This window comes from Myotis nattereri, assembly GCF_964212035.1.
Source record: "Myotis nattereri genome assembly, chromosome: 4".
Classification (NCBI taxonomy): Eukaryota; Metazoa; Chordata; class Mammalia; order Chiroptera; family Vespertilionidae; genus Myotis; species Myotis nattereri.
In genome coordinates, this window is record NC_138079.1 from 66,354,835 (window position 1) to 66,931,550 (window position 576,716).

Consider the following 576,716-nt stretch of genomic DNA (forward strand, 5'->3'; position numbering starts at 1 on the left):
TACTAGAGGCCCGGTGCACTGATTCATGCACTGGTGGGTCCCCCGGCCTGACCTGCGCACTCTTGCAATCCAGGACCCCTCGGGGGATGTTGGACTGCTGGTTTCGGCCCAATCTCTACAGGCCAGGCCAAGGGACCCCACCAATGCATAAATTTGTGCACCGAGCCTCTAGTATGCATATAAGATCTTTGGTTAATTTCTTCCTGCCCTCCCCCCTCCTCCCTTTCCTCTGAGATTCATCAGTCTGTTCCATGTTTCCATGCCTGTGAGTTGAGTGTCTGCCCCCTGGTGGTCAGTGTGCATCGTAGCTACCAGTCAAATGGTTGAACGGTTGAATGGTCACTTAGGCTTTTATATATATAGACTAGAGGCCCGGTGCACAACATTCATGCACTGGGGGATGTGGGAGTCCCTCAGCCTGACCATCACCCTCTCCAATCCGGGAGCCCTCAGGGGAGCCCTCTCCAATCTGGGAGTTTCTATCTGTCTTTGCAATCATATGAGCGAATTGTCTGAGACCCCAACCCAGTTTGGTTTGTTGCTCACAGAATAATAGAGGCTTTTTTTTTCTTTGCTTCATTGGTGGAGATTTCCTAGAAGTTTTAGGATATCTTCCCTTTAATTTTTCCTAGACACTCTGATTTTACTTATGTCTCTCACCTTTGCTTTCCCTCCATCCCCCATGGCAACAGTAACTTGCTCCAGGCTCACTTTGCTCTAGCTCAGCCGTGGGCAAACTATGGCCCGCAGGCCTGGTCCTGCCTGTTCGGCTGTTCTATCTGGCCCACGGAGCCGAAAGAGCGGAGGGTTCTCTTGCTCTCCCCTCCGCTCCTTCACCTGCAGCAGTGTTAACATGGCAACGTCGGGAAACAAGGCCGCAGCTCCTTCTTCTGAGTCCAGTTTAAGAACCCATTGTGGCCCTCGAGTCAAAAAGTTTGCCCACCCCTGCTCTAGTGTCTAGGACAGCCGTGGGCAAACTACGGCCCGCGGGCCAGATCCGGCCTGTTTGAAATGAATAAAACTAAAAAAAAAAAAAGACCGTACCCTTTTATGTAATGATGTTTACTTTGAATTTATATTAGTTCACACAAACACTCCATCCATGCTTTTGTTCCGGCCCTCCGGTCCAGTTTAAGAACCCATTGTGGCCCTCGAGTCAAAAAGTTTGCCCACCCCTGGCCTAGGATATCCATCTGCCACTAGAACTACGATTCCCAGCATTCCTGGTGCTCCCCGTGCTCTGGGCTTCTGCTTCCGGTCCTGGGGCTGCCACCTGAACTATTATTCCCAGAATTTCTGGTGCTCCCATGCTCTTGGTTTTCCCTTCCTGCTCTGTCTCCTGCCCATGGCCTCCCACTCTGCCAAGTCCTCCAAGCTGCCAGCTCTCCCTCTCTGCTCTCTGTCTGGCAGCTTGGGGAGCCAAGTTCCCCAAGCTGCTCCACTCTCCACTGGCTCTCCCACTCTGCTCTCCACCTGGCGCCTGTGTATGCAAATTAACCTGCCATCTTTGTCGGGTTAATTTGCATAGCATTCCTGATTGGCTGGTGGGCGTAGCGGAGGGATGGTCAGTTTACACATTTCTCTTTTATTAGTGTAGATGATCAAAAAGCCTATTGAAACTATTTCTTCCAAATCCAAAGAGCAGCCACAAGCCTCAAATCAGAACTGCCTTTGCCTGTGTGAGTTTGGACTGCTGTCTACATATGACAGAGAAAACCTAATATCATAGCTCAAACAAGCTAGAAGTTTCTCTCTCTCTCTCTCTCTCTCTCTCTCTCTCTCTCTCTCTCTCTCTCTCTGAAGGAGTAAGAAAAGCCTGCCACTTTCTTAGAGACTTTCCAGAGGTCCTAGGCTAGGAAACCCTCTGTGTCCATACTTGCTACATCAAATATACTGTGAGAAGGGCCAGGACATGTAGGCTTTTACATGAGCCATTTAACTCAGAGGAAGAAGGAGAACAGGTGTTGGAGGAGGCAGCTGGTGGCAGTGATGGTATCTGTCACATGGAAGGTGACTTCCGGCCCTCAAGGTGGCTAACACTGACTGCCCTGCCTGCCCACCGGGTGCTTTGGCCCTGGAGTTATGGGATGCCTCTGCTATCCAGGCCACTTCTCTAAATCCCTATTTGAGCTTATGTTCTGCTACTCTATCTAGGGTTCCTAAAATGTAGTCAGTATAATTTTAGGAATATATGAGACAGTATGTTTGACAGCTCTGAAAAATAGGTTTTGGTAACTTTAAGCATCCATCCTATATAATAAAATGGTAATATGCAAATTGACCCTAACAGCAAAACAACTGGGAATGACTGGTCACTATGACACACACTGACCACCAGGGGGCAGACGCTCAATGCAGGAGCTGCCCCCTGGTGGTCAGTGCACTCCCACAGGGGGAGCTCTGCTCAGCCACAAGCCAGGCTGATGGCTGCCAGCATAGCGGTGGTAGCAGGAGCCCCTCCCGCCTCCTCAGCAGTGCTAAGGATGTCTGACGGCAGCTTAGGCCTGCTCCCTGCTGGCAAGTGGACATCCCCCAAAGGCTCCCAGGCTGCCGGAGGGATGTCTGACTGCCAGCTTAGGCCCAATCCCCCTGGGGAGCAGGCCTAAGCAAGCAGGTGGACATCCCTTGTGGGGTCCCAGACTGCGAGAGGGCACAGGCCGGGCTGAGGGATCCCCCCACTGAGTGCACAAATTTTTGTGCACTGGGCCTCTAGTATATTATAAAAGGCTAATATGCTAAGGGTCCAACCATCCAACCGGTCACTATGATGCGCACTTACCACCAGGGGGCAGACGCATAACACAGGAGCTGCAGAGCTGCAGTGACTTGGCAGCAGTGATTCTCTGGTGACGCACCCTGAAACCAGAGAGGATGGAGCCCAGTTCCTTGCGGGCCACACGATTCCACCTTCAGCCGTGGGTGGTGGTTGTTGCTGGGGCACTGTTGGCCCTGAATCTGGTTTACTGCACACTTGCATTTGTGTTCCACATCTTGTACAATAGCAACTTTGCAGAGTGCCCTCTCACACTCTGGGACCCCTTGGGGGATGTTGGAGAGCCAGGCCAGGCTGAGGGACCCCACCTGCTGGAGGGTCCGCACTCACTCTGCAGATGCCCTTCGAGCCACGGCGCCACCCCCAGTGCTGCTGGCCTGGGAGGGACCCTGGGCGGTTGGCTCCAGGGCATGTCCGGCCTGTCTTACCGAGTTCCACCCTGCCGGCCACCCTCTAACTAATTTCCTTTCAATGTGCACGAATCCGTGCACTGGGTCACTAGTTTGTTAATAAGCTCCTAAGCAAAACTGAGGGGAAGGCATGTAAAAATCATGGAAAGCTCTTCATTTGGAATATGTGATAAATATTCCATATTCTATACACCAAGAAAGAAAATACTGGCTATGAAGGCAACATGAAGGATCCTTACGGTGATGAAAAGATTGCTTGTGTCTTGACTGTGTTGATGTCAATATCCTGGTTGGGATATCCTGCTATAGTTTTGGGAAATGGTTACATCAATCAGATCTTTCTTCTTTTTTTTTTTTTTTTAAATATATTTTATTGATTTTTTACAGAGAGGAAGGGAGAGAGACAGAGAGCCAAAAACATCGATGAGAGAGAAACATCGATCAGCTGCCTCCTGCACACTCCCCACTGGGGACGCGCGCGCAACCCAGGCACATGCCCTTGACCGGAATCGAACCTGGGACCCTTCAGTCCGCAGGCCGACACTCCATCCACTGAGCCAAACCGGTCTCGGCCAGATCTTTCTTCTTATAACTGGATATGAATCTACAATTTTATCAAAGTAAAAAGTTAATTTTATAAATAGCTAAAAGCATATCATTGTAAATTCAATCTCAGTAGACGGAGGGAAAGGCTGCAGAGCAAGATTGCAGAGTGAATATTGGTTGGCAATACTGCAGTGACCACAGAAGAGAGGAGAGAAGGCCAGCTTTAAAGGGGAAGTTTTCATTATGTGGGAAAGGGCTCTTTTAGAGATCTGTCTTTTAACCAGAAGATAACGTAATTACCTGAGCTCCTTAGAAATGGACTCCTGCCCATGGCAAAAGCTTTAGTTTTCAAGACATGGTCAGCAATATGATATAAAATTTTTAAATGGAAAAAAGGAGTGGGCACCTCCTACTAGCAGCTGCAATGCCTAATTTCGGAGTTTTGATTTTTGGTTTCATTGTATATCTTGGAACAGTTAGGGCTGCCCAGGCCTATCACAGGTGGGGCCTCTGCCTGGAGGGTGTCGAAAACCCTATGGACTGTAATCCCCTATAAGCCCCCCATGTGGACTCTGGATTGGAGTTACAGGTCTAAACTGACCGTCTGATTTTAATAAGGAGTGATTGGAGAAGTACTGTGGATTTGCTTATTGTTTTTCAACAGAACCTCTTCTGTTAAAGAATTCAGTATGAGAGATGCCATGAGACAAACAACTTTCCCGATTAAAAGTTTACAAGGTCAGTTAAAGAAAGAAAAACAAACCAGCGTCCAGCATGCTTACTCAACAAAATGTATTCAAAGATTCAACATAGTAATTAGTATTTGTTAGTAATTTAGTTTCTAAATTGTAGTCCAAAAAATATCCGTTCATCCATGGACAGGGAATTAATAAGAGTTTTCTTAAGAGCTGTTATACAGATTATATTTCTGATTTTAAAAAATTAAGAAGTTCTTTTCAAAAACAAAAAATCCTGAAACAAGTTTCATTTTCCTGATTTGCCCCTCATAGAAACAAAGGTTGTTTACAATTAGATTAGAGCTTTTTTATTTGGGTCTGAGAGCTTCATTTGCTCCCTTTCAATTGCCTCCTCCCATTCTGGGCAAAACCCATCAGAGCATGGGAATTAGACAAGACAGAAGAGCAGAAAGGGGAGGGCAAAAGCCCTAGCTTGTTTGGCTCAGTGGATAGAATATTGGCCTACAGACCAAAGGGTCCTGGGTTCGATTCCAGTCAAGGGCACATACCTCCATTGCCTTGTTGGGCTCCTGCAGGAGGCAACCAATCGATGTGTTTCCCTCACATCAGCATTTCTCTCTGTCTTTCCCTCTCTCTTCCACACTCTCTAAAAATCAATGGGGGAAAAAAGAAACGGACAATATTCTAGAGTTCCATCATTTTTATATATGCAATATATTTATATATAATACTAGAGGCCCAGTACACAAATTTGTGCACCAGTGGGGTCCCTCGGCCTGGCCTGTGGGATCAGATCAAAACCGGCTCTCTGACATCCCCTGAAGGTTCCCAGATTGCAAAAAGGGTGCAGGCCAGGCCGAGGGACCCACCAGTGCACGATCAGGGCCGGGGAGGGACCTTGGGAGGGCTTCAGGGCATGTCCGGCTCATCTCACTCAGTCCCGATTGGCCAGACCCCAGCAGCAAGCTAACCTACCAGTTGGAGCATCTGCCCTCTGGTAGTCAGTGCATGTCATAGCGACTGGTCGACTGTCTGCCCCCAGGTGGTCAGTGCATGTCATAGCGAGCAGTTGAGTGGCCTTAGCATATCATTAACATATTATGCTTTGATTGGTTGAATGGCCGACTGGATGACTGGACACTTAGCATATTAGGCTTTTATTATATAGGATGTTTATATTTAACATACATAGTTATATATTGTGTATATTTATAGTATTTAATAGAGGCCCAGTGCAAAGATTTGTACACATTGAAAGGAAATTAATTAGAAGGTGGCCGGCGGGGCGGGACTGGGTGAGACGGGCTGGACACACCCTGGAGGCCCCTGGCAGGTGGGGTCCTTCAGCCTGGCCTGCAGGGATCGGGCCAAAACCGGCTCTTCAATATCCCCCAAGGGGTCCCAGATTGTGAGAGAGCGATCTCAGGTGACGTACCCCAGAATCGAGCTCCCTCGCCTCTGGTTCCGGGTGCGTCACCTGAGAACTGCAGCTCCAAGCCATCACAGCTTGGCAGCTCCTGTGTTGAGCGTCTGCCCCCTGGTGGTCATTGCACATCATAGCTACCAGTCAGACGGTCGAACAGTCGGACGGTTGCTTAGGCTTTTATATATAGATATTTATTATATTACATAATATATTGCATATATTTAGAAAATATATTACACACATTTGTATAACATCTAATACACACACAGAGCAAGTGAGCTCTGGATTGATTAGGATTCTTTGGTGAAAGTAACAAAAACTCATCTGAGCTAGAAGGAGTTAACCTTTTTTAAGCAGAGATTCACTCTTTAAAAGAGATTCACGCTTACTCATATTAAGACTTTGCATCTTATCACCTCCTCTTCAGTAACCTCAGCACATATTTGATGATAACTTACTCATTTGCCTATTTTTTAGTCAGCAAATGTTTATAGAGTGCCTACCATATGTCAAAGACACTTTAATCACTGGGGATTCAATGAATAATATAGAAAAGATTCCTGCTTTGGGGGAAAAAATGATAGAAAAAATTTCAAATTGAGGAAGCATAGTATGAAGGAAACAAAGGAATTGATAGCTAGTAACAGTAGAGACTCTTTAGATAGAATGGTCAGGGGAGAATTTCTGATGAGGTGATGTTTAAGCTGCACACAAAGGATAAAAAGGAGGGAATTATGGGAGTGGTGGGCAGTATTTCAGGATGAGGGAATGGTATGCAGAAAGGGCTTGGAGTATTTGATGAATTGGAGGAAGACTAGTGTGGCTAGAGGAAGAGATGAAGATGGGACACAGAATGAAGCTAGAGAGATAGGCAGGTGCCCCATCATATAAAGTCTTAGGCCATGGCAGGCAAGTTGGATGTTACTCTAAGGGTCATGAAGATTTTCAAGCAGGAGAGTATTGTGATCAAATATATGTTTTAAGACAATCACTTTTAATGCTATGTGGAGGATGGATTAAAATTTGGGTAAGAGTGAAAGCAGGAAACCAGTTAGTAGCTTATTGAATAGTCCAAGGGAAAGATGAGGTAGCTTGGACTAAGGTGGCTTGAGGCAAATTGAAGTAAAGAAAAGATATGTTTTAGATCAAGCATGTCAAACTCAAAGGCTAACAAGTGCCAAAGAAACAAGGTTTAAGTTTATGTGGGCCACAAAAAACAAAAGCTTCAATTTTCATAGAAATGTAGGTTTATTTCAATAGAGACATGCTGAATACAAAGGGCTGAAATAAATGCGTAATCGCTAAGATAAAATAATAGCACATTTTAATAAAAATTAATATTTTTTCTTGAACATTAACTTACCAGACACTGAATAACTGCACAAATTAATAAGCGTAACGCAAATAAACCTATTTTTCTTGTTCTCAGAAAGCGAAATATTTCCTGTTGCGCACACCAGACAAGTCAGTCCAAGACTAATGACGTGGCAGTCGGCTGCTAAAATATTCGATGCTAGTAACAGTGGGGAGAAATGGTGCCCCTGCACTTATAGCATGTAAAGGAAATGAATGCCACACGATTATAATAATCAGTCATTAGCGAACGTTGTAGTTCGTTATTAATAATTTTGTATAGCAGGATATTGTAAAAATTAAGTTACAAAGTTTTTATGAAAACGTTTCTTACATACTGTTACATTGGCTCGGCCGCAAAAATATTCGTTGTGGGCCACATGCGGCCCGCAGGTCTCGAGTTTGACATGCTTGTTTTAGATCTTACATATGTTTTAGAAGTAGACTGGACAAGACTCACTGATGGATTGGACATGGTAATGTGTGAGAAAGACAGGAATCTTAGGTTTACTTAAGGTTCACTGGGTGGCTAGTGGACATATCAGTTGGAATGATTTGGGCCCGAGTAACAGAAATCTTTGGTTGAAACACAAAGAAATGAATGGGTTTCTGTAAGTTCAGAGGTAAGACAGGCTCCAGGGTTCACTTAACAGCAGTAGTTCTGGAGAAGTCTGGCTCATGGCTAAACACCTGTGTGTGACGGTGCGGGCCTAACTGTAGGCAATTACAAACCGTGTTACCTGGCATGCCTCCTGGGGATTAACTGCTTTTCCTTAGCAGACTTGGTGCACAGCCAGTGCATTGCATTCTCTGAAGGGCTTTGCAGTCAAGGACTTGGGCCTCTCTGACTCATATGCTTCATATATTTGCATTCCTAGCTCCAGGGCCTTTAATCCTAGGCCTCTTTATCAGAGGCCTTTGGCTGAGGTCTTCTTTAGGCTCCTCTGCTGAGCCCATATTACAGGGGGAGTAGTACTTTTCTACTCCTGGCCTTTCGTCCATGGGCTCTCCCTCCCCGGATCCATAAAAATGCTGGAGCCTTTTGTTCCATGAGATGACCTCCAGTTGCAGGTATATCTGTGTTCATTCAAATGAAACCTTGACTGGTGACCTGTTCCACAGGGGAAATGGAGGGAGTTTGCCTTGTCTGGTTTTAACCTCTTGTTCATACCACCTTAGTGATTAAACGCTTAAGACTTTCTCATGTTTGGCTTGCCGGTTTAATCAGCTACTCTGACACCTGACAGCTCTTTCTCTCTTTTTATTGAATGTCACTGGGTCAGTTTTAGGGGCAGAAATAGAATATTGGAGACTGGCTATTAGTTGTAAGAAATATTAATCATGTTCTGTTAACCACGATTGCTTTGTTCTTATTAAAGAAAGCACATTCTAACCTGGCTGGGAGTTGCATGTGGGACCTGGAGGCTCACCTGGAAATTCAGCCCATCCACCCCATCCGGGAGCTGGCTATTATTATGGCTGCCTGTTAACAACCTTATTGCAGAAAATAGAGGTGCCAGCCCTTTGCAAAACCCAGCTTTTTGCACCACTGCGGCCCCCCTGCCCCAGCCCTTTGCAAACCCTCAGCCCATGTTGCCTGTAAACTGTAACCATTATACCCATTTTGCATATCCATTCTTTTGCCGATTTCCCCATGTAATATTGGTCCTTCTACCCAATATAAGCAACTGGCTTATGGGGAGGAGGGTGGTGTGTAGAGCAGATTTTTGTGGATGACCTGCTGCTCTCCCATACTGCTGGCATTATTGGAATAAATGCTCATATATGATTCAACCGTGTCTCTGCTGAATTGGCTGGAGTAGTGACAGGCAGCCCGTCACATTGGTTGTATAAGTGATTAAAGGCTTAAGGCTTTCTCATCTTTGGCTTGCCGGTTTAATCAGCTACACTGACACCTGACAACTCTCTCTCTCTCTGTTTATTGAATGTCATCGGGTCAGGATATGGTGTCTGAACTACTGGGGACAACTCCCCATCATCCTGGGGATAAAGGTAATAGGTGGATTAGGGCAAAGAAGAAAGACCTGCAGAGAAATAGAGCCAGAGCTGTCAGGAGTTCAGCTGGGCTGAGAGAGGCCATTTAGCATGTTAAAAAATTTTTAGAATTCCATGACAACTTGGTTTGTTGTGCTAGAAAAAACAAAATTCAACTGAGGAAATGTGATAATCTAATTAGCTTTATTAAGTGATTGATAAATTGAAGAGCATGCCAACTAGCAACTACGATGGTGTTCTGAGGGGTTGTACAAAATGGAAGGATTTTATAGGAAGAAGGGTGGGGCAAGGGAGCTATTAACAACAGGAAGGATTATTCTCAGGGCCTGACATCTTTTCTTTGGGGGAAGAAAATGAAAGGGTTTTAATCACACAGATTGCCTCTTCTTTCTATAGTGGTTGGAGAGGGCCCATGTGACAGATTTCCTTACCAATGCTTGACCAGAAAATTCCATTGATTAAAATTACATTTCTGGGAAAAGTTGAAGCTGAAATTAGATCCACTATTAAATCTAGATTTGGTATCATGGGCTTTAGTGCCAGTGATGCTATTTTAGGCCTATGTTTTCTTCCTTTAACAATTGTGAGAATTTTGATATTTGAAAAGAATCCTATATAATAATAGACAGACATGGTAATTGACCGTACCTTTGCTATGCCTCCCATTGGCTAATCAGCACGATATGCAAATTAACCACCAACAAAGATGGCGGTTAATTTGCATACATAGGCTCCAAGTGGCGGAGGGAAGACTGAAGGCGAGCCAGAGCAGGGAAGACGGAAGACTGAAGGCGGCTCCGGCCGGAGCGAAGGCCTGGGCCCCGGGTGCCCGAGGAAAACCTGTGCCAGCAGCCAGGAGAAGGGAAGGCCTATTGCACGAATCACTTTGTGCAACGGGCCTCTAGTTTTATACTATAATATGCTGTGTAGATATTAATAATTATTATTGTGTCATTATCCCTAAAGCAGAATATCTGCTGTGAGTTTAGAATAACTGAATTCTAGTCCTGGCTCCATTACACACAGTGATTTAATCATTTAATCTTTATAAGCTACTTAATCTTTATAAGCCTCATTAATTGATCTGCCTATCCCATATAGTTATAGAAGACTAACCATATGAAATAGCATATTTTAGAATTCTAAAGGTGTTAAACAAAATAGTTTTAACTTCCATGGCTGAAAGTCTTTTTTAAAAGGAAGGATTTACTCTGGATGGGTGACTCAGTTGGTTGAGCGTCATCCAGGAACCAAAGGTTTGCAGGATTGATTCTGGTCAGGGCACTTGCCTGGGTTGCAGGCTCGATCCCCAGTAGAGGGTGTATAGGAGGCAGCTGATCCATCTCTCTCTCTCTCTCTCTCTTTCTCTCTCTCCCTCCCTTCCTCCCTCCCTCCCTTCCTCCCTCCCTCCCTTTTTCCCTCTCCCACTCCTCCTCCCTTACCCTCCCCCTCTCCCTTTCCCTCTCTCTAAAAACAATAAATAAGCATATTTTTATTTTTTAAAAAGGAAGGATGTATTAGGTCATTGTGAGCAAAAAAAGACCAGTCTTGGGCCATGGTGTCTAAACCACCAGCAGCATGGTTAGATAGGAAAGACAACATGTCCGTTGTCCCAGAGTTTGCAAGTGTTTTCAGACATCAGATAAGGGTGAGAAAGATGTAAGCCATTCTGAAAAGATTTCCATTAGCTATAAAAAAAGAGGATGGGAGAAGGTGAATGGGGCTAGTTCTGGGGTAGATGCAGAGTCCACAAGGAAGAAGTGTCCACTCCTCTGGATTGGCTATGGACAGTGGATAGGAAAGTTTTTTTTATATTTTATTGATTTTTTTACAGAGAGGAAGGGAGAGGGATAGAGCGCTAGAAACATCGATGAGAGAGAAACATCAATCAGCTGCCTCCTGCACACCCCCTAATGGGGGTCTGCCCGCAACCAAGGTACATGCCCTTGACTGGAATCAAACCTGGGACCCTTCAGTCCGCAGGCCGATGCTCTATCCACTGAGCCAAACTGGTTAGGGCTGGATAGGAAAGTTTATGTGTAAATGAGAAGCAGAGGTTCCTGGAGTTCTGTGGTGCCTGGCTGTTCTCTCTTTTGGATAATCGGGGAAATAGCCACCTGGAAAAGAATCCAAAATCCCAGCAGATATACAGGAATGTGAGCAGTTTTTGGTCAGAGCTGGTCCACAGCCAACAACAGGTTACCTGTTCTGTTTTTTCCTCACTCTCTGGCTGCTGTCATTTTAATTTAGAACATCTCTAATTTTTTTTTTTCTTGTCAAAGGTTTTGATCAACCCAACTATTTAAAACTCGTGTCAGTATTATAATTTAAGAAGCCTCGCATCTCCTTTTCCCTCAACTCCAAACTCCAGTTTCTCTGCCTTTCTCTTCTGGGGCCTATGGACAGTTGGGTTTGAGTGAGGCCTGGGTTCTATGGAATACTTTCTCAGAGGACTGCTATAAGGGCTGCTCTATGTGCACTGGCCCAGCTCCTAGAAATGTGTGTGTGAGGAAGCAGGGTTGGGGTGGGGAAGAGCCAGAAAAGTAGACGATGCTTGCCCCTAGACATCTCTGGGACTCTTCGTTGGGGAGATTGGTTTAGCAATATGTGATAGTTTGAGGACTTCGTGGCCCCTAAGAGCTCAAAAAGGAGTTGTATAGCTGTCCCTGAGCTGGGAGACTACAAAGAGATAGGAAGCAGGAAGACTCCCTCCAGGGCCTTCAGCAGGGAGCCTGGTAATCTGCTTGTTTGTTTACCATTAGCCCCTTGGAGGTAAACACCTCTTTGCTTTACACTGTTGTTTCACTGCCATCATTTAGAGAACTAAAAACCAGACTCAGAGCTCAAAGTGGACAACTAAGAAAACCTCTAAGGTGCCTCCCAGACAGAGGGAAGAACTTCAGTTAGGACAGATAGAATGTGCACCCAGCAAACTAGAACTACGGAAGAGGCTCACCTTCACCTCACCAATGCATTACACCATGCTGTCTGAACGTCCAACTGCCAGTATCTGCATTTCTTTTCCTGAGGGCTTTTTCTGGACCAGGAGCCTGCCTTGCTGCACATCTGGTAGGCTGGGGTGCAGGCCCCAGGGGCAACCCTCCATCAGTAGCAGATGGAAGTTAGTATATAAAACTCCATCGTCCTCACTCCTTGAGTGGGAAAACTCTCAGGTGTGTTTTATACTGTCCTCCAAAGTTCTCCAGCAGGATGAGCTCTCGTTACAGTGCTAACTTCCCTAATAATAATCTTTTTATTGGCTTTCTCCCCTTCCTTGACTCACTTCCCTGTCTGCTACCATCCTTTCCCAGGATCACTTCTCACATAAACTACTTGTATTCAGATTCTTGTCTCAGGGCCTACTTCTTAGGCCCAAATAAACTTGTACTGTGCCAAGAAGGATTGAATAAAGCAAAGGGATATTCCAGCCCGTGCTCCCCGACTTGACTCCCAAAATACTTCAAGGTTGGCCTGTGTGAACAAAAAAGGGGTATGTAATAAGCCTGACAAGCTCAGGGGGCCTCCTGGCGGGCCTGACATGCTCAGTAACCACAAGTAACCACGCAGGATGGTCTGATCACACATTCCTAACTAGATAGATTATAGCAGGTAAGCACTTCCCAGGTCTATACCTTCCTTAGCAGAAGTCAATCTTTACCTTAAGCAAGCTTTGCCCATTGTTCTTATGCATCTAGGATAACATTCCTTTAAAATGTCAGAGTAATTTTCTTTTCCTACCCCTCGAAGACACAACCAAGGGCACTAAAGCACAAAACCCACAGAATCCCTCATTGTTATCTTGCTCCCCAAATACCATCTCTGTGCTGTAAATGTTAATCACTAACTATCCTGTACCCATCAATGTAAAAGGAGTATGTGTTTCTCTATTTTGCCTTTCATCCAGTCCTAGGGATTTCCCTGCTATACATCTACTGTTACAGAATTCACCAGGCGACCGAAAAATACACAGGAGTACTCAGAAGTCCAGGATAAACCCATTTATTTTCAGATGTTTCACATGTACTAGTACAGTGACTTAGGGGGTTAGTTTTCCAAATCCCGAGTAAGCCAATATGGAGAAGCTTTCTCTTTATGCCCTTTGGTTTCTTTGTTTCCTATCTGTTTCCTAACTACCAGGCTTTTGTGGTGGGCTTCCACAGCCCCTCCTGCGTCAGTTAGAAAGGGGAAGTTAGATTGTATCCAAATGCCTGCTCTGGGTGGTGTCAGTGACCTCCCCAGCAGCTAAGCTGTTACATTCTTTGCTTATGGCCCCCTTGCAAATCCCGAGCAATCAGGAAAACAGGTCCCGCCAGACCAGATTGTGGAGAAAGGGGCAGTGACTTAGTTATAGGCTATCAAGAACGTACATTAAGTTACTGGCGCAGATTCAGATTGCTAGCCCCCCCAAAAAGTCTTATTTTCCCCGTCACTGCCACCAGTGGATTTTATGCACCTTCTTTACGTATTCTCCTTTGATTCTAATGTATACTGGTAAAATAAGCTGCAAAACTGCCTTTCTCAGGAACATTTAAGATCTTCCTCCCAGCTATGTTCCCAGTTTGGCTCAAATAAAGTCATAGAAATTATCTACAGACTAGAGGCCCGGGGCATGAAATTTGTGCGGGGTGGGGGTGGGGGGGTGCGGGTGGGTGGGGATAGGTCCCTTCAGCCCAGCCTGCATCCTCTCCAATCTGGGACCCCTCGGGGGATGTCTGACTGCTTGTTTAGGCCCGATCCTGGGGCCCGATTGTTTAGGCCCGATTGTTAGGCCCTCCTGCCAGCCTGGTCGCCCCCAACCACCCCCCTTTGCCAGCCTGGTTGCCCCTAACTGCTCCCCCCGCCAGCCTGGTTGCCCCTTACTGCCCCCCTGCCAGCCTGGTCACCCCCAATTGCCCCCCTGCCACCTGGTCACCCCCAACTGCCCCCCCTGCCGGCCTGGCTGCCCCACGCAGCCTGCTGTTCGGTCGTTTGGTCCCCCTTCCGTGCACCCCCCCACCCCCCTTCCCCGCCGACCTGGTAGCCCCACACAGCCTGCTGTTCAGTAGTTTGGTTGTCCCTCACTAACCCCCCTGCCGGCCTGGTCACCGCAATCAGCCTGTTTGGTTGTCTGTTCGGTTGTTTCGGATGTGATAGCTCCTGGCTCTTTATATATACTGAGTGTCCAGATTATTATGACCACCTGCTATTTGTAGGCAAATTAGCTATAATTTCACGCTGAAGTTGCTAGAGGGCCAGACCATTATAAATAGGGAAGCAGGTTGTTTACCACAACAGTAGAAGAGATTTTTTTCTGAAGATATGGGTAAACTGCGATTGAACAGCCTTTGAACGTGGGGTATATTTGAATGTGAGTGCCCAGTTATTATGACCACCTGACGTGGTCATAATAATCTGGCCACTCAGTGTATATAGACTTGGACATTTCTTACGCTGACACCTGAAAGGACTTTCTGTTTAGGACATTTGACCAGCTGGAAATAATGACCTGCAGGTACTGATGCCATGTGTTCCCAGCCAACAGCCTAGCCAGGTCATCCTCTAGTGAAGCTCTCAGGAAGCTAGTTCTACCTACATGCTGGGAGCTTCCGATCACCCTTTATAGTCCGTACCTCCAGTTTTTAGTTCCCTACTTTTAAGTATGAATGAATACAAGAATACTTCACAGTTATTGTGGGCTCGGTTCCAGACCACTGCAATAAAGTGAATGTTGTAATAAAGTGAGGCATAATCTCTTTGCTGGTGGGGATAGTCTTGTCTTCAATTTGTAAAAAAAAAAAAAAAAAAAGCAACACCTGTGAAGCACAATAAAGCAAAGTGCAATAAAAGAAAATAAAGTATACCTTATTTTATAGTTGAGTACCACCAGAAAGTTTCTAATATGATAGGTGGAGATCAAATTATTAGCAAAATTCCAGCTGAGAGGAATATGAGACTATTCAGGAAGAAGAAAACTTTTAAAATATTAATATCTTCATAGGGATAAGAAATCAATGAAGCAAGGCTATGATGCTACAACAGGGATCTAAAAGATAAAAGAGAACTCTAGAAAAGTAAAAACACTATAGGAGGGTAGGAGATAAATTTAAGAAATTCTCCAATAATTAGGAGAAATTGGAAATTTATGGAAAACAGGTGAGTAAAATAAATGGCCATGGGACTCTAGAATAGATGTTAACAGTTTGGGCTTGATCATAGATGGTAACAAATATGGAAAACAGGTGAGTAAAATAAATGGCAATGAGACTCTAGAATAGATGTTAACAGTTTGGGCTTGATCATAGATGGTAACCTTTTTATATTTGAACAAAGAAAAAACACAAAACTTGGGCAGTTGTACAGGCCAAGAATGGAGGCGGAGGTGCTTGGCTAGGCAGCTCTTGCACTCGTGAGGAGAAATGCGAATCTGATGTACATGTAGGCATTTGGACAGAAATGAACAGAAAGGATGGGAGAGTAAATGGTGGAACTGACTCAACTAGTGACCTAGCAGGTGTATGTGGGCCTGTGGGTCTGATGTAAAAAGAGGGCGTGGGATCTCAAATGAATTTGAGTCAATTAAGCAAGATGACGAATGAATAATTAAGCAAGATGAAGAATGAGTGAGGAGACTAGCAGATTGGAGTGCTGTGTATAGATGTAGAATGCAGATTCCTGGGCTCAGGTTCACTATGTGTCGGATACCGGGATAAAGCCCTTGTCTTCACCTTCGGAGCTTGGTGTCCGAAGAGGGACGGAGGTGAACCACCACAAAGCTGGTGGGGGCAGCGGTGAGTGTGTATGCAGGATATCTGATAGGAGGGATCGGGAATGCACACTCGCGCAGAGCTGAACGCGCCTGCGGGGCCCGCCCTGCCCAGGTAGGACAGCCTGCGCAATGCAGAAGGCGTGCACACCACGCCCAAGTCCCGCAGGTAGTCTCTGGCCCCCGGGGAAGCCCTGAGCTCTCCACTTCCTGGTAGTGCGAAAGCTGCTTGGCGCGCATGCGCGTATCCACCCCGGGCTCTGTCCCAGGCGGCGGGAAGTAGGTTTTCTGAGTAGCAATTGAGCAGCTTGAAGACCACTGGAGACGACGGACCAATAAGCAAATGTCTCATTGGCTTACGCGCTCAGGCTCCCGAATCCCCAGCTTCCCATTGGGCCGTTCAAGTAGGACCGGGGCGTGGCTCCAGGGGCTCCGCCCCCGCCTCGGCCCAGCCTCAGGGGTCCTGGGCTAAAGGCACCGGACGGAAGTGAGCGGGTCTCGCCCCTTCCCCCCTCTCGTCCCTCTGAGCGCCGCCGCGCTGCCCGCTCCCCGGCGAGCCGGAGTCTCCGAGCCGTCCCCTCGTCCCCGGCCGCGCGGAGCCGGGATGCACTGCTCCTGCGGTGGGTCCTCATCATGGAGACGAAACGGGTGGAGATTCCCGGCAGCGTCCTGGACGATCTCTGCAGGTACCGCGGCGCCCGCGCCGTCCCGGCCCGTTTCGTCCTCTCACTGGTTTTCTCGGATTCGAGGCCCGCAGAGGCCTCCGCCCTCCCGCCCGCCGCCGTGCCCCCGCTTTCCGGCCCCAGCGTCGAGCCCTTTCCCTGGGGACCCCCCTCTCGGACGACACCACCCCTCTCTTTCCGCCACAGCCCCAGCCTCCCTAGTTCTCACCCCTCTTGGCGGAGCCCCGGAAGGTCCTCATTTTCTTAGTTCCCCAGGGACTGTGCTTGCCCTCGAGCGAAGGCGCCCCTCAGAAGCTTGGGTCGTTAGCGGTTTTGGGGTGCCCCCCCCGTGGCTTTTCGGGCTCTGACTCTTGCTGCCTGTCCCCCTCCTCCCTCCGCCTCACCCCCCAGTGCTGTTGAAAGGCCCTGAGGTTTTGAACCTTGGAATCCCGGCCCGGACGTCCGCAGGGAGCAGTTTTCAGACTTCCCCTGCCCTGTAACGTCGTTCTGCAAATTGTGTGCGGAATTACTCCTGTTCACCCCAAAACTTACAGTGGGGAGGGGAAAACAACGCCTACAGTTGGTTTCCTTTTCATCCCTTGATTATCCTTAAAGGAAGTTCTCAACTTCAGGGTTTTAACTCCCGGCCTACTTTTACAAGAGAAATTTCTTGCATTCTTCCCTTTTGTCAGCTACGATTTCAGAGAGCCAAACGTGTAACGTAAACTTAAAGAAATATACATTTCCCCCCGAAGTGAAATTTTTGGTGCAGTACTACCCGAAGTTGTCGCCAGGTGTAAGGGGGCTGTGAAATATTTTAAATTACGAGTTAAAGCTCTGATACAATACCTTTTCAGTGACAGTTATTTATGTCTACAAGTCTGACTTTTAGTAGTTGTCTTGCATTCACGCTTTTTTTTTTAAAGTAGGAAACAACTAATATTTACGAGGTTACTAGGCACCAGGTACTGAGTCCTCCCTTTAACATTTTATTTATTCCCCCAAACAACCCTATTTGGTAGATGCAGTAATTTCCATTTTCACCTGACAGACTCAGAGAGGCGGTCATTTACCCAAGCTCACATTCATCCTATTTCAGAAAATCAAGGTTTGAAATAGGCCCTTTTCTTTACAGATCTTGTGCTGTTTCTTCTACGCCAGGTGGATGTAATAGGAAATCAAATACGTTTTAAGCCTCACAAAAGAAAGGCACATGTAAATAAGTAAATAGGATAATTTTGCAACTGATAAGAAATGTCACTGTATTTCTTTGGGGATGGTATGATTATAGTAGATTTGGATGAACCACTTAAAAGGCACTTATATTCTGTAATCCCAGATTTTGTAAAAAAGAAAGATTTGGTGTCTGTCTGTCTGGATAAGTGACTAGAAGAACATGTTCCATTTTTCTTACCTATTCCTTCAGCTTCTATCTGGATGAACCGAAAATAAAAATTGAAAAATGGTAATATTTACATTTCATTTTGTAACCTTAGATGTCTGTTATACTTTTTACGATTGGTTGATTGCAAAAGCTGAACAATAATAAATAGCGTTTGTTATACAGTGTAACTATGTGCATGTTTTTCACAGTAAAGGCAAGTCTACAGTGGCTAGGGTTTTGTTTCTTTTCTGTCTGGAAACCTTGTTTTGTTTCTTTTCCATCAGTCATGTGACCTTCATAAAAGGCTCTTAAAAGCATTTTCCTTTCTTATATTTTACAGATTGATCAAAATGATGCTGCCTTTTAGTTTTTTTCTTTTTTTTCCCCCTTTAGTTTTTTTCCTTAATTCCTTCTGGCTATTCTTGAAATCCATTTTTTTTTTGCATTGACTATTTTTTGGTGTTTTGCTTCATAGTTGGACTACGACTCTTTTGTATATATTTACCCCTCTCACCCAGTACATCCAAGTTTTTATTTTATTTTTCAGTTACAGTTTTATATTCAGTATTATTCTGTATTAGTTTCAAATGTACAGCATAATGGTTAGACAGTTATGTACATATCCAAAGTTTTTTGCTGTCTTTCCACCTTCCCCCATCTGCTCCTTTATTATATTCTCAATCATGCAGAAGTTCTTTTTTCCTCCAGAGTTGACCTCTTAGAGACCTCCACTGTCCTAGTCCGATCTGGACGGGTTCACTTGCCCAACAGCTAGTGTCCTAGAATTCCCTTTCACCGCGCTCCCTGGTTGTCCCTATTCTCTCAGGAACCTCATGTTTTATGTTTTCTTGGTTTTCATTCTTGTTTTGCTGGTGCACATTGTAATTTCCTTTGAGGGAGGTTATAATGACCTGTGACTAAAATGTGTTTCCCCTCTCACACTTCATGCCCCCACCTGATCCAGGGCCCACACTTTGAGTAACAAGGTTCTAGGAAACCAGTTTTTAAATTTATTTAATTTTTTCTTTGGCACGGTCCAGGTTTTCCTTAGATGTTGAGTGATTCTTGGTTGCCTTTTTATATTTACGGTAAGATGAAATAGTAGAGGGGCTTGTGGGTAGGCTTCTCCTGTTACGTGAGTAGATAGAAAGGTGGCTCCTATCCTGGAGGGCTCTTGAGAACCAGGGTGTGTGAGTTTTGCTTTGGGGTGCCAGTTCCCAAACCTATCTGCTAAAGTTAGAAAACAGCCTCTGGTGTTGTTCCCTCTTTCCCAGATCGTTTGCAGGAGAAACTTATGACAAAGGAGTAAAAGTGATGTAGATACTACATAAATAGACCTTGCTGTGGGAATTTCTAGTTAAAGATGGTAGACTGAACACAACATCTCACTAAAACAGTAAAGTTTTTTAAAAAGTGTATTTTTGATTTCAGAGAGGAAGGGAGAGAGTGAGATAGAAACATCAATGATGAGAGAGAATGATTGATTGGCTGCCTCCTGCACATTCCCTACTAGGGATTGAGCCCACAATCTGGTCATGTGCCCTCATCAAGAATTGAGCCATGACCCCCTGGTTCATAGGTCAACGCTCAACTTCTGAGCCACACAGGCTGGGCTGTTTTGTTTTTGAAATGTGTAAATCCACAAGGAAAGGAAGAATGGATGAAGAGGTGAGCAACAACATTTGGAAACTATAAAGCAAAAAGGGAAAGTGGTATATGACTTCGTAGACATGAAGGACCAGAATGCGAGACTACTGTAGTAGTGCCAGTCTACTCCAGAATCAGAGAATACTGAGAAATGGTAGAAGTGAATTTATATATCTTATATACAACCCTCTGCCCCTTCCCCCAGCTCAGCTCCCAGAATACGACAGCTTGGCCTTTACCTTCTAGGTAGGAGATTGGAAGGTTCTTCTCCAGGCATCTGACTAGCCCCATAAGGAAAGACTTAAAGATATTGACTGACGTTGGAGGTTCCTCAAAGACAGTTTGAACTAGGTTCTGCAGATGAGGCTCTTTGGGATGTTTGTAGACTATTAAAGAACAACAGAGTATTGATTTCTGTAAATTTTTTTGTAATACTTTAAATGTGAAGATTAAGCAGCTATCATTTTTTTCTGTTTGTATGAATGCATTTGCATATATTCTTTTTTTTAAAATATATTTTATTGATTTTTCACAGAGAGGAAGGGAGAGAGATAGTCAGAAACATCGATGAGAGAGAAACATCGATCAGCCGCCTCCTGCACATCTCCCAGTGGGGATGTGCCCGCAACCCAGGTACATGCCCTTGACCGGAATCGAACCTGGGACCTTTCAGTCCGCAGGCCGACGCTCTATCCACTGAGCCAAACTGGTCTTGGCAATATATTCTTAGAATCTGTTACCAGACATGGGAGAAAATCCTAGTGAAGGTTTTCTTGTTCACCTTTAATTCATTGTTACTGAGCTCTTTAGTTTATTCCTGTATTTGTGAATAGAAGGTAAATGGCCTCTTAAAAAAAAAAAAATCAGGTGTTGTTTTTTCTAGACTCATCTTCTCTATAGTAATTTCCCCAAATTTTGCTTTCTTGATCAGCACTGCACTCTTGGTCCTTTTCTCTGGTGATGGGTCAGGGATGAAGTAGTTAAATATGTTAAAATATATCGTTATGGTTTGTAAATAATTTGAATATGTTTTGTTTTTGACAGCCGATTTATTTTGCATATTCCCAGCGAGGAAAGAGACAATGCCATCCGAGTATGTTTTCAGATTGAACTTGCCCATTGGTTTTACTTGGATTTCTACATGCAGAACACACCAGGATTACCTCAGTGTGGGATAAGAGACTTTGCTAAAGCTGATATCCTTTTTATTACTATAATGATTGTCTTTCTTTTTAGTAAAATATTTAGCACAAATTTTATTTTGCTTGTCCTTCAGAATTATCTATTTGATAAAACATACTTGGTTTCTAAAAATTGTCAAATGTAAATAGTAGACACATTCAGTCATGTTCTTATTTTTATGTAGAGGACCCCTTGAAATGCACACTGATGATTACAATTAAATTTTATTAATTTTTTTTCTAAAATAGTTATCCTAGTTCTAGAAATCTGTGTTAGTTTCTTCTTCTTTTTTTTTGTGTGTGTGTTATTTTCTTCTTGCTGTTCAATTTAACCAGATGATCTTTAATCAGATTACTACCTGTATGGGATAGAAATTCTTAAATAATTATTAAATACTATGTTCAAAGCAATGTTTTTGGTTCTGTGGCAACTAACAAAGAAGTCCTTGCCTTTGAAGAAGCATTTTTTTTTCCAGATAAGGTAGAAGCTTATCATAATTATAAGAATTACATAACTAAGATTACAAAAGAAGCTGTGTCACAAGGCAAAAAATTAGTGATTGCTAATGACCCTGATATTAAATGTTTTTAGAATTTTGAAAAAGGGTTAGAAAGATTTTAGACAAATTTATGTTTTTAAGGGAGTTTAGGATTTTTAAAATAGCTAGGAATGGTATGTCCCAGGTAAAGAAAATGGATTGAGCAAAATTGGAGAGTCGGAACATAATGAGGTATATCTTGTAAGTAAATTAATTTTTATTGAGCAGAGGGTTCTTATAGGGATACTAGTGGCCCAGTGCACAGATTCATGCACATTGAAAGGAAATTCATTAGAACAGAGATCTCCAACCTTTTGGACCTCATGGACCAGCAGTGGTCCGCAGGCCACTTGGTTGGCTATTGTTGCTCCAAAGGTTTCCTTAAACCAGTTGTCAACCTTTCGGACCTCACGGACCACCAGTGGACCACTGGTTGGCGACTGCTGAATTAGAAGGTGGCTTGTGGGGGGACTGGGTGAGAGGGGCCCTTCATGCCCTGGAGTCAACCTCCTGCGGTCCCTCCCCAGGCACGATGGCTCGAAGGGCGTCTGTGGAGTGAGCAGGGGTCCCTCCAGCAGGTGGGGTCCCTCGGCCTGGACTGTGGGGATCAGGCCAAAACCAGCCCTCTGACATCCCCCAAGGGGTCCCGGAGTGCGAGAGGGCACTCTGCAAAGTTGCTGTTGTACAGGGTGTGGGACGCAAACGCAGTGTGCAATAAACCAACAACATAATCCATGGCTGAAGGTGGAATCACGTGGCCCCGTGAGTAATTGGGCTCCCTCCTCTCTGGTTTCGGCAAACCCGAAAATCGCTGCTGCCAAGTTACTGCAGCTCGGCAGCTCCTGCATTGAGAGTCTGCCCCCTGGTGGTTAGTGCGTGTCATACCTATCAGACAATTGGATGGTCGCTTAGTCTTTTGTATATATAGATTTGCTATACAAACAGTCCTCGGGTTACTCGGACTTGACTTACGTTGTTTCGTCTTGTACGTCATTTCATTTTGTACTTCGTTTCGTTTTGTACGTGGTTTTATTTTGAATGTCATTTCGTTTTGTACATTCTTTGGTGGTTAAATAGCCATCTCCCATTTATAAAAAAAAAAGTTGCGTCATTTTGACATGTACATATGTGCTTTATGTTTTTTATTATTTATTTACCACAAGTAAAGGTCAGGAATTGTTATCTTTTAAATATTTTTTACTGTTTCACTTTATTACTGCTGTGTATGCGCTCCATGTGAGTGAGGTAGGTGCTTATGTAGGTGGGTTCTGACTTGCGGCGAAAATTGCGTTACGTCGTGCCGTAGGAACGGATCTCTGATGTAACCTGAGAACCTACTGTATGTAGATAATAGAAGATATGAATGGACAGTATATTGGGGGGGGGGGGGTTATGCGTTCTTAAATCTTGAGGCAAAGTAGTTTGCATTTTATTGTGTAGGTCATTGTTTTTAACCATAAGTCATGTGGTCAAGTGGAATTGTACTCAACAAGTTCACTGTACCACATTAGAGTTGAAATAGGGATAGGTGACCTAAAATAACCCTCATACTCATCTCCCTATAATTTTTCTTGAGCCCCATGAAATAAGGAACCCCAAAGGGCTCTGCAGAAAATGGATGAATACTGTTTGTTTTAGATAACTGTTGAGGAAGTTATTGCAGGGCTAAAGATTATTACTCAGATCATTTGAAAATGACAATCAAGAAGACTTATTTGACAGGATAGATTGAACCGTAGAGTGGACTGTTCACATTACTTGAGCTATGGATTAATAAGGTCCTGAAGCATAGCAGAGAGACTACAAAGGAAAGGCTACAGAGACATTTCAGTGGGAGAAATGATTAAGCTATTTTACTGATTAAATATGGGGAAGTAAATGAGGAATCAAATAGAAATACTATAGAGCGAAATAGAAATACTATTGAGCGCTGTTTTAGTTAAAGGTGTGGTGATAGGTTTTCTGGAGAAATTACAGAAAACTTTGCTTTTAAGAAACTATAATCGCCGTAACCGGTTTGGCTCAGTGGATAGAGCGTCGGCCTGTGGACTGAAAGGTCCCAGGTTTGATTCTAGTCAAGGGCATGTACCTTGGTTGTGGGCACATCCCCAGTGGGGAGTGTGCAGGAGGCAGCTAATCGATGCTTCTCTCTCATCGATGTTTCTAACTCTCTATCCCTCTCCCTTCCTCTCTGTAAAAAAAATCAATAAAATATATTTTTTAAAAAAAAAGTTACGGTAAAGATCTTTTATTTTAATCAAACTGCCAGAATAGTTCTAGTGATGGCAAGGTCCAGATGTTGCTGTGGGAATTGGGCCTGGAAATGGAATGGATCTGAAGGACAAGGAATATAAGAAACTGAGGCTAGACTTTGAGACAAGTTGTACATCAGGAAATGGATAGCATCTAAGATAATGGTAAGGTATTATTTATACCTAAAGCAGATTTTTCATGTTTTTGCAAAAAAAAAAAAAAAAAGTTAAGAGTAGAAAAAGAATGTAAAAAAAAAAATCACTGAATTGTTAAAAAAGAGAAATGTATGTAGTAAAAGTGGACTTGCTTAAAATTCTTACATTCTTTATCTAATCCATGTAACCTTTTTTCCTCTTAGAATTACTGTGTAAGGCCCGTTACTCCAGATTTAAGACCCAAAATAATTTGGTTTGGGAGTTACGAAAATCAGACTGTAGTCAAGTAAGAATTTTATTTTATTTATTTATTTATTTTTTAATATATTTTATTGATTTTTTACAGAGAAGAAGGGAGAGAGATAGAGAGTTAGAAACATCGATGAGAGAGAAACATCGATCAGCTGCCTCCTGCACATCTCCTACTGGGGATATGCCCGCAACCCAGGTACATGCCCTTGACCGGAATCGAACCTGGGACCTTTCAGTCTGCAGGCCGACGCTCTATCCACTGAGCCAAACCGGTTTCGGCTCAAGTAAGAATTTTAGTAAAAATTAGAAATGATAATTAACAGTTATTCACTGTATGTTATGGGGTTTTCAAATTAAATATCCCATTAAATAGCACTTAAAAATTTTTTTCACTCCATTGTATAAATTGAATTGCTTTTATTACTATTAAGTATGACGGAGGATTGAAGATTTGTGAGTGGGAAAATGGTTGTTATTTTGGATTGGGTTCTGTTACTTGCTAATTGTATGGACTTGAGGCAAGTACTTAACGGGTTCTTTTCAGTGTTAATTTCAAGCATCTATCTTGAACTTGGTCATTTCACTTATTTTGTGTGGTTCTGGAGTAGGAAAAAATGGATAAATGAAGAGTGTAAATAGTTTACAAAATTAAGTCAGTTGATGTACTTTTTCTTGCTAACCCTTTCTTTTTTGTTATTTATTTTTCAAATACATTTTATTGATTTTTTAAAAAATATATTTTTATTGATTTTAAAGAGGAAGGAAGAGGGAAAGAGAGATAGAAACATCAATGATGAGAGAGAATCATTGATTGGCTGCCTCCTGCATGCCCCACACTGGGGATCAAGCCCGCAACCCAGGCATGTGCCCTTGACTGGGAATCGAACCTGGGACCTTTCAGTCCGCAGACCGATGATGCTCTATCCACTGAGCCAGGCCAGCTAGGGCCATTTTATTGATTTTTTACAGAGAGGAAGGGAGAGGGACAGAGAGTCAGAAACATCGATGAGAGAGAAACATCTATCAGCCACTTCCTGCACACCTCCTACTGGGGATGTGCCCTCAACCAAGGTACATGCCCTTGACTAGAATCGAACCTGGGACCTTTCAGTCCGCAGGCCGACTCTCTGAGCCAAACCAGTTAGGGCTCTTTTTCTTATTTTTAAAGAAGTTGTTTAATACATAGAAAAATTTGATAATACTGCTTTGTGGAGGCACTGATGCACCTTGAAATGATTAGGAATGTTGTAGGGAGAAGGAAGAAAAAGAAAAACTGTACAAGTACCTGGTCTCTGAACTATTGGACATTATCTCTATTCCTGGGGTATTTCTCTATTTTTCAAAAACATTTTTATTGATTTCAGAGAGGAAGGGAGAGGGAGAGAGAGATAGAAAAATAATGAGAATTGGTTGCCTCCAGCACTCTCTCTTCTCCTCCCTCCCCTCCCCCCCCCAGCCCGCCCCACTGGGGATCAAGCCCACAACTCAGGCATGTGTCCTGACCAGGAATTTAACTGTGACCTCCTGGTTCATAGGTCGACGTTCAGCCACTGAGCCATGCTGGTCGGGCTATGTTTTTCTCAATGGTTACTTTTTTTTTTTTTTTTTTTTAACTATTTAAGTTCGTTATTGTTTAAAGTATTACATATGTCTCCTTTTCCTCTCATTGACCTCTTCCCAGCCACTTCCACCCCCCCCCCAACACATGCCCTCACCCCCCTACTATCTGTGTCCATTGGTTGTGCTGATATGCATGCGTACAAGTCCTTTGGTTGATCTCTTAACCCACCCCTGTACCCACCGTCTCCTGTCTTCCCGCTGAGGTTTGGTGGTCTGTCCATGCTTCTATGTCTTTTCTATTTTTTATTTTGTCTTTTCTATTTTTGTTCATCAGTTTATATTGTTCATTATATTCCACAAATGAGTGAGATCATGTGATATTTGTCTTTCTGCGACTGACTGGTTACATTTTTAATGAAAAAAATCAATTTATTTAAAATTTGTGGTCACTTTAAAACATAAAGGATTTTACTAAACATAGAAAGCCAGACTTTTATTGGAATATATCTTTCAGAACCTGTGCAGAAGCATAGGTCTTCATGAAATAGTTGATGTTGTGTCTAAACTTTATCCTTTTTTCCCCCCTCTGCAAATGAAGATCTGGGATAATTATATTGAGATTAACCTACTGCCTGTCTTAATTACAAAGTTATCAGATATGGTTGATTTCTTTGGGCTTTTTGAAGGCCTCTTTAGTTGTTATTACAAGTGTAAAACCAAGATGAAATTTAAAATATAAAATTGTGGAACTCAAAAAATTTATTTTCATAAAATGAATTTATTGGTATGTTTTTCTTTAAACCAAACAACCAATCACAATATGAATATAATGCTGGCTCCTTTGAGGGTGTTTTGACATGCCTGTAACTACCAGTGTTTCTATCACTTCGTTTGTTATGAAACCTTTCTACATTATGTTGGGACATCACTTGATCCTTATGCATCATTTGCATATTAGATTTCTTCTGTTTTTAGTTCCCAGAGCAGTTAAAGTGTTATTAGTATCCATATGATCTCTGAGATCAAGTGATTGTACTTGATATGTTATTATCCAAAATGATGGCAAATATGCTAATGTTGCATGTTTCTAGATTAACATCAAGATGAAAACTGAAACCTGCCTTAGCTGGTTTGGTTCAGTGGATAGAGCATCGGCCTGTGGACTAAAGGGTCCCAGGTTCGATTCTTGTCAAGGACACATGCCTGGGTTGTGGGCTTGATCCCCAGAAGGGGGCTTGCAGGTGCAGCCAGTCAATGATTCTCTCTCATCATTGATGTTTCTTATCTCTCTCTCTCCCTCTCCCTTTCTGAAATCAATGAAAATATATTTTAAAAAAAAGAAAACAGAAGCCTGGCTGGTATGGCTCAGTGGTTGAGCGCTGATTCATTTCACCAAGAGGTCACTGGTTCGATTCCCAGCCAGTGCACATGCCTGGTGGGGGGACATGCAGGAGGCAGTTGATTGATGTTTTCTCATTGATGTTTCTCTCCCTCTTCCTCTCTGTAAAAATTAATAAAAAACCTTAAACAGATGCAAACAGATTCTGGAGGTTTTCATAGAGGACTTGAGGACTCTTAAGAATATGTCTTTGGTTTGAAAAATAGTATCATAAGTTATGATTTCCCCAATAACACTTTTCACAATAACAGTGTTACAATGATGAGGCATTTGACAGCTTGGAGTAATGAAAGTCTGTGTATGTACAGGATGGGGCAAAAGTAGGTTTACAGTTGTTCGTATGGAAAATCTATATATAAAAGCCTAAGTGTCCGTTCTACTGTTGACCGGTAGTTATGACGCGCACTGACCACCAGGGGGCAGATGCTCAATGCAGGAGCTGCCATGATGCACACTGGCCATTTAAAAAGAAATGGTACTGTGGACCTGGTGCGACAAATGAACACTCAGCTTCCCCCAAGTAGGACTTAAGTCCCGCATCCACCCCGGAGTGACAGCCCACCAAATCGCAGGCAACGCTGCCAAGACCCCCATTGCTCAAAATGCTACCCACAGTCCAGCCCAGCCTGGAAATGGTCGCTGTGGGCACCGGGTAATGACTTCACGTAGCAATGTCCGGCTTCCTCCTCTTAGTGACTAGCCTCTTTGGAGTTTCTTCAGCCCAGGAACACAACTTGCTTTATAGCCAGGTGCAAACATTTTATACTTTAACTAAATGTCTGTGAAGTGTTTTCACGTGCCTCATCTCATTTGATCCTCATCTAAGTCCTGGAGTAGGTAGATGGGAGACTCACTAGAATCCTATTTTCATTAGCTGGAAAACAGAGATTTAGAAAGTTTAGAAACTTAACCCGACCGAAAAGAAGTAAGAACTGGTGGAATTTAAAAATGACTTCAGGTTTTCTCACTGCACAGAATATAGTCAGACACTGCTACAGTTAAATATTTTACTCTTTGTTCTCCCTGGGTGTTCTACAATAATCTGCTTTGTGTTGATATTTACTGCTGTGTTGCTGACAATTATTTGAAAGAGAAATTGGGGTGCTTCACTGGGCTGGAAAAAGTTTAGCTAAATCAGAAAGCAGTTCTAATTAAGCAAGTTTATTCTATATCTATAAAAGGCTAAGTTGACTCGTGCATGCGAGATACATATAAAGCTCTTGCTGGTACCAATTGCATGCATGTGTTACTATCTATCATTGTTGATTGTGAATTTGGTTGACACTTCTATTATAGAGAAAGGGCAAATAGTGTTATTAAAATATTCTAATTAATTTCCTTTTATTTATTTATTTATTTTTTTAAATGTATTGATTTTTTACAGAGAGGAAGCATCAATGAGAGAGAAACATCGATCAGCCGCCTCCTGAACACCCCCTACTAGGGATGTGCACGCAACCAAGGTACATGCCCTTGACGAGAATCGAACCCGGGACCCTTGAGTCTGCAGGCCGACGCTCTATCCACTGAGTCAAACCGGTCAGGGCTAATTAATTTCCTTTTAATGTGCACGAATCCGTGCACGGGGACCCTAGTAATACAATAATTAATAACTCAAAAATAAACTATGTGTTTTGTGTACTCACAACTGTAAATCTACTCTTGTTCCATCCTGTACTGTGCAGGTTTACGTTTTATTTACTTTTTTTAAAAAATTATTTTACTCTGCCCTGTTTTTGGGAGGGAGCATGCCCGATTTCTTTTGAAACAGGCTATATTTTATTTAATACCCAGATTTGCCTTTCTTTATAATCCTTAGTAAATCTTTGTCTTAAAAATGTTTTTAATTGTAAAAGCAGTACATGCACATGGTAAAGAAACACAGTATGTAGAGTAGTATACTTCATCCCTAATTCTACTTCCACAGTTAACCACTTTAACTTGTTCTGACAGTTTCTACCTCTTACCTCCCAGGAGCCGGTCCATCTTGCTGTTTGACACAGTCGCTGCAGGAAAGAAACATCTGCACAGCATATGTTTCAAGGGACCTGGCGTATATAGCATACTGTTCTTAATATGTTTGCTCCCCTAGCGCTATGTGTTTTAACCAAGGTCACCTCTCCGAGAAAGGTTGTTTCCCCAGGTAGGGATTTTTCCCTGAATTTAGGGAGGGAATAAAACCCCTTAACTAAGTGCCAGGCGGGTAGTTAATCACTTTAACTACGAACAATCACGATTAAATCTTTACTCCCTGGAATGGAGATAAGAAACGCCCTAACCTTTGGAATAGAGATTGATAGGATTGGAATCAACTGTTATAAATACAGATGTAACAAGATAGCAGGACACAGAACCTAGAGACAGAACCTAGCCATAGAACATGGCAAAAGATCCTGGACAGAAACTGGCCACAGAACCTAGAGACAGAACCTAGCGAGAGAACCTGGCTGAAGAACCTAGAGACAGAACCTGGCTACAGAACCTGGATAGAACATGGCAAGAGAACCTGACTAGAACCTGGTGACTGAACCTGGCTGGAGAACCTACTGAGGGAACATGGCTACAGAACCTGGCTGGAGAACCTAGCAAGAGAACATGGACACAGAACTTGGCTGGAGATCTTGACCAGAACTTGGCTAGAGATCCTGGCTAGGCTGCTGATCAACTGAACGCTGTTTCTGTGTCATTCCTTCTTCGCCGACTCCGTCCACACCTTTGGGGACCCCTGGACCTGCTTGGGTTGGACGCCCAGCATTTACCAGTATGTGTACTGTATTTGTTTCTTGCTATTCACTTCAGTGTCTGTTGACTTCTGATCTGATGAATTTGACTCACTTAATGAGAAGTATTTGAGGTGTTCATATGGTCCTGAATTTATTTATGTTAACTTAGGGATCCAGGACTGGGTATCCAAAGCTTACTTAATTAGTGTCTCGGCTAAATGCACACGTTAACAATGACGTGTTCAAGAGAAAACAAATGTAAAATAAAAGCAAGAGGTTGTTAAGTGAGGTGAAAATTTGAGTAATTTCATAGAAAATACACAGATGATTTAAGTAGGTCTCTTTCTGTATAAATGTGCTCAGGCTGTATTAGGGAAGAAAGTAACTTCCTTAACACTATGTATACTCTTCAGTCATTGTCCGTTTTTGCTGCCTCAAGGCGAAGACGTGGAAAAAGTTTTGGATGAATGGAAGGAGTATAAAATGGGAGTACCAACATATGGTGCAATTATTCTTGATGAGACACTTGAAAATGTGAGTGTAATAAAATGAAAGATTTCTAGTGAAAAAAATATAATTTTTATAAATGTTTGAAATTGGTTTTTTAAAAAATATATTAGATTTTTAGTGCTAAAAGGTCAGATTTTGCAAATTTTGTCTGCATTCTGTCTTAATATTTTGTACTTGTTACAGTATGGCTTATTGCAAAGAAGTGCCCTTTCATTGTTGAAATACTTTAAAATGGGCAGAATGCCTTTCTTCACGCTAGTAGTATATCCAGAATCATGGGAGATAATTAAAAGCAAGTACTGTATCAAATTACTGGTGATAACAGTTACCTGAAGGAAGGAGAAAAACACCTTTGCTTTTAGAAAGGAGCGTGGGAAAGCAAGACAAGTTTTATTTCTATCTCTGCTTGTTTTGTAGGTACTACTGGTTCAGGGATACCTAGCAAAATCGGGCTGGGGATTTCCAAAAGGAAAAGTAAATAAAGAAGAAGCTCCTCATGATTGTGCTGCTAGAGAGGTGAGTTACAACTGTTGCTTCTTTTGTTCACATCTCTCGGTCATTTACTCTTATTTGTTTCTATTTTCTTTCATTGTCTGTTATCTCTGTAACTCTTGTGAGGAGGGATATGATTTCTTCTTTCCTTTTAGAATTGGATTTGCAATTAGTAAAATGTTTTGGTTCAATTTGTCTTTTTTTTTCCATCTTGGCTTTCAGACATGGCACAATTTGAGTTTTTCTAAGAAATTGACATTTGTTGTTCAAAATCCTCTCTAGCTTCCCACTACCTATAGGATAAAGTTTAATTCTTTAAGTATTGCCACTCCCTCCCTTACTCCAACACAAAACTTAGCCTTCCTAAATTTGTTTTTATTACAGTCAAAAGGATTTATTGTTTGTCCCTTGAATTTGACTGGTTTGTCTCAGCCTTGAACTTTTGCTTATATTTTTTTCCTACCTCTCTTCTTCCCGACTTTTCAAATCCTATCTGGGTACCTTTCTAGACCCAGCTCAATTTATCCTTTTTTTTTTTTTTTTTTTCTGAAGTACTGTCACCAACTAGTTCTATACCCAGGAACTGACCTTTTTTTTTTTTTTTTTTTTAATATATTTTATTGATTTTTTACAGAGAGGAGGGAGAGGGATAGAGAGTTAGATACATCGATCAGCCGCCTCCTGCACACCTCCTACTGGGGATGTGCCTGCAACCAAGGTACATGCCCTTGACCAGAATCGAACCTGGGACCTTTCAGTCCACAGGCCAACGCTCTATCCACTGAGCCAAACCGGTTAGGGCAAGGAACTGACCTTTTTATTTGTAAGATGAGGTTTAGCATGGATAGTTTCTAAAGTTTATTCTTACTTAAAATTCTATTTTTAAATCTAACGAGTCAGCTCTATCTCACAGTAGTCTCTGAACTATAATAGCACTTGTCTTTATCTTTTGCTTGGCATTAGTTATGTAGTGCCTTGTGATAGATTGTGTACTGTGTTCTTATTTATCAATTCCTTATCATTTATCATCATTATTATTTTTGATTCAGTATTTTCCTGCATCACTGTTCATGTCCTGGTTTAAGTTTGGGTATAATTATTTGTGAGGGATACTAGTTAACATTTTTATAAACCCCCAGTAATTATTTATCATACTAAAATCATTAGTGGTTATTTACTTTGGAGTAGGATTTGACAATTAAAAATGCTACATTTTAAATTCATCATAAAATAGCTTATTTAAGCAAGTATTTGCAACAGCTTATAGACAAAGCCGTTACATACAAGTAAGTGAAGGATTATGCACACCCCTTAAAAAATTGAAAGCTGTTTAGAAAGCAGGTGAGGAATTGCCACATTCCTTCTTGTTTCTGTGTGTGTGTGTGTGTTATGTGCTATTGAGTTGGCTCTAGCTCTTGACGACTCAGAATGATCGATATCTGCAATGTTCTGTCCTCAACAGCCTTGCTCAGCTCCGGAAGACTTATTCTGATGGCTTCTTTTATGGAGTCAGTCCATCTCATATTTGGTCTTCCTGTTTTCCTGCTGCCTTCTATTCCCAGCATTATTGGGCTTTTCCAAAGAACCCTGCCTTCTCATGATGGCAGGAGATGCATTGGAGCACTTGTAAAAGTCTTCCCTATTAGTCTTCCAACTCTGTAGTTCTCTTCTGAAGAAGGACAAAATAGGAACCATAGCATCTTACTTAGAGGAATTGATCTGTAGCCGTGTTCATGGAGTTAGACTTATGGCAGAGACAGTTGTCATGAGGTTCTGAAAAGATACTACATTAACTGGAATAACAAATTTAGGCCAAATGGAGTGAGCTCAGCTCAGCTGTCTCTGTAATTGAGTCTTGGGAGAAATTGGAGGAAATCAGATACCAACACTTGTAAAACTGAAGTACCTGGACCCAAGAGGTCTTTCTGCATCTACCACTAGAACCCTCTCTGTGAGGAGTGTTATGCACTACTAGAGGCTCAGTACACAAAATTCGTGCACTTGGGGGGTGGGGCTCCCCTCAGCTCAGCCTGCTCCCTCTCACAGTCCAGGAGCCCTTGGGGGACATCCTTAGTGCTGCAGCAGAGGCAAAAGAGGTTCCCGCCACCACCGCTGTGCTTGCCAGCCTTCTGGCTGAGTGGCGCTCCCCCTGTGGGAGCTCACTGACCACCAGGGGGCAGCTCCTGCATTGAGCGTCTGCCCCCTGGTGGTCAGTGAGTGTTATAGCGACCTGTTCCGCCGTTTGGTCAACTTGCATATTAGCCTCTTATTATATAGGATATTGGAAAGAATCAGGATGATGCAGAAATAGGATATTTGGGGTAAGAGAGAGGCAGTTAACCTGTGAACTGAGGCACCCAGTTTTCACTTTGCTTTATCTTGTTCTCTGCTCTGGGATACTAACATAAAAGGTGGTCCTGTTGATGTGGTACTAATTTCAGTAATGATTATAGATTACCATAATTTGTAAGACAGTAAATAAAATTTATTCTTAGGGCATGGGGAATGGGAGAATGGAGTGTGGATGATAAGATCTAAGAGAGTCTTGTGGGGAGGGATACAACCATTATGGGAGGTTATTTCCATTTTACAGGTAAAGAACTGAAACTGAGCAGTTTATTAATGTGCCTAAGGTCACACAGTTAGTAAGCAGAAGAACGGGCATGTAAAACCCTGGTAATTGGGTTCTGGAGTCAATGTTCATGACTACTACAATTTAGGTAGTCAAGGAATATTTGCAAATGGGTGAGTATTTCTAAACACAAACAGATGAAAACAGAAATAATTTATGACTTTTAAGTATCTATTTTCTAATAAAATTTACTTTTCTTTTTTTAATATATTTTATTGATTTTTTACAGAGAGGAAAGGAGAGAGATAGAGTTAGAAACATCGATGAGAGAGAAACATCGATTAGCTGCCTCCTACACATCTCCCACTAGGAATGTGCCCGCAACCAAGGTACATGCCCTTGACCGGCATCGGACCCAGGACCCTTCAGTCCGCGGGCCGACGCTCTATCCACTGAGCCAAACCGGTTTCGGCAAATTTACTTTTCTGATTTGGATCAATATGAAATTTTTGTTTTAGAGTTTTTGTTTGGCTCTGAGGAACCATAGTTCTTAAATTCAGGGAAAAATTATTTCACTTTGATAATAAGAATTGATCTTAACTTCTATCCCTTCTGATCTACGTAACAAACATCCTGATAAAGGACCTTGTCAGAAAAGGCTTGAGTTTAATTTATATAAAATTGTGGATTAGAATTAAAAAATTTTTTTTTATGAGTTTCTTTGAGCCCAAACTGATGACAGTTGCTGGGAAGCAAGATCTCAAATGCTCCCTGGCTTAGAATTTTTAAAGGCAAGTCTTTTGACTTGTATTCCTGATTTTTAAATGACCACCTTTGTCATAAAGAAAGAAAGGTCTTGCTATTAAGGTATTGCTTTATTAGTCTACATAGGCTGCCACAACAAAATACCACAGACTGGGTGACTTAACAGAAATTTTTGTTCTGAGTTTGGGAAGTCCAAGATCAAGGTACCTGCTGATTGGATTCCTGGTGAGAACTCTCATCCTGGCTTTCAGATGGCAACCTTCTCACTGTATGTTCATGAGACCTTTCCTGGATGCCTGTGTGAGTGCAGAGAGAGAGGAACTAGTGTCTCTTCCTTTTCTTATAAGAGCATTCGCTTTATTAATCCCACCCATATGACTTCTTTTAACCTTTATCACCTCACAGGCCCTATCTCCAAATATAGTCACGTTGGGGGCTTGGACTTCAACACAAGAATTTTGAAGGAACACAGTTCAGTCCATAGCAGTTGCCATTTTTGAGTGATGAAAGTATTCATTTAGTTCTAGAGTTGCAGTTTGTCATTCTGCTACTGGGTGGTGCTGCAGTATAAGATAAACAGCACTGTTTGAGAGGAGGAACCACCTGTGTTCAGTCTCAGTTGAAAATTAGATTGCTATTTCATTCTTAATAGTAGTTTATATTAATATCACATTGTTCCTTTCATTTTCACCTCATTAACATATAAGGAGAGGTTTTGTCCTAATTTTCAGCTGCCATTCATTAGACTTAGGTTGATGTCTTAAGCACCTTTTCTCTTGGTTTTAAGTTATGCTGTTCTACCATGGATGATTACCCTTATATTAAGTTGCTGATATTTTAATTTGATTATGATAGCATTTTATTTTGGTCTATTATAATTATATTAATATTATTATTTCACTATATATTGCCATCCAGAGGTATTTTGTTAGGCTATTGCAGAATTTGACACATCCCATAAGGGCTGTGTATATGGTCTGAGCTTAAAGAAGCAGGGGCAAGCAGGCTTCTCAGGGAGGTTTTTTGTTTGTTTTTTAAATTGATTTGAGAGAAAGAAACCAATTTTGTTGTTCCACTTACGCATTCATTGATTGATTGTTGAATCTGCCCTGACCAGGAATCAAACTTACAACCATGTCATATGGGGATGATTCTCTACCTAATCAACTGAGCTTACCCGACCAGGGTCAGGGAGAAGGTTTGAATGATTGTTGATAGAAAGCTAAGGTTTGTCTTACTTAGTAATTTCCAGTTTTCTCTTTGACTTTTTGGTTCACCTTTGTTAATTGTTTTTTTTTCTGATCACTTTTATTCAGTGAAGTAGATTTAGGACAGAAATGAAAAATGTTTTCTAGATATTGTTGAAAGTATATATTAGGATAACCTCACTATTTTTGTTGTGGTGAAACATCATCTGATCTTGAGAATAGGCAAGTGATACTTGGCGGTTCACTTGTAGTTTTAAGATTTTATATTGTTGCTTATATTTGGCAGAACAGTATGTTTTATTGTAATTAATCTGACTCTGCGATTGTATGATTTTTATCTTTGTAGAATTTATACAGAGGAACTACTGGTTGGCTTATTTTACCTCTTCCTACACTTTTAAAGGACATAGGTAGAGGATTTCATCATTTGTCTATGCTGGTGCTCTTTGGGTACCATGTTTTTAAATCTTAGTTAGGGATTTTTATCTGATATTATTTGAGAAGTTAATGCATTCTATGTGCCAGGAAAATTATGCATTACAGATATAGGAATGGATTTGATTCACAGAAGGTGTGATACTAAATTTTTTTGTTGTGCCCTGGCCAGTGTAGCTCAGTTGGTTGGAGTGTTGTCCCCTGCTTAAAAGGTGGTAGGTTCGATTCCTGGTCAGGGCATATACCCATGTTGTGGGTTCGATCCCCAGTCAGGGAATGTGATGGAGGCAACCAATAAATCAATCTCTCTCTCTCTCTCTCTCTCTCTCTCTCTCTCCCTCTCTCTCCCTCCCTCCCTCCCTCCCTCCCTCCCTCCCTCCCTCTCTCCCTCTCTCCCTCTCTCCCTCTCTCCCTCTCTCCCTCTCCCTTCCTCTCTTTCCCCTCTCCCTTTCTCTTCTGGGGGCATGTCTGTTTGTCTCCTCTCTTTTTCCCCCTTTCCTTCTCTCCCTTCCTCTCTCTCCCTCTCCTTCTTCCCCTCTTTTTTTCTTCCCTCTCTCTCTCAAATCAATATAATTTTTTTTTTTCCATTTGTATCTGTACATGTGTGTTATTCAAAAATTTTCCTGGTAAATACTGCCCTGACCAGAAATTGAACCTGCAACCTTTTGGTATACGGGAGGATGCTCCAACCAGCTGAGCCACCCAGCCAGGATAATCAATATGTATTTTTCCCCACAGTTTAGCATATTTAGGAGTGTATAGAAATTGTGATAGAAATGAATTAGGTATCCTGGAGGAACTTAAATTGGCAGTCACAGACTGCACATGCCTGAGAGAAGTATAGATAGTCCCTATTGAGGAAGATAGGAAGATGTACATGAACTGATAAGGAGGGAAGAGACAAAAAGAATGGGTAGAAAGTTCCTCCATACTCTTACCTTGTAAGAGATTCAGGACTGTGCACATGTTTTAATGTCTCTGTCTCACTGGTTGATGAGGAGATGCTAACTCCAGCATAAAAGATCCACAGTAATTTTTAACCACTGAGAGTCCAGAGTTCTTTTGATTTTGAGGGTGAAGTGGGTAAGAACATTGTCATAGTAATATAATTGTTACTTGAAGGAGAACTTTAAGGCTAAAAGAGACTAATGGTTTTTTATTTTAAACAGAAGCCCAGTATTTAATCAGATTAAGCATGGCTTCTTTGGTTGATGAAAAGGTGAGGGTTAGATGTAACATTAATTCCTGAGATTTATGTTCTTCCAGTTCATCCTTCCCTCGCTTTTGAGGCCTTGCTGAGGAAAGGAAGTCTTGGAACCATTAACCTAGCTCCCTAGTTTTCAGTTCTTTTGCATTTATATCCCCACCCCCATCCAATTGGTTGTAGCTGTACTTTTGAAATCTGTCCACTTAAATGTTAGCATTCACAATTCAGTTTTCATGTTTGAAAAAAGTTTTATTTATATAAGACATTTTTAAATCTGTAGTTTGGTATACATATCTCTTCATGGATCCTGTGAATAAAATCCATATGTGACCCCCAGTGATGTACTTGTCACAGATTAGGAACCACTGATACATTCTAACATTTTAAGGTTTCTGGACCCAGTTACAATGTGTATGTGGCAGTGTCTTCACTCCAGCAAGCAGTTTTTGGATACCAGCTGGGCGTCCTATAATTCAACTGAATTCTAACATGGTGTACTCAGAGGTAGTAGCATCATATTCCACAGGTTAAGGGCTCAATCCCACAAGACTGCCCTCTACTTCAGATGGCAGTCACAAGTCCAGGTTGTCACTTGTGATTCTGACCGACTGGCTATAGATTGAAGGTTCCAACAATCCCTTTCTTGGGCTTGATTAATTTGCTAGAGTATCTCACAGAACTCAGAAAAACATTTTACTTACAAAGCATCAATTAATTAGAAAAGAATATAACTCAGGAATAGCGAGATGGACTAGATGCATCGGGCAAGGGATGGGGAAAGTATGAGGAGCTTCCATGCCTTCTCCTAGAGCAGCACTCTCCAAATCTCGTGATCAACAACCTTGAAGCTCTTGAACTCTGTTCTCGGGTGTTTGTGGAGGCGCTCTGACTCTGGTATAGTCTATTAAGTTATTGGCCATAGCTAATGAGCCCAGTCTCAGCCTCTCTTCCCTTCCAGGAGGGTTCCAACCCTCTACTCACTTGGTTGGTTCTCCTGGCAACCAGCCTCCATCCTCCCCAATGGTTTAAAAATCACTTCATTAACATAACAGAAGATACCTTTGATGCTCTTATCACTTAGGAAATTCCAAGAGTTTTAGGAACTGCACCAGAAAGAAGACCAAGTAAAAATATATTTATTATTGTAAATCACAATATCACACATCTCCCTTCATTGAATAGCTGAAGAAACTTAGACTCAGCTATTAAAGAGGTTTTACCATAGTGGAACAATTCAGTAGAGGCAGAGCTAGAACTAGACCCTGGAATATTCTGACTTCTTGCCTAGTGCTTTCATGCCTTTAATTGCCTGGATATATCTGAATTTTCACCTTTGAAATAAGCAAATTTTAATAAATTGGAGGTCTGACAGCAAAAATTGAAAATCATCCAAATTTTTTATTTCCAGGTCTTTGAAGAAACTGGTTTTGATATCAAAGATTATATTTGTAAGGATGATTACATTGAACTTCGAATAAATGACCAGCTTGCTCGTTTGTACATCATTCCAGGAATTCCAAAAGACACAAAATTTAACCCGAAAACCAGAAGAGAAATTCGGGTATGGAATTGAAAGTACTTTCAGGTTGCTGAATGAAGTAGGCAATTGCTTTCAGAAACTCTGATAATCATTAACTATGTGTTTCTTGTGTTTCAGAACATTGAATGGTTCTCCATAGAAAAATTGCCCTGTCATAGAAATGATATGACCCCAAAATCCAAACTTGGTTTGGCTCCTAACAAATTTTTTATGGCTATTCCCTTTATCAGGTATGTTCATATTTCTTAAAATAAACTAACCATCATAATTCTGATACTCAGTTTCTTCATACAGCCAAGTTTTAAAAGTGAATTCTTATTCTTTCCATAGACCATTAAGGGACTGGCTTTCTCGAAGATTTGGAGATTCCTCAGACAGTGACAATGGATTTTCCTCAACTAGTAGCACCCCAGCTAAACCTACTGTGGAAAAATTGAGGTAAAGAAATGTATTCATAGGATTCTGACTTTCTGATAGTTTTTAATACAGTAGCATTTTGCTTCTAAAGTTTGCAGAGGTGTTGGATTCCTTGATAGGAACTATTTTGTTCCTGTGTTCTTGAAACTTTTTTTATGAGATGAAAGGGAAGGAGCTTCTGGCACATTTTAAAAAGTATACAAAGAGAGTACCAACTCTTGAGATAGATCGAAGAGGAGGAAAAGAAAAATCATCTCTGTGTGTGTTTTTATACTGTTACTTCTCTGTTCTCATATTCTACCTTAGAGATACTTGAGTTTCTGAAGACAGTTAGATGGAGGATATGTTGAGGTCTGTTTTTTTGTGTAGAGGAGGTGAAGGATGCTGATGTATTACTTTTTCAGAAAGAACTGTGAAGACTTGGGTGGGCTTCTTTTCTTTCCCTCGTAATATAAAGAGTGACTATTAAATGGTCATAAACCACAAGAACATTTTCTAGGTTGGAACTTAATATATAAATCATAATTACAGAGTAGGCTGAGTAATTTTGTTCAATAAGCAGAAATATTTGTAGTCAATTTGTTAGAACTTTGCCTTATGTTAAGAGAGTTGCTTTTTATATTTTCTTTAATTTAGATGTTCTGTTTTTAATCCCAGAGCTTCAAAAATTAAACAATAGAAGGAAACCACATTTACAGTGAATATTTTTTAAATACATAGAGAATATTCCATTTTAGTTGGATTTTATGAGGACAGGAGCTCGGACTAAATGTAAATGTCATTTTTGCTTATCAGAAACTGTGATTATTATAACCAAATTATATACCACTAGATATAAGTGAAATAGTTCAAAAATGTAAAGTAGACAAGAATGCAGCCAGTTTTGAAAAGATACAAGATGCTGTTTTAAAAAGTTATAAAATAGTGAGTGGAAAAAAATATTGACTATTCATGTTTGGAAAATCTGTGTGAAATGACAACCATACTTTTTAGTCTTAGGATTTATGGTGCTGGAGAGTAGAATAAGGAGATAATAAACCAACTACTTTAACCACATTTCAGGTTTCTTAGGAAGGGAAGTATGTGTTTTTTAGTGTATAATCTAATGTCTGTGATAATGTATTGAAGTATCTGAATTTTGTCTAAAGAAAGAGTTGAGAGTCTAAAATTTAATTTAATTTAATTTTTAAAGATCATGGTTTATTTTATTTTTAAAATATATTTTTATTGATTTTTCAGAGAGGAAGGGAGAGAGATAGATAGAAACATCAATGATGAGAATCATTAATCAGCTGCCTCTTGCACGCCCCCTGCTGGGGATTGAGCCCACAACCCGGGCATGTGCCCTTGACTGGAATTGAATCCAGGACCCTTCAGTCCGCAGGTCGACGCTCTGTCCACTGTGCCAAACCGGCTAGGGGAATATTGTAATTTTTAAGTGAGAAAGAGGAAGAATTCCAAAATATTCAGAAACAATCTTATTGTATAATATGGTATTTTGGATTAGTGACTGTATTGTATTATACATGGGAGTGTACTATAGAATGGGATTTCTTTATTACAAACTATTGCATGAGTGCAATCTTTTATAATATAATTCTTTTGCATAAAAATTTATGACTGGATCTTTATTGAATTTGCTCAGACTTTGTCTTGGGCCTCTTTCTATTTTGCTTTAGAGTATAGCTTAATTTTTCATATCCTCTTCCAACATGGATGTGGTCCATAATTGACCTTTGTAGAATCAAACTGTATACTTAAACACGCCAATAAGAATATGAGTAGTCTGTCCTATTAAGAAGGAAAGTCCACTTATATTTGTTTCAATTAAATTTAGGCAGAATTGTTTTCACATTTTTAAATATATAACCACTCATAGGGAGGAGATGGTGTGGATAGTTCAGAAAAGTTTTGGATTAAAAATAACAGATTATTTATTCAAATACTCTTCTGCATGCTGGTGATAATAGACACAAAGCAGACTTACATTCCAATAGTGGGAGATAGACAATAAATAAGAAAGTAAAATTTGTAGTCTATAAGATACACTATCAAGGTGGTAGAAGAGCTATAAGATAAAATTTTCTGATGTGATTTTTATTTTTTTAAATCTTGGTATAGTCGAACCAAATTCCGCCACAGTCAGCAGTTATTTCCTGAAGGTTCCCCAGGTGACCAATGGGTAAAGCACAGGCAGCCACTGCAGCAAAAGCCATATAATAATCATTCTGAAATGTCTGACCTTCTAAAAGCTAAGGTGAGTGATATACATTTAAAGATTTTCTTAACTTTAGGTCATTTGACTTTGAAACGTATCTGAATTGAGGAATTGCTAATTAATAGTTATAGAGCTCTGAATTGTTGATGAAAGAATCCTGTGTTCCTGACTTGTGATTTGAAGCTGGCTTGAGACTCCTTAACTTTTATAGCATGGCTATAAATTCAGTAAGTGAGAGGGATTAACATCTGACTTTGGTATATATGCTACCAGTGAAAGGTTCATTACTGTGTTGTATTCTAGTCTATGATTATACGACAGTTTATTTATTCTGCTCTTTAAAATTTTTTATTTTTTAATTGCAGTCGACATACAATATATTAGTTTCAGGTATACACAGTGATTATAAATTTATATAACTTACAAAGTGATCACCCTAAGTCTAGTACCTATATGACACCATATATGGTTATTATAATACTAGAGGCCTGGTGCACAAAAATTTGTGCACTTCGGGGGAAGGGGAGGTTCCTCAGCCCGGCCTGTGCCCTCTCGCAGTCTGGGACCCCTCGGGAGATAACGACCTGCTGGCTTAGGTCTGCTCCCAGGTGGCAGAAGGCAGGCCCAATCCCTAGATGCAGCCCCTGGTTGGGCTCAGAGCAGGGCCGATTGGGGAGTTGGGGCACCGCCCCCTGTCATGCACAGAGCAGGGTGGATCAGGGGGTTGGGGAGCTCCCCCCGTCACTCACAGAGTAGGGCCGATAGGGGAGTTGGGGCACCGCCCCCTGTCACACACAGAGCAGGGTGGATCAGGGGGTTGGGGTGCCGCACCCTGTCACACTCAGGGCAAGGCCGATGGGGAGGTTATGGCTCTACCCTGTCACACACAGAGCAGGGCCTGTGGCGGGGGGGGTGGGGACGGGGTTGGGGCGCCGCACCCTGTCACACACAGAGCAGGGCCGATCAGGGGGTTGGGGCACCGCAGCCTGTCACAGAGCCGCAGGGCGATCAGGGGGTTGGGGAGCTCCCCCCTATCAGGCACAAAGCAGGGCTGATCAGGGGGTTGGAGCGTCTTCCCCTGTCACGAACAGAGCAGGGCAGATAGGGGGGTTGTGGCCCCGCCCCCTGTTACACACAGAGCCGCAGGGCGATCGGGGTTTGGGCGCTGCCCTCTGTCACACTGATCCCGGTGCTGGGAGGCATATTACCCTTTTACTATATAGGATAGAGGCCTGGTGCACGGGTCGGGGCCGGCTGGTTTGCCCTGAAGCGTGTCCTGGATCAGGGTGGGGGTCCCCACTGGGGTGCCTGGCCAGTCTGGGTGAGGGGCTGAGGGCTGTTTTCAGGCTGGCGGGTGACTGAAGCTCCCAACCACTCCTTTTTTTCTTTCTTTTTTATTCTGGGCCAGCTTTAGCTCTGAGGCTCCAGCTCTTAGGCCTCTGCTGCTGAAAGCAGGTTTCTGGCCTTTGTTTACCTTCTGTATTTGAAACAGTGTTGCGATTCTGCTGGCTGAAGCCCGGCGACTAAAGCAGGTTTCTGGGGTTTTGTTTAGCTTCTATATTTGTAACATAGTTGCTTAGAGTTGCAGCTCAGAGGCCGGCAGCGGCAAGCGGGGAACGTTGTAGTCCTCTGTCACTGAAGCAAGCAAGCCTCATGTTCGCTTCCAGCTGCCTGGCTGCGGGCTGCTATCTTGGCTGGCAGTTAATTTGCATATCGCCCTGATTAGCCAATGGGAAGGGTAGCAGTCGTACGCTAATTACCATGTTTCTCTTTTATTAGATAGGATTACTAGAGGCCCAATGCACGAAATTTGTGCAAGAGAAGCCTTCCTTCCCCTGGCTGCCAGCACCAGCTTCCCTCTGGCACCTGGGACCCGGGCTTCCCTCGCAGCCCCGGCTTCATGCAGAAGGACGTCCAGTCTAATTAGCATATTATGCTTTTTTAATTATAGATTGATTGTATTCCCTATGCTGTACTTTATATCTCTGTGACTGTTTTGTTACTGCCAATTTGTACTTCTTAACCCCTTTACCTTTTTCCAACAACCCCTCCTCCCCCTGCTCATTTGGCAACCATCAGTTCTCTGTATTTGTGAATTTGTTTCTATTTAATTGATGAGAGAGAATCATTGATTGACTGCCTCCTGCATGCCTCACACTGGGAATCAAGTCTGCAGCTTGGGTATATGCCCTGATTGGGAATCAAACTGTGACTTCCTGATTCATAGGTCAACACTCAATCACAGAGCCATGCAGGCCGGGCTATTTTGAATTTTTTTTAGGAGCCTCTCTACTGTTTTTTTACAGTGGCTGCACCAATTTGTAATCTCACCAACAGTGTTCAAGGGCTCCCTTTTCTCCACATCTTACCCAACACTTGTTTCTTAATTTATTTTTTTTTAATATATTTTTTATTGATTAAGGTATTACATATGTGTCCTTGTCCCCACGTTACCCTCTACCCCCCCCCCACCACCACCACCACCGCTCATGCCCTCACCCCCCCCGTTGTCCGTGTCCATTGGTTAGGCCTATATGCTTGCATATAAGTCCTTTGGTTGATCTTTCCCCCTTACCCCTACCCTCCCCTACCTTCCCTCCAAGGCCCGACAGTCCAATCAATGCCTCTCCGTCTCTGGATCAGTCCTTGTTCATCAGTTTATGTTGTTCATTATATTCCACAAATGAGTGAGATCCTGTGGTATTTATCCGCTCTCCAGTTCCATCCATGCTGTGGCAAATGGTAAGAGTTCCTTTTTCTTCTTCCTCTTCTTAAAGAATACCTTTCAGCATTTCATATAATGCTGGTTTGGTGGTGATGAACTCCTTTAGCTTTTTCTTATCCGTGAAGCTCTTTATCTGACCTTCTATTCTGAATGATAGCTTTGCTGGATAAAGTAATCTTGGTTGCAGGTTCTTCGCATTCATCACTTTGAATATTTCTTGCCACTCTCTTCTGGCCTGCATGGTTTCTGTTGAGAAATCAGCTGACAGTCGTATGGGTACTCCCTTGTAGGTAACTGACTGTCTTTCTCTTGCTGCTTTTAAGATTCTCTCTTTAGCTTTTGCTCTTGGCATTTTAATGATGATGTGTCTTGGTGTGGTCCTCTTTGGATTCCTTTTGTTTGGGGTTCTCTGCGCTTCCTGGACTTGTAAGTCCATTTCTTTCACCAGGTAGGGGAAGTTTTCTGTCATTATTTCTTCAAAAAGGTTTTCAATATCTTGCCCTCTCTCTCCTTCTGGTACCCCTATAATTCTGATGTTGGTACGCTTGAAGTTGTCCCAGAGGTTCCTTACACTATCTTCATATTTTTTGAATCTCTTTTCTTTTTTCTTTTTCGTTTGGGTATTTTTTGTTTCTTTGTATTTCAAATCTTTGACTTGATTCTTGGGATCCTCTTGTCTGCTGTTGGATCTCTGTAAATTATTCTTTATTTCAGTCAGTGTATGCTTAATTTCTAGTTGGTCCTTTTTCATGTCCTCCATGGTCTCACTATACTTATTGAGGGATTCATTAAATTTATCGGCGGTTTCCATAAAATTCTTGAAAAACCTTATAAACGTGGCCTTGAATTCTATATCCAGTCGTTTGCTTTCCTCCATTTCTGCCATTTGTGACCTGTTTCTTTGTCTCCGCATTTTGGCTGCTTCCCTGTGTTGATAGAGTGGCTTTGTGTGCTAGGTGTCCTGTAGGGCCCAGTGGCTCAGCCTCCCCAGTTACCTGAGGTGGACACTCTTGGTGCACTCTTGGTGCCTTGGTTGTTGTAGGATCACTGGGAGGAATTGACCTCCAGGCCAATTGGCTGTGAGAATCAGCTGTGTCTGAAGTGGGAGAACTTCTGTGCTGAAGACACCCTTCTGGGGCAAGACTTGCTTCAGTGGGGCTTTGGTGCTCACTGAGTCTGCTCCCTGAGTGTGTCCCTTATGGATCTGAGGAGTTGCAATCTGGATGGTCCCCCTCTGACCACTGGGTACAGTGGCTCCTGGATCTAAGGAGGTGCTAATTCAGCCTCTGCCTGAGGCCACACAGCAGGAGCCTCGAAGAGGCTCAGCTGTGAAGCAATGCAAGCCGCTGCGGGGCCTTGGGCCTTCTCTTGGAAGTTCCGGGTCTGCCTGGCTCAGCTGCAGTTAGGTACATTCACATGCAAAAGCCTCTGCCGCAGCCTGGGTGTGGCGGGGTCTCAGGGAGTCAAAGGGCAGAGAAAGCAGCTATGGCTGATTCTCCTAATGAGTCGTGCATCTCAGTGACCCGGTAATTGCTGTAAGCACCTCTGAGGGAAAGCCGCACTCAAGTTCTCCCGCTGCCCGACAGTCCAGCTTCTCCCCGTGTGAGTCCTGGGTCCCCAGAGACTTGCCGGAACCGGAGTTCAGAGCAGTCGGGAGCTTGTGATTCAAAAAAACAGCCGCGTCCTCAGGTGTCACCGCCTTTGCGCGCGAGCGCGAGCCGCCTTACCTCTGCACTTCACCTCCGCAGCTCCTCTGGCTCTCAGTGTGCTTTTCTTTCCTTCTAGTTGTTGAATTTACACTCAGCCAGCTTTCCTGTTGTTCTGGGTGATGTCCGCTCTGTCCTTTGCCGTATTTTTCAATTGTTGTGGGAGGCGGCAATTTCCCGGTGTTTATCTATGCCGCCATCTTAGTTTCTCCCTTAATTTATTGATAGTAGCCATTCTGACAGGTGTGAGGTGATATCTCATTGTGGTTTTAATTTGCATTTCCCTGATAATTACTGATGTTGAGCATCTTCTCATGTCTGTTGGCCATCTGTATGTTCTCTTTGGAGAAATGTCTATTCTGGTCCTCTGCCCACTTAAAAAATTTTTTTATTTATTGATTTGAGAGAGAGAGAGAGAGAGGGGAAGAGAGAAAGAGAAAAAGAAATATCTCTTTGTTATCCTACTTACTTAGGCATTCATTGGTTGATTCTTGTATGTGCCCTGACCAGGGGTTGAACCTGCAACCTTGTTGTATCAAGAGGACACTTGAACCAACTGAGTTACCCAGCCGGGGCCTTTTCTCATTTTTTAAATCGAATTGTTTATTTTTGTGTGTGTGTGTTAACTTATATGAGTTCCTTATATATTTTGGATATGAACTGGTTATCAGATTTATCATTGGCAAACATCCTCCCATTCAGTAGGTTACCTTTTTGTTTTGTTGATGGTTTCCTTAGCTGTGCAAAAACCTCTTTAGTTTGATGTAGTCCCTACCATTTGTTTACCTTTTCTGTTGTTTTCCTTCCCTGAGGAGACATATTTAAAAAAATATTAGCAAAAGTGATATGAAAGAGTTTACTGCCTACTTATTTTTCTAGAAGTTTTATGGTTTGGGGGGGTCTTATATTGAAATCTTTAATCCATTTTGAGTTTATTCTTATATATGGTGTAAGAGAGTTATCCAGTTTCTGTGACATGAGTCTGTTTAGTTTTCACAGCACTATTTATTGAAGAGAACTGTCTTTGCACCATTGTATATTTTTATCTTCTTTGTCATAGGTTAATTGATATAGGTGTGGGTTTATTTCATTGATCTATGTGTCAGTTTTTATGCCAGTATAATGCTGTTTTCATTACTACAGCCTTATAGTATAGTTTGATACTAGGTCGCATGATATCTCCAACTTTGTTCTTATCAAGATTGCTTTGGCTATTCAGGGTTTTTTGTGGTTCGATATAAATTTTTGGATTATTCTAGTTCTGTGAAAAATGCCATTGGTATTTTGATATGGATTGCTTTGAATCAGTAGATTGTTATGGGTAGTAGGACATTTTAATGATGTTAATTCTTCTTGTTCATGAGCACTGTATATGCCTCCATTTATTTCTGTCTTCAATTTCTTCTATGACTATTTTCTGGGCACAGGTGTTTTTACATCTTGTTTAAATTTATTTCTGGGTACTTTTTTTTATGACTTGGGATTTTTAAAAAAATTTTTTTTCCTGATAGTTTGTTATTGTTGCATAAAACTGCAACTGATTTTTTTTTATTTTTGATATTAATTTTGTATTCTGCTATTTTATTGAATTAATTTATCAGTTCTAAAAGCATTTTAGTGGACTTTTTAGAGTCCTTTATATCATGTCATATGCAAATAATGACAATTTTACTTCTTTTCAATTTGGATGTCTTTTATTATTTTTTCTTGTCATTGCTGTGGCTAGGAGTTTCAATATTGTATTGAGTAGAAGTGTGCTGAAAGGAGACATCCCTGTCTTGTTCCTGATCTTAAGAGAAATGCTTTTAGCTTCACCATTGAATATGATGTGAACTGTATGTTATAGATGGTCTTTACTATGTTGAGATGTATTTCCTCTATTCACATTTTGCCTAGAGTTTTTATAATAAAAGGATGGTGAATTTTGTGAAATGCTTTTTCTGCATCTCTTGATAAATGATTTTTATCCTTTTGTTTATGTGGTGTACCATGTTAGTTGATTTGCAGATATTGAACCAACCCTGTATCCCAGAAATAAATTCCACTTGATCATGTTGTATGATCTTTTTAATTTATTTTTGGATTTGGCTTGCTAATATTGTGTTGAGGATTTTAGTATCTATGTTTATCAGGAAGATTGGCTTATCATTTTTTGGGTAATGTCTTTGGTTTGGAATCTGGGTAATGCGGCCTCATCAATTTTTTGGACTAGTTTGTAAAGGATTGGTGTTAAATCTTTGAATGTATGGTAAAATTCACCTGTGAAACTATCTGATCCAGGACTTTTGTTTCTTGGGAGTTTTTTAAATTACTGATTTAATTTCATTAGTAGTTATTGGTCTGTTCAGATTTTCTCTTTCTTTTTGGTTCAGTCTTGGAAGATTGTGTCTTTTAGGAATTTATTCTTTTCTTCAAGGATGTCCAGTTTGTTGTCATATAGTTGTTTGTAGTGTGTTCTTATAATAGTTTGTATTTCAGTGGTCACATTGTCACTTCTCTTTTATTTCTGAATAGAGGCCCAGTGCATGAATTCGTGCACCGATGGGGTCCCTCAGCCTGGCCTGTGGGATTGGGCTGAAACTGACTCTTCGACATCCCCTGAGGGGTCCTAGTTTGTGAGAGGGCTCAGGCCAGGACGAGAGACCCCACTGGTGCATGATCAGGGCCAGGGAGGGACATGGGAGGTTGGCCAGCCGCGGAGGGACTGCGGGAGGGCTCCAGGGCATGTCTGGCCCGTCTCGCTCAGTCCTGATTGGCCGGACCCCAGCAGCTATTATTCGTAATAGCTAAAAGGCGGATAATAAAAACAGTTCTGGAGGTGGATACTGGTGGTGGTTGCACAACATGGTAACTATATTTACTGCCACTGAATTGTACACTCAAAAATGGTTAAAGTAAATTTTATGTGTGTTGTACCACTTATAATAAAAAATAAATACCAGCAAGAGCAGAATGAAATTGAATTAAAATTGTGTGGTAAAACCCATATTTCCCTACCATTCTTTAATTAAGTTAGCTTATTGTTTTCAAGCTATTTTAGGAATTATTTAATTTTTCCTGTAGATAGATGAAATGTAAATACATAAATAGATGTACTAGGGGCCTGGTGCACGAAATTCGTGCACTGGGTGTGTGTGTGTGTGGGGGGGGGAGTGTCCCTCAGCCCAGCCTGCCCCCTCTCACATACTGGGAACCCTCAGGCGTTGACTACCATCACCCTCCAATCGCAGGATCGGCCCCTTGCCCAGGCCTCATTTCCCCCCATCACTGGTTCTGCCCCCAGCCCAGGCCTGATGCCTCTGGCCCAGGCGTCAGGCCTGGGCAGGGGACCCCCAGACCCCTCCGATTGCTGGCTCTGCCCCTTGCCCAGGCCTGATGCCTCGGCCAGAGGCGTAGACCCCCATCACCCTCCGATCGCCTGATCGGCCCCTTGCCCAGGCCTGACGCCTCCGCCAGAGGTGTTAGGCTTGGACAGGGGACCCCCATCTCCCCCTGATCACTGGCTCTGGCCCCCGCCCAGGCCTGAGGCCTCTGGCCCAGGAATCATGCCTGGGCAGGGGACCCCCATCTCCCTCGGATCGCTTGCTCCACCCCCCGCCCAAGCTTGACGCCTCTGAACCAGGCTTCAGGATTGGGCAAGGGGACCATCATATCCCCCCAATCCCCGGCTCTGCCCCCCACCCAGGCCTGATGCCTCTGGCCCAGGCATCAGGCCTGGGCAGGGGACCCCCAGCCCCCCGCCCAGGCCTGATGCCTCGGCCAGAGGAGTTGACCCTCATCACCTCCGATCACCAATCACCGGATCGGCCCCTTGACCAGGCCTGAGGCCTCGGGCAGAGGTGTCAGTCCTGGGCAGGGGACCCCCAGCTCCCCGCGGTTGCAGGCTCCGCCCCTGCCCAGGCCTAACGCCTCTGGCCTAGGCATCTGGCCCCGGCAGCGGTGACCTGCAGTGGCAGCGGGGGGCGCCGTGATCGTGCGGGCTCCGCCCCTGCCCCTGCAGGACGCCTCTGGCTGAGGTGTCCGGCCCGGGCAGCGGGGACCCGCAGCTGCAGCGGCCCCGCGATCGTGGGCTCCGCTTTAGGCCCAGGCAAGGGACCCCTAGCTCCTGGGACTGCCAGCTTCGACCTTGCCCAGCTCCCATTGCTGGCTCCACCCCTACTTCCTGCTATCACTGGCCAGGGCGGAAAAGGCACCTGATTCTCTGATCATGGCTCCCCCCCAGCTCTTAGCTCCCCCCTGGGTTTCCGATCACTGTCAGTGGCAGGGGGCTTCTTCCTGCTTTCCCTTTCGCCTCCCTGCATTGTGCCTACATATGTAAATTAACCGCCATCTTGTTGGCAGTTAACTGCCAATCTTAGTTGGCAGTTAATTTGCATATAGCCCTGATTAGCCAATGAAAAGGGTGGCGTCGTATGCCAATTACCATTTTTCTCTTTTATTAGTGTAGATTTTAAATAATAATAAAGTTATTTTGTTCACACTGTTTTAGTTAAACCTCTTAAAGAGCTGTTCTTTCAACACCTCTAAGGGCAAATTAATGTTTAAAAAGTGTTTTAAGGCCCTAGACGATTTGGCTCAGTGGATAGAGCATTGGCTTGCGTACTGAAGGGTCTTGAGTTTGATTCTGGTCAAGGGCACATGCATGGGTTGTAGGCTTGATCCCCAGTAGGGGGCATGCAGGAGGCAGCCAAGCAGTGGTTCTCTCTCATCACTGATGGTTCCATCTCTCTTGCTCCCTCACCCATCCTCTCTAAAATATATTTAGAAAAAACTGTTTTGAGTTAAACTTAGAATTTTTTAAAGCAGTATGATAGGAATTGGAAGCTGTCAGCTATTGTGTGTTTTGGTTTAAACCTAGAGATAATGGCCCAAATTTTTAAAACTCTAGTCTTTATTTTATGAAATGAGAATACTAATTTTAAAGTGCTTATTTATTAATTTAAAGCGGTTTATAGGGTAACAGTTGATTACCTCTGCTGCATATTTCCTACTCGAGTACTGTGGTCAGTGTTCCTCAGCATTCATTCCCAGAGAACTTTTTTTTTTGATAGTCACACAAACTTGTCCCTCTCCCCCCCATTATTTGTTGTTGTTTTTTTTTTTAATAGTTTTTATTTATTGATTTGAGAGAGAGGGAGAAATTATCTGTTGCTCCACCAACTTAATGCATTCATTGGTTTATTCTTGCATGCACTCTAATTGGGATCGAACCTGCAAACTTGGTGCATTGGGACAATGCTCCAACCAACTGAATTTGATAAGCTGGTTGAATCAGAGTTTAGCAAAGCAACCCCCCTCCAGAAAAATCTTCCTAAAACATTGGGGAAACTGTACCATATCAGTATTTTCCCCAATGTTTTAGGAAGATTTTTTTGGAGGGGGGGTTGTTTTGCTAAACTCTGATTCAACCAGCTTAATCAAATTCATATGGTATAATATTTGTCCTATTACATAATACTATAGGTTTACATTTTCTTTCTTTCTTATTGCAAAAACAGAATCAAAGTATGAGGGGAAATGGCAGAAAACAGTATCAAGATTCACCTAATCAAAAGAAAAGAACAAATGGGGTCCACAGCCAGCCAGCTAAGCAGCAGAATTCCTTGATGGTAAGAGTTTCAGTTATCTCATACTAATAAGGGAGTTCAGTCTTTTAAAGAGTGGGGCAAGGGCATTGTCAAGGCACATTGAATTGATAGAACACTTCATTTTTATGGAGTGAAATTATGTAGTTTGCCCACAAAAAGTGTTTTGGCTGCTTTCATTTATGGGATTGTAACATTGATTCAATTGCACATCTAATGCCTGATAATTGTTATTAAATTAATTTTAATAACTGTGAAAAAATGTAGTCAACCCTGCTTTTGAGAGTAAGTCCTTGCCTATTCTGTCTGTATTTTTCTAAGTAGAATCTATATTATTTTAATGAAGTTAAAAGTTTGAAAGAACATTACACTGATTTTAAAAGTAGGTATCATTTATAATAAGTGAAATAACTAGAAATGGTATATTTTGTATGTTTATGTTTTTTTTAATAGAAATTTGAGAAAAGACTTCATCCACGAAAACTTCAGGATAATTTTGAAACAGGCAAGTTACTTTCTTTTTAAAGCTTTTGCCTCATGGGATTTGGTTTTGGCCTAACCTTGATTTTACTGGAGTGTGTGATAAACCATAATGGATAAACAGAGAGAGTTGCACATGTCTGTAGAGAGAGTTCATATATGTGGTCAAGTACTCTGTATATGAAACTGACGAAAGTGAATTTATTTAAATGATTAACATGAAATTATTTGCCCTTTCAGTGTGCTATATATTTTGTGAATGACAAACCTGTGTGCTGTGCATTGATATTATAGATAAATAAATAATAGCTTAAGGTTTAGAGAGGGAGTAGAATCAAGTATGGTTAAGATGAGGAGACCTCATTCTATGTGGTATAGAATGTATGAAAGGGGTGCACAGACTTTAGAGGGGGGACATTTTCCCACTTTTGGAGGTAGAGATCAACTTTTTAAGCTGGTACTAAGGATAACTTATTAAAATGACATTTAGAACTTCTCTATCCTCAGTTATGATGAAGAATAGGTGTGCGATTTGATTTGGAAAGTAATGCTGATGAATGTAGAAAGCTCTTTGGTAATACTGATGTAGTTGGGATGTACAGCAGACTGTTTTCTTAGGTGCTGTTTTGAATTGAATGAAATTCCCTATGTAGTAGATAGGCATTTATTCATCTCCAATTAAAGCCTTCATATTAAAAGATCTTAAGAAATGAAAAACATTATAATCATATTTTTTGGAGTACTGTCTATGATTTAAGCAAGATAAAAGCTATTTTTAAAGAGATGCTTTAACCCTATTTTGGAAAATTAAGCTTTACTATGAAGAAGCAGAAACTATCATTAGTTTTGTATAGATGAGCGATGGGGTAGGAATCCTCTTCATAGGATTTTTCTAGCCATCTTGGCTGGTAGGGGCATGATAGGTTGTGGTTTAATTAACAAGAGTTCAGAAGTAAATTATTTCACAAAAATTTTAAAAAGTCTATGTTCAGGAATATTAAAGAAGGAGCACTATAACTTTGTAGCTCCAGCTTAGTTGGGCATCGTGTGGATGTATAAAATTTTGAGTCGTCTTGAGAAAGAAATATAAAAGAAATCTTGTCCTGGGAAACCTCATTTCAGACTTTTCATCTCAGCTTCTTGCTGTCTGTTCCAAACATACTTTCCTAGTCGGCTCCTGCTCTACTTTAGAAAACTCCCCCAAATCCTGTTAAGTCAGTGCTTTGTTGTACTATGGTTTTGAAAAGTTGGATTTTTCTTTAGGTTGTATATTCCCTGAAGATTGGTAAGCTCCAAATAAGGCTTTAGCTTGATTTTTCTATAATTGGAATCTTTACAAACTGTACATTGTAATTTTAATCTTACAGTGCTTAAATTTTTATTTCTGTCAAGAAGCTCCCACTGTTTTGGCACAGAATATGAATATTGGAGGTTAAAAACAGGCATGCCCATTTTTGAAAATAAGGACAGATTAAGATTGTGAATGTTTGTGTGGAAATAAGCAATAACTGGTAATATTCAGAGTGTCTGAGATATAAAGGAATTCATCATGTACAGTATATTTTTAACAAAAGGTGAAGGGCAGTATTTTATTTTTATTCATTACTGAGCTTATTTCTTTTGTATTTTAACACAGATGCTGCATATGACTTACCTTGCTCTGGTGAAGACCAGTTGTTAGAACATGCTGAGGGACAGACTGTGGCATGTAATGGACATTGCAAGTTTCCCTTTTCATCCAGAGCCTTTTTGAGTTTCAAGTTTGACCATAATGCTATAATGAAAATCTTGGACCTTTGATAGCAGCAGATGTGCTGTGGAAGTTCCAAGAGCCAGAGACCTGTTGCATTTGAGTGGGTGTCTCTCTGAGCCTTACCTTTCTCAGGTGTTTTAAAGAAATGCAGGAAGGCAATGATGATTCTGAGGAGATGGTTCTCCGTGCAAGAGAGAGAAAAGAAAGAAGCATGAATTTGGACTGTAAATGGCAGTTTTATAAACTTTTATACAGGTGTACCTTTTCAGTGTTTGGCTAATGAATTTAAGTTACTTTTTATGAGGGCATTTTTTCCTGTGATTGAGGGTTTTTTCATATTTTGATCAAGAAAATAGTGTTTGAGTTATCATTAAGTTAATGGAAATACTCTTATCTACTCACTTTAGTTTCTTTATATTGAAATTTTAAAAGAAACAAGGTACATAATTTGTTAAACACCAGAGCTGAAATATGGAAGTCAAGGTTGCAGTTCATCTTTGGATTCATTTTGTGAATTTCTTTACTTCTAACCACTTAGGTTCTTTAATCCTCTGCTTGAAGTTTAGTTGAAAGATTTTATTTAGAGCCAGCATCTCCTATAGAATATTCATGTTCAAAATGAACTCTCTTAGTTCTTCATTTAAGGACCCAGTTCTCAGCCTGGAGAGGGACTGGGTTGTTGGATGGGGAGTTGCTGCTTTAATTTTGCATTGTGCTGCATACAGTCAGTAAACTTGTGAGGCTGCTGGAGAGAGGGTAGCAGAGAGCATGGAGGCTGGGACACAGCAGCTGCCTTGGTTATGTCTTCATCCTGCCGCCAACTCTTTAGTGTTGTACAGTTATTTTGTTCTTGTGAAGATATATTTTATATAACGGTTGTGTAAATAAGTATGGAATACTGACATTATTAGGTTTTACATTGCATCTCAGTGTTGATCTCTGGAAACAGATGTTATATTTGGTTCCAATTTGCAGTAGTAAGAGACTGACCTGTTTTTATTAGCATGCTGAAGCCCCTGGGTGATGGAGTGAGAATGGAAGGGGTGTGCAGTGTACCCAAGTACAGATAAAGCCTCTCTCTGGGGGAAGATCAGAACATGAAATTAACATACATAACTCACTCCTAGGAATGTATTTTGTTTCTTCAGGATTCTTACATCCAAATAAGGATGGCAGTGCCCATTTTAAGAATTTCAGCTATAATTAAGGACAATCACCAGGGCTTTAAGGGGGCTTTAGTGTTTGGGCTATTTCTGACCTCAATGAAGGTAATTCTTTGTGGGGGTGGAGGGGTGGGAGCATATGCGTGCATGTGCATCTGTCATGTGGGTTTTAAAAATCGATTTTACATGTGGTATCCACAAAATATATCTCTGCTTGTAAATTTTATTGTAGAAATCTTTATTCTGTATAGGTAGCCTATTTAATAGGGGTTCATGTAACCAATGGGACTTTCAAAAGAAATGCTATTGTAAGGCATTTACTTGGCATTACTTTGCTTTAGCTGTTAAATGACTTGATTTTAAAGGAGACGTTATATTTATTAATGAAAGTCACCCCTTTGGTGCTAAGCAGGAGAATTCACAATTGCAGCATTGTGTTTAACATAAGGTTATTTACAATCCTGTGTCTTTTAATGTGACAAATTTATGAATCCTTCTGTGACTTTTTAAAAAATGTTTTATGATTGTGTTTGGAAGTTCTTACTCTTCTTTCCAGAAATACAACTGCTTTGCTTGGGTCTCCTTGAGCCATATTTATAGTTGGTCCCAGCATTCCAGATTTCTGTTCAGTTGTTAATGGAGTGAAACTTCGTTTACCTGATAGTTAAATCATTTTCACTCATTTACTGTCATCTGGAAACCATTTAAATTTTAGTGTTTTTTATGTTTTTTTCTTTTTGAGCACTATACCATGGTCAGTCTGGTGCCTAGATTTGGATTTTTCAGCTCTCAATATTAAAGCAAAAGAGATTAGGTATAGTTATCAGAAGTGTGTCTGATAGTGTTGAGCCTTTCAAGAACCAACAAATTATCTCTTTTCAAGTGATGATGGTTTAACCATAGCTCAATGTTACTGCTGTTGTGCTGCTTCACTCATGCACTGTGGAACAAAATAGGTAGTGTGGGGATGGTGTTTTGATAATTTGAGGCTTTTAGCTATCTTGAGTTTGAGATAAAAAATGTTAAAAGATGTGAGTAAAATTTGTTTGTGATGTGACTAAACTATGCAGAAAACATGTAAGTTGGATGTATCTGCTTCATGTACATCTGCTATACTTATTCTCTTGAACCTGTGTATTCGTTTCTCAGTGTTCAGGTTTCCTTGAGAAAGGCCATGGTTAGCACAGAACTGGGTTTCTCCTTTGAGAAATGTTAGCATGGTCTAAACAAGTCAAGTTATAAAGAAGTGTGCTGAATATGCAATAACTTCACTTCTGTGTGCTGCATTTTTAGATAAGAGTGGTTTTCTTGGCTTCATATTATGTTTATGTCTTTGAATCCACTTTTTAAATGTTCTTATGTTCCAACCTTATATGTTCCAAGATTCAGTGCACTGTGAATCTTTTATTTTTAAAATTTTGTAGGTGCTTTTATACATAACGATAATGATTTGTAAGATGTTAAATGAATTGTTTTGTACTTAACCATTGTAATCCAAAAGATAGGGGTATGGTTTACACGTTTTTATTAAGAAATAGCAAGTTAATGGTTTTATGATTTCAGATAGTGATGCTCTTCTGAGACATGAACATTTAAAGATGTCTGAGAACCTAATAGAATTCTTTTATGAGTATGAGTGAAATTTGATTGAAGATGTTTGAGAATTAAGTTGGATTTTCATGCTAATATAGAAGGCAAGTCTTTGATGTCAAAGGAACTGTGTTCCCTGCTTGCTGCTTTGAGCTTTGGAGATCCTTATTTTTCTATTAAATGCCAGTTAGTACAGATAATGAAGATATGTAGCAAAATTGGTTTTATGCTATGCTATAAGATTAGGTTGGTAGTTCTAGTAATTTGTTTAGTAGTCCTCATTTATCTGCGGCTTTGCTTTCTGTGGTTTTAGTTACCTACAAGCAACTGCGGTCTGAAAATTATAAGTGGAAAATTCCAGAAATAAACAATTCATAAGTTTTAAATTGTGTGTTGTTCTAGTTGTGTGATGAAATCTCATGCTGTCCTGCTCCCTCCAGCCAAGGACTTGCATCATCCCTTCGTTCAGGATCCACTGTATATGTTCCTGCTGTCCATTAGTCACTTAGTAGCCACCACAGTCTTCAGGTTGACTATCATGGTATCGCAGTGCTTGTGTTCAAGTGACCCTTATCCTATATAATAAAAGCCTAATATGCTAAGTGTCCTGTCATCTGGTTGGCCATTCAACTGATCAAAGCGTAATATGCTAATGATATGTTAAGATCTCTCAACCGCTTGCTATGATGTGCATTGACCACTAGGGGGCAGACAGTTAACTGGTCGACCAGTTGCTATGACATGCACTGACCACCAGGGGCAGACACTCTGACCAGTAGGTTAGCTTGCTGCTGGGGTCCGGCTGATCGGGACTGAGATGGGTTGGACATGCCCTGGAGCCCTCCCGCGGTCCCTCCCCGGCCCCTTTCATGCACCGGTGGGGTCCCTCTGCCTGTCCTGCGCCTTCTCGCTATCCAGGACCCCTTGGGGGATGTCGGAGAGATGGTTCCGGCCCAATTCTGCAGGCCAGGCCGAGGGACCCCACTGGTGCACGAGTTTGTGCACCGGGCCTCTAGTTTTACTTGATAATGGCCCAAAGCACAGGAGTAGTGATGCTGGCAACTTGGATATACCAAAGAGAAGTTGTAAAGTGCTTCCTTTAAGTGAAAAGATATGTATGTATAGGAAACCACATAGTGTATTTAGGGTTTTGTACTATCCGTGGTTTCAGGCATCCTCGGGGGGTTTTGGAATGCATCTCTGTGGGTAAGTGGGGACTACTGTAATATCACCTAAAAAGAACTCTAAGTGAATAGCATCCTTCCAAAGGGATTAAAATCGTCTATAAAACTTAACATATTGTGGTGGTCTTTAGAAATATTCAGGTCTGAGTGCATGTGTGCATTAAAAACATTTCATTACCTATTCTCTCTCTCTCTTTTTTTTTTTTTGTCTCTAGTAGGTAGTTAACTTGAACAGTAAGGAACAAAGTTATACAAGTTAGCGAAGTAATTTTTTCTTACTACTGATAACATCTCTTGCCTGTTTATATTATACAGTTGGACTTTCCTCTGCCTGCTCAGAGATTTTGTTTTGATTGACATCTGTGTGTCTCAATTACTCTTTGAGGCAGTATTTCCTTTTTAATCACTAGAGTCCCAGCACGTGAAATCACACGGCCCCGCCCACTGCCCTGCCTTGACACCCTAACCTCTACACCTAGAGCTCGAGTGCGCCTGGCCCTGGCCCTGCCCCTGACCCCTCTAGCCTTCTCTGGCCGCTTCAAGCCCTGCCCTCAGTCCTGTGAGTCACCTTGGGCTGGTCCTGCCTTCTCCTGGCGCCTCGCTGCTTCCGCCCCATCTCTGGAGCAATGCAACAGTTCTGCCCCATCATGGTGCTGGAGGAGAGCATGGAAGCCTCATGTCTGCTGCAGAGTTTTGAGCACTGCTTCCTGGCGGCACGTGCACTGCGCTCCCTCCCCTGGCAGGTGGGTGGCGGGGCGCTCTGAGTGCGAGCGGTGGGTGGCGAAGGACTGGTGAGGGGGGCGCTATGGGCTCTCACCCCCACCCTCCCCGCCACGGGATGGTCCTGCTTCCTCCAGGCGCCTCCCCACTTCCGCCCTGTCTCTGGAGCAATGCGGCGGCTCCTCCCCACCTCGCACGCAGCCTCCTGCTGAATGTTCGTTACAGTGTGAGGGTGTCATGACCATTAGCATATTAGCTCTTTATTATATAGGATAGTTATAAGGTCAGATTCATTAACATTTTTCTGGTTGGAGAAAAATAAATGTTTCCTAGTAATTTTGAGTTGGATTATCTTCTAGCCTAGAGAAAGGGGCTCATGCATTGCTGAAACTTTAATGATAAATAAGACAAACTCTTATTTTATCTGATGGTATCAGTATCCTTTACCTTTAAGTACTACCTGTCTCTAGGTAAACAGGTGTTAGTAGAACAAGTTTTGTTAAACTTTATTCCTGATAGCTTAGTAAAGCCTAGCTGGAGCTCCTCATTTTGTATTCTGTCCTAAGACTTTAAAGTGCATTTGTATAGTTGCCAAACATTCTAAAAGTGAGATTATGATGGGCTTTCTCAGTCCTTTTTTTCCTGGAATTGAGTTACTCTTAAAGTCTGTACTCCTCTGCCATAAAGATGGCAGATTGCCAGTGGCCAGGAAAGGGTCTGTTCATGCTTTCAAAGTAGAGTTCTGGATTGAAGTTTCAAAAAATATGACAGGTTATTATTTTAGAATCAAAGTCCCCTAAAGGAATAAGTTTAGTTGCTGGGCAGAGAGAAGTGTAAGGAAAAAATTAGAGGAGATCAGTTCTTGAGTGCTTTATGATGTACTATGCTAGAACTGTGAGTGCTGCTTACCCCAAGCAGAGTCTTAATATTACGTGGCAATTACCAGGTGTTTTCTAGCTCTGGAGAGTTAATTTTTCTTATGTATAGTTGCCAAGCAATCCAGGAAATCTAAAGTAAATTTTCTTTCTTTAAAGATCAGTGTTGGGGAGTCTGGTCCTTCCAGTGCTGACACTTTGCAATTCCAGCCATACTGAAGTGCCCTGCTTTCTCACAGTGGTGTAACCCAGAGCACACACAGCCGTAGTCAGCCGTGTCATAGTCTCTTCGTGCGGAAGGTATACATTTGTCCTGTATGGTGATCCATTCCTTTCCATCTAGTTGCCTTGTGACTAACAGCATTTGCCATTGAAATAGTCTGTATATAGTTAGGGAAAACAGTAAAGCTACCTCTCGCACATGGGAGTAGACTTGAAGGGCTGGCTTCCATGAGCTTAGTGGCTCAGAGTTTAACATAAAGTACAAAGAAGTATGAATAAAAAAACTATAATAAAGAGTGGAAGTCTTATATCTTGAGAAGTGTTCATAATCAAATCTTTGATCTGGATCCCCAGATTAATGAAATTGCCAGTTAAAAGAGATTCCATTTGTCTTTGGTCTTCTGTGGTTAGCAGAGAAGTTGGTCTCGCTGTGGTAGCAGCTTGAAAGAAAAATCTAAAGGGCACTAACCTTGACAAGGTGCTTGTATTGACTGTGTAGTGCTGGTCAGGGGTGCTCTGGGGAAAGGGATTCAGTAGAGAAACCAATTGCCCTTGCTTATAGTTTTGTTCCACATGGACCCTCCTCTTAGGAGACTAGTCTTTCAGTCCAGTGGGGGAAGAATAAGGCCCTGAGCTTACATTTGCTGCTTTTTTGGTGGGAGAATTCTTGCAGGTGTTTGGGTGTTTTAGTTACTGGCTTCTATCTGTTGTACCACTTTAAGACCCGTTTTTTAATCCTTTTTCTTGGTGTGACTAGCCAGGAATAGGCAATTGAATCCCTCTCCCTACTCCCCCCACTCTGCTTCTATTGTAGAAGTTTTTTCTTTTTATTTGTGCTGCATACCTATGGTGAATCTGCACTGTGGGCATTTGTAAAGCAGCGATAGTGTCTTGCTTTTGAGAGTTGATCTCACTATGCCCTTGGGCAGTAGGCACATTGGAGGGCTGTAGACACCAGTGCTGTTTTAAGTCTCCATGTATGTGGCTGTCAAGTTGGGTTGGGAATAAAGAAAACATCTCTGCATTTCTAGGGTGAAATGAGCTGTTTTCTGCTGGTCCTCAGTCTTTGAGAGGTCTTAGTTAATATTCCTAGGGTGTGGACTTTTTAAGGTAGAATTTAACAATTTGATCTGTTTTTAATTAATTGAACCCGAGGTCCTAAAGCAGTCTTATAGCTACAAAGCATGGAGTGAAACATTGGCCACACAAATCTGCATTTAGTCATTTCTCAAGCTTTAAGTAGTTAGCTAGTTCTTTGTAAAATGATATCTTTGCTTATGCTTTTGTGATATTTAGGAATAGACTATGGATGGCAGCAAATGAAAGCAAAGGTTTGCAGTGGTGAATGAGATTGAGAGAGGCAGTAACTCTTCCTCAGCAGTTTGGTTGGCTAGATGTGCTGATATAGTGAGTAGCTGTGGGTACTCTTTGTGTACTTTTCCTAGGATACGTACGGATGGAAAAGCACAGAGCACTCTCCCCACTGTCCGAGGGCACCATGATCTTTATGTTCATTTTGGATTTGTGTTTGCATCTTGCACAAGTATCTTTTAGTTTCAAATGCAAGTGTCCAAAGAACTGTGTCTTTAATGTTACTTTTTGCGTATATTTCTCTTCAGAGTTAGGACAGGAGGCAGCTAACCTGACTTCTATTTAATAAATATTACAAACTCTTTCTTCAGTAACAGGGAAGGAAAATAAAATCATGAACTATTTTACATACATATATTTGTGTATATACACATACATATATATTTCCTTATAATTGTTTTTGAAGTTTGCTTATTGGCTTAATACCTTATAAAATTGTCTTTGGTAGGTACTGACTCATACAATTCAGGTTGTTGATTTTACTTGTTGGCTTTAAAATTTCAAACAATCTTATTTCAGAATAAAATGATTAATCAAATGGAATTGTAATTCATGTATTAGCTAATGTAAGTGAAATCTATCTTTCATCTAAGCAAAATAAGGGCATATGCTTTAGTTTGGATGGGAAAGGGAGTTAAGAATTCACTTCTTTTTGTACCCTGCCTATTTCCAAAACAAGATATGAACAAGTGTTTTTTATGCTATGAGGACTAGGTAATGTTCATGGAAATATGTAGTCCTAAAATAATTTTCTTGGGAATAGTTTTAGTCTGAAAAAGGTGAAAACATTTATGTTGAGCCATGTTAAACAAATTATTTTATTTGGAACTTAAAAAGCTGGCAAAAAAATTGATGAAATGGTCTCACTAAGTATATGATATTCAGTTGAGAAAACTGTACTTTAGAATAAATGTGATAACTAAATAGATTTGTAAACTTTATTCAATAATCATTTTTGTTTTAAGTGAAATTTAACATTTAATTTTTGCCTTAATAGCATTTCATTACTTTACCTTAGGGCATTTTAATGTTTGCAGAAAGACTATGTAAGTAAACTTTACATTAGAGTGATTCTGTCTATGGAACATTCAGGGAGAGCAGAAAAGAAACCCCCAAATACCTATTTGGGTTCACCATGTAGTTATATCAGTTGATACCTTAGAATGGATTTATTATTACATCCTGGTTGAACAATAGCTTTGTCTTTTTCCTTTGGTGTTAATGACTGATTTTCATTTATATTGGGTGTAACTATCATAAATAAAGGAAGACTCAAGTTTATGAATTGGGAGTTTAAATGTTTGCAGGATTACTGCACTTCCAGAGTTGACTAAAAATGCCAGCTGTCCTCTCCACTGAGAGAATGAACAAATTCCTATGTGTTAACAGTTATGATGTTCTTTTTGAAAGCGTTTTGATGTAACACCAATTTAGAAATTACAAAATACAATTTGAATAATGGAAGGTTTTCTTTGTATTTTAAAACTTTTTTTTTTTCCAGTTGATTGTTCAAATACTGGCTTTCTGTAAAAACATCGTGTTAAATTTTGACTAGTGTAATACTAATAAATTTGCTGCTTGGGCAGTTTTACTTACTACCTTTTAATTTGTTTTCTGATATTACTTGTTATAGGTTCCATGTTGCTCATATTATGGTTGCATCTCTTTGGACCAATAAAAATGATAAATATAAAGGTATGTTTATATGATAGGAAGAAATATTAAACTGTAGAGTGTCTCTGCAATGAAAATAACTGGTAAGTATTTTGTATCTCAAAACAATTACAGTTTGGTTGAGAATGAGTTAAGATACATAAATCTAGCAATTCTTGAATTGTTCTAGAATCAAGTTTTTAATACTTAGTCCTTGGATCTCAGGGTAGAAAGAAATATATTCTTCTCTTCTAGAGATCTCAATAATATTTTTATTTAAAATATTGAGAGTGACCAAGGTATTACACTCTTGTCGAGGTACTTTGCGATAGTGAGAACTGACATATTGCAAAGCTGGTTGCCATCCTTTCTTGTAGTTATGTATGACTTACTTGTATTTCCAATTCTTGATTATATTCCCCGTTTCTGTGATGTTTTAAAAGGAAAAGAAAATCCGTTAATAACTTCCCATTCATATTAAACTTGAAAAGGCTGCCAAATAGAAATTTGGTGATAAATGAGATTTCTTTGGCTGTTTTAACCTAACTATAGTATGTCTTTTAGACCCGCTTTGACTAGGGCTGTGATTTAGTGTGAACCCCCACAGATCTGATATTTACATGTTAGACAAATAGTATTATGGAAGAACAGCCTTTCCCTTTAACGAACACAGTTCCAGTACATCATGGAATTAGAAATATTTATTCAGAATATAAGAATGTTTGTAAAATATTATAAATGTCTCTGTATAAATAAATGGAGATTTTAAAAAACAATTATATATCAAAGAACACAAAGTAGCTATTTTACAGCCGCTAATACAATGAAAGGCATCTAGAAACATTTAAAGCATACAAATGAATAAATCTAAAAAATTACAAGGTATAGTACAGGGCTAAGTAGCAACTGTCAAATGAGACTTTTAGTACAAACAGTAGAACAATACTGACAAACTTAGTCACATGTGCTTTAATAACTGATAGTACATTCAAGCAGGTTTTTCTAATAGTTCAAGTGGTTTAAAAGTAGCACATTTTCAAATAGGAAACAAATCTCATGCAAAGTAAGTCTTGACAATGTCTAAGAACTTATCAGAAGTAGTAAAGAAAGGAACATGTTTCATTATCAAAGCAGATTATTAGGGTCCCTTTTTTAACTGGGCAGTCCTAACATGAACACTATAAGTGAGTACCAGGAGTTCTACAAACAGAACATTTTCCACATGGATTTAATTTGCAGAAAGTGCAAAAGTGAATGTAGACCAGGAACAACTAAGCTTGTCATCAGTATGAATATGGGGGGATTTTGTATATAGCTTGTTCTATTCTGCTGAGCTGATATTTCAGATGATTAGTCGATCAGTGATTTTGTATCTACCTTGACTATGGAAAAATCAAGTTGGTCAAGGATAGGGTTATCCAATAGTGTTTGTTGTTACTGGAACAGAATGATTTCTTGTCAAGGTCACATGCAAAATCTTAACTAAAAATGTAATTGTGTATATGTGAAACTAGCTTCCTTTACACAGAATTTAGTAAAACAGCTGCTATTCAAACTTGTACCCTTTTCCACTTGTTTATATTTTAACAGCCACTTAGTGATAATTCTAATTCCAGTTATATGCTTTAGGCTAACTTTTTGTATCTGTTAGTAACTACAAATGTAGTCAGGCAGAAAGTAACTTTAAGTGTGTGAAGGAGGAACTGCAGAAGGTCGCAGGTTCAGGGCTAACTTCAACCTGGCCTGTAGACACACGAAGTTTCAATGATCTAGAATGGGATTTGGATAAACTTTAGTGAGAACTGGGAGTGCAGCAAAGTCATAATTTTTGTTTTGTAGCAAGTTTTGTCTCTTGCAAAATATTGCCCAGCTTTTGAGCACTAGTAAGTTTGGAAGCCTCAGTGAAAGGTGGTGATTGTATTATTTCTTGACAAATAAGAAATAAGACATTCTGTGGATAAGTAGAAAAATAATTACATGATTTTTTAGTGTCACCTACTATAGAAAAAACAAAAATGTTATGTCCGCACCACCCCAAATAAAAACTTGCCAACAAATGATTATCCCTTAATTAAATTCAATGCAAAACTTAATCATCAGAGGCCTTGCTCCCCTTTTGGCCTCTAGAAACTAACTATAGCTCTGTTTGCTGCATCGAGAAATAGATGCAGCTATAAAGTTAGTGAACATGATGAAATTTTCACTTTAAATAGTTTCATGGATGAGCCATACTCCTAGTTATGCATTTTGCATGTGACTCTGAGGCTCCCGCAAAGTACTGCTCAGAGGAAAACTCAGAAGGGTATGCACCTCAAAGGAGAATTAAGCAATTATGTTTAACTGGTACTTAATTTTTTATTGACATAATATTTCCAGTTTCAAGCACTGGATATTAACTTCAGAATCCTGACATGCCAGCAGATGAGAGTGAGTATGAAACAGTTAATTACCTGCATTGGCAGTGCTGAGACACCTCATAATACCTCTGGGGCTCTAGGGCATGATGAGTGCCAGCTGTCTGATGACATAGATATTTAATCATGAATAATTTTTGGTGAAAGTCTCAAAGAGGAATCTTACCACTTACAGGTGTGTGGCATGGCAGTTTTGGTAGCTGGAGCACTTCGGGCTTGGCAGACATCAGATATAGTTGGTAGGCCCACATAAACGTTGATGGGTACTACAGATGGAATTCTCTTATCTGAGTTTTGCTTCCATTCAGCAGTGGGTAGGAACTACACTCCAAGAAAACTATGAAATGGGTCTTTTCCCACACCCATTGCGCTAAGGGACAAAGACTGAACTCTGAACAGAGAAGGTAACTGCCTAAAAGGGTAAGAAACCACTGAGAGAAAACAGTTTAGATCAAAATGAAGATCTAAAGTTTTTTTTAAAAAGCTCATACAAGTTAGAATTAAGAACATTGTTTTACCCCTGATGGAGATGTTAATATAAACCAGCTTCTATTTAGGAAGAATAATTCAGGTTATAAAAAAGGAAAATTACCCAGGCACCTGCAATCATTTAATGATCAATTCAGTTTTAGTAGGCCCCACAGTTAGCATAACCAAGTGCCTGTTGGTTCACCTTCAAAAAGGAGTATTTGAAAAAATACAAGGGAAAGGAAATCAACTATTTAATGATAGCTTTTTTATTCTATACATTTATAAAAGTAAGTTTTACTGGGGAATAGTTTCACCTACTCAGCACATATTTTAAAAGTATTGAAGTATAAACTCAGAATGAGGCCAGGTAGTTTCAGTAATACAGGGGCTCTTAATGGAAGAGCTGAGACCTGGTCTGGAGGGGTTACATGACCTAACACTAAAGGGGTGGGTTCTCTGGTAGATGGGCCAGCAGACAGGACTTCATTCCTGTGTTAGAAAGCCATGAGTGCATGCCCAGTTTGCTTCCCCTAGGCAAGCTGGAAAGATGGAGAAAACTGATTTTTGGACATACTTTTCAGCCAAAACATTTTCCTTGTGACAACATGAAATTTTACCCAGAGTAAAAATTGATTTTTAAAAATCAGAGGAACCAGCAGGCACTTTCTTAGTGACCTAAGTACCCACAAGCAGGTTTGGGCAGTCTCACTGCTTACCTGAGAAAGTTGGTTGCTTTTGGGATAAAACTCTGCCCTTCAAGATTGTGGCTAGAGTGTCCTTGTCCATTGTGCAGAAGGCTGAGGACCTTGAGTCATGCTCTCTGAAAACAGACATTGAGCTTGGGGATGCAAAGCAAAACTGTGGCATTGGGATGGGCCTTAGGTACTACAGAAAGAAAGTGAAGGTTACAGTAGGAAAGGAATGATGAATTTAAGATGGAAGCCCTGCCTGAAAGAATTCAGGTACTTTGGTCCTGCCCTGTCACCATTTTGCTTGAGATTTAACTTGTTGAAGAACCATATGCTAATTATCACCAAGTCTTGGGGGAAGTAAAGGAGGCCTCAAGGACCATTTCCTCACCCCTGCCCTTCATAGCCATGGGAGCAGAGTTGAACTGGCAGGTCAGTAGCAATCTCTAAAATGGGTGGGATCAGCCTGCGAAACTTACCTGCTCAGGATCCTGGCTCTTTCCTTTACAGCAGCAGTTCTCAACCTGTGGGTCGTGACCCCTTTGGGGGTCGAACGACCCTTTCACAGGGGTCGCCTAAGACCATCAGAAAACATATAATTACATATTGTTCTTGTGATTAATCACTATGCTTTAATTATGTTCAATTTGTAACAATGAAATTGGGGGTCACCACAACATGAGGAACTGTATTAAAGGGTTGCGGCATTAGGAAGGTTGAGAACCACTGCTTTACAGAAATTAGAGGCAGGTCCAGAGCTACATATAATTTGTGGATGAGCTTTGATTCATGCAAATAGCAATTATGTAGTGCCCTGGGGTGGGTGGAAAGTACTAAAAATGCTCCTCTGCTGTGAAAAAAGGTAAAATTTTAGTTCTAATACACGTATCAACAGGATTCTGCACTAAGCCTCGGCTCTTAATAAGGCTTCACTTGGTAGGGGCAATACCAAAGTCAGAAGAGAGCTCCCTACCTCCACGATGAGAGCTGAAGGCAATTTCAATCTTCCGTACAGAATTGTTCAGGCACAGGCCTGCGCCTGCTCTACCTATAACTTCTTATCTGGGACTGGAACACCTATCTGCCATTTTCCTGTAATCTGCCTCCCAGAGCATCTCTGAGTGATAGCCTATATCTTAGAGTTGACACATGGGACTTGAAAATCAAAGCCTTCTTATAGTAAGCAAATCTTCTAGATATGTAGGCCCCTCCCACTCCCCTGTGTGTGTCAGTTTTTCCCTGGAGAATGAAAGAGGAGAAATTGGGGGATGCCAGAGGTAGGGTTACTGTCTGCCAAACAGAAGGAAAGAGTGGAAAATCCAATAAGTCAAATACCTGGGACACCACTGACACAGGAAAGGTGGGAGCATGACAAAGCCAGTGCTGGAGGCAGCAGCAAGGCCTGCTGAGCATGGCACACAGAGTAGGTATTTACATGCGGTCCATGGGCCGGTAGTGGAGGAGTAGGATCCTCGGGATGCTGTCTGTACAGTGTCATGAGGGATGCTCACCTCCAGGGCTGAGTTCACGGCACTCCATTGTCCAAGTGCTGACCTACCTGCCAACTGTCCTTAATTATCCCAACAGGTACTCTGTCACCTGGAGCCCTTCTCTCTCCGGTGACCTGCTATAGTTTAGCTTCCACCGGTAGGACTTTGGTGCCCGAGTGCCAATTAAAGTGAAGTTTCATTGGTGTGTGGCCTGGAGTTTTCCTCTTCCAGCAGAGCTATTCTTTGCTTGAGCATCCTTACTTGGGTCTCATGTCTCTCCACCATGGCCATCATCTGAGACTCCAGCTTCTTGAGTTTGTTTTGATGCTTCTTCTTTGCTTTCTCATAGGCAGCCACCAGGTTGCTATGTGGGGACAGAAGGGAATGAGATTGAAGACTCACCTGAGATAGCAGTGAGACACACACACACACTCCTGTCCCCTGGGCAGCCAGGTCCAGTCAGCACTGCTCCGAAGAAAAGGTCACTCAGCCTCTCAGTAAGAATCTGAAGTCAAGTGGTTAGTATTTCAACGCTCATGGCCATCATCTCTTGGCTTAGTCATGACTCATTCAGCTCAACTGCTAGAGGCTTGTCAGTAACAAATTAGCAGAGATTTAAACCAACAATCCAAACTAGCCACATCCAAAGTTAGAGAGGGAGCTTGAAGTCCAGAAGTCTGTCATTTAAATACTGTGTCTGTTTGTTGTTCATGGCTGCCTGCAACAGATGGTCACGTGTACGCTACAGGAAAGAAAGGGGGCCTCACGCACTGTAGACCAAGAACCTCACCTGGGATGAGGGCAGAGTGGCTAGACAACTTCCTGTTATTCTGTGGACTGGTGGGATTCAGAGCACTCAGGCCAGAAGCTAATGACAGCCAGGCAGAGTAATACAGGCCTCTGGTCCTCCCTGGGAGCCCATGAAGAGAGGGCAGGTTGAGCCCAGGGCTAGGTAAGTCCTGGTGCCCTCTGTGCCCAAAGCAGCACCCCATGTACATTCAGATTCTTTATGTGTGGCCTGAAGACTGATCCCAAAATTTCCTGAGAGCCCTTTTTTTTGGGGGGGGGGGGGCAGATTTGTGAGGTCCTATAATTTCTACCTACATTCTGTGAAGCTGATTTTCTTGATCTATTTCAAAACAATATGTTGCCAAGAGAAGCAGTTGTGAGGTTCTAGCTGTCTTCTATTAAACCAGATAGTACCACTCTATTTTTTGTAAAATAACTTATTTTTTAAATAAAGGCCATGTGTGTTACAGGTAAATAATGTATTTTTTTAAGTAAATGAATTAATAAAAACTTAAAAAATTTTGTGTTTTAGTTTCTAAAATGAGAAATGTCATTAGATAAATAATTATAAGGACAAAGCTCTTTGAAGTCCTCAGTTTTTTATGAGTATAAAGGGGTCCTGAGCCCAAAAAGTTCTAGACTACTGTCTCAGAGCAACACTTCCTGAAGTGTTCCCACTGGGTAGTAAATAAAAGGTCTGGCGCCAATTTTGTTTGGAAAACATTGGCATAAACACAAATAGGTTTTTAAAAAATTGCATGCCTTCTTAGAACTTTCCTGTCTGTAGTAAGAGGGGACAGACCACACACTTTCTGTGCTGCATTTCCCAAACACTCTTTTCTCAGGTTTCTGTGGGCAGTGGTACACTGTGCCGTAGGGAAGACCAGGCTCTAAGAAGGGCAGGCAAGGACTTGCCATTCTCAAGTGTGGCTCCCAGTAATTACAGAAACATCCTCCCTGGTGTGAGTTCACAAGCAAGGGGGTTTACCTGTTGGCTCTCTTCAGGTCATTCACGAACTCCGCTGATTGCTGGTGGCGGATTTCACTGCTCTTGGTGAGTCTTTCCAAGGCACTCACCAACTCTTGAACTCTGGACTTTAATTTCTTTTCTCTGTCAAGGAGAGAGCATGCCAAGAGTAACTTGAGATGATGATGGAGGTAGCTACTACCCTGGAAGTGTTTAGGCTGCCACGTCAAGAGGTGGTACAAAAAGGAAGATAGTACTAGAGGGTGGAAGAGTTCCCTTTCCCCTCAGTGCAGCCAGAACGCCTCACTGTACTCCTGAAGGCGGGTTTGAGCCTGCTTCCTTTAACGGTAAGGCCCTTCCAGGTGGAGAAACTGAGCTAATCTAGAAGTTCCCTGTCTCAGTCTCCACACCCTTCTTTTCCAAGTGTCCTAAGCATATCCTGAACCTTTCAGATTCAAGAACAGAAACCTCTGCTCTGGGCAGCCTGCCATGGACAAATCCCGACTCACTGAAATCAACATGATCCTACCTTGCAAAACAAAAAGGTGGAGAATTAATATTACTCTCATTTCAAGGGTCCTTGTTTCCCTTGAAAGTATTTAGATTTGACTCCCCCGTCTCCTAAGTTAACTGCCTCTATCACTCAGGGTCATTGCATGGTGTCACGCGTCACACCATACCATGACTTGGTTTATGTATTTGAGCTCTGCAGGCTCCCCACTGGCATGCAGGCTCTGGGGTTGCAAGGATCTTACTTGTTTTGGTTCCCCATGTGTCCCCAGTGGTGAGTACCATGGGGGGGTGGGGGGTGGGAAGGTAGGGGGAGATGGGCAGCTTCTCAGTGACAATGGTTAAAACCCCTTCAGAACAACTCACTGAAGGTATTGGTTCCCTGGAGCAAACTAAGAAACCAGAATTTATGGAAGAAAGTCCTAGAAAGATCACTGTGAGTGTGAGGAACGTGAATTAGCATGATCATTTTGGAAGGCAACTTGGCAGTATCTAACAGAATGAAAAATGAACACATCCCTTGGCTAAGCAACTTGATTTCTAGGAATTTTTCTTAACAGAGGTAGTATAGGTGCTGAAAGACACGAGATCATAGTTGCATTCACTTAAGCATCCTATATGATAAAAGCCTAATATGCTAAGTGTCCGGTCAGCCATTCAACCAATCAAAGCATGATATGCTAAGGCTGTCCAGCCGCTCACTATGACGTGCACTGACCAGGGGGCAGATGCTCCGACTGGTAGGTGAGCTTGCTACTGGGGTCCTGCTGATTGGGACTGAGCCCTCCCACGGTCCCTCCCTGGCTGGCCAACCTCCCCTGTCTCTCCCTGGCCCTGATCGTGCACCGGTGGGGTTCCTTGGCCTGGCCTGTGCCCTCTCGCAATCTGGGACCCCTCAAGGGATGTTGGTGAGCCGATTTTGGCCCCATCCCACAGGCCAGGCCAAGGGACCCCCCACTGGTGCACGAATTCATGCACCGGGCCTCTAGTTGGCTATAATAGCTTTTGGGGGGAGGGGGGACCCGCAGCCAGGTTAGGGTATGTCTGTACCACTCTGCAACCTAAAAAAGTGCAGATCGAAACGCATTAGCATGGTGTCTGATAAATTGTCAAGTAAAAAGGAAGAGTTCTATTGGATGCCATTTTGCAAAAACACTAAAAATCTGATGTACTAATAATAGATCAGAAGGCTAAACAACACTCAGCAAAGGTTAATGCACAGAAGAGGGATGACAGAAGGCTTTCATTGTCCACTCACTTTTGCATTGCTTGAAATTTTTATAAGTCAGGCTTTTGTCAAGTATGTGAGCTCTATGCTTCCTGTAGGAGGGGCAGGGAGGTGACCTGGGGGGGAGGACCCAGGAGATGGTTCAGTGGTGCTCTAATCTTATGTTTCTGCCTCCAGCTACTATCAGTGCCAGTCAAGCTTCCCAAACAGTTAATAGAGGAATTGCTACACAAAACCCCTGGCCTGCTTTGTGAGTGAGGTTGAAGGGGAAAGATCTTTCAAAGTGAAGCCAGGCCACCGGCCCCTCATCATTCTCCAGGGAGGCCTCCCTCCCACCAAGGACCCCCACAGAGCCTTGCAGCAAAGTGGGTCCCACCTGCTGGGGAAGGCGGGTTTCTCTGGGGCCCTGGCAGCTACCAGGAAATTGGGTTGCAATTCCTACAGGAATCTGAGAGTGGCACTGTTTCCTACCAGAAGGGTGACCGGTGTCTAGGGAGGATATCTCCCTCCCTCCTTCCTTCCCTAACCATTCTCCTTAGCCTTCCTGCAGGGCTGAGGAAGGTTAGAAGAACATGAAAGATTTCCCCCCTTCCCTCTGGCTAAAGTAATTAAAATAATTTTAAAAAACAGGGAAGGGTTATTTCTCCTGCATTTTGTTACTGTTTTGATACCTTTTCATTCTAAAGTTGATTAATAGTGCAGATGGAACAAAATTATGACAAGAATTAAAAATGTCCCCACGAACTCAATAAATTCACAAGAAAATCTGCTCAGAGCAATACCATTATTCTCTACCCCTCCTCCTTCATCTTCATCCCTCCCCTCCCCCCTTGGTGACATCCATATCCCTGCCCTACCCTGCATACTGGGAGAATATGGGACCCCCAGCTCCCCAACAAAACAAAGGGCTTCCTTCCCTAGTACCCAGGCCGCTGAGACACCAGAACCCAGGGAGGCCCAAGAGGCCCTCACAGACGCTGCCCAACCCCAGGTAGGGTGGCGGAGGGGAGCCACTGCCGGAAGCTGAGAACTGCCTCTATAAGAACTCCTAGGCCTCAGGGATGGGAGGGAACTGCTATGAACTATGGGACAGAATTAGGATGCCAGTTAGCTATAATAAAGCATAATATGCAAATTACCGAACGACCGAACAGCAGAAGGATGGTCTGGACAACCTTCCAGACAACCACGCTATGACACGCACTGGCGTCAGGCCAGCCAAGGCGGGTGTGATGCGATTGGTCGGGGGCCCTGCCATCGCCCCATGATTGCCCAGCAGAGGGAGGCCCATGCCTGTTGGGAGGCGACTGGGGAGGTGGGGGGGGAACACCGCACAGATGGCAAGCAGTCGGGGCGGGGCCAGCTGCGGGGGGGGGGGGGGTGCTGCTGAAGGAAAGCCCCAGTAGGCCCTGATCACCAGCCAGGCCTAGAGACCCTATCAGAGAGGTCCCAGATGGCTCGAGGGCACAGGCCAGGCTGAGGCCTACCCCCCACCCCACCATGCATGAATTTTGTGCAGGGGGCCTCTAAAGATTAATAAAGGCAGGTTGACCCTCACGTTGAAACCTCAAATGCGGGCTACTTTATCTGTTTTCCTTTGAGTGAGGCAGGAGCCTGCAGTCAAAGTCCTGTCCCCATTGTTGCTCATTTGGACTGAAACAAACACTAAAATACTGAGATGGAACAGCTCTAGACCCACAGTACGGGTGGGCATTTGAGCACTAGAAATGTGGTGAGTCCAAAATGGATGTGCTGAAAGTACAAAATCCACACCAGGATTTGAAGATTTAAACGGGGGGTGGGGGGGGGGTGGTGCTAAAATATTGCAATAATTTAAAAAATACTGATTATATGTTGAAATGGTGATATTTTGGATATATTGGGCTGTTATTGAAGTTAACGTCACCATTTTCTTGCAGTTCTAAGTGTGGCCACTGGAAAACTTACAATGACACACGTGGCTTGGAGTGATTTACTAGCTCCAGAGCACTGTTTACAGTCACAGTACTGGGCGCGTCCCTGGATTCTGATGCAGTAGGTTTGGGCTGAGGTTTAGGAATTGCAGTTTAAGAAGTGCCCTTGATGATTCTTATTATCAGGCAAGTTTGGGAAACTGCATGGGTCTGTGGATGAGCTGCATGTGGTCTTGGAACTCCGTCTATAGGCATGATTACGCGCACAGGCACACCTTCTACAGTATGAAGTACAGCCTTCCTCGGATTCTCAAAGGACAACCCGGGTAGGAGCCAGAAGCCTGCTAGTCCTACGTCGCTTTGGAACCTCAACCATTCATGTCCAGTTCTGTCCGGTTTCTAGTTCAAATCTGCTTGGCCTTCAGCTAAGGAAGAATCTGTTAAGTTTGTCCAGATAAGGTACTTCCACAGGCCCCACAAAGATGAGAAAGTAAAAATTAAACACATGCTCCGTCTGCTCCCTCGATAGTAACACATTCATAAACGGTTTTCTCGAATGCCCAGAACTGTGTGATCCCATCCTCACCTCCCTGCTTCTTTACTCCCAGTAGTGCAAGCATGCAAGATACACGCCTGTATCACCAAGTACAAAGACAGTCCTGGACCACACTGACCAGGCACACCCACGTCACCAGCACGCACATGGATTTCAGGTACAGGTGATCCCGCTCCACCAAAAATGAAGGTTATTTCTGGTCACAAAAGGTCCTATGAATCTTACTCTAACCACACAGACAGGGAGGTGCTCTTCTTTTTAAGTGAAACACGATTTTAGGCAGGGGATGTGAGGCAGACTCCTGGTGGGCGTCTGCACGTGATGAGAAAAACCAGGTGACTCGCCAGTAAAGTGAGCTGGGCAGGACACCGGGCCACACAGACCTCTGCGGCCGGCCATGCTGGTCACTGTGCCTGGGGAGCCTGGGGCAGAGCTCTCCGAGCAATCAGGGAGGAGGTGGCACTCTCCCTGAAATAAAAGGCCAGCTGCACTCCTTTAATCACAAAGTCCCAATGAGCAGCTGGGGGAGTCACCCGGGCCAGAGCTCGGGCTTGATGAGGTAGTGAGTGGCTCTGCAGCCACCAGGAACCTCTCAGAGTTGCTGTAATCAGACCAGACCGCAGGGAGTCACAGCCATGCAGCCACAAGGCCTGGAATTTCTTAGCAATTGCTCATTACACGGAATTAGTCACTGAGAGGATTGTCTGCATGTGCAGTTCCTCTTCCCCACCTTCCTTGTACCTGTTAACCCTGCCTGGCTCTGTCTCCACTGAAACTGCTCATGAGGTGACCAACGATCTCGGCGCTGCCACATCCAAAGTTTCCACTGTCCTGAACTCCCCGTCGGGCCGTCTCCTCTCCCCGAGCATCGTTTTCCTCTGGAGTGCCTGGGTTTCCTGGCTCACTGCTGTTCCCCAGGCTCCTGCACTGACTCCTCGCTCTCTGCTCCGACCCTAAATACTCAGCGTATGGAAGACCTGGGCTTGGACCATATTTTGTAGCTTACTGTTTCTTCTCCCCATTCCCATTTATTTTTCTAAAAACTCTTAAATCTTTATCTCTGGCCTCTCCTTGGGCCTCTGGACTTGTCTATTTGACATCTCTGCTTCACAGGCATCTTCAATTTAACACGTCTAAGGTGGGATTCTGAGATGCTCTCCCAAATCACTCTTCGTCCCTTGTTAGCAAATGGCAACACCATTCGCCCACTTGCTACACTGGTGGAGTCAGCCGTTGCTCCTCCCTTGCCCTGGATCTCCTCATCCCTTCAATAGCAAACCCCACTTAACAAAACTCCACTTACCACACCCACCCAGGGGCCATCATTTCTCCCCTGAGTGACCACAGAGCCTCCTAATAGTTTCTCGCTGCCCCTTTGCACACTAGTCTGGTTTTCACTGAGCACCCAGAAGAACTTTTTAATATGACGACTGCCCGTCAGTGCCTTCTGCCTGCAGCTGGAATGAAGTCTGTGGTCTTACTTTGACCTATAAGGCCCTACATGACCTGCCTCCTGCCTACCCAGGTTTTGGCACCCTCTCCCTCTTGCAGGCAGGAATGCCATCAATTCTTAACACAGTGAGCTCTTTCCCTCCGTGTGGAATGTATTTCCTCCATTCAGCTACTTTTCTTCCTCATCTCAGCTTAAAGGTCATCTCCTCTGAGAGGCCCACCCACCTAAGCAAATGTCTCAGAGTTGTAACATCATAGCACCTTGTCATTTCCTCCAAATTATTCATTGTAATCTATTATTTAATATTTTGGAAAAAGATACAAATAAATAGAATCATATAACATGCTCAAACACGGCATGATACATCTTGAATCTGGATGCCCGGGCCCACAGATTCCTTTTTTAAGGGAGAAATGTTTCTGAAAATGCTGGGAAGTTTCCCTCAACTGACTTCAACCACTAGCTCAGTGGTTTAATTCCTTCAAAGAAGGTGTTAGTTTCCACTTGATTTTTAACAATAAAAACATCCCCAAGCCTTAGCCCTCAGGTGTCTGCATTATATAAACTCATGAAATGATTATTCCCATTTTTGAGCTCTATTTACCATACAATCACGTGACTGCTCTTTTTCCTGTGGCCCTGTGGGTTCTGTCCTGGCTCCATCTACTTGGGTCCTGATAAGAAGTCCATGCTAACCAACGTAAGGCTGCTTATTGGAAACCCACTGTGCCGACCGAGTACATGGGATCTCTGCATGGAGTCAGCAGAACCTGCATCCTCCTGTGCCCGCAAACGCCTCTGAGGTTTGGAAAATTTAAGAAATGAAGGGGCTTAGCGGACGGACACCATATGCACAGGCCCCCAGTGGGAAGAGGCAGTGGGTCTGCCCCCATGCTGCTGGCACAGGAAGCTGTCGAATCGCTGAGAGTTCTCCCGGGATGCTTCTCTCCCCACCTCAACCCAAGCAGTTACAATCGAACCACATGGCCAGAGGCACTGGCAGCGTAAAACCAGGGCGAGTGTAAGTTGGAAGGAAAGACGAAAGGCACAGTGAGTCGGGGGTAATGAAGTTCCCATGAGGCAGCCTTCCTGCCGTCCACTGTTGGCCTGGAGGCCACGCAGTAAACTAAACTGCCCAGCTGGGTCAGGGCCGCAGGCTGTGCCCTTAGCCTGCCTTCCCTCTCATCCCAAACCCCAGAAAGGATGGGAAATGTGTTTTTAAAAAATCCCTGAACATGTTAGAAAGGAGTGTTCTTTCTATACCAGAGATGACGAGCAATCATAGAAAAGGCAAGGAAGACGTTCATTCTTCTCGAAAAAGGAAACCACAGCACAGACTGCAAGGGAAGGCGGGGCCCCGCGGGCTCTAGCCTCAGGTGCTGGCAGCGGACGGGAGGGGCCAGGGTCAGAGATGCCGCCTAAGGAGCTGCTAGGGGCCCCGAGAACGTGAGCTTGTGAACCAACCCCAAGAGAGTCACCAAACTCAACTCTAAGGAGAATGTGATGTGAGGAAACTGTCAATACAGCAGGCAAAGTAGCCTTATAGAATCCGCATAATAACTCTCCTGAGGAGGACAGCACAGCACTAGAGAGATGACAGAGATCGTCACCAAAATGCCCAGAGCTGAACTAACGGGGCCGCTGGCGGGAAGGAGCGGCTCTGCGGAGGCAGCATTCCCACTGAAGCTGCAAACAGGGCCAAGATGCCCGTTTCCATCGTCGCCGCTGAACACCATCCCGACGGTTCCAGCCAAGGCAACAACACAACAAAGAAGCAGTGAAAGGGACATTCTCCATTTGCAGGTGACACCTACACCCTCGCCCGTCACTCCCCCTCTGGAAGGTCTGGTGCCCACATGGGCTCTCCACGTCTCACCTGCAAGGACCGGACAGAGGGAGGACCCATCACTAAAGAGAAGACAGGTTTCATTACTGAAAGGAAACTCAACTTGCGAGCCAAACCCCATGGTGACATAGCTGAAGCTCTGCCTTCCTGATCCCGGATGCTGGCCTGAGCAGCAAGAGAAGGAGTAAAGCGTCGCTCCCAGAATCAGTGGTTGTTGGGGTCCGGGGAAGGGTGCTTACCGACGGATGGCACTGGTGAACTCTGCAGCCAGCTCACTGTCGCTGTACGTGGTCCTGAGTTCGGCCAGTGAGAGAGCTGGGGAGGCAGCGTCAGCACACTCCTGAGAACAGCAAGCACATGCCTGTTAGACCTGGAGCCAATGGGAAGTGACAATTCTGCCCTAGGTGGCCATGACCTCCGACCTCCGCAGGCTGGCCGTGGGTGCCGACCACTCCCTGTGGGCTCGGAGCGCTCCCTGGGAGCCAGGCACTGGTCTAAGTGGCCACACACATATCCTCTCACTTAGTCATCATGGTGATACTCTGAGGTAGGTGCTCTCATGATCCCCATGCTACCCAGGAGGAAACGAAGGCCGAGGTCACACTGCCCCAAGTCTCCAGCCAAGACAGGGAGAAATGAGGATCCCAACCCAGGTCGGGGGCTGCCAATCAGGGCTCTTCACCACTGAGCCAGCCTCTCGTACTCATGGAGACAAGTGGGAACAGCAGGTGAGAATCCTCCCCCAGCCCCACTTCTCCTGGGAGAGCACCAGTCTTCTCCACCGTTAGGAGCCTTAGCGAGGTCAGTGTAATCCCTAGGCAACCCAGAGAGGAGGAGGAAAGCAGGAGTGCACCCTCCCATGTGATAGATCTGACCGGGACCCTGGCATCTCCAAACCAAATGAACTCCCACATCCTACAGTCACACTATTCCTCCAACAGCATCACACCCGTCCGCGGGCTCTAACAGAGCCGCAGCCACGCTGCACAGGACAGTGGCCTGGGGAGGGTGCTCATCTGATGGTTTGCTCAACAGACCTTTACTGAGCACCTACAGCACCCCAGGCTGGCGAAGAAAACACCTGTGATCGCTGTAGGTGTTCGTTTACCTGATGTGAACAGAGTTGCATGGTGCTGGGATGAGAGCTGCACAGAAGTGCGAATTTGGTGCTGGAAATCCAGACGACGGGAGGGCTCTGTGTTTCCCTCAGCCCTCAGATATAGAAACGCCACCACACCCAGGGGGTCCCCTCCCTCTACCTGGCCCTCCACCTGCACGGCTCTCCCTCCCTCTCGCAGTCCTGCAGACCCAGTCCCCCCCCCCCCCTCCACCCCAGGCCATGGGCGCTGGGAGATTGCAGCAGCCTCCCTTTTTGTATGTCAGCTCCCGTTGATGTGAACATTTCCTAAGACTCCTAAAGACAGGGACAGCTTTGTCTCGCCCCGTGCCTCTCCCGGAACACGCGCGGTAGTATCTGTTGCAGAGAGACAAGAAGTGCAAAGACCTAACGCCCTAACTTGGGTGAGACTTGTTCCAGCTTGTTGTCTGGGGGAAGTCTTTCAACAGGGACCCTATCTACAGAGCAAGAGTGATGTCCTGGACCCAAATCTGTCTTGCCACCTGTTTTTATAAGGCCCACAGCTTTAGAATTGTTTTAAAATCACGTCAAAAGATTGAGAAAATATTTTGTGATGTGTAGAATTCGTATGAAATTCACATTTCAGAGTCCGTAAATGAAGTGTTAACAGGACCCCGCCACACCGTTTGCTGCCCTTAGTCTCTGCCTTCGCACTGCAATTCTTCAGTGGCCACGATAAGGAGGTGCAGCTGAGTCTGTGGGGCTCGAACACGCTGAAGGATTGACTGACTCCTTACAGTTCTCCAACCCTGGCTCTGGACAGTCTGCTTCATCTACCAACAAATAAGGAAATGAATAGCCCAGAAGGGAGATTCTATTGAAACTGTAAATGGTTCCAATATTTGAAGGACAAGAGAATCAGCTTACTCTAGCTTCATTACCTGAACAACATACTTTTATATGCTCCTTAATGTTAAAAAAAAAATCATCTGGCCTTTTCCACCAAAGAGACGTCTGTACTTTGAAGCCATTCCACAAAACAGTGCTTCCCTCAGTCAAAATAAATACCAGGAAGGAGGGGAAAAGGCTCTGTGGGCTTCTGGCAGGACCCCGAGAGCCGTTCCCACCACACCCTGAGAGCTCACACACTGGGGCTCTGTCTCTCGGGCTCTGTCCCCAGGTGACTGCTAACAAACAGGGTTGCACAGAGAGTTTCACGTCGTAGGCATGGAACAGGAAACCAGCTCCCCGAGCCGGGCCTACTCTAATAACAGCACTGCCAGGCCCTGCCCAGAGGGGCAGAAGCTGCATGGTGCACTGGCAAGCCAGGTGACCTTCCCAAAGCCCACGCTGTGCCACCCCCGGGGCAAACCCTCCAGCGATTCCTCACTGTCCTGGGAGAGCACAGCGGCTGGGTCTGCAGCCAACGTGTCCATCCCTCTCCCCTCCAGGCACTCCATCACCTGGAGTGGACTTGCTTCCCCCCCCCAACCCTCTTCATCCCACTCTCCACAGGGTCTCAGCTCAGGAAACTGGTCCCGAACCCCCAAACCCGATTCCGCATCTAGGCTGCGGCCTCCCAGCACACGTGGGAGCGACCCCCCCCACTGGGACATTTTGTCACTGTGCTAGGATCCTCTATTTGCTCCACAGTGTCCCCCACTGGAGTATAAACCCGGAATTGCCCCCAGCGCCTGGCCAGGACCAAGTCACAATTCCGCTGGAGCCACGTTACGGACTCCCCGGCTCCTGAGGAGGGAGAGGAGAGCAGGGTGCAGCTGTGGCACGTTGGGCAGCAGGCTCCAAAGTCTTAGCTGTTTAGGGGGTGACAGTTCATGGCCACATGGCATCAGCAAGTGGCTTCTGTCCCAGGGGCACGACCGTTCCCCCCGCAACATGCGGGCTGTGAGAAGCCGCCGCTCCTTAGACCAGCAGTCCCATATGCCCTGAAACAAGCCGAGGGCAGGAGGAGCCAGCATTTGCTAGGTAACTAGAAGGGCCTGCAGGTCCTACGCCAGTAAGGAAAGCGAGGCCCAGGGCCCTGCCCACATGGCAGGGAGTGGTGGGAAGGGGGCAGGAAGTGAGGCCCGAGCCCTGGGGGTCCCGAGCCCTCTGGCCCTACCTTGCCAGGCTTGTCTTTGCCGCCGCTGCTGGTGGAGCTGAGGGACCGCATGCGCTGCTCCTTGTGCTCCTCCACCTCGGACTTCAGGTGCTCGATGTGCACCAGGTAGGCCTGCTCCTGGGCCTCCCGCGTGCTCAGCTTCAGCTCCAGGGCCTTCTTCTCCTTCTCCAGCAGGTAGAGCTGGGCCTTCAGCTCAGCCATCTCCTCCTACAGATGGACACAGAGCGGGGGAAGGCAGGCAAGTGAGAGGGTCTGCGGCTATAAGCATGGACCCGCGGTAGCTATTCCCTTGCACTGGGGACAAGGGCGGGGAGGAGAATGACAGCTGTCCCAGGGCATGTGAAGGACTGCCCTGTAGACAAGCCCCGCGCTGCCCCCTATGGACCAGAATTGAGATGACTGAACAGAAGATCCAGGCAAGCAGATTCTGGTCACCACGAGGAGAAACTTTCTAACAGATGCCGTCCCTGCCCCCTGCAAAGGGCTCTGCTGCCTGGGTGGGGCCCAATCTTCCAGTGTGCAGAGACTAAGCGGTCAGAGAGGTTAGACAGGAGGGTCGCCCATAAAACATAGGATCTGCTTTGCCATTTTCCAAGGCACCAACCCACATATTTGTTCACCCCTGATGGCAACCTTGGTGCCCTGTACCTGAGTCAGACAGGAAGGGAGCGCCCCTGGCAATGATATCGCCCCCAAATGAAAGCAACAGAAACAGAGTCCTTCATCGGTGACTTACTGATGAGTAACGTCTCAAAGTATCTTAGAGAACCCAGAGTAGAGTTTTTTGTGGAGATTAAGTGTGACTCCAAAATGGGACAGTGCCCTGCTGGGACCAAGAGCCTGACAACAATGATAAGCACCCGTATTTGGTGAGCACGAAACACCGTATAGATCAGCGGTTCTCAATCTGTGGGTCACGACCCCTTTGGGGGTTGAATGACCCTTTCACAGGGGTCTCCTAAGACCATCAGAAAACACATAAATAATTATTTACTGTTTTTGTGATTAATCACTATGCTTTAATTATGTTCAATTTGTAACAATGAAAATACATCCTGCCTATCAGATATTTACATTACGATTCATAACAAGTAGCAAAATTACAGTTATGAAGTAGCAACGAAAATAATTTTATGTTTGGGGGTCACCACCACATGAGGAACTGTATTAAAGGGTCGCGGCATTAGGAAGGTTGAGAACCACTGCTTTAGATGTTCATACAAAGTAAGTCATTTAATCCTTCCAACCTCCGGTAGGTATTATGAGTCTCTCCATTTATGGATGGAACAATGAGGCACACAGAGGGAATGCACCCACTGGGTGAACTGTGGGCCAGCGTGTGAAGCCAGGCCATCTGCTCAGAACCCAGGCTCCTAGCCACCAAGCTCTAGCCCGTGCCCACCATCACATGACCACCAGGCTCCCCAGCTGCCTCCATGACCTTACTTAAAGGGAGTCTTCCCAATGCTGAGTCACTGCCTTGACAGGGATTCGCCACGGTCACTGACTCAAGTCACCCCGGAGTCACCCTCACCTGAGATGATAAGCCTCACGCCTGGTGCGCTGCTCTGGATACACCAGCCCCGGGGGGGAACCTAGCGGGCACCCATCACAGCTTATAATACTCAGGACTGGGGGCCATTAGACACGGAGAAGGCAATGTGCTCAGCGACTACCCAAGAGGAGATGCCAAACCTTTCCTGAAGATGAGACATAACACCAGAATGAAGGGTTTTCATACACTGAGCCCTTCTAATCTTTTGCCAAAAGCACAGGATTCTGAAGGTCCTGGGAACTCTGCACACTGAGCTAACGTGGACAGTCAGATCCAGCACAAATGTGAAGGCAAGCCTGGAAGAAGGAAAGGTGGGTGCCGGCGATGGGAGAGGAAACGCCTGCGGGGAAAGGTAAGGCGGCCACTGTGCTGGCAACGGAGCTCAGCCCAGATGGAGGCCCGGGACCTGGGCTTGTAGCACCCACTCAAGGGCAGGGCAGAGCCAGGACTGAGACCCGACACGCCAGGACTCAGAGGGCGGCCTAGAATCAGAGACGAGGAAGTTTCCTTTCCAGAGGTGCGGCAGGAGACCTGGCCGCTGCCCTGGCTCTGGGTGGGAGAGAAAGAGAAGCCTCGGAGGAATCAGAACCGCCACTGGGCCACGCGTGGACGCGGAACAGGAATCCTAAGCCAAACATGTAACAAAAGGAACCTAACCTCTCGTGCTCTCAGGTCCCAACACATCTAAGCGCAGAACCACCAGCCAGGACACTTACCCCCGGGGCCCGAGGACCCACGGCAGACACAGCGTCACCAAAGATGAGCTGGTGCAAACGTTCTCCCCCAAACACAGAAAGTGGAAGTGAGTCGGGTTAAAGCAGAAGCAGCATTTGTAAGAACCAGAACTAACAAGTGAAAAACTAGAAAATAAATATTTAAAACAAAGGGATAAAGGAAGAGGAATTGTAATGAGGACAGGATATTTAAAGAAAGAGGAGTGGGTCTGAAAAGGAGCCGAGTGAATCACTGGAAATGAAAAGGTGTTCATGAAAGATCATACACAAGAAGTAAAACCCCCAGGAAACTCGAGTTTCTCAGCAGCGAGTCTGGAATGAAATGGGGAAATGCAACCTTATCTTCTGCCAGAGCTGGGATGGTGAGCGAGTCCTCGCACACACCCTGGGACACGCGGGGAGGGGCGCCGACTTGATGCTGGGGGCTGGGCCAGACGCTGGCAACAACTGCCCCCATCAGGGTCTGATGGGGCGCTTCTCTCCAAGCTTTCTATAATTTCTGCTCTTCTAGAAAATTTCCATGATGTGTCCACATTTTATTTTTCAAGTAGCAGTGTTCTCATCGGGGTGTCATGATCTGGTTGACTAAACCATTGGCCACACAATGGCATACAATCTCCAGCTCTCCTCCCCTCCCTGGAGGTCAAGAGGCTGAAAGTGTCAACCCGCTCATCACGTGCGTGGTCCGTATGGCGACCACCTCCGTCCTGAAGCTATCGGGGGGCCTTCCACGTCGCCTCATGACTTAACCAAGACCCTCCTGTCCCTCAGGAAATTCCAAGCTCCGTGCCAAGAACTGGGAAGACATCCCAGATTGAATCTTTATCGTACCAGAGCTGCCTCCTGAGAGCACGTTGTGGGTGAAGGCTGTGCCTGGCACCCCTGGCTGGAAATGAGCAATGTGCACTGCTGAAGGGCGGCCGCTTAACCAACACTTCCTGGAGAGGGGCACCCGCTGTCCCAGAAAGCACCCCCTGCCCCAGAGACGCCGCCTCAGCCAGGATGCACTGCCGGAGATCCACCAGGAAACACTAACTGGGCAGCCCCAGCAAACCGCGCCGGCGGGTGTTGTGATCCGAGCAGGGTCCACGCAGCACCCAAAGGACAAGGGTGTCAGGAAACTGCTCTCATCCAAGTTCTGCCCTCCGCCTTGCCCTGCTCGCTGGCCTCAGAGGCTGCTCCAGCTGCAGAGGTCTGAGGTGGCTTCTCCTGGGGAACGAGGCGGCCAGCTCACCCCTCCAGGAGCACCCCCGGCCAAGGGAGCCCCTGACTGGAACTGTCCGTATCTACAAGGCGCTGGGGTTCCCCTGGGGAGAGGCTTCTGAGCAGGAAAGGGCTGACTTCTCATCATCAGCTGACCTGTCTCAGGGGCCTTTCTCTCCTGCTCCCGATGACAGTGGAGTAAACGGGAACAGAGTTCTCGAACCCTCCCCCCACCCCATACCTTCATGGCCATCAGCTCCTGCATCAGCACCGCATTCTCGAGGTCCAGCCGCTGGCTGTCTCCCCGGGGCTTGACATCGTAGCTGAGAGGGTCGATGTGGATGCTCTCCAGCTCCAGCATGGTCAGCTTGACCGCCGCCCTGTCGTTCTTGAGCTGCTGGATGTAGTCCTTCAGCCTCTGCTCGTCCTCCTTCGTGAACTCCGTGTCGCAGCTGCTGGCCGTGGAGCTGGTCGTGCTGAGAAGACAGACAGGGAGAAGCCATCACATTTTCAAGTCACCACTACCAGGCCCTTTCTCCTCGCTCTTCTCCACACCCCGTCTCTCCAACAATATTTAGGTGGCAGTCCAGGGGGGAAAAGGCATTCTTCATGGCATAGTAAATTGATAACACCTTTTAGGAAATGAATGTGAAAAATAACAGATTTATACCCTTTAGCACAACAGTGCGGGCCCTAGGAGTGAATCCTAAGGAAGTAATTCCACAAAAGCAATGAGATACACACAAAGGTGTTTCATGGAATAGAGGATTTAGTGAGTCAGTACACAGCAAAAAAAGGGGAAATTATGTAGACATTAGAGTAGTAATTACGACAATGGTGGAGATGTTTTAAGTGAGGAAATAGGGTAAAAATCACACGTGAGTCATAAATATAGGTGAATATGTAGACAGGACTTAAAAAAGGGATATGTTAAGGCCGCAGTCGGCAAACTGCGGCTCGCGAGCCACATGCGGCTCTTTGGCCCCTTGAGTGTGGCTCTTCCTAAGCCTTAGGAGTACCCTAATTAAGTTAATAACAATGTACCTACCTATATAGTTTAAGTTTAAAAAATTTGGCTCTCAAAAGAAATTTCAATCGTACTGTTGATATTTGGCTCTGTTGACTAATGAGTTTGCCGACCATTGTGTTAAGGGAACAAAGCAAGTTGAAAAACAGAATACCTATGGCATGATTCATAGATTGTGTGTGTATGCATACATACATGTATGTGCACACGTGTCCCTGACTGCTGACAGCAGTCCCCTCGGGGTGAGATGTAGGAGGAACAACAGTGAAGAGCGAAGGTTTGTACCATGGAAACCATAGTGAGTGTAATACAGGAGGGTCTGGCCTTTGCCAGCAGCGGGCAGGCATCTCCAATGGCTCAGAATGAGGCCCTCTCCACCCAGCCAGGCCTTGGGCATCTGAGCCAGTGTGGACCTACCGCCCTTTCCCGGGACCTGCACTGGACCTGCCCATGCTTGCCGTGGCCCTCATGGAACCGACTTTGGAAAGATGTCAGGAGAGCAAAGAGGCACCCCGAGCTCCCATCAAAACAGGCCAGGTAGGCATTGTCATCTCTGTCATTACAGATTTGGAAATAGGCTCAGAGTCATTAAATGGCTTGTCTGGTCAAAAGGCTAGAAACTGGTGGGACTGCACTCCGGCCACAGCCTTCTCATTCCACACCCGTCCTCCCAAGAATCCTGTTGCAAGAAGCTATGTCCAGAGCAAGGAGTGACATCCACAGGCTGTTGGCTGCCCTGAGCTCAGGCCCATCCTCCTCAACTTACACTAGAACAGGTGTGATGAGGCCCCTAACTCAGCAGATGTAACGTTCCCATAACCTAGGTTGACCCAGGGCTGGTCCACTCTCACCTGAGACACGTTATCAAGCTGGTTGTGCACTAGAGGAAGAGAACATTTTAGGGCTTGGGGTTGTTTACAAGTCAGAGAACTCTTTCCTCCTCAGGCAGGGAGCTCATGAACACCACAAACAACTGGTCTACCCCGAAGGTAAGGGCATCGGCACTAGCCTGTGAGGTAATGGGACCCTCTCCAATTCTCCTGGGAGAGGCCACTGCACTCTTGGGCTGCTGTGGTGGGTGCCCGTGATCCCAAGCAGGTCTCGGACACCAGACAGACCTGAGTAAATGCACTTCCTCCGCCACTCCCCAGCTTCACGGCCCAGAGTAAATCACACGCTCTCTGGGCTGCGGTGAAGTGGGACCCTCACGATCCCCGTCGCCTGCCTGTGGAAAGGGACATGGGCCCTGAAGCAGGCAGAGCCAGCGAGTGCTGCCCCAGAGCACTTGTTCTGGGGGGGGGGGGACAGCCACCCTCCCCCGCCCCCCAACCCCGCGCCAACACTAGACCCAGGAACTCCCACGAGGGATGTCAGACACCTGCCAGGTTACCCAGAAAACCCGTCTGAGGGAGAGCAAGGTGGCAAGTGCTTGACCTGATTTGAGAAACCACCAAGACCCACCTGGGGACAGGAGCGAGGGTGGACAAGGAGTGAGGGTGGCCAGAGGCTGGCAGGCTTTGGGGTGGCCTGGAACCCTCTGGGTCCTGGGGCTTGATCCCCAGCCGGGGGCGGGGGCGGGGGGTTGAGGGGGGAGAGAGTAGGGCTTTTGTTTTACCATCTCTGCTAAGGGTTTAGAGTTCAGAGAGGAAGGAAAGCAGAAAAAAACAGAAGAGCTCTGGCACAGATCCTACCCCCGTCAGAAGCTCAGAGCTTTACAATGCTTTTACCAGGGGAAAGTTGAATTTCAAGATAAGTGCCCGGGCCCGCACCCCTCCAGCTCCCCTCTCTCCCTTCCATGACACCAGCGGGGAGCAGACCAGGCGAGGTTAATTACAATCCTGCTTTGTGCCCTTAATGTTCCACTGCGGAATATGATCGTGACGATGGTGGGAGGGAAGCCACTGGCCTTTTCTCTGGCCTCCTGCAGACAAAGGCGCTGCGGTCTCCCGAGGGCTCGTGCCCGCGCTGGGCAAGGGTTAAGTCATCCATTAACTCTCCGCCCGGAACGCTGGGTGAGCTCAGTAGTCAAGAGTGAATAAATCACTTTGCAGGGTGGGAGGCGGTGCGTGATCTCCGAGAGGGACTGTGGAAAGGCTGCAGACGAAGACCCAGCCCACTGCAGGATGGGGAGCTGCACGGTGCTGTGTTTTGCTCTGGTTTTGCGAGGAGCTGGGCCAGATCACGTGGGGTGTCCTTTCCGTGACGCTCTGCTTGAGCCCTCTCACGCTGGCTTTGCTCTGTGTCGGGCACTGCACCCAGGTGCCTGCAGCCGGGGAAGCCGCACTGCCCAGGCCCGGGACGCCCGCCCGCTGCCTGCCTGGCCAAAGCAGGACGTGGGTGCAGGTGGACTCGAGCCCGTTGATGTCAATGATCCTCTCTGCCCTTCTCCACCATGTCTCATCCTTGTGCTCAAGACAACTCCCTTGCCTGCTTTTAAGAAGAAAAATCATTTTTTTGGAGCTTCCTCAGCTTGTCTTGGGAAAAAGTTAGAAGGGTGTTTCCTTTGCCTTGAAAACCAGGGATGTAATTTTCCTGAAGTTTTGTCGTTTTACTGGCCCCCAGTGAGGAGCAGCTTGTTTTCAGAAGGAAAGTGCCATGAGACTGGCCTTCTGTTTTGCTAAACACTTAGACCAGTGGTTCTCAACCTGTGGGTCGCAACCCCTTTGGGGGGTCAAACGACCCTTTCACAGGGGTTGCCTAAGACCATCGGAAAACACATATGTAATTACATACTGTTTTTGTGATTAATCACTATGCTTTAATTATGTTCAATTTGTAACAATGAAAATACATCCTGCATATCAGATATTTATATTACGATTCATAACAGTAGCAAAATTACAGTTATATGAGGTAGCAACGAAAATAATTTTATGGTTGGGGGTCACCACAACAGGAGGAACTGTACTAAAGGGTCGCGGCATTAGGAAGGTTGAGAACCACTGACTTAGACGGTATTAGGAGGGAGGGGTTGGCCCACGTGACGCTTGGCCACGTCAGCCACTCCTAAGTGGCTCTGGTCCTCCGAGAAGAAGGTTGCCTCTCTGTCTCTCTATTCCTCTCTCGTGACAATTCTTGGTCACGAAGGACTCAAAGCACTAAACACCATCCACACTTCTGAGGTCTCTAATGCCCAGAACTCTCTCGGAAGAGAAGTGGAGGTTAAATGAGGGAAAATCATAGAACAAAATGCAGGCGTGGGAAACTCTGCTGCCAGATAACCGAAGTCCTCAGAAACCGCCGGGTGCCAGAAAGGAGACACGGCGGGAGAAACCGAGACACTGAGGAGACAGAGGCTGTATTTCTGCAGCCGTTTTTGAAGATGCCACTATAATGGTGCTGGAAGCCAGGCATCTGTAAAACAGAAACCCTATTCCCGATTCGGTCCCTGGGAACACACCGGGATAGACACCGTGTGTCCTGACAGCTGTACTGTTGCTAACAATGTCCCTGGCATTAGGGAAATGAAACATTATAAACGATTTTCAAATCACTAATAATTGATAAAAATTAAAATATCACGGGTACTGTTTTGCCTACAGAGTAGCCCAATTGAAAAAAAATGGATGGGCCCCAGTTTTAGGCAGGGTGTGGGGGACAGGCCCTCTCAGGCCCTGGCTGCAGAGTAACTGACCCCGCGCAGAGGGCTAGTGGCCATCTGCAACGTCAGTCACTTTTGAGCCAGCACATCCTGCTTCTTAGACCTGGTCCCACAGCAACGGCACTAGAGGGGCGGGCCCGAGGACAAGGGTGGTGGCGGCAGCAGCGTCCCATCAGTGAAAAACCGGGTACGGCTGTGCACCAGGCGGAGGCTGTTTAAATACACGGTGACTGCCACCCAAAGGAAAACTGCAGCGGCTGACAACGGGTTCGTGGAAAGATGTGTAAAAACGTAAGTGAAGGGGAAAAAGCAAGTTTCAAGGGAGTCCACGTGACAGGACCCTCATCAGGCTGAAAATGAGGTGATGCCACGTTCTGGTCTGCTGAGTGCATACCTTCTCTCTTCTTTTTGGACCTACCCCTTCTCTTCTCCACCCACGTGGCTCCTGTGGGAACAACCGTGGCCACAGGTGACCGGGGGAGGCCCTTAAGCCCAGCTGGGTAAGATGTCCCTCCCCAGGATTTTCTTACTTTCACACCAGTGAAACCAGTCAGCCTCGTGCACAAAGGCAGGCGGTGTGCTGGTTTCCTGCCCTTTGGGGAGCCCGCGAAGGGGGCCGGGCAGGCTGGGTGTGGGCTGGCCTGGCTGTGCCCAGGGCCTCTCTGCCTTCACCCCGGGATGCGGCTCCTGTGTGGAGATCCGTTATCCTTCCAGCAAGATCCCCTTTTGTTCAAGCTATTTCAGTCCTTTCTGTCACCAGCAACTAAGGGTCTTAACTAAAAAAAAAAATGGACCATCTGTGGGCATATACCCCAAACTGTCTGCAGTATCCTTTCCAGTGAGGGTCCTTGCATGGAGAATTTTATGTAATGCCTGGTTTTATTTTTTACAATGAGCATTTAATTCTTTTGAAATCAGGAAGTCAGGTCTTTAAAAAAAAAAGCACATTTCAGGTCTCTGCCTAGTTTTCATAGGACCTAACAGATAAGTGACTGAGCAGGTGTCTGAGCCGGACGTGGTGGGGAATGGGTCTGAGCGGGACTTTAGGATTTCCAAACACCTGCAAGCGTGAACTCCACAGCTTCCAATGAACTCTTCTGAGACTTAGATGTTTTTCAGAGACACGGAAAGGTGATGGTTACAGCAGCCGGGTCTGGTCTGACTCTTACTCCCTGCAGCTTGCTACTGATGGTGGCACGGGCCTGTCCTAACTGGGTGGCTGTTTCAGTCCTTTCATCCTTTCAGTGGCCATGATTCCCGTCCCCAAGGAGCCTTTATCTTAATCAAGACGAGCTTAGAGGGCGAGGGCTGGGCATCCTGAGCTCCACTGGCCTCCATTCCAGTTTCGGGATTTGCCCAGGGTGGTCAGCCAGGCGGCATCCTGGCTCCTTGGCAGTGCCCAGGGCTCACCACAAGGCTGCAATCCCCATTCTCACACCATGGTCCCCACCTGATAGGGGACAAAAGGGACTCAATTCTAGTCTCGGCAAGAGACTTGCTGGGCTTATTCTGTCTTAGGCACATGTCCTTTTGTAGATTGAGATAGATGACTGTGCTTCTACCAAATGAACTGAAATTGTGACGCTTGACAGAAAGGGAGAGTTTAAGAATTCCCATTTCCAACAGCTTAGTCCATTTGCCTCTCTGCTGTGATAATGTTGACAAAGTGCTCCAGGCAACCAACATTACCTAGTTACTGTCCATTAAGATGATTACACCTTCGGATGAGGCCAGGGCTCTTTTCAAGAGTAAAACAGCAGTGTCCCTGGGTTCCTGCCAACAGTCAACTGATGGGCTAGCTGCCACTTTAAAATATATATATATATATATATATATATATATATATATATATATATTTCAGGAAGGGAGAGGGAGAGAGAGAGAAGCATCAATGATGAGAATCATTGATCAGTTGCCTCCTGCTCACCCCCTACTGGGGATTGAGCCCGCAAACCTGGGCATATGCCCCAACTGGGAATCAAACCATGACCTCCTGGTTTGTATGTCAACGCTCAACCACTGAGCCATGCTGGCCGGGAGTTACCACGTTTTATTCTCCTTGCTGGTCGCTACTCTTCTGTTCCTTTCCAAAACCATGACCCTCTTGCCATCAGGAGCTGTCCGTGTGCTGCCAGGCAAGGCACCGGGGCCTGGCACTCAGCATTTCTTTCCTGAGACCCTGAGGAGCAGCTGATGGATACTCTGATTGGAATTCTCTACGCCAGTGGTTACGGTGGGGGAATGGGGATGAACGAAGCCACATAAAGCCCCAACCCAGAGAGCCCATTTTCTTTCTTTCTTCCATAAACTGGACATGGGAGGATGTCTGAACTAGAATGGCAAGATTTACAAACAAAATGAATTATTAGATGGAAGGGCTTGGTGGCTTGAGCCCATGTTCAGCATAAAGTAGTCTAGTTGTGCCATGACCTGAGAATGTGGGTGCACATGACAGCCCTGTGTGTGGTTCTTCTGTATCCACTCTGAGCTGCTCTGATTTGAGTGGGTGTGGGAAAGTGAACTTTTAGGAAGAACGGAGTGAAATCTGAGCTGAAGTCCTCTGTCCTTTGATGGGAAGACCCACTGGTGACTGAAACTAGTGTGAGGGCCTTTCTTCAGTGAGCTCACCCTTGGAAAGGGGCTGTGTGCTGAATGGGGCTTGACCTGCTGAGATGTGTGATCTAAAAGTAAGTGTCTTTATGAAAATTGCCTCAAAATCAAGGCTCATCTATGTCCCAGTATTTCTAACAAATTTTCAAAACCAGGATTACCACTAAATGAATGGTGAGACTTCCCATTCCTGACTCCAAATTTGTCTCTGATTTGGATTAAAACAACGAAATTATTTTTGGGTTTGGGAGGTGTGAGCAAAAATCTGTAGCACTCGCTTTATAAGCTCCTGGAATAGCACACATTTCCTGTCAACCCAATTCTTATGCTCACTAATTCAACAGCAAGATCACTGACAAGATGAGAACGACATTCTATTCTAAATGAACACGGAAATTATGGATTGCACACATCTGGAAAAGCCATTAAGAAGATCATCTGCTTTCCGAGTTCAGACAGAAGAATCTGGTTTTTAGAAAAAAATAAATTATAATCTGTGCTTCACTGAATAAGACAATTGTTGGTGGAGTTGAGAGAAAATGAGTCTCTTGTGTCTGTGGGCACCTGGCCAAGTGCCTCGTCGGGGATGTCCCCTTTCCTGAGGCACTGGGGCCAGGACAGGTAAATGGATGCACCTGGGCAGATGACTGTGTCCTGCCGTGGGAAAGAGACGGACACAATGAATTGCTCTCAGGCACCAAGGAGACATCAGTATTTCTCCTTCGGCTCTTGAGAGTCAACCTATCCTTATGTGGTTCTAGTCACTTAATCTGCAAGTACACACTGGGTTTTTTTTGTTTGTTTGTTTGTTTTTTTTGTGTGTGTGTGTGATTATATATATATATCTGATTTTTTACAGAGAGGAAGGGAGAGCGATAGAGAGTTAGAAACATCAATGAGAGAGAAACATTTATCAGCTGCCTCTGGCACACCTCCTACTGGGGATGTGCCTGCAACCAAGGTACATGCCCTTGATTGGAATCGAACCTGGGACCTTTTAGTCCACAGGCCAATGCTCTATCCACTGAGCCAAATCGGTTAGGGCTGTGTGTGTGTCTTTAAAGATATATTTTTATTGATTTCAGAGAGGAAGGGAAAGGGAGAGAGTCAGAAACACCAATGATGAGGGAGAATCATTGATTTGCTGCCTCCTGCACCCCCACCCAATCCCCCAGACCAGGGATTGAGCCCACAACCCAGGCACGTGTCCTGATCAGGAATCGAACTGTGACCTCCTGGTTCATAGGTCGATGCTCAATCACTGAGCCTCGCCGGCAGGACAACACTGTGTTTTACCGTCACGAGGTCCAACCTGGTAGAGTGGGAACAATGATGCGCTTGGTGCTGAAGTCCTGGTTTGAGCCCCGGTTTCCCTCTGGTCTACCAGCCCTGTGACCTTATATGGGCAAGTCACATGTCTCTAAGCCCAGGTTTTTTCACCTGTGAAATTGGGGGTACGTTACCCCTCTTGTCTTTTAAGATTTAGTTATCATGTAAGAATTCCTAACAAAGTACTTCCTAGACCGAGAGCTGGTATGGAAAGGGAAGGCATTCATGTTTTTAGGGCTTCGGTGGCAAGCAAAGAGCAGATCACTAGAAAAGGTTTCATTCGGAAGTTTCATGGACGCCCCCACCCCTCATCCAGAAGAATCCGAAAGGTGTAGCAGATTGTGCATGGCAGGTCCTCACTGCTGCCCTCCTCCTCATCTGTTTCAAGTACTCACTTCAGTTTTCTAGATGCACAGACCTGAACTCAGGCTCATGATCGAGCATCTGTTAAGCACGTGCTACGAAGATGGCGTCACCCCTGAGACAAGAGATGAGGCCAGGAGGCTGCTATTTCCCGGGAGGAGCTCACGGAGGACAGAGACTCAGGAGGAAGGGAGAGGACAGGGCCTAGAAACGGTGCAGGGGTCTGGGCCTCAGGTGATGAGGGTTTATTTGCAACAAATAGCTGTCCCAAATGCTCCTGGGAAATCAATCACTATAAAGAAACGGAAAACAGAAAAACAAAACAAAACAAGAGAAAGAGCCCTGCAGGAAGGCCGGTGCGGGTGCCATCCCACCACTTTTTGAACAAATCACCTTCTCTCTGGGCTGCAGTTCCCACAAATGAGAAGGCCCTTTCTAACCCTCCCACTCTGACTCCCCCTTGGAGGGAGCAGGCTGCAGGCCAGGAGAGAATCTGCCCTCACCCACGCCTCTCCACCCACCCCCCCCTCCCGCCACGAGCCTGGACACTGTGTGCCACGCCCAGTGAGCAGATGACACGTGGACACACGTCCACCTCACAGAAGCCCAGTTACCTGGTGTGGCTGTTGGAGGACAGGCTCTCCCAGGGCTGCACGCTGCAGCCGGCCACGGCGAAGGCACCCCCGCAGCTGCCGTCCAGCTTCATGAGCAGGGCCTTGGCTGCGTTCTCCGCCGTCTTCCTGCAGTCGTGGGCTCGCTTCAGCATCTGAGTGATGTTCTCATCCCCCGACTGGTCTCCTGAGAGAAGCCAATGGAGTAGTCAGCACAGGCCTAGGCACGACAAGCCTGGGAACAAGGCTGGGGGATCAGCCCTCTTTACTCAGGGCCGAGACGGCAGGGTGGGGAGGAACCAGCAGGGCGGCCCTGCCGGACCTGGCTCTGCCACTCAGGAGCTGGGCTTAGGAAGGCTTCCCTCTGCTCTGGGCTCCGCTGTCCTCATCAACAAATGAAGGGCTGGCCACTCTGAGGTCTGCTTCCAGCCCTGACAGCTATGATTTTCTAATTACCCAGGCTCCTGGCTTCTCCTCCCACCCAGCCACAAGTCCGCTGCTGGGCCATTTCCTCTGTGTTGGCACTTCCCTGTGAACGAGGGCAGGGAGAACCAGAGGAAAAACTCTGTCATATCTCCGGAGCATACAGTTCTGGTTAGAGCTTCGAGTACGCCACGGTGACAAACCTAATGGTCAAAGTGAGGACTTGAGATCAGCAATTTCTGCACCGGTGCTACCCCGACCTCCCCCTCAGCTTTGTCACGGTCAGTGGCAGCTCAAATGCCTTCAGGAGCCAGGCAACTGGCTGCAGCAAGAGGTCAGGAGTGGAGGCCACCAGCAAGGAGCCAGTGAATTCCCTGCCCAGGAAAAAACTGTACTGTTGCCCTAGCCGGTTTGGCTCAGGGATAGAGCGTCAGCTCACAGACACAAGGTCCTGGGTTCAATTCCAGTCAAGGGCACGTACCTTGGTTGCATGCTCAATTCAACCCCCTGCCCTGGTCAGGGCGTGTGTGGGAGGTAACCAATCGATGTGTCTTTCTCACATTGATGTTTCCCTATCTGTCTCTCCTCCTCCTTTCCACTCTTTCTAAAAATCAATGGAAAAACATGGCTGGTATGGCTTACGTTGAGCACTGACCCATGAACCACGAAGTTACAGTTCAATTCCTGGTCAGGACACATGCCTGGGTTTCGGGCTCAGTCCCCAATAGGGGCGTGTAGGAAGCAGCTGATCAATGATTCTCTCATCACTGATGTTTCTGCCCCTCTTTTCTTCTCCCTTCCTCTCTCTGAAATCAATAAAAACATTTAAAAACAACAACCACAAAACCTGCCCTGCCCTGGCCGGTATGGGTCAGTGGTTAGAGCATCGGCCAACTCACTGAAGGATCTTGGGTTTGATTCCCAGACAAGGGCACATACCTTGATTGCAGGTTCGATCCCCAGCCCTGGTTGGGGCATATGCGGGAGGCAATCAATAGATGTGTCTCTGTCATATCGATGTTTCTCTCTCTCTCTCTCTCTCTCTCTCTCTCTCTCTCTCTCTCTCCACCCTCCTGCCTTCCACTCTCTAAAAATCAATGGGAAAATATCCTTGGGTGAGGATTAACAACAACAAAAACAAACAAACAAATTAGCAAATGTACTGGTCAAACAAGTTACCAGTTGGCTATCTCTACAGCCTAGATCCATGGTCTTCCCAATATTTTCAATCAAAATCTTACGCCAAAGCTCAAGATACAAAAATAGTAAATGTGGATCTGGCTGAAGTGGGCAGGGGTGGGGTCATGCATTCAGCTGCCCCACCCTCTCAGCCCACTGCCGAGGCCCAAGGAAACTCCTCCACCCTTAGACAGTTTGAAACCCACTCGTCTAAATCCTGTAGAATGAACGTACTGAGTGCCCGCGCCATCAACAAGAAACAAAGAAAGCCCCACAGTTATGGACACTTTGGGGAAAGGTCGCTCACTAGTCCTCTTTGCTGAGCAGCTGCGTGGCTCGTTAGGGCAGGATGACAGGCCCACTGCCACTGCCGGCAGGATGGACAGAGACGGAAGGGGGACCGCTAGAAAGGAGCGGACTCAGCCTCATGGAGAGTGGGGAGCAAACGTGGGCACGCGTGTCCGCAGGGTACGGTGCCCAGGCCTCCCTCGGGCCATTTCCGACCACCTTTGTGCCTTTTTTCTTCCCACAAATAACATGTTTCCAGCCCCTACCAAGTAACTGTGGAGAGTTGATGCAAGCCTAATAACAGGTACCGTTCAAGGACAAAACGGTTTAAAACATTCCTCCGACACAAACTGGAAATAAGATGATTGATTTTTCCCCTTTACTAGTAATTGATCGGTTTTCTTAATACATATATTAAAAAAAAAAAACTTGACAGCAGGCCAAGATCATTTTAGGATCTGTTTAATATGAGGAATAAAGTTTTATGGCTCAGTTAAAAGACCCTGAAAAATGAGGTTTCTAATGGAAATGCTGGCAGAGTTTCTACTTCTGGGCTGAGATGGTAATACTATTAAAAAAAAAACAACACCAGAGAGAGGAGTGGAGGATGGTCGCCCGTGCAGACAGAGGCCTGCCACCGTGCTGGGTAACGTGAAGCAGGAAATTCATACCCAGGAAACTTCCTTTCCTTCAGACGGTTTCAGGTTCCTGCCCATGTCAAAACGGAAGGAGGAGAACGATGTGGGTGTTCCGTGCAAAAGCTACACCCCAGCCACCGGGGACCTGGCAGGACGGGGACACTCATTCCAGAGGTGCCCCGAGGGTGACCTTTGCAAGGCGTGTCCTGGAAGGACAAGCCCCGATGGGCTCACAGCTCCTGGCCCCCCGTCTGGGGACTCTGGGTCTGCCCACACCGCCCATCGCTGGTGACCCGGTCACTTCAGCTTTCTGTTTACTTGCTGTTACTTCTCTGACGCTGCTGCCGCTATGAAGTGTGGGCCCCAGCCTCGGTGCTGCAGAGGGAACCCCTTTCCCGATCTCTCCTGCTTCCCACGCACCAGTTCTACTGCCGACGCCTCACCTGATTACAAGGACGAGGCTGCGGTCAGGTGAGGCTTCAGCCGATGCTGCTAATTAGGATGCCACGCTTGTCTTTTCCAATTAATGCTCCTTCGAGGGCAGGGGTCCTCAACCTGGGCTGCACATTAGAATCACCTGGGCCTCGTCCTCCGGAAATTCTGTTTCTTTGTTACTAATGCTGTGGCCCCGCCCCATAACAAAGAAACAGCATTTCCGGAGGGTGAGGCCCAGAAATCAGGATTTTAAAAAGATTCCCAGGTGGTTCTAATGTGCAGCCAAGGTTGAGAATCACTGGTCTAGTGACTCAAAATGGGGACAGAAGTGGGCGCAGTGCAGGCCTGGAGCGGCCGATCAGGCCGACAGGACCCAGGCCCCTGGGGCAGGAGGGGAGGTGGGCATCCACCTGTGCTCCACCTGGGGCAGGGCCGGGGTCAGCGTTCTGTGCGTGGCGCGAGCAGGGTGGGGAACCGCATCCGCTGTGCTCACAGGCACTTGGAGGCAGGTGGAGGGAACGCGAGCCTCAGCCTCCCCGGGGGGACAAACCGGAGAAAGAGCACAGCCAACACAGCCGCGAGACGGGCAAAGGCGGCGCAGGCAGCGACGGGCCCTCAGCGCCCAGCACCACAGAGAAGCTGTGGAGAAGCCGGGCCCTTTCATCGCGAACCTGGGCCTCCCGCTCCATCTGGTCCTACTGTCAGCCGGGAGAATGTGTTTCCTAAGAGGGCTTGTTTGTTTTAACTTGTCTGTAATTCTGTTTCCACTCCAGTTCTTGCTGCATTCAACATAAACAACCGACTCACTCAGTCATGAGGAAAAAAACCGAAAAACACACTTGACAAGCGAATTTCACGTTTTGTGTGCGTGTGTGTGTGTGTGTGGGGGGGGGGGGCGGGGGGGGGAGTTGTTCCACTGCCAGCAGCCGAGACAGGGGCAGTGGGGCAGAAGAGGCGGGGGGGGGGGGGTGGTGATGAGGGAGAGGGACAGGGGTCGGGCCACACTCACCAGGGGAGGACCCCACGCCTGCCGCCCGGAACTGCCCCAGGATGAGGCTCTGCTCGCTCTCGGCCAGCGCCAGGAGGAGTTCGTAGGCTTCTATGCACTGCTCGCTGAAACAGAGCACAGGCATCTCAGCTCGGGCTGGGCGTGGTCGCAGCCCCTTCGCCGCAGCGCTGTTCCTGCCGGCTCCAGCCCCACGTCCTGTCAGCGAGGAAACACCCTGGACAGAGCCCCGGCGTGCCCTGCTATGCTGTGCCTCTGCCTTCTAACTTTAAACCAGGATCCAGAAAAACAGAAGAAACAATCCATGTGGGAGAGGCAAGGTGGCTGCCCTTCGGGTGATCCACCAAAAGGGAAAGGTAATCCAACCCTACGCGGGTGTCCACACCCGTTTAGTCCAGTTCCACACTGTACCAGGTGGACGGCTCCCAGGACCTCTTAAAAGACCCTGAATCAGAACCACCCAGCTAAATCACTCCCAGATTCTTGACCCTAAAAACTGTGACATAATAATCTCTCTATATAAAAGCCAAGTTCAAAAAGTGACCCCTTCTCATTGCTGCTGGTGACCCCGGGTGACCCACACGGAGCCACAGGGAGCCATATCCACGTGCATAGTGCCGAGTGGTCTGGGACAAGATGCCCGTGAAAACCCACCCCTAAGCAAATAACTGACCAGCGTCTTCCCACTGAGTAGGGGAAATATTGCTTAACTCAACAGACCATCTGTTTTTTGATTGCCTTTCCTTTCATCTTCCTTCACTGAGATTAGGAAAAGGGCCCCCATCAGGAGCCCTGGGTGCTGGCAGCGCCCCCTCCCAGGGTAGAGACGCGGGGATGGAAGGCAGCCTGGGGTGCGGAGCAGCCTGGTTCGGCGTTAGCCACACTGGGCTACCTGTTTGCTCTGGTGTGCCTGTGAGCAAGCGCGCCTGCTCTCTTGTATATTTTGGTTTGATTTTGTTTCCTGAAGAAACAGTTTCTTAAAACAATATTGTGCTTTTTAAAGGATGCCAAGAGGAAGATACAATCACTACGCTGGGAACCTGGCAAGCATGCGTAGGTGGTGACACTAATAACATAAACCTATGAAGACAGTCATAGGCATACCTTGGTAGCTACTAAAAAGCAGTCATTTCAAAGTAGATAAATTCCAAAGATGATGAGGCTTAAAAGAGGTGGTACATTCATACGCTACTTGTTCATCAGCGAATGCATCATAGTTACTCAGACTGGCTTGTTTTTATGGGAAAAACGGGCGGCTCGCCTGAGGAGCCATGAAAATATTCTTATCCTTTGACCTACAATTCCTGCTTCAGGTATTTTATCCCCAGGAAAATGTTAAATAGAATGACGATATTATCTGCTTTAAATTGTTCACCATAGAATTATTTTCAATGTCAAAGCCTGCACAAGTCTTTCAGAAAAGTGGGTAAATAAAAAAACAATCTATAAACCTGATGCAGGGGATCCAGCCAAAGTGCATGGAGACTCCTAAGCAACATTACGCAACTGTAACACGCTGAAAAAATGGAATGCACTAGATTTACAACAACGTAAAATATGTATGACTATGAATATATACTGAAAAGAACAAATGAATATGTAATGCAAAGATTGATATTTTGATTGACGTTACTTGAGTGAAATAACACTTTAGTTGAATGTGCTGGCAGACGCATACTTCTTTACTAACACCATACCCATTACTCTTGTTTCCTTAATGGCGACAGGGTGCTCATTGATTTTCAATATGTATCACACGAGTGTTTGCTGGTCCAGCCCCCCAGGATGTCCTCTAAAAGCCTGCCTTCCACTGTCTGCAGAAGGTCACTGCGATGCCTTTCTGGTGACAGCGGCCCGCCCCTCGCGTCCCACCTGTACTGCAGGGCCAGCCGCAGAGCTGTGGCGTTGGACTCGTATTTGCCCACCAGCATGCTCATCCTCTCCGCGTTGCTTTTGCATTCTTCCAGGGTCATGGTCAGGAGGTCATTTTGGGATTTGAGGTGTTCAATGCGGCTACAAAGGAAGAAAAACCTCTTTCACAATCTCACACGAGGATCACAATTCATTTGCCAAGATTTCAGTCGTCTAATCTGGCCTCAGGCTGGAAATGCAGGTTAGGGTGTGAGTCCGTCAGGAGTGTTAGCAAATGTAACTGGCATGGAACAAATAAAGGAAGTGACTGTAGGTAAAAGGGTCACTGTGCGAATTAGAAATAAGAAGAAGCGCCCAGTTACTGCCCACCCAGCCTTCGACCATGTGCCAGGGAAAGGAGCTGGCTGCGTGGCCTCACTTCACTTATCTACTTCAATAAACCACTTTCCGCGAGGACAGACGGCCAACAGCATCCTAGTGATAGCGACCACGCGCTCAGTAACCCTCTCCGTCGCCCTTTGAATTAAGTATTGTTATCTCCATTTCTCAGAGGAGGACGTGGAGGCACAGAAAAGTCAAGCACCTTGTCCTGGCGTCTGAACCAGGCAGTTTGACCCCAGAGCCTGTGCTCTGAACTGCTAGCTACAGAGCAGAAGCAAAGGTGAGTTAGCGAGAGAGAGAAACCGCCCTGCAGGCCTCAACGGGAAGAGGACCAGGAACTGCGGGGTGTGTCCACCGCTCCTTCCAGGTCGACAACCTGCAGCTGCTAACTCCCAGCAGGACAAGCAGTGGGGACACTGGGCTCTACAGGAATCGGAACTACACATTCGGAGCAGATGAGCTTATGGCAAAATCAGAAAAGCACCAGCCTTCAGCTCCTCCGTTTTCTGTCCCAGGACACCCACCCTCTAGGTACAAGGATTCTTTTCCCCGGGACACACCTTTTGTAGTGCTCTGACCACCAAGTCTTACAGAGACACTCAAAATGCAAGTGACTCTTGCCATGTTAAAAGGCTTGAGAATCAGTCTTACAACCACATATCTGAGCACAGAACACAGACTCACCCACATGGGAGATGCCTAGGGAACGCTAAGACAACCTGAGGCGTAGGCAGCTCCAAGGTCAGTTTGATGTAAGGTGTTACAACATACTTTTCTATCCTTGTCCACAGTCCCTGACACAGTCCCTACTTTCTCATTACCTTCCAGCTTGCTTCTGCATACATTTGGTCCCCACGAATCAGAGGAAACTGTTTTCCAGCTCCCAGACCTCTGTGTGGCCAAAGCCGTCTTAGAGGCCTTCTCAGGGAACACCCCGTGAATGGGCCACTCCTTCCTCTTAAAATGTTCTCCTTCGCTTGGGCCATGACAGATCTCTGCGGGTTTTCCTCCTGCCTTAAAGGCTATTTCTTCTGTCTCCTTTGCTGGCTCCTGTTGTCTATAAAAGCCGTGAGTGTTGGCATTTCCTCAGGACTCAGTCCCTGACCCCCTCCTCTGTCAACACTGTCCCCCTGGGGGTGCTGTTACCCAGTCCGATGGCTTTAACAGGCATTTATATTCCCATGGCTCCCACATTTCCCCAGCCCAGACCTCTCTTCCGTTTACTGATTTTTCCATTTGGTTGTCACAGGGACACCTCAGATTTAACACTCCCAAGTAGGACTCTTGATTTTCCCCAAACCTTGTCTTCCCTCAACTCAGTCAATGCCTCCATCATCTACCCAACCACACAGGTGAGCTACCTGAGGATCTTTGAGATCATTCCTTTCTCTCAGATCCAGATCTAAACCAGATACAGTTTCCCTTGATTTTACCAGTAAACATATCCTGCCCCTGCCCCTTCACATCCTCTCCGTTTTGGCCATGCGGGCCCACTGTAGACTCTCTCTGCTTCTGCTCTGGCCCCACCCTTTCCATTCCTTACACCCGAGTGATCCTTCAAAATTTAGATCAGATCTGTTCCCCCCTCCCTACTTAACACCCTCAAACGGTGTTCACTGACACTTAGAATAAAGAGTATACTTTGTCCTTGGCCTCAAAATCCATATCCCACCCAGCCCTGCCTATTCTGCCCCCTTCTCTCACGTAACTCCTCCTCTCACTTACTCTATTTTAGTTCCATTGGCCTCTGGACATTTCCTACTTCATGCCAACCTCGAGTGAGCATGATTAAGTTGGCGCATAAGACACTTCTTACTTTGCTACATGGGTGCTCCTTTTTCCTCTTAAAATCTCAACTTAAACATTTCCTCTTCCGAGATGCCTTCCCTGGCCACTTCTCAAAAATCAATTCTCCCTGTCATTCTACCACAGGGTCCTGGTGACTCGGAGCTTCTTATGATCCTATTCCTTTGCGTTTTGTCTAGCTCCCTAACAGAATATAAGCTCCGTCACCGCAGGGACCGTGTCTGTTTTACTTCCTTTTGCCTGCCATGTAGCTTAGCACATAGTAGGTTAAATGAGGAAGCACTTTTGAGGAGCATGACTCCCCCCCCATCCCCTCCCAACACACACAAAGTTAAAGGCTGTCATTGTTTGGAGCGTAAGGGGCCTCCAACGTTGCCATACGTAGCTAAATAACAGGCGTGAGGGCCTACTGTTAGATTATTTTTTAAGAACTCCCATGTTATAGCTGCAGCTATGACTGAGAGAGGGCCATGGAGGTAAGGTCAAAGGGCAGGGCTTGGGTTTCTGACGAGGCTAATTCGTAGCTCTGGACTGGGGCGGGTCACTCATCCTGGAAGCCTGTGTTTTCTCATTTGCAAAATGGGACTCTTGCGCCTCCCACGGTGATGGTTTAAGTGGTTGTCTGTGAGAGCCCCTTGTAAACTGTTACCACCACGACAATGTGAGCTACAGCACCAAATATTCCCTCCTTCTGTGGTGTCTTCTAGGTGCACATCATTGAAGAGAAAGGAGCCTCCTTCAAGTTCAACTACAAAGCAGGCTTGTTAAATCCCAGACTCTGAGGAGAGGAGATCCTCACTAAAAACAGGGCCCCTGAGGCAGCTGACTTCATTAAATTGCAAAGGGCACATCTGCTTCCATTTTTAAGCGCCCCCGGGCCTGGGGTACGAAGAGGGCTGCTTCTTTCCTGCTACAAGGTAATCGCCAGGACTGCCACTCTTAGTATTTTGGATTTAATACGGAAACCATTTAATTTCAAGATTTAAAATGACCTAGATTTGCCACATCTCCTTCGTTCCCAAGCACTATATTAAACAGCTTCAAGTCAGGGAGGACTAACACAGTAATTCAATTTATTCAGGTTTGCCACGCGCAAGGGGAATGGTATTAAACAACGGTGGATGGGAAGGGCCTGCGCATTTCTTCCTGGTTAGCTCATAAGCCTTTCCAGTTCTTACTGTGCCCTCCCACTGAAGATTGGGGGGGTCGAGGCAGCCTTATCACACTCGGGTGAGACTCAACAGACCATTCTGCCACCCGGGACCGACTCTGAGTCAGTGTGGTTACCATGGTCTGGCTCTGGTCCTTTGCTTTTTTTTTTTTAGCAGCTCTGTCTCTTTGCTGAAAGGACACATGAGCCAGTCTTTGCCCAGAGGCAGGAGAGCAAACTCAAACTACCTCTGTCGTGAGACTTGGGAGGAATCCATAAAATTAGGAACATGGTAAACTGTTCTAAGTAAGATAGAATATACGTACTGAGGGTTGTGCACATTTGCAAAAACCATAAGTAAAATTAGGCAACCCTCAGTTAGAGCAGGGAGGTTAGGCCAGCACACCCTGCTAACCGCAGGAGTGCCTCTATCAGATTGCCATGGCTGGCTCCTGGTGCCTCTGGGATGCTGACTCAACATTCCAGAACTTTCTCTGTGGTTCTCGGCAGCACAGGCCTGCATGCTTGGTAGCCATGTTGTCATTCTGACCTACTTGTCATCCTGAATGAAATGCTCCGGGAATTACAACATAATTTCCAATGGACAGTGCCAAATGAAAAGGCTGGCCCCTCGTTCATAAATTAAAAATTTAAAACAGCCCAGGAGGCATGGCTCAGTGATTAAGCATCAACCTATGACCCAGGAGGTCATGATTTTATTCCTGGTCAAGGCACATGCCCAGGTTGTGAGCTTGATCCCCACTGTGGGGAGTGCAGGGACAGCCAATCAATGATTCTCTCTCATCATTGATGTTTCTCTCTCTCTCTCTCTCCCTTCCTCTCTGAAATCAATAAAAAAATCTATATATATAAAAAGCCAGTGATCAGAACGCCGTAATGACCAGAACGACCGGTCACTATGATGTCCACTGCGGCCAGTGAACCAGACGATTCGGGGGTGGGACGGGCCGGCCAACCTCCCACAGCGCCTCCCCCAGCTGCTGACACCCAATCAGCCCCCCATTTGGGGGTGGGGCCAGCTGGCTCACCACCCACAGTCCCTCCCCACGGCTGGCTCTGCCCCCAATCAACCCCCCCAATCCCAATCAGGGGTGGGGCCTGCCAGCCAATCGCCTGCAGCCCCTCCCCACAGCTGGCCCGGCCCTAATTGGGGCGGGCCGGCCAGCCAACCTCATGCCATCTTTGCCCAACAGGCCTGGCCCTGATCCGCCAATTGGGGCCAGGCTAGTTGGCCCACACCCGTGCATGAATTTGTGCACTGAGCCTCTAGTCCAGTGGTTCTCAACCTCTGGCCCTTTAAATACAGTTCCTCATGTTGTGACCCAAACATAAAATTATTTTCGTTGCTACTTCACAACTGTAATGTTGCTACTGTTATGAATCGTCATGTAAATATCTGATATGCAGGATGGTCTTAGGTGACCCCTGTGAAAGGGTCATTTGACTGCCAAAGGGGTCGTGACCCACAGGTTGAGAACCACTGCTCTAGTCCTATATAATAAAGAGGTAATATGCAAATTGACTGTCACACCCTCGCACAAGATGGCTGCCCCCATGTCATCACAAGATGGCTGCCATAAGATGGCCAGCAGGGGAGAGCAGTTGGAAGTGACCAGGCCTGCAGGGGAGGGAGGGCAGTTGAGGGCGATCGGGCCGGCAGGGGAGGGCAGTTAGGGGTAATCAGGCTGGCAGGGAGCAGTTAGGCATTGATCAGGCCAGCAGGGGAGTGGTTAGGGGGAGATCAGGCTGGCAGGCAAAAGTGGTTAGGGACAATCAGGCAGGCAGCAGGTGAGCAGTTGGGAGCCAGGAGCCCCGAATTGTGAGAGGGATGTCTGACTGCCAGTTTAGGCCTGATTGGGCCTTAACTGGCAGTCAGACATCACCCGAGGGGTCCTAGATTGGAGAGGGTGCAGGCTGGGCTGAGGGACACCCTCCCGCCCCCCCCCCCCCCCGCCAGTGCACAAATTTCACGCACTGGGCCTCTAGTATGTATGTGTGTGTGTGTGTGTGTGTGTGTGTGTGTGTGTGTATATATATATATATATATAATTTAAAACAGTGAGAGCAGAGCAGTAAAGCAAGTGTGGGGTCCTTCTGAGTACGAGGCCCCACACATTTGAGTCTCAGGTCTCCCACCTGTAAAGTCAGCCCTGTCTGCTCTCTGTAAGCGCTCCTTTGAGGAGCAAGGTGGTAGAACTCCCACCCACCAGCCTGACAGCATCACAGCACCACAATACACAAGGCCACTTCAATCGATCTTTGCAAAGGGGCAGCTCCCACCACCACGCAAGTATACAGGTTGCCCTTTACCTGTTCAACCGTTCCGTTTCCACCTCAAACTCTCTAATTTTGCTTTCGGAGATGGCAGATCCATGTGAGTAGAGAGTTTGGAAGATCTCCTGGATGTTGGAGCAGTCCTGAAGAGAGTGGGCCAGGTGTTCCGCCACGCTGCTGGATACCTGTACAGGTGAGCATGAATCCCCGTTGGTACAGTGTCGCTTCAGGAACCCTGATCCCCAGGCCTGCTTTGCATGCAAAACTATTTAAAGCTTTTATTCCTGAGGATCAGGCCCCAGGAGATGGCTACCCTGATCTTTCTCAGTTAGTATATGATTCTAGTGCAGAAAGCTAACTACGTGCAGTGAAAGCAATACAGATACAGGACCAAAACACAGCTGCATCCTTCACATGCTTGCTGCGGGGATAATGCCCCCTGAGAGTCCTTCACGTTTTGGATACTAAGCAGAGTGTGGAGTCCCTTCCCCCTTCCTTAACCCCTGCCACTCCAGGCCCTTGTCCCTGGCTGCTATAGCCACGGAGAGTGGCCGACTCCTTTAATTTCACAATTTAAATTTGGCATGGAATCTGGATGCATGCAAATTTTGCTCAGCGTAGAATTCTAAATTAGGGCCTTAAAAGTGCTATTCAGACTCTCTCCACCCCTGAGGATCTAACAGCTGGCTCTCCTAACTTTATCCCCAATCCTAAAAGGTATTCCTCAGGGAACCTGAACCCCTGCCTTTCCACCATCCATCAGCCTAGCCCTGGGGGCTGGCAGGTTCTACAAATGAGCACTCTGGGGCTGGGCTAGAGGGTCCTGGTCTGTCAGAGCACTGGGCTTCACTTCAAAGGCAGCGTTTGTCCCCACTGGAGAGGGCACTGCCTTTCAAGGGGATGTGCAAAAGGTGAAGTTCTTTTAGGGCTTCCTGGCTCAGTGTCTGGGGAGCAGGCTGATAGAAAGCGAACAGTTCCAGACTTTCACATACATCACCAGCAACTAGACTTAAATCATTTCTTTCTGAACAGTTTCAAGTTGAGAAAAAAAGTCTCCCTTAAAGCTGAAGAAGTAATTCACCATGTGGAAACCACTGTGTATTTTAATCCTACTCTGGGAGGAAATCGTAATTTATTATTATAATTAACTGGTTCACTGGAAATGAACTTTGGAAGTTCCTCCATGATCTCTAAACCATTGTCTGTGTAGCTCTATTGGGAATGTTCTGGCCTTGCTTCTCATGGACACTCACCCCGATGCTGCTGATTTCTGAGCCCAGGACGGGCCGATCAGACGATGAAGATTCAGACCTGGTCTTGGATAGCTTCACCCTCTCGGCAATCTTAAAAAGCAAAAGAACAAACTATCAAAAAAAGGACAAGTCATTCCCTGGATAAACTGTTCACACAGTTTATATCGGCATACTGGTTAACCATGGTAACTAAACTGATTAATATCTTAAAAACTGTAGGGAGTGGCTATAGGGTCAAGCCTCAGACTGACCTGTGGCAGAGCCACATACAAGTCCCAGCTTGGAGGACAGAGCCCTCCTAGCACAATTAAGCTTGACCTTATAGTCCCCCCTTATTCCTAGGTAGCTAATTGGCTGTAGGAGGTGCAGCAAGTGCTGCCAAAACAAGGCTTGAGTAACGAAATAGATTTGAAACTCGCAAGAACATTGTAAACATGTTGACCATTCCCCTTGTTTTGCTTTGTGTGATCTGACTATAAAATAAAGCTTGGGCTTACAGGCTGGGTCACTGTTTCCTCATCCAGGCACAGCGATCCTACATGGCGCCAACTGCATTCTCTTGTCTGTCTTCTTTAATCCTTCACCACCCCTCCTCAGGTTCACCCCTGGCTGTGGTTCAAAAAACAACTCACTTGTCCAATGTTTCTACCATCCATTTAACCCAGGGTTTTTCAACCCTAGCACCGCTGACATTTTGGGCGGGTGCTCTTTGTGGTGGGGGCTGTTCTGTGCATTGTAGGATGTTTAGCAGCAGCCCTGGCTTCTAGTCACAAGATACCAGCAGCACTCCGTTGTGACCATCAAATCTGTCTCCAGATACTGCCAACTATCCCTTGGGGGACAAAATCACTTCTGGTTGAGAAACACTGTTTTGACCTAAAGTACACAACTTGATGGTTGAGACTGATCTTCTTGTGGAGACTGGCTGGCGACGGGGGAAGAGGAAGGGTACAGTTTGAACGGTCTCTCTAGGATGGACTCAACACATGAGCCTAGAGCTGTGGCAGAGAGTGGGAGGGACTACTTCCCACAGCGACCGCGGCCACCCATCCTAAGCTTTTTCCTGCTGGCAGCGCCAGCAGTCCTATGAGTGGGGAGACCGTGGTTCATCACGTAGGGTCCCCTCCTGGGCTGAACTTTAGTCCTCGTGAGCAGCTCTGCACCCACTCTTTAGTGCTGTAGAACCTGACAAACATCTCCCTCTCCACAGTGAACTGTCAGTGGAGACATGCTCCAGCCGGCTGATTAATGGGAGCTGGAGTCCAGGCTGCAGGTCAGAGAGACTTAAAACTACTAGTGGGTCATCTCTCCCCGCAGCTCCAGCGTGGGAGGCCTGTGTGGGGCCCTGGGGAAGCCCCTGGGGCATCTGAGCTCTTCACAGACCTGCACAGTGGCCACCTCGGTACAGGCTGGTGCCTCCAGATAACAGGAGGTGCGCTGCCCCCAGAAGCTCACCTTGGCGATGGGGATGTCATTGCTGCTGCTGCTCGTGCTCAGCTCCCCGGTGCTGGGGTTAACGGGGCGGTTGGTGGAAGTGAGGCGGCCGGGGCTGGAGGGCCCTGTCGCCTGCACGCTCTGCAGTCGGGTCTGAAGCTCTCGCACCTGAAATAATAATAATAATAATAATAATAATAATAATAATCTACACTAATAAAAGAGAAAAATGGTAATTGGCGTACGATGATACCCTTTTCATTGGCTAATCACGGCTATATGCAAATTAACTGCCAACTATGATTGGCAGTTAACTGCCAACAAGATGGCGGTTAATTTGCATATGTAGGCACAATGCAGGGAGGCGAAAGGGAAAGCAGGAAGAAGCCCCCTGCCACTGACAGTGATCTGAAACCCAGGGGGGAGCTAAGAGCTGGGGGGCAGGGCAAAGGCGGCCCTGGGGCCGCCTTTGCCCTGCCCCCCAGCCACAATCGGAGAATCAGGCACCTTTGCTGCTCTGGCCAGTGATAGCAGGAAGTAGGGGTGGAGCCAGCGATGGGAGCTGGGCACGGTCGAAGCTGGCAGTCCCAGGAGCTAGGGGTCCCTTGCCTGGGCCTAAAGTGGAGCCCACGATCGCGGGGCCGCTGCAGCTGCGGGTCCCCGCTGCCTGAGCCGGACGCCTCAGCCAGAGGCGTTAGGCCTGGGCAGGGGTGGAGCCTGCAACCGCGGGGAGCTGGGGGTCCCCTGCCCAGGCCTGACACCTCTGCCGGAGGCCTCAGGCCTGGTCAAGGGGCCGATCCGGTGATTGGTGATCGGAGGGTGATGAGGGTCAACTCCTCTAGCCGAGGCATCAGGCCTGGGTGGGGGGCGGAGCCGGGGATTGGGGGGATATGATGGTCCCCTTGCCCAGGCCTGAAGCCTGGGTCAGAGGCGTCAGGCTTGGGCGGGGGGTGGAGCAAGCGATCAGAGGGAGATAGGGGTCCCCTGCCCAGGCATGATTCCTGGGCCAGAGGCCTCAGGCCTGGGCGGGGGCCAGAGCCAGTGATCGGGGGGACATGGGGGTCCCCTGTCCAAGCCTGACACCTCTGACGGAGGCGTCAGGCCTGGGCAAGGGGCCGATCAGGTGATCGGAGGGTGATGGGGGTCTACGCCTCTGGCCGAGGCATCAGGCCTGGGCAAGGGGCAGAGCCAGCAATCGGGGCGGTCTGGGGTCCCCTGCCCAGGCCTGATGCCTGGGCCAGAGGCATCAGGCCTGGGCTGGGGGCAGAACCAGTGATGGGGGGAAATGAGGGTCCCCTGCCCAGGCCTGACGCTTCTGTCAGAGGCATCAGGCCTGGGCAAGGGGCTGATCCTGCGATTGGAGGGTGATGGGGGTCAACGCCTGAGGGCTCCCAGTATGTGAGAGGGGGCAGGCTGGGCTGAGGGACACTCACCCCCCCCACCACCACACCCAGTGCACAAATTTCGTGCACCGGGCCCCTAGTAATAATAATAAAAATTAATAATGCCTTTAGACTCAGCGGGTGGATTCCCTGGCCATATAGTGCATGTAGGACACTGATCTAAATTATAGAATCAGCTTCACTGACAAGCTAAGTTGGTTGAGTCCATATTCGTGTCACTGTGTTCTTTTTTTAAAAAATATAATTGGCTCTTGTAATGTTATCTCTCTTTTTTAAGGTATCACTGTATTCTTCATTAGACCTGCCATGGCCATCATCTGTGTTCCACAAATACAAGAGGGGCATGTTGTCTTAGGCACTGGAAGCTGCCAGCAGAGGTAGAGCAATCCTCTCTAAGGAAGTCTATTCCTCATGTGCCTGACGCTGTGCCGAGCACTGCAGACGAGGAGCCAGGATGGAATCTCCACTCTCATGGAGCTCCGAGCTCCGAGGAGGGAGACTAATCAATTCCACACAGTGCACACTGCGGGCTATAACGTCCATGTCAAGTGGTGTAGGAAGCAGAGAGGGGGAAGGGTATGCCTCCATCTGAGATGACCAGGGATGGGTTCAGGAGGGAGTGGTGCTCAGCAGTCTGACAGGTGGACAGGCTGGCCTTGGGGGTGGCGTGGGTGAGTGGAGCAGGGGAACAGCCTACACATGGGCACAGGCATTATGCTGACGCGCTGTGTTTGAAGAACTGCAGGTAGAAGAGAGATGCGAACTGGCAAGGAGGCAAGGCTAAGGTGGAGACAGAGATGGCACCTGCAAGATGGGCTTATCCCTGAGGCAGTGGGAAGGAATAGCTAAATAGTGCTTTTGTATAAAAATGAACAACAGGGCCCTCTGAAGGATACTTAGAACACACATTTACCTGCACAGAATTTAAATGTTCAAATCCTGCTTCTCTATGCTGATGGTTCAGTGATGAGTAAGTGAAGACTGTAGAAATTGGTCTTTCAGATGACCTGGATCACAGCTTTGTCACTGTGTACAGTGTCTATCTTAAAGGGCAAACTGACTGCAACACCCATAGGCCCTTGCAAAAGGGTGACGGGCTCTAGCAAATGGCCACAGGCCCTGCTGGGGAGAATTAGCACCAGGATATCGAAGGCAGGGCTTCCCAAACTTGTAGGTGCGCCAGATGTCCAGGGCTGGTGAATACACAGCATCCCCCTGGGGGTTCTGACTGAGCAGATGCGGAGAAAGCCCAGGAGCCCGCACACCCAACAAGCTCCCAGGAGGTCAGACGCTCCCGGGAAGGGGCCCACGTCCTTGGCAGCACTGGCCCGAGGCACTTCCAGGGCCACGCGCCCTTTAGTCCCAGAGGCAGGAGGAGCGGAACTGATCCTGGGGCCCTGGCGCCAAACCCCGAGAGGCAAACCCTTCTCAAAAAGCGGCTGAAAAGCTTTCATATTAAGTACTTTGGATGTCTCCATCCAGCTAAATTGGGAACCAAAAGTAATTGAAATTTCAATAATTTATTAACATGTTAGAAGCCAAAGAGGAAAATTCCCTGGGAGCAAAGTGCATTCGATAGTAACACGCCAGACACAGGGCTGACCTCAAAAGAGTTAAAGACCAGAGAACACACGTCTGTCAAAGCTGAATGGTGTTGCTGGTGAGAGATACAGGGCCCATTATGAAATGTGCCCTACAGACCAAGAATGGGGGTAGCGTGGATGCCTCACTGCACGCTATGGTGAAGGGAGGGGGCCCGTTCCCCGCTCAGGCCTGCTACCCGGCACTAGGGAAACCTCCCTAATGAAGACCGTGGATTTCAATTTCTATTGCTGTGGAAGTCTAGGAGGCCCTGAATAACAACAATGTTAACACCACTCCACAAGCTAAAGAGTGTCTGAGTCACTCGCAACACAATCAGTGATCTGTGCCAAGAACCCCAATTGGCCCACTCATCTTGCTTTTTAAAAAATACAAACTGTCCTGGACAATTTATACAAACTTCATTAAAGCTTCCCATGTTTTAAAAAATGTTTCTCCTTCTTATCACTAAAGCAAAACGTGTTCACTATGGAGACTTTAGATGACACTGAGAAAATGAGAACAGAGAAAGCACATGTTCTTTCTTACTCTACAGAGACATTTACTCTGAGTCGTTTTCCACGGCGTACTAGTGCACAGGCATGCATGCTTAAAGTAGTCCCTACATCTAAATACCCATTTTCATTGAAAAGCTCTGGACCCGAAGAATGTCTTTGAGGACTAGAGGATTATAAACATGTTTATTTTGGTCTATGCTTTATTATGTAATGATCATTGTTAGGCAGTGAAAAAAATCCGGCCGAGGTGAGTGGGATGAGTCCGTCATGAAAAGAGAGAGAGCTGGCTGAGTTAAACAGCCTTTTCTCCCTTCTTGATTTGGGCTCTGGAGGGGTGTGTGTGTGTGTGTGTGTGTGTGTGTCTTAATTTCAATGCACAGAAATGAAGGCTAGAGTTGGCTGGGTCGGCCTAGGTAAGGCTCAGGAAGGGAGTAAACATAGCTGTTAGACCCTCACTTTTATACTCACATATCACAGGTTGGAGTGTGTTCCCCTAAAATATATGTCCGGGTTCTAACCCCAGGTACCTGTGAATATGACCTAATTTTGAAATACGGTCCTTGTAGATGTCATTAAGTTAAGAACTCAAGATGAGCTCATTTTGAATATGGCGCAGGCCCTAAATCTAATGACTGGGGTCCTCACACGGAAAAGGAGGGGGAGATTTGAAACAGACCCGGGGAAGAAGGTCTGGTGAAGATGAAGGTCATGTGAAGGTCAAGGTCATGTGAAGGTGAAGGTAAGAACACCAGGAGTGGCCAGAGGCTGGAGGAGGCAGGAAGGAATCTCTCTTAGAGCCTCTGGGAGGACAGCCCTGCCAACAACCTGATTTTGTGGATTCTGAGATGTGAGAGAATGTGCATCTGTTGTTTTATGTTTGAATTAATGAACTAATATATCCACCTTATATTGAAGGTATTTTATTAGAGAAAATAGGGTGGAGTAAAAGTAGGTTTACAGTTGTAAGCAAAACACAGAGTTTATTCCTGTATTATTATGTATTAATTATTGTATTATTTTCCATACGAACAGCTGTAAACCTACGTTTGCCCCATGTGGTATTTTCCTCTCTATAACATATGTGGCTTGGAGTCAGGGGGTAGGGAGGAATCACAGCTACCCCAGAGCTAGGATTCTATATTTTTGGAAAAGTCCCCCATCACCCTTTACAACCTTGGAGATCTTCAACAACAGAACACAGAGTGCGATTTGAAAGGCCACTTGTTTATTCCTCCTAAAGTTAGCACATAGCCAGTATCTAGCCAGATGCCAGAAGAGAAGTTAATCTGTTACATACGTTGGAAACCTGGTAGAGTATGAAGGTAAGTTTCTTATATTTCAGGGGCTCACAGTCCAGCCAAACATTATGACATGAACCATGCTCTGACACGGGGAGCCTACAGGGATATCACAGTATAGAAGGCACATCGCCTCTGCGTCCCCACAGCAGCAAACACTAGGATTCCATCTTGAAGGTTGAGCAGTTGTTCAATAAGCAAATAAAAAGGAAAGGGTAACAAGGGAGGCTCTGAAGAGTTCATGTAAGAAAACGACATTAAAATGCTGGAACTCTGCTCCTCCCATTTATACCTTAACTAGAGGCCCAGTGCACGAAATCAGTGCATGGAGGGGGTGGTTTCCCTCAGTCTGGCCTGCACCCTCTCGCCTTCTGGGACAGCTGGCTCCTAACTGCTCGCCTGCCTGCCTGCCTGCTTGCCCCTAACCACTCTGCCTGCCTGCCTCATCACCCCTAAGGCCTGCCTGCCTGATCGCCCCTAATCACTTTGCCTGCCTGCCTGATCGCCCCTAATCACTTTGCCTGCCTGCCTGATTGCCCCTAACTGCTCGCCTGCCTGCCTGATTGCCCCTAACCACTCTGCCTGCCTGCCTGATCGCCCCTAACTACCTCTGCCTAGGCCCCCGCCACTACGGCTTCGTCTGGAAGGTCGTTCAGCTGTTTGGTCTAATTAGCATAGTATGCTTTTATTATTATAGATGACTCCCAAAGGGAGAACAGGGTTTTATAAACATCATTTGACCAGAGAGGGCTAGAGTGAGAAGATAAAGGAGGTGAGTCAAGGGCGGTATGGACAGTTCAGGTGAGAAATGATAACTCAAACAGTGACGTGGAAGTGACAATGGCAAGTCCACCTTACGTCAGCACTGCCCACCAGAAGTTCCAAAAGCGATGGCGGTGTTCCGACCGCACTGTCCACTGTGGTCACATGTGGCTAGTGAGCACCGGCAATGTGCCCCTGTACCTCTGGGAGGAAGTGCAGGAACCTCCCTGGCTACTGTTCCACTTAAACTTCAAGGGAGGGATACCTGCTCTCCCACCTCCACCTTGGCACCAGGGTTCTGGCTTCAGCATTGAGCAGGTATGCACTAGTACTAGAGAATCCACCAACATGCTGCCATGGACAGATGTAGATTAAGAGATCAGCAACTGGGTCACCTCTGTGCACTAGATGGATAGCTCAACCTGGGGCATTTAGAGGAACTGGAGCTGGAAGCTGGTGGCTGGAATGATTAAAAACTTATTTGTATGGGGGGAAAAATAAAACAAAACTGAGTTTGCAATTGTATTCTATTTTTATCAATTTAAATTCAAATTGCAGCCAGTAGCTACTCTATTAGCCACTGCACTTCTAGAACTATTCAAGGAAGTAAAAACAAACAAACACACCCACATTTGTGGTGGGTTGACTCAGTGGACATGGTACTACTCGGTGAAATGTGGACAACATGAGGAGGAGTTAATTTTTCAGAGAGAAGATGCCAGCTTTGGACATGCTGAATTTAAAGAAGCACTGGGTATCCAGTCAACAATTAGAAATGTAATCTGAAGAAAGGAGGTCAGAACTGGATGCAGAGCTTAGGAATCTTGTGTGTGGGGAGGCTGCCCAGGGAAGAGGTTCGGCAGTGGGGGTGGGAGGAGAGAGCCTATGCAGCTAGTTGGATGGAAGGCTCAGTGGAGGACAGTAAGAGGGGGGCACGCTTGCTCCGGGAGAGAAAGCAAAGAGGTAGGACGGGCAAGAAGGAAGGTGAGTTTACAGACTGGAGAATGAGGACAGGAGACAGAAGGTTTCTGTTTTTCTGAGAGAAAAGATTAAGGCCCCTCTGATAGGAGTGGGGGAGGGAACAGCAGATGTCAGAAATGAAGAAGAAAGCTGACCTAGGTCCAAAAACGAAGGGGGGAAAAAAAAAGCTTAGACAGCACCGAGAACTCAGCTGAGCTCTTCCATTCAGGAGAGTAGACTGAGTAAATGCATTGTTTTCTTCAAACTCTGGAGGCCTCAGGACAATAATAGTAAGGAGTAGAAAAAGATTAAACCGTAACAGTGAAAAGAATATGCTGGAGCATTAGCAGGAAGGAGATTTGAGCACATTCCTTAAAGCTACACTGGAAGGAAGAGTCTGATGAAAGAAACAGAGTGGAAAAAGCCAGGTTCTGTAAGATATACAAGGGGAGGGGGCCAGTCCACAGGAGAAGGCTCGCAGGGTCCGACTCTCCCTTTGGCAGGTACCACAGGGGACGAGGATGAGAAGTGGTGAAAACAGGGGGAGTAACTCTATGTGCAGAACAAATGAAAATGTCCAGCATATGACAGCCCAGCTAAAATAAACAGGCACTCCTCCTATTAAAATTGCATGGAAATGCTGCCATAAAAAGGAACAATAAGAAAGAAATCCACTGCCAAGTTTAAAGAAAGGCAATAAAATCTCCAGATGCCAGAAGTGAAGTGAAAAATAAAGCTAAAGAGGTTCGGGGGGAGGCGGTGCCGGGGGAACTGAGAGCAGGGCGTGGACTGCTCATGTCAGGAGGGGCGGGACACCAAGAGTTGGCTCCATCAGGCTGTTTGAGCTGATCCTCCACATAAAGCCTGGAGCCTTCCTGCCCCACCACCTGTGAACAGTGGATTAAGTGCTGCCCTTGAAGCCAGAGAGAAAGCCTAGAACTGTGCAGAGGGCCAACCATATAGATTAAAATCCCAGACCCATGACACACTTGGATGTGAAGTCGAAATGTGTGTTATCTGCATATTGCTGGGCCCCAATCTTACAAGGTCTGGATTTTGCCAGGTCACGCACTGCCTTGAGACCTAAATTGTAAATCATCCAATAGCATTAGGGAACAGGAGACATAAGCCTCCCATGACTGGGAGCTCAAGACCAGGAAGTTGCTAGACATGGAAGTGTGGTTGCAGAGGAAGGAGGATGAAACAAGAGCCAGCAATCTAACACAGGAGATGAACTCAGCTCAGAAGAAATGAAAATAATGGAGACAGTGAGCTATATCACAATAAACACAATTACGATCTTTAATAAGATGAAAGGTATTTCCATAAAGAATAAGAAATTATGACATAAAAACAGGCGGATATCAAACAAGAATAGGTAGATGAGAAAAAAGCCAGCAGAAGATGTAACCAATGCAATGAAATCACTGGTTAAACTCTAGACTGGATAAAATTGAAGAGAGAATTAGTGAACTGAAACATAGTGCAGAGATTAATTCAGAACACAACATGGGGAGCTAAAAAGATACAAAATATGCAAGCATTGATGAGAGACATAAATGACTGCTGAGGTTCTGAAGTACTTTTATTTTTTTAAATATTTTTATTGATTTCAGAGATGAAGGGAGAGGGAGAGAAAGATAGAAACATCAATGATGAGAGAGACTCATTGATTGGTTGCCTCCTGCACGCCCCTGCTGGGGATCAGGCCTGCAACCCAGGCATGTGCCCTGACTGGGAATCGAACCGAGGACCTTTTGGTCCATGGGGCGACGCTCAACCCACTGAGCCACCACAGCCAGGCTCCGAAGTACTTTTAAAGGAGTTCCAGACGACGAGAACATGGGAGATGACAGAGAAACAGTATCTGAAAAGAAAGTAGGTGAGTTTTCTAGATGTGGAGTCAGGTCTTGAGACTTAACATCAGTGCTAAGTAGGGGAGGCGGTTTTTAGATTCGCCCGGCAGGAGTCAGGACAGCCCAGCCACCATCTGACTGCAGCCACAGCTGAGCCCAAGTGAGAGCTGCCCATTGGAGCCAGTTGCCCTCTGAACCATGAGGATAACAATACATATTTGCTGTTTTAGATCTCTAAAATGGGGTAGTTTGTTATACTGCCCAAACTAACTGAAAAAAATAATTCCATATCTAGAAATACTGTAGTGCAAATGTAGGCAGCAAAAATGACAGAGATCAGCTTAAAAGCTGTCTAGTGGGAGAGATAGACATCTTAGGCTCCGAGGGCAGCATGTTGGTTTGTTTCATTTACTACTGTATTGCTAACACCTTAATGGTGTCTGACAGTGTCAGTCTCAATATAATCTGTTGACTATACTTTTAAAAATAATCTGTCAACCTAAAATCCGATACTCAGGTAGACTATTGTGGAGGCCCTTAATGATGTCCATGTCCTAATCCTGAAAACCTATGATTAAGTTACCTAAATGGCAAAAGGATATTTGTAGGACTGGTTAAGAACTATGAGATGGGAAGACTGTCCTGCATGACCTTACAGGGGCCTTTGCAGTCACAAGCATCCTGTGAGAGAGAAGCAGGAGGGTCAGAGTTGGAGAGGCTTGGAGATACTATGCTGCTGATGATGGAGGGAAGGGCATGAGTCAAGGAATGTGGCCGTCTCTGGAGCTGGACAAGGCCAGGAAGAGGAACTCCAAAAGATCTCCCAGGAGGAATGCAGTCCTGATCACACTTTGATGCATTTTGGACTTCTGACCTCCAGAATTATAAGATGATAAGTTTGTGTTTTCTTAAGCCACTAAATTTATGGCAATTTGCTATTTACATGTATCAACAAGAGTGTTGTAAAAAAAAAAAAAAAAAGACATTGTCAGAAAAAGATTAAGAATTTATTACCCAAGGGAGGGGCAGGGAAGGGAAGAGATTAACCAAAGAACTTATATGCTTACTAGTGGCCCGGTGCATGAATTTTTGCACACTGTGAAATTAATTAGAAGAAATTTTTTAATAACACTATGCGCCTTTTATAATAGAAGTGCTAACCAAATTCAAGATTGACAATGACAGATTGAAACACATGTGTGCGATTGGTGCCAATGAGAGCTTTATATATATTGTGCAGGTGCGAATCAACTTAACCTTGTCTTTCAGATGCAGGGTTCATCACTGCTACACTTTGGGCCCCAGGAGGAACAGGCCAGGTGTGAGTAGGAGGATACAGAAGAGCTGTGGATCTGTCTCCCTCTATCTGCATGGAGAGAGGGAAAGATTCCTGGCGAGGCCCTTGGCCCACATCCAGTGGGTGACTGAAGGGCACTCCTTCTTTTTCCTGTTCTGAGCACTTGCTGGGATCGCGATGGGAGGTGTGCTGGGTCCCCAACTCCACTCAGTGATTCAGCGGCTCATGAAGGGCCTGGGCATATGTCCTTTGAAAGAGCTTCCCAGTGATTCTGACACACATGTTGAGAACCACGCCAAGACAGGCAAGTGAAGTCGCCTGCTCCCTGGCACTCTCACTCATGTCCAGGTCTCTCTGGTGTCACACTCAAACAAATAAAACAAGTCAGCTGTGTTAGGAACATCTATTGCTCAACAAATATCTACCTGCCCCCCACCCCATTTCTCAGTCCCTCTATGGCTAAAGTGGAGCACCTGCCTAATTCTGGCCAACAGGCCATGGGAGGGAGAATTTAGTGCAGGATGAGTCCATTTAAGTAATGTTTTAGGTGATGGGTTGCCATCAGCCTATGATCCTGAGTGAATATATGGGGCAGAGCAGTGCCCTCATCCCCAAACCTGCACTGGATATGTAATGCGAGTAAGAAACAAGCTCTTCTGGTATGCTATTCCACTGAAATTTGGGGGTTCATTTGTTACTGCTGTATAACCTATTCTTATCACCACTAATAAACCAGCCATACAAAGGAAGAGCCACCTGACACCCCACATTCAGTTGGAAGAAGAGCACTGGAGCCAGACCCCCTCCTCGAAGCCCCTCCTACAGGGCCTGATCAGGTCCGGAAGTGTTGAAACAGGGTTTATTTTTTACAAAACTTTTTATAAATTTAAACTTAGCTAATATTAGTATCCTCTCCCTTGTCATATAAAGAAACTCCTAAGAAGAGACAAATAAAATATGACAAAGTTCCATCCAGGACAAAAGAGAAGAGTGTGTTTACATATAAACATAAAGTTGTTAAAGCCGGGAGATAGAGACTATCTCTACTTTATTTTTTGTTTCTTTAATTTGAAAATTAAAAAAGAAAGCTATGCCAGCCAGTATTTTCACTGCCTAGATGTAGTTTCTCTTAGTATTTTGGCATTTTAGCGTCCCTTCTATTTCTATGTTTAAACTTCTGTATAATAAAAATTATACAACTAAAAGAATAAATTCATTTAAAAAAGAAACTAGTACACTAGAAAAGTTCAAGTAACATTTGACTTATATCCTTAACTCCTTACGGCTATTATGAGACCTGGTGTACACTGCTCTGGTCTATTTAAAATATTTTTTCATATACACATATATAGTTGATAAATTTACACAAGTTCATAGTAATATAAAGTATAGTTTCAAAGTCCTGCTTTTTTCGTATGCAGACACTGTGGTCATGAAAAGTGTCATGGAAGGGAAGGCAGAGTTGGAAGAGTTCAGATGGGACCTAAGACCAAATAAGGTAAAACAAAGATGAATCTTTATCTGACCTACATGAGGCCACACAATTTCACTTCCAGACATCTTTCCACTGTCACTGATTTTCAGTAAAAAATATCAAAGAGTACTGACTTAGCCTATAACTAAATCTATAACTAAAGGAGACAATTCAAAGTGAAAGGCTGCTTCAGAGACAGACCATGCTCTGGACACCTCTGTATGTTACCCTAAATCTTATTTCCCAGTAGGGATGGGCAGCCTAATACTAAGTATGTTATGAATGAACTAATTAGTAGAAAGAAGTACATAATAAAATACACGATCAACCATTAAGGTAATTACTCTTTCTAAGCAGGCCCATTTGGTTTAATTTGGAGTCCTCTTTTCAACTCCTTCAAGCGTGACCATTGATCGACAAGTGCCCTTGGAGATAACGTGGGTAAATACGAAGGCGGATTTGATTTAGTGTTTAGAACCAGTTCAGTATCTGGAAACTGGTACCAATGGATTCATAACTGATGGCTCTGGGGGAGGACCTTGGGGACATGGAAGAGGATGCTCTGTAAATTCCCATGGTCAGCGAGTTCATGGGGCAAGTGCTAGACCAACACCCCACCCCAACAAATCTCTGTGATATCTCCTGTGTGAAATGACTACGGGCAGACACGGTGGAGCTCTCATAATCACACACTTAAAGGTGGCCCAAAGGATAGAGGCCTGATCTCCCTAAAAGAGAAGGAGCTGCATGTTGAGTTCCCTCACATGGCCACTGGTTCAATCAGTCACACCTACAGAATGAAACGCCAATAAAAATGTTAAATACTGAAGCTTGGATGAACCTCCCTGGTTGGCGATGCTCTGAGTGTTGTCAGACCTCCCAGCCAGCAGGAGGAAAGGCCCTCCTGGACTCCGCAGGGAGAGGACAACCGGAGCTCTGCGCTTACCCCTTTCACACTTCACGGAAGCATCTTTCTTTGCTGGTTCTGATTTGTATCTTTTTGCTGTCATAAAACGATAATCATAATTTTTAAAAAATGGCCGAAAGAAATATATGAGAGGATTGTTACTTTGCAAAGCGTAAGGGGGAAATGGGCCCTGAGGGTGACAATGCCTGCAGGAAATTTCTCTCTCCTGCCCCACGTCCTTCCTTCCATGCTTCTGCTCCCCGCCCCCCCACCCCCCACATGAGGCTACAGTACCAGAAATTTGGGGCCACTTTCTGTGAAGGAGGCCAGATGAGAAGGAAGGAAATGGTACTGCGGCATTCTGAAAGATCACTTGTCCTTTTTCCGACCAAGGTGCCAAATGGCAGCCATTTAAAAACCTGGCTTTTCAATTATACAACTGATTGAATGCTGAATCCTTAAGAAGTGAATTTTCTTTACTTTTTAAAATACCTTTCTATTAATTCTAAGCAAAATAAAAGTTTGCTTGAAGGTTTCCCAATTGACAAAAGTCACATAATTTAATGTAAAATATAAAACCCAATGTGTCTATCGTTAATAAATTCCATGTTTCTATGCCACCCCCCCCCGCCCCCCCGCCCCAAAAAAACCCACCTGGATTTGGGAGTCCTCATTTATATTTTACAAGACTTTAGCTGAACAGGGTGATCATTTTATTACATGGGTCCTATGAACACAGAACAATGAAATCCCTTCATAAATGTAACACTGCCTTTAGGGACCAAGAGTGACTGGATTGGAAAAGGGACACTTGTTACCTTCTTAACATTGATGGAAATACTGCCCTACCTCCTCCCGAGGCGAGTTAATTAACACTAAGGGCTTTAAGGACATTTTGAGGGAGAGTGCACAACATTGAAAGAGGGAAACTTCAGATTAGGGCGACTTCTATTGGATTCAAAACCGTGTGTCTTCTAGTCTCCTGAGTTTACTGTGGTGATGACCAGAGAGGCCAAACAGAAGCCAGACCCCAAGGGTGAAGGCAGCCCAGGAGAGGTGATGGAATTCCTTCCCAGACATATTGAAAATACCCAGGAAGGGCGCAGGATGCAAGGAATAAACTCTGCTCCCACCACCTTACGCCACGAACTTGCAGAACTTTATGAAGAATTTGTATAAAATCTCAGAAAGAACTTGTACGGCCCACTTTGGATTCAAGTCTATCATTCAATGGTCACATAAGCCTGTGGTCACATCCAGTTTGCTTTACCAAACTCTCTGGGGAAAGCACTGATCATCTGGGACATGGCAGGTGACCTAAACGATCAGGCAAGAAATGCAAATAGTGTGGGGAAGCTGGCCCTGCCACCACAGGTCCTTCCAACAAGCTCCAGGGCACCCTCTGTGTTCACTGTCCCGGCCACGGGACACACACCATCGTAATGAGCTGTTTACTTGCCTGTCTCCCCAAAACCCTTCAAGCCGGGGACTCTGTCCTATTCGCCCCTGTAACCCCTCTGCTGGCACAGAGGAGACGACCAATCACATTTATGAAATGAATAAACAAAGGCAGCAAAGTGCTTCCTTTCTAGAGTAATTAATTCCACCTCACCTAAATTAAGTCTGTTTCTTTAAGTGTGAGGAAATGAATGGGTATAGTACAGAGCATGCAGATATAAATGATTATCTCATTTAATAATGAGCTGGGACCAATAATAATAATTGCCTGCTGTCTGCTCTGCCAAGTAGCCCTATCTGTTAACTAACATTAAAGATCTAATTTAATTAAATCTTGAACAAGCTCAGAAAATCTACTGAGAGCACTTTGTTTAATTACAGTCAGGGGGCAAGCACCAATCCTATTGATCTGGTCAGTTCAAATTCTATACAATCAATGTGGGTAGTGAAAAAAAAAAGTGACCCCAACTGCTTTTCAGGCAGCTTTGATGAACTGTGCATTGGGAGGTGCCATAAAGGCAGCAAAGGCAAGCCAGCCACGTACCATGTGGTATCGCAAGGAGGGCAATGAAAGCATACCTCAGACGCTCCACAGAGCTGCACATGATGAAGAACAGAAGACAACCCACCACAAGAAACAGATTCCTCCTCGGGGAAATGAAACATAATGAGTGGTGGTGAGTGGAAGTCGTCCAGCATTGAAGGCTAGTAAACTGGCATTCAAAGGCATCTAAGCAAATTCTATGAGGCCCACAACTGTCTTGAAATAAAAGGAAATAGATCCAATCCATGGGTATGTATACAAATTCCTGAGGGCATTCCCAGTGGAGGAAAAGGTACAAGTTCCTCAACACATTTTTATTTGGAGGCAACTGAAATATAAATTATATACATTTAATATAAAACCATATTAAAAGACAGAAAAATACGAAAAACACCACACAGTCACTGCAAAACTTAAATGACCGTTTAAGTATGATCGGAAGCGAGGTTAAGCGCATTATGAGTATTGACTAATTTCCCTGCGTTGGGTATTAGCATTATCCCCACGGCCCAGAGAAGTTAGGTAACGCGTCACAGACTCATGGTGACGTGGTAGGTCAGGCTGTGACCTGAGGTGGTCAGGCTCCAGGCCTGGCACAGAGCATCCAAACGATGCAGTTCTGAGGACTAACCTCCAGAGTTGGAGAAAATACTTGAAGAAGGGGACTGGCTTTTTATCTTTTGCTGGTCACAATCCAGGGCTCTCTTGTGCTTCAGTAACTCAAGTTAGAGGAGGGAATTTATTCTAAACCACAATATGTAATTACACCCAGGACCAACATTTCCTTCACAAAACATGCACCATCAGAATGCACATGCTAAGAGCAAGCACACCTAATTAGGGCATTAGTCATGATCATCAGGGAGCTCAGCCCAGGAAATTACAGGTGGTGGGGGCCTTCGCACGGAGGAAATGTCATCAGCTGGCCCAGATAAAGTCTTTGCTGACGGGGGTGATTTACACCTGCTGATGCAAGGATGAAGAACGGCATCTGATACAGCTGGGTACTGGAAACAAGCTTATTATGCACATGAGTTCAGACAAAATGATGTTCAGATCTGAGCGGCAGGGATGCTGGCCTTTTAATTATAACATTAGCCACAAGTGAGGAAAAGAGCTGATAACATTCACAAATAGTAATTTCTTCCACACTCAAACGTACACGTGGATTAAAAACAGAATGAGTTATACATGCTGACCTTTTGGAAGAACAAGGTATTTCCAAGATGTTCTTTAGAAGTCAGGGGGAGAGAGAGAACAATTACTAGATGTCTTTTCCCCCCTCTCTAATTCAACTTAATCTGTGTGCAAAATTTCCAGTTAGAGCAAAACTAGAAAGCAAACTTCTACTATCGCCAAGATTGAGAGAGAAAGGGGTCTCGTAATTCAAAGTGGAGTTCAGAGGGAATTGCTTCTGATTGAAGAATTCCTTGCTTCACTGCCAGTCGATTCACAGATCAAATTCACAGCCACACAAAGAAGTATTTGTGGGTTCCTGAGGAAAAAAACCCCTCCATCTTCGGAAAACTGAGTGCTTTTTACAATTCTGCCAAACATTTCTATCCTAAAACATCAGCGTCTTTAGTAATGGATATATTTCCTACACTGAGTGACTTGCAAACTGCTTCAGGCCATAGAGCCACGGGTTCATGGGGGTGAACACCAGGAATTACACACACATACTTAACATATATACACATACACAAAACACACATATAGACACAGCTACACATACATATGATTATTTTAACCTTAATAAGTCTGCACTAAAAGAGTTGACATTTGTCATTAGATTCACTGATAAGTGAGAGCACCTGCTATAAATTTAAAGCATGTTAGAAAAGACTGCAAAGGGGAAAAGTCTGTATCAGTGGTTCTCAACCTTGGCTGCACATTAGGATCACCTGGGACTCTGTAAAATCCTGATTTCTGGGCCTCATCCTCTGGAAATTCTGTTTCTTTGTTATGGGGTGGGGCCACAACATTAGCAACAAAGAAACAGAATTTCTGGAGGATGAGGCCCAGAAATCAGGATTTTAAAAAGATTCCCAGGTGATTCTAATGTGCAGCTAAGGTTGAGAACCACTGGTCTATATATTTTTGCAAATTATAAAATAGTATTAGTTAACTTAAAAGAAGAACATTTTAATGTAGCTGGGAGCAGACGTGCACACCCGGGAGAATGGGTTGAGAATCACTGATATAAGTTTACCATCCACTTAGATTTGCAATTCTGGAGAATAGTGGTTTTTTTTGTTTAAATCTGTTCGCCACACCTCAGCACTTTTAAATGATTTTCCTTTCAAGAATCTCTTAAAAAAAGAAAAACTGACTTCATAACCAGAAAGGGACGGCGATTCCAAAGGCTATAAACGCCCCAGAATTCCCGGGGCTGCCCTGGGCTCCGCACGCTGGCTTCTCTGGCCCACACCCTCGGGAAGAGGCCGGGCCCGTGGACTCGGCATGCTCACCCTCCTCCGGAGCCGGTCCCGCTCCTCCCGGATGGCGTTCATGGTGGCCTTGGTCCTGTTCAGCTCCTCCTCTTTGCTGCACAGCATGGCGGTCAGGCTCTCATTCTCTTCCCTCAGCCCAGCCAGCTCCTTCTCCCAGCGAGACCGCTCCTCAGCCAGGTTGGGATACAGATCCCGGCCGAGTACCCCCTCGATCTCCTCGACTGTCTAGAAAATACAGCCACAAAAACAAGCCAGGTGAGTGGCTGGGAGAAAGCGGAGGGGAAGAAAACATGCTGGACGGAGCGAGTGTCCCGGAGGAGCGGGTTCTACAGCCTCCTCACTGTCAAGGGTCATCATGATCAGTGACACCCCCAAATCATCCTCTCCCTATTCTCAAACCAGATTCTGTTGCTTGCTTGGGTCCTAGTCTGTGCTACCCAGCTGTCCCCGGAGTAAGAAGAACACAGTCCCTCCCTGGCACTAACTGTCCACAATGTTTATCTCCTTCGTCCACGTTCCAGAGCTGGTGACTACGCACCAGCAGACAGCAAGCCAGTTAGTGATCCCGACAATGCAAATGTGAAGTTGCCAACTGCACACAAAATCTAACTTGCGGTTTCCTGAATTACAGGCCTCCCCTGTTCCAACCTGGCAACGAGAGGCCACATTGCCGTCCCCAGCTCTAGTGTCACAGCAGAACTGAGAGGGTGTGAGTGAGGCTCAGTCTCAAGATGCCCAGGCCGAAAATAAACCTGTGACACGGAAGCGAGGAAGCTCATTGTGGAGGTTTCTAAGGCAGCAGGGATTTAATTAACGAATAAGACAGCTGTGAACTAAGAAGAGCAGAATCTTAATAGCACTTGGAGAGTTTTTAAATAATCCATTTAAAACACAGTATTAATGGAGAAAGAACGTGCAGAAAACTGGAAAAAAAAGGAAGAGCTCATTCTGGTGGCTTTCAGAAACCATTCATTCACATTTCTTGTCGTTTGGAAAAGGAAGCAGCAGCCAAATGACATGAGAGAGGAGGGAGGATTCCTAGGTCGGAGTAGAAGGCGGTGAAGAGAGGTGATGAGGAACGGGTCTCGAAAACAAAACAAAACAACAACAACGAAAGGGGAGGTCACTCGTGGCTGCTCACACTGGTTTCCCCATCGCACTGCCACTTCCCCTGTGTCGTGCATCGTCCTTCCTCTCAAATCTGAGGCCTGCTCTGTCCCTTGCTGGCTGGCAGAAGTCCTTGTCTTCTCCTTCCCTCTCAAAGCTGAGGCTGGGGCTAGGACCCAAGTTGACATTAAAATTAAATATAGGGCCTGGGAGACTCCAGACAAAGAAACAACAGTGGTTGCTTCTCCAAACCACATCACTGATATATTAATAATTGAGATGAATAAAGATGGAAAACCAGCTGTGTTATAAATATGAATCACGGTTCACCTTGAGATACCACAGCTCTTTTGTAACATCCAGGGTTTCTGTTGATAGCGCTTGGGCCTAGAGTGCTAAGACATTTTTTCCCCCCAAGTAACACATCACATTTTCCCTTTCCATTGGCCCCTCTCTGACTTTTCAGAATCAATCACTATGCCTAGGGCACTAAGCTAGGGTGAAGTAATATAAAGACCCCAGAGGCCCAGTATCAACAAGACTTGACGTTCCCATTGTTCATGATGAGTCTGTGCAGATGGAGCAAATTCCTCTCTTTTCATTCTCCTTTGGAGGTAAGATGAATGGATGTGGAAGGCGTGGCTGAGACCCAGTGCTCAGGATCCAGGACTCACTGAGGCCTGGAACTTCCCTCTTATTAGCACCGTGAATTGATTAACTCCTGAAATAATATTCTAGAGGCCATAAAGCGTTAATAAAACTTCCAAGTTAATCTTTGGGCTACATGATGAACCATACTAAAATGAGGTGGTTCAATACTAGCAGTCTAAGAGTTTCCAAGCAAATTGTCATTTTTGCTGCGAAGTCAGTGATCCTGACTGCTGACATAATGACTTTTTCTAGTGCAATTCAGCCCAACAAAAATGTATAGGGCTCCGGCTTCTATCTGGGGGCCCAATCTATGAGTATGGCTTTCTCAGAAACACTCATTCCTCACAGGTATTTGAGAAAACCACACTTCAAAAGAGAGGGATCTGATCATTTCCCCCCTATGATCCGCCAAGAGCCACACAGAGGGTGGGGAGGGTTTACCTTAATAGCCAAGTCGCAGTGCTCGCTGGCCGTGGTGAGCTGCTCGATGTGCCTGTCCACCTCGGCCACGGACAGGCTGCAGCTGCTCTTCTTCCTGCAGCAGACGACGTTCTCCAGCCCCGTCAGCACCCGCTGCAGCTCCGAGTTCAGGTCACTGCAGTTATCTGAGAGTGAACGTGGGCAGAATGAGTGAAGCAGGCAGGTGGGCAGCGAATGCTCTTCATTTCGTTCACCATGAAAAACCCATCCTAGTAAAATGAAATGGCAATAGAGCTTGAAATTTCAAAGTTTAACTCTGGGCAGCCGAATCCCAGCCTGCGGGCATCCTGAGACTTGGAGGCAATGTAAAACCTTTACTAAGGGGTTGCAGACTTCAGTCCTTTTCTACTTAGCCACGCCAAGCTGATCCTCTCGCCTTTCACCTGAGGGCAGCCCAACTTGAGGTTCTTTAATAAGAACAAAGAAGTGTCAGAGGGGCTGGTGGGGCCTCATAAGCCGTCTGGCCTACCTTCCTGCTCAGCCATTCAGACAAACACTGGCTCCAGAAAGAGTGTCCGCAAAAAAAGATATCATACTATTACTGAAGAAACAAGACAAAACCCCCCAGAGTTAGCAGAGACACTAGGCATTTTAAAACATGGAAACTGTGTAAGACCCAGCCCTTGCCCTCGATGAGCTTATAATTAGGACACGTGGCTGCCCTGGTCACTGTTCCCTGTCTGGGCCCTCACAGGAGGACAAAGTGGATAAGCTGCAGGAGCGAGTTTTCTGGGTCCCCTGACTGTGGTCACACAGCCCCAATCACTCACCACGTCACCCCAGCACCAGCGCTGCTCAACACGAGGTCGGATGCTCTTTCAGAGTCTGTGGCGTATTCTTCTAAACACAGACTTAGAACAAACGCTCAGTTCCTTCCCGTGGCCTACAGCCCCCGGAACACTCTGGCCCCTGCCAACACTAAAGGCTGAGGCAGTTGGGGACTGTACAAAAGGTCAGAGGTGTATGTTACGGAATCAGAAGAGCAATAGAGGCTGAGACAAGGGACTAAGTGGGTTCTAGGATGAACAAAAGGTGTCTCATGTATAAATCAAAATCGTAATGAGTTATCACCCCACTCCTCAGGATGGACACTATATACGAACAACAACAGAAAACAACAAGTGTTGGCAGGGCTGTGGAGAAGTTAGAACCCTGTGCCCTGCTGGTGGGAATATAAAATGGTGCAACCGCTGTGAAAAACAGTATGGCAGTTACTCAGAAATTAAAAATAGAACTCCCATATTATGTAGCAATCCCATTTCTGAGTATATACCCAAAAGAATGGAAAGTAGAAGTGAAAAAGATATGTGTACACCCTTGTTTATAGCAGCAGTATTTACAATAGCCAAAAAGGTGGAAAGAACTCAAATGCTCATCGACGGATGGACAAACAGAATGTGGCATATGCACGCCATGGGACATTACTCAGCCTTCCCAAGGAAGGCAATTCAGACAGCCTGCAACATGGATGGACCTTAAACACACTGGCCTAAGTGAAACAAGCCCGTCACAAAAGGACACACACTGTGTGATCCCACTTACACGAGGTTCTTGGGGTAGGCAGATTCAGAGGCAGAAAGTAGAATAGAGGTCCCAGGGGCTGGGGGAGTGGGGCAATGTGGCTTAATGGACACAGAGTTTGTTTGGGAGGATGAGACAGTTCTAGAAACGGATAATAGGGATGGGTGCACAATTCTGTGAACGCACGTATCGCCACTGAACTGCACACCTGCCCTGGAACGCTGAGCAGACCCCTGGCTGTGCTGTGCTTTAGGCAAGAAAGGTAACGAACGGCTCGGCTCCCTGTCCAGGAGACAAAGGGGAGGCCATCTGTATCGAATACACATTCTCCCAACGGAGGTTCCTCCTATCTCCCCACAGAAGAATGTGAGGGTGCGTAGAGCAAACAAAAGGGGAAACACAGTGATTAGGGCCAGGGAGAGGCTGAGGAAGCCAATAAAAGTGAACAGCTGTTGGGCTGACTACTCTGCTTAACCATCACACAAGCGTCCTGGCAGCCAGAGCAACAATGAATGATCTCCTGTCAGGGAGGAGGAAGCGTTCCAGCTTCACAAGGGAGACTATGTGTTCTCAGCAATAGCTGCTGCAAGAATTCGGGTACGTGGACTTCATGTGTGGCATGAAGCGATGCGATGGCCAGTCTCCTCAGCCAGTTTCACACATATGCAGATTTCAAAGGCTTTCTTCTTATACACGCCTTCAATTAAAATTAAGCTGTCGACCATTGAAGTACAATGCAAAGGGAGTCCTGGGAAGGACTAAGCTGACAGTCTTGGCATTCTGCCTCCCAATTGTCTAATTGGCTGCAAAGATGAAAGAGAGCGCACAGAAGAATAAATGGAATGGACATCTCCCTTTGACCAAAGGATGCAAATGAGCCACCTGCAGCAAAGATGTTTCGTGTGGAGGGCAGGGTTTGATGGCTGGCACAGCCTTTTTTGTTTTTTAAACAATTTTTAAATTAATTGCCAGCATTTAAAAACCATTAGAAGTTATGACTATTCTTGTAAAATTAGAAGGTCTGGCCACATTGGGCCCCACTCGGCACACAACAATCTGCAGCATGGCCACAGCGCCCATGGCCCACTGCCCACCTCCCAGGCCTGCCCCTGCTGTCCTTCCTAAAGGTAACTTTTCCCAGCTAGACTTCTGCAGCAGCTGCAGAAAAGACAGCTCAGGTTACATTCGTCTGGAGAACCCAGAGCCTTGGGCATTCCTGTTGCCGTTTGAGGGGAGACCCAGGTCACTTCGGAAATGCACGTGGCTATGAAAGCTAAGCCTCGCCAGCTCTCTCGCTCACTGACGCACACACCGGCGGGCCGGTCTCCTTCTTTCCCCTGACCAAGTGCCATGGAATCTAAAACATACCATGGGGCATACCACACCCTGCTAAAAAGCTTTCAATGAAGGTGGATCCTCAAGGCGGAGGCCCTTCCCCTGAAGTTAGAGGTACTAGGCACAGGGCACTCAGCCGGTCTGAGAAAGGGAAGTGGCTGGGGGCCTGCTGTGAATGGTCCTCACGCCTGACCTCTGTGGGGAGCAGCAGATCAAGCCGTAACCGTGACCCCCACTGCCTTCTGAGGACCAACACGCGCCCCCACCTCTGTTCTGCCTGGGCACACGTCATGCCTTACAGAGCATGGCAAGTGGGGGAGAGAGCTGCAGACGCTTTCAGCTTCAACACCGACGTTCTGCTAGGAAGCAGGTCTGATGTCCTAGGGATGGAACAGCTCCGAGCCCGTTGTGGCTCTAAGGCTTAACCAGGAAGACTGGTGCTTTCCTTTCAGCAGTCCTCTCTCCTCTGCGTGCAGCCAGGCCCTCCCTCACTCCAGCGAGAAAAAAGCAAAACAACACAGAAAATGATAGAATAGTTGACTTCCAGGTCTGAACACAAGACGACGAGAAGGTCTACGAGGAAAGGAGGGAGTATCCACTGAGGTTACCCTGCGTGATGTACAAGCGTCTGTGTCTACCGAAGACAAGAGAGTAAGAACGATGTCGGCATAGTTTAAAAACACCTCAACATCACCAACAGTGAACAAACTGACACATGACCCTCCTGCACCTTACTGTGTGTTGTGTCTTTTTTTTTAGGTGATGGATGTTAACTAAATTCATTGTGGTAACCATTTTATAATTATGCTGTACACCTTAAACTTCAGTGTTGTATGTCAATTATATCGCAATAAAACTGGAAGAAAAAAGAGAGGAAGGCATAAGTGGGTAGGGATTCTAAAGAGGAATGGGACAGGGGGCGGGGAAGGAGGGTGGTACTGAGGAAGAGTAGAGTCAGGCCCTCAGCTCTAGGAGAGGTGAGGATGGAGCGGAATACGGGGAGAGAGAGATAAAGGGGAAAGAAACTTTTCTAAGAACTTTATTAAAGGGCTTTTACTTATTATAGAAAATGAATGTTCATTCTAAATAAAATTCTAAGCAGAAAAGTTCAAAGAAGCAACTAAAAATGATCCATAATCCTTCAACCTCATTTTAAGCTCTTAGAATTTTATTTTCTACATCCTTTTCCATAAATACATAGATCATGCTCTACATAATATGTTTGGGTTTTTTTTTCACAAATATTTCTTAAATTATTAATTTTATGACTACTAAAATTTCATTCTTTGGAAATATCATCATTTTTTTGGCATATCACAGACATATTTCCCTTAAATTCCTAGACATGAAATAAATGGGTCAAAAGATTATGAATATTGGCACATATTATCCTGTTGCTGGGAAAATATTATACATTTCCATTTGTGAATTGTGCAACTTACTTTCAAATGGTTTTGAAAAAGAATTTCTGAGTGTTGTGCACAATCATATGTGGTAAAATGTTAACAACTGGTGAATCTAGGCAAAGGATTTGGGGGGTTCGTTTGATCTTTTATGTAAGCTTGAAGTTTTTAAAAAATAAAAAGTTGAGGAGAAAACAAATACCTCAACATTCAAGGCAAGAATATGCTCAAGTCTAGTTTAACTCAGGGACCACTATGACGATCAACTCCTCAGTGCAGTTATGAGAACAGGAATGTCTCCTGAAAGCGCCAGGCCACACCCAAACATTCCCGAGCACACAGGCTGGGGACAGGGTGATGGTGCCAAAAAGAGTGAGCTGCCACCGCGCCAGGCCCCCACCAGGCTCCAACCTCACCGGGAAGAAGAACCTATTCTGTTTCTTTCCCAAAGAAAACGAGGTTGCATTTTCAAGACTTCTATTTCAGCCAGATCGTATGGGTCTGAGATTTGTTTTCATTTTTGCTGCTGTCACTGTGCAGTTTTGACTGTTTATCTCTCTACGACACTAAACTTGGTCTTAAGTATAGTGAAGGCGTAAGAAAGATAAGCTAGCATCAACTGCCGGAAAACTGTCCTTCAGCCACGAGAACCCCCGCTGCTGGCTATGTCTTCAGAACTCCAGGCTCTAAGCTGCCCCAGCGCCCCACAGAACTCCCAGCCCCACCCGCCCACCCCGGCCTTTGCCGTGTAGAAGTCCTGGCAGTGGCTTCCACAGAGCAAGGCTCCAACGACACATATGTAGAAAAGTTCAAGTTCACACATAATCATTTTAGTTATTTGCCTCCTAATCACCCGAACTGGCACAGCTGTAAGGATATGAGGAAACCTTTGTAGGCACGGAAGGGTGCAATTTGGCAAGCTCTGGAGAGCCTTAAAGATCATTCCGTACCTGTGCCTCTGAGAAGTTATCCTGAGGAAACAGAGGCACATTTAGAGGGGAACCGCAGCCCCCTCACTGCGCCTCCTGACGTCGCCCCTTCCGGGTCTCGGCCTCACCGCTGACCGTTCTCCCGAAGCTCTCTAACCTCTGGGCCGAATGCGCCTCTCAGGGTCTGCATCTCCCATCTCAACTCCCAGCCCCTTTCCAGGCAGCCTCCCTCCCGCCCCCGAGAGCACACACCATGGAGCACAGGAGGAGGAGGTGTGCTTCTGGCACCAAATGCGCCTGTAACATCTTCCTCACTGACACCACGCTCCCCTCGGTGGCTGGGATGTCAGTGACATGAGTGAGGCCCCAGGCTAACCTGGCTTTCAGAGGCTCGTCTCAGAAGCCAACACCCCTTTTTAGGAAACTTACGTGGAGTTTCAAACAACCAGAAAGTAATCCAACCTGAGAGGACAGTCTGTTTGGAAAATAAAGACTGCTTGTCGTATCTTAGAAAAGGAGGTCATGAGTGCCAATTATGGGAGCCCATCTTGAACAAACGCCTTTCCATTTCTCTTACACCCCAGGTCTCTTTTGGGGACTGAAAATTATTAAACAGTCGAATTCGAGGGAGATATTCCGCAGAAACACAAGGTGAAGGGGAACAATGACCTTTCCCGCTCTCGAGTTTGGTTACGTTCCACGGGAAGCTCTGGAATGATCTTAGGCGGGCTCCTCAGTCGCTCGGCCCCGTGACCACGTGCAGGCAGCCTTACTGGATCCGGCTCAGAGCCCTGGGAGGAAGCACGCAGAGAGCCTCCCATGAGCCGGTGTCCGAAATTGCTAGGACTCCCCTGGGTTTGGTCTCAAGGGAACCAGCCCTGCCGAGCCCCTGGGAGAAAGTAAGCTGCCTCGTCAAAGTAAGGAGAAAACAGGCCACAGAGGGCCTGGCCCGTTACATCAATGAGCCGGGGTGTGATTTTCAGTCCCGTATCACCTTTGCAACCTGTGTGCTGGTTCCTCAAAGTTCCAGAATCAGATTACAAACCATCTGATTCTCATTTAAAAATTCGTTGCTGGGCGCCCTAACCGGTTTGGCTCAGTGGATAGAGTGTCGGCCTGCAGACTGAAGGGTCCCAGGTTTGATTCCGGTCAAGGGCATGTGCCTTGGTTGTGGGCACATCCCCAGTGGGGGTTGTGCAGGAGGCGACTGATCGATGTTTCTCTCTCATCGATGTTTCTAGCTATCCCTCCCTTCCTCTCCGGAAAAAATCAATAAAATATATTTTTTTAAAAATTTGTTGCTGGGGGATGACTGACCACCTTGCCACCTCATTGTAAGGAAGATGGAGTTTTCTCCAGACAGGCGGCCTTGCCTTTGTAAACGCTCTCTCCACGTCTGCAGAAAGCGTGTGTTGGAGGAGGCAAGGCTGTCTTTCCCTTCTCCCCACTGGGAGTGGCTGCTTGACACTTTGGAACATTTTTTCCTGAAGCCATTAAGCCTCATCGCCATTAAAGCCAGGAAAAATCTGGCTTTAACGTTAAACATATTTCATAGTCAGAGCCGTGCCAAAGAACCAGGTTTCATGTGTAAATTCTTCCTTGGTTGTCCTCCAAAAACTACTCATAAGGAGGAAATCTCTATCTGAATGATCACACCAGCAAGCAAGCTTCCTTTCATCCCTACGGGTATAAAGAGTTCAGCATTGCTAGATTCCAGAAAAGTCATTTCTCACCTAAACCCAGCAGAGATCTCAAAATATTGGAGCAGAACCCACCACCGGCTGTGCGCAAAGACCCCCGGATCAGGGATTTTGTTAGTTTCACAAACAACTGCTCCTGACAAGCTCTGCTGTCCCATTGACGAAGTTGGGAAAACAGCCTGCTAGCGAGGACACCGCACACGTGCTAACACCCATGATGCAATGCGCCATATGCCCACATCTGTGCCCTGCTCTATTGCGACACCCAGAATCATCTGGTGTAAAAGTGTTGTTTCTAGGATGGAGATCCGCAAAACCTCGATTAACAACAAACAGCCTGCTATTAGCCAGGTGCTGTGATCACACAGCTGCTCCCTAAATTCCCCCTCAGCGCTAGACCTCAAAGGGCTGCAGCCAGCGCAGCACACCAGCCATGGGCACGGCTCGCTGTTTAAGGAGAGGCGTGTCAAAGCAAAGCCATCTGCAAAAACACAGCAGAAACAACTGCTTAGCTGTACGGCCTTGGGTAAGTGGCTTACCCCTCTGCACTCTGTTATCCCGACTTTATAAATCAGGAGTGTTACAAGGCCTCCCATCCTCCAACTTTGAGGATGCATGTAAATGCTTGGCACAACGCGAGTGAGCAAAGCATGCTAGCTGTTATAGCCAACTTCTCTTTTAATGAGAACTCCTGGTCAAATTAAGAAAATAAAAATCCCCCAGCAATTCCTACCGCTGTTTTTGTGCATTTAATTACCTTTATTTTCCAAATAATTGTGCCACCAGGTTTGAATAGAGGTAATGCAATGTATTCTACGATGCACTGTGGCCTTACTGGGACCTTTGTCCTTTACATGATTGCTCAGGGAAGTCAAAACACTTTCTAAATTGCTGGCTTACCACCCCCTACCCCACCCCCTGCTCTGCCCCCAGGCCCTGGGGGCAGTGCCTAGGAGCCAGTTTACTGAAGGGGCGGCCTTAGCTCCGATGGGTGTGGTTTGAAAACAAAAGAAAAGTGCTTTTTCAGTGAAGGGAATAGGTTTGACTTAGTCTTCAGTGGAGATGAGCACAGATACCAAAGCAAACTGCACATAAAATCCAGCTCAAGGAAACCTCCGGGCTGCTAACGCATGTTTGCAGATACAGCAACCATAATGAAATGGCTGCTTTTTAATGATTTCCTATAATGGTGTTTATATATGGAAGCTTTTTTCCCGATTGAAGCAATTTAAGTGGAAAATGGCAGAGGAGTAAGAGGAGGCAAACGTCCAGCCCCGATGAACACGCAGGCATTGCGCTCTGCTGCAGCCTTAATGGGCCTCCTTGCTGTCCCCGGGGCCTTCCCTCCTTGGGGACCTGGCAGGGGTGGGCCCTGTGCCCACAGCCCTCTCCTCTGCCTCCTGCTCTTTGCTTGCATTGCCCCCACTTCACCCTCAGTTTGAATGTCCATTAAGTGCTACTCGTCCTCCAGTGCTCCCATCCCAGGGAGTCACTAGGGGCCCTGTTCACCTTCTGTTGTGGTTCTTACCGCACTGCTGTTCATTCTCTGCTTCCCTGTCTACATCCCCCAAAGAATCATGAGCTCCAAGATGGCATTCACTGTTACTCAAATCTGTGGCTGCCTACTATGTGCCGGCACTGTTTCATTGGTCAACAGGACAGCTGCCCACAGGGAGCCTGCAGTCTAGCAGGAGAGGCTGAGAAAGGCCGGTGATACGGAATGAAGTCAATGCAGACACGTGACATCAGGCAGCACCAAGTGAGGGAGGCTGGTCAGGTTTGAGGGTCAGTGAGGTCAGAGGCTAAAAGAAAAACAGGGATACTAGGGAGAATGAGGTTTGAAACTGAATAAATGACCCATTCCAACAAAGTTTCTTAATCAAATAAGGTTGGGAAATGGAGAATAAACCCATTTACATGGGCTGGGCATCATTACGATGGGACTTCTCAGAGTCCTGACATGAGAGAGCATCTGTCTCTCCTTCCCCTCATTAAAGAACCTGGGGATACCCAGGTTCTGGGGGCCCTGTAGGTCATGGTAAGAAGTCGGGATGTCACTCTGGGTGTGAGGAATTGGAGCATGGGAGTACAGCCACCTGATGGCAGAGTCTGTCTTATATCCCCAGCCCCTAGCACAGTTCCCCATGATTTCCTGAATGAATAAATGCCCCCTGTTGTGGACAGAGAACATATACAGGCACTGGGCAGACAGGGTTCCTTCTCCCAGGAAGGAACCAGCCGTAATGAACATATATTTTTTTAATGAGGGGAAGGAGGGACAGATGCTCTCTCATGTCAGGACCTCGAGAAGTCCCATCGTACAGATGCCCAGCCCATGTAAGTGGCTTCATTCTTCCATTTCCCAACCTTATTTGATTAAGAAACTTTGTTGGAATGGGCCATTTAATTTCATAGAATAACATTATGGAATGTAGGAACTTCCCTAGTAATTGGGAACTTTTTGGCTGCTTGCACTTGTCTGTCTGCCTAAGGCTGGAAGACAGAGTCCAGAGTGGGGGGGCCACTAGGGTTAGAGATTATGAGCTGGTATAACTTAGCATGGAGGACTTGGGCCCATGGGTGGGGCCAGGGTCTGGGTTTAGGTTTGAGGGAGACAGTTTAAGCCTGAAGCCAAGACCTCAGGTCTGGAGAGGTATCCCCGCTCCTCAACCCATTTCTGTCTGGCTCAATTGGTATCAGCTCTCAATGGCTCTGATGTAGCTCAATCGGTCTCATTTGGCTTTAGCAGCAACCCAGCCTGCTAACCCCTTCTTCCTTATTGGAGCCTTCTCTGTCCCACCGGCTTCCGGACACCACTCTCCTCATTTCCTCCGTATAGCTTTGCCTGACTGACAGCTTGATACTTGGTTGACTGCTTCAGTTGTTCACTTAAAGAAGTATCTCTACATATACCAAGTGCCAGGCCCTGTGGTGGGGCTCTGGAGATACACTAGTAGATAAAACAAACGCGCTTTTGCCCAGGGGAGGTTAGTGGGAGAGTCAGTCAAGCAAAGAAATACAAATACATTATTTAACATGGCAATGTGATACAGGAATCAGATGGGGCAGCGACAGTCAGCACAGGGACTTGCTCATGAGATGCTTTTGAAGGAGGTGCAGTTAAACCCAGACCGAAACGAGGAGAGCCCATCCCTGCCAATGAGCTCCCGCTGAGCCTCCTCGTCAGCCGGTGCCCCAAGGCTTAGTTGCGGGCGCTCTGCACTCCTCCATCAGCACTTTTCACTCCTCACATAGATTCTCGTCGCCTCAGTAACTGTCTGTAAATAGCCTGATGTCTCCTAGCTGCTTCCCTTCAGCCCACACCTCTCCTCCTGGCTTCTTAAGTATATCTAACTGCCACCTGCCTTCCCAAACATCTCCACCTAGGTTATCTCCAGGCGCCTTCAATTTATGCCCTAACAAAACACATGATCTCTACCCACCCTACCCTGCCCCCAAACAAAACAAAACAAAACAAAATTGAAAGCAAAACCACCCAGTCTTTTCTTCTATGCTCCCTTATTGGTGTCTGGCCCCACCGTTCACCCACTGTATAATCCAGACATGTATGCATGGGGCACTGCCACATACATACCTCCTTTACCCTCTGTTCCCAATCCTTTGGCCAGATCGTGCCATTTTATACCTTTTCTATACCCATTTGCATTTCTACATCTCACATGCCATCACCCTAATTCTGAGCAACAATTCTGCCCACTTAACACTTTCTCAATAGCTTCCTAGTTGGCCTCCCCCATTCACTCTTGATCCACTGATTCTTTCTCCTCAGTTCAGAGTGACACATTCAAAATGCAAATCTGATCTTCTTTTTCCCTCCCCCCCTCCCATGATTAAAATCTTTCCATTGGTTTTTGTGGATCTTTGAATAAGGATCAAACTCTAACACAGTCTACAAGATCTCGCTGGTCTGGCTCCTGCCAGCCTCTCCAGCCTCCGTCTCACACCCCTGTGCCCTTCAAACATGAACATCCTTTTTTCACCTCCTGGAATGCATCTGTCCCCGCCCCCTGAATGCCATCTTCTCTTTCATCTGCTTAATTCCTACTTATCTTCCAGATCTCATTCAAATGTCACTTCCCGGAGGAAGGTATCCTGAAAATCCTAAACTTAATCAAATACCTTTGATACATTCTCATGGTACCATGTTCTTTAATGTTGTAGTACTTTTATATGCTTGCAATTAAACACGTGTGTAATATTAGATTCAAGTCTCTCTCTTCAATGAAATTTTAAGTTCTGTGAACACTGCACTACACTTACTCCTCTTTTTCTTGGTTCTTCTCCCACCTCTCCCCTACATGTGAACATTTCCTAAGATATGGGTCTCCTCCCTCTTTTGACTCTCCACCCTTTTGACCAAAGGGATCTGTTTACTTCATAGCTTCAAAGCCTTTATCCTCAACCTCAATCTCTCCAAAGAGCCAGTTAGGCATCTCCAAATAGTCCAGTGGTTTTGCAACATTTTGACTGCAACCAACACTTGGAACATTTCATATGGCAACTTACTACATAAACACAGGTAACAAATAATTTTCATGAAACAATACTGTCATTCTATCCCCCCCCCCATTTTATTTCATTTAAAAATAATTTATTTTTCATATAATTCCAAGACCCACTAATGGGTCATGACCTGCAGTTTAAAAACACACCATACAATCACATAGTACCAGATATTTCCATATGAACATTTCTCTACAACCTCAAACATAATATATCGATTTCCCAACTCATTTCTCAATCAAACTTCTGAGGAATCTGATCATTCTCTGAGTCACTCAGGATCAACATGTTAGAGTCATTTTGGATCCTCCCTACCCAACAGTTGCTTTTGGCTCTTCCACTGCAATGTGTCACCACCCATTCTTGCCTTTCTATTCCTTCCATCCTAATTGTTATTGCAACTTGGAGAACTCTGGTTTTCTCCTGCCAGAATTTTCAAATAGAGGTGACGTATGTTTGAATCACAAACATCAGGACAGAAAGTGATTCAACTCTTCAGTTCCATTTTGACCAACAAAGTAGTATGTAAGGGACTGAAATGGATATGCCTTTATCTACTCACCAAACTCCTTAATTAACTTAATTAAATTTTAAGCCAGGCTGCCTCACGTTTCTATAAATCCCTATTACAGAAACCAGGCTCTGGCTTTGTAGCAGGCAGACTCACCCATGTCGGCAGTGACCATGGTGGACTGGTTTTCGGGGATGGAGACAGAGGTCTGGTCTTGGTCCATGCTTCGAGAGTCCTCGTTGACCTCTTGTTGACTCTGGCTGAGTTCTGATCGAAGTTCTGAGTACTCATCTTCCTCCCTGAGAAAAAAAGGAGAGTTGGCCACCACTTACAGAGATATGAGACAAATCCCTAGAGAATATGCCATTTAAGGACAAGAAAAAAGACATTCAGAGAGAAGAGAGATAGATAACCTCCCCCATAACCCCCTCACCCCCCGGGCCACTTGGAACACGGTTTCTTCAGGCCAAATAGGTGGTCCCATCTGTGGTCAGTATATGAAACCGAAAGGTTGCTGTGTCCACATACACACCCATGTAGCTAGGAGATTAATCTATCAGCCTACTAGAAACTTTTCCCCTTCAAAGATTTCCTGAAGAAATTAGATTTCTTCATCCCCTCAAATTCCAAGGTGAAAAAGGACTGGCGCTGATGCCACAGTGAACAAAACAATGAAGACTCTGGTGGACAGAAGCAGTGTTCCGTTGCCTGGAGGGTCCCAATGGCACGCCTCCCTCTTGGAAGAGGACATGAGGAGGTACTGGGGCCAGAGCTACCGGAAAGCCAGCACCTCATCCATGCAGAACAAAATGAATGCTTTGAGAGGCATACGGATCAGCATGTCTAAAAAATACCACACTTAATTTCCCCAAAGAAAGTAGGTAGAGTTAGAGCATTGGAAAAGAGGATGGACTGGGGAGAACAGTGGAAACAATGAGTGAGAGAATTCCAGTCAATGGTCTATTTCCTTCCATTTGCTAACAGGAAGACAATATTTAAATGCAGCTATGTTTCATTAGCACAAGAACATCCACCCCTTCTCAGCCCTTCATGGATCCCTCAAACTTTGGTTTCTGAATTAATTATGAGCAAGCTAAGAAAACTCAAAATTGTAGTATGTATTTCAAGGCACACCCATATTTCCTCTCCACACCACCCTCATCACTGTATACACACTGGACACAGACATGGAGAGAGCAAAGTTAACCCTCTTTGAAGCATTTATTTTGCAAGTGAGCTAGAAGAGAAAATTGTCAGTGGATTTAATTATGAGGTTGGAAAGCCCATGGGTGTCTCAGGCTGACATTCATTTTAAGTTTGTGATGTGTGTGATGTGTGTGATGTGTGTGATGTGTGTGTGTGTGTGTGTGGGGGGGGGGGGGGTGTATGTGCACATGCAGAAAGTCTACAGTCTTGAGTTTGGGGCAGATCCAGATGGTCAGTGGTAATCATTTCTGGAACTTGGAGAAGAGGCAACTGCCATTTTAAGCTGGGAGACAAATCTATAAATTAGAGAAATGTGAAGATCTCTTCAGACTTCTTGGTTCTTTCAACAAATCACATCCTCCCAGGGAAGAGATTCAGCTGAGCCCCTACTTTATAAGGTATTCTTAATAAAAGTCACCCAAATCTAGATTAATGTTAAACAGATGTAAGCCTCCCAAATGTGCAAAATATGAAATAGAATGGGAGTGGTGAAGGCAAAAAGAAATAGGTTAATATTCTATGACTAAGTTAATTATTAGACACCTGCAAAACTAACAATAATTAGGAAATACAACATTAAAAAGTACTCTTAAGTTTGGTGTGGTTGATAATTGTGTCCTGATATATCAACTTTCTTTTCTTTTTTTATTTTATTTGATTTATTTTTTATTGCTTAAAGTATTACAAAGGGTATTACATATGTCTCCTCTTTTCCCCCGCCCTTGACAATCCCCTGGCCTCCCCTACCCCCCAGTGTTTTGTGTCCATTGGCTATGCTTATATGCATGCATATAAGTCCTTTGGTTGATCTCTTACCCCCCCCCCCCTATTTTGGCCCCCCTCCCCTCCCCGGACTTCCCGCTGCAGTTTGACAGTCTGAGGCAGCTCTGCCTCTGTATCTATTTTTGTTCATAACTTTATAATAGTCTTTATTATCCATGAATGAGTGAGATCATGTGGTATTTTTCCTTCATTGACTGGCTTATTTCACTTAACATAATGCTCTCCAGTTCCATCCATGCTGTTGCAAATGGTAAGAGTTCCTTCTTTTTTACAGCAGCATAGTATTCCATCGTGTAGATGTACCACAGTTTTCTAATCCATTCATCTGCTGATGGGCACTTAGGCTGTTTCCAGATCTTAGCTATGGTGAATTGTGCTGCTATGAACATATGGGTGCATATATCCTTTCTGATTGGTGTTTCTGGTTTCTTGGGATATATTCCTAGAAGTGGGATCACAGGGTCAAATGGGAGTTCCATTTTTAGTTTTTTGAGGAAATTCCATACTGTCTTCCATAGTGGCTGCACCAGTCTGCATTTCCACCAGCAGTGCACGAGTTTCTTTTTTTAAACTGTTTTTGTTTGTTTTGTTTTAGAGAGATAGAAAGAGGAAGAGAGAGGGAGGTGGAGGGAGGTGGGGGGGGAGGGAGGGAGGGAGGGAGAGAGAGAGAGAGAGAGAGAGAGAGAGAGAGGGAAAGAGAGAGAGAGAGAGAAACCTCAATGTGAGAATGGAACATTTATCAGCTGCCTCCTGTATATCCCCGCCCTCCTTGCCCCCACCCCCCAACCTGGGCATGTGCCCTGACTGGGAATCAAACCAGTCCTTTGGTGCATAGGACGACGTCCACCCAATTGTACCACACTGGCCAGGGCTTAGCTCTCCTTTCAATCAGCACTTAAAATTCTGATTTCCATTAACAGGAAATTTTGTGTATGATGAATAAATTACCTTTGTTGCATGTCCAATGTAATCAGCATGGCTGAGATTGTTTTACAGCTAAGAGAGCCAGGTAAATGCTACTGCTGTATCTGTGGTATAAATGGCATATGTAAAGTCTTTAAAAGCCACCTTAAACCATCCTGGCTTGGCAGGTTCCAAAACATGTAGTGCCTGCCAAATCTCCTTTGTAAGGAATTACTTCTAGAGATTATTAGGATGAACTTTATAAAGGAGTGCACAGGGCAGGGGTGTGAAGGTGAATATGTGGAGGCTTGGAGAAGAATAAGTGGTTTGGTGTAGCTGAAACCGAAATGGGGTGCAGGATGGAAACATGAGGCTGGGGAGGGGGGTTCACTCAGGCCACTTGTTGATCAAAAAAAGAATTATTGTAGTGAAGATGTCAAATAATCAGGGCTAGATGGTAGAGATAAAGATAAAATGTGCGAGGCCTAGGGATTCAGGTTCCCAGTAAACATTGCCGAGATCTTGCGTGGAAACATAAAATAAACAGCAGGGAAGCACCGAACGTCTGTATTCTTGACCACACAGGGAGGGGCTGAGCACGTAAGGTTCTTCCTTATCCTATCTAATAAAAGAGAAACATGGTAATTGGCGTACGACCGCTACCCTTCCCACTGGCTAATCAGCAAGATATGCAAATTAACTGCCAGCCAAGATGGCGGCCGGCAGCCAGGCAGCTTGAAACTAACATGAGGCTTGCTTGCTTCAGTGACGGAGGAAACCAACGTTCCCCGCCTGCCACTGCAGGCCTCTGAGCCTGCAGTTTAAGAAACATTGTAACAGCCGAAACCGGTTTGGCTCAGTGGATAGAGCGTCAGCCTGCGGACTGAAGGGTCCCGGGTTCGATTCCAGTCAGGGGCATGTGCCTGGGTTGCGGGCACATCCCCAGTGGGGGATGTGCAGGAGGCAGCTGATCGATGTTTCTCTCTCATCGATGTTTCTAACTTTCTATCTCTCTCCCTTCCTCTCTGTGAAAAATCAATAAAAAATATATTAAAAAAAAGAAAGAAAGAAACATTGTAACAAATATAGAAGCTAAACAAAACCCCAGAAGCCTGCTTTCAGCGAGGCCAGGATTTCAGAGCTGGAGTTATACAGGGTTTCAATTATAGAACCGAAACAAACCAGATACCTTCTTGCAGCAGCACAAGCCTCAGAGCTGGAGCCAGAGCTAAAGCTGGCCCAGAATAAAAAAAAAAAAGAAAAAAAGGAGCAGTTGGGAGCTTCAGTCCCAGCCTGCAAACAGCCCTCAGCCCCTTACCCAGACTGGCCAGGCACCCCAGTGGGGACCCCCACCCTGAAGGGTGTGTGACCAGGTGCAAACAGCCATCATTCCCTAATCCAGGCTGGCCAGGCACCCCAGTGGGGACCCCCACCTTGATCCAGGACACCCTTCAGGGCAAACCAGCCAGCCCCACCCATGCACCAGGCCTCTATCCTATATAGTAAAAGGGTAATATGCCTCCCAGCACAGGGATCAGCGGAGCTGAGAGGCCTCCCAGCACCGGGATCAGCGTGAAAAGGGGCAGCGCCCAAACCCCCTGATCGCCCTGTGGCTCTGTGTGTGACAGGGGGTGGGGCCACAACCTCCCTATCTGCCCTGCTCTGTTCGTGACAGGGGAAGGTGCCCCAACCCCCTGATCAGCCCTGATCTGTGCCTGATAGTGGGGAGCTCCCCAACCCCCTGATCGCCCTGCGGCTCTGTGTATGACAGGGTGCGGCACCTCAAACCCCTGATCAGCCCTGCTCTGTGACAGGGTGCGGCACCCCAACCGCCCCCCCCCGCCCCCCCATGGACCCTGCTCTGTGTGTGATGGGGTAGAGCCATAACCTCCCCATTGGCCCTGCCCTGAGTGTGAGAGTGGCGGTGCCCCAACCACCTGATCGGCCCTGCTCTGTGTGTGACAGGGGGTGGTGCCGCAACCTCCCCATCGACCCTGCCTTCAGTGTGACAGGGGGCGGTGCCCCAACCCCCCAATCGGCCCTACCCTGAGCGTGACTGAGGGTGGCATCGCAACCTCCCAATCTGCCCTGCTCTGTGCATGACAGGGGAAGGCGCCCCAACTCCCCAGTCGGCCCTGCTCTGAGCCCGACCATGGGCTGCACCTAGGGATTGGGCCTGCCCTCTGCCACCCGGGAGCAGGCCTAAGCCAGCAGGTCGTTATCTCCCGAGGGGTCCCAGACTGCGAGAGGGCACAGGCCGGGCTGAGGGCTGCCCCCGAGTGCACAAATTTTTGTGCACCAGGCCTCTAGTCTATATATATAAAAGGCTAATATGCAAAGTATCTCCTAGGGAGTTTGACTGGGAGTTCAATCGCTTGCTATGATGTGCGCTGACCACCAGGGGGCGGCGCGGAATGAAAGAAGGCCCCAGCCAGCATCCAGAAGGCCCTGATCAGCCTTGATCGCTGGCCAGGCCTAGGGACCCTGCCTGTGCATGAATTTTGTGCACTGGGCCTCTAGTAGTAATTATAATGTATCTCACAGTACAAAAAAGGTAGCCCTGTGAGAAGAGAAGGCAGTGTTCTGTGTCACAGAAAATGAGGTATAGGAAGGTTAAACCGAGCCTAAATATCAAATAATGTGCAACGCTGTTGTTTCTCCCACTGACTTTGGTAGAAGAAATCATGAGTTGCATATCCTGATCTAAACATCATCATGGGCATTGTTCCTGAAAGGAGGCTGGAATGTGGGACAGGGAAATGACAGTCAATTTGGGATTGCAGCATATGTAGGAGGCTGAGGCTAGGGGTTTTCTCTTCACTGTGTTATTGAGGAGAGTTCGTCTATCAAGAGCAAAGGAACAGGAAGTCAAATACACTCCAGCAGCCCATGGCAGTTTTACAAAGGCAACAATACGAGGTGTGTTTTCAGGGCTGTTTTGTGCAGCACTGAGTCACCAAGTTGGTAAAGACGTTTAGCTATTGACACAGCATCAGCATCTCAAAGTGACTTTATTGTTTGCTTACTTCTATTGTGGATATAGTAACTCTTGGTGAGTGATAACTTACTTCTTTGGGGGGAAAATGCCTCCCCAAAGAACACCAACTGTTAGCATGGTGATGAAAAGGAAGAAAACATGAAAAGGTCCAAGAAGTAATCATATTAACCTCAAAAGTCAGAAGCTTGATGAACGGATACATGTTGATAATTATACACTATTGTGGTAGTTTCATAATTATGGAATTGCAAGGTTCTCAGGAACATAAAGGATCATCTCACAGGATTCTAAACGTACATTATTTCGTTCACTGTTTACAAGCATATGTGAAGTGCTTCCCAGCTTTTCTATTTAGAGTCGCCATAATTAGTGCTTGCTGCTGGCTTAAACAACGAAAGAAAAAACGCTTCTAAGGAGGCAGGCATTAGATTGTACACACACCTGGGTAGCTTGCCGTGGCAGAAATGTCACAGGCTGGCCAACTGGAAGGGATCTTACAGACCATCTAAGCCAGGACCAACACCTTTGTTTAACAAGACAACCGAGGCTTCAAAAGGCTAAGCAACGTACCCAAGATGATGCAACTAGTTAGTACCACAGCCCAACTCCTAAATTTAGTGCCAACAAAACACAACTCGAATATAGGAGCCTAAGGAAAACATTTTTTGTTGCAATTATTTAAAAAAATAATTTAAAAAATTGGAGAGAAAGAGAAGAGAGAGAGACAGAGAAACACTGACTTGTTGCTCCACTCACCCTACACTCATTAGAAGACTCCTGTATATGCTCTGACCGGGATCGCCCCTGCAACCTTGACATAAGAGGACAATGCTCTAACCAACTAAGCTATTTGGCCAAAGCTTGTTGCAGTTATTTTTAAAGATTCCTTCTCTTTAATGGCCAGGGGTAAGATGATCTAATCAGAAAAGGGAAAAAAAGTCAATGAAAGTATAATTCTTATCATGGTTTCCAGACCTCAAGCTGAAGTACTGTGGACTCAGCAGCATTTGATAAAAATATTACTTCATTAGCAAAGTCCATATCTATTTAATGTGGGGGTGTGCATTCATGCCTTGTTGCTTGATTGGAGTGATTTGTGAACAAGACTCAGATGGACATCTGCCTATCTTGGCAACTGTCAGTCACCTATGTCCTTCTGAACCACATTCTGTTTTTTGTGTTTATTTTTGTTGTTGTTTTTTTACAATTAAAAGTGTACTGCCCTGAAGTGACCATCATTCTTTTAAAGAGCAAAGATTTTTAAATATAAGGAGGAAATGTAATCCTTTCTGTTCTCTTACAGGATCTATAGCAGGAAATAAGTGAAGTCCTGATTCTTTCTACCTCTTCTAATTATTTAATACAGCACAGAGAAGGCTCAGACCCATCTTTGGATCCTTTGGTGAATAACTGAACAAATGAGATTTTGAAAGGCTAGCCATCAACAAATACCAGCTTTAACAAGATGTGATATAGGATCGATATTCAAGAACTTCTTTTTTTTTTCATTTTTTAAAATATATTTCATTGATTTTTTACAGAGAGGAAGGGAGAGAGATAGAGAGTTAGAAACATCGATGAGAGAGAAACATCGATCAGCTGCCTCCTGCACATCCCCCACTGGGGAAGTGCCCGCAACCCAGGTACATGCCCTTGACCGGAATCGAACCTGGGACCTTTCAGTCCGCAGGCCGACGCTCTATCCACTGAGCCAAACCGGTTTCGGCAGGAACTTCTAAATATGGACGTCAAACACACAGGAAGACAGGGAGAGAGAAATCTATCTTATTTTTCTGGATTTTTATTTCACTATATTTTACTTGTTAGGCCAGAAATTAATCAAAACAATATGTTTTGCTGGGAGATAAAGAGGCTTTGTTTGCACTGTTGGAGACGCAGCAATGTGAAGCTAGACATATAGACACAGTGCACAGGTCAGTGTGTGGGTTGAAAGATCAGAAGGAAGGCCAGGTTCATGGTACGGGCCTGAGATCTCAGAGATCGAATTATGTTAGAGATGGAGACTTTGGATAGTATCTCATTCCCCAAATGAGGAAAATTTTGCAGATGAGGAAGTGGAATGGTTAAGTGCCAATGCGAGGTGATACAGATAGGATGGGTCAATGCTCTCTGGCCTGCGGTCATTCAGGGTGAAAGGTGTGAGGGACAGAGCCCAGGGTAAGAGCCAAGGTTGAGGATGGATCTCAGGGACAGAAGAGAAGATCTAGGACCTACAGGGTGCTAGAGCTTCCAGAAAGAACACACCAGAAGGAAGAAGGATTTAAGGTCAAATGCTGCAGAAAAGGACCAGTAACAAGCAAAAGCCATGGGATTTTTCAGTTAAGGAATCACTGGTGATTTTTTTTTTTAAAAGTGTCTTAGCTCAGATTACTGTAACAAAATACCATAGCTGGCTAGCTTAAACAACAGGAATTTATTTTCTTAGATTTCTAGAGATTAGAAGTCCAAGTCAAAGTGCTAGCATGGACAGTTTCTGGTCAGGGCTCTCTTCCTGGCTTGCAGATGGCTGTCTTCTTATTGTATCCACACACTGGCAGGGAGGGGTGGGGTTGAGGACAGGGAGGGACGAAGTGAGGGTGAGATTGTGTTCTCTAGTGTGTCTTCTTCTTATAAAGTTGCTCAATCTTATAAAGTTCCCATCAAATAGGCCCCATCCTCATGACCTCATCTAAACTGAATTATATCCCGAAGGTCCCATCTCTAAATACCACCACATGAAGGGTTAGGACTGTAATATATGAATTTTGGCGGGAACACAATTCAGTCCATAGCTAAAGGAGTTTTGGCAAACCATTTGGATCAGAAGCCAGACAGCAAAGGGCTGGTGAGCATTTGGGAAATGCAGCAGAAACATGGCTGCTCATGAGAGTTGGTAGTGAAAGGTTGATGTTTTATGAGAGTAGCTTTTGGAAAAAGAAAATAATCTTGGGAAACAAAATATCTCATGTTTAATTTGCTAAGACACCCCCTTCCCCAGATCCAAAGTGAGCTACTGATGTATTTGTCCATTTCCCTCATCTCATTATATAATCTCCCCAAGTCAGATGAGCATTTATAAAAGCTACTCATGAGATACAGTTAAGTGAAACAGCACATATTATAAAACAGTGTGTGCTACACGACCCAATTTGTTTAAAACATTCACAAATAAAAAATTTTTAGAAGGCCATATATACAAAATGTCATTGTTTATTCCTGGAGATGGGATGTAAGAAGCATTAGGCAAGGTTCAGCTAGGAACACAAACAACATTGGATGTTTCAAGTAGAAAGGATTTAATTTAGGCAGCTTTGTGCTAGCAAAACCATTGGAAGGGTTGGGGAAAAGAAGGATGGATGGAGGCCACCAGGAGTTGTCAGGTTTGCCATCATAGCTGTGGTCCTCTCCAGGGTCAGGAAACTGCTGCTGCCTTCATACCTGCCCAGAGCTCCAGGGACTGACCAGTCAATGCAGGACCTCATGTCACCAAAGCCTGTATATCAGCTGCTACCATCATGGCCTGAGGGATAATGGCTTCCACCTCCCTTTTTGTCTTCCAAACCCATGCAAGTGCACCTCTGTTGGCAGAGCTGAAACTGTATTCAGAACCCAGTAGTCTGGGAAGTAGTCCCCAAGGTCCAATCTCTTTGATTCTAGGGAGTGTAGAGAAAGGAGGTGGGAATTGTACCAGGTGCCAGACAATATTCATGATAGTCAACTTTCTTTGGTTACAAGACAACCATACACATTTCCTTACACTTAAATTTTCAAATTGCAATATCAATGGACACCAGCTTCTGTAACCATCCCTCATTCAAAATGGGAGACCCCAAGTCCCATCAGGTATTGCATCTGTTGTTAAGTGATCACTCCTCTTCCAGTTCAATGTCAAATCCACCTAGATATCATGTAACCTAACTATTAAACTGTAAGTTTCACCAACTTATTTGTAACTGGTCATGAGGCTAAGTTGGTGTTTATAACTTCCTTCTTCCAGGCTGTTCTACTATATATACTAGCTTTTACCGCTGGGCAATTTCTAGGAGGTAACCTAGAGAATCCCTTGGGTTCCAAACATAGGCCTCCCTGCCCCGTGATACAGCAACAATCCAATTTCCTTTTGATAGTTAGGATCAATCACCCCATCCAGTACAGTAATTCTCTTCATTGCCAAGGGCCTGGTGGCAGTCAATGGAATCATTGTGATAGTCTTTGATGGAGGCATAGTTTCCCTGGGAACTAAGACTTCTAAACTAGCCAAGCTCTAAGTTGCAAAGATGAGAAGTAACATCTTTTAAAAGTGGGTTTCTGAGTATATAAATGAGAGTAGCCATTCCATCTTTTGCAGTCCATGCCCCCTTCACCCCCATCTTCACCAAAAAAAAAAAAAGGCAGCACCATATACTGTTGCTCACTGGGAACATTTACTATATCTCTAGGACATTGAAAAATGTTTAACTCCCAAATGGTGCAGTATGGTAGACTAGGTCTATTATGGTAGGAATTCAGGTCATAATGTACTCATCACCTGACTTTCTGCTATGGACTGAACTGTGCCCTCCCCCACCCCTTGCCATTCATATGTTGCAGCCTAACCTTCAATGTACTGGTATTTGGAGATGGGATTTTTGGAATATAATTCGGTTTGATGAGGTCCTGAGGGTGGAGGCCTCAGAATGGGGTTAGTGACCTTATAGAAGAGACACCAGAGAGCTTGCTTCAGCTCTCTCCCTGCCAGGTGAGGACAGTGAGAAGGCCACCTTTCCCAAATGAGGAAGAGAGCCCTCACTGGGAACTGAACTGGCTGGCGCCTTAATCTTGTCCTTCCCAAGCTCCAGAACTGTGAGAAATAAATTCCACAGTTGGTTAGGCCATCAAATCTGTGGTATTTTGTTACAGTAGCCTGAGCTGACTAATAATATACCTTTGTAAATCCCCACTCTGACTGCTTTAGTGTGGATATATCATATTTTACATAAACTATTCCCCTATTAATAATTTTCAGCTTTTCCAATAAATCCTAAGTCAGACCCAGATTGAAGTGAAGGCAAGTCTGTAAGGTACCAGCATTGTACGTGACTATAATGATAATCAAATCTCTAGACCCTGGATATGCTAGGGAACTCAGAGTTTGTCCAAGTGTCTGTCTGCTACTGTACTGAACCTATCATAGAATCTCAGGACCTGAGGGCAAATGAATTTCCTGGTGTGCTGGGGGCTGGGGCGATGCCTTAGCCACTGGAGTTCAGAGGACAAGAAGAGCCTTGTCTTACTGGCCCACATGTCCGAATGTCTTCCAGCCCTTCAGGGAGGCCCCGCAAGGAGGGGTCAGCTCATTTACATAATGAAAACTGGCAGAATTTAATGCGACATCTGCACAGATGCAATTTCCCTTTAAATAAGAGGCACTAATAAATGTTTATGGTCTAGAAGCTCACTGCATTTTTACATGGAACACTTTGGCCACTATGTTCAATTTAAACGTCTGAAATTGCGTTTTCCAGGTGATGTGTGATGCATTTTTTTCACAACTCACTGAGCCCATTTGCCTTCATCTTCAAGTGTTGAAAGTGCAACATGTTTTAATGAGAATTACACATCTGCCAATTTACTCTGTCAGCCTCCTTTAAATCTGCTATAATCGTTTCTCTGGGCTGAAAATTCCTCTCTGCTCAGGCATTGCTAACCTGCAATCACTCCGAAGGCCAGGATTCAATTTAAAAGTCTGGAGTTCTAAATTAGAATATGAAATTTATTATGTGGCTCCAGTTCAGTGTCAAGTTTTCCACGATTTTGCCCAGGAAACACAGGCCCATCAGTGCCCTCATCAAGTAGCCCTGTCATTACTCCGACTCCCAGAGTTGGAACAAAATGCATCCCAAGTTTCTTCTAACGCAGGACTTTGAGAGGGAGAGTTTAAAGTAGCTGCCTCTAAAACTCTTATAAATGTGGCTTGTGCAAACATTCAGCAAACAAAGCTCTCTTTCTGCATAAAGACACGGGCCAACCATTTGCTTTCTTCAGGGCTGTTTCCTGCGCACAGGCAGGAAGATAACAGTTCTCATCCTTGGCTCAGTACATCACCTAAAGCGAACCTCTCCCCTTGAACAGCAGGGCAGACACCATGGGCTGTGTGTAGGAGACTCGGGGGCCAACTGATTGCCAAGCAAGGAAGACACAGTCCCTTCATATTAAGCCCTCACTTTTTCACTAGTAAAGGATCAAATCTTGTCCCCACCTTAGGAGTCTCTAAGAGGCTAAGCCAATGTTGGTAAATCAACTGGAGGTAAGCTCAAAATATTAGGTTATCTAGACGCCTATGTTGTAAGCCTCACTCTGAAATCTCTCAAAATCCCCATGGAAGTCCACAGTTTACAGATGGGGAGCAGACTTGGTGTGCTAGGGATACTGGTCTCTCAGGAAGAGGGGCTCCATTTAGAACTTGTTATAAGCATCTCATTCAACTTTTGATTCCACACCCTTATCAAGAAACGGAGGATTCCAACTGCCACCCTTAAGCAGAACAGAATAATAAGGGGGAAGTGCGTGGCTAACAAAGCAAAGAGAAACTACTTTATCAACTGTCTGTAAAAGTCTTAATTACAAATAAGACATCGTTGTAATTCACAGGGATGACTTCAACTCCAAGGCCCAGGCTACAGCCCAGAGGGGCAGAGAGAAATCATGACCAGAGGCTGCTACCTGATGGTGGTGCCCTGCAAACGGTCTATCTTCTTGTTGAGCTCCGCAATGATGCTGTGGAGCTCCGTGATGCGCTCCTCGTATCGAAGCGTCGTCCGCTCCTGGACATCCTCATGCTCTCTCATGAGGTGGGACTGCTCACACTGGAATCAAGAGAACAAGAAAGAAATGGCAATGAATTGACATATCTATAGGCTAGTGATTCGAAGTTTTAGTCTCAATTCATCACAACTTCAACAAAGAGCATGCCCAAGATAAAACATATGACTGCTCACTGACCAGCAATCCCGAGAGACACATCAAAGTGCAATTTTACAACCAAAGAATCCTGCGTGGTATGACACCATTTCTTATTTGGCTGGTTCTCTGCAGGCCAGACTGGAAACTCCTGGAAGGCAGGGACTAGATGTTTCTGTGAAACAGCCGTGGCACCTGGCATAGGGCCTGGGTCACCGTGGAGATCAGGAAGTGTCATGGAATGAATAAACCACCATGTGTCACACTATCATGAAGGATGCTTTGCAGAAACAATGACAAAAGAGGCTGAGGAGCTTCCCTTGCTCACCATTTTTGGACTAAGAGGCAGCAGATGCTATAAAAAACATTTTTGTTGCCAGAGTTTAAATCCTAAGGAATCTATTCACCTCTTTCATTTCTCTCCCCATTCAGAACCCCCCACCAGTCACTGTGCATTTAATCTCATTTACATAATAATAAAACACTCATCAGTGATGGAACAAGGAGTCTAGCTTATGTTCCTATCTACTATGTTCAGCCCTGATTAATTTCCTGTCCAGTAGAGGAATTTTTATTTCATTTTCAGCAAGGTTTTCCTAAAGCCAAGAGCCATGTGTACTTGTCCACTTTGCACTTGCGGGGCTGGTGCAGGCAGGCAAGGGCAAGACTTCTCATCCACTACCTCCAATGTCCTCTCTCTTCCCTAAATCTGCTGAGCTCCCCATGGTGTGACGCAGAAGCTACTGGGCAGGGGTAAAAAGCTTTCAAAGACAAGTAGGACACTGCACTAAGTCCATCCCAATACTGAAACACAAGTGCTCAGCACAGGAGTCCGAGGTATACATTGGTATAAATTGTGGCAAGGACCACACTTCTGAAGAGGACCCTGAACAATGTCTTGGTCAGTACTAATGTGGAAACATCATGAGGGCTGCTCAGAGCTCCAGAAACAAGATCAGATGCAACAAGGTTGATGAACGCTCTATCACAGGTTTTTGTGAGAGTTACTCTCCGAGAAATTGTGATATGACTTTTGTTCTTAGAGACAACCTGAAACATCCAGTACTCTCCACTCAAAGTCAAACACACGGGAACTATGTGGAAGCACCGAGTGAAGCCATATCAACCTGGAAGCTTTCCTAAGCAAGATGAATCTGCACCGGCCACACATACTCTTTCTACAAAGTTATGCCTTTTTCATCCACGACCCACCACACTTTAAAAGAAACAAGAAAAGTGCACAAAATGACATGTGTCAAAGACAGTATCTGTCAATACCTGAAAGAGCATATTTCTCTGGAATATACAAACAGCAGAATACTGTTCCTCTCCATCCAAGCAGAATATCTATGGGCTTTTGCTATTGGTCTTCACTCCTATCTTTAAAGTGTGTGTGTGTGTGTGTGTGTGTGTGTGTGTGTGTATCCATGTGTGTATAGTATGTACATGTGCATATGCAGCTCACCCTTATATGAAGGTCACTGCTTCTAGATCCTAAAATAATTACAGGATAAGCCTAGTCTAGCCTGAATCTTGTCTATACCATGGCTGCCCCCCCGCGCCCCCCCGCCAGTGCCACCTCACTGGTTCTTCCTCTTTGGTTTCTATATTCATTTCTCAAGGGCTACAAACTACTGTGATCTGCTTCCTCTTACAAACTCAGCGAGCTCCCACTCCCCCTTACTCTTCCTTCTTTACAGTCTTTATAGGGCAACAGGCCATTAAGGCAGACAAAAAACTACAAAACCCACTTAAAAATGAAGAGGTGTAAGTGTTTATATAAGAAAAGAGCATATGACCAATTGGTAACCACCAAGACAACTCTGAGCATCCCTGTTGACTGTTAGGGTCTACCCAAAAGGTAAGATCCCATGGGGCTGCCCAGGTTGCAGAGAGATCAGATGGGTGATGACCAGGCAACAAGAGCATATAGCTGGTATTGTGCCATCATCACCCCTGGCTCTAACTGCGAAGACGGCCAGGAGGGTGCGATTATGAACAAGAGACAACAGGAAGCCTGATGATTCAGTCAGATGGAGAAGTGCCCATAGCTAAAAGGATAAAAAAGACAATGTATATTTGGAACTAAGGGGTTCATTTGGGAGTAACAACAAGACTATATTGGGGGAAATTTCTTAGATGATGGCAAATATATCTCCTTTACATTTCTATATTTTACCAAAATTATGCGTGTAAAGTGGTAGAAAGCCTCTGTAATTTTATGCTTCCTCTAAAACTAATAGGTATGTTTTGATTTCCCATGATATCTAAGATACTGTGCTAGGTGCCCTGGTTGCAGGGGTGGATGTGGAGGGGGGAGGGAGTCACTATGATACCTACTTTGAAGGGAACTGTGGTCACAGCTTTCAGGTGGTCACACCTTCTCTACTGGACAATAAAACTATGGACAGAGTGAGGGTGGGAGTAGAAGAGATGGTGGAATGGTACCTGAGGATTCCTTTCCCCAGAAAAGAGAATACTGGGAAATCATCAAAACTCCTAGCCTCTATGTAGATGAATGATTGAGAAGACTTTATTTAAGGTCTCACCTGTATAAATCAATATCCCCGAGAGGTACCCCATTAAAAACCTCCCCATTCTGTGCACACTCACTGTACGCAGCCAAAGGTACTTGAAATGCTGATCTCAACTTTAGTGAGAATCCCCTGGGCTTTCCAAGCCGGGGAGCGGGGGAAGTAGAGCCCCTCCCACAGAGCAGCAGTGCAGGAAGAAACAAGTCATCACCCGCAGGAGCCAAAGGAACCCAACAAAACACCCTTGTCAGGCCTCCCCTTAAACTGCACAAGAGCCAACCCCAGGAATGTGGCACTTCAGTGCAGGAGAAGAAGATGAGTGGGCGGTACCTGGGACAGACAAAGCCGCTCTGTGCACGCTGGGTGCCTTCCTGCCCTGGCGACCTCCCACACGGGCAGGATGGGCCTAGTAAAGTGAGACCTGATTCTGTCATCACACTCTAGTCCTGTTACTAATCAGAGCCTCTCACCACCCTGAGTTTCCAAGACCTGTGAGAGCATTTTAACCTAGGGTTGCGGGTATTTGGTTGGACAAGGACAGAGGCTAGGTTCAAGCTTGATCCCACACCTCCACATAAGGTCACCTATGGCAGGTAACCCAGTAAAGCCTCATTCAAGAAGATAATATAATGATGACAACTATAGAGGAAAAAGGGGCATTACTTCTATGATTACCACTTAACATTTGCATGTTTTTTAAGTTGAAATTTAAGTATGTTATAGACATTTAAAAAAAATGATAAAAAGACATCCATTCCTTGCATGGAACAGAATAACAGATCTCAGTGGGGGGTGGAGGGACAGGGGGAGATTAACCAAAGAACATGTATGCATAATGCATGGACACAGACAACAGCATGGGGAAGGCCTGGGGTTGGGCGGGGCTGGGTAGAGGGGGGCAAAAAGGGAGAAAATGAGAGACATCTGTAATATTGTCAACAATAAATAAAATAAAAATTATCCACCTACACTAATAAAAGACAAAGGTGCTAACTGACTGTACCTTTGCTACACCCACCAGCCAATCAGAAGAGTATGCAAATTAACCCAACAAAGATGGCCGTTAAATTTGCATACTGCAGGCAGGGTGGGGCAGCGCCATCCACCGCCCGCCCCAACCCCGGGATTGGGCCTGCCATTTGTGCGACCCGGGGCGGCGGGGCAGGCACCGCGGGATTGGGCCTGCCATCTGCCACCCGGGGAGCGGGCTTAAGCCAGGAGGTGGTTATCTCCCGTGGGGTCCCAGACTGTGAGAGGGCACAGGTCAGGCTGAGGGACACTCCCCCACCCCCCGCACCAGTGCACAAATTCTTGTGCACCAGGCCTCTAGTTCTTTCATAATCTATTAATACAATCCTTTTTCACATGGTGTTCATTTCTATCCAGTATTTTCTTATGTGGGGTGTGGGGTGCACATTGTGTAAGTATCAGCACCCCTGTAGTAGCCAGCAGGGCCTTCACCAAGACTGGTTCACCTCCACCCATGCACATAGTCAGGTTATACTTCCCTCAAAGCTTGATATGGCCATGTGACTTGTTTTAACCAATGAGGTGTTAGTGAATATACATCATTTTTTATTCGAAGCCTTTAAGAATTAGTGTGGGATTTGCCCCATTCCCTTCCCCAGGCCATGGCTGCCTGGCAACGTTCCAGATGGTAGAGGCCCATCACCTTGGGAGGCTGGGCCAGGGCAATACAGCACAGTCTCCCTCCAGACCCAATAAGCTCCCAGCAAGAAGAAACACACCTTTAGTATTTTAAGCCACTAAAAATTTTGGGTTGTTTGTTGGTACTGCATATTCTGTAGATGCAACCAGTTTATAGATGAAAACAGACTGTCAAGTGGCCAATTTATTTATCACTAGTGGCCCAGTGCATGAATTCGTGCACACTGAAAGGAAATTAACTAGGAGAAATATTTTAATACCACTATTCACCCTTTCTCTATAATAGAAGTGTGAACCAAATTCATGTTTGACAATGACAGATGGAAACATATGTGTGTGATTGGCGCCAGCGAGAGCTTTGTATGTATTGCCCATGCACGAGTCAACTTAGCCTTTTATAGATATAGAACAAACTTGCTTAATTAGAACTGCTTTCTGATTTAGCTAAACTTTTTCCCGCCCAGTGAAGCACCCCAACTTCTCTTTCAGGTAATTGTCAGCAACACAGCAGTAAATAGCAACACGAAGCAGATTATTATTGTAGATCACGCAGGGAGAACAAAGAGTAAAATATTTAACTGCAGCAGTGTTTGACTATATTCTGTGCAGTGAGAGAACCTGAAGTTATTTTCAAGATCCACCACTTCTTACTTCTTTTCAGTTGGGTCAAGTTTCTAAACTTTCTAAACCTCCGTTTTCTGGCTAATGAAAAGAAAATAGGATTCCACGAGTCTCCTATCTACCTACTCCAGGACTGTGAGGATTAAATGAGGTGAGGCATGGGAAAACACTTTACAGACATTTGGTTACAGTGTAAAGTGTTTCCACCTGGCTAAAGTGTTCCTGGGCTGAAGAAACTGTAAGGATGCTAGTGGTCGCTAGGGAGAGGAAGCCAGTTATTGCTACATGACGTCATTACCCAGATGGAGGGAAGGACACTCAGCATATTAGTCTTTTATATATATAGACTAGAGGCCCGGTGCACAAAATTCATGCATGGGGGTGTGTCCCTCAGCCCGGCCTACCTCCTCTTCAATCTGGGACCCCTTGGGGGATGTCCAACTACCAGGATTGGGCCTAAACCAGCAGTTAGACATCCTTTTCACAATCCGGGACTGCTGGCTCCTAACCACTCACCTGCCTGCCTGATTGCCCCTAACCACCTCTGCCTGCCATCCTGATCGCCCTTTAACCACTCCCCTGCCGGCCTGATTGACGCCTAACTGCTTCCCTGATCGCTCCCAACGCCCTCCCCTGTCAGCCTGATCACCCCCAACTGCCCTCCCATGCCAGCCAGATTGCCCTCCAACTGCCCTCCCCTGCCAGCCTGATTGCCCACAACTGCTTTTCCTCTGGCAGCCTGATTGCCCACAACTGCCCTCCCCTGCTGCAACCCACCTTCTCCGCTAGGACCCGCCTCCTCCACTGGGACCCGCCTCCTCCATGCAAGGCGGTGGAGACACCAGGACCAGCCTCCTTTGCGCTGCGCAGAGCCGCAGGGCCCCTAGGCCTCACCGGGCCCTGCCTCCGCTATGCTCTTAGCTATCTTGTGGCGGCCATCTTGTGACGACATCTTGTGAGGGCATGACGCCACCTAGGCTTTTATTATATAGGATAATCCAGGTAACAAGCAGAAACCCTGTGAAAACCCCCTCTCCTTTCTGTTTATGGCATCAAGCAGTTGCAGCTTCAAGCTTTATGTAGCCACAATCTTTTCCTCCCTACTCCCTCCCAGCTCCCTAACCTGCCTCCTCTTTACAATCTGCCTGAAGATCTCAAGTGACAGCAGGGTGATCCCACCTTGTTTCCTGCTCTGAGTCACTGCAGGTGAACCTCGGGAAATAGTGGATATTATACTTACAATACTAAATGAGAGCTAGGCAACCAGCAGCTCTCTCCTCAACTCCTTGGGAGCACCCAAACAGCAAAGCAGACAGGGAGGAGGTAATAAAAACGGGAACTCCAAGTCCCTCCTGTTCCCACCAAGCCAGCTTCAGCCTCCCACCTGAGTCAATTATTCAGTGACAACTTTCCTGACAAGGAGTAATGGCGGCTTCTAGCAAATCTCACAAGGGAGGGATTATTTTCTTCTAACCATACGGAAATATCCCACACAATTTCAGCTGAACAAAGTTAAGAAATGATGTCAAATGACACACTACTGCTTTTTTTTTGTTTATTATTGGTAATGGACCCAGGGTTCTCCCTCCTCCCAGCCCATATTTCACTGTTGACTGATCCTATAGCACAGCAAAGCCAGAGAGCCCATGGCTGCCAGCGTCTTGCCTGCCACGAGTTTCTAGAGGTCAGTATCATCAGGAGTGTGGATTTCTCCTGCAACTACAGACTTTCAATTTGAAAGGCAAAGAACAAAAAGACTGAGATTGCATATGATGAAATTTTGTTTTTCCTGAATGTCACTGGGAGTCAATACATATGCCCTAAACCCTTTCTCGAGGTTTCAGCTCTCCCATCATGATGATGAAGCACATAAAAATCTATAAAAATACTGTGTTTAGCCACACAAATTGATAAAATTGCCTAAATGCAAAATGTTTCATAAAACCAAGCAACAAACAAGCAATTATACAACCACCAAGAATAAAACCCTTTAGGCTCATCACTTCTCTGGGTGCAACCAGGGAGACAGCTGTGAGTCAGCCTTAGACGGGCTGGCCTGAGAGCTGAGCCCTCCTTGGAAAAACCCTGTGCATTGTGGTGATGCCAAGGAGCTTTATGGTTTTGTTTATGTTCTTCACTGGGTTTTATCTTATTCCACAGAGGCCACAAATCTTTAATCATCACATTAGTCTCAGCTGTCAAACCTGAGAGCATTACGAGCTCGGTTCTTGAAAAATGCAATGCCATCATTACTTTGTTAGCTCCCTCCACCATGCTGTGGAGGGGTCAGTACCAGTTCCTTTTAAAATGTGCTAAGAAGGGATGCTACTTTCTCAGGGTCACATTGGATTGATCACAACGAACAGCTCACCCCCATTTTTAGTCCTTGCCCAGGTTCTCCTGAGGGAAGGTGGGAGGAACCAAGCCAACGAAACAAAGAGGCTCAGCTAAAACGCCATCAATGAGCAAAACAGCTGGAGCAGTTAACCAAGGAAGAGCATAAACAAAGAGGAGTGGAGTGGGGGGTGGGATCCTGACAAAGAGAATGCATGTAAATGTCTCATACAAAAGAAAGAAAACACTCTCTCCATTACATTTAATAGAAACAGTTTATATATTTTTCCTAACGGAATAGAAAACTCAGAAGAATTGCTTTCCAAAGACAGAGAGCTTAGAGAAAGTGTTCCTTATTACTGCTGACTAAATTCAAAGGAGCTTGTTTGAAATATCTCCTCTGCAGTAGGTAAAAAATGCAATAAGTTAAAGGAATGGTCAGTACTAAATAAATATCAAATATGCTGAAAGCACCATTGAATCAGTGCTATATACAGAATGATCTTTGCCAGTTTCCCATGAGGCTGCTCCCCATGAGACTGTTGTATGTTGGCCAAAATGCATGCACATGTCTGTGTACCTGTCTTATTTGGAAGGGTAAGGATGTTTAAACCAAATTACCCCGTGCCCCATCCCCACTCCCCTCCAGATCCCCTCTAGATGCTAAGGGTAACCTGGGCAGCTTAAGAGACAATACAGGATTAATGCAGCTATGCGTTCCCATGAAACCCAGATTCAAGTCCTGACTCCTGGTACTTTCTGGATACATAATCTTGGGCAAGATATTAAAATTCCCTAAACCTCAATTTCCTCATTTGCAAAATGGGAATGTTTAATAGTATCCATGCCAGAGGTCATTATGAGATCTCAGATAAGACATGTGGAATGTCTGGCATAAATAGAGATAACGAAATGTTATAATTGTCACTATTGATACAAGCTAATATGATGTGATGAATCAAATCCCCCAGAAAGCTGTGATGAATAGACTCTAAGATGCTCCTATGAGTCTGTGTCTCCTTGTATTCAACCTTTGGGTGATACCCTCTCATTGAATCTGGGCAGGACCTGTGACTTGCTAACTAATAAAATGTTCAAAGGTGATGGGATGTCACTTCAATAATTACAATACATTATATAAGACTCTGTCTTGTGAGCAGACTTATTCTAGAATATTTCTCTGCATTGCTGCCTTTGAGGAAGCAAGCAACCACAAATCACACAATCACAAAGAAACAAATTCTGCCAATGAAATGAATGAGCTTAGAGGCAGATTCCTCCCCAGTCGACCCTCCAGATGAGCATTCAGCTCTGCCCAACACCTTGAGTGAAACTTGCAGAGGACCCAGCAAAGCCATGCCTGGGCTCCCAAAGCATAGAAACTGTGAGATAATGAATGTGTGTTGTTTTAGATCAGTAAGTGACAATTTATTACACAGCAGTGGAAAACTGATACAGAAGTGTTTTGTCTTCCTCATCATACTGGTTCTGGGCTCCTTTCCTCAGCTCTCTTCCTGCTTCATCACTACTCTCAAAACGCTACAGACTGCTTGATCCCATGACCATGGATAATAAACTTCTCTCCTTCAGCCAGTTCCAGTGTCACCATTAATAATTACTCAACAGATGCTGAAGCTCGTTTTGATTATTTCAAAAGAACACACCCAAGATTTAAATTTAACATTTTCGGTTTAATCGTAGCTCTGTAATATTTAGAGAGCTGGTAAAACTTACTAAAGCCTCAGAGCATAAATTCACATATGAACCTGTACTTCCAAAATCTGGTAAAGCCTCATTCTAACATAAATCACTTAGCAAGGCACATAGCACAGAAAGCATGGCACAGTCATTTCGTTGTTCTTATTTTTTCTTGCACAAATCTCACCTTTATAAAAGGTATGAGACTGGCAAGTTTGGCATTTTTTTTTTTTTTTTGCATGCTCTCTTTCCTGGGCCCTAGTATCTGAACTGGGAACACATCTCCAAGTGAAAGGAACAGACAGTAATTTTTAAGTATATTTAGGGTAAGAATGCAAACGAGCGAAAGTTAATGGTGGCACTATGATGTGACTATTGCCATTAGGAGTAAAACCAACCATTAAAAACTATTCCATGAGAACGTCTTGATCATAGGTGAGTGAGAAGGGAGATGAATCAGTCCTTGACACAGCCCAGGAAAAGCTGTCCATGGCCTTTTTACCATCCTCTACACAGCTGCCCTGTCTTTTTAGGCTTCTAGTTTCAGAAATACCTTCCTGGTCACCTTTTAAAATCCAAGATGGTGGTACATGACAGTTTCCAATTAAAAGCATTCATAATTTATTTTCCTTTTAAAAAATAAATCTCATTGGTAAGAACTAGTAACAACAGCTGACTTTGCAGGGTTGTAAAGTAGAAAACACAGTCACTTAACTCCATTGTATATTTTCTTTAATTAAAAAATAACCCCTTTCTCAAAAAAAACCCTTATGAAATAAAAGTATTAAAGAAGTTTTAACTCACCAGAGCCCACCACTGGAGAGCTATCTCTCCAGTTGATTTTCTACCACATTTTTATTACTTTTATAATCAAAAGGAAAATATTTGACGTAAAGTTTCTATCTAAGTGAAAACCGCAAAGGACACGGTGGCCCTGCCTGGCTCTGGTCTAGGCTAGTCATTGACCTTGGGTAAGCAAGTTAATTCTCTGAGTAGCCTGTCAAATGTGAACATAGATGATCTTAAGTACAAAGGGTCTTTCCTCCTGGCTCGAACAGTCTATGAATATGAGACACGAGGTTTCAAAACTTCCCACAGGTCATTCTAGAGACTGATGACTGCGGCAGCCTGGTTTTTCAGTCTCTCCAAATTCCCACATCCAAACTGACAGAGCACCTACACAGCACAATCAACCACTTAGAAACAAGGTACCCCCTTGAGCAACAGAACACAAGCAGGTAGAGACAAACCTCCGCCCTCCACAAGACCTGAGTGGTGTCTGTGTGGGCAGAAGCACAGGGAAGGACTAGGATGGCAGGTCTGAGAACTGGAAAAGCCCCAAATAACCAAATCAGCGTACACAGGAAACTGAGCGGGCCCATTGGCGAACAGCGGCCAAACCCAGGAGGGGCTTTTGTCTGAGCCTAGAGTGAGTGAGCAAGGGACCCCCAGTCAGATCTGCAGGGACTAAAGCAGCCGATCGGAAAGGGCTAAAGCAGCTGATCTCTGCGAACTGTCAAGACTGATCCCAGGCTTCCTCTCCAGGAGGAAAAACTGCAGGGAGTGGGTCAAAATGGAACAGAGTGGGGGGTAACAGAGACAAAGGAAAGAACAGACCCAGGTAGAAGTAGGTGAGGGGAACAGAGCCAGGAAGAAGTATCAGAAAGCAAGCTGCCACACTGTGGACTACATGACAACCGAAGACCTAGCTCTATGAACTTAAAAAAAAAAAGCCATCATAAATCCTACCTTCTGAAAGTTCAAGGAAGCTATTTTTTCACATAAAAATGAAACACAAAAGTACTGAGGTCAAATTCCATACAAAGGTTATAAAGAAGGGGAATAAAAGAGCAGAATAACGTCCCTATAAACCATGAAAGCATGCCACAAAATAGATGAGAGGGAGAAAAAGCCCAATATAATAGCTTACTATTTCAAAATAAGTTAAAAGACTTACAGGAAATAAAATGACATAAGACACGAAAGAACGTAATTCAAAATCAGAAAAACTCAGAAGGTATTAGAACACAGAAAAAACAGAAATAAGAAAAAATGCATTTCAGAAATAAAGACTAAACTAGGAGGCACACAAGCGGGAATAAACAACATATAATACCCCAAGAGAAACAGAAGGTGGAGAATAGAAAGAACAAACTAAAAAGAGAGAGATATAAGTCATTTGAAATAGTGACAGATACTGAAGACAGGCAAAGAAAACCTCACACACAAATAATAAGCATCCTTGAAGAATAAAAAATAAAAGGGAACTAAACTAATATTAAACATTAAAATTTTTTAAACAAACCTTACCAGATATTAAAAACATTTATTTTAAAATATAATCAACATAATACACAGCAAACCTGAGAATATCTAACCAGAATGATTAAGATTAAGAACTGCTCTAGTAAAATGACTGGACTTAAATAAAAAGAAATAAAATGCTATGGACATCTAGAATAAGTAAGTGAGGGAAAAGAAAGTTGTATTATTATTAGACTTTGAGAGCAACACTGTCTGCCAAAAGAGAATTAAAAAAACATATTCAAGTAAAGAAAAGATGAGCCAAGGGCTTTCTATTCAGCAAAAATGCCTTTCAAGTATGAAGGGCACCAACACACTATTATTAACAAGCAAGGACTTGGAGAAGATTATTTTAATGAATCCTCTCTGAGGAATCGAAAAGCAGAGGAGTGACATCGACATAAGGACCCTGGTCAACATTAAACATATTGTTGAGGACTGAAAGGGAGGCAGGACAGGCTGTAATGGCCATAGTCAGGAGTGTGGATGTAGTACAATGGCAAAAAATTGGGGATATGTGGAGAGCATAATGACAAAATTTTTTAAAATTCTCTTCAGTAATTATATTTTTATGGGAGTGCTAATATTATCCTGAGCCTGTTTGTATATAATATGGAATAAAACAAATAAGTAATTATGAAATATTCTAATTCAGTCATCCTCTGTAACTTTAAGAATCAGGATTCTCAGTATGAAAAGAAAAAAATAAAGATAAAATACAGAAGAAGCTAAATAAAAGTACTCTGTAGTCTTCTCTGAGTAACTCAGCAAGGTCAATGATTGAGGGCTGGTGTGGGGCCCCCTGATTCTCAATGTAAGAAGTAAGGGTAAAGCAGAACCAAATTAACTTTTACCTTTGGAAAATATGGAAGTTGAATAGGGCAATTCAATTTTTCCCAATTTGAATAGGAGCAATTAGCATAACTCCTATGGTATTTTATCTTAAAATTTATACATACATATACAGATAGATAATTAAATAAATGATTTCCTGTCTGTAAAAGTAATGACCAACCTAGAAGCAATAAGCCCCCTTAGCACTGAGATTGTGGTCTTGAAATACCATTTTTCTTGTGGAAATGAGGGCTACTTGGAGAATGATTTATTCCAAGTTTGGGGCAAAAATGTACTAGGTGAACCTGGAATAACTATTAGGCTCATGTCAAAAAACTCTGAAACCAACTTAAAGAGGTTCTTACTATAATTTGAGTTTCTGCAAGGAAAATAATTATAATGAATTGAAACCCAAATATGTTTAAATCCATAAATTCATAACAATATTTGAAAAAAATAATTAGGCACTTTCAGAAAATCATAGGTAATCAATTCATTATTTTGAAAAATGTTAAATAAATTAAAAGAATGAAGCATTAATTCTGCTCTTTCTCTGTGAACTATATCATTGTTTCAATAAATCATACATGATGGACACTGTCTCTTGAAAGCAGTTAATAACTAAGAAAGAATTAATAACTAAAAAAGAAATGGTCAGAACTAAAATACCATGATTTATAAGTCCTTATGAATCAATGAACTTAGGCATTGAGTGTCAATAGCTGCTAACATTACTGAAAGCAAGACAACCGTTATATGCTGCCCATCTGACTGAGCCTCTGCATCCAACTGCTAATGCAGGAAATACAGGGACAGAGGCACATGTGGACCTGCACTATGAGTGTGCAATCATCAGCATCCAGACTGTGGGGAACTATAGGTCAAGTGGCCAGGCTTTAACAGATTAATTATAAGGCAAACAAAGAATAGAGGAAAAACCTGTAGATGAAGAGATTCAATGAAAACAGTTTTTAAACGGATAAGACTAAACTCTACTATCTATAGACTTTAGTGGAAACTATAAAGAAGCAGAAAATCCTATCTAATAAAAGAGAAACATGGTAATTGGCGTACGACCGCTACCCTTCCCATTGGCTAATCAGGGTGATATGCAAATTAACTGCCAGCCAAGATAGTGGCTGGCAGCCAGGCAGCTTAAACTGAACATGAGGCTTGCTTGCTTCAGTGACAGAGGACTGCAACGTTCCCCGCCTGCCTTGCCGGCCTCTGAGCTTGCAGTTTAAGAAACATTGTAACAAATATAGAAGCTAAACAAAACCCCAGAAACCAGCTTTCAGCCGGCTGGGATCTCAGAGCTGGAGTTGATACAGAGTTTCGATTATAGAACCTAAACAAACCAGATACCTGCTTTCAGCAGCTGAGGCCTCAAGCTGGAGCCAAGCCTCAGAGCTAAAGCTGGCCCAGAATAAAAAAAAAAAAAAAGGAGCAGTTGGGAGCTTCAGTCCCAGCCTAAAAACAGCCCTCAGCCCCTCACCCAGACTGGCCAGGCACCTCAGTGGGGACCTCCACCCTGAAGGGTGTGTGACCAGCTGCAAACAGCCATCATCCCCTCATCCAGGCTGGCCAGGCACCCCAGTGGGGACCCCCACCCTGATCCAGGACACCCTTCAGGGAAAACCAGCCAGCCCCCACCCATGCACCAGGCCTCTATTCTATATAGTAAAATGGTAATATGCCTCCCAGCACCGGGATCAGCAGAGCCGCGAGGGCTCCCGGCACTGGGATCAGTGTGACAGGGGGCAGCGCCCAAACCCCCTGATCACCCTGCGTCTCTGTGTGTGACAGGGGGCGGGGCCACAACCTCCCTATCCGCCCTGCTCTGTTCGTGACAGGGGAAGGTGCCCCAATGCCCTGATCGGCTCTACTCTGTGCCTGATAGGGGGGAGCTCCCCAACCCCCTGATCGGCCCTGCTCTGTGTGTGATGGGGTAGAGCCATAACCTCCCCATCGGCCCTGCCCTGAGTGTGACAGTGGCGGCGCTCCAACCCCCTGATCGGCCCTGCTCTGTGGGTGATAGAGGGCGGTGCCCCAACCCCCTGATCTGCCCTGGTCTGTGTGTGACAGGGGGCGGTGCGCCAACTCCCCTATTGGCCCTACTCTGTGCGTGACAGGGGGGAGCTCCCCAACCCCCTAGTCGGCCCTGCTCTGTGCGTGACAGGGGGTTGCGCCACAACCTCCCCATCAACCCTGCCTTGAGTGTGACAGGGGGCGGTGCCCCAACCCCCCAATTGGCCCTGCTCTGAGCCCGACCAGGGGCTGCACCTAGGGATTGGGCCTGCCCTCTGCTACCCAGGAGCAGGCCTAAGCCAGCAGGTCGTTATCTCCCGAGGGGTCCCAGACTGCGAGAGGGCACAGGCCAGGCTGAGGGACCCTCCCCTCCCCCCCCGAGCGCACAAATTTTTGTGCACTGGGCCTCTAGTCTATAATAATAAAAGGGTAATATGCTAATTAGACTGGACGTCTTCTGGACACATTCTGGATGTCCTTCCTGATAAAGCTGGGGCCCGAGGGAAGCCAGCCCAGGTCCCAGGTGCCTGCTGGCAGCCAGAGGGTGGAAGCCCGAGTCCTGGGTGCGGGGTGGGGGAAAGCTGGTGCTGGCAGCTGGGGGAAGAAAGGCCTACTCTTGCATGAATTTTTGTGCATCAGGCCTCTAATACAATTATAAAAGGTCATGGTAGGAGTCACCTTGGTGGGAGGGAAAGTGGGATTGGATGACTGGCAAGTACTATTTCTTGGCCTGGACAGTGGTCATGAGGATGTTTGCTCATCCTGTATTATAAAAGGCTAATATGCAAATTGAGCAAATAGCGGAACAACCGGTTGCTATGACGTACACTGACCACCAGGGGGCAAACGCTCAATGCAGGAGCTGTCCCCTGGTGGTCAGTGCGCTCCCACAGGGGTAATGCCGCTCAGCTAGAAGCTGGGCTCATGGCTGGCGAGCGCAGCGGAGGTGGTGGAAGCCTCTCTTGCCTCCACGGCAGCGCTAAGCCGGCAGTCAGACATCCCCTGAGTGCTCCCAGACTACGAGAGGGTACAGGTCAGGCTGAGGGACACCCCCCATGTTCACAAATTATATGCACCAGGCCTCTAGTTAAGTTATAATTTGTTTTGTGGGAATGTCTATATCTACATTTTATCTCACAATAAAGAAAGTTGAAAGTCTTTCCAGTCCATTACCTGTGCCTTGGCCAATTTCTTTTCCAGAAGATCCCGTTCCCGCTCTGTTTGCTGCAGACGTTTATTAAGCTCCACTATGTCTCCCTTGAGTGATGCCAGGGCTGCCAAGTGGAGCTGCGGCGACAGAAAGAAAGGAGCACAAGGTTAGAACCTTCAGCAGAAACTCATTTCCTTCCTTTCATTCCCTGTAATTAGTGTGATCATATAAAAATGTTTCACCTCAAACAGGATGCTTTGGGTGCTATTAATCTCAGAGGACAACAGACATAAATCAGATGTCTTATAGGAAGCTGGGTTGTATGATCACCCTAAATGTAACAGGAGAAAACTATTGTATGTAGGCAGTGAGACCTAATTTTGAAAGGCCAAATCAGGATGGAGAGCAAAGCTTCTCATTCTAGGGGCTTTCCCTGAGTTCCTCAGCAAGGATGATATTAAGAGCTGGTGTGGGGCTGCCTGAATTTCAACATGAGAAGGATAAGGCAGAACAGAATTAGCTTCTACCTTCGGAAAAAAATATGAATGTTGAATAGGGCAATTCAAATGTTTGTTGCAATTCAATCACCCACATTGCTGTGTGAACAACAGACAGACCAAAGGGCTGAGTTTTTAAATTTTTTAATTAATTTAATTTTTTCCATCACCATTTATCCCCTCTATGCCCTCTTCTACCTCCACCCGCCCCTTTCTCCCCTGGGGCTGAGTTTTAAGAAAAGAAATGGGAGAGCTCATTTCTTCATATGGTCTCCTCCTACAGTTGCCTGTTAGTTTTTTAGTGGCTCATTCTTCCTCACTGTCCCCCAGCTGGACTAGACTGACCAGGTGCTTTTGCACCAGCAGGTCCTCTCAGAGGAGCAGCAGCCAGACTCTGATAAATTATGCTGTGAACAGACCAACCAAGAATCCATCCAGGCATCTTTCCCTGGCCAATTCTCTCAGGGTGACCGGAGCCGGGGAGAACGCTCTTCACCAGAGGAACAAGTGGCACCACGCACTGACAGGATCTCAAGAGCTCAACTTCCAGGTTCTGCACAGCAAGCTCCAGCTGCACACGCACCTGCCGCACACCTGCCTGCTGGGGCCTCCGGGGCCAGTGGACGGGACTAGCCCTAAGATCCATCCAAAACACGAATCCCGGGGCAATGCCGCCTTTCAACCTTTGCCCTCTGAGTTACCGCTTCTCATCTGTCTTCATCATCCGTTCCAGGTGGAGCTCAGCACATTCCCTAGCTGAGTTCCACATTACATTTGGGTGACTGACTAGAATTAACAAACCCTCCTCTTTAGAATTTTTTTTTTTTTTGTAGCTTCTGCCAAGAGGGACTCAAAGTAAGGAATGAACAAATAAATGTGATCTTTAAAAAATGGACGCAGTACAACAGTACATAGTTCAACTCTGAAGATTTGAATTTCAGGTTTAGAAAAATGCCCTTTTCTGCAACCGGCACCATCTACACTGCATGTTGTTGGCTGGCGGGCTTTGGGGAGGGGGTGGTGGTACGAGGCAGGGAGAAGGAGATACAGGGAGGACACTGGGATTTCAAAACAGTAGTTTATATTAGTCTCTAACAGCAATGAAAGTGACTTCACTTAATTGCATCGGGGCTGCAAACCAACAGATCAATAGCCGACCTGAAATCAGGAATGCTTGAAATTAAAAAAGGAAATGTCAGGCAATCTGGTGGTATTTGCCTTCCTATGGAGGGCTAGGGCCCTCCGAAAAGGTCACTTTGGGTTTCACATACAAGGTTCTGTCTGATGAATTCTCAGCACAAACACCACAGTGTTTCCATTGTACAATCTTTTTGAGGCTGTTTTGCTTCCCATTTGGTAGAGTGGGACACAATCCACTCCCTTAGCAACTGGGGTGACCCTCCTCCTATGAGCTGTCAATCTGAGGATTTTCCTTCAGCGTCAGACACTGTGCCCTTTGCACTATTATGTCAGGTCTTGGGAGAAGGTTCTCCATGTCACGTCTGGCGAGAAGGATAAGCTACACGGAGAGCTGAGATGTTCTTTCAGAAATAAAGGAGTGGGAACGAGGACCTTGACTGTGTCAGCCTGTTTCCTCCCTGACAACATCTCCCCTCCGACTTCTGGGGGACAGGGTTGCCTGAAGGGGCGGGGGGAGAATTAGGGGGAAAAGATGCCAGAGGAGGCTGGGCCAGATGGGGAGACCTAGAGGAGTTATTTCCATCGTAGTGCAGAGCAGAGGGCACCCAGGATGGGTCACTTCCATGGAGGAGAGAGAGCGCTGCTCTCCAGATTGGCAGGAAGATCCACAGGATGAGCATTCGGAGCAAGTCCCTTCACTTCCCTGACGGAAGGGGCCTGTCCGTAAAGTGAGAGTAGGAGAGTCGACCAGTGGTTCTTAACCTTCCTCAGGTCACAGATTCCTTAAGACTCTCATAAATGTGACTGGCCTTTCTCTTACAAAAGAGTATAAATTGGGGGTTCATGCATGTGTCCCACCTAATCATGGCGATAACACACTCTGGAAATATTCATGGATCCCAAATTAAGAAACATCTGGATTTGATGCCAGCTCCATGATCCCGCATTAAGTTTTGCAGACTGTCTCATATGCCCTAACACAGATGTCTGGTGAGGAAAAGGCCCTAGTACTGTACTTGGCATCTCCCACTTCCAACCTGCAGGTGAGTATCTGAAACCCAGGATAACTAGCTTACTCAAGGTCCCAGGGATAGCTTAACATTAGAACCAAGGCCACCAGTGCCCTTTCCTCACTATATGATGTTGTGACAGTAATTTTCAGGGTTTTTCTATGAGAATACAATTTTTACTTTAAATATTTCCCTCTAATTATTAAAAAAAAAGAAAATGTAATAAAAAAATAAACCAGAAAGAAAACATTCTAAAAAGTTTAGTGGTGGCCTCTGGGTAGTTTCAAACTATTTTTGGATACTTAATTCTTTTTAAAAGAGAAAGAGGCTTTTGTATTAAACAAAAGGATTGTGATTGTGTTTTCTGCACATACCAGCTGTATCGGAAAAATTGAAAAGGGTTATTTTCCTTCCTTGCTGCATCTTCCTTCCCACCCACCAGCTTTTCTGATAGAAGGTAAAACTTTAAAAATGAGGTAGAATACACACATGTCCCTAATGTTACTGACAATTACTCAGCAGAAGCCATAACTACAGAGGATGGGAGAGGGGGAAAAGTTTGCTCACAAGTCACAAGACCTGTTGCTTGGAATCGAGCTGACAGGCCCCTCCTTTACCACCTGGTGACTGGACACAGATAAGTAAGTTCCCACCCCAAGGTGTGCTCCCCACTCCCTGTGAATCTCAGTTCAGCAGCTCTCCTGGTCCCACCTTATCAATAACTCGGTAATCAAAAGCTGATTAGCCCTCCCTCCTTTCTGCATCTCATCCGCTCATCCGGCCAGAGCTGGTGGTATCTCTGCAAATTCATAAGCTGGAGAGTGTGGGCGGTGCTACAGGTAGTGTGATGGAACCTGCATAGTGTCAAGATAGGCATTGGAAATGAGTATAAAGTTCTTTCTGGGTAATTTTTAAAAGGAGTGACAGTGGGTTTAAATCTCAGGAAAGATAAATTTACCAAAACTGACAAGATCTATAGTAGGAAAATTACATATATATCATTTGGGGGGTCTTGTTACTTATATTCTGGTTTCTGAAACGGCCTCTAACGAGTTAGAGCTTCAGACATATGAACTATGAAGTACCATTACTTGAAGCTGTTTCACTCACCAAAGAGGAAGAAAATATATTTGGAGTCAGTGCTAGTCTCTCCCAACACATTTCTCTCTTCATGCTCAGGAAGAAGACCTTGATTTTTAGCTGGTTATACTGCAGTTCAGCTACCGTGTCCCAGTTTTCAGCCTCCCTTGCAGTTGGAGCTAGATGTAGACATGTGACAATGCTCTGGCCAATAAGATGTAAGCGGAACATTATGTGGGAGTTCTGGGAAAATATTTTTGAAAGAGGGCCTGCCCCTTTCCTCTTCCTTGCTTGGTATATGCATGTGATGGATGGAGCAGCCATCTTGCTTCATAAAGATGAGGTCACCTTCCAGGGAGCTGAAAGGTGCCCGATTCCCTAACAGTTCTGTAGCGCCACCCTATCCTTTGGAATGTCCAGACGTCTGTAACAGGACATGAGAAACCGACCTCGGTTGTATAGACCAACATTATGTTGAGGTACTCTGGCAAATGAAGTTGACTTAATCCTCATTTATAAAGAATCAGATAAGCCTGGGTTCAAGTCTCATTTATGCCACTTACTGGTGGGTTGTCTTTGGACAGTTTATTTAAGTGCTTTGGTAGAGGGCTGCCATAAAGTCAGATGAGACAGCATCCACAGAGTGAGCAGCGTGGCGACTGGAACCAGGTGAGTGTTCCTCTTTTCCAGCCATGTTTCAAGTCAACAGCCTTCTCAGACTAAGTCCCACCCAAGGAACATTTAGATCATCCTCGGAGGATTCCCACAAAATACCGACTTCTGCGCATGGGCCACGAAGTTTCAATCGCACTGTACGTGCGCACCCGCACGTGGTATTTTGTGGAAGAGCCACACTCAAGGGGCCAAAGAGCCGCATGTGGCTCACGAGCTGCAGTTTGGCGACCACTGCCCTAGGCTGTTTTCAACCCTGCTTCACATTTCCAGGCTCCAAACAACCTGGAAATTGGGCTGCAACCTAACTGTCAAAATGGTCGTTATTTTTGGATGAAACATTACTTGTCTAATATTTCATTGTCCAACTGGCTATTAGGATGAGCTCATTTAGCCTCTGACGGATAGTGTCCAGCTGCCTGGGCCCAGGTGAGAAGCTAGCAGTGCCTTTTTGATGGCCTCTCCCGTCGGCTCCTTTTGGGCCAAGAGCACAGGTGTCTTTCCTGTTACACATTAGCCATGAGACAAATGGCGTCACACTTCTTAAGCTGCCCTTTTAAGCCAGCAGCTCAAGGACTCTGGTGAGCCCCCAAGAGCACCACTGTGTAGTGTCGGTGATAATGTGCTCCTCCATCTTACTCCACTAGCAATAAAAACAGCAAACACGTGCTGGCACCGTCCTGTTTACCTGGTACTCTCCCGTGCATCACCCCATTGGACCTTCACCTTTAACCCACAGCTCTGTGACCTGCAGGGAAGCTATGAATCCCAGTTCGCTGAGGCACAAGTCCTTTCCCCCAGGATCACCACTGATGAACAGGACCCAGGACCGGAATCTAGGCTGTCAAACTCCAAGTCCACTAGTTTGCTCATCTTTCTGAGGCTTTGATCCGCTCTTTAACAGCACCGCCTTCAGTGGGACCCATGGCTTCCACAGCCACACCTGAGACAGAGGAGTGAGTTCATCCCCAGAGTCTCCACAGGCACCAGGTGTGATGGCTGAGCCAGCCTCCCCGCTTTGTTGGCAGGCAAGCTCACCCAGGGCAAGGGGTGCTTGCTCTCTTTCTTTCTCCTTTACCTGACCTGGCTCCTTGAATGGCACTCCTGTAAGTCATGCCATTCTCTGTCAGGGAGCCTCTGTTTCCTCCCCACCAAGCCATTACCACCCTGTCCTGAATGAGCCACCTGCCCTCCAGGCACAAGGGATGCACAATTTTGCTTATGCTTGAGTGGTGACAACGGGCAGTGCCAACTTCTTTCACCACATGAACTGTCCTCTTTGTTAAAGGGGAAGAAACAAATGCAACTAAACTTTACCAAACACATGCTCTCGGCAGGTTCTCCACTAGGTGCTTCCTACTCTTTACCGAATTCGATCAGCTGAAGAGCCCTGCAGAAGACAGGCAGTGTCAAAACCCGATGCCAGCCTCTCGGAATATTTTGAGAATTCTAGTCAACTCCATAGTAATAATAAGAATCATAACATTAATAGTGACCACTGGCTTAATGTTTAATGGGTACCAGGCGCTTGGGCTCAGCACATTTCATGCAGTGTCTCATTTAATCCTCACCACAATGCTGTGAGATAGGTATTATTCCCCCTGACAAATGAGGAAACCAAGGCCCAGAGGACGGACAGAAAATCAGCCCAAGGGCAGGAAACTAATAAACAGTAGAATAAATATTAATACACCCATACTCCGTGCTCTAATCTCTGCTGTGTGCTCACGAACACTTCCAACTCAACATGCCACAGCTCTCCCTTGCTTGTGGGATGTGTGTGAGGGCATGTACATGGGAGGGATGGAGGATGTGGGGTGGGAGGTCAGCTGTGGGCACTGGCAGGGGTGGGGAAAAGCAGGGCACAGCGGGAGGGAGCAGGGAGAGCCTCTCGGAGCAGTGATGACGCTGGGGGTTGGCGGTCAGCTCAGCTCAGTGTGTACTTGGGAAGTTCTCTTTCACTTCCTGTGCTTTTTCATCCTTTTGAGAAGGGTTCCTACCCAATGGCCCCACCCTGAGATCTGTGCTTGGGGCTTTGCATACTTTCTTTGCCCACAGGCCCCAGAAAGGATCTGTGGAAGCTCACCACACGAGGAAGCTTCGCTGTGTGGAACTGATCGAAGTTCTTTCCCTTGGAACTGAAAGCACACGACAATCTTACACAATGTTATCAGCGCAGAAGAAATCTGATAATGTCTAGTCCACTTCCCTCGCTATAAAGACATGAAACAGACACAGAGAAACAAAGCCTATCAAATTCCGATTTCCTCCTGCCCTGTCCAGAGGCTTCCACTCTCCCATATGGCACCCGGGAGCTCCCGGGGAGTGAAAAACTGTATACATCCAGCCCTGTCCTTGGAAATAGCAACAGACATCTGCACACGAGAAAACAGCCTCATTCAGCTTCCTCTCCGAGACTCCCTCCAGCCCAGCGCTCTCATTCAGACACATAAGAACAAAATCCCTGGCAAAAGGGGAGCGGTCCCTGCCAGATGGACACAACCAGGCCTGTCCAGCGGCTTCCAGGACTGGACATTCCTATTTGCTGCCAGAAGTCCTGCTGGGGCACCTGCTGGGTAGTATTTCAAGAAAGGCTGCTCATAACCTTGAAACCTGAAACTCATTAAATATCATCTACAAGATTGTTCACTGCACGCAAATCACTTTTTGCAGCTCTAGACCAACTCAGAAAACAGCAGCTTTTGTCTTTTCCTTTGCCAGTAATTTCAGTGAGAGATCAGTTCTCTGATTTACTTTGTAAACCTCCATAAGTTCAGTTGTTGAAAACAGCATTCTAGGGTTCCTTCAATATGGATGGGGTCCATTAGAGAAAAATGGGTATCTGCAAGGGGGCTGATATGGGTGATGGTGCCAACTCACAAAGCAGCCACACCACCAGCCCTAGGACTTGCCTGAAGCAACTCTTTGTCTCAAATAAATGGCTGTGAGATGACTCCCACGGAGGGAGGTGACTCTCAAGGATGGGAGGTCACCAAGGCTGGCCGTTGTGGGATTTGCAGATAACCCTGAATCCCACCCCATCGGCAAACATATGCTCCTCGAAAAATAAGTCTGGCTCAATGGTTGAGAGTCGACCTATGAACTAGGAGGCCATGGTTCAATTCCCAGTCAGGGCACAATCCTGGGTTGCGGGCTCAATCCCCAGTAGGGGGTATGCGGGAGGCAGCTGATCAGTGATTCTCTCTCATCACTGATGTTTCTTTCTCTCTCTCTCTCTCTCTCTCTCTCTCTCTCTCTCTCTCTCTCTCTCTCTCTGTCTCTCTCTCTCTCTCCCCCCCCCCTTCCTGTCTGAAATCAATTTAAAAAAATGTATATATTAAAAAATAAAATAAATCACATAATTTTCCTGGAAATAATAATAGCTAGCATGTGAGTGTTTACTATGTGCTAGCTGCTATACGAAGCATGTAACACTCTCTCAATTATTATTCACATTGCCTTATGAACTGGTTACTATTCAACCCCAATTTAAAGAGGTAGGAATTGAGGCTTAGAAGTTCAGTAAACTGTCCAACTAGTAAGTGGCAGAGCTAGAACGAAAGCCCGGGTATGTCTAACCCCTGAGCCGGTTCATTCACTATGCCTCATGCTTTGCAACAGAATATCATAGCACTTCCCAGATCCTTGCAGATACCTGTGAAACCGTTGAGAAGATTAGGTCTCAGAGGTTCCTTTTATAAGAGGGAAAAGCAGAAATGCAAAATTAGCATGGGGGAAAATGGTATTATTTAAAACTTCCAATATTTTGAGAAATAAAAGACCATTCAGCTGCTCTCAGATCCAGGAAGGAATCAAAGAAAAACTAATCTCCAGCTATTTACATAACCTATGAGTGAAAGTTAAAGAGGAAAATATTGCAGTGGAGGTGAAAAAGCCCTTAAATTTTGCTAATTAAACTACCTGGGAGGAAAGCTCACTTTAGTTAATAGATCTTAAAAAAATAAAAAAATAAAAAAATCCAAACAGTAGCATATTATATATATTTTAAATGTTACTATACAAATATTATAATACAAGAGTTGCTAGTAGGAATAAATAACTTGGTATTTTCCACTAACAAATAACTTCATACTTCTGATGGTGTTATTTCCAAAGGAAACCAGAATTACAGGTGTATACAAGGTTATTTGTAAAGGAACCCAGGCAAAATAAAGACACTGCAATAAGCCAGCAGCCTCCACTGACATTTCAAGGTGGGCTGCATCCTAATGACACATCATGAAGGAGATGAAGATGTAACAATTAAATCCGGCTAATCAGAGGACATGAATATTTCAGCGTGCTCTAACTACTGATGTGATCCCTGAGGCAGAAACTCCCACAGAGAATTATATGAACAGGAGTAAAGAGTTCCTGACAAGGCCTGCATTGTTCATAAATTTTTATATTGATCCAATTCAGCACGTATTGAATTCCTCATTCCAGAGAAACAAAGTACCTTTAATGGTGAAATAGTCAATAAACTCCACAGATTAGGAAAGGCCTAGTATTTTACAGCAACAGTTTTGAAAAGACTCCTCCTGCTGCCCTTTTTTTTTTTTTTTTTTTTTACTGAATTGAGGACAGTGTTTTTTCTTTGGGAAAATGACTGAAGATTTAGATTTGAGTATGTGTGTATACATGTATATACAGATACATACATATATAAATTTACATGTATTAATATATACATATAAACTTTATATAAAAACTCAAGGCACACACGTTCAGACTTTTCGTGAGAGCACAGGATACAGCCAAGTTGTTGCTGATTTGAGACACTCAGTACGGTCGTTAAATGCACTGTCAACTTTTAAAAGATACTTTAACACGCACTATTTCATTTAAAGAAAGCCACTTTAAGTGCTTGATGCCATAAACAAGCTCCCATTTCAGTGAGGGCACAGGCAGGCTGGGCTTCTCCGTCCTCCACCAGGGCTGTGACGGATGGGCCACTTGCTGGTGCATGGCGTCCGAAGCACCCGGAAAGGGCGGGGGGGACACATTTCAAGTCTGCTCAGCGTTCTCTCCCATCAGAGCCCTGCTGGCTGCTTCAGAGGACAGTGTGTTTAAATAGAGTGAACGATCTGATCCTTCTCTCCTTTCCAAACCACCTGAACCAGCCACTACTGATCCAAGCAGGACCATCTTCCCAGAAAAGGGAGAGACGGGGAGAGGGGCTGCAGGGAGAGGAACACTGGGGGGATTCCTTAGGTAAGGACATAGGTGTTATCACTATCACAAAAACAGAAACACAAGCCCCAGTCCCGAGGATCGGTTTAGCCTCAGTGATGCTGTTAAAAACGTTCCCAGCCTCAGCCGACTTCCCTTGTGGTACGGGAACAATAACCGTACAGAGAGGTGAAGATTAAATGAACACACGGCAGGTAAGTCACTTCACCACCAGGCTGCCTGGCAGAACGTCGGCCACCAGGCCACTACCATCCTCATTATGATGAGCACCAAGCCGTGCTTTGTGCTTGATAAAAAGTGTCAAGGTAAATACACTGGGCCTTGAAGGAGTGATGGGTTACTATGCTCTCTCCTTGTTTACAGAAACCTTGATTAAGCAATCAGGCTGACTCATCACACGGAGGGCGGATCACACTCATCACAGTAATCTACTCTTTGCCTTTCAACATGTGCAGTTGAGTCAGCTGCTCCCTGCCTGCACCCTGGCCGGGCCTGCAGGTAAGCAGGCAAACGCATTCATCCTAAACGGCCTAGAAACTGCAGATGCCTCAGACCCGGTCTGTAACCCCATCCCCAGCTCACATATCGTGAGGTAAGAGAGGATCAAGAACCAAGTGGGACATGGTCAGTGATCCCAAAATCAGTTATCATAAGAATGTATCTAAATGGTAAAGCTTACTATAAGCAAGGATCTGCACAAAGATTTGTTCATAATAAAAAAATGATTAGTCGGGCAAATTGCACGATATGCATAATACACCATGTTGTCAACAAAAGAGAGAACTATATATAACAGCTTAACATAGGAATCATAATTTCCCATATGAATACTCACTCCTCCCTCAATTCATTCAGGTTGCCTTCCCGTCATCTCCACCAACCACCTGGAACAAGTTTTCCTTACCTGCAACCCCCCTTCTCTACCCTTTTACTCTTTATTTTTTATAACACTTATTACTACTTGACAATATATTATACAGGTTTCTGGTTGATTCATTCCCCCATGAGACTCCGAGTTCCAAGAAGGCAGGCATGTCAAGAAACTGGGAAAATAGCCAACGAACAAGATGAACTGTGCCTGGCACATGGTCGAACTTCAGACACTATTTGTGGAATGGATAAATTTAGAAAATTAGAAAATTCAGATAAAAGAACTTACATTATCCTTACCCCACCATCTAGAGATCCCATCACTAGCAAATATGTCAGACATTTTTCTAATGTAAATATACTTAACATAGCATATGTGAAACAATATGTTTAATATAGTACTCTCTTCTATACTGCAAACTCACCAAATAGTTCACTGTATCATTAGCATCCCCTCTAAGTTGTCAAATCTTGACAATGGTCCGGCAAGGAAGCCAATGTCCCTTTTGATGAGAGCTACCTAGAGCCAGGCACGACCTGCCGTGAATGCTGGCAGCACACTTCCTGTGTGACAGGGGCCACGCAATCGCCTCCCATGGGTTTTCACTGGATTCTCACAAATCGAGATAGGCACTATTATTACCTCATTTCGCAGATAAAGAAACTGAGGCAGAGTAAGTTTTTCTAGGATCTGAAACCCCAAACTCGCAATCTGACCCATCCCATTCGCCGTCTCCGCATCTCCTTTACTGTGGGTATCCGGGGTCACGCATTTGCAGATCACAGAGCTGGTGTGGGCCAAGGGAGGGAATCGGAGAAGCTAAGATTGCAGATTTGGATGCCGCCCAGCACCAGATGGTTTATAGCACACAGCTCACATGGGAGAAGCCACCGGTATCCGAAGGGAGTTTCAGCGAGACCCCCTGTGCGCTGGAGGGCAGAAGCTTCGGCAGGTGAAGGGCAAGAGGAGCTCTGTGGCCAAACAGACCCACAGAGACCCCGGTCCTGCAAGCGAGCCATCCGCTCCCCAAAGCGGGTGTGCCCTGTCCCCCCCGGCCAGCACCAGCCTGGCCAGGGCCGGGTGAGACTTCACAGTCCCCTGCCAAATCACAAACAAGTCAGAACAGCGATGAAAGCTGTAACACAAGCCGGTGGCCACAGACTAGAACGAAACACTGCCGCTGAGGCCAGCCTGACAGCATTCCGGCTCTTTCCTGCGAGGAGCCGCGTCTCCCTCCGGGCTTCCTGCCACTTTGCCTCTAGAAACCACAACACAGTGTAACTCAGGTGCCTAACAACTCAGCATTATTTCAACGAACAGAGCCCCCTTCCCCCTTTCCCTCTAAGGAACACTTTTTATCACAGATGCCTTGACAATTTTCTCCCGTATAAGGTGATTTATTCCCTTTTCCTGCCCCCTCCATCTCACAGGCTAATTCTGAAATTAATTCTGAAATTAATGAAGTATGGTGTGTGTGTGTGTGTGTGTGTGTGTGTGTGTGTGTGATGGCAGAACTAACTAACCCTAAAAGGGGAGCTGCAGACAACACGAGGTCTCCACCTGCGGCTGCCGTGGACTCTTCTCTAACACCCGCCTCCCTTGGTGGGAAGCCGCAGGAGGGGTAAAGAGGAGGCCGCACCGGTGGGCTGAGGCGAGAAATGTTCCCTGGGTGCATGTTTGATCATCTTCCAGCCCATACGTGTGGCTCCCAACAAACACACGCGTGGTCCCAGACAGGGCTCAGTGCTGCGTGTTGCTCGGGCAGGTGGGGAGCTTTGGGGCAATCACCAACGGCAGTGGATATGGCACTGCTCCCTTCCCACGATACGGGAAGGTTCATGTGCAAATTAAATTGCTCCTGGGCTTATAAGGGCGGGCAGAGCTGCACATCTTCCCAAGCCCACAAAGCCAGGCCTCATCCTTAGTTCAAACATAACACAGCAAGAGAGGTGACATCTAATCCTCGAGTCCCTTGCAATGCCCACCTCCGCCCCAACACCCCTTTTCTCTACCTCCTTGCAGACACACCACTGGAATGCAAACAGAAAAATTCCCTAAAGCCGCCTTATTTTGTTTCCTGAAAGCAGAAAGGCAGGGAGCAGAAAATGTCTTAAAGATTTCTGTCAAAGAATAAACCATTTCCGACATAAAGATGTCAAAGGAAAGCCTAAATCCAGCAGCAACTAGAAATACTGCAGTTTCAACAATACAAAAACCCAAATTCCCCCAAACTATTAAAGCTAAGCTTCACTGCTAAAGAAGTGCTCCTGTCAATCACTAGGCATAGAAGCAAATACAGAGGCAGAAAACAGCGGCATTCAGATGGTTTCCGTAGAGGCCGAGCGAGTTGCCCTGTGAGGTCAAAACCCTGAAATGCTAATGATGAAACAGTGCTGGTGATATTATAGTTCAAATGCAAGTGCCATTCTGAGATGGATTAGCAGGATTATGAGATCCAAAGACTCTGTGAGATAGTCTTCCCATCCATTTCAATCCAGAGCATCGTTTATCAAAAAGATTGAGCTTCTTTCTGGGCTCCCAGAAAAATATCACAGAAGTGGAATGGGATCACCTCGCTCTGAGGTGGGAAGTGAATTAGCGGCAGCTGACAGGCACATGATGTGCTCTCACACGGAGGGCAGTGTGCACAGCCCCGGTCCACGGGCTGGCGCTGCAGGAGGGGGATTCAGGTTTGCTGTACCCGTCACCCCTGACAGTGATGCTTGTTAGGTCTTAGAAGGTGCAGCGCAGGCTGTGGGATTCCCCTCTGGAAGGCCTTTCATGACAGGGACGAGTCTCCTCTCTCTGGGATAATGTGGGTGCAGCCCTGCCTGAGTATTTAGCCTATGGCCTCTCAGAATCATTCCAGCCTGATGATTCTCTCATTTTACACCAACAGATGCACTGGAGCAGAAAAGGTGAGTCAACCCCCAGAGTGGTTATGGGGCGAAGAAAAGCAGAGGTTATGTCAAGGGAAGCACGGGCACCTCAAAGTAAACTTTTGCTTATTTGTTTTCTGTTTTGTTCTTAAACCCTGGCAATAGCGGTTCCTATAACAGAGTAACACTGACAGGAGTGCAGGATTTGCGCACTTCATTCCCTGCCGCCCTATGTATGGCCTGAGCCATGGCATTCACACGCCCGCTGGGCGAGAGCCACTCAGAAAATGATTGTAACAGAACTGGACACTTACTTAAAGTGACTGCAACATAAAGGAGTGGTTCCTCTCCCAAATAATAGGCTAGAGCAGTGATTTCCAACCTTTTTCAATTCATAGCACACAAAAGACTAATTACTAAAATTCTGACAAAAAAAAAGGGAGGCATACTTTTGATTTATTCACACTGGACGGCTATTGTGTTGTCTGTTGTCATTTTTAAATTTTTATTTGACAACCTAAGGGAAAAGAGGCCAGTGCCCGTGAGTAGATATTTTGTCAGGTATTGCATGTTTTAAACATTCGTGAGGCACAGCAGTTGAAAATCGCTGGGCCGGACTGCGAAAGGTAAAGATCTGTTCCATTGGCAGTAGAACAGATCTAAACTCTCTTTGAAATAGTCTTTCCAGGGGCTGAGAAATCTGATCTACAACTATCAACTTGCTCTTTCAATTGCCATCTTAAAAGAAATCAAAATTATTCAAAATTTGCCAACTGTCTCAAAATTTTAAAAATTAAAAATGTATCCTACCTCATTCCAGATACTATATTCTGTTGGGCAATGGATTTATGTTCACGAAGAAAAAGTGGAAACATATTGTATAATTTCCTGGGGAAAACACAGAGCCTGAGAGTATCCTTGTAGGTAAAGCCACAAGGTTATGCTGAACTTTTTTTAGTCATTTCACATAACTAACGCAATATTAACCACGGCATGTCACAGCAAGACTAGTGGAGCTTATACACTATTCATCTTGCATCAATATGGCAACCAGAGAGCCGTAAGGAATTGATAACTGAAATGTGGAGTGTTAAAATTTTGCTGAAAATGTGTTTTTTCCTAATAAGCTCCAGATGTTAAGAGTACCTTCATATCCATTTAGCCCAGTGCTTACATGATCTGTTCTTTGAAACCTGAAAAAATATACTTGCATTTCTTTCTCCCACTGCATTTTATGGACGAAAGTACAGTTATTGACATTCTTTTTACAAACTTTAAAAAAAGATTAGCTCTGCCCCATAAGTCAAATGATTTCCATAGAGGTAGGTTAATAGAGTATACAGAATGATAAATTTATGCTATGAAAGATGATAATATGAAGCAGAACTCCCCTATGGTGAGTTCAAATTCCAGAATATGCCATATGCACAAAACTTGCAGTTTATGGAATCCTGAATCTCCAAATTTGAATAGCAGGTGCAGGCCAGGCAACCCATGCTTTTGTGCTGTCTTTATGCTTTTATTAAGCCCACCTGGTGGGTGGCGGTGGCAGAAAAGAGGGCAAATAGATTGGTGGGTGAGTGGAGTTGGGGAAGCAGGCAGGGCAAAAGACTCGTAGCAAGGTTAATTCCATGGACTGCATTTTGCCCCTTACAGTCTGTAGTGCAAAGAGCCCCTGGATTCGGGCTAGATCAGCAGCAACATCTTAGGCAGGCTTCAGCCCATTATATCCACGACTGCTCCTGTAGGCATTCAGTAGAAGCAACCAATTGGTGTAAAGACTGTTGGCTAAGCAGGCAGAGCTTTAAGACAAGCCCCTCCTGCCTCCTCCTTCCCAGAGCATCTGCCTGCATAGAAATATTGGAAGCGCCACTGTCCCAGATGCCTGCCCTTTGACCTGGGGAGAGGGGAAGAGGAGACAATGACCTGCATCACTCTTACTGTGTTGTGGCTAAGAAGGGAAGAGGAAAAAAATCAAAGGTAGGAGGAAAGGGGAAATAGAATGGGTAGGCCGTATGCATGGAGGCAGCCATTAATTCTGAAGGAAGCCAAGAAACCCAGAAGGAAAATAAAGAGAAGATAATTAAATTAGCATTATAGGTCATTTCTGTACCTAAATGTGTCAAAGCCTCCACCTTGCATCCTCTCCTGTAATGATATCCCCACTCCCTCCCAACCCAGCACTGTCAGGAGCACTCAAGCTGAGATAATTGGGCGGAGCTGAGCTGTGGCATGAGAAATAGCTGGAGGCTGTTCTGGCAAAAGAATGCCCTTTTCAGACTCAGTCAAACTGCTCAGGTACAGAGCAAAGGGGGTAATGTTCAAGTTCAGAAACTCATTGCTGGTCACCTTCTGGCCACGGGGAGACACAAGGGTGGTTTCTTAAAATGCATCGACTTGCCCTCTTCCCCGTGACAGGTCACCTTTTGAACTGGGGTGGGATGACCTGGAAAGAAAATAGAAAGCTCTGCCGCCAGGCGCTGCTGTGAGAGTGGGGAACAATCAGAGGACTGTCTTGAAAACAAAATGCCTCGTAATAGTAGCTATTCAAGCAGCAAGAGGCAATTCAGAAAAGGGCACTGCTTGGAAGATCAGCATAAATGATATGTTTTTATTCCGCTCCAGCATTTATGCATTGCCCAACTTCACTTCGGTTAAGTAAAGTACCTTCTTCTGGGCACGGTGAGTACATGATACCTCAGCCATAACTACTATGTAGAATTAGATGGATCCCCCACGTTTCAACTCCAATGTAAAATTCTTAGGATTTTTAATAAGGTGCACAAGTGGCTTTATTATTATTTTTTAAAGGACAAGATCATCAGTAGGTCCGGTGTTCATGGAGAGAAAGTAACGAATGTGTCTATATTAAAGTTTTTTCTTTCTTCCCAGCAATTACTTCTTTCAAACAAGGGCAAGTAGAGCCGTAGGATGTATCTAGTTCCATTATTTCTTTTATCCTTTTCTTCAATGGACTTCATTTCTACTTTGTGGCAGAAACAAACATCCTTTTCTTGTAGAACTGGGCAATACCCCCTTTCCCATCTCCCGGGCAAGAAGCCACATTTCTGAAAATTTCTGACAAACCACCACCACAGGAATGATGGGAAGCTCGGCTGCTTGTGTGTGTGTGCCTGTAATGAAAGTACCTCAGGGCCCAATCTCTGCATGCCCCCACCCACTCCTGCTGCTTTATCTGTTCTGTGGAAGTTAATATCTACCCTATTCACTTTCCAGGGATACTGGGGAGATGGGGAAATGTTTATGTAAGTGCCGCATGTTACAAGCACTATAAACATGCTATTTTCAATACATGATAACAGTTCAAGGTGGTACTTAATGACTTTTACAGCTCCCCTTACTTGAGTCCTTAAAATTGTGTGTTAATCTCTAACACACTTTATAAAGTTTGACAAAAAGTCACATTGCGTTCTCTTTGCTAATGGGGCCAACAATGCAGGATGAGCAAGTACCTCTGAGTGTTGTGCTCCCACACAGAAGCCCTGAGGAGCTGATCTTTAAGGACAAGACTTGAAATTGGGGGGTTAGGACCCACATATTGCCAGGTCACTCTCAATATCTTTATACTAGTGAGAGTCTCAGAAAGTAAAGAGTGAATGTTTGGCTCCCAGTATCAGGATTTCTGCAACCTGAACGCATCCTGAACTGAGACTCCTCCCAAGTGCTGGGGATGAGTGTCTCAAGCTTTGGTTTCAAACATGCTGGATGCTCTTGTGAACCGTTTCTGTTTTCCAGGGGTGTTTGACCATGACCTCATCAAATCACAGAACAGGAACTCCTGGAAGCTCACTCAGATGGTCTTCAACACAAAACCTCTAACTCACAACTGCGCATGTCAACAAGGAAGTTCCTGAGACAGGTTCTTCAGAGCATAACTGCAGCAGGGCACAAGATAACTTCCCATCACACAGGGGACCGTTTTCATGACTCTAAGGACTAAAGAAGAAGCACAGAATACAGAGCTGTCCCGTCACTCTGGAACCCATTAGCCCACATTTCTGCCCCCAGTATACTAAGCTTCATTCTGGCAATCAGCTGACAAGGGCAAAAATGCACAGAGAAGCAACAGGTGCAAACCCAATTAACCCAGAAAACATAGTTGGTGGCTCTGTGTTCCATATCATTTCACAGTGATTACTGGGCAACCTCCATGGAAAAAAGCAGCTACGGCGAAGGAATTCTCCAGAAAGTGTGGGGATTCGAGGCACAGAGAGCTTCAGAGATGTCTGCTTGTCACACCAGGAAGCCCAGACACTGTTCTAAGAAGCCTCACCGAACAAAGGCTCTCTCCCTTCCCTGCCCCTATGACCCGCCTCCCATCAGCTGAACTTCTTAATCTAGAAAAAGTAAAATGGAAAGCCATCCAAATGCTGGTTGACCACCTTCAGGCACTGTGGGAGCCTTGGGAAAGAAAAGAATAATTGCTTAGGAAAGGGATTCTGTATGAGGACACATAGGACACTTCTCTCCACAAAAGGAGTGGAAGACAACAGAGACACATACACGTGGACAGTCCATACCACATGAACATACTTCAACTCAAAAAATCCAGGTACCTGGCTTAATACTGATGACCAAGTGCCACTTAAAAATGAGACAGAATTCAGAGCTGGCTGGCCCAGCTTCTGTCCAGGTGACCACAAAACCGCCAGAGTCAACATCTCAGGAGTCAAAAATTGCCTCTTTAAAGTTATTTCACAGTCTGGGTAAGGTTTTGGAGGTTATTGCACTACTTAGCTTCTTCGGCAATTCATCTAGATATGGAATATGCTTCATTTTCTCTCACACAGTATGTGGTCAGCTACTTCCTACAGCTTTATCACAGAAATATTTACTTCCCATGTACATCTCTTCCCCTTCTAAGTAACCTTATTTGAATAAAAAGGGGAAGGGGTGTCCTGGTCAATGTGGCTCAGTGGTAGAGTGTCAGCCGGGGCACAGAAAGGTTGCAGGTTCGATTACTGGTCAAGGGCACATACCTGGGTTGCAGGTTTGTCCTGAGTTCAGGAGGCAACCAACTGATGTGTCTCTCTCACACTGATGTTCTTCTCTTTCCCCCTCCCACTCTCTAAAAAAAGGGGGGGGGGCAAATATAAGATTTTGCTCTTTCCCCACACCTTTTAAATATTGACAAAACCAGGCTACAAGACAGGCCATCTGTCCATCTTAATATAATTACCTATATACTGGATGTACCATAATTTAACCAACAACTAATTACTGGATATGTTACCAGTTTTCTTTGTTGTATGATGCTGCAATGAAGAACAATAGGAAAAATTCCTGAAAATGGAATTATTTGACTAAAGCTTCTGAGAGATTGCCTCCCCACCCCCATAAACTATTGTAGCATATACTTCTGCCAGCCATATCTGTTTTGCTTTATGCTCAACAACTATAGATATATCATTTAAATATTTTTTGCCCATATGGTTCCAAGATGACTTTTAGTTTTCATTTCCTTGATTATTTAAGGTTAATTTTTTTTCATAAATCTATTGGACATGTGACTTTATTTTTAAATCGTCTGTTCATGTTCTTTGCCCATTTTGACAGGATGCTGACTTCTTAGTGTTTGATGTGTATTACAGATATTAACCTTTCCCCATATGTACTGCAAATATTCTTTCCCAGTTGGCTGTTCACTTTTTAATTTATATAGTGTTTCCTGACATCAATGCTTTATATTCTCATGTTGTCTCAATAAATATTTTCCTTTATAGATCTTTCCCTCTGGCTTCTTGTTTAAAAAGTCCTTCTCCACTCAGATCAGATAGTTACCTACATTTCCTTCATTGTGATTTTAAAGAATGTAGTCATCTTAATCTTTACTTATCTGGAATTTCATTGCATAGGTAAATTACAAATCTAAGTTTGTTGTTTTTATTTAGTATTATCCTATTACTACTGAATAATTAAACCCTTTCTACTGTTCTTATATGTAGCCATTACCATGTTGCTAAATCCTTTTTTTATTATTATTAATTATAGAATTAGAATGTTTAATGTTGCATTAGTATAAAATCTCCCCTTTGCTTTTTCAAAAATATTTAATCTATTTGTTCATTGATAAACATAGAATTATGAAGATTAAAAAAAAATCTCATAGGGTTTTGGGTAGAACAATATATATTTTTTCTTTTTTTTCCCAGGAATGTTATGCTACAAACCATTCTTAGTGCCTACTGTTCTGAGCACTGAGTGCAGAAATAGCCACTTCCTCTGTGCCCTGACGTCACAGGTGAAGCATGGCAGCTGTGTCTGTGGTGCTAGTAGGTCCAGCACCTGCAGGGCAGCGGTTAGAACAATATTAAACTTCCACTCTCCCTCATGTGTAAGACTGGATCCCATAAAATAACATGGACATTCCATGTAATCAATTGTAATGTTCTTGGTAGATCTCCTTAACCTAGACTCAATTCCTTAAGGACAAACACCATGTCTATTTGGCTCCTCCATCTATTAGATTCCTAACAGCCAGCATAGTGGAAGAACATGTATAATTACCGAATGAATTAAATCCAAGTGACCCTAAATATCTAACTCAGTGTCTGTAACTCAAAATAGCTAACATAGCATTGTAACTCTGCCCTTGGTGTGTATAAACTGAGCAAAGGTATACAGTGGATTTACAGGCTATCGCACCCAACTATGACCAATGGCATAACCAACTTCAAAGATGGAGACCTTCCTTACTGCAATACCAAAACAAAGGGCAAGAGGAAGTGGAAAATCACACTGGGGTAGATTAATATGAACTAAAATGATCAGATTAGGAATTCATGCTTGAGAACTACAGAAACTTACTAGATTGAGGTCCTTTTACATCATTGCCATGGAGGAGTACAGAGGTCAGCAAACTACTTTCAAAAATCCCCAGACCCACCCGGCCAGGTGGCTCAGTTGGTTGAGTGTTGCCCCATACACCAAAAAAGTTGTGGGTTCAATTCCAAGTCTGGGCACATACTTAGGTTGCAAGTTCAATTCCTGGTCCAGGAGGGAAAAGATCAACGTTTCTCTCTCACATCAATGTTTCTCTCTTTTTATCTCCTTTCCTCTCTCTCCAAAATCAATAAAAGAAATATCCTTGGGTGAGGATTAAAAAAAAAAAATCCTAGATCCAGTCAGTACTCAGAGAGATTTAGGTTAAAGAGCAATGGCCCAGGACAGGGCTGGGTAGCGAGAGAGCATCGTGAGTCAAAATTATGGCCTGAATCAGTGTTCCTGACTAGTCTTCTTTCCAACACCTTGCTAAAGGGACTCAGTTAGTAAAAATCAATCTGCTGGTGGAACCTGGAAGCGAAGAGGTGAAGCATGTCCCGACTTCTGGTAAGGACCACCTCCTTTATTTATGACACCTAGGGAGCACCTCTTTTGATCTAACAATTTACAAGTTTTAAGATATATTTACAAAGATATTTGTTGTAGCATTATAATCATGACAAAAAGTGAACAAAACAATTGAAACACCTATCTACAGGGGGAGGAAATGGATAAACTGTGGCATATCCACATTTTGCAGCTGTGAAAAAGAATAACACCTGTTGGACATATTAGCAAGAAAACCATATTATATTAAGTTTAAAAACGAGTTAATATTAGGATGTAGGTAGTCTGAATTATTTTTATAAAAATATTTACCCCATATCTGAATATTTGTGTACTGTACATAAGCATTGATGGATATTAAAGAATAAACACCAATTTTCGACATAGGTTAAGTAGGGAGACCTGACTTGGCTTTTCCAGGGTACACTTCCATGTCAGCTTGTGACAATGGGCATGCACAGTTTCTGTTCTTGAAAGGAGAGGCTAACAACTTCTTGAAAATAAACAGATGTGTCAACAAATTTTGGGGGGGAAAAGGGATATTAACAATGCAAATGTAAAATTATCTCAGAATGATCAGAAGTAGAACAAACAAAATAATGAGCCTCATTAGAACATACTTGAGACAGTCAAACTTTGATGACTCAAAGCTGGAAAGAGGTACTACAATTAGTTTTCCTTTGATTTCAGGGACTTATTTATTCTGCTTATCTCAACACAGAGCTAACAGACCAAATGGTTTTGAAAGGTCCTAAACAGTTCTCAACATTTGGGCATATTCCAGGAAAACTAAGTTAATTCAGCTATTCACAGAGTGGCACATTTGACAGGAAAAATGCAAATCAGATTACTGTAGTTAGTGTTCGATTAGCCACTCAAACTGGAGGGGGAGCAGTGGCAGATAAGTAGAGATGATGCTGCAGCTGCTGGCATTTATTTGGCTTTTGAAAGCTTTGTTCGACTTGCTCAGGAAAATATTTAGGAGGTTGTATGGGGTTTGTATGAGATTTTCGGTGGAGTACACCCGGGGCTAAATTAAAGACCAACCAATGATATTTCTTATAATAGACTCTGAAATACAGTCAACTCTAAGGAAGAAATAAAATCATTCCCAGTCAGCTATCCCTAGAGTATTTTTCATAAGTATTTTCAACCTCTAGGTCATAACCTATAAATGAATCTAGAAATACATTTAGTGTGTTGTGATCACCATGGATATAGATTTTCAAAATGTCTGAACACCACTGCGTTACATACTCCCATGTCTCCTGCCCCTATTCCTCCACCTCCTACTCCCAACCAGCAGGAGCAGATCACTTCCTCTCAAGCCTGCACAGCCACATCCTGTGCTGATTTGGAAGAAGCAGACTTTGCCATTAAAAAAAGTCAAGTTCAAGTAGCCATTCCACAATTTAAGTGACAATTATTTTCTCCAGCTCTCAACGAAGTGTTTGTCATAATGGGTACGTTGGTTGTAATGGGCTCTGCCTTCGGATTTCTCCCTGAGGCACAGTTTCTAAAGTCCCTTTTCTTGTACATTAAGACCCCAGGTAGGAAGGAGCGGGATTACTACAGGAAAGCTGCACCGCTGGATGGGGTCAGGCTGGGTTCCCCAGGATTTCATGGACAGCCCAGCACCAGCAGCTAGAGAACAAAGACGACACGCACCCTGAATGCAACCGCGAGGAAACCCTTCAATCGGAAGAGTGACGTTTAGCAGCTGTGCTGCTGGCACTTGGAATTCCAAAGACGACTGCTGCCGGCAGAATCCTCAGGGTAAACACATTCACTCCGGAAGCTCTCGCATGTGTCTCCCACACAGAACTATGGCACTGATCTCAAATCCAACAGACGTGGGTGACAGCTCCCTTGTGCTCAAAACATGTTCCGCTGCCCACCACACCTCTGTACCCAAAGGGGCACACTCGCCGCACTCCAAACGCAACTGCCTTCTTCCCTTGCCAGCCAACACCCCCTCCCCAACACACACACATCCACCATGCTGCTCTACTGTCTCCTTCAACCAAAGGAACAGAGAAGTGCCAAGAGCCAGGTTCCACATGCCTACTTGCTTAAGCCTGAGACTCGGGCATCCTTTTCGAATTTTTCCTCCCTAACCCTCATTCTTACTGTTAATTTCTGTTGATCTTACCTCATCCATTTCTCTGGAAACTGTCCACTCTTCCCCCGGCCTGCCATATACTCTAGCTCGGGATACCACTGCTCACCTGGATTGCAACAACAGTGTTTTAACTGGTTTTCCTCCTCTAGCCTTCTCTCCACACTGTTCTCTAAAGCCAGGCCAACACTCTAAAATGCAATGCTGAGTATATCACTTTTCTTGCTAAAAGATAACTAAAAACAAACAGCAACCCTTCAATAGCCATTGAATAGACTCCACCCTCAGGTAGAGTCCAAATTTCTTAATGTGGCCTAAGGGCTGTTCCCCTACTCAAAGCTTTCATCTCTGGCCATACTGAACCAATTGCAGTTCTCCAGATAAATCATGACCCCCCCACTCCCCACCCCCAATGCCACTGAACTCCACGTCTCACTCAGGTGACCTCTAGAAAGACATCTTGGGCCCTGGTGGGCACCACTCCCATGTACCCTCTCTCAATCCTATCACAGCATCTGCCAAAGTACTCATGGCTTCATTTCTTGGGCCTCCACCCCTGGGTCTGTAAATGCCTTGAGGAGCGGGATTAAGCCTCACTGGTTTATAACACCCAGCAATGCGCCTGCCACAATATAAGTATTGAATACGTGTATGTTAAAGATTAACATGAATCAATTCTTCTGTTTGGGGCAATGGGAACTATGGAAAAGTGAAGCCAGAAACTGAAGGTCATTGTGTGATTTGCACAATTATGCAATGTGGACACTCAGCCGTGGTTAGGAAACCATAAAACCTGGAGGTATGCAAGGATGGAAAACCTGGAGCTAGAGGGTCATGCAAGGACTCTCAGCCGCACAACAGAAAAACAAAACGAAGCATTCAAATCAATTATAAAAGTCTGCTGATGATGCTAAACAATGTCAACATTAAGTATATTTTGCCTTAAAACCACTTTATATGAAGAAATTAGACAAAAAAAAAAAATCACAATTGTAAAAGCTATTACATTTCTCCATGGTCCCTTCCAATTTTTATCTGTTTATCTATCTATATATTTTTAAACTAGCTATAATAAGAACATACATATGAATGTCAAGGGGGGGGGGAAGGAGACATATGTAATACTCTTTAAGCAATAAAACAAAATTTTAAAAAAATGAACATACATATATTGCCAAATCAGTGTTATTCGGTGTAGTTTTCCCAAGTGGCTACACAGTCTTCATACACATAATTTTAATGACTGAGTAAATGCCATGAAGCAAATACATTATAATTTTCTTAATCATATTTAGGTAGTTTCTAAGTTGTATTAATTTAAATAATGTTTGTAACAGACACATAAAACAAATAGACGAGATATCGCCTTTTAAGAAAATTAGAACAGAATTAATTTTTTTCCTTCATTTTAGAGGATTATTTCTGTACCCGAAAGAACCTGGAAAGAATGCATGGCTGGGACACTGTCCACATGAGCGATATTTAAAACCATGGCTAGTGTCGTTGCGAGAAAAAGGGCGTACAAATCAAAGCACACGCCTGGTATACTAAGAGGAATGAGCATGTGGTGATAGAGAAGAACCGAGAAAGGAAGAGATGCTGCTGAAATAAAGATAAACAGTAATCTACACAGGCCAGGTACAAACGCAAGACAGACATGAGAAAAGCAATTGCAGAGTACTCTTGGTTCTCAGACGGTTAGCTAAGACTCTATACCCGTCAGCTGTCCCTGTTCGGAAACGGGGTATCACAGTGGTGAGTGGACCATCTCGGTATCTGAGGGCACAGCCGCTTTTCCAGGAAGGTGGCTAGGTGCCAGATTTTAACCTGAAAGCCATGACTGCCCGCAGAGGATTTTCACCTTCCCCAATAGCTGGGGGACTAGAAGGAAGAGGAGGAGAAACAAACAAGGGGAGAAGTGGCTAACAGGGCAGAACGTCTATGAGGGACATTTGGGGAGCATATCTGAAGGAATAGTAGAATCTATGTCCATGACGAGCGGTCACTCAATAATACTCCTTCCTCACCCCCAGCTCTGGCCTTGCAGTGACAGCTGACTTCAGCCAACAGCCTGACTCCTTCTTCGGTAAGTTTCTTATAATTAAAATTTGATTCAGCACTCATGTAAATATTATTTCTTACACAACTGTCATCTTCTATCATTCTTCTGCTAACCTCAACAATTTTCCCATTCCACTGCCACTGTCAAAGGGTAATAAAATCCTCCTAGACATCCTAATTAATATGCTGTTTTCTTTCTCTCCTGCCCTAGTAGCATGGACCCTGTGCCAGTGGAGGGCAATGGGATCTGGTCTCCCTGCAAACACACAGATGGGTCTCAAGTCAGTGCAGCCCTATTTCTGTTGGTCATTTGTTTTACCAAAACAATTTACAACAATATTTATATATCCTCTAAGAAGCCAGATTACTGTTAAGCCTTGAATTCGGCAGAGCTTAAAAATAAGGAGAAGGAAAAAATGGTCAAGAAGTCATGTGCCCCCCCACGCCTCTTCCATGCCTCATTCAATACCCTACAGAGACCCTTTAAGAACACAGTCTGTGCTTTCAGCAATAACTGACATCCCTGTAAATCTATGTCATGTTCAAAAAGTAAATCCAGTGCTTTCTGCTGCCCACATAGCAACATTAATCTTATGAGCAGTGCTACAGAGCACCTTCCTCCCCCCTGCTCCCCTCCCTCCATCTGCTTTAAGTAGGGCAAGCATTTTACTCATGTTAATTGTTCTGACAGATGAGGATCAACACTGCTTTAATCCATTTGCAGCCTAGCACTGGGAACATTTGTCTTCTCAAATGCTGGTAGAGGCAAGTACACTGGCTGCTGGTAACACGAGAGCTACTTCAGGCAAGGCTGGGTGCTCCTACGTGACTGGCTTTACCTTCCTTGTAGGGAAAATCCAAGGGAAATTCTTCCCCAAGCTAGTTCAAGGTTGTTTGGCTCCCATTGTGGTTGAGTTTTGATCCTTTTAAAACAGTAGGTAGCAGGATTTCATTAAATTGAGACAAACTGAATTGATGTCTATTGATTTCTTCTAAAATGTTAGTATCTTCCCCTTTACCAATTTATCATACACAAGTATCTACAAGACAAAAGGGTACAAGTGAATTCAGTAGACTTTGCTATAAAATTCAACAACCCAATTAGCAACCGTGTGCATGTTGCAAGGATATGCCACCTCTTTATGACTCACACTGGAGAGCCGGGCCTGCCAGTGTTGACAAGAGCTTAGGCACACCTGGGTTCAGATCCCAGCTCCACCAGTGAACGCCATGCCCAGCTACCATAGGTGCTGCGAGGACCAAATGATTTAGCACATTTCACGCCCAGCCCAATGCTGTCCCTGGCCAAGGGCTTTTGGTGTAGTTCACTTAAGCTATGCTTAAGCATACATAAATCTTGGCTCTGAATTATTACCTGAAAAAGTAGCTTCATATGATGTGTGAAACATTCCCTAGCTATTTCTACGCACACCCAAGAAGTGTAGTCAAAGGCGACTTTTACAGAGAATGGAGACAGTGGCCTGACACCCCTTCCCTGTGTTCGGAGAGGTGCGGCTCGTCACACTGTCCTCCCGGCACCATTTCTTCACAAGCTTCTGCTCATCCCCGACCCGTTTTTGAATTTGCCAATTCCTCTTTCCTAATGCCTCTGTCTCTGGTCTTCTTTCTATTTCCTCTAGAATTCCATCCTGTCTCCCATGCTTTCAATTTAATAACCTTATACATTTTAAGTGTTCAGTGCAGGGCTGCTAGCTCAGATATTTAATGAAGACAAATAAATATGGTTTGATTCAGATTCATGGAATATGTTGCATAGAGAACCTACTTGCAGAGCACACTCGTTGCCCCCTCCCAGGCAGGAGTAGCGATTTCCTCCTCCTCACCCTTTTGCTTTCAACCCTGTTCAGGCTACATGGGGGAGATGAGAGTAAATAGACAAGAGAATATTCTCGTTTGCGGCTCTGTCTTCTTCAACTTTCAGGTAAGGGTGTGGCCCACAATCAGCTGCTTAACAAAAATTACTATACCGGACATGAGAAATGCTTATTCTGCCGGTCCTTCTTGCCCCAGATGAATACACATTCTCACATATGTTAGGATTTCAACAGTGTAACAAAGATCATTCTTTTATCTACACAAGAGAAAATAGTAAATCATTAATGGTCAAACATATCTGGATGTGAGAGTTTAGGTAATTTGGGGTTTTAGTATTTTTCTGACTTTCTATATTTTACACGGTGGGTACAAGTTACTTTTCTAATCAGGAAAAAGTGTAATTATGTTAAGTCATTTATGTTCTGTCTATCCCGCATTCAGCAGCCTACTTTGCAAGCCATCATTACCCCTGTTTACAATTTGATCTGAAGTGATCCTGAGTAGCCACCTCTAATTTTGAAGAGCCAAGCGTCCACTTGCCAAATTGATTACATTCGTGTAGCAGTGCCCTGAAAACCGGCATGCATTCTTCTAAGCTCCAAGTTTTACACTGAGACCAATGAATATCTCTATGAACCGATGACACCATTAACGACAACCTAGTTTAAACCATCCAAAACAGACGATCTAGACCAGCAGTCACCACCTTTCGGACCTCATGGACCACCAGTGGTCCGCGGACCACCAGTTGGCAACTGCTGCTCCAAAAGTTTCCTTAAACCAGTGGTGGCCAACCTTTCGGACCTCACGGACCATCGATTGGGGACCACTGATCTAGACCGTGGCCGGATTTAGAGAATTCCTGATGATAGATTTTGATGGGAAACTTTGATTTCCAAGAAGCAGTTTTCCTGAGCTGCTGCTAACGGAATATGCTGGATGCACACAGGCCTCTTTAGGACCATGCTAGGCACATTTCTGACCAGCCCTATTTGTTGGCATACCAAGACCAGCCCTGAAACATCAGCATAAGAATTTACAAATGGATTCTGATAAGTTATACTTTTATTTGGACTAGAAAGAAATTTAGCTTGGCTGTTCTCCTGTTTTTAATTGTTGAAGTCAATATTTAAGAAAATAAAAGACAACACACATGAACTCCAAAGACAAAACTGGTAACATTCAATGATGAAAGTACCTTGCGTCTGTAACTATGACAGGGAATGTGAATGAGAGAAAACGCGCAGTGGCCTTCGCCATATCCTGACTGTGCACTGTCATAGGAAGAGTGGGTCAAATCTGACTTTGTTCTCTGGGCCTCAGATACAGAATGGGAATAACACCCTCCTCATTCCCCAAGGATTCAAAGAATGTAAGTGTATGAATGAATGGAAATAGTGACAAAGTTGACAAAAATGTGAGGTGTTAGGGTTACAGTATTAACCTCAAAAGGCAAACCTCAAACCAAAATGAGTATCATCCACCCGGAGAGTTCCCTTCTTCACATGTAAAAGCCACAGCTGCAAAGCCAAAATCACATTAAAAAAAAAAAAAAGACAATGAAACGAGCTCCTGGTCACTGTGCTGAGACTGGTTATGTGACTGCAGTCCCACCACAGACTCCGAGCTCCGCCAGGTCCTGGTGCTTACGCCAGTCACCAGGCAGGGAGGGTGTGTTCCCTGTCAGCTGTGGCTCATCTGTTCTTTCCTAACCACTGGCCAGAGGCCCTGCTGCGGGTACAAGGCAGGGACACACTGTATCCCAGGCCAGCTCACTGGATCCTGCTGGACGTGCCCTTGTGTGTTTACAAGATAACAGCCTCTTTTGCTCTGGGCTTACTCCTTACCTGTCAATTTAGTTTCTATACTGGGGGAGATCCCCTCAGCTGAAATGCTTTTAAGGAGGTTTTTATAGGAGAGAAGGGAATACGCTGCTTGCCCACATTATGCAGTCTCTTCATTCCGTTAGCATTTACTGGAAGGCTTATGTGACAGGTGCTCTCTCCTGCCTTCCATCGCTTCAAAACGTGCTTCCATTAGAGCATTCCAGCCAGACCAGGGATAGAGTGCAGTTAATTGGGCCCACATCATTTCTGCTAACTAGATGGGGAGTGATTCATTCAAGACACACATACTGGGGAACCTGCCGGGTGTCAGGCATTCTGTTAGGCGTGGAAGTAAAAGACTGATAAGACAACCTCCAGCTTCAAAAGGTAAGCGCTCAAAAAGCTATGTGGAGACACATGAAAATTTAAAGCACTGGATACCTCCTTTCACCGTCTAACACAGATCAGAGTGAGTTTTCTATGCACATGCCAGTCTCCATAGTGATGGTGAGCACCTCGATTGACCTATTTCCAGTTCCTCGGACCATGCCTGGCACACAGTTGGCACCCCTGGTGTGTTTATACAATGAGGAGTTGACAAGGTAGATAACAGAAAGGTGTTCGCCCAGTAACCGTGCTGTTACGGGAAGCTTGAGAAGGCCCACAGTGCCAGCCCCAATCATGTGGCCTGAGAGCACAGGAGAGCTCCAGGCAGCTCCCACCTTCCTGAGTGACTTAGGAAGATTTTATTGGAGAGGGGGCATTTGGGCTAAGCCTAGAGGTAGAATTTCAACAGGCAGAGAGGCTAAGAGATGAGGGGAAGGGGTCCAGGTGGACAGAACAGGTTATGTAACAGCATGATGTGGCGTACACTAGGTGCACCGCTGCCAGAAGACAGCCCCGACGCTGGGCTCTGATGGCTCACCACCCCTCTGCTCCTACTGTCACTGGCTTAAAAGGCTAGTGGCTGCTCTAGTAGCCAAAGCAGGTCCCCTGCAGGTCCCTTACACTCCCGAGAGAAAGGCTGTGTTCAATTGAAGAGAGGTGTGAAAAGTTTAAGTAGTGTGTGTTGGGGGGAGGGGCTAGACAGAAAAATGGATTTTTCTTTTATAGTGTTTCTCTAAATTTCACTGTTTCTAATATATGGCTCTTTTCAAATCTATCTTTTCTTTTAGGTAACAGGTTAGAGAAAACCTGTAAAGTCACTCTTTAAAATATTCTTTCCTTTCTCCTTAAAAAAGAAGAGTGTAGAGTTATGACCCTTGATTGAAACATTATGATCACAGAGCAACCTCTCCATCCTCAGGTGGGAACTGTCTTCACCCAAGGGTCTCAGCGCCAAATAGGCCTGGCGGGGGCACTGCATTAGCTTCCCCCAGCGACACTCCAGCCTCAGCTGCATTCATAGGGTCACTGCTCCCAGCACTGAGAAGGGCTGGAGCCAGAGCTGGCCTGGCACCCGGAGAAGTGTGCGGATGGAAAGACCACAGCCCCAGCGCACCACGGGGAAGCTGGGCCGTCCAGAGGGTGTGAGCTATCTGGAAACTGGTGAGGAATGATTTCAGAATTCTCTTATGTTCTGTCTGGAAAAAGACTCCGGGAGACGGGAGGGAGAGGGTAAAGAATTAGCTTCCACTGAGCTCCTTCTGCTCCCCTGCCGCTCTGCTCCTCCTCTGTCACTCTTCTCTCCCTCCCTCAGACCTTCCGAATTCCCAATTGGGTTTTTCAGCTGTGCAAACTGAAGCCCACAGAGGTTAGAGTAAGTCTCCAGTCACAAAGCTGGTGAGTAGGATGAATGCAGATGCTAAAACGCATCTTTACCGCCTCCAAAGCTCATCAGAGGAGGCGGTAGCATTTAATTTTTAGTGATCTTCAAAAAACCTGTCATTTCTCTAGGTCAGAGTTTGCTCTTTCAAGATTTCTTTCCCATGTATTTGTTGAGATGAATTTGGGTAATATTATGCTTTGGCAGGATATGATGGCATAGTTCAGGTCCTTATTCCAAAGCTCTGTTTCTAGTTAAGATAGTCTAAAAGAGCCGCACCCTCAGCCTCTGATCTCTGCCACCCACCCTCCCACCAACTTAACTCATTTTCCTTAATTACCAGGCATAGCTGAAGTTTTTTGTTTGGGCTGGTTAGAAAGATGTTGGAAGAAAAATTAAACTGACTTGTAAAGTCTTATTTTGCTAATTTGTGGAACAGCACGTGGCTTTCCTGGAACTATGGCAGTTCAGTTTCTATAATCTTATGGGAACAAAGGTCAACCAAGCTTACTTTTATTAAAAATATATAAAAAGAAATGGACATAAGTCAGATGAATAAGTCCACAACTGCAGAACACACGATTTCAGTGTAAAACCTTTAGATTTCACTGACAGATCAGGCATACTAGACAGCTGACAGCTTCAACTGCACATTATACTCTGAAACAGACAGGCAGACAACCTTTACATAAAGGACTCACTGACATGCATGGTAGTGAGAGAAAAAAAGAAAAAAGTCACTCTGAGAATCTCTACCCATCCTCAAATCCAAATCTCATTTCCTCAATTTTTTCACTGAAAGGCCAAGAGAGAAGAGCTGCAAAAGCACCCCTGGGAGAAATATGATTATGACGTACAAACTATTATGCTAACACTGGTCTAAATCGTGGAATAAATGTTAGACCACAGAAGGCTGTTAACCATTCCATGTGTAAACAGCCTTCCTACAATGATTGAAACTTCACCTTTAAGAGGAGAGAGTGGGTAAAAGGGATTGAGTTCCTCCAAGTTTGGATTCTGATTGTCTAAGGTGTCTCCAAGATGAGGCTCCAACTCTCTGGGCAATCAGGGGACAGAGAGGGTGAGGGGCTGGGGGTGGCTGTATGAATGGCAACAGAGCCACTCCGTGCAGTCAAATCTTACAAGTCCTAGAAGGAGACATTCCTCTACAGACCTGAAAACTGTGAGGAAATAAATAAATGGCTCTGACCAGCGAAGGAGACACCAACGCCCAACCTGTGCTCACACACCTGACCCACAAGAAGGGTCTACCTGCAGAGACTGTCTCTCTTGTTTGAAATTCTAAAGATCCTGGTTACATGATTCTAAAAGTCCCGGACACACAATTTCCCAACTCTCGAAAGATTAGAAGCAGCAAATTAAAAGGCTAGAGACAGCTCCACAGAGAGCAGCAAGAACTGACAGCTGACAGAGAGGTAAGAAAGACAGTAATTATTTTTTTAAACAAACATATTTCAAAACTCAGCAGCAGTCTAGGACCACTGAGAGGGACAGACAAGCTCCGGTTACTCTTGAGTCATTACCACTCGCAAGCACGCTACAATAATTTATTACACGTGCAGGGGAGAAATACGACTTGGTAGCAGGCTGTGTGAAAGAGATTTAGGGATTCTAGTTCGAGCTGAGTTCATGGTGCACTAAGCAGGCCTGTGGCTGCTCCAGGGCTCCGCAGTCTTGGAGCACAGCAACCGAGGCTGTGTGGGGAAGGAAGGAGCGGCCATTCCTCCCCACCCCGCCCCGGTCAGACTGGTTCATTTCCTGACTCCTTGTTTTGAGAAGGAAGAGCAAGTAAGTGTGCACCCAGGTGAGAGGCACCAGGGCCCTGAGATTTGAAAACAGGAACTATGAGAAAGAGGTCTTTTATTTTTTTTTAAATTGGAGGGTATATGTGAGGAATGCATAAATGCAATAAATAGGATTGAATGAAGCAGCTGCTCCTAAAGCAGGGAAGGGGTCCTGGGGATTCCCGGGGGAGCACCCACACTTGCACTGCAATTGATTGGCTCAAGCTTACCAGGGATATGGCCACATCTGCATGGGATCCCCGACTTGGAGGCCCCACTTCTCAAACGAGGGGAACCCAGAGTGTAGGTGACAGATTGCGTGCCAGGAGGCACATAAAGCCACAATGTGTGTGACTGGGGGTAGGCGGAATCATACAGATGCATCGTGTTTGGTTTGTACTACATCCTTCATTGGAGCTGTTTTAAATAGGAATGGATTTAACATTGAAAATGTTTTCAGATTTCTCTAAACAACCCAAACCCTGACAGCCTGGGCCGGCAACAGGCACGAGGACAAGGAACTAGAAGTGAGGGCAGCTTTCCCGCCTTTGCCATCACCTTCTATGTTAACATCACGACAAAAACAGAACCAGATCAACCTCCTAGCCTGCTGCACTGTTCTGCAGTTTCTCATCTTGCCCTACTTTAGGGCAGTGGTTCTCAACCCGGAGCAACTCTGTTCCCAGGGGAACATTTGGCTGTCTGGAGAGGCTCCTGGTTTTCGAAATGGGAGGAGCGGGGAGTGGGTAGAGGCTAGAGATGCTGCTAAACACTTACAATACACAGGACAAAGAACTACCTGTCCAAAAGAGCAGATGCTGAGAATCCCTGCGTTAAGGGAGAGTTTGAAAGTGCCTATGGGATGTAGGCTACTTTGAGGCTCCTCAACATCTGGCCCCAACCAACCATTTCAAGGGCATCGAAACTTGTTCACCTCGTGTCGTTTCCCCTCCACTCCTCACCTGTTCCCTCACTACCAGTCTTGCTTCTACTCTCCACACAGTCCATTTGGCCACACCATCCCTGAATGTTTTAACGCCACACCCTTCTGTCCCTGCTTTCAAGGTCTCTCTCAATATTACCTCCTCCTAAGAGCTGACCCCAGGCTCTCCTTGCCAAAATTAGATTGCTTCCTTCTGTGTTCTCATATTTTAAAAAACAAAGAGCAAAACAAAAACTGAAACAAAAACCCCACCTTGGTAATACCTTGAATATGAAAAGCTTCGGTGTGTGTTGTTCAGTCTGCCTGTACTTACAACACTGCATTTAAGTCTCACAACAATGCTATTCACAAGACAACAGGGCACGCATTAATGAGGTGGTTAAAAGCATGGGCTCTGGACCCAGGCGCACTGGGGCATGCACTGTCCCTCATTGGCTCTGTGGTCACGAGCAAGTTTACTCACTTTCTTTTTATGACACTGGGTGAGAGTACCCTCGATGGACTGGGTTGTTGTGAGGATCAGAAGACCCCAAGGTACTTAGGGGCTTAGACAAGGGAGCCTTTGAAATGATGGGGTCATCCTCAGGGCAGGTCCACTTCTAATACTGCAGCTAGACTGCTGTCTATTAGCATAGATGTCCCATTCGCTCAGGGAGGGAGACGGGACTGGCTTGAGAAGCTCCCTGCTTTCCCCGGAAACAGTGCCACCTGACCCCAGAGGAAGGATCTCTGAGGACCCAACAAGACACTGAGAGAATGCCTATTGCTAAACATAGATTAAGTAAATACCCACCCACCCAGGCCCATAGCCAAGAGCCTAGTCCCACTTGTCTTCTGTACTCATTTTCCTGTACCATTTCAGTGTTAGCACCATTTAGAGTCAGGCCTCACCTCTCGTATGGTAATATACACTTGGCAACTCCCAGCAACCCATAAGTGCCATTTGGTCTAGTAGAGAATGTTGTCATTAAACACACCGACAAAAGCAAACATGCGCAGCCATGACCCAAACAGAAAAGCCAAACGGACTCTTTCCCAACGAGGTTATCACAGATGTGCGCTGCATCACAAGCCAGGCTCCTGCTGTTCCAGGGCACACTCGGAGCACACCGAGCGGGGGACAAAGACTAACCTAATGTGGCGTGTGGCCTGCTGGAGTGTGATTCCATTATCATTCCAGGGATGGGAAAGCAGGAGCTGGTAAAGCAAACCATAAACGAGCTGCTCTTACTCCTGGGGTGTTGAAAAGGGGATGTAAAGGGGCCATGCAACATTTAGAGTGAAGGAGGTGGGGGGACCTCAGATGGGACTTGAAATGACAGGTGTAGCTTCTATCAGAGCCGGCTTGTCCACATTACATGTAAGACTGTGGTCGTTTCTGGGTGTCCTGCTTTCCATGATAAATTCATCATAGTCCCCTCTTACCAGCGTTGTATCAGAGTGGCTATTGCTTCTCATCCTCAAACAAACTGTGCAGTTAAATTTAATTTTTAAGAAATATATTTTATTGATTTTTTACAGAGAGGAAGGAAGAGGGATAGAGAGTTAGAAGCATCGATGAGAGAGAAACATCGATCAGCTGCCTTCTGCACACTCCCTACTGGGGATGTGCCTGCAACCAAGGTACATGCCCTTGACAGGAATCGAACCTGGGACCCCCGAGTCCGCAGGCTGACGTTCTATCCACTGAGCCAAACCTGTTAGGGCTAAAATTTAATTTTTGATAAATGGGTAGGTGTGAAAATCTTCCTTTAACATTTATTTTCACTAATATTTCAGTGTGATGAGGAATGTGAACTTTTGAGTCAGAATCCTGGCTCTGAACCCTGCACCTGCCATCTGCTGTTCATGTAACACTGGTAAAGACCCCTGGCTCCACTAAACTTAGGTTCTCTTGTATATAAAATAGTGGAGATAAAAATAGCATCTTCTTCAGAGGCGTTATGATGATTAAATAAAATAGTGTACTTAAAGCACCTAATAAAATATGCCTGGCACTTAGCAAGTGCTCAGTAATGTTGGTTGTTATCATCGCTGTCATCATCGTCATCATCATCATTATCATTATCATACAAGTGGCAAACCTGAGTTGTTGACTGGATGGATCACTCAGACTTGCTAAAGCAGAGCCAGGCCTCAAATGCCTCCAAGCCCCACAGTCTATCCATCACTATGCTGGACTGCCTTACATATTCCTTTATAGTCATGTTGCACAACAGACAGGATAAATCAATGAACGCAAATCAACTGAGCAAACAGGAGGCTCCATTGCTGGGGGTGTGATCAGGGTCTGATGGAATCATGGTTTAAGCTTTGAAAAGAGAAGTACTTTGTGATCAAGGACACAAATGAGTACTATCAAATTTAACTAGTAAACACTAGCCACTTACTTTTTATTAGCCACAATCTTAATTAAACAGTCACCCATAAAGAGGCAGCCCTATAACCACCACCACCACCAGCCAAGTTCCCCTCTTTGTTGCGGGTTAGCTTACCAAGATCCTGGTCTAAGGACAGCCTGTCTGCCCAGCCTAACCTCCTGCAGCCCACCACACCTCCTCCCAGATCTCTGTTAGCATCATTCAGGTGTTAAAGTGCCTACGAGGTCTCCATATTTCCTGCCTAGACAGCTGCTGTAACAATCTTAGCCAAACTATTGTTGTAAAGTGATCTAACCCAACCATTTACGAGTCAGCTGACAAGACTCTAGAGAAGCAGTCACCTTCCACTCGCATTCGCTAGGCTGTCTAATCGTGAAGCAGACGAGAAGCCACCTGGTCCATTTCCGAATGGAGCTATGAGGCTACCAGAAAGGATGATGAAAACACAAGGGTGACAGGTGTTCCATTCCCAAATCCAGGCGCTCTGACCAACCTGGCAAGGGCAAAGTCGGGGAAAAAGGAAGACTATAAAGATTCTCCAAAATTCTCGAAAACTTTAAGTATATACTCTACGAGGACAGGAGGAGCTTGGAACACAGAAAAGAAGTGGCTCTGGATCAAAATAAAGAAAAGTCCCCAATCCAGGCAGGAAATCTGTTCATGAATCACAGCAAAACTGTGTCAAGCTTGTCAGTGTTAGCTCTCCCTTCAGGTGATAAAACTAAACAAACAGATAAAACCGCAAAACTTAGGGTGGGGTGGGGCGGAAGGCAGAAGCTGGGACAGTAATACAGCTAGATCCCAATGGTTCGAGAACTAAGCATCTAGAGATGCAAAAAGGCTGTTCCGAGGAACCCTGGGCGGGGGCAAGAGTGAAAACACCGGTTCCTTTCTCTGGGGCCTACCTCATTCTGAGAGGCAAAGAAAACAGTAAATTGTCCCTCAAGTTCCAGCATGAAAACACTCTAGAAAACAAGCCCCATCGCATACAGACATCCTTAGGGCCAAACGAAAGTCCCCAACATGGGAGGGGGAGACGGAGCGGAGGCCAGTGCTCCACGCCTGCACACAGCAGGTGCGATCCGGACAGCCGGGTCTCTCCGGATTATATTGACAGAGTTTTAAAAGAGCAGAAATCCTCAAATGCCAAAATTGCAATCACCTTCTTTTGGCATTACCCATCACACTGCACTGAAGCTCCCAAATGTCACGGAGCAGAAGGTGGAGGCTGTCTCCCTGCCCATGCTCCTGGTGTCCCCCTTCCCGTCATGACAAGCATCAGAGTTGGGAAGGGTGGCAGCCCCTATCAGCCTCCACAGCCACTTTCCACACATTCTTCTGACTCGTTCTTCAGGCATCTCGGGTTTCGAGAATTCTTTGCAAGTGTTTGCCCCATTCTCAATCCACTCATCTCCCCAGTCAGCTCTCTAAACCTCTCATTTCAAGTCCCAGGCTTTTGCTTCTGCCCCTCTCCTCTCCTCCATCTCTGCAGAGGAACAGGGAATCCCCTCTCTTTTCTTAGCATCTCTCTTTCTGGCCCTGGCCCATGTGGGAGCATTGGTGGTCCTGGTCAAGTTTTCCAGACCACACTGTGGGGTACTGAAATCCGCCCAGAGTATGAAGTCCTGGAATCCAGAGAGCACCCACGGCCAGGTTGCCGCCCTCCTGGAGCCAAGGAAGAGCGGGCAGATGGGAGAAAAAGGGTGCTGAGGGAAGTGAGGATGACAACCAGGGGCTCCCTGATCGCACAGAGAGGCAGGCAGAGGTTTCCTCCTTAACGCTGGCAGCACTTCTTGAGCCACACCTCTTGTGCACATGAAGGTGAATGGAAAGTGAGCAAGGTCATGGGGCTGAGGAGGGGGCCACTTTTTTGATTCTTTTTCATGTGACAGTTCAAGTGACACAGCTGAATACAGAACAGCAACTAAAAAGAGCAGCCTGCTGGTGGGTCATGAGTCCCCAGCAGTGCATTTCCACATTATGTTGGGCCCCCTGCCATCTCTGCCCCACCTTCACCTCGGCATCCTCCCACCCAGTCCTGAACATGTGCCCTCACCTGAGAGTAACCAAAGGAGATGTTCTCATAAGGCCAAACATTAGATCAAGCTGCCCTGTGGAAACCACCTCTGGGAAGAGGGCTTCTGATTTGGAAAGAACATTCACTCCCTGGGAGACTTTGTTGTCAATGACAATAGACCATGAGAGGCAAGTTCCTAGTCTTTCCCCAAGAATGTTCTCTTCTTCTCCTGAATATAAGATTATATTTTCTCTTCAGAACATTTGTATGTTATGAAAAAAGGCAGAAGATGTCACTTATAACCCAAAAACTATCTACAATTTAGCATGTATCCTTTGCATGGACTCACAAGTTCAAGACACACGGGCAGGGGTTTTGGGGCCAGATGAAATCCTAGCTCTGAGACTAATGCTGTGATGTACAATTCAACAAGTTAAGCTTATACTTTGCTGATTGCGAAACTGAGAATCGCACCACCTTCCACACAGGTTTGTGAGGAAGAAGAGAGACAATACAGCAAAGAGCCCACCTGGTCTGAACATGGACGCCTGTGCTGAGGCAGAGCAGACAGCCACTAGCAATGTGTCTCATTCACTTAGGCTCTGTGTTGGTTTCCTACGGCTGCTGGGATAAATTACCATACACTTCCTGGGTTAAAACAACTCTCACTTATCATGTTACTTTTCTGGAGGTCAGAATCTGAAATGGTTTCACTGGGCTAAAATCCAGGTGTCGGCAGGGCCCGGCTCCCTCCAAGGCTCTGGGGGAGAATCCATTTCCTTGCCTTTTCCAGCTCCGGGTGGCTGCCAGCATTCCTTGGCTCGAGGCCCCTTCTTCCATCTTCAGGGCCAGCAAGCGTGCTCTTCAAAGCTGCTCTGAAGACTCTGACCCTCTGCTTCCATTATGACATCTTTCTTCTGACTTTCATCTTCCTGTTTCCCTCCTATAAAGAACCTTCTGATAATGATGGGGCCACCTGGTAATCCAGGGTAACATTTCCATCTCCAGGTGCTTAACTGAATGACATATGCAAAGGTAACATATTCACAAAGTCCAGGGATTAGGACCTGGCTATGTTTGGGGGCAGACATTATTCAGCTTACCAGATGCTCTTACTAAACTATTTGAGGGTGGCAACATGAATTTGTTGGAAATATTTTCTCCAAGTTGTCTAAATTCTTTCCAATAAAAGTAACATATTTGCTGTCAAATCCTATCGCTCAATTCTTTTGTCATTTCTCTCACTAATTTTAAGCCTAGGAATTCTTTCCATATCCAATCAGGTTAGTATTTGTGTACATGTGCATGTATCTGTGTGTATTTTACTCATTGATACAAATTCGAACAACACAGAAATATATAAAGGAAGAGTAAATTCTACTTTCCATAGGGAACCACCTATTGCTTGTTTGGGATTCACTCTCTCTCTCTCTCTCTCTCACACTCACACACACACACACACACACACACACACACACACACGTGTACATGTCCATCTGTGTATGGGGTCAATTTGTACACCTAGGTTTCTAGTCCAACTGGGATTTACTTTAGTGAATGCTATACACCTGGGAATTCCTCCTTTGTTTCTTTTCTAAAAATAATCAACCAAAGCACTCCTCAGGTTGTATTTGTTATTCTTCTATGAAAGCATGTTTTGTGGGCTATTCCTGTTAGTTTCAGTTACCCACACCCTGAGGATCATCTATCTACCTGCGGATTCTACCTCATGCTTGCAGGCACCACAGACTGCCCACTTGGTGCAAGTTGCAGAAAATAGCACTTTGGTAAAATTAACCAGTGTTCAGAGGACTCGTTTTGTAAACTCAAGGCCATTAAGTGACATAAATGTCCCATTTCTGGCATTATGGTTGGGGAAAAAGAAAAATGGTTATATTTGACAAGTGAATAAATCTGTCTTGAATTTGTCATAAAGAAAATCCAGAAATCCAGCAGGAGTGCATGATGTTAACTTATCTGTCACTCACTCTGGCGTCTCCAGAGCCTTGCAGGATTCTTAGTGCACACAAAACACACTTGAGGAGCTTCTGCTGAATGAATGGGGAAAAGAAGTCCAGCGCTAACCCATGGAAGAGAAGACAACTCTGAAAGGCCTCCTGATGCCACTCTCCTCACTAGGAAGACTTCTGCAATCTTGACTCCCTCATCTCCTGTCATTTCTGGAGGATTCGTTGTGAACCTGAATATAGCTGCAGTGCAAAAAGCAAACAAAATAAACCATCTCTAGAACAGCCATAGACCGACAAAGGAATGAGTGTCCATGTGGCTCCAGGGGCAGGCCTCTCTTCTCTGTTTTCTGCGGCAACATCAAGGCCAGGCCAGCGGTTCCATCCCTGGGAGCAGTGATGTTCACCTCTGAGTGAAACCAGGTCATCCCAGCTAAGAAGCACCTATTTCTGACGGTGATTGTGTCACAGACTTTCCAAGAGCCTAGTGTGAATCAGACTGTCAAAGTGCTCACTGAAGGGAACAGCAAAGGAAGCCACGTCCAAGATCAAGTGTAGATCACAGTCGCATGTGAGGACAGTGGCATCAATTATTACCCAGCAGCAGCACTCTCAGCAGAATGTGCCCAAAGTCAGGGTTGGCATTCCTCTCACCATCACCCACCCAGAACCAAACACCAGGAAGGCAGAGCATCGCTGCCAGTGCTCACAGGTGGGCAGCAAGCATAACAATGAGGATCCAGCAGGTCTCACTTAGAGAATTAGACTTGCAATCTTGGTTGGAGCCAGCACAAGCAACCGTCCAAATCAGTCTGACAATTTAGAGCTGCCGCCAACAGGTTTTCCATCTCTTTGTACGACAGGCAGGTTAAGCTTTCTAAGTGTTACCACACCCCCTCTAATGCACTTCCAATTGCAAGTGAAATTTATCACCCGTCTATGGGCTCTGGGCCTGAGGTCATGGTCCGAGAAGGAAAAGGCACTTTTCTGACATCATCGGAGCATGCATAGCAGAAATGGGCTGCAAGAAAAAGCAGGGTGCAGGGTGCATCTAGAACAGTGATGGTGAACCTACGACACGCGAACTCATTTTTTTGGTTGATTTTTCTTTGTTAAATAGCATTTAAATATATAAAATAAATATCAAAAATATAAGTCTCTGTTTTACTATGGTTGCAAAGATCAAAAAATTTCTATATGTGACATGGCACCAGAGTTAAGTTAGGGTTTTTCAAAATGCTGACAGGCCGAGCTCAAAGGTTCGCCATCACTGATCTAGACAAACAGGTCAAGAGTCATTTCTGCCTTTGGGATGTTTGCTGACACAGTTGAAAAATATTTTATTTCCAAAATCTCTTTTGATCACAATATTCTCCTCAAAAATCTTTGCCAGAGCCCTACTGCCTATGGCCCAAATGCCACTGTGTGGCCTTAAAGGCCCCTTGCCCGGCTCCTCCTCTCTTTTCAGCTCCCTTTGCTCGTCCACGTGTGGGTCAAACTGGTCAAGTCACAGTGCTTTTTGCTGTATATGTCACTCCCTCTGGGGGGAAGGCCACTTTCTCCTCCGGATACTGAAATCCTGTCACCCTTACAGAGCTGGGTCTCCTTCATGAGACTCCCTGCAAGCAGCTCAGGCAGAAGCTGATGCCACTCCTTTCAATTCTTGCACCATTAGCCTGGCACATGTCCTCTTTCACCGCAGTCATCCCCACACACGAACCTGCTCTCCTCCTGGTGCGATACCCACTGGTGATACACGTGAACCAGTCCTGTTCTTCATCTCCCGTGCCCGCCCCCAGCACCTAGCGCCAGGTCTTAGCAGCAGCACTAATTGGATGAGTAACCCTCCTTCTTGACAAATCAGGCTCTAATACAGCCCTGGGCAAACTACGGCCCACGGGCCAGATCCGGCCCGTTTGAAATGAATAAAACTAAAAAACAAAAGACCGTACCCTTTTATGTAATGATGTTTACTTTGAATTGATATTAGTTCACACAAACACTCCATCCATGCTTTTGTTCCGGCCCTCCGGTCCAGTTTAAGAACCCATTGTGGCCCTCGAGTCAAAGTTTGCTCACCCCTGCTCTAATACCACAGGGGATGCAGTCACAAACTCCAGGGTCCAGGAGGCCAGGCAGGTGAGATATGAGGGAAGTGGTCTAGGCCAGTGGTTGGCAAACCGCGGCTCGCGAGCCACATGCGGCTCCTTGGCCCCTTGAGTGTGGCTCTTCCACAAAATACCACGTGTGGGCGTGCACGTACAGTGCAATTGAAACTTTGTGGCCCATGTGCAGAAGTCGGTTTTCAGAAAGGAGACAGACGAAACAAGCATACAAGAGGAGTGTGGATGGGAGAGTTGGAAGGGGTCGACCTCAGCGAATGTACCTCAATCAGATTGAGGATGTTTTTAGCAAAGGCCAGCTTAGGAGTACCCTAATTAAGTTAATTACAATGTACCTATCTATATAGTTTAAGTTTAAAAAGTTTGGCTCTCAAAAGAAATTTCCATCGTTGTACTGTTGATATTTGGCTCTGTTGACTAATGAGTTTGCCGACCACTGGTCTAGGAGAGCATTAGGGAGCAGTGGGGTCTATGTTAAACTGGAGAGTTTACCACTGGGCATCTGCTTCTCCACTCCAGCATTCACTGCCAGGTGGTGGGAAATGTGGGCCCCATGTTGCTAAATAATCTTGTGAAAAAAAAAAAAAAGTTTAAGTGAAATATTTTGATGTGTAAGACCTACCTACTAATGTTAATTTTTTAAAAATGCATGGGCAAAAAGAAGCATGTCTATGGGTTCCAGTTATGAGTTTCGGGCCTGGGATCTAAAATGTCCTTTATATATATATATATATATATATATATATATATATATATATTTTTTTTTTTTTTTTTTTCTTACCACTATTCATTAAGGGTGCCGTGCTGCGTGTAACATTGAAAATAAAAGACAGCTCTGTTCTCAGGGAACCTGAACCTTAGTTATGGACACATCTCATGGCCAGGGGTCATTGTCAGGAGCTTCTTTCTTATTAAAAGAGGTTCTCATTACACCTCTTCCAGCACCAGAGGTCTGACGCCTGAGACGGCACGGGACAGAGCCTGTCTCCTTTATTTTCACCTCTTACTATTTCCTGGGCCATGCAGGCCAAAACCATTAGCGATGGCCTCGGATAGTGAGAACGCACGATGTAATATGCACTACAGTACTTTATTTCTTTAGGAGCTAAATGAAATAAAGCACATTTATTTCATTCCAGGTCATTGTCCATGCTCATAACAACCTTATGCGGGAGCACTGCTAGCATCACTTTACAAATGAGGAAGAGGAAGAAGGGCGCTGAGTAATCTGCTCAAAGTCACAGAGCAACTATGAAGCCAGAACTTGAACCCCAGGCCACAGACATCAAGACCTGGGCTCCTCGCAGTGTGCTGTGCTGCCTTCTCTGAGCCTAGGCGGAGGGAGAGTGAAGGCAAGTTACCCGAGGAGAAAAGTAAAGCTGTGCCACCGCGTTCTGAGTGTCTCCGCAGGGCTGAGTGGGAGCTAGCAGAAATGTGCCCATGTGAAAGGGCGGAAGGACCGGCAGCGAGCCAGCACTAATTCAGATGAAAGGAAAGTGCATGCACTCATAAGTCCCGCACGAAACAGGTCGCTACCGTGTATGGAAATCACATCACCCCTATAACGTGGTTCGACTTTCAGTATTCACGGCTTTGCTGGTGTAATTACTCCAGGTTGAAAGGTTTTAGCATCTTCCCCACCAGCTTCGTGACAGCAGGGGCTGTCGTTTTATCTGTCACCCGAGCACCTAGTGCCCAAGAAGGGCTCAGGTATTTTAACACAAATGAACCATGGAGAGCTTACGTATGTCTAGAGAGGACTTAGGAACTCCACCATATCCTGGCTAGCCTTTTAGAAATGTATAGACAAGACAAAACTATTTCTTAAATAAGCAAGAAAACAATTTACACAAGATTCAGAAAGTGATTACACTGGGTCGGGTAATTAGGACCACACAGGCTAGATAAATGCTGTCACTTTCTAGTTTTTGTGTTGGGGGTGGGCTCGCAGGTGTTGTTTTGCAGAGATAAGATGGATGGGAGAGGGCCCTGCGTGGACTGGCCATGAGTGTGATAGAAACCAAGGACCAGTTAACCCAATGCTATGCACCGGTGGTCCAAAAGTAAATAATGAATGGAACCACAAGACCTACAGAACAGGAGTAAAGCCCTCCTCATGCAATCCATGATACAGGCTATAAACATAAATCGCCAAGTTTCAAAGCAAGGTGGCTATGGTGAATGCGAGGGGTACTTAACCTGGGCTTCGTGCACCTTGATTAGGACATGCTCAACCCCCTGCAACTGGACACAGAAGTGAGCAGGTGTGTGTTTTCCCTGGGAGGAAGGTTTGCAGCTTTCAGATTGTTGAGAGAATGCACGATCTACAAGGAGTAAACTTGTGTTAGAGGGGGGAGTGCAGCGGCACCAGCAGGCATTGCATGTCACCAGCCACGGAACGAAGTCTCAGCCGGCTCCAGGGGAATGGTGAGTGGCGGGAACCTGCTGGGCCCCAAATGGCTGAGATAATTACTCCCCCATGTTTGGGGACTTCCTGAAGAAAATGACAAATAGAATAGAATCTGGCAGCTCTACAGCTTGCCAAGGCTGACCTTCCCCTCCCCCTCCCCATCTGCTAATTTACACAGGAACAACTCACACCAGGAAAACATCCTAAACTTTCTGAGGACAGTCCTGAGACCCAATGGAGGTATTTTCCTCACTTCCTCTAGGTAAAGGTCATTGAGTTTTAAAGATAATATGGACATGGATTATAACAACATCCATGATGATGCAAAACAGGATTCTTATTTTTTTAGGTACAATGTATATAAGGCACTAGAATGATGACTCCTAATGGGGAGAAAGGACACTTCCAGAGCATGACGGAAAAGCAGTTTTGGAATGGACCGTGGTGAACAAGTTTTAGCATGAAATTTGGGAAGTAGAGAAAGATACTTAGATAAAACAAAGCCTATAGTGAAAGTCAATACATATGACAGGTTCGCACAGAGGGGTTTCAAACCCAACAGGAAAAAATAAAAGGGAACTGGGCTATCATCATAAATGCATAGACTATGGATAGTAAACATCATGAACCTGAACTTATGATGGAAAGATGATCTTGATGGAGAAGTGATATGCAAGAGGAAGGTGTCCAATGAAAGCCAGCCAACAGCTAGGTGTCAAGATGATGACTTTACAGTGGAACCAGGTGTGGTGCTGTAAGACCACCTCTCTGCTTGCTGCCACAGATCACCACCCCGATGCTGGCAGAATGCAAAGGCTACACAGAGGAGGGTAGCGGCATGTTCCTTCGAACACCAGGACTTAGTGGTTCAACATAAAGAAATGTTCTCGCATATCTAACTTCCCAGTTGCATTTAGTCAGGAGAGAGTCTGGGTCTATATAGCGGATTGAACAGGACAGGAAGCCCCTTACTCATTTCAAATTTATAGAAATTTTGGATAAAACTTAACTAAAAAAAACACACACCAACAAGCCAACCTCATACACAAAAGGGTCAACTGAGAGAAGCAGAGGAATTTCAAAGATAGAGCAATGAGGGGACTTAAAGCTAGACAGCACCCCCAGAGCTTTCTGGGTGACACCAGGAGTGAGGCCTTAAGACCCCTCAGCTGGTGGGGAACTGGTGCTACGCTCCACAAAACCAGGAGAAGGGACTTTTGTCAAGCTAAATCTTTAAATATATTTGCTTTTCCCGAACACTAACCAGACCGTGCAGTAGACAAAGGGCTAACATTCTGCACTGGGTAACCTGCAGGTCATTTAGAGTATGGCAGCTTGAGAGCAAACATTCAAATTCTTAAGTTGAGTCATTACACACGGGGCAAGGGGGGGGGGGGGCGGCGGAGCTTCTAACCTAGCCTTCTAAAATTAACTTGCCATCATCTATACCTGCATCTGGAATTAGAAATGACCAGCCCAGCCCGGACCAGCATGGCTCAGTGGTTGAGCGTTGACTCATGAACCAGGAGGTCACAGTTTGATTGATTCCCCATCAGGGCACATGCCCAGGTTTTGGGCTCTATCCCCAGTAGGAGGCAACCGATCAATGATTCTCTCTCATCATGGATGCTTCTATCTCTCCCTCTCCCTTCTGCTCTACAATCAATCAATATATATATTTAAAAAAAGAAATGACAGGCCCACTGGGATCTAGCATCCCACCTGTCCGTAACCTAGGGCCCCAAGTTAGATGAAGCCCTACCATGGCTCCTTGGTGGTGACATAAAATCCAAGGACCAACTCGCTTTGTTTTTCCTCCCAATAATGAGTATTGCTAAACAAACTTCCTGCATTTCAGAGCTGATGCGATGACATATTCATCTTCTCTCTCTCTCTCTCTCTTTCTCTCAACATTTATTAAAACCTGAAAGAAATTTAAACCATGTTCTGGAATCAGATTTCAACCTTTAATTTTTAGGTGCTCCTTTACTTCAAAGCAAGTAATTTAATTATGCAGGAAGGTTAGTTTAGTAAAGGTTTATTAATGCCCAAGACACACATTCCTTTCTCTTTAAAAGGGGAAAGTCTTATTCTGCTAGCTAGAGGGACTGATTAAACCCAGCAAGTTTTTACACTCAAGCTAATTGAGACCAGGGAGCCAGGAATAAAATGATTTCCTGACGGGCCATCCAAGCAACAGGCCATCAGACCGGCACAGTCCCTCCAGCCAGGAAGGAGGAGGTGGCAGCAACTAGGGACCCCCCAACCCTGCTCTCTTCATCTTCCTTCTCTTTCCTCCCAGTCCTTACTGGCTGCCAACACAACCAATTAAACAGCAAAGTTCTCTTACACCAAAAACAGGCTTTCCTTCTTCCCTGACCCTGCACAGCCTCTATCCTCCGTTACTCATTTCCCCTTTCACTGAAGCCACCAAGCATCTGCTGCCTGCCTTCCTTGCCGCAGACCTCGCTGAATAAATTGGGATGAACAGAATTCTGTGTTCAGTTTTGCAAAAGAACAATAAAGGAGAGATGGGGAAGAAACTCAAAACAAAGCAACCCCCGTGTTCTGCGTGAATGCACATGTAGCTTCGAGAGGAAATGACTTTTTACTAGTTTCCTAAAAAACAAATACAAACAAGAGAACTCGCCTAGTCCAAGCAGTCACTTTTTATTCTAGATTTGGCAAAATCAATTCTTCAGGATAGATAACCTGGACTGGGGTAGTACAAGCACTCAGAGTTCACTTTGAAAGGTTTTTTCCCAGCCGCCACCAATTTTTGATGCTTTTTTTGGACAACACATATTGGTCTATAGACTCATCTCTTTAGGTCCTTTTTCAGACATTTATTTAACAGTTTATTTATTAACAGTCATTCAGATAGGTCCTCAGTGCATGAGGTGGGATCACACACACACACACACACACACACACACACACACACACACACAGAAACATCAGTCCTCTAAGGCTGGGAACAAAACTTATGGCAAAGACCATGTGCTCCCTTTTCTTAGAGAAGTGACACAGTTTAGTAGACTATGACTTCTGCCCCAACTCCCCGCCCACCTCAAGTACCTCCTACTTTCCCTCCAGCCCCAATGCAGACAAAAGTTTGCCGTTTTTGTACTTTTTTCTAGTGGTAGAGAAGCTTCAGACTAACTCTGAGGCACCTACGAAAAAACAGTGACTTGAACATATTTTTTTCTCACATTAACAATGCCTGCTCACTGACAAGTTTAAATGTGACTTTAAATTATGCCCAGTCTAGAGAAATAGTATTTGGCTGCTAGATTAAGTAAGCATACACAATTTCCTCTTTTCCCTTCCAGAGCTTTGAGGCATCAAGTCAAGAAACCTTGGAGTAAGCACCCCCCTTCCCAGCTTCCCACCCTGGATACAGAAGCCAACAGTTAGGACCAGAGGCCAAGTTCCCTTATGTCAGCAGGAGGCCTCCCTCTTTCATGCCCCCGGAACCGGCCCAGGGTTCTCAACTGCTTAGGAGGTGTCTGACTGTGAGACCAGCTTTTCAGGTTCCTACCTCTTTAAGTGCCGCTGTTCTCCGTGCCCAACATGGAATGGAGTCAGCTAACCCGGAGGTGTGGGTGTGGTGGTGGCAGAGTCCAGGGGTGGGTCTTGCTGGCCACCCACCCCAGCAGCAGCCTTTAATGAACTCAGTCACTCAGCGGCTCTCCCCTCCCCCACTGGCCTCCCACCTCACTCCTCTCAATTGCACTGATGGCCATGTGACAGCATGTTGTCTCCACTGAGACTAATCCTCTGTCAATAAGAGCTTTCAGCACCACCCAGTCCAGATTACTCTGTCTCACAACCACTCTGCTGACCTCCCCCGGGGCCAGGGAATACTCCCCCAGCGCACGTACTATTTACAGAAGAGTCCACATAAGCCAATCGCTTGGTGTGACTATTTCACTTCTAAAGATTGTGGCTTTAACAAAGCAACTTGGCGACCAACATTCAACCACTCAATCAGGCGCCGTGCAAGCCACTGGGAGGAGAAAACTGCACTGGATTTGACACAGATGCAGGGATAAAAGCCATTCGTGGGTTCTGTAAAACACAACCACCACAGTGGAGTATTGTTATTGTGGGCACCACCACCACCAAATGAAAAGATGACAAATAAATGCCACATGTTAAATAACAGGTTAAGAGGAACTCGAAAATACCAGATGTGTGAGTTTTGCTACGAGATTCCTTTGCATAGAGGCAAGGCAAGGCACCATGGTGTTTTATTCTCAGATTTATTCAGACTAAGTATGATACATTTTCTAAGAATGTGAAGACAATAACTAAAATGGCTTCTTAACCAACCCAGTCTAAACTAATTCTTAACTGAGGTAAAGTAACTAAACTTGATTGAAAGTGCCAGGAAACCAAACAGCACACAAACCAATCTCCTCCACTTTCCCATCTTTCCCAGCAACTTCTATCCCATCCCTAAAGGGCCACCGCTGGTGCAAGCGAACACCGGCCTCTATCCACTGAACAGACAACTGCAATAAGAGGAATGAGCACAGAGCCTACAAACTGTCAAGGAGGTAACTGGGTGTTCCCAGAGAACATATGTGCCTGGTGAGAAGGTCTTGAAAGAACCTCGAGGTCTTGAAAGAACAGTTTCATTAGCATTACTCATAAGAACAAGAATGCTAGGCCTTATAAAAAGTCGTCACAAAGGATTTTTCCAGCACTGGCTGTTAAGTGGTAAGCCACCTCTGCACACAGCTCTCATCCCCAGGAAAGCTCTACTTTCTGATCTTGAAAATTAAGGTTTTCAATTCTAAAACTGTGACGGTAGCTATTCAAAAATTCAACCTCTTTTCCTTAGAAATGCATTAAAATGAGAAAATATGTACCAAATAAAAACTAATTTTAGTATTAAAATACTTGAAGCTTATTCAAGTGTCAGTTCAAAGCAGGTGGGCAGATCTGAAGGTGCTTCAGAGAACATCAGAGAGAAGTGGGAGGGGGGTTGATGGGACTGGAGGGTAGGCTGGGTGCTGCAGAGACAGCGCTATAGACAGAAAAACGGAGGGGAAAACATGGATGTCAAGAACCCATAAGAAATTAAGTAAGAAGATTCATTGCAAAGTTGTTTGATCTCTGCCCCACAATTCTAATTATTACCAGAGGGGAGGATAATTTCAACTATATACCTTTTGCAGTCTGTCAGATATTAGACCTTAGAGCCAAGGTGGATTCATGTTGGAGTCTTAATTTTACACGCAACAATTAGTAAATGCAAATATATAAATACCTATAATGAAAAGTGGAACTGTCCATAACTTTCCCCTAAACATGTGACAGGGCTGGAGCAGGCAGTCTGGGGCAGGCTTATGGTCTTACAGACAGAGTAGCAGAGATTCCATCATGGGGGCTGCTTCCCACTTGTGGTTAAGGAAGCAGGCAATCCAAATGCTGGCCTGTCTTTTCCATCTCTTGACGATTCTCCTTTCTTCTGACCTTGCCTTTCTAGCATTTTCCTCAGTGAGTTCCTAAACTCTGCGGTGTTTTATGCTGGCGAGATGAAGGCGCTGCCTGAAGATTTTCTAGGAAGTGCTGAAACAAAAGTCAGCAGCTATAATGAAAAAAGCAGGCCCTCCGAGTCAGGAGAGGGGGCGGTCTGAGACAGAATACTCAACAGCCAGAGGTGCGTGGCAAGGAGGTTAATGTCGGAGGCTCCATCTCCTCAGCTGAAACGACAGCACTAACTTGCCCTGCTTGCTTAAATAGGACTGACCTGGTGCCTGTACTGTCAGGTAGGTGAACGTGGCTTGGTATCGCCCAGAAGGTGGACTGAACAGGACAGAAAAAGTTTGAGCCTCAGCTTGGCCTTGTTCCTTGTGCGCTTTCCTTCCCCTTCCAGGCTCATTTGTAAAACATGGATAGTCTGTCTCGCTCTGTGTATCTGCCAGTGTCAGCATGAAGCTTAAACAATGCACCTGAAAATAAGTATTACAAAACCTAAGATGCCATTAGAGAGCTCACTCTTATCAGTCTCAAAGGGCTTTCTATTCACAGACTGTAAGTTTTGAAAGTATATATAGTTCTAAGGTAGAAAGAAGTCTCAAGAAGCATGTTTACATTGCACTATTGGAAAATCTTAATGTTTTAAAAAATAACAGAAATCTAACAGTTTCAAATCCATGGAGTAGGGGTGTGATTGTAGAGAAACAATGGGGTTACCAAAGAGGGGTAACAGAACATTCTTCCAAACAAGGCTCTTGAAGCCAGCACTAGAGGTGTCAATGAGGAACCAAGCTGAACAGCGCACAGACCAGCTTTGGGATCCAGCACATTTCTCTAAGACACCTGAAAACACACCGGCGGGGAGGAGGAAGGTGAAGGGGGTCCTCTCTGTTGCTTCAGCCTATGAGGGTCGGCCAGCCCCTTTGCCAGCAAGTAAAAGATGGAACGCTGGCAGCAAACACTGTGTGGCCAGTGAAAGCTACACCACTGGATGACTCAATCCTACAGGACTGCCCCACACACCTGGTTAGAATGACTTGTCACTGGAGCTTAGAGTCACCCAATCCAAATACCTTGTTTCACAGACAGAGAAACTGAGGCCTGGCAGCAAGATGAAGCAATTCCCCAAGAAAGGCAGTGCCACGCTCTGCTGAGCACCCTGATCCCGAGACTCTGTGTCCAGTGTACACTCCACCAGCCTGGACTGCTTTCCCCATCTAACTGGAATTCCTACGGTTTGCTCATTTGCCATATGATACCCACACCGTAAGACTTGTTCCCTATCCTTTCCTTAGGCCAAGTATTTTCCAAATATTTAAATATTTCAGGTACTTGGAGGAAACCGAGCCTTGAACCATTCTGAACTTACAAAACAGTTAAGTTGGTCATTAACTTATGACTCCTTCTTAACATTTATGTAGTTCCTTATGGTCTCCATAAGCTCTTTCTCCTTTGGTCCTCACAAGAGCTGTGTGAAACAGGCAGGGCAGGAATTACTTTCCCAATTTATGTGGTGCTCTAGAGAGGCTGAATGACTTATTTGGTACCAGAACTAGAGCTGAAACAGGTCTTCCAATCACAATCTTGGTCCTTCCTTTTCCATTCATTCACAACAAGAGTCTATTGTACACCAGGCCTGGTGGTTGAAGCTGAGGGGACAACGATGTATAAAACAGAGTTCAGGTTTTCAGGAAGCTGGCATGTAGTGGACACACACAGAGCAGCGGTTCTCAACCTGTGGGTCGCAACCCCTTTAGGGGTCGAACGACCCTTTCACAGGGGTCGCCTAAGACCATCGGAAAACACATATATAATTACATATTGTTTTTGTGATTAATCACTATGCTTTAATTATGTTCAATTTGTAACAATGAAATCGGGGGTCACCACAACATGAGGAACTGTATTAAAGGGTCGCGGCATTAGGAAGGTTGAGAACCACTGGGTTAGAGCGTTGGAATCAGATAGACTCACATTTGAGACCAGATTCCACTATTTGCCAGTTATACAAGCTTGGCAAGCTGTGGGCAAGCCTCTGTGAAGTGCAGTTTCTGCATCTCATTGAATTGCCTGGAGGATTAAATGAGATAACAGATGAAAGATGTTTAGTAAAGTCCTGGTTTATGGTAAGCGTCCAATAAGTAGTACGTGTTTTTATTAACACTGACACAGGGTACCAGACAGAGACATATGAGGGCCATACTGGAGCAGGGTCTGGCAACATCCACCCTCAGTTTGGGGTACAGAGTTTCCTAGAGAATGGCTCTAATGAAAGGGTTTTTCATACAAAAAGATCCTTCTTGTCATCTGTCCGTCCATGTAGTTACCCAGTGCCTACTGTGAGCACAGCACTTTACAAAACGGTTCTCAGCAGGGATCCCTTGAATAAAGGCTTTTCCTGAAATACTTAGACTGTGAGCTCATTTATAAAAGTTACGCTCACAGGCTTTTCAGTTATACGTCCTGGGTGAAATGAGGCATCTCTGTGGTCCATTCTGGTCCTAGCCAGTGGTAACAGCTGAAGAGACATACACCTATAAAAAGAACCTCGCCTCAACAAAATGACTTTTTGTTAACAATGAAAACACACACACACCCTCCCCAAAGGCCACATTAGAGAGGCGGCTGAATGAGGACCCTACTCTCAGTAGCAGAGCCTGGACAGACGAGATTTCAACCATGCTGGACTTCACCTTTCATTTGAAGGAAAGAATGTACCTGGACAAGTGTGTGCTCACAGGCAATATCTGCTTACCAAAGGTAACATAGATAATAATCCCACATGTTCCACTTCATACTATGATTCCAACTTCCTCTCCATGCACACCTTTCAACTCACATGCTCCTGTGAGCCCAAGGAGCTAATGTGGATGAAGCAGAGATGTGGCCTAAATGGGCTAGCCTAGGCACTTTCTCCTAAAAAAGTAACAAGTTCTCCTACTAAATATAAAAGGAAAAAAACAAAACAAAACACTAATATACAGGGTGTGGCAAGAATAGGTTTACAGTTGTGAGTATGGGAAACGTAGACTTTATTCTTGGATTATTATTTAATTATTGTATTATTTTTCCATATGGACAACTGTAAACCAACTTTTGCCCACACTGTATAATAATTCATTAGCTGGATAGTTTGTTCAGATCAGTCCTTTGTTGGTCAGCTCTTTATGAGAAGGAAGTTGGCATCTACCTGGCCTTTACCTGGATGGACAAGACTAACTCCTTTGTTCAGAGTTTCCTTAATCTAATGCTGAAGGAAACTACCATCCTTCAAGAACACCCAGAGCCATTTATAGCTGGCTTTTTGAATGGTTCTTCTCTTGTCTTAGGCTGCAACCCTGTATTTAAAAAAAAAAAAGGAAGAAAGAAGGACTGAGTCCTCTACACAATGATCTTTGCAAGTTTCTTCAACTAGAGTCTTTGGAAAACTGGAAAAAAGCACATTTTTCAACCATAGGAAACAAATCCAATTGCTACCATATGATGTAACACTACCCTTTCAAATATCCTAGTTCACCTGAAGAAATATAGAGGTTCCCTACTACTTTACTCAAAGGTAAGGTCACCAAAAACCATGGCCACAAAAATGCAGACCTGGATTTCTTAATGCTCTTGTATATTACAACTCACTCTGAAATTCAGAGGCCTAGCACTGAAGTCAGATTCTGAAGACACTCTGTGAGGGGTTAAGAGATGTGGAATTTTTATTTCCTATAGCTGTTAATCTCATCCAAAGACAGATCCTAAAAATATTTCAAGAAGTGGATTGATACAGACTGCTTCCTAAATTACCTTCCCTAAATATCGGCTCTTCCAACCAGGGTTTTTATAGAAGCTGCATATCCGATGGAGCAAGATTATATTCTGTGCCAAGGGTCTGGGTTTTCCTGACAGGCTCGTATATTTCAAGATTGACGTTCTAAGTAATTCATTAATTCAAACTCATTCTGATCTTAGGGAACACTAGACATGTTTACCTAAAGTTGTAAAGAACAGACTTATTAAAATGCTTTAGAAGTAGTGGAAGTAAGGTTTCCACAATTATTTTCATTCCCCACATGTTATAGCTCCCAAATGTCATATATCAATGGCTCCCCAATCTGTCGCGCTCTGCCTACGCAATGCAGCAAAACATGAGACTGTGGTGACGGCAATTCCACTGGGTTCCTCCAACCAGAGCCCATAAAGATTTCCAAGGAAATAGAGAGATGACAGAATGTGTACACTTTGTTGGAGACCTAGCCTGATTTCCTTTAGGCTTTGGGTACATGACTACTGTTATAGCTGTAATAATTTTACTATAAAGACCCAGTACAGAAATTTCTTCTGGGAAGAGTTTTATATTAAATTGTCAAGCATAAAATAAGGCAGGTATGTTTTCTTCTCATTCAAGGGCACCAGTGCACTCAGAACAGGAAAGGAGCTGCTTTCCAACATTAGACGGCAGCTCCTGGTATCCACGGACCCTTTGACACCCTCTTCCATTCTGTTCCTGTAGGGAATCAGCTACTTCCCAGGGTATCATATTTTGGTCAGGTTCCACATGTGTCTTACCTACTCTTTGGAAAAAAACAACAAAAACAAAAACAAAGAAAATAAATACTAAGTTTGGCAAAAGAAAAAAAAAGGCGGGGAGATAGGGTGAGGATTAGATGAGATTTATAAATGGATATATAGAGGATCAGTTTGCTTATAAAATGGTGTCCATGCTTCTGTATCGTGGCTATTGGAAATAATGCTGCAATGAACATAGGGTGCATATGTCTTTTTTAATTAGTGTTTGGAGTTTCTTTGGATAAATACCCAGAAGGGGAGTTGCTGGGTCATATGGTAGTTCTATTTTTAATTTTTTCAGGAACCTCCATACTGTGTTTCCACAGTGGCTGCACCTTCCAGGCATCTCTGTCAGCAAGGATAAGATTTGTAAGGCACAGTCTCCACCTGACTTACAGGACATATGGTTGCATGCTGTTGTTTTCTTTTCTTTTTTAAATTATATTGTTATTGATTTCAGAGAGGAAGGGAGAAGGAGAGAGAGAGATAGAAACATCAATGATGAGAGACTATCATTGATCGGCTGCCTCCTGCACACCCCCTACTGGGGATCGAGCCTGCAACCAGGACATGTGCCCTTGACCAGAATCGAACCAGGGACCCTTCAGTCCACAGGCCGACATTCTATCCACTGAGCCAAACCAGCTAGGGCTAAGATGTGTTAGTTTTAATCTGGTCTCCAGGGAACGTGACCTGCCGTAACCAGGCACCCATACTCCAGCACTCCGGAAATGTTTAGCTAGCATTTGAAAGATGCTCATCAAAAGGCCTCAATCTAGAAGCAGAAACTTCAAGCTCTTCACCTCTCTCTCAACACTAAAGGCCTCATAAATTAGCTTAACGGAGGTTAGAAAAGATTTTTCACTGGTGAAATGAGTGGTGTTTAAGATAGGTGAATTGACTAGAAATATGGTATAGACACCCCACCTGAGGATGAATGAGACATGAGAATCTGAAGAGCCCAACTTTTCACTTGACCTTTACAGCTCAATTGTGGAACAATCCTGCATGCAGCCACTGGTTTAGAGGCACCCTGTCACCTATCACAGCAAGGTGAGTGGATCTTGCCCCCAGAAATGTCATTATTTGCTTCAGGGTAACTTTTCATGAGCACCTTCATGAGGTACTATCAGAGCACCTACACCAGAGAACACACTCAATGACTCTTTTCTGTCTACTTATGCAATTAAGTGTTTGTGCATATAGCAGGGTTTGTAGGAGACTGCTCTTATATGTGGAAATATAATTGAGGGACAGACTTACATCCCTCGTCTACCTCAGTTGTTGGAGGTTACCGATATCTACCCTAACCCCACTTCAGCAAGATCAGCCAAAACGGCTTAGAGGCCAGCATATGGCATACCTGGAGACATTTACTTGAATCTAACATTTTTAGAAGCATGGAAAATGGGTGAGCCCTAGCCAGTTTGGCTCACTGGATAGAGCGTCAGCCTGGGGACTGAAGAGTCCTGGGTTCGATTCCGGTCAAGGGCATGTACCTTGGTTGCAGGCACATCCCCAGTAGGGGGTGTGCAGGAGGCAGCTGATCGATGCTTCTCTCTCATCGATGTTTCTAACTCTCTATCCCTCTCCCTTCCTCTCTGTAAAAAAATCAATAAAAAAATATTTTAAAAAAAAGAAAAGAAAATGGGTGACACATGCCTGAAAAATAAAAACCACAAACTACAATAGATTTTCATTAAAATCAGAACCTAAACATGAAAAAAAAAGTCAAGTATCTATAATTGGTAAAATCATACGATACATGGTTTTTCTAAAAGAATGTCCCTAAGATATTATAAGATTCCAAATGATTATAAAAGAGTATATATTTGCAGCTTAGTAAGTGCATTTTACTAAGCTGTAGAAATGAAACACTGATGAGTATTTGATAATGAAACCCCATCAGATTTTTTCAATAAGAACACATCTGTGCATAAAATTAAGCTGGTATATAAATTACACATGTAACCAATCTTTATCAGTTCTTACACAGACAACACATACTATCCAATGCTCAAAGACAAGAGGCTGCCAATCCCTTCTCTGCCAAGCAGCACTTCCTTCTTGCTAATCTTAACTCCCGACATGTTTTGAACATGGACATCAGTTGCTGACAGCGACCATGAGACAGAGCTCTCGTACCTGACTCCACTCCAGGGAAGGCCACAGAGGAGGCGCCATACCATTCTTGGAAAGTATTCAACAGCCACATGTAGCCTGATCTAAATTTTAAAAAATCCCGCATTGCAGACAGCTTCGCTATAACGTTAGCATCCTTAGTTGGCCATACACACACCACTCCAAAAAAATGTGAGCCGCTAAATATAGCCCCCTTTATTTTACCATGCCAATATTCAAACAACATTGATCACTTCCTGCAGTGTCATTCTCTCAACTTCCAGCCCCTTCCGCCTGCCAAAGAGCTGAGAAACCGCTCCTCCTACTATTCACACTCCCTGGGTGCGCCAGGACAGTGTGCCAGGCACAGAACACAGACCTGGACAAACCTACGTCCTGCCTGCCAGGAGCACAGAGGGACACATTTTTGTACTTTGCACAATTTCTCAGGTGGCAGTCCCCGTCTTACCATTGCTTGGGGAGGTGGTGTGGGGGGAGACAAAACCCAATCCACCTGCTCCAATGCTCTCATCGACACTCCTTCCGACGGGTGCTTCCCCCTCCCACCGAACTCTGATTTTTTTCTTTACTCTTGATTTACTTTAATCGTTTTCATCTTTAATTACTCCAAACACGTCTTCTTTGTTTGTAGTGTTTCTTCTTCCTTCTGAAGCAAACTTGCTTTTCTTATGTTTTAAAATTCTACCGTGCAAGGCTTGCTTTTAGTGAAAATGTTCCTTGACCTGTATTTTAGAATAACCTAGCCAGGCCCATTTTCACAAGCTTATGATAACTGAAATTGCTGCTGTCGTGTGCTATGTCACTGCTGTTCCAATTTGCCACTTTTCCCTAGGGTCTCTGTGCCTTCCTGACAACCCCACACCCCGCTATCCCTCCGCTGAAGCAGACTCACGGGCTGGGAACAAACACGAGAAGAATCAGGAGCTAAGTTCAGCAGGCTAATAAGCTATACCACAGGGTATTACACAGCACGCGAACGCTGCTCTGAGAGTTACACAGTGCCACGGAGGCTTGGGAGGGAGAGATAACAAAATCTGATTTATAGAAGCCATGTGCAATGTAAAGCGTGTGGCCTCACAATCGTCATGGCTTTCAGAAAATGTGTATAATGACCATGGCCCCCAGGCAGTTCATAGCAGTGTCCTAATAAATAAATAAAATTAGCCATAAAAGGGGAACAAAAACATAACCTGAAGAATGTGAGGGCCCTTAAGAACGGACAGGCTAGCTACACTAACAAGCCACCCAGGGTCCTGAGGGCCTTCTGTCAAAGCACATCCCATAGGGAAGAGGGGAGCCGAAGGGCCTTTCAATACACAGGGCGGGGGGGAGGGGGGGTGCGGGGGTAGCAATAACCATGCCCACACGTTCTGAGCTGCCAGACTAAAAAGTAAGGCCAATTTCTCATTCCTGACACGCGCCCTCTTTCATACACCCTCACTGTGGACCGGCAACTTCCCTTTGTTACCCCATCACTCACAACACTCACAATTCTGTAACTCACTCATCAAAAGCTACTCTGTCAGGAAGAGGACACACCAGCTAATCCATAAGTCTTTTCAGTGCTAAAGCATTTCCCAACAGGGTGCATCGTCCCTGCCCCCTCTCCCCCGCCCACCGCCCCCACCACCCCCTCTTCCTAAATCCTCCTCATTCCCAGGCACACAAGGGACCCAGGCAGCCAAGTCAGAACTGGCCAGACTGGCATTTTTGCAGTGGTATTGTTTCTGGTGTGTCCGTCCATTCTCCCTGTTCCCCTCCGCCCCCACCTCCTGTCTTCAATACAAGGCTACTCCATGGTAGGAATGCACAAAAGCCCAAAGCCACACACCAAGCAGCTCCTACTCCAGCCCTGAAAAGGGCCCGGAGTTGCAGCCAAGGCCCGACATGCTCCCTTGCTCATTCCCTTGGGCCTGCTTCACAAACCCACAAAAGGGCAACAGAGCTGAGGACAGGAGACACCACCACACCCACAGTCCTTTCTGCTCAGAGGCCCCTTCTTATTGCCACATACACAGAACCCTTGGCCGTGCCTGTCCATGTTGCCCCCCTACACTGGGTGCTGTGGATACAACAGCAAATCCTTCAGCAGCTTACAGTCAGACTTGAGAACCTAAGAAGGAAACACCTGAAATACAATAGGACATGTGCTGGAACAAAGATGGGCATGGGATTCCACAGCACGCCGGATTTGCTCCTTGATTCCTCCAGCTTCTTTGTCCCTCCAACCACCAGTGTTATCAATTCCAGCACCTAAACTCTGCTGACTCACTCTTCGGCTGTTGCTCACTCATTTCAAGTAATCAGCATCCCCCCCCGCCCCCCCCACCCCCGCCCCCCGCACCTCTCCCAGATCACTTCAGTTGGCTGACTGTTCTCATTGCTTCCAATCTCATCTCCCTCCAAGCCATGGTCCCACACGCAGTCGGGAACATCTTTCAAAGTTCTAATCCTGTGCAATACCAGGACCCTCTTAAAAATATCACCAGCCAGTGCTTCCTCATTACCATCAGGACAAAGTTGATGTTATAATGCCATTTGTAATCCCTCTGTCTCCCCATGTCCCACCGGCACCTGGCTCAGCCACACTGAAAACCTGGTAGTCCCCCAAATCACCATGCCCAACCCTGCCCCAGGGACTGCACACAAACCATGTCCCCCGCTGTCTCCCCACCCCTTCCTTGACTAACTGCTCCCAGTCCTTTATGTTTGGGTTTAGCTATTTCCTCTGGAGGTCTTTGCTTACCATCCTAGATAGGATTAGATGCCTCTCTTTAAGTTCCTGCTATAGAACTTACTATCCTCTATTATAATTGCTTGGTAGCATACCTCTTTCCTCTACTAGATGTCAGACAACTTCGGGGACTAGAATGGAACCTTCCTTCGCGTAGTAAGGTTGAAATCTATTGCAAATAAGGAATCACAGGACAGACACTCTGATTTGATTACCTTTACATCCCTGTCCTTTGCATAATGCCTGACAGAAGTGATTATTATTTTTAATCCTCACCAGAGGATATGTTTTTATTGATTTTAGAGAGAAAGGAAGGGAGAAGGAAAGAGAGATAGAAACATCAACGAGAGAGAAACACCAATCGGTTGCCACCCGTATACACCCTGGCCAGGGATCAAACCTGCAGCCTGGGTATGTGCCCTGACTGGGAATTGAACCTGTAACTTTTCAGTGTAGAGGATGATGCTCCAACCAACTGAATCACCCTGCCAGGGCCAGAAGCTAGTAATTATTAAATGGCAGGTATCACTCTTTTTGGAGGCTTCAATGGAAAACTCCATACAGGAAGGGATCATCTGAATTTTTGTTTCAATATTCTAACAAATAGATTTTATTTCACACCAAAAGTCTACATATCTTCAGTTAAGGTTATATTAAAAGTGAATTTACAAAAAGACACAAGGTTAAAAAGTCATGATGAAAGTTAGCCGGGTTTTCTTGAGAAATGAAAGACAGACTTTCTAACAAATTCTGCTTCGCTAGGTTTCAAAAAGAAAAAGCTGAACGTAGTTTCCAGTGCCACCTCCTTGCCCGGGAGAGTCTGGAGCACTTGCTCCTTTCTGACAATCTGTGCTGTCACCCCTGCTCCCTCCCTGTTCCCCGCCCAACCCCCTCACCCCCTCTCCATCACAACTGAATTCACCCCGCACAGCTGCACACACAGGTTGGAGGAGATAACCCCCTGCCTCTTCAACCAACCGAGCTGTGGGTTTCAGAGGCTGTGGGTTTCAGGGGTCGCTCTACGTGCTCCCGTCCATTTGCCTGGAGCGAGTACAAAAAAGGAACCGCATTCCTGACTGCAGGTTTGTCAACTTTCTGGAACAAAAATCTGGCACATCAGTGGGTTCCTTTACAACTTGAGTAGGTGCCCAGTAGCAATTTTTCTCTCAGAGCTCTTTGTCTGTGGCCAAATGCATGAGGGATCGCCTGAGTTTTGAAGGAAAGAAAATGGTCCATCTTAAGTTTGGGAAGGTCCTGTTGTGACTATGGCAATGGTTGTCTCTCTGGAGGAATACTCAAAGGAAAACAAATGCAAAGCCCACCACATCTATCATTGCTGCCAGAGACAGCTCCTGTCTCCCACAATATGGGCAAAGTACTTCCTTCTGGTACCACAGACATGCCACTGAGCTGAATTATGAGGACTAATTTTTATTTGTATAACTGAGCTGTGGACAACTGCTGTCACTGTAACTCAAACAACAATAGACCTAGTTTGTTATCCTGTCTCAGACACTTAGAAGTAAGAACAGTATGAAATGAATGTTACTAAGTGGGATGTTATTAAAATCATCTCATAGCAACCTTGACATTTAAGCCTTACCAAAACTATTGATATTCAAGCATTCTGTCTATGCCCTGTGGGTGATACATATCCTCAGACTTTTAATGAGAGATAACACTTTTCTTCAATATCAACAACTTGAATATCTTTGGACTAAGTACAAACACCTCCCCTTCCCCACAAAACAAAACAAACAAAAACCAATAATATGCTGGCTGAGCCCCAAAGAAGTGGCCTGCATTCTGACTCCATTTAAAAGTGAAAATAAGCTTTCAAACATGATGTTTTTGTTTTTCTTTAGAATAAAACATCAAGTAATTTATACATAATCCATTTAAAATTTAAATAAAACCCCTACCACGTGTGCCTCTCACTTCTGAGGCTGCCTCAGTTACTATTGCCAGGTCACAAAGAAGCCATCATTTAGTCATTTGACAAATACTAAATGCCTAAAATATGCTAGGGAGGGGCTGGAGTGACTACACTAATCTCTCAAGTAGCAACTAACTGCTTTGTTGTTTAGTCAAAACTGTACTTTCCAGTCAACTCTTTGGTCATATCTTGTTTGATGACAAACTCCTTTCCTTCCCCTATTCCAAGGGTCAGGACACAGGCCCAGAGCCCAATCTGGCATGCTGCCTGTTTTTGTAAATAAACTTTTATTGGAACCAGCCATGCCCGTTCATTTACATGGTGACTGCGGTTGCTTTTATTGCTATAATGGCAGAGTTAAATACTTATGACAGAGCCCATATGGCTTGCAACATGTATAACATTTTCTATCTGACCCTTTATAGAAAAAATTTGCTAAGATACTTTTCTCTAAGTTAATGAAAGCATGTGAAACTTTAATCTTTCTTTAAAAGTAAAGGTAGTAGATGGGGACTGGAACAGAGGTACCGAAGTTTTGCACATGTCAAAACATACAGGGTAATATCAATAAATTTACCAAAAAAGGAAACACAGAGATGCCCTAGCAGTGTATTAAAACATTCGGAGGGACTGGGAATTAAGGGCGGAAAGTGGAGTTTAAAACTAATTAGGGAGAAAGCTCTGCCTTCCACCCATATCCCTAAATGAATACTCCCATTGCATCATGGGACTATGATGGATGGCCAGACCACTGTCATTTATCTTTTGGAGTGAAACCAGAGAATTCAGGCAGAGCCCACTGAGCACTGCCCATGGAAGAGCTATCCTATCTACTCCCGGGAGAGAAGAGAAATATCGGGAGGTCAGAAAGGACACTGCGTGTGTGCCCATCACACCAGAATACTCTCCTCTTCCTACTCAACACATTTTTAGGGGCTGGGAAGTAAGGAGTAGATATGAAAAACAGAAATCCCTCAGTATTTCCTGCAGCTTGATCTGCCCCACATTGACCAGACTGTACAAATAATTTTGCTTAGACAGGAGCCACAACTCCTGACTGAGCACCTGGTTCCTAAGAAGCAGCCAGGAGGGCAGCAAGGAGGTGGGGGAGTCCTCTCCCCGGCGTCTTGAGATCACCAACCTGACACTGGCTTGTAAATGCCTCAGCTACAATAAGTAATTTCTAAATTGCATGCTAGGAAGCTGGATCTATACTCTGGCTTTTATTAATTTTATTCTCTTGCATCTCTAACATTTGAATCTTTTCAGGATTTGCTGGTACTTCTGTCACTGAACTGAAAGGTTGGGGGATGGGCGGGACAGTGTTCAGGCACAGAGTGAAGGTCAGGCAAGGGCGAAGGGTGCCCTGGGATCTGCTGAGTGCCTCTGCTTTCTCCTCCTTACTACATGCAGTACCATCCACTCGACCAGGAGGGTAGATGGTAGGTCAGAATAATCAGTTAAGAACATTAGGGCTTTCCCCCCTTCTTTCCTATAAGTCCCACATGAACAACTAATGAGAACATGCCTAGAGGTAGAAATGAACTTCATAACACCAAAGTGTGGGTACATTTCAATCTACACAAGTCAGAAAGTTAAAAAAATTACCCTCAAATAGTTAGGAAGCTATATTTGCACATCATAAGTGGAATTCTTTTACAATATAAATGTCTGCTCAGGCATTTTAAATAACTAAACCTGTGATTTACATATGTGTTTGACTGTATCTTGTGCAAGTCAAGATATACTCGGGCCCAAAGAAACCTCAGTTTTAGATTTTTAGCTACTTTAAAAAAATTGAAATTAATAACCAGCCTTTGAAATAGGAGGGGGAACACTGTAAGAGTGGCTTTGGAAATTAATCTAGAACTAAGATTATCCACAGAAATTCTCCACATCATAGATAACACGGAATTCCTGTGTTGTGTTGTTTGTGGTAAGAAAAAAATCCCTGTATCAGACAGAAATGTAGTCAGACAGCACTTTTTAATTGTCCTCGGCCTCCTGAGAGTGTTTCCCGGTTTCCCCAAACAATAAGATGTTTGCTGTCAAACCCAGAACAAACTGCCGCAGGACATGATCTGGCCATTGCTTTTACCTTTGTGGTTGTTTTCACTGTTGGGGGCTGAAGATTTCATGTGAGTCCTGTTGCTAAGTACGTTAGGAACTATCTGTGCACAGGAGGGCTTCAGAAATGGCCCTTGGCAACGCACTCACTCCCAGTCTTTCCTTGGGCCCTCGACTCCCGCCAAGACTTCCAATGGTCAGTCACTAGCATTAAGAATCAGCAATTAAAAAACAACCCAATGATCAGTGGTTACATTTACTCACAAATAGTTTTTAATATGATGTTTGCATTTTCAAAAGAGTTTATTTGAAGAAATGTGAGATTAAAACATTCATATCCCACAGAATAGATCATTTCTCACTGTATTAGTCATAGCATATATTGATAATCATTAAAAATTATTATTAAAAAGTTCTGGCTAGGGAACAGTATAATGAATCACCTTATAACTATTTTCTCAACTTTTGTACATGGCTGAAATTGTCCATAACAAAGACTTATTTTAAGTCCCAGCAGGCCAGATAGATACTATGTTAAAGGCTAAACTTCATGTCCCTCAACCGCAGTCTAGACTCTAGAAGGTTTCTATTTGCTTTGATGGTGGTATTGCTCCCTCTTCACGCAGTCCAAACTGGCCTTAGGCATAGTTCCCACTGTTTTTGTTTTACACCCTTTTCTGCTCTATACCGAGATGTGCTGGAGCACCTGCCTTTCCAGGTACAAATAACTGTGGTTCATCACATCTTCCTGATCAATGATTGTAATAAAGCCTACCACCTAATCAAAAATCCTTCTGCCCATTCCAGTTCACTCCGAAAATAGCAATACAGGATCCAAAGACAAAGTGACTAATGTCTTTTCCAGCAGAGAAATGCAGAGGTATGTTATAAAGCCGACTCAGACTCAGAATAAAGAATCTGTGCTCAGTGTTTAGTCAGGTTTCCTTAGAATAAGAGTGATTCTCCTCCTTCTCCTGTATTAGGCAGGAAAACAAACTGGAGTGGCAACGTGACTTGGAGAAAGCATCTGCACACAGAATTAATTAATCAACAGGAAAGCGGAAAAAAAGTGATACCATTTTTATGTAAAGGTCAACACTGGGACCAGTCTGGATTCTAGAATTCTTCAGGTCCAGCCTCCTCACCTATAAAAAGCAAACTTTGCTTTCATATTATTTAAGGCCCCTCTGGGCATAAAGGCTATATCAGAGCGAACACCAGCTCTATTTTAGTCTTTTAGTCCAGAAACAAATCTATTAATGACAAGAAAATAAATAGTGGAGTAGCTTAAAAGGAAAGATGGTCCCTGCCAGCATTCACTTGAATAAATGAAGCTGAGACTGTAGAATCTCCAGTGGTTCCTCACATACCTTCCCCAGACCACTCACCCCCAACTCTAACTTTATTTGAAAAAGAAATTCACTTCAGGAAATAATTAAGCACCTATTATAAGCCACGATGTATTCTGGACAATAAACAAGATCAAACAAATATATATAGGTCCTGTCTTTTTCTTTTTGGGATTTCAGGTATAACAGTCATATAATTGCACATATTTACAGTGTATAATTAGAAAAGTTTTGACATATATATACTGTAAAATTATGACCATAATCAAGAGAGTGAACATATCCATGACCCTCAAAAAGTTCCCCACCTGTTCCTACGGCCCGGACCCCAGGCAATCACTGATCTGCTTCCCTTCACTATAGATCAGCTTGTATTCCTATAGTTTTCTATTAATAAAATCATACGCTCTGTCATTTTTGTCCAGCTTGCTTTACTCAGCGTTGAGAAGCGTCTGTCCCTCGTGGAATGCCCCTAGTTCATTAAGCGCCCCCTACCCAGTCTGCGTCCTTGGGAGGCATTTGAGTTTGTGGAACTAGGTGTTAGATAAAATCACTCTGGTGGCACTGCCAACCCTATAACATGAAGACAGGTTGCGGAAACAAATTAGAAGATGCAGCAAGCCTTTACTAGGGCAGTAGACACAGGAATTAAAAAAGGAGGGTTATTTATTTATTTTTTTAAGTAAGAATTGGATGGTGTTCAACAGAGGGAGGAGTCAAGGTTCCTAGCCTAGATAACAGAATGGCGAAGTCACCAAAAAGGTTAGACTTGTTTCTATTACCTGGCTATAGATTTGATATTTCTCCAAGTATTTCATTTCCAGTAAATCCAGATTGGAAACTGGCACTCCTTCTGAGCCCTCACTTACTGGCATTCCTCCGAGGTCTCTGGGCCAAGGACTCCTGAGGCCTTCTCCACACGCTCCTTGTAGGGCTGTTATACCAGCCATACTTCCCGAGAGCTTACTATATGCCAGACACTGTTTTAAGTCTTGTACAAACAATAACTCAAGTAATACTCATAGCAATTTTTAGAGTCAGTATTGTTAAAATCTCTCACTTATAGATAAGGAAATGGAGAGGTTAAGCAATTGACCCAAACTCACACAGCTAATACGTGATGGAGATGGACTTTGAACCTAGGGATTGTGACTCTACATAGAGCACATGTTCTTACACACTTTCGAATGATTTATAATGGACAGACTAAAACAACTCAGAGAGTAAGGCAACTTTAGGATAATCTGCTAATTATCTCTACATTTACTACCATTCCTTCTTTGATACTGTCTAGCCTGGTGGCTTCCAAAGCTGGCTCATCACTTTCTCCTGGAGAACTGTTTACAAGTACAGACCTCAAGTTCCCTCCCTAAAGACTAAGTCTGAAAACCTGGGAATCCTTACTTTGTACTACATCACCAGCTGTGCCTCAATACTCAGACTGGGAACACTGGATCTTCCATGGGCCCCCCTCTCTCTGCCAGCATATTGAATGGCTACAGCGTCTGAGTAACAATATCACAGTTTCTACCTGTACGTCCTGCAAGTTGGATCAAGTGTCCCATGAATCCCAAAAGACGTATCTAATGTTCTTCTCAGGGGAACATCCTTTAGAAACCTTGTCATCCATCACTTCCCTCTTCAGGCTTCTCTTCTCCTTTTGCTTTATGAATAGGGTCCTAAACCATTACATGCAAAGCCAATTTTATTTTCTCCAACCATTTTTAAGTTATCATACATGTTTACTCTCTACTTTTGACTGATTGTCAATTAATTTTCACTTCCAACATTTAGGCTTTAAACTTCACTGCCATCAGCCTAATATTTAAAAAAAACTTAATGATCTAAAAAAGACTTGGAAATATTTATAGCAAATCCTTTTATAGATAAATCAGCTCCCTTCTACCTCCATTACCTTTTCAAATTCAAAAACTTTTTTTAATGGGATATTGTTTAAGTTGGGCTCACCAATACAATATTTCCTCTTTGACTCTTAATTTCTTCCTTTCCTCTCCACCCTCTTTGTAAAACTCTCCTTTTATATACTGAATGCACGCAAACTACTTTTCCTTATGTCAGAATTGGAGAAGCCCCAAACTGAAAATGCCTGTTTTCCTTGGAGGAAATAGTCTTATCTGTGAAAATTTTCTAATGGTGGCATAACATTACATTTTTTTAACATCACTGTGGGAAGAACAGAAGCCTTTTAAGGCTCCCAGACTCAGTAAACAGTATGTTTTCTTCTGTGTAAATTCCAAAGTATCACCACTAATCCAAACAGCAGCTCGTCAAATAGGAGTAAATAGAGGAAAAATCTCAGCTGAGATCTGAAAGGTCATCGAAAGGACCTTCCTGAAGTACAAACAATGGGCATGGTTGCTACTACCTTTAAATCGCTTACAGATGCGATGCAGTAAGTCTGAGTTCACACTCCCTCTCACAGAAACAAATTCAACCAGGGAATATCAAGTGGCTCCTTAGGAAAAATTTTGTCAGAGATCAATGACATAGGATGCACAGGCTACAGACTGAACAAAAGTTAGCAGAATGCAAGAGATGCAGACGTGGTGGCCCTGCTCCAAGTCTGTAGAAAATAAAAAGAGGCTGAAAATGAGGCCTCATTCACAGCACCAAACAACAACTGATCTATCTGCATAGCGCTTTACTGATTCACTAAGTAAAGCCTTTCTCTGCATTGCCTGATTTGGGGATAACTTCTGGGATAGATATGCCAGACTGGCGCACAGAGTCAAAGATGCCAATATCACAAAGCTGGTTATTATCCGAGTTTTGGCCTGAACCCAAGTACAACACTAAACCTTATGTTTTTTTCCCTGTACTCCACTAACTAGTGTTATCAATGCATTTCCTTCTAAAACCCTTGCCATGGAGGTATTCTGACTACCACCAGTCTAAAGTTCTCAGTTCCAACCCACCCTCGGTGTCACCATTTAGATTTGCTCTACGAGCTCAACACCAGGCTCTCCTTCTTCAACCAAACTTCCTGACCACTGAGCCACTTGTCCCACCTTACTGCTATTGAACTTCTAGGGCTACAAGTTACCTCCAGGCAGTCACTGAACATTGGGTAAATTCTTCCAGTCCCTTCCTCTGAATACTCACCGTTATCCACCCTCAATTCTGATGAGCACTTCATAACTACAAGCCCCGCTGAGTCCTTCATCTCCTTGATCTTCAAATATAATTACAACAGGAAGGTGGGAAATCACAACACAGGGAAGCTATACCAGAAACCTCCTCTGTTCCTGGTTTGCTGATGTGTGCAGGACAGTCACAGACACATGCTCATTGATTGAGTGCCAGCAAGGGAGAATCACAGAATGTCAGAGCTAGGAAGGATATTAAATGACCACATCTAATGCCTTAATGTTGGAGATGAAGGAACTAAGGTTAAAGTGAGAGTGCTAGCAAGCAGCAGAATCTGTGCTAACACAAAGAACCTTCCAAAGAAAACAAGAAAAGTTTTATTGCAATACCTACGAGGGGGCAGGAGAGGATCAAAAGTAATGACTATGAGTCTCTCCCTCATAAGGGACTAATGTGACTGGAAAGGCAAGAGCCATGATGGATAAAAGTGAGATATGCTTAAATCTTAGTTTGCAGGCAACAGGAATCCATGAACATTTCTCCACAGGGACACAGCATGATGAAAAGTTTTGGAGAAGGCTGTTCTGGCACCCATGCATAGAAGAAAATCAGGCTTTCAAATAATAGCTTTCATTTTCAAATGAAGTTACATGTGTCTAAATGCTACAACATTTGCAAGTAACTAATGATTTAATGTGAGGGTCTAGAGCAGTGGTTCTCAACCTTCTGGCCCTTTAAATACAGTTTCTCGTGTTGTGACCCAACCATAAAATTATTTTCGTTGCTACTTCACAACTGTAATGTTGCTACTGTTATGAATCATAATGTAAATATCTGATATGCAGGATGGTCTTAGGCGACCCTTGTGAAAGGGTCGTTTGACCGCCAAAGGGGTCGTGACCCACAGGTTGAGAACCGCTGGTCTAGAGTTCTTCAACTACATTTTAGAAGAAAATAGGCTACAACTTACTTTCCACATGCTTTTTACAAGCTTTAAATTAAGCTAATTGAACACTTTCTCAAACCAATAATGAACAATATTCCCTAAAATGTTAAAAGTGTTTATCCCTAGGATGCGAAATTACGAGAATTTAAAATATTAAAATTACCAACTGTATAATGTTTTTCTTTGCTGTAAATACTACTTATCATCAGGGGAAACTTTAGGAAATAGACTTGGCCTCATACAGGCCTACGTTTAGAGTCTGTCTCTGCTGTTATCCAGCTGAGTGACTTCAAATGGTTACTTTATCTTAATAATGGTTTTTGCATTTAAAATGGGGATAACTGTACTTGTTTTATGTATTGTTATGAAAAGTAAGAACGTATATTGTTTTTGTTAGGGATAAAGCAATGTAGTTATGTCAGAGATATTTAACAATAGCAGCAAATACAGAGTCTCTTTTCATTTTACTTTTCAACCCGAAGTAATAAGACAACCTATTTCTAAAGGGGGCTAATTAATTTCTTTAGCATTAGGGCATTATAAAACTTTGAATGATTAACAACATTACCCATAATGCTCTAATGCACATTTTAATCTCTAACAATTGTCTATTATCTTACCTCTAGGGTAACCACTATCTACAGTGTTTGAATATCCCAATACCATCATAAAAGAATAAATTTAACCCTATCTCCAATGCTTTAGAAAAATTAAGCATGCTGAACCTTTAGCAAACAATCTGGTGTTAGGTACTATAAAAGATACCAAAACATTAGAAAAAAAGAGAACATGAAACCTCACCAAAAGGAACTATACATATAATGTGTAGACTATAACCATAGTTTAGAAAGCTGACATCCATTTTCCAAATATTTCACTCCTGAACTGAATCATAGTTTATAGCAACTCAAGTTATCTGTATGGTGCCTGCCAGCTAGGGAACGTGGGCCCTAAATGTGACTTCAGCTCTTATTCTATAGCGATGGAGGTTATGTGGTTCACTCATGTAACTAACCTTTGAGCTTTAAGTAAATACAGTTTATAGTCTAACTCCTCCCCGCCCCTTTAAAAAAAATCTTTAAACAAAGGTCAAATTCTACTGTTTTAGTACACAGTAGAACTTAAGGCAAGTCTAGAGGAGACAATACTGGGATAGCTCATAAAGTTTTCATGGGCATATACTACTACTTCTATACAACGACAATGGCTATAAAGTAGGAACTAGATATTTAACACATTCTGTTCCTATCATAAAAGTCAAGTAAAGGGCAGTCTTTTTGCCTCTTCAAGATTGATTACTTTCCATTACTCCCCACTTCTTAGCACCTGTTATGAAAGTTCTTTAGTAAGAGAATCTGTAAGGAAGGCTTCTCATCAGCTAAATACTTGATCCTTCGCTCCTGGGTCAACACATCCTTCTGTTCAAAGGCTGGTCTAGTCTAACCAAGCTCATGTAGAGGTATTAAGTATAATAGAGCTGATGTCAGGCCACTTGCAATTAACCCACCGGCTATATCATTTAGCCCAGCGAGCCTGGGTTCAATTAAACCCAACAGATTAGAGCAGCAATTTTCAACCTTTTTCATGTAATGGCACATATAAACTAATTACTAAAATTCTGCCCCACAGCAAATAATATATTTTTTGCCAATCTGAAAAACAGGTATAATTTTGATTCAGTCACACTGGATGGCTAATTTTGTGCTGGCTGTTGTTATTTTTAAAAATCTGACAGCCTAAGGCAGTGGTCGGCAAACTGCGGCTCTCGAGCCACATGCGGCTCTTTGGCCCCTTGAGTGTGGCTCTTCCACAAAATATCACATGCGGGCACGCATGTACAGTGCGATTGAAACTTCGTGGCCCATGCGCAGAAGTCGGTATTTTGTGGAAGAGCCACACTCAAGGGGCCAAAGAGCCGCATGTGGCTCGAGAGCCGCAGTTTGCTGACCACTGGCCTAAGGGAAAAGAGGTCAGTGACCCTGACTAAATAGTCAGGTATTGCATGTTTTAAAAATTCTTGCGGCACATACACCGCTTGATAATCACTGGACTAGAGTACCTGACCACTCAAGTCCTTGTTAAACAAACAAACAAATGAAAAACTCATTTTCAACCTAAGATAGCAAGATTACCTGGGGAAAGCTTTAAACATTCAGAATAGGTATGGAGTCCAATTCAAGGAGTCAGATTCTATACGTCTGGAAGTTGTACTAAACAACAAGACAAAAAACAAAGTAAAAGTAAGCCAAAATCTCTCTTCCAGGGATCAGCTACATTTGGGGACCACAGCTGAAGTGACAGGTCCAAATCTTCCAGGTCTCTGCCAAAATGCCCTACTCAAGGCAGGAATGATTCCAGGACAAAAAGAACCCAGTTCCAGACCTGCCTCGGCCAGGATGGTATTTATCGAGTGGTTGGCAGGGCCAGTTGAACAATGGAGTTCTCCTGGACGCTCAGGGCATCTTCATTTCCGCCCTGAAGAGCCTATTATACTATCCATTCACTTCAATGTTTTACAGTAACTGGGAGACTTCTTTATCTCTTCTCATGACTGACTCCACTGAAGAAAAGGTGCCTCAATTATTTCCCCCATCAAAACAGGTACAGAACTCCCTATTGCCAAATTTGGAACAATTGAGTATCAACATGAATGCCAATAATGAATTTTAACACACCTAATATAAAAGAATTCATGAATTTATACTTAAAAAGATTTTAAAACAAGACAGAAGGGAATGCTTTTTACAGAAGAAATTCAACTGATTAGTTTGGAGGAATGATAGGAAAAAGCAAATGGCCATATGTACAACCACAATAGTAATTGCTTCAGGAAAGAATCATTGATAGATACCGACACCATTGGGTGAAAGGCTGTTAGAGAACAGGATGGCCACATGGTCTCAGAGCAGCACTTCAGAGACCATGCGCTACAGAAGGCAGGCAGACATCTTCAGATCAGGGAGGTTTGGTGGATGCCATCCTCACTTAATGATCCAAACTAGCATCACCAACAATGAAAGAAGATGACACCATGTGCCTACGTCACCTGTGTAATACTCCTGCCAAAAATATTTTCTCATGATTAGACTTGGGTTACACAATCAGACAAATCCAAATTGAAGGACATCCTGCCAAACATCTGGTCTGGATTCTTAAAAAATGTGAAGTCATGACAGACCATAAAATCTAGGAAACTATGTTTTAGATTAAAGGGACATGGCCCAAAAATGCAGCTAATGAAACTTGATTAGATTCTAGATTTTAAAAAACAGTCATTGTGGACATTGTGGAGACAATTGGGGAAATCTGAATTATTGACTACATTAGTCAGTAGTACTCTACCAGTATTAAATTTTTTGAAAATGATACTTGTACCACAGATACATAGGAAAATGCCCTTGTTTGTAGAAGATATACTTTAAAATTAATTCAAATGGTTTAGAAAAAAATCATATAATTCCAGGCATAACAATTAAACAAAAGTGGCAGAATGTTTGAACCACTATCAGGTATACAGGCACTCATTATACAATGCCTGCAACTTTTCTGAAGGTTTGTAATTTTTTAAAAAACTATTAATATGTACACTTAATACTTTTTAATGGAGAGAAAATTAAAATGAAATTATCCAGGAGGATAAAGAAAATCACTGAAGACCAACAAAAGTATCAAGAGCAGTATAAAATAATGTATTCTTGCAACTCTTGCAGGGTGCAAAGTCCATCCATTCCGTTAAATATCTATTGAGAACCTACCACATACCCAGCACGGTACTTATTGCCAGGAATACAACAGTATGCAAAATAAGTTACATAGGGTGTCCCAAAAATGTATGCATACTTTGAATAAATACATTTCATTTTCAAAATGTAATAGAAATCAGATGTTAAAGTATGTATACATTTTGGGGGACAATATATATGAAAATTCAGACGGTGTTGGGAATGCAGTGTTGGGGGGAGGGGGGTAAGGGAGAATGTTGCCATATTTATAGGATGGTCCAAAAGGCCTCCTTGATAAGGTGACATTTGTACAAGGACCTGAAAAAAAGTGAGGGAGCAAATCATGTGGCTATTTAGGGAAAGTGTGGCCCTGAGAGAGAAGTTGTTGGCATGCTAGAGGAACAGCAAGGCAACCAGGGTTCCCAGGGCTGGGTAACTGTAGGTGGTGATGATGGTAGATGATCATACAGAGCCTTCTGGCTCACTTTTAGGACCTTGCAGCTTTTATACTGACTGAGATGGAAAGGGGTTTTAAGCACAGGAACTAATTCACATTTTTAAAGGATCACTCAACTGCTGTGATGGAAACAGACTGTGGAGAGGCAAGGGTGGATACAGAGAGAGAAGTTACAAAAGCCTGTACCAAAACAAAACAAAACAAAACATGACACAGGTGGATGGTGACTAGCGATCAGATTCTAGTTAGCTTTTGTAGGTAGAGACCATGTAACTTGATGACATATTGAGGGTGGGATCTGAGAAAGAAGATTCAAAGAAAACTCCAATGTTTTTGGCCTGAGCAAATGGAAGGATAGAGTTGACATTTATACCCATGGGAAGACTGAGAAGTTCACAGAGGTTAGCTTTAGCATGTTTAGATTGGGATATCTATTGAAGTAAGGATGACAAAGAAGCAGTTGAGTATGAACCTGGAATTAGAAGAGAGGTTTGGCTGATGAGATGGACTTAGCAGTCAGTGCTCAGATGTTTTTTTTAGCCATGGAAACTGGATAAGACACCCTCACATGAAGAGCCAGGGAAGGATGGAAGAACCAGCACAGGAGACCAAAAGGAGTATCCAGTGAGGTGGGAGAAGAGCCAAAGTCAGCAGCATACTGGCCACACTGTGACAACTGAAGCGAGTGCCTATTTAAAATTTCAGAAACCAGAAAAGATACTGCTTCTTCCTTTAAGGAATGTATAGTTAAATATCTTGTAAGGATAGATTTAATGTGACTCACAGCAACCAGCAATTATATATATTAATATATTTCTCCAAGCACCTAATGTTATACAATACTAGGGGCCCGGTGCACGAAATTCGTGCACTGGGGGGGGGGGGGAGGAGTGTCCCTCAGCCCAGCCTGCCCCCTCTCACATACTGGGAGCCCTCAGGTGTTGACCCCCATCTCCCTCCGATCGCCTGATCGGCCCCTTGCCCAGGCCTGATGCCTCCACCAGAGGTGTCAGGCTTGGACAGGGGACCCCCATCTCCCCCCGATCACTGGCTCTGGCCCCCGCCCAGGCCTGAGGCCCCTGGCCCAGGAATCATGCCTGGGCAGGGGACTCCCATCTCCCTCTGATCGCTTGCTCCACCCCCCGCCCAAGCCTGATGCCTCTGACCCAGGCTTCAGGCCTGGGCAAGGGGACCATCATATCCCCCCAATCCCCAGCTCAGCCCCCCGCCCAGGCCTGATGCCTTGGCCAGAGGAGTTGACCCTCATCACCCTCCGATCACCAATCACCGGATCGGCCCCTTGACCAGGCCTGAGGCCTCCGGCAGAGGTGTCAGGCCTGGGCAGGGGACCCCCAGCTCCCCGCGGTTGCAGGCTCCGCCCCTGCCCAGGCCTAACGCCTCTGGCCTAGGCGTCCGGCCCAGGCAGCGGGGACCTGCAGTGGCAGCGGGGGGCGCTGCGATCGTGGGCTTCGCTTTAGGCCCAGGCAAGGGACCCCTAGCTCCCGGGACTGCCAGCTTCGACTGTGCCCAGCTCCCATCGCTGGCTCCACCCCTACTTCCTGCTATCACTGGCCAGAGCGGCAAAGGCGCCTGATTCTCCGATCATGGCTGGGGGGCAGGGCAAAGGCGGCCTCAGGGCCGCCTTTGCCCTGCCCCCCAGCTCTTAGCTCCCCCCTGGGTTTCAGATCACTGTCAGTGGCAGGGGGCTTCTTCCTGCTTTCCCTTTCGCTTCCCTGCATTGTGCCTACATATGCAAATTAGCCGCCATCTTGTTGGCAGTTAACTGCCAATCTTAGTTGGCAGTTAATTTGCATATAGCCCTGATTAGCCAATGAAAAAGGTATCGCCGTACGCCAATTACCATTTTTCTCTTTTATTAGTGTAGATTAGTGATTTCAACTAACACACAAAGGAATTGGCTGAAAAACAAAACAAAACAAGATGAAAAGTTTTCAGGTCAAGAAAACTGATCGTTTAGAGCAGGGATGGAGAAGGTCAGGCCCATGGGCCGTATAAGGCCCATGAAATGATTTGGTCTGGCCCTGCGAAGACAACCGTAGGTGGGACTCAAAATTCAATACAGCTAGGAGCTTTTTTCATAGCAACATAAATTTATATTAAGTGAATAATATTAAGAGAACGATATTATAAATATCCAAATGGCCCTTGGCAGAAAAAAAGTTCCCCGCCCCTGCTTTAGAGGATTACATGACCAACTTAACCTTTTCTACACCCTCTTATGAAGGTTTGGACACTACCTCAGGCAGGTCTAGGTAGTAAACTACAGAAGAGCTACTTGGCAATTACTATTTATGCTCTATTTTACTCCACTGAAATTTTCTCTCCAGCTAATGTGTAGTCAAAGGAGAAAGCAAATTGAAGTCTTCACACCACCTCAATAATTCTCAGTCCCCAATCGAGATGTTAAATAGTGGATTCTAAAAATGGCAATAGCATCGTTCAACTACCTAATCATTTTCCCTACTAAATTAGGGCAGTGATTGGATTTTTAAAGAACTAGGATTTTAAAACTTGCTTTCATCGTTTAAAAATATCTTCATTAAAAATTCAATTTGAAGACTCTCTTAAGAGAACTAACACATCAATGTCCTTGAAATAGGACTCTCAGGTAGTGCAATTTTAGGCAACACAGTGGGAGAGCTCACATCTCATACATAAACAACACAGAACACCACTGTATTTTCTGAAACTAATCAATCTGATATCACAAATGTTAATAAGAGAGCCCCAATCAAATTCTCAATGTGACGACAAGTTAATAAAAAATTCTCAATGTGACATTGCCCATCTTATTATTCCCTCTAGCACAGTGAACTGAAAGCTACAGGAACCTGACCTTTCTTCCTTTAAGAGAAACAATAATTCACATTGATTTTTCAATTTAGCAAAGTTATGCCTCTCATCTAACAAGATCTAATCCATCCAAACCAGAAAAAAGCATGTGAATGCAGCCTAAATTGGAAAAGGGTTACTTTACTCTCTCTTCTTTGGAAGCTACAAATTAGTGTACTAATCTGCAGATACAAATACAAATGCTTGGTGCAACTAGGAGAGAACCCTCCTGTCTGTTCCCACCTCAGGTATATAAACCTGGCCATGTGACTGCATTGTGACCACGCCACACTGTGATTTTCTAAAACAAAATTACAGTTGCGTTGACTTCCTTTTCCCGCAGTTCTGCCATATTACTACCGAGGACTGCAGATGGGCCATTACCTCTCACTTCTTATTCACATACTCCTATGTACTCCCTACACTTTACAAGGAGTTTTCTAATTGTGAAGAGCTAAGCCTAACAAACATATTTCCCTAGTTTCAGAAATTCCTGGGATTGCAGAATTTACATATTGCAGTCAGAATTTTAAAAGTCCTCATTCAAAAAAAACAAGTCCTTTCCTTCAAAACTCTTACCTAATTCCAGAAATGTTTCCTTAGGGTGAAAAAAAAAATTTGGTGACAGATTAAATCTTTTTTTAAAAATTGGAGTATTAAGGTACCATGACACTTCCCTATTTCAATGTTTCTCCCTGAGAGTCTCTCCCCCTCCTCCTAAGAAAATATTTTCTCAGCTTTAGAAATTCCCTAATGTCACACTTCCAACTCTAACTTAATTTAGGAGCTCAGTTTGTATTGCATTCTCACCCATCACCAGTAAATATGCCCCCACATAAAAACTATTTAGGATGCAAATCCTTAAAAAAGAAGAATCACAATTTTTTTTGTTTTACAAATTAGATATTCTTAACATCTTTATTTACTTAAAATGAAGAGGACCTGTTAGTTAACCAGATCACAACTCAAAGTATTCACATATTCACCACCATGGGACATGAGTGATGTTTTGCCCGTTAGTCATGGCTGTCTCCCAGGTTTGCTTTGTTCCTACAGCCAAAAATGCTAATGAGCTTTTTCTCATTAATCCCTTTCCTTCCCTATATCATCTCTGAACTGGAATTTTCTCCTAGAAAGGGGATGTTCACACAAATTTTCTTGACAGCCATGAAAGTTACCAGTAATGTCTTTAAGGTAATCACGATTACCAATATGTGTGAGAAAAAAATGGAAAATATGTATTGAACTTGGAAACAATAAAGAATGTCTTGGGTTTGTAGATGCTCGGTGAGTTTTGGGGGCTGTCACATTTACTTCAAGGCCATGCCACTCCGTCAATGTTCCTTTTAAACATCTAAGTCATAGTCTGTTTTAGTACATTTCAACTCTATTTAGCTACATGAGTCACAGATTTTCATTATATCCAACTACTTATTAACTGACACTAAGTTAAATTCTAAGAACCCATGTAACTTCGAACTTAACCCTCTAGTATTCACCGTATAGTGGATTAACAAACTATGGAATACAATCACCTCGATAACTTTATCAGCACTTTAAGCACAAAGACTGCACATTATTAACTAGCTTCCACTTCAAAGGAAACTAACACACAAGCAAAAATAAAGTCTATCAGTTCAAACATTGGATTTTCTAAACTCCAGGGGAAAAAGACCCGAAAAGCATGACAGCCTGGGCATACTGACAACATACTCAGAAACTGTTTCTGATTTGGATTAATAATTCCTGCTTAGTCCATGTAATATGACTGCATTCCATCTCACAAAGCTGAAATGCTGGGCCTCACTGGGCGAGTAAGGGGCCCAATTAGCTGACTTTTGGAGTCAATCTCCTAGAATAGAGGCCGAGTCGCTAGCACACAATAGCAACAGGCTGTGCAAGTCAACATGTCCATACCTTATCCCAAACGCCCCCTTTGCCTCCCTGTTCTGGATTTTCATGCCTGAAAAGCTCTAAACAGTTGGGACTGGAGAATTTGTTGGTTTATTTGATAGGTTTCTCGCATTCACCTTCAAATTCAGATTAATGCATAATTATATACACATATATTCAATGTGTCAACACTTCAAAAAACCTCTAACTCTTATGAAAGGTACTTTGGAAATTGAGTAAAGCAAGAAAGAACCTACTTGAACATTAGGAAGAATACAGAATTGCAAATAAGTATAATTCATTTAACATTTATATGAGGCAGGACTTTTATACAGATTATCAGGAAAACCCAGCTGCTGAAGGGCTTGGAGCCAGACAGCTTGGGCTTCAAGCTGGGCTCACCATGTGACTTGGGGCAGGTTTCTTAACTTATTATCTACCTAGGAACAGAATAAGTTTTGAGGAGCTACAGCTTAGAGTGAGTAGTCATTCTCAAAGACATATGATTGTATGAACCTACACAGGCAGGCCCTTCCAGAACTCTGAAGTGGCCATGCAAATGAATAGCTACACTGGACCCTGGCTGGGTAGCTCAGTTGATTAGAGTGTTGTCCTGATATGCCAAGGTTTCAAGTTCGATCCCCAGCTAGGGCATATGCAAGCAGCAACCAATGAATGCATGAAAAAGTAAAACAACAAAATCAATGTTTTTCTCTCAAATCAATAAATTAAAAAAAAAGAGTAGCTACATGGTAAACCCATCTCTACACAGCCATCCCTCGGTAGCCCTGAGGATTGGTTCCAGACCCCATCCCCCAGAGAATACCAAAATTTGTACATGCTCAAGTCCCTTCCTTGGCCCTCTGTATCTGCATCTAACATGCATTTAGCATCCTATGAACTTGACTATCACTAATATTAGTGAAATGAAGTGTAATTATACAAAAGAGCAAATGGTATAAGCCCATTCACTTTATCTATTAGAGCAAAGGAAACAGGCTCCTTTGAAACAAATTGTTTTAGGTCCAGATGGAATATTTATTTACAGAGCAAGTTGCCATGAATTGTAAAGGCTGAAAATACCCATATTCAGGGAAGAAAATGTTACCAAAAGGGTTTTGATGTTTTTCTGTAAATATCTTAGATAACTACACTTAGACCCAAATGCCTCTTAATGGTTCAGACTAGAAGTCCCTCAGATTCTCTGAAACCCCAGGTGTTACAAGTCCTGTATTATTGAGAGACAATCTAGTCTCTCATAAATGGGAACAAAACTGCCATTTCTTTGTGATGTATAGTTCTGAGGTGATGTGAACTTGCTTATGTATACATTCTCTCTCCTCTCTCCCTCCCATGAGTCTCCCCCTAACCCCCACTCCAGCCAGATGTTAACAGCATGTCCGTCACTTTGGAGAGAAAGGCTGAAACATTTACCATTCAATCAAGATTTCTTTGAGAATTAGATCCAAATCCATCCCAAGTCTCCTAAGATATATTTGGCTGCCCCAAATCCCTAGATTACAAGTAATATTCAATCCTAACTACTATGAAATTTGTCAAACTGGCAGATGGGCCTAGGAGGATACTGATTGTCAGAACCAATTCTGCTCATCTGATCATCCCCCACTCCCAAGGAGAAAAGGATTCCCAGGGTGGGGAGACCCCACAAGGAGGGATAGAGAGACAAAGAGTATATGTTAGAGAAAAAGGTCCTCCACGCTCTACCTCTAAGGATGAGTCACTCGTCCCTAAAATAGAGTTTAAACAGAAAGATCCATTCTGACTACCTAAAGAATAACAGGCACTCAATATTTGTTGACTAACTAAATTCAGTAGTGCTGACTTACTTTCAGGAACATTGCGATGAAAATGAAATGGCCTAATCATTACTTTGATGATGATAGACATTTAAACACATAAAGAAATCTACTATACAAATACTGCCATAATATTGAAAATTACTTTTAAATAGAGCTGCCTACTTTGATCCATGGTCACTTTCAACTTTTAGCATGCATAAGATGAATTCTTGACATTGACTTGAGTTACCAGAAGTCTGAAATCTCATATAAAAAAACAACACATATATTTGAATAAAATCAAGTGTTATAATCCTGCCAATAAGAGGAGGCCTCTGAGAGCAACACTTCAATTACAAAATGCAGTTAAGCTTACCAATTTCTCCCCTTGTGGAATATGACTGGGAGCAGTGATGGACATCAGGCCAGGGTAGAGGGACACATGGTAGGACCATGTCATGCTTTAGGGTGCCAGGGCAGGTTCTCCTAGATGGGCTTTCTACAAACCCAAAATCCCAGAACCAAAGGTCTCTATCTCTACCCATAGTTTTCAATTTCCCTTCAAAAAGACAGAAAAAGAGAAAGCTACACTGAGTACAAATATTATATATAGAAAACAACGACACTTAAAATAGGACTCGCTTTCCTGCCCATTTCCTTAAGGAAACTCACAGCTCCACCCAGCCTTGTACATAACACTCTACTTCTCATGGGTCCCGGATACGCAGGCTGCAAACAAAGCATACAGTACAGGTTCCTTGCAGAATGATGAACTCTGGAGTTCTAGCACTTCAGCCCAAAGATACATGATAGAGACATAAATGCCTTATAAAAGGGGCTAAAACAAGAGCCTGATTCAGAGAATTCTTGAGCCTCTGCCACAGATTAAGGTGGTAACTTCAGTCTTCTAGCTAATTTCCAACCATACTCCTGAAAATGCTCCCTTTAAGTTCTGCTTCTCCTAGGCTGGGCCCAACAGATTTTCAGTAACTTTTCAAGGGTGAGATGACTGTTCTTGGAGCTGCCCAAGATGAAAGGTGCCATATGAACTTTAAATTGTTCCATAATAAAAATGAGTGAGCTTTATTTAAAAAGCAACAATTCAGGAACAACAGAAAATTCTTCTCATTCTTCTTTTCACTTCACATTTTGGGGTCTTCAAAAGTATGATTTCGGCACACATGAGAAATGACTCAATGAAAGATTTTCCTCTTAACAGAAACACCAGCTTCCTATTAACTTAGATTCCAATAACCAAACACATGCATATCCCATGCTCCTTCCCAAAGGGAACTCCAAAGAAATCTAAATCTCATTCAGCTCTGCAAGGGCATTTTCTTCTTCAACCCACTTAATACGTGAAAAGTAAATGATCCTCAGAGAAAAAGCATACTTAAACGGAATTGAGCACTTGAGAATTAAAAAGATTCAATTGTACCGAAGAGGAGCTAGCTGGGGAGAGCACAATGAAACAGGGAACATGGATTTTACCGTCTTGCCACTTGAGGGCAGAGAGCCTGGGAGACTCTCCTGGATCCCCTCTTTTCCCTGACAGAACAGACAGGAGGAGATTTAGAGCTTGGAGAAGCACATCTTCACTTCAGGTATAAGGAAATTTCTTTGTCAGGACATGGTTTCTTCTGCAGAAAAACTATTTTGGTACAGAAACAAAACAAAACAAAACAAAACAAAAAAACAGAACTTGGAGAAAACCAAGCCATTTTGAGGGGCCATCAGTTTACTTCAACATCATATCCAGTCTATAGTGAGAAAGGGTATAGAAAGAGTAGCAGCTTGAATCTGTTAATCAGTACATTCTTGGTAGCATTTGATTAAGTCACTGCCCTTTCTTAACAATCAGATCTTGTAAGACCTATTTTCCTAATTACTCCTAATTTACAATGGGCCATAAACAAAAGAATGTAACAGCTTAGCTAGAGGCACTACCCAGAACAGGCATTTAGATACAATCTAACTTCCCCATTCTAACTGACTCAGGAGGGGCTGTGAAGCCCACCACAAAAGCCTGGTAGTTAGGAAACAGATAGAAAACAAAGAAACCTAGGAATATGAATAAATATATATATATATATATATATATATATATATATATATATACATACACACACACACATACATACATATATATGGCAATCTCATTGTATCACTTGTTCAGGCTTTGGATCTTTGTATCCCTTGAGCCAACAGTGCTGCTTGAATAAATGTCTCTCCTGAAACCTCCGAGTGCTTGACTGTTGCCTTTTTGCGCCAATTCCATAACAATAGCTCCCATTTGCAGAAGCAGAAAGAAGTAGAATCTGAACATTCTGCCGACTTGACCTAACTGTGATAACCACAAGACAGCCTCAGGGTCCGCTGGGCCATATGGGAGTCCAGGAGAAGGCGATGTTAGTGATGCACCTACTCCCATGCCCTTGGTTTCCTAACGTAAGTGGGCTGATTTCTCCATGTTCATATCAGACTCTTGAGTGCCTCAAAGCAGGAAATCGTATGATAGGGCTTCTCAGGCTTCTCTGATCTATACAGCTAAGCCATGCACCCAAGAGGGCATGAGATGGCAGCTCGTAGGTGTGGTACACTTGATTCTGGGTTGGAAATGCACTGCTGCGTTTACGGCATTGACCAAGAAGGACACCAATAATCTGGAATGCAAATTGCAACAAATCCTAGAGATTCAGGTGGTAGATGGGCTTGCAGACTCACAGGGAGGCTTCAGTCTCCGCTGTGTCACTAACCAGCTGTGTGACTTTGGGCATGTTACTTAATTGTTCTGTGTCTCTCTTCCTCATCTGAAAAATAGGGATAACCATGTCTAAGGTTGTTGAGTATTACAAAGTGCTTAGGATAACACCAGCACCAGGTGAGTGCGATATGGTGTTTGTCTTCATTGTTAGTGTCACCAACTGTAACACGATAATTTCCAAGTGAGGCGCTCTGAGGACCAGCAATAGAACATTAAGCCAAACGCCAAGCTTAAGGCAGAGAGACGAGGAGCTAGATGAACACTCAGGAGAGAACCAAGGTCCTTCCATGAGCTGATCAGGGTTATGTTCAGGGGGACAGTGTGGGTGCTGGACTGGGAGGCTGGGCTAGAATGTGTTCCTGAAGGGCCAATGCCCAAAAGACTTTTTCTCAACTGAATTTATAATGAAGTTGAGCAGTGTGAATGTGTATGTGAAATTATACCATGAAATTAAGTTGTATTCACTCTGACAATTTTTTTTTAATTGGGAAGGAAAGTGGTAAAGGGGGTTCCTAATGCACTGAACGCCCTCGGGGTATTCATTAAATGCCTGCTAACTGACTGAACTTCCCTGTTCAAAGAAAACTTGGAAACGTATGAGCCTTCAGGGAGTAATTCTTAGAGTGTACAATTCACTAAATATCTTTCTTCTTACAAGTACCCATGCAACACAGTTTATATCTAAGTTAAATAACTATTATAAACATAGTACTGAGCTCACTGAGGCAGAAATGTGAACATTTTATTTCTACTTTTTAATGGGTATAAGTTTGACCATTATGTTTAAAGTTAACACCACAAACTTTTGAGTTTCACAGTTCAATGATATTTTAATATGGCTTGGGTATTTTCACTGACATTATGGGCCACATGGCAGGGAGGTCAGCAGTGTTCCATGAAACCAACTATAAACTACTTCTACTGTTCATCTATCTTAATGTTCTTTAAATATTTTTTATGTAGAAACCTGATAATAAAATGACAAACTAGGAAAACCAGTGCCTCTAGGATTAGGAACGGTATAAAATTACTTAATCTTATTTCTCCTCCCCCACCCCCACCCCCCAAAAATCCAAGTTGACATCTACTGAAATCATTTACATGAAAATAGTCGCTGTCCACTGAGGAGCCAGGGAGGAAAACACAGAGGTTTCAGGTCTAAACTGAGTAAGAAAATAAAAAACATATTGTATGTTAGAGAATGCAAAGCCAACACATGGGCTATAAGAGAATGCTTGAAAAATAAAACTGGGCTTCCTCATTGATCAGTCTCAGTGCTACTATAATTTCTGACTGGTTCAGAAACTTCCAAGGCTCTCAAAGCTAGACAGATAGGAGTTTTGATGTGTGTTGGCTAGATGCAAGATATTGCTGGTGATTTAATTTCTTCTAAGGCAAGAGCAGTGAAAAACAGTCAGTGTGTCTCATGCTTGAAGCCCAAGAATTGAATTCTTTTTCAGCAACAGCAGAAGAATAATTTCCATGAATTGTGTATGATGGGAGGTGTTGATGGTGGTGGTGGTGGTGGTGGTGGTGGTGTGTGGGGGGGGGGGGAGGGGTGGGGGGTGTTAAGGTAAAAACTGAAAAGGAAGAATGTGTGCTTTGTGGTATTTCCTTCCTTCAACAATAGAGAGTTCAAATATTTCTGGCTGTTAGACTTATATCAGGAAGATGTCAAGAACGCAGCTATATTTAGCTTCTCACGTGGCTTAAGCAGCAGTCAAAGCAATACACACTCAGTCTCAGAGTTAAATTCAGAAAGTAGGAGATGCAAGGATTACAAAGCTTTGGGGGTGGAGGCACCTGGGTAGTTTAGAATACAATGTAGTAAAATATCAGCTTGTTTTAATGCCTATCACCGCCTATCGACGTAGATATTCTTAAATAAGGTTGATGCATTGTTGGCGTCTTTAGAAATGATAGGGACTTGGGGGATTATTCAGAGTTGAGCCTCCCACACCCCCCAGTGTCTGCACCAAGACAGCCCAGCCTCACCAAGGTTCGCCTCAATCTCAGGCGATGCAGTCTGACAACAGGAAAAGACGCTGGGGTCTCAAATTTATAACAAAAATGTAATTCTAATTTTTGTAAAATGGTTGTTTAGATCTTAAAACACATCTTCCAAGGAAATAGTACAAGAAAAAGGGTTGGGGCATATTTCTAGTCTACTCTGAAAAAATCTATTTAAAACCATGTAGTTTAAGCCAAAGGTCTCAAAAAAAAGGTAATTGTGACAATTCACTGGAGTGTGGGAAGAATATTCGTCTATCTGTTTATTTCTCACTTACCCTTTAGTATATAGTTTATATTTTATAGAATACATAACATTAATACAGTAGAAAAATATTTAATTTCTAAATATATAGAAATCAGAATATAAGCTATAAAAGCTCAAACTTATTTTTTTTTAAACAGAGAAGATTGGAGACTATTAAACAATAATAACCCACCATTACTCTTGCTTGCTACCCTACCAGTATTAATAAGATCTCTTTATAAAAACATGTTCCATGGTTCAACAGGGATAACTCTGTCACTGGAACATTCCATTACACGGCAGGTCTCTTTCAGAAACACATGAGATAATGGGAGTGTGGATCTCAGAATTGGAGCCGAGAGGAAGCAGGGCTTCTGCATCTCTCCAGGGCTCTCATGAAGCAGCATTTCTTAATCTCATTCAGTTTAGCTCCCTCTTAATCTGATCGGTGACCTTCCAATCAAGTATTTCCAGGTTTGATTGATGTATCTGCTAAAGCCCATTCTTGGCTTCCTGGGACTATGATCCTAGGAAGCAGAATGAAGGCTCAGCCACAGCTAGAAAGGACCTCAGTTGTGAAGTCCAGATGGGGACTTAAGGTCCCATACATCAAAGTGCGGTGCATTTGTGGGAAATTCTCCAGTGGGAGATGGCTTGTGTGGATGCTTATCTTAGTCAACCATGGTGTACACACTCATTTGTCATACACACATTTCTCATTTGTCAGATTTCCCACAATGAGCTGCCAATTCCTCTCTGGGTGAAACCCAAATATCACAGAAGACAGGTTTCTGGTTCTGTGCCAGGTCCTACCAGTTTCTAATCATTACCTGGTCTCCTATTTCAATTCAGTTTATAAGTGATTGATTTTCCACATAGAGCCCAGGTCAAGCTTTAAGACACAAATTCTGATTATATCACGTGTGTCCTCCAATGGTTTCATCCTGCCTCCTTTTAAAAGTCCAAATTTGGCTCCTTTCTAGTTTCTTGTTCTGCAAATTAAATCTTCACAAGGGACCGTACTTTCTGTGCACGAAGCAGCGAGTGATGGGGAGTTGTTGTTACTGCCCGCCCTGTTCCCTCCAGGAGAAGCTCCTCTCCTTTCTGTGTGGTTGTTGGAGAGCCATCATACCGTCTCCCCGGCAGAGCCACTGATCTGGAGTTGGAACTGGACTCAATTCAGGCTTCTCCGAGGTCAATATGCACAGGCACAATGAACAGATGGGGAGAGAGGAGAGCTGAGCACAACGCCTGGGCCTCAGCATCCAGCCACAGTTAAAGTCATTCACTGACTTACAGTTAGATAAGCTAACCTGAAAGAGGTTTTTAAACTCTCCCCTGAAATAAACCTAGAATGCAGACTACAGTGCACTGCCCCACTTATTTATAAGGCTCCAGGAGTACATACTTTCAGCTCAGCGGGATATAAGGGTATCGCATGATCCATGATTTTTCATTCTCTCGTTTGTGCAGCGTTACTACACCGAGCCCTCCGCTCCCTCCTCTGCTGGGGCTTGTTTAATAGATCATTGGGACTATTTACAGTGAGGACAGTTCCAGAGGAGTTTGCTCGGATATCACATTTCCCATTTCCCTTCCTCAGAAAGTCTAATGCTAACTGTAACAGTTTCCAGCCCTGCAGCCTACACTCAGCAGAGAGCAAACTGGGCTGTTTCATTCACACAGTTCACACACCAGCTGCTGTGGGAGAGCAGATGGGAGTCAGCGTTGCAGCCAACGGGAATCTGTGCTCCGGGAACCACAGCCTCAGGACCGAAAGAGCTGAGAACCGGAGCAGGCACCGTGCTCCACTCTGCCAATAAGGCAATGACATCCCACAGGGATTTCAGTTCCTATGAGCTTGCGAGTCCCTAGGTCCAGATAAAGACTCGGGAGTGATTAATGTATCTGCTAAAGCTGTTCCCCCCTTCGGCCACATGAAGAGAATCCCAGAATGTTTACCCTGAAAGGAGACCAAACCCTTGTTCACCAAATAAGGAACTGGGTCCTGCAGGGGGATTAATTAGACTCACAGCACCATGGGAGGACGCCGTGTCCCCGTCTCATGGCACTGCTCGTCCAGAACACCGCGCAGCCTCCGGAGCACGAGGGCCAATGTCCTTTGGTTGCTCCATTAAGTTGGTTGAATCAGACACTGAATAACTTCAGTAGGTCATTCAGAAGTCATTTAGAATTATCTTTAATTTCATAGAAATAATGGTGTCTGAGTTATATCATACATTGTTAACTATATATATACAGTGGGGCCTTGACTTACGAGTTTAATTCGTTCTGTGACGGAGCTCGTAACTCAAATTACTCGTATGTCAAATCAAGAAGTGAACGAGTGAGACACGTGATGCTGGGCTGATGTTGTGGTGTTCACTGTGACGTTTGCTGCGCCAGCTAGCGGTGGGGTATCTGAAGCTGGGTCGTAACCAGAATTTTAGCTCGCAACTAAAGCAAAAAATCAGCCGAGAGACGGCTCGTATCTCGAAAAACTCGTTAGTCGGGACACTCCTAAGTCAAGGCCCCACTGTATTATATTATATTATATAGAAACTCAGGTAACTCTAACTTGCAGTCTTTTTTCTTCTGAGTGATTTTATAGGCCCATGGTTAAATGGAGTGGAATGATTATTCACCTCTCCTTTACCAAAGCCACCAAAATAATGGCAAAGCAATGTATAAATTAAAGAAAGAGACGAGGGCAGGATGGGGACTCGTGTACTGCTCACTTTGGGTGCTTCAGAACATCATTCTCTCCAATCTCATGAAAAGGAAGAGGAAACTGTGGAAAATTGAGAAAGCAAAGCTGTGACTTTGTGAAACAGTAACAAGTGTCAGGCAAGATCAAGACAACTGAGTGAGCACCGGGTTACAGGAGTAGGTGGTAGTGAGAGTTCCCACTCCCCATTCAGACGAGGATCATCAAAGAAATCCAGTTCACAGTGAGATGCCGTGTAGGGAAACTCTTCTGTTTCTGTTCAATTACTTACTTTAAAAATTTAAGCCAGAACAGCCAGTCAAGTGGTCTACTGAATTCTGAAGCTAACAACCATGCCTTCTGCATCCTGTATCTTAGAATCAATATATTCTAGAAGCCCAGGACTGGAGTCATCAGCACATATAAATGGAAGGTAAAGAAAAGACTGTTTTATTAGAAGAAACAATTATTAACTCACATGGCAACAAAGCTTAGGCAGATGCAGAACACTCATGAGAGCCAAAAGTTGGTTTCTGAGAAATAATAACTCACTAGGTGTTGTTAACACCTACTGTTTATTCCTTTAATCTTATTTAAAAACTAGTATTGTGCCCCTTTGACTCCTGAACTAAGTTACCAACTCCCAGCCTGGCAATCAAGACCTTACCAATGGGCTCGGGGCCCCCAGCCTGGCCCTCCATCCGCCCATGTTGCAGCTAAGTGACACCACCGTATTTCACAACACACGCAGCATTTCCAGATCTCCTCTCCTTGCTTCAGGCTCTACTACCATCTTTCTCTGCTTCTCCCACCCATCCAACACCCAACTTGACCCAGATCTGAATTCTGACAGATCTGGCTGATCTAGTTAACAATTTTCTAAATGGCAACACACTTCTATCACCCCAAATTGTGTATGTAATATGAATATAATTGTTGGCCTCAGTTATTGATGTACTTTTAATAATACATGGAACCATCTATAGATGAGAAATAGATATATAAAATAAATATCCACTGTTAAGAAAACTACAAGTAGACTTAACTATTAAAGCCTATGGGGACAACCACAATGTCTTTTGTTCTTTCAATCATCCTATTTTGAGTAAACAGAGGAAATACTCCAATTTACATAATTCTTGATATAATCTCTGGAATTGGAGGGAGAATGTGTTTAACATCTGCTCTGAAGTGTAACCTATACATTATGAAACGATAGACGACTCAACTTAAAAAAAGAGAAAAGCCTTAAGTAACATTTCTAAATACATTTGGCTACTAAGAATATCTCTTGTGGCTGAGAATTTACTTAGTCTGAAAGATGAAATGTCAGACTCTAAAAGGAAGGAAACAAAATTAGTGTAAATCCATACCCACTCTCTCACTGGAGAAATGATTTCACTAAGTGAGTTTGCTGAGTTCTGCTCTTGGAGGCTGGTAGTAAAGATAGCTACAGAAGAGGAAGAGATGCCTCCCTAAAGTGATTAGGAAAACAATATTTCACTTTACTACTATCCCCCAAACACTGCATGTATGTATTGTTATAACACGCCTCAAATAATATGAAATCAGTCCACCGTGACAACAAATTTGTCAGATAAGATCTGAGTTTCTCCACTCGTTCTACCAGCAATGCTGCCTACAATATGCAAAAACTAGTATTGATTAGTCAATGTGGGTTAGAAAAATCCACACGAACCTATTAGATTACATCATGCGGGTAGCTCTTGCTTCTGGAAAGCACATAAAAATACTGTTTTCCCATGGAGGTTCCACCCAAAGTCTCTTGAAGAGCAACCCAAAGAAAGCCCTGATGTGCTCTCTTTATGTTCTTGAAGTCACCTGATTTTTTTCGCCCAACTGAACATTTTCTATTGATCAACTTAAATGTGCTGGAGCCATCCGCACTCCAGCGGGTCAGAGTGAAGGGTTAGAGTAAAATTCAGGAACAACCAAGGACAGAAGGCCAACAAGAATCGTGCCACCCATCGCTGGTTTGGAGGCCATGTAAGAAACGAAACTCCTAGTGATTACTGCTGGGCTGTGCCAGTGCCCTGCAACCTTCCTAGGGGATACCGGTACAGCATCTCAGTGTCAGTGCCACATGTCTGACAAAGCCTCATACTTTAATTTTCATCCCCTCCCCCTAAATGATGGAAAATCCAAGCCACAAAGAACTCCTACTGAGACAATTTAAAACCTATTCAATCACAGCAACTGCCACTTTGAAAGGAAGAAAGTCGCCAGGAGTAAGGGCCAACAATGTAATCAGCATCTAATGGGATCAGAAAGTGTCTGGAAATCGGGGCTTCACCATGACCCCGAGTCCAAGGAGGACAGTGCTACTTAGAGGTTCTGAAAAAAAACCCCAACACAAGTTATAAAGGCTTTGAGATAAGCTCCTAACCAAAAATATATCCCAAAGGATATAAAAATGGCTTATAAAGATGGCTCACTAGAAGAGAATTTGATAAACAGTGGCAGGGCAAGAGCACTCAGACAGGATTTCAAGACTCTCTGTAACTCTGTAACTAAGACTCTAGAGGTTTTAGGGTTCCAGAGACAGTTAAAATATGATTCCACTTGCTGGCTCCTAATCAGAGATTTAATACTAATAGGGGTTCAGAACAGGCTCCCCAAAATGGGCCACTTTGACACATGAATTACTTTGAGCCAAAGGCAATCAAGACCCTGCGCAGGCTCATGAGAAACATTTAATTCCCATTAAATAATTTAAATTAGGGGCCTACCCCATAATAGGAGTTATCACCAGAAAAAAACTGATAATGAGCTTTGTATAAGGCTGGGCAAACTTCTAATTAATAAACATCTGCTCTTCTTAACGTCTTGCAATGATCTCCCTCCCCTCGGAAGCCACAAGACTGGCCTCACCTCATCCCGCTCAGAATGTCATATGTACCTCATTTTCCCTTTCTGTCTCTGAGCCTGTCAGACAGACATGAGCGGAGCAAAGATGATGGGCCAGGCACAGAAACTTACCAGGGCAGAAAGCCCCGGATGCCTAGCAAGGGGGCAAAACTTGGAAAGCAAGTACCTTGCCCCCAGGGTAACCTATCCTCCTGTAGCATATCACTAGTCAGGTGGTTTAGGCCCCGGACCTTCTCCTCCCTAAAGATAACATCTAGTCCTTAGTTGTATTTCAGCTCCAGGCCCAGAAAAGCAGCAAAACCAAGCAAGTGACCCATGGCTGCCTCAGGATCAGCTACGCTGACTAATGTCCCCGGGCCCTGGCACTGACCAACCAGAGGAGACCTGGACCCTGAAAGGGCACACCTGGAGAGCTGATGAATATTCTATTGAGATATCCCCGAGACCCCCTTAAGATTTCCACTAGAGAGAGAGAAATAACGCAGGACAAAGGACACAGTGCGCACTCTCCCTCCAAGGAGCAGGCCTATGCCATTCCCTTCCTGCTCTCCTTCCCCTCACTGGCACATATCCCCCAACCTCTGAGGGACCCCATGAGACTTGCAACCAGGGGAGCAATGGGCAGTGGCAGCTAACTCCCTGAACCTGTCTCCAAGGCCTCCCTTTTCCTGACTTCCCAGTGAGCCAGAGCAGCCTAGACTTTCCTGTTGCTTCTTCTATGTCCTTCCTTGTTTCACTGTCCTAAGTATTTTAGCTGCCATCATGGACCCAATACCCTTTGGCTCAGTGCTGTGTAGCCCTTCCCTTTGGATATCCCCATCCCCAACTCCTTTTCCTTAAATAAATTCAAATTTTCTTTAATCACTGTCTGAGATGGCTATGTAGTCTGCCCTCGCACCATGGACTTTAACCTTTCAGAATCTCTCAAGTGTATGGTGTCTCTGACTGGCTCATGTATGTGGGGTTCCCATATGTCTGTATGTATTAAACTTGGTTATTTTCTCTTGTTAATCTGTCTTGTGTTGATTTTATTGGACCAGCTGAAAGAAACTCGAGGGTAGAAGAAAGTTTCTTTCTCCCCTACAGTACAATGAAATTCCTCCTTACCCACTGAAATACTTTTTAAAATTCATAAATGAGAAGCCAATTCATTCTTCCAAAAGCAGTATTTCTTGTGAAAAGTAGTCTCATCTTGACTTAGAGGAAGAGGATAAAGTAGAGCAGTGATAGGCTGTGGAACTGAAAGGTCTTCCAGATTGAGTGGTGGGTGGGGGAGAAGGGATGGATTTCCTTTTTAGAAGAACAGGAAGGCCAGTGACTGCTCTGCTAAGTGCCTGCTATTTGCCAATTCAACTAGGAATTTGGAGAAATGGAAAGAAGAGGCAGCTAATCCTATTCAGGACCCAGAGGCTGAGAGCCAAGTAAATGAATACGAAGAGGAGATACCGACTTCTGTCTCTAGTTGTAAGCTTTTCATTATTATTATTTTTATTTATTTATTTTTTGGAAAGTTGTCTCCTCACTTTCTGTGATTGTGTTTAAGGAAAAACCCTTCCACGTTATTTTGTGAACTCTCTATACTGTCTGTATTAAGTTACATATTACTTCTGTAAAGCATTTTGCTCTCCTGATTAATCATAGCAAGGGTGGGGAGGCTGTCATGCCGATATTGTTTCCAAATCCAATCACTGGAATCATTCAAATAATATTAGGTTTAGGACCCGAAAAATGGTGGCAGCTCCATTGGTATCAGCTCAAATGCTGTCCTACTTAAGTTTGCAAAAAACTGATGACAGTCCTAACCAGTGTGGATCAGTTGGTTGAGAGTCATCCCATGCACCAAAAGGTTGCTGGTTTGATTCTCAGTCAGGGCACATGCTCAGTTGTGGGTTTGGTCCCAGGTTGGGGTATGTGTGAGAGGCCATCGATCTATGATCAATGTTTCTCTTTCTCTACCTCTCCTTTCCTCTCTCTCTAAAACAATACAAACATATTTTTAAAATACGGAGGAAAAGAGATCAGGAGATGTGGTAAGGTTTCCTGTGACTTAAGAGGTAGAAGTGAGATTTAAACCTAGTTTTCCTCACTTGGTTCACTGTGCACTCCATCATGGAGTCCTTCTTTCTACCTTTGTCCTCAAATGGTTTGGGGTAAAAAGGAAGGTGTTGGTCATTGGAGATGTAGTCTTAAGACATGATCCCTACCCTGGAACAGGGCACCACTACTGAGGAAGTCACGAAAACACATATGATATAATACGGTTAGCAAGAGGAATGCAGGAGAGGGGGCCTTTGCCTTGGGAAAGGGCGAGAGAGGAAGGGCTTGTGAAGGTGGTAGCATTTGGTGGAGAAAGAGTAAATCACAGGCAAGGGCCAGAAGAAACCACTTTAAACGGGAAAGGGAGGTGGAGGTACAGTCCCATCCCCAGCACACAAAGAAAGATGTGGAAATGGCTCATGAGATATTAAAGAAGACAGAGCACAATGATGAGAAGAAGTAGACAAACTATAGAAAGGCTTCAATGCCAAGCTAAGGAAGTTGGGCTTTATTTACCAGTAAAGATTTCAGTTGGTACAAATAGATAGAAGTTTTAGTAGAAATAAAAGTAATGTAGACAAGGCAGCGTTTTAAGGAGAATAGTTCTGGAAATGCAGTGCAAGGTGGACTAAAGAAAGACCAGAGAGTTGGAGGAACCTGAGGAGACCAGTAGTTCAGGTATGAGATAGTGGGGACAGGTGAACAGAGAAAGGAGGACAGATGTAAGAAAGAACTTTCTGCCCTGGCCGGCTTGGCTTAGTGGATAGAGCGTCGGCCTGCGGACTGAGGGGTCCCAGGTTCAATTCCGGCCGGGGGCACATGTCTGGGTTGCGGGCTTGTTCCTCAGTGGGGGGGTGTGCAGGAGGCAGCTGATCAATGATTCTCTCTTATCATTGATGTTTCTGTCCCTCTCTCCTTCTCCCTTCCTCTCTGAAATTAATAAAGAAATATATTTAAAAAGAAAGAAAGAAAGAAAGAAAGAAAGAAAGAAAGAAAGAAAGAAAGAAAGAAACTTTCTGAAAGAAAGGCCAATGGGATTTGGCCATCAACTGGATGTGAGGCAGGAAAGAGAGATGGAGGAATCAAAGAAGGCTCCTAATCTTCAGGTACAAATACAGGAGGATGAAGTCTCCGTGACCAGAGAGGGGGATGACAGAAACACCCTAACAGGATTGGCAGATGAGGGTGTGGTCACTTGTAAAGACAGGTCAAACACTGGAGAATGTGAACCAGAATAAGCACAATACTCAGTGTTACTGTTGTTTTACTGCCAGGCTGTATATAAAATAAATTTATATCTCAGTGAAATACATACATGAAGACTGTGTAAGAAATGATCTTGCTGCTTCCTGAATTGCCTTAGTGTTGAAAGCTCAGTGATCTTCTAAATCAGTGGTTCTCAACCTGTGGGTCAAGACCCCTTTGGCGGTCAAACGACCCTTTCACAGGAGTCGCCTAAGACCATCCTGCATATCAGATATTTACATTACGATTCATAACAGTAGCAACATTACAGTTATGAAGTAGCAACGAAAATAATTTTATGGTTGGGTCACAACATGAGGAACTGTATTTAAAGGGCCAGAAGGTTGAGAACCACTGTTCTAAATGCTAAAAGAGACACGGGTCAAGTTTTCTTGGTCCAATACCTCTACCAAGAAGGGTTCTGAATAGTAAAGCTATTGCCACAGTCCTATGCCATGGTAATAGTGGGGTTCTGATATAAAAAGAGATCTCTGCACATTAAACTCTTGTTTAAATGCCTTGTTGAACACCACACTACACAAGAAAGGAAACGGTGAGCTGATGCAGAGTGGAGCCAAGTCCTTGTTGTTAACAATAATTATTCTTGTTTATATGACAATCTCAACAACGAAGATCCACGTAGAACCAAATAAAACACAGGAAGACCAGGAGGTCTGCAGAGAGATGAGAACACTAAGACTTTCCTACTTTACTGAGGACAAGTCAGAAGAAAAGCAATTTCTCAAAGCCCGATCCCCAGTGTCTAGGCTGTGCACTCACTCATTCTTTTCCTTCATAGCTTTCTATGATGACAAAATTTCCTTTCCCATCTCACAAACCCTCACCCTTTACCTACACTCAATCCCATTCTTTCCAGCCTCTTGCTAGCTGCTGTTCCATTAGTTCTTTCCTCTCTTTTGTATCTTCTCCCCCTTCCTCCTGGCTCAGCCCACAGATGTGCTCTAGTAGACCTGGCTGTATTTCTGTGTGTCTGAGGCACATACAACACACCTGTTACTGCTGGGTTGCAGGGGCAGAAAGCAGAGCTATGCAGAGCAGCATGCTTCATCTCACTTTCTGACCTGCTCGAGGACCAAGGTATGACACGTTTATGACAAGGATGAAGATGGCGTTCAGGATCTTACCAAAGTTCCTTACTCAGGTGTCACCATCTTCCCCCAATCCTTTGCTGTTGCTATCTGCTAAACTAGTCCTCCGTGATTCTAAGACTTGCCATTTACTAGCTCTTCAACATCCAGTCTTCAAGAAGGAAAAATAAAAAAGGTTAAAGAAAAAAAAATACTGCAGAATTTCAGTATGTTTCAATAGAGGAACATCTGAAAGGAGCAGAACTTCCCTGACATTCTGAAACCCAGACAGAAAAGACTATCTCCCCATAAAACCCAGTCTTGCTCTCATGGTAGCTCCAGATAACAATGCATCCAGCAAGAGTTGAGGCTGGGCAGTAATGGCCCACCAGGGATACAAGTTACACTAGGTATTCTGTCATTACCTCAGGGACGCAGTAGCTAAGCAAGATCACGGGTGAGATAGTCACGGAGGAGCGTCTCCCGGGGACAAGCATAAAGAACTGCTCCAATGTCAGAGATGGGAACACTGCCTGGAAGATCAGCAGTTCAACCGCCTTCCTTTACACAAAAGGAAAAGGAGACGCAGAGAAAATCTGCTCAAAGCTCACACAGCAAGACAGAGACAGAGCTAGGATTAGAGCCGGTGCTTCCTGAGTCATCACCCCGAGTCATTCTGCTACCACAGCACACGGCCTTCCTACATCTGTTTTTACACACTAGGACGTGCACCTTTATAAACGTTACTTAGGTTACCAGGCTTTTTCTGTGATCGTGTGTTCTTGCTATTGGAATCTTAACATCAATCACAACATTATGTCGCACACTTCCTGAGAAGTGTATGGAACTGTTTATGTAAGCAGTGTGGGGAATTCAGATCAAATATTCAGCGAGGGACTCAAAATTGAAGACAAAGACAGCCAACACTGGAAATGTGGCTTTTTCTTACAGGCTGGGTTCCAAGCATGTGTAATACCACTCCCTCCACTTCCTATGTTCTGATGACTGGAAACCTTGGGGTTAGTCCAAGGTTGACCTACACACACAAAGGGAACTCCCGAGGATGGTCTTTCAAAACCACAGCCCCCAAAACAGGTAAACTTAGGGCACCTCATTCCAATAAAGTATTTCAACTGACACACTATATTTCCAACTTTTTTTGTTGTACATAGGATTTATACTTCTTCCTTAATGATTTAAGAGACACAGATTTTATCCAAGATTTCTTAGGGTACTCCTTCAATAGTATAATCAAAACTTTTATTCAGCTCCACTTTCCCCCATGTTAACACAGCACTATTTCCAGATGAAAATAAAGTTATCTGATCTCTTAGCTTATGAACCTCAGAAAAAGAATTCCAGTCGTCATCTCACTGCCTTTGTGAACGGTGGAGGGGCTAACCACATCATCAGGAATATTTACATCAGTCTGGCCAAACCGAAAGGATTCTCTTTCATAACTTTTGATCAGTGCTGCCTGCCTTTCTTTTTAAACAAGAAAGTTGTCTAGGTTAGATTTCAACTTTTAGAATTAACATTTCCATATTATCCCATTTGTCTGTGCTTAGAAGAAAAGTATCACAATGAAGCGTGCTAAGAGAATCCTCAAGATGGAGACAGCTTCTCGGAGGGTTTGAAATCCTTTACAGTGGGATCTCCATAGCCAGGATAACTAATGTAGGACTGCACGGGACTGGAAGGTGACTACGTGAATCCAGAGCCAGGGGTGACTTCACATGCAGACAGGAACTGAGTGTGGGGGCTGTGGCCAAGTGGAGAAGGTATGACCTGTCCCCAAAGGTGGCAACTATTCAGGCTTAGATCATTACTAAGTGAGAAAGGCCATCTCAGTGTAGCAAGAACTTCCTCAAAAAAAGCCATAAATCCAGGTTTGGGGGGAAGTCTCAATTTTTTAAAATGTTAACTCAAGCTGAAAATAAAACACTACTTTTGCCCAACCAAATATGCCCATGGGCTAGACTTGGTTGCTGAGTTTCCCGTTCGCTACCTCTCTCCTCTACAGGAAGAAGGAATAATGCATATTCAATAACTATAGTTAAAATTACTTTAGAATGTCAGTCTCGGAAACCCTCCGGTGTCCTGAGGGAATGTACAAAAGGCAGAGGAACATAGCAGAAACAGAAAACTATTAATGTTTCATGGACTCAGGGGGAAAATCAAAGCATTCAGATTCTCTGTAAAGTCACTGGATTAATGCAAATAAAACCCCACCTTTGTCCACCACAAAATCAACTAGAAGGACTGCTCTCTCTTCACAGCATTCACTCCAGCCACCCTGACATCCTGCCAGCACCTACCCAGTGCCCAGATCCTGTTTATTTCCTTCAGGGATTCTCTCAAACAAGCACCACACCCCTCATTCCCATCCAGTTACCTTACGCACACCCATTGCCTACCCGTGGTCAGCAAACTGCAGCTCATGAGCCACATGCGGCTTTTTGGCCCCTTGAGTGTGGCTCTTCCACAAAAATACCACGTACGGGCGCACATACAGTGCGATTGAAACTTCATGGCCCATGCGCAGAAGTCGGTTTTCAGCCTGGGCGAATCTATTTTGAAGAAGTACTGTTGATATTTGGCTCTGTTGACTAGGAGTTTGCCGACCACCGGCCTAGACCACTGCAGTCACTATGGCACCTCAGACTCCAGTTTCTCTCTCTTCCTTCCTCACTCCAATCTTGGTTCTACACACAACTACCAAAGTGATTTCTCTTCAACGTGCACATCATAAATTCTACGGAAGTATGTAGGAAACTGCTAACAGTGGTTGTCTCTATGAGGGGGAGCTAGAGAACTGGGAGCCTGGGTATAAGGAAGCTTATTTTCCCCTGCATCTCTTTTATTACCGTTGGAATTTCTTTTACCTTATGTGTATTACTTTCTGAAAAATATAATACTTTAAAAAAATGTAATATCCCAGGGCTCCTAGACATCTACTCATCCCAACCCACTGAGGCACATCAGTGGACTAAAGATTTTTGTGTGACATGACAGTATATTGAGAAATAAATACACAGAGCTTGGGACACATACAGGGAAGGCAAGAGCGGAGGTGAAAGTTGGCAGGCACTGAAGAAACTGAAAGGAGTGTCTGTCTGAAGAACTGCCTACAGACGGTGGCATTGCTTGATCTCCCCTGCCCTAGCCTAGGAGGACAGCGGCAGATTTGTCCCCTGGTCTGAAGTCAGACATCTACCCTCCAAAGGGAGCAAGCGATTTGTCCGGGGAGATTGGTACTCTTCAGTGAGGACTTCTTCTCAGACACTGAGGGAACCTCACGTTGTACTGTTTGCTTCACCTTGACACACCCTAAAGTGAAACCTGGTCTTTGACAAACTACACCCTTGGTTTCAAAACAAACAGCCAGCCTGCCCAACAAAGGAAAAATTCCACAGGGGCAGTAGATGTTCCTAAGATGAGGGGAATTAAGTCAGCTACTTATAACAGTGAACCTAGTCTTTCATTTGTGATGATGGATAGGTAACCAAGAATCACCAGATCTGAGGATAGCCAAAGGAACAAGAGAAAGATAAGTATGATACAAACAGAACCAATCCCAGAGAAAACAGATAGCAATTCATGAAGCAGAGGAGAATTGAAGGGGAAATGGGAGAATCTGAGTGTAGTCAAAGACATTAGAAAACACATAATACATATATGAAAACAAAACCTGATTATGGAAAGGTAAAGGGCATATTAAAACTAAAATTGGATATTGAAGTTAAAAATTCAATTGAAGGGCTGAAATAAAAGGGTGATGAAATTTCAACAAAAGGGGTGAAGGGGAAGAGAAGAGAAGAAAGAGAATTTAAAAAGATAATCTAAAAAGTAATCCAGGAGTTCTACAATTGATCTATTGAATTAAAAAAAAGGGGGGAGGGGGGGACAAGAGAAAGTAGTTGGAAGAGGTGATGAAAGAAATAAAAGATTTCTAAGAGCTGAAGAACACATGTTTTCAGACTGGAAGTTCCACGGGTGCTGAGAAGAATAAATGAAAAAAAGATGAACTCTCATGAAAAGTCACAATATCAAGTAGAAAGAAAACATTTTAATCTTTCAAAGAAAGGGCTATAGGAAGGCACAAGACTCAGTAATATTGACTGCTAGAAAGAAATTCCTTTCAAATGCTGAGGGAAAATTATTTTGAACTTAGATTTTCATACCCAGCCAAATTACCAACTAAGTATGAGGGTAGATAAGCATAGATTTAAAGTATGCTTGCCATGCACTCTTTCTGAAAATGTTATTTCAAAATATACTCTAGCAAAATTAAAGATATATCTAAGAAAGAGGAATCCAAGAAAAATGAAATTAATCCAAGAATAAAAGAAAAAGAAATTTTAGGCTGATAGCTATGTAAGCAGGTCCAGAAAGCAGTTAGTTGATAAGGCATTCAGAAAAGTTGTATAATTAAGAGAGTAAATTATAGTGCTGAGAGAAAGAGAACACCTGCTACTTTTGCTAATGAGAAAATAGGCAATAAGGAAGCCCAGCCAGTGTAGTTGAGTGGCTGAGTGTCGACCTATGAACAGGTAGTTCATGGTTCAATTCCTGGTCAGGGCACATGCCTGGGTAGTGGGTTCAATCCCCAGTGTGGTATACAGGAGGCGGCTGATTAATAATTCTCTCTCTTCATTGATGTTTGTGTCCCTCTCTTCCTCTCCTTTCCTCTCTGAAATCAATAAAAATATATTAAAAAGAAAGAAAGAATTACAGGAAGAACAAAGCTGTCATGGTCTACCTGTGAAGCAAACGCCTATGCATAAAGAGGAAATCGGACTTAGATGCTCAGAACATCTCCCTTCAACGAGCCTATGCTTAGTGGGTAATATCAGATTCCATCTTTATGATCTATTCATATTTTTGGACACTACTTTAAGAGAGCTATCTGAGCCTCTGGATCCAATCAAGAAAAAAAGCAAACCACCTCCTTGGATTTTCCCAACCTTGATTTCCTTTGCAACCTGATCACAGCTAGAGCCATGGGCATATGAGCCACCAGAGTCCTTGTGGAGGTTTTCTTTAAGATACAAAGCCCAAGACCTACTAACGAGAAAGCCTTGCCCCTCTCCCTTCCCTATTTTCCCTGCCATTTTGTGACTGACAATGAGAATGCCGCGTGTTAAGCATGGTGAGGCAGGAGGGTAGGGGGTCCCAAATGACTTCCCTAAGTGCCTCTACCAGCCTTGGATGGACGTCCTCTGGCTTCTTGTTACAAGAGAAAACTAACCTGTTTATTTACAACGTTAGCTGCATTATTTGCTGTTGGGGAACACATTCCTAACTGAAACAGGGAACCAATTTCCCGCTTTGAATGAAATCCAGTTTGAGTTGGGTTTCTGTCGTCTGCAAGCAATAAAGAGCTGATACATATCCACTTTCTTTACACTTTGCTCCAGAGGAAAAAAGTCACAGTCAAAGGCCATATCTTTTTACCTTCTTCCTTAGAAGCATCACAATGTTGGGTAGGGTTCTGCAGAGCTTTCATTCTAACACTTGGCCTCCACCACAGGCTAATTCCTGTGCTGCATATGAGACACCAGCCTCACGAGACACCACACTGCCCTAGTGGGCCCCAATACAATGGAGCAGAGAGTTTACAACCACATAAAACACTGTCAGAGTATGGGATGGTGCTATGTAAGCATAGTGAACGACATCATTTAGATCAATCTGGTAATATTTCAAAACATAGCAAATTCTAAAACTCAAGAGAGCTGGTTTGGTTTGAATCAGTCACAACAACATTTTATTCACTAGCAAACTCTTAATTATTTACTGAACAATGGCACAGATAAGCCAAAATATTTGTCTTGAGTAAATTTGTATTACAAACTGGGTGTGTCTGTTGTTCTGGGAATTCACCACACCCCAGATAAATTGAATCCAAATGGAAGGTTCTCATTTAAAAGAAATCAGCATATTGTTTAGCTATGCTGACCCTATTCTCTTTAGCAGAATTATTCCTGGTTCTCCCCAGTTTCCATGCAAGAGGCAGCTAAGTGCCACTACTCTAACTGAATCAAATCCTATCCTCATCCTAGCACTGCTTATTTCATTCATTTAACAATATTAAGTGAGCACCTGAAATAATGTCAGATGATGTGCCAAGTGTGGTGGATATTCTAGAAAAGAAGAGAATACCTGCCCTTAAAGGGCTTATGAGGCTAGGGGTAAAGTAAGGGTTCTGACAGGGAACAGTCACTAAGTTATTACAACACCTTATACTGAGTCCTAAGGAGAAATTAGAACTGTGGCAATTACAGAGCAGGGACTTAAAGGGTAGTCAGGAAAGGAGTACTAGAAAAACTAAGGTATAGTTGGGATGGCTTCTCCAGACAGAGGAAACATCATATGCAAAGGCCTAGAGGCAAGACACAACATGATATAGTCAAGGAACTTGAGTTCAAGTTCAAGGAAGTTGTCTACCTGCACATTTAGACAGTTGTATCATTATTGAAATTAAGAACTTAGAACACAGATTTAATTTAAGGTATTCAAACAGGATTCTGGCAGGCAGTTACATAGGTTAAGAGCTGTATGATTACTGCAGACACTGCCACTCACTCTTTCAACCTGACAGACACCTAGTGCAGCCGCAGTTCTGAGAAAAGAGTCCCTGGTTTTCAAATCTGGGTTAATGCCAGATTTTGCTTCATTTCTATACCATACCAGATTTTTTTTTTTTTTTTTTTTTGCCTATGTTGCAGAAAATGCTAGTAAAGCAAAACTCAAGTCATCCAAAGTGCAACCTTCCTTGATTTCTCCAGGTGATTAATTTTCAGGAAGTGAGATGTAGCTGGAGGTTATCAGACTTTCCTATCTTGTGGCACCAAGCAGTTGTGACCATTGACCTCTTTTTGCCCTATCCCTTCTATCTTGTTGGTGGCAATTACCAGAAGTTTGTGGTGTCAAGACACATAGGTGGCTGGGGATTTGTAGGGCTGAGTATATTCAATTTTAAGGTTCATGGGCTTTTGGCATATACTCCAGGCACCACTTCTAGTCATCCTGGCCCAGCCTGGTGTGTGGGACCAGAGTTCACAGAGCGGTATCTAGAGCTTGTGGAGAAGGGAACGCTCTCCCATTTGGGGAGGGAAAGAGGGCGGGTGAATGAATGGTACCAGCGCAGACACTTGCATGATGGCAATAAGCTGAGAACTTACAACTCAGGGGCTCCCTCTGTAAAGCACGGGGCCAGGGCGTCTGCAGAAACTGAGAGAAGTGATCAGATATGAGAGCAGAAAAGACAAGGGAATAACCACTGTGGTGAAGGGCAGAGAGAGTTGTCCAAGGCAGTGTTTTTCAACAAGCCGGTCGCAAGGGGTCCTGAAATCAATACTTTTAAAAAAAAAAGTAATAAAAGATCAGAGCACACGGCATAGAGCAAAGGCAATCACTGTTCATAATCAAATGAATATATCATGTTTATGTGTACAGTGAATCATGATGTAAAATGTTCTTTCTGTCGGTGACGGTCAAAATGTCTGGAGGCCAACAGACCAGGACAAACAGAAGGAATCGCTTCGAAGTCCAGGGACTCAGGTGAGCTTGGAAACAATCTAATTGTGGCGGCACTAATCTACATTATGATTTGTGCCTCACAGCTGGCCTAAGTTACAGAAGGTAATTAAATTGAAAGTCTCCTGTTAAATGCAGTGACTCAGGAAGAGACTGGATATAAAAAGACATAAAGGAATATATCTTATCACTTATCCTACTTAATTATGCTAATTAAAACTTTTAAAGTAATTTGACAGTAAATTAAGAAACTGTGCTACTCTGCTTGACCACATAATTATGCTTTTTGCTATCCATTAAAATTCTTAAACCAAAAAATCTTTAAATGATCTATTTAACTTGCAGGATATATTATGTGCTCAGAGTAAAAAGGTGAAAGAGGAGTTTTATTTTAAAGCCACCACAGCTTTACAATTTACAATAGCAAAAAGCAAGACAAAACCCCCCCATAAAACCTCATTCTTGTTAAATACTTTCTAATAATTGAAGCCAAATAAATTAGCTTAGAAAGCTACTGCGTCACCCCCAGAGGAACTATAAAAGTGACTTCCATTATGGAGAAATGCATTTCTTTTCCTTTCTCAGTCATTTGTGAGATGCCCCATTCTTACAAATGAATCCTAACTGAAACAGCCAAGAAATAAGCATTGCCCTCTTTCTCATTTAGCCAAATACCAAATACTATTCAGAGATCAAAATATCCTTCAAAATCATTCAGTCCTGACTTCTAGTTCCGTAAGTCCACTCATGGTTAGAAGACAGCCTTTGAAAATACAAACAGTTGTCAAATCACGGACTCCACCCCAACCCCGAAGTCATTTAACAGACTCATTATCATTTACTAAAGGAAAACAAAATTAATTGGAAAGCATGTTGCTCTTAATATGCTTCAAAAGTCATTTGCAAAGATAGCTGTGAAGCACTTATTTCTCTGTCTCCAGGAATCAGCTAAACTTGGGGGAAAGGATTAAGTACATGGCTATTATTTTTCCTTCCAGGATGATTCCAACTCCTACGACACATTCATCACCACATTAAAATGGAAGCTATCTATCTATATAAAAGCCTAAGTAACCGTCTGACCGTCCGACCATCCAGTAGCTATGATGCACAATGACCACCAGAGGGCAGATGCTCAATGCACAGGCATGGAAACATGGAACAGACTGATGAATCTCAGAGGGAAAGGGGTAGGGGGGAAGGCGGGAAGAGATTAACCAAAGATCTTATATGCATACTAGAGGCCCGATGCACAGATTCGTGCACCGGTGGGGTCCCTTGGCCTGGCCTGCAGGGATCGCGCCGAAATGGGCTCTCTGACATCCCCCAAGGGGTCCCGGATTGTGAGAGGGTGCAGGCCAGGCTGAGGGACCCCACTGGTGCATGAATCCATGCACCAGGCCTTTAGTGTTATATGTCAGATAACGTTCTAGGTACCACCAAATGTAACATTTCACTCGGGTAAATACTTATTTCTAGGAAAAGTCAAACTAATTACAAAATGACTAGAAAAGACAGAAAAATATGAATAATTTAGTTGATTAGTGAACATAATCTTCCAAGGTGGTTTGAATTCATTACAAAATCAAGGATAGAAACAGGAATCAATAATATTCAACTTTGGAAAAAACCATTTAGATACAGAAATTCATCTAACACAATGGTTTTCCATTTTTTGATCTCAGGCAACTTTTACACTCAAATTATTGAGGACCTAAAGAGCTTTGTTATGTGGTTACATCTACTACTATTCAGTATATTCAAAATTGAGAAATTTTAAAAATATTTTAAAAGCCGAAACCGGTTTGGCTCAGTGGATAGAGCGTCGGCCTGCGGACTGAGGGGTCCCAGGTTCGATTCCGGTCAAGGGCATGTACCTGGGCTGCAGGCACATCCCCAGTGGGAGATGTGCAGGAGGTGGCTGGTCGATGTTTCTCTCCCATCGATGTTTCTAACTCTCTATCTCTCTCCCTTCCTCTCTGTAAAAAATCAATAAAATATATTAAAAAATATATATTTTAAAATATTTTTTTAAATTACATATTAACTTAAAACCTTTTATGAGAAGCATATTTTCGAAAAGAAAATATGAAGTGAGAAGAATGGCATTGTTTTGCATTTGCAAATCTCTTAAATGTCTGGCTTAATGGAAAACAGCAGAGTCTCATGCCTGCTTCTGTATGCAATCTGTTGTGAAATGTTGTTCAGGTTGAAGTATATGAAGAAAATCTGGCCTCATACAGCTATATAGTTGGAAAATGAAGAAATATTTTAATAGCCTATACAGAGATAATTGTGAATATTCTTTTTTGGTACTTCCTGAAAATTCAATAAGTGGTAGATTCTTTTTTATCTAACCACTTGATTACGATACAACTGACATACAAAAAGCTGGACATATTTAATGTATACAACTTGGTGAATGTAAACAATTTGATGAAGGTATTTTCTTAAAAGTTCATTACGATGTGGAATCTGAAACAAACTCTCTGTATTCTGTTACCTTAAAATCCAATAGTCCATTTTGCACTTTGAAAGGATCTTTTTATCCATGCATGATTTTAAAAAATCCTGGTTCACTGTGTTATGCAGATATTCCAAATGCCGACACATTTCATTAGAAAATATGAAGAAATCACATTACCATTGGTTTTAGCAAAAACATCTTTAAGTATTGGAAAACTGTCAACACGGGGCTGTAAATACAAATTTTCCAAAATTCCAATTTCAACTTTTCACCTGACAACTCAAATTGTATTATTGGCAACATATACTGTCAGGTGTTTTTCTTGAAGTGATAGGCTCCTCATTTATTTTGGAGTATATATCAAAGGGTTTAAGCACTCAAAAAGAGATGTTAGGATACATCCTTATGAAGAATTATATGGCTATTATTACAAATAATTTAATGGTATGGGGGAAAACTCATGATAAATTTTAAATGGAGTATAAGTGGAAAAAAGGAACAAAAATTGCATATATGTTATGTTATCAGCTATACTTTAGAAGTTGGCATATCTCTTCCTGAGGTTTTTCTGTATTAGATAAAGCCACAAAACCAAAACTAAACTTTTTCTTAAGCAGAACACATATCTATTCCTTTAGGAAACTTACAAATAGAGGCTCATCTTTATCAAATATTAATAGTCATGGGAAAGCCTGACAAATATTATTATCTACCTTTAAGTTAGATTAAAAAAAAAAGAGTCCAACATCACTGAAACAAAAATGAATGAAATACAAATCCTATTCTATTCGACTCAAAGGGGAAGCAACAAGCCTTGTCTTTTGGCACAAGAGGCAAAAAAGAAGTATGTATTTTTACACATTCTTTCCCAAAGACTGTGGGGTGTGTTTTTTGGAGACTTTGCAGAACAAATGGGTTTTGTCCAAAATTCAACACATTATTCTAACACTTTTTTTTATTACAGAATCCATGCAATGCTGTAAAAATCCCAAAAGCTATTTTCAAAGTATGATGTTTGACAACAACATCTAATGTCACTGAAGTATACGCAAACCTTCCTGGTTATTAAAATAAAAGTCGAGGGCCCATGCATCCATCTACTCATTTGCTAATAAAGGACAGGAAAAGGGAATCAGAAAAACTGATTATCCTATCCCTTACCAATTCAAAAGCATTAACTTTTGAGTATGACACAATAGCTTTTTAAAGTGCAAGGTCCATGCAAAACTAAAGGCATGTTTGGGTAATGTTCCCTGAAACCAAGGCCCCTCTAGGATGCCCTGTCCTTTCATTCTCCTGACTATGAAGACAAACTCAACAGATTTCCAGCAAAAGTAATGTCAATTCCATGACTCTAGACACACTACTACTTGTACTTTCTCCAACTATCAGGTTTGCTATCAGGTAGAGGCTCAAATCAAGGAAAATGCCCGAGGCTTGGGTTTCATGAGAAAGGCTACTAGTTTTTGGTCAGATAATCATTTGTATGTAAGTCATCTCTTCTCACTGCAAATTCTTCAGGGATGTGACCATCTTTTATGCCTTTATTTTCTCATTGTCTATCACCATGTGGCCTTTTAAAAGATGGTGCCACATACCAGCAGTTATCGTTTACTGAGTACTTATGTGCAAATACTTATACACATCATTATAATCCCTACAATGACCCTGAAAGATACAGATGGTTAGCATCTTTTTATAGAAATAAAGAAATTGAAGGATGCCCTAACCAGTGGTCGGCAAACTGTGGCTCACGAGCCACATGCGGCTCTTTGGCCCCTTGAGTGTGGCTCTTCCACAAAATACTGACTTTTGTGCATGGGCCACGAAGTTTTAATTGCACTGTACGTGTGCACCCGCACGTGGTATTTTGTGGAAGAGCCACACTCAAGGGGCCAAAGAGTTGCATGTGGCTTGTGAGCCGCAGTTTGCCAACCACTGCCCTAACCGGTTTGGCTCAGTGGATAGAGCGTCAGCCTGCAGATTGATGGATCCCAGGATCGGTTCGGGAAAAGGGCATGTGCCTTGGTTGAGGGCACATCCCCAGTGGGGGGTGTGCAGGAGGCGGCTGATCGATGTTTCTCTCTCATCGATGTTTCTAGCTCTCTATTCCTCTCCCTTCCTCTCTGTAAAAAATCAATTAAATATATTAAAAAAAAAACTGAAGGAAAAGTGATTGTCCCCACTTAGTTTTTTAAGAAACACAACGAGGATCCAAACACAGGTTTGGCACTAAACAAGTGATTCTCATCAGAATCCCCTGGAGGCCTGTTAAAAAAATTTCTGGGCCCACCCCATGATTTTCTGATTCAGTAGTTCTGGAGTAGGGCCAGACAATTTGCATTTCTATCAGGTTCCTCCATGATGCTAATACTGCAAGCCAGGGACCACACTTTGAGACTATTCCTCTAAATTACCATAGCCAACATGACCTTGAAGAAGATTCAATGTGCATGCAGAAAGACAGCGAAGGTTAACATAGCCGCCGAGTTCATATGGAGCAAAAAGTTTAGAATTCTGACACATTTTTTGAAATTCAAGTTGAGAAATCCTCTTTCCTACTTGTGCATTTTTCTACTCTCCATGCCTTCCAAGAACACCTTCAGGCTTTGCTTTGCCTCCGGGCACGATCAGGGAGTCTGCAGAGCAACAGGCACTCTCCCCATCGCCCTGGCAGAGAAGAGCCCACAAAGAGACCCTAAGTTCACTTCCTCACCTGGGAGAGGGGGAGTGTTCTCCAATTAGGAAAGAATAAACGAGACTGTTTCAAACAACTGAAGTGTCCATGTCTCTTCTAAGCCAATCGATAGCATAACAGCATCTGAGGGAGTTAGACAGGCAGACAGCTCTCCAACTGACTAGTCGGGGAGACTGCAGCTAAATCTAGGTGACTGTGATGGAGAGGACCTTGGAAGGGAATGGAAGCTGCAGTCAAATGACAAGGAAACAGAATGTACGAGAGGAGACATGCTCTTAGTACATTAAGTCTGGATCAGATTTTGGCTACCATACCAAAGCATCATAGCTGGGTTACTATTGATTAATCAATAGTGGCCCTGAATCACTTGCACAGCTGAACGGCTATGGGTTCAGTGTAAACCTCTGCCTAGGAGGCTGCAAAATCGGCACTGTTAAAACGTGGCTCTTCCAAGTTGTTTAACACGCTCCCAGTGAGAGGCACACATTTTCAGCAACATTTCATTTCTTGGAGTAACATAACTCAAGGACAGGGCAAAAAGACTGCAATAATTTTACTCCAGGGAAGACACTCTGAAAAGTAAATGCTGTAATACAGCTATTACCTAAGGGGTTATCTCCAGGAGCATCTTAATTTTCCCGAGACATTCATGGGTGGCAGAAAGCAGCTTGACCCTCACATACCACTTCCACACACAACACATCTCAACATGGCAAAAGCAATATAACATAAGGAAGTGAAAAAGGAAAGGAAGAAAGAAAATCAGTGGGCTTATATTTAAAGGGAAAGAGAAACAAAAGAAAAAGACAACCCTATTAGCCTGGGAGCCAAACTTTGCCTCTAAGTCATACATTTTGTTTGGTCCTTTAATTCCTCATTTTACAAGATGTTCTGGGAATAAAAAGAGGTGCCGGGTATTAATGCTCTTGGGAAACAAAAAGGAAGTAATCCTCAGGATGTGATTTTCCATATTTAAGAGAGTTTTTATAAGATAAATGAGCATCAAACGGCTTCCTCCAACCAGCACACTTAATTGACTAAGATGTGGAGGCACTAGAACCCTCCCACTGCTGGTGGGGATATGAAACGGGACAACCTCTTTGGAAAACAGTTTGGGTGTTTCTCAAAAAGTTAAAGAGATGCTTTCCATGGGACCAACTATTCCGTTCCTAGGTATTTACCCAAGAGAAATGACACATAAAAAGACCACATCCATAAAAAGACTACACACAAATGTTAACAGCGAACTTGTTTGTCATGTCCAAGAAATGGAAACAATTCAAATGTCCATCAACAGGTGAACAGATAAATTGTGGTGCATTTCTATAATGGAATACTACACAGCCACCAGAAGGAACAAATTATTGATCCATGCAACAGAGATGAATCTTAAAATCGGCTGAGTGGAAGAAGCCAGGCCAAAAGTAGTATAAGACTCTGTTTACATAAAATTCAACAAAATACAAATTAATCTATGGTGACAGAAAGCAGGTCAGTGATTGTCTAGCGAAGCGGAGAACAGGGAGAAGGGAGAGGCGAGAAAAACCTTCCGAGGCAATGGATATGTTCAGTATTATCTTGAGTGTGGTAATGGTTTCCGGGGACATATATCAAAACTTCTCAATTTCTACACTTTAACTATACTATGTAGTTCAATGTTAATTATACCTCAATAAAACAGCATAATCAGCTATTAAACACAGGAAGGTGTGGATTTCAGTGGCTGAACTACAGATAAGAAAATTAATCTCTGTTATTCTAATCTGGGCTTCACATAAAGTATTATACAATATTCCAGGAGCTTTAATTTCTCTATTTACACATGGAAACTGCATCTGCTCCTTCTTGGAGTGATACGGGGAGGGCCTCAGTCATGGGTCAAACACCTAAAAAGACTGTTTTGGTAATTATTAGCCCCCAGTTCTAAAACTAGCTCCCTCATCTTAAAACCGATCCTCCATCTCAAGGGTTAGTTACAATACCAGCCAGCTATCCTGCAGGGGTCTGGTGGGGTTAGTGAAAATGCTCCCTGAAAGCTGTCTCACCCCCCTCAGCTACTGTGAAAGCACAGGTCCTCTCCTCCATGGCACACTCCAGGGCAGTAGTTCTCAACCTTCCTAATGCTGAGACCCTTTAATACAGTTCCTCATGTTGTGGTGACCCCCAATTTCATTGTTACAAATTGAACATAATTAAAGCATAGTGATTAATCACAAAAACAATATGTAATTATATATGTGTTTTCCGATGGTCTTAGGCGACCCCTGTGAAAGGGTCGTTCGACCCCCAAAGGGGTCGTGACCCACAGGTTGAGAACCGCTGCTCTAGGGGGTCTGCACACTACCCCCGCGGCCAAAACCCACCTCACTATGCGATTGTGGATGGCCTATAAGCTAAGAACTTTCACACTTTTAAAGGTTGAAAAAAATCAAGAGAAGATTATCTTATGATATGCAAAAATTAGTTTCTGACACTGAAATTTAAAATTCATATAAAGTTGTACTGGGATATAACAATGCCCATTTGTTTCCATGGTGTCTATGACTGTGTTTAACCTCTGAGGACAGAGTAGTTGCAACAGAGACCATATGATCCACAAAGTTAGCATGTTTACTATCTGGCCCTCACAGAAAATGTGTGCCTACCCCTGCTCTGGGCCCCAATACTACACGCATGCCTCTAGCATTCTGAGACCTTTAGAAAGTTAATCCTGGAGATAGACAGTTCATTGAAAAGCAGCATAGAGGTTGTTTTATCCCAACCTGGTTCCTTTAGCAAATGCTTCTCCTAGTACAGAGCAAGGCTATGATGTCACAGGAAGTGCCCCCCTTCAGTGCCTGCAGTCTAGGAAGGACAAGCTCTCTCTATGGGGCCATGTTTTTAGTAACTCAGCCCACTGCTTACATCCCCTACTTTCCCTCATCATAGGTCCTCAGAGCAGCTGTAAAAGTCCCAGGCTGCTTTTAACCACTATATTACTTAGGTCTCCTTTAGTTACAAGTTCCCTAAACCACTTGGGGTAGTTTATGCAAAAAAGTGAACCAACTCCCTTTTCATCTGTTGTTAAGTACACAGGGGTCTCCAGGAGCTTGTGGACGCCATCCAGAACGAACATGGGCAGACCTCCTGATTTTGCCCTTCTTTAAAGACCAACCCCCTTTCCAGTTCATAGAGGGCCAGAGTTTACATCTCCCGTTTCAGAAATACTTGGGCTAGGAGTGGGAAATACTCCATTTCCAAATGCCCAGCAGATGGGCCAAGTGTACAGGCCCAATGTAGCAGCATAAGGGAGGACAGGGTGGGGAGATCAAGCCATATATATTTAGGAAAAGATTCAGTAAGTCTCCTTCCAAAGACAAGTCTAATAAGACTCTCACAGTATGGGATGGTCAGGCATTTGATTTTAACTTTTATTAAGACCTAGGTCCCATGGAAACTCCAGAAAATTTTGTGGGTTTTTGTTTTTTTGTTTTTTAAATTTTTTAAATATTTTCCCTTTATTTCACTTCTCCTGGAAACCTAAAATTACCTATACTTTTGGGTGCCAGCTCAGATGACTACCACCGTCACCTTCCATCTACCTTTCTTTTCTCTTGGTTCCCCTTTCCACTCCCCCTTCTAGACACAGACACACACACACACACACACACACACACACACGACACCTACCTACCTACCTACCACCTCAAAAAGAATCATGACCTCCCCCGCCCCCCCCCCCAAAAAAAAAAAAAAAAACAACAACCAAAAAAAACTATACAGGAAAAAAATTCAGGCCAAAATGTTCACTCTTCTAAAGTAGGGCTTGAGTACTCAGCAACAAGTAATGAGACCATTTGCAAATCTGTTACACAACATAGGAGGGCTTCTTATAAATGCAGCAACATCAGTCCCTGAGAAATTCCCGCTATCTTACATCTGGCTTTATTTTTATTTATTAGGGAGAGGGATGGGCAGCAGAAGGGACAGTACCACTTCCATAAAGGAGCTTTAACTCTGACAGAGTCTTTCTGTACACCTTGCTGCATTGGAGGTGGCCTTCAACATCTCAGCAAGGGTGTTAACTATCATGTACAGACAAGGAAAACCCAAGCCTCAATGTGATCAGGTATCAAGCTCAAGCCAGGACATCAGGTAGTGGAATCTTGGCCCAGGATCCCGGTCACAGTGCAAGCTCAGGGCACTTTATTGTTTTGTTCCACTTTGTTTTTTAAACAAGGGCCCAAGGTACTGACCAGTTAGCAAGTGGGCTGGGGCCAATAATAAACTGGGTCAGGGAAGCCTGCACAGACATGACTTTTCCAACAGCTAGCTAATTAAGAGAACTTAGCAATGATTGCATTATTAGACCATTTCAGCAGAACAGGTTCAGTGCTCCCATGTATCCCTAGGCGTGCCTCAATCTCTCTCTCTCTTTCTCTCTCTCTCTCTCTCTCTCTCTCTCTCTCTCTCTCTCTCTCACACACACACACACACACACACACACACACACACACACCATCACTAGAAATTCCTTCATCCTTCAAGATGGACCACCTTCATCAGCTTCCCTCGACCATCGCGCACCATAATGTTGTTTTTCTAAACATCAGGCATCAAGTGTCTGTATGACTCACTTGATACTTCAATATTGAGAGAAGGCAATTTTGCATCTGTCTCCCACTGAGGGTCAAAGGCAGCTCAGGAAGGTGGAGGGCATTAAATCTCCCAAGTCCTCCTCTCCCTGCACCAGGCCCAGAATACTGCTATCATGCAAAGTGTCCCTAAATTTATTGACTATTATAGAACCATGAGCTCCTAGAAATAACAGTTCACCCATTTACCATCTAATATAACACTCCAGAAGCTGTTGGCAAAAGAAAAACATTTTAGTTTGGGAAATTGATTTTTTTGAAAAATCATCCATTAATCTTTGGTTATCAGAACTAGTCTTCACTGGTTTCTAGAATGGTTCCAAATACTGGGTTTCAGGGGAGAAAAACAGCTGAGACAGACCACCTTGGAGAAGCCGATTATACTCAATGGTATTCTGATTGGTTAGTAGAGACCACAAGTACAGGAAAATGAACATTGACTGTTCTTTTCTGTAATGGTCAGACTTTTTTCCCCAAAGCTGAGAAGGCAGGGAAGGAGCAAAAGGATACTGAAAGGACATAAGGAGGACTGCAGCAAAAATGAGAAACTGTGAGGGGAGCCGGAAACAGCAGGACAAGAGGGTGGGTGAGCACTTGACAGAGAAGACAAGGATGCAGAAACAAAAGTGAGACCAGCTCTGCAGGCTGGAGGGAGACAAAGCACATCACTCTCTGCTTACAAAACCCGGGGAACCCCAGCAGGCTAGTTCCTTTCCTGGAGTCAGGGCTCTCTAGGTGGGGACCCAACCCTTTGACTCCACGAAACTCTGCTTCGAGGAACCAGAAGCCAAAAGAACTCTTTGCTATTAGCTTTTTCAAAGAAAACCTGAAGCTTCAAGAATGTCTATGTGGTGAGACTCCAATGCCTTGCGTGTAACTACTGCAGTGATAACACATCAAAAAAGCACTTCTTCGTATCTTTGGAACAATGTGTGCCTTTTTCACATCGACATTGAAACTAATTATTAAATTGTGGTAGCTTTCTAAATCTGATTAATGTTATTCAGGGACTCCCACAAACTGTTTGCCATTTATTACACTTGCTAATTAGGAGCTGTAAGGTCTTTATCTTCCTCAACCTACAGTCACATGCCCAGGATGGAGCTTTGTTAAAAGCAGGACTCCTGGCTAATACTGCTAATGAGTTTAGCACTGCCAAAATGTCAATGGTTTTTCATTTGGTCAGCAAGGGCCTAATTTATCTAGTTTGCTGCCCTTGGTAATTTTCATGGAAATGTCAGAGCAGCAATCAGCAGAAGTGAATGGCAATAAAGATGATTACTAGAATGGTAGCAAGAACACCCCACTGATAAGACTGCTTTTATTTTTCTTTCCCGGCTGAAAGATTTAATTCAGGGATAAGGCAATGGACTACACAGAGCTCAATCCAGCATACCCACCTATTTTGCCTGAAGTACAATTTCACTTTTGAAATTGTGAGACATGAGAAGCTTCACTGTAGAAGGAAGAGAGCATAAGAACACACTTCAGGGAAGAAATAGGAAGATCAGGCCTGTTTAAACAAAACTTGCTTTCATTCATAACCTATTTCAGGAAAGGGTACCTGAAGGAGCCAGATCCAGATTGCTTTCATCACTTTTGCACTAGAAAACTATGCTTACGACTTAGTCAACATAAAATAAAAATGGATTCCTTCTTTAGCAATTTCAATTTATCCTTCCTTAAATAAATGTAAGTAGTAACAAACGCAATCATTCTAAGAGTCAGTAATAGATAACAGGCTGTTTACCTTTAGGTCATGGGTGTCCAGATGTCTGAACATGGAAGGCATTCACTTAAGCTAATTGCAATGAACAGGGGGAGAAAGCTTATGCATGTGTGATTTGAGGACTTGGCCTTTCACTGATAACATTTCCCATTTTACCATGGGAAACATCACATTCATTCAGATTATTATGAAAAAGAATGATATAAAAGGAAGTAAGAGAAAATAAAGTCCTCAGTCTAGTCCCCAATGGGTGACCTCATGAGGAATAAAAATTCCAGGCTCCCAAGACATCATCCTGTCCAATTCTTTGCACTTTCCCCTCTCTCTCTGACTACTTGTATCCACATAATGGGATATGATAGCCATGCTTCATGTTTTCTAATGCAAGGCCCATTGTAACTTTTCAGCTTGAAGGATGAAGCAGAGAATATAGTAACAAAGCCCCTGCTCAGAAAGTGGAGAAAGGGAAATCCCCAAACCAAATCCCATGTGACTTAAGCTACCTCCCTCAGTTTCATGCATGTTATCTTCCCAGCAGCCCAATCTGTCTTTGCTCTTTAAATTAAGGAGGCTTGGTTGAGTGTTGTGGTCCCATGCACGGAAAGGCTGTCAGTTCAATTCCTAGTCAAGGCACATACCTGGATTGTGGGTTTAAGCCCTAGTCAGGGAGACAGCTGATCTCTCTCTCTCTCCCTTCTTCTAAGCATGTCCTCAGGTAAGAATTAAAAAAAATAAATTAAGGGGCCTAAATTCTATCAATATAAATGTTAAGTAAAACCTTTGACATAACGATAACTATTTCACTGTACTTCATAAATTTCCCTGCAAAAATATACAACGTTGGCATATATGAGTTTAATTTAATCTCTCCTTGAGGAAAATGAACAGTTTAAACAAGGATAAAAATAACTGCTTCACTAAATTTTTTATCAGTTAGTCTAGCTTCACTAAGCAATTTGATCAAGTCATTGAGTGTAGCAGTACTACTTAAAATTAGACCCTTACATGGTTAAGTATATTTAAGATAACGGAAGGAAATATTTTTATCTAAGAGGCCTTTGTTTATGTTTCCAAGCACAGACTCACAAGGTTGTAATGCTATTGACTGGGCTACTGTGGATTCCTACGGCTGTAAGAAATGCTTTGCTTTTCCTTGACTCAGTTTCCCCATCACTAAAAATGTCACAGTTATTATCTTTTCTACTAGCTACCCAGAACATCAGATGCACAAATTATTAGTAAATGCTAATAAACACTGTGTACACAGCAATGGTCTCCAGGCTCAAATCTTAAGTCAGACAAAACCCACAGAAAGGAGACTGAACTGATAAAGAAAGAAAAATGTTTCTCATGATCAGTCAGCCTTGCTTTAATTCCTACTGTGAAATTAGAAACAGAACTTGCTATCTACACAGAGATAAAGGGGACCAACCACCCCAGTTTGCTTAGGACTATCAGAATTTTTACACTGAAATTTCTGGGTAAACCAAGACAGTTGGTTACCTTAACAGAAATTCAAATGGGTAGACTATCTGCATAATCAAAAATGACTGATCAACTTAACAAATATAGTTACTTTAAACTCAATGCTCTGCATTAAAAAACTGGAGCTTGACTAGCTTTAGTTTGGTTCTATTTTATCTTTTTCTTGAGTTTTTTTCCAGTTTCACCAAGGGAAACTGCCACTTATTCTGTGACCTTGGGCACATCATGCCAGGCACAACGGTGAGCACTCAAATTGGAGCCAGCACTATCATCTCTTTAAGACTAGTGCTATAACTCTATTTGTTCTGCTAGTGATTTTTAAATATCAGCCATCATCTCTATAAATACCATGGATTTCCTTTCTTTTTAACCTCAGAAGAGCCTACAAGTATAATCAGGTTGATTGGTGCTCCCTTAATTCTTACTTTTCCCTGACAGACCTACATAGAAAATAGAGAAGCAATTTAATTTCTTTCTTCAATTTAAAATCAAGCTCTACCATACTCATTTTAGCATAACCAAGTGTTAGAAAACTCTTTTAATGATAAAATATCATTATGTCTTTCTCAGTAATTTCTAATTACCAGGATATACTTGTCCACATTAGATTATGTTCCCCTTTCCAACAGCTAACCCAGAAATAGGAATAAGCTTATTAGAATTCTAGCAACACCAGTAACAAAATATAATTAGCTTCTTGGAATTTGTGAGCCTACTCTTTCATCAAAATACAGTAATTATTCTTTAAAAATGAATACGGTAATGCATGGATTGCAGAGAACACTTCAGTGAATGGATTAAGGGACATTACTCTCCTATCATATCTGAGTAGGCTCCTTTTACTTTGTTGTCCTGTATTCATTTGAATTTTCAATCTCCAGCTAATAAAACCACTGACTATCAAGTGTGTAGGCAGGCCAGAATCAGAAAAATGTAATAATGCTGATAAGGTGGCTGCTGATTCTTGGGGCTGCCAGCAACAGGGACTGTAGAATGAGGCAAGGAATAGTTTAGAGAAGTTACTATAACTATTTCACCAATGTGAAAACATTAGTGAAGTAAGAGAGAGGACTATTAGTCCCATGACAATAGAAAGGAAAAGCACCTCTTTCTCTTAACCAACACGTTTATGGGGACAGTACCTGAGGGGCTGAGAGTGACACTGAACAAATCTTTGGAGTGGAAAAAGAAAAGAAGCATTTCCTCCAAAGCAAGAAACTGACTCATTGCCAGTTACTGAATCAAGGCATAGCTCCCAGCGAACAGCAGTAACGCCATGGATGTGTGTCCTCTCCCCTTCTGGCAAAGGCCCATTGTCAGCTTCAGCAGTTAAATGAGGGGATCAGAGGTTTCTGACTTGCTCAGGGTTTTCTAAAAGCCGCCTGCAGGGAAAGCCCTGTAGATAGCAGTGAGATCTTGGATGTTTATATAAAGCTGAGAGTCAGGGATTCTGTGCTCTATTCTGAGTCATGCCTTCAATACGCATAGTCTTTCTCAAATGGATCTCCTTTGATTTTCCCATGCTTGTAGTAAGTATTACTGAGGAGTACATGAGGTACTGGACACTCTTACAAACTTGTAGGGAAGGAAAAACTTAAGCATGAGAAACAGGAGGAGGCCACGTTTTAAAGCATTTAACATGTGCATGCAGAGACAAAATGCAAGAGGATTTTAGAAAAGAGGGGTGAGGGTAGGCATATGGAGGAGCCAAGCAGAGTCAGCAGGCCCAAGTAAGGGCATTTTCATGACTAAATTGGCTTAAGAAAAGAAATGCAAATAATACTATGCAAATGTCCATGGTAATAAAGATCATCCATAATAATAGACTGGATGATGAAAGAAACAATGAGTAATATCAAGGGTGCATAAGTTAATAAGCCCGTCCTCCAGGAAATATGCTCTGTTCCCTGTTTCCTTCCCAGTTCTGCCGATCATGTTATGGCAAACTCCACTCCTAACTATGGGCTGTCCTCTGTCACTGTGCCATGCAGAGGACGAGAGGGCTTCACCTCTGCACAGCGAAATACCAGGTTCTCCAGCACATTACAAATTGCTGAACATTGTACACCCACCAGCGATTTGAAGCAGGGTAAGAGACTTCCAGAAGGTCACTGAAGGCCACAGGGACTTACTTCAGTCATGCTATCAAACAACGTACTTCCTATGATAGTCTCGATGCTTGTCACAGTGTGTAGTCGTAATTAGAGCAGAGCATAAATCAGATTCCGGGCATTGCAAACGGGTCAATTCCTTCTACTTTGCTAAGAATGATGTAATTCTTAGCAGACCAACCTCCTCCTGGGAAAGGGGCAAACCAGTAGAGAAGCATCTTACGAAGCTGGGATCATGTAATTTCAATGAAAGATATTTTGAAAACTGATGACACCGAGGCCAGGTTAGCACACTGAAAGCTGTTTGTAATCATTCAATCGGTCAAATTTCTACTACAGTCCTTTGATGGGCCTAATACTGGGCTATTGGAATCTCCAAGTATAAAGGCTTTCATCAACCAAGTTCCCCAAATCAACATTTTCTGTTTTCATAAATACTCATTTCTGAATGAATGTTACACCTTATGCTTGAGAAAATATATTTGCATTCAACGGCATTTCTGGGTAGGAAACCAGACTCTGACACCTCCTCCTCAACCGGCCTATCTTCCCAGCTTGACTGTCAGTGTGCCAGAGAATGAGGGGAGGGGATGCAGAAGAAAGGCCAGCTTGCAGATGGCTTCACTCACATGGCCTGCAGCCTTCCCTTCACTTCCTAAAAGCAGCAAAGACCTAAGACCATCCTAGCAACCAAAGCCTTCAGCTGGTAGGTCATCCTTGATTAATGAGCTCCTTCAAAGAAACAAAACAAAAAAATCCAAATACCCTGAAGCTACCAGTGGCCCTCCTCCATTCTGCTAAAATAGTTACTCTGGTTCCAGGAGCTAAATTGATTACACAGAATAGTATGCCAAGCCAGTAGGTTAAATGCTGCTCTAGAATAGCATTTTGGTCTTATCCACTTTAAATAAAAACTTTAAATAGGGCCTTTAACTGTAGACTTAGCAACATAGTTCAATTTAGGGATTTCCAAATAATAATTTTGTTGTTACTTATAGGAAGTCACCATTAAAGCAGATATACCAGCAATTCATAATGGTGATACTCTTTAGCCAGAAAATAAAATTCAGCAGCCCCTATTATTAAAAAGGACTCACTGGGCCAAAGTTTTAAGCCTCCCACAATTAGATTTGTTCACAGAAGACTGTGTGACAACAGACAAACATTAAGTCATGCAGAGACAGGTAAGTATCGATGAATATGTAACGAAGGAGTAATACATTACTAGATGTTCAAGTGAAATATCCTTCATAAAACATCATTTAACATTGGTTTCATTTAGTGGTTTACAGAAAAAAGGGCAGCTAACTCACCTTCCCCCGCCCATACCCCTATGGACCAGTGGCCACAGTTATGTTGGCCCCAAAATGTAACCTGTATAAAATCGTGCAGCAGTCCAATTGGTTGTAGAAACTAATGCCCCGCCTTCCTGGTCTCCCTGCCTCCTTCCCTGGTACCGTCTGACACCTAGGCATCATGCCTTCCCCATTTTAAAGGCATTCTGAAATAAGCCAAGGGCCGAAGACTAAGTGAGCAGGCCGAGATGGAACAACAGATGGTCCCTGTTCATTACAGTCTGTGCATTTGGCTTTTTAAACTGACCTTTTGAGTCTGTGGGTTATTTTACAAAGACCACCCCAGGGCCTCCAGGTACCTTGTTTTTTCTTAACATCAGACACCAACTCTGCACAATATACTGCTTAGTTTCTGTATTTACACACATTCTCTTTCCCTCCCCTCATCTGCCAAGACATAGGATAACACAAGTTATACAGGTGCATTACTTTTATGAACAAAGATTGGAAACCTAAATATTTACCCAATAGTTAATTATATTTTATGGTATATAATATGAACTACCAGAGTTATTAAAATTTAAGTTTTTAAAAATAAAATATATCAAGGAAAACTTGAGGAAAAGTAAGCTATAATACTATGAAACCCAAGTATAAAATCTTTAAAGAAATACTAAAAACTAAAAGAACATATTGAAATATTAGCTGACAGTAGAAGTTGCAAGATTTTTGGAGGTTTACTCATTTATTTTCCAAATTCTGTATGTACGTGCATTACTTTTATGATTACACCCATACGCCTTACTCCTTTCCCTGTCATTTCTTTAAGGAGGAATCAAAGGTAGAAATGGTTGTGTGATAAGATAAATGAGTCAGATTTTTCTTTAAAAATTACAGAACCATGACTTAAAAAGCACAACCTGTGTCAGTTAAATGGCAGACTCTGAGCCATAAACTTTATGTATATAATATACACATAAAATGCTGAGGGCGGAGACTAGGACCTGCACTTGAGTACACAGTGCTGTTTGGTTGCTTCACTCTGCTCTTTATTTATGTGGCACATGAGGTAGAGGCATCTACTGGGGAGAGGCTGGAAGAGAACATGATATCAGCCATCAACTAATCTGCACTGTGAGTGAACAGGCGTGAAGACCAGGCATTTCCAAATCCCGACCTTTTTCTGTGCCTCATTATTCCATTACCAACCACACATTTCCACTGAGTTGACTGACAGGCATCTCTAAGTCAGCATGCCCAAATCCAGACTTATCATTCCCCCCAAACTGGATTTTACATGAAACCTAATCTTGTCTTACTAGCACAATCCTCTCAGAAACCTGGACATTAACCTTCATGCCTCTTCTTCCCTACAACCTACCAGTTCACCCACCAACCCCAGTTCCTAACACGCCAGTACTAGACACCATGACTAGATGATCCCACAAGGCTGTGGGTATCATGCAAATAGTAGGGACTTCTGGATTCAGACCGCAGTTTAGATGTGGTCCTGTCAACTACTAAATGTGTGACCTTGGGCAGAACCCTTAACGTGCCTGAGCTTCCTTTCCCTCACTACCCAATGCCTCTAACGATAGGACTAGCTTGTCCCGCGGAACTACTGCAAGATTTAAATGAAGGTCACTCACCCACCAGGGGATGCTGAGTGGTCAGTGGGGACTAGCAGCCACTCTGGGGGAACATACCAAGTCCGCAGGCCTGTACGGTGCACTAAGTGCTATAATGCAGCAATGACTGCCATTGGAGCACAGGGGAAAGGATGGCATCCAGACCAGAGTGATGTCAGGAAACGTTTTCAGGGGGAACTGGCACTTCAACTAAGTCCTATGAGATGCGCAGGAGTAGAATAACAACAGTTAATGATGTGGATAATGTACCAGCAGAGGAACAGCACGTGTGAAGTTCTGAGGTCAAGAGGCAAAGAGGCATCTTGAAGTAGTGGAGCCGGCTGGAGACCGGAATGTGGGGTGAGAAGTGCGCAGAGGGGTAGCTGGTGAGGCCAACGGGGACGAAGGGTGTGGGCGCCCCGGCATGCAGGGCGTTAAGCAGGGAAATGGCATAAAAAATGCATGCAAAGCGCTTACACTGTTGCTGCTTATTCCCTAGTACTGTTAACGGCTTCCGTTGTTACCACCCTATAGTCTGGCTTACGCGGCCCAGAAATTTACAGTCCAATGTCTTTTCTCTTAAGCTGTCCTCTTCTTGCTCATTATTAATATGTTAGGGTATTAATATGTTAGAGAAAAAATTTAAATTTTTCTTCAATTTACTTGGTGAATTCAAGGCAAGAATGTAAAGGACAAAGCCCATCAGCCTTCACCTGGGCTCCTGGGTCGTCAGAAGAGCAATGAAAAGGTTAATTTCTTACCTAAGTCATAAACCTCAGAACTCTGCACACAACTCATCACACTGACTTCTCAACACCAACTGCTGTGCTCAGTAGTATTTATAGGACAGCGCACATCAGCCTCATCATTTCATGGCATAACGTGTGCCAATCTTCCCATCCTGCCCAGGTAAGCGCCACTTGTTCAGGGCACTTCGCGACACACGAAGCACCACTGCTTTGTGGAAAATTAAATTCTACCACTGAGGAATACTGCAGTCATATTTTGCAGGAAATCCACCCAGTAACCTCAGGCCTTATTGGAACCCCTTATTAGCTCCATACAGTAACCTACGAACACTGATATTTGTAAAAACCTAAATTAGAGAAATGAATTACAATCTTTATCATTCCCAGCAAATTAAGAATCATTCACTGAGAAAAGCTATTAGCATATTTCTGTCCCTTACAAATAATTATTAACGCTGCACTGCAGGGACTTCCCTACCTTTGTGAGAAAGGCTGTCTTTTCACATGTAGGGCACATTATATATAAAATTATTCTCCACACCCTTATCCTTAACTCCACATAGTCATTAGTTCTAACTTGGAAAGCACCCTTGATAAGGCAAGAGGCATTATCACAAGTTCTAACAATTTTACTGTAGATTAATCAGTGTCAATGGACAACAGTAATTTCTAAAAGGATGCTTTTGAATATTAGAACTATTATTGGGCATCATTAAACAACCAGTTTTGTTGTACTGAAGGCAACCTGTTTTAAAAAGTATATACTTAGCCTTTGATATGCATAAAGGGAAGGGATACTTACAAGACAAAACAGAAGTGATTTTGTATCAGATTGCTTCCCTTGAAATATTTCAACAGAACATTAGCATTTCCATCCTTTACATTGATCATTTCTAATACAATAACACACTCTAACTCTAGTTCCTGGAGCTACTCCCACCATTCCCAGAGGGGAGCCTGCTTCCATACAGACTCCACTCGGATCGCTTCTCTTCCCAAGAGAGAATACCCAGAGCCAGGCTTGGCGGCCGCCAGGAGATCTGCCTGGAAGTAAAGCTCTCCAACCCCTGGGGCCCTGTTTGCCTTCAGAAGGAGATGGATGGTGGGGAGGTGGAGCCAGGATCCAACTTCAGGGCGAGGGAATCTGGGATTTGCCCACTAGTTGGTACAAAAGCTGTTGTCCTTTGCTTCCCGCCTCCCCCTTGGTCTTATTTTCTTTTCATCATTCTTAACTGACAAGTCTTCTGTCAACCACATTTCAAGAATGTGCTCTGAGAGAAAGCATTTTCCTGGCCACTGACCACCCCCACCAGCTAAGCTTCCAGACAGAGAAATACATAAACCGATCACATTATAGAATGCTGAGGGTTAGTCAGAGGAATGAGTAGTGTCGCCAGACCACGTGGGTATGTGGCACTCACTAAAGGGAGGTGAGAAAGGCCTTCTGGAGAAGGTGACATGTTGTGGGACCCACGGTGAGCTGGTGTCACTGTACAAAGGAACACCAGTGCAGGAAGAAGGACTGCAATGAAGAGTGTTTTGGTTTTTTTTCCAAGAGGGCAGGAGAGAGAAGGAGGAGGAATACTAACTACAAGAAAATTTTACACAAGACCTGTGCTTCTCCTTTTACCTGTTGAATATTCAAATTGGTCTGAGTTGGAGATAGAGGTCTGTGAGGCAACATCGTAGGGATGGTGGTTTAAGCCACAAAGATGAGCTGGAGCTTGAAGTTCAGAGGGTCCCATACTTCACAACCAAAAAGTGAGATGTTATAGCCTCCGGTCTATGACTCCTGTTTCCTTCCGGTTGGGTTGCCCTCGGGTATACACTCCTCAGCAAAAGATCAAACTAAGAACTTGAAAACACGAGAGGAAATATTCCTCCACTTCCTCCTTCCTACCATTAGAGGAGGGGTAGGGAACCTTTTTGCTGCCAAGGACCATTTGGATATTTATAACATCATTTGCAATAAGTTGATACGAAATTATCAACTTAAAATTTAGCCTGCTATACCTGGTCAGACATTTAATTAACTCACCCTAAAACCTTGGCAGGGCCAGACCAAATGATTTCGTGGGCCCTTTACTGCCTGAGGGCTGGACGTTACCCACCCCTATATGAGACAAAGCCTTAATAAAATACCAGAGGCTTTTCACTTTTTTAAAAAATCAACTCAGCCTGGCCTGCATGGCTCAGTAATTGAGCGTCAACCTATGAACCAGGAGGTCATGGTTAAATTCCCGGTCAGGGCACATGCCCAGGTTGCAGGCTCGATTCTCAGTGTGGGGCATGCAGGAGGGAGTCAATCAATGATTCTCTCTCATCATTGATGTTTCTATCTCTCCCTCTCCCTTCCTCTCTGAATAAAAATATATTTTAGAAAAACCCACAAACTCACGCCCTAGCTGGTTTGCTCAGAGGTTAGAGCATCGGCCCACACACTGAAGGATTTTGGGTTTGATTCCAGTCAAGGACGCATTCCTTGGTTGCAGGCTCGATCTCTGGCCCCAGTTGTGGCAGGTGCAGGAGGCAAACAATCGATGTGTCTCTCTCACATCGATGCTTCCCTCTCTCTCTGTCTCTCCCCCTCCCTTCCACTCTAAGAATCAATGGGAAAATGGCCTCGGTGGTGAGGATGAACAAAAAACAACCACCACTCAAATACAAAGTTAGCAGTAAACAGAAACAAGATGGCCTTCACTGCTGTGGGGCACTTCCCAAGTCCTCTGGAACCCATTTACCCAGGTTCCGCTCTGGCCTCCAGCCGGCGTAGCTCCATCCATCATTGCTACTCCCAAGCAAAGCTCCCAACGGCATTACTGCAGCCTTCTTCCAGTTAACAGACCACAGCTGGTAAGGGAATTCACAAAGTGGTGCATCACTGATAAAATCTTATCTCTGTGAAAGCAGCAGTTACTCAACGGGAGCATGGTCTTTCCTCTGCAATGCACCCCTATTCTGGGCATGGGCCAGGAGGCGCGTGCTGTGCCTCCCCTCTCTCACATTATGGATCAACCAGAATGGTCATCCTAAGGTCAGTTTCTGGGCACAAGAAGACCTGAAGATACCACAGCCAGGACAAAATTAGAACAAAATTAACAAAAATAATAAACAAAACTAATAAAAACTTAAAAGCAAATTAGAATTGCCAATTGTTAGCTCATTAACGTTCTGGCTCTGCAAATCCAAAAAAAAAAAAAAAAAAGGAACTACCCACCGTTCTCTTTGAAGACTTATCAATATTTGGAAGACTTTTTCCCCAGGGAATGAGCTTTTGGCATTCAGGTCCAGAGAGAAAAACACCGGCAGACAGTGAGTCTCCCAGGATTCCTGATACTGTCTCCATGACATATTTGTCTCCACTTAAGAACTTCCTTTCAATTATTTCAGTGCTCACAAGGACAGCTACTAATGTTCAGTTTATGAAGTGCTTCTTTTCTATTTAGCACATTCACTGTACAGGTAAGCACTGTAGCAGCAAAATAGCAACTATTATTATTAGTATTATTGTTATTGTTGTTAACATAGCAGCAAGAGCTAACCCCTGGTATTCACCAGGCACTTTGTAAGCGTGACGTAGGTATGTCACTGGTCTTTGCCACGTTCGCCTAGGGTGGCTATTCTTCTTCTCACCATTTTCTAACAGGGAATGTGCAGCCCAGAAAAGCAACTTTCCGCAAACCATCGAGCTAGGATAGCGAAGCCCACAACTCGACCACACATAGTTTTATAGACAGAATCTGAGGAGATGAATCAAGTGACCTGACCCTGTGGTGAAGTTAGTAAAGAAGGTGGCGAAAAAAGCCGAGACCTTTCCTAGTCATTTAACATGTTATCCTGACCCCAGTGTGTCATCATTTCTAGTTGGGGACAGTTTAATGCCAAATAAGAAAGATGCCCCATCTTTCACATGTGGCGAAGGAAAGGGTTTGAAGGCAGCTTTATCAGCATCAGACACTTGCTTTGGCAGCAATTACATGTGTGTCCATACAGCATTTTCATAAGCAGCTCAGAAGCCCAAATTGAGACAGTCTTGGAAGTCACTCCGTCAATCATACCATAGGCACTTCACACATATCAGGGCATCGTGAAAAAGGGGGATCCCAAATTTGAGTTTAAATCTACTATTTTAAGTTGGAAATAAAAACTCCTTCTGTCCTGGGGTCCAACTCAACTAGTCCCTCACCCCCCATCCCCCTACTAACTATCGCTGCCCTATTAACAATCAGCCCAGGCACAGAAGCCCCTGGACTATCTCATTCCCACAGTAGTCTTATATGGTGCTTACTCTCATCCCAACACTTAATCAGAAGTGCTCCCAATCAAGCATGAAAATAAATTAGATTTTGGTTTAACTGGGATTAGATTCACAGCACCAAGAAATAAAGTAACAGTTATCTAATCTAACAGGCCAGCCTCAGACTTCCTGGCTCCTCTCCACAGGCTCCTCTTGCTAAAGCACTCTCCTAAAATTCCTCTTTACACACTGTGAAATCACAGCATGTCGGTAAAGAAATGTAACTCTTCAAATGCCATGAATGTAACTCTTAACAGTGGTGCCTGCCTAACATGGCTAGAGATTGGCTGGCCTGTGGGTAAGGAGAGCTGCTGGGTGTCAGCCTGTGAAACGCGCACCGGGCCCACGATGCATCGGGAAGTGATTTAAGGAGCCTCCTGGGCTTGAGCAGAGCCCATCTGTTTTCCGTGGAGAAGCAGTTTACTTTCATGCCTCAGTTTACACTCACTGTCACTCCATCTGGAAATAGCAAGGAGTAAGTGCCGTGCAAAGCCCCAACCATGGAGAAAATCAGACTTAAAGGCAAAGAGGGGTAGGGAACTGATGATATGTAGAAAGTATGAAGGCAGTACTACACTGCAACAGCAAAACAATCCCAAGCAACCCAATTAAGAGATGGGCTAAGGATTTGAATGGACATTTCTCCACAGAACATGTGGCCTACAAACACATAAAAAGATGCTCAACATCAGTAACCACTAGGGAAATGCAAAAAAGAAACCTCACACCTGTTTAGATGATTATTTTAAAAAACAAAACAAACAAAAACAAATATTGGCAAGGATGAGGAGAAACTGGAACCTTTGTGAATTGCTGGTGAGAATGACGTAAAATGGTGCAGTTGCTATAGAAAACTGTAGATTGTTATAGAGAAGTAAATCCCCCCAAAAAAACTAAACAGAATGATCATATGCTCTAGCAATTCCACTTCTGAGTATAGACCCAAAAGAAGTGAAAGCAGGGACTCAAACAGATATTTGTAAACCCAAGTTCGTAGCAGCATTATTCACAATATACAAAGGTGAAAGCAACCCAAGTGGCTATCAGCGGATGCCTTAAAAAGGCATTCTGACATATCTACATCGAAGAACCCTAAAGACATTACACTAGGGGAAATAAACAGTAATAAATGGACAAATATTGTAGGATTCTACTTATATGAGGTACCAAGATTAGTCAAAATCCTAGAGACAGAAAGCAGAGATGATGGTGGCCGGGGTCAGGGGAGGGGGAAGGGGAATGGAAAGTTCATGTTTAATGGGTACAGAGTTTCAGTGAGAACGGAGTTTCAATGGGAAGATGAAAAAGGGCTGTAGATGGTGGTAATAAAGGTTGCACCACAATGTGAATGTATTTAATACCACAGACCTGTACACTTAAAAATGGTGCCATGGTGCATTTTATAGTATTTTAGCATAGATTTTTTAATTAAAAAAAAAAAGGATGAGAGGGTTGACCTAGTCATGCACCATCAACACAGAGCAGCTGGCAAACCCACCGAACAGTAAGCCCATCTCACTTACCCCCAAAAAGAAGGCAACTGCCCTTTTGGACTTTAATACCTGAGAGGCCCATAAAAACCCACTGAGAGCAACTACAATACACCCAAAATCACTGACCTAAAGCAAATTAGCCTAATTGTTTTAATAGTGGGATTGGTGGTAGTGCCATATGTAGACAAGATTTCCCGAAGAATTAGACTCCCTCCTTTTAAAATAAAAACAGAACATTAGATAACACATATTTTAAAGCAAGTCCTGTGACATAGAAACAGGAAGGTGAGGAAGAAAAGAAAAACATATTCCTGGGAGATAAAAAGAATATGAGTTCTACATTTCCCACTCTGCCACTAGCCAGCCTTATTCAGGCCTCAGTTTCCTCATCAGTCATGCAAATCAAAGATTAACTTCATGGCACCCCAACAGAAGTGTCCCCTTTGTGCAGTCTCATGCTGCCCATGCAACTTTCTGGCCATAATCTAACTCTCAAGCAGCTTTTCGACAGGAAAAAGGAAGTGTCAGCATTTCAGGATCCTTGAAACGGTATTTGTTATAAATCAATCAACTGAATAAAGTTAATTAAAAAAAAAAACAAAGCCAGTGATTTAAATAATTGAAGGCAACTGGTCCAAGTGACAGTGGAAAGTAAAACCCATTTTCCTAATTCAGACCCACTTATCGTCTCCATCATCAGCATCCATCCACCCTGAACCGTCCATCAAGGAAAGGCAGTTTTCAAATCATTCCTGGCTGATGTCCCTGCCACTCAGTTCTTTAAGCCATTCCCTTTAAGGGGGAAATAAACTCCAAATATGCTGAGTATGTCAAAAAAATAATAATAGTTTATTTTTATGGAATATAACAATTATTTCTGATAGGAGAAATGACACAATTTGAAAGTTTGGGAATATGCATAGACTTTAAGGGAGTGGAGCAAAAGGGGAAGCATTTTATGAATGATCACGCTAGCTTCTTCTGAAAATACTTTCTTTAATAGGCTTTCGGGACAAAGCCTTCCAGGACTTTTTTTTTTTTTTTTTGCTAATTCCTCCTTTTCTTGTCATCTTTCCTACACTGCCCCACAATAAAAAAAAAAAAAAAAAAAGTATACAGATTTAAAAAATTCAGGTTACGTTCAAAACACTCCGGATAAATCCTGATTCTTTCCCATAGCTAATGAGGCTGTAGGTGATGGAGGCAGATCTGTGTTCTCAGACCATCTCTTTTTGTTTCCCTTGTTCGCTATACTCCCAGCCACACCACCTTCGCACCTTGGCTGTTCTTCCCTCCGCCTGAAATGACCACCCCCTGTCTTTGTGTGGCTCTATCCCTCATTTCATTCAGATCTAAAATCACAGATTCCTGCACACAGGTCTTCCCTGACCACTGTAATAGCATCCCTCTCTCCTTCCGTCCCTGTGGGATTTTCTCTCTCAAGCATATATCACCACTGGACTCACATCTCATCGGTCTCCTCCTAGAATGTAAGATCCATTAGAACAGGGACTACATCAGTTTTGCTTGTGTCTGTATCCTCAGACCTAGGAACAGCACCTGGCATATAGAAGGCACACAGTATCTGTTGAGTAAACAAATTGGCAACAGAGCGTAAGTTACAGTAATAATGACCAAACTAAATTCCCTCAATGCGCACTTTAACAAAAATGTCGAGTGGTCAATCATCAGTCAGTTTGTGACAGGGAAACTGGGTTTTGGTCCACACAAGTAACTCTGAAGTTTGTTAATGCCCTACTATGCACACATTGACAAGGTGCTGGCAATAACAGTGACGGGCTTTGTTCTGTCACTGCCTTCAAAGACCTCATGGTCTCCCGGGAAGGCTGGCCATCATTACAGTCAGGACTGAACACGGATATAAGAAAGAACAAATAACTTGGGAGGAGAAGGGACCCAGCAGGAACAAGAAGTCATACATGTGCCACACATTCTATGGACAAGTCCATACAACCCATAGGAAACAGGGGCAAGCAATTACTCCCACTCTTACCATGAAGCCAACCAGAGGACTCCACTGCTTTCCTAATTGCCAGGCAATCTTCCTCCATGTTGGCATTCTTCCGTTGATAACCGCTTCATTATTTCTCAAAATCCAGCCGGAGCCCTTAACTGGCATGCATGCACACACACAGGCTTCGGGAGACTTTCTGCTCTCAGGTTACCAAACACTAAAGCTTAGGCTTAAGATGCATTTCCACCTCTGGCACCATATGCTCCATCATATATTCCAAGCACTGATCAAACCTCCGGACTCAACTCATCTGCTTCAAAACATCCTACCAATCAAAGCATCAAGTAGCTTTGGCCACACACTTTTCCCAGTCCAACAGGCTTTGGTTGCTCAGTTACAAAGTTAACAAACCTAAACCTATAGTGTTTTGTGTGTTTTTTTTGGTATGGCAGTAGCAGCAACAGCTGCTAATTCTGGATTTCCCCTCTTCCCCCAAATTTCAAGGTTTAATCTCTTTGCTTCCCCTAGCCCCCACAAAGTTTCTCAAGGTTTAATCTTTTTGCTGAGTACAGTGGGGCCTTGTCTTAGGAGTGTCCCGACTAACGAGTTTTTCGAGATATGAGCTGTCTCTTGGCCGATTTTTTTGCTTTGAGTTGCGAGCTAAAATTCGGGCTATGAGCCAGCTTCAGATACCCCACAGCTAGTTGGCGCAGCGAACGTCACAGTGAACGCCACAACATCAGCCCAGCATCACGTGTCTCACTCGTTCACTTTTTGATTTGACATACGAGTAATTTGAGTTATGAGCTCCATCACGGAACGAATTAAACTCGTAAGCCAAGGACCCACTGTATAAGAAATATCTTGAAAAATTTTACGTAAATTGCTTTACAAACCTCAGTCACTCCTTACGATAATGCAAACCTCCCCAAAGATGTCCTCTTTCGCCTATGTATGTACTAATTTTGGCTATTTTGGTTCAGCAAGAAAAAAAGAACATTTGCTAGAAAAAGAGGATAGCTCTGTGCTCCCAGTAAATATTTACTCTATAAGTTGAACTCTTTATCTGAATCCATGTTACCACTGCTAGGAATCTGGGTGTGTGTGGTTAGGGGGAGGGAGAGTTCAAGAAAATAATTGCATATAATTTATCTTTGCCATGACATCCCCTTGCTGATATTAAAAAAAAAAAATCCATGTTATAACTATTATCTATCAATCTTCTGAGTCTTTTTTGGCTTGTCTGATTCTATAATCTCACAAACACAAACCTCTTTTCCTGAATCTAGAGATTACTTAAAATGTAATCTTGGTTTTCTGAAATTTGATTCTAGTGATCAAACACTAAACTTGCAATCCTTGCTCATCAACAACTTCTTAATTGTGCCCTAAGTGCAGGTTTCACCTTCCAGTTGCAGTCTGACTTCGGAAGAAGCCATCCACGTGACTTGCATTCAATAAATCAGCTTCAGGCAGCTATTAAACAGCACCCCTGAGCTTACCATCCCATACCCTGCTCTAGACAGGTGCCCCCACTTAAAGTTCTGGCACCTCAAATCTGCTAGCCACAGTCCTACCTGCTCTTAATATGAAAGTCTTGGAATTAATTTTAAAAGTTCCTGATTGGACAAAGCACTTCCTCAGAATCAAGGTGTTCTCTTTGCTTTGGGGTCTGCGGCCATTTCAGTTCCGAATCAGCTGCTGGTCTCTGCCTAACCTCTTCTCACACCACATTTCTCCTTTCTCTTGTCCCTTTGACCACCTGGTTCCAGACACTCGATCTACTTCCCTCGCAGCCGGGTTTGACGCGGGGTCTCACTGTCATGTTCTCCGTGCTTCCTCAGGACCTGGCTTCCAGCTGCTGCCTTGCCTTTGACCCCAGCTGGCTGCAATTTCACTGGGTTCCCTGGCTTTCTTCACCAACCCCAGCACTCTACAACCCAGAGTGACTGAGCCAACTGCAGTAGCAGCCTAGAGCCCTACTGCAGGGGTGGGAGAACCCTAATTCTTGTGACAAAGGAAACCTTCTCCTTCTGCACCTTAAATATCGTAGCATTAATCCCTCAGACGCCCTGGAAGCACACACTGTGGGACAGAGGTCTCGGTGCCCCTATCTCCCTTGCAAATCTGCTTTTAAGGCTCTGCAATGGTTAGAGCAGTGGTTCTCAACCTTGGCTGCACATTAGAATCACCTGGAAATCTTTTTGAAATCCTGATTTCTGGGTCTCATTCTCATTCCGGAGATGGGAATGAGGCCCAGAAATCAGGATTCTAAAAAGATTCCCAGGTGATTCTAATGTGCAGCCAAGGTTGAGAACCACTGGCCTAGAATTTCTCAGCCACTTGAAAGTGACCATATCGTTTTAATCATATCCATTTCATTGTCATCAAAAACATTTCTCTGGGTATTCAATAGAGATTACAATACAAGTCAAGTCAAACAGGCTTATTAAATAGAATACTCTCTCCTAGGAACATGTGATCAAAAGCTCAGAGCAGAAACGAATGAAAGGAAACTCTGTACATACAAATGGCTGACCTGGGCTCAACTCCCAACTCCGCCATTTATAGTCTGTATAATCTTGGTAAGTTTTTCACCTCTTTATGCCTCAACTTCTGTACCTGTAACATGGGCATAACAGAATGTGCCTCATAAGGTTTTTTGACAATGAAGCATGTCAATGCCTGGAACATGCTCAGAAAGTGTTAGCTATTACAGACCACTGAATTAATAGCTAAAAGATAAAGCAACAAAGGCTACTGCCAAACATCGGGACTTAAGAGACCAGTGTTTTAGACACGATTCTGTCAGTTTGTGGCCTCTGGAGTGGATTAAAAATGGTTGCAAAGTCTTTGTCACCTCCCCCTTGGACTGGTGAGATATATTTGTTCACCCTTTGCCTCTGGGCTAAGCACACAGCTGTTCTGACCAGCAGAACACATAGAAGTGACCTGGTGCCCGTTTCAGTCCTACATTTTAAAAGAACCTTCAGCTTCCACCTCCTGCTTCTTGGAACCCAGCCGCCACAGGGAGAAGAAATCCAAGCAGCCACACGGACAGGCCCACTTCCAAGAGAACTGAGGTGATCTCCAGTCTACAGCCAGCACTGATTTGCCAGCCCTGTGATTAAGCCCGTTTGGAAGTGGATCTTCCAGTTGCAGTCACAGGTCTTTCCCCTTGAACTCTGCCCAAATTGCAAAATCAGGAGCAAATAAGATTGTCATTTGAAGTCTCTAAATTTGAGAGCAGTTTGTTACACAGCCAAAGAGCCTCTTAAATCAATTTTTCAAATTCTACATTTATAAAAAAGGGAAAGAGAGAGAAGAGGCAAGGTGTTCATTCATCAAACATTCCTAGAACACCTACTATGTGCCAGACTCTGACAGGTCTTAACACTGCCCTTCTGGTGCTTATCATCTGTGGCTAAGACAGACATTACACACCGCACTACAATGAAGTGGGATTCTATAGAAACAGAGGAGGTGAAGAGGTATAACGGGGAGTGGGCATACTAGGTGATCTCATAGGCCCTTCGGATTCTGATACCGTGTAACTTGACTAAAAAGAGTAAGTACATCTGTGAGATGGACACTTAGAGATATATATACAAGATAATCTATCTAGAGAGCAATTTTCTCCCATATAATCTACTTCTTAATTGGCGTATCAGTGAAGATGTGGGGTTTCAGTAGCTACCCAACAAGTAAATGGTGAAAGCAGGGAGTTGCCTCTATAACCTATATTCAGGAGTGGAATAATCTTATGAAAGAGGCTTTGAATAATGTGATGAGGAGAGAGTTAGGGAAATACAATTTCCAGGGCAACTAAGGTTTCAAAATAAATCGTGATGGGAGAATTTTACCTGTTCATTGTTTAATATTTAAAAGACAAAATATAGGTTAATTGCTTCGAACAAAGTATTCTTTGCGTTAGGAAATAATTTTTTTTCATTCCCAGTGGTTTTCATGATTGCCAGGAAAGAACAAACTCTTTTCCCCCCCCCTCAGGAATTTAAAGAATGTTTTGCTCATTGTGATTTTCAAGATAACTAAGAACAATATAAGAACGCTTACAAAATAAATCCAAAATATCAGAACAATAACAATGATTTGCATTTCAACATTAAATTCATATTTCATGCAGCAATATCCTAGGAGCTTTTCTGTTGAGATCTTGCCTTTCAGCCAAATCTGTGAAAACCTTGAAAATCTTTCTTGACTTAGAAGAACAAACTCTTAAAGATAACTCTTGATTTTGCTACATAAATAGATAGCTGCCTATTAGACAAGCAGACTGAGTGGACAGGTATTCTGTAAAGATGAGTAAATTCAAGTCGTACTCTGATAATGCTGCACAAGACTTCTTCCCAAAGTCTGAATTACTCTAAGGACCAAGAGATGTGATTGTGAAACTGGTCCCACAGGTTTTACCAAGTTAAACAGAATTAACTGCCAACTGAAAACCCACGGGGTTGAGGAAGAAGATTGAAGAGCCTTCCTTGACAAGGTTTGGGAGAATTTAATCTAATGCTGCTGGCAGTGTGTCCAGTCAGCTTCTTGATCTTGGAGGAAGACTGAAAGCCAACCACTTAATTTTCTAAGTGCGTTCGATTTGGCTGATATTAAAGTCCTTCCTTAACCTCCTATTAGAAAAAGAAAAACATCCTTTGAGTCTTTGATAGGGACAGCTAATAGCTAAGGAAAAAAAAAAAAAGAATCGCTAACTCATGTTTCTCAAATTTTCCTTTGAATTACCTTTGTTAATGCTAATGACTAGTTTGTTTTGGTTCAAGTGTTCAGAATTGACATAAGCCATTTGTGGTCATGGATAAATAAAAATGCTTTGAATTGACCATAGGTAGAGGGCATTTTACTCTCTCCTATAATCACCTCATAGGATCTTAAACAGCTATTGTTCAAACTAAAGACACAACAGGAACACATTCATGAATTTCCTGTTTTCCAGCATCTTAAAGTTCTCACACTTGCAAAACACCTCAGGCCCAACTCCCAGCCCTCAGTCTCCTCCAGTCTCCCTCACACCCAGTCTCTCCTGCCTCCTGGTAAGGAAGCTTTCCTGGAGCAGGGCAGGCAGAGGTCAACGCCTGAATTGTTGACCAAAGCTTGCTGCTCTCGTGAAGGTCCAGCAGATTACAACTAGAAACGGATTCAAGTCACTTCCCTTGTTCAGGACGTTATGAAGTCAGTGACTCGTATGGCTAGAGGACCCTTGCAGAAGGGATAAACTCACAAGTCAACGCCAATGAGAGAGGCCTCTGTTTCTAATACCCAGAATAATGTTGAGCCCTTTGAGTTTTTCCTGCCCCTGAAATGCCTGGTGAACATCAGGCTGAATCTGACCCCATGGTGACCTCCAGGCAGTGTTGAGACTCCTGGGCAATAAGAGATATGGCATTAAAGGGGCCCCTCAGGGATTTTATTAGCTCTGCTTCCAGATGAGGAGGAACCAACCATCAAAAAAGGATGGGGACTTTGCCCCCCCCCCCCAAGATGTTAAAGCAAAACCAGTGTTTAAAAGAAAAATTACGGTGAAAAGAAGAAACTCTCCTTTACACCAAAGAGAAGTGATTGTGAAACAAGGGTAAAGGGAGAAATACAAATGAATTGTATTAGAATCTTCCTGGGTCCATATCCTTACTGATCTATAGATATTACAGAACATGGGACTATTGCCCATGTGATTTAGGGTCCATAAGGTATGAACCTCACACCCTTACCTCTCAAACTCTCTTTGCACATACCATAATTTAAAATATGTACAAAAGCTAAAAAAAAAACAAAAAAACAAAAACCCACAAAACTATCTTCACAATTTGTTGCAACTACTTAATCTGCAGGGAAACTAGGATTGGGGGATGGAGGAGCACTAAGTCATTGAGCCTAAAAAGAAGGCTCTAAAGAAGGCAAGCAATGAATGAGCAGACACTGAGAAAAAGGAAAGAAAATTTGGTAAAGGATATGGTTGGGACAGAAACTTGTTTATTGCCCGAGGGACAAAACTATGTCTTGTAATGCTGAGATATCGCTCCAACTAATGCAGAAGTCACAGAGCGCCCTCGCAGCTTGCATTTGGCCACAGGTTTTCTAAGGAGTGGAAAAATGAGGCGTACGAGACACAGGATGGAGAGTGTTACCTCCCACCTGGGTTTTACATCGAATGTCCTCCCTGACCCTGCCAATACTATTCAAGTCAACCCAGGCCTCCTCTCTCTCCACAATTCATCTTGAAACAGAGGTAATTGAACAGCACCTTTCAGGTGAAAGTGTGAAAGCTGCCAGGTAGAAATAAACAATGTGAAAGGCCTAGCCAAGACTCTCTTCAAGCCTTCGGTTTTTTAGTTTTTAAATGACCTTAGTAGATAAGACAAAGGCTTCTCCTCAAATAGTGTCAGTAATGGAGCAGGACCTGGGCTCTTCTTAGATCTGAAACCTCCCCCTGCATTTAAAATTGGCAAAAGTCACTTAGGTCTTCAGGCTTTCCCTCTGCCTCCCAGTTTTAAATTAAGCCCTACCCTTTGCATCTCCTGTCTTCTTCATCACAAGGGAAAGCACAGCGGTTAGGCAATGCCTCTACTCATTGGACCAACACCTCAAAATGCTATTCCAAACCCCAGCAGGCACAGCATAGCAGCAAGACACTTAGAGCACCAGGCTGGAGTGCTGGATACCAGCCCCAGACCTAATGGAGTTTCCCCTGTACACCCCCTTCCTTCCCCATCACCAGCCCTCTCCCCAAGCGAGGGCTTGAGCCTTTCATTTTCCCTTCACGGTAAGTAATCTGACATCACTTCTATCTGCCTTCCGGCTGTTTTTACACCGGCCTTCACCCTGCCTCGCCCCCCTCCCCCCTTCCTTTCTTCAGCCATACTGAAGAAGCACAGACTATTTATTCTACTTTTGCTCCCAGAAATGGCTCAGGGATGGTGCTAGGAGGAAATCCTACAGCCATCCAGCCTCCTGCTTGTAGACACCGTCTCAGACTTTCTTCTGAGCTCCCAGTTCTGTAGGTTTCCCGTCCTACTTTTCAGGTATTCAAAGCCGTGGGGGGCGGGGTGGGGGAGGAGGGATGTGCCCCAGGCATCCCTAAAGTCATCAAAAAGGTGGCTTTGGGCATCCTTACCGTTCACATATTTGCATGCCGTTTGATGTAGCCTTTAATTTCAAAGCAAGGTCCCAAACACTCAAGTGGCTATGTTACTGTAAGAGCCAGGAATTGCAAATGCTCTTGCCTCAAAGACTCAGAAGTCCAGTCCCGGGCAGGAAATAAAGTTCTAAGCGGCTTTGATGTGCTTCCTCCCCACGCAACTCCCCAGCGCGGTCATTCGTCTCCGCCGCGGAGAGACCACCTTGCCCGAATTTATCCAAACGCATCACACGTGGGAGCCAAGTGGCAGATTTAATAATCCAATGAGTTCCCGGGCCCCCCCCCCCCCCCCCAATTAGTTACCGCTGGCTTAAGCTCAGCTGGGATCCCCGGGTATTTTGTGCGTACGAAAAGCAGAGTTGTACATAAACGGGGGGGAAACGGGTGGGAAGGGACAGGGGACCCAGACCGCGGAGAGTAAAAACGCCTTGGCGGGTGGTGAGAGCTTGTTTCTTTTTTAAGCCACTCGTTTCAGACTGAAACATCAAGCCAGTTCAGGTCATTTCCTGAGTAACACTACAAGTTAAAACAAGATCCAGAAAATCTATTAATCTTTAATTGCGCTGCCTCCAGACAGGGAGTGCGAGGCGGGTGCGGTACTGGGCTGGGGGGGGGGGGGATTAGGAAAGGGGGGAGGGGGGTCAAAAAGCCACTCTGCCTAGGAAACCAGAGCTCTCGACCCCAGCGGTTTCTTACCTCGCTCAGCTCGGCCGAGGAGTCGTTTCCGTATTTCAAGGCAACTCCAGAATTCATGTCTGCACTTTTCAGAGCCGAGCTCCTCCTCCAGGTCTCGCGGCTGTGAGTTCGGCTTCACAGGCTCGCTATCCACTGCTTGGTCCCTTCTGGCAGATTCTAGTCTAGACAGCCATTTTCGCCCAGGACAGCGGTGCAGTCCTAACGAAGGATGCCAACACTCCGAAGAGGAGCAGAGCCGGCTCGCGACTCACGGGCGAGGCATTGCTGCGGGAGGCTGGGTGGCGCGGCGCGCTCGCAGCTGCTGCAGCGGCCGAGCCGGCGCGGGGACCCGCCCGCGCGCGCCCACCGCCGGGTCCCGGGGCAGTGCCACCCTCGGCGCCGCTCACCACTCCTGCGGCGTCTCGCCGACCCCCATGACCAGGCTGGAGGCACCTCCCCGCAAGATCCTGCACCCTAGAGGGCTTCGTCGAGCTCCAGAACACACCCGGGCGGCGGGGCGAGGAAGATCCGCTCCCCGGGCTCCTGGGAAGGAAAGAAAGCTAAAGAGAGCCCGAGCGGAGCTGCGCTTCACGCCGAAGTTTCCCGTTTGAATCGGCTGGAGTTGTAAGTGGTTTCTGATTGAACACAGCTGTCTAGCTGCTGGCTACGGGGCGCGCGGAGGAGGCGGGGCCAGAAAGAGAGAAGCGGGGGCGCGGGGGGCGGGGGGAGCCCGCAGGAGGCAGAGCTGAGACGTGCAGGGAAGAGCTCTCTAGGACCCAAGTGATTCCAGGACCCAAGTCCAGGAGGGAGAAGAGAAACAGGAAAAGACACCTGAGTAATTGTGCAGAAAAAAATAAAAACAAACACCAACACCTTCCCTCCTGGAAGCCACTTGCCACGATTCAATAACGTCAGGACAAATCTGAACACTGTACATCAGGCCACGCTGTGCGCTTCTCACGGTACATTAAGATTTTACAAGAGTGTAGGGCGGGTATTTGCCCTGATCAGTCTAAAGGCAACACCCAGGGTGTAAATTCACTGTCAAACTCCCTCTGTCGCTGCGGGCAGATTACACTTTCTGCATGCCCATAATAAAGATCAAGATGCCCCATCCCTTGAAAGATGTAAGACAGGCTCAAATAACCTTTCGTCCCCAACGCCCAGACCTTCCTTAAATATATTACATTCCCATCCTCTTCAACCCCCAGACCTTCCTTTAAAATCTTACTGCGCATCTGAGCAGAGCTAGGTTTGTATTTCTGGGGCTTGGAGTATGAATCAGGAAAGATTTAAGGGCTGTTATATCCAGTGAACTCCTGGAGTCAGAGCTTCCCTTCAGCCTGGAGTTAAAAACAAGGCGGGGAGGGGATTTTCTCTCCATAAAGGTTAAAGTCCCACTGAACTTGAGATGCACTGGAACGTGTCTGATCCTTTAAAACAGCAGGTCTTCGGTTAACCGTCTCTTTCTACACAATGGGAACAAACTGTCTCCAACCCCAATGACAGACCTTGGCATTTCCTGAAGCCTTCTATGAAAAAGCCATTGTATTGTACATTTGCAAGGTCTTTTTTTTCTTTCTTTCCCTAAATAGAATGTTTACTTTGCTTTGTAAGAAAGAGCAAAGAGTTTTGTATTTGCATATATCTGCTTGCCCATCTGCCTTCCTGTTGAGTTCATTCATTGCCTGACTTCAGACACTACTGGGATGAAGAAGAGTTTGCTGCTTCTTTGGAGCCCTGAATCCTACCTTCTGGGGCACTGCCAGACTATAGCACATTGGGAGAAATTCTTTTGCATGGGGGGGTGGGGAGGGGGGTGGTGGTGTTGGGAAGCCGCATTATTTTACTTATTTATTCATTCAAACTTGTTGAGAACTGATTGTGTGCTTGAAGGTGGAGATGGTGAAAGAGTATCTATATATGTAAAAGGCTAATAGGCAAAGTGTCCCTATGGGAGTTTGACCGGGAGTTCTATCACTCTCATGATGTGCACTGACCAACAGGGGGCGGTGTGGAATGAAGGCCCTGGCCAGCAGCTGGAAGGCCCCGATTGGCCCTGATCGCTGGCCAGGACTAGGGACCCTACCCGTGCACGAATTTTGTGCACCAGGCCTCTAGTAAAACTATAAATAAGATCCAAGCACTAACCTTGTCCATAGTGCTTATAGTCTCATAAAACTTACTGTATTTTTCCATTTATAAGACACCCCCATGTATAAGATGCCCCCCACTTTTCCAACCCCAAATTAAGAAATCAATATTTTAAACATTTTGCTGGTTTTCCTCTTAAGTTCTTCTTTTTTGGCATCTTAAGGAGTTGTTCTTCCTGTTTTCTCCACTGTCTGATTATACACTCTGTGGGAGGAGGTCCAAATTGTCTCTCTGCAGCTCTATTTCCATGCTCGTTTGCATAGCTGATTACATTCAATTTGAATTTTGCAGAGTAAGACAATTCCTTACCGGTATTTATCTTTTTATTTTTTGACATCTTTATGGGCTCAGAATGCTCTCGTCCCTGTTGCATCTGCACAGTCTCCACCTCCACCTCCAATTACGGCATCAGCTCACATCAGTAATAGTAAGGCTCATGATTGGAGGAAGCCTGTTTGACAAGGTATGGGCAGCTATGTACCCGTGCGGCTCCCTCCTTAGCTGACTTCCGTGTATAAGACGACCCTCAATTTTCAGTCTGATGATTTTAGAAAAAAATAGCATCTTATACACCAAAAAATATGGTAAATAAAGGCCTGTCTGTTGTGGTAAATGGTTAGAGTGTCAGCCCTTGTGCTGAAGGGTTGCAGGTTCAATTCTGGCCCCAGTTGGGTGAGTGTTGGAAGCAACTAATCAATGTATCTCTGTTTCTCTCTCTCTCTCGCTCTCTCTCTCTCTCTCTCTCTCACCCTTCTTCCCTCTTCCCTCCCTCCCTTCCATTCTCTTAAAAAAAAATCAATGGAAAAAATATCCTCCAGTTGAGGATTAACACATATACACACACAAAAAGTAAATAAAAATGAAAATTCTAGACAGAAAATGAAACTTGCTATAAATGCAGTACAAATGAAGACCTACTGCAGTTCAGAAAAGGAAGTAGGATTTTTGGCTGAGCTGGGCTAGAGAAGAGTCTGTAAAGGAATCTTAGGAGAGGCAGCATGTGAGATGATCTTTGAAGAATGGCTCAACCCAGCAGAAATGGGGAGGAAGAACAAGGTATATCCGCCAGTGGGACCCCTGTGAGGGAAAGTGTGGATGGAGACTGGAATGTGCAAAGCATGTGTGGAGACATTCCTTTCTGGGATGAAACCTGGATGAGATGAGTGAGTTGAAGCCAGATCACGCACAGTTTTGAGTGTGAGGCTGAAGAAATGGAACATCTGATAAGCAATGGAGAACCACTAAATATTTTTGAGCACAGAAATAACAGGATCAGAACTGTGCTTTTATACATTCCAGAGAATCTGTATCACACTCATGAGTAACTAACATGAATTCAAATAGACTAGTGCTGAGTGTTTAAAAAAAACATTTTAAAAGAAAGTAGTTAAGGTGTATAAAGAAACATTTTCATTCTAGATGGCCACTAAAACCAAGCAGATGACTTAATCTGATAGTCAACAAAAAGAAAAGTGATCTCTTCCAAAAGTGGAGGAAAAACTGGCAATGTTAAATTATTAAAAAGCAATATGTCTGTAGATTTTGCTTTATGGGCAATATAAGGCATTTTAAAGAGTAATGTTAACAATAAGAAATTTTCTTCTTAAACAATAACTTTAATACTCAACCACCACAAAAGATGCAATTCCACTACCATCTGGCAGCAGTAAATATGGTAAATTGAAAGTGGGAAATGGACATGCCAAGTGGACTATACACCAACATACTAGCAAGAGGCTACAAGGGCCTGATTTAAGTTGGGGCAATGGGAATGGACAGGAGGGAGCAGAAGCTATACAAAGAGAGTAGACAGAAATTGTGTGGAAAAAGAACTTTAAAATGACTTGTAGATCTAGAACTTGTTTGAACAGGATTTTGGGCAATGTCCTAAAAAAGCAGGGGGTGGGGGTGAGGGGAGGAAAGGGGAGAATAGCAGGGAGGAAATGGGTATTCCAGAGAATAACTAGGTTAAGAAGGAAACTATGTTTGGGATATCATAAGTTGAAGGTGGCATCTAGATATTGGGCCAGGTCAGAAACTCACCAGCAAGGGAAAACAAGAACCTCACCCTCAGGGCAACCTACTCTTCCCTAGCATAGTGCTGGTCATTCGGTTTGGACGCCTGATCTTTCATGTTGTTTAGGCCGTTTAGACCCCCTGAAATTCCTCTCTAACGATAACATCTACGCCTCCGTTATATTTCAGCTCCAAGCCCAGAAAAGCAGCAAAACCAGACATGGCTGCCTCAGAACCAGCTACATTGACTACTGACTCCCTGCCCTGGCACTGAGCAATCAGTGGAGACCACAACCTTGAAAAAGCACACCTGGAGAGCTTATGGATATTCCATTAGGGACCTCCCCTGAAAACTCCCCTAAGATTTCCACCTGAGAGAGATACATCACTCAGGACAAAGGACACAGTGCGCACTCTCCCTCCAAGGAGCATGCCTTTGCCATTCCCTTCCTCTCCTTCTCCCACAGGCACATATCCCCAACCTCTAAGGGACCCCATGAGATTTGCAATCAGGGGAGCAATGGGCAGTGGCAGCTCCTCCAGGCTAACCCCCTGAACCTGTCTCCAAGGCCCTGACTTCTCAGCGAGGCAGAGCAGCCCAGCCTAGACTTTTCTGTTGCTTCTTCTATGCCCTTCCTTGTTTCACTGTTCTAAGTACATTTTCCTGCCATCATGGGCCCAATACCCTTTGGCTCAGTGCTGTATATATAGCTCTTTCCTTTGGATATTTCCACCCCCTAACCCTTTTTCCTTAAATAAATTCAAATTTTCTTTAATCACCATCTGAGATGGCTATTTAGCCTGCTTGCCACCACTAATTTTAACCTTTCCGAGATGTTCAGCAGAAAGGTTAAAATGGAGCTATAGAGATAAGTCAGGGTTGAGATAGAGATGGAGTGGAGGCTTGAGGTTACCCCTATTCGAATAGTAAATGAGCCCAGCTGGTGTGGCTTAGCAGTTGAGCGTAGACCCAAGAACTAAGAGGTCAACCATTGGATTCACAGTGGGGGATGTGCAGGAGGCAGCTGATTGATGATGTTCTTCTCTCACTGGTGTTTCCATTTCTCTGTCCCTCTCCCTTCCTCTCTCTCTCTTAAAAAAATCAATAAAAACATATTTTAAACAAAGAATAAATGAAACGGAAATGAGGTAAAGATTACCAAGGAGGACAGGATAAAGGAAAGAGAAGTGGTCTGAAGACATTACCTTAAGGAAAGTCTTTTCCATGGAGGCAAAAAAATAAAAGAGGAAATGGTGGGGAAGGCCACTTGCAGAAATGGGAAGATAACCAGGAGAACTCTGAGTCTGGGAGTCTAAAGGAGATGTTGTCAAGACAGAAGGGGCTATACGCTATATATGCTATAGGGTGGGCTTGGCAAGGAGAAGAAGCCTGAAGACTGATAAAAGTCCGTTTCAAAGACATTACTGTCCTTCAAAGGTACATTTCTACAAAGCTGAGGAGACAGAACCCAGATTGCTACAAGGAATAATGAAGAACTGGGGGGATAACTGTGCACTACATTTTTTTTTAATATATTTTATTGATTTTTTACAGAGAGGAAGGGAGAGAGACAGAGAGTTAGAAACATCGATGAGAGAGAAACATCGATCAGCCGCCTCCTGCACACCCCCTACTGGGGATGTGCCCGCAACCCAGGTACATGCCCTTGACCGGAATCGAACCTGGGACCTTTCAGTCCGCAGGCCGACGCTCTATCCACTGAGCCAAACCGGCTTCGGCTGCACTACATTTTAAAAAAAATAAATAAATATTTTATTGATTTTTTTTACAGAGAGGAAGGGAGAGGGATAGAGAGTTAGAAACATCGATGAGAGAGAAGCATCGATCAGCTGCCTCCTGCACACCCCCTACTGGGAATGTGCCTGCAACCAAGGTACATGCCCTTGACTGGAATCGAACCTGGGACTCTTCAGTCCCCAGGCTGATGCTCTATCCAATGAGCCAAACTGGCTAGGGCTGCACTACACTTTTCATAAATTTGATGGTGACAGGAAATCAGGAGACGGGATAGTTTCTTAGAGTAGGTAAGCAATGTTGAGTAGAGAGTAGAATAGGCATATTTGTAGTCTGTGGCTAAGGGAAACCCTGGAGACCCAGAGAGAGAAGGAAGATGGAACAAAGTTCCTGAAAAGGGAAGGAAGGAAAGGACCAAGGACAAAACCCATGAGATTAGGTTTGCCATGGGCTTGGAGAAGAGGAGGATTCCAATGCACCTTCTAGGAGACCAGCAACAGTTGGGACAGCTGGATAACTTATAGAGTAGTCAAAAGAAGGCCTCATACACAATAACTAATAGCACTTATTTGGAAAGTTATCATATGTCCTCTGTGTGATTGGGGGGTGGGGGGGAGGAATAAAGCCTGATGATAATTTATAATCAAATGTCAACTTAAGGCAAGGAAGACCATAAATTGTCTGTCACTGCAGGAGAATAGAATACTGGCAATCCCCACCCCCGACACTATTCAAGCATAGGTTAAAGGCTGGTAGGACACACCGAAAACCAGTGGCATGTAGAATTTCATGCAACAAGGGGGAGTCCAAATCAGTTGTCTTCTAACCTAAGATGCCATGAAATTAAGAGTTGTTTATGTTTTGTTTTGTTTTTGCTATAACTTAAATATCTTGTGATTTTTTTTAACCTCTTAGTCTGGGAATCTCTACTATCAAGAAATCTAAGATATTACTATAGACAAGAATGCAATGGAGTCAATATCCTACGGAGTTCCTCAGCATGCCATCTGAGCACACTAAAGGGGAATGAAGACCCAAGTGCAATTCCAGTATAATAAGAAAAAGGTCTCAAAATTAGCACTCACCATAGTTTACCAAGTATGTATGCCTCAAATCCCTTCACAGTGTGGCTGCCTCAGCACGATCCCTTCAGAAGAGCTTCTCCAAGTTCTCCTTCTGCAAAGTGTAAGCTCCTATTCAGAAGTATGGGCAGGAAGTGGCAGGGGAATTTATCCAGATCAGGGTGCAGGTCTGGGAGAAGGAGGAAAACCTCTTTTCACCTGCAATATCCTGAGGCCTGGGTCCCCCTCCTTCCTGGGCCTTATTTTTTCTACAAGCTAATCTCTTCTTTACTCTGGTCTCTGGGAGAAGAGGAAGCAGTGAGCAGTAGTCCTGGGAAAGCAGTTGCTGTTTGGATGAGTGGATGGGTCTGTGTACCAATCGCATGCTGTAGGTGCCCTGGCATTGCCTTTCTGCTACCAGTGCCAGTCTGGTCCTCTACGTGTACCTGCTGACCTCTGTGATATCTATATAGCATGGATTCTATACTGGGTTTCTCTGTATCCTCTACTGGCAATAAACATCTTGGGCAAAGATCCTGACCTCCAGAATTAAGGAAATTGACTGAATCTTTGGGACTGGCTGACCTAAGCCCTCTGTCTTTACTCCTAGGGTATCCAAACCACCCTGGTCTGCCACAGGAGTCCACTGTGCTGATTCAGGCTTGTCCTCCTGCAGCTCACACAAGGACCCAAGCTCCAAAGTTGCCCCCTTCCACCTTGACTCTCTTAAACTGAACAAAACATTGAGACTCTAGGAAGAGAACAGTCTACTTAAGCTAATTCACACAAAGGTGAAAAATACCCATAACCTTCTCAACGGAGCCCAAAGTATTTGCATTGTAAAAAAGAGAGTGCTTTGAAATAATGTTAAGTTGGTGGGATTTCCTGAAGAAGAAAATGACTTTTCAGAGGAAAGGAGGATTTCAAAATGCAGAGACAGCAGGAAGTCCTAGGCCTCTAAGTCTCTGAGGGCCATAAAAGTCAGGGAGCTCTCAAAGTCTATACTCAGAAGAATTTCCTGCCCTAAATCTCCAAGCCCACCCTCTTGAGTCTAGAAATGTTTTCCCTATGCCAACTCCTGTGGCCCTCTGTTCAACCACCAAACCAGCTCTTCTCTCAATGGCCTGCCCATCACAAATACCATTTGCTGCAGGTACCACAACATAAAGAATTCGGGCAGCATTGCACTACATGATCTTTGTCTTGGTCTCTAATGTTCTCGGAGAACAACATTAAAAACTGGAAGAAATCCTGCAATCACCTCGCTAATCCCTGCATCCCATTTATATAGGTGACGATATGTAGGGTCAGCAAGTTTATGGCATTCATTCAAAAAAAGAAAAGCGCTCAGTGTGCAGTTGTTGTGTTGTACCGCAGGATTCAGTGGTGTGTGGGCAGAAATCCTTGCTTTCCAGAGCCAGCATGCTTGGTGGGAAATGATCAATAACCAAACAAGGAAGATAGTTACAGCTTGTGATGGTGCTATGGAAGGATTAATGGGAGCTGTGAGGAGGGAGAGCAGGCTCCTTAAGTGAAGCTGTCAGAGAAGGCCTTGAGAAGATAACATTGCAGCTTGAAGGTCAAGAAGAAGCCTACTAGGCACTTCTCTGAGCAAGGACAAAATCTTGGGGCAGAAAAGGGCTTTACTTTTCCAATAAATTTCAATAAACTTCAAGTTTTATATTTAGTTTAAATTTTAATTAATAGGTAGAGAATGTAATGGAGCATGGTGAAAAAGATGATGGAGGAGCCAGACTATACGGTGGGTGTGTAGGTCATAGATTTTATTCTTTGTGCATGGAGGTGCCACAAGCAAGAGAGAGACACAATCCAGTTTATGTTTTTAAAAGGCAAATCTATTCCTATACAAACTTTACCACTAGGAAATGTAAAAAGGAGACAAAAGGAAGTCCCTTCTTTATAGAAGTATTCTTGTGAATAAATGAAGATGGATAGAAGAGCCCTATTATGCAACTGCTAATGAATTAATGGATTTAGATATAAAGCACAATGGATACTAATATTATTAAAAAAGACATACAACCAAGCATATGACTTCTGGTAGAAGAATACAATACCACCTATGAAGCCATCCTAGCAGTTGTTAACATGAAAGAACACATAACATTACAGCGATGCAATCAGCAAAACCCAGACTATAACTTTACAGGACAAGCAGTCTGGTTTCTTCAACAAATCAATTGCAAGGAGGGGGAAAAGCAAGTGAACAATGAGATATTAATGGACGAGGAGTCCTACAGACATATCAATCAATATGTGGTCCTTATTAGGACCTTGATTCAAACAACGTGACTATAAAAAAATCATGATATTTAAGAGATATTCAGAAATATACGTTTTTGGATGTCTGATGATATTGAAACTTACTAATTTTTAAGATGTGTTAATGGCCTTGTAGTTATACTTTAAAAGAGTCTTTACCTTTTATAGATCATATGTTGAAATATTTAGGACTAAAATGATATAATATATGGAACTTGTGTCAAAATACTAGAGGAGGCAAGAAAATAGATGTGGTTCTCAATGAATTGATAACTATTAAAGTTGGGTGACATGTATATAGGAATTCATGCTACTCTGTCCATTTGTATATATTTGAAGATCTTCATAATAAGATATAACAAAATAGAATAATTTTGCTTTTATGTAAAGAGTGGGTGGTAGTGCCATACCAGTAAAGCAGGGAATCCTGTTAATGGTTATAGCAGTTATCTGGTAAGAGAATGCCTATGGCTTGAAACTCAGTGAAATAAATTAATGATGAGAAATGGATGAACTTGAAACATATTTAGATAAAAGTGACCAGGACTTGGTGAATGATTGGATGCAGGTAATAAGACTAAGAGAGGAATCAGAATGACTACCAGTTTGGGGGTTGAACAACTGGCTGTGGGGAAGGACTGGGTTTGGGAGAATCAAGAGTTCCATTTTAGACACATTAAATTGGAGGTTCCTATTTGATATCTAAGGGGATGTCAATAGCAGCTGGATAAATGAGTTCTGGATTCAGGGGAGAGTCAGGCTAGACATATAGATTTGGAAGTCCTCAGCATACAGGTTATAGTTGATGTTGAAAGCCACAAGCACACATGAGGCCATCTAGGGAGAGAGTGAGTTCAAAAAAAGAAGCAGTACCAAGACTTACCACTGAGAGGCTCAGATATTTCCAGGTTGGGGAGAGGAAAAGAATCAGCAAGGGAGGTCAAGGAAAAGCATTCACTGTCCTGTGGTTAGAGTGTTGGCCTGCACACAGAACAGTCCTGGGTTCAATTCACCATCAGGGGCACAATACATGGGTTGCGGGTTTTCTTTCCACCCCCGGTTGGGGTTCATGTGGGAAGCAACCAGTCCATCTGTCTCTCTCACATTGATGTTTCTCTATCACTCTCCCCTCCTCCCCTCTCTTCAAAGCAAAGGGAAAAACATCCTCATGTGAGGATTAACAAAGAAGGAAGAGGAGGAAGAGGAGGAGGAGAAGGAGGAAGAGGAGAAGGACGAGCAGCAGTAGCAGCAGTATTCACTGAGGAAGAGAAAAAATGAAGCTATGACATCACAGATGCCAAGAGGTGAGTATTTCAAGGACACTGGCCATCTATGTGGAATGCTGCTGAGAGTTTGAAAAGTTGGCAACAAAGTAATGTCCTTTAGTTATGGAGATGACCTTGAGAGGAACAAGTTCATTAAATGATGGTGATGGATAGGTTAGTGTAGATTAAATACTAGCTCGAGAGTGAAAAAACTGAGAGAGAACATGGAGATTACTTTAGAGAAGCATGTTGCCCCGAACCTCACTACTGCTGAACTATCCGATGAGATCTTAAACCAAAGTCCAATGTCTATTTCTGAGCTTTTCTCGTTTCTGAGCCCTTTCAGTCAAGTTATCTTGGAGTCCCTTAGCTGGGACTAGAGACTCTAGTTGTTAGCATAGTGGATCCCCCCTAAACTGATAACTGAAGTCCGTTCCATTATTCTGGGACTTTACCTTATTGTTTATGAAACTGGATACATTGCTTTTAGATCCAATGACTTAGTGCTGTAAAATAGATGGAATACAGAAGATAATTTGGTTAGTCTGTGTTTAAAATTTGCTAAGAAAGAAAATGTTTGAAAACTATTTCCAGATTAAATCTCACACATAGAACAAACAAAAATCTAGCCTTCTCCAACTGCAAATATGACTCAAGCATTAAGAAAGCACCCCTGTGGTGTTTGTCTCATTAATCACATTCATGAACTGCCTCACACACAGCCTAGTCATTCTAATAACATAAAATCATTTGGCGTCAATGCCCCTGACATTATCAGTGGGGAATTCCTAGTTGAGATTCACTAACTTATGCAAGCATCACATGATGCTTCAAAAACCTCCTGGTGGTCTGATAAGATATTTTGGAGCCTGAAACTTAGTATCTGTGTCATCTTGTCTTAAATATTCAGAGTCTCTTTGAAAAATCTTTACTCATTTGTTCTCCAAATTTCTTTAAACTATATCAAATTATCTTTGGAAATGAAAAGTAATCAGTGGAGATTAAGGATTTGGAAATCTGAGGGAGTTTTAAAAAATAAGTATTAGATCCTCCCAGGAGTACTTGTGTATAGTCAATCTCCTAGAAAGGAAAAAGAAAAATATACATTAAATAGATGCATGAAAATAGATATAGTAAAATTTGAAAAACATGTTTCAATTAAATGAATTCCAAATGCCTGCCACTGCTATTTCTGGAGCTCCTTGGGGGGCTAAAACAGCACCATTCCACTGCTGTCTTTAGCTAGAAAATGTTGCAATAGCTGACCAAAAGGAGCAGAGAAATAATTAATATACTATAATGCCTCATAAACCCAATGACAAAGGGGGCAGTTCACCTGACATTGTACCAAGCTGACAGGAGAAGACAGAAGGTCTGAGGCACAGGCTGGGGAAAGCCATCAACCTAGGCTTTGAGTCCACCAAGTACCAGTGTACAATTCAGTTTTTAGTACCTTCACAGACTTATGCAATCATCAAGGAAGAAGTAAATCTATCTCTATTTGTAGATGATATCACCCCTGGAGAAAAGAGGTCTTATTTCTCCTTCTTCTCCTTTTTTAAAAAATTTGATTTTAGAGAAAGAGGGAGAGGGAGAGGGAGAGGGAGAGGAAGAGGGAGAGGGAGAGATATATATATATTTGTTATTCTACTTATTTATGCATTCATTGGTTAATTCTTGTATGTTGCCCTGATCGGGGATTGAATTCGCAACCTTGGCCATTGGGACAATGCGCTAACCAACTGAGCTACCAGGCTAGGGCAAAGTCTTATTTCTTAAGTGAAGACAGAATCAAGGAATGAATTTCTTTATTAAAGATACCCAATTACATGGTTCAATTAAGCTATCATCATACTCTTATAGAATTTCTTACAGCTTTTGAAATAGCACCCCTCAACTCCATTACCACTCTCTAAATATGAAGCCCACTAACGTTCCACATTCTCAACAATGCCAATCCCTCTTCCCTCCCCTCCCCTCCCCTCCCCTCCCCTCCCCTCCCCTTCTCTCCCCTCCCCTCCCCTTCCCTTCCCTTCCCTTAATTGTATTTCACACTCATTGATTGTTTTAGAATTTCATGTTCTAGAACCAATCAGGCTCCAAATTTTGGCTTATTTTCTCAGTTATGAGGAACATGGCTATTTAAAAGCACTATCAGCCTCTTGTTGGTCCTTCAGAGCCTGTTATCTGCAAGTTATCACACATGCAAAAGCTTGCACAGACTGTTGTCCAAACTAATAAAAACTACCCTTATTTTTCTCTCATATCCAAAATATTAAGGTCTTGCCCCCTTTGTTCACATTGATCATGTTGATTCCTTTTCATTTGAAATTATTTTTCAAACACCTTCCATTACTGGCACCACTGACACAGAGGGAAATGTATCACATGGGAAATAAAAGCAAACCTTAAGCTGTACAGAGTGTATTAAGAGATGCTTAGGAGTATTAAGCATATTCTTCGTATGCTGAATTCAGTTATTTATCTGGTGGGTGCTTGACAACTTATAGGTATTAGGATAAGCCTTATGAAGTTGACATTTCATGGAACATAAATAGTAAATAGCATTAATGTTAACTAGTTCAACTTAATACTAAGTTCTGTGTCACAAAGCTGGTTTAGAAAAGTCAAGGTTGAATTGTTATGTAAATAATCTTAATAGCATTCAGAGAGGTCAAATGTTCTTTATATGACCTTTAAAAAAAAAAACGACAGCAGATTGGGGTGATTAAATTATTTCTCATTGTACAGAGCCCAGGCAGTACTGGACACAAAGTAGACTCTCAAGAGATGCTTCTTCTAATAAGTAGGAGAACCCACTTATATTAGTCATATTCACAACTGACAGACTATAAAGATAACTTGAGAATATTACTTAAAATCCTTTACAGTGTTGCTAACTGAATTAATAATAACAAATAACAAGAACAAAGGGAAAAATAGATTTATAGGCTTCATTGCTAGCAAAGGCAACTACCTATTCTTGTTGTAAATGAACTCTCCTAAGAGTTGAATATTCTCCTAGAGCTCACTTATATTTGTGTCATGATCCAATAAGTTCCAAGAATGAGAGAAACTATATTTCACATAGCCTACATGAGCCCTGGCACATCTAATCTGCAATCGCCACTTTTAATTTACATCTGAAAAATGAATGAATGAGCAACTACAGGGATATAAAAGGCAGGGTCACATAAACACAGTGCATAATTCTATTGCACCTGATGCTCAACTCTGAACAAATACACTCATTATTTGTGCTGGCTTTGTATCAAAAGGGGTAAAATGAGTTGCTCTTCTACCTCATGGTAGACAAGTAGAATCTGTCAAATAACATAGCATTCAGCCCAACCTACTTACTTGATCATATATATGTAACCAAGTTTTCACTTTAATGGCATTCCTTTTTAATTTAAGCAAAGCAAAATGGAAATAACACTGCTTTAGATGCAAAAGTATGGTGAAAATGTCTTTTCTGATAAAGCTATTTTAATGAAAGAAACTCTGTGAGGTTTCCTGATTCCTGCTCAGTATTTAACCACCCAAATTAGATTCACTTCACTGGCTGTCTTCATCAGATTTTACAAAACTGGGGACTATACAAAGAAATAAAAAGTGAGGGTTTTCCTTAAAGTAGAATGCTGAGTTTTGAACACATTCAGATTAAGTGAAGAAACTTGATTAAACCAACAATTCACGATAATGATGAAATGAATGCTGGAACTCAGCTGCCTGGCACGATTTATCATATGAATTAAATTTTCTGTTAGCTAACCCACTTAAAAAAAACTGTATTCAAACATCTCCCTTCAGGGAATTGGCCATATGTGGAATTAACAGACTCTTGGGTCCACAGGAGGCTTGCCTTGCAATTTCTGGGTTTGTTGGAAAAGTGAGTTTATTGCATTTTATTAAAATGGACACTGGGAGATTTATTGGAACATCTGACATTCTAATGGGCATGTCTATTTAATCAAACGTGCCACCATACGAATATATACAGGTGCAGCAGCAGTTGTCTTCGTGAGTGATAATAGCAAACAGGGATGTGTATGGCCAGATGCTAAAGAAGGTGCTTCAAATAAGGAGGCGAGTGCATGTGGCGATGATAGGGAAAGAGCTGTCATGATGTGCGACGTGGATCTTTCTAAGTGCGTTCACAACCCTGTAGCAAAATGTTTTCCATAAAACTTTCATTCCACAAATAGAATTAAAAAATGGGGTGGTAGCATATGGCCATGTAAATTGTAAATGCAATCCACATGTCCTCAACAATGCCAGTGTGGATGGGCTGATGAAGATGCAAATGGGGAAAGGTATAGGAGTAAGTTGGCTACCTCACAACACCCAGATGGCCCAGAAGTTCTGGATCAATTTTGTGAATATCAAAAGGAAAAATATGATCAGAATATAATTTCAGCTCTCATATTCACAGTATTACAGACTTAAGATTTTATCTAGCTTAGATATCACAAGATGCATCGGGAGATTTCAGTGCTTTATACATCATATACGAAGGACAAACGGGAGGCAAACCAATTATAAAGAGGTGGAGGCCAGATAATTTCCAATTATTGATACCACACTGTAGGGAGATGGCTCAAGATGGATTTGCTAAGGAAATTATGTGATGAAGTCTTAAAGAGTTTAGTTAGCTGGAAAGGAGTTTCATTTTGAGCATGGTTACCCCTCAGTAACTGAGTGGGATTGGTTCCAAGATCCTATGGATACCAAAATCGAAGGATGCTCAAGTCCCTTATATAAAGTGGTGCGGTATTTGCATACAACCTATGCAATCCTCCCTTATACTTTAAGTCATCTCTAGATTACCTGGAACACCTAATACAATGTAAATGCTATGCAAATAGTTGTTATACTATATTGTTTAGGGAATAATGACAAGAAAAATATTCTGTACATGTTCAGTTCAGACACAACCATGGTAGGCCTAACTACACAGTGCACGTCAGCAACAGTGTAATATTTCCCGCCGGAATATTTTCCACCTGTGGTTGATTGAATCTGTGAATGTGAAGGGCTGACTTTACATTTATTGTCTAAAGCACTGTACTACATACTTTACATATATGGTATTGCTGTTACTGCCATTTTTGAGATGAAGAAAGCTCAGAGATGAAATAATTTCCCCAAAGTCACAAAGTCAGTACATGCCCAAACAGGTATGTGAGTTTGAGTCTAACCCTTCTGATTCCAAAGGCTGCTCTTTTTCTACACTCAGTAACCGCCAAGCTGTCTTTCATGTATCACCTTCCTAACTTTTGCTAGACCTTGTACCACCTGTATTATATTCCACTTAATATTTTCTCTAATTAGTAGATTTATACTTTAAAATATTTATTTTAAATGAACAATTTACAATACTATTATTAATGGAAAATAATTTAATATTAGTAGAAGGCAACTGTAAAAATAAATTCTAGCTAAAGCTTACCCAGAGCTTTGAACCTGGGGACTGCCTTTTCCTTATACGAAAGGCTTGAGAAGATTAAGGAGGTATTCAAGACCTCAATGCACCAACATGAGGCTCTTTTCTTGATATAAGCAGAAGAACTGAAAGAGAACTGAAACGGGAATTCTACTCTTGCCCTGTGACACAGACTTATTTGATGACTGCACGTGGTACAGGTGGGTGTACCACCTGGAATCGCCGTGCCGGCCACCTGGAGCGTGCTGGCCAGGCTTTGGGAAAGTATATGCCACGGGTTGAGCATTTTTCTGTGAACTGGAGGAAGGGAAGAGGAAAGAAAATTGATTAGATTTGACCTTTTCTTCAAATAAAAATTCAACTTGAAAGAAGTTAGGTCTCTCTTTCCATCCATGATTCAATTACATGTATATGTAACAAATCTGGAACCGAACTGAAATTGAACAGAGGGCTAACTTCTTTAAAAATCCTGATGTTGAGCAGCTTTCAAGGATGCTGGCTCTAGGAACTAGTGCTGAGTAGTTGCCATGCTTCCTGATGAACCACTGCAGGAGGTCGCAATGCAAGCATCGCCAGGCTCCTCCCTCTTACAAACCTTCTTGGAGGAGACAGGCTAGAAGTTCCTAATGCCTCGCCCACTTCTGTGTAAACCTAACACAAAGTGGTCATGTCTCATCATCATTTTGTCCTGAAAGTATCCTTATTTCTCTAAAAAGTACAGGATGACAGCATGGCCATTAGAGTACCAAGATCATTACCATAAAATACTAAAAAAACAACCCACCAACTCCATGTGTCAAGCATAATAGCCGAAAGATATTTGTGCATCTTTATTTCAAAAGTATTTTGTTTCCTAATCTTCAATAACTTGACTTACTAGCATATTTAATAATGTATATAAACTTCTGCAAAAATACAAATAACATTTTGACTTTTGGCATTTTTATATGCATGAAGTATGTCTTCCCAGAAAAACCCACATTTATATGTGTACATTCAAATCTACTATGTAGTAACACACACACACACACACACACAAGCTGTTTGTCTCAAAAAAACAACCAAAAAACACCCCACCAAATTTAGTAGCAGAAATGGCAACAGATCCTAAGTGAGGACTATACTGAAAAAGAAACACAAATTCAGAATCATGTCAGGAAATAGATTTTCCAATGGTGATAAAATTGTACATGACACAAGACTAAGGAAATTTTCTAGAGTCATTGCAAAAAATAAAAATACAACAACAAGTTAAATGTCACCTTGGGAGGAACAGAGTATTAACTAGTAAAGAAGACTGATAACCTACAAGCCCTCTACTTGTTCCAAATATATTTCTGGACAAATGCATGTTTATTTTAGAATTAGGAAAGCATACTGCTTACATCTTAAAAATGTCAGGAGCCAGCAACTAGTTGAATAATTAACAGGGTTTTCTGACTAAACTATTACTTCATAAAAGGTGATTCCCTCCCATGTTACCCCTTCCTCTTTTCAATCAAAGGCAGGGCCCAGTGACTGGCACATGGATACTGCTGAATGAAAACCATAGTCAGTAAATTAGTGCATAGGTGAAATTTTGCTCTTAAATATAATAAAATTGGACCAGATTTTAGAAATGTGAAAAGAGACGTGACTTACATGTCAATCACTTCACTTCTCTCTAAGGGGTGTCAACTTAGCACTACTGATACTGTCTCAAATATTTAAATATAATATCTTACCCTGCCCTAGTTGGCACAATGATCTAAATGGCTTTAGGAAATTCAACTGCTCTAATTTTCTAAAGCTAAATTTTTGTTAAAAAGAAAAAACACAGGTGTGAAATGATATTCCATCACACCCTCATGTTTTAGTAGTTATTTTGCTCTGTTTTTGTGAAATATCCTCAGAACAACTGAAACTGCTAAATATAAAGAAAAGAAAACAGTAACAAGAGTGATAAGCAATTCTACCCTGACCAGGTATCTCAGTTGGATAGAGCATCATCCCCTGGTCAGGGCATATACAGGACCCAACCAATGAATGCAGAAATAAGTGGAACAACAAATCCATGTCTCTGTCTATCTCCCCTCCTTCCCTCTCTCTCTCAAATCAATAAAAAAGAATGATAAGAAATTCCCATTTCTATTGAAATATGAAAGTATAGAATTTCTATTTTTTAAAAATATGTTTCCATTGACTTCAGAAAGAGAGGAAGGGAGAGGGAGAGAGAGAGAGAGAGAAACATCAATATGAAGGACAACCTTTAACCAACTGAACCACACAGGCCAGCGCTAGAATTTCTCTTTTTAATCTGAAGTCTAGAAACAAGACTAAAATAACCTTCCCATAGCTGAGTTTTTAAAAAAACCGAAGTTTCTTTGTAAAATAAAACACATACTAAAATGTTTTGTTTTTTTTTAAATAGGGGAAAGTATTATCCTCAGGGACACATAATTTTAATAATCTCAATTTTCAAAACTTGGTTTTTGGAACTAGAAGCAACCAGTTCTTCAAACTGTTTACTAATTTGAGATAAAACCTAAATCAGAGCTCGGCCTCCTGGCTGTGAGAGGAGCTACACCAGGCAGGGCAGAGGCCACATTAGGGAACTCATGTGGTGCCGCATAAAAATGATGGGGAACTAGAGAAGTTAAAATTTTAGCTTTGGTTGTATCATTAATAGGCTTGGTAATTAATGCATGTAGAAAGCTATTGTTCCAGGGACTGGAGTATATAACTGGACATGCTCTGACTTCAGGAGCCCCGAAAGCAATTCCATATTTCTGTCCCAGGATGACTGCAAGGGACCAAGATGGTATCTGAGCCATTGTCCTGCAGGGAGAGAATGTCTGCTGCCCAGGATGCAGATAAAGCATCACCGGTCAGCTGACAAAAGGATGCTTGAAAAATCACCGGACTGCAGCTTTTATATGATTAACCTTTTCCCCTGAATTCCAAACCCTTTACCTACACTTTTCTTCTCCTTACAAAAAGGGTTGGCTTGAGCCCTAGCTGGTTTGGCTGTGGGCTGAAGAGTCCTGGGTTCGATTCTGGTCAAGGGCACATGCCCAGGTTGCGGGCTCGATCCCAAGTAGGGGCGTGCAGGGGGCAGCTGATCAATGATTCTCTCTCATCATTGATGTTTCTATCTCTCTCTCCCTACCTCTCTGAAATCAATAAAAATATATTTTTAAAAGGGTTGGCTTGAAATGAGATGTAAGACAGTATTTTTAGGGTACATAACCTGCCCATCTTCTCAGATCGCTGGCCATCTGAATAAAGTGCTCATAAAGATTCAATCCTTGCCTTTACTTACAGGTTCTGATAGTGACAGGTAGCACGAACGCCAACTTTTCCGGTTTCAAAAGTATCTCCTCAATTAGAAGCACCTCAGTTATAAGATGGGCCCTTTTATTCCTGAACTTGACTCCAGAAGAGCAAATGTTCCAGTTTTCTGAAGTACAAAAGACTTCTTTAAATGCAAAGCCCAGGTTCTGTACTAAAGAGCAGTGTTTCTCAAACATTAATGTGCAACTGAATCAAGGACTTGTTAAAATGCAGATTTTGATTCACTAGGTTTGGGGTGATGTCCAGGATTTGCATTTCTAATAAAATCCCAGATAAAGTGGATGCTACTGATTCATGGACCAACTTGAGTGCAAGGATATATAGGGCATACATTTGTAGCTTCCCAGACTTTACCATCTAGTGGGGGAAAACTTGTAAGTAAACATGTAACCATAGTAGTTTTCTTTGTCATTCCTACCTACTGATTATCTAATATGGCGGTAGTAAGTATTTATTTTTACTATTTCTTAATTATAACTTCTTTTCATGAATATGTTGACATAAAATGATCCCATAGAAAAATATACACAAGATAAATATTATGAACAGTTTCACTTAAAAAAGAAAATCAATTATGAAAAAATTAAATTGTACATTACAAGCTTCCCAACTGAAATAATTAAAAGTGTTTCAGTAACCAAAGAAGAAATAAACTCCTCCAACACCCAACCAATTATTCCATTGCAGTTTTTTGGACGAAGTCAACATTAACCAACAGTGTTCATTTTATCTCTATTTATATCTCCTGTTTTAAACAACCAGCTGAGTTAAAATATAGGGATTTCCTAGTCATTCAATAAATATTTATTGAGTATCAACAATGTGTTAGGCACTGGGCTGGGTGCAGAGGACAGAGAATGAATGGGGAGAGTCAAGTAATAAACAAGTAAATAATTCATTGGAAATAGAAACATCCAGCACTACTTTGCCAGGTGTGTGAGTGAGCCCCTCTGGAAACAGATTCTCCAACCCCAAGCCTTCAGGTGACTGCAGCCCTGGCTGAGGCCTTGACGGTCATCTAATGATAGACATGAGCCAGACCACCCAGCCTGGCCATTCTTGGGTTATTGATCCACAGGCACTGTGCGAATCAATAAATGTTGGTTGTTTTAAGCCACAAAGGTTTGGGGTGACTTGTTACGCAACCATGAACAACTACTACAGAAAGAAGTGGGTGAGAGGTAAGAACACACCTATTTAACAAGGGTGGCCAGAAAAGCCTTCTTTAAGAAGACATTTGCCCAGCCGGTGTGGCTCAGTGGTTTAGCAGCATCGACCCATGAACCAAGAGGTCTCTGGTTCCATTCCTGGTCTGGGCACATGCCTGGGTTGTGGGTTTGATCGCCAGCAGGGGGCATGCAGGAGACATCTGATTGATGTTTCTTTCTCAGTGATGTTTCTATCTCTCCCTCCTCCTTCCCCTCTTTTCTAAAAAATCAATAAAAACATATTCAAAAGAGAAAAGAAGACATTTAAGTTGAGACAGATAAAATGGAGTCGGCCCTGAGCAGAAGGTGGTTCTTTGGTGGCAAGATGAAGAGCACTCCAGAACAAGGGCACCAAGTGAAGGTCCTGAACAGTAGATGGGGCAGTGTTGCCAGAGCTTTCCGACAGGAAAGGGGGAAAGATGCGGTCACAGAGGTGGTCTTAGCCATACCAGGCAGGGCCTCTTGTAGAGAGTTTAAATTATTCTCAACACACTGGGAATCCTTTCATGAGTCTTTAGCAGAAGACTAATGTGATGCCCTCTGTTTTAAAAACCTCCGTGGGGCTGCCGTATGGGAAAGGAATACTTATGCCAGGCTTGCTATCTACTCTTCAGTCCTTCAGAGGCTCAGATAAGCATGATCAGGAAAGGCTTAAAAGTATGAGGAATGGCATGAGTGTGTCATTACTATTACTACTACTGTTGCTGTTATTCCAGACGCAGGCCTGGCGTGGCCTCGGGAGTGCTGCAGGGGAAGAAACAAGCCGAGGGGAGAGCAGCAGGCTCTCTGGTTTCACAGGACCTCATAGCCTTTCCTGAGGCAGCCTCCGAACCTCACTGCACCCAGCCCCAAGCATAGACGGGGCGTATACTTGCTAACCCTGCAATGTTAATGGGGAACAAGAACGAATTTGCAGTACAAATATTTACTTTTGGCTATAGGTATGACTTTTAAAAATATATAAACTTAATTTTCATTATGTAAGTAATGCTCATTGTAGAAAAATTCTCACTTATTTTGTGGGTAATGTGTATTGCAGAAATTTTCAAGAACAAATATGTAAAAGAAACTAAAATTACCAGTTACCCCAGTTACTCCAAGGTAAGTACTGCTTTCAACTTCCTTTTGGTAAGTATCGTTCTAGTATCCCTACGCCTATATAGGGAATATATACTATATACTGGTTACAACTAAGATTTTTTAAAACTTTTTTTCTCCTCCATTATAAAAACAATACATGCTTATTTTAGGCTGTTTGAAAAATACAGAAGGAATAAAAACACTAGCACCAATAATATGACCTCTATCTATTTCTTTTTTTTAAAAAAAAAGTATTTCTTTATTGATTTCAGAGAGGAAGGGAGAAGGAGAGAGAGAGATAGAAACATCAATGATAAGAGAGAATCATTGATCGGCTGCCTCCTGCACACCCCGTATCGAGCCCGTAACCCAGGCATGTGCCCTTGGCCAGAATCGAACCTGGGACCCTTCAGTCCGCAGGCTGACGCTCCATCCACTGAGCCAAGCCGGCTAAGGGTCCCTATCTATTTCTTTCTGAGAATCTAAAGGTAGCTGAAACTCACTCGAGTCTGCAGCTGTTGCTCTGAGCTGCCATTTTACAAATATTCACTTCCTTAATTTCAGCATACCTCCTTACCTCATTAAGAAAGGAAAACAGAAGTTGAGGACTGTTCACTGCATAGAGGATTTCGCATATCTGTATACCTCACTTTGAGATAAATAAGTTTGGGGGGGGGGTGTGGAATAAGAGACTCAAATTCTGCTAACAACAGCTCTCTGTAATATATTATAGGGGCAATGCTTGAAGAAATGGATAAATTTTGAGTAATTCTCACAATAAGAATGCGCAAACTGAATTTTCAACCTCAAAACAAAACCTGTCCGGTGAAGTATATTAAATTCTGGTTATCTGGTTGCCTACACTTCTCCCAATGTATTTTCAATGACCTAAATCCAAGTTTTAAGTAAAAGTTCATCCCTTCCTGGACATCAGCCATTCTTATTTTAATATGCTTCCCTGGACTTGCCTGCAAAGTCTGTTGTTGCTATCCCAGGCATCACCCAGAACCACAAGTGCTGTGAGCCAGAGAAATGCAAATCTCAGTGATAATCTTGAATATTTTATCCAACAACTAGAAGCCATTTACTTAATGGAAAGTATTACAATGCATGATGCCATTCCAATCAAGGCTTAATTCATTTGCAGGCAGACTTTCAAGAGCTTGAACCTGCATTTTGCTTATAAAAGGAGCCACTCCACAGTTAAATTTCACAGGAATTTAAACCATCCATCCACTGCCAACCTGATCTAGTTTTACCCTTCTGGTGCTACAATTACCTTTTCGGATTCATTGGAAACATTTTTAGCCAATAGGTCCAACAGAGATTGATCTGGATGTACCTGGACTCTGAAAAGCCACTGTGGAGGCTGGGCCTGGATTGTATTATAGTATGGCAACCCGAGATGACTCTGGGGTATGGGGAATTAGGGGGAAGCAATGATCAAATAGGGTTTCATTTACACCTTTGCTTGTAATTTAGATGTCTTGTCTAGATTAAAGCCATTAGCGGGCACAAATGGAGAAACTGTGTTTGAGTGTGATATGGTTTGAATTTCTACTATCTAACTATGAATCAAAACAAGGAACAAGAGTAATATGGGCATACAGAAGCAGCCAGAGAGAACCAAGGCTGTTTGGTTAAAGGTTATATCTGGTTTCATAATAAAGGGGAAGCTAGGACACATAATAGGAATCACTATATATTATTTATGTATAGTTAGGGTGCTATATTAAATTTACAATGAATTTTCTATGGTTCTTGCCATAGAGTATGGATTCAGTCATTTTCAAGACTCACTTAGTAATTTTTATAAATTCCCATGGTAGTGAACCCCTTCAAGTAGTGTTAAATATAAGCTGTCTGAACTGGGGTGGATTACATCAGACTAGAGTCAATAGTCTATAAATGGTCCTTCTTTTCAGAATTCTGTCTCAATGAGGTCTGTTTCTATAATGAAATGGAAATCTTATTCCCCCAGAATTTCCTGTAAGAAGAATTTCTTTGTTATTGAATTTATTGGGGTGACATTGGTTAATAAAATTATATAGGTTTCAGGTGTACAATTCTATCATATGTCATTGGTATATTGTATTGTGTGTATACACCCCAAATAAAGTCTCTTTACATCACTACTTATTCCCCTGTACCCTTTTCTACTCCCCCCCGCCTTTCCCTCTGGTAACCACCATACTGTTGTCTGTGTCTATGAGTTTGTTTTTTGCTTAATCCCTTCGCTTTTTTCACCCAGCGCTGAAACCCCCCTCCCCTCTGACAGCTGTCCGTCTGTTACTCTACCTATGAGTCTGTCTTTATTTTGTTTGTTAGTTTATTTTGTTCATTAGATTGCACATATGAGTGAAATCACATGGTAGTTGTCTTTCTCTGACTGTCTTATTTCACTTAGCATAATGCTCTTCAGGTCCACCCATGCTATTGCAAAAGGTACGAGTTCCTTTTTTATGGCCAAGTAGTATTCTATTGTGTAAACGTACCACAGCTTTTTGATCCACTTACCCACTGATGGACACTTGGGCAGCTTCCAAATCTTGGCTATTGTACATGATGCTGCAGTGAACATAGGGGTATACATATTTGAAAGGAATACTTTGATAAACCACTTAATGTGGAAGTGTGAGATGCTAAGGACATGTCTAGTAATAAAAGATGGTTTCTACACTACAACATACAATATTAGGAAAGGAATCTGCATCCCTCCTAAGAAGCAGAAGGAACTAGAGAAGAGTGAGCACTGCTGGGAGAAGGGTGTGGACCACAGAGAGAAAAGCCTCAGTTCTGGGCCAGGGGAGGGTCTTGAGAGGGTGGAAGTGTCTAATATGGACTGATGCTCCTCCTTGCTTAAAAAGAGGTGAATGAGAGCGTGTGAGTGTGCACGTGTGTGTGCACATGTGTGTGTGTGTGTGTGTGTGTAGGGGGTGATTTACATCTGATAAAAATCTCCTCTGTCCTGATCTTTCACTAAAATCCGCATTGCTCACTAGCTTATTTGTGAACATAGATTCTTCTGAGTTCCATGTCTGGGTAACAGTGGGGGGCACAGAGATGGCACAAACAAACACTGATACTCAAGGGAAAGAGGCATTGACATTTGGGTTATTATAGCACTACTACTACTACTTACTATATCTACACTAATAAAAGAGAAAAATGGTAATTGGCGTACGGCGATACCTTTTTCATTGGCTAATCAGGGCTATATGCAAATTAACTGCCAACTAAGATTGGCAGTTAACTGCCAACAAGATGGCGGCTAATTTGCATATGTAGGCACAATGCAGGGAGGCGAAAGGGAAAGTAGGAAGAAGCCCCCTGCCACTGACAGTGATCGGAAACCCAGGGGGGAGCTAAGAGCTGGGGGGCAGGGCAAAGGCGGCCCTGGAGCCGCCTTTGCCCTGCCCCCCAGCCATGATTGGAGAATCAGGCGCCTTTGCCGCCCTGGCCAGTGATAGCAGGAAGTAGGGGTGGAGCCAGCGATGGGAGCTGGGCACGGTCGAAGCTGGCAGTCCCAGGAGCTAGGGGTCCCTTGCCTGTGCCCAAAGCGAAGCCCATGATCGCAGTGCCCCCCGCTGCCACTGCAGGTCCCCGCTGCCTGGGCCGGACACCTAGGCCAGAGGCGTTAGGCCTGGGCAGGGGTGGAGCCTGCAACCGCGGGGAGCTGGGGGTCCCCTGCCCAGGCCTGACACCTCTGCCGGAGGCCTCAGTCCTGGTCAAGGGGCCGATCCAGTGATTGGTGATTGGAGGGTGATGAGGGTCAACTCCTCTGGCCGAGGCATCAGGCCTGGGTGGGGGGCAGAGCCGGGGATTGGGGGGATATGATGGTCCCCTTGCCCAGGCCTGAAGCCTGGGTCAGAGGCGTCAGGCTTGGGCGGGGGGTGGAGCAAGCGATCAGAGGGAGATGGGAGTCCCCTGCCCAGGCATGATTCCTGGGCCAGAGGCCTCAGGCCTGGGTGGGGGCCAGAGCCAGTGATCGGGGGGAGATGGGGGTCCCCTGTCCAAGCCTGACACCTCTGGCGGAGGCATCAGGCCTGGGCAAGGGGCCGATCAGGCGATCGGCGGGTGATGGGGGTCAACGCCTGAGGGCTCCCAGTATGTGAGAGGGGGCAGGCTGGGCTGAGGGACACTCTCCCCCACCGCCACCCCCACACCCAGTGCACGAATTTTGTGCACCGGGCCCCTAGTTTTAGTATGAAAGAGTATATGTCTGTAAACAAGAAATACAATCTAGCAACTAACAAATGATTCTTTTCCCCAATCCTATATAATAAAAGGCTAATATGAAAATAGACTGAACAGCAGAACAACTGAACAACTGGTCACTATGATGTGCGCTGACCATCAGAGGGTGAGAGGGGAACAGTGGGCGTCGGCCACAGAGGGACGGTGGAGGAGAGCAGGGGCGCTGGACCAAGGCAGGGCACTGGTTAATGTCATCGGTTTGAGCATCTGCTGATTACTGAAAATTCTTTGCTCCCGTGTGCCATGGTCCCACCCGGCGCTCACACCCGCTGCCGGCACTCGGTGCTGGCCCTGAGTGTCGAGCAATCAGGCCCCTATCGCCACTCCCCCTACTCCTGAGGGGACAATTGGGGCAGCACGGGAGCGGGGCTGCCAGGAGACAGGAGACCGGGGGCCACAGCGGGAGGGGCAGGAGGGGGCGGTGCAGAGGATGGGCCGAGACCTGCCCCTGTGCCCACCGCAGCTTCGCGGCCCACAATTCCTTTCAAGGTTCATGAATTTGTGCACTGGGCCCCTAGTAGAAGTATAATTGACACCATAATTCATAGATCTAATAATCCTTTTCTGCCTTAGTCACTGGCAAGTTTACTTCTTCTGGTGTTTCTGTGAATGCTATTCTTACCAATAAGCAGTGCCTGCCTGCTCCCCTACCCCCCGACACACACACACACACACACACACACACACAAACACACACACTCACAGAGAAACAACTGGCACAAGTGATAGTTGGGGGAGGGGTGGAGAGGGCCAGGCTTGAAAGAGGGGCTGGCCATCTAAGGATTAGTTGAGATGATACAGATAAGGCCCTTCCATCGCATCCCAACATACAGTAAACACTTAACAAATGTGACCGATATTATTAATAGTAATAGGAACACATTAGTCCTTCTGCCTGCTTCTGTCTCTAGGGAAGGTGTTGCCATGGCACAAGGACAATTACCTCAAAGACCCGAGAGAGACAGGAATAGGGTAGAGATTACTCCTCTGCGTCCGAAGAGTCAACAGAAAAGTTAAGGTGGGGTCCGCCTCTCTCACTACTAACTCTTTTTCCCCTCCCTTTAAGTCTGACTGAAGAAAGCCTGCAGCACTCCTGGCAATTAGATTGAGGACTCTCAGTTCCAAATGCATTTTTGATAGATGCCTCTAACTGCATCTAAGTGGTAGGAGCATTTCTCTCAGCATTTAATGCTAATCGTCTCTGTCATCTAGGCATAAATAACTACACAATCATGTCAGGAGGCCCAACATAAATCCACCAGGGGTTTTAATCACTCTCCAGTGAGTGTGTCTTATACAAAATCAGAGACATGAAAACCCAACCAGTGAGTGTGTGTGTGTGTGTGTGTGTGTGTGTGTGTGTGTGATAGCCTCAGCCCAGCCAGGGCATCCTTTCTGTTCTATGGAGGAATAAGATCAGAATCCACACCCAGTTCAGGGTGTGACAGCACTGCACCATGTAGGCATGGTCAGGAGAGGGATGATCTTATGTTGGCATTGCTTGCATCACTGTTTCTTCCTCGGAGGGCACATAAGTGATGGTTACAAGCTTAAGCTGCAGAGTCCAATAAAGCTGGGTTCAAATCACAGCCTGCTGTATCCTCACTGTTTGATCCCAGGCAATCTCCCTGATCGTCAAGCTCCTAATCTGTAGGGGATCATAAGCGTACATATGGCATAGGTTGTTGTAAGGATTAAGCAAGATCATCTATGCAAAGCACATTATGTAGTATACAGTAGGTGCTCAATAAATATTAGCAACACCAAGAGAAATGCGGAGGGCATCCCCATCTCTGCTGCAAGGCACAGGCTGTTTGGAGGGTCCAAGTGTCCTTTCCCCATCCAGGACTTTTATCTCCCATCTGTGCCAAAGAGTGAGCATAATGAACAAACTGCTATAGATCTCACAAATTCAAAACCAAACCCCTACAAGTTCATTTTATGTATAACTTTTATAAATTGAGGCTCAGAAAATCCAGGCTCAGAGGGCTATCCATTTCAAAGAAACAGCCCAGCAACCAAAGTAAATCAAATCCCTTATTTAGGTTCCTCAGATTCTATCAAAGGCTGACTCAAATGAAACACTGACATACTTCTTAATGCAGCATTGCTTTCCTCTTAAACTCTATTACACTATTTAGCAGCACTGGAACTTCTCTCTTCAAGGCCCCAGAACTCTGCAAACACAGCCTAGCAGTGATGGCGAACCTTTTGAGCTCGGCGTGTCAGCATTTTGAAAAACCCTAACTTAACTCAGGTGCCGTGTCACATATAGAAATTTTTTGATATTTGCAACCATAGTAAAACAAAGACTTACATTTTTGATATTTATTTTATATATTTAAATGCCATTTACAACGAAAAGTCAACCAAAAAAATGAGTTCGCGTGTCACCTCTGACACGCGTGTCATAGGTTCGCCATCACTGGCCTAGTGCAATGGTTCTCAATCTTGGCTGCACATTAGAATCACCTGGGAATCTTGTTAAAATCCTGATTTCTGGGCCTCAGACTCCGGAAATTCTGTTTCTTTGTTATGGGGTGGGGCCACAACATTAGTAACAAAGAAACAGAATTTCCGGAGTCTGAGGCCCAGAAATCAGGATTTTAACAAGATTCCCAGGTGATTCTAATGTGCAGCCAAGGCTGAGAACCACTGGCCTAGTGGCTTCACTGTTTCTCAATCCATTCGCCCGCCCCTCTTCCCCAACTAACTTTTTATTATACAAATCAGCCCTGCCTCTCTCCTGGCCAGCAGGACGGCCTCCTACTTAGAAGTGGGCAGCAGAGGTAAAATGAGTGAGCTGATCTTTAGCGATCATGGGGAAGGGACAGCACTACAGACTCATACAAATGGTTTTTGCCTCTGAACATGCAAAATACAAGAACACTTCACTGAACCTTTCTCCTTCGTCATTCTTAACTCATTACTTTACTTGCAAACACAAAAATGCAAAGATAAAAAGCCTTACCAAATTAGAAATGTATGCCTCCCCTCTCTCCTTTGCCTTGTCTTAAAAAGAGGAAAAGGCCATTAAGTTGTTGATAATAGCGAACTCTACCCTTAAAGCTGCGCTGAGACAAGTCATTGGAAGGATGGAAAAGAAACGACAAGGAGCGATTAGGTGCTGCCAAGCAGCTGATCTGTTTTCATAAAACACTTCAGACATAAATGGCATTTGTGTGATGTGGAGGAGGCTCTGCCCCTCCCCCCTCCCTCCCCACACACAAAGCTGGCAGAGACAGGCAAAGTGGTAACTGGCAGGTACCTAGATATGGGGCCACTGCCCTCTAGTGTGTACTCTAAAACTTGCAAAACCCCTTTAACCGGGTTAATCAGAGATCCCAAAGACAGTAGAAAGCAGAATAAAAGATGAACCCCCGTGGAACTACCCAACAGAATCATTTTAAAAATAATTTAAATCATTAAGAGAGTGCGATCTAATGGCTTCGCACACCTCACTATCTGTTGGGGCCCACACTCCCATCAGGCCATAAAGAGTGATTTGTTGTTTCAGTTGCACAGATTGCCAAAGGACAGGAGAGATATTAAACATATTTAACAACTTGGTGTGGCACAGCCACTGGCGTTCAGAACAGATGCCCGCACGCTGCCAGCTGGCAGCAGTTCTGGGGGCACCTCCAGGGCCCGCATTCACCCCTTAAAGGCGGATTCCATCGGAGGCTGGGGGTTCCTGGGAGGTAGGGTTAGGTACCCAGGAGAAGAGGGGGCCTGGTACAGAAGAACATCAATATTGTAACAAACAGTCATCTGTACTGCGGTGCTGTGGCTGAGCATTAGCTCCTCAGAGGGAATCAGAGACCAGCAACCCAGCACCACGGGGAACCGTGGCAGAGTGACTCAGAGTCGAACAGCAGAGCTCCTAGGAGAGGGTGCGGGCCCTCATTCCCCACCAGCAGCGCTTCCTTCTCTTGCCAACAAGGAGGGACATGCCCCTAGTCCAGGGCAAGGTTATGGTGGGGTGTCAGGAAACCCACCTGTTAGTCTCAGTTTTCCTGCTTCTCCCTCTGTGACATTAGGCAGACATTTTATGATCTGGGCTTCCACGTCCCCATATTTTTTTTTAAAAAATAGCAAGGTTAGACAAAGGTTTTTTTAAGGACCCTTTCATCTTTAGGTAGGAATTGCTATCCTTTTTCATGATCTGGTATTTCCAAATGAATTCTACCTACAAGATTATTCAGCATAATATTTAATGACAACATCTTAGAGACAGCTGCTAGCTCATAAAAAGGTGCTCAGTAATTGTCTTGAAGTGTGCTTGAGCAATCTTCAGAATTTTTAAAGTTTGTATTTCCAAATTCTCCCCCAAACGTATGCACTTGTAAGGAACTCTCAAGATCTGTTTCTGATAATTAGATGAGGAAAATAGCACTGGCAACCACTACTGTTTATTGAGCGTCCAACTGCACCAGGCATTGGATTAAGCACTTTCTATGCATTATCTTGTTTAAGTCCCATGACAACCATATGAGGGATGCATTATTCTCCCAATTTTATGAGAAGAGGCTGAAAAAGTTTACAGGACTTGTCCAAAGTCAGACAAAAGAACATAAAATAGGGTATGTTTCTCAAATCCACAACCTTAGTTACTCTGCTAGAGGGCTTCACACACACCAAGGTTCCCACTAGTTAATGGAGAAATGTGAAAGGCAAAAAATAAATGTGAATTCTTTCATGAAGTTATTTTATTCTCATTTATTTACCTACTGAGAGATACCTACCTACCTTTAGTGCCGTCATTTCATGAAATGATGGGGATATTAGATAATAGGTAGATTGGCTTTTGATTTTTGTCAACATAAAGACCCGGCAAGTTTCAATCTTTTGAAACGTTACCAGTCCATGAAATTGCAATATCTGGGAGCCATTGTTCTCTTGTTGTACAAACATCTGTTGTACAGGTATTACATTCATTGCCAAGATTAAAAGCTTCTGAAGAATGACATGTCTGCCTTTTGTATGTCTGATTGATGATACTTTTATCTCTTCACAATCTGATTAGATTATAGGGGAGAAGGAAGAGGATTCCTCTGACCATCATATAAATTATCCGGTCCTTCCATTTGTGACAGACATGGAGGAAGCAGAAGCTTCACAGGGGAAAAAGCAAGAGTAAGCTCGGATTCTGCTAAACAAGAACAGAGAAACTATCCAGAAAACAAACAAATAGAAAAAACTCAATCCTTTAACTAAAGAGCCTGTAGTTTCAGATTTTACACTAATAATAGCAATAATAGTATCAGCAACAATCAATCCCTTTTCTTCATTTTTACAAATAAAGAAACACTACAGTCAAATTTAAAGTTCTTCCCCAAAAGAGAACTGTGATTTCAGAAGGATGTTAGAACTTAATCTCAAATTTATGACTGAAGAGTATTTTGGAGATTAAAAACTACTTGTGAAGACTTTGAAATAACTCAGTCTTTCTGAAGTTGGGCAAGTGGTTTTTTAAACCCAAAAGAAAGTGCTTATCTATCTTACCACTATCACACACATTTCCTTATTTATTTGCCAACATTTTGGAGATTTTTCTGTATTGGCTGAAATGTGTAGATTTGAATTGTTCCCTGAAGTAATATAACTATGGACTCTGTATGAAATAAAGTTCAATGAATAATGAATTATGTGAATAATTATGATCATATAGATTTGCATGACAATAGATACTATTTTAATTCAAATTCCAACACCCAGATGTTATAGCCTAGAGGAAAAAAAAAAAAGCTGCTTGGGCTATTGGGTAAACAGAGTTGCAAAACTTGCTATATCTGTTTTTTAAAATTCACTTACTTTTATTTCCATAACTCCTAATTATCTTTGCTTTCCTTCTTTAAAAATTTAAATCACTTTTTCAAAAATAACAACACTGTAAATGCAAAATTAAATCAGAAAATGGCCACGTTGAAGCCAGATTGTCCAAAGGATTCTAGAGGAAGCTGGCCTTGAGCAGCAGGTTGCAGAAGGCAGACACTGCGACCTTCACCTGCAGGTGCCAGCTTCTCCTGCAGGTCACCCACAGCAGCGAGGGAGGAATGAGGCAAGGCCATCATTTGAAATGTTCGAAAAAAATTCATGGAACAGTGCACTTCCCCAGAGATAGCTGGCATTTAAGGTGACTAACAACACAAAGCCAAATGCATGTCTCTCTCTAGCTAACCAAATTTGTTTATTTATTGAAATTCAGCTTTAATCACTTGGGAGTGGCAATTTGGAATACTGAAACTTTTTTATCAACACCATATTCTAGAGCCCTCTGTAGCCACTCTGAAAAATGCAATATTTTGTTTGTACTGTCCCATCTCTATGAAAATCTAAAGGCTGATAAGCATGCCGTATGCTTAATAGTTTCTTGTTCTCAATGCTGAACAGTGCCCAGAAGAGAATGCTCCCAGAACGATCAGCCTTGCTCTGGTCTTAAAGTCAGGACACCTCCTCCCGACCAAAGGTTACAATACTATAATCCCAAGATTGGCAAGTACTAGCAGTGTAATGATGACAACATCTTACATTTGCAAAAGGAGAAATGGAAAGTTCCCTATATTAAAGCAATTCAGGGATAGATAAAAAAAATTGTTGAAGACCCTTTAAACGAGGAAAGATGGGGAGCTAAATGATGACTAACTTTGCATCAACTTTCTGAACTGGTTCAAATATTTTATATCCTGTGCATGACTTCTTTTATGGTATAATTGATTTCATTAATGTCAATTAGTTAATACTTTTATTAATAAAATTTTTTAAAGTTGAGAATGAATATACTTTAAAAAAGACAAGTAGCATGGCTGAAAGGTTCTATCAAGAAACTGATATTTAGAGCCCTGGCCAGGTATCTCAGTCGGTTAAAGCATCCTGATACAATGAGGTTGTGGGTTTGATTCCTAGTCAGGGCACATACAGGAATCAACCAATGAGTGCACAAATAAGTGGAACAACAAATCTCTCTCTCCTTCAAATCAATAAATAAAAATTAAAAAAGGAAACGGATATTTTGTTCAGAAATTACTGTTGTAACTATGTTTTATATTTTATAATATTTAAATATGTCACTACTCAGGTTCCATAATGTTATAGTTTATACCAGCACCTTCCCTGAAATACAAATGTTGGGAGAGAAAATTATCAGAGAACAGGGTATATCTTTCCCATTGCATCTCTTCTTCACTAACCTAGTGTCTCACATTGCTTTGCTGATAGCTTTCTGAATAAGGCACAGTTTGTACCGGCAATTTTGTTGCTGCTCTGGGGCGGCCTGGTGCTCGCTCAACTTAGCCAAGCTGGAACTATGTTTCCCAGAGTTCTCTTTCCTGTGTGGTTCTGTATGCCCATGCGAGACCATATGTGAAATTCAAACGGCAGAGGAGAAGTTATATTTTTTATGATCTGAAAGTTGTTGCTTCTCTGTCACTTACCTATGTGGTGAACCAGGCTTGCGCCAACTCTCACCTGGTCTCCTCCTTCAGCTGCTCTTTCCACGTTCAACTCCTGTAATCATTAGTGTTTTCTTTACTTCTCAGTAGGTGACCCCCTGCTACCAGTTAATGAAATTTTGTTACACTTTCCCAGTGTGAATTACTATGTGCTCTCTGTCTCTGAACTAGGCACTGATAAAATGCCTTTTGCTGTTAAAAAAAGAACAGAACTTAATTTTATTAGCTTAGCATTTGCTTTGGAAGGAACATAAATTATTTTTAATGTGAGTATATAAGTGAAGGCATTGCCCCAGTGTGCAGTTTAGAGAAGTTATTTGCTTTCTTTGGCCACCTATACAGGGCATTTCTCAAGCTGGGCTCCATGGACCTCTGTGAGCAGACCCTGCATCAGCTCTTGCTATGAAACCAACCACCCTAAGCACAATGGATGAAACAACGACCATTTTCTATTTCTCACATTTGACAGGAGGACTCCAACATCACACGACAAACGATAAAAAACATAGGAAGGGTGAGGAAGTGGGGCTCAAAATGCACTCTTCCACAAGGTCCAAAGACGTTATCAAGGATCTGAGAATTTAAACAGAATTTGAGATTTTTAAAAATTTTCAATTCAGTGAGGAAATTAATAATGTAATCACCATCACAGTATTTCAGTGCCTGTATTTGCATTTATGGGCTTGTTCTCACCAAGGGGTCATCTTAAGTGAGTGTGTACAGCATTGTTTGTGGAATTGCAGCTTTAGAAAAACTTACTCAATGTATTCTAATAAACAGTCACCCTCATAGGCCATGTGTTTGTCTTAAGCTTTTCTAGATGCATATACAGAAAAGTGTGCAAATTGTAAGGGTGCAGTTCATGAATTCCAGTAAGCTGAACACTCCTGCCTGAGCTGTGTGCTCAACATTTAAGGGAGTGTTTCTTGCACTGGCATCTGCTGAGGCCATCTTGGGCAGCTACATCAGTTCCAACGCTTCACCCACAATACACAGAGAACCTGGGGGTGGAAAGCTCCGGGGATGAGCTGGCCTCTGACCAGGAGAGATGGGAGAACAAAATGAAATCCAAGAGGTTCCTGAAGAGACCAAGCAGCCACACACAGGTAGGAAACAGCCAACTCCTGCCGTTTTCAACAGCAGGTTTGCTGCAGAAAACTGGTGGGCCATGAAACCTGAATCTGTCACGGCAGGTGCCACTACATTTTGATCAATGTGTTTTGACCAATGCCAACTTTGATAAAAATAAATCTGATGAATTGATTCTTGCTATAGAACCCATATTGCTCTGGCGTGTTTGTTTTGACAAAGGCTGAGCTGATATAGTATAAAGTCCAACTCGCTGCAAATTATGTGTAACAGTACAGCCTAAGTCCAAGCCCATGCCCGAGAAAGATGACATATTTACTGATGCTTGCCTAGTCTCCCGAGCAAGCAGGAAGGCAAGATTAGGATAGTTAATGGTTCTCCTTAAACTGAACAAGAAGGTCCTTGAAGGGTGACCAAGTGACAAATAGTGCAATAACTACAGAGGCTTTCACAGATCGTATGAGACATAGTCATACCCTAGCAGTGAGTGTGTGTGTGTGCGTGTTTTAAATACATTTTAAATTTTCTCATAGTGTTAGATTTACAGAAAAGTTGCAAAAATAGGACAGAAAATTTTCATATACCTCACATCCAGTTTCCCCTACTAACATCTTACATTATTATTATTATTGTTAATCCTCATCGAGGATATTTTTTCCATTGATTTTTAGAGAGAGTAGAAGGGAGGGGTAGAAAAAAAGACAGAGAAACATCAATGTAAGAGAAACACACCAACTGGTTGCCTCCTGCACGTGCTCATGACCCTTTAGCCCAAGGGCTGACACTCTAACCACTGAGAAAACCTGCTAGGGAAGCATCTTACATTATTATGGTACTAGTGGCCCAGTGCATGAAATTCATGCACTCGGGGGTGGGGGACCCCCCCTAGCCTGTGCTCTGTCACAGTGCGGGAGACCCGAGATCCACCGCCCCAAAGAGTTAGGCCTCCGCAAGCCTCACGTCCCTGGGCCCGGTGCCGGGGGTGGGGACACGAGTTTCACGTCCCCAGGGCTGGCGCTGGGGGCAGGGACGTGAGCCTCACACAAGTCCCTGACGCTGCAAACCCCCAAACCCCCGCCCACCCGCGCCTGCTGCACACGCAGCCTCCTGCTGATCAGTCGTTATGTGTGAGGGTGTCACAACCATTTGTACATTAGCTCTTTATTATATAGATAATTGTCACAATTAATGAACCAATAGAGAGACGTTATTAACTAAAGTCCACAATTTAGTCAGCTTTCCTTAGTTTGTACCTAATGTCCCCTTCCTAGGCTCCTCTTAGCTGTGACAGTTCCTCTTTCTCAGACTTTTCTGGCTTTGGGTGTCCTTGACAGTTTCAAGGAATACTGGTCAGGTATTTTATAGAATGTTCTTTAATTGGGATTTGTCTAATGATTGTACTTTAATTATTGCTGGAATATGTAAAATTGCTAGTTCCTTCAGACATGTCACCAAAAATGTCTGAATTAGAAAATGCTTCTCAAACACAAAACATCTGAAAACCACTGTTTACGTCAAAACAGACTGTACGTATACACAAGATAAGAGAAGTTGTCAAGGTCTCCCACCATTCAAACTTCAGTGTCAAGAAGCAAGGTAGGTTGGATAGCAATCTCAATTTGTGAACTGTCCACATGTCTCCCCAAATAGTCCAGGCCATCAGCCACCCACCCTCATTCCTCAGAACTAACTGCAAAGGAAGACAATAGCTTTTCACCCAGAGGTCATCATGATAATGATTCACCCTAAGATAAAAAGGAAGGTTAAACCAATTAAATTCTAAGTTGTATCATAGTTTTTTTTACAGACAATATTTTAAAAGTACAAGCAGAAACAATAATCAAACTTACTGTCCTCCTTGTTTTTCAAATGAGTGAATACCAAGTTAGGGAACAGAAAGGATTATATACTATTAATGTGTAATTTCTGGTAACACAGACATATTCTAGTTGTAGAAAAGCTGTTACTGATATTCTAGTAATTAAATCTGTACAAGTTACCAACCAAAAACACGTTAGAAGTCCATTCTGCTCTTAGTAATGAGTAAAGTCACTGAAGTAAGTGTTTGGAGCACTTAACATTATAGGCAAGGCTGGAGCCTAAACAATGCTCATTAGGTAAATAAGAGAGACAATACCCAATATGTCCCCCGGAGTTCAACATTAAAATATTTGCACTGGAACACACACAGGCCTAAAGGTGTGTCTGTAAACTAGAAAGCACTCACTGTGTTGGCCAGTTCTAGGTAGCTTCCTCCCACAGAGTCGCTGACATGTGGGGCCTGTGCGAGCAGTCTGTGCAGAGCGGCGGCCTGCTGGTGCACAGAGCTGCCGCCGCACTCGAGAAGCTTCTGCAGGGCCGGCTGACTCTGCAGGTCCGGGCTCTGGAGGTCCCTGGCACCCGAGTCGTATTCCCAGCTCTCCCTGGCCGCTGACAAGGCACCTAGGAGAGGCAGGGAAAATAAAAAAAATGCTGCCTTCATTAGCCTGTGGGTGGCCAGCAGGCAACGACTTGGAACCTCCTAACACTTCCATGTGCCAGCAAGTCAGAACACATGTGGCGCCCAGCCTACATGCTAAGCACTTTCCCTTTCAAAGGAACACATGGGGAGCCCGGAGACAAAAGCGGTTGTAGGCAAAGCATTCAGAAATAGCTACCCAATGATAATGTGCCACCACAAACAGAAATGCTTAGCAAAAAGCACCAGAGGCCAAGAAAAGGGAATCCGGGTCCGAGTCACATCTGTCTGTGATGGACACAGGGTTACTGTATGAGGAGGCTTCTGACCGTGATTCTCTTTTCTAGCTGAGAAAGAAAGAAGCAAGTGAAAAGATAGAGAGTTAAGATATGGCACCTTATCATACTTTTCTGGTGTCTATGTCCTCTGACCTGGAAGAAGCTACAGCGAGCTAGATTGTATCTGCCCGTTAGGGGTAGCCATGCAGCTGAGCTCTGAGCGATAGGATGTGAATAGAGGTGGTAAGCATCAGTTCAGGGCTGTTACACCCCCTCGTGTGTGGTCCTCCATGCCCTTGCCTTCAGGCCTTGTTCAGATGGGCCTGGCACCCTGGGACACCATGTACTACAGATGGGGAAGCCACAGGATGGAAGATGTCAGGGCCCCTGAATTATCTGCTTCATTAGCCTGTGCATGGCCAGTAGGCAACCCACAGACACCCTCTTTTGACTTTACATGATTAGGAAAGGGAGGCTTCTTTTGTATTTGGTTCACCATGTATTTTTGGTTTGTTTGTGAGAGCAGCGAGTATTACCTTAAATATTACATCGATTGCAAACTAATAAAATATGCTCTTAATTATAATACAATGGGAAAGTACAATACAAAAGTCAACCCACTTATATACATATATGCATAACCCATGGACACAGACAATAATGCAGTGAAGGTCTGGGGAGGGCCAGGAGTGGGATGGAGGGAGGTTAATGGAGGAAAAAAGGGGACATCTGTAATACTTTCAACAATAAAGATAACTTTTTTTAAAAAGTAGACCTAGAGGAGAGGCATCTAACCCAGCCCCCTGGATAGGGGTGGGGAATGTTCAGGAAAGCTTACTGAAGAAGAAAGCCTGATGCTTCAGTCCTCACTTCTGCAAAAAAAAAAGAAGGAAAAAAAAATTAGGTTTTGGGTAAGGCCTGCTTCCCTGTGATGCTCACTAGTGAATAGCAGTTTCTGTGGGCACAGCCAGACAGTGGAGCTTGGAGCACTTGCCCCTCAGCCACAAGAGAGGCTGGGAAATTTGTTTTCTGGCTCCTGCTTTACGGAGCAGGATTTGTAAGAAGACCTTTCCTGAACACAGGCTCTAAAGGCCTGAGCAGCCGGAAGACATGACAAAGGTGTACACACAATCACCGTGCTCAGTACTGGGGGTGTAGTAGTGAGTACTGGGGGTGTACTGTAGTCCCAGCCTGTGGCATTTTCATTTTGGAGGGTTTTTAAAACATGCCATTTAAAATATATATTTTTATTTTTTATTAGAGGACCAGTGCACAAAATTCATGCATGAGGGAGGGGGGGATCTCTCAGCCCACCCTGCATCTTCTCGCAATCCGGGAAGCCTCAGGGGATGTCCAAAAGCCAGTGTAGGCCCAATCCCTGCAGATTGGGCCTAAACTGGCAGTCGGACATCCCTCTCGCAATCCGGGACCCCTGGCTCCTAACAGCTCACCTGCCTGCCTGCTTGATCGCCCCTAACCAGTCTGCCTGCCTGCCTGATGGCCCCTAACCCCTCTGCCTACCTGCCTGATTGCCCCTAACCACTCATCTGCCTGCCTGATCACCCCTAACTGCCTCTGCCTCGGCCCCCGCCGCCATGGCTTCATCCGGGAGGTCGTCTGGAAGGACATCCAGAGTGATATCCGGAAGGTCATTTGGCTGTCCAGTCTAATAAGCATGTTACGCTTTTACTGGTATTATTATAGATTATTTTATTTTACTTTTATAATCTTTATTGTTGAAAGTATTATATATGTACCCCTTTTCCTCCCATTAACACATTCTAGTCAAGCCCCCTGCCCCAGGCCTTCACCACACTATGGTCTGTGTCCATGGATTATGCTGGAAAAGATCTTTAAACTTTATTTTTCAATTACAGTTTACATTCAATAATGTTTTGTAATAGTTTCAGGTGTATAACATAGTGGTTAAACAATCATATACTTTACAAAGTGTCCCTAATAAATGACTTTCAATGACAAAAGAAAGTGACTCATTGAAAGGCTTCAATTTGGATTATGGAAAATGAGAACATATACAGATTACCCTACCATTTACCTGAGTACAATTCCATAGAGCAAACGGCAAATTATGTACAGTAGGTTCTGATGTGAATTTCCTCCCCCTCCACCCCTTGTTGGGCATTGATGAAGTGAATCAATTTGCTTTGGAAAAGGGTCTTTGTCTGGGACCACTTCCAGTGGTTTCCCTATACCGTCCATGTTTGGCTGATCTTCATCAGTCTGACCCAACCGGCTTCCTGTACAGCGCTGTATAGAGGGGTGACATGTTTTCATATCAAAGTGGACAGTTTGTCACTCTGTGTGCAAATGCTCAGAGTTTATTTTAATAGTAAAGTCTGCCAACTGTCTAGCAAGGGCAGGCTGGCGTCCCTTCTGCAAAATGCCAGCCCTTGCTCCCCAGATCTTTTGAGTGATCTCTGCCATCTGCCTAGCAGCCCGATGCTGCCTGTCCTGGTCCCCACAACATGCGGCAAGAAGACCGATTGAGGTCAGAGTTGGAAAATGGGTTGAATCACAGATGGCTTTATATCTCACATGTAAGACAAATAAGCACAGGGTTGGGGCCTTGCCTATTATGTTTCACCACAGTATCCTCAGTACCTTGCACATGGCCTGTGACATATCAGGCATTTAATATACATTAACTGAATGGATTTCTGAATTACCCATGGTTGCACTGTAGGGTTTCACTTCTTAACTGGGAAAAAGCAACAGAGATTAATTTTTAAAATCAAAATAAATTGTATACCTGAACTTTTTCCTTATGCAAACAGGGAGCCTCATTTTCAAATAATAAAATGCCACAGTTCTGGAATAGACGAGCCAAGGAGCTTCATTTGAATTTAATACACTGTAGTAACAGACCTAAACACAGTTTCTGGCAGAATCATGTAATCAGGTTAGCCAAGTTCCATGTTAATCAGCAAGATCAAAAGGCCCTCACACTATTACCCTCACAATTTTGGCTGAAATGATGCTGAGGAACTCAGATCTTCTACTTTGGAGCCAAGTCAACCCTATTAGCATTCATATAAAGCGACCCCAAAGAGGGAAGTCGCATTTTTAAAAATACAGTAGACTATTCCCATTATTCTCTTTTAATCTTTCTTCATATCAAAATTTTCTGAATAAAAACCAACATTCCTGAGGCAAAAATTTGTCATTTAATTGGGATGATCTCACTGAAAAACAAAAAAATGTAGGTCTGGTAATCATCTTCCTTTGCTTTTTGAAGCATGATGGGACCTGATATTTCTAGGCTCGTGTTCAACCTCTTATCAATCTCTCTTCGCTCCCTTGCTAACCTCAAAAAAGGAAAAAAGCCCACTGACTCTAGGGAAATGGCTGTGCTTTCTTTTCCACAAAATGGACAGCGTTACAGTTCTATTGTCCCCATGCTCACTAGGCTCTTTGGTGTCTCTTTGAATAAAGACACGAATCCCATCGTGAGGACCCCATCATCGTGACCTCATCTAATCACCTCCCCATAGCTCCATCTCCAAATACTATCACAGTGGGGGCTAGCACGTCAACATATACATTTAAGGGGAGACACACACATTCCATCCATAACGACTGAGCAGTTATTTTGTAAGCCACTAAGGAAACTGACTGCATGGCATCCTTTAAATACCAAAGGCCAAAGCACTCCCTGGGCCTCGAGGTCTCTGCACACACAGAATCAAAATGGAAGCCATCACTTCTGCCACTATCATCCCACAGGGTGCTCTGAAGTAAGTGGTAAGGTGTATTCTTTTTCTTTTTTCAATCAAAATATTTAGCGTTTAAAGGTGACAGAGCACAGATTCTACATGTTTTGCTTATCAGAAAAGCATAGGGAACACGTGGCATTTTGACATGTTCATAAAACACATTGCTGGGAAAATTCTGCTTTCAGAGAGATGCTGAAGTAGAACATCTGCCAAACACTGCTCTGCTGGGTACTTGGCAGCTACATGCTAGTTTTAATTCCATCTTCAAAGTGCCACCCAGGTTTGGCCTCAAGGCTTATAATTACTGTGCTGATTCACCAAAGGCACTTTGCCACCTTTCCAGGGGGCAAGCCCCCTATGAAAATGAGGCAAGCCAAAGCATATAGAACACCTATACTTCACCTTAAAAATTGTAACAACAATCATGATACCCAACATCTTTCCAAGGGCACCAGGGAGCCAGGCACTGTTCTCAGCATCCCACACATCTTACTTAGTCCTACCTAAGGCCTACAAATGACTAAATCATTTTCTCCATTTTTATAAGAGGACATTTTCTCTCTTTCAGCTTCATTTTGTTGACATTATTCATTTGCCCAGAATGGTGGTTAAGAGCTGGGGTTTTGTAGTCACTCAGATCACTTGGGGTCAAATCAAGAGTCAGCATGACCAGCTATGTGTCCTCAAGCAAGTTATCTTAATCTGAACTTCAGTTTTCTCATCTTTAAAATGGGGACAATAACATCTACTTCATAGAGGCGTTGTGAGAATTACATAAGAGTAAAATACATATAACACATTAGACAATGTCTGGCATATGATAAACTCACCAACACATGTTAGTACTTATCAGTAGTAGTTATTTGGAGTCCATTTTGGACAACTTAGTAGGGAAAAAATATATGAGGGCAATGTACACTCTCTCCCAACTTCTGAAAGTTACCTGGTAAAAGGGCTAATTCTTAAAAAACAAACTTTTGGCACTTAAGCAGTTACTCTAATTTCATCAATAGTTTGTAATTAATATTGGTGTTAATGTAAAGGAGATGAAAACAGCCAATTACGTCAGGACCAAAGTTATGTCTCTCTGAGTATGGAATATTCCACTAGCAAGTCAAAGTCTTCGCTTATTGGGTTTGATAGACTTTGCTTCCCTATTCGACTTGGCCAACTCTTATCTCCAGAGGACAAGTGGCCCTCCCTAAACTTGTGGCCAGCTCCGTGCGGACACCGCACAGCCCAGCAGCAGCAGCGGCGGCGGCGGGGGCTCCAGGGCAGAGCAGGTATGAACTCTCCATCAGGCCTGTGCTCTGGCCACCCTAGCCACCCCTCTGTCCTCTAAATACTGTTTTTTCTTTTCCATCCTTCATGTGAATGCTGGGGTGTCTCATCATATCACAGGCAGATGATAATGCAGAGAGCTTAGGGGATCCTGAGACTTGGATTAATAGTATCTTATAATATTGTCTCTATGTAGTGGTCATTAATCTTTCATTTATGTGTATTATTGTTTAGATAACATTGCCAGATTTATTACCCTCAGTGGCAAGAGAGAAAATACTACTTCCAAAACACCAGAAGCAGCTACTGTTCTGAATTTAGAACTACCACACCAATAAAAAATAGCATGGGAGAATTTGAACAAATTGGCTGCCAGGTGTCAGCTTTCCCTGTCATAGCACATTTACTATTTCTAGATAATACTGACATCAACAGAAGCAGCAGCAATTCATTTAGTTCACAACAGAATCAGCATACGAGTCTTTAGTCATTTATTAATTTCAAGGCTTGGTACAAAATTCAGGAGCCTAACTCCCATGAGGACCTCTAGCTTCTTCCAGCATAAATTACATGGCAACCCTAGACCAACTGTCTTAAAACCTGTGTCTGTGGTCACAAGGAAAATTGTGAGCCTACCTATCCTTTCCCGGGGGGGGTGGGGGTGGGGGGCGGGGGGTGGACCCTAAAGCAAAAGCAATTCAAAGCATGCATCCTACTAAGGGGAGGTAAATAATATTACCTCCCAAGTGATACAAGTCATTTTGTTGGCCTTTGGCAGCTATTTCAGAAAGTGAGCCTATTAGTGACCTATTCTGAATATATGTCATGTGTGTCCTATCTAGGGACAATGTACTGAATTTAATGAAACATTGAGAAGAGAGTGGAAGATGTATTTTGAAATGCAACTCCCTTTGCCCCCTCCACCCCCAGACTGTTGCTATGTGACAAGAAAGATGAAAAGAAAATGCATTTTTCTTACTGACGTGTGCTTATCAACATCATCATCATTAGTGGATGTTGCTTAATAGCCCTTCATAACAAGCAAGTTCACCAATCCTTGATGTATTTAAGTACGGGCTTGAGAACGCCCACTGGGAGACAGTTTAGAGACCACCAAAAGGACAGCTGGAATAACTAGTCTTTAAAATTCTTCCCCAGCTCGACATTCTATTGTTCTGTTCACCAAATTTAATATAAAAGGCAAAGTGCCCTTTGGCAGTTAATAATACAGTTATAAAAGCACAGCTGAGTCAAGCATTTTTTACTCAAAAAAGTAATTAAAAACAATATTTGGCAGCTATTCTCTTGGCTTGTCTAGACTAGATATATAAAGGAGATAAGCAAGTGGTTTGACTTGGGGCTAAAGAATTCAAAGGCCAGTTTAGGGAAAGTGTTATAAAGAGGAGGCAGTAGAACAAGGATGGGTTAATTGAGTTTAACCTGAACCTGAGAGTGGTTTGAAGTTACGGGGATAATGTCCATGGTCCATAAGAGTTGAAAATGGGGGAAGAGAGAGAGAGAGAGAGAGAGAGAGAGAGAGAGAGAGAGAGAGAGAGAGGTCTGTTTCTCTTGGTTAGAAAGGCAGAGACTGAATTTTGAATCAATTTATCTTTCCCTTACAAGGCATATTAATGGGCCATGTATTCAGCAAATCCTGGGTAGTCCCTAATTTTTGCGTTCCATGAAGCCAGATTGAATGGGGATAACACTGGTCTGGGCCTGCGCTCTGTGATGAGAAGCACCACAGACATCCTTTGGGTGGCATGCCCATAGGGCTCGTCACATTTTTTGGCTGAAAATGAGCCTAATTAAAATGGAAAATGCCAAGTAGGAAAAATACAAACAGGAATACAAAATGGTTCTGATCCCAGCTTTTCAGCAAAAAGTAGAACTATATTATCCTTTATTCCTAGAAAGTTGGTATGTTTCATTTAGTTTTTTAAATGTTGGTGGATTATTTTAATTTCTTAATGTTAAATCTAGCTTGCATTCAAAAGACAAACCCAACATGCTCAAACTATGTGATATTTTATTTATTTACTATTGATTTGGGTTTGCAAAATTGTTTAGGATTTCTGCATCTCTGTTCAAAAGCAAAGTTGGCTTCTAAATTTTCTTTCTTATATTGTCCTTTTCATGTGTTGGTATTAAGGTTATGTGTGAGTCTATATAAAACTGGAATTATTTATTCTTTGACTATTAGGTAGACTTGCCAGTGAAGCTGTCTGAGCCTGATTGTTCTTTGTAGAAAGATTTTAAAAATTACTCTTTTAATTCCATTCTTAGTTACAGAACTATTCAGACTTTATATTCCTAATGAATCAGTTTTATTTTTTTATTTTAAAATATATTTTATTGATTTTTTACAGAGAGGAAGGGAGAGGGAGAGAGAGTTAGAAATATCAATGAGAGAGAAACACCAGCTGCCTCCTGCACATACCCCCCCCTTCCCCCCCCGTATGTGCCCTTGACCGGAATCGAACCTGGAACCCTTCTGTCCGCAGGCCGACGCTCTGTCCACTGAGCCAAACCAGTCAGGGCCAGTTTTATTTTTTAAATTTATTTTTAAATTATTATTATGTTTTAATCCTCATTTTTAAATATGCTCACCTGAGGGTATTTTCCCATTGATTTTTCAGAGAGAGTGGGAGAGGGAAAGACAGGGAAAAACATGAATGTGAGAGAAACACAATGATTGGTTGCCTCCTGCATGAGCCCCGACCAGGGCCTGGGCAGGGGAGGATCCTGCAACCAAGGTACGTGCCCTCGACCAGAATCGAACCTGGGACCCTTCAGTCCACAGGCCAACGCTCTATCCTCTGAGCTTAACTGGTTAGGGCTGAATCAGTTTTAGTAAGTTCTATTTTTCTGAAAACTTCCTTATTTCTTCTAAATTTTAAAATATATTGATAGAAAACTGCTCATAATATTTTCTTTTTATTTATGTCTGCAGCATCTGTAGGGATGTCTCCTTTCACTCCTGATATTAGTTATAACAAACCTTGACTTGGCCACCTACCCTGCCAACAACGGTGCAGACTGGCTTGACTCATTTGCTACATGTGCAAACCAGAGGCCCCTGGCTAGATGCCTTTTTCCTGATACATGCCATACCTCCACAGCATATGTGTTCCCAATCTACTTTTTTGATTTTATTTTTTTAGCTTAGATTTTCTTTCTCAACACAGTAAGCCCAGTGTGTACCCAAGCAACAAACACAGATATTGCCAATCAACAGCGTCTCGGTGCTCTGCATGAATCCAGGCCTGAGAGAGTTTGTGGTCTTTTCTCCCAGACCTCAACCTGGAGAACCTTTCTGGACTTGATGTTTGATTGAGTTGCCTGCATGGCATAGAATTTTCCCACTCAGCAATCAACCCTTGCTTTCTGATAATCTTTATTCATTTTCTTTAACAATTATTTGTGCCTTCTCTGTTTTTACTTTAGCATTCTTGCCAGGAAGTCATCAATTTCATATATCTTTTAATTTAATTTTTATTTTTATTTATTTTTTGTCTTTTAAAGGAATAGGTTTTATTACATCTGAAGTCATACATATTCATTACATAATTAGTAGGGATTTCATTCAGGGATTATATCCTCTGCTGAAACAGTTTTCAAAAACCCATTAAGAGTGTTTGAACACTTCACTATAGGTTTTATACAATGCTTTTTATATGTCCATTATATCAAGCACAGGAACAGGAAGCAAAAACCAATATGTATATTTTATTATATCACAAAAGCATTATTAAAAAATAGGTCTTTTTAAAAATGGTAAGGATTAAAGTCACCAGAAATAACAATTTTAAATTTGTATATACCAATAAAAAACATCAAAACACATAGAGTAAAATTGACACCTATGAGAAGAAGAGAAATATACCAATCCACAATCATATGAAAGATATTAGCATATTTCTCATTAATTATTAGAACAAGCAGGCCAAAAAAACAAGATTTGAACAACCCAATTTATAAGCTTGATATAATGGACATATAAAACTATTTCACTAATTCTTCATTTCTAACTCATTTGTTGTTCATTTTAATTGTTTTTATTTCAATTCTTAGAGGCCTGGTGCACAGATTAGTGCACCAGTGGGGTCCCTCAGCCTGGCCTGCACCCTCTCACAATCTGGGACCCCTCGGGGGATGTCGGACTGCGGGGATCGGGCCGAAACCGGCAGTCCGACATCCCCTGAGGGATGTAGTAGTGTGTGAAGGAGGCAGGGCAGCTGGAGCCCAGGCCAGGCACCACTCCCGCTCAACCTGGCCCCACTGCACCTGACGCAGCTGTTGCTCAGTAGTGCTGCTACGGAGGTGGGAGAGGTTCCAGCCGCCGCAGCTGCACTTGCCAGCCATGAGCCCAGCACCTGGTGCCCGTTGGTCAGCTGAGCGGCACTCCCGCTGTGGGAGCGCACTGACCACCAGGGGGTAGCTCCTGCATTGAGTGTCTGGTACCTGGTGGTCAGTGGGAATCACAGCGACTGGTGGACCAGTCATTCAGTCACTTAGGCTTTTATATAGAGAGGTAACAGTTCTCATTCCTACATATTGATTTGGTTGTTTTTCACATATACTTTTTAAAAATTTTTTTCGTTTAGATTTTCTTTCTGAACACAGTAAACATAATTACTTTATATTCTGAGTCTGATAATTCCAATAAATAAAATCTTCATGGGTTTGCTTTTTATGTTAATTTTTGCTTATGGTATTTACTGTCCTTATATACTTAGTAATGACAGATATTGAGTCATCCATAATCCCTGGAAATTATGTGTCGATATTCTTTTTAGAACTGCTTTACTCATCTCCAAAACAATTTGCGTTAAAATACTCTGAGGGTAGCATATGGGGTAATATACTTCTGGTTCAACCATACACAGAGGGTAGAGTCTAGCTTTTGAATAAAGGGCATATCTTATTAGATTCCCACTTGCACAGTCCTTGGAATTTGTCTTCTGTTCTCAGAGCCCACACAGTCATATAATCCAAAGTTCAATTTTACCAGGTTTAGACAATAATCTTAAGGTAAAAGTGGTGTGCTGCTCCAGATTTCCTCATTCATTTAGATTTTACACTCACAAATCTTTACTATTTTGCTGGAAATTCAGTGTCTTAAAATACAACTTAAAAATACAGTGATTTCAATTTTTAAAATTATTTTCAGACAGAAGATATGTCTTGATATCTAATTATGTTACTTGATATGGAAATCAATATTTTCCTTTAAATTTTGACCATGTGAATTATGATGATATATTCACAAGTGGGAAATGACTGCTCTTCTTTTCTAGACCAATTTTTAGTTTTTCCTGGGATTAACAGTGTTTCTTTTTTTGTATTTTCATTTGTTTAGCTTTCTATATATCATGAATCCAGCCTTAAATTCTTAGCCAATTATCTAATCTTCTCTCAATAATTTAAGGTGCATAAATATCCCATCAAATTTAGTATGAAAATCTGCTCCTGGGACTTTTTGACCTGCTTAGTCTAGACTGGTTCCAATGGCCATTATGCGACACTTCTAACTTGTTTCACTCTTTGTATCATGGTTCCAAGTTTTTCTCTTTCTAGGTTAACTCCTTTTGTTTTTTGAAGATCCAGTAGATTTCTAAGAAATTAGGCATGAAACCTTAACTGGTTTGGCTCAGTGGATAGAGAGTCGGCTCATGGACTGAAGATCCTGGGTTCGATTCCAGTCAAGGGCACGTACCCCGATGTTTCTCTCTCTGTCTCTTCCCCTCCCTTCCACTCTCTCTAAAAATCAATGGAAAAATATCCTCAGGTGAGGATTAAAAAACAAATGAACAAAGAAAACCTGAGTTAAAAAAAAGAAAAGAAAAAGAAATTAGTCACGGAAACAAATTTTCTGAGTCTTTGCATGCATGAAAATACTTATTTCTATACTTACACTTCATTAATAATTTGGTAAGGAATTCTAGTTGGAAACAATTTTTCTTCAGAATTTTGAAGATATTGTTCATTTAAATATCTGTCATTGTTAGAAATCAAAAGCCACAAATCTTTTATATTTGTCCTGTTTCGTTTTTTCTCTCTGAAAGTTTGAAGAACTTTTTCTTTGTTCCTAGTGTTGTAAAATTTCACAATGATGTGTGTTTTAATGTGAGTCAACTTTTACATTTTAAACCAGGTGATACTTAGTATGCCCTTTCTATCAAGAAACTCAACGTCCTTCAGTTGGAAGGGAAATATCTTTGACCATTTATTGATGATTTCTTCCTCTCTGTTTTCTTTGTTTGCTCTTTCTAGAATGCCTATTATTTAAATGGGAAACTTCCTGTACCGGCCCTCTAATTTTCTTATCTCTTTTCTCCTATCATATATTTCTTTGTTTTTTTTGCTCCTTTCTGGAATAAAGTACTACCTTTATTTTCCATTCTTTCTGCTGACTTTATCATCTATAATATATTTTTTCAGAGTTAAAAATATTCCTTCTTATACTGTTCTTTTTTTGTGGTACAATATTTTCTTTGCTATTTCAGAGTATGCTAATAAGACATTTTTGGGGGAGCGTTCTCTCTGAAGAGTTTCTGTTCCCTTTAAGTTATTTTCCTATTTGTTTTCACCTCTATCTTTCATTTTAGAGGAATTCTTCAGATGCCTGGCGCTCCTCGGTTGTTTGTTTTTCTAGGCAATATGACCTATGCCAACCCTAAGACCTCAATTCACTATTTCCAAAACTATGGTGGCTTATCAAGCCAGTTCAGGAAACACTGACCTATCTCATAGTAGATGAATGAGAACTTTATCAGACCAGGCATAAGCAGAATTGAAACAGACACCGTGTTTTTCATTAAGCCCTTCCTCCTTCTCCTTTCCTTAGGTTTCTTCTACAACTTTAATTCTCCCTCATTCCACCTGTCCTTCAGGATTTCTCCTTGGCTCCTCCTTCATTAGAACTAGTTCAAGTAAAAATTCTGATCATTTTATTAACACAGTATGAATAACACACAGTATATATTCCCTCATATTTGGTTTTTTTAAAATGTAAGTGAAATCATATGGTATTTGTCTTTCTTTGTCTGGCTTATTTCCATGCTGTTAAAAAAAGGTAAGGTTTCCTTCTTTTTTATGGCTGAATAGTATTCCATTATGTAAATGTACCACAGAATTTTTATCTACTGATGGGCACTTGGGCTGCTTCCAAATCTTGGCTATTATAAATAGCATGGCAATGAACATAGGGGTACATATATTCTTTTGAATCAGTTTTTGGGTTTATTTGGATATATTCCCAGATGTGGAATCACTGGGTCATAAGGTAGTTCCATATTTTCCTGATATATCTCCTCAGGTAAGGGAAACTAAAGAAAAAATAAACAAATGGGACATCAAACTAAAAATCTTTTGCAAAGGAAATAATTAACAAAGTGGAAAAACAACTCACTGAACCTATCATCAAGAAGTTAATATCCAAAATTTACAAAGAACTCATACAATTCAACACCAAAACAAACAAACAATCCAATTTAAAAAATGGGCCAAGGACCTGAACAGACATTTCTCCAAAGAGGACATACAGATGGCCAATAAACATATGAAAAATTGCTCAATGTCACTAAATATCAAATAAATGCAAATTAAAACCCTAATGAGATATTACCTCACACCTGTCAGAATGACTATCATCAAGAAGTCAACAACAAGTGTTGGTGAGGCTTGGAGAAAAGAGAACCCCTGTGCACTGTTGGTGGGAACGCAGACTGGTGCAGCCATTGTGAAAAACATATAAAGTTTCCAGTTAAAAATTATTTTTTAAAAATTTAGTCACCAGCACTGAAAATTTGGAATGATCATATTTAATAAAAGCAAAAACATTTTCTGGCATTGAAAACATACATACACACACACACACACACACACACACATGCATGAACATGCAAGATATAGAAACATGTGGCCCCTATTCCTACGTGGCAACATTAGGCTGTATTTGAGCATTAGCTGCCCCTTTGTAAATGGGCACATGCCTTCCAGTTTGATGGAGCCTCCTTCTGGCCAACTTCACTTATTTTTGTTGTCTACCTGCCCTCAGCAAGCATTAGCAAACCTTCTGAGCTGCAGTGCTGTATCTGAGCACCTCCTCTTACCCAGATGATGGACTGGGAGGAAACATCAGCTATAACCTTCCCTTTCAGAGGACACCTCGCCCATCTCAGGGGTGTGGCCTTGTACACCCAAGTCCATGTCCTACTATAGTTCCAATAGTCATACTAGAGGTGTACATTTACCATGGGGTACTTTTGTTATAAGGAGGGTTTTTTGGGTTTTTTTGCCCAAGAGCCAATACCATCTAGAGGCAAGTTTGGAGATGACTGACATCAAACTAAGTACTATGTTGACATATACATGACCGGGTGAGAATGTTAATGTTCACATCCCTGAGATTCTGGGTCTAGTTACTGTTATCCGAATGAGATCATTGTGGGGAAAACCCACAGAAGAATGATATAACCTAAGTAAAAAAAGAAAAAGGATAAGGTGTAAAGTGCTAGGAAAATCTAAGCATTTTGAGTGCTATGGTTTTGGCATTAAAGCAACTGAAATAAGTGAGATTAAAAACAAACTTATTCTTCAGAATTCCAGGGTGGCATTTCCACACCTAAATCTCTACATAGAAATTCCTAACAACAACAAAAAACATCTTAGAGATTAGAATTTTAAGTTTTTGTTAATACAGAAAGAGAAAAAGAAGAAAAATCATAGCAGTATGAACTAGTTAAATAAACAATTAGACCAGGACCCAGGAGAGTTCCAGTCTAGTCTCGGTTATGTCACCAACTACTTCTTTGAACTGAGAATTATTATTTAACTCTCCATTCTCTCATTTATACTATTTAGAGGGTGAAACCAGATAACATTTAACAGACTCTCTGGACTGTAATCTTGTAATTCAAGGCAAAAATTTTATCAAAGAGCTCTAAATATTAAGTCAGATAAATCAATGAAAACACTATAAATACCAAGAGAGAAGTCTGACATGATAACTTAAAAAATATTTATCTAAAACTGACAGATATGCACCCATAAAATGAGAACTAAATAAATACACAAGGTAATAGATTAAATTCTGCTTCAATTAGAAGCAAAAATGTTTTTCTTGTAGATAGCAAACTTAAATGAATCATCTGGAAACCATATGAAATCTTTCCAAACAACCATAAAAGTTTAACTGATTTAAACAGTCATTTACTAATGCCCTTTCATTTATTTTCCCCAATGAACTTGCAGTAGTCTTAGAAGAAATAACAAGAAAGCAAAATAAGCCTTTCTGAGCCCTTTGTGATTGTAATGGTGAGTGACAGATTCTCTAGAATGAACAATGGACAATGAAATAGTCTGGCCAAAGTAAACCTTTATCTCAGCCAAGTAATCATTTTTATTCTATGAAAAAAAATACCTAAAATCATGCCAAGTTGTAGCACTGCCACTGAAATTGGAATGGTTTCAACATCCAATAAAAACAGTGACACTTAATGAATCGCTTCAGTTAAATCATGTGGGAGAGAAAATAGATGAACAATTTTATTGTGTTATATGTGGTTCAAAAGATACAATCAACACAGGTAATCACTGGCACCCTTCATGCCAGGATCACCACCTGAGATAAGCACACCTGGATTCACAGGAACTAAAACAAAGTGATTAATGCTGCAGGAAAATAGGCTAAAATAATATATTCAAAAGGAGCAGCACCAAGTAGCTTGAAACACCAGTGAGAGACAAAATCAGAAACTAAGATGAAACCAATTTGTACTATTTGTGACATCATTTTACAAGAATTCAGACCATCACAGACCAGTGTATTGACTTATATGAGATACTAATCTACATATGAAACCTAAAATATTTAATATCTCAAAAAGTATCTGAGAATCCAGTGATTTTATACATGCTTGCTTAGGAGTTTAAGAAAAAGAAATATACCCTATTTTTTTCTTCTTACATCATACTCTAGTTTTTCCTTCTGTCTGCAGTGAGTGCATGATGGGGAGCTGATAGCCAATGTATCACAAATAGAATTTGACGTCTGAAGGGCAGAATTTAAAGCTCAGACTAAGAAAAACCATTTTCATTCTGATCAATAAATAACATACATCTGACTCCTTATGCTCACTGTCTCAGATTATGTCAAAATTATTTGTTATCTTTGGCTTTGTTGGCTGTTCATGCTTACATTTTAGTATGTGGGTTTAATGATCTGAAAACCCACAACACCTCAAATAATCAATGAGAACAAAACTTAGAGGGGCTGGGGGGTATGGAAGCGATTTACAATATCCTACCCCATTCCCTTGTTCAGAAGATCTCCTTGCCTCTTCATGGCAAATAACATGACTTCTCAGGTTAAATCTAAACAATTTTTTTCTCTGTTGCAGTGTTTCCTATTTCCCTTAGGTTAAGAAAAATTTTGTTTTAATAGATGCTGCTGATATGTAAATTACTAAATATGTTAGGTATATTAAGGACATTATCGTGTTATATACTTAATTATGCTCATAATTTGAAAGAAGATTTACCACATAAAAGCTGCCGTTAAGTAATCAAGATTTTTCCGTGTAAATACACGTTCACTGCAGGATTGCTACCCTTTACATGCTGAGTTGGGACTTCTTTTTTAAATATCAAAGCCATTACAATAAGCCATTCTAGAAGATGTCTTTGCTGGTGATCTTAAGAATGTTTGGGCAGCCTTAGAGCCTCTTTACTCCTTGAGTTAGTTCTGTAAGTTACTCTCTGGGACCAGAGCCATTATCAACTCAGATGTCAAGAGTCCTAAACAGCCTAAGAAGAAAAACTAGAAAAAAAAAAAAAAAGAAGTTCCAAGGTTTACACGAGTAAAGGGATTCAGTGCTTCTCGGTCTTTTCCACCAAAATACCCCAAATACAGAAGAGAGTCATAGAGTCTGGGGGACAGGCTGAATGACCTCCATGCCAGAGACTTTGAAGTCTCACGTTTTATCTTGAAAATTCATATGAATTTCCTACACATTTATTAGCATATGCTTTAATACAACTTAACATTTTTACTGTTATACAACTTTTCCTCCAAATAATCAATTAAATTTGTGCTTGAGAAATGCATCATATTTCTTTTGGGGCTTTTAGTAAACCACCCCCCCCCAATCTTTCAACCACTTCCATGTGCTCCCCCAATGTTCACATAACTCAGCATGAGGCCTGGGACATTTAATTACAGTTAATTTGACCATAGGTAAAATACTTCCTAAAGAACTCTTCTCTAATGTATCCCCACCTAGGCATGTTTCATTGTTTCTTCAACCTGCCAATTCTTCCCAGTTCTCCAAGATCAGCTTGGGCTTTATTTTTTTCTAAGCGTCTTCTCTGGTCTTCCTTTCTCATCTGCCAATATCTTGTATGCCTCACATATTTTTCCCTTGATAAGATACAACACTGTGCTGGTTTATTTTATATCTTCTTGTCTTTTTTCCAGCTTTGCTGAGATGCTGACATATAACATATGTAAGTATAAGATGTGCAAAGTGATGATTTAATATATGTACAAATTGCAAAACGGATACATTTAAGACTGATTCTCTTAAAAACTTTCAAGTCTATAATACAGTAGAGCTAATTATAATCACCAAGTCACCATGCTGTATATCAGATCCCCAGAACTTATTCATCTTATAGCTGAAGTTTATATCTGTTGACCAACATCTCCACATTTTCCTCACCCTCCAGTTCCTGGCAACCTTCATTCTACTCCATTTCTTGGAGTTCAGCTTCTTTAGATTCCACATATAAGTAGGGACATACAGTATCTGTCTTTCTCCGACTGACTTATTTCACTTAGTAAAATGCCCACAAGGTCCATCCATGTTATTGCAAATGTCAAGATTTCCTTTTTTTCTCATGGCTAAATAAATTCCCATTGTTCAATCTATAAAACATCTTCTCTATCCATTCATCCATTGGTAGAAACTTTGGTTGTTTCCATGTTTTGACTATTGTGAATAATGCTGCAATGAACATGGGAATGTAGAAACCTCTTTGAGATACTAATTTCTTTCAAATGTATACTCAGAAGTGGAATTCCTGGAGCATATGGTAATTCTATTTTTAATTTTTGAGGAACCTCCATATTGTTTTCCATAGTAGTTGCACCAACTTACACTCCCACCAAGAGTGCACAAGGGTTTCCTTTTTTCCACATCCTTGCCAATACTTATCTCATCTTTTTGATATATGCATATTCTAAAAGGTGTGAGGTGATATTTCAGTGTGGTTTTGATTTGAATCTTCCTAATGATTAGTGATGTTGAACATCTTTTCATGTACCTGTTGATCATTTGTATGTGTTCTTTGGAAAAGTGTCTACCCAGGTCATCTGTCCATTTTTAATTGAAGTGTTTTTTTGTGTGTGTGTGTGTTTTCTTGCTATTGAGTTTATGAGTTTTTTTTGTATATTAACCCCTAATCAGATACATGTTTACAAATATTTTCTGCCATTCCATTGGCTGTCTTTTCATTTTGCTGACTATTTTTCTTGCTGTGCAGAAGAAGATTTTTAGTTTGATGTAGTCCACTTATTTATTTTTGCTTTTGTTGCTTGTGCTTTTGATTTCATATCCAAAAATTTGTTGCCAAGAGCAATGTCAAGGATCCTTTTCCTATTTTTTTTCTAGTAATTTTACATTTTGGGTCTTACATTTAAGTCTTTAATCAGTTTCAATTTAATTTTTGTGAATGGTGTAAGATAAGGATCTGATTTGTTCCCTTTACATGTGAATATCCAGTTTTCCCAGCAGCATTTATCAAAGAGACTATTCTTTCTCCATTGAGTATTCTTTACTCCCTTGTCAAATATTAGTTGACTGTATATGTGTGGGTTTATTTCTGGGCTCTTGATTCGTTCCATTGGTCTATATGTTTGTTTTTATGCCAATATCATACTCTTTCATTACTATTGCTTTATAAAATAGGTTGAAATCAGGAAATGTGAGGTTCCAGATTTGTTCTTTCTCAGAATTTCTTTGGCTATTTGGAATCTTCTGTGGTTCCATCTGACTTTTAGGATTGGTTTTTATATTTTTGTGAAAAATGCCATTTGAATTTTTTAATAGGGATTGCATTGAAATCTATAGATGGTTATGGGTCTTCTGTCTTGATTCATATTCATAGTAATTTCACGAACTTCTTAAGGGTAATTCCTCATGTGTAATCACCTATCTACTGCTACATAACAAGAGATCACAAAACTTAGTAACTTAAAACAGAAATTGTTTCTTGTGATTCTGGGTTCAATACTTTTGGCTGCGCTCTCCTGGGAAATTCTCTGTTGTGTCTCATTTAGAATCACCAATGTGACCTGCAGTACCCTGGTAGCACAAGCAGGGTTGGAGGGACTAAGATGTGCACTGGCTGTTGGCGAGGCCTCTCTATGTGGTCTCTTGTCATTTGTTAGTCTAGCCCAGACTTTCTTTCACTGTTACAAGAATGTCCCAAGAGGTAAAGCAAAAAACTGTAAGGCATTTTGAAGCCTAGACTCCAAAACTTGCACAATTCTACTTTCACCAGATTCTGTTGGTCAAAATAAATCACAAGGCCTCCCTAGATTCAAGGGGAAAAACTCCACCGCTTGATAGGAAGAGCTGGAAAATATTGTGGCTATAATTTTAAGTCAAGCACACTATGCCTACTCCTTTTTTTTTGTCAGGTTAGCAGCAAGTATCACAGTGAAGGCATCTACTGGACATTAGCTGAAAGAAAATCAATGTTCTGGCACTTTTACTACATCTAGCTTGAGACTATAAACTCAGGATAAGAATAAACTTGAAGGGAAAAATTAATTTTGATCAGATTAATCTATAACTCATTATTTGGACCCATTTTCTTTTAAAAAATTGCTCAGATCCAAATACACATGTCTTATTTCAAAGGAAAAGCTGTACCTCAAAGAAAGAAGCCTATGCTTTGGAGGTTGACAATAAATCAACAAACAGTTACAATAGAGGCTAGGGCACCAAAACGTTTTTGTTGAGTGTTTCCTTCCCACATCCCGCGTGGGTCAGGGCTCAGGAATGGGAAGCAGAGCCGCACACAAATGAAAATGAAATGACAAGAGATAATTTGGGAATATTGGGGGGCCAAGCGGGCAAGTCCAACTCAAGGGGAAGGACTTCCACCCGTGCTCAGGCCTCACCAAGCTTTTATTGATCTGGGATCCACCCATAGCATAGCCCTTAGGCAGGCGACCCCCTGCAACAGGCAGACTAGCCCATCAGCAAGGATTTACATAATAATAAATGGGGGAGCAGTTTCAGCTACCACTGTCTGGACAAACAGAGGTGGCGCCCAGCTCTGACCTTTGCTAGGGCTTCAAAGGCACCCAGCCTTGGGGGGGGGGGGTTCTCCGTCTACACTTATCAGATAGTGAAGGCAATAAACAGTTTCCCACAAGTTTTGCTCACTAATACATTCATTAATTGATCAAGTATTCTTCCAGTGCTTACCAAGTGTCAGGCTCTGTGCTATTTGTCCAGGATGTATAATCTAGTAGAGTGGATAGACATACTAATGGGTAATTGTAACACAGGATAGTTCATAATTACAATGATAGTTATACTTGTAAAATTCATTTAAAAATTTATAATTTGGTTGTGTGAGAAGACACACAAGTCACTTAGTTGCTAAATATACTATGTATACATATCAATTTTATGTAGCATTACTAAAGCCTTTTGAGGATTTCAAGGTTATATATACAAAGAAAAGAAAGAAGGCAAGATTCATAGTATAGGACCAGGTGGTAGACATCTGTTCTTTTTGTCTGTTTAGGAACCATTTGCTCTTCGTGTAGGGACAGCCCCTTGATTCTCTGTCCCCTTTCTTCAACTCTCAGATGATAGGGACAGAGACAACTCTACCCCAGTCTTACAGGTGAAATGTGTTATCCAGGCCTGGCCAATCACACCACTGCATTTTTCTCGCCAAAGGAACTTTTTAGGGATAGTTATATGACCCAAGAAGACCTAGTGAGAATGATTTCCAGGACTTTTGTGGAACTACTGTGAAGAGAAAATCACTCTTTTCTTTTGCATTTGCTCAACAGAATGGGTAGAAACTTGCAGCTGCTGGAGGCCACAACAAGGAGCTTGAGAATAAAGCCACTTCTGAAGGAAGGGCTGAGACATGGAGGGAAGAAGATTGGCATTCGAGCCTCTGGATCCATCTATGCTAGATCCAAATGCCTAGACTTCAAAATATTCACATTCATGTTCTCTCTCTTTCTCCTCCCTTTTGTCAAAGTATTAGTGTTGCCCCCTTTCACCAAAAAACTGTAACAGTAGAGAAGGAACAAAACTCAGGAAATAGGTTTGAGGAGTATGTATCAATAAGACCAGTGTTATTGAAACTAAGGGTCCCTGTGGGGAAATAATGGGGAACAAATAAGGTAGGATGAGGCCACTAGATGGTAAGGTGTCTTGACATCCAACAGAGTTCAGAGGTGATACAGTGGAGTCTATTGAGTAGACAGAAGAGAATCAATTAATTTTACCATGAGTGCATATTTACTATATTAGAAGTCATAGCATCATCAACTGAAATCAGTCAGAAAAAAGTTAGGAGGAAACTAGTCATTTGGAGGATGAGGAGGAGGACCCAGATATGGACAATGGAAGTGCCAATCTGAGAAGCATAAACAGATAAATAACGGGATAGAGACTGCTCAAGGACAGGAAAGAAAAAGGTTCATAAAAAGAGACACAGGGAGACTAAGTTAACCAAAGAACTGACCAAGTCTACACAAACTACATCTAAAGAACAGTCCATCTACAGAAAGTTGCTTGATGGTATTCTCAGTACGCAATCAAAAAACATAAAATAGTACCTATTACTTATAGATTTTAGAAACCTATTCTAAGTCCCAATTAAGGAGTAGAATAAATTAAATAAACATATTGTTCACACTATGACACAGGGCTTAGAGTATGTAAAACAACAACAACAAAAAAAAACCCCCAAACTTCCTGAAACCTTCAATTGGGGCTGTTGTGACTTTAGTTTGTATTTATGCTAGCTGGGCGGTATTTTTAACAATGACTCATGATGACTTTATTTAAAAGGCCCTGTGTTAATTATTAATTGCTCATTCCGGGCCCACAGGGGATTTAAGACACTTTTGCTTTCTTTATTCACCAGCCAGAACCCTACCTATTATGGACAATCCAATTGGATTGGAAAATGCCTTCTTGTCTCACTTAATTTAACCTGTTTTAAGGGTTTAGAAAAAAATATTTACATACAGAGAAAAAAAATCCCAACAATATTTAAGAGTAACATTTATATTGGAAAATTGGAATGTGTCAGGACTAGGCAGATTTTTGTCTATTGTGGTTATAATTTTTTTAAAGCAAGATATTAAACCAATAGTCAGAGGGCTGCTTATTTGTTTCTTTAAATCTGCCAAGGAATCAGGATATCGCCTTACATTTCCTCCCTCAGGCTTGGAGGGTTTTGATCCAACTCCCTGCTTTAAGTTCCTGTTAAGGAAAACACATGCTATTAGTGTCCCGGAGAAAGCCCAGTGCTTTTTGTGTTCCTTCTGGACCACAGGGGTATTATCAGAGCAGTAATGAAGGCTGACACGTCAGGTGGGAATATATCTCAAGGAAAGGCCTATAAAGAGGCTTTGAAGATATAGGTTATTGGAAACTGTGCCCACTGTTCTAAACTTAGCATAAATTAAATTTAGTTGTATTAATTAGCAGGTTTTAATGTCTGCTGTCTTAAATGATGTTTTAAAACCATAGGGATTTGATTCAAATAAGTTCTTGGGCTCTCTGAGACCTGACCAAAGAAAGAAAAACAAGTGTCCCCAAAGATCTGAAAGGCACAGACTTGTAACAAGCTCATTAGGTGAGCTTGAAGGCATACGTCAGTTCTCCTTGGGCAATCTGTGTTTTTCCTCAATGGTCATCACTCTGAAGCACTAGCTCTTTCATATAATTCATACATGTGACACACATATGTGGGAATCATGTGTAAAGTTTACAGCTTGGCTGAAGTAAAAACAAACAAATCCTGTTTATTTAAAAGGCATGTTTTAATAAGGCTCTGTTGGAACTGCTAACATATACATAAATACCTAATAGTGTAACTTTTTTAAAACTCTAGAGCAGTGGTTCTCAACCTTGGCTCCGGAATGAGGCCCAGAAATCAGGATTTTAAAAAGATTCCCAGGTGATTCTAATGTGCAGCCAAGGTTGAGAACCACTGCTCTAGAATCTTTTCTAATCACAATTTAAAAAAAATTTTTACATCACAATTTTAAAACTGTAATTTAAAATTTTTAAATTAAAATATGTAAATTACAAATTTTAAAAATAAAAATTACAAATAATTACATTGATCTAGATTATTTGTTTTCCACTGGGAATTTAGGCAGTATATGAAAAACCTTGTAACTATTTTGGTATACTGTCGCTTTGCTAACAAAGAAATGGGCTAATTCTAACAGGAAGTGTCCTCTGACCCCTCCTCAAGACCCTGGGGACTACGTGTCTGCAATTCCTGTGAGTGGCCTCCGAGGGGCAGTGTTCTTTTTAGTTTGTGTCTTGATAATCAAGACAGTTTTTTCTAAGTTACAGAGGACTCAAAGAATCATCTATTTCAATAAGGTATTTCTTAGTGGTTTCAACTCCTTAGTAGCTCTGTGGTTTAGAGCAAGTGACTTAACTTTTCTGAACCTCAGTGTTATATATATATATGGAGAGAGAGAGAGAGAGAGAGAGAGGATTCTATTCTAAACTTAGAAGGTAGTGGCAAGGATTAGATAATGTGCATAGGTACTGTGTAGGAACTTTCAAATGCTATCTCCCTAAGTCAGTGATGGCGAACCTATGACATGCGTGTCAGAGGTGATACCCAAACTCATTTTTTTGGTTGATTTTTCGTTGCTAAATGGCATTTAAATATATAAAATAAATATAAAAAATGTAAGTCTTTGTTTTACTATGGTTGCAAATATCAAAAATTTCTACATGTGACACGGCACCAGAGTTAAGTTAGGGTTTTTCAAAATGCTGACAGGCCGAGCTCAAAAGGTTCTCCATCATTGCCCTAAGTCCTTCCACTGCCCTATAACGCAGGTTACTATTCTATCTTTAAGAGATAAAGAAACTGAAGCTCAGAATAATCAGGAATGTAGTTTAAGTCCCATGGCAACTCAGTGGTGAACCTGGGATTTGTGGTTTTAGCATATAAGACAAGTAAAATGCCTAATGAATTGCCTTGTGCATAGTAAATATTAGTAATTTTTAACCATTTTTATTATTGTTATTGATATAACTATTAAGTTTTATATAGCTGGTACCTGAAAGACACTGAAATTTTAAAATATTAATTCTATGATGAGTTAACATATGTAATACTTTCAACAATAAAGATATTTTTTAAAATTAAAAAGTAAAATAGGTATAAAAATCTATTATGACCTAGTTATTCAGATATTTTAATTTTTCCCCAATGTATATTTGAACAGAGAATTCAATGCCAAAGGAAATATTTTAAAATAAAAGTTATGGTCAATTAAATTTGGGAAATGCTGTGTTTTTTTATTATTCTCCTGGAGACTGACAAGAAACAATAACATATAAAATCATCTGAGATGTCTCACAATAAAGAAAACTATTAATATAGTTTAAACCCAAAGTTTTCAATGCATTTGACAAAGGAATTCTTTCTTCATATAATATTTATGATCATCCCATGAAATTGGTATTCTGTAGAAAACATTTAGGAAAAAAGAATCTATTGAAATTCCTCTTCCAAGTTGAGCATATAATATTTTGTCAGGTCTTCTTTTTCTTCTGATTTAACTCCCTGCTGTGGATGTGCTGTTAAATGTCAGAGCTGACAATAAATACTGTTAAACCTAAGTTTTTCTCACAACAGCACAACATTTTTAAACACTTCTCTCCATAACTGCCGTCACAGCTAAAATATCAACCCTTTCCTGAAACTCCTGCTCATAGTAATTCTTAGAGCTCCTTATCTTTTGCACCATAATGGTTTCTCAAGTTTCATTGATGCTAATTCAAACTTTTTAATTTATTATGTGCTTATGACTCCACAATTAAATGGTGACTTCCTTAGAACCATGCATTGAACTTCTATGTATCCCTCCCTAACAAAGTGTGAACACGGAGCATTGCTCATTCATTCATTCAACAAATATGCACTGAGCATCCCCCGCGTGCCAGGCACTAAGTGCTAGGGTATACCAGTACCCAAGCAAGGTCACTAGTACTCTAGTGGAACTTTTATTGTACTGGAGCAGAGAGATATATTACTTAAGTCTTTAAGTAATTACATCATGTAATGTCAGATAAGAGTAAGTGGCATGAAGCAATAAGGGCATGTGAAAGAGTGAATGAGAAGAGGTTACCTTGGAAAGGACTCTCTAAAGAGGGCATATGTAAGCTGAATCTGAATAACAGAAAAGAACCAATCACGCCATGAGAAAGTCAGAAAGAAAAGTGTTCTAGACCAGAGCAAAGAGCCAGGGCAAAAACTAGAGGTCAGCTGAATTGTCTAAGAGGAAAAGCAGGAAGGCATGCGTAATGGGTCAGAGGAATCGCTATGATATCAACTTAGAGTGGTGGGTATGAACCAGATTGCAATAACAATCTGAACTTGATTTTAGGTGCTACGGAAGCCACCGAGTGTTACAGACATGGAAATGACCTAAGCACTTTTTCATCACGTAGAAAGACCACTCTGTCTGCAGGGTAAAGAATGAGCTGTAGTGGGTCAAAGGAGGAATCAGGGCCATTTATAGGCTGTTTTAGTAGTCAAGGCAAGATATGATGGTGATTTAGACAAGGGTGGTGGCAGGAGAGCAAAGGAAGTGGAGAAATTCTGAATATACCTTGGCAAAAGAGAGAGTGGTGAAGGTTGAGAGATCTATAGCATATCCAGAAATATGTGTCAATTTAACCTGATTCTGAAGCTCTTGGGAAAAGGCAGGGCTAGATACATACATTTGGGAGTCATTGGCACAAAAACAATATTAAAATCATGGGACCACATGAAATCATCTAGGTCAGCGGTTCTCAACCTGTGGGTCGCGACCCCTTTGCGGGGGTCGAATGATCCTTTCACAGGGGTTGCCTAAGACCATCAGAAAACACATATATAATTATATATTGTTTTTGTGATTAATCATTATGCATTAATTATGTTCAATTTGTAACAATGAAATTGGGGGTCACTACAACATGAGGAACTGTATTAAAAGGTCGCGGCATTAGGAAGGTTGAGAACCACTGATCTAGGTAGAGAATGTAATCTGAGGCACCTAAAAATTTAGAAGTGGTACAGGAGAAGAGTAGTGACAGAGGGAAGAAGGGAGGGAAAGGTGGAAGGAGGAAGAGAGAAAGGAGAGAGAGAGAGAAAGAGAGAGAGAGAGAGAGAGAGAGAAAGAGAAAGATCAAAATGGTAGGCAGAAACCAGAAACTCAGGAGAATGTAATGTTGAGAAGTCCAAGAGAATAAAGTACAGCTGAGTCAAATGCCAAAGATCTAGATGAGGACAGAAGAGGAAACCATCGGGTTGGCCAACATGGAGACAATAAGGGCATGTTCAGTGGAGTGGTGATGACTGAAGATGAGAGGCATAGTTGAAGCAAGAATGAGAGGTAAGGCCGAAACCGGTTTGGCTCAGTGGATAGAGCGTCGGCCTGCGGACTGAAAGGTCCCAGGTTCGATTCCGGTCAAGGGCATGTACCTGGGTTGCAGGCACATCCCCAGTGGGAGATGTGCAGGAGGCAGCTGATTGATGTTTCTCTCTCATCGATGTTTCTGACTCTCTATCTCTCTCCCTTCCTCTCTGTAAAAAATCAATAAAAATATATTTAAAAAAAAAAAAAGAATGAGAGGTAAGGACTGATAAACATTCAATGTAGACAAACTCTTCAAAAAATTTTGCTATGAAGAGAACCAGAGAAGCCTGGCAGTAGTTTAGAAGGGACATGAACTCAAGAGAGGTCTTCTCCTACTCCCCACCCCCAAATGGGAGATACTAAAGTCTGTATAGAGTCAGAAGAAAAGATTAATAATGCAGAAAAGAGAGGGACTAATTTAACACATAAATCTTCAATTATGAAAATTTTAATTGTATTTGATTCATATTAGACTGAATAGGAGGTTATTTTCCAATATATGAGTTGTAATTGTGACAATTTCCAGGAAACAAAACTGGGTGGTAATAATAATAATAACAATATTAAGTAATATGTAGTGCTTATTTTGTGCTTTACAATAAATATGTGTGTGTGTATATATATATACACATATATATTCTTTATAAATCCATATAAATAAATGCTTTACATATATGTAAATATATATTTGCTTCTGTATTCTTCCAAATAATAATAATTGTTCTCATATTACACTTAATTAGGAAACTGAGATACAGGGAAGTCAAGTAACTTGTCTAGTGTCAGGTAGGCTGTAAAACCAGTATTCACGCACAACCTGACTCTGAAGCCTAAACTACAGGATAAACTGGTAAAAGAGTTCACATCAACTGGCATTTCCTCAGTTCATGACGTATTTTATGATTCACCTCCTCTCAGTTACCTCTTCTTTTTCCAAGGGTATATAGTTATAGAAAAGGATAAAAAGGAATTGTTTTTAACCCTTTCTCTATTTGGGGCAATCTTATGAGATGGTCAAACCAATTAGGTGCGGCCAGCAAGTCTATCAAACCCGTTGTTTTTAGACTATTTATAAATATATACTGTATATTAAAATATAATATTTTACATATAGTAGTTTTTTTCACAAAAGTATTCCTTCTATATATACATTCGATACACATTTATATATTACTATAATGGCTATATGGTATTCAATTGTTGAGATATACTACAGTTTACTTAACCCTTCAAATATACATGTGTGTGCTTATGTATCTACATAAAAAGTCTATGAGCTTGGCAGAAAACTTAGAAAATACATCTTAGCAAAAAGAATTCCACTCATTATTTCATTTAATAAATGTCCATTTTATGTCATGCAACCATTACAAACCATGCTTTCAAGTGCTATTTAAAAGCATGAGGAAAATGCAAAGGGCTATATAGAAAGTATGTCAAAAAATCAGTAAAAACAAATCACTCATATATGAGAGAGAAAGAGAGAAAGGAGAGAAGGGAGGGAGAAATGTAAGCAGTAGTTATTATTTCTGGGTGATGAGATATTAAGGATGATTTTTATTTTCTTCTGCTTGCCTTTTCCTGATTTTCTATAATGAACATATATTACTTTAATACTCAGAAAAATGTTACTTAAAAATAAAATTTTTCTAAGTATTATGCTGAGAGCACATGCATTACCAGACATCTGATTTGAAGCTAAAATGGAACCCATTAAGATAGTAAGGCATAGGGGATAAGAGGACATTTTATTATTTCAATTACTCAAAAATAATCCTTTAAGTTATTCCACTGCCAGGAGCAGTGGGCTGACTTCTCAGAAAGGCCCATTTCCTCAGGCTGTGTGTGTGTGTGTGTGTGTGTGTGTGTGTGTGTGTGTGTGTGTGTTTAGGGCACTACATAATTATCCATGCTAATTACTACATATTCACAGATGATGTATCCAATTCACAGATGATGTGCCAATCAACATAGGGTTTGCTTCCTGCCACTAGATCGTCCCCAGGAATAGAGATTCAGGAGACATTTTCAAGGGAAAAAAGTCCATACAGTATAGGTAGAAAATTCAGCCACTTTCCTCTGTCTTGTTCAGGCTATCCTTTAAGATGCCTTTTTTTTATTCTTTTAAACTTTCTATTGTGATAAATTGCAAACATACTAGGAAATATCTATTTGATTGCTCAAAAATACGTACAATAAACTACATGTTCCTATCACCTAGGTTCAATAATTATCAACATTTTTAAGAACTTTCTTTCCCATTGCTTATCTTATATTAGTAGGAAACAATAATACTTAAGAACAGAAAAACTATACTTGTAGAAAAAATTTACAACGTTAAATAAAAAAGAAATTTTTTTAAAAAAACCTCACTGCACTAAGCTTTGAAGAAGTCCCCAGATAGTTTCTGAGGTCTGCTAATGCAGTATCACCTTTCTCACCCAATTTGCCCTTCTTCCCTAAGAGCTATATTTGAATACATTACTATGCTTGGAAAAGGGAAAAACTAAAATAAGAAAAGCAGTAAACTAGAAGCTGTGAAGCTATAGTACAGACCAGGGAGAAGTAGCCAAAACTCATCCAGGGAAGTGCAGCCAAGAACAGCCGAGGGACAAGCCGACAGCAGGCTGGCAGGTCACTCTCATTTACAAGGAAGCAGAGCCAGTGGAGCACCCAGTTGTACCTACCCAAACTGTTGTCACTACTCGTGGGCCAGGAAGCAATTCTATCCCTCAGTTGCTTCTTTTTACAGGAGTTGTCTGACTTCTCAGAAAGGCCCACTTCCTCCTTCCTAATTTCTCGAACAAGCTGCATGCGGCATCTTATAAAATCCTGAAAGGAAATCTTCCCATTTTCATCTGCGCCCAGTTGGTTCATGATCTCAGCCACAGACTCTTCCATGTTCAATTGGCGACAGACCATCAACAAGTCATTCCTACAAAAGGGGTTGAACCGAAGAAATGTTGTTTAGGAGAGACATTTGAAGTGGTGAATGAAAAAAAAAAAAGTTTCTTGACTCTATTCACCCAGAGTAAACCTATTTCTAACCTTGTTGCTTCTAGAAAAGTGGTAAGGGTGCAAAATGATCTGTTTCACCTGAGTTATTCTAGACAAGAACTCTATTATTATTTGGAAGAGTGAGGCAACTTTAAATCCTTTGTTCTCTTTTTTCTTCCTGTTTCCACACCCTTCCCTCCTTTTCACCCTTTTGAAATTGATGGAACACCTGTAGAGTGTAGCACTGTAATCCTACTGTAAGATAAAATTTCAGAACATAGAAAAGACATTGTTTCTACTCCTGGCAGAGTTTTAAATCTAGTCAAGTAGTAAGAACAAAGATTTTTAACAAGATCAGTTTTCAGCTTTCTGGACCAATCAGCTAATGTTAGCGCTTCTTTAAAATATTATTTAATCTTGACTTTCATGACTCAGTGCTCACCTACCTCTGTTTTTTCATGATTTTCTTTTAATATTTTTCATGCTCCCATAAGCAATTAGCAAGGCCTTAGACTTAGAGCAAGGATCAAATCCCAAGTGTCTTGCAGGACTGGGACGTAATGTAAATGTGTGAAGTAGGTAGATCCTAGACAAGAGGGATTGATGAAGTTTGTGGTTTGATTAACTGGTATATTCAGCCTAGAGGTTTTCAAATTTTAAAAAATAAATAAAAAGAATAAAAAAGGAACAATAACAAAACACTATGCTGGCCAAGAACATATATCTGGAGGAAATCATTGGAACCTGCCATATAAGTCTTGTGCTTTTTTTTTTCTCTCTCACTGAACTCTTTGGGGAAACATTTTGTTCATATTTTTTCAACAGTAAGTCTCAATAAAGGTCAAAGGATTATGAATTTAAGAGCTGGAAGAGACATTCGAAACTAGTCCAGGGACACTCATGGTAGGTGTGTCTCTCCCATCCCTTAACTTTAGAATTGACATCTAACTTGCTTTGACCCTTGGGATTTTAGCAGATATGTGTTTACATAGTTGGGCTTGCCAACCCCCCTGATTCTGCCATCATTATGAGAAGAACAAATCATAGTAGCTATTAACCCATAGCTTGAGCCCCAAAATGAGCCACCTTGACTGGCCTGTTGACCTGTAGCCTAAGAAGAGTCACTCTAGCTGACCCCAAGATGTGTAACCAGGAATAAAATCTTATTGCTTATGCCAATAAAATGTTGTGATTGTTCCCCAGAAGCAGTTAACTGATATACAATAAAAAAAAAAAATACATTTTGCCCTAACCGGTTTGGCTCAGTGGATAGAGCGTCGGCCTGCGGACTCAAGGGTCCCAGGTTCGATTCTGGTCAAGGGCATATACCTTGGTTTCGGGCACATCCCAGTAGGAGGTGTGCAGGAGGCAGCTGATTGATGTTTCTCTCTCATCGATGTTTCCAACTCTCTATCTCTCTCCCTTCCTCTCTGTAAAAAATCAATAAAATATATTAAAAAAATATTAATAAATGGGGTTTCCCCCAATCTAACTCTTAAAAAAAAATACATTTATATGCTGTTGTTTTTGCCCTTGCCTGGATACAACTTGTCTGATATTCAGCTGGATTTATCCAAGATTTAGGGAAGATTAGGATTGCTAAAGTATGAACACGCACAGAAAGAAGGGGTTGATGTTCAGATTTTACATTCTAAAATAAGAATTTCTTTGTTATATTTTTAGATACATCTAAAAATTAAGCTTGATGAAAGATAAAGAAGTTTTCTGAATTCTAGAAGTTCACATAAAAAGATGTGAACACTAATATTTTCTGAATGGTAGGAATATGGTGTTTACATTCTTATTTTTGCCTATCTGTATTTTTGCAACTTTCTACAACATACTACACTACTTTCATAAATTACTAAGTAATTTTTTTTAGGTTTTAAGAATGAGGATAATAATAGGACCTCTCTCATGAGGTTGTTCTGAGGATAAATGACCTAACACATGTAAAGCACTGAACATAATTCCTGGCATATATGACGTACTCCATAAATAGTAGCTATTATTATGATTATTTCGTTGTGGTCTATAAATACATGGGATGAGAACATAATAAGCCATAAAGGAAAGAGAAAATTAATTGATGACATTATCTAAACAAACAAAACACCATATAACACGCATCCTAAAAAATTAAGTGAAATCAGCTAGGACCTTACCACTATGGTTTTAACACACTAGGTGAGCCAAAGTAATAAATGTCTGAGACTAGCTCAAAGTTGAGTCTAGGGGTTCATTCTCATGCTCTCTCTCTCTCTCTCTCTCTCTCTCTCTCTCACACACACCATTCTTTTTCCCATAAAATATACTACTAGAAATAGAAATAATAAAGCTTTTGGCATAATGCTTGTATATGAAAACTGCTTTTGAGTAATGTTATCAACTTGTAACATATATAGTAAAAATAGCAAAGACAAAACAAAAGTCAAGATGTAAAGAAGGAACATTTTAAGTCATCTAATTTATATTACAAGATTCTTTTTGAAATCTCACACCTAATGGAATATTAAGATATTCCATTGTAAAACCAGAATTTCCAGTTGCCAACTTCCTCAATATTGTCTATGTGGGAACCTATTTTAACTCTTGTGAATTAATAATCACATTCTTGAATTTCACTGCCCAATATACATACACAGGTGGCTATTTAAATTCATTAAAATTAAATACAATTGAAAACTCATTCCTCAGTTGCACTAGCTCAATGGCCACAATAAAACGTTTTTTTTTAATTTTTAAATTACAGTTGATGTACAATCTTGTATTAGTTTCAGGCCAATGGCCATATTTTGAATGCTCAGTAGCAACATATGGCTGATGGCCACCACACTGCACAGCGCAGAGACAGAACAGTTCTATCATTGTAGAAAGTCCTACTGAATAGCACTGGGAAAATAAAATCGAGTACAGCATCCTCAAAAAGCTTCAGGGAATAGAGTCAGTCAAGCAAGGAAATTGTTACAAATGTCAGTTATTACTTCTAGGCAATAAAGGAATTACAAAACTGGAGGCATTTCCCTCCAAATATAGAAAAGCCATTGTGTCATAAATCTGTTAGTTTTCTTTGAACCTGATTTTCTAATATTGGGTTCATTTCCATCCATAGGACGCACACAAAAAAATGCCTACTTTTTAGATTAAGTAAATCTGATCAGATTTAAATTCATATCCAATACACTACCTGCGGATGAAAAAATTCCGGCTGAAAGATTTATCGGATTCAGGGGATAGGGGAAGGATGTGCCTGTTTCCTAGAGGAAGCACTAGCTTTGTCTTCTTAGATTTGAGTTATTGTAATATTAATTCTTTCGGATGTTTAGCCTGAACTTCCTGAGAATTCACTGAAGTAATGAATAGCCAAGATCAGTCACTGACGTGATGGCTTCCCCTTCTCCAGGTGAAATGTCATGAGTGACTAAAAGCCAACAATCAAGAAGAAAGCATCTGCAAACAAGTACAATATTACTTTTACATATTCTTTAAAAGCTCTTCGATTTTATAACTGTTTCCTAATATTCTTACTCTTCATTCTTTTGGCAATCTCTCCATTTGGACTTTCCTATTAATATTTCAGTGGAAGAAAATATTTTAATGTATTTGACCCTTGGATTATTTTTTTTTAAATCAGTAAATTAACATTCTATATTAAGCAAGATTCAGCCTATCCTCACAGTGATTCGTAAATACTTCTCAAAAGCAGCCTCTGCCATTCCTGGGGAAAAATAATCAGAGCACCGATGTTTCAGGGGCTGTGCTAAGTGCTTTAGAAATATTATTTCACTTAGTCCTCATAATAACTTTAAGAGATATTATCTCTACTAGAGGCCCGGTGCATAGGTTCATGCACCGGGTGGGATCCCTCAGCCTGGCCTGCAGGGATCAGGCTGAAACCGGCTCTCTGTCTCCCCTGAGGGGTCCCGGATTGCGAGAGGGCAGTCCTTAGGTGATGCACCCCGGAATCGGGTTCCCTCCTCCCTGGTTCTGAGTGTGTCACCGGACAACCACGGCTGCCAAGTCACCACAGCTCAGCAGCTCCTGCATTGAGCATCTGCCCCCTGGTGGTCAGTGCGCATCATAGCTACTGGTCAGATGGTTGAATGGTCACTTAGGCTTTTATATATAGAGATTATATAGGCTCTATCAGCTCCTTATAAGAGGGAACCCGTCCCAAGTTCCTGGCACCATGCTTAATCCATAGCAGGTACTTAAGTAGGTTGGTGTCTAAATGAATGAACAAAGGTCACCTCTCATAACCCCAGACATAGAACCTTGCAGAGAGCATTCAGTAAATCCTTACTAATTGAATATACTAGCAATAACAGTCAGTATGACTAATGGTTAAGTTGTTATTAATATATAAATGTCCCTCCAAAACCCCACTAAGGCTAAGTAATTGACCCTAGTTCCAAAAAATATGTCCAAGGCAGTCACATCTGGAAGATGCAGAAAGAGAGGATACTTGGAAAAGGCTACTAAACATGAGTTTGGGGGCAATAAAAATTTTTGGAAAGGATGCCACTTTGTAAAAAGTTATATCTAAGTGTATTTTAACAAGCTTAGAGAATTTTAGGTCATACTTTATGGGAAAATTACACATAACGTCATTATTATAAAAAGATGAGTGCAATCAAATTTTCACATCAAGGCAAAAAGTTTTATATTACACCATGTATTTAACATATATAAGACTCACAACCTGCAGTGAATGATAAACTTGTAATTCCATTTATTTTTTCCATTGTCAAAGAGGAGTAGCTAAAGGTGGAAGCAGGTGATAAAGCAAAATTTTTCATCAAGTGCTCTTCAACTGAATAACCGATGATAATACATTTTTTGCGCTAGGCTCCACCTGTGCACTTGACCTCTTGCCGGGAAATGGAAGTGGCCTACCCACAGAGCCTGCCACTAGGAGCCTCCAGGCTCAGCCACCCTGGAAGCTCCCGCCTATCCCCATTCTTTTCAACTCTGTCCCTTGGTTTCATTCTCTCTCTCACTTAACACTCCTCTCAGTTCTTCTTGCTTCACAAATCATTTGGATTTGTATGTCTGACCTTAATCTCCATTTATATCTGCTCAAAATAAGAGATATTCTCAATATTTATTCTGGCTCCTTGGGTCTTCCTTTGGCCTGGACAGAAACTCAAACCTCTCTCTGAGGCTGACACTGTGACCCTTGCAAATTTCCCCCAATTTTATTATTTTTATACTCTCCACCAGTGTTTAAAAACATTCAGCACACAGAGAATTTTTCCTAAGTGCAAAGCCATTATATAAACTTCTTCTAAATATCTTCCAAAGTACTTTAGTTTTAGAACATGGCACTAAAGGAAAAATAATATGGGAGGAAATGCTATGTTATTCTTTGAAGAATAAAAAAATGCAATGTTCTTTTCACGAATAATTTTCTCTCTATGCCACTCAGTCTCTCAGATTCTAATTAAAATTAGAAAGGTAGATGAAAGGTAGATGAATCCTTATAGTCTGATCATAGAAATGAGAAGGGAAACATTTAATCCCAATATATGCAGCACCTGAGGCCAGAAATTTTGTCACTGTGTCTCATTTCCTCAAGTGTTACATGGGGATATCAAACATGTCATACTGTGAAAACAAGTGAAGGCAACAATTTTTAGAGCAATGCACCTACCTTAAAATATATTTAAATTAAAATGAAGTTAAAATTAAATCCTTGGAAAAAAATCCCTCAATGAAACACAATATCTATATATATAAAAACCTAAGCAACCAAACGACCGAACAACTGATTGATTGACCAGTCACTCTGACGAGCACTGACCACCAGGGGGCAGACACTCAATGCAGGAGCTGCCCCCTGATGCTCAGTGTGCTCCCACAGCCAGCCAACTCCAATGGTTCCTCCCCCAAGTCAGCTGGCCCTGATTGGCCCCGATCAGGACTGGGCGAGAAGGCCCCGACTGGCCCAGATCACCAGCCAGGCCAAGGGATCCCACCCGTGTACAAATGCCTGCACTGGGCCTCTAATTGTGTATATAAGTGAGCACTGTGAGCGAGGCACTCTGCATAATTGAACAAAAAGGGATCTTAATATTTTAGAAGTTTAGAATATAAACTATAGCCCAGACTATAAAATAGTAAGCCCAAGGAGGAAGACCGACAGGTGGAAAATCAAAGGGAGCTCTGGTCTGTGCCTGGACCTGTTGTATTATGATAGTAGTTGAGGGAGAGGTGGTAAAGTTCCAAGAGGCATCATAAAAGGTTGTTTGGATAAGTAGGGAAAGAGGACCTGAAGGTGAGGGACAAGAGGAAGCGGCAGAGCGAGAGGGCTGCAGGCCGCAGAGGGGGGGCTGGCAGGGAGCCAGGCCCTGCAGTGACAGTGTGATGTCGGCTTAGCAGAGAGAGTGGCTCAGTGGTGAAGTGATAACTATATGACACCACCAATATTCAGCTTTACAGGTCAAAACTTCAGTTTGTTAATTTAAGGGTGGAAGATTCCCTCCTATGTTGACTTTCAAATCAATGCTTCCACATCGCCAAAATCCAGGGACTGAAACATCAGCACCTCCTTCAGTGCCCTAAGCTATGAGGAAACATATATATATATATATATATATATATATATATATATATATATATATATAAAAGCCTATTGAGGCTGTAAGCAAGGCCCTCAAATGGCTGGAAAGGAAAATAGTGGCACGAAGTGTTGGAAACTGAGTCCTGATCACAGACAGAACGTCACCCATGTAACAAAGTGAGCCCAGAGGCTCTGAACTCTGGCCAAGTTCAGAAAAAACACACCCTTCAGTGACAAAGGCCAGGTGTAGGATTTAAAAGCGCATGCCACTCTCAAACCCTGCTGGTGGGAGTATAACCTGTAAACCATCTTCTGCAGTTTGGCAATATTTGTCAAAATTAAAACTGCACAAACCATTTGACCCAGAAGTTTCATTTCTAGAAATATACTGATGTATGCAAAACAATTAATATATGGGGTTATTCAATGCAGCACTGTTTGTATTAGCAAAAGATTAGAAGTCATCTAAATATCCACCAGTGAGGTTATGGTTCACCTATACAATGCAATGAATATAAAACAGCCTTTAAAAGGAGTGAGGCAGCTCTATAAAATGGTGGCACAATCTCCAAAAATGGGTCAACTTAAAAAGGGCAGGTACAGGTCAGTGCATATATTATGTGACCAGATGTATAAAAGAAGAGGTAGAATATGTGTCCATATATACTTGATGTACACAGATAATCTCTGGACGGATGGCTAAAGAACTGTTACCAGGGGCTGCCTCTGGGAGGGGACTATATCTGGAGGGCAGAAACTTACTCTGCCATCTACCCTTTTTGGCACATTGCAAATTTTGATTCATGTTCACATATAAGGCATTTGAACAAAAGCTATATGCCGGATCTCCAGTGGTAATCAGAATCCTGGTATCTAAAGAGCCGTGTTAGAGAAAAGTTAGCCATGGAGCTTAGCTTTGGCATCCGGAGCCCTGCCAAGAGGAAAGCCAGATGCCTCCTTGCAGTGTATCAGCTCACAGGTTCTTCCAGTTATTATCTTGTCAAGATTTTTTAGTCGCTTGCAATTCACACTTGGCCTTCAATTGTCCAAAATTCGTTAGTTAATCTTATGTAGGTCACTTACATAAATAGGCATCAGTATATAAGACATTCAAAAAGGATTTAATTACTTGGTAATTACATAGAATTTGAATTCTTTTCCTTCTCCAAACTTTGTAAGATTAAGAAGTGCTCAAAATCTACCAAGCAAGGTGATTTTTGGGGAAAAGAGTCATACAAAATATGTTGTGTTTTTTGTGAAACCAAAAGATTGTCAATAATATTATGATTTCGAGTGTCTAGTGCAGTGATGGCGAACCTTTTGAGCTCGGCGTATCAGCATTTTGAAAAACCCTAACTTAACTCTGGTGCTGTGTCACATATAGAAATTTTTTGATATTTGCAGCCATAGTAAAACAAAGACTTATATTTTTTATATTTATTTTATACATTTAAATGCCATTTAACAAAGAAAAATCAACCCAAAAAAATTAGTTCGCGTGTCACCTCTGACACACGTGTCATAGGTTCGCCATCACTGGTCTAGCAGCTAGCTAGACCCTAGCCCATGTCTACATATTTTTTTTTTAATGTAACAAGACCATGATTAGTGAACACCAAAGCTGGTGGTACAGGAAGGACTGTGGGGGCTCCGGGGAAGGGAAAACTACTGTATAATTTTCAGTAAAGGGCGTAATTTTTCCCTTGATGATTCAGAAAATCAAGATGCTCTTCATGGTCCATCCTCCTCTAAATAAGTATGTCTCAAAGGCTAGACAATTCAAGGGCTAATTACTCCAAATCGATGTATAAATTAAAAATTCATAGGTTCATTTTAGAAATTACAACCAGGAAATAAATTTAACCTTGTTAAAAGCCTTCCTTCTTGCCTTCCCTATGTAATGTACAATTTGCTCATCCTGAAAAATCATGGTAAAATTAAACACAAACAGTATTTTCTTAATTACAGACACAGCTTCCCTGCAATTTACATCTTAGAATCCAGCTGTATGCTGTTTTATTTCCTTCCAGCTGAAGGAAAGGAGTTGCTGCTTTAAGATAATCTTGCACGTGGATATCTGATTTTAATAAAAAATCAAGGCAGTCACAAATTCATTTATAACATTGGAGAATTTCTAAAATTACCCAGATCAGACCCATTCTATTGTGACATAATAGACTCTTGCCTATGTAAATGCTATGCAGAGTTCCTTCAAGCTGCAACTCTGTTGTGGTCCTCTGCCCTCTCCTCTGAACCAGCAATAAAAAGAATTCTCTACAATCTTGCTTGTAGTCTACATCTGGACCCACTAGTGAAAGCATAATTCAACCACATTTTTTCAAGTCAGTCTAAAAATATAGCTGACTATTCATTCAGAATAAGATTTAAAAAATAATTTTTACTTTATCAGGGGATCATTTTGTGAACTTATATACATATCTAATTACTATGCTGTATACCTGAAAACAATATAAAATAATATTGAATTTCAACTGTAATTAAAAAAATTTAAAAAGAGAATTACATGCATAAAATTCCAATATGAATTAAAGTTTAACTGAAATCAATAAAACATTAAAAATAAATAAATAAATAATAAATTTTAAAAAGATATGACTTTGCCACTTTCTATAAGTCTGAAATTATTTTAAGATGAATGGTTAATAAAATAAAAAATATAGTGTGAAATCTTGGATTGGATTCTGGACCAGAAAATGGACCTTAGTGGGACATGGTGATATTTGAATACGGTCTATAGTTTAGTTGATGGTATTGTGCAGTGTTGATTTTCTATGTTGGTTATTGTACTTATTGTTCTATGGATTAGATGTAAACATTGGGGAAGGTGGGTTATAAGGGGATTCTTTGTGCCACTTTGCCACTTTCTATAAGTCTGAAATTATTTTAAGATGAATGGTTAATAAAATAAAAAATAATATTTAGGGGTTTTGAATTTAAAAAAAGAAAAATAATTTTTACTCACAGAAAAGCAAATAAAAAATAAACTAAGAACTAAAGAGTACTCTTAAGATTGCAGGCATGCATCTTAATGGAGATGTGTGTGTCGCTGTTATTCCACCAGCAGGTTCAAGCAGAGGTCCGCATGCAGAGAATCTCAGTGAGGTTTGCCTTGATCCACAAGATGAGCTTCCAAAGACGGGAGCCAAAGTCATCATTAAATCTGCCTTAAAGGTCCCAGACCTTGAGCCTTTCCCATGCATGTCTTGATAATGTATGATGTGCCTGGCGAAGTGTTACAAGTTTAATAGCTGTTGCTTGTCTTATTTAATTCTCAAAACAATGCTGCAAAATAAGTATTATTATTGTTATCAGAAAATTACTAAGCCCAAACCAAATAGTGGTAGAATTAGAAATTTTTAACTCAGACATGTCTGACTTTTCAAATCTATGTCCATTCCACTGTGATAAAATAAGCAATAGGACCTAAATATTCAACCATAGCAGAATGGGTGAGTAAGTACTATTTATCCACTTAGTGAAGACAGATGGAGAGCCTGGGCAACAGAAGAAATGCTTATAATAAACTGTTCAAGAGCGAAAGGCAGAATACAAACGTGTATCTACAGTGATTATAACCCCACAATAAGTTAATATAATTATTATTTATTGAGCACATACTTTGTGCTCAGAACTTGACATAATCCTTAAGATAAACATGTAAAGACAATATTATTATCCTCTTTTTGAAGTTAAGGAGACTAAAGATCAGGCAGGTTGAGTAACTTGTTAGCTATAAAGAAGGTGAACTGAGATTTAGTCCAAAACCTACTTGATCTCAAAGGACCTACAGGAAATGTTTAAAAATAAAACATTTTACGGGGAAGCTGAGTGGTAAGTATATTAAGACAGTGGGCAAAGTGGAAAGCATTCTTTAGATGCAGAGATACAAATTTCATACGTGTAGTGTTGCCTGTGTCCCAGTTTTTCTGAAATCCTACCTGTGCTATTTTCTACGTGTGTGAGCTGGTTAGGGAACCTCTTTCGATTTCTATAGCCTCCTCTGCAAAAACTGGGGCCAGTTTTCATTCAGGATAATGACAGAATGTGGTGAGCCCCGTGCCTCCCCTTCAGTAGGGCCCATGTATTCGATCCATTCCACATCTTTCAGTTATCCACTCAGCCAAACAACTCCTGCAGGCTAAAGAATCTGAGCGCTGCCATCTCTGCCTTCATCTGGTCAAACCCCCTCAGTTTACAGATTACTAAACTGGTGACTAGCTCGAGGCAGAGCTAGGCCTAGAGCTTAGGTCTCCTAACTCCCTGTCCAGTGTTCTTTCCAGCTCAAGAGGCCAGGTTGGGAGAGGGGAGCACAGGAAAACAAATGAATGCATATTAATACAAACGCCTCACATAACCCTAGCAAACAACCTCAAGTTCTCTTAGGGGCAGTGGCTTTCGAACTGCTCATCAGGCCCGAAGAGAGCAAGGGAGCAGGAGACAGAAGATAAAAGGGCACTGGCTTGAGGGCAGGTCACGTACAGCGTCCCCACCCTGCTTGTCTTTTTTTACATATTGGGCTACAGATTCAGATTTTATGAAAATTTTCACAGCTTAAACAAAAGTTCGAAGCTCACAGTTAGGAAAGTTTAAGGAGTTCAGGACCTGGATCCGTTAGGGTCCTTTGTGGCTTCAGATGGGAATAGGAGCCCAGGAAGGCCCCAGAGTAAAACAGGGATTGAGATGCCAATTGCATGACCCTGTAGTTATCCTCCTCTTCTGCACCTGAGAGTGAAAAACCTGTATTTGTACTTGTCGGGAATGTGGCTAACTAGAAAAGACATTTCTAAACCTGTGCTCTGATTGTCATTTCCAAACCTTCTTAAAATAAGTTCTTTGACCAGTTCTTGGAGACAATGAAAATTTATCATGAAATCAAAATCACCTAAATCATTAGGATAATTCTTACCAATTGAGATTTGGTAGTTTTAAAGAATCATGTCCTACTTACTCATTCCTACCCCATTCCAATATTCATGACAATTTGTATATCAGAATGTGAGGACAGGGATATTTAATTGGTCTCTCTCCCTTCCCAACATGTAGATCAGAGGCTCACACAGAGCAGGCACTTAGCAAATGTCACCTGAATAAATGACTCTTAACATATTTAACATTTTAGATTTGATTCAGTATGTATGTCTTCTCTCTTTTTCACAGCTATACCAACACTGAGTAGTCTCTTACTTAAAAACAACTTCCAAAACAATAGGAAAAAAATAGTATTTTGGTTTTTCATCCATTTATAGTAGACAGCCACTCCCATACACAGTTAGTATACGTGTAAATTGCTACAATCTGTATGGGAAAAATCTGGCAATACCTAAAAATTTATAAATACACATACCACTTACCTAGCAATTTCACTCTTTGAAATTCTACTGATATATTCCCACATAGGCCAAATAACCTATGTATAAGGATTTTATTGCAGTGTTATTTCATAAAGGCAAATGATAGTAAATCATTGAAATATTTTTAATAGGGGACTAGTTAATGCACTATGGTATATTTACAGAATGAAATGTTATGCATTTGTTGAAAAGAATAAGTCCCCAACTTTTCTATATGTTTGAAAATTTTTGTTTAAAAAAATGTTAGGGGGATAAAGTACAAGGCAGCTATGTGTTGATATGAAAAATTTTACAAGAATAACTTACAGGGGGAAAAGCAAGTATATAATAGTTGCATAGTATTATATATGTATTTGTTTTATATATATTACACACATGTGTAAGTGTATATGTATATACATTCCCATGTTCATAGATAACCATTAAAGTGGTCCATAAAAAACTGGTAATGGTAGTTGCCTTTGGGAGGAGAATAGAGTGGCTGGAGTAGAGCATAGGAGGAGAGACTTATACTTTTTATTGCATAATTGTACATAATTTTGTATTCTAGAATGTTGTACCATGTGCATATACTTGTTCCATAATAACTAACCAACTAACTATCTAAATAAATAACATTTACATTTCCTTTTAGTTTAAATATTTTGACAACTAGAGGTTGAACAGCTTTTTATTTAAATATTGGCCATTTCTATTTCTTATCTTGTGGATCATCTTTTCATATTCTTGCATAAAATATACATTTCTAAAACTACTGAAATCAAGGAGCATTTTTGGAAAACCTAGAATATTTCAAAAATAGAGCTGCATGTGTGGCTGTGCTACCAGTGGCCATGCTTTCGTTTAAGAAAATGCTGTTAGGGCTTATACCACTGTTGCCTAAGCAATCAGTGATTTCCCTTGGCATCAAACGCAGCAAGGAAAATCTATTGCGGCACAAAACAGTTTCCACATTTGAAAAGCTATGACCATGATGAATCTGGAGAAGAAGAACTTTTTATCTTGGGAATCTAAAAGCCAATAATCATTTTTTTTAGGTTTATAATGCATATGTGTATGGGACAACATTAAATATCACACTAAAGTGAAATAAGAATCTTCCTAGTGCAACTTATTACAAATATTACACTTAAAAATTAAATAGTTTAGAAGGTGATTGCATGCTGCTTTAGTATTCATTTCCCCCCTCATATAGTTTTAGGTGTAGAATTTGAAACTATGTGGTGGTTTTGTCTAAGGTCTTCTTCTTTTATCCTTTTTTTTTTTTTAAATATAGGCATGATCTTGGTTTTCAAACACCAGGTTTGTCCAGTAGAACCACACTTGAGTAAACAGCTTCCTGCTGTCCTGTCAGCCTTCAGCAATGTGGAATGTCTTCACTGATTAAAACCTTGGTTTGTCCCAGCCAATGTGGCTCAGTGGTTGAACATTAACCCATGAACAAGGAGATCATGGTTCCATCCCTGGCCAGGGCACATACTTGGGTTGCGGGCTTGATCCCTAGTAGGAGGCTTGCAAAAGGCAGCCAATTGATGATTCTCTCTCATCACCGATGTTTCTAACTCTCCATCTCCCTTCCTCTCTCTGGAATCAATAAAAACATACTTTAAAAAATAAATAAATAAACCTTGGTCTGGACAAGTGAAAAGAGATTTAAAATATCCATTTCAGAAGTGTGTTGTGAGGATTAAATTATGTAACATGTAAACCTCTTAGCATGGTGCCTTGCACTAGGAATGCACCTAACAAATTGTGATATCATCACCACTACCACCACCATCATCATCATCATCATCATCAAGAACATGAATACATGAATGTGGCCATTTATCAAGCTGAAGGCAAAACAGACATGGAAACCACAAATGAATCTGCATACCACAATTCTGGGACTATGAGGGTCTTGAAATAAATATTTCCTGGCAAGTTGCAGAAAACAGAACAAAACAAAAAGCAGCTATTTAGCATGCTACTTCAAGTAGCACCTCATTACAGAGATTGAACGTATCGCTTCCTCTTCACAATTCTCACAGAACATCACACACCAACCAGAGAAGGATGAATATTTGTAGGAGAACTGAACAGTGAAGGACATCAGGGTAAGTGACTAACAAAAATGAATTCACTAGAAAACACTTTGGTGGTTTCTCAAAAAGTTAAGCATAGAGTTACCACACGACCGAGCACATCCACTGTAGGTGTACACCCATGAGAACCAAAAACATACCTTCTGATAGGTATGGAGTTTCTTTGTGGGGGTGATGAAAATGCCCTGAAATGAGATAGCAGTGATGGTGGCACGACATAGTGAATATATTAAAAACCACTGAATTTTACACTTTCGAATGGTAAATTATATGTTATGTGAATTATATATTGATTTTAAAAAAAGAGCCCTAACCGGTTTGGCTCAGTGGATAGAGCGTCGGCCTGCAGACTCAAGGGTCCCAGGTTCGATTCCGGTCAAGGGCATGTACCTTGGTTGCGGGCACATCCCCAGTAGGAGGTGTGCAGGAGGCAGCTGATCGATGTTTCTAACTCTCTATTCCTCTCCCTTCCTCTCTGTAAAAAAATCAATAAAATATATTTTTTTTTTAAAAAAAGAAATGAATTCATTGATTGCTCCAAAGATTACCCATATTTAAGATTGGGCGATGTAATTTAGAAGAATGACTTTATGTTGTCTATGGAAGTAAAAAGCAGATGCAACAACAGCACCAAAGACAAGTTAGACACAACTAGTAACAATTAAAATAAAGAAGAGGAAAAATAAATTGGATAAGACTACTTATAAAATGTCTGTTATATGAAGATTATACCAAACAACTCAGGAAAAACATTTTTGCCGTATCTCTTGAGCAACTTTATGAAATCTTTCAATTTACTTCAAGGGATAACAGTTCACACAAGGATCACCTCTGTGAAGTAAACTTCAATATATAAACCTGACAGCAATTCTTCCCTCAGAGACATTACACTACAAGGTCCCGAAACCAGAGTTTGGAACGAAAACTAAGAATCAGTATGATAGTGGGCCCAGAGGTGGGGGTGCCTTCCCCTGCACCGATGAGCCTGTGCATATGAAGTGGGAGGGATTTTTCTATTTTAAAAATATAAGCCGTCTCTTCATGACAGTGATAACCAGGGAGAAGAGCAGCATAACTGGTCTCTATTTTTACCTCCTACATTGATTCCTCCTAACCCCCCTAGTTGCCTTTCCAGGATATATCAGTCAATTAGCTCTTTTTTGCTCTTTGGAATCAAAGATTCTAAGCACTCATGTTAAATCTAACACATTTACATCTTCTAAAAATACTTACTGACTTTACAGTAGAAGCCAGTCTCTTGAACTTCAGAAATATCTACACCTGGTAGAAATTTTGTATAAGAATTTTTCCTCCTGGAATTTCCTGGAATACTTCAACAAACTGCCCTAGTGTTACTGCTCAGGGAAAACCTAACTCTTTAATGTCACAACAATATTAACTGGTTAGAGAATAACATCTTTTATTCACGCATATCGTTTCCTAGGCAGCATGATTCTAACTATGCATCAGTGAATTTTAATCCCTATCTGCCAACTTGATATGTACAAGAAAGGCTTCAGTCTTTCAACTTGATATGTACAAGATCCTTTCGTTTAGCTGGGCCAGACGCTTTGTATATATTGTAAAAATGGCCCAGATTCTTTTTCTGTGACCCTGTCCTACCATTCTTCATTTCATTTTCTTCTTTATTTCTGCTTAATAAACATTCAAGCAGCTAAAGAATATCTTTGTACTATCTTGCTACTGGCTCCTTTGCCATTGCCTTTGTTAGCTAATTTCTGTTATTATGCAATTCCATGTAATTTTCAGGCTATGGGGTATGCTAGTGAATTAACAATGGGCTGAGGGGGGGCACTCTCTGGGGAGAAAAAGCCCAGATTTGGAGAAGTTGCTGATTTCCATGGTATAAATACTCCAGTCACTACCGATGTCAAATTCTCACTGCCATGTCACTGACTGTGGGCTTAGAAGAGATGTACAGCAGCACCCCATGATATACAAGAGATATAAATAACCTTAAGAATAGCTAATTATAAAGCAACTAGAGGCCCGGTGCACGAATGGGTGCACAGGTGGGGTATGGCAGGCCTGCCCCAATAGGGGCTGATAGGGCCAGGCCAGCTGAGGGGAGGGAACACGGGAGGTTGGCCGGCCCTACCCTGGATTGGAGTGTGGGAGGCCGATTAGGGGTGGGCCGACCTGGGGGAGGGGCCCTGGGTGGTTGGCGGGCTGGCCCTGTCCCCTGGCCGAACTCCTGTCAAACTCCTGGTCGAGGGGACACTTTGCATATTACCCTTTTATTATATAGGATGCATTTTGTGTGTGTGTTTTTTTTTATTATTTTATTTATTTTTTTACAGAGTGGAAGGGAGAGGGATAGAGAGTTAGAAACATTGATGAGAGAGAAACATCGATCAGCTGCATCCTGCACACCCCCTACTGGGGATGTGCCCACAACCAAGGTACATGCCTTTGACTGGAATCGAACCTGGGACCCTTCAGTCCATAGGCCAACGCTCTATCCACTGAGCCAAACTGGTTAGGACTATAGGATGCATTTTGACTATTTATTACCTTTGTTGTTAATATAATTTAATTGTTAGCTTATGTGCTTTAAATTTTTAATAATGGTTATGTTTAACATGACTTCACAAAATTCCTAAAAATTGGCTTTTGTGAGCCAGTATGAGCCAGCTCCAGCACACCGACTGATTACATTACCAGTGTGTGGTGGTATGGCCAGGAATGGCCCTGCTTGTGGCAGAGGCCTGGGCCATCTGAGGAACATTGGGGTCTGGCCCTGGATGAGCCCAGTGGGATACATGAGGTGGAAGAGGCAGACTGAGCTGGAAGAATTTGACATGTCAAGAAGCTACCAGAGGCTCATTTACCTTACCTGTTTCCCTTCAATCCCTCCTGAAATTACCCTAAAAAGAAAAAAGGAATAAAACTATATTCGATCCTCATTCACAGATTCTGTATTTTTGAGCTTGCCTACTCTCTACACTCATTTCTAACCCCCAAACCAATACTCATGATGCTTTCATAGTCATTTGTGAACATGCTCAAAGTGGTGAAAAATTTGAGTCTCCTGATGATCATGCTATCAACTGAGGTTGAGCAGAGTGACGCTGCCTTTTTGTGTCAGCTCTCACACTGCAAACAAGTATCCTTCTCGAAGTCTATGTAGTGGCATGTTTTTCTTACGTTTGGGTTGGAAAGACCTGACTGCTGATTAGTTGGTGATCTTGCTGTTTAATGACCTGCATCTGTAATACTGAGTGGGTCTCGTGTTCCTAAGCACAAGAAGGCTGTGATGCACCTTATGAAGAAAATCCGTGTGTGGATAAGCCTCATTCAGGCATGAGTTACAGTGCTGTTGGCCATGAGTTCAATATTAACGAATCAATAAAGTATAGTAAATAAGGTTTCTTTAAACAGAAACACACATAACATAAGGTTACGGATTGATTAGTCGATGAGGCTCACAGGTACCTACCCCTATATTTCCCTTTGGAGAAATGGTTCAGTATCTACTAATTCAGGGTTTGGAGTAACTTTGTGGAAATAATGAGAATTGATTGTGTAATAGCAAGAAGAACAGGAGAGATCAGAACAATTAAATTTTGGCAGTTGCAAGGCAGATGGATGAGTGGATTTCGCTCACCAGAGAAAGGCAGAGTGAAGCAGGACCTTGGTTAGGCTCAGAAACAGGAGGACAGAAAATGCAGGCATAGCTCAAAACAAGAGGATACATGAAGCTGGATGTAAGAAGCTGTTAGATCGTATTTTGCATCCCCAACCCAGCAGTCCAGTCTTTTCAACCCAGGCAGAAAACCAGAGGTTGATTCTCTACAATAGTTGAACCCAAACTGATTCTGAATTCCAGGCCACCACTCAGAGGATACGGCTACTATTCTGAAATTGGGGAATTAAGCGAAAGTCCACTTATTGAATGACAAGACTATTGGCCCCTTCCCCCAACTCAGCTCTGAGAACCCTTAGTAAAGTCGGAAGACTGAGGGATGACCCTCTGGGGATACTGCCTGGGCCAAAAAACACACACCTGTGTATATTGAGCACAGGAGGGAGGTTTCACCCAATGAAACAGCCCAGGTCTCTCAGATCATCCTACAGTGAAGCCCACTGACCAAAAGTACCCCCTGCTAAATGCGCGGACACACACACACACACACACACACACACACACACACACCTTCTAATCACCTTTCTTGTGCCTTACTCTAGATATTTGAACAAAACATCTAACATTAGACAGACAAAAACAAACAACCCTCACATGTAATTTTAAAAATTTTTCTGGAACTGAAAGATGTATGTTTCCAAAGGATTGGAAATCATAATAGCACCTGTTTTTCAATAGCAAGTCCAGGTGCTACGAGACACTGGACCAATCTCTTCAAAATTTGAAGAGAAAATAACTTCCAACTTCAAACTCTACATCCAAAGGATCAAATAAAAGGGCAGAATTAAGATTTCTCGAAACATTTAGCTGTCATGTACCCTTTCTCAGGAAGGTAGAGGAGAAAATCCACCAAAAAGAGGGTGTTCAAAAGAAAGACAGAAACACAGTGTGTTGGATTTGGCTGCATAAAACTAATAACCAAGAAAAAGTGACACAAACATGAAAGTTTAATTTCTTTTATGTAACAAGAAATCTGAATATTGATTTAATCAAAACATTATGATTAGGAGAATGGGTAAAGGGGGAGTGTGTGTGTATTTGGGGAGGGGCACTAAATTCACATATTCCTTTGTAGAAAAATCAATACATAATATCTCCATTTGAAATAAACTGGAAGAAACAGTGACACAAGCATGTTATACATTCTGGAGGTGAACGGGAAGCAGCAGCTAAGTGTTATATGTGCTACACAGAAAAGAATTGGATAAAGGGACGAGTGGACAGACTGTTTTTCATTATGAATCTTGAATATCTGATTTTTAAGAGCACATACAACAGCTCGTATGTGGTTGTGGTGGTAGTGGACTGGTAGGTGGAGGCCAGGTCAGCGATCAGGTGTCATGGGAGCTGGTAATGCTCTGAAGCCAGAGGCATCATTCAGTGAGTCTGTCAGTAAACCCCAGCCATTAAGCAGAAGCTGAAAGATAGGATTTCCCTCCCTAGAGGGGAGCACATGAGAACGAGGCAGGACAGGTCCTCCAGGGAGTGAGGGCTGGTAGGTTTCCAAGGCAGGGAGTCAGGCCCAGGAAACAATGCAATGAGGGGACTTGGGTATCAGACCTGGGACACCAGGTTGGAGCCTGTCTGGCAGCCAATGTGAGCAGATGCTGAGGCTCACAGTGCTTGGAGCTCACTCACTCTTTTCCTCCCTTTTACCTGATCTAAGCATTAAGATCAGTCTGAGCCTGGAAGATGAGGGCAACGAGGGAAGCAAAACTATAAACCTGGTCAGCCTGACAAACACGAAGTCAATACCAGCTACCAAATCTGAGAGCTGCAGGTCATTCTCTTCCAAGTTTCTTATTCCTCCAATGGGTGCCATAATAGCCCCAGAAAATCTACCCCGGAACTAGTTAAATTGTGCTACATCAGGGGTGGGCAAACTTTTTGACTTGAGGGCCACAATGGGTTCTTAAAACTGGACCGGAGGGCCGGAACAAAAGCATGGATGGAGTGTTTGTGTGAACTAATATAAATTCAAAGTAAACATCATTACATAAAAGGGTACGGTCTTTTTTTTTTTTTTTTTTTTTTTTTTTTAGTTTTATTCATTTCAAACGGGCCGGATCCGACCCGCGGGCCGTAGTTTGCCCACGGCTGTCTACATCAATACAGTGAAATAATATGCAGCTAATCAAACAAATGTGGAAAGCTCCTGAGAAAGCCATTCTTCCTTGATATAGGTGCCACTATTTCTTACTTCTTTTTTCCAGCTTATCCATGCTTGGAACACGGTACCAGAAAATGCAGCAACACTGGCATGGGCTCACCATGCTGCAACCCTGAGCAGCAAGCATCCTATGAATGGCAGAACATACAGATGGAAAAAAGAAACTTTTATTGTTGATACTATTACAGATGTCCCTATTTTCCCCTCCTTCGCCCACCTCCACCCAGCCCCAAGGTCCCCTTCCCTCTGGTCATCACCACATTGTTGTCTGTGTCTATGGCCTATGCATATGTTTTTTGTTTAATCCCTTCACCTTCTTTCATCCAGTACCCCCCGCATCCTCCCCTCTGACAGCTGTCAGTCTGTTCCATGCATCCATGCCTCTGTTCCTATTTTGTTCATTAGTTTATTTTATTCATTATATTCCACATATAAGTGAGATCATATGGTATTGATTGGCTTATTTCATTGAGCATGATAATCTCCAGAATTCTTGATGCCTGAAATAAAATAACTAAACATATTCCTAACTAATGTGCCTTCCCCACGTGATGGGATGAGTTTTATCGGAAATCACAACTTCTAGGCTTTTAAAAAATATTTCAGAAACTCAAAAGTCATTCCTCTATAATCCACTGGGAGTGGAAAACGAGGTCATTATTTCCCCCAGACTCCTGTTTGGAGTAATTACCTCTCCACAAACAAAATCCACAAAACTCATCCTCAGATAGAATTGCCTTTGAGACTCTGGAGAACTCAATGTGTGCTTACTTAATCACATATTGCCTCGTCACACCCTAATTGGCATTGCTTCTACCCCTATTGTGCAGATGGGAAACCTGAGGGACACACCTTCCCCAGGTCCAAACAATTCCTTAGGACAATTGATTACAAAAATATTCATTGTCCTAAAAAGTTTGCTAAAAGTAATTTTGAATACATCACATAAAGAATATTTGCAACCAGATTAAACATTTTTAGCCAATTTAAATGAATTGCTTACTTTGAAAAAGCTTTAATAAGAGGTTTGTGCCATTTCACTAAAATGCAATTAAAGCAATTAAAAACATTTCCCACCAAATGCTCATGTGGGCCACTGCTGCTACAAGCTGCTGCTGTTCGGGAGTTGATTGGAGAGTTCCCACTGATTGCTCAACATGGGAGAAACATATTGTTGACATTTTGTAAGAAATCAAGTTATTCAATTTAATGGATCAATACAGAAAACAAAACTCTGTTTGCCAAGCAGAATATTTTGCTGTGTTTGTGTTCCCCTGATGTAAATTTGCTAGCTTTAAATGCTGCTTTTAAAATAACACACACAAATGGCATTTGAGATGGCCTGCTTAATTCATTAAAACAAAGTGAATATCATTATGGAGTCACTTTGAAAGGTAGTTTGGGCTTTCTTATTTAATTAATCCATTACACTTAACCTTCTAGTATTTTACTGTCTGAAAGTCCTACAGCCATTATTAACACTCTACAAATATGTTTTGCATTATTAAATTTAAGAATTTAGTACCTAATAAAATTCTCAGCAGGAATATTGTTATTAAATGACTTCATTAAACCTAACCATACTAATAACAGTCAAGTGTTAAGGAACACATACAGCAGTGGTCCATATTCCATATTCATAATTCCTCTGCTAATTCTAGCAAATGAATATAGACAATCTCAGAAAACAAAAGTCTAGGAAGGTTACAGAAAACTCACGTACCTGTGTATAAATCAGCTCCTCCAAAATAAATGTCCAGACTTGTCTCAACCTTACTTCTCATCACATCATCTATCAGTAATTTTAAATTAAGTGTACAACTGGTTCTAGCTTCTCTTTCCCTTATGCTTGTAATGACATGACTGGAAATATTGTGCATTGTAGTTTTACAATTAATTACTAGTCTTAACTGGCAACACCCAGAATTTTCAGAGGGCTCCTACATACAAAATATTTAGCCTCTAGCACAAGGATGATCTTGTAACCACAAGAAAACACACACGAATCCAAGTAAAGAAATGTCAACAGATTTTGATGTATAATTAATGTCTCCTTGGCCCCAGCCCTTATCCGGTGTAGTGGATGCAGTGATGTGGCACCAGACTCCCTTTTGTGGACTGAAGCTGTGAGAAGTACTACCTGCTGAAGGCTCATGGCTGAGTCCCTTTCTGGGAATTACCCTTGGCATAACTGAGCCACCTTGCCCAAAGTTATGCCCCTTCCAGAGGCAGCCAATATCTAGTGACTGGTTAACATGAGGGTACAAAGGCTTGGCCTCCTTCCCTCAACTCTTGGATATGCTGAAGGGCCATCTTACTTCCAAAGCTTCTCATAAGATCAGCTGAGACATCTCTTGGAAATGCATTACAGTTCAACTTCTCCATCTGTCTAATCCCAGTTCTTTCAACTCCTTCACAGGTGTTGACCCCTTCAGTCCTCCCCAACAAACCTTCTGCACCCAAATCTCCATCTGAGTCTGTTTCCTGGGGAATCTGACCCAAGACATTCTCATCTGAACAACCCAAACTCAAGGAAGAATTTAAGGGGGACCCCATCTACATAGTTTGGCTTTCTGTAAAGAAGTAGATTAATTTAAGCCAAACACTGTTGAACGTTGTAGCTTAAGGGTTCAATTCTTCATAGGTCAAAAGATATTAAATAAAATTTAATTATCTTTGAAGCCCTTAGGTTTACTTATGTTAAAACAAGAAGATGGTATCAGACTGAATTGCTTGCCAGCCTAGCTAATAACCTAGACGTATTAGGTAGTTACGTTGGGTCAGAACTTATTGTATCTATAATCAGAATTATACATAACTATTTCACTATTCAAAAGCTTTATATATACTTTTTTCGAGAGGGAGCATGCTATAGACTGAATTGTGCCACTCACTCAAATTAATATGTTGAAACCTTAATCCCCAATGTAAATTGTATCTGGAAATGGAGACCTTAGGAGGTCATCAAGGTTCAATAAAGTCATAAGGGTGGGAACCTCATCCGATAGGACACTGGCCTTCTAAGAAGAGGAAAAGAGAGACTTTTCTTTCTTTGTCATGTGAGGGCATAGCAAGAAGGTGGCCATCTTCAAGCCAGGAAGAGAACTCTCACCAGAAACCAAATCGGCTGGCACCCTGATGGACTTCCCAGCCTCCAGAACAGTGAGAAAATAAATCTCTGTTGTTTAAGCTACTCAGTCTCTAGTATTTTTTTTTATGGTGAAGATCATTATTAGTCCGCCCAAGCTGCCTAATAAAGGAGTGAGGGGATATGTAGTGTAAGTATACTAGAGCACAGTACTAGTCCTCACAAATGCATCACTTGCTTTTCTTTTTAGCTCTACTTGTCTGCTTTTCCTCAAGTTTTCTTCAGCTCCCTTTTCCCCCCATTCAGTGTCAGTGCTGTTAACTCACGAATAATGTACATTTTTATTTTCTGGCCCTGGATGGACCAGCTTGATGTTGTCCTGTTCAGGATTTCAGAGGCTGCTGAGATGTGTCCTAAAATCTATTCAGAGAAGTTCTGAGAGAGTTCCATATTGTAAGGAGCTCTGAGAATTTGGAGATAAGGCAGCTGAGAGATAAATTAGCAAACATATAAGCAAATGAATAAAGAAGCCAAACACTGAATTACTGCATACAGAAGTAATATAGCCTGTGGTTAGGGAAACACTAAAACCCAATTTAGGCCACATCTTTGTATACCCAGGTACGAAATGCAATCATGACAGATGCTGTGTATTTCATGAATTTTGTTAACATGAATTTCAGCTGAGCCAGGTCACCTCTGACAGAATGATCTAGTTTCAGATCATAAAATGTCCACTAACTTAACCAAGTAAAGCTCTTCCTGTGTGGAGAATTGGTCTCCCTTAGTTATTTTAGGGGACAATATGGAGGTACACTGGGGCTGTGTTAAAGAGGAGCCTTGAATGCCAAGGTTAAGATGGACCTTTATTGTGTGTGCAGCCAGGGTCCAGTACTGCTAAGGTAGTGACATGAACATAATTCTCTGTTGAGAAGATGACTCTGGCAGCATATGAAATAAGCCTGAAAGCTAGAGAGAGTAGGATAGTAAAGCCACTGCAGTTGTTTGGGAGGGTTTGAAATGGTCTAGGGAAATTAGAAAGTATGCATGTAAGATACCCTGCAAAGAAAGAGTCAACATGCCTTTGTAACTTTGTTTGTAGGAGGCCATGGAAAAAAAGGAAAGTTTGGGGGTCTGGTTGACTGCCGGAAGAAGAGACGAGAGAAGAAGCTGGTATACAAGTCAGATGACTTGCTCAGTTTAGAGGGCAGTTGGAACAAAAGAGACAGCAGGAGGAAGTGACCATCAAGCAGTTGTAAATGAGGACCATGGGCTCTGGAAAGAAGTTGGGTTACAGGAATAAGCTTCAGGGTTAATGGCGCAGAGTTGACACTTGAAATTATGAAACGAATCTGAACACTGAGAGGAACACATGAAGAGAGAAAAGGAGAAAGACCAGTGAAGCCTGTGGAAAGCTGAAATGTGCATGGTAGGAAGAGCAACGGTCTGAGGGAGAAAGGAGCCAGAGGTAATAGAGGAGGATGAGGGGAACCAAAGGTATCATTAGCGGTACTGTGGCCTCAATAGAGTAGGAGTGCAATTGTCTGCTGAGGGAGGAAGGGGAGGAGCTTGAGGCAGTGAAAGCATTGTGGAAAGCAATCAGGGGATTAAGATGGAGAGTTGAGAAGAGGTGCAGAGAAGGGCGTAACCGGTTTAAGTTATATGGCTTGTGCTTGCTAGGATTGCCATAACAAAGTACCACAAACTGAGCTGCTGAAACAACAGAAATGTATTGTCTCAGTTCTGGAGGCTGGAAGTCTGAGATCAAGGACTCAGGACCATGCTACCTCTGAAGGCATTATGGCAGGACCATGCTACCTCTGAAGGCATTATGGCAGGAACATGCTACCTCGGAAGGCATTATGGCAGGACCATGCTACCTCTAAAAGCATTAGGAAGGATTGTTCCAGGCACTCTCTGAGTTTCTGGTACTTACTTGGCTTGTTGCAGCATAATTCTTATCTTCACATGGCAGTCTCCCTGTGTGCGTATCTGTGTCCAAATTTCCCTGTTTTAAGGACACCTGCCATATCGGCCCGGGAGCTTATTCGACTCCAGTATGATCCCATCTTAAATAATTATATCTGCGATGACCCTGTTTCCAAATAAGATAACATTCTGAGGTACTGAGTTAGGACTTCAACAAATAAACTTGGGGGGAGGGGATATAACTCAACATATAAACTTGGGGGAAGGGCTTTCTGAGGCACTAGGAAGCTGGAGGCAGAGGTGCTCTTCAAGGACACCCCAGCACTGATTCTGAATTCTTCCACCTACCCCCACCTGCAACAGGCCATGAGGATGTGGCCTTAAAGGTGTACACCTTGAAGCAACAACTTAGTAGTCGAGAAAGTGGGCTCTGGAGCTAGAGTGCCTGGGCTCTAAGCGCAACGCTGGCACTTACTTAACATGTGATCAGAGGCAGGCAAGTCACTAAGACTGACTTTTCCTCAATATCCTATCCTATCTATAAAATGGGAATAAGAGTGAGATCTATTCCACTGGGTTATGAGACCTAAACACATTAATAAATAGCAAACTGAACAAGGTTGGTACTATGATTATTCTCATTTTATGGATGAAGAAACTGAGACTCATACCGGTTAACTAACTTAGCCAAAATCCTGCGTCCAGTAACAGAGTAAAAATCTGTCTATCAAAATCAAAAGTTACTGCTGAATAATTATGTTTTATTGCTTCTAGTATTAACTGATTAATTTGATATTAGCATTTAAGTAAAAAGTATACAAATAGAAAAGAAAAAGAAAATATTTCCTTTAATCTATCAAATTTTATTTTGGGGAGAGTGATAGAGCAAAATTAGCTACAATATAAATTACAGGGAGAAGGATCAAGAATACAGAAGAGTTAGAAGTAGAAATAAAATTTCCAAGCACTTATTTTCAAATACTACCAATATAGAATTTGAACAGGAGAGTGCAATGAGAACATCAAGACTGAATACACTTGAAGTGAAGTCAGCTCCTGTTTCTTCTTGTCTTTCCTCTCGTTTTCTCTAGTCTCTATGCTACTTCTGTCAGCTTACCGCTTTAACAATACTTGTCAAGTCTTCTTTAAAAGTTTATCTTTATTGCTGCCTATAATGACAAACATCCAGGGATATGTTTACCCTTGGGAATCAAACAGCTACAACAATTTCATTTTGGTCCCAATATTGTTATCTTACAGAGGAAATAAGGAAAGACAAGCAGAGGCAAACACAAGAGAGAGTCCACGAAGACAGCTTCTTGCAAACTGGGCTTTCTCATCTGTGTGTCCCCTGGCTGCCCTCGGCACAGAGCCTCAACAGTCACGCACTGAACTGACTGTGGCACAGAAAGGGAGGAGGGGGGAAACCGCTTTATTACTCCCTTATGCTTCCTGTGTTCTGTGTAGTCCAAGGATAAAGTCAGTGAGGTATGAGGTATTCGCTCAGAAAGACAAATAATTACTGTGGGGTTATGTAGGAACATCACACCTAAATTCCTAAATTGATGGGGTGATTGAATATTTGCATTTGGCAAAAATCTGGACAACAGATGATACACACACACTCACACATAGACATTTACAAGACAAAACACTTGGAGATAAAGCCGAAATAATGCAGCACGCAGATCGTATCTGTGCTTGTGCAAAATTCCCCGAGCCATAATTCTAAATTCAACTCTCCGCAGCCATCCCACTCCCACCTTTTGTCCTCCTTTGATTCTTTAGATGCTTTCAGGACAAAGAGCTCCTTATCAGCTTTGCAGGTAATAAAGCTATTCTAGAGCCCCAAGGCTTTTTATTATTGATTAGGTTGCTTCTTCACTCCGCATACAAGCTCCTTTAGTGATGGTGTCCTAAAAGGAACGTCCAAACTATTAGCATCTCAGTCTTCAGGACAGACCAAGCTGAACTCTGAGGGGCTGGTAAGGACAACAGTGTTTCTATGTAGCGTGTATGAAAGGAGACCTGACTTCTGGTGCCAGGGCTCTGACAGCTCATTTTGTGACCATAAGCAAGTGACTTGTGCCTCTCCTCTCTCCCCAAAATAAGTTTCTTTATTTGCAGGGGAGAAAAAAGTTTTCACCAGAGATTCTTAACATCTTTCCCACATCGAACACTTTGTGATTCTATATCTTGTGTTCTCAAGGGCTCCATCTGCCATCTGGTGAGGCACAAGGGCTGAGGTTGGTTAAGAACACCAGATCTGGAGTAAATCTGGTTTTAAATCTCAGTAGCTCCCTCTTATTAGCAGTTGACTTTGTGAAAAGTAGCTTACTTTCTTTTCTGAATATCATCTGTGAGGTGGGGATGCATTTCACACAGTTATTGTGAAGATTGAATGTGGTAATTCCTGATATATCAACTCATTATCCTGAGACGGCATTATGACATAATGGTCTAAAGCAGAGCCGTTCTACCATATTGAGTTCAAGTTATGTACAAAATGACATTCTACAAGGGGCCCTGTAAACAAATAAGCTTCAAGTATCTATTGAATACTTTTTCTCAACACTATGGAGAAACTAAAAAATTATATGCCCCATCTTTTAATAATTTTTTTATATTTAATTTGGGAAATCATTAGGATATACACGAGTATTAAAATAATAAAATACTAAACATAAGAAGATGAAGAAATGCTAATTTTGTGCTAAATGTCCTAAATCTTATAGGAGAGAAGAAAAAACCAGAGGCTAGGGTTGCTCAGGAAGGTGGAAGAGCTTCCTCATACAGGCACCTCTGGCTGGGAGGGGACCCATGGCAGGGTGTGGGGGCAGTGTCTTCTAAGACCAGGTACCAAAGAACAGGTACCAGGAACATAATCTTTAAGGGCTCAGGATCATTCTAGGTAGACATTCCACAATCCTGGGCCAAGGTCTGAGCTAAGAAAATAAATAAAAACTACGTTAAAAAAAAACAAAACCCAAACCACAAGGAATCAGATGGAAAAGTGGGAACCTAGGTTCAATTTGGAAAAGTCATAAGAGCCCAGGTGATCAACCGGTTAGGCAGGCCAAAGTGGGTGAGAGCGCAGAATTCATGGTCAAGACCAGGCCCAGAGTAAAGTTTCAGTCAAGTCCTAGACCTGCTTTAAGCTAACCAGAGACAGAAAGGGGGATTCATAAAGGTGACCAGACATATGGGGCTTTGAAATAAGGGTAGCAGTTATACAGGTAGATGTAGATGGGTTAGGTAGGAAAGGAAAAGAGCACCTGAATAAAACACAGAGCTGAATGGCAAAGAACAAGCCTTTATAACATGATAAATGCTGTGGGTGAGATAGGGATGACTACAACGTGGCAGCTGCTCTCAGAAGGTCGCTCAGTGCCCAGGGCTATCACACAACTGACGGGAAAAGGAAGCAAAACCCAATGGCCAGTCACACATTTTCCACTGAAGACCCATGCGACTGATGACAGCTGAAGAAGCAGAATCCTAGGCATAGGCCACAACTGCTCCAATCTCATGTTTCTGTACACGTAAACATATAAAAACCATTTTACCTTGAAAACTATACAAAAAATAGGTTATAGGCCGAATTTGGCTGGCAGGGCAGAGTTTGCCAATCCCTGGGAAGGAGGTTGGGAGGCGGGGAGAAAGAACAAAAGGGCCTGAAAGCCTGGAAAGAGTTTTAGTTGAAAGTGAGGGAAGAGAAGGGAGATCTTGGGTAGTTACAAGGTAAAAGATATAGAGACATTGGGATTATTAAAACTATAGTTGCAGGTTACTCATTGAATCTCCTGTGATGTCTTTCAAGAGTTACTGGATTGAGTTTCTTCGAAGGAATAAAAAAGGAAACAAGACTGGGTCACATGGATCCCAGATTTGTTTGGGTTGCAATTGTAGAGTCCACATCTAGATCATACAAGATTGAGGACAATCAAGGGAAGGCTGGTGTTCGGCCTTCAAAACAATGCCTAGTTTCATCCCCGGTACTCAAAGGCCACCTATCTTCTTCTTTTCTTATTGTTACTACGGATTCTTGACTCTTTTACTTATACGAATAAAAAAAAGCTTCTCTTGTTCATCAGTTAATGGCTCACTTGGTATTATAATTCTCTAGACTGAAGGCCTTAAATCAGTTTCAATGACAACAGCAACAAAAATAATAATGTAAAGTGGGATTTATACTGTTTAATGTCATTTATCCACACAATAGCCCTACAAAGAAAGTATTGCTATAGGTAAGGAAACTGAGGTTCAAAGCAACTTATCCCAGGTCAGAGCTAGTGAAAGGCAGAGCTGTATGCTTAACTTACATGGTATAATCAGTTAATCTTAAGTCCTTCAATCTCTCTGAATGATTACAAATCAGTATCTCAGGTACCGCCCACGTGCTTTAACTCTCTTCACCATGGAGTAGTCTCCCTCTCCACCCCCAGTTTCCAGGAAGGCTCAGGCAAGCTTCTTTGTCTCTCTGAATCCTGAACTGAGTTGTAGGTATCAGGTCTAGGGAGTTATGGGAATATGATACACTAATCATGTGTAGTAACTGGTCCAGTCCTCCCCTCACCTTCCTTTCTTCAACTCTGCATACACCTCTCTCTCTCTGAGGGTTTGCTGGTATCTGTGTGTATTACGATACCACTTTGATTTTTCTACAGCTGAATTTACAGCTGGAAGAGGTCTTAGAAATATCTAGTCCAACCACCTTCTCTGACGCATGAGGAAGTCCACATGTTCAATATGGATACATTTTGACATTCTCTTATAGTCGGCTTATTCCCCAGGATTTTTTTTTTAAAGATATGTCTTTAAAAAGAAAAAACTTGAGATACTATTAAATTGGCTAGAATTCAAATGAACACATCCTCCCCACATTCTCTCTCTCCAGATCAGCTCTCAGGGATGGAAGAGGCTGCCTCTGAGACTGTCAACACATGGGGCCTCTGTGCCCGTGCCAGGAGTCCAGCCGCGCCGGGAGCTGCCACGGGCGGCCCATCGAGGAGAGCATTGAGGGGAAGCCTTCTGAGACAGAGGGCCAGCTGCCTCATTCTGGGGCAGTCGCTGGAAGACAGCCAGCAAATAGCTGCGGCTTTGTTGACCTTCTTCAGCAGGCCTATGGGGCTGGAATCTGGCCATTATTTGGGGAGAGAGGAAAAGGGAACAGGAGGAGGAAGGGAAATGACGGCTACCTTGAACACAACGGGATTGAAATGTGGATTTTTACCATCGCTGTAAATAAAATAAGAAACACGTATCACATCTTGCAATAGCCGGTTTCTATCATTTGCCTACTTGCAGCTTCCAAACGTTTTAAATGGATCTGAGGCTTACAGCCCCTTCTTTGCGAGATGGCGTGCCCTTCGCGTGGGCGGGTGCTGCACTATCAGTGGTGTCAGTCGGTCTTGCCTCTCCTTTCTTCCCCTTCCTGGTGCATAACCTTTGAAAGAAGAACATATGTGCGAGAGCTGTGAGTCTTGTAAGGACACATAGCTCGTGAAAATATCATGATTCCAGGCTCAACTGGCTTCACATCAGAAAAACCCTTCCAGGGTAAACATTTTATTTAAATATTAAACTTAACTAAAGCCAGACACAAATAGCAAAAAAAGAGGCAGCAATGACCTCAAATGAAAGGGAATTAATAAATGCTTCTCCAGACAGACAGCCCCTACCGGCACAGAAGGACAGCTGTGGGTCCCAGGGCCTCTGCAGTCGTTTAGTTCTCAGATGTGCTCCACCGCCCTCAGCTGCGAGGCACACAGACCCCAGCTTTCTGAAAGTGTGGCCTTTGTACTGATGGCAATAAGGACCCTGTTTTTCCATATTAGGGATTTCTTCTTTAATTTTTCCCCTGGCATTATAAAGTTGTCACTTTAAAAATCGGTACTCTAACGTCCTTCAATTTCAATGCTAACAGTGAAGGAGGAAGTGCCTAAAAACAAGGGGAGCCCTGGCTGCTTTGGCTCAGTGGATAGAGCGTCGGCCTGCGGACTGAAGGGTCCCAGGTTCGATTCCGGTCAAGGGCATGTGTCTTGGTTGCGGGCATATCCCCATTGGCAGGTGTGCAGGAGGCAGCTGATTGATGTTTCTCTCTCATCGATGTTTCTCACTCTCTATCCCTCTCCCTTCCTCTCTGTAAAAAAGTAAAAATCAATAAAATATATTAAAAAAATTAAAAAATAAAAACAAGGGGAGGGGGGAGTCTTTAAAGAAGTCTCCAAAGCAACTACACAAATGAAGGCATGTTTTATTCTGACCTTGTCAATCCTGTATATGATTTATTCCTCAATAAAGAAATGTATTCCTAATAAAAAAAGGCTTGCAATATAGATTCACTTTTTAAATTAATCCATTTTGTGACACATATATTGCATGTTACAGGTAATATTAGCACTGTTTGTCTGCTGCTATGATTTACTACTAACATTCAATCACTCATCAGTGCTGGCCCAATCTCTAATGGCCACCAGGAAAATCCTACGGAGGGTCTGCTCGCCTGTTTACTGAGAAAAAAATAGCACAAATGGCTCATGAACTAATCAACTGTGTAATTATTCTCAGGTCAGGGTAGATCCTTACTGGAAGACAATTTGATTTTCCTCAGCACCAAGGATTTAAGTGAGAGGAAATCGGCTAATTGTAAAAGCTTGAGAATAGGACCTATGAGAAAAGCTAAAATAAATTACTTAACCTGGAAAAGACAAGGCTAAAGATTGTTCTAATAAAGACCCTCCTGTTTTAAGTGAAAAGCAGAAACGATGGTTGGAGCAAGGAAGAAAGAACAAGAATAAAATGAGACAAATATAGTGAAGTCAGGGATTCAACCTTATAACTGAGAACAGAGAGAAGGTCATTTCATTCATTCATCCATTCATTCAACAGTGTCTCAGCAAAACACTGGCTGGGTGCTGTCTCAGCAGCGGCCAGTCACCCACTTTCTTGTGATGATGATTTCTGTGGGGTCTTATCTAAAGACAAAGGGATAAACTGAGAGTCAGCATACTTGAGATTCCTTTCTTCTTTTTTGAGGGAAGCAAGCAAGGTAGAGTGAAATAGAAAAGAGCAGTGACTGGGATTGGGACAGTCTGAGCTGAGGGGAGACTGCCCATGAGTGCCCAGCCCCAGGACAATCTGTATGTGGGTTTGGAAGACGGAAGAAGGCAGGAACTAGGCATGAATTTATCTCTTTGGTAACAGTTGTCTAAACTGATCCTAGCAGTATCTTTAAATCAAGACAAATAAATAATGATTTTAAAAACATATGTATTGACAGATTAGGAACTTACAAAAATTTAGCCCTCTTGGGGTGAAGAAAGGAACACTTTTGTTTAGACAAATACACCTGGGTGGTCGCACATGTAGGTAGAATATATGGCTGCATTTGAAGCATGACTTTTTCTATTTTAAAATGTTTAGCCCGGCCAGCATGGCTCAGTGGTTGAGCTTCAACCTGTGAACCAGGAGGTCACAGTTCAATTCCTGGTCAGGGCACATGCCAGGGTTGCAGACTCCATATCCAGTGGGCGGTATGCAGAAGGCAGCAGATCAATGATACTCTCTCATCATTGATGTTTCTATATCTCTCTCCCTCTCCCTTCTTCTCTGAAATCAATAAAAATATATTTTTAAAAGTTTATTCTTTCCTTATAAGTTCATTATGTGCAATTTGAAGAATACACTACTAATATCTTAGTGAATTTTTTAAAGATATGATCTTATGGACTTTGAAAGGCCCTTTCTCTATATAGACCCTTCCCCAAGTCCCTAAGAATAAAATTCCTTCATTAGACTCTTTCCTTGAGCTACAGTAGAAGTTCACAGTTAAAATCAAATATTGGGTGAGAAGAGGTAATATCAAATGTGACCTTGTTGTTACCATGTTACCTTGAATTTGTTTATTAATTTATCCCTAGAGAACTGCCTCTAGGTGCCTGAGGGGCCAGCTAGGGGCTCAGGCTGCTGAGTGTCTGGCAGGAGATGAAGATGACTCCGTGGCTGCTGTGGGTTTAGCTGTGGGCCTGGCCCTGCTGGGGACCTGAAACTTGAGACAGTTCTTTTGGCAGATATAACCATCTTTGACTGATGTGGTGCCCCTTAAACCTGGCAGAATCATGAACAGAGATGTGTGTGAGCCCCGGGAGATAAAGCATTTGGGCCAGAACCATTTGCTTATCATAACCCTTATGGGACCCAGCACGCTTTGGAAGCCATTTAACAGATGTTCTCACAGCATATGCTACATTAAGAAATGCTTGTAAGGTAGTTCCGAGTTCCCACGACCCTCTCTACAGCTGATTTTGTATTTCTTTTCATAAGCATTTTAGAACCTGTTCCCCTTAAACTGCTTCTCCCCTCCGCCCCCGCCCAAGCGTACATACGTGCCCAAGAAACTCGTTCTCGAGAGGGAGCACTTCTGTGATGCAGCATCAGCATCTTTGAGAACATCTGCACACTCAAATTCCTGAAATGCTTTTATAAAGACTTAACCTTTCTATTCTAACAGAGGATGATTAGCCTTGGTTCTTTATTATTAAAACGTATTCACAGAAGCACCTTATTAAGTTGAAATTCATCCTTTCTGAGGATAGCATCTACCCTCTTTTCTTGTCTTTTCCCTCCCCATCCTCTCTCTGGCCCAGACCCCTTTTGCCTTTTTTATTCTCACGCGCTTTCCTTTCCCACAGTTGTGTGTTGTTCTTTCCTACCTGTGACGTAGGCCAGCACCCCCACTGCACAGCTCGCTCCCCTCAAGTGGAACTGAGAGGAGGTAGAGTAAGAGTTCCCGCCCGGTGGCACACTTCTGACCACACCTGACGAGGCGCTGTACCCCAAGACCCTCCATTGCTCTTTCAGACCCCTGGGATGAAACCAATTGTCGGTGAAAAGCTAGGAGCAGGTGATAGTGGGGAGCGGAGAGATTACAGAAAGGGGATATGTCTTTATTATAATAACAACAGCTATTAAGTACTTATTAAGTACTTACTGTGTTCCAAACACTGTTCTACGTGCTTTACACGTATGGAATGATAATGTTCAACTCCATACTTAAAAGCAGAGGAGGGAAGATACTCCATGTCCAAATTCTTTCATTTTTATGACCTACATAAAGTAATTTAGAGGAGAACTTCTTCTCAACCAAACACTGAAATATTTCTGTGCTTGGAAGTAATTCAACACATACATACATGTGTACATATCAGACTCTCAAAAAAGGGGCTGAATGTAGAGAAAAATAACACCAAGAAAAATGTTTTAAATGCCCTGATTGAGGGGGCATTTCTTTGCATGTGTACCTTCCGCAGGAGCCTTCTTTTGCTCTGCACGATAACAAAAAACCCTAAGATAAAACAACTGATTCTTTGGGAGGATATAAAGAAAGAATAACAAAATAACAATTCAGCAACTAGCACTTTAAGTTCAATGTGCAATGTATCCAGTACATTTACTTATATTTATCTTACTGGTCACCATGACAAACCTGTGAAGCAGGTATCATTTGTATAACTCCCGTTTTACAGATTAAGAAAAGTGAGGTTGGGAACAGTCAAATAATTTGCCCAAGCCACACCAAGCATTTCAGTTATCTACTGCTGTGAAACAAACTACCCCCAAATTTAGTGGCTTTAAATTAAATTTATAATTACGCATGATTCTGTGGGTTGGCTGGGCAGTTCACCTATTCCACAAAGTGTCAGCTGGGATCTTGGCTGGGCATAAGATAACCACGGCCTAACGCTCATGTTTGGCTGCAGGGGCTGGTCACTGGCAGGGTACCTTGGTTCCCCTCCGCATGGCCTCTCATCCTCTAAGGCCTCTCTTCTCATGGTCTCTCTAGTAGGATAGCCTAGACTTCTTTTATTTTTATTTTTTAAAATTTATCTTTATTGTAGAAAATATTATTAATGTCCCCATTTCTCCCTCCTCTCCCCTCTCATGCCCCATCCTAAGGCCTTCACCAGACTATTGTCTCAGTCCATGGCTAATGCATATACGCATATAAACTATTTGATTAATTTCTTTCCCTACTCTCCTTCCCTTTGAGATTCATCAGTCTGTGGCATGCTTCCATGTCTCCAGGTCTATTTTGTCCATGAGTTTATTTTGTTCATTAGATTCCACATATAAGTGAGATAATGTGATATTTGTCTTTCTGTACTGGCTTATTCTGTTTAGCATAAGAATCCCAAAACTGCCGAACCGGTTTGGCTCAGTGGATAGAGCGTTGGCCTGTGGACTGAGGGGTCCCAGGTTCGATTCCGGTCGGGGGCGTGTACCTTGGTTGCGGGCACATCCCCACTGTGGGGTGTGCAGAAGGCAGCTGATCGATCTCTCTCATCGATGTTTCTAACTCTCTGTCCCTCTCCCTTCCTCTCTGTAAAAAATCAATAAAATATATTTAAAAATTAAAAAAAAAAGAATCCCAAAACACCAACCAGAAAGAATATATGCATCCCTATGTTCATAGCAGCATTATTTACAATAGCTAAGATCTAGAAACAGCCCAAGTGCCCATCAGTAGATGAGTGGATAAAAAAGCTGCAGTACATTTACATGGTGGAATACTATGCTGCTATGAAAAAGAAGGATCTATTACCCTTTGAGGCAACATGGAGGGACCTGGAGGATAGCCTAGACATCTTTACATGGCAATATTTCCACGAGGGCAAAAATGGAAACTTCCAGGTCACTTCCATTGCATTCTACTGGTCAAAGAAAGCCATGGCCAACCAGACTCGAGGGGAAAGAAATAGATACAACATGTTGCTGGAGAAGCCACATGCATGTACAGTAATGGGAAGAACTGTAGGCAGATATATTTGGAGACAATCTACTACACTAAGAAGGGCCTATTGGAACTCAGGAAGATCACTGAGAATGCCACTATTCCACTCATTCTTTAATGTTCAAGTTTAGGGTACGGTTTCAGTACAGACACATACAAAGTGCAGGAAAATAATTCCCCACTGGCCCTCAGGTGATGCTGGCAACATCGCAACTTTGTATTTATGTGTTATTTATTTGGAAGGCAGAGATTAATCTAGGCCCTTGTATAAATGTGTGTTAGTTTGACTTAATGTGTCTAATGTCAATGTTCTCAATAAGGACTTTAAGAACAAAGTATACGGTGACAAAAAATTGGCTGAATAATGGGTACTTGCTGGTGAAGTTAATGGCAAAGATCCACTGTGGAAGCAGAAATCATGGGCAGAAGGTTGTTTATATGACTTTCCAGCTTGAAGACACATTTAGTGGTCATCCAATTAAACCCTCTCCTTAGACAGACATGTTAAACATTAAAGGCCTCCCATACCTTACTCACCTAACACATCTACTTCTCTTGTCCCTAGAATGTGTGCACGTGCACGTGCGCACACACACACACACACACACAGAGTCCCACCATTAAAAAATGTTATAGAACAGCCATTTAACATAAGTAAAAATTAAAGTTGACACCCCACCCCAAGATTTTCACAAACCTTTTGAAGTAACAAGAACCCCCATGGAGTGCCACAGCCTAAGCTGTCATCGCTAGTGCATCACAAGCAGTCACCAGGTAGCAGTGGCTGCGACTCTCCCACCTTGCTCAGCCTAGGGCAGGTATGATGATTCCCTTCCTGGTTTTGAAACATCATAAATGTATACCCACCTCAGTGAAAGCAGGTCTGGTTTATAAGGGGCTTTATAGCTGCCTTTCAGTTGCTTTCTGTGTGCCCACAATTAGACTGGATGGGATAACAAGAAGAAGGTCACAGAAGAGATCCCTGGGGCAAGGATGTAGGGGTTAATTTAAAAATTATTAAAGTAATAAATATATAATAAAGAGTATTCTATAAAGAACCCCCTAGTGGTGAACATACAATACAATACACAGCTGCTATATTATAGAACTGTATACCTGAAACCTATATAATTTTACGAGAGGCCCAGTGCACAAAATTTGTGCACAGGTAGGGTCCCTAGGCCTTGCTGGTGATCAGGGCTGATCAGATTCCCCACTTCCCTGCCTACTCCTTCCCTCACCGCCCATGCGCTGCCACCACGCAGTTCCCTGCCTCCCCGCCTCCTCCTTCCCTAGCTGCCCATGCCCGCCGCCACCCACCCCTGGGTCCCCATTCTGGGGCCCGGCCATGATTGGGCGATCAGAGCCTGCTGAACTGGGGGAGGGATGGGGGGAAGGACCTGGGAGGTTGGCCACCGGCCCAAAGGAGGGAACTGGCCCTCAACCCCCCAGGAAAGGGGCTGCGTCTACTGCCACCCACCCTTGGTACCCCGTCCCAGTCCGGGGGCCCAGTCCTGATCGGGCGATCGGAGCCTGCCAGCCAGAGGGAGAGACCGGGAGGTTGGCCAGCAGGCTCCATCGGCGATAGGGGCCTGTGGGGGGGGGGGGGGGCAGCTCCTGTGTTGAGCATCTGCCCTCTGGTGGTCAGTGCATGTCATAGCAACTGGTCGTTCTAGTCATTCTGTAGTAACAGTTGCTTAGCTTTTATATATATAGATTAACCAATGTCATCCAATAAATTCAATAAAAAATAAAAAGAACCTCCTAAAACAGCGGTTCTCAACCTGTGGTTCGTGACCCCTTTGGTGGTCAAACAACCCTTTCACAGGGGTCGCCTAAGACCATCCTGCATATCAGATATTTACATTACGATTCATAACAGTAACAATATTACAGTTATGAAGTAGCAACAAAAATAATTTTATGGTTGGGTCACAACATGAGGAACTGTATTTAAAGGGCCAGAAGGTTGAGAACCACTGTCCTAAAATCATTCTGATTCCTCCCTATTATAAATGGCTTGCTTTTTTTTTTCTTCATATAATTCAGTAAATTTTGTAGCAGAATCAAGGGCCCAAGTCAGATGGGTTAGTTCCTCAATAAGGTGTCATTCTTCTAGTTAAATATCGTCATGATAAAACCTAAGTAAGACTAATGGGCTAACATTTTTAAACAATTTAACCTGGTCAAATGATTTCAAAGAAAGAAGCATCAGCAAGAATTAAAAGAGTATGTAAATTCAAAGGATGTTCATACATCATCAGCACTCACTGAAAGTGCTTCATATTTTTTCTAAAAGTACAAATTCAAAGAATTCTATTACCTATAAAATTTATCAGTTGAAAAATCAAGTATACTAGTATATGGTGAGGGGACAATGAACATATATTATACATTTTGGTAGTTATCTAAGTATTTCATCTATTTTGTTACACAAAATATACTAGAAAATATTAATCTGGGAGAGGAAATATATACATGTATACATGGAGTTATAGACTGAATAATATTAAACAAATAGTAACTGATATAAATAATTACATCTTGGGGACGGACACACATACATTCTCAAAGATGTCACTCTCATCCTTAGCTATGTGTCCATAGCCTCTAGGGTAAAATTCAACTTCTTTCACTAGATACACCAAGCATTTTAGGTTGCACTCCCTTCCCACCTGTTTGCCTTTTCTTCTGGCCCTGCCATGAATCAGTCCTACATGACTTCTTACAGCCCTCCAAAGCACAGCATTTCCACACTCTTGCATCCTTTATCTGCTACTTGGAAAACGTGTTTGCATGCCTATCACCGGGCTCAGCTGGTGCCCAATGCCAGCAGGCTCCAGGTTCCTCTTTGGGGAGCCATGCCTACAAGGCTACCCGCCTCTCAACCAGCTCACCCTGCATGTCCATCATTCACTAGACCAGGGCTCTTTTGGCTTGCCTTCCCACCACCATCTCTCTCCACTCACTTTAGCACACGGTAGGAATTCAATAAATACTATTTAATGAATGAGGTCATATTTCAGGGGCTGTAACAACCAACGGTTTATAATCAGCCCTCCATATCTGCAGGTTCTCCATCTGCGGATTCAACCAACAGGGGATTAAAAATATTCAGAGAAAAATTATGTTGTTGTTGATGCTAATGTGTACTACGTAGGTAGGTCTAAGATGGGTTGTGTCTGTACTGAATGCACACAAACTTGTCATTACTTCCTAAACAATTATATAACAATTATTTGCATAAAATTTACACTGTATTAGGTATTCGAAGTAATCTAGAGATGATTTAAAGTATATAGGAAGATCTGGATAGGTTGTATGCAAATACTATGCCATCTATATATATAAAAGCCTAAGCAACCATTATACCTGAACGACCTGAATGACCGATCAACCAGTGGCTATGATGTGCACTGACCACCAGGAGGCAGACATTCAATGCAGGAGCTGCCCCCTGGTGGTCAGTGCGCTCCCACAGCCAACCTCCTGTGACTGGCCAACCGCCAGCAGTCCCTCCCTCCAGCCGGCTCCCATCTGCCCCTGGTGCTAAACCATTCATAGACGACCTGCTTCTGGCTTGGGGTTTCATTTGTAGCAGAGCAGCTCCCTCACTGATCTATTGAAAGTCAGCCCTCAACACAAGAGTTTGTCTTGCTCCCTCCCATCCTCTCCCTTGCCTGGGAATGCTTGCCTGCTGTGGTGGCAGTGGCAGTGGGGCAGCGAGGGAAGGAGGAGGGGGAGAGACTGGGAACCACACGGTGGTGGGGTGCTGACAGCAGCATCGGCGTCCAACATCCATTCCTTCCATGTCTGGCCTGGCGACCATCGCCTCCTCTCCCGATCCTGCTGGGGCCTTCAGGCCCCGGGCTGGGACAGGGAACTGGGGGTGGGTGCAGTGGATGCGGCCCCTTTCCCAGGGGGGCCAAGGGCCAGCTCCCTCCTGGGACCGGCGGCCAACCTCCCATGATCCCTCCCCCTGTCCCTCCCCCGAGTTCAGCAGGCCCCAATTGGCCCAGCCCCGATTGGCCCTAATCGCCGGCCAGGCCTAGGGACCCCTCCCTTGCACAAATTTGTGCACCAGGCCTCTAGTTTTATATAAGGGTCTTGAGCATCCTCAGATTTTGGTATCCCCAGGGGTCCTATTCCCCCTTGTATACCTAAGATGATTGTACATGAGAGGCACTGGCAATAGATTACCACCTTCAATCCTCATAGCACCTCTCTGAAGTGGAAAGTACAGGTTCGAAGGCCTTTTTCCAAATCTCCTGGAGTTAGATACGGTTTGAATTTCAGAAATCTTTATATTTTAGAAAGGTGATATGATGTATTAGAGAATATATATAACATTCCAAAAGGAATTTGGGGCAACACTGATAATCATACACATACAATCACCAACAATTACACATAACCAGCAACACATATGAGTAATAAGACTAAGTGGAATAAAGACTATAAATAGGCTCTGGTCTGTTCAGGTCAAGTTTTGCTTCCTATTGAGTTTGCAGCAATCTTATGAAAAAGCTGTGAGTTTTAGAGCTTTTTGGATTTCAGAAATGCAAATAAAAGAGTATAGACCTGCACAATTATCCTTATGCACTTTAGAAATGAAGGGGCACAGAAGGATTAAGTAACTTGCTCCAAATCATACAGCTAATAAACTAGAATTTAATGTCTGACTCCAGAACTTTACTTTTAAAATGAAAAAGATTAAATGATGTCATATTCAATATACACAAAATAATATATGTGACATACATAAATTAATGAATAATAATTAAAATGATAAATTAAAAATTAACCTGCCACCCAACTTAAAGATGAATCCCAATCTTAACCCCTGGCACAGTACCCCAAGGCTGGCTACGGCTAAGTTATTTGGGGATGTGTTGCACAGGCTGGGTTGTAATGGCTTTGAATGTCAACATCGTGGATGGGACCCAGGAGATCACACCAGAGGAAATTAAGTGCCCTGTGAATTGGGAAGGGGACTAAGTCATATTGATTTCAAGATATAAAAATTATGTAATTTGAGGTATAAATGAATGAGGGCTCTTTCACAGACATGTTGGGTAAAAAAACACAATGGTGTGTGAGACCAGAACATACTTGCTGGTGTGTGTTGCTTGTATAGGCCAGCATAACAAGACCTCAGGCTATTCCTGGACCTGAGTTGCTAAGCCAATTAGGAGGAATTAGAAAAGAAGGCTTGAGGGGTTACACAAAGAGAGAATGCCCCAGGCCCTGACCAGCAAGTATCTGGTGGGCTTATTCACAGATAATGGCAAAACCCAAAGCAGCCTGGTTTGTTTAATAAGATCTCATTTTCAGAGGCTTCAGGCACATGAATTGACTGGAGGGATCTTCAACTCACCTAGATCAAAGGTTCAGAAGGATGAAAAGGTTTTCACATTAGCTAAGTGGAACTGACTTTGTGGGAGAGTTATCGATTAATGGACCTTCATCCTGAGAACAAATATCCCAAAATTGCCAGATACCAGCCTCTCCCAGACAGCTTGCTGAAGAAGATTTGTGTGCCCAGCTGGTGTGGCTCAGTGGTTTAGCATTGATTCCTGGTCAGAGCACATGCCTTGGTTGAGGGCTCAATCCCCAGTGTGGGGTGTGCAGGAGGCAGCCAATCGATGATTCTCTCTCATCATTGATGTTTCTATTTTTCTCTCCCTCTCCTTTCCTCTATGAAATCAATAAAAATATATGTAGAAAAAAAGAGAAAGATTTGGGCAAGCTCAAAGATCCAGCACCAGGGCTGAGGGCTCAGTGAGTGTGAGTGTGTGTGTGTGTGTGTGTGTGTGTGTGTGTGTGTGAAGGACCCAGAAAAATAAAACTGTTGGGGGGGGGAAATCAGAATTCTATGTTCAAAGAATCTTATCTGAGCTATAAACATGCTGTTATTGACTGACAGGTTGGGGTGGAGGAGCAGTCCGGCTACCTCAGAAACCTGTGTTGCTGCTAAACTTTCCAACTTTAGCCCAAGGTAATTACTATTTTGAAAGTGCAGTTTCAAATAGAACTGGATGGGGAAAAAAACACACGCAGAATCGCTATGGAAGACACATGCATGGACCCACGTGTGCACCCACACCTTGGTTGTATTCTGTGGTACAGATACATCCTAGGGTTGGGGACTGAGTTATAAACATTGGCTCCATTCACATGATATTCAGGAAAGTTCAGAAAAAAGAAAAGTAACTGAAACATTAGAGAATAAATAGGTTGCCTAAGAGTCCCTTGCTTGAAAACAGATATAGTTTTTCATATAGACCATTAAAAAAAATGTTGAAAAAAACACCTCCCGAGATTTTGTAGATAAGTTATTTCTAGCTTTTCTTTCTTTCTTTTCTTTTTTTCTTTTTTTTTTTTTTAGAGAGCGTGGAAGGGAGAGGGAGAGACAGAGAGAAACATTGATGTAAGAGATACACATCGATTGGTTGCTCCTGCACATACTTGACCAGGGCCAGGGAACCTGCAACCAAGGTACGTGCCCTTGACCAGAATCGAGCCCGGGACCCTTCAGTCCGCAGGCCGATGCTCTATCCACTGAGCCAAATCAGCTAGGGCTAGCTTTTCTTTATTGCTACAGGTGAACTTTTAGTATATATTATATGAAAAGAACCCTCTTTCCATTAGAAATCCTGACAGCCTGTGTGGGCAGGAAAGAGAGTCAAGCCTGAGACATCTGACAAATCCTCTGAGGCATCTTGTCAGTCCTGATACTTCAGTGGAAGAGGCACAGAAAGTCTCTATTTGACTGTGACCATTTGTTCTTTTATCCAACTAATATTTGGATTAATATCATTTCCTGTTAATTTTCTCATCAGCATTCCCTCCTCTTTTCCTTCTCTTTCCCCTGAAACACACAACAGACATACTGTGTCAGTACCTCACACCCAGCTGAACAGAGAACTAATTAGATCTAATTTCCAACAATAAGGATTATGGTTTCTCCCCATTAAAAGCTGTGGAAAAGGATACAAGACCAATATACAGAAATTTGTTGCATTTCTATACACTTATAATAAACAACCAGAAAGAGAAATTAAGAAAAAAAAATTCATTTACAATTGAATCAAAAAGAATAAAATACTTACACATAAATTTAACCAACAAGCTGAAAACTATAAGACAATAATGAAAAAAATTGAATAAGATACAAATAAATAGAAAGATATTCCATGCTCATAGATTGGGAAAATTAATATTGTTAAAATATCCATATCAGCCAAATCAATCCATAGATTCAATGCAATCTTCATCAAAATTCCAATGGCATTTTTCACAAAAAGAGAACAAACAATTTTAAAATTTGTATGAAACCATGAAAGACACTAAAGACATTATGCTCCCTGATTTCAAACTATATTAGAAAGCTATAGTAATCAAACACTATGGTGCTGGTATAAAAACAGAAACATAAATCAATGGAACAGAATAGAGAGCCCAGAAATAAATTCATGCATATATGGTCAAATAATTTAAGATAAAGGAACCAAACATATACAGTGGGGGAAAGGACAGTCTCTCCAATAAATGGTGGTGTGGAAAACTGGACAGCCACATGCAAAAGAATGAAACTGGGCCACTATCTCACACCATACACAAAAATTAATGCAAACTGGCTTTAAGACTTAAATGTAAGACCTGAAACCATAAAACTCCCAGAAGAAAACATAGGCAGTAAGCTCCTTGACATTGGTCTTGGCAATAATTTTTTGGATTTGACATCAGAAGGCAACAAAAGCAAAAATAAACAAGTGGGACTCCATCAAACTAAAAAGCTTCTGCAGAGCAAAGGAAACCATCAAGAAAATGAAAAGGCAACTTACTGAATGGGAGAAAATAATGCAAATCATATATTTGATAAGGGAGTAATATTCAAAATATATAAAGAACTCATACAACTTAAAAGTAACAAAACCCCCAAACCAATTTAAAAATGGGCAGAGGATCTGAATAGACATTTTTCTAAAAACATACAAATGGTCAACAGCTATATGAAAAGATGCTCAACATCACTAATCATTAGGGAAATGCAAACCAAAACCACAATGAGATATGATACGTCATTAGAATGGCTATTATAAAAAAGACAAGAAATAACAAGTGTTGGAAAGGATATGGAGAAAAGGGAACCCTGTGCACAGTTAGAAATGTAAATGGTGGAGTCACTATGGAAAATAATATGAAGGCTGCTCAAAAAATTATAAATAGAACTACCACATGACGCATAATTCCACTTCTGGGTATTTATTCACAGAAAATGAAGGCACTACCTCAAAAAGATATCTGTACCCCCATGTTCATTACAGCATTATTCACAATAGCCAAGATATAGAAACAACCTAAGCATCCATCAATAGATAAATGGATAAAGAAAATGTGATGTATAGCAACATAGATGGACCTTGAGAGCATTATGCTAAGTGAAATGAGTCAGATAAAGACTTATACCATATGATCTCACTTTTATGTGGAATCTAAAAACAAACAAACAAACAACACACTTAAAAAACCCCACTAAGCTCAGAGACACAGAGATGGGTGGTTGCCAGAGGTGGGGGTGGGGGGATGGGCAAAATGAGTCAAGGAGGTCATGGAGATTTAATGTACAGCATGGCGACTATAGTTAATAATATTGTACTGCATATTTGAAATTTGCTAAGAGAGTACATCTTTAACGTTCTCATTACAAGGAAACAAAAATCTGTAATTCTGTGTGGTGACAGATGTTAATTAGACTTATTGTGCTGATCTAACAGTCCTGTGTTGTACATTGTCTGCATTGTGCCATGGAGCCGCAGAAGAGCAGATCATTTTAAAGCCCGGCTTCTTCTAAATGCAGCCTGTCATGCCAGAGCAGAATTTTGGAGACAGATGTAGTTTGGTGCCTGATGTTTGGAGGCTGCTCTCCAAGTGTGGTCTGTGGACTTGCAGTTTCTACAACACCTGATAACTTATAAGAAATACACTCAGGTTTGATACCCGAACTGCAGAGTCAGAATTTGCAATTTAAGAATATCCCTAAATAATTTCAATGCACATTGAAATCTGTGAAGTTTATGGAACTATATAGGGTTACCTTTTAAGAAACACTCATAGTAATTACTACAAACCAAGCACTCTTTTAAAAATCCTTGAAATAGTAACTAATCTTCTCCTCAAAACAACCCCATTTCTAGTAGTATAGTAGATAGATACTTTTATACCCCCATTTCACAGATGAGTAAACCAAGATATTAAAGTATTAAGATCTGGCCTAAGGTCACAGAGTGAGTATGTAATGAAGTTGGAATTAGAACTCCAGAATCCATTCCCTATGTCACAACTCTTGAAGACATATAATAAATAATTAGTATAGATATTAAAAGATAGGCACTTTGCACGATTAAAAAATACCCAAAGGTGTTTAAAGCAACAACTATTCTGGAAGCTACAGATTATACTAGAATGCCCAGAGTGATCCTCTGCTGCAAAAGTGGCATTAGTTCAGGAAGGACCACAAAAAGCCATATGCTATCAGGCAGCAAAGATAAGCAGGAGTGACAATTTACTAAATAGAGCGCATACTACTAAATAAACAAAAATTGTTACACATTATTAATGAACTTAAAAACACTGCTAGAAATGAAAGGCAGCCCTGACCAGGTAGCCCAGTTGGTTAGAGCGTTGTCATGATATGTCAAGGTTGCGGGTTTGATCCCTGGTCAGGGAGCAACCAGTGAATGCATAAATAAGTGGAACAACAAATCAATGTCTGTTTTCCCTTCCCTTCCCTTCCCTTCCCTTCCCTTCCCTTCCCTTCCCTTCCCTTCCCTTCCCTTTGCTTCCTCTCTCTCTCTCTCTCTCTCTCTCTCTCTCTCTCTCTCTCTCTCTCCCCCCTCCCTCCCTCCTTCCCTTCCTCCCCCAAATCATTAAATAAATAAATAGAAAGAAATGAAAGGCAGTCTGATGGTAAAGTAAAAAGGTTTAACCAACATGCCCAAGAACCTTACCTGTTAATGCCCATGCAATACATTAGAAACTGAGAGAAATAAATAAGATTTAAAAATTGGTACTTTTCTTGCTTGACTTGGCAAGTCAGGTCAAAATACTTTAAAGTAGCTGCAGACCACCCACAGAGCTGGGCCCCTGGCCTTTTGGAACTGTCCTTGTGGTGATAAAACTTCAACTGAACCAACCACTTACCAACTTTCTACTTTCTCTCTGGGTCGTGAATCCTTTTAAAACACCTCATAGCTCTGATCTCAAATGTGCCCACAGACTTGGGTTTTCCTGGCTGCCTATTTCACAGTCGCCAAGACAGTGTTCGACAGAATCACTGGAAAATAGCGCCTCAGGCTGCAATACATTCCTGAGGCCTCCAGAAAGTGGCCTTCACCCCAGTCAAAACGACACCTTTCACACATCTGGAAATGTCATGCACAATGCTGAACAGCCAAGAACCTGTGCATTACTCAATCCTCAGTCCAGGAGACATGCACCAAGGACAGAGGACAGTTATATCAGATCTTGATAAATTGAAAAGAACCCCACAGCAATTTCTTCTCTAGCAATTCCAGAAAAACCCTTAACTATCTCAGAAAGAGTACTTTTTATGTTTATGGAAATAAATTGCTTATGCAAATGAAAATAAATATACCAGTGTGCCAATTATGCAAAAATGCAACTTTTTGGTTTAATTCTAAGAAGCAAAAAGGACTTCATTGATTCTGTCCACAAATATTTACTAAGTATCTACAATGTGCCAGGTTGCTGTGCTAGGCCTGTGGACTTAATGGCGAATAAAACAGTCATTGAATATAAACTGTAATTTAAAAATTTTTTTAAAAATTTAAAAACCCACATAATCCCTGTTCTCACGGAGCTCATGGTTGAGTGGACAAGAAAGACATTAATAAAGAAATTCCCACAAATGAACATGTCATTACAAACTCAAATAAATGCTCTAAAGGCCAGGAAGGTGGGAGGGCCAAAGAAGGTTGGAAAACTCAGCAGTTTGAGAACAGCTGGAGATACCCAGTTGCATGGGAGTTGGATGGGAACTGACAGCAGAACACATTGGATAGTGAAATTGAAAGAAGGCTAGAGGGATTAGTGGACAGAGATCCAGGAGGAGTGAGAATAAAATGAGTCAGGAGAGGAAGGAGGAGGTGAAACCATGCAGGGCGTTTGTTGGCCAAGTTACGGATTTTGACTCACCTGAAGGGTTTTAAGCAGGGGCCATATGAGCAGATTAGCATTTCAGAAAGATCTCTCTGGCTGGAGTAGAAGACTGGACTTGAGGAGGGCCAGAAGAGACACAGGAGAGTCCGTTAGGAGTATTTGCAGTGGTAGAAAAGAGATGAAAAGTAGTGGGCAGATTTGAGAGAGATCTATTAGGTAAGATAATAGGACCTGGCAATTAAACCAACATAGGAATTGATGGAAAATGGGGTGTCAGGATGAGGCCAAGATTTCTTAAGGCTTGTGTAAGTGGGTGTATAGTGGTCACATTCATTGATACAGCAAGACTATAAGACTACATTTTGTGGTTCAAGATGTATTAGAAATATCTGATGGAAGAAGGTTTATCGGCAATTGAATTAATTGGTTATGCAGGTCTGAGGCTCAGAAGAGAAGTCTGAGCTGGACACTGACTGTGGGAGTCACTGGCGTCTACAAAGATAATTGAAGCGAAAACATAAATGCCTAGAAAGAAGGTATGCAGTTAAAGGAGGAATGGGCAACGTTGATGCCTTGAGAAATTCTGACACCCAATAGCTAGGTAGCCGAGATGAACCTGCAAGTGAGATAAAAAAGGAGGAGCCAGCCAGGTGGGAGAAAAGCAAAAAGACTGTGCGATCATAGGAGCCAGGGAAACGGGAGGCTGTGAGAGAGAGGCAATGGTCAACACAATGGATTGCTGAGTGGCAGTACAGGCGAGGACTGAAAATACCCCTTTTATTAACTGACAAAGAGGTCTCTAGTGACAAGCGCTGTTCGAATGGAGTGATAGTTTGGATTGATCTGAGTGACACATGCCAGAATTGAGTTTCTGAGACGAAAATGGAGAGAGTAAGTACAGACAGAATCAAGCAGAAACCTCTCACTCAGGCTAAAAGCAAGGTCCTTGTGACAATCTACAAGATCATAAAATCTGCCCCCTCCTACTTCATCTGCTTCTCTTCCCTTTCTCACTCCAGGCACAGTGATCTCCTTATTCTTTGAATGCACCAGCTTCTGCCTCATGACTTTTGCTTTTGTTGTTCCTTCAATCAGGAACCTGTTCCTCCATATAAATAAATGGTTGCTCCTGAACTCTTCAGGTGTTTACACAAAAATTATTTTCTCAGTGAGCTCTCTCATAACAATCCTATTTAGTATTAAAATTAACCTGTCACACCTGCACTCACTATTCCACTCCCTGCTTTATTTGCTGTCTCACCATCTGGCAGATCGTATTTTGTTTTTGTGCTTAACAATGCATCTCACACCACCCTCCTCTAAAGAATGTCCTGAGACAAAGAATTTTGTTGATTTTGTTCACTGCTATATTATCAGTGCTTAGAAGAGAGTCTATTATATAATAAGCCTTCAATAAATGTCTTAAGAAATAAAATATTTGAGCAAATATAATAAATAATCTAATATATACAATGAATTGTATGAATTATAAAAAAGAGGTTTTTTTAAAAAAAGCTCTATTCATGATAGCAAGAAAATTTGAAGAAAAAGTTAAAACAAAACAAAAAATAAAGCATAAACACGAGGGAAAACACTGTGTAACAACAACAACAAAAAAGACTTAAATAAATGTAGAACTATACAATCCCTCTTGGAAAAAAAAAAAAAAACCTGCCTTGAAGAGAATCAATTCTTTCTATATTAATTTAGAAATGTATCACAATTCCAATTAAAATTCAATGGAATTGCTAAAGTTCTTTTAGGAGAAAAAAATGCCTGAAAATAGCCAAGATAGGCTTTTGTGGTTAAGAAGAGCCAATGAGGGAAGCCAATTCATATGAAATATTTAACCCTAACAACAGTATTAATAATACAAGAAGTGATAGATCGATAAAAAAAATGTAGGATCTATAAACAGATGCATTTATATACACATATTTAAAGTTAGCATACAATAAAGTATGTATTTTCAGATCAGTAGGGAAAGGATAAGTTTATTCAATGGGATTAGGACAACTGACAAATCATTTGAGGGAAAATGATGTTTCCTATCATGTAAATCATACACACATAAATTCCAGAAATATTAGATACTTAATTAGAAAATGAACTTATAAGATAGTTAACAGGAAATAATGTCAATATTTATCTACTGAGTTCAATAGCTAGAGTCTTATTAACATGTGTAACAGTAAAAGGAGAAAAGTGACAGATGTGGCTACATACAAATTTAAAACTTATATTTTTGCAAAAGATATCACAAACAAATTTAAAATTAAAGCAAAAATTTTGGACAAACATTTGCCACCTGCAAAAAAATTGTTATATTCATAAAACTTATAATCTGATAGAGGAAAGAAGTTAAATAGAAATGACTATAATACAAGTTAGGATTGGGTAAATTTGCTTGTTTTATTTTATTATTACTTTAAACTGTTAGTTTACTGTGAATACTCAGGGACCACAGAGGAATAGCCTAAAAAAAAGTGGACTATAAAATATTATTTTGAAAATCTTCTTTTTCTAAATCTTTATATACCATGAAAGAGTTAGGATAGAAGTTTGTGGGCAACTGCCCATCAACTTTTTAGTAACAACTAGGATATAAAATTAAGAGTAGTTTTTAAGTTCATTTCATCTCATAACTGACAAAAACACTTAACTAACAGGTCCATGCTTTTGAAAATACTACTAACTAGATAGTATTGAAGGCTACTGGAAAATACTACTAACTAGATAGTATTGAATGCTACTGAATAGATATTATGAACTCATCAGGGTTAGTTCATAAACAAATAACAAAGAATTACCCAGTAGAGATTAATTTAAACATCATGTCTTCCCATAGAACAGTGATGGCGAACCTTTTGAGCTCGGCGTGTCAGCATTTTGAAAAACCCTAACTTAACTCTGGTGCTGTGTCACATATAGAAACTTTTTGATATTTGCAACCATAGTAAAACAAAGACTTATATTTTTGATATTTATTTTATATATTTAAATGCCATTTAACAAAGAAAAATCAACCAAAAATATGAGTTCGCCATCACTGCCGTAGAATATGCTACCATCAAAATTCTGTCCATAAAATCAAAATTTTTCAGTCCTGAAAAAGTGGTTAAAATTATTTTTCAAAAGAAGAATCTTACTAGAGAGGTTTGTGTGCCTCTTGCCTAAATTCACATGACTAGCTAGTAGCAGGAGCACTCAACACCCGTCACATTGGTATTTTAGATTAGGTAAAATGGACATGATATGTATCTTCAAATATAAATTCCTCAGCTTCTTATAAGTTGGACAAAACCTGATAAACCTTTTTTCCTAAAACTTCTAAAGTATTTTAAATTACCTTTACATAATGAATGAGTTTATTTATTTGATCAATATTTAGTAAGTTTCTATTACCTATAAGTTGGGCACTGAGTGTTATGAAGACAAAAGACAAGAAGAATATAGTCTCTGCCTTGAGTGTGGGGAGAAAGAAATGTAAACAGAGAGTATCAAATGTGAGCATTGCTGGCCTCCCAGTGTGTGTAAGGTACCGAGACATCCGGACACTCTCCAGAGAGAGCTGCATGAGAACTAAGTCTAGAAAAATGAGAAGGCGCTTACCAAGAAGACAAGAGAGAGCTGGACACTTGTACAAGGCGAAGCACTGACGTTTAGTACAGCACAGCAGGCTGGAGGATGAAGTGTGAGAAATGATGCTGGAGAGGGTCTGTGCAGATGAGTAAGGACCCTAAATTAAATGCCCCAGAAGGAGTCTGAATTTACATGTAAAACACAGACAACTGTTGAAGGGTTTTAAAAAGAGCTGCTTGCTCAGTTTTGTGTTATAGAAAAATGACTTTGATGTCCATGGAGAGTGGCCTGGACGGGGCAGGCCCACAGATTAGACACTAGGAGAATAATTCTGGTTAGAGATGAAGGAATTTAGAAAATCAAGAAGAGGGAGGGAGATGACCAGCCTTGTCTCCACCCTTTCCTTATAATAAATAGAATACTGTCAACACATTTTTAGAAGAGTAAATACTTTCCCAATTATATTCTCTCAGTGATTTTTATCCTGTTTATTATAAAACTAGGGGCCCGGTGCATGAAAATTCATGCACTCAGGAGAGTCCCTCAGCCCGGCCTGCACCCTCTCACAATCCAGGACCCCTCGGGTAGGGTCCCTAGCCCTGGCCTGAGATCAGCGTTTATCAGGGCTTTCTTTCCCCCAGCTGCAGGCAGCTGGCCCCACCCCCGCCACTGCCACTGCTTGCCATATGTGCCTGTTCCTCTGCAGGCAACAGGCATGGGTGCAATGGCTTGACCGGCCTGGGCCTCCCTCTGCGAGGCGATCACTGGCCAGCCACACCTGCCACAGAGTCACCGCTGGTAGCCTAGGACTCCCTCTTTCTGTGCTAGGGGGCGGGGCCAGCACTGTGAGAAGACGTCTGCCTACCTGATTGCCCCTAACCACTCTGCCTGCCTGTCTGATCACCCCTAACCGCTTGCTTGGGAGCGGATCCAGCCCAGCAAGGGGCTGTGGTGGTTCTGGTCTCTGGTCATTCTGGTCGTTACGCTTATGGTGGCTGGCCTTTTATTATATAGGATATGTTCAGATTAAGACTCTAGAATACATAAAATTATTGAAGTAAAATCCTTGCCTAAAAGCACTAACCTCTAATGTAGAATATTCTATTAGGTTTGTTATTTCTCAGAAAGAAATTCTGAATTTTTGTAAGTAGGTAAAAACTTCTGACATTTAAAGGAAATATAGCCACATTTCTATAAAAATGCCCTCCTTACTCCCATTTAATTTCTTGATCTCTGCCACAAATTTGTACATGCTGAACTTTTAAACAATAGGCAATAGGTGTCTTAACCAACAGCACTTGCCATGATGTCTAATAAGACGCCCAGGGACTCTCAGGCTGAAACCCCACTCTTAGCTCCTGAGCTGGGGCGGGGGGCAGTTCACAGGCCCTTCTCTCCTGCCCCGGGTGGGTGGGCTGGCGCTGCACTACCCAGTGCGGGAGTCATTGGTGGTGGGGGGCCGCACCATGCTGCCCATCCGCTGGACCGCAAGTTCACCACCGAGAGCGACGTGTGGAGCTTCGGCGTGCTGCTCTGGGAGAGCTTCACCTACGGCAAGCAGCCCTGGCACCAGCTCTCCAACAACGAGGCGATTGAGTGCATCACTCAGGGACGCGAGCTGGAGCGGCCACGGGCCTGCCCACCGGAGGTCTATGCCATCATGCAGGGCTGCTGGCGGCGGGAGCCCCCGCAATGCCACAGCATCAAAGATGTGCACGCCAGGCTGCAAGCCCTGGTCCAGGCGCCTCCCGTCTACCTGGACGTCCTGGGCTAGAGGGCTGACCAGGGTCTGGGGCTGAGTAGCCAGAATACTGGCAACTGCCCTCAGCAACCCGATTCCCAGCAGCCCCAGGGTGATCTCAGCGCATCTAACTCTCCCTCAGCATGCGGGAGGGGCCAGGCGGGGTCTGGGAGGGTGGGATGTGCCCCCTTCTCTAGGTAGACTTCTGTCACAGCAATTATATTTATTATCCCTTAAAAAAAAAAAAAAGATGCCCAGTTAACACCAACATCAAGTTTAAGATGTGTTTTCAAGTATCTTATACATGATTGATGTAAATGTTTAAAAACATCAACAACACAAAGCTTATCTATCTAGAATTATCCAAGAAACAGTTTCATGACTAAATATTCCACTGAGGGCTACACTTAAACTCAGCCAACAACTGTCATATAAGACAAAAACATTAATGGTTATTGGTCAATCCAGAAATTTGTTCCATTTACATTTTTACTCTGTTAGGTAACAGGGATCCAAATGTTTGAACAATGGTCCAGACAGTCCTTCTGCTTACCCAACTTTTTTTCTTCCATCATTTAGAGTCATCAATAATCTATGTCATGAATTTGGTAATTATTTATTTACATATTTAAACTGATATTTTGGAATGACAATGAGAAGCTGACAATTAACTGTTCTCAAAGGAAATGCCCTTTCTTGCCATATGGTTTCTATTCTGAGACTAACACTTAAAGAGATTTTCAATTTGCTGAACAACAGAGCATCTCCCCAGCTGAGACTTCATTTAGAATACAAATGCCTCACCTTCTGTACCAATAATTTAAATACCAATCCCAATGATGTTAAGAAGCCAGTTATAAAATCAAAATTCATCCCCACTATAGACCTTGGGTAAGTTAAACAGTAAAGAGCTTTTAGGCTTTTGAAAAACATGTTTTCTATGTCAGCTTGGAAGCGTGTATGGTGGAAAGATCCTCAAGTAAGGGCCCTTAGAGACTATCTTATCTTGATTTCTTGGCTTAAAATAGAGATATTAATTCCTGTTGCAAGCATTACATGAGATAATGTATGGACTAATTGTAAACTCTAAAGCTTCTATAAACATATGCCATTATAACTTTGGACATCCACTAATATGCTAACTCAAAGTAAAAAGACTGCAAAATAAAGATATCGGCTGGGGAAAAAAGAAAAATACCCTGAAAAATACAGCCACTAAGAATACATGTGAACAAACTGCTCTATAGATTCAACACAATCTCTATCCAAAATCTCATTTGCCTGTTTTGAAGAAATTGACAAGTTTATCTTAGAAGTTGTATAAGAACACAAGGGTCTAAGAATAGCCAAACAATCTTTAAAAAAGAACAAAATAATAAAATTCACATTTCCTAATTTCAAAACTTCCAACAAGGCAATAATAATCAAGACAGTGTGGTGCTGGTATAAGAATAGGCATATATCTCAATGGAAAAGAATTGAAAGTCCAGAAATAAACTCTCATATTTATGGTCAATTGATTTTTTACAAGTGTCAAGAAAATGGAAAAATAATGTTGCCGGGACAACTGAATATCTACATGCGAAAGAATAAACTTGGACCAGTTCTTTACACCATTCACAAAAATTTAACTCAAAATGGGTCATAGACCTAAATTTAAGAAAAAAAACTATAAAACTCTTAGAAGAGTAAATCTGTGACCTTGGGTTAGGCAAAGTCTTCTTGGATATGCCACCAAAAAACTATCTATGGAATCTTAAACTTAATGCAATTCCAAAAGCACATTATTGGAAACAACCTAAATGTCCAATAATAGGAGCATAATTTCAAATCACATCTTCCAATCTTTTTCTTTGTGTGTGACAGCTTTATTGAGCTATAACCCATATGCCATAAAATTCACCCATTTAAGGTGTACAATCCAATGGTTTTTAGTATATTCATAGAGTTGTGCAACTATCACTATAATGAATTTTGAAAGATTGTCCTCATCTCAAAAATAAATCCCCTACTCTTTAACTACCATCCTTCATATCCCACCCCCTCATCCCATTACCTCCAGTCCTAAGCAATCACTAATCTACTTTTATTATCTCCATAATTCATATATTCTAGACATTTCATATAAATGAAATCATATAGTATGTGCTATTTTGTGACTGGCTCTTTTCACTTAGCATAATGCTTTCAAAGTTCATCCATGTGGTTTTAGTACTTCATTCATTTTTATGACTGCTTAATATTCCATTATGTAGATATACCACATCTGTTTATTCATTCATCAGTTGATAGACATTTGGGTTGTTTACATCTTTTGACTATTACGAATAATGCTGCTATGAACATTCATGTACAAGTTTGGGTGAGGACATATGTTTCAATTCTTTTGCATATATACCTAGGAGTAGAATTGCTGGGTCATAATGGTAATTCTGTTTAAGTTGATGAGAAACTGCTAGGCTATTTTCTAAAGAGGCTGTGCCATTTCACATTTCTACTAGGAATATAAGAGGGTTCTGATTTCTCCACATCCTTGTCAACACTTGTTATTATCTAACTTTTTATTATAGCCATCTTAGTGGATGTAAAGTGCTGTCTCATTATAGTTTTGATTTGTATTTCCCTAATATCCAATATGTTAAATTCTTTTCAGATCCTTTGTCCTTTTTAAGTTGGGTAACTTATCAAGTTGCAGCAGCAGAAACCTTTTTTGGGGGGGAGGGAGAGCGGGGGGCGGGCGGGATGCTTAACCACTGTGAAAATGCTCATCAGAGAAGAGCTGGCATTTGTCAGCCTCTGGTCCCAGAAACGGCAAATCATTCTGCAACAGTTTCTATCAGGTGAGGACACTGTGTATTCATTTCTTTTTTGCTACTGAGCCCAGAGACTAGAAAACAACAACGAGTCAGAGGAGGCTAGGTGGGTTTTCCCTGCAGCCCAGCACCAAAGACCATGGAGCTACCAAATGAGAATGACAAAGGTGTTTTGTTTTGTTGTTTCCAACTGGGCAAGTTTCAGGCCTACATGAGTAATCACCTGCTGAGCACACTTTTAAAGAGGCAACAGAAAAGTAAACTAAAGTTGCACTTGAGTTATATAAAAAACTTAATTGGGTTACTTATCTTTTTATTGACTGACACAATCTAGATACAAGTCTCTTATCAAATATATGATTTGCAAATATTTTCTCCCATTCTTTGAGTTATCTTTTACTGTTTAGATAACATCTTTTAAAGTACAAGTTTAAAAATTTTTTGATGAGGCCCAGTTTACCTATTTTTTTCTTTTATAAGCCTCTGTTTTGATGTCATATATAAGAATCCACTGCCATATCCAAAGTGACAAAGATTTTAGCTCTTACATCTACATTTTTGATCCATTTTGAATTAATTTTTGTACAGGAAGAATGTGAGGAATATACATTTTTGTATGTGAGGAACGTGTTCAACTTCATTCTTTTATATGTGTCTATCCAGTTGTCCCAGTACCATTTGCCAAAATGTCTATTCTTTCCTCATTTCACCCTTGATTCTGACACTCTTGTCTTGGCACTCTGTTGAAAATTGATTCACCATAGACACATGGGTTTGTCTCTGGACTCTCAGTTCTATTTCATGGATCTATATATCTATCTTTGCCAGTGCTACACTGTCTTAATTACTGTTGCTTTGTAGTAAGTTTTGAAATTGGGAAGTGTGAATCCTCCAACTTTGTTCTTCAAATATTTTCAAGATTGTTTTGACTATTTTGGGTCCCTTCAATTTCCATATGAATTTTAGGATCAGATTGTCAATTGCTGCAAAAAATGGCAGCTGGGATTTTGAGAAAAGCTGTGTTGAATCTGTAAAACAATTTTTGAGAGTATTGCCATCAAAACAATATTAAGTCTTCCTATACATAAGCAAGAGATGTTTTTCCTTTTGTCCAATCATTTCTAATATACTAGAGGAATGATATTGTGCAGGTACATCACCAGGAAAACAAAAGACATTTCTTGATTATGGGATAATGGATCATTTTTATTTTATTTTTGTACATTTCTATATTTTCCAAATTTTCAACATATTCTTAAAAGATGTTTAAAAGATTTTTCCATTTCCATGAATATACTACTCTTTATTTTGGTAATTTATTCATTAGAATTTACTAATTTATTGCTAGATGGCAAATACTGTGCTAGATACTGAATGTACTGTTTTAATAAAACAGACATGATTCCTGCCCTCATGAAGGCTACATCTAGTGGGAGAATGACAATAAACAGGAAAATAAAGTAGAAAATAGAAATGCAATTACAAGTTGTAAAGAGTGCCTGGGAAGAAAGCCACTGGTAGTATAATGGAGAATAATGGTGGGGTAGAGCGAACCCACTTTGACACAGTGGTTAGGGAAACTCTTTCTAACATTGAGCTGAGGCTTGGGAACTAGATATAAATATAAGTGTTGGTTTTACATATTTGTCAAGATGTTCAAGATAGTTTCTTAAACTGAAGGGTAAAATAAGAACCAGAGCTTTAAAATACCAGAGGGAAGTTAATTTTAGCAAATAGAGTAACCCCACCATCTCCTATAGCATCATAAATAGGGTCCAGCCCTAGCCGGTTTGGCTCAGTGGATAGAGCGTCGGCCTGCGGACCAAAGGGTCCCAGGTTCGATTCCCGTCAAGGGCATGTACCTTGGTTGCAGGCACATCCCCAGCAGCGGGTGTGCAGGAGGCAGCTGATCGATGTTTCTCTCTCATCAATGTTTCTAACTCTCTATCCCTCTCCCTTCCTCTCTGTAAAAAAATCAATAAAATATATATTTTAAATATCCATAGGATGATTCTAGGTCCCTCTGGCAGGCTGGGAGTTCCTTGGCAGAAGCAGCTATTCCCAGAATTTCCAGTTAGCAGATGCCTTTTTTGTCAGCCTGCTGGGGAAGGTTGGGCCAAGAGAATATTGATGATTCAAATCCCTACCTTTGACTTGTCTCTTCCTGAGATGGTACACCCTTAACATTTTCCCTCTGGGACTCAGTCTTTCACTTATCCTTTCTCCAAACATAGGATCTCTAGCCCGCTCCTGCTTGAGAACGAGGACTAGGCAAAGAACCAGGGTCAATATAGTTGAACGCGGGTTATTTATTACAGTGTATGTTTTGGTTGATGCTTGCTTATCCAATATTCCCTGCTTTTAGTAACAGACCTCTGATTTTGTGTAGGAGGCAATGTGACCAACTGAATTGCATGCTTCCTTGAACTCTATTGGAAGAAGGCATGGTAAGGTAATGTTGTTTGACCAATAAGATGTCAATTAAGAGATTTGGGAAAGCTCTGTTTTAATGATATAGGCAACTCTCATTTCAGCTTCCTTTTATACCTTCCTCCCTAGAAGTTGGAGATGAGAGTGGAAATAGAGCAATCATTTGAAGACTATGAGATAACCATGAGGATGAATGCTTTCTGTGAAGATTGGCGATGCATTAAGATAGAAGGAAGCTGGGCATTGACACCATAGGGAAACGACTGTCCCAGCCTGGATGGATCTCCTCCAGATTTCTAGATGAGAAAGTAAACTCGTTTTTTTTTTTTAATTGTGGTTAGGCTTCTATTATATATAACCAACTAAAAAACTAACCAATACAGCTGTATACCATGAGTGTAAAGATTGACATCTTTTGAGGAACCTGCAGGTTTTAAGGTTTGAATGTAGAAAGTGCAACTCTCATTTAATAAAAGAGAATATTCATAGCATTTTACACCTTTACACCTACTCTAGAGTGGTCAGTAAAGGTCACTAAACAGGGTTAGCACAAAGATGCAGCTTTGCAGAGGGAGTTATTTAATGCCACTTATCTTCATTTACCCTATTCCCCAAGCTATCTTACCTAATAATAGACAAACATGTAAATTGACTGTACCTTCGCTATGCTGACCAGCCAATCAGGAGAGTATGCAAATTAACCCAACAAAAATGGCGGTTAATTTGCATACGTAGGCTCCAAGCGGTGGAGTGAAGACTGAAAGCGAGCCGGAGCAGCGAAGACGGAAGACTGAAGACGGAAGGCGGCTCTGGCCGGAGTGAAGGCCTGGGTCCTGGGTGCTGGAGGAAAACCGGTGCCGGCAGCCAGGAGAAGGGAAGGCCTATTGCACGAATCTCTTCGTGCAACAGGCCTCTAGTCTATATAATAAAAGGCTAATATGCAAATTGACCAAACAGCAGAACGACCGGTTGCTATGACACACACTGACCACCAGGGGACAGATGTTCAATGCAGGAGCTGCTCCCTGGTGGTCAATGTGCTCCCACAGGGGGAGCACTGCTCAGCCAGAAGCCAGGCTCACAGCTGGTGAGTGCAGCAGCCTCCACAGCAGAGCTAAGGACTCCTTGGCGATGTCCAACTGCCAGGGAGCAGGCCTAAGCCAGGAGTTGAACATCCCCCCAAGGGGTCCCGGACTGCGAGAGGGTGCAGGCCAGGCTGAGGGACCCACACCCCCCAGTGCATGAATGTCGTGCACTGGGCCTCTAGTACCAAATAAACATACATCCCAGTACTTGCTGTGTAAACATACTTCTAGAGAAGTTCCTTGGTGCTCCCTTTCAATGAAATTACATCCTTGAAATCCTCCTATATGGGAATCCTGTCACAGCACAACTTCCAGGGCAACTCTGCCACAGTTAAAATTTAGGGTTCATTACCTAAAGTGTAGGGCATACTAGTAAACCTTTTAACTTTGAAGTAGATATATTAAAGTTTTGTGCTTCAAGGAATGATACAGTGTTCCCCGCCTCCCACTTTTGCTCCAGCAGGTTTCTACTCTAAATCCTCTTTACCACCACCACCTTACACACAATGCCTTACCCTCCAACACAAAGCCCTCAAATTTTGCTCACAGAATTAATTATCCTTCAGGGTAGATGTAGCCACCATTCAAAATAATATAAGCATTTGCATAGAAAGTCTGGATTGGATAAAGCAACATATTAATATGCTAAGATTAGAAGAAGGGGAGGAGAAAATTCTACTAGTTTTCTATATGCACTCTTGCTTCTGTGAATTATTCTTTTTGCTTCCTAACATGAAGAATCTAGAGTGTTTTTGTTATTGAAAAATGAGATAATAATGATCTTTCAAGTAGGAACACCACCATGACAAATCTAAATTATATGACCATTATTATTATTATCCCAGAATCAAAACAGGAACAGACTTCCAGATAAAAATCTATGTGGGGTCAACCAGAGTTACATATATTTTTTCATTTCAAAACAGAATTACTCCATAAAGTTTTCTGATATCTTTTTAATGTTTCCCAATGAAGCTTTAGAAAAAAATAATAAAACTTAGCTAAAATGATCATAATCCAGTCAAAAGTTCAAAGTAAATTATTATTTTTTTAAAGTGTTAAATTCTTACATGTCAAATTACCTGTTTCAGAGATCTTTTAAAAATTTTAATTCCCCACTCTTTTTCTTTACGTAGGCAAGGACAATCAGCAGGAGGCAGCCTGGAATTTTCCGAGCTCTTTAGCATCACCAAGACACGGGTGTAATACACAAAAAATGCAATACACAGGTGCAATACACAACTTAGGCTGCCTACCTCCTGCAAGGCTATTCAAATTTCGGCTAGTAAGGTCTTCAGCACCCGGTTTCAACCTTTCATAGAAGCATACGGTGAAACATTACGGTTGCCTCCTTTGCCATCAGTGTCTGACAAGTGATGTGAATCTGAACAGAAGTAATTATTTTGCCAAGCCCTGCGGCTTGAGGCGGCAACACCGCCCCTGTGGGGGATCTGGAGGCAAACAGGGCAGGGTTATGCGTGGAGGCGAGGAAGCCCGAGACCCTCTGGGCGCTCACCTGGGTAGCGCGCGGAGGCGGGTAGGGAATAGGGTCTCTAGATGCCAGACTCGCCTCTGAGTTCTCCAGTTTGCGCCTGAGCACTTCGTTTCCCTCGCGCTAATAGGTTTAATCAGGACAGGTGGCAAGCTCTGGGTTCCGAAGTTCGGAATGTAGAGACCCCGTGGCACATGAAAGTTCTCCACAGCTTGCTTTCCTGTCCAACTCTGTCCCCGGAGCGCATCCCCATCCAGGTCCGCCCCCGGGGCTGTCCACCGAGCTGCTGGTGCCACGGCATCGTGACACCCAGGATCCCGCCCGAGGCTACAGATCCGCCCCTCCTACCCGGGACAGGCGGCCAGAACCCGTCCCCCACCCCAACCGCTCACACCCCCCACCCCACCCGCCAGGCAGGGGCCCTCCGAGACTCAGGGGAAGACTCGCATCCTACGGAGATGTCTCCCGGTGCCCAGACAAAGACGGGGCTGGAAAAAGTTGGACCAACTGGCTTCTCCAGAAGGCGAGTCAAACGGCCCCTCGGCCTCAGTGCCCGGGCCGGCGACGCGCTCTCCGGGTCGCAGCCAACTTTTCCCGGGAGCTTCGGGGCAACTTGCCGCAAGTTGGGGCGAGAGGGCAGCGGCGGGGTCAAGGGCAGCGCCGGAGGCTGGTCTCGCGCCGCCGCGGGCGCGCACCTCCCCGAGTACCTGCTAATGTATCCGTCCCCGTCGCCGTCGCACGTCTGGAAGAGGCGCCGCATCCGCTCCTCCTCGCCGGTGCTGGACGTGTCGCTGCTGCTGCTGCCCGCGCCGCCGCTGCTGCGGCCGCTGGCGCTCCCCGCCGCCGCCATCATGCGCCCGCTCCTGCTCGCGAGGAGGACGCGCTGCCGCTGGAGGATCCGCGCGGCTCCGAAGCGGGTCGCCGCCGCCGGGAACCTGCCTGACGACGGAGCATGCCCAGTGGCCGCCGGGCGCTCCGGGCGCGGGAGTCCACCTCTCCGGGTTTTGCCGGGGCTGCGAAGATGGGCGTTCTGGATCGTGGGAGCAGGCACCTTAGGGGAGAGGGAGGAGAGGAAGGTGTTCCCGAGTCTGGGAGCCCAGGGTGGCGACGGGGACGCGAGGGGAGAGGATACGCAGGAGGCGCCCTGGAAAGGTGTCAGCTCCGCGACGCGGGCCCCGGACACTTGGGGGCGATTAGGGCAGAAGGCGGGTGTTCTCCCCGCAGAGCGCTTCCGACAGCCTGTAGTCATGAATTCCCTTTTCAGGAACAAAATAAACACTACCTTTTTTTTGCAAACTCAAAGCGGTGCTCCTGGTCCCACTCTGCAAATTGCGCGGGGTTCTGCACCCCATAGTCTCAAATGAGACTCTGACTGGTTGGTCTTTTCATGCGTTTTTAACACCTGTCAAAAAAAAAAAAATCTGACCCCGCTTAACCCAGACTGGTCTTCCATCTTTAGTGGGAAAAATCTGCGCTCCTGTGTGGCGAAATCGGTTGACCGATTTCGAGAATCGGCTTGCTCTCCTGACCTGGCATCAGTAGAATTTGCCCCAACAGCTTTGGCGAACATAATAGGTAGTCCCATTTGATCCACACAATAGACCTGAAAGATAGCTCTATCATTATTAACTTTATGTCTTAGGAAGTAGAGTTGCGTTGGTTATAAAAGATAGTATATGATGCACTTGGGACAATGTCTGGCACCTACTAAATGCTCAATAAATGTTAACTCTCATAATCCCAATTTATAGATAAGAAACAGAGGCACTGAGATTTGCTTATGGCCGCAGACTCAGTAAGTGTCAAGACAGAGGCAAGCCCAGGTAGACAGACAGTACCCTTCCACCTCTGCAGAAAGATTCCGACAGCCTGTAGTCGTGAACCATTTGTGGTTTTGTGAATGACTCATTATTCTGTCCCAGACTTTCTGCCAGAGGTCTGTGAAATCCTGTGTTGGTTTGAAAACACATCTGCAGATTCTTTGGTGCACCTCTCATCAAGAGGTGGGGCCTGTCGCCTCCCCTGGAAACCCAGTGGGCCTTTGTGACTGTGTTGACTTGTGACGCCAGGTTAGAAAACACAGTGCAGATTCCACCTGGCTTTCTCCCGGGGGACACAGGCCTCTGAAGTCCAGAACTGCCTTGAAAGAAGTTCACCCACCCTGACGCTGCTATGCTGGAGAACCAGGCGTACAGACAGAAAGAGATGCCCAAGGAGCCTCAGCTGTTTGAGCCTTCCCAGCCCAAGAGCTAGATGAGTGAATGAGTCTTCAGAAGCTGTTAGCTCTGGATGCTGCAACTGCATGAAAGACACTGAGCAAAAATTGTCCAGCTGAGCCCAGTCAACCCCCAAAGATATGATAATAATGAAAGGATTATTGTTGTTTTAAGTCACTACGTTTTGAGGTGTTTTGACATGCAACAACAGATAACTGGAACATGCCCATATGTCTTGGGACCCTCTGCCAGGTCATAAAGAAGGTTTCTCTGCCCTATTGTCTCTCTCCATCCCATCCACCCATTCCTACTTCAGTTTTTTTCATTCTGTAAGTTCTCAGTATTTCAGGACACGTATAGGATGTCATCTTAGAAAAACTCCGTCAGTGTAGCCTATATTTGCTTAATAGATGCTACTAGCAACACAACTATTCTTGTCTATAATGGAAGGACCAGTGACCAAGTTCCTAAAAGTAAATAAATATTTTAAACTCTTATTCTTCTAATTTTTTATAGAATAAAACTTATTGTCTGAGAATACAGCCAGATAGGCGCTGTCATCCCTCAAATCCTCCTAGAGCATCAATGGTTGGTGGGGGGAGGGGGAAAGAAAGAAAAAAAACATTTTTCTAAATACAACATGAATGGAGGGCCTGGAAACCCAACGGATTGTCTAGGATTTGAGTAGATCTCTTCATAACCACACTCGGTATATACATAAAGTGGAGTATAAACCAAAGCAAAGAATGCTTTTCTCCTGAGAGAATATGTGCATGATGGCTACGAGCGGAGGTTTAAATTGAAACCATCTTGAATTAAATCTGAACACACAAAAGTGGATCTTGACAAATTTCCTAAATAACACTAGCTAATGCTTGGGTAACTCAGAAATGACTGAACAGATAGGTTCAACCGTCCAGAAAAGAATTTGTTTCTGAGCTGATACGAAGCATATGAAATTTCACCAGAAAAGGTTACTAGGAGAGGGAGAAATTGGTAAGACATTGAAAATAGAGGTGCCATATGAATATGAAGATGATAAATAGAAAGTAGGAGCTTGAAATGAAAACTACACCCATGGCCATAAATCTAACTACTGGTTATATCATAATTTCAAAGGTTTATATATTGATCTGAGACCAGCACATAGCTAAACACTGTTGTCCTTATCCTCCTTCTTTTTCTTCTTCTCAGATTCCTCTTGGTTTTAATAACACGTCATATTTTTGCAATACATTTAAAAATCCACTGTATACATCACAAGATATACTGTCCTATTGGTCTAAAGCTATTAGTTAAAACAAAACAATTGCAGGGTTGTGCAAACTTGATTATTTGGTGCTTGCCCCTCCAAATTTTGTTTATCTGAACTAGGACTACATGCTAGAATTGGAGCAAGGACATCTCTGGTGCTCCCTGCCCACTTTTCTCTCTCTTGGTGTTTTTATGAGCTCAGCTAAGTTCCCATATCCCTCAAGGAGTCTTTCTTCACCTTTCCGGGTCACTCTGATCTCCCAGAGCTCTCAGCTTGAAGCACACATTTTGAGAGCAGAATCACATAACAATGCTGATTTGCCACCCCCCCCCCCAAACAATATCCATTACTTAATATTAAGTGAGATTATTTCTATTACTGAAAGAAAGCAATGAGGAAGAGTTGAGTAACTCGACTAACTTCTATTAAGCCATTATTGCAAGACAATGAATACTAATTTACATGTTTAAATATTTTACCTTACTTAATACTATCTAGCAGAAGAGCTGATGTTCATGAGCCCATCCCTAAACTTCTGTGATGTGGGTTACCTGATTTGACACAATGTAATGTGGGATCCCATGTCAATAGAGGAAATACACTGCAAGGAATACTGCCTGATACCCTGCAAGTGAGAAAGACAAACCCATACTAGGAATAAATTTCTAGTGTGAGAATGAATCACTGGCCCTTTCAAAATAGAAGTGGCCCAATGTAGTCAACTTGCCATCAGATGGTCAGTCGGGTTCCTCAGGGAATGGTGCCATATTGGGTGCCCAGCATTAGTCTCTGTTAATAGCAGGTTGGACATTTGATAGCAGTAACAGCTAATTGTTAAGTGGGTGCCCATGATGTTGGGCCCATGCACAGCTCCCATTTGTGGGGTGACTAGTAACAGGGGCTGGCTGGCATCATCTAGTTGAGTCATCTTGTCTACCTGGCTGTTTAATGTTTCTTCATTGGTGGATGCTCTTTGGTGTAATTTAATATGTGATAGAAAGGTCTTCCCAGTTTTCATCCACCGTTCCGTGTCTGTTCACATGATTACCCAGTCTTTCTTGTCCTGTTCTTCCAATCTTCCTCCTGCCAGCTGGCTAGGCCATTTGTTACTACCTGTGAGTCTATATATAGTCTAACTTAAGTCCATTTTTCTCTATACAAAGTGCATGATCACTTGAAGCTCTGCCCATTGAGAGATTTTTCCCTTGCTATAGTTTTGATTCTCAGGGAAGAATACACAGAGACACAATTTGGTGTGTCGGATAACTATCAAGGAGTGTACTGGAAAAGACTGTGGAAAAAAGAAAAAGAAAGAAAGATTGGGCAGAGGGGAAGAGTAGCTTGATATAAATCTGCTGGGAATCTTAGTTGGCCTGATAGGAAACTCTGAAACTAAAATGATCTTTCAGAGTTGCCCTGCCATGGCTGGGCCTTATATTTCCACTTTAGTCAGTCACTGGGTAAAGTCTACTTTGAGAAGGTTGTGACTCTGGTCTTTGAGGCTGAGTCAATCCCTGCACATTTTGACAGCTGAAGGCTGATGCTGAGGACATTCCAAGCAGCTGGAGGAACAAGTCCTTTTTGAAGGGGGATTGGGTGGCACATCTTTGTGTCCACACACAGTTAGATAGCCTAGATAGCCTGAGGTCAAGTCTTGTCTATGTTGATTACTTTCTGGGTGATCTTGGATAAATTACTTAACCTCTCTGAGTTTTGGTTTCCTCATCTATAAAATGCAAGTTATAATATTAGTTATTTCATAGGAATTTGTGAAATTCCAGGACATAATTCATTTAAAGGACATTATTTGGATCACTAAGAAGAGCCCCGTGAAACTTCGCTATTATGATTTTTTATTATAAAACTGGATCAGGATATACATCATGATATGCCCCAGCCCTTTATTGTTGGATATCTGATATCATCAGACCTTTCATTTAAAATGTTCTATATTTTTCTTTCTGGGTTCAGATATAGGAAGTTGACTATACAGTAGTTAGATTAAAATCTCTAGTGAAAGGATCTGCATTTTGTTTATATACCCAGCACCTCTTCCAGAAAAGGCTTGCCTTTCTTCTTGCACCTGATGGGTATGGAAACCTTGGGACATGATTGTGAGCATGGCTGAATGTGTACATGCTTATGCGTCATCATCATCACTCTCTCATTACCTCAGCTGATGACTGGCTCTCCAGTTACCTCCACTTCAGCTATGGTGCATTTGGGGGGCTGTGATGAGAAGCCTCCCACCTGGCAGGTGATCAGTGTTGGTTGGTTTTGAATAATTTCTAGCTAAATACCATCTTTTGTAAGGAGCCTGGGTATCCTGGATTTAAGCTGAACAACCATATTCTGTGAAGAATAAAACTGTCTTCCAGTGAAGGAAATGATGAGGCCAAGAGCCCCTGAGAGAAGCGCTCCAACCCAACATTTTAGGCAATGCCCTGAGGGCAGTGGTTTTCAGATTTCAGGTTGCAATACATCAGTAGGTTGCAAAATCATTTTAGTGGATGGTGACTAGCTTTTTTTTTTTATGAGCTAGAGAAATATAAAATAAAAATACCTGGATGTATTTAATCTAGTAGCCTTACACATTGTTTCAGAAAACTTTTCCATTTCTGCATGTATGTTTTTGTTCTGGAATACAATATTTTTTAAAAAAATATGTATGCGCCTGAAATACACTGCCTTAGGGGGAAGATACTTATAGCAAGAACAATTATCATGACACTCAGCCCAAATGCTCTACTTACCTCCCCCTCCCCCTTTTTTTTTTTTAAATGAGGAGTGGCTTGAGGCATTTCTCTTAATCCTCTCCTCTTCATTTTGGGTGATCAGGGTAGAATATATTTTATTTCCCTTTCTCCTATGACCCTTCTCAGTTCTCGATGGTGCCTGGGTTGGGCCAAGAAGACTTGTCTGCTCCATTTCTTTCTCTTATCAGGCAAAGCAGTCAAGAGTGAGCTAGGCTGCTGAGTTCTGGGAAGGGGTTGGAGCAGACTTCTTATCTTAGATGAACAGACCCAATAAAGAAATTACTGGAAATACCATTTGGATCCTCAAATCTAAATTGCTAGACAGAAATCTGGAGCTGATGTGCAGAGGCAAACAGTGTCCAAAACAAAGTGGGAGGAAAGGTTGATCTTGTAGGGTAGAAATGGGAGGAGGGAAGGCTAAAGAGAAGAAATTTCAAAATAAGGAACATTCACAGCAATGCTTCATGAATTCCTTATTTACCAATTTACCTATTTTAAGTGTGCTCAAAAGAGATGATAGGGGTGTAGGTTATATAGGTGTATCCATATTCAAAGTATATAGCTAAAAACCACGCATTTCAATATGTAGGTTTTACTTAAAAAATGATAGGCCTCTTCTACCATGTGAGAATGCAGTGAGAAGGCACATGCTATGAGCCAGGAAGAGTCTCTCACCAGAGAGACCATGCTGGTGCCTTGCTATTGGACTTCCAGTCTTCATAATTCTGAGAAATAAATTCATGTTTTTGTGTTGTTGTTTTTAAAATATAATTTAAAGTAAGAATGGGAAGTGTGTGGAGGTACAGATGAATGAGGAATGGCATATTGTTGAGGCTGGGTGATGGGTACATGGGGATTCATTATACTGTTCTGTTTATGTTGTATTTGAAAATATCCACAATGTTTTAAAATGCCTTTAACAATCTTCTTTGTTATTAATCCGCCCAAAGGGTGACATTATCTTTTTCTCCATAACCTCAAACCAACATGGAAGCAATGAATGGGCTACATGGTCTCCACATTCTTGGCTGCTCCCAACAACCAGGTCCTGAAGTTGGGACAGAGGGCACTTTCCAGGAGAGACAATCTCCCATAGTTACACAGACAATCAGAAGGGATCTAAGAGAGATGGTGGATTTGTGTCTAAAACATTTATTAAATCCCACATTTATCCATTGATTTAACAGGTTTCTCTAGGAAATCTGTCAAAATGTCCCTGGACCCCATGAAGGTAATATAAGGCTTGTGCTTGCTAGTTCAGTTTTGCATTGATAATTAAAGAGGCAATAAGACCTGTACCTACCTGGAAATTGCCTGATGTGAATTATGAATAGAGAAGTTGGGGTAGCAACAGCTGGCATTTCAACATGTGTGGTTTTCTTTAACAGGAAGCCACAAACTAATCTCTGAGGCCCAACACAACATGAAGCCTGTAGAATTGCTTGCTCAGGGCTAAGAATTTAAAGGCTTGATGGTGAGGAAACAGTTCCCCTCATCCGCCTCCTCATTAACAGGTCCAGAGTGAGGGTGTGTGGCCAGAGGCTGATCTTGATGTCTAATGATAGGAGGCAGAACGGCAGCATTGATGTAGAATACTATGGTGGAAAGGTATTCTAATCTTGAATCTTTAAGTGACTATACAGCATTGGACAATCCACCCAGCTAAGCTATACTTTCATTTCCTCACCTGTAAAATGATCTGGTTGAATTCTAAAGATTCCTTGCATTTCTAAAATTTCATGATTTATTTGCCATAAAGTTTCACTCACTCATTACATTGGCTAATTATTAATAAGGCAGAATTTTTGCCCTTGCATTACCTAATCCTCAGCAAGAGTCAGTCTCACAAACAGAGAGAGTAGTAACTACTTCTATGTGGTGACTTAGAGCATAATGAGATGGAATCTCAAGTTTGCTAACTTCTTACTAGCTATAGCATTTCCTGAAATTAGAGATCTGTGTCTTTGCATTTTGGAGGTTAAGACTCCCTTATTAAAATCGAAATATCCCTGGAAGGCTACTCAGTATTTAATACTAATTTAAAACTTTATGGAAATAGTCTATTAGACAGGGCTTGTGGGCAGAGAGGAAAGGGCTGAAGAAGAGTACAAAAGCACCTATCTGAATCCAGTGCACTTCTTGGATTCAACTGCCTTGAGTGATGGAGCACATGAGTTTTATTTTTTTTTATTTTTTTTTTATTTTTTTTTAATTTTATTGATTTTTTACAGAGAGGAAGGGAGAGAGATAGAGAGTTAGAAACATCGATGAGAGAGGAACATCGATCAGCTGCCTCCTACACATCTCCTACTGGGGATGTGCCCGCAACCCAGGTACATGCCCTTGACCGGAATCGAACCCGGGACCCTTCAGTCCGCAAGCCGACGCTCTATCCACCGAGCCAAACCGGTTTCAGCGAGCACATGAGTTTTAACACATAACTCTGAAGTCTTTGTTATGAACTGAATGCTTGTATCCCCTTCCCAGATTCACATGTTGAAGCCCTCACCTCCAATGTGGTGGTATTTGGAGATGGGACCTATGGGAGGTAATTAGGGTTAGATAAGGCTATGAGGTGGGGCCCTCATGATGGGATTAGTGCCCTCATAAGAGGATACATAGAAGAGACATGAAAGAGCTTGCTCATCTCTTTCTGTACTCACCTACAAAAAAAGTGGGGTTGGGGGTGGGTGTGAGCACACAGAAAGAAAGTGGCTATCTGAAACAAGGAAGAGAGCTCTCACCAGAACCAGTTCCTGCTGGATGTTGATTTTGGGCTTTTCCACCCCCAGCACTGTGAGAAAACAAATTTCCAGTTTAAGCTACCTGGTCTGTAGTATTGGGTCATGGCAGCTTGAGCTGACTAATACAATATTTTTAAATCCCTCCTGGTGTTAGCCAAGAGACAATTTGTCAAAATGGACATGAAAGAAATGTCCCCAAAACATCTGGCAAGGGATTATTCTCAGAGGTCACCAGGCTGGCCTTTCTTCTGGTGCTGCTCAGGTTCACTACTTTTGGATGAACTTGACTACTTTTGGATGATGCATCCAAACAAGGTGATTGCAGTTTCTAAAAAAACAAAAGCAAAAAAAAGCACTACCACTTCTCTCTTAATCTGTCCTGCATGTGAAGTAGGTTTGCTAACTTGATATATGTTAGAACTAAAAGGCTTTAAATGATTAAAAAAAAAAAAAAACAAAAAAAAAACAACCCAGCAAACTTTTTCAAACATGCTCCAAAGTAAAGAGAATGATACAAAGAAAACTTATATATTCATCATCCAAATTCAGTGATTTCCAGGATTTTGCTTGTGAAGATTTTAAAGAAAATTTCAGCAAGAGACAAAGTATATTTACAAAGTACTAAGCATGCCAAGGGGAAAATAAACTCATTGTTTTGTGGGGTGTACATAAACTATCAAGCTATTAAAAAATGTACCTAGTCCTTTTTCAACTACATGTAAAGGTAAATTTGGCCTAAGCTTTAAAAACTGGATTCTTTGATAAACTGAAAACATGAAATATTCAGTGGTAAACCTTTTTTCTTTCAGTAGGTTTTTGATGTTTCCTTCTCTCTGGAGTGGCCCAAGAAGGGATTCCCAGAAGAGGGCTCCGTGAATAGACAGACTCTCCCTCTTCATATCCAACTTCTTTGTAACAGTCTCCTGAGGGAGAAGCCTAGGGACATTTAATCTCCCAACTCTACTGCATCTTCTCAGAGATTCTCATCTGATTCCTTTTATAATCACAGTCACATCCTTAAAGTGTCATCATTTCTACACTTGATTTTTACAGCCTACTTTTGGCTGACATTCTAACAGCATCATTTCCTTTCGATTCTACAAGGACATATGCCTGCTGACATATTTATATCACTCCTATCTTTAAAACTATGTAGTGGTTCTACATCCCAGAAAAGTAAATTTCCTCTTCTACTAGACCATAGACTAGACTCACCTTGATCATCTCAGGGCACTGATTTTTTTTCCTTGTGTCCTTCAACCTGCCTCTCCATGTTCCCAGGGTGGTCCTCAGGGTCGGACATGGTACTTCTCTTCTACACCACCTCTTTACTTAGAAAGGTCTCTGTAAGTTCTTTTTCAAATCTCTTCTTCCCCTTTTATTGTATCTCTTTAAAATTACATCTACTTAAAACACACACACACACACACACACACACACACACACACAGCAAGACTGCCTGGAAGAGATGATTTTCTTCTCCTCAGCAGGAGAACAAGTGCTCCAGAAGATAACACAATGCATCTGCTGACCTATTGTGTTCACATTTTGGGGGCTGAGATTTAGTGTTTAGGAAATGGTTTAAGGGGTTCCAGGTGCTTTTTAGGCACATCCTATAAAAATATTCCTTTAAATTTTAAATTTTAAGACTTATGAGAACATGTCTATTCACATTTTTCTCTATAAGTGCTGAATGTATTTAGGGTTTGATGTTGGGGGTAATGGTTAGAATATGCTATGATGACATGATAGTGGGTAAGAAAAAGAGGAAGAATATGAACTAGTTCATAGCATCTCTAGAGAGAGTCTATTTTTATAATTTTTAAGTATAAGCCCTGCCTCACATGAGCCCAATTGCTGCTGTCTCAGCCATTAGTATGATTTATGCTGTTATTCAGTAGTTCACAGCTGTATGTTAAAATCAATGACCTTCATGATGTAGGACCTAAAGCAAAAAAGATAGCTTTTTAGTACCACCTTGTGGCTAACCTCTTAATACACATTTTAAGCTGATTACTATGTAGATAGGTAAATAGAGACATATATATATATATATATATATATATATATATATATATACAGAGCATTAGCAAAATATGCATTTTTGATATATATATAATTATATAGGTAACAAATGGTAGAACGAGAAGAAATTTTACAATTACTTACTCTTCAGGTGGGGGGGGATAAATTTCATTTCACAGATTCAGAAATTAAGGACTTAATTTTTCTGTAATTAACTTAATCTCATTCAGGGACGCCCTAGCCCACCCCTAGCTTGTTTCTAAATTCAAGGCAGTGTGGGAAGGGGCTTCCAACATCAGCCACCTTTGAGTCCTTCATTACTTTTTCCCAGCTGCACAACACCTTCAGATCTGGTGTATATCTCTGCCACTTCTAGACCCTTCTTAGACACCAGGAATTCTCTGCTCCTCTACACTGCACTGAGCCACCTGCCCAGACATGGCACAGCACCATTCTTCCCTGGGCTGCCCTCTGGTGCTCCACCTGGGAAAGCAGCACATGTCATGCTGTTCTAGGGTCTCCCAAATCATCTGGAGGTTTTGTTAGTCCTCTTCTAGGAGCACAGGCCTCAGGATCTTTTTTAGCGATTCACTCTGTGTTAGTACATGACTTCTTCCTCTGCTAAGTCTCCTATTTCTCCTGTCCCCCAGCCGCTGGCAACCATTTTTCTACTCTCTGCTTCAATAAGTTTGAGATTATATATATATATATATATATATATATATATATATATATGATTCCACGCAGTATTTGTTTTCTTGGTCTGGCTTATTTCATCCAGTATAATGCTCTCTAGGTTCATCTATGTTGTTGCAAATGACAGGATTTCCTTCTTTTTGTAAGGCTGAATAATATTCCATTGCATATATATATATATCATTTTCTTTATTAATTTATTTGTCAACAGACTTCGGTCATTTTTAAATGTTGGCTATATTGAATAATGCTGCAATAAACATGGAAGTACAGATATTTCTTCAAGATAATGGTTTTGTTTCCTTTGGATATACACTGATGGCCAGATTATTATGACCACCCCATCAGTATTTCGTTGGGCCACCTTTGGCCTTCAATACTGCAGCGATTCTTCTTAGCATTGACTCCACGAGATGTTGAAAGGTGATGCGAGGAATCTGACACCATGCCTGATGAATGGCACTGTCCAGTTCTGTGAGATTTGATGGTTATGGAATCTTTTAACTTCATCCCACAAATGCTCAGTTGGATTGAGATCTGGTGATTGTGGGGGCCGCCTAAGCAAGGTAAAGTCTCCCTCATGTTCTTGAAACCACTCCTGCACAATACGAGCACCGTGGCATGGCGCATTGTCTTGTTGGAAGAAGCCACCTCCATTGGGATACGCCATCAACATGGTAGGATGAACTTGATCAGCAACAATACTTAGGTATGTTGTGCTATTCAGACGTTGTTCCACATGAATTAAAGGGCCCAAATCATGCCAGGAAAACATGCCCCAAACCATAACAATGCCCCCACCAGCTTGAAGGGTTGTACTCATGCATGTGGGGCACATGCTTTCATGCTGTTTCTGCCAAATTCTCTGCCATCTCATCTGCCATCTGCATGATGCAACTGGAAACGTGATTCATCGGTCCACATGACTTTTTTCCAATGCTCGACTGTCCAATCCTTGTGTTCCTGTGCGAATTGGAGACGTTTTATTTTGGTAACTGCAGACAGCAAAGGTGTTCGAACAGGCCCTCGGCTTCCATATCCCATACGATGCAGTGTACGGCTAATTTGCCTACAAATGTCAGGTGGTCATAATAATCTGGCCACTCAGTGTATACACAGAAGTGGGATTGCTGGATCATATGGTAGTTCCGTTTTTAATTTCTTGAGAAACCTCCATACTGTTGTTCTTAGTGGCTGAACCAATTTACATTCCATTATTCATGTGCCTGTGGGCCATTTGTATGTCTCTTTTGGAAAAATGTCTATTTAGGTTCTTTGCTCATTTTTAAAAAATGTTTGTTGCTGACACTATTGCAGATGTCTCCCATCCCTCTCTCCCCACCTTTATCCACCTCCACCCATTCCCTGCCCCACCCCCCCACCCCCCCCCACACACACTATTGTCTGTGTCCATGGGCTATTCGTATATGTTCTTTAGCTAATCCCTTCACCTTCCTTTATCCAGTCCCTTCCGAGCCCCCTCCCCTCTAATATTTGTCAGTCTGTTCCATGTATCCATGTCTCTGGTTCTATTTTGTTCTATTCTGCTTATCAGTTTATTTTGTTCATTAGATTCCACATATTAGTGAGATCATGTGTTATTTGTCTTTCTATGATTTCTTTGCACATTTTAAAGCTGGGTTATTTGTCTTATTGAGTTGTATGAGTGTCATATATTTTGGATATGACTCCTTATGGGATATGTGACTTGCAAATATTTTCTTCCATTTCATAGGTTGTCTTTTCATTGTTTCCTTTGCAGAGCAGAAGTTTTAGTTTGAAGTAGTCCTTCTTATTTTTGTTGTCTTTGTTTTGTGTGTCAAATCCAAAAAAATCATCGCCAAAACCAATGTCAAGCAGCTTATTCCCTAGACTTTATTCTATAGGTTTTACAGTTTCAGGTCTTATGGTAAAGTCTTTTTTGTGTATGGTATAAGATAAGGTTCATTTCATTCTTTTGAATGTGGCTGTCCAGTTCTCCTAGTGCCATTTATAATTAGAATCCTTCTGTAAGGAAGAGCTGTCTTTTCTCTCTCATTTATTTATTAATTTAATTATTTATTATATTACTGTGGGCTCATAGCTATTTATGTTATTCTTTGGGTTATAAATCAATATTTTTTTAATTTTATTATTCAAATTGTGCCAGCATTAGCCCTTAGAAAGGAGTTCCTTAATGTTGGCTCTTGTGTTCTTTTGATAAGTTTATATCCTTTTTTGAGCAATTCTTTATTTTCTGATACATCAAGATGTTTCATGCTTATATTGGTTTTGTCCTGTCCCAGCCCTGGGGACAACCTTTGCTTTAGAGAGCCCTGGTTTCTTTTATCGGAGAATGGTATTGAGAAAGTAGGATTTGGGGACTGGGTATACTCAGTGGTTGGGATGTCATTTCTTCTAGGGCCTAGAATCTAAGACTTCCCAGTATTTATACTCATGCATACATACTCATACATTTATATATATATGTGTGTGTGTGTGTGTATATATATATATATATGTATATATATATATATATATATATATATATATATATGTATATATATATATATTAAAAGCTATGATGTCATATTGATACTGCTAATTCCAATCCAACACCACAGAGCTCACTCTCAATTTCCCTCTTTCTTTATTTGTAATTCTTTTCCCCAACATATGGCTAAAGACCAGAGAAGACAAAGAATCACAGGAGGGTAGTGTAAATCACTACTATTCACATGCCAGACTTAGCCATATGGCTTCACAATTTCAATGCAAAAATAAGGGCAGAAATGTGGAGGAATATGAGTGTTACACTCAGAAAGAAGAAGAGAAACATGAACATTCATGAGCACTCACATTCTTTGCCATACCCAGGATGCCATGCAAATATTATAATTTTTTAATGTGCCATGAGGTGAAAAAATTTGGGAAGTGCTGATCTAGAGATACTAAATGACTTGTAAAAAATTAAGGGGCAGCTAGATTTCTTTCAATTAAAGCATAGTATCTAATTAGAGCTAAACACAATTTTAAAATTATTATTAGGAGATATTTTCCTATGTAAATAATGAAGTCAATGGGAAAACATCAAAATTTAAATGTAATAAGTAGATTTAAATTTAAGTTTTTAATTTAGAACAAATTGTTTTCACTTCTATCTCTAAGACAAATAACTATCTGAGTATTTATGTATTTATGGCTGTTTGTTGGGTTGGGTTTTTGGTTTCTAAATTATCATTATTTATAACTCTATGACATTCTTTTCAGCACTGTAAGAAGGTGACTAACTAACGTGATGGGGGGTGACAGTTACCCTAACAGATATTAAGTTCTATATGGATGAGGTTGTATGTTCTTTTCAGTTTCAGTGAAGAAGACAATTGTTCTCTGGAGCTTACTTTCTGAAACCTTATGAAGTTTGTAACCCATCTTCTAGGAATTAGGATAGTTTATTCTCAAAGATGAATATTCTTCCCCTTTCAGCATAACTATCACTGATGTTTTCTTGTGAAAAATTAAACATATTTACTTTAGATAAATTAATTATCTGAGCTAAACAAATTTGAGAATTAGTACCTGTGTAACACAACATTTAATTAATACAAAATATTTGATCAAAATATTCCAAACTGTGCTGGAATTACCTTTCAATTTGAAACATCAAAGATCACTGTGCATCTCTGTCTATTCAGAGGTCCCAGAGTAAATTTTATAAATGGGGGAAAAGGGTATCTGTACCTTATTATATTATGTAGAAAAAATACTCTAGACTCAAAGTCTTATAGATTTAAAAAACAAATGTATTAAGGTACACTCGACATACAATAGCACATACTGTACAATTTGAAAAGTTTTTATTCTGTACACATATCTGAAACCATCACCAAAATAAGGTAATGAACATATCCATCATCCTGCCCCCACCAAAAAAAAAAAAACTTTCCTCATGCCCCTTTGAAATCCATTTCTTTCCAGTCTATTCCCATATAACTACTGATTTGGTTTTTGTCACTACAGATTAGTTTGCACTTTCTAGAGTTTTACATAAATGGAATTATTTGGTGTATACTTTTTTGTCTGATGTCTTTTATTCAGCACAATTATCTAGAGTTTCATCCATGTTGCTGTTTGTAACAACAGTTCATTCTTTTTATATTTGAGTAGTATTCCATTGTGTGCACGGATCACCATTTGTTTATCCATTCACCTGCTGATGGACATTTGGATTCTTTCTAGTATTTGGCTGTTATGAACATTAGTGTTCTAGTCTTTGTATGGACACATGCTTCCTTTTCCTTGGATAAATAGCTAGGAATAGAATGGCTAGATTTTACAGAAACTGTTTTTTAACTTTTTAAAGAAACTGCCAAATTGTTTTCCAAAGTGCTTTCTTTCCTTCTATTGTGTATGAAAATTTCAGTTCCTCTACTTCCGCTCCAATACTTGGTAAAAATCAGTTAATTTTAGACATTCTAATAAGTATGCGTATTTAAGTTGATTTTTCTACTGATTAATGATAGCTACTAGCATCTTTGAATGTGCTTATTTGCCATTTGTACATCTTCTTTGAAAAAGTGCCTCTTCAAACTTTGGCCAATTTAAAAAATTGGGTTGTTTTCCTATTAGGGTGGTTTTGAGAATTATTTCTATATTTTGACATGTATTTTATCAGATATATGATTTGCAAATATATTCACCCAGTCTGTGCTTTATCTTTTCATTCTTTTAACGTCTTTCAAAAAAGAAAAGTTTTTAATTTTGATAAAATCCAATTTATCTATTCTTTTTTATGTTTTTGCTTTTTGTGTTATAGCTAAACAGTCTTTATCTAACTCAAGGTCACAGAGCTTTTCTCTTATGTTTTCTTCTAGAATTTTATAGTTTTAGCTCTTATAAACCCTATACTTCATTTTGAGGTAATATTTGTATATGGGGTGAAGTAAGGTTTGGGATTATTTTTACATTTTTCTTTGCATTTGGCCATTCAATTATTCAAGCATTGTTTGTTGGAAAGGCTATCCTTTCTCAGCTGAATTTTCTTTATACCTTTGTTGAAAGTCAGTTTTCCAAATATATGTGTACCTACTGAAGAAAGAAATTGAAGAAGATAAAAATAAGTGGAAGCATACACCATGTTCATGGATAGACAGAATTAGCATTATTAAAAAGTCCATACTACCCACAGCAATCTATAGATTCAGTGCAATTCCTATCAAGGTATCATTGCTGTCTTTCACAGAACTAGAACAAATATTCCAAAAATTTAAATGGAACCAAAAAGACTCCAAACAGCCACAGCAATCTTGAGAAAGAAGAACAAAGTTCATACTACCTGATATCAAACTATACTGTAAGACCATAGTAATCAAAACAGCATGGTACTGGCATAAAAACAGACATATAGATCAATGGAGCAGAATAGAGAGCCCATGAATAAATCCACACCTATATGGTCAAATAATATTTAATAAAGGAGGCAAAAACATACAATGAGGTAAAGATAGTCTATCCAATAAACAATGTTGGAAAAATTAGACAGATATGTGCAAAAAAGTGAAACCAGACTACCTTCTTACACTATACACAAGAATAAATTTTGTGCAGCAAAGAAAACCATCAACAAAATGAAAAGACAACTTACTGAAGAAAAGAACATATTCATCAATGATACATCTGATCAGGGCTTAATATCCAAGATTTATAAAGAACTTAGACAGCTCAACATCAGAAAAAAAACAAACAATCCAATAAAAATATGGGCAAAGGCTCTAAATAGACACTTCTCCAAAAAGGATATACACAAGGTCAATAGACATATGAAGAGATGCTCAACATCACTAATCATCAGAAAAATGCAAATTAAAAACCACAATGAGATGTCACCTTATTCCTGTCAGAAAGGCTATCATCAATAAATCAACAAACAACCAACTGTTGTTGAGGATGTGGAGCAAAGCCTCATGCACTGTTGGTGGGAATGCAGGTTGATGCAGCCACTGTGGAAAACAGTATAGAGTTTCCTCAAAAAATTAAAAATGGAGCTGTATTATGACCTAGGTACTCCACTTCTAGAAATATATTTGAGGAAACCAGAAACACAAATTCAAAAGAATATATGCTCCCCTGTGTTCATTGTGGCATTAGTATTTATAATAGCCAATATTTGGAAGCAGCCCAAGTGTTCATCAGAAAATGAGTGGCTAAAAAAGCTGTGGTACATACACAATGGAATACCTTAACAAAGAAAAGAAATCTTACCTTTTGTGACAGCATGGATAGACCTGGAGAGTGTTATGCTAAGTGAAATATGCCAGTCAGAGAAAGACAAATATCATATGATTTCACTTATATGTGGGCTCTAATGAACAACAAACAAACAAACAAAACAGAAACAGAGTTATAGATATAAAAAACATACTGACAGTTGTCAGATGGCAGGGGATTTGGGGGGCTGAGTGAAAAAGGTGAAGGGATTAAGCAAAAAATAAAAATTAAGCCTCATAGATACAGAAAACAGTATGGTGATTACAAGAGGGAAAGGGGCGTGGGGGAAGTGGAAGAAGGTAAATGGGAATAAATGATGATGGAAAGAGATGTTGGATGATGAACACAGATACAATATACAAATGATGTATTATAGAATAGTATACCTGAAACCTATGTAATTTTATTATCCAATGTCACCCAAGTAAAGAAACAAATATATGTGTCTATTAATGTAGTATTTATACTGTACCAATGATCTATTGTCTATCTTTATGTGAATACCACACTGTGTTCTTGACTATAGCATTATAATAAGTCTTTAGACTAGTAGTATAGTCCTCAACCTTTTTTTTTCTATTTCAAAGTTGTTTTGGCTATTCTAGTGCATTTCCATATGAAGCATCATCTTGTTTGTTTTTAAGAAAAAATTGTACTGGGATATTTTTAAATTTGGATTGTGTTGAATTTATAGACCAATATGAGGAGAATTGATATCTTCAGTCTTCTGATCCCTGAACACAGTATATCTTTTTATTTATTTATGTCTTTCATTTTTCTCAGCCATGTTGTAGTTTTTGGCTTTAAAAAATTAATTGTAATAAGATAATTCACTTTCTTTCTTATACATGTTTTTCTAATTATTTGCAGTTAATTACAGTGAAAATAAGGTAAGCATAAAGGTGACATATCACTTTAGCTAATCACTCATTAGCCAGAAGTAAATATATGTTCCCAACCAACTGTAAGGGGGCCAGAAAGGACAATTCTGTTACATACCTGGAAAGGAAGAAAACCAGAAATATTCAGTGAACAGGATTGTTGACTGACATAATATTCTTGGTTGCCTAGCCAACAGCATTTCAGCATCCCTTATTACTTGCTGAGAGAACACCAATTTTGTCCAAACTTTTCTAGGTGACGATCTACTTTAGGAAAGAACAGACCTTTCATGTTAATTCCATTCCCCTTTGCTGGTTATTGGGTTAGCCATGTTCTGGTTAGGATAATATAAGGATGTCTATTTTGGGGATTTCTGGGAAAGTTTTTCTCTCTTTTAAAAAGAGACATCAGACAAGACACTTATCTTTCTTGCTTCTATCTTGCCGGGATCCTGTGTGATGATGTGCTGACATGGAGCTGCAACCAAGAGGAGTAGCAAACACTCAAAGAATGGCAAAGTGGTAAGCTGGAGAGATTCTGAGTGATTGAAGGTATTGGTGTACAATGTTGAAATAATAAACTCTGGAACTACCGTACCCCTAGACTTCTTGCTACATAAGATGATAAACGGCCTTATTTGGGGCATTTTTTGCTTGGTTTTCTGTCATTTGACGTCAAAAGCATCTAATTAGTACTGAATGCTAAGGATGAGAGATAGTAAAAACATCTAATTAGTACTGAATGCTAAGGATGAGACAGTAAAAGCATCTAATTAGTAGGGAATGCTAAGTGCTTCATCTGCATAAAGGTAATATAATCTAATTTAATCCCCATAATAAAGCTATAATATAATGTTTTGTCATATAGATGCAGAAATGAAAGCATAGGGAGGCTAAATTCTTGCACAAGGTCACAGAACTATGAAGATTAAAACTTTAGGTCTATCTGACACTAAAGATAACTTGAAATCATTTTAAAATATTCCATATCTTCCTTATTTTAATTTTTCTCTGAAACACTTGTAGAAAGTAGAATTGCAGTGTTTCACCCTAAGGACCCAGATATTTCCAGGCATATGCAAAAATATTAGATAATGTATAATCTGATTAATCTTATTACTTACTTTTATGTAAATTTAGGCAGGTCTTCTCTCTTTTTTGTGTGATTTTATTTTATTTTTAAATTCTTTATTAGTTAAGGAATTACAAATATGTCCTCATCCCCCCCGACATGAACCCCCAACTTCCCCCCCCCCTCCACTCATGCTCTCATCCCCCTGTTCTCCATGTCCATTGGTTTGGCTTATATGTGTGCATACAAGTCCTTTGGTTGATCTCTTCCCCTTACCCCCTCCCTCCCCTACTTTCCTTCTGGGGATTGATAGTCTGATCGCTGTTTCTCTGTCTTTGGATCTGTCCCTGTTCATCAGTCTATGTTGTTCTCTATAATCAGGTCTTCTCCTTTTTAAAAAAAAATATATTTTATTGATTTTTTACAGAGAGGAAGGGAGAGGGATAGAGAGTTAGAAACATCGATGAGAGAGAAACATTGATCAGCTGCCTCCTGCACACCTATTGGGGATGTGCCCGCAACCAAGCTACATGCCCCTGACCAGAATCAAACCCAGGACCCTTCAGTCCGCAGGCCGACACTCCATCCACTGAGCCAAACCGGCCAGCCAGGTCTTCTCTTTCATTTCAACAAACATGTTCCATATCCTTACTGGGCACTAGGAATACAAATATTTAGAGCACTTATCCAAAAAGAAAGGAAAGAAGAAAGGCGAAGCAGAACATTAAATCAATGCTTGATACTTGCATATTATGTCACATTTACAATTCTGTAAAATGAATATTAAGTATACTCATTTACAGATAGGAAACCTGAAGCTTAGAAGTCAAATAAGTAGTCAAGCCACAAAGCTAATAAATAGTGAAATCAATAAAAAATGGAACTAAGAAATTGTGAAGTGAAATTGAAAGCAGTATGTGGCTGACCCCATGTATAATGTTTTCAGTCTTATGACAATATATTTAATGCATCTAGCTATTATCTACTATCTATCTTGTACTGGTATGAAGCTAGGCTGGGCCTGGTTTTCATGCATAACTCATTAGTTACCAATAAATTGCATGGCCTTCGGCCAGTTTTAATTTCATCCAGCCTGTTTCCTCATTTGTATCATGAGTTAATATAACTACTTCATATAGTTTTGTGAGGATTGGAAAAATAGTGCCTCTGGGCATTTAATATATGGCAGACATTATTATTGCACACCTAAGGAAATTAAGATACACAGAGATCAAGGTAGTAGTAAATGTTTACACAATTCATTGATAACCCTGAGAGGACCAGAATGTAGGATGTATTTCTGCTTATGTAGAACTCTTTTTAGTAGCCAGCCAAAGAGATTTTGGAGGGTAGAGACAATCAAACCTAATTTTAGATTTTAAAATATGGCCAAACAATGAATATTCATTATGCATCTATGCAGTGCTAGCTGCTGATGAAATAGTGACCAACTAGATAAACAAGGTTCCTGATCCAAAGGCGCTTATATTCTAGTGGGAAAAGCAAATAATATCCAAACAAAATAATTTCAAACAGTGGCAAATAACAGATTGAAGAGCTTGTCCAGGTAAGGGATAGAATCCTGCTTTAAATGACGAGAAAGAGGCACCCATATGAAATATTGGGGCGGGGGGGGGGGGGGTGAACTGTCTTGTGCAGGAGGAAACTATGCAATTGGAAAGTTCCTCTGACCATAATGAGCTTGTTAAACATCAAGGTACAGAAAGAAATTAGTTGCAACGGGGGAGCCGTTGTTGTGCCAGAATGGAAGCAGTTAAGGTAGCTGGGATTAGGTTTATGTTAGTGGAATTGTGTACTAGCAAGTGGGATTCTCATCATCTTCCCTGACCTCCTAAATTAAAGGGTTTCACCTTCCTATTCCATCATCTCATATGGCACATAACTATCATTCAGTCATTTACTTGTTTATTGTCTGTCAGTCGCATTTAGGATTGGCAGATAAAATACAGACGCTGTTAAATTTGTATTTCAGGTAATGAATATATATATATTTAACCAAATGTGTTCCCAAATATTGCACGGGACGTACATATGCTAAAAAATTATTCGGCTTCTGAAATAAAACAACTGGGCACCCTGTATTTTTATTTGCCACATCTGGCAACTCCACCCCCACTAGAATGTAAACTCCCAGATGGCAGGAAACGTGCATGTTTGGTTCCCCAGTGTAGGGCGTAGCATAGTGCTCGCAGGGCACATAGGAGCCTACCCGTGCTTATTGAAAGAAGGAAGGATTCAACTCAGTAACGAGTGGCTGAATAAAGGTCTGAGTAAGAGCGCCTTGGTTCGAGGGGTGGATGGAGACAGGAGGCCAGCTGGGTCGGGGCGTTTGAGTGGGTGAGGTGCGGCGGCCCCGGGGCGCGACGGCGGGCGCGCTGAGGTCACGGGCGCCGCGGCCCTGGTGACGTCATCACGCTCGCTCTCTAGGCCACGCCCGGGTTTCGGTGGCGCCCGCGCCTCCTCGGCTGTTGTGACTGACTGGGCTTCCCGGTGGCTTTGGCACCGCGCAGGCCGCCTGTGGAGCGGTTCGGAACGGCAGAGGCCCGCTGTCCTTATCGGCGACCGTCAGCCCGCAAGCCTGGCCGCTTCCCGGCGGGGTGACCTCAGGGCCATGTCCAGGCCGAGCAGCGTCTCCCCGCGGCCGCCGGCTCCTGGCGGCGGCGGGGGCGGTGGTGGCGGCGGCGGCGGCGGGGGCGGCCCGGCTCCGTGCGGCCCTGGGGGCGGCGCCCGGGCCAAGGGGCTGAAGGATGTTCGCATAGACGAGGAGGTGAAAATCGCAGTTAATATCGCTCTGGAGCGCTTCCGGTATGGGGACCAGAAAGGTGAGGCTCCCGACCGGGACCCCCCGGCGGCCCCACCCCTCACCCCCTGGCCCCTGGGGCGAAGGGGCTGCCTCGGTGCCGGGAGGGCAGACCGGGCCCAGCGGGGAGCCTCCGGCGGGCTGTGAAGGGCGCCGGGCATCCTGCTGAGGGCGGCGAAGGGCGCTACTGTAGCCTCAGGTGAAAGGTCCGGGTGCCCTGCGGCCGGGGGCGTTTCTTCCCCCCCCAGGGACAGGCTGTTCGCAGCTGCGGGCGGCTGAGCCACGGCGCTGAACTCCTGATAAGCCCCTACATTTTTATTTTTATTTTTATTTTTTTAAGGAAGCTGTGGTACGTTTAAGCCACACAAGAAGAGCAGAAGGAAATCAGAAATCAGACAAATAAAGGCACTGGCAATATGTAGTGCCTTGGTTAAATCCTAGAAGCATCACGCTAAACACTTGAAAAAAAAATGAAACCTGTTTTGGCCTGGGAAACGGCTCGCGCACCTGTTCGGGTTGGAGAGCTGCTTGCCTGGCGCCGCACGGCGCAGACCCAGCCGCCGCCTCTGGCGATACGTCCAGGGTGTGGAGGCCCCCCGGGTTTGCTGGCCTCCATAGGGGGCCCCTCGCTCTGGGGCCTACAGTTCCCAACCGGGAATGACTGCGCAGAGTGGTTCTGAACTTGCTGTCAGCAGAGGTGCCGCCTCAGCGATAAAGAGCAGCAGATTTGTTGTGAGCTGGTGAAGTAGGAAGTCTGTACAGTTTTGAAGGCAAAGAAAATATGCCTTCAAGGTGTTTGATGTCGAGCATCCATAATGCTTGAGCATCGTTGACCATGGCAGGAAATGAACATTTTGTTAGTTAAGCAAGTGAGGACGAAGTTCAAGTCGTAAAGTGTCTTCAGCGGTCATCATACCAACGCAAGCTTCTAGCATACATAGGTAGAATCTTTGGGGAACCATTAGAATTCTTTACACACTTGGATTTAGTTTTCATGACTGTAACTGTGGTAGACATTCAGTGGCTATTGAATATCTTCTTTTCACATAGAATATAATTTGATTATATGCATATATGATCTTTTCATATTTTATATCTATGTAAGCAATATTGAAGCACCTTGAAAGAAAATTACTTGTCCCCAAATGGTACTTTGTGTGTCTTTTCCCTTGTAGAAATGGAATTTCCTTCTTCTTTGACCAGTACCGAACGAGCCTTTATTCATCGATTGAGTCAGTCTCTTGGTTTGGTCTCTAAAAGTAAAGGGTAAGCTGATAGCTTTTCTTATTTAAAGAAAATTATTTACCAAGAAAAGAACAATTATTCTGACTACATTTAAATAGTACTGTTCTAGATTCACATTCTTAATTATATTGTATGTAGATAAACTGATTCATGCCTGTGCCAAACATAAGCTCTTTCCTTTTCCTTCAGTCCCCCCTATTTTTGTTTTCCCTAGGGGCAAAAAACAAAAAAAAGTAAACTTTAAGATGTAAGAAAAAATAGTTTAAAATTTGAAGTTGATTACTTGAGAGAAATATTTTCTTATTTCATTGAAACAGTCTTTTTTTTTTTTAAAGAATGGATGGCCTAAAGGTAATAAGTATAATTATTTACAGAATTTCTCTTTTAATGTTACAGTACTGTAATGGTAAGCCTTAGAACACATTGACTTTTTTTTTCTTACTAAATCAAGAATCTGATGATTAGAACTGATGAAATAAAATGGAACAGGAGGAAACAGTACATATTTTTTGAGAGTCACTGAACCATAGTGGGGAAAGGTCATTTGAGCTATCCAAATTGAAGAGCTTTGAAATTCTGTGGAACTATTTCATTTTGAGACTAAGGGTGGTGGGATTGCTGTATAGCAGAGCTTCTCAATATTGGAGCAATTGGCATTTTGGATTGGGTAATTCTTGATTTTCGAGGGCTTTTTTTTTTTTTTTTGCAATGTGGGATGTTTAAGCCTTTACACCTATATACCAGACAACTTCCTCCCCAGTTGTAACAACCAAAAATGCCTCTAGACATTGCTAAAATGTTCCCTGGAGAGCAAAATTGCCCCTGGGTGGGAACCATGGGAGGGGGACATAAATTCAGCTTACTCACTTTTAGGTTAAGAGGAGGAAAACAATACTTTATTAAGTAAATATATTAATAAATAAATAGTAGGAAGATTCTAAGGTGAAATTAGCTGATGTAGGTATGTCTTGCATATGAATGTCCACAACAGTGACAGATTACTGACAGGGGATTTAGCTTAAGTGAGTGTGCATTTTGAACATCACTGAGGTCAATGCTGGAACAGTGGCTAGGATCCTAAGCACCCCCATATTAGAGTCCTCTGGCTAGGTAAAATACTGCACTTGGAAATAAAAATGCAATGTAGGGGCATAATCCTTTGTCTAAAAACACCTGGATCAATATGTTTTGAGATTCAGGTTTTTCTGATGTTAGAAAGGTATTAGGGAATAATTTCAATATGTTATGTAATACCCCTAATAAGCTGTAGGCGTCACCTTCAATCACATTAATATTTCTACTGAAAAATGTATGATTATTCACACTAAAATAAATAAAGACTGCCCTGACCGGTTTAGCTCAGTGGATAGAACGTTGGCCTGCGACTGAAGGGTCCCAGGTTCGATTCCGGTCGGGGGCATGTACCTTGGTTGCGGATGCGTCCCCTGTAGGAGGTGTGCGGAGCGTGGGTGATCGATGTTTCTCTCTCATCGATGTTTCTAACTCTCTATCCCTCTCCCTTCCTCTCTGTAAAAAATCAATAAAATATAAAAAAATAAAATAAAAATAAAATAAAATAAATAAAGACTGGAAATAGCCTCATGTCAATTTAGTCAGGCTTTGCTGCCAGTTGAAGTTGCTGCACTTAAAACAATTTTTCAGAACTGTTTGGGTTTAAGATTCACAGATAAGAGCTAGTGAGCCTGCATTAGAAAAATGCACAGTTCTGCAGTTATACCATTTCTGTGGTTAAATGGGTTCTGAATTCTGAAAAATTAACTTAGAAATGACAATTACAAATTGCTCTTAGAAAAGCAGTCCGTTTGAATAGATTGCCTCTACTTCTGTTCAGTAGTGTGATCATTTAAGCGGTTCTCAACCTGTGTGTCGCGACCCCTTTGGGGGTCGAACGACCCTTTCACAGGTTGCCTAAGACCATCGGAAAACACATATATAATTACATATTGTTTTTGTGATTAATCACTATGCTTTAATTATGTTCAATTTGTAACAATGAAATTGGGGGTCACTACAACATGAGGAACTGTATTAAAGGGTCGCAGCATTAGGAAGGTTGAGAACCACTGATTTAGGGATGGCCTAGAAATGCAGAAAACATCTGGGAAAGGGGAGAGAAAGAAAGAACTTACCAGGACAAAAAAGGGGGATAAGAAACACTGAAGAGACAGGAAAGGAAAACATGCTAAGGGAATTTCAAAGACAGAGAGGAAAAAAGGAAAACAGATGCTAAGGGAAGCAAGGCAACCCTGCCTACTAATCCAGGCCCTAATAGCAATATCCAATGTTCCACAATACCTCTTATGAAATTCCCTAGCACTTTTGCCCCCTTTTTATCTTTTAATAAATGTAGTACAATGTTTATCTAGTGGTCCTTGTGCTTTTCAAATGCCTTTCCTTCTTTTCACACATAAAGAACTAAATCACTTTGAATGTATTTAACTCTTTTATTTTCATTTATTTGAGAATTTGTGCCTGGCTTACATTTCATGGGCTTTTCTGTTCAACCTGGAGTAAATATTTTTTAACCTCCTAGCATTAACTTCATGAATTTAGGAAGTTCGTTTTTCTGCTTTTTAAATGTTGTGCCTGGTATTATTATCCCTGGTATTATTATTACTTGAGAGAGAACCTGGTGTAGAGGAAAGGTCAGGAAACCTTGATTTTACTCCTGGTCTCTCACTGCCTTATTCTCTAGCTTTGGTCATGTCTTTAAACTTTAAAGGTCTATATTTTTTAAGGCTTATTTTTTAAAATGTAAAACATGAAGGTGTAAATTTGTTTTAGTTAAGATTCTGTGATTCTGTGATAGTTTATTTTGAGTTTCTTCTAAGGTTTAAAAAATAGATTCTAAGCTTACTGTGTGAAAATTTATAATTTTTTTCTGATCACTTTTTTAAAATCTCCCTTCTTTTAAAAAATTGAAAGATCTTTTCATCTATCTGCCTAACAAAAGTATAAATTAAGGAGATATGAAATTAAGCATTTACAGGGCATCGAATGATTGTGTATTATTTTTTTAGAGACATTAGTTCCTTGGTGGCTGTGAGCTTTTTAAGCAGTCATTTTAGATTTTGGTTCTTTAGCTGATCTTTTAAACCATTTACAGATTTGGAAAGTGGGGAATAGTGATGCAGATGGTTGTATTTGAATATCTTAAATCAGGGGTCCTCAAACTACGGCCCGCGGGCCACATGCAAATACAAATATTGTATATGTTCCCGTTTTGTTTTTTTACTTCAAAATAAGATATGTGCAGTGTGCATAGGAATTTGTTCATAGTTTTTTTTAAAACTATAGTCCGGCCCTCCAATGGTCTGAGGGACAGTGAACTGGGCCTCTGTTTAAAAAGTTTGAGGACCCCTGTATAGTCAGTAACATGCTATCTAAATGTTATATAATTGATGAACTTATTCTTAAAATTGCATAAATTTGATTAGTTATATGTTTGTTTGTTTTTTTTAAAGAAAAAAGGCATTGAAATGCCAATACTTCATCATAGCATGTATTGGTTACTTTTACCTTTTATTTTTAAGTATATTTTTATTGATTTCAGAGAGGAAGGGAAAGGTAGAGAGAGAGAGAAATATCAGTGATGAAAGAATCATTGATTGGCTGCCTTCTGCAGGCCCCCCACTGGGGATTGGGCCCACAACCCAGGCATGTATCCTGCCCAGGAATTGAACCATTACCTGGTAGATTCTTATCCACTGAACCACGTTGTCCAGGCTATTTTTACCCTTTAAAGTTAGGATGTTTTTATCTGTAATTTCCATACATTTATTTTTATACTTAAAAATTGCATATGGGGCTTGCATTTTATTACTTTTAAAAGTTCATTTGAATTTCAGTTATCTAGCATTTTTCCCACATCTTGTAGCATTGCCTTGTATATGAAGGCTAGTATCAGAAGCTTTGAAAACTTTTTTTTCCCCAGTATGCATTTGAAAATTCTTACCAATAATGTTGATTTATGCTTTTTGGGGGGCCCAACTACTAAAGTTGGCTCTCTTAACAGGTCTTCATGAGAGTGTGACATTACCAGCATACTGTGGAGACATTCAGTGGGATGTGTTAGTCTGCACAATGAACCATAACTTTTTTATTATCACTTTTAGATTCTGTTGTTCCGATTACTCCCCCCCCCCCCCCCCCACAGTGCTTCCCAGCATGCATGAATTAATTGTTGTCATACACCATGAAGTCCGCTAGGACAAACTTTAACACTTGTGGGTAAGTAAGCCATTTTTACTGACTTAAAATTGGATTTGCAGCATTTTGAAATTTTAATTGAAAGTGGTCTTGTGGTCACTTTAGCACCACAGCCCTCTTTAATTGAGTTTTTGGGATTTTCAGCATCTTTTCCCAAATCATTTTGATTTTTTTCAGTGTTTTGCTTGACATGTATTTTCTAAGTAGGCATACATCATATATGAACAAATTGACTGTATATAGTAAATAAATGATTTTTATTAATATTCAGAAAGGGAGCAAATAGATACCTAACTGTGAAGAAGAAAGATGGATCAGAAACAGCTCATGCAATGATGACCTGTAATTTGACTCATAATACAAAACATGCTGTTAGGAGCCTAATTCAAAGATTTCCCGTCACCAATAAAGAACGTACTGAACTTCTGCCTAAAACAGAAAGAGGAAATGTGTTTGCCGTTGAAGCTGGTATGTATTTTCTGGGGAGCTTCTGTGTTTATCCTATTATTTGATGACTGTTCTTTTCCCATTTAAAATTTATTTTTAAAAACTAAGATGAAGTAAGATTTCCCAGTGTGAATAGCTTATTGAAATTATTAAAACTTATAAAAATTTTGAAATGAAATGCAGTGTTAAGGCATGTCATGAAGTTAAACAAGTTTTTAAGTGTCATAGTAATAGCTACCATTTATTGAGCATTTACTCTGTGCTAGGCAGTATACTAAACTCTCTATACAGGGCCTCATAGCAACTCTTGCAAGGTAGGAATTTCCCCTATCTCATAGGTGAATAAACGGGTTCAGAGAAGTTAAATAGTTTGTTCAAGGCCATTCAATCAGCCAGTAAACTGCAGAGCTGGGATTTGACTACATGGTCTAGACCAGGGGTCCTCAAACTTTTTAAACAGGGGCCCAGTTCACTGTCCCTCAGACTGTTGGAGGGCCGGACTATACTTTAAAAAAAACCTATGAACAAATTCCTATGCACACTGTACATATCTTATTTTGAGGTAAAAGAACAAAACGGGAACAAATACAGTATTTGTATTTGCATGTGGCCCGCGGGCCGTAGTTTGAGGACCCATGATCTAGACTTTCCTATATTATGCTGCTATGACATGCTAATGAGTGAGTTTTGGAATTGAGTTTTAGCTTCTGGTAAGAGACAGGACAGAATGTTCAGTACATTAATATGTTGAAAGGTAGATAATATATTTAGGTTATAAAATTAAGTGGAAATTTCAATGTTTAAAAAAATAACTTCCCTAGTGAGAAAATTATTTATTACCTGAAGTGACGGAATGTGCATAATTTTCAGTCTATTGGAGTAGGTTTGCAGAATCCAGAAAACACATGGTAGTAGATATCAAGGAATTTAAGTTTAAATACACACATGCAAAATATTTTTAATTGTGTGAAGAATATAAATTCATCATGGCTCTATTTTATTCCTGTCTGTTTAGGTAAGTGTAGAAGTTGGCCAAAATACTCAAGTAGGAAATTTGATAAGCATTAGAGCCTTATTTCCTATACTAGAGGCCTGATGCACAAAATTCGTGCAAGAGTAGGCTTACTTCCCCTGGCTGCTGGCACCAGCTTCCCCTGGGACCCAGGCTTCCCTCTGGCCGCAGGCAGGAACCTGGGACCTGGGTTTCCCTTGCAGCCCTGGCTTTGTCCGGAAGGTCGTCTGGAAGGACATCCATCCTAATTAACATATTACACTTTTATTATTATCCTATCTAATAAAAGAGAAACATGGTAATTGGCGTACGACCGCTACCCTTCCCATTGACTAATCAGGGCGATATGCAAATTAACTGCCAGCCAAGATGGTGGCCGGCAGCCAGGCAGCTTGAAACTAACATGAGGCTTGCTTGCTTCAGTGACGGAGGACTCCAACGTTCCCCGCCTGCCGCTGCAGGCCTCTGAGCTGGCAGTTTGAAACATAGTTACAAAAATAGAAGCTAAACAAAACCCCAGAAACCAGCTTTCAGCTAGCCGGGATCTCAGACCTGGAGTTGATACAGAGTTTCGATTGTAAAACCTAAACAAACCAGATACCTGCTTTCAGGAGCGGAGGCCTAAGAGCTGGAGCCTCAGAGCTAAAGCTGGCTCAGAATAAAAAAAATAAAAAAAAAAAGAGCAGTTGGGAGCTTCAGTCCCAGCCTGAAAACAGCCCTCAGCCCCTCACCCAGACTGGCCAGGCACCCCAGTGGGGACCCCCACCCTGAAGGGTGTGTGACCAGCTGCAAACAGCCATCATCCCCTCATCCAGGCTGGCCAGGCACCCCAGTGGGGACCCCCACCCTGATCCGGGACACCCGTCAGGGCAAACCAGCCAGCCCCCACCCATGCACCAGGCCTCTATTCTATATAGTAAAAGGGTAATATGCCTCCCAGCACCAGGATCAGCGGAGCCGCGAGGCCTCCCGGCACCGGGATCAGCAGGACAGGGGGCAGCGCCCAAACCCCCTGATCGCCCTGTGGCTCTGTGTGTGACGGGGGCGGGGCCACAACCATCCCTATCAGCCCTGCTCTGTTCCTGACAGGGGAAGGCGCCCCAACCCCCTGATCGGCCCTGCTCTTTGCCTGATAGGGGGGAGCTCCCCAACCTGATCACCCTGCGGCTCTGTGTGTGACAGGGTGCGGTGCCCCAACCCCCCCACCCCACGGGCCCTGCTCTGTGTGTGACGGGGTAGAGCCATAACCTCCCCATCGGCCCTGCCCTGAGTGTGAGAGTGGTGGCGCCCCAACCCCCTGACCGGCCCTGCTCTGTGGGTGATAGAGGGTGGCGCCCCAACCCCCTGATCCGCCCTGCTCTGTGCATGACAGGGGGGAGCTCCCCAACCCCCTGATGGGCCCTGCTCTGTGCGTGACAGGGGGGAGCTCCCCAACCCCCTGATCGGCCCTGCTCTGTGCGTGACAGGGGGAGCTCCCCAACCCCCTTGTCGGCCCTGCTCTGCGTGACGGGGTGGCGCCGCAACCTCCCCATCAACCCTGCCTTGAGTGTGATGGGGCGGTGCCCCAACCCCCCTATCGGCCCTACCCTGAGCATGACTGAGGGTGGCATCGCAACCTCCCAATCTGCCCTGCTCTGTGCATGACGGGCGGCACCCCAATTCCCCAATCGGCCCTGCTCTGAGCCCGACCAGGGGCTGTACCTAGGGATTAGGCCTGCCCTCTGCCACCCCAGAGCAGGCCTAAGCCAGCAGGTCGTTATCTCCCGAGGGCTCCCAGACTGCGAGAGGGCACAGGCCGGGCTGAGGGACCCCCCCCCTCCCCCCCGAGTGCACAAATTTTTGTGCACCGGGCCTCTAGTCCTATATAATAAAAGGCTAATATGCAAATTGACTGAATGGTGGAATGACTGATCGCTATGATGCGCACTGACCACCAGGGGGCAGACGCTCAATGCCACTCAGCCAAAAGCCTGGCTCTCCCGCCTCCAGGATGTCCCACTGCTGGCTTAGGCCTGCTCCCCGGGCGGACATCCCCATCAGTCGGGCATCCCCCAAGGGCTCCCAGAATGCAAGAGGGCACAGGCCAGGTTGAAGGACCCCCTGAGTGCACAAATTTCATGCACCAGGCCTATAGTAGATAATAAAACTCTAATATGCAAATCAACCTAACAGCAGAACAACCATTGCTGTGATGTGCACTGACCACCAGCAGGCAGACGCTCAACGCAGAAGCTGCCCCCAGGTGGTCAGTGTACTCCCACAGGGGGAGCACCACTCAGCCAGAAGCCGAGGTCATGGCTGGCAAGCACAGTGGCAGTGATGGGAGCCTCTCCCATCTCCAAGGCTCTCTAAGGAGCAGAGAGCCTGGCTCATGGCTGGAGAGTGTAGCGGTGGTGGTGGGAGCCTCTCCTGTTTCCGCTGCAGGCAGGCGGTAAGGAGTGAGGGCCCCAGACTGCGAGAGCCCCAGATTGCGAGAGGGATGTCTCACCGCCAGCTTAGGCTCAATCCCAAGGGATTGGGCCTAAGACGGCAGGCAGATATCCCCTGAGGGGTCCCGGACTGCGAGAGGGTGCAGGCGGGCTGAGGAGGATGACCCTCCCCACCTCCAGTGCACAAATCTTGTGCACCGGGCCTCTAGTTTATACATATTATTCTATTTGGTCACATAATCTTACATGTTTAACTTAAACATATAGGGTATTTTTTTCATGATGTGTTTTCACATTGGACTTGTTAAATATAATTCACATTGTTTCCTACTATAATATTTCCTAATTTCCTATGTTATTGATAGAAACAAGCCTGAAAATCATTTTAAGATATCAAATCATGCTTTATTATTAATGGCTATTGAATGATTGATTTTTGTTTATTTGTAAACATTATGCATCAGAAATACTTTTGAGAAATATGTTTTCTAAATAATACTGAAATTTGTAACGTATTCTCTAAGAATAGTAAGTATAGGAGTACAACAGTTGAGACCTTGCTTGCAAACTTTATATGGACTGAGTAGAGAAGAAACATTTGAATGAAATTACATTAGAAATTACTTATTTTGTTTTTAACACATTTTTTAATGTTGATTATAAATTTATTTTTTTATTCATTTTCAAAGAAAACCGGGAAATGAGCAAGACAAGTGGGCGACTCAACAATGGCATACCTCAGATTCCAGTGAAAAGAGGAGAATCCGAATTTGATTCTTTCAGGCAGTCTTTGCCAGTGTTTGAGAAACAAGAAGAAATTGTTAAAATAATTAAAGAAAATAAAGTAGTTTTGATTGTAGGAGAAACTGGGTCTGGAAAGACTACACAGGTTTGTTTCCTTGTTTATAGCAGAAAAAATATTTTATCCCATATGACAGTTTTATACAGAAAACCCTCGATTTTTCAGACCTTTATTTAACAGATCTCGGGTTTAACAGACAAAATTTCCAGTCTGTGTCATATGTGAAAATTAACACCCTGTTAATTTTAAAATGCTTTTAACTAAGATTTGCTTATAATTAAATTAACAAGTTATTTTGTTGTTGTTATTAGTTACTGTTATTTTTTAAAAAATATATATTTTATTGTTTTTTTACAGAGAGGAATAGAGAGTTAGAAACATCAATGAGAGAGAAACATTGATCAGCTGCCTCCTGCACACCTCCCACTGGAGATGTGCCCACAACCAAGGTACATGCCCTTGACTGGAATCAAACCTGGGATCCTTCCGTCCACAGGCCGACGCTCTATCCACTGAGCCAAACCGGTTAGGGCAGTTACTGTTATTTTTAACAAATTTTAGCAAATAGGCCATGTGTTGGAAAAAACTGTAGTAATTTCGCTGACATAAATAAATTACATGTCTATAACTATAGCGTACATATTTAAATCCAAGAGTTTCTGCTGGTAAACAGTGTTTGGCAAATGATTAGCTTGTGATCACACTGCATTGCAGGCAGTAATTGGTTTCTGTTGTCGTGTACTGCAGTAGTTTTAATGTGTGCTGGCCTTTGTTTGGATGTACGTGCCCAGATGAGGCCCAGCTGTGAAGCAGTGCAAGCTGCTGTGGGGCCTTGGGCGTTCTCTTGGAAGTTCTGGGTCTGTCTGGCCCAGCTGCAATTTGTTAGGTAATTTTCAGGTTGCAAAGGGCCAGGGCATTCATATGCAAAAGCCTCAGCTGCAGCCTGGGTGGGGCGGGGTCTCAGGGAATCAAAGGGTGGAGCAAGCAGCTATGGTGGATCCTTAGCCCTGCCCTAAGGGGCCCCGCATCTCAGTGTCCCGGTAATTGCTGCAAGCACCTCTGAGGAAAAGCCGCCCTCAAGTTCCGAGTTCTGCCTGCTGCAGACAGTCCAGTTTCTCCCCGTATGAGTCCGGGGTCCCCAGAGACTCCCGGAAACGGAGTTCAGAGCAGTCGGGAGCTTGTGACTCCCTCCCGATTCAAAAAGACCTCAGCACTTTACTTTCGCACCTCCTCTGAGTCTCTGTGTGCTTTTCTTTTTCCTTCTAATTGTAGAATTTCCACTCCGCCAGCCTTCCTGTAGTTCTGGATGATGTTCATTTTGTCTTTTCGTTGTATTTCTGAAGTTGTTGTGGGAGGCAGCAATTTCCGTTGTTTACTTATGCCGCCATCTTGGTTTCTCTCCAAGTTGAATATTTTTTATTCGCTTATTACCTATTTATATTTTGTGACTTGCTTATTTACATCTCGTTTTTCGTTTGGCTTAATCATTTTGGATTTACTTTTAATAGTACTTTATATATCATAGATACATGCCTGGTGTCAGATATCTTGAGCATAATTTTTCTCGATTTTTTGTTTGCTTTACTTAGTGTCAAATCTATCAATATTTTTTAAGGTCTTTTGCCATACTAAGAAAGGCATTTCCTACTCCAAGATTAAGCATAGGGAATACAGTCAAGTAAATTGCAGTAACTGTGTGGTGATAGATGGTTACTGGACTTCCTGTGGTGATCACTTTGTAAGATATATAAATGTCAAATCACTGTGTTGTTGTACACCTGAAACTAATATGTTATCTTATGTCATTCCAGAATGAAAAAAACATTTTCCTATAATTATTTTTTCTTAGTATTTTTTTTATTTATAGTTTTAAAATCCATCTGGAATTTATTTTATCATATCAGGTAGAAATCTTTTTTCCTCATGTTAATATCTAGTTGTTCCAATATAATTTGTAATTATCTTTTTTCCCTTATTTAAGATAACACTTTTGATCAAATACTAAGTTTCTGTAGTCCGTGAACCAATTTCTAGAATTTTTGTTACGTATATTTAGTTGTATTTTTGCACTAGGATCTCACCTTTTGCTTTTTGTAGCTTTATAGTATGTAAAACAACATTCCTCTTCATTATATTTTCTTTTAAAATATTTCTTAGCTGTGTATATGCATGCTTCTGGGTAAAATAGTCAAGTTTAAAAAAATCCCAGTGGCTGAGATATGTATGAAAAGATGCTCTCACTCATAGTTAAAGAAATGGCCGAAACCGGTTTGGCTCAGTGGATGGAGCGTCGGCCTGCGGACTGAGGGGTCCCGGGTTCGATTCCGGTCAAGAGCATGTACCAGGGTTGCAGGCACATCCCCAGTAGGAGATGTGCAGGAGGCAGCTGATCGATGTTTCTCTCTCATCGATGTTTCTAACTCTATATCTCTCTTCCTTCCTCTCTGTAAAAAGTCAATAAAATATATTAAAAAAAAAAAGAAATGAAATCAGAACAATTTTATTTTTCAATTATCAGATTGGCAGAAATTTAAAAATGATCAATATCCAATATTTGCATAGGTGTTGGGAAAACAGCATCTTCTGCTTTATTAATAGTATAAATTGTTTTGGAGGGAAATTTATAGTTTTTCTGTTCAAATTTAATTTATATTCTCTGACTATAGAAGTGTGTGAAGATAGATACTCAGTGCAGCACTGGTAATAGCAAGAAACATCATCAATAATAACAAGTCCCAAAACCTGGAAATTATTTAAGTGTAGTTAAATTTGTTAAATTATAGCACATCCATAGAATAGGATGTACAGTTATTAAAGTGGATTAGGTAATCTGATATGTTAAGTGAAATCTACAAATTACAATATTGTGTAAGTAATCACTTTGTATGAATAAAAACCAGCTTATATACACAAATATGCTAAATTGTGTAAACATTTTTTCCCCTGAAAGAGTTCATAAGAAACTTAACAGTAGTTATTTTTTTGGAGAGGACTAGTGGTAGTGGAAGGGGTAGGAAGACTTTTACTTTTGAATATTTCTGACCTGGTTGAATTTAATTATAGAAAAGTATTTACAATCCTGGTATTAGGCTATTTTTTTATGCTTTTCACTATTAAAACCCACAGTGGAATTTTGATTGTCGTTTCATTGACTTTATAGAATAATTTGAGAGAATTGACATTTTTGTAATTATTCCCATTCAGGAATATGTCATTTATTTATATATTCAGATCTTTTATGCTTTTCATTAGTGTTTTAATAATCTTTGTATAAGCGTTAACTATTTCTTTTTTATATAGTTGATTATTTTTATCATGTAGATTCATGAATATTTATTTTATATATGGTTTATAATTAATTAGTTTAAATTATTTTACTCAACTCTCCCAGATTTGGCCATTAAGTACTTCTTCCACTTGGTTCCTGTGTCGTTTTGGCATGACTCATCACTTTTTTACCACTTGCTTACTTCCTAGCACTGTAAGATGTTTCAAGTTGATCTTGAACAAGATCTTTTTAAATCACATTCTAGCCGATTATTAGCAATTACATGAAAGTTGTTGATTTTATGATTATTTTATATTTGGACATGTTACAGAATTTTTTTAGTCTTAATAGTGTTTCAGTGGATTTTCTGGGTATCTAATTATGTCATTTTATAGCACTTTAAAACTTGTATTTCAGATTCCTCAGTTCCTATTAGATGATTGCTTTAAAAATGGTATCCCTTGCCGAATATTTTGTACTCAGCCAAGACGATTAGCAGCTATTGCTGTGGCTGAAAGAGTTGCTGCAGAGAGAAGAGAAAGGATTGGTCAAACAATTGGGTATCAGATACGATTAGAAAGCAGGTAAAGATAATTCTTCACTAGCCTATCTCTTATCATTCTTAGAAAAGATAAATGTCTATGTTTCACTGAATATGGAGAATGTGTTAGTTGAAAAGTTAGATGATTATTTATTCCAAGTAGTAATAATTCTATGACAGATCATTGAGGTTATGTCTAAACTTAGTGAGATTTTAATAAACAAATAGTTGAGAAAGGGTTTGGGCCATAGATACAAATTGGAATTTCATAGTTTTATGATCAAGTACAAGTTATTTCACCTCTTTGGGTTGCAGTTTTCTCATCTGTAAAATAGGGCTAATAAAGGCATTTAGAGTACGTTGATGTGAAATTTATAGTAAGTACTCAGTAAATGTTAGAGACTGAATTGAATACTGTTAGTATTAGTAGTACTTTCTTAATAGTACTATTTTTGTGCTCCAGTAGTTTGGATATGGTGGTTTAAAAAGCTGATCCCTTTTATGATATACTTTTGTCCCCAAGCAAAAAGTACAGGGTGTCTTCAAAAAATTTATGCACACTTTGAATGATTATAAAGTCAATGTTTATACAGTTCATTTTAAAAATTTAAAAGAATTTACAGAAATGAATAAATCTTTTTGTCAATGCCTATTTTCAAACTGATGACCATTCTGGTCCAGGCTTTACTGATAACGTGAAGCAATGGAATTGCAAACATCAAGAATCATATTGTTTGGTGTTTGTGTGCCCTCATTTCATCAATTGTTGCTGGTTTTGTACCATAAACTTTACCTTTATAAATCTCCATTAAAAAAAGTCTAGTGGCACTTTAGGATAAATTTTCTTTGCTCAAAACTTAGTCTGGCTTCACTCATTATCACATATCACCTAAAAAAGAGTGAAAATTAAGTAGCTATCAGCTGTTAAAGTGTGTATCATTTTGGGGGGACATCCTATATTTAAGGTCTTTTAAAAAATCTGCTTATGGCTTTTTAACAAAATAATCATTTAATTAATAAAAGGCTGTTAGTAATAAAAATTTTGTGAGATTGTCAGGCATAAAATAAATATTTCACATAACTTTGCTAATAAAGCATATATACAGTATTATATTACTTAAAGAATATTTTTTTAAAAATATATTTTATTGATTTTTTACAGAGAGGAAGGGAGAGAGATAGTTAGAAGCATCGATGAGAGAGAAACATCGATCAGCTGCCTCCTACACATCTCCTACTGGGGATGTGCCTACAACCCAGGTACATGCCCTTGACCGGAATCGAACCTGGGACCTTTCAGTCCGCAAGCTGACGCTCTATCCACTGAGCCAAACCGGTTTCGGCTTAAAGAATATTTTTATTGATTTTAGAGAAGTGAGAGGGAGAGAGATATAGAAACATCACTGATGAGAGAGAATCATTGATCAGCTGCCTCCTGCATGCCCCTTCCTGGGGATCAAGCCTGCAACCTGGGCATGTACCTGACTGGGAATCAAACTGTGACCTCTTGGTTCATAGGTTAATACTCAACCACTGAGCCACACCAGTCGGGCTATTAGTTACTTAAAGTAACATTTGTTAAAGTACAAATGAGACTAGCATTTAATGTGGTCATGGTTTAATTACATAAAATGCTTGTAATTGTGCGTGTTATTTTGATTTTTTTAAAAAGGGTTTCTCCTAAGACACTTCTGACATTTTGCACTAATGGGGTATTGCTTCGAACATTGATGGCAGGAGATAGTACATTGTCAGCTGTGACACATGTTATTGTGGTAAGAATATTGCTGAATTTACCATAAATTTCCATAAAATTTAAATACATAATTACATTTTTAGAATAGGCTATAAGTGAGAACCAGTTTGTTTTTGTTTGAACAGGCTATTATAATCAGGTTACTTTTTATTTTATACAATTATTAGAAATACATATTTTATATTTAAGCTATTATCAGATTTTATAAGAAAATAAAATAAGTAGATAGTTTTTTAAAAAGTGCTTTTTTATGTATGAAAACTATACTTGCATGCATTTACATAGAGCTCTCTAGAATGGTGAACGTTTTCTTTTCTCTGAATGCTTAGTCATCTGATTCCTCCTTTAATATGTATTTACCAGCCTTAGGGCATACTTTACAGTCATTTAACTTCATGGTGAAGCTGCTAATAAAGAAAGTAGATGAATTATCACCCTATTAAAGAGTTATAAGCTTTTATCCTGTTTGTATAAAAAGAAGTAGATTGAATTTTATAAACTTGTAATAAGCAGCTTTTGTAAACTTATTAGTTCTGTGTATTCAAACCAAAGGATGCACCTGAGCCCTGATGCTAACAGATTTTGTATATTATATTAAAAGAACATTAAATTAGACTGTACTAATTCAGAGTTTATTTTAGTTTGTGTGGTTTTATATTCTGTGAAAAACAACAACCTATATTGCGTTATTAAAGTCTATTTCTGAATTGTCCATAATACAGAATTTTCACTAATACTGGGTGGCCTTGTCCACAGTCAATTTGAATTAGTGTAAACCTAGCAGTTCCAAAGTTGTAAAGACTTAGTCATCTATAATTTTTAACTATTCCATGGTTTTATTTTTGTTTACTGCAGGATGAAGTACATGAAAGAGATAGATTTAGTGATTTTTTACTTACAAAGTTACGAGATTTGTTGCAAAAGCATCCAACTTTGAAACTAATTCTTTCTAGTGCTGCCTTGGATGTAAATCTCTTTATAAGATATTTTGGAAGTTGTCCAGTGATATATAGTAAGTTAAATTATAAGATTTCTTTTAGCATTTGTACAAAAGACTGCTTTTTGGCATGGTTATATTTATTGTAATCAGAATTGGGAAATGTTCTGAAGTAGAGAGTATCCATTTCTGTTTCTTTTGAGATATGCTTAATTAGTCATCGTTCTATTATTTATCCTTTTCCATCTACAACTCTTTGCTGTTGTGTTGTGAGGCCAATTCTCTAGTATTAAAAGGAAGTATTCTTTATTTTGGCCCTGTATTCCCCTTTAAATTCTGTCCTATAGCTTCCCCTTTATTGCCAGACTCCTTGAAAGAGTAGACTACATTTCCTTGTTTACTTTTCAGGTACTTCTGAACATGCTGTCACTTAACTTTTGTCCTTATCCTTTAATCAAAACTGGTTTTGCCACCAGTTAAAAAATTATTAAATTTATCCTCAAAATTAGATAAAGTTGTATGTGTTTACCTTAATGATATAGTGCAAACATATATAGGAAAAAGTACACAGTTGCTCCTGTCCTCTTATTCTATGTTCTACTTTCCCGAGATTAATTGATGTTAAAGCTTAGTGTATATCCTTTTTTACCTTGTCCATCTCATATATGCAAATCTACACATATATATCATGTTTACAGAAGTTGGTTTTACAAAAATGAGCACATACATTATTTTGCAGTTTGCTTTATTCATATGCCAGTACATTGTGAACAGTCCTTCATATCAGCGGTCCTGGATGTAGTTCATTATTTTAAGCAGCTGTTTTAATATTTTATAATATGAATGTACAATGATTTAACTATTTCTTTATTTTTTGATATTCAGATTGGTTTTAGATCCTCCTTTCCCCCACAATAAACAGTGTTGTAATGAACATTCTTATATGTATATCCTTATATACTGTTGCTCTTATTTCTAAGGGTAGGTTCTTGAAAATGAACTTGTTGAGTAAAAGGATATATTTTTAATTTTAACAGATTTTTCAATTTTACTTTTTCAAAAGCCTAAAATTATTTAAATTTCTGTAGTCTATAGGGCTGTTTCTATTTGTATATTCTTACCAGTATTGTTTTGACACTAATTTAATTGCCAAGCCTATAGTTCATATTTTACACAAAAATCTTAATTACATTTTCTTTAGTATTTTTCATGCTTGGCCCCCTTTTTCTTGTGTGTGTGTGTGTGTGTGTGTGTGAAATGCTCCGATCCCATAATTTATTTGACAAAACTGCCTTCTGAAACTCAGTTACATTATAGTTTGCACTTTCTTTTGTGGTCTCCTTTGTGGCTTTATTCTTTTACAGTGGTGCTTAAATGTTGGTATTATGGTTATTCCCTTAATCTGTTTTCTTTTCCTTATACACCTTCACTTCCTTTCTTTTCTTTGTTTTTCCTCTTCTTTTCTGCTCTATGCTACACTCTACGAGGTACTGGAGATGCACAGTTAGTGTCTCTAGAAGTTCTCACTGCCCTTCTACTTTTTTATTTTTACTTATTTATTTTAATAAGTTTTTTAGAAAATTTTTTTATTGATTTCAGAGAGGAAGGGAAAGGGAGAGAGAGAGAGAAACATTAATGATGAGAGAAAATCATTGATCGGCTGCCTCCTGCACGCCCCCCCACTGGGGATTGAGCCTGCAATCTGGGCACGTGCCTTTGGCCGGAATCGAACCTGGGACTCTTCAGTGTGCAGGCCGATGCTCTATCTACCGAGCCAAACAGGTTAGGGCTACTTTCTTTTTTAGACCGATGACTCTTTAATCTTTATTTCCAATTCAGACTTTTCCCCAATTCAGACTGTTCTCTAGAGCTTTGGTCTTAGATATCTTATAAACAGCTTACTTCTAATATGACCCAAACTGAATACTTAATAGTTCTACAAAAATTTTTTCTTATGTTGCCTGTTTTGATTAATCATACCATTGACCTTGTCACCTAAGTCACAAATCTGTATATTTTTCTTTTCATAATATTCTTGGATGATAAGGCACATGAAATATATGCATCTGCTAATTGAAAGCTAGTTTGGGCACCTCACAATTGACATGTCTAAAACTAAACCCCAACTTCCACCAGCTAACTAACCCGTTCCTTTTTCTTTTTTTTTTTAAATGAGTTATTTGTCATTTATTTTTATTTTTATTTTTTTATTATTATACCCGTTCCTTTTTCAGTTTTCCTTGTTACATCAAGGAATAACCTCATCATCTATCCAATTTGTAAGCCAGAAATCTAAGAGCTTTGATTGACTTTTCCTTATCATTCCTCCATATCCAATCAAATGATGAGTTCTGTGGGTTTTACTTTCTGTGTCTAAAGTCTCTTTTTTTCCACTTTTACTATCACCAGCCTCATTCAAGTTGTTCTCTTTTACCTGAACTATTGGAATAACTTCTACCTGCTCTGTTCCATCCACTCTACTCTTTTTTAAATCCATTCTCCATGATGCAATCAGAACGGTCTTTTCTGAACTGGAATTCGATGATGTTGAACACTCCTGAGCTTAAAACTTTGAATGACCATTACTTCAAGATAAATACCTAAGTCCTTAATAAGACTTATCTATTTCTCCTGCCTCATCTTGAACTACAATCCCCTCTCAACTCCCCCTTTCCTACTATGTTCTAGTTAGCTTGAAACTAGTTTGGTCTTTTCATATCCTTTCCCACAGTGGGCTCTTTGCATGTGCTATATTTCCCCACATAGCTTAGTTATTTTGTTTACCCATTCTCTTGGTCCTCATTTTCTCAGTGAGGATGCTTTTCTTAACTCACTAACACCCCCCGCCCCCCCCCCCACACACACACATTAGATATTGTCATGACATCTTGTATTTCTCTTTGATAACACTTGTCACAACTCTATTTTAAAATTTACATTCTGGATTATTGGATTAATGTCTGTCTCCTCTGCTAGCTTGCAAGCTTCAGGAGATCAGGAGGTAGCTCTGTTTCTGCTTACCATTTGTATTCCTGGTGCCTAGCATGATGCCAAACACATGATAAGTAGAGAGTAAACATTGGAAAAAATAAGCATATGAACACTTTTCTAAAATAAAGATCACAGTTATATTTAAAGGACAATATCATGAGGATCACTTGACCTATAGAATTGCTTTTGGATTTTACACTCAACGTTTGTTAACTTGGAAATCTCATGGTTTTATGTGAATTATCTCTGAGATGCAATAACTACTTTTTAAAATGTATGTTATTTAGTACAGGGAAGACCATTTGAAGTAAAAGAAATGTTTCTGGAAGATATTTTAAGAACTACTGGATATACAAATAAAGAAATGTTAAAATACAAAAAGGAAAAACAGCGAGGTAAGCTTTTTTATTTTTTATTCCCCACCCCTCATTGATATTTAGAGAGTGTAAGGGAGGGAGGGAGGGGGGAGGGGAGAGAGAGAGGGAGAGAGAAAGAGAGAGAGAGAAAGAGAAACATCAACATGAGAGACACATTGATTGGTTGCTGCCTGCATGTTCCCTGACTGGGATGAGGATCAAACCTGCAACCCCGGACATGCCCTTGACCAGTAATCGAACCTGAGACTCAGGTGCTCAGGCCAGTGCTCTAACCACTGAGCAAACACTGGCCAGGGTGGGAGGTTAGCTTTTTGTCAAACACATATAAAAAGAAAATTACTATTCCTATTGACTTTTTAGAATACTTCAGTATTATACTATGAAGGTACAAGGACACTTGGAAGTGTTTGTCTTGTATATAATTGTGTAATATATTAGAATACTGTCCCAAATATACCTTTTACAATATGGTTTATGTCCAGAAGTTATAATCTATAGTGAGGAATTGAAAGTGGATGCCAGTATGGTGAATACGATGGAGAAAAGGGGTGGGGAAAGGTAGAAGAGGATAAAAGGGGGATAAATGGTGATGGAAAGAGACTTGATTTGGGATGGTGAATACACAATACAGTATACAGATAATGTATTATAGAATTGTACACCTGAAACCTATATAATTTTATTAACCAATGCTACCCCAATAAATTCAATTTTTAAAAAATTAATTAAAAAGAAAGGGAATACCGGAATTGAGGAGGTTGTGTGCGTCTATATCCAAAGATTCAACCACTGCCCTGGCTGGTGTTGCTCGGTTGGTTTGGCATTCCATGCACTGAAAGGTTGCTTGTTGCCAGATTGATTCCCAGCCAGAATGCATGCCAGGGTTGCAGGCTAGATCCCCTCTAGGGACATGCAGGAGGCAGCCAGTTGATGTTTTGCTCTCACATTGATGTTTCCCTGTCCGTCCCTCTCCATTTCTCTCTCTCTAAAAATAAATCAATAAAAATATTTTAAGGAAAAGATTCAACCACTGTTTGAAGGAGGGAGAAGAGTATGATATGCCACAGCATATCTCAGGACAAGAGTAGGGAACGGGTGGGAGGGAACTCATCTTTGATACAAATGTCAAGGTTTTCAAATCTTGATATTGTTATGAATTGCTTCTATTCTTTGATTTTAGCATTATTTGCCTATTAATACATTTCTTATGACATATCTCAGGTTTTGAATTAGGATTAGACTCTTTTTATTTACTTTCACCTACATTATTCATGATGGAAGATTTGGCTTAAAGCTTTGATTCTGTTGTTTTGTCTGTATGACCTTGGATAAATAACTTTGGATTTTCCATTTGATAAAGCTGTTAGCAATACTTATTTCACGGTGCAGTGCTAAATCACTAATGTGTAAATTATAAAACTTGCAGATCTTGAAACTTTTGAACATGAAAGTTGTATAGAACTTGTATTTCAAACAAATAGCATGGTGGCAGAAGTTCAATAAATTGTTTTCTACAAAGTGCTATATGAATATCAATCATTGATTTAAACAGTATTTATTGTATGGCTAAAATACTGTTCTTTGAATTATGGATATAGAAGTAAACATTTTACTAATAGATGAATAGGTAAGGTTTTTAAGCAGTTTCATGTGTCTTTATGATTCAGCATAGCACATTTCATTAAATGTTGCTAGTTAATATATTTTAAAAAAATAATTATTTATATAAAAGGCCAATATGCCAAGTGTCCGACCGTCTGACCAGTCACTATGATACACACTGACCACCAGGGGGCAGATGCTCAATGCAGGAGCTGCTGTGACATGCACAGAGAAACGGTACTGCGGACCTGGCACCCACAAAGCAAAACTCGGCTTCCCCGAAGTGGGACTCAGGCTCCGCCACCACCCCAGAGTGACAGTCCACCAAATCACAGCGGACGCTGCCAAGACCCCATGGCACAAAATGGGCCCACAGCCCCACCCAGCCCGGAAAGGGTTGCTGTGGGCACCGGGTAATGATGTCACATAGCAACGCCTAGCTTCCTTTCCCTAGAGACGACTAGCCTCCTTACAGTTTCTTCAGCCCAGGAACACGACTTGCTTTATTGCCAAGTGCAAATATTTTACACTTCAATTAAATGTCTGTGAAGCGTTTTTCCATGCCTCATCTCATTTGATCCTCACAAAAATCCTGGAGTAGGTAGATACGAGATTTGGTGGAATCCTATTTTCTCTTCATTAGCTTGAAAACGGAAATTTAGAAAGTTTAGAAACTTGACCCAACGGAAAAGAAGAAATGGTGGACCTTGACAATGACTTCAGGTTTTCTCACTGCACAGAATTATAGTCAAACACTGCTGCAGTTAAATATTTTACCTTTTGTTCTCCCTGCATGATCTACAATAATAATCTGCTTTGTGTTGATATTTACTGCTGTGTTGCTGACAGTTACCTGAAAGAGAAGTTGGGGTGCTTCACTGGGCTGGAAAAAGTTTAGCTACATCAGAAAGCAGGTCTAAATTAAGCAAGTTTATTCTATATCTGTAAAAAGCTAAGTTGACTCGCGAATGTGCGATACATAGAAAGCTCTCGCTGGCACCAGTTGCACACGTGTGCTTTGATCTGTCATTATCAATCGTGAATTTGGTTAACACTTCTATTATAAAGGGTGAATAGCAATATTAAAATATTTATTCTAATTAATTTCCTTTCAATGTGCATGAATTTGTGTACCAGGGTACTAGTATTTAATAAAGGAATTAGGCGCTTTCTGACATATGGCTGCATAAAGATGTTAATGTCTTTGCTAGGGTTTTTCACATTATTTTAACTGAAAATATGAGTGTAATTTATTTTAAATAAGGCCAACTTTTAAGTATTTTCAGATTCATTAGAGTACTAAAACAAAGGAATATATTTCACAAAGCAAATAACTTATTTATAAATTCTTTCTTTGATAATTAATTTAGAAGAGAAACAACAAAACACACTTACAGAATGGTATTCAGCTCAAGAGAATACTGTCAAGCCTGAATCTCAGAGGCAAAGAACAATTCCAAATGTGACTGAAGAGTATGATTTATTGGATGATGGTGGTGATGCTGTTTTCAGTCAGTTGGTAAGACCTAATTGTTTTTATACTGATATTTTAAGTAAAAATTTTATAGTTTAAAGAACATTGTAGGAGATCATAATATTTTTATGCATTTTTTTATTGCTTAAAGTATTACATATGTCTCCTTTTTCCCCAATTGACCCCCCCCCGCCCCCCCCCCACCCCCCCAGGACAAAGCCGCAACTGCCCCAGTGTCCTTGTCCATTGGTCATGCCAATATGCATGCACACAAGTCCTTTGATTGATCTCCCACCCCCCTTCGCCCCCCCTCCGCCTTCTCTCTGAGGCTGGACGGTCTGTTCAGTATTTCTTTGTCTCTGGAACTATTTTTGTTCATCAGTTTACGTTGTTCATTATATCCCACATATGAGTGAGATCATGTGATATTTATCTTTCTCTGACTGGCTTATTTCGCTTAGCATAATGCTTTCTAGGTCCATCCATGCTGTTGTAAATGGTAAAAATTCCTTCCTTTTTATAGCAACGTAGTATTTCATTGTATCGATGTACCACAGTTTTTTAATTCACTCATCTGCTGATGGGCACTTCAATATATCAGACATACGCCATAGCAATATCTTTACTGATAATAGCTCCCAGGACAATGGAAACTAAGGAGAAAATAAACAAATGGGACTACACCAAAATAAAAAGCTTCTGCACACCAAAAAAAACACACCCATTAACAAAACAAGAAAGCCCATTCCATGGGAGAACATATTTGCCAATGCTATCTCAGATAAGGGTTTAATCTCCAAAATTTACAGGGAACTCATACAACTTAACAAAAGGAAGATAACCCAATAAAAAAATGGGCAAAGGACTAAAATAGACAATTTTCGAAAGAGGACATACAGAAGGCCAAGAGACATATGAAAACATGCTCAAAGTCACTAACATCCGAGAGATGCAAATCAAAACAACAATGGGTACCATCTCATACCTGTCAGAATGGCTATCATCAACAAATCAACAAATGACAAGTGCTGGAGAGGATGTGGAGAAAAAAGAACCCTTGTGCACTGCTGGTGAGAATGCAGACTGGTGCAGCCACTGTGGAAAACAGTATTCAGATTCTTCAAAGTATTAAAAATGGAACTCCCATTTGACCCAGTAATTGCACTTCAGGGAATATATCCCAAGAAACTAGAAACACCAATCAGAAAGAACATATGGACCCCTATGTTCATAGTGGCACAATTTATGCATTATTTTTTGCATAGTATATGCATATAGTTTTTAGTTTATTTTAGGCTACAACACATTTTTCAGAATGGCTTTTTAACACTTTTTTTGTAAATAAAGCAGTATCTTTTACTGTTTCATTTTAACTTTAAATTATTTCAGTATTTTCTCTAAATATCTTGAATATAGTAATAGATATTGTGTATATGCATTATTATTGCTTGATATTTTGTCATCTCAAACGTTTAGGAGTCCGTGAGCTAAATAATATAAGACATGATAACTTAGAAAATTGAGAAAAGATTGTTGGTGTTAGAGCAAATAATCAATACTGGTATTGTTTCTATCACTAATCAGCTTTGTGACTGTATAAAATCAATTGCCTACTATAGATAAAATCAAGTTCTCTTCTTTTATTTTTACAAGTGAATATTTTGTAGAAGCTCTGCCTGGTCATCCATAACTCTTCATTCCCATTCCCAAGTGGTGCCTCTCCTACACTGAGTTCCAAGAAATCTGAAAACTGGAACTAGCTGATTTCCGAAGACCATTTTGGTCTTTGACTCTGGTTTGGAATTCTTTAAACGGCATTGATGAAAATGCAGAATATAGCTGGGACTATGCACTTCTATAAAAAGAATTTAACTTACTGTTTTGAGCATGAGAAGGTATATAATGCAGATATGCTGCAGTTTTTTGCGATTATTTAGAGATAATTTATCCAAATGAACTACACATGAATTTAAAAATACTTTTAAAGAATGTTTAAAATCGTTTTTTAATATAGGGAACATTCATTTGGTTCAATGAACAGGATTTTGATTATTAGTTCTTAAGAGTGGGTTACACATTAGCATCACCTAAGGAACTCATAAAGCCCTATGGAATCTGGCCTCCATCATCAGAGATACTAATGTACTTGCTCTGGGGTGAAACCTGGTTCAGTGTTGAAAAGCTCCAGGTGGTGGTCCCTCTGGCATACAGTTGGGAGAGAGAACGACTGGTATACATTTTGCAACATCCTATCAGAAGCATACCAGTACTTGGTTAATATTTTATCTGGATTATCTACCCTGTTACAAACATTCTTATTCTCAGATGAAAGATGAATGTAAGAACAACATATAGTAATGTAAATGATATGTTTATGATGAGATGAGAAACATGTCAACGTCTATGCTATAATATTATATGGTTAGTAGTTTCTGTGATCATTATGGCCATCTCATGTTCTTTGCAAGTAGAGGTTAAGCTGTTAGGTAATTTATAATCTTTGCTTTTTTTTTTTTTGTAAAGACAGAAAAAGATGTGAATTGCCTTGAACCATGGTTAATAAAGGAAATGGATGCTTGTCTTTCTGATATATGGCTGAATAAAGATGTTGAGGCCTTTGCTCAGATTTTTCACCTTATTTTAACGGAAAATGTTAGTGGTAAGTGTAATTTATTTTAATTTATTAGTCAGATTTATGCTGAAAATTTAGTTCAATTCAAAATGTATGTACTATATTTTTTATTCACAACCAATAACGTATTCTTTTGGAGTACTTATTTGAAATGCACACATCAGGATCTTCTTATTAGCATAGTACACTAAATAAATATTGTGTTAAATCAGGATTCTTAACCTAGTTGTACCAGAGTAGTTTAATGGGGTATGTGAGTATATGCCAATTATGTGCAAAAGTATTTTTATGTTCACGTATTGTACGCATACCTTCCCACTCCCAGGGGAATGGCTTAGATTTTCAAAACATTTGTGATTTCAAAAGAAGAAAAAGAGCTAACTTTGCTCTAAATTTTTAAGTAAGTGAATGGAGAATTTTAACATATCTTTAGTTGTGTGAGCTCAAGTCCTAATTCACATGTACATGCTGTATGTCATGTGACATGTTTTCCCTAGTGAGTTATCCTGATATTGTTAGTTGATGATAGTGGATATTGGCAACCAGAGATGAGTTTCAGAACCTTGAAGGATTCTTAGCAAAAGGTAGAATAAAATATCATAGAAAGTCAATACTGGAAAGGATTTAGATGTTCTTTCACCTAAACTTCTCAACATCATCCTATATAATGAAAGGCTAATATGCAAATTGTCCCCTTGGGAGTTGGACCGACCGGGAGTTTAACTGCTTGCTATGACGTGGGCTGACCACCAGGGGGCAGCGCGAAATAAAGGAACCCCAGCCAGCAGCCGGCAGCTGGGGAAGGAAGGCCCCGGCCAGCCCTGATCACCAGCCAGGCCCAGGGACCCTACCCATGCATGGATTTCGTGCATCGGGTTGGGAGGAGGGGAGGTCCCTCAGCCCAGTCTGCACACTCTTGCAGTCTGGGAACCCTTCGGGGATGTCTGACTGACGACTTGGGCCCGCTCAGTCGTCAGTCGAACATCCTTAGTGCTGCTGCAGAGACAGGAGAGGCTCCTGCCACCGCTGTTGCACTTGCCAGTCTTGAGCCCAGCTTCTGGAGCGCACTGACCACCGGGGGGCAGCTCCTGCATTGAACGTCTGCCCCCTGGTGGTCAGTGTGCATCATAGCGACTGGTCATTTCACCATTTGGTTGATTTGCATATTAGCCTTTTATTATATGGGATTATTGATCACTCCCTTCCTGAAACATTTTTTAAATTAACTTCTGATATTCCATACTTGATTTTCCTTCTTTTCTCCCTGGATGGAACTACTTGGTTTTCTTGGTAGGTTTATTCTTTTTTTTGACCTATAAATATGAAATGTCCCAGGCCTCAATCCTTTGACCTTCCTTCTACTTATACTTACTCACTATATGGATCTCATCTAATCATAGCTTTATGTATTTATTTAAAATTACTTGTAATTTTATGTCTCCAGTCCTGAACTCCCTCTCTCTTCAATATGTCTGATCACTTGACATCTCTAGTTGATGTCAATCGGATAAAACTGGATTTGCCCCAAACAACTTTTGATTTCCTCTCAACATGCTCTTTCCAAAGTGTTTCCTAAGTATGCATAATCAATTGTAGATCTTTTTAAAAATGCAGGTGCCTGGCCATCTGAGACCACCTGAATCTGAACCTAAAGTACTATCATTCACTTAGTTGCTAAGTCAGCAAAACATAAAGTCATCCTATACTTTGTTCTCACACCCCACATATAACCCATTAACAAATTCTGTTAGTTTTACCTTCTAAATAAATCTAAATCTGACTATATTGCACTTCCCCTCTGCTGCCATCCTAGTATAAGCCAACATTTCTCTCCTGGACTACAGTAGTAGCCTATTAACTGCTTCTGTTATGTTATTTTAGTCTCTTCTCCGGAGAACAATCAGATTGATCCTTTTAAAAAGGGAATTGGATTATGCTGCTTCGCTTTTCTCTTACTTTTCCATGGCTTTCAATTACACTTTGAATAAAAACCAAAGACCCTTCCCTGATTTGGTCTTTGGTTACCTTTTTTATCTCATTTTCTACTACTTTTTCCCTTGTTCACTCTGCTTTAGCCACCCTTACCGTCATTCCCATATTTGGGCCTTTGTTTTGTTGTTTTCTGTGTCTGGAATTCTGTTCCCACAGATACTCATATGGCCCAATGTCTATTCCATTTAGCTCTCTCTTTATTTATTTACTTACTTACTTATTTATTAAGTATATATTTTATTGATTTTTTACAGAGAGGAAGGGAGAGGGATAGAGAGTTAGAAACATCGATGAGAGAGACACATTGATCAGCTGCCTCCTGCACACCTACTGGGATGTGCCTGCAACCAAGGTACATGCCCTTGACCGGAATCGAACCTGGGACCTTTCAGTCTGCAGGCTGATGCTCTATCCACTGAGCCAAACCGGTTAGGGCTAGCTCTCTATTTAGATAGTGTTTTCTCAGAGAGGCCTTTTCTTATTTTACTAAATTGCACCCTTTTCTCACTATTTCTCCTTAGCCTGCTTTATTATTCTTATTGTACAGTTTACCCTTGAACAATGTGGGGTTAGGAGTGCAGTCCCCTATGCAGTTGAAAATTCCACATTTATTTTGACTCCCCCCAAAATTAACTACAGTTTTACCCTGCCTGGTATGGCTCTGTTGGTTAGAGTGTTGTCTCAAGCACCAAAGGGATTCAGTCCATGGTTGGGACACATATGGGAGGAAGCCCATTAGTGTATCTTGGTGAGCTTACGATAGTTTAATAACTGTCTTTTCTTCTCCAAAATTCCAAAGGTAGTCCCTATTCCATCCTGTTTATATTAAGAGCATGTTAATAACAGATCCTTTGGGATGATATGAGTTAAGGGTTATATGACGCTGTTAATGATATAGTTAGGCGAAGTAGCCAGTCCCAGCTAATTCTTCTGATGCTCAGTTCTTTCATTTAAATAAAAATTAAAATTATCTTAAATAATTTGGAAATTTAACATGTATTTATCTTTTTCTTATTTTAGTCGATTACAGACATAGTGAAACCAGTGCAACAGTTCTGATGGTTGCCGCAGGACGAGGTTTTTCAAGTCAAGTAGAGCAGTTAATTAGTATGGGAGCCAATGTCCATAGCAAAGCATCAAATGGCTGGTAATTTTAAATTGTGTCCATTCTTTGTATATCTTTGTATAGGTACACATATTTTTTGATTTTTCATATTTACCTTTGTATTAAAAGCTATTGTGTAATAATTGCTGGTACATCTCTAATGGGTGAATGAAAAATTTTGAGCAACTACTAGTTTTGTAATTTTGAGAACATTATTTATTTGTCTTAATTTGATATATTTGAATTTTGGCAGGATGGCTTTAGATTGGGCTAAACACTTTGGGCAGACTGAAGTTGTGGATCTTCTAGAATCTTACAGGTAAAACTTTATACTATGTTTAATTCTAACTGCTTTTTAAAAAACCTCAGCCATGTAAATTATAGAAAGTGACAAATTTACAGTCTCTTATTGAGATATTTTGTGTGTGTGTGTGTGATTCTAAGGAATTTTTCTGATTTTTTGGCGTAGGTTGCTAATGAGATCCACTGTGTTATAATATTTATCTTATTTTTTTGTTTTATTTTGAAAAAGCAGAAAGGGAATTTCCAGTTAAACGTGGTAGCTACAGACATGTATTTATCACTGCATTTTCCCAAAACTTGACTAAAATGATAAGGAAAGGAATATAAAATGTGTCAACTGGCAAAATTATTTGGCAGATCCAAATGTTAATTCTAGTATGGTGGGTTTTGTTGTTATTTCAATAATAGCACTCAGAACCTGCAATCCTTTTAGTGCTAACATTTTTAATGTTTTAGACATACTTTTTTTTAAAAATATATTTTTATTGGTTTCAGAGAGGAAGGGAGAGGGAGAGAAATATAGAAACATCAATGATGAGAGAGAATCCTTGATCGACTATCTCCTGCACAACCCGCACTGGGGACTGAGCCCGCAAATGCCCTGACCAGTAATTGAACCATGACCTCCTGGGTCATAGGTTGATGCTCAACCACTGAAGCACTGTGGCTGGACTGTTCAGACATGTTTATGGTATCAGATATAGCACACTAGACCCTAAAAATTACCAAGTAATTATCTAGATAATATTTTAGTTATTCTGGTTAATTGGGCTTTCTTTTTTATTTCCCAGATTATGACATTATCAATTACAAATTTCAAATATTTAAAATTAAATATATTATGTTTGTTGCATAATTCATAATTGATATCTAAAGTTTATAGCTTAAAACAAAGAATGTAATAGCATCTTCATTTACCAGTTAAAAAGTAAGAAAAAAACTTGGAATGTTTTAAAATGGATCTTAAAGTTTAAATACTGCAATTATAAAATTGTATAAGTTTAATATTTTCCCAAATGAAAGCAGTCTTATGTTTATCTTTCTGCCAAACTCTTTTAGAGAGATTGTATTATATTAATTTCCTAGAAATCTTATGGATAAATACTAGTGATGGTAGTAGTTTATATCTTTACTAGAGGCCCGATGCATGAAAATTCATGCAAGAGTAGGCCTTCCTTCCCCCGGCTGCTGGCACCGGCTTCCCTGTGGCACCCAGGACCTGGGCTTCCCTCCTCCAGCCACTGGCAGGCACCAGGGACCCAGGCTGGCATCCCTTGGGCTGCCCGCAGGCACCCGGGACCTGGGCTGGCTTCCCCCGGGCCTCCTGCAGGCAACCAGGACCTGGGCTGGCTTCCCCTGGGCCGCCTGCAGGCACCCGGGACCCCTGCTGGTTTTCCCCAGGCCGCCTGCAGGCACCCAGGACCTGGGCTGGTTTCCCCTGGACTGCCTGCAGGTGCCTGGGATCCGGCTGGCTTTCCTCCAGCCCTGGCTTCGTCAGGAAGGGCGTCCGGAAGATGTCTGGTCTAATTAGCATATTCCCCATTTATTTTTATAGGTGTGTAGGATAAAGACTTAAGGCATTTATTTCAGTAACTTATGCTGATTCTGGCTTTTGGAAAATAGCATAATTAACTTACTTTTAGTATAGAACTACCAAATTAAGAATCTTGTTAAGTTGGTACCTATAGAATTTTCTTTAAATGGAATTTTCTTCAGAGTGTTGTTTATCATAGTGAAGAATAAGAAACAACCTACTAAGAAAATATAATGATGACCAGAAGTTTGGTTTTTAAATGTTTATTGAGATAAAATTCACAAACCATATAACTCACCCAATTAAGTGTGCATTTAAAGTTTTTTAGTATGTTTACAGTGTTATGCAGTCATTACCACAATTTTAAGAACCTATCCATTACCCCAAGAGGAAATCTATACTAATTATCAGTCACTCCCCATTTTCCCCAACTCTCACAGCTCAAAGCATCCACTAATGTACTTTCTGTTTCTATAGATTTGTCTATTGTGGGTATCCTATACAATAAAGGGCAATATGCAAATTGACCCTAACAGCTAACTGACCAGGAATGATTGGTCACTATGACACTCGCTGACCACCAGGGGGCAGACGCTTAATGTAGGAGCTGCCTCCTGGTGGTCAGTGCACTTCCACAGGGGGAGCGCCACTCAGCCAGAAGCCGGCTCATGGCTGGCCAGCATAGCAGTGGTGGTGGGAGCCTTGCCTGCCTCTGCGGCAGCGCTAAGGATGTCCAACTAGTGGCTCAGGCCCGCTCCCCTTGGGGAGCTCCCCTTGGGGAGCGGGCCTAAGTCACTAGTCAGACATCCTCCGAAGGCTCCCAGGCTGTCAGAGGGATGTCTGACTGCCAACTTAGGCCTGATCCCCCCACGGAGTGGGCCTAAGTCAGCAGGTGGACATCCCCCAAGGGGTTCTGGACTGCCAGAGGGTGCAGGCCGGGCTGAGGGGACTCCCTCCCGAGTGCATGAATTTTCATGCACCAGGTCTCTAGTTTCATATAATTGGAATCATATAATATGGTTGATGGTCTCCTGTGATTGGCTTTGTTCACCTAGCCTGGTGTTTTCAAGGTTTATTCATGTTGCAGCATCCTTTTCTGATTGAGTAATATTCCATTCTGTGGACAGGTCACAGTTTTTTATCCATTCATTACTTGATGAACATTTTGGTTGTTTCTACTATTATGAATAATATTGGTATGAACATTTGTCTACAAATTTTTATGTGGACATGTATTTTTATTTCTTTTGTATATATACCTAAGAGTCAAATTGCTGGGCATATGGTAACACTCTGTTTAACATTTTGAGAAACTGACACATTGTTTTCAAAATGGCTGTGGTATTTTACATTCCTACTTAGCAATGTGTGAGGGTAAAGTTCCAATTTCTCCACACCCTCTCTAACATTGTTTTTTAATGAAGTGTTATCTCATTGTGGTTTTGATATTTGTTTCTCTAATGATGAATAACATTTTTTCATGTGGTTTTTGGTCATTTGCATATTTTCTGTGGAGAAATTTCTTCAGGTTGTGTTTTTTAAAAAGCACTTATTGCCAAATTTACTTTGAATAGTGTACTTTAAACTAAAACATGAATTATAGTTGGGACATTAAGTATCACTTATCTTTCGTAATGTCTATTGAAAATTTGAAGAAGGACATAGTGGGGCTCATTGGTCTTAAAGGGTTATTCTTTTTAATTAAAATTAACTTGGCCGTTTTTTTTTTGTTTTGTTTTGTTTTTTTAGTGCTTCATTGGAATTTGGAAATCTAGATGAAAGTTCTCTGGTTCAAACAAATGGAAGTGACCTCAATGCAGAAGATAGAGAGCTCCTGAAAGCTTATCATCATAGTTTTGATGATGAAAAAGTAGACTTGGATTTGATCATGCATCTCCTGTACAATATCTGCCATAGTTGTGATGCTGGTAAATAAGTGTTGTCTAAAAGATCTGGAACAAAATGTATACTTTGATTTAAAAATTAATAATTTGTGTGTACAAATTTTTGTATAATTCCCTTGACAATAATGCATAACCTCTTAAGTATCTTAAGTATTAGTTTATCAGTACTTGAAAACATGTGATATAGTTCATTATAGCTAATTCTATTGATTGGTTCTGGTTTTACATGAAATTTAATATTAACAAAATCATTTCTCTCCAAGGTGCAATATTAATTTTTCTGCCTGGATATGATGAAATTGTTGGACTGAGGGATCGCATCCTATTTGATGATAAGCGGTTTGCTGACAATACACATAGGTAAAAACTAAAGCTTTATATATTTTTTATTTAAATTAAAGATAGGTACCATAGTATATTTTCTCTTTCAATTGTCAACAGATATCAAGTCTTTATGCTTCATTCAAACATGCAAACATCTGATCAAAAGAAAGTATTAAAAAACCCACCTGCAGGTGTTCGAAAAATAGTAAGCTTCATAAAATTTTATTTTTTCTATTTTAGTAGTCATTGGTTCTGTTTTCATATTAACTATAACATAACATCCCATTGCAGATCCTTTCCACCAATATTGCTGAAACCAGCATCACAGTCAATGATGTTGTCTTTGTTATTGATTCTGGTAAGGTGAAAGAGGTATGTATGGTTAAGTTGTATTTTCAACTCAAATGAGGAAGGTTAAGATGCATTTACGTGCATGCTTTCATAAGCAGAATTCACTTTAATGGTAATATTTCTGGTTCTAGGTAAATTTAACAGTAAATGTTAATTTCACTAAAGTAAATATTCTCCCTTAAACAATTCAGTGTATAGGATCTGTCTTGTTATTTTTACAAATTATACAAAAAAGTAGCTTTTGCTCACTAAATACTAGGAAGGAAGTAAAGGGTTTGGCTAGTTATAGTGAAAATTTTGTCCAACTGTGGGCATTTGATTACATGTTTTCATTCTACATGTGGGAATGGCCCATAACCTTCTTACTTATTGTTATATCTTCAGTGCTCCAAGAATAGTAGGTAATCAGGAGATATTTAATGCAAGGGAGCCATGCTGAAAGAAAGCAAACAAAAAATAAATTTCATTAGATCACTGCCATGTTTAATCTTTGACCTATTGTCTATGGCTGCTTTTACACTGCAGTGGCAGAGTAGTTGCAACAAAGACCCTCTGCAAAGGCTAAAAATATTTAGTACCAGCCCCTGCTGTAAATAAAAGTCAGCATTTCCTTTTAGTAATGGAATGCCTAGCAACTCTCATTTCACTGAAAGAATTGAAAATGATAAAGGTAGTTGATTTGTCAAGGAAAGAAATACTATCCATGTTGTAGAAGGCAAAGTATGTCTGTTCTAGTGGATATAAATAATGGTTTTTAATGTGAAAATTTTGTTAATTACTTTATAATATTTTCAGTGTTCATTTTCAAGATGTTTCTAGGAATATCTTGTAGAAAAATTTTTTATGAAATTTGGACATTTCATTGTAGTTGGATACTGTAAAGAAGGGGTACATTTTATTTTTTATAGGAGAATAATTATGAATATTATCATTAAAAATCTGAATAGTGAGTCAATGAAAATTCAGATTTTATTGCCCTAAAATTATCTAGAGCTGAAGTAGATTTTGAATATCTTAGAAATTAATTTCTTTAGGTGTTATTTATCAAATAAACATGACAAATGCAACATTTTATTAAAAACTAAATAAGTAGCATCTTTTCTAAAAATCCCACAATTAAACTATTAGGAGAAACACACTTGTATTTGTTTTATATAGTTATTTTTTGAAAGGGAAATTATTGTCACTGAATGTTTGAAGCATATTTTAGTCAGGAATGCAGTCTTTAAAAATGTTTCTCTACAGTAAATTTTCTTTGAGGAAGTATGCTTTAACATTCTGGATCAGCTAATTACATTACAGTAGTAGCTCAGCAGGAGATACAGTGGAAGGGATTAAAATGTTTTTCACTTTGGGATAGGATTGTTTGAGGTATTGTTATTCTTTTTTTAAAAAAAACACATTTTATTGATTTCAGAGAGGAAGGAAGAGGGTGAGATAGAAACATCAATGATAAGAGAGAACCATTGATTGGCTGCCTCCTGCACACCCCCTACTGGGGATCGAGCCCGCAACGCAGGCATGTGCCCTTGGCCGGAATCGAACCCGGGACCTCTCAGTCCACAAGCTGACGCTCTATCCACTGAGCCAAACCAGCTTGGGTGGCTATTGTTATTCTTATTTCTCTAGATCAAGCTTCCTAGAAAGTATTTTAAAAAAATGTTTTTTCCTGATCATATCTGTTCTTCACAATGATGTAAACCTGATGAACAGTGATGTGAAGAGAATAGATTAGTTCTTTCCCATCTTGATGCCTTATGAGAACTGACTGCTATTATTTAACTGTAGAAGAGAGAAACAAATAGCTCAGCAAGGCACAGAATGAGGAAGTTTTTCAGGTCTTCTGAGTTTTTATTCTTTTTCTTTAGAATGTTTGTAGTCAGAAATCTGGATTTAAAAAAAAATTAGTACTCTGTACTGCTGTAATTATCTAATCAAGGGGCGTTCTGAATTAAACTTGGCATATTAAAATATAACTAGAGGCCTGGTGCCCCCCCCCCCCCCCCCGTGGGAGCACACTGACCACCAGGGGGCAGCCCCTGCATTGAGTGTCTGCCCCCTGGTGGTCATTCCAACATTTGGTTATTTGCATATTAGCCTTTTATTATATAGGGTGGTTTTGCTATTTCTTCCTAAATGCCTTTTTAAGTTTTAACATGAAAGTGATTTAAATATTACAGAAATCCTTTGATGCACTGAATTTTGTTACAATGTTAAAAATGGTGTGGATTTCCAAAGCTAGTGCCATACAACGAAAGGGCAGGTAATGTATATTTAATGTACATTCAAAAATTGCATGTAAAATGGAAACATATTCATATGTATTACATAATTAATGTATATTGCACTTTCTGTAAAATGTTAACATTTTCATGTTAGTCTTTATATTACTTTTGCAAAGCAAACTAATTTAACACTGTTTTAAAAATATCACATTCAGGTTATGTTAAAATTAAAAATTTTTGCCTGGTATAAACCATATTCATAACATGTAAGAAACTTAAAAAATAAAAGCAAAAATGTCAAACATTTGCAAGATGGGACAAAGGACTGATTTTTGTATTATACCAAAAAGCTTTTAAAAAATTGGTTAATATAGACCAGCATATTAACTTTACATGTGTTGCCTTATGTATATACCAAAATAAATGTAAATTAATGAGGTACTGCTTTTTGCTTATCAGATTGACATTGATGAAAATGTTAACAGTGTGTGCAACAGAGCTGGCAAAAGCATGGGCCTATAGGCTTTCATAGTTTGCTGATGGGAGTGTAAATTGGTGAGATTTCTTCAGAGGGCAGTTTGAAACTGTTTATCCAAATCTACCCTTCCATTGTGGATTCCACTTCTCATAATTTATCCTGAGTATACTTGCACATGATGTATGTTTAAGAATGTATTTCATAGCATTTTTGTAATAGTTTGGGAACACTGCAGTGTCCATCAACAGTGAAGTGGTTATATTGCTAAAGCCATACAGTGGTATACCAGTGTAACTGTTAAAAGGAAAATATTTGGATGTATGTCTTTTTATGTGGGATGAGTTTTCAGAATATATGAAGTGAGAAAAGTAAGGTATGGAACATGTGTCTCATGTTCTGCTGTACTAAAAAATATATGTTTGTATATATATTTAGATGTAAATGCATTGTTAAGTCCGAGAGAAACATTGAAAAACAATTATTGGCTCTGTGTTTCACTTACTGACAATTGTAAACCTACTTTGCCCACCCCTATATATCAGTTAGGTATCATTCATGAATCTCACTTTATAAATGAGATAATGGAGTCCTAGACAAGTGAAGTGCCGTCATAAAGGATAAGTGTCAGAGTAGCAATTCAAACTCAGATGTCCTGATACTAGTTCAGTGTTCTATATCCTAAATCACATTGGTTGTACAGTTTACTTATTATAGTCTTTATTCCTGAGTCTTAATTTTGTATTTTACTTTAAAGGGCAGGGCGATGTAGACCTGGAATTTGTTTTCGTCTGTTCAGTAGACTCCGATTCCAGAATATGTTGGAATTTCAGACTCCAGAACTTTTGAGAATGCCATTACAGGTAGAAGTTTATTTAACTCTAAAAGACTATCTTTGTGGGTAAGGGAGGAGAAGAGATCATTTCAACTTATGCTGATTGGACTTTTCAATAATCAATTTATGAAATAATATATAAAACAAAATTATCAAATGTATATTATGGTAGGTGGTTATGTATATAACTAATATTTTTTATATACAGAAAATTTAATTTACAAACCTTCAAAGCTTTAAAGAATTACTTGAATATAGTTTATAAGAATAGCATTTGTTTTTGTGCATTATTCTAGGAGTCTGTCAACCATGTAGTTTTTACCTTTTACATTTTCAATGAGGATTACAAAACAAATTATTTGACGTCCAAAACATAATACCAGAATCTCAGTTTAAGATGCTGAGATTACCTTGGTAGATTTGGAACTAAGTTCACTGAGATTTCCTGGCTGTTACTGTTTTCCTTCAGGTTTTCTGACTTCATGAACAGCCAGACACTATAGTTCCTAGGGAAAACTATCATAACATTAATTCGATTCTCTGCTGTGCTGAATTAGATGCTGATTCCCAAACCTTTAAAGAGACATTGCATCATATTTTTGGTAACCACATATCTAGATGACTTCCCACTTCCTCATGCTCATGTTCCATTTTATGTTCTTCTTAGGACAAATTATAAAATTCTTAACAGATGCCTAAATTATTTCTCAAGCTTGTGTCTCCAGTTTTAATTTTTTAGCTCCTGCCTTTTGTCTTCTCTCTACTCATACCGGTAGTTTTCATTTCCCAAGCACATCTTATTTGTATTGATCTTAGGGCCTTCATATGTGCTATTCCCTCTCCTGAGATTCCTCCCCCTTACTCTTTTTATAATTAACTCCTACTCAGTCTTTATGTCTTAGTTTAAATGTCATTTCCTCAAGAAATGGTTTTTGACTTCAATGGCTTCCTTTTCCTGCTTCCTGAACTTGATTAATTTACCTCTTCAGCTCTCTGTGTCCTTCATAGCGTTTATCACAATTGTAATTAAAGAGTTAATTATGTAATTACTAGGGGCCCGGTGCACGAATTTCGTGCACAGGGTGTGTGTGTGGGAGGGGGGGTGTCCCTCAGCCCAGCCTGCCCCATCTCACATACTGGGAGCCCTCAGGCGTTGACCCCCATCACCCTCCAATCGCAGGATCGGCCCCTTGCCCAGGCCTGACGCCTCTGACAGAGGGGTCAGGCCTGGGCAGGGGACCCTCATTTCCCCCATCACTGGTTCTGCCCCCAGCCAAGGCCTGATGCCTCTGGCCCAGGCATCAGGCCTGGGCAGGGGACCCCCAGACCCCTCCGATTGCTGGCTCTGCCCCTTGCCCAGGCCTGATGCCTCGGCCAGATGCGTAGACCCCCATCACTCTCCGATCGCCTGATCGGCCCCTTGCCCAGGCCTAACGCCTCCGCCAGAGGTGTCAGGCTTGGACAGGGGACCCCCATCTCCCCGCGATCACTGGCTCTGGCCCCCGCCCAGGCCTGAGGCCTCTGGCCCAGGAATCATGCCTGGGCAGGGGACCCCCATCTCCCTCTGATCGCCTGCTCCACCCCCCGCCCAAGCCTGACGCCTCTGACCCAGGCTTCAGGCCTGGGCAAAGGGACCATCATATCCCCCCAATCCCCGCTCCGCCCCCCACCCAGGCCTGATGCCTCAGCCAGAGGAGTTGACCCTCATCACCCTCCGATCACCAATCACCGGATCGGCCCCTTGACCAGGCCTGAGGCCTCCAGCAGAGGTGTCAGGCCTGGGCAGGGGACCCCCAGCTCCCCGCAGTTGCAGGCTCCGCCCCTGCCCAGGCCTAACGCCTCTGGCCTAGGCGTCCGGCCCGGGCAGTGGGGACCTGCAGCTGCAGCGGCCCCGCGATCGTGGGCTTCGCTTTAGGCCCAGGCAAGGGACCCCTAGCTCCTGGGACTGCCAGCTTCGACCGTGCCCAGCTCCCATCGCTGGCTCCACCCCTACTTCCTACTATCACTGGCCAGGGCGGCAAAGGCACCTGATTCTCCGATCATGGCTGGGGATTCTCCGATCCAGCTCTTAGCTCCCCCCTGGGTTTCCGATCACTGTCAGTGGCAGGGGGCTTCTTCCTGCTTTCCCTTTTGCCTCCCTGCATTGTGCCTACATATGCAAATTAGCCGCCATCTTGTTGGCAGTTAACTGCCAATCTTAGTTGGCAGTTAACTGCCAATCTTAGTTGGCTCTTAACTGCCAATCTTAGTTGGCAGTTAATTTGCATATAGCCCTGATTAGCCAATGAAAAAGGTATCGCCGTACGCCAATTACCATTTTTCTCTTTTATTAGTGTAGATTCTGTTCTTCACATGTTATGGGTTGGCTCAACGAGATAGACCACCGACTCAGAATTTAAATTTAAGAGCCTTTATTAAGCTGGCCAGCTGATCACAGCGCCTATCTCCCCCTCTGGGAGCTTCGGAGCATGTGGCAGAGATCAAGGGTGCAGTATGATCCTTTATAGCACAACAGTGTTACCTGAGAAGTTCATAGAAAGTTCATAAGAACAAAGGGGGGGTAAACAGAGTCACACCTGGCTGGAGCGTATCATAACATATTGTTTTTCTAAGACAATCTAGCAATTTTTCTTCCATGGTTTCTAACCCTAATACAATTCTTCTTCATATCCTGACACAATTCCTCTCCATATGTCAGTCCCCCCTTCCAGCACATTCAATTTCTCATGTCCCATTTCCTCCCCTTAGCACATTCTGTAACATTCTGTAACCCTTCCATGCCGCAGTCCCTCACCCTAGCACACATACACAATGAAAACTTCATGAGGGTGGGCACTTGTCTGACAGTCTGTCCTCTTCTTTTTTTCCAACTTGCTGCACAGTACCTAGCACTTAGTAGCACTTAAGTATTTGTTGAATAGATACAAGATTCCAGAAGGTAATATAAAGGAAAAAAAAGATATTTTGGACAGTAACTGTTAAAACTGTGTGAGGAGACATTGTCACGGGTGGCAATGGTAATTTTGATATGAGTTGTTGGAGGGTGTTCATAAAAATTTTGGAACCTAGGGCAAAGTATGAGCCTATGTTTCCTTGAAAGACATTGTTCCCTTTACTGTTGTTCATTTTAGTCAGAGACTCTGCTAGTCTTTGGGTACTGTAGTTCTCATGATTTTTAAAAAAATAAATGTCAATATTTCAAAATTATTTGCTATTCTTATTTACAGGAACTTTGTTTACATACCAAACTGTTAGCCCCAGTTAATTGTCCTATTGCGGATTTCCTTATGAAAGCTCCTGAACCTCCACCAGCTTTAATTGTACGGAATGCTGTACAAATGCTTAAGGTTCGTGTCTTAATGGTTTTATTTAACCTATATGAAATGTAAACCAAATGAGAACACATCTTAACTAATTTTGTACTTTAAAAAATTATCTTAACCATCTACTTTGAATAAATACTGTTGTGGTACTTATAATAAAACAGTAGCTTGTTTTAATATATTTAAAGCAAAATATATTTTTTGTGTGTGATGTGATAGCAAAACAAAGTTTACATTCTCATTTCTTTTTTATAGACTTTTAGATATGTCACTTGCTTAAACATAGTTTTTGGTTATGTTAAATTCTGTTTTGTATTCTTTTGTTTAGACAATAGATGCAATGGATGCATGGGAAGATCTCACTGAACTTGGATATCATTTGGCTGACTTGCCAGTAGAGCCACATCTTGGTAAAATGGTCCTGTGTGCTGTTGTTTTAAAGTGTCTGGACCCTATCCTTACAATTGCCTGCACACTAGCCTATCGAGATCCTTTTGTCTTGCCAACTCAGGCCTCTCAAAAACGCGCAGCTATGCTTTGTAGGAAACGTTTCACTGCTGGAACTTTCAGTGATCATATGGCACTTCTCAGAGCATTCCAGGTACTCTCATTGTTATTTTATTTCTGAAAATGTTGCTGGTGAAACACATTGCTGGAGCAAGTGTAAGAAATTTAAAAAATAGATATGATTCTATTAATTTTGTTTCATTATAACATCACATTTTATGAATTTCCCAGAAAAAAATCTTCCTACTGTTAATGTTAACATTATCACAGTTTTTCTCTACCTTTTTCTTTCATTTTATCTTTGTAGGAATATGTGTATTGTAGGTGTGTACATACTTATTTTTATTTATACTTGAATTTATTTTTAATACTCAAGTTTCTTATCTTTCAATTATATCTTGGGCAAGGAATGCTCTAAAATTTTAGTTAACACTCAATGTTACTCGAAATATATAGAACAAAGCTTAGAAGAAATTTACCTTGAATTTAATGTCTATTTTTTTTAGAGTACATCTTTTTTTTGTATGATCAAGACACTATGCTAAGAACTTAATTTTATAAAGCAAAATAAAAAAATCACTTAAAACCTATCCTATATAATAAAAGGCTAATATGCAAATCGATTGAATGGCAGAATTACCAGTCGCTATGACATGCACTAGCCACCAACAGGCAGACGCTCAATGCAGGAGCTGCCCCCTGGTGGTCAGTGCACTCCCACAGGGGAGCGCTGCTCAGCCAGAAGCTGGGCTCACGGCTGGTGAGCGCAGAGATGGTGGCTGGAGCCTCTCTGGCCTCTGCCACAGTTGGACATTCCCCCAGGGCTCCAGGACTGCGAGAGGGCACAGGACGGGCTGAAGGACCCCCCCCACCCCGAATTCTACCCCCCCCCCCCCCAGTGCATGAATTTTGTGCACCAGGCCTCTAGTTAAGATAATAGTAGTGAAAAATGAGGAAAGGGCTAAATGGGAAAGGAAAGATAAGGAAAGTGAGCCTTTGAAGAAGGGAAATTATATATAATGTAGAAATTCAGATGCAGGGGATAATTTCATTATTTCTTCAAAAGGTAGACATGTTATTTATCCTTAAATTCTTTTGAATGTAGTCTATGCCTATACATTAAAAAAGCATTTTTTTTTTGTTTAAGCAGAAAATACTTTTTTTCAAGTATTTCCTTATAATACATAGAATTTACAAAAATATTTATAAGCTGCTTTTGTGTGAGCATTATTAAACAGCTAGAGGCCTGGTGCACGAAATTGTGCGTTGGTACGGTCCCGAGGCCTGGCCTGTGATCAGGGCCATCTTCCCCAGCTGCCAGCAGCCGGCCCCGCCCTCTGCTGCCACTCACCCCTGGTTTCCTGTTTGCCATCAGCGATCGGAGCCTGACAGCTAGGGGAAGGGACTGAGAGGTTGGCCATTCCCACCTGCTTGTTGGCCCCACCCCCACTGCGGGTCACCCTCTGTGTGTAGGCTCACCGGTGGGGCAGGGGCCTTGGCCTGGCGCCACACGTGTCCCCTGCCACTCACCCCCGGTTCCCCATTTGCCAATGGGCAATCAGAGACTTCCGGCCAGGGAAAGGGACCGAGAGGTGGTCAGTGCACCTCATAGTGACTGGTTGAGCGGTCGTTCTGATCGTTCCACCCTTAGGGTCAATTTGCATATTACCTTTTTATTATATAGGATAGAGGCCCGGTGCACAGGTGGGGGCCGGCTTCCCTGCCCTGATGGGGGCCCCGCATTGGGGTGGGGGTCACTGCTGGGGCACGGGGCTGGTCAGAGTGAGGGGCCACAGCCATTCTGGTCTCTGATTGTTCTGGTCATTCTGCCATTTTGGTCGCTGGGCTTTTATTATATTGGATGGATAATGCATTGCTCTTAACTGAGTCTGTGATATCTTGTATTATCACAGATCAGTTGAGTGACAATAATTAGAGGAAGATTTGGAGAATTCCTGTCTATTCTTTGCTTTTCCCCCAGCTCCTTGAAAAGAAGAGGGAATAGATAAATTACTGCTTTGATCTATCGGTTATATTTCAAAGCAAAAGAACTCATTTTAAAAGAGGAGCTATTTTATATTGCACATAGATAGTTTCTAGAAATCCCACTTTCCATTCTCAGACTGATTAGGAGGTTGATACAGAGGTTATTTTTGGAGGAATAGTGGATTCTTAGATATAAATGTATTATGATGGCTTAGTTTTAAAGACTCTATACCAGCGGTTCTCAACCTGGGGGTCGCGACCCCTTTGGGGGTTGGATGATCCTTTCACAGGGGTCGCCTAAGACCATTGGAAAACACATATATAATTACATATTGTTCTTGTGATGAATCACTATGCTTTAGTTATGTTCAATTTGTAACAATGAAATTGTGGGTCACCACAACATGAGGAACTGTATTAAAGGGTTGCAGCATTAGGAAGGTTGAGAATCACTGCTCTATACTTTTGTGAAGGACAATTAGCACCTGTATTTGAAAGGTAAATATTTTTACATAACTGCTCATTTAGGTTTCCTGATACTTAGTTCTCTCATTGAGATTTTTATAAACTCAAAAGACTTTCTTAGCATTTGAGTATAAATTTAATGATAAATCACAAAGTCTTAGATTTTATTTTTTATATTTAAATTTAAAATTTTTTTTTCTTTTAAATATATTTTTATTGATTTCAGAGAGAGGAAGGGAGAGGGGGAGAGATAGAAACATCAATCAGTTGCCTCCTGCATGCCTCCTACTGGGGATCGAGCCTGTAACTTGGGCATGTGTCCTGACCAGGAATTGAACCAGCCACTTCTTGGTGCATGGGATGATGATCAACCAACCAAGCCACACCAGTCCAGTGTTAAATTATTTATTTTTTAAACAATTGAGGTATAATTGGCATATAAGTTTCAGTTGTACGGCATAATGATAAGATATTTGTATATATTGCAGAATGATCACAGTCAATCTAGTTAACATCCATCTTCAAACAGTTATAATTTTTTTCTCTTGTGATGAGAACTTTTAAGATCTACTCTCTAGTCTGTTAATTAGATTTATTCTGAAGATTATTATACAATATATACAAATATTGAATCACTATGTTGTACACCTGAAACTAATATGTTACATGTCAAGTATATCTCATTAAAATAAAGTTTATTTTAAAAAAGTTCTACTCTCTTAGCTATTTCCAAATATGCAATATAGTGTTATCAACTATAGTCCCTATGCTATACATTATATCCCCAGCGTTTAAACTTCGTTTATAACTGACAGTTTGTGTCTTTGACCACCTTTACCCATTTTGCTCATTTGCTGGCAAGTATCAGTCTGTTCTCTGCATCTACATTCTTTTTTTTTTTAAATAAAGTCTTAGATTTTATAAAATAATTAGAAGAAGAAGAATTGACCTTGAGTGGTTAATGTAGTGGTTTTCAGTTACTTTGTTGCCTAAGAAGTGTCTGGTACATGTATTATGTTATATAATTATATTTTTATAGGCATGGCAGAAAGCACGAAGTGATGGGTGGGAGCGAGCCTTTTGTGAAAAGAATTTCCTTTCACAAGCAACAATGGAAATAATCATAGGCATGAGAACTCAATTGCTCGGTCAACTGAGAGCATCAGGTAATGTTTTCACACAAAGAACCTATTTAAACCACTGAGAGAACCCTGCCAATACCTCGTAGTATTTCTAGTATTAACTGATGCCATCTTATATTATTGTTATGACATTATCACATTTTTGTGATATTCATTACCTGCTTTGTAGACTTCCATGTGACCTCAGCTTTTGTTTGTTGAAAAATTGACACTGCAGAATTGTCATTGAGAAATGTGTGAATACCTTTTGATACTGTTGGCAGTGAACACTTTAAAATGTATTTGTTGGTAAAGATCAGTTTAAATATTACAGTTATATTTTATCACTATTAATAAACAGTTATTTAGCTCTATGAAATATAAATTATAAAAAATTAACTAGCTTGTTACAAGTGCTGGCCTTCATATTTTTGGAACATAAAGCAACAAGTAATCATTTGAAGGCATTTTGATTTTTTTTTTAAATATATTTTATTGATTTTTTACAGAGAGGAAGGGAGAGAGATAGAGAGTTAGAAACATCGATGAGAGAGAAACATCGATCAGCTGCCTCCTGCACATCTCCCACTGGGGATATGCCCGCAACCAAGGTACACGCCCCTGACTGGAATCGAACCTGGGACCCTTCAGTCCGCAGGCCAACGCTCTATCCACTGAGCCAAGTTGGTTTCGGCTGATTTTTTTTTTTTTTTTTATGTAGCTATTTTATTTTAGAATTGCTAATTCCTTTTTGAGTAGCATAATACATTGAAAAAATAGAAGATGACTACCAGAGTCTGGATTTATAGATGAGCTGAAGTGCCAAAGTAATATAAGAAATAAACCACAGGGTTTAGAGTTGTCTCAAATATGGGACAATATGAAGTACTTTTGGAATTATTAGAATGGTTTAGGTTTTCAGCTATGTTTTAGTGTGTTTCAGATAGCAGCTTATGAATAACTTGACTGCAAGAATGTGTAATTTAAAAAAATATTTTTATTGACTTCAGAGAGGAAGGAGAGAGAGAGAGAGAGAGAGAGAGAGAGAGAGAGAGAGAGAAACATCAGTGATGAGAGAGAATCATTGATCAGCTGCCTCCTGCTCACCCCACACGGGATTGAGCCCGCCACCCAGGCATGTGCCCTGACTGGGAATCGAACTGTGACCTCTTGGTTCATAGGTCATCGCTCAACCACTGAGCTCTGCTGGCCAGGCAAGAATGTGTAACTTTTAAAAAGTTTCTAAGCCCCCAATAAATCTTCTTTTTTTAGCCTGAGCAAACTTAAACTTTCTTAGAACATTGATTCTATATTTTAAATTAGATTTTATTAATTATTGTGGAATTTGAATATCATTAAACTTACATAGGTTCTACAATTTTTTTGTAAAAAACACACAAATTTAAAAGTATGTTGTGAACAATAGGAAAAGTAGGTGTGGTTTTTTCCTCTTTCTAGGTTTTGTTAGAGCACGAGGTGGTGGTGACATTCGAGATGTTAACACAAATTCCGAGAATTGGGCTGTCGTTAAAGCTGCATTGGTGGCAGGCATGTATCCTAATTTAGTCCATGTGGACAGAGAGAATTTAGTATTGACAGGGTCAAAGGAGAAAAAAGTACGGTTTCATCCCACTTCAGTTCTCAGTCAGCCTCAATATAAAAAGGTAAAACATTTTTAATGCTCTTAGGCCTTGAGGTGAAACTCATCTAATTTAGATGGTTGAAAAATCAATGAAAAATGTTCTACATACTGACCTGCTTTAAGAAATTAATTATATATATATGTGTGTATAATTCAGTATTGGGACAAAATTTTGATTGACTCTTAGAGCTGAAAGAGTTAATGTGTTAAGTAATGAGAACTTTTGTACAAACTACATGAGCAATGACTTGCTTTAATTTTTGTTTGGGTATGCATCACCCATTTTATTAAGGGACGTTTTACAGTTTAAAATTATTACCAGTAAAGTAGGTGATAAACATAGTTAACAATTTTTTAATTTATTTTCCTAATAGATTCCTCCAGCCAATGGTCAAGCTGCAGCAATTCAGGCACTGCCCACAGACTGGCTTATTTATGATGAAATGACCAGAGCCCATAGAATAGCTAACATTAGATGTTGTTCAGCAGTGACACCCGTCACTGTATTGGTATTCTGTGGACCAGCTAGGTTGGCAAGTAATGCTCTTCAGGAATCTTCATCCTTTCGAGGTAAATGTGTTATGAAGGAAATAAAAATATATTTGAAATGAAATTTTTTTTCTTTTTGCTTAACCAAACAAATTTTGAAATTATAAAAACTTATGTAGTATTAGCTCCCTTTTAATATAAGACTAACCAGAAAATACTAAAGCATACCACTGTTCTTGAAATTAAGATAACTTGATTTGTACATTTTTTATTAATCTTGCTGATAGGAAGTTTGTTTTTCTCTTCCACTGAATTTAAATGATTAACAAAAATAAAAGGTATTTGTTTAAAGGAAATAATAGTTACCCATATCTTATTACCCTTATGTAAACATACTTAATATTATATATTTTTCTGTAGATATATACATATTTTAAATTATTTTACCCATGCTATCATTTTATATTCTGCTGTTTTGATTGTATAGAATATAAAAAACATGAAATATTTTATATTAATGGCTGCAAAATATTCTATCATATTAAAGTGGTATATTGTATTTAAAATGTTTCTTTACAGTTGGACATCTTGATTGTTTCTAATTTTTTCCTATTTGGTGACTCAGCAAATATTTACTATTTGAATAACTGCTATATGTCAGGTATTGTGGTAGGTATTGAGGATGTAACAGAAAACAAAATAGACAAGTTATTTCTGTCCTTGGGAGTTTACATGGTTGTGGATGGTAGACAGACAGCAAAAAAGTAAGTGTTTTATATAGTACTATGAAAGAAATGAAGCAGACTGCCTTAGGGATGACCTACTTTAGAAAGAAACCCTAGACAAATTTCTCTGAGGAGACGTGATTTAAGCTGAGACCTAAAGTATGAGAAGGAGCTAGCTATGTGAAGATAATAAAGAAGTTGGCAAGGGCCAAGATTCTGCACTAAGCAATGATCTAGGAATTGACCTAAAGGTATGTGATTGGAAACACAGTGATCAAAGAGAGAGTGGGATGGGATAAGGTTTGAAAACTGATGTTTTTCTTAATTTGACCTGCAGTTTCATGATTTAAAGCTGTTAGCCTTCTTTCTATCATATATAATCATTATATAATATATAATGATTTAAAGCTGTTAGCCTTCTTTCTATCATATATAATACCCATTTTTGTTAGTTTTATATATTTTGAGTTCTGTGGTGTTTTTGTATTGTTTTGTTTTTTAAATCCTCACCAGAAGACATGCTTAGAGAGAGAGGAAGGAAGAGGGAGAAAAACTTTGATTGGTTGCTTTCTCTAAGTGTCCTAATCAGGATTGAGCCTGAAACCCAGGTATATGCCCTGACTTGGAATCTAACGGGCAACTTTTCAGTGCATAGGACCATGCCCAACCAACTGAGCCACTCTGGCCATTCTAGTTCTGTGTTTTGACTGCTATAGATTCAAATTGAATAATCTTTTTCTATACTGCTCACTTCAGAGCTGAAAAAGTTTCATTCTTCCATGGACCTGATAAGTACTCCGTTTTTTCTTCTTTTGCTATGATTTGATTTTTAAGATAATTTTTTCAACCATGTTGCATTGACTCTGGTTTAAAATGTAGATTTCATGTTTTTCCAAGTGCTTTCCCCTCACCTGCACCAAAATAATCCTTATGTATTGTCTTTTAGAAGGCTTATATTGATTTCATATTACATTTGGCATGGTAAAACTCTCTGTCTTCTTTCCCTTTAAATTTCTGCCTTTATATTATAACATTATTCAATAGTTTTGTATTTTAATAAGCTCTAATATCTGGTGGAGGATCTACCCGTAACTCTTTGCTGCTTTTCTATTAAGTTATTTGATAATCTTACCTATTTTTTTTTATGAATATTGAGTAGTCACCTTCTTATAAGCCTTTTGACACCAAACAGTTCTTTTGTGATTTTAATTTAGTGTTTGCTTCCAGCAAATTTAATATATTCTTCCTATTTAGCTATATCTTCTATTAAATTTAGCAATTTTTTGGTAACTTTGTAAAGGTTGGATATATTTCTTAAGATGATTCTTAAGATGTTTTGTTTCTGTTTTTGAATTATGGTGAATAGGTTTTCTTTTTCTTTGCCTGTTGTTCTTGCTTAATAAGAACTCTACCTCAAAGAGTATATTTTATGTACTTGGTTACTTTACTAAGCTCTTATTAATCCTTTGGATTCTCTATTTCTTAAGTTATATTACCTTCAGGTGGTAATATTTTAATTTGTTGCCAAAATTTATTTTTTCATCTCTTTTTCATGATATTGGAAAACCATTAAATGATCTACTTTGTCCTTTTTAATTTTAAAGGTTTAAATTCTAAAGTTGTACCATTGATTATAATGTTAATTCTTGTTTTAATAAATTATTTTATTCATTAAATTAAGGCAGAATTGTTCTGTTTTTAATGTTTTAAAAATGTGTTGAATTTGTTAAATAACTTTTGAGCACTTGTTCATGCAATCAATTTGTTTCATTTATTGATGTGGTGTATATTTTTTTTATGGAACTACCATCATATTGTTACAAGAATAAACCTTTCTTGGACTAAGAGTAATTTATTGCAATGCTAAATATTTTGCCAGCACTTATTAAAATTGTAATATTTATGTTCATTAGTGAGGCTGACCTACATAGAGTTTGTAGGTCATTTGCACATTTAAGTATCTTTAGGTTTTTGGTTTTATCAGTTTTAAGGTTAGGTTTAGATTCTCTCATTAAAGGAACTGGCTATTATTTGATTTCTTGAAAGTTTGAGAGACTTGGTGTTCTGGATTTCTTTGTTGTTGTTCTTTAAGGACATCTTGAATTTCTTCCTTAAATAGTCTGAGTTTTTCTATTTCTTATTCTTTCAGTTTTAGTAATTACTTATTCTTTCAATTTGTTTTATAGAAATGAATTTTCCTTGAAGGTTTCAAGACTCTATAATTCTTTTAAGCTTAACACATTTTGAACCATTTTTACAATTTTATGCTCAGTTTTGATTTTGTGGTTAGATTTGTGCTTTTTTCTCCCTTTATTAAATTTATCAGGATTGCTTATTAGGTTTTAAGGAACTGGATTATAGTTTTAACTATTAATAACATTTTGTCTTCCCTAATATATCATTCTTTTCCTTACTATTTTTAATGTTTTTATTCCCTTATGTTCTTAGTTTTCTTCTCCATCTACTTATTATTTAAATATTTTTTTGGATTTTTTAATTTCTTTTTTGTTTTGTTGCCTTGTGATTAGAGATTGTAGTCTTTACAATTCCTTTTTTCCCCTCCTTTTAAATATTGAGATTTAATTTGTGACCTATGGGGTTTAGAGAACTCCCCACACAAATTGTTAGTATATCAGGAGGATTTGTGTAAATGTGGTGTGTCAATCTATATTTGCTTATTCTTTTTGCTATAATATAAAATGGTTAAAGTGAAAATTTTTCTTTCAATATTTGTTTCGACAGCGGATGGTATTCCTAATGATAGTAGTGATAGTGAAATGGAAGATAGAACTACTGCTAATCTGGCAGCTTTGAAACTTGATGAGTGGCTCAATTTCAAACTAGAGCCTGAGGTAAGTTGCTCTTTAGTAGTGTGATCCAGTTAGTATGATCTGATAAACAATATAATGAAAATTATATCTATAATATTGGGTTCTTAGCATTAGAGAATACAACTTCTTTTTCAGTTTTGGGCCCTCAGGTATTCTCTGCTGCATTGGGGTTTAATCCAACAGTGGATTTGAAAAACGTAGGTGCAGATCAGTATTTATGCATGGTAATATTTTGAGTATTTCTGTGTATATAATGAAATATTGAGTATTGGGTACACAAGAAATCCCTTTATTTTAACTATTTCTAAGAGAAAGATCTCAATTCCTTTCTGATTTCTCTTTTCACATATCTCTGAATTGGGAAAGAGGAATGTTTCTTTTCAAATTAAAAATATTTCTTGACAAAGCCTACCCTTAATTTCATCTCCACTTTTAAAGGTCATTTTATAGCTTTTTGTTTTGTTTTGTTTTGGCAGCTAAGCTGTGAATAGTCAACAAGGGCTAGATTTACCTTTTTAGGATTCTTTCATCATTTGAACCTACTGTATATAGTCTCACTTGAATATCCAATAGCCTGTCACTTCACTGAAATTGTTCTTGCTGAGGACAATATTGTCCTCCATGTTGTCAAAACCAGCCTGCTGTCCTTGACAAATTTGACCTCTTCTCATTTTTGGCAGTATTGTCCATAACCTTCTTTTTGTAATTTTATCTTTCCCATTTTTCCTCCTCACACCTGTCCCAATTTCTTTGTCACCAGATACTGTGACATTAATCTTTCTTGATTCTTCTTTTTTCTAGAGAGGCCATTTCTTCTTAGGTTCTTTCACGGACTCTTCTCTATGTGTTTGTGCCTTAAATGTTAGATGTTCTCCAATACTTTGTGCTTTGCTTTTTTCACTGTCTCTGCACAGTTCCTAGAGACTACCTCTAACCATTTATGCATTGATGACTACCACGTCTATATCTAGCTTAGGCCTTTCCCTGGACATATGAATCCAGCTGCCTTCTGGACATCATTATTTGGATGTTCCACAGTCACTAAAATAAAATGAATGGAACTAAATGTATTTTTGTTTGTTTACTCTGCTTTTGTTTTTTACTCTGCTTTTGTTTGTTTACTCTGCTTTTGAGATATTAATCACACTCTACCACATATTGTCTCTCTCAATAAACTGTTTCATTTGATTTTGTGCCTCAAATATGGTAAAGAAGAAATTTTATTTCATTCTTGCAATAAAAAGAATGAAAGTAGTAGTAAATTATATGAAATGTAAACCTTGTTCTTTGGAAACATTCAAAGACCCTTAATTAACAAACAAATAGGTGCTTGCAAGCATATTTGAACTGAAGAAACTATTTTATTGTAGGCCGCCAGTTTATTGCTGCAGCTCAGACAGAAGTGGCACAGCTTATTTTTACGCCGAATGAGAGCTCCATCTAAACCGTGGTCTCAAGTTGATGAAGCAACCATTAGAGCAATTATAGCTGCTTTAAGCACTGAAGAACAGTCTGCAGGTTTACAACAACCATCTGGAATTGGACAAAGGCCAAGGCCTATGTCTTCAGAAGAACTTCCTTTGGCATCATCTTGGAGGTCAAATAATAGTAGGAAAAGTTCAGCAGATACTGAATTTCCTGATGAGTCTACTACTGCAGAAAGGTAAATTAATGGCTTGAAATAGGAGACATTTTCTCCAGGAAAAGTTATTTATTATGGAATTATGTGCTTTTATAATATTTAGAAGTTACATTGTTATCATGTAAGGAACACAGAAATGTCACAGTAAAATGGGAAGAGATTTTTCCTTTTAAAACCTCTATATAAATGCCTAATATGCAAATTGTCCCTTTGGGAGTTCGACAGGGAGTTCAATCGCTTGCTATGACATGCGCTGACCACCAGGGGATGGTGTGGTACTTGGCAGGTGTTGGCAACACGGCGCCAGCAGCGGGCGGCAGTGGAGGCACTGCCAGCCCCGATAGGCCCCAACGAGAGCGGGACCGTGGTGGGATGGTGAAGCAGGTGAGCAGGCAGTGCCAGGCCAAGGTGGGGTGCCAGGCAGGGCTGCGGGGCTGTGAGGCTGGGGGCGCAAGCTGGGGTTGCAAGGCTGGGGATGCAAGCTGGGGCTGCCGGGGCGAGACAGGGCCAGACATGCCCTGAAGCCCTCCTGCGGTCCCTTCTAGGCAGGCCAATCTCCCGTGGTCCCTCCCCGGCCGGCCAGCCCCAATTGTACCTCTGTAGCCGAAAGAAGCTGGCGTCGTCACTAGAATATGTCTGAAGACCAACTATTGGCACAATGTACCTCTGCGGCCGAAAGAAAGCATCATCATTGACAGAATATGTCTGAAAAACTGTCATTGACAAATACTACCAATACTGGTAGGAACTGCCTTCACAGCAAAAATTAAGTAAATGAGGATGCAATTATCGAACATAGTTGTGGTGAAATGACTGTTACATGTCAGTTTTGCCTATCACTAAATTTCTCCAATGGAAAACCATCTGATGAAAAATTTACTCGATGTTGCAGCAAAGGTAAAGTCTGTCCAAATGATATAAGTTTCCAGAATACCCGGCATATTTTAAAAAATTAATGATAAACGAAGATTCTGATAGTAAAAATTTTATGGAAAATATTCATTCCATAAATAGTTCTTTTGCTTTTGCTTCAATGGGTGCAAATATCACTTCATCATCAGGATATGGGCCATACTGTTTTAGAATACACAGTCAAGTTTATCACCGTACTGGAACTTTACATCCTTCAGATGGTGTTTCTCAGAAGTTTGTTCAACTCTATGTTTTAGACACGGCCGAAGCGACAAGTAAAAGATTAGCAATGCCAGAAAACCATGGTTGCTCAGAAAGACTCATGATCAATATCAACAACCTCATGCATGAAATAAACAAATCAACAAAATCATACAAGATACATGAGGTAGAAAAGGAAGCCCAATCTGAAGCAGCAGCAAAATGTATTGCTCCCACGGAAGTAACACAGGCAATTAAATATAATCGTAATAGTGATCTGGGTAGATATAATTCTCCCCATGTAACTGAGGTTGCTGTCATATTTAGAAATGAAGATGGAGAACCTCCCTTTGAAAGGGACCTGTTCATTCATTGTAAACCAGATCCCAATAATACGAATGCCACTAAAATAAATCAGTATCCTGTTTTCTACATTAGATGCAATGACGTATCCTATTCTTTTTCCACATGGTGAAAAAGGCTGGGGAACAGATATTGCATTAAGACTCAGAGACGACAGTGTAATCAACAATAATACCAGACAAAATGTAAGGACATGAGGCACACAAATGCAGTATTATGGATTTCATCTCTCCATGTGGGACACGTTCAATCCTATTTTAAATGCAGGAAAATTAGCTCAACACTATATTGTCAATTCATATTAAAAAATGGAAGCAAATCGGATAAATTTCATTAAAGCAAACCAATATAAGTTGAGAGTTGAAAAATATAGTGGTTTGATGGATCATCTCACATCTAGATCTGAAAATCACAATGTGCTGATTGGTAAAATGATAATACTTCCATCGTCTTTTGGGGGTACTCCCAGAAATATGCAGCAGCGATATCAGGATGCTATTGCAATTGTAACGAAGTATGGCAAGCCTGATTTTTTTATAACCATGACATGCAACCCCAAATGGGTAGGTATTACAAATAATTTACAGTGCTGGCAAAAAGTTGAAAACAGACCTGACTTGGTAGTCAGTGTTTTTAATATTAAACTGAATGCTCTTTTTAAATGATATATGTAAATTTGATTTATTTGGCAATGCTACAGCTAAAATTCATGTCACCGAATTTCAGAAACATGGACTGCCTCATGCTCACGTATTATTGATATTAGATAGTGAATCCAAATTATGAATGGGACATGACATTGACCATATAGTTAAGGCAAAAATTCCGAATGAAGACCAGTGTCCTCAACTTTTTCAGACTGTAAAATCAAATATGGTACATGGACTATGTGGAATACAAAATCCAATATTAAATATTAAAATATTCTAATTATTTTTTTTTCAATGTGCATGAATCCGTGCACCAGGCCCCTAGTAATTCTTATGAGTTTTAAGATAATATGAAGGATTTTAGGCTACTGGTATGTGAGTTATTTAATAAGAAATTTTTTTTTTTTTTCAGAAAAACTCAATGTTTATTTTTAAGAATTCACAAATTTAGGGTCTGTTGAGAAGATAGCAACATTTTTTATTTTACATTTTAGTTAATGTATGTCAAGTGGCATCTTTCGTAGGTACCCTACAGCAAGAAGTGATGGCTATAGCCATTTAAAAGAACAACCCACAAGTATTACCTAGATATCAATATTGCTGACTAGTATTCCTACAGAAAAACCATCTATTCATTCAGTGATACATTCAATGCCTGTTGTTCTTGGTATGAGGGATAGAGCAATGTACAAAACAAAATAGACCTCTTCCTTCAGAGAATTTACATTTTATTGAGAGGCATATAATAAGTAAATAAATTTATTGTGACAAAATTTGTTTCAATTTAATCAAATTCTTTCATTCTTTCTGTCATTTAGCAATTGGATGTGACATTTTTATTATATGATTGTCAATAGTAAGAAAACTCTTCTTGAATTATTTATCCAAAAATATATTATGATATAACGAGAGGCCCAGTGCACGGATTTGTGCACCGCTGGGGTCCCTCAGCCTGGCCTGTGGGGACTTGGCTGAAACTGGCTCTCTGACATCCCCCGAGGGGTCCTGGATTGCGAGAGGGTGCAGGCCAGGCTGAGGGACCACACAGGTGTACAATCGGGGCCAGGGAAGGACCACGGGAGGGCTGTAGGGCATGTCTGGCCTGTCTCGTCCAGTCCCGAGTGACTGGACCCCAGCAGCCAGCTAACCTACTGGTTGGAGCGTCTTCCCTCTGGTGGTCGGTGCACGTCATAGTGACTGGTCGAACAGTCGAATGGTCAGACACTTAGCATATTAGGTTTTTATTATATAGGATATGATAGTGGTTATAATGAATCATTGGGCATGATTCAGAACTATTTCTTATAAACATTTAATAGAATCAAATATGTTTCTTTTTATTATTAGAAAAAATTTTCTTACCTTGTTGATAACAAAGACAACATTTTGCCCGTGATGCTAGTTTTGGCAATATTGGAAAGTCTCTGTAGTAAGAATATGATTTCACTGGTAAAAAACTGAAAATAGAAACAATGGAAACAAAAGATATGTGATGTTCAAGGGTCAGATGGGGATTTCATTACCTTCTTTTGATCAAATTTTGCATATTTCACAGAAGCATAAAGGCTTTATTAGTTCAGACTTCAGTGAAAGAGGAATAATATTTATTGGTTTCCAAGTTCTTCAGATATCCAGTTTTAGGAATAATTTAGCCAGTTGCCAAGAAAACCACACATTGTGCACAGCTGAACCTTTCTGATGTAGACCCTCCTAAACAAAAGAATAGTAAAAACCATATATTCTACTTAGACATCCCCCACTTTTTTGAAAAGATTATTCTAAAAGCTTACTTGAACAGTAAATATTTAGAATGTGCACATACATCTCCATAGATATTTTAATGTGGTCTTATTATTCCTACACCTTTCTGGCATTTAGCAATTGGATGTGACATTTTTATTTATTATATGATTGTCAACAGTAAGAAAGCTCTTCTTGAATTATAAAAAACCTGTTAGATTCACAGAGAACTCTGTGTGTGTGTGTGTGTGTGTGTGTGTGTGTGTGTGTGTATGTATGTATAAACGCATATGTATTATGTGTGTACCTATATTCACATACTAACAGTTGCACACATTTTTTTGGATAAAAACTTCCTTTTTCCTTTATGAAGTAATACATATTCATTTGATAAAATTTGGAAATACAGAAGAAAATCAGAATTATAAAGTGTAATTAGTTATACTTAGAAACTGATTGTCTTATAAGTTCACCCCCCTCCCCCCCCCACCTTGTGATACCAGGATCAAGCATTTCCTTTTCTTACAAGTTGTAGCCTGACATTTTTCATTCTCCTACCTATTGAACAATAGGACTTTTTGTAGAATTAATGGATTATGCCTAGAATTGATGTATCTTGGTGAAGAATAGAATGAGGACTCTTAGGAAGATTTATTTTTGAAGAGAGAAGTTATCTTTGTGGGATTACTTCTTAGAGAAAAATTATTTATAGTTAGAGTTTTCACTCTAGGACAGCAAGATGTAGATTAGATAAATGTTTTCAATAAAAACACTTTTTGTCAGTGAATTTCATTTATTTTTAATATAATAAATATCCTTTGATAAATATAAAAATAGTCACATATTCTGTTTGCTTACATTTTCTTTCTTTTAAAAAAAATCCTCACCTGAGGATATGCTTATTGATTTATTTTTAGAGAGAGAGGACAGGTGGGGGGGGGGGGAGAGAGAAAGAAAAGAAAGAAAGAAAGAAAAAAGGAAGGAAGGAAGGAAGGAAGGAAGGAAGGAAGGAAGGAAGGAAGAAAGAAAGAAAAAGGAAAGGAAGGAAGGAAGGAAGGAAGGAAGGAAGGAAGGAAGGAAGGAAGGAAGGAAGGAAGGAAAGAGAAAGAAAGAAAGAAAGAAAGAAAGAAAAGAAAGAAAGAAAGAAAGAAAGAAAGAAAGAAAGAAAGAAGGAAGAAAAGAAAAGAAAGGAAAGAGAGAGAGAGAGAGAGAGAGAGAGAGAGAGAGAGAGAGAGAGAGAGAGAAGAAAGAAGAAAGAAAAAAGAAAAGAAAGAATGAATTATCATTGTGAGAGAGAACATTGATTGGTTGCCTTCAGTATGCACCCAACCAGGGATTGAACCTGAAATCTAGGTATGTGCCCCAGGTACATCCACACCTTTCAATATATGGGACAATGCTCCAACCAACTGCATACTGGCCTGGGCTGCTTATATTTTCAATTAACTCTTCAACTCTACATTTGAAGCTTTGTACATTCTGCACCTCAGCCTTATAATATCCTCTATCCTATAAAGTTTTTACCTAAAATCATATTTTGAATTGAAAATATTTAAGAATAGTTTAAGAAACTATTAAAATACTAGAAATTGCCCATGTCCCATCCCAAAGCCAAACTAATGTTTTTTTCTTATCATTTTCAAATAGTAATTTAATGGCAAAAGATTTACATAAGAAAAAATGAGCTATAAGTGAGTTCTATATCAGAACTCTTTGTTCCTCCTAAATGAAAATTTAGGTGGAATGGTTTACGCCACAGTGGTTCTCAACCTTCCTAATGCCGCGACCCTTTAATACAGTTCCTCATGTGGTGACCCCCAATTTCATTGTTACAAATTGAACATAATTAAAGCATAGTGATTAATCACAAAAACAATATGTAATTATATATGTGTTTTCCGATGGTCTTAGACGACCCCTGTGAAAGGGTCGTTCGACCGCCAAAGGGGTCGCGACCCACAGGTTGAGAACCGCTGGTTTACAGGAATACTTTATTTCTACTTGAATGAAATGTTTTGGGGAAACCAAATAAACATGAGAAAAAAGCTAAAATAAGGCTCAGAGTAAAACATCAACTTGAAAACCACAAAAATAGGTATTTAATTCTATTGAAAATATCATTTTTACTTTAATAAGATTTTGCCTTCATTAAGTTCTGTCAGCTAATTTTCAGGTCAGTTAGGTACCAGGGTAAGAATGATGGAATGTTAGAAGTTGTAACTAAAAAAGTCATTGAACTTCGGTTATGAGAGGAAAAAAATCTTTGAAAATTTAATTTTTGTACTTCTAATCAAGTTGTTAATGATTCATATATGCATACATCACATTTTATTAATATCTTTAAGTTTTAGCTATTTTATTTCATTTGTGAAAGAAACGATCCTTCTAAGATATTTATAGAAATGGAAAAAATTGTGGGCATAAGCTATTTCAACTTGTCTTGTAGGCAGGACTTGCAAAGACTCTGTGGAAGCTTGTGGATTATTGAACACTTACCCTTTTCTGCTTTAAATTTATTCATTATAAATATTGTGAAACACAGCAAAGTAAATGAAATACTATAATGAACTCCATAGCCCTGATTCAATAATAACCAAGATTTCACCTACATGTTTGTAGCCAAATATTTTTTCCTTTTGCTTTCGTTTTTGTTTACATATTTCAAAATAAATACCATACATCCTGTCATTTTACCCTTCCACATTTAACTATGCATCTCTTAATATAACAGGCATTTTTTCCTACATAATCAAAATCCAATTATCAATTTCAATGAAATGATAATTTCCCCAGTTCTCTATAGATTTATTTGAATTAGCATCCAGGGAGGACTTATGCATTGTACCAGGGTGTTGTGTTTCTTGAGTCCCTTGTGATCAGAGCAGTTCCTTAGTTGGCCTTTTTGAAGAAACTAGGTCAGTGGTACTGTGAGATGTACAGCAGGTCCTTGAATAACATCATTTCATTCAAAGTGTTTCATTATAATGTTGATGAGATGACATAGTAACTTAACTCTTGTTTATGTCAATTAGCCTATGGTAAAATTGGTTCATTATACATCATTTTGCTTAAAGTCACAGAACTTGTTGATGACACTGAGTACTTACTGTACCATATTCTGGATTTGTCTTTTCATTTCTCCTGGCATTATTTATTGCTATATCTTAAGTAGTTCATGTAAACTGGTAGTTAGCTCTCAGTGCTTGATTAGATCCAGTATTTGGGCGAGAATATTCTATAGGTGGATATTGCATGATTTTAGGAAGTACTCAGTTTATTTTTAAATGTCTGGTTGTTCCACAAATATATACTTTTTAAGCTCATAAATTAAAAGACTTGCCCAGGATCATATACCTAGTTAGTTATAAATTTAGTACTGTCCTAGAAATCTTTTATCCTGACTCTAGTCCAGCATTATTTCCACTTTACCTTACTATTTTAGTATGCTTTTTATATCTATTTTACTTGGCTCTAAGATATGTTGTAGAGGTGGAAGGGAAGTGGAGTGGGTGATATTCTTGTAAAGGCCATTGGCTTAGATGTAGTTTAATAATTTTATAATGTTAAAGACATTAAATGTCAATATAAAATATAATTGTTAAGTTCTCTCCTATACCATCATAAAGGAGGATAGGGATTTGGTAAGGGGAATAATACTTGGGTAATTTTTAATATTAAGTTAAAGACTTTTGTAGATTGTCTTAAAAATATGTTTTTGTATATTTGTTTTTGTAAACTGTACCATAATAGTCCAACTGTTTCTTAACTACCAAATGTAATAGAAGAATGAAATTCCCTTTTAAAAAATGTCCTATCAACTATGATGTCTTTGAAACTTTGATTTAAAATGGCATTTGCTTTGTATTATGAACTTACATATAATGGGTCGCCTTTGCTTCTTCCTTCTCACTCAAGAGTATTGATGAAATCTCCATCTCCAGCACTACATCCACCTCAGAAGTACAAAGATAGAGGAATTTTACATCCTAAACGAAGCACTGATGACCGACCAGATCAAGCTTCTGCAAAATCTACAGAAGATTACCCAAGTCCTTGTGCTAGCCCTTCTCCTCCATCCTCAGGAAAGGTAGAGTATCTAAAAGTTGATGTAGCAAGGAATACATTTGTAGCACATTGAATATTACGTATTTAAAATCATAAACCAATTATTTTCAGTTACTAATTGTGGGCTCTGTTCTAGATATATATTGAAGCTGGCAAACTTGAGACACCTTGAGTAAATTTTTTGTTTCTTTTTTTTGCCAATTTTTTCTAGTTATTACCATGTTGGTGTGTTTTAAAACTAACAGATCATTCACTGATGGCATGTAGCTAAGTAGTTCATTATTTCCTTTCTATTTCTTTAGAACTTCTTTTTTTTGTTGTTAAAACAAATAAGAAGATTATCTTAACTTTGGTTTATAATTTTAGAATTGAAAAGGATTTTTTTGTTAATTGATTTTATCAACTCAATGGATATAGTATAAAACAAAACAGGATGGAACTAGGAAGATAGGAAATTTTGATGGGGAATTGAGAACTATGTATCTTTTAAAGAATTTATAAAATGAATGGTTTCTAATGTTAAAATATATTTAGTTCTACTTTCTTGTGTTGTTAGTACCTGAGTAAGTATTTGACTAGGGTTATTTGTTGTACTGTATGTTGTGTTCTCGTGAACCTGTAACATTTTTGGTGTACAGGGTGACATGACACTCAGCCGAGTCACTCACCTGGGTCCTCTAGCTGTTTTTATTAAGATTTTCTCTTTACCACTTGTTTTTAGCAGTTTGATTTTGATAATGATTTGGTCTAGTTTTCCTTCTGTTTCTTCTTCATTCTGTGTATTTATAGTTTCCATCAATTTTGGGAAATGTAAGACCTTTACTTTCTCACTTTTTTTGTTGTTAATCCTTACCTGAGGATATTTTTTCCATTGCTTTTTTTGAGAGAATAGGAGAGAGGGAGAGGGAGAGTGAGAAACAATGATGTGAGAAAGACACATCAATTGGTTGCCTCCCACACATGCCCTAACTCATGTGGGGATTGAACCTGCAACCCAGGTACATGCCCTTGACCAGGAATTGAACCTGTGATCCTTCAGTGCGTGGGCTGATGCTCTAACCGCTGAGCAACCCTGGCCAGGGCTCTTCACTTATATTTTATATTTCACCTCTCACTTCTCCTTTCTGGTATCCTGGATATACAAATCTAAGGCTACTTGATATTTTCCCACAGGTCACTGATGCTCTGATAATTATATTTCAGTTATTTTCTCTCTGCTTCATTTGAGAGGTTTCTATTGCTGTATCTTTAATTAGGTCACTTGTATTTTTATTTGTAATGTCTAATCTATTATGCATTCTTTCTAGTGTATTTTTCACTTCAGATACTATAAGTTCATCTCCAGAGCATCCTTTGGGTCTTTAAAAAATACCTTCCATTTCTCCTCTCATCATGTTCATGTTTCCTTTACCTTCTTGAAGATAGTAAGCATATTTATCATAACTGCCTTAATATTCTTATCTCCTAATTGCATCATCTGAGTCTGTTCCTAGTGATTAATTTATTTTCCAGTTATGGATCATATTCTTCTGTTCCTTTGCATTCCTTATAATTTTGTTTGGCTACATGATTTTTGTTGTATTCCTTTAAATAGTGTTAGATATCCTTTTGGTATACAGTTATGTTAGTGGCAATCAATTTAATCTTTTCAGGATTTGCTAGTAAGCAGTGCTAGGGTGGTTCCAGAGCAGTTTTTATCTGGTACTGATTTAGTTCTGATACTAAGGTGTGATGTTTCTGTGGACTAATGACCCATTATTAGTCCAAATTATTTCTATTTTGGTTGGTGATAACAGGAAGTATTCTCAGCCATATGTGTGAGTGCTCAGAATTATCAGGTGTACTTCCTTCCTTTGGGTCTTTTCCAGGCCTCAAGTCATTTTTTCTTTCTTGTGTGCAGGTCAGCACTTAACCAAAAACTGTGGGAATCCTCTGCAGTTTCCCATGAGCTCACTTTCTGTGCAACTTCCTTTGGTCTAGTTCACTGCCATGCAAATACTAGTTGCCTGGTCTGTCTCTGCATTTCAGCAAGACCACTGGTTTCTGTTTGTTTCCTTGCACTGTTACCTGGAAACTGTATCCTGGCAATAAGCTGGAGCAGTATTTGTTTTGTTTTCAGACTCTGAAGTTTATTAAAATATTTTCTGGAAGTACATTTGGAGTATAAATCAAAGTTGGTAATCCAGAATCCTTTCTTGATAAGGGATTTTCAATGCTCTGAAACTGAGTACTGGGTTTGGGCTCTTTAACCTCATTTTGATTGAGCCTTGTGTAGTTTTTCAGGAATGAATGACAGAGCTGTTCGCATTTGTTGAATATTTGGTAAACTATTTTGGTTTATATGTTCATGATGATGTTATTTAATGGAGCCTATTGATTCCGAAAGGTCAAATTACCTTTCAAGAATTTATGCATTCTTTTATAGGGGTCAAAATCTCCTTCACCAAGACCAAACATGCCTATTCGATACTTCATAATGAAGAGTAGCAATTTGAGAAACCTTGAAATTTCTCAACAGAAGGGTATTTGGTCTACAACCCCTAGTAATGAGCGGAAGCTAAATCGAGCCTTTTGGGAAAGCAGCATGGTTTACTTGGTTTTTTCTGTTCAAGGATCTGGACATTTCCAGGTGAGCCATCCTGAAGCAGTAAGGGTTCTTCTGGCTGCAGGTTAGACCATAGAGATAAAAAACAAACAACAACAACAAAAACCCCTGGCTTTGTATTACATCGGAATGCAATTTTGTCTTAGAATGAGAAATACATTGCACCTCCTCAAGGGCATGATAAATAGGGATCCCTTTGTTTTTGCCTTATCTTACCAGAACCTCTCCAGATAAACAATTTCTGCTTCTGAAGACAACTGTAGATTTACCATTTCTGGGGTAGATTAAAAACAATGAGAATCTTGAATTTTTGGTAAAATGTTTATTTAAAAAGGTCAAGGAAGTTAGTATTGACAATCAAGAAACTGAGTGTGTGTCTTAACTCATATATCTGAATTTATAAAATAATGAATTTGATAATATAATTTTTGGAAATAAAAGCATAGAGGTTAGATTGTACCCATTTATTATGGTATAAATGTGGGTTTAGAACTATTGAAATATTATTTAGAAAATATCTGTCATATCTGAAATTATGTTAGAAGGCTGGAATTGGTCTTTCCTATAAAATTTGCTTATATATTTTTTTAATAAAAACACTTAATAAGTAGCTTATTTTTTAATTGATCTTTATTGTTGAAAGTATTACAGATGTCCCCCCCCCTTTTTTGTTAGCTATGTATTACTTTTATATTATATTTTTCCCCTTAAAAAAACCCTCATAGCTTTCTCAGATAAATTGAATTCACTTTTATCCTTCCACCTCATTTTATCCACAGGGATTTTCTAGGATGTCATCTGAGATAGGAAAGGAGAAGAGCCAGGATTGGGGCTCAGCTGGACTAGGAGGAGTATTTAAGGTGGAGTGGATACGAAAAGAAAGTCTTCCCTTTCAGTTTGCACACCATTTGCTCAATCCTTGGAATGATAACAAGAAAGTCCAGATAAGCAGAGATGGGCAGGTATACAATGGCATTTAATATTTTTCTTCTACTTTTCTTTTTATTTTGTTTTGCTGTTATTTAGTGATTTGTTTGAGGAGCCATTGTAAGAATATATATCCTATTTTCCACATGCACATGGAAAATAGTGGTTCAGATTTGTAAAGGAGCTAGTACAAGCCTTCTTGCAAAATATCTCTTATAGAGCTCATTGCTTTTTTAACATTTTGTAAATTTGACTTCTTTCTGTCATTGCATATATAAAATATTTCCTAAGTTCCTTTTTGGAGACTCCTGTTATCCTCCTAAGATAGTGATGGCGAACCTTTTGAGCTCGGCGTGTCAGCATTTTGAAAAACCGTAACTTAACTCTGGTGCCGTGTCACATATAGAAATTTTTTGATATTTGCAACCATAGTGAAACAAAGACTTATATTTTTGATATTTATTTTATATATTTAAATGCCATTTAACCAAGAAAAATCAACCAAAAAAATGAGTTCACGTGTCACCTCTGACACGCGTGTCATAGGTTCGCCATCACTGTCCTAAGATATGATCAAAACTGAGTGTAATTCTGAAGTATTGTAATTTTACTAAAATCTAAGGTTAACAACAATATCTAAACTCCATTAAGACTTTAACTAATTGTGTAATGTAAAAAAATAACCTTTTTATATTTTTGTGGCTTGTTTTATTTCTATTATGTTTTACCTTGTCTTCATGACATACATTTTAAACTAGCTAGGGTGATGGGAATTAACATACATATGGATTACTGTGCTAACTGTAATATGAGGTAATTTAATGCACACAATGAATTATTAGCCCAATTTTATGTAGGATAAAATAGATTCAGAGAAATTAGTTTTGCCTAAGGTCACACAGCTAATAATTTATTTGAACCAGTGTGACTCACTTCAGATTACCACATGAAGAGTGGATTCTTTTTAAAAGCACATCCTGTCACAAGAGGACTGTAAATAACATTCTTTTCAGTTATATAAGAATATTTTTATTTTTATCCTAAATAGTGATTTTGAAATAAGTCTAATACCTAAGATAAGATTATTATATAGTCATCTAAGCTAGTCTCTTGGAAAAAAACACTGGAAATATCTAATATGCTATGTTTTATAGGTCAAGCTGAATGCTTTTGCTAAATATCCATTAGAAACAAAATTCATTATTTCCAGATACAAAAAAAAAAAAAATTCTAACAGAACTCCATGGAAGTCTCTCATCAAGTTGTCACAAATAGTTGCGATATTTGCAGGTTAACTACAGTCTTAAATGCTTCATAAATCCTAAAGCAAAGAATTAGAGCAATGTATTCCATATAATTTTAGTATGTGCTGGTAGAAAAATAAAATTTACAGTGATTTTCTTACATTTTTATCAGTGTAGGTATTGGTGATTATAAAATTCAGTCCAGTTATTTTAATGTTTATTCTGACTTTTGATTTATCTAGGAACTAGAACCTCAGATTGGGGAACAGTTGCTACAGTTATGGGAACGCCTTCCATCAGGAGAAAAAACGACAACTGATTGACACTCGAGTTATACCATTCTTGACTTTGAGTACTGGCAATATTTGTGGTCATTAAGGATATCTTTCAGATTACTTATCTCTTTATCTTTCAACCTTTCAAGAGCACTTAGTTACAGAATGCACTGACTTCCAAAAACTTAGATGGGCTTTTCTGGTTTAGAGTATTGCTTTAGAACCACCATCTTCATATAAAAGAGATAATGATAATTTTAATAGTGATAATATAGAATGATTATGTAATGTTTATTAATTGTAAGTTTCTAATTGAATAAAACATAGTAGTTTCATTATTTGACAAAACAGCAGTTATTTTAAATATACTTAATTTGAAGTTGAGTGTTCATTTGTTTAAAACACTGAATTATAGTTCATATTGATTATTTTTTTAATGCAAAGTAAGTTTGTTTACTTTTTATTGTTAACACTATTACAGATGCCCCCTATTTAAGTTGTTTACTTTTAAGAAAGGCCTGAATATATCAGTACATCTGTGCACCATTTTAGAAGAGTCAACTCTTAAGATTTATGATTAAAAAGCCAACAAGCAAACAACCAGATTAAAAAATGTTTCTTTTAAAAAATAGTGTGTGCTAATTAACGACTATTTATTCTGTCATTTTTAGCCTAAGATACATTAAGAAAAAAAGGAGGGGTACTCTTTTTCTGCAGTTATGTAATGCAGGAAAGTCTGAAGAAAGGCAACATTCCTCAGGTTGAATTCAGTGCTTAGTTTTCTTGCTGGTTCTGCCTCTTTTAACCTGATGGGTGCCTTACCCCATTCTTCCTCCCATATTACAACTTACATGAGCACAGTAATTATGACCTTTTTGTTTTGTCTAGGGCAACTTGATTTAGACAAGTTAGAAATTTAAACAAATTATACAAGTAGTTTAACAGGTAGTGATAACTTGTTTGCTGTATGTCTTCCAAACTGAAGCCCATAAGCATCACAGTTCTAAATGCCTTCTATTCATTTTCCAGTACTTTTTATCCTGCTATGTTTTGGATGATTTATTTCTTTTTTTGCACTTAATGGTTTAATAAATTAGGGTGGTGATGGTGGTGATTTTTTTTATAAAACTGTGTGAGTGCCAACTATCTACTTCTTTGCCAATTCAGAATTATTTGGTTTCAACTCTTTACCGCCACTATCTATAAAGTTTCCTAAGAAGCTTTTTGAAGGGAAATAGAGGTACAGGTAAAAAAGAATGAAATGTCTTGGTCACTGAGCTCTAAATAGAACAGGTTGGTAGCACTTGTCATGATACATTTGGGTCATTTCTAGATAACACCACCAACAGGAAATTAATTTAAAGACAAGAACTCTGAGTCATCTGCTTCTGTATTTGAGAACAAAGAAGTGAAAATTTATAGGTCAACATAAAATCTTGAGAACCCTTCTACTTCCTCTGGGAAAGCATTATATATTAATATATTAGTTTAGAATGTCATCTGTGATTTTGGCCTGTATTTGTAGATATTTGGTTTTTAAAATTTATTTTATACTTTGAGACATACCTATAAATTGAATCTATGTGAATTATGTTTCACTGTATGTGTATTACAGTTTTTTTCCTATTAGAGCAACTTGTGTTCCTCTGATAATGTTTACATTTTGTTTAGGTGTATATTTAGCAGTTCCTGGTGTTCTAAATTTGGAAGTTGAGGACTTTTGAAAAATAAAACTTGTTTCATTTTTATCTGTTTTCTAATATCTAGCCCCTGTGGAAATGATGACTTTGTTGATACCTATATAAAATGAGTACAATTTGAATGTAATTAAAATGCTGTTTTTGAAGAGATGAACTTTAAATATACTTATTAGATGAAATTCTACTCAATTATTTATATCTTGTTATTTCTGATACTACATATTAGGACTAAGGTAACAGTGATCAGCAATATCCCTTGAGATATTAATGAATTTCAAGCACCTTGAAGAATATTATAATGACATTGAAGGTGATGGTTTCATAATAGTACAAACTCCTTGAGAAAAAATATCCTTATTATGATAGGGGCATAGAAAAAAAAATTCAAGACATGTTTTAATGTAAAATCTTTGGAATATTAATAAAATATTCAGCCATCCACCTTTTGTTCTTAGCCAGGACACTTCATTATGCTAACTTGCCATTGTACCCGCTGAACAACCCAGCGTCACTCCAGCAATTACAGCAAAGATAGGCCATGAGGAAAGAATAAACTTCAAGAAAAGACAGGTTCACTTAAGAATTCTTCCTCATAGACTCATTCTTTATCATTTAAAATATTATATCCTGAAACAGAGAAAGTCTTAAGGAGTAAGTTAAATGAGCTTCACCCCAGAATCAATAGCAGGGCAAAAACATTGCAACTGAACATGTAACTCACAAGTGACCATGCTTCCTGGTCTGAGTGAGCCTCACATAATATAGATCTTCACTGTGCTCCAGGAGTCTCCACAATTCCGTTGTACCCAAAGGACCACATACTGTCAATATGCCCGTGGCCACTGGATGCATCTGGTCTTTCAACCAAATGGGAAATTTCCACTTGGCAGTCTAATACAATCTCCAATTCTCCATATTCAAAATTGAACTACTATTGCTTCCCCACAGCCTGTTCTACCAAAGCTGTCTGCCCTCTTCAGTAGATGTCAGTTCCCTTCTTTTGGTGGCTCAGGCCAGAAAACTTGGAGTCACCCTTGATGCCTTTCTTTTTCTCAGTTTTATCAGAAAGTTTTCTTGGGTCTACTTTCAAAATATTTCTAGACTCCAGCTGTTTCTCACCACAAACTATCATAACCACTCTGAACTGCGCCACCATCATTCTCACCTGGGTTATTGAAATAGCTTCCTAAGATTTCTTTTCTCTCTCTTCTGCCACGAATCTATTCTCAACATATAAATTTTAAGACATCAAGAGAATTAATATAGTGCTGCTCAAAACCCTGCAATGGCTCCCCATCTAACTCGAAAGCCAAAGTCTTTATAATGGAATAAACACCTTACATGATCTGCTCCCCCATTATATTTCTGACCTCTACTCATTCCACTTTAGCCACATTGAGCTCTTCACTATTCTTTCAATATACCAGGCATGTGCCAGCCTCAGAAACTTGTTTTAGCTGTATACACTGCCTGAAATGCTCTTCTCAGAATATCTGTATGGCCAACTAGTTTTACCATTTAGCATAGGTTTAATGCAAAGGTATCTTTAAATTTTATTTAACTTTTAGAATTAAATCAACTTTTTAAAAAAGATGTACAAGGGCATGGACCTTGGTTGCGGGCACATCCCCACTGGGGGGTGTGCAGGAGGCAGCTGGTCAATCTCTCTCATCGATATTTCTAACTCTCTATCCCTCTCCCTTCTTCTCTGTAAAAAATCAATAAAATACATATATAAAAAAGATGTACAGTACAGCTCTATGAATTTTAACACATGTACAGATTTATGTCTTTTACCACAATCAGGATTTTCCATCACTCCCCCTCATGCTATGTCCCTTTGTACTTATAGCCTCCTCTTGTCCCTAAGCCCTGGCAGCCATTGATCTGTTCTCTGACATTCTAGTTTTCGCCTTTTGAGAATATCATATAAATAGAATTATTTTTCAGCATAATGTCTTTGAAATCAATCCAAGTCATTGTGTATATCAAAGCTCATTTCCAGACTTCTGGTCAAAATGGAGAGTAGATAAATACTATACTCACCTCCTCCAACCACTACATCAAAATTACAACTAAATTATAGAACAGCCATCATTGAGAACCACCTGAAGACTAACTGAACAGACATCCGATCCTATCTAATAATAGAGAAACATGGTAATTAACCGTAACTTCGTTACCCTTCCCATTGGCTAATCAGCAAGATATGCAAATTAACTGTCAACCAAGATGGCGGCTGGCAGCCAGGCAGCTGAAGCGAACAGGAGGCTTGCTTGCTCCAGTGATGGAGGAAGCCAACGTTCCCTGCCTGCCGCTGCCGGCCTCTGAGCTTGCACTCTAAGAGACAATGTTGCAATTATAGAAGCTAAACAAGCTCCAGAAACCTGCTTTCACCCGTCAGAGCTGGAGTTGCAGCAGAGTTTCAATTATAGAACCCAAACAAACCCAGATACCTGCTTTCAGCTGCTGAGGTCTCAGAGCTGGAGCCGAGCCTCAGAGCTAAAGCTGGCTCTCAGCTCCAGTGAGAGCCATAGAAGGTAAATAAATCCCAGAATAAAAAAAAAAAAAGAAGAGGAGAGGTTGGGAGCTTCAGTCACCCGCCAGCCTGAAAACGGCCCTCAGCACCCCAGTGGGGACCCCCACCCTGAAGGGGGTGTGACCAGCTGCCAAACAGCCATCATCCCCTCATCCAGGCTGGTCAGGCACCCAAGTGGGAACCCCCACCCTGATCCGGGACACCCTTCAGGGCAAACCAGCCGGCCCCTACCCGTGCACCAGGCCTCTATCCTATATGATAAAAGGGTAATATGCAAATTGACCCTAACAGCAGAAGGACTGGGAATGACTGGTCACTATGACACACACTGACCACCAGGGGGCAGACGCTCAATGCAGGAGCTGCCCCCTGGTGGTCAGGGCACTCTCACAGGGGGGAGCTCTGCTCAACCACAAGCCAGGCTGATGGCTGCCAGTACAGCGGTGGTGGTGGGAGCCTCTCCTGCCTCCTCAGCAGCGCTAAGGATGTCCGACTGCAGTTTAGGCCTGCTCCCCGCTGGCAAGTGGACATCCCCTGAGGGCTGCCAGGCTGCCAGAGGGATGTCTGATTGCCATCTTAGGCCCAATCCCCTGGGAGTGAGCCTAAGGCAGCAGGTGGTCATCCCCTGAGGGGTCCCAGACTGCGAGAGGGCACAGGCTGGGCTGAGGGACCCACCCTCCCCCCCAGGTGCACAAATTTTTGTGCACTGGGCCTCTAGTAAGGATATAAAGAAGAAACCATGTTGAGAATGGGTAGAAAGGGTGGAGACGAGAAATACGCAGGTCGCACACCATGGTGTAATTAAAAATTGCGAGGGATATCTTGGCTGTGGAGCAAGAGACCTCAACTTCACACTGGGCTCTCCAATCCAGTGCTCCAGTGCCATGAAGAGTCCCTGTAACATCTGGCTTGAAAAACAGAAGGGATTACATCCAATTGAGATGGAGGGCTGCTGGAGACCTAGTTGCTACAGGTCATAAGGGCCCAAGTGCAGACTCGCTTGCTCATAAAGTTACTTGCTCTGGGCTCCAGTACAGGAACAGCAGCTCAAAGAGTGCCAGGACAGATGGGGAGGAAGTAAATTGACTAGATTCAGGGAGAAGTCTGGAGGGGCAGGGGTCAGGGTATGGAAGTGCTGGCAAGTGTTCTTTTATTCAGCCCTCCCCTCTGCTGGCCTGGTGCAGGTGGGCACCAAATCTGAGCTCTCAATTAACCCGCCTAACCTGTTTGCAACATCAAACACATGGGTACTACCCAACCTCTTCCAGCAGATGCTCCACATGAGCAGCCTACCTCAGCTCAAGCTGTGGACTTTTCTAAATTCTCAGAGGTCCAACCCCATAACGCCCCCTCACCCCCTAAAAAAAAAGAAGCCTGGCGTAAGCTCTGACTGGTCTCAACTTGCATTATAGCCCCTTCCATTAGCCCCAAGTGTGGGATAAGCAGCAGACACTCTTGACTTGGAATGTAGCCTCAAAAGTGGCAACAAACATGACACAAGTGGCAGCTGGCCTCAGCTAACTGTGGTGCCCACCAAAAGCCCTCGTCTGAAACTAGTGGAAACCATCCCCAGTTCACACAATAGCCTTATCCAAGCACCTCCAAGCCCAGCACAAGTGGCAATCAACCACAGATCACTTTTTAACTCCTACCACATAGCGCTAAACTAGGCACAAGCAGTGGCTGACCTTGACCTGCATGCTCCCATGAGACTCCAGATCCAACACACCCGATGGCTGGCTTCAGACTACACCAGAGTACCACCCAATCAGCTCCACAAATGACTCCAAGAGTGGACTTGGCTGGTACTAGAGCTCTGCTAAAGTGACTCCCATCCCGCAGGGTCAGCCCCAGCACAAGAGCTCATCAGCTGTAGTCATGGCCAGGCCTCACGGCCAGCCTGAGGACCAATCCCACCTACTGATGTGTTAACAGCAATCAAGGCTCAAGTACAACAGGAGGGCACACACAACCCACAAAAGGGACACCCCTAGAACACCCAGCTCTGGTAACCAGGGAGACTGCACCATTGAGCCCCACAGGACACCTACTATAGAAAGCCACACTGCCGAGACCATGAGATGTAGCAAATCCTCCTAATACATAGAAATAAACAGGGAGTCAGCCAATAGGAGGAGATAAACATGTCCCAAGTGAGAGAACAGGCCAAAACTCCAGGATAAGAACTAAATGAAATGGAGACAAGCAATGTAGAGGCAGAGTCAAAACCACTGATTATGATGATTATAAGGATGCCCAATTAACTTAGTGAAAAAATAGATGACACAGATTCCTATCTCTTGAGTAAAGTTATAGGAATCATAAAAAAGATAGAAAACAAACAAAAAACCCAGTCAGAAATGAATACAATAATTGAAATGAAAAATATATTAGAGGGAATCAACAGTTTATTAGATGAATAGGGAGTTGAATCAGTGATTTGGAAGACCAGGTAGCAGAAAATACCCAATTAGAAACAGTAAAAAGAAAAAAGAATAAAAATAAAAATGCAGATATGCCTAGCTGGTGTTGCTCAGTGGTTGAGTGTTGACCCAGGAGTCAAGAAGTCACCAGTTTGGTTTCAGGTCAGCGAACCAAACTGGTTGGGTTGTGGGCTCAATCCTCAGGACGTGCAGGTTAAAAGACAAAAGTAGAAAGATCATGTGTAATTACAACACTAAATTAAGGGATAGACACAAGAAATAAAAAATAATGGCAAAAACAAATGTGGTGGAGCGAGTAAAAATGTGATTTTAGAATGTGTTCAAACTTAAGTAACCATCAACTTATAATAAACTGCTCTAAACATAGCTTGGTATATATGAAGCACATGGTAACCACAATCCTTTAAAGTCTAAAAGAAATATACAAATAATAGAGAAAGGATAAAGACACTACAGAGCAAGCGAATAAGAAAGGAATGGAGAACTAGAAAAACAATCATAAAGTAATAAAATGACAATAACTACATACCTATCAAAAATTATTTTAAATGTAAATGAACTAAATGTTCCAAAGGACATAGGTTGTCTGGATTTTAAAAACCACACCCATGCCTATGTTTCCTACAAGAGACCCACTTCAGATAAAAAAAACAAACGCACGCTCTGATGAGAGTAAAGGGATAAAAAAAGATATTTGTGCAAATGGAGACAACAAAGCTAGGCGAGCAGTACTTATAAAAGACAAACATTTTCCACGATAGACCCCATATTAGGCTATACAACAAGCTTCAATACATCTAAGAAGACTGAAATCCTATCAAGCATCATCTCCGATCACAATGGTATGAAACTAGAAATCAATCCCAAGAAGAGACCTGAGAAACACCCACACATGGAGGCTAACTAACATGCTACTAAAAATGAATAGGTTAAGAAGGAGCTCAGGGGAGAAAAATTAAGATAAAAACACAATGACCCAGGTCCGTTTTTGGGGACTCGGAGATGGCGGTGGGACCGGTGTGGGGTGAGTGTGTGTGTGAGAGAGTGAGCATGAGTGAATGAGCGTGCGTGAGTGCTGTGTGCAGGTTTGGAGCGTCCTGCAGTACCTGCAGCGTCTTCCGGGGAGGAGACTTCCGGGCTGTGCAACTCCGCGCCCAGCTTCGGCCACCACTGCCGCTGCTGCCGCCACTGCCACTCTCCAAGTCTGATGGGACAGCGTGGCCCCGCAGCCACAAGTCAGGGTCCGGAGCTGCGGTGTTGGTCACAGAGGGGCCAGTCGCCACCCTCGCCTCGGTGCACTGGAACCGCAGACTGGACGGGAGGTGAGTAAACTGCGGCCAGGCCGAAAGGCCGGGGTCCTGGGGTGGATGGAGGTGGGTGGAGGTGGGTGGAGGTAGGTGGAGGTGGGTGGAGGTGGGTGGAGGTAGGTGGAGGTGGGTGGAGGTAGGTGGAGGTGGGTGGAGGTGGGTGGAGGTAGGTGGAGGTGGGTGGAGGTGGGTGGAGGTAGGTGGAGGTGGGTGGAGGTGGGTGGAGGTGGGTGGAAGTGGATGGAGGTGGGTGGAAGTGAGTAAACTGCGGCCAGGCCGCAAGGCCGGGGTCCTGGGGTGGATGGAGGTGAGTGGAGGTGGGTGGAGGTGGGTGGAAGTGAGTAAACTATGGCCAGGCCGCAGGGCCGGGGTGCTGGGGTGGGTGGAGGTGGGTGGAGGTGGGTGGATGGAGGTGGTCAGGACAGCGCTGATTGCTGGGAGCATTGGGAGCTCAGGGCAGGAATCCCAGGCTGAGACTCGCGGGCGGGAGCAGGGCGAGTTGCCTGCCAGTCCCACCTGGGATCTCAGTCTGCAGGAGGGAGCCACGCAGCAGAGCTCAGGGCTAGCAGAGATGTTGGATGGACACTCCCACCAGCGATCCCGAGGGACCTTTAGAGGAACTTTTGAAGGAGAGCAAAAAGGAGACTACAGTGGGGCTGGGGAAGGACGGCCTGCCCACCTCCAGAGCAGGGGAGGTCCCCCCTTCCACACTCTGTGGAATGGCTGGTTGTGCCCTGCCCTACAGTGGCCTGAGGCAAGGAGGAAAGGCTCTGGGCTGGAAAATTCTGCGCCCCTGTGGCTAGACCAGGCAGCGTCCAGGATGCAGACATTTGGCCTGGTCCGCCTGGGAGGAGGCCCCGCTGGGGATAGCGGCACTGAACGAGTGGAGTGCCAAACCGGGCTGATTTATTTGATTGCATTTCATACACCAAAAACAAACTATCAAAAAGAAAAATTAGGAAAACGATCTCATTTACAATTGCATCAAAAATATAAACTAGGCCTGGCCGGGTGGCTAGGTTGGTGGGAGCATTGTCCTCCATACCAAAAGGTTTCAGGTTTGATTCCCCCAGCCAGGGAACATAACCTAGGTGGTTTTTCACCCCTACATTTTTGATGTGTGCATAAATCAAAAAGTTTGGTGTTACTTAATTGTAAGTAACACATTCTGATTTAAGCAGTAAAGGGATTTATTAGAAGGATGTCAGTCAACAGAATCGATAGATTGAGCCAGATATGAAAATAGGGAAGTGGGTAGACAGAGCCAAGGAAAGGTCAGGCCAGTACCTCACCCCTGGCTTCCCTGCCACTGGACATTGTCAATGCCAGATTCTCACTTCTTTCTTCAATGATTTTCCAGTCTCCCCTGTGTCTTTGTCACACCCTCTCAAGAATCAAAGTGTATGGGAGCAAATGACTGGCCACGTGCCTTCCTGCTAAGGCAGCGGTTCTCAACCTGTGGGTCGCAACCCCTTTGGGGGTCAAACAACCCTTTCACAGGGGTCGCCTAAGACCATCAGAAAACACATATATAATTACATATTGTTTTTGTGATTAATCACTATGCTTCAATTTGTAACAATGAAAATACATCCTGCATATCAGATATTTACATTACGATTCATAACAGTAGCAAAATTACAGTTATGAAGTAGAAACGAAAATAATTTTATGGTTGGGGGTCACCACAACATGAGGAACTGTACTGAAAGGTCGCAGCATTAGGAAGGTTGAGAACCACTGTGTTAAGGAGTAAGAAGCAGAAGGATCTGCCCTCTTCTGCCATGGAAGGTGGGCCCGCCTCCCACCAGCCCTAATACAATGAAGTATCACTGCAAATAGGAAGGAGGTTTGGGTTATAGTTAGATATTTAAAAAAAAAGACATAAATCTGCGACAACATCTATTGATTCCTTATGACTACAGGATTGTTTTTTTCCCCCCAATGGTTGAAATAATGTATATACAGGAGAGGATGTTAGATTGTGACCCAGGCATAATTTGGGAAGGTTGGAGAAGGCCAAATATTCCCTGAGATTGTATGCAGAATTTTGATATATTTGTGTTTTGCATTTCCGGGGGGTGGGATGGTCTATAACTTTTGTTAGATTCTCCGAGATGCTCACATCTATAAAAAGTTAAAAAATACTACCTGGAATGTTCTACATAATTACTTTTTCCTCGTGAAATTTCATTTCATTTGTCTGTATTGTCACTATTTACTACCTTTGGTCCACTAGATGGTACTGTTGTATGCATTTCCAAACACCAATCACGTTTTATTGATACAGATGAAAAACCACGGTGGTTTAAATGGCAAGTTCTCAAGATCATTTTCGAATTAAAAATAATTTTACCAATCATGTACTTCAATCTGAAGAACCCGATGCCCCAAAAGTAAGGGAGAGATTTGACCAGGACCAGGCCTTTGGAAAAGCCAAAAGGGAAAGGAACACCTGGCCGTGGGGTCTCCTCCTTCAACCACACTGTAATTTGAAGCTGTGCTCTGGCCGCTGAGGGGCTGGGGCGGTATTGGCTGTGGACTTCAGATTCTTTGCCCCTGAGCTATTTGTAGATTTTATAGTCACGACTTAAAATATGTTCCTTCTCTCCTGAGGGCTCAGGGGTAATACTCAGGAGGGCTTTAGTTCAGGAGGAAGCTTATTCAGATCCTTGCTGTGACGGTCTCCTACCCCCTTGCCTGGTCAGCTTGAGACATGTCTTACAAGTATGTGCATTATGTTCTTTCCAGAGCCAGATAACCCTATGAATGTATTTATGAGTAGTATCGATGAGGTATGATGCTGGTGTTTGGATTCCTCAGACCAAAAGAGAGAGAAAACCCAAGTCAAATGGGGAAGCCACTCCAGGAAAGTGGCTGGACAGTTTCTCTGTGGCATCTTGTGTACAGACCCGTAAGCCAAGGCACAAAGAGGAGCCATGGTCTGTGCTCAGGACCCACCTCTTTAGGGGATAATCCTTCCAAATTTCTCCCTCAAAAAGAGTCTTTAAGTGCCCCAAATCTTCAAAAGATATGCTGTTTCCTTTTTGCCTCCACTTCTCTGTTCTCTGCTCCTTGATCCTTTCTGAGTCGGGCAATATCCTCAGGCACACCTCTCTAAGACAGGAATCAAAGTGCTCACCATCCACGCCTTTCCATCAAAGCTAGCAATATTGAATCAATAAAGCACCCTTTTACAGAGCAGCCTTTCCACTTGCACTGATAAACATACCCAACTATATCTAAAACTGACATTTCAGTAAGCTGTTGTGCAGGTCACTATGATGGCTCTTCTGTTTCCAGATCCACTCTCCTTTGTGCCCAGGATGCTGACTTCTATGTCCCCTGACTTCCAGTTGATTTTGTCAGTGGGAAACACCAGCAAGAGATGGGAAGGGGAGAGGAGACAGAGCTGGAGAATGTATTTCCCTGTTTCTGTCTGTGGGTCCCTGGGCGGTTGACCGTGTTCTTTATTCTCTGCGGAAGGCCATAGCTCCTGCCAGTCAGCACTCTCCTGCAGCGAGGACTGTCTGGTTTCCAGGAACTTCTTGTTCCTTCCTTTGCTCCCTCAGGCCGAGGGGTGTTAGTATCTTCCTCTGTGGGGCGCTTCATTCTCCTTTGTAGTTTGTCCTGAGCCCTGCCTCCTCCTTTGTGAGCAGACCCTTCATTAAAATATCTTTATTGTTTTCATCTGTTTCCAACTAAAACCCTGACCCTCGCAGCGGGAAACTTCTTGAATTTCTATATTATGAGTTTCCTATAAACATCTAGTTATGATACTGGATTTAAAATGTGTGTGAATTTTCAAACTGAAACATTAATGGCCAAGTTTTATTAGATTTAGTTGGAAAACATTTACTGAGTTCCAGGCACGACATGAGCACTTCTGTCTCTTATACTACTTGATTATTATCATAACCCTCTAGGTTCAATCAAAGGTTTGTAAAAACAATAAGTTGATATTGTTCACCACCCCAAGTCAAGTCTCCTCCCATCATCAATTGTCCTCTCTTTACTCTCTTCTCCCCACACCCCAAGACAACATGTTTTTAAAAAAAATTTATCTTTATTATTGAAAATATTACAGATATCCCTTTTATTTCTCCATTGGCCCTCTCCACCCCACTACCCTCCCTTCCCCCAGGCCTTCTCTGCACTATTGGAAAACAATAAAACAAACAAACAAAAATTCCAGTAAGTTGAAAGTTTTTAGGCATTTAAAAATAGTTGAACATTGACATTTTTATTGTGAATTTGATTTAAAACATTATTATTAAAATCCATTAATTATTACTAATCATAGTTTCTATGATAAACACCATGATCTATTACCAAGATACATCTTTAGGAAGGAAGAACTTATTGCCCCATACTGGGTGGGCTGCTGGCATAAAGCACTAAGATGCCAGACCCTTGTGGGTATTATCTGAGTTGAAGAGAACTGCCTTGCCCAAGTCATGCCCCTTTCCCAGGGTGGTCCATCTCCAGTGTTGATTGGTGTTTGGGGTATAAAGGCTTGAGACAACTTTGAAGAGTTGCTTCTCATTTTCAGAAATTTATCATGAGAATACTCCTTTATGACATTATCTTTTCCAGAGTTGGACCAAACTTGTGACATCTGATGCCAGGAGTGATGCAAGAAAACAGATGCTGGGATAGGATTTTGGATCTGAATTATGTACCACCTGGTTGAATTTGAGGACTCTCATGACCAGTGGTTAAGTGGAGTGCAGATCGCCTCTGGCACAAGATAGCAATGCAATTGTTAAAACTTGCAAGCCTGATTGAGTTACATGACCAACTACTCATTGTGAACTGGATGAGAGGGGTCAATGCTGGATCTGACCTGGGTCATGTACTTTGCAGGTGGGGAATAGACAGGGCACTATGGTAGAGATTCAATAGAACCATATGGAAGAGTGTGGGAGTTTTCTAAAGAAAGGAATGGTGTGTTCGGCGCAGTGGGAGATGCAGTCCTTGTCACCAAGGCCCTTGTTATGGCCTGTAATGCTCTACTTGACCTGGTTTGTCTCCTTCCACTCCCCCCAACCCTGCCTCCCAGGTTTCTAGGCAACACTTAGCCTTCTTGCAGTTCCTTAAATAAGCCAAGCCTTCAATTCCTGCCTCCAGGCCTTTGCACCTGTTCTCTCTCCGTGGGAGGCTTTCCCCTCATCTTACCATGATCATCCCCTTATTACATTTGGGTCTCTGCTCAAATGTCACTTACTCAGAGAGTTCTTCCCTGACCCCTTCTAGGGTCACTGTATTTGTCTTACTCGTTACCTAGCTTACATTTTCTTCATAGAACCAAAGTGCACTTGACATTAAATTATTTTTGCTTGTTACTTTGAATATGAGCTCATAGAGCAAGAATTGTGCCCTTTTCAGCACTGTATCCATAATCCTTAGAATAGTGGTTGGCATATAGTAGGTGCTGAGTAATAATTACTGAATTAATGAAGATATAGGGTAGATGGTAAAATAGAGATGCCAAACTGGGAAAGGTTAGTTTCGACTGGAGAAAACAATGGCAAAGGCTTCATGGAGGATAAAGAATTTGAACTGGACATTGAAAGGTGGGTAAAACGGACAGGCAGAAATGGAAAAGTTCAGGTAGAGACTTCTGTGGGGAAAGGCACGTTTGTGGGGAAAGGACAAATATGGGAGTAGTCCATTGTAACAAGAGTTTTGGGGTGGTCTGGTGACCGTGTGGCTTTGGGGCTGGTTCATACTTTGGTCCAAGTTCAGTTGATAAGTAGCATCTTACCATGGAGTTTATACTCTGAAAAGTATTGCTGCTGTTCTTTCTTTTTTTTTTTTCCAAAAATCCTTATTGCTGAGATTATTATAGATGTCCCTCTTTTTTCCCCCCATTGCCTCCCTCCACCCAGTTCCCGTACTGCCCCAGGTCTTTGCCACTCTATTGTTTGTGTCCATAGGTAATGCATATATGCATATAAGATCTTTCTTTAAGCCCTAGTATTTTGGCTCAGTGGATAGAGCGTCGTCCTGCGGACTGAAGGTTCCCAGGTTCAATTCTGGTCAAGGGCGTGTACCTCAGTTGCAGACTCCTTTCCAGCACAGGCCCTGGACAGGGCTCATGCAGGAGGCAACCATTCGATGTGTTTCTCTCACATCATCCATGTTTCTCCTTGTCTTTCCCTCTCCCTCCCAACCTCTCTAAAAATCAATGAAAAAATATTCTTGGGTGAGGATTAAAATAATAATAATTAAAAATAAAAAGAAAGATCTTTGTTTAATCTCCCCCCCCCCCCCCGAAAATCATTAGTCTGTTCCATTTCCATGCCTCTGATTCTATTTTATTCACCAGTTTATTCTGTTCATTAGATTTCTTATTAGTTTATTTTGATTTTTAGATTATTGATAGGTATGTATTTGTTGCCATTTTGTTGTTCATATTTTTGGATCATTTTCTTTTTCTTCTTTCTCTTCTTAAAGAATACCCTTCAACATTTCATGTAATACTGGTTTGGTGGTGATGAACTCCTTTATCTTTTTCTTGTATGTGAAACTCTTTATCTGACCTTCAATTCTAAATGGTAAACTTTGCTGGGTAGAGTAATCTTGGTTGTAGGCCCTTGCTATACATCACTTTGTATATTTTTGCCACTCCCTTCTGGCCTGCATAGTTTCTGTTAAGAAATCAGCTGACAGTCTTATGGGCATTTCCTTGTAGAGAACTAACTGCTTTTCTCTTGCTGCTTTTAAGATTCTCTCTTTGTCTTTAACCGTTGGCATTTTAATTATGATGTGTCTTGTTTGGGATTCTCTGGGATTCCTGGACTTGTAAGTCTATTTCTTTCACCAGGTAGGGGAAGTTTTCTGTCATTATTTCTTCAAATAGGTTTTTAATATCTTGTTCTCTCTCTTCTTCTGGCACCCTCATAATGTGAATGTTGGTACGCTTGAAGTTGTCCCAGAGGCTCCTTATACTATCTTCGTATTTTTGGATTCTTTTTTCTTTTTTCTCTTCTGGTTGGGTGTTTTTTGCTTCCTCATATTTCAAATTGTTGATTTGATTCTCAGAATTATCTACTCTACTGTTGAATCCCTGTATATTATTCTTTATTTTAGTCAGTGTATGCTTAAATTCTGACTGGTCCTTTTCCATTTCTTCGGAGGTTTCTAGAAGATTTTTGAGTAATCTTATAACTGTGGTTTTAAACTCTATATCCAGTAGTTTGCTTTCTTCCATTTCTTTCATTTGTGACATATTTCTTTGTCTCTGCATTTTGGCTGCTTCCCTGTGTTTGTTTCTATGTATTGGGTAGAGCTGCTATGTCTCCTTGAATTGGTAGAGTGGCCTTGTGTAGTAAGTGTCGTATAGGGCCCAGTGGCTCAGCCTCCCCAGTCACCTGAGGTGGGCACTCTTGGTGCACCCCTTTGTGGGCTGTGTGCACAGTTTTGTTGTAGTTAAGCCTTGATTGCTGTTGGTGTCACTGGGAGGAATTGACCTCTAGGCCAATTGACTGTGAGGACCAGATGAGACTATAGTGGGAGAGCTGCTGTGTAGGAGATACACCTATGGAGCAGGAGTTGCTTCAGTGGGGTTTTGGTGCTCACTGAATCTGCCCCGTGAGTGTGTGGCTTATGGATGTGAAGAGTTGTAATCTGGTATGGTCTGACTACTGGGTACACTGGCTCCTGGGTCTCCAGGGAAGTGCAAAGTGAGCCACTGCCTGGGGCCACCCAGCAGGAGCTACAGAGAGATCTGCAGATTCCTTCTCTTTGTATGGGGTTTGGAAGTGCCCAGATGAGGCCCAGCTGTGAAGCAAGGCAGGCTGGTGCTGGTGCTGGGTCTTGGGCCTTTTTTGGATAGGTTTGGGGCTCCCTGACCCAGCTGTAGCTTGCTTGAGAGAATTTTAGCCTGAGCAAGGACAGGGCATTCATGTGCAAAAGCTGCTGCACTCAGCTTGGGTGGGGTTGTAAATTGGATGAGGCTGGGTCTTAGGGAATCACCAGGTTGGAGCAAACAGAAATGGCTGCCAGTCAGCCCTGAGACCAGGGAGGTCCCAGCAAAGGAACAATGACTGCTGTGAGCACCTCCATCTGGGAGAAAGCTGCCTCTGAGTTCCTACCCTGATGCCAGACAGTCCAGTTTCTCCTCGTATGTGTCTGGGTCCCCCAGAGCCTCACCCAGCACTGGAGCTCAGAGGAAGCAGGAGCTTGTAAGTTTAGTTTGTGGTGCTGGCCTTTTAAGAGGAACAGCTGTGTCACTGAGCCCCAATCCTCACTGGTTTTTACACCCTTAGTTCTTACTGCCCCTAGGGATTTCTTTTCCCAGTTCTGGGACCCTGGGCTTGGGGGTCTGGTGTGGGGCTGGGACCCCTTGCTCCTCCCAGCGGTCTCTGCACAGACAATCTCCCTCCTGATTAAAAAAGCAGTACATGTGGGTGCTGGCCCAGCCCATTCCGTACCTCCGCACCTCCTACCAGTCTCAGTGCGCTTTCTTCTTTACCTCTCTAATTGTAGAACTTCCATTCAGCCAGCTTCCCGGCAGTTCTGGATGATGGCTGTTCTGTATTTTAGTTGTAATTTTGATGTGGTTGTGGGAGGTGGTGAGTATAGGCGTTTATCTACGCTGCTATCTTCAAATCTCCTGCTCTTTATTTTTTACTAGATGTTGTGCAAACCACTCATTAGTGGTTTCTGATTTTAGTTCAAACTGATTTACCTACCTATTCGCCACTCCAGTTAGTTAATGCTTAACCCTAGTATGTGCAGTTTAAATGTTTAGCTTTCCTATTATTTCTGTGTTCTTATAGGGTCCTAGCATAACATAGAGAAGACCAAGACTCCTATTAATCCAGTGGGTAATAAGGAAGTGAGTGATGTGATGTCTCAAGCCTGTCTTACATTTTGAATCAAGCCTCACAATGACTATCAGAAGAGGTTTCAGATGTTTGCATTTTTGGTCTTCTTTTGGATATTTAGTGTATATTGTGCATAGCTCTGCCTATTTAAATATACAATATTTAATCAGGTATTTAAATATTCAAATTAGAGACAGTTCTGGAAAGATGATAAATAAGAGTAGGTTTGCCTTATTTATCCATCTGAAATCTACAGAAATAAACAGAAAGAAACAGATATAGAAGGAAAAAAGTATCTATAATGAAACTAGGAAACAGCTAAATTCCACACACAGATTAAATAATATCTTTTAGATTCAACATCATTTGAACCAAATTGAAGAGGGATGCTCAGAGCAGACTCCTATATTCTCTGATATTGGGAAAGAGACAGATTTCAAAGTGTAAATTAGTTGATTAAAAAGAGCCCCACTCATAACCTTTAACTTGATATAATAAGGAATTGATCTGTGGCTAGATCAAGGAGAAATAGGGAGGGCCTTGACTGGTACACATTTCTATTCCAAAAAAATGGCAAGGGAGATCATGTTGAAAGGGGCCATGTGCCTATTCAATCTTTATTGCTTATGACCTGCTCCAAGACTAGGATAACTTAAAGAATGGTCAGGGTCCAAAAGGAGTACCCTCACAGGCCAATAGGTTTATACAACAGTGGACTTCTCAGTTTTGTAGGAAAAAATTTATATTAAGCCCAGGTTTCTATGGAAAAGCCAAGAATACCCCAACAACAACAACAACAACAACAACAACAACAAAAACCCCAAACCCCAAAACTCTAAGAGAGGAAAATAGAGGTTGCGGCATAGATATTTTACAGCAAGTGGTTTTGACAATAAAATGATCAAGAAATGAACTAATTGTGAAACTTTGGTACTATTCAATGTTATTATGGCTTGAGGAAATGTCTGATTCCTGGTTTGAACATAGAGAAAGGGGAAAAAATGGAAAAAATTCTGGTCATTTTCATTCATGTGTAGTTTACTCCAATTCCATTTGATTATTATTGTTTCCCCATAGTTAATGTTAGATATTTGTGACATTAGTTCTCTGCAACCAAAACACTTTTTCATACTAAATAAGAAAAGGAATTGGCGAAGCACATTTGGAGTTTTCCCCAAGATTTCCATAGTTTAGGTAATTTCAGTGTTCTGTATTCTGAGATGATTAAGAGTTAGTTGACTGGAGGTAAAGATTACATTGAAAATCTTTGTTAGTAGGTGATTTCTTTTTCTATTCCTAGGATTTCTAACCTACATAGGTTGTTCCTTGCCAGTATTTCCTACAGGGTTTTGGTAGTCCAAATTGGAGGTATTAATTTATGGCTCTGCTGTGTATTTACGTGTGTGACTTGGTGGGGAGGGGGTCTGTTTCTTAATGTGCTCAGGTTTTGCCTTTGTAAAATGCAGATACGATATACCTCATAATGTTGTTGTGAGGATTAAACAAGACATCATGGAAAATACCTGGTTCAGAGTCTGGGCCAAAGAGGGCATTCCAATAATACACTATTGTTTCCTATTCAACCATAAGAGCTCATAAGTAATGAAATATGATAATACCAAATGGCATGCTTCCTTCACTGAAGAATTTTCCCTCCTAGGTAGTAGCCTACCCATGACATCTGTTACATTACTCTATATCCTTAAAATTAGCATAGCATAGCATTCTTCTGGATATTTTATGGATGGAAATAATTATAAATTTTATTTTTGGTTCACATAATGGCCTCTGAGCATATGGAATTCTCCTAATTCATTGGCAATGAGTTCATAAACTCTGCTGGATCTGCAGCTGTGAACCTACAGTATACATCCTCTGGGCATTTTTAACAGATTTTTACTTGGTGATAGTTAATAAATTAATAATTGGTGCTAAGAGAATTTAATGTATCATGCCAGGAAAAGCAGAAATAGCAAGTAAGAAATACATGTTTCTATAAGGTACATGCTATTAGAACAAAAGAAAATCTTGAAGGGTGACTTGACCTTGGCCCCCACCCACTTGTGATGGTAAAACGAGTGTCCTTCATTTAAACACCAATTACTGATGCTATGGAAGTTACTATGCTTTATTAGAATAGTGGTATGATGGGAACTTTTGAATTATTAATGATTGGTGCTTAAGTATTAAATTCATACAGAATACATCTATAACTTTGTAAGGAAAAGTGATGCACATACTGTCTTTGAAAAACTGTTAATGTTGAAAGTCATATTCTACATAATTGCTCTTCTTTAGTAAGAAAGATCTCTTTGTACAGTCTTGTAATTATTCTCAATATTTTCCCCACAGTTCAACACAATCGTAGGCATCCAATAATAAGAATTCAGAATCCATACATTGCTTTTTTTTTTATATATATATTTTTATTGATTTTTTACAGAGAGGAAGGGAGAGAGATACAGTTAGAAACATCAATGAGAGAGAAACATCGATCAGCTGCCTCCTGCACATCTCCTACTGGTGATGTGCCCGCAACCCAGGTACATGCCCTTGACCGGAATCGAACCTGGGACCCTTCAGTCCGCAGGCTGACGCTCTATCCACTGAGCCAAACCGGTTTCGGCCATACATTGCTTTTTAAAGAGCTTTCTCAAGTTATTTTGCATTAAATCTGTTATTATTATTAATTATCATTACTTAATGTCCAGGGATTGGCAATTTTTGTTTGCCAGAGATTATAGGTTGTAGTGCCCTTCAGATAAAGAGTTGTGTCCAGAGCATGAGCTGTCCTAGTAAAAATAGTACCTCTGTCTTCATTAATTTCCTTCAAAAATGGAGAAAGGAGTAAGAAAAGTGCTGGAAGAGAGTATTGATTTTGTGCCTTTTTTAAAAATCTATGATAAACTCCTAAGTGTGATCCAAGGCCATGTGAAAGGCTAATGTCCCACTGCCTGGTCAACATCTCTCAAAGGAAAGTTAAATCGCCATGTCCAAAACCGTACCACGCTCACTATTTGGACTCCCTGCTCCTCTCCTCCCCTTGCCCCCATGTGTTCCTGTTTTGGGTTTCCTAACTCAGCAAATACCATCACAGTTCACTGAGATGCATATGCCAGGAACTAGGGGTTATTCTTAATCTGGATACTTCCCTTTGCTTCAGCTTCCACTACCACAACTGACCATTTTACTTCTTAGTATCTTTCGAATCGATCGGTTTCTCTCCATCTTCCCTGCCACTGCCCTGAACAGCCATCAGCATAATTCACCTAGAGTGCTGCAGTAGCCATCAACTGGTCTCTCCGTTTCCACTTTCCCCTGCCAATCCACTCCGCCACTCAACAGACCATTTAAAACCCAACCTGATCACATCACTGACCTATTTAAAATCTCTGCTCTTTAGGAGTTGGCCTGTTTGGCCCAGCCTCTGCTTATGTCTCCAGGCTCGTCTGAACACCTCCTCTTCATTTGCTGCATGCTGTCTTCTTAGAGTCCTTCAGCTGTGATGCGCTCCTTCCCACGAGGGCTCCCCTCAGTTAACTCTTTCAGACCGCAGACCAAGCGTTACCTCTGGAAAGCCTTCTCAGATACTTTAGGTATTGCACCAAGTACTTTATCCTTGAGTATTTATCACACATACACATTGTGTGATCATTTTGTTCACTATTTTTTTTTTGGTGCAGGAACCCTGTCTATAGGTTTACTACTGTAGCATGCTGCCTTTTCCCATTATTTTTACATTAATTCCTTAGCGTCATTCCTGGTTCTTTTTTATGTGTCATCTTCAGGGTTGGGTTGGGGGAAGAAGTAAGAGCTGATGATAGCCATCTTGCCAGGATCAGGGAATTCCTTACTTCTAGTCCCCATAATTTTCATAATTAAAATGTTAGTGGCTTTGGTCTATTTTATCTTATTGATGTGCCACTATATGAGACATTCACTAAGGTAAGAAAACTACACTATAGGATTTAGGATCATATATAGGTGATAAAATTATATAAAAAACAATGAAGTGATTACCATAAAAGTCAGGATGGAGCCCTAACCGGTTTGGCTCAGTGGATAGAGCGTCAGCCTGCAGACTCAAGGGTCCCAGGTTAGATTCCGGTCAAGGGCATGTACCTTGGTTGCGGGCACATCCCCAGTAGGGAGTGTGCGGGAGGCAGCTAATCGATGTTTCTCTCTCATCAATGTTTCTAACTCTCTATCCCTCTCTCTTCCTCTCTGTAAAAAATCAATAAAATATATATTTTAAAAAAGTCAGGATAGAGAGTATCTTTATAGGGAGGGAAGAGATTGTAATTTGGAAGGACAGGTTGGTCTTCAGATGTGTAGCAAATTTTTTGTTTGTGTACATGAGCTACATAATCCGTGGAGCCAGTAAAAATGAAAACGTGGAGTCCTTTGCTTTCAAAATTATTAAAAATTCAAGACAGTGACAGCAGCTCATTAAACCAAGCAGGGGAGCCTTTGAATGGTGGGTCTCTGTGTAACTGCACAGGTTGCCTGCCTGTGAAGCCAGCCTTGGTGGGGATTGTATGAATATTCACTCTATAATAACTTGTTAAGCTAGATATTTATGTTTTATGCATTTTTCCTCTGTGTTGCTATGTTTCACAATAAAAGTGTAAAATAATTGAATAAAATGATATTTCACAAATAACAAAGGATTAATTAAAACTCTGTGATTACTTTGAGGAACTCCCATAGATTAGGAAGAGATAAAAGGGCAGAAAATAGAAACAAAAAGTCAAAACATATGAATAATAGGAGGAATGTGTTAATATCTGTATAATAAATAGGAGGCTCCACAGGAGAGAAAAAATTAATAAGGGGATAAATATTTTAAGAAATAATAACTGAACATAAGGATGCATATATTCTTTCCAATTAGTATTTCAGGTTTCTTTGGATATATTCTCAGAAGTGGATGGACCTGGAGAGTGTTATGCCAAGTGAAATAAGACAATCAGAGAAAGACAAGTACCATATGATTTCACTTATGTGGAATCTAATGAACAAAATAAACTAACAAATAAAATAGAAACAGACTCATAGATATAGAGAATATACTGACAGCTATCAAAAGGGAGGAGGGTTGAGGGACTGGGTGAAAAAGGTGAAGGGATTAAGAAAACAAACACACCCCACAAAACCTTATAGAAACAATAGGGTGATGATTACCAGAAGGAAAGGGGAAAACAGGGAGAGGGCACAGGAAAAGGGAGATGCTTTAGTCAGATAGGCTGAGTCCTGGGTCCTCTTACCCAAACTCCCCATCAGGGCTGAGGATGCTGCTGCCTGGCTGAGAAGCATGACCTTCCCAGAGAGAGAAAGGAGGTTTACAAATGGTGTCAATGTGCCTCATAGGTCTGGTTCTTTAAATAGGAAATCAAATTCTCAGTAGTACATAAGCAAGTGAGAACTTATTATTTTACTAGAGGCCCGGTGCACCAGTGGGGTCCCTTGGTCTGGCCTGCGGGATCGGGCCAAAACCGGCTCTCCGACATCCCCCGAGGGGTCCTGGATTGCTAGAGAGTGTGCAGGCCAGGCTGAGAGACCCCACCATTGCACTGTCAGGGCCGGGGAGGAACTCGGGAGGGCTCCAGGGTGTGTCTGGCCCATCTCGCTCAGTCCCAATTGGCCGGACCCCAGCAGCAAGCTAACCTACCGGTTGGAGCATCTGCCCCCTGGTGCTTAGTACACATCATAGCGACTGGTAGACTGGTCAACTGTCTGCCTCCTGGTGGTCAGTGCATGTCATAGCAAGCGGCTGAGTGGCCTTAGCACAGTGGTTCTCAACCTTCCTAATGCCACGACCCTTTAGTACAGTTCTTCATGTTGTGGTGACCCCCAACCATAAAATTATTTTTGTTGCTACTTCATAACTGTAATTTTGCTACTGTTATGAATCGTCATGTAAATATCTGATATGCAGGATGTATTTTCATTGTTACAAATTGAACATAATTAAAGCATAGTGATTAATCACAAAAAAATATGTTATTATATATGTGTTTTCCGATTGTCTTAGGTGACCCCTGTGAAAGGGTAGTTTGACCCCCAAAGGGGTCGCTACCCACAGGTTGAGAACTGTTGCCTTAGCATATCATTAGCATATTACACTTTGATTGGTTGAACAGACGACCAGACACTTAGCATATTAGGCTTTTATTATATAGGATAGGGAAAGCAAAGATGTGATTGTGTGTGTTTTATGTTGTAATATATATACAACAGAATTTTTCATTTTAACAATTTTTAAGTGTGCAGTGCCATGACACTAAGTACATTCATAGTGCTGTGCAACTATTATCACTATCCCTTTCTAAAACTTTGTCATCATCCCTATTTTAGATACCTCATGTAAGTGGAATCCTGCAGAATTTTTTCTTCTGTGACTGATGTATTTCCCTTACAATGTCTTCAAGTTTCATCAATGGTGTAGCATGTGTTACAATTTTCTTTAAAAAAATAAAGCTGAATAGTATACTATTGTATGTATATATCTCACTTTTTGTATCCATTAATCTATCCACACACATTTGGGGTTGTTTCCACCTCTTGGCTACTGTGAATAATGCTACTATGAATGTGGGTATACAAATATTTTTTTGGGAGCTTAGTGTTTTTAATTTGAAAAATTAGGTGGTAGGTATCTATAGTTTGGGGTTGGAGCATTATATATTCTTATTTGGGTTAATTTTTTTTTTGTCCTTGATGAATATACCAGCCTGAGAGAAAGGAGGACCTTTCCAAACGTTTGGCTAGAAAAACTGGACACAACCTGGTAGTCTGAAGGCAGAGCACTAGTAAATTAATGCTAGTTTTTTTTTTTTTCTGGTGACCAAATCTTTCTCAGGTTAGTATGCTGCCAATCAATTTTAGAAAGTGAAGGTTCACTTGATTTTCTAAATCCTAACTGATCTTCTCAACTTTAGGTGGCAGTGTTTTGAGTGGCAGCTCAGGTTCAAGTGCCCAGCAGTTTCTGACTCGGGCCTGCCTCCAGCCTTTGTTAGGAAGTGAGAACTTTGTTCATTTTACGCCCGTGCACTTTGCTGAGAGAATGAGTTGGTGGTGATGGAAGGAAAACAATCAGAAGAACAAAACTGAAACACAGGAAAGTGCTAATTTGAGTGAAAGCCCAGCAGGGAAGTGAAATAGAAGGCTACATATATCTACCTACCTCCCTGCAGTGTGTGTATGTGTGTGTGTGTGTGTGTGTGTGTGTGTTGGTGGTGGGGGTGTTACAAGGCTAACATGGGAGAGAGACCTCCTATAAACGAAAGGCTTTCTGTACATTTTCTACCTCTAGAAACAATGCTGCTTCTCTTTGGTGCACTGCATTCATTTTGCTATCTTCAGGAGAGTTAAGATTGTAGGCATTTGCTTCTGGCTTAGTGTTGTTGTTGATACTGTGAGACACTGTGGTGGTAGTTTCTCATCCATGAAAATCCACACCAGAACAGACCATCAGAATCACAGTAACCATGGTAAACATGCCTCAGAAATGAAAAGATACCTGAAGCAAAAATGTTGCTAAAAGATGTAAAGAAGATGAAGAGCACTTTCTGGAATTAATCTAATTATTCCATGTAGTTTTATCTCAGCAGTAAGGAGTTATATATCTATTATTAATCAGGAGAAAGGTCCATTTAAAAGGTCGTAAGTGGCATATGTGATAAAAATATCTCCAATGATGAATAGGAGAACATTTTAAAGAAAAAGTAGAAGCAATATTTACATATAAGAGTCATAGAGAATATGCACACACCCATAGCTGTCAAATGTGAGTGTAACTGGAGTAGTATTCTTAAAAATATTTGTGTTTTGCATTTTGCCTTTTTTCATGCAGCCTGAGGTATTCATGTGGCTGAAGGCAGGGATGAAACTATAGGACTGTTACAGTAGGAATGTAAAGAGAAAGAAAGAATTAACATTCATTTCTGCCACTTTAAAAAGGATTTTACATTAAAGCAATAGACTTGCCAGAGGGACTTGAGGAAGAGACAATGTTCTCAAAATTTAAGCATATCAAGACCAAACAGGGAGGAGTAGGATCTGAGTATCAGACTTTCTTCCATAAAGGAACCCTCATCATCTATGATGGCTATTCCATAGACTTGCTGCCCTAAGGATGGGATGAAATCCTCTTTCCTGAGGGATTGTGGGATTAGGTGGGAAGGAGAGAGGCAGAAGAGTTAAGATCATAGGCATTTGCTATCTTCTCTGGGCTAAAATATATTAAATAATCTGGAGAGAACAAGAGGATCAGGAAGCTGAGTCCCCGATTATTTTGGTGTTGAGGATAGGGGATTATCTGTAAATTACCCCCTAATTAGTGGCAAGGGCCCCATCAAAGTAAACTTGCTGCCTCAGTAGTTTTAGGTGTAAAACAGGGGGTAGGGGATGCTAAGCTTAGCTTTCCTACTCACCTTTGGTTAATGGTGGCCTAGACAATATTTTCTAGGAAGCTTCCAAAATTCTCTAGGAAGGCACAAAACTTTGCTAAGGGTCTAGCTGAGCAGTTTGCTCTAGGTTGAGTAGGAGGCCAGGGTGGATGGTGATGGAATTGCCATGTGGCTGAAGATCACACAAGGAGACAAGCGAGACTTCCAGGGGCCCAGTAACTCAGTGAGCGCTGCGCAAAACAAGCCAAAGACACCAAAGCTCAAAGTATACTAGGCACCGATTTGTGGTGTAAATGCTGGCAGAGGGAGAAATGACCAATCCTGCGAGGATGGTGGATGTAGGGGTTAGAGAAGCAAGAGGATACTACCCAGATCATAGGTCCCTTTCTCCTCTGCCACGAATAGGCATCCTATCATGCTGGGAGCCAGTCCATCCTTGCTGTTTCAAGGGACCTGGCATATATGGCATACTGTTCTTAATATGTTTGCTCACCTTCTTGGCACTATGTGTTTTAACCAAGGTCTCTGAGAAAGGTTGTTTCCCCAGGTAGGGATTTTCCCCTGAAGTTAGGGAGGGAATAAAACCTCTTAACCAAGTGCCAGGCGGGTAATTAATCACTTTAAATACGAACAATCATGCTTAAGCTACATAATCTTTACTCCCTGGAATGGAGATAAGAAACGCCCTAACCTTTGGAATAGAGATTGATAGGATTGGAATCAACTGGTATAAATACAGATGTAACAACACAGAACTTAGAAGACAGAACCAAGAGAAGACAGAACCTACACAGAACCTAGAGACAGAAGAACTTCGCTGGAGAGAACATGGCAAAAGATCCTGGACAGAAACTGGCCACAGAACCTAGAGACACAACCTAGCGAGAGAACCTGGCTGAAGAACCTAGAGACAGAACCTGGCTACAGACCCTGGATAGAACATGGCAAGAGAACCTGACTAGAACCTGGTGACTGAACCTGGCTGGAGAACCTGGACAGAACCTGGCTGGAGAACCTAGTGAGGGAACATGGCTACAGAACCTGGCTGGAGAACCTAGCAAGAGAACATGGACACAGAACCTGGCTGGAGATCCTAAGCAGAACTTCGCTGGAGATCCAGACCAGAACTTGGCTGGAGATCCTGGCTAGAGATCCTGGCTAGGCTGCTGATCAACTGAACGCTGTCTCCATGTCATTCCTTCTTCGCCGACTCCATCCACACCTTTGGGGACCCCTGGTCCTGCTGGGGTTGGACCCCAGCACTATCAGAAGGCTGGTGTGGTGGATGGGAGAATTCTGAAAGCCTGGCCTTGGTCCCTGCCTGACAGTCCCCAGTAAAAGTCTAGTTATATCTCCTGTATGATCAGGCCAGGGGCTCTGCCTCACCATCTTCAAAAGACGTGCTACCTCAAAGTGTGCGTGCAGACAGACAGGTGACTACATTAGGCTAAATGTCCATGTTTTCTCCCTGCTCCTGGCGGGTGAGTGCTTGTGAGTACTATCGGAAGAATTATAGGCAAGATTAAAAAATGTACATTTTCTCTGCCCATCCGAGTGAAAGGTGACAAACTTACAGCTCCAATCAATCAATAAAACACTCAAAAAACAAACACACTACTTAATATGCCAAATGATAGACACAACAAATTAAGGTCAGAAACACTTGTGACAGTTTTTGACATTTTAAAATTCTAGTAATGTGTTGAGGAAATGCTATAAACCTTGGGGGTTGGTTGTTTCTGACTGGAATGTACTAGGCAGGGAAGAAGAACTACTGTTTCTAAGGCCAGCAGGTGTAAAGGTGAGGCTCAGGGCTCAAATCCTGACTCCATCTCCCACACTGGAACGCAGGCAAGTTGCTGGACGCCTCCGTGTCCTCATCTGGAGGGAAGGATCAAACAGCTTCACAGGGTAGTTAGACACATGAATTAATACATGTAAACTGCTTAGTAAGTGTTCATACATCTTCACTCTCATGAAAAAAAATCTGCACTATCAGTGGCCTTGTGTGAAATCATAAACTGGAAGAGACTGCCCAGCAGTAGATAAATCACAAGGGCCCTGTTGGAGGGGCTTCTCTGCCGGGAGCCGTTTGAGTGTCCTGGGTCTGAACACTTGGCAGCAACTTGATTCTAAATTGGCAGTTCTTCAGCTGGTGATGAATCACTATTTCATCTTGTTAGAAAAGAGCAGAAAAAGACCATGATATGAATGGGTCATTACCAAGAATCCCATTGCATTTTATCATATTAAATGCCACTGTCAGAGATCAGAATGAGATCATAAGACATAAAAACCAGCTACAGATTCGCTTAGTATATGTTTTTTAAATGTCATAGTAGAGCTTATCTCATGGTTCTGGTAAAATTGCCCCCAATATTTAAGTGTCCCCAATAATTTACTTTGCATTTCTTACTCTTGAATTTGTCCAAATGTTTGAGTAAATCTATTGTCATGAGATCTTAAAGGTAGTGGGTTTCCTCAGTTTTTGCCCTCACTAAGTAGAAATTCCTTTGTTTGTAATAAAACAATGTCTCTCAAACACAAGTTTTTTTTTTTTTTTTTTTTTGGGGGGGGGGGTGGTTATTTTCTCAGGCAAAGAAATGAGAAAAACAATGTTCCAACTGTCATGATGCATTTCCATTTATAAAATGACAAAGGGTAGTTTGAGCCTGACTGAAGTGGCTCAGTGATTGAGCGTCGACCTATGAACCAGGCGGCCACTGATTCCCAGTCAGGCACATGCCTGAATTTGGGCTTGATCCCCACTGGGGGGCATGCAGAAGGCAACCAATCATTGATTCTCTCTCATCATTGATGTTTCTATTATTCTCTCCCTCTCCCTCTCTGAAATCAATAAAAATATATTTAAAAATAAATAAATAAATAAAAATGCAAAATAACTTAACAAAAATGACATAGTTTGAAAATGACCTGGCAAATGAAACTGATTATTTACAAAAATACAGAAAGCTCTGTTCTTTCTACTCCAGTAAAAGCAGATGTTTTCTTAAAATTGTTGCATACTGTCTCTCACTGTGAAATCCAAAGCCCTCCCTCAATAGTTAAAGTTCGGGGACTGCTGTCTTGGAAATATTTTCTTGGTAGATTTCCTCAGCAAGGCTTCTCTGCTTTTCGGAGGCCTGGTTAAGCGCAGCACCTAATGTGGATATTGTGGTCCTTACTGTCCACTGGGAAATTAAGACAACAAACTCTAGATGGCTAGGAGGTTGTAAGCGCACAGTTATATACTAAGCATACTTCCTGGGAAGAATGAGCTGAAAAATAAACTGTTTGTTGGCAGACAGTTCTCCCTGTGTCTCTTGCATTTCTGCCTATTTTGTGAGCAGAGGCTCGGAGGGACTTTGTTTTGGGCTATTTTTTCAATGATGTTTGTATAGCAAACAGCCTTGGAAAATACAGACAGTGTCTCCTTCTGGAACAAAGGGTAGGCATGCTTACTGTCTTTGAAGAAGGCTGGGTTCCTGCAGCACCCACTGTGTGTGTAGGTGCCCCTTGAATCTCCTTGCATTGCCCTTTGGAAATGGGCTCAAGGAACTGACATAAGAAAATGCAAATACTCTGGCAACTGCTATTGCTGTGAGCAGCCAAGTGTTTTAACTCTGACCCAGGAGTTTTATGTCTTCTATCAGGATCCATAAATGATGGCAGATTGAGGGTAAAAGAGGAGTGGATTTTGAAAGGAAAGCTGAGGTACAATTACCTGAAAAGGAAGGCATGGATGCTGGGCACATAGAATGAGCAGACATCTATTACCGTGACATATGCTTTCATATCTGTGGTTCTTTGCTGCTACTGATTTTCTTGCTTAGTAGCTCTCCTGTCCAAGTCCTAGTCTTTACTCAAGGCTAAGCATGTCTCTCCAGCCCAGAAATAGCAATTAAACTCTTACCTCATTTCTAGAAAAATGTATTATATAAAGTAGTCACTCAATAAGTAATTGTTGATGAACTTGATCTGTGTCCTCTGGCTATAAAATCTTGGAGGACAGAAAGTATGACATCTGGGCTTTATTAAAATCCATAGCAAATATTAAAGTATAACATAAAAAGTCTCATTAATCTAGTAAGCACATGTTAAAGTTAACTATGTTAATAAATAGCTTATTGGTGTGAAGCTTATATTGTGGGGGGAAATAACTCAGTAATATAAAACACATATAAAATAGGTACAAAATCCATCTTTTGGTAAATGTAAATTGTGTTCTAATATGTTCTGAGCTTTCAGATCATGTAATTACTTTTGGCTGTATCCTTTGTTGAGAACTTTAAGATTTAGTATAAGGAGAAATGCATACTGGGAAATACTTTTGCCGAAAATGTTTGACTAGAATGATGGCAAATTTGGTTAAAAAATGAATAAGAAGAATGGAAAGATGGGTGATGGTTTCAAAATGCAAGAGCTAGTTCCCCTATATGTGTGGCTCAAGGTGAACTTCTACTTGCACAAAGAAACTAGGCATCTTCCTGAATGCACCAAGTCTCAGGCCCAATGTTATGCCCTAAGATTCTCTCTAAGATCATGGACCTCATTTGAAAAAATTCCAAATTAAATATGAAAACTATGAATATCTCTTTTCCATATTCATATCAAGATTCCTTCAGAATGTCATCTCTTCCTTCTCTTGGGTTAATATTTTTAGAACTTAAAGGTTTAAATATTTAATCATTTCTTTTCAAGAAATACTTTGAAAATGATATATAATTTCAGTGTGTACAAAGCTTTACTCAAAGGAATGAAATCCAAAATGATTTGCCTTTGCCTATGGCAGAGATGTGTGTGTGTGTACGGAGGCAAGGAAGGACTGGCAAGTTTGTGGATGTCTAGGGTGAGAGCAGTCCCTAGAAACACGACCAAATGGAAAACATAAGCAAATACCCAATGGGTATTCTTTTGTTTTACTTTTATAAAATGACTTTATTTTTAATAAGAGGAACCACAAGGAAAAGTTATAATATTAATAAACAAGCAGAAAAAAGTAATCTGGAGAGTTTTGAACTTGAAGATTAGTGAAAATATACAGAAACAAAGAACTGCTATGAAAGCAGTGGTTCCCAAATGTCGTTGCACATCAGGATGACCTGGAGCATCTTTACAAACTGCTGACACCTGGTTCTCTCAGATATTGCAGTTTAATTGGCATGGGGCGCCACATGGTAGTGTCAGATACTGTTTGACACGACCATGTCAGAGAATATTTCTTTAAGAAGATGTTTCATGATCTGTGACAGGTTTTAAAGGACATCAATTACTTGTAGTGACTAAGTGATGGCCTCCTAAAAGGTATGTCCATGTTCTGTTTTACCTTATTTGGAAACAAGGGTCTTTGCAGATGTAATTAGGTTAAGGATCTTGAGCAAGGAGATCATCTTCAATTATCTGAGTGGCCTCTAAATCCAAAGACAAGTGCCTTTTTAAATTATTATTGTTGTTGTTAATCCTAACCCAAGGATATTTTTTTCATTGATTATTGATTTTTAGAGAGGGTGGAAGGGAGGGAGGAGGGGGGGCAGAGAGCAAGAGAGAGAGAGAAAGAAACATCGATGTAAGAAAGACACATTGATTGGTTGCCTCCTACACATGCACCGATGAGGGCTGGGGATCCATCTGCAACCTAAGTATGTGCCCTTGACCCGGAATCAAACCCTTGACCCTTAGGTGTGTGGGACAGTGCTCTAATCACTGAGAAACACTGGCCAGAGTGACAGGTGTCTTTATAAGAGGGAATTGGAAGGTGTTTAGACAGAAAAGAGGAGAAGGCCATGTGACCACGGAGGCAGAGAGTCCCCCTTTTCCCCTGTGAGTTCTACGGCTAGACTAATAATAAAATTGACCTGAGCCCAGATTAAAAGGAGGAAAACCAATTTTATATGTGCACATGGGAGATAATAAATGATACCCAAAGAAATTATAGATCTAGACAACTTTTTATGTTTTTTAGATTAAAGAAATGATAAATTTGTGAAGAATTGACAGAGCAAAGAAACAGGTTTGGTTGCTCCTTAGTAAGGAATCTAAGCAGAAAGAGGACTTGGATAGTAAATTAGTAAAAAATGACAAGGTTTGTGTATACAGACTTCTCAGCTCTGGATTCCTTAACTCTAGAAATGAGGGTGTCTCTCTAAACCCCCTTGGAGCAAGGAGGGTCCCTTTCACAGGGGGGATTTATCAAGGAGACAAAGGATAGTCAACATGATAGCTAATTGTAATTAGTTAGTTATTAATAATAGGAAAGGAGCAAAGGGAGGCCAGACATTATAGACATGTCATTTGGGCAGAAAGCTGCAATTTCATACTCCCCAGGGGACCATTGGCCCATTCCCCCCAGATCACTGAGGGAAGGGGTCCAACAAAGAGGACATAGCTGCACAGTGAAGTTGGGGTGACTAGGGAAGGCACCAGTCAGTCATACCCAGGAGCAGATCATTGACCAGAATGGCATGGCCATTGCAAAAATTTGGGAATACATAATCCTCTAAACAAAGGAATTCTCTCTCTTGTTGCTTGTGAGGCTTGCTCATACCTTCTTTCTTGCATTTGCCCATGCAACCCACGGCCACATGGGCTCCACATGCAATGGACTGATGGGCTGCAGCAGGAAACCCAAACTAAGCTAGCCTGATGATGTATTGTACTGCTCCAACATGGAATGGATACTCTGGACACTGACTCTGATTCTAGCGATATTGGAGCCACAGCTACACACTTCTTCCTCAGTAGGACAAGAAGAAATGGGACCTTGGAAACTCAGGGATGTAATTCCACAGAAATAAAAACCACTTGTTCTCCTGTGTGAGCCTCAGAACATTATTTTCTCAGGATATTGCAAAAAGTCCACTCCTATGAGCAACAGGTGATGAAGACCTCTCCCCATCCTCTCCCCATCCGTAACAAACACACCCTTTTTGCATCGGCTACTTTTCAAGTATCTTTAATACAAAAGACTCAATATGCCATTGTGGGATATTTTAGGCACCCTGCCCTGGCCCCCAACAAAATGATGTCCCCACAAGCCAAGAATACCAATAGTCACCAGAAACTGGAAGAGGCAAGGAATGGAGCCTCTGGAGGGTGTACGTCCCTGCTGACATCTTGATTTCAAACTTGTGTCCTCCAAAGGTATGAGAGAATACTTTTTGGTTATTTTAAGCCACCAGTTTTTTGGAGCTTTGGTATGGTAGCTCTAGGAAACTAATACATCACCTAATGCTGCTGTAGCAGCAGAGCAGAGGCTAAAGCTAAACTGAGGGGTAAAGTTGATAAATGCTAGATTCTTGACACAAATGCATCATAACCAGAGGGCAGCTTTGAAATTCAGCTTCACATGTTCCCATTGTGGGGAGTTGGGCTGGAGTAACCGCTTGGCAAGCCATTGTTTGCTAAAAGGAAACCTCCTCTGCCTCAAGTATCCTTTATCTTTGTAGCATTTAGGACTTCTTCAGTTGGGACAAAAAAAAAAAAAAAAAAAAAAAAAGTCCAGCTGGCTTCCCCAAACTGGTAATTAGATGATTGACCGAAAGATCCTAGTGGAATGCTCAATAGCTTAATTAGGGGATCAAATGGTGAAAATGGGAGAGTTTCTTTTCATCTGTTTGCTTTGTCCCCTCCACTTGGACTCCATTCTCAGAAAAGCGATGTCTTTTGGGGTCAAGATAGCAACTGCAGATCTTACGTCCTCACAATTGCAATGGCCCCTGTCTTAGAAGCATCAGCAAACATCTCCTGGTCCTTCATTGTGGTGATAGAATCAGATGCTAATCACATGGGTCAGACCTATGGCTGTGGTCAGCGGAATACCATGTATTCGTGGGCTTAGGCTAGAGTACATGTATCTAGGTAGGTGCTGAGGTTCCTGAGTGGCTGGCTTTATCTCACAACTAAATTTTAATGATTATGGGTTCTGATTATAATTAATTCTTATAGAGAGAATATTTACTTCTAGTGTTTTAGTCTTGCTGGTCTTCACTAGTAGTATTCAGAAACTATTTTGGGGGCATGAGTTCAGCTTTTTTCTTTTTTTAAAGATTACATATATAAGTGAGCTCATACAGCATTTGTCTTTCTCTGTTTGACTTAATCATTAGCATAATGCCCTGCCAATCCATTCATGTTGTCAAAATTGACAGGATTTCCTTCTCTTTTTATGGCTGAAAAATATGCTCCTTAATGTTTTGAAGGCATCATCCAATTGTCATCAAGCTTTCAGTGTTTCTGTGAAGTTATGATGACATTTTGATTCCTCATCCTTTGTAAATGTCATTTTTCCTCTCTCGAGGCTTATACTTGTGTGAACCTATTCTATATGAAAGTGCATGTCATTTAGCTCTGGGAAATTTTGTTGAATTATTTCTGTAGAAATTTCCTTTTTTTATGTTGTCTGTCCTTTCTTTAAAATGAAGCTACTTTCAGTTAGAGAGTATCTTCTAAATCAGTCCTATAAGTGCCTTTTCTGTCCTAGTTTTCATCTTTTTATGATTTTGCTCTATTTTCTAGGACATTTCCTCAATTTTATTACTTTCTAATTCTCCACTGATCTTATTAATTTTGGCTCTCTTGCTTTTAATTTCCAAGTTCTCTGTTGCTCTAAGCATTTTTTCCTTGTTTCTGGATATCCTAATCTATTAGGATATCAATGGTGTTTTTATGGATTTTTTTTTTCCATGGCCTTTCTCTTGCCTTATTTGCTTGTTTTGGTCTTATTTTGCACATTAGAAGCTTTCCCCCCAAAAGCTATTCCATTTATAGTGGATTGTCCGTTCACCTTTAAGTGTAGAGTTAACAAAGTGGTGTAGGCTGTGTGCAAGGGTAGGGTCTGTCTATTGGTAGTTTCACTGTAGGGGGATCCTGGGGGTATTGCATCATTTATTAGGGCACTCCCAAATATCAGGATTTCCCCCTTATTTGTTTAGTTTCTCCAGAAAAGGATTCTCCCATCTTCTGCTTGGGTAGAGTGATGTAATTCTACCTCCTAGATTCCTGGGTGCTGAATTAGAGTAAGCAATAGAGAAGTTCTATAGATCAGTACTAGATTCTTAATACTTTCCTTGTTGTTTCATGCATTCTCTTTGCCTTCTGCTGTTTAGAATGTCCCTAAATCCAGGGTCTTCAGAGCAGTAGTTCTGAAATTGTTTGGTCTAAAAACCCCTCTAAATGATCTTAAACATTTATAAGATTGCCAAAGAGCATTTGTTTATGTTGGCTATATCAATTGATATTTACCATATTAGAAATTAAAATGGAAATTTAAGACACATTTATTAATTTATTTAAAATAACAATAAGCCAATTGTATTTTAATATAAATATCACATATTTTGAAAAATAGCTAAAATTTCCAAAACCAACAAATAATTTAGTGAGAAAAGTAGCTATCTTTTGTATTTTTGCACCTTCATTTAAGTGTTTAGCTTAATAGAAGATAGCTGAATTCTCATATCTGCTCTGCATATAATCTCTGGAACACTCTACTATACACTAATGAGAGTAAAAAAGGCAAATAATATTCTGGTATTATTATAAGGTAGTTTTGACCTAGTAGACCCCCTGAAAGTGTCTTGGTGACTTCACACTTTGAGAACTGCTGCTCTACAAAACAAACTCCCCTCTTCCTGCTGGGATGAGAATGGGTTGGTGGTCCATCTGTGCAAGTTAGGGGAAAGACCTGGGGTCTAGGCATTTCTCATACAAAGGCTCACCCAGTCCTCCTGTTCCCAGCTTCACTCTCATCCCTGCCCTCTATTCCTTCTTGGTATCTGGTATATTAAATGCCTGAGTCTTACTAGAGTTCTACAACACCAATAGCTTTGTTTTCATTTGTGCCCCCCTTTACAAACTCCAAATTCTGCGAAGTCAGTGTAATGGTTTAAAAACATGTCTAGAAATATTTTGACATTCCTCCAACTGAAAGATGGTGTTTGTGGTGGTGGGATCCTATGTATTCTTTTCTTAAATATGGACTGACCTCAGTGACTGGTTGGCCAATAGAGTGCAGTAAAACAGTGCTAAGTGGCTTCCAAGGCTATATCAGAAAAGATGGTACACCTTCTACTTGGCTCTCTTAGGATACTCATTTTTGGACCCTTGAGTTGTTATGTAATAAGTCTTAGACTGCCGTGCTCTGAAGAAGCCCAGACCAAATGACAAGGACCTTTATATGCAGCATTTCCAGCCAACTGAGGCCCCAGCCAACAGCCAGTGCTAACTCTCAGACACGAGTCACAAACCTCCAGATAGTTCTACCCCCAGTTGTTGAATCACTCCAACTTTTGAGTCTTCCCGGCTTAGGTTGCAGACATTATGGCGAAATGGCACGCTGTCCCTGCCAAGTCCTCTTCAAATTCCTGACTTGCATAATTCATGAGCATAAAAATAGTTGTTTTAAGTTGCTAAGTTTGGGGGGTAGTTTGTTACACAGTTGTAGGTAACCAGAGCAGTCAATGACTACTCATTTCTTTGTTCTCCATCTTCTAGAATTTTATTGTCATCATTCATTTATTGTTTTCTTATTTTATCTCTCTCTTTTTGGTCTTTTTTGTTTGGTTAACTCCTTTATTTCTTTAATGTTATTTTAGGGATTTTGGCAGGTAGTAAAGGGGAATACACATTCAATTTGCAGCGTTTTGATGGATAAGTTTTCCAAGTGTCTTTTATCTCATTGAAGTACATTTCAAGATGTTTTCATTTTAAGTGTAGTATGGCTATAAATTAGTATCTCTGTGACTGGGCATGTCTGTGTACTCATGGAATTTAATTTATTTGATCTATTAAAAGAAGAGTGACTAGTACATAAAATAGTATGCTTATTGTCAAACATGCCCATGGTATTCCTCTAAGGTTGAGGTGTTCTAGGTAAAACACATGTTTTCTCACATCGTTGGTACTTGAGGATGGTATATTATTGAGTTGAATGAACAGTTACAGAAATATTCAAAACCTCCAACGAGAAATAACTACTCAATAACATTTTTTATGCACTGAAATTATGTCCCCTCAAAATTCATATATGAAATTCTTAACCCCCAGTACCTCAGACTGTGACTGTATTTGGAGATAGGACTTATGAAGAGGTAATTAAGTTAAAATGAGACTTTTAGGGGTGGTCCTGATAAAATCTGATTGGTGTTTTTAATAGAAAAGGACACACAGACACCAGGACACAGAGAAAAGACCATGTGAGGACGTAGTGAGAAGGTGGCTATCTGCAAGCCAAGGAGAGACGTCTCAGAGGAAACCAAACCTGCTGGCAGTTTGATCTTGGACTTCCAGCCTCTATAACGGTAAGAAAATAAATTTCTGTTGTTTAAGCCACTTCACCTGTGGTGTTTTGTTATGATAGCAGACAACAAAAGTAGTAAACTAATACAAATATTAAGTATTTCTACTTTCTCTATTTGTCCCCACACCTGTCAGAAAACAAAGGATCAAATCAAATCAAATCAAATCAGATAAAATAAAATCCAGTGGTGTATGTTGAGCTCTTTTGGTAGACTGATGTGCCTGGAGGAGATCAGGGTGGAACTATATGCTGGCCATCCAGGTAAGATTGGGCTGATGGTGCTAATGCATCCTATTTGATTATTTTTTTAATTTTATTTTTTTGCAGTTTAGGAAGACATAAACATTTAAATGGACTCCCTAAAGAGAATTATTTAACTTGTTCTAGCTAGTACCTAAGATACTTCCTTTTAATTTTTAATTCCATTAAGATTTTGCTTCTTCTGAACCACTGAGTATACTACTAAGGAATTTAGCACTTCTGAATTAAAAGAATAACAACAACACAACACAGACCAATCCAAAGTGTTCACAGAGAAAACCCATGGAAGGAGAAGGGTGGGATGACTTAAGGAGCCCAGATTCTTTCTCTCACAGGGCTCTTCCTTTCACCTTTGAGGTGCCACCACTTCTATGTACAGGGCCCTCTGCCAAAAGATCTTCCGTGAGCCAACCATGTCAGCACAGTAAACTTTAATCCTTTCACCCCCTCGTGTCCTTTCACCCCCTGAGTTCTCATACTCAGATCTAATGTACCACATTGTGAAGCCTTCTCAGCTCAGCCATACCAGTTCCTCATTAAGCTTTTTCTTGGACCAGTCATCATTGATGGCTCGGATAAGGCATCTATCTGTCTCACTTATACTGGCTCATTTCTGCATGTCTTCAGTTGTCAGCTTCTATCCTTGCTAGCATCTATGAAGCATGGCCTTTCTGGATTCAAGTGCAAGTTCTAGAATATGTTCTCTGTTCCCTCAATCTGACTGACCTCCAGACTTCTTTAGGTTGGTGGGCTTTCTCTGCTACATTGAGCCTCCATAGGGTTGGTTAGAGGAGGCTTTTGATGCTCTTTCAAGACACGTTGAGTCATGAGAACTCAGTAGAACTGTCTGCTTTAAGTTCCTTCTGTCTGGTCACCATGTCTGCTCCACCATATCTGCAGGATGTATGTGTGTGAATTCTAGGTTTTCCAGCTAGAAATAAAGGTTCAGATTTTGTCTGCACTTACATCTCCAAACTTATGGTGGCTTTTTTCAGCTGACAGAGGGTGCCGGGGTCCAACCCCAGCAGGTCCAGGGGTCCCCAAAGGTGTGGACGGAGTCGGCGAAGAAGGAAGGACACAGAGGCAGAGTTCAGTTGATCATCATAGCCACGTTCTCTAGGTTCTCCAGCCAAGTTCTGTAGCCATGTTCCCTCGCTAGGTTCTCCAGCCAGGTTCTGTCCAGGTTCTCCAGCCAGGTTCAGTCACCAGGTTCTAGTCAGGTTCTCTTGCCAATTTCTGTAGTCAGGTTCAGTCCAGGATCTTTTGCCATGTTCTCTCCAGCGAAGTTCTTCTCTCTCTAGGTTCTGTGTGGGTTCTGTCTTCTTAGTTCTGTCTCTCGGATCTTCATCTAAGTTCTGTCTTGTTACATCTGTATTTATACCACTTGATTCCAATCCTATCAATCTCTATTCCAAAGGTTAGGGCGTTTCTTATCTCCATTCCAGGGAGTAAAAGATTATGTAGCTTAAGCATGATTGTTCATAGTTAAAGTGATTAATTACCCGCCTGGCACTTAGGTAAGAGGTTTTATTCCCTCCCTAACTTCAGGGGAAAATCCCTACCTGGGGAAACAACCTTTCTCAGAGACCTTGGTTAAAACACATAGTGCCAAGAAGGTGAGCAAACATATTAAGAACAGTATGCCATATATGCCAGGTCCCTTGAAACAGCAAGCATGGACTGGCTCCCAGCAAGAGGGCAGAGGCAGTTATCAGGGACACTCACTAGTCTCTGGCTTTCTTTCTTTCTTTTATTTTTTTTGGTTCAATCCCCACCCAAGGATATTTTACTTTTGATTTCTAGAAAGACTAGAAGGGATGGGGAGAGACACACACACAGAGAAACGTCAGTCTGAGAGTGACACATCGATTGGTTGCCTCCTGCACCTGCACCGACCAAGGCCGGGGATCTAGCCTGCAACTAAGGTACGTGCACTTGACCAGAATCAAACCTGGGCCCCTTCAGTCCACAGGCCAACACTCTATTCACTGAGCCAAACTGGCTAGGGCATCTCTGGTTTTCTTGCTTCTCTTCTGACTGCTCATGTGGCTGATACTGCCTTCTTTGGGGTGGAAAATTCTTGCTGCAAGTAGTCTTCTATGTGTTTCATATCTGGACTTAGAAACACCAAAGACCATAATTTCAATCCTTTTTTCTCTGGGTTGCCTGTGGCAATCCTTGTGTCCTTTCACCCCCTGAGATAGTGGACACAAATTGTGTGTGTGTGTGTGTGTGTGTGTGTGTGTCCTCTTTTGCTCTTTCTTCTGTTTTCTCCATTGGGCTGACTATAATTTATATATGACAACTGGAGCAGCTGTACAGCATCCTTGAGGATATAAGTCAGATTCTAAATATGGTAGGACAGAGAACTAAGAGGAAGCCTGAGGGGTCCTTGATAACTTCACAGAGAAAAATCTCTTAGCCTAGGCAAACAGCCCTATGTCTGGATTCTCTTTTGGAGAGAAAATACCTTTTGTACCTAAACAACTATTATTTTTTCTTTATACGCTGCTAAACCTATTTCTTGCCCTAATCATTTCAAACTTGAGTCCATAAGCATTGAGGTAAATAAGCTTGAGTCCACAAGGTAAATAGGACATTGTTGCTATTCTCCTGGAGCTCACATGCCAGTAGAGGGGCAGGAACCTGCAGAACTCTTTGGCCAAGATAAAGTAGAAGCACAGAAGAGATGTGCAGAATGCTGTGGGAGTTCTCAGGAGCAGGAGATACGAGTTTAGCATGGAGCAAATGCGGTGAAAGATTCAGGGAAAGGTGGATTTTGAAGAAAAAGAATTTATTTATTTGTCTGGAGACAGGAAGGGAAGGGTTTTCCAGGCAGAATGAATTGCATGAGCAAAGGAGATTTGTGTGGTATCTCTTCAAGAAAGTCACACTGTCTAGTTTGGCAACATTCTGGTGTGGAGAAGGGTATTTCAATGTACTTGGCTTTCTTCATAGTCAGTCAAAGCATACAACTTCCTTGGGACCAGAGACATTAAAGTTCTTAAAATTGGAATGCAAATGAGAAGCAAGTGTTAATATTTAGCTTATGAAATTCAAAACAGGATTTAGCACCAAGACAATAAGCTTGAAAGCCAAGTTTTATCTTAAAAGGAGAACAACTTTTTGAATTCCTTTAACAGGCTGAAAATATAGCCCAACGGCCTCAGATCATAGGATTCTGCTACATTATTTAAAAGATTTCCTTGTCTCTTGTGTAGGCCTGGAGGCTTGATGCCCAAGTAGGAGTCAAGAATAAGATAGAATGAAGCTTCCCAATCTGTGAGTACCTGTGAGTTAAAAGCATCTTTTGATCCTTGGTTTTTAGAAAAGCTTTGCATGAGCAGAGGTGGCCATACCTCTTGGCTAGTAGCTATGGATCCTGACTGGTAGCTTCTTGACATGAACTATTTGGTCTGGGACTTGAGCAAAATGGAATCAGGCACCTTCTCTGTGTTTGGCATAGGAGATACTCTATATTCAGGCACGAATGGCAGCAGCCAGGTGATGGGCAGTGTGTTGCTTCCCATTCTGGACACGTGGCCGCTGATGCTGTTGGGAATTGCACTGTGAGTGTGTGTGTGTGGTGCTGGTGTGTGTGTGTGTGTGTGTGTGTGTGTGTGTGTGTGTGTGTGGTGGTCGTGGTCGTGGTGTGTGTGCATGTAATCTTTCAGGATGAACTTGGGAGCACAGGATGCAATCTGAGGTCCTGTGGTCAAGGTTCAGAGTCGGGGAGTCTGCTGGGAGGTCCCGGTAAACTTCATGTTGCTGTTTTCCATTTGTCAAACACGTTTCCCTTTGTGCAGCAGATGTGCCCTTTAATAGCGCGCAAGCTAGTGGTGGAGTGACTGCTAACAATGCACGTGCTGTCTGCAAATTAACTTTACCGTTGCTTATGAATACTTCATGTGGGGAAAAGGTTTGATTGGACTCGAAGTGCTTTTGCATTATCACCAAAATTTTAACATTACTTTTGTCCATAAAGGAAAAGAAAGATCTGGTAGATTACTTAAATGTCATATGAGTATTCTAAATTTTGGGTTTTATAAAATTCCAACATTTTGAATGATCGTAAAATATTTGGTTTAAAAATGGCTTTACATGTATCACCCATTTGTGAGAATAAAGTTCCTCATCAATGTGAACTCTCCAGAATTTGAAGAGCTCATCATTAAGAACTTGATTAGGAGTTGCTTGTGCCCATATTTGGGATAAAAGCCGATAAAAGATTTATGCACATAGGGTCAATTTATGAACTTCCCACCAGTTCCAAGATGAACACACACTGTTCCTGGAACAAGACCCCATCTCCACTCCCTCCAACAACCCAAATTAAAATCTCTTTTTAATGAAAGTTATAAGTTTTCCTGTTAGGAAATAATCTGGCTCAATGAATATGCTAATTAGAACTTAAATTTCAGTTCACACTATTTATCTTTCCCCCCTAAATTCTAAATATACTAAAATACATTAAGTGCCAAAATGGTGATGAATCCCCTTACATAAAGTAGCTATAAGTAGAGATTGTTTTTAAAAAGCTGGCATTTGAACATCACCAAAAACCACCCTAGGAGGATTTTGGAAATGGCAATGGATACATTAATTCTGCTTCCCACATACCATGGAATAATTATTTTTTTAAGCTGAAATTATTGGATGATTGTAATGTGAAGTGTTTTTTCATCATTAACGTGCGTTGTGAAATCTCTGTTGTCTGCATCTCTAGTTGGTAATCTCTGGGGTGAAGACAAGTAAATATGAAAGCAGAGAAGTGAGTGTTGGGAGGCAGCCAGGCCTCTCATTGCTGACTTTGGTGTCTCGGCCTCTCCCACCACTGACATGACACTTTTGCTCAGGATTTAACTTATTGGCTCTTCTGTCTTCTCTGTTCTCTTTCTCCATGGGATGCAGTATCTCTTGGAACACTCATATTTTATCACATACTGTGTGGGAGTCATTTAGTAGCTATGCTTTGCAATTTAGAAAATGCGTTTTATTGATTTCTTTGGAAAAAAAGGGAAGAGTTGAGTTAAGATGCTCAAACTTGAACTACATACAGAAAAAATGTGAATATTACTCATTGAAAATACAACTTCTCTACCATTTTTTTTTTGGTTCTAAATGACACCATTTATCAAAATGTTATAAGGAATAGCTGGTTTATGAAAGGTGATTAAGTTAGGAGTGATGGATGCTTAGCTTTTAAATAAAACACATCAGTTCCTTAATGTATCACAGAGTCCTCCTCTTTTAGCAGCTTGCCCTTCTCTCTCCCTCCTGGGCTTTCTTTATTTTGAGGGCACAGCAGTGCTGTTATTCTAGTGGGGGGTGGAGTCCTCTATATACTGGTGATGAGAAACTAAGGAAAAGTTTCACATTGATGACACAATGCTTTTCTTTATTCTGACATTCTTTGATTGGGAGAGGAGTTAATATGTTCACTATTTAAGTTAATTATAAACCTTTTTTTATCTCTGAGAAAAGGGAAAACATTAAGGTTTTCTGTGGTAATTGTTCTTTGACTCTGGACATAAGTCTTTGGAGAAATTCTCTTTGATAAATGCAATTCACGCCCAGGCAGTGGAAACAGCCATCAAAAGCTTTCATAAAGGAGCTAATAGTATAGAGTAATAACTACTTCGCAAGGGCGTTGGGGGAATTAATCAGAGAGGTTCTGTAAAGTGGCTTAGAGACGAAAAGTGCAATATAAATGCTAAGTAGCCATACATTTTTCTGGGAAGAGGTGCAGTAAATGTAATCAAGGCTCTGCTCAAGCTGAGCAGCCTGATGGCTACCTCCGCACTCATATTTAATGTTCATAGAATCACTGGCAAAAAGCATTTTTCTCCCCTCCTACCACAATGTAAATATTTCCACAAAACTCAGGGCAAGTAAAGATTCTGAAAACTTTTGCAGAATTGTGAAGAAAAAAGTCAGGCAAACTGTATTTTCATAGTAGGTGCTCAATAAAAATGTTTTTAATTTTATTTTACCGTTGCTTTTTAGGACTCCTATACTCATGTGCTTTTGAATCCCTCAAGACAATATTAGCACTAGATGGCACTCTATCACCATGGCAGAGTGACTGGGGTGGTGGTGATGGTGGTGGTGGTGGTGGTGTGGTGGTAGTGGTGAGTGAATCTCTCTAGTTTTGTAATTAGTCAAGAATGTAGATAAACAGAGGTTTAATTTAAGTCATTTCCTCTTCCCTTTACTTGGTAAGACATCATGACCTTTTTATATTGGAGGAGAGGTGACAGGGACCTACCACATTATTTTACTTCTGCATAAGGCAAGTTCAATTTGATTGAATTCTCACTTTGAGGGAGAGAATGCCAGGCCGCTGCCAGCTCTGTTTCACAATGTGTGGTGTTGGTAATGGGCTATGACAGCCTCTCTCCTGCCATTAACTCTGTGTCACAGGAGCAGTCCAAAGGTGACTTGAAATTTGGAGAAAGGAAGGTGCATGATTGATTCTCACAGTGAGAACATGCTGTCTAGCCTTCTCTGAAAGCTAATGACTTCTTAATTTTTATTAGAATAAAAGTATTGGTTTTCTCATAGTCCTTGGAGATTCCCATAATGAATTGAAGTGTTCCTTTGCCCTTTAAAAAACAGTTTTTAATGATTCAGACTATTAATATGATTTTTAAATTTTTTTTATTAATTAAATCTTTATTGTTCAGATTATTACAGTTGTTCCTCTTTTTTCCCCCCATAACTCCCCTCCACCCAGTTCCCACCCCACCCTCCTCCCTCACTCCCCACCCACTCTCCTCATCCATTGGTGCACGATTTTTGTCCAGTCTCTTCCCGCATCCCCCACACCCCCTTTCCCCCCAAGAATAGTCAGCCCACTCCCTTTCTATGCCCCTGATTCTATTATATTCACCAGTTCATTCTGTTTATCAGATTATTCACTTGATTTTCACATTCACTTGTTGATAGAAGTGTATTTGTTGTTCATAATTTCTATCTTTACCTTCTTCTTCTTCTTCCTCTTCTTAAAGGATACCTTTCAGCATTTCATATAATACTGGTTTGGTGGTGATGAACTCCTTTAGCTTTTTCTTATCTGTGAAGCTCTTTACTGACCTTCAATTCTGAATAATAGCTTTGCTGGATAAAGTAATCTTGGTTGTAGGTTCTTGGCATTCATCACTTTGAATATTTCTTGCCACTCCCTTCTGGCCTGCAAAGTTTCTGTTGAGAAATCAGCTGACAGTCGTATGGGTATTCCCTTGTAGGTAACTGACTGTCTTTCTCTTACTGCTTTTAAGATTCTCTCTTTGTCTTTTGCTCTTGGCATTTTAATTATGATGTGTCTTGGTGTGGTCCTCTTTGGATTCCTTTTGTTTGGGGTTCTCTGCACTTCCTGGACTTGTAAGTCTATTTCTTTCACCAGGTAGGGGAAGTTTTCTGTCATTATTTCTTCAAATAGGTTTTCAATATCTTGCTCGCTCTCTTCTTCTGGCACCCTTATAATTCAGATGTTGGTATGCTTGAAGCTGTCCCAGAGGCTCCTTACACTATTTTCGTATTTTTGGATTCTTTTTTCATTTTGCTTTTCCGGTTGGGTGTTTTTTGCTTCTTCGTATTTCAAATCGTTGACTTGATTCTTGCAATCCTCTAGTCTGCTGTTGGGAGTCGGTATAATATTCTTTATTTCAGTCAGTGTATGCTTAATTTCTAGTTGGTCCTTTATCACAACCTCTAGGGTCTCATTAGATTTCTTGTAGATCTTATTAAGTTTATCGGCAGTTTCTAGAAAATTCTTGAAAAACCTTAAAAGTGTGGTTTTGAACTCTATATCCAGTAGTTTGCTTTCCTCCATGTCTGTCATTTGTGTCCTTTTTCTTTGTCTCCGCATTTTTTATGCTTCCCTGTGTTGATAAAGTGGTTTTCTGTGCTGAGTGTCCTCTAGGGCCCAGGGGTTCAGCCTCACCAATTACCTGAGGAGGACACTCTTGGTGCATCCCCTTGTGGTCTTTGTGCACAGTCTTGTTGTAGTTAAGCCTTGATTGTTGTAGGTATCACTGGGAGGAATTGACCTCCAGGCCAATTGGCTGTGAGAATCAGCTGTGTCTGCAGTGGGAGAACTTCTGTGCTGGAGACACCCCTCTGGGGCAAGATTTGCTTCAGTGGGGCTTTGGTGCTCACTGAGTCTGCCCCCTGAGTGTGTCCTTTATGGTTCCATGGAGCTGCAAACTGGATGGTCCCACTCTGGGTTTCCTGGCTCCTGGATCTCTAGGGAGGTGGTAATCTAGCCTCTGCCTTAGGCTATCCAGCAAAAGCCTCCCTGCAGGGCTTGGGCGGGGCGGGTCCCAGGGGATCAACAGGGCGGGGCTAGCAGTTATGGCTGCTCTTAGTCCAGCCCTCAGAGGCTCTGCTTCTCAGTGTCCTGGTAATCACTGCAAGCCCCTCGGAGAGAAAGCGTCCCTCGAGTTCCAACTGATGCCAGACAGTCCCGCTTCTCCCGTATGAGTCTGGGTCCCTAGAGACTGGCCCGGAACTGGAGCTCAGAGCCTGAGACTCCCTCCCGATTGAAAATGACAACCACGCCCTCAGCCACCAGCCCGCTCCGCATGCACCTCCGCACCTTAGTACTTTACTTCCATACTGCGCCTCCTCTGAGTCTCAGTATGCTTTTCTCTTTCCTTCTAGTTGTAGAATTTCCACTCAGCCAGCCTTCCTGTGGTTCTGGATGATGTCCGTTCCGTCTTTTAGTTGTATTTTTGAAGTGGTTGTTCGAGGCAGCAAACTCCGGTGTTTACCTATGCCGCCATCTTGGTTTCTCCTCCTAAACACTTTAGTTTTTGGATCTAATTAATACTAAAAGTAACTGGTAGGTATTTATTTTGGCATAGGGGTTCTGTCTTAATAATAAAAAAAATTAAGACACTGAGAAATTTGAGAACTTCTAGGCTAACACTACAAGTGCCTCCTTGATTTTCTGTGAGGAGAGGCAGCTAGGCTCCTGTCTCACGTGGTCATGGAGGCCTACGCTCACCACCACCCCATCCATCCTCCCCAGCATTCAGCTTCCCCTTCCTTAATCTACTTTTCCATCATGCACATCACTTTTTAAGGCACTATGTAATTTAGTTGTTTATTATTTTGATTGTTCATTCCTCTCACAAAACTAAGTGTCGTGTGGGCAAAGTTCTTTACTATTTTATTTACTGACTAGTAAATAAAAAGTGTTTAGAAGAGTCCCTGGCACTTAGAGCTTTTTGTAACTATTGGTTGAATGAATGAAAAATAAGCAGTGGTATCTCAAGTCTGGTGTATATACAGGACGTACCCAAAAATGTAACCTTTGAATGATTATGAAGTCAGTGTTTATTAACATACAGTTCATTTTCAAAATTTAAAAGAATCCACAGAAATGAATAATATTTTTGTCAATGCCTGTTTTCAAACAGATGACTGTCTGGTCCAGGCACTGCTGATAACGCGAAGCAATGGAATCACAAACTTTAAGAATCATTTCGTTCAGTATTTGTGTGCCCTCAAGTCATCAATTTGCTGGTTTTGTACAGTAAACTTTATTTTTTATGTATCCCCATAAAAAAGTCAAGCGGCATTTCAGGCTAAAATTTCTTTGTTCAAAGTTTAGTCTGGCTTCACCCATTATTTCAAATAAGTTAAACTTGAAAAGAAGTGAAAATTAAGTGAGTTATCAGCTGTTACAGTATGTATATATTTTTGGGACACCCTATATTTCCTATAAAAAAGTGTACAAAAGTTACACAGATGAAAATACATTAGGACCCCTTTCTTGCTTAGATTCATGTATTGGAAGAATAGTTAACTGGGTCACTGTTGTTTTCATTATTATTGCTGCTTAAATAAATCCTTATGGTTTTGCTTTATAGAATGAGGAAGTGAGTGGATAAAAGATTCTATTCTTGCCTTTCCTAGTTCTCCATTCTTTAAGATGAACCTAACATGTGCCTAGAGCTATACCTATGAATTCTTTTAATTGTCTTCCAGTAGAGGTGATTCTTGTTTCTGTGAAAGAGTTAAAAAGCATTTCCTTAAATGCAGGTGTTTACTTAAACCCTCAGACCTCTCTGAAGTGAAGAAAACCTCCCAGAGATAAGTACTGCACACTCTATAGTGAGGGTTGAAATCATTATGAATAAATGAGGGAAGGACGTTACTGGGCCTGGTTGATTCAAAGTAAAAAGGATTCCATGTTAACTCAGTATATCTGTTTTCTACACTGAATAACGAGTTACCACAAACTTAGTGGCTTAAAATGAGGCACGTTTATTGTCTCACAAATAGTGTGGGTTAGGAGTCTGCACAGGCTAACTGGGCCCTCTGCTTAGGCCCTCACAGGGCTGCGATCAAGGTGGAGGCCTAATGGGGAAGAAATGCGTCCAGACTCATTCAGGTTGTGAACAGAATTCATTTCCTTGTGGCTGAGTGACTGAAGACCCAGCCCTGCTTCTTAGTGGCTATTGCTGGAGGCCCTCTTGGGTTCTAGAGACCACTTGCAGGTATTGTGTTAGGGGTTTTAAGTTTACTTTTGGAAGTTTAGTTGTTGCATTTGTGATCTAATGAATTATTGTCTTTGAATCAATAATAGCATGTTATGTCTAGCAAAGCATATTTAGATATATCTAGATTATGGGACCTGACATGATACATACATTTTTCTTACCACAAATATAAAAAATACCTATCAGGAACTCTATGCTTTAACCCTGTTCTTATCTAATTTGAATTGCTAGTCTATTTATTGCTAATATAGGGAGTGGAAGGAAGCTCTCTTAGTATTAATAGAAGTGGTGAATAGCAGGTGGAGTTACCATGTAGCTACAACCCATCACTTGTGAATAAACACTAACCCTTCCACACTCTCTTTCCTTCCATGCTCTTAGATTTTTCTCAGGAGTATCATCCATGAAACAAACCTCAGTCCTTGGAAATGTTGGGGGGAGTTTTCATTCACTGACTTAAGAAAAGTTCGGACAAAAATGTGACTCTACTGTATTTATTATTCAAAGAGATATTAAATGCACATTAAGTAACTATACTTTAATTACTTTGACCATAAACTGTCACCAAATATAGTGTTCATTTTATTAAATATTGGTAATCAACATCTTTTAAAAAATTAGGATAGAGATTACATTTTGGCACTAGAGAAAAAGGGTCCAAAATAGATTTTTTGCATTAATGTCTACAAAATAGTTCTCCTAATAAATTCTAAAAATTATAAAATTGAATTATAAAAATAAAAGGAAAATACAAAATACTGACTTAAGGAAATTAATCTATCCTTTTAACAGTGATTATACACTGAGTGGCCAGATTATTATGACCACCTGACGTTTGTAGGCAAATTAGCTATAATTTCGCGCTGAAGTTGCTAGAGGGCCAGACCATTATAAACAGGGAAGCAGGTTGTTTACCACAACAGTAAAAGTGAGTTTTTCCTGAAGATATGAGTAAACAACGTGATTTAACAGCCTTTGAACGTTGGATATATATATTGAGTGGCCAGATTATTATGACCACCCCATCAGTACTTCGTTGGGCCACCTTTGCCTTCAATACTGCGGCGATTCTTCTTGGCATTGACTCCACGAGATGTTGAAAGGTGATGCGAGGAATCTGACACCATGCCTGATGAATAGCACTGTCCAGTTCTGTGAGATTTGATGGTTGTGGAACCAGCTGCCTAATGGCACTTTTAACTTCGTCCCACAAATGCTCAATTGGATTGAGATCTGGTGATTGTGGGGGCCGCCTAAGCAAGGTAAAGTCTCCCTCATGTTCTTGAAACCACTGCTGCACAATACGAGCACCGTGGCATGGCACACTGTCTTGTTGGAAGAAGCCACCTCCATTGGCATAAGCCATCAACATGATAGGATGAACTTGATCAGCAACAATACTTAGGTATGTTGTGCTATTCAGATGTTGTTCCTCACGAATTCAAGGGCCCAAATCATGCCAGGAAAACATGCCCCAAACCATAACACTGCCCCCACCTGCATGAAGGGTTGTACTCATGCATGTGGGGTGCATGCTTTCATGCTGTTTCCGCCAAATTCTCACTCTGCCATCTGCATGACGCAACTGGAAACGTGATTCATCGGACCACATGACTTTTTTCCAATGCTCAACTGCCCAATCCTTGTGTTCCTGTGCGAACTGGAGACGTTTTATCTTGGTAACTGCAGACAGCAAAGGTGTTCGAATAGGCCTTCGTCTTCCATATCCCATACGATGCAGTTTAGGGCTAATTTGCCTACAAGTGTCAGGTGGTCATAATAATCTGGTCACTCACGTTCAAATATATCCCACATTCAAAGGCTGTTAAATCACCTTGTTTACCCATATCTTCAGAAAAAAAATCCCTTCTACTGTCATGGTAAACAACCTGCTTCCTTATTTATAACGGTCTGGCCCTCTAGCAACTTCAGCACGAAATTATAGCTAATTTGCCTACAAACGTCAGGTGGTCATAATAGTCCGGCCACTCAGTGTATATAGTCTCTTTAATAAGAAAAATCAAATGTTATTAATAAGGAAAATTAACCTTTCAAAAGACGTGTGAGCATTATTTAGAGTGGAATAGGAGAAAAGTCACTTTTGAGGTATTAGGAAGTAAAATTTTACTGGGGAAAAACATGTACTAGAATATTTTCCTAAGACCCATGAGAATCATAAATCCATAGAAACTGAAGAGTCTCATTCTGCTTTGGTAAAAAAGTACTGTGTGAAGCTTTACCTAGGGATATGAATTTGCATTTATAAAAAGCTATAAAAATTTCACTAAATCCCTGTTTTTAATCATCTCACCACTCCGTGGGTTTCATTGTACTGTAAGTAAACTCTGCCTATGGAAAGCCTATGATAGGTAGTTACCCAACAACATAGTTAGGATTCAACTATTCTAATAAGGAAACAAGCAATTTGAAAATATTTGTTAAACATTGCCAATGTTCCGGGTGTCATATAGAACATACATGATTTTTCTCCATGGCTTCATAATTGAAGGTGTCATGCATAGGTTACCTTTGGCTGTCAAAATACAACATTGTACTTATGTGTGCAGTCCTTTTAGAGGAGTATTCGTTTTAATCTCTTAAGGCTTTATAGGCTTGATGTGGACTTTATATGTAAGGACGAATTTTTAAGGACATTTAAGGCAGAGATTTTTCTGTGCCCAGAGTGGGGAAGCTTCCTGAAACAGGTGAGTGGCCGCCCTTGTCAGGGTTTAATGAGAGACAGGCAGGTGGCTGCTCCAGGGGAACCACACTGAGAAGGCACAGCGTCCAGAACAGCTGTGAGAACCGCAGCAGTGGCTCAAACTTCGGACTCCAGCAGAGTCACCTGGAGGGCTTGTTAAAGATGGCAGCTTCCACCCGGTTTCCGTCCAGCAGGCCTGGTGGTGGGCTCAGGGCATAGAATTTCTCACAAGTTTCCTGGTGAATCGAACCGGTGACCTCTTGGTTCCTGGGTCGATGCTCAACCACTGAGCCACATCGACTGGTATGCTGATGCAGCAGTTCTGAGGACTATAACTGGAGAAACCCTGACCTGAAGGGCCCAGTCACCACCTGGCTTGATTAGGAATTAGCCGCTTGCAGAGAGAATAAGAGGTAAGGATAGCTGGAAGGAACAGCTAATATGAGAGTGAGTATCCTGAGGGTTGATGGGGATGCTTTATAGTGAACCCATGGTTCACACTGACTTTGGGAGCAGTCACTCCCTCCCCTTTCATACTGGCAAGAAAACAAGTAATTGTTCACTTGGGGAAACAATTCTCACTGTGATTGGGGTCACTGGCTTTGGAATCAGTCGAGACATGAGTCTAAATTCCTGTTCCACCTCCCAGTGCCAAAGCAAGCCATTCAACCCCTTTACAGCCACAACCACCTCTCAGCGAGGATTGTCACCAAGGAGGTTCTCAGAAACAATAGCGGTGTGGGCATTCATCCTTCCAATCGGGAGGAAACCACAATGAATGTCACGCAGCCGTTCTGCCTCTGTCCATTCCTGATACAGGGCAGGGAGTCCTGCTGTGGCCATGGAGGGAAGCAAAGCTTTACCTCTACCCATCTTCCGCTTTCAGCTGGGACTCTTAAAAAGACAGATTGACAAGAGAGTTCATTAATATGTGCAGTGCACAATCTTTGCAAAAGTAACTCAAAAGGTGGCTTAGAACTCCTGCTTCTACTGCATCTTCGACAAAGATCAATAGATTTGTGGAGAAGTGGCAGACAAAGGAGTGATTTTAGGCTTCCAAGGATGGCAAACTGTCAGGAAACTAGTGGAGTAAGGTTTGTTTGCAGATTCCTCTGGTGCCCTCTGTGGGCTGATTAGAGTCTGTCTCCAGTAGAAGCAGAATTTATGTCCTGCCTTTAGGCAGAAAAGGGGGAGGATAGAGAGAGCGTTTCCTGCATTTGCTGCTTCTTAATTGCCTTCAGTTTAAAATATGTTTTTTATGTCAAAGAGGCCTACTTTGGGATGACGTATTCTGGTTTCCTTCAGCCACATAGATGTTCTGCCTGGAGAGGGGATAAAATCGATGGAGACAAAAATAAAGGGATGGTTAGAATTTATTAGTGGTTGCAGTCCTGTCAGTGTCCATCTGCAGTGGTGGCAGCATCCAGGGGTGGCAGCATTGTATCTATTGCCAAAATTGTCCATCCTAACTTCATGGGATGTCTTCCCTATCATTCTTTTTTTTTTTTTTAAATATGTTTTTATTGATTTTTAAAGAGGAAAGGAGAGGGATAGAAACATCAATGAGAGAGAAACATCATTGATCAGCTGCCACCTACACATTCCCTACTGGGGATCCAGTCCATAACCTGGGCATGTGCCCTGACCCGGAATCGAACTGGTGACCTCTTGGTTTCTGGGTCGATGCTCTATCACTGAGTCACCCTGACTGGACTTCTCTAACCATCTATACTAATAAAAGGCTAATATGCTAATTAGATCAGGAGATCTTCTGGGAAACCTTCTGGATGTCCTTCCGGACAAAGCCATGGTGGTGGGGCTGAGGCAGAAGCGGTTAGGGGTGATCAGGCCAGGAGGGGAGAGCAGTAGTGGGTGATCAGGCTGGTGGGGGGGGGCTAGTTGGGGGCAAACAGGCCGGCAGGGGGAGCAGTAGGGGGTAAACAGGCTGGCTGTGGGGGGCAGGTGGGGGCCATGAGGCCAGCAGGGGAGGGCAGTTGGGGGCCATGAGGCTGGTGGGAGGGGGCAGTTAGGTGTGAGCAGGCCGGCAGGGGGGGCAGTTGGGGGTGCTCATGTGGCAAGGGGGGCAGTTTGGGGAGAGCAGGCCGGCAGGCAGGTAGGTGAACGGTTAGGAGCCACCAGTCCCAGATTACGAGAGGGATGTCCGACTGCCGGTTTAGGCCCAATCCCACAGGGCCATGAGGGATCACACAGGGATCAGGCCTAAACTGGCAGTCAGACATCCCCCAGATTGGAGAGGGTGCAGGCCAAGCTGAGGGACCCACCCCCCCCCCCCCCCAGCACGAATTTCATGTACCAGGCCACTAGTCCTCATATAAAAGAGTAATCCCTGAGCCCCACAAAAAACTCCCTCTCCTCATCCCTGCTTTAGTTTTTCTTCTAGCATCATCGACCAATCTGTTTACTTTTCTTATTTGTTTTTGTCTGACACTCCATTAGAGGTTGAGCTTCATGAGGGAAGAGATTTTGTCTCTTGTTCACTGTTGTATCCCGATGCTCAGAATAATACCTGACATATAGTAGGACTTGACAAGAATTTATAGATCGAATGAACACTCTAAGTCTGTGACACTCCCCCCATAAATCCACCCTGAGTCTGAGAAACCTAAAATCTATTCATTGTTTATAGTTATTGACCCTGGCTAACACAGGCAGCTGTTATGAAGATATTTTAGTGGTTTTTAGTTCATTTAAAAAGCTTTCACCTGGTTAGGTAGCTCAGTTGGTTAGAGCATCATCTTGATATGTCAGGGTTGCAGGGGGTTCAGTCCCCAGTCAGGGCACATATAAGAATCAATCAAAGTATGCATAAATAAATGGAAGAACAGATCACTGTTTCTCTCTTCCTCTCTCTCTGAAATCAGTACATGAAAAAAATCTTTCTATTCATATATTGGGATTGCTACTATACTGTCATTTAGAAAAGTTATCAGCTGAGAATGTTCTTTAACCAGGATTTGGTGAGATGCAACTATGAAACAGCTTTGTTTCTTGTCTACATTTTTTTTTTTCTTTTTGCCATCAAACATGTGCTGTCATATCTTTTCAGTGCCAAGAGTATCTTAGACAGATGCCATTGCTTTGTGGACACTTTTGGGCATAAAAGTCCAGTCCAGTTTAATTTAATCAGGTTGGAATTTCTGCCTCATGTCCAGTAGAGAACTCTTCTCCTCTGCCAGGCTTGGCCCGAGACTCACAGGACCTGTGTTGGTGAGGGGACTGCATTGGTGATGGGCTGGCTTGCTCCTTGTTTCCTCCTGTACCTTCTTTCCTTGTCTGTCCCAGGGCTCCTCTTTCCTCCAGTGAGACTGAGACTTTCCTCCTCTTTCCTCTTGTATCCTCTGGGATACAAGAGTGGCGGAAGGGGCAGATGTCTCCATGAGAATGCTGTGTTTCTTCTTGGCTTGCCATGTCCTCTGTATAGCAGGCATCAAATGACAATGCCCTTATTGCCCAGTGGGCAGCCTCTGGCCACCCAGCTTAAACCTGGATAACTTCCATGATGTACACTTGGCCCAGAGGAGGTACACCCAAAAGGTGGGAGGGAGACCACTGCATTGCTGCCCCTTTCTTCAGCCAGCCATTTTCCCACAATTCATTCCCTTGTATTCTCTGCTTACGGGGTCACAGGGGCAGATCAACAAGTTCACTGAGTTGGTCTGCCTTGGGAATGAATGTTCATCACCCCTTCTTGCAGCCACAGCTAATTTCTTGAATCCCATCTCACTTGTCTTTGGAGTAAGAAGATAGTCCTGTCCCCGAAGGAGAGTGGAGAACCCATAGGACTTTTCACCTCTGCCAATATTTCTTAACGGGGCGGCTATTGGCAATCTGGGTGGGAATTCTTTGCTGTGCAGGGCTCTCCCTTGCAGGGTATTTATCAAGCTTGTATCCATTAAATGCTAGTAGCATTCCCAGAAATGCCTCCTCTAAACTCTACTCAGTTTGAGAACCATTACTTAGGCCAACAACTCAGTAACACCTGGGAATTCTAGAATTTCAATCCATTACTTATACAGATGGGTGGGAGTAGTGGATGAGAGCAGTGTGATTGATAAATTCTGTAGAAATATGCCTGGCAGTTCTCTGTAGAATGTGGGTGTTCTTAGTACTTATTGTCCTCAGCTTTGGGCTTTAGTTGAAATTCTGAGACAAGAGAAGAAGAGTCTTTCAACATCCTGTTATAAGCTGAGAGAAATATGTCTCCAAGTGACAGAATAAGATGTATTATGTCTGGGGGTTTCTTTTACATAACTCATTCCCTTCTGGATTGTGGGTTCCAGTCAACCTCAATGAGAAAAGCTGCTCCATTCCTATCTTCTTCCTTCAAGTTTTTTTTTTTTTTTTTTTTAATGGAGGAAATCCCTTTCCTTGGAACAGTATAGCTTTAATTTATTTTCTGTAAATGCAAATCTTATCAGAAACATTGCAAGTAATTTTTATGTCTATAATTTTACAGGATCTTAAAAGTAAAGCAATGCTTTGCATTTGGTTGAACTATGAAATGGCCATTCCTGAATGTTAAAAATGATTGAATACCAGTAATTTTGTGTAATTTAATCTAATAATGTTAGTGGACTCCATACCTAATTTGAATAGAACTGTACAGCTTTAGCATAAAGCAGTAGTGACTGGGATGGTGATTGAGACATGTTATTTACAAGACAGACAGACTCAGGTTTTATCCCGGCATCTGTGATCAGTTTTATCTGAAGAACAGAGAGATAGAAAGGGAACTAATCTCTTAGTTTTGCAGTATGTTCTGCAGTTACAGAATGTTTTCATATGCATGATCTCATTTGCTCTTCATACTACCCTAAAACCCACTTCACAGAAGAATATTTGTGCTCCTTGAGTATAACTAAAAATGGTCAGTTTTCACACCAGGTATAAATATCTAATCTCTTAATGGGATCATCAGTTTTAGAAAAGCCATTTTGCTCAAATGTATTCTCTAATTAAGCCTAATATTTAAAATCCCAAACACACAGATCTAGTAAGGAAAGTATCAAAGTATCCTTTTTCGTGCTTGAAACAAAAGAAAAGAGAATATTGATTTTGGGAAGAGAGTGTGGTTCAGGGATATCATCATACTGTTTTTGGGCTTTGTGACTTTTGAGGGAGGTCATAGTGGGGTTGAGGTTTTAGCATTGGCTTGAAAAGGAAAGAGATAGTCTTTTGTGGGTAAAAATAAAATATAAATTAGTTAATAATTAAAAAGACCTATTTGTCAGTATCTACAAATAAGGAGGTCTTTTTTTCTAGTGCATGCCAACCCATGGAGTTCCTTTGATGTGGATTTTTCAAGAAAGGAAGCTTTTTCATAAAGTGGATTTAACCTTTGTGTCTGTCCAGGTGGATTTGGAGAATATACCCTAGTGAGTAGTAGCCCTGGAATTTATTGGGGTGACATTGATTAATACAATTATGTAAGTTTTAGGCATTCAGTTCTATACTATATCATCTGTATATTGTATTGTATGTTCACCACCTCAGATCAGGTCTCCTTCCATCTCCATTTATTCCCTTTGTACCCCCTTCGACCACCCCCACCTACCTTTCTCTCTGATGATTACTGTACTGTTGTCTGTGTCTATGAGTCTTTGTTTTTGCTTAACCTATTCACTTTTGTCACCCAGTTCCCCAACCCCTACCCTCTGACACCTGTCAGTCTGTTCTGTTTCTATTTGTTCGTTAGTTTATTTTACTCATTAGATTCCACATATAAATAAAATCATATTGTACTTGTCTTTTTCTGACTGATGTTTTTCACTTAGCATGATACTTGGGTTCATCCATGCTACTGCAAAGGGTAAGATTTCCTTTTTTGTGGTGGAGTAGTATTCCACTGTGTAAATGTACCACAGCTTTTTTATCCACTCATCTACTGATGGACACTTGGGTTGCTTCCAGATGTTGGCTATTGTAAATAATGCTGCAACCACCTTTTACATCATACACAAGAATAAATTCAAAATGGATTAAAGACTTAAAATGTTTTTCTCAAAACCATAAAAGCCCTAGAAGAAGACATAGGCAGTAAAATCTCAGACATTTCTTATAGCAATGTTTTTTCTGATATATCTCCTTGGGCAAGGGAAACAAAGGAAAAATAAACAAATAGGAATACATCAAACTAAAACGTTTTGCACAGCAAAGGAAACCATCAACAAAATGAAAAGACAATACACTGAATGGGAGAACAAACGTATTTGCCAATGATACATCTGATAATAGGTTAATATCCAAAATTTATAAAGAACTTATACAACTCAACACCAAAAAAACAAAAAATCTAATTAAATAATGGACAAAGGATCTGAATAAACATTTCCCTGAAGAGAACGTACAGATGGCCAATAGACACTCAATGTCACTAGTCATCAGAGAAATGCTATTTAAAACCACAATGAAATATAACCTCACACACACCTGTCAGGATGGCTATCATCAGTAAATCAAAGAAATGCTGAGGAAGTGAAGAAAAGGGAACCCTTGTGCACTGTTGGTGGGAATGCAAATTGGTGCAGCCACTATGGAAAGGAGTATGGAGCTACCTCAAAAAACCAAAAAAATTGCCTTATGACCCAGAGATTCCACTTCTGGGAATATATCTGAAGAAACCCGAAACACTGATTCAAAAGAATATATACACCCTTACGTTGCAGTGTTATTTACAATAGTAGTAGCCTTTTAAATTTGAATGCTATGTAATATATTTATTGTAATTGTTTTAGCTACTCCTTTCTTTTCCCAGAGAAGAACACATGAGAACCCTGATGCTGTGTCCTGTATTCTCCTTGTCAGGGAAGAAGCCTTGGCATCATGTTGATCAGATTTGCCATGAATTCCTTCTGTTTGCCCTCAATAATAATTTTTGCTGACCCACCTTACTGACTCCTCCAGAGGAGCAGTCCCAAATCTCTGCAACTCTGCCTCATCCTCACTTCTGCCCTAGTCTCTCAGCAGATGACCCCCAAAAGCCCTGAAAAATTCTTGGGGAAAAAGTTCAAGGGACATTGGGTTATCCAGAGATTTATTTTTATAATAACTTAAAAGAAACAAAAGCATCACATTTAATCATACACACCATGGTGTACATCTGTCTTTTAGATGTGATCTGAGATAATGAATGTGTAAATACCAAGTAGAGTGTTTGGCACAGAGCAAGCAGTTAATAACTGTTTTTATCTGTCTGTCTTTAATAACTTTTGACCAGCAAAGATGGTTTAGAAAAATATTAGATAACTCAGTTTCAGCAATTATGATGATGTAATGCGTTACACTGACCTATTGTCCTTGTTTCACTTGGTGTCTCAGCTAGTATAGTGTTTGCCATTTCTTAAAATGATTGTCTGTTTCACTGCTGCTGTGGTTGCCGCTGTTTACCTGGACTGATTGGTGACTAGCATAGTTCTAAACCTTCTCCTGAAATTCAAGAACTAGCTCATGAGCGCCTTTCCCCTTGGCCTAATACAATGTGTGCTCCACTGTGCATGCTGGGGCCATTTTCACTGCGAGGGTCATAGTGGCACTAACTCAGCAGCAAAGACTGAATTTGTGACAAAAATGAGCTAAGATATGTTTAATGCTTAGCAGTTTAGAGATTACTTCTCATATATTGCTTAATTTTATCCTTACATTAACCCCATGAGGTAGATGCAGTGTTTTTATCTCTTTTTGTCCATAGAGTTAAATAATATTGTTTGAGAATATTTTTTCCCTTCTAGATGAAATGTGTATGTCCACCTTTTAAGTGAATTGATAAAGTGGCTAGTTCCAAATGAAATGGCTAAACCTCACTCTTTGAAACACCCCTGTGAACACTCCTTAGGCAGTACTTTGGGAGGCACAATTGCATGTAATTGGGATGGTCTAATTGCATGAGTGCTTTATGCATTGGTGCTTTGTGCTTCGAACCAGTTTCTTCCAACAGGCTATTCTGTTGCCCCCATTGGGATAATAAAACTTCTTCATGAATGTCACATTATACACAAAAATTTTTTGGCAACATCAACTGTGATATTGTAATGTTAACACAGGCATGGTGATTTCTTCTTTTTAAAAAAATATGTTTTTATTGATTTTTAGAGAGAGGAAGGGAGAGGAACAGAAAGATAGAAACATCACTAGAGAAACATCATTGATTGGCTGCTTCCTGTATCCCCCCCCTACTGGGAATTGAGCCTGTAACCCGGGCATGTGCCCTGACTAGGAATTGAACCGGTGACCTCTTGGTTTATGGGTTGACACACAACCACAGAGCCACACAGGCTGGACTGGTACGGTGATTTCTAACCAGCAACTGGTGAAGGGCCTTGTTAAAAATTATCACAGAATCACTTGGTTACTATTGTTTTTTAAAAATTATTTTAAGTCTCTGATAAGAAGAGTAGGTACCTGGTAAATATTTGTTGAATGAATGAGTGAATAAATTGTGAGAGGCATCATTATAGGTTGATTTGAAACTGACAATTCTATATCCTTTGCATTGACCGAACTGGACCACTGACCAATTCCTGGATGCTACCTGCACCTTCCTGCCCCTTAGGCCTATGGGTACTCCATTTACTCCATCCTGATCGCCCATCCATTGACCTGGACCAAATGCCATCTTCTCCCTAAAGCCTTCTCAACTTCTTCCATCACCACAGATAGAAATAACTGTATTTAAAATGTTCTCATAGCACATTGCTTGTGTCTCTTTAGGTCCTTAGCATATTTTTCTTTTATTAGAATAAAGCACATAACATCTTTATTTTTGAATTTAAGTTCTCTGAGAATAGAGACTGTGTTGTGTTCCTCTTTGTACCTCAGACATATCTTTTTTAGCCTAGTGTCACATATGCTGGTTTCTCAAACTTTTTTCTGTTGTTGAATGAAGTCTATAGGGAACATTCTATATTATAATACTGACTGTTAGATCCCCCATCCTTCATGAAACTTTTCAACAAAGATGCTGACTGTTAGGGTTGCTGAAGGAGTAACACATAAGTTGGAGCACATAAGGGGTAAAGAATTATGACTTCATTAGGTCATCTGGATACCAGACGGGCTGAGCACTAAAATGGTATCCATATCCAGGGACGGGGAGTCAGAGATTTTAAAGGACTCTAGGTGAGCTTCTTTTCTGAGCAGAGCATTCTCTGGGCAGGTCCAGATCCAAGGAAGGTCCGGAGGGGAAGGATAATGGTCTTAGCAAGTGGGATGTGGTCTAAGTGAAAGGGAATGTTGGTTCTGAAGTGGCCTAAAGGTCAGTTCCCAGGGGAGGGGTATCGATTCAATTACTTGATTAAACCTAACACTGACAAATAGGAAAAACATTCAGATTTGGTTTCCACAGAAACATTAAAGCCACTGATGAAAATATAAGTAAACAGTAAAATGGTCAAGACCCCAAGAGTATGAAATTTTTAAAAAAGACACTGAACAGATAAACCTGTTTTGATTAGTTGGGGATGAACAGAATCTCTGTAAGTACCATTGACATTTAGTTTAATCTAAAAACCTAGGGATATAATGCAACATTTTTCTTCTGACAAGAGCAAAATGTTAATTAAAAAAATTGTCTAGTTTGTAATACAGCATGTGGCTTTGGAATAGTCTTTTGAATTATTTCTTTAACTCACAAAGTCAAAACAGCAACAATAAAAATAGCCTTAGAATATTATTTCTATTTCAGGTAGTGGAGCTAAAAATAACTGGCAGGGGCTTGGCCTGGGGTGGAGGTGGGGCTGGAGCCAAGGTGTGGAATGCAGTAGTTATTTTTCTTTTATTCTAGGCAGGTGCCTATTGGGGCTGATTATTTATAGGTGAATCTGCAGTGTGACAGGCAATTCCCCCAGTGAAGCCTCAGGCAGTGAGGCTCATGAGGTGGGCATGACACTGCAGATTTCCGAGAGCCCGGGAAGGAGCCATAAGCAATATCTTCTCCCAGCCAACCCCTCCTTGTGCTATTCTTTTAACACATTTTTTTTCCCCCAGGGGACTTGCAAAAACACTGCTTCATTTTAAAAGGTGTTATGGTAAATTCCCCAGCAGAAGCTTCCTTCCCTGCAGAGACAAGTATCAGAGCCTGCAGAAATCTGGGTTACTGACTTTGAAACCAAATAATTGGGCTGAATGAATGGGCAAGAGTAAAGAGGCTGCACATAAAGGGAATCCCTTCCGACTGCATCTCTCACGCTGGAGGACATTAGGATGAGAGCAGACGCAGCCCGGGGGTTGCCAGGTAACCAGAGTTTCCACAGATTTCCATTTTTACTTTATTTCTTTATTTCTGATTCAGGGAAGCCTTTTTTTTTTTTTTTTTTTTTTTTTTTTTTTTTTTTTTTTTAAACACAGAAAGGATTCAAGAACACTTCCCCTCACCCATCCTCATGAAGGTCAAACTAATCACATTCACCTGCTGTTGGATAAAATGTTTCAAATGACACAATTGTTTTTAAACATTTAGCTGTTAGAAAATTGTTGGGAAATATCAAGATAAAAATCAGAGGGTGGCAATATCCCTGCTTGGTACTCAGGCAGCCAGTGGAAAACCTCACGTGGCCCTGGGGGTTTCTGGGTTGGCTCTTCTGCCCCTTGCTGTGAATTTCCCTGTCCCTTGAAAACACCCAGGACTTACTAAGGATGATCTCCAATTGCTTGATTTTTATGTTCTTTAAAAATTTATTCTTAACCCATGATTTTCTGAAAGAAATCAGCTTTTTTATGGGTAATTTGGCAATAGAGTAAAACCAAAGAGAACCAAGAGAAGGAATTTGAGGATGTAAAGCTTAAAGTTTTACGTTAAGCAGTTTTCTTCCCACTTGGTGGAAAAGCAGCTATATCAAATGGCTTTTGAAATTATATGAAGCAAAAGCTAAATAAGCCTGCAGGCTCATGGGCGGTCAGCAATGAGCTCTTTGGGTTGTATGTGGCTGGATATGTGTGTGCACGTGTGCGTACAGTGGGGTTTCATTGTGTGTATGTGGCATAATTATCTATCTATGAGGATACCCAACAGGAAGCTTACTATAATACTCTGCCCTTTAGGATGGCAGTCAATAGTAAGGGGACATTAATATTTTTCCTATAAGCAGACAACAGTCTAGGAAATGTCACAGAGAGAAGTTTCTACAGTTTTTGAGTATGAAGGGAACTGGAAAGGCAAATCTTCAATCCATATAACAAAATATTATTTCTTCCTCAACATTTCTATAGAGATGAAATCTGGGTAAAATGAGTATTAAGGGTAATGTAGAGGGGAAAGAGATGTCACAAAAAACCCCCAAAAATGTCCTGAAATGGTACTTGGGTGGGGGTAGCTGCACTACATAGTGCTCTAGATAAAGGAGCTAATAAGTGATAATTGTGGTTATTTCTATATGTTTATGTGTACTTGTGGGCACAAATATGAATATGTACGCACATGTACCAACCTCATTTTTAGCACGAATGAACACCGCTACATTCTCCTTCACTTCTCTTTCGGAGCATGGATTTATCAATGTCTGTCTGTGGAACAGTCAGCTTGGAAAGAATATGAGCTTTTCAGAATATAGTGTGTCATCAATAAAGGTGTAACTCACTGAATTGTGAGGGAGAAAGTGGGACTGGGGAGGAGAGAACCAGGAGAGCCGAAGGATGAGCTCCTTTTCTGATAGGAAGAAGGGGAAATGTTGGCTCACAGGGAGTGGAAATGCCAGAGCCAGAATTTGCAAACCTAGAGGCTAAAACATGGCTTCCAAGCAGACGGGCTGCACTCGCCCACTTTGATTTCAAGGACCCCAAAGCAAAGACTTCTTGCGTTAATGAAGAGCTATATGCAGGGGTGGGCAGAGTGGTTTACAGCTGTGATTATGTGAAACAGAGTTTATGCTCGCATTCTGATGCATTCATTATTGTATTATTTATTATGAACAACTGTGAACTTACTTTTGCCAACCCATGTATTCTTCTTCTCATATTTCTCCAACATCTCACAGTCATCTTGATGGCTTCACTCCGCTTTTCCCTCTTGCCTGCCACCTTTACCTTCTTAAGAGCAAAAGGAAGGGCAAGTAACTCTCATTCCAAGGTGAGTACATTGTCAGTTTAATTTAAAACCCCCTCTCCCTTTTGGACTCAACTTAGCAGAGAAATGGTTTTATTTAGAGTTTACTCAATGCCTCAGAAGCTGAAAGTACAACTTCACAGCATGTGAGTGTGTGC

The 576,716-nt window shown here is 42.0% G+C and overlaps 3 protein-coding genes across 4 annotated transcripts; 2 read left to right on the forward strand and 1 right to left on the reverse strand.

Moving 5' to 3' along the window:
- The first annotated feature begins 16,420 nt into the window (after window positions 1-16,420).
- On the forward strand, window positions 16,421-53,947 carry DCP2 (decapping mRNA 2). Its single transcript, XM_081088809.1, has 11 exons — window positions 16,421-16,650; window positions 20,702-20,853; window positions 30,126-30,253; window positions 30,647-30,745; window positions 38,317-38,469; window positions 38,566-38,678; window positions 38,779-38,886; window positions 40,987-41,122; window positions 51,013-51,123; window positions 51,553-51,604; window positions 53,216-53,947. The coding sequence occupies exons 1-11, from the start codon at window positions 16,598-16,600 to the stop codon at window positions 53,377-53,379; spliced, it is 1,269 nt and encodes a 422-aa protein (XP_080944935.1). The 5' UTR covers window positions 16,421-16,597; the 3' UTR covers window positions 53,380-53,947.
- A 13,410-nt stretch (window positions 53,948-67,357) lies between these two features.
- Window positions 67,358-428,136, reverse strand: MCC (MCC regulator of WNT signaling pathway; the record flags this gene model as incomplete). Of its 2 annotated transcripts, XM_081088810.1 has the most annotated exons (19): window positions 67,358-67,538; window positions 68,952-69,074; window positions 76,676-76,776; window positions 79,637-79,843; window positions 83,370-83,604; window positions 92,673-92,856; window positions 96,642-96,745; window positions 98,511-98,651; window positions 104,179-104,327; window positions 105,396-105,485; window positions 106,851-106,997; window positions 123,359-123,565; window positions 125,540-125,703; window positions 137,658-137,800; window positions 150,094-150,236; window positions 165,525-165,638; window positions 338,053-338,267; window positions 366,980-367,227; window positions 427,991-428,136. In XM_081088810.1, the coding sequence occupies 19 exons, from the start codon at window positions 428,134-428,136 to the stop codon at window positions 67,358-67,360; spliced, it is 3,042 nt and encodes a 1,013-aa protein (XP_080944936.1). The 2 variants fall into 2 exon arrangements, with proteins under 2 accessions (XP_080944936.1, XP_080944937.1); XM_081088811.1 differs by lacking the exons at window positions 338,053-338,267; window positions 366,980-367,227; window positions 427,991-428,136 and adding an exon at window positions 301,448-302,040 and having other exon boundaries at window positions 125,540-125,787.
- Window positions 428,137-449,806: 21,670 nt separating this feature from the next.
- On the forward strand, window positions 449,807-516,383 carry YTHDC2 (YTH N6-methyladenosine RNA binding protein C2; the record flags this gene model as incomplete). The annotated part of the gene is made up of 29 exons (XM_081089127.1): window positions 449,807-450,017; window positions 451,171-451,261; window positions 455,742-455,938; window positions 460,048-460,247; window positions 463,846-464,012; window positions 465,642-465,744; window positions 466,581-466,737; window positions 469,941-470,048; window positions 473,003-473,151; window positions 475,630-475,765; window positions 478,751-478,877; window positions 479,089-479,154; window positions 482,422-482,600; window positions 482,840-482,936; window positions 483,018-483,105; window positions 483,192-483,272; window positions 485,432-485,514; window positions 486,709-486,814; window positions 490,014-490,133; window positions 490,438-490,710; window positions 494,107-494,233; window positions 495,647-495,852; window positions 496,205-496,400; window positions 499,787-499,896; window positions 501,246-501,538; window positions 509,299-509,470; window positions 511,874-512,077; window positions 512,833-513,015; window positions 514,467-516,383. 29 exons carry the CDS (start codon window positions 449,807-449,809, stop codon window positions 514,545-514,547), a joined length of 4,311 nt encoding a protein of 1,436 aa, XP_080945253.1. The 3' UTR covers window positions 514,548-516,383.
- Between the last annotated feature and the right edge of the window lie 60,333 nt (window positions 516,384-576,716).

What these genes read in the sequence shown, in the direction of transcription:
- DCP2 (XM_081088809.1), top strand. Translation starts at nt 16,598, where the DNA reads ATGGAGACGAAACGGGTGGAGATTCCCGGCAGCGTCCTGGACGATCTC. An exon ending in CTGACCTTCTAAAAGCTAAG is followed by an intron (nt 41,123 to 51,012) that starts GTGAGTGATATA and finishes TTGCAAAAACAG; the next exon opens with AATCAAAGTATGAGGGGAAA. An exon ending in AGCAGCAGAATTCCTTGATG is followed by an intron (nt 51,124 to 51,552) that starts GTAAGAGTTTCA and finishes TTTTTTTAATAG; the next exon opens with AAATTTGAGAAAAGACTTCA.